This window comes from Hyperolius riggenbachi, chromosome 10 (assembly GCF_040937935.1).
Source record: "Hyperolius riggenbachi isolate aHypRig1 chromosome 10, aHypRig1.pri, whole genome shotgun sequence".
Taxonomy (NCBI): Eukaryota; Metazoa; Chordata; class Amphibia; order Anura; family Hyperoliidae; genus Hyperolius; species Hyperolius riggenbachi.
Window position 1 is genome coordinate 123,173,120 of NC_090655.1, and position 576,716 is coordinate 123,749,835.

A 576,716-nucleotide genomic window follows, 5' to 3' on the forward strand; every position below is an offset into this window, starting at 1 on the left:
TACGAAATCGCATGCGAAATCGCAGTAAAATACGCATGCCAAAACCGCATGCGATTTCCCTATTAAATACATTGTATGCGATTCGCATAGCGGTGTGCAGGATGCAAATTCTGACGGCTCTGCCGTGCAGATTTCTCCCGCACAGAAAAACGCTCAGGATTATTGACAAGTGGAAAAAGGGCCATCCACTTGTATTGGCTATGCAAATCCGCATGCGGACAACGCATGCGGATTCGCGATAGTGGAACCGGGCCCTAAATTGGAATTGAACTCTTGGGGATCAGTTGAAAAGGCCGCCTGAGCTGCCTGTATGAAAAGGGCTCCTCTATAGACATCAATGTTATTTCTGCAAATATGGGCTACAAGGTGGCGAAAAGGGCTCCCGTGTTTTGCTATAGGCTACAAGCGGGCGCCTTTTTGTAGCCCATATTTTTTTTCCGGCTACAAGGTTTTCGGCTACAGTAGGGCACCCCTTTGTAGCCCATATTATTTATTCGGCTACAAGGTTTTTGGCTACAAAGGGCACCCCTTTGTAGCCCATATTTTTATGTGGCTACGAGGTTTTTGACTACAGTAGGGCGCCCCTTTGTAGCCCATATTTTTTATTCAGCTACAAGGGTTTTGATTCTGCTACAAAAGGGAACCCTTTTATAGCTGAGATTTTTGATTCGATGGTGCAGGGGAGGTTAGGATTAGGCATCACAAGCAGGGGGGGGGGGGGGGGGGTCTTAGGGTTAGGCACCACCTAGGGGATTAGGGTTAGGCACCATCAGGGGAGGGTTTTGTGTGAGAGTAGGGAGCAGTTAGGTCATAGTAATCACTTTTCTTAGCTATATTTAGAGCCCTTTTATAACCCAACAAATTTTGCCTATAACGGCATCCTTTTAAATAAACTAAAACTAGCTTTTTCGGCTACACCAGGTGCCCTTTGCAGCCGAATTTGGCATATATGTGCTACACCAGGTGCCCTTTGTAGCCGAATTTGGCATATATGTGCTACACCAGGTGCCCTTTGTAGCTGAATTTGGCATATATGGGCTACACCATGTGCCCTTTGTAGCCAAAGTAGCATATGGGCTACACCAGGCGCCCTTTGTAGCCAAAGTTGGCATATATGGGCTACATCATCTGCCCTTTGTAGCCAAAGTTGGCATATATGGGCTACACCAGGCGCCCTTTGTAGCCAAAGTTGGCATATATGGGCTACACCATGTGCCCTTTGTAGCCGAAGTTGGCATACGGGCTACACCAGGCACCCTTTTTGTAGCCGAATTTGGTATATATGGGCTACACCAGGCGGCCTTTTTGTAGCCGAGTTTGGTATATATGGGCTACACCAGGACCCCTTTTTTCCAGGAGCCCTTTTCAAATAGACCCAACTCTTGCACAAGATAGAAGGAAAACAGAGGAAGGCACCCTATATGTATTTTAGAGAGCTTAGCTAGTCTAATCCCTCCTCATCTGTGACTAATCACAACCCTGATTTTATCTCTCAGCTGTGTCAGCTGGCTGCCTCGGCAGAGCAGCTAATTTGTGAACACAGGATGTTAACCCTATGTCTGCTTCCACGAAAGCAGGAAGTAGACACACTTCAGATTTATTGCAGGATTGATAACGTGTAACAAAGAAATGTTTTTTTGTTAAAGGTTATTCTGACATTTCATATCTTTTAGAGAAGAGAGGAAGTTTTGAGATTCTCTTTAAGGAGCAGCATCACTAGAACCCTCACATTTTTCAAACGGGCCAGCAGACATTGTAGTTAGCTTATTATTTATTAGTAAAAACACACAATAAAATGTTAAAGTGTACATGTACTGGGGGTGACATGTAAGTGCCATAAAGTGGGGTTAAAATCAATAATGTAGGTATATTGTGTTAATCAAGATTGCCTTGAGGCTGCTTACACACCAAGACGTTACAGGCGCACGTTAGTGCGCCTGTAACGCTCCCCCAACACACAGCAATGTAACACAAGTGGGCTGTTCACACAGCCCACGTTGCGTTACATGTAGCGCTGCACGTTCTGTGCAAAGTGCAGCATGCTACGGCGTTGGAGCGGCTATAGCCGCGTTAGACTGTTTGCACATGCGCAGTGGGGGGCGGAGAGGAGGCGGGGAGAGCCAGCTACAGTAGCCGCGCACATGGCTACTTAATATACACTGCACTGGCAGGCGCTGATTGGCCGGCGGGACCACGTGATGCGGTGTGTCTCGCTCCGCATCACGTGGTCCGGCTGGCCAATCAGCGCCACTCTGGGAGACATTATAGGAATCGAGCCGCCTAACGCGGCTCACTCTACCGTCGGCTCTTGCAGCACCATACATTGTGTTAGGTGCACGTTATGCGACCTTAACGTGGCACCTAATGCAACGTCTTGGTGTGCAAGAAGCCTTAAGGTAAATGTTAAGTAGAGATGTAGTGAACATAAAATTTTGGGTTCGCGAACAGCGAACGCGTACTTGCACAAATGACTTCAATGGGCAGGCAAATTTTAAAACCTACAAAGTCTGTTTCTGGACACTATGATTGAAAAGTTGTTTCAAGGGTCTAACACCTAAACTGTGGCATGCCGGAAAGAGATCCATGCCAAAACGCCCAACAAAAGCACTGGAGTGGTACTGTGCCTGCAACTTAACCCTCCTGGCGGTCTATTTAAAACCGCCAGGGGGCAGCGCAGCATTTTTTTTTTAATTTCTTTTTTTTTTTAAATCCTGGGCTCGCTACATGATCCCCCCACCTGCTTCGATCCGGGACGGGCGTCACCGACGTCATCACGTCATTGGGAGTCCCGATCCACCCCTCAGCGCTGCCTGGCACTGATTGGCCAGGCAGCGCATGGGGTCTAGGGGGGGGGGCGGTGCGGCGAGGGGCGGCTAATCGGCGCGGAGCGGCGGCGATCGGAGTGCACACGCAGCTAGCAAAGTGCTAGCTGCGTGTTGTAAAAAAAAATAAATTATGCAAATCGGCCCAGCGGGGCCTGAAAAATCCTCCTGCGCGGCTTACCCCGAACTATGTTCGGGGTTACCGCCAGGAAGGTTAATGTGACCACAATAGCAATAGTGTGTACAGCTATGAGTGTCAGTGGGCTATGGAGTGTCACACACAAAATAAAAGACATGAGACTGATGTAATAGCCCTCAAAAGGGCTATTTGGGGTGCTTTCAGCAAGTAGTCAGTGAGAAACAAGAACACAGGCCTAGCTAATGCTTTCCCTACCGATCTGCAGCAGGTCTGACCCTGCTCTCAGTAACAGCAGCCAGCAGAGAATGAATCCAATATGGCCACCACAACTGCTTTTTAATAGGGGGGTGGGGGCCCAGGAGGGGGTGCTAGCTGGCTCCATGATGATGTATAGGGGGCGGGTCGAACACACCAAATGATCTCAGTTCGCCCAGAACATGATCAGCGAAAATTCGCCAGGAACTGTCCACCGGTGAACAGTTCGGGCCATCTCTAATGTTAAGCTGAAAATAATACAAATGCTCACCTATGGAGAGGGAAGGCTCTGGGTCCTATAGAGCCTTCCTGCTCCTCTCACGGTCCCAGCGATGTTACCTAGGTTTGAATCCCCCACCACACGAGGCTTCGGAGGAGAGACTCAAAGATGAGTCGCACTGCAGTTTTTTACTTATCCGGGGCTTCCTCCAGCCCCATAAGCATGGATATGTCCCTCGCCATCCTCCTCAGCACCGTCGTTCTCCCACAGTCAACCCCCGGTAAGCGGCTCAGTCAGGCAGTCTGACTAAGTGACGTCAGCTGGGGCCTTCTGCGCTTGTACAGAAGGTCTGTGCATGCGCAGAAGGTCCACCGCTGATGCCACTGAGCCGCTTACCGGGGCTCACCGTGGCTGAATGGGACATAGTAGGAGGACGGCGAGGGACACAGCCATGTTTATGGGGTTGGAGAAAGCCCCAGGTAAGTAAAAAGAACTGTAGTGAGACTCATCTCTGAGTCTCTTTAAGGAGCCCGAATGCTCCCAAACACGGACGACTCTGTACTGCGCATGTGTGAGCACCGCGAGAGAGCACTGTCACACATGTGCAGTACAGAGCTGCCTGTCTTCTATTCGCAGCCTCCCTCGGTGGCAGAGAGCAGTATTCGACTGATTGGTCAGATACGTCTTACTGGGTGACAACACTGGAGCGCGGGGACGGAGAGAGAAATGGGAAGGCTCTAGAGGACCCAGAACCTTCCCTCTCCATGGGTGAGTATCTGGTTTTATTTTTTTTTTCCAGCTTAATATTCACTTTAAAGTGAATTGGAGCATACTTTTAAGGAGTCATCAAGCAAGTAATGGTACCCAGAGTACTACATACTGGGGGCTTCCTCCAGCCCCTGGAAGCCGCTGTGTCCCTCACCGCAGCTCCGCTCTCCGCTGCTGGCTCCCGGTCCCCGACAGTGCCTCGCCAGGTGTCCTCTACTGTGCCTGGCGAGTGCCGCTGTCAATCACCTCCACGTGGTCCAGAATGTACTGCACAGGCGCATAATTACTGCGCCTGCGCAGTACACTCTGGACCACATGGAGGGGATTGACAGGGGGGCTCGTGCAGGCGTGCCGTCAGGGACTAGGGGCCAGCGGCTGTGAGTGGAGCTGCGTAGTGGGACATAGCGGCTGCCAGGGGCAGAGGAAGCCCCGGGTAGGTAGTACTCTGGGTAGAATTGCTTGATGACTTCTTTAATGAAAGCTAAAAGTTACAAGTAAGTACTGCTGTAAAAAAATAACAAATGCAGAAAATTCACAATACCTACTATGTACTGACAATCAGTATTACAACCATTGTCTGGATCAGAAAGAGACGTGAAGATGGCTGGAGAATGCATATTAAACACCCGCTGTGTGTTTACCTGACCACATTTTATTTACCAGTTTTGTGAGTTCTGGATTATATATACAGTATTCTCCATGGCAGTGAGTCACTCAGGATTGCAGGTCTGTTAACTCTGCTCCACTGCATATAGCAATGAGTATTGCATTGACTCAATACATTTCTCTTGTATATATAAAGTGGATGAATCGAGTATATAAATTACATACAAGGGAAGAAAACAAAATATTATTATAAACATAAAATGTGCTGTGCAAATCATAGGATCATAAAAGCATTACGTTTCATCATAAAGTTTGCTTCTCTTAAATAATGTTGTAATGGAATGTTCTTGATAACACTGCCATCATCCCAGTGCCAAGGTCACACTGTCAGTCGCTCCATCTGTGCCAGGAGGATGGACTTGTAGATAAGACACAGGCAGGCAGCAGTATAGCAGTGAGTATATAACTGGCTAAGAGATCACACTGTGTCTCTTCATCTGAACCTGCAACTCAGATTGAACCATTTCCTGTTGTCTTATCCTGATCTCATTATTTTCCTGTAACGCTGGTACTGGACTGGTAAGTACACAAGGCTTACATTAATATCCAAATCCTTTTTTTTTAGCTTCAAGTACTTTGAATGTTATTTCTTGTATGTAATTATCTGCTTTACAGAAAAAAAAATATGTTTCACATAGACATCTCGCTTCTCTATATTACAACACACCATGGGTGTGACCGCAGAGAAAAGCAAGTTCAAAGAGACGGTCACAAGAACACTTTGGAGGCTGTCAGATTTGATCTTATTTTATAGCATGCTAATGTTCATACACATGTTCAGTTTTGATTGGCCAGTCACAGACCAATTTTACCACCTCTTTGTAGTATGAGGGCCAATAGGTTTTGAATACAATGAACAGATTGTGTAGGTAATCTCTCATACTACATGTAAGTGGTACCAATCAAAATTGGATGTGTGTACCAGGCTAAGGCCTGGAAACCACTACAAATCACTATCGCTAATCACAATCGCTAGCGTTTTGTATGAGCGTTTTGTATCGATTTCATAAGCTTTTTATGGCGATTTTGGTAGTGATTTTAAAAAGTGTAAGCGTTTTGCCAGCGATTGTGTAGTGATTACCGATTTGCGTTTTTTATTCTGATTGGTCCTTTCAATTAATTTTAATTTTTTTACAGTGTGCAGTAATTTAAAAATGCTAGCAAAATCGCTCTATGTAGGTTTTGACGAGCAATTACGCCAGAGTTTATATACTTTACATTGCAGAAACGCTAACGCTAATAATGCTGCATGTCCGGTGTTTGCAATTTTGGTAATTGCTCCAGTGGAATTTGGCCCATCAATATTAGCTGAGCGTTTAGGAAAATTGCTAGCGTTTTGAATCGCTCCCTAAACGCTCACAGAATCGCTCTAGCGGGTTCCAGCCCCTTTTTGTACAATAACCATATTTAAAGTGGGGCTGAACTCTTGCAAAGGACAGGAGGAAAACAGAGAGAAAGGTACCCTGTATGTATTTAAAGAGTTTAGCCTGACTAATGCTCCCTCATGTGCGACTAATCACAACTGTAATTTGATCTCTCAGCTGTGTCAGCTGGCTAAGTTTCCATACACACGTTTTGATTGTGCAATCACAGACCAATTTTACCACCTATATGTAATATGAGGGCCAATAGATTTTGAATACAATGAACATATTCTACAGGTAAACATGTAAGTGGTAAAAATGGCCAATGATTTACCAATCAAAATTGGATGTGTGTATCAGGCTAAAGTCTGGTACACAATTTCAGTTAGGATTGGCCAATCACTGACCACTTTTAAAAACTCCATGTAGCATGAGGGTAAACAGATATTGAATATTATGAGCAGATTGCGTCGGTAAACCTCATACTGTATGGAGGTGATCAAAAATTGGGCAGTGATTGGACAATCATAATTGAAAGTGTGTACCAGGCTTAAAGGCCAGCCATACACAATCCTATTTAAAAATAGTTTAAAATGTGTTATTTTATTTACAATGTATTTTATATAATGTGTTTCTACTTGATTTCTAGCTGATTCCATCAATCTTCTATTTCCCCAAACATATCCCACTGATTCACTCTCAACTTATTTTGGGCAGTTTATTGATCAAAAGTCTAATTGGACATGTTGCAAAATCTCTGTGTGAGGGGGACATGGCAGAAGTAGTGGGAAATCCGTCACCTAAGGTGCTGCACTGCTCCAAGCTGTACAGCGATTGCGATTAAATCGATGCTGGATAGATTTCTGCTGAAACCTATCAATATTGAGTTTACCAGTCCAATAGGAATTGATAGGCATAGCATAACAGGCTAAGAAGCATGATTTATCTGCAATTGTTGCTAATCTTAAAAGAAAGCGTATAAGACCACTTTTTAACCAAGGAAAATCTTGTCAAAAGTCAACGGTCAGCTTATACGCCGGTGTCGTCTTATAGGGCAGGTGCTGAAATGTCTGAGCCAGCGATCGTATGAAAGCAGCAAGGGCGTGCTGTACAGGTAGTCTTGGAGAAGGGATAGCTGACCAATCCAAGCAGGCTTTGTGTACAACAACCAGCCAATCGCCGGTAAGGTACATCGCTTGCAGTCATTGGCTGGTTGTTGTATACTGGGTACCCACATACAGTACAGCACCAGTATATGTAAATGTTTATACAGTATAGCACCAGTATATACAGTACAGTATACAAATGTCCAACAGTCAAGAGGGGTAGTCTTATACGACGAGTATATCACAAAATGTACATTTTAACTGGAAAAGTTGGGGTCGGGGATCGTCTTATACACCCAGTCGTCTTATACGCTGGAATATATGGTAATATAAAATTTAAAATCCATGTGCATAAATATAAGATCTACATTTGTCCCAAGGTAAAGTGCACTTTAAATTAATTTTCTCCTATGTGACTAACAATAATTACAGCTCAGATTTGACAGATGTTAAAATGAACTATGTCCTCATGGGGGATCCTTAGGAATTGCTTTAATGGTAACAGTACTTACTGAACGGCAGTTGCTTAGTCCAACTACCAAAATAGTATGCCAGTGAGTATGGAGGCTGGCCAGCATCTTTGTATAAAGCCATTCCAGAAAGTGTTCTGTATAGAGTAAGGGTACTTTCACACTGCATTTGTTGTGTTGTAACAGCCAATGTAATTGTATTGCAACACAATGCCATTATAATGTAATGGTATGCTGAAACTTGTGGATTAATGGTACGGCAGAATGACATGCAGCATACTGTACATTTACCAGATGACCTACATATTTAGAGTTGCAGTGAAGCATACTTCTATGTACTTTATGATTCACCAAATGCACCACATTGCACTCGTAATGCATGATGCAACTTTTCCCTTCAGTTGCTTTGTAATCCTGCAAAGTGCATAGTGTGGAAGTACCCTAAAGCAAATACTAAGAATCCCCCATAAGGAGATGGACTAGTCCAAAACATAGGTTAGACATAATTTATTGAGCATCTTACTCTGGAAGGAATGTACATCTTATTTGCAGGGAGGAGCAGTAACAGTTTCCAAAAATGCAAAGCATAAGGGGGCGACGGTCCATGGCAGAACTGGTCAACTAACCCATGTTGCCCCTGCTGCTCTGCACACCACTCTACATCTCCATAAAGCTGAACTTCTGGCTGTGAAAGCGGAAGTGTCAGGAAGATGGAGAGTGGCGTGCTGCACATCAGAGAGAGGCTGCAACATAAGTAAGTTAACCTCTTATGCTGCAGACCACACCCCCATACACGGCAGAACTGTTTCAAATCTCATAAAACCATTCCCATTCATCCCTACTTACATGAATGTGCACAGATGAATTTTACATTTTACAATTTTTAATGATAGTGGTTCTTTAAAGAGAATCTGTATTGTTAAAATCACACAAAAGTAAACATACCAGTGCATTAGGGGACATCTCCTATTCCCCTCTGTCACAATTTCGCCGCTGCCCGCCGCATTAAAAGTGGTTAAAAACAGTTTTAAAAAGTTTGTTTATAAACAAACAAAATGGCCACCAAAACAGGAAGTAGGTTGATGTACAGTATGTCCACACATAGAAAATGCATCCATACACAAGCAGGCTGTATACAGCCTTCCTTTTGAATCTCAAGAGATCATTTGTGTGTTTCTTTCCCCCTGCATCTCTCATGCACTGAAGTTTCAGGCTGCTCTTTTCTTCCTGCAAACAGCTTTGCCCTTGTCTGTAATTCCTCACTATGTGAAAGCCCAGCCAGCTCAGAGGAGGATTTATCCAGCTTGTAAAAGATAAGAGAGAAGAGAGAAGCTGCTATAATCTAAATAACACACAGGCAGTGTGCATAGAGGGGCCTGGAAGGGGGAGTTCATAGCAGAACCACAACACTGAAGAACTTGGCAGCCTTCCAGACACAGGCTGACAAGTCTGACAAGAGAGAGATAAGTTGGTTTATTACAGAGACTGTGATAGTACAAAGTGCTGCAGTAAGCCAGAACACATTAGAATAGCTTTTGGAACTTGTAGGATGATAAAAAACAGGATGCAATTTTTGTTACGGAGTCTCTTTAAGGGCTAATACATGCATTGCCATTCAAATATATTTTCAACTGTCCATACATAGAAATAATTGGCAGCCCAAAATGATTTGAACTATGCTACCGCCTATAGTCTTCACACCTCGAACAAACAAAGTGTGGCAATGGCAGTGTCAGTTTTATTCAGGGCCACACTCTGTTTTAGAGATTTTGGCTGACTCTTTGGAATCAAAATACTACCAGTATTTGTCTGTTTTGTTATATTGGTTACATAATGGATGAATGTTGTGTTCTAAGGATTGCTAAGGATTAAATACTTAAATATTGACCAACCACTTGACTGGATCATGGGGCTATAAGACGCTACTTAAAAGGGCACCACTGTTTATATTACAGAATGTTCACTTCTAAAGCACATTTTGAAACTATAAGAATAAAGCAGGGTTCCAAAAATAACAAACCTAAGGCAATCAAAACCACAAAACCAATAAATATATAAAAGAGTTGTTAAAAGTATTATTTTATTCAAAGTGCAGAAATGGTTGGATTTGCAAACCAACCGATTCTTAAAGGATACATGTTTTACTCAATGGGGCCCCTATAAGAAGTCTATTAGGTCCCATACCGAAATTCCACCATGCTTGAGGCCACCATTGTCCCCTCTGTAAGATCGTGATCTTTGGCTGGGTAGTGGTCTACGGCGCATGCACGAGCCGAGTAGTGGTGGCCAGGAGCGTGCTCACATTGTGTAAGGGAAGGCCAGAGAAGCTTACCTACATTATTGGACACATCCAGTAACAGTGGAGGACAATACAGTTAAGCCTGCAAGAAAAAAGATCTTTGGTAGATAAGTCTGCAATGTTTTGTGCAATCAGGGTTCTTTCTACAAATTGTAAACGATGTACATATAACTGTGCATCAATCAAAACATTGTGTGGCAACCAAATAGTTGGAATGCTGATGGCACTAAACCAGCTAGAAAAAGTACACTTACAGGGCCACCTTCCCACCACACTCAGTCCTGTGGTCCCTATCCTAATGTATCTGCAGAGCCAGGACAAGGTCCTCAAGCACCAAAGGCTGCGAGATCAAGTGCCTCCATTCCTCCCACCTCAGCCATCACATACAGATTGCTATTAGACTAAGAGGTGCTTCAGGGCCCCCACCCCCCAACACCTTAATCTCTAGTTATCTGCCTTGCAGTCATTGCCATGTATCCCATTTTCTTATTTCTCTCTGCTTCAAACACAACAGGGGAAAGATAGCTGAGTGAGTTGTGCGCCCCCTCCTACACTGCGCCCTGAGGCTGGAGCCTCTCTCGCCTCTGCCTCGGCCTGGCCCCGTGTATCTGAGACAGTACGTGATTGGCTGTTGGCAGTTTTTTTTATATTTTAAATCTATTTGTAGCTGGAAAGTGTACTGGTGTACTGGTTAAGGGCTCTGCCTCTAACACAGGAGACCAGGGTTAAAACCTCAGCTCTTTCTGTTCAGTAAGCCAGCACCTATTTAGTAGGAGACCTTGGGCAAGACTCCCAAACACTGCTACTGCCTATAGAGCACGTCCCAGTGGCTGTAGCTCTGGCACTTTGAGTCATCCAGGAGAAAAGCGTCATATAAATGTTCTGTGTCTATTTATATGTATAGCACCATGCAAACTATTGCTGCTCTATAAATCAATAATAATAATAATAATAAGACAAGCATGGATGTAATTTCTATTGGTTATGTGTCTCCTGACATCTATGAGAACATTAAGGCACGTTTTCATCATCTTAATTTATCTTGACACACAGTGTAATCAAGCGTCCAAGCATTCATTTATATTTCCTGATGAAGGATTTAAAGAGCAGAAGTAACATAATCAACATGTCAGCCTTCTGAGTGCATCATTCATCAGTGACAGGATATAAGCAAGGGATAGTATAAGCCAATAAAGTAAAAATTGTATGAAAACTCCTAGGCCATGATATTTGAGACAGGCAAAAAAGGCACAGGGAATTTAGGCGCAGAAAGCACCGCCATAGGCTATAATGTGAATTATGTTTATAGCGGGGCTCAGTCATTTGAGCTCTGTCTTTTGACAGCAACTAAATTACTGTAAAAACAGCGTAATTCGGCTGGCAGCTGAATTACATCTTAACCGAGTCCACGGCGGCCTGGAGGGGGAATAGTAAGTAACGCTGCCAGGACTTTTGCAAGAGCAGGATGAGACTTTTTCGGCTTTGTCCTGCGTTCCAATTTCCCAGAGCCTTAATTACATGCATGCCTACCATTACCTGCAGTGTTCCCCAACCCTGTCCTCAGGGCCAGGGGTGCCTCTAGTCATTTTGTCACTCCAGGCGAGAAAACCTGTGGCGCCCCCCCCCCCTCCCCCCCAAACCCCTCTCCCCCAGGAAAATAATCATAATACAGCATCGTTTCACCAGAAAATAATCATAATGCGGCAGTGTTTCATCAGAAAATAGTAGTAATTATCGTAATTCACCAGAAAATAATCGTAATGTGGCAGTGTTTCACCAGAAAATACACTTATTGCAGCAGCAGTTCACTGGAAAATATTCGTAAGGTGGCAGCGTTTCACCAGAAAATACACTTATTGCAGCAGCATTTCACCAGAAATTAATCATAGGGCAGCAGCGTTTCACCAGAAAATAATCGTAATGGGGCAGCGTTGTCAGAAAATAATCGTAATGTAGAAGCGTTTCACCAGAAAATACATGTAATCCGAGCAGAGGGAAAGAGTAGAGAGGGAGAGGCAGCATAAGATGTAAGAGGGGGGTAGAGGAACAGAGAGGGGGAGGGATAGACAGCATAAGATGAAAGAGGGTGCAGAGAAACAGAGGGGAGAGGGAGAGACAGCATAAGATGGAAGAGGGGGCAGAGGAACAGAGAGGGGAGAGGGAGAGACAACACAGCACTAAAGCACAGGTTTACAGCTTTACCAGCCTACAGCCTAACCAGCTTTCAAAGAAAACTCTAGTATCAAAAGAGCAGGGCACATTCCAGCAGTTATAACAGTACTGGGAGTCTGCACACAGGACAGGAAGTGTTCTTAGCAGCCTGCCTGCATACCTTCTCTTCTGCCTGTGCATGCAGCTTATCATCTCTGGAGTAGTGATGGGTCGTTCGCGAACGAGCCGGCTCTAAGAGCCGGCTCTTTGCTGCGAACGACAAGAGCCGGTTCTCAGTTTTGAAAGAGCCGATGCCTCAGCCGCCCCACAGAGCTCTGCCTTGCTCTGCAATAAAGGGCGCTGAGGCATGTTGGGAGATGTAGTCCTCCTCTTGCAGCTTGTAGGAGTGTATGGGGCGGAGCAGAGCAGTAGCAGGAGGGATTGACCCAGTCAGAGAAGCAGTCTGGAATTGTCATGGAGATGGGGGCGGGGCTTTTACTCCGATTCTGAGTGGTGTTTAGTCATATTTAATGAAGAGCCGATTCAGAGCCATAAGAGCCGGCTCTTTAATGGGAGCCGATTCAGAAGAGCAGATTCTCTGAAAAGAGCCGGAATTCCCATCACTACTCTGGAGCAGAAACTTCCCTTCTCCCGGGCTGTGTTGCTGTCTTGTGCGGGGGCGGGGCTCCAACACGGACACATTCTTCTCTCTGTGACTGCATCTGTCCCCTGGCTGTCTCGCTCCAGTGTCTGTGTGCAGCCAGTGACACAGGTGGGGGGTCAGACTGTCGGGGGCATAAGCTGGCTGGCCGCTGGCTCCTGGTTTGACTGGCGTGGGGCAGAGTTAAAGGCTGGGCCACACGAGGCAAACACTTTACCTGTGTGGCTACTTAGAGGAAGGGGCACTGCTTTAAAGAAGGAGCCTGGCAGAGAAGAGCAGTATTGATTGCTCTATTGGCTGGGGAGAAGTGGAGGTGGAGGCGGAGGCACTGCTGAGCACATGGTAGCGTGCCGAGCACCGGGGACTGAGTCGGGAGATAATATAATATAAAAAAAAAAAAAACATGGTCACGGTAGCAGCGGCGGGGGAATGCACCTCCCCACCTCATGGCGCCTCACCACCTCATGGCGCCCCAGGTAACCGCCTATACTTGCCTGGTGGGTGAGACGCCCCTGCTCAGGGCCCACCAACAGTGCATGTTTTGTAGAAATCCACAGAGGTAGTTAGTTAGCTCTGATGCAACTCTATATTACCCCACCTGTGCATATTTGTGGTTTCCTACAAAACATGTACTGTTGGTGGGCCTTGAGGACAGGGTTGGGAAACTCTGACCTATAGGACTCTTTTCCACCCCACTGAGGTCACTGCAGGTTAATTGGCTCCACCCTAAATTGTCCTTAGACGGTGGTAGGAAATTTGCAACCCCTCTAAGGGAGCACTTTGCCACCCAGTCACTTTGGCGCAGGGTCACCCCCCTCCAAGTCATGGAAACTTGGAGGGAGAAGTAATCTGGGGTGCAGCAATCACCGGATCCCTGAATTACCCATGCGCGGGCCGCAGACTATAGCATTGCTGCTATAGCCGGGCCAAACTCAGGCACTATGTGGTTTGGTGTGTGCCAAGAAGCACTGCCTCACCTCTAACGGCCTTTTCCACTTTCCGCATTTGGATCTGATTTCCGAATCCTACGCAATTTACAGATCAAAAAGGTACAATCATTAACATAGTAACTGCTGTACCACTTGTGCAACTCCATTTTTACATAAACGCCTACGCTGTGTATACTCAATTTTTTCTGCGTTGACATTTAGGGATGATCAATGAGATGCAAGTATTTCCAAGTTCCTGAAGCATTATCTAAATGTGTATGCAAATGTGAGCAGCTTAAAAATGGACAAATCAAGTCCCACCAAGGTTTAAAGGACGACTGTAACGAGAGGGATATGGAGGCTGCCATATTTATTTCCTTTTAAGCAATACCAGTTACATAGTTATTTGGGTTGAAAAAAGACATACGTCCATCGAGTTCAACCAGAGACCAGTTGCCTGTCTATCCTGCTGATCCTCTGCCTCTGACTGTTAGACAAGCATGCAGCATATCAGGTGTTTAATGTTTTATCTGACAAGATTAGCTGCATGCTTGTTTCTGCTGTGATTCAGACACTATGGCAGCCAAATAGATCAGTAAAGCTGTCAGGCAACTGGCATTGTTTAACCTCCGGCTGTCCCCAGGAGTCCTCCAGTATAATTTTAAGTGATCGCATAGCTGTAATAGCTTCAGCTAGCATTAGGCTAGCTAGCAGTGGTGGCCGACATCCCCCGATTACTTTTGATCCCCCCTGATCGCCCGCTAAATACATTACCCCCCCTGGATCCAGCGATCGGCGCAGCCTCCCTGTACATCTCCGGTCCTCTCGATGGGGAGGATCTGGTCTGCGCATGACGTCATGATCGATCCTCCCCATAGAGAAGAGCGGAGCTGTCCGGAGAGGCTGCGCCGATCGCTGGATCCAGGCTGGGTAATGTATTTAGCGGCGATCGGGGGGATCAAAAGTAATCAGGGGATGCCGGACCACCACTACTAGGTAGCCTAGTGCTAGCTGAAGCTATTACAGCTGTGCGATCACTTAAAATTATACTGGGGGACTGTCAGCTGCAAACCCTCCAGCGTGTGTAACGCTCAGGAGGTTAGGAAATAAATATGGCAGCCTCTGTAATGTTCTCACTACAGTTGTCCTTTAAAGGGGCACTATGGCAAAAAATTGTAAAATTTAAAATATATGCAAATAATAAGTACATTTTTTCCAGAGTATAATGAGCCATAAATTAGGTTTCTCCTATGTTGCTGTCACTTACAGTAGGTAGAAGAAATCTGACAGAAGCGACAGGTTTTGGACTAGTTAATCTCTTCATAGGGGATTCTAAGGGATTTATTTATTTTCGAAAGCACTTAGTGAATGGCAGTTGCTCAGTCCAACTACCAAAAAACTGTGTAGCGAGCAGTGAAGCTGGCCAGCATCATTGTTTAAATCCTTTTTAGGGAACATCTTTATAAAGAATAAAAGCCTTGCAGAGAATCCCCTATGAAGAGATGGACTAGTCCAAAACCTGTCACTTCTGTCAGATTTCGGTACTTATCCGTTAGCCGGGCGCATCCGGCAGGTGGCGCTAATTACTATTCCCCCTCCAGGCCGACATGGATAGTAGGGAATGATGTAACTCTGGTGGAGTTTTGTCGTCACCTAGAGGATGCGCCCGGCTAACGGATAAGTACCCAGATTTCTTCTACCTACTGCAAGTGACAGCAACATAGGAGAAAAGTAATTTATGGCTCATTTTACTCTGGAAAAAACGTACTTCTCATTTGTTTGTTTGCACATATTTTAAATTTTAAAATTTTTCACCATAGTGCCCCTTTAAATTTCATGCTGCAGCCAATTGTATTAAAATGTACATAATCCTGCATGAACTCTGAAATATTTGCATCACATTGATCATCCCTTTTTGACATTTAGATCAGATCAATGGGAGCGCAAGAAAATCGCATGGCAATTGCGGTGTTAGACTTTGGTGTTGCCGACCCTTCAAGTTTTTTGCAGAGTGCAGAGTGTTGGCAGCGGATCATCCTTACCTGTCCGCACTGCCAGCACACTCCTCACATTACATGGCAACATACATGCCGCTAGGTCACGGCAAGGCAGACAGGTGAGTGTGCACTCCGCTATCAACACTTTGCACGGGAAACACTATTTATAGACGTCAAGAGAGTTAATGGGGGTACGCAAATCTACCCCAGCACACCCGAACGTTTCTTTTCCAGCGAGATGTTTCCAACCGCCATGATTGATAAAGTTTCAATTTCAGCCCAAAATTGAACAAAACTATCGCTGGCTGGCCATGTTGTGGTATCAATCTCTGACAGGATCTGCTGGGGAAAATCATCACGTTTATGGGCACCCCTAAATCGGGGAAAAAATACTGAAGAAAGCCAATATTGGGCTAGATTACCTCCTCTTGAGTGTTCTGATGCTGATGAATAAGACGCAAGCAGCGCAGCTGAAGATCGGAAGGGAGCAACTGCCAGGACAGGTGAGTTATTACCAGGGCCGGAGCTACAATAGGAAAAAATGGGCAATTGCCCCAGGGTCCCAGAGCCTGTAGGGGCCCCCATGGTGTCCCTCCCTCATCTTAACTGTTGCTCCCCAGGGACTCTGCAGAGTCTGTTAAGTTGGGCGGTGATTGGGGGAGGGTCAGCAGCCAGCTCAGGGGCCTAGGCGGGAAATTTAGCTGCAACAAAGGGCCTCTAATGACGCTTTTTGGACGGGATGTCTGTTGAGGGGCCCCCAGGCTAATATTGCACTAGAGCCCAATTGTTACTTGAACCGGCCCTGGTTATTACAAGGCAGCTCAGCTACCGAACATGTGGGGGCCAGGGGGAGCAGTCAGCAGGAGACCACCGGGGGGGGGGGGGGGGGTCCAGGGGAGCGGGGCCCCAGGGGCTGACTTTGCTTGGGTCAATAGGGGGCCTCTGAGTTACTTGTGGCTTTCATCTGCCCTGACTCTGAGTACTTTAGGCTAATAAGTTCCCCATAGATAGGAACCAACTGTAAACATTACTAAACAGAAGATGGAGGCTTTTTAGCTGAGAAGATTGTCCAAATGATGGAGCTACCATGAAAGAAAAATTAACTACACTTGTACCTGGTTGACTAGCTGCTCCTATGTGGACTGACAGGTTACAGACTAGTCATTCCAGCCTCCAGCCTGCGTCTAGATTCTAGAAGCTGAGAAGTAAAGGTAAGAGGGGAGGAGGAGGAAGAGAAACACGGTGTGTGTGTGTGTCCGTGTGTGTGTCATTTCCTATCTCTATAGTTAAGCATTGCTGCAGCAAGCTTGTTCTCACAGACGCTATGAGTGGACTAATCTATAAATTCACTGACGATTGGCAACGCTGTTCAGCCCTCATTCACAGCTGCGTGTAAGAGTGCAGTAGATTACAGTCAGCAGACTGCAGAGGGCCAATGGATGTCTGTGCTGTATGTGGCACCAAATTTCTCTGAGCCAATAAACAGCGGCGCTGTTACTGGAATACATTTGCAGGCAGTATTATCATCTCCATCCTCCAGTCTGCAGGAGGGGAGCACTCTGCCTGCTGGGGATCAGTCGCAGGAAGCAGCAGCGTTCAGTGCCTAGGCAGGAGCTGCTGTTTGGAAGCCTGGGCATTGGAACTCAGAAAGGCTGTGTGCTGCAGCCATCCATCCATCCCTATTAGAAGTCCAAAGCTAGTGCTGAAAGGAGACCTGCATTGCTACCAGCGCAGACCAGGTACTGATTCATCACTGCTTTTTTTCCTGGTTCTCTCTGCATCGACGTTTTTGCTACACTGTATTTCACGGTTTATGGAGTATTCTCTTTTCTTGATTCATTTTTATTTCCTTAAGTCATTCCCCATCCACCCACTTCTAGTGGAATAGGATAAAATGGTTGCTCTTAATCTGGGACAGGATGTTTATTTCCCCAGGGTCTTCATGGTTTTATTGATAATCCCTGTCTCTTATGGATTGAGATACTGTATTTCCTGTGTCATTTTCATGGACACATTTAATGGGGGGGGGGGGGGGGGGGGGGGTAGAGAGAGAGATTGCTGCTATATAGGGCACACTGCACTGTAGATGAGAGCTTTCTGTGCTGTATGTGATGTAGCTGATTCATTCTAGGTTAATGAGGATGCGTAGACGACTTACATTAACCATTTGAAGGTGCTTATTAACCATTCAATCTTTTCTTTAGATACATACGATCTTTCAAATCGATTTTTACGATCGAAAGTAATGGGATGGTGATTATCGACTGTTCCTATAAATTGGTCGATTAGGGCATTTTCTCTCTTCCGATTCGATCGTGAAATCCGACCATTCAGATCGATTACATATTTTTTTTTTTGACCATAGAATCATTTCACATCGATTTTTGCCTCACAGTGCACAGTTTTCTGTACTATACGATATAAAAATTGTGTCAAAAGATCGCATTGGTGAAAAAATTGTATCATCAACTGGCCCCTTTAGACGTAGTGCGCATTGCCACATCACAGTTTCTTAGATTTTTTTATTCAAAACAATTTTATTTGCTACAATGGCAGAAAATCGTGATATAAATCACTAATGCAAAGACATAATGCTTGGTTCACAGACCACCTTTTTTTATCCTTAACCTAATAGCACTCTATGTATACAGTAAACACCTCCTGGTGTAGAAAATATCAAGTAAACTGTACTAATGCCCTTTGCATTGTATATTGTTGTAGTGCCTTTGAGGTTAAACAGTTAAATGCGTTCTGCCCTCTTTTCCTCATTCTGCATGACAACAAGCAAGCTCACCTTCCTGATGACTGAATGGCGAGCTGGCTGGATGTTTGGATGAATGAAACTGATATCAGAGACGATTACATTTTTTTTTCCCCCGGAAAGTTCGGTGTGCATTGTCCTTCTATAGCTTTTTTTTCCACTTGATGTGTTGTCAAGCTGCATAGGTCTGTCTACAGACCATGTTTGTGTAAGAAGACTAAGTGCGTCAGGCAGGCTTTTGTCTGTGCTTCCAGTGGACATTACCGTGCTGCAGCCATTTTTTTTTATATTTATGATAATTGTTCTGATGCGACATCATGTGTCAGGCTTACTGCAGGCAGAATCCAATATCCCTGAGTGGGCCTGTATAGTGCGCTGGCTGGGCTGTTCTTCTGTGGTAATGCAGCAAGGATGCTTTATGACGATTCACGGATTTACGAAAACAGAACGCAGTACCCAGGAATAAATGCCTGTGTGAGATCATGACCCCACAAATTGCCATGCTGAAATCCCAATAGCCAGCCTATTTTATAGTGTACAAGTATATCCCCTAGCAGGCAAACTGTAATTTTTAAAATAAAATGGTGTTATTCTGTAGTCATCAGAATTGCACACGCCTCATCCCTACGTCATGGCAGTAATACCTGTTTACAAGGACAAAAAGCCCCCTCATGGCCCTTTTCTCCCCTCTCTAGTTATGTCTGCATAACTGCTAAAGACATTTTCTGGTTCATTCTATTACAGTTCTCAAAGTGTGCTAAAGAGGCAGTGCCAGGTTAACCCTAGCTGAGCTGGAGCGGAAAGTGTTTTTTGTTTTTTTTTCAAATCCAAACACTATTTTCACAGGTCCAATATTTCTCTAGAAACTACAGGGTTATAAGTGAATTCTGCCATGTTACTGTAAGGTGCAGTAATTGCCACGTTAGTGGCAAAAGAGTGACCACTCTCATGTTACAGGAGGAAGCAGTGATTTGTGAGAGGAACCACTGAAATGTACAGGAAGACATGGCATGGTAGCTGGCCATGTTACAGGAAGACATAGTGATCAGCCACATTTAACAGGAAGTGGCAGTGTCTACTGACATTACAGGTAGACTCATTGGAGCTAATTTATAAAGATGAGACCAAAGAAATTTAAATTGGACCCAAATTAAAAATACAAGATTTCAGAAATAAAATCTATTTTCTAAATCATAATAATAAATAGCAGCTTTTTTCAGTTGCATGATGACAAATATAAAATATTTTACATTTATTGGAGGAACCCCTCCCTTCCTTTCAAATTGCCGGGACAAAGTCCGGCAAACTGGTGGAGTAGGTGGTGTCCGGCAATGGAGGAATTGCTAATGGCTGCCCCCAGTATAATCCTAGTTATTAAAAGAGAAGGGTGAAAAGCATGCACTGAAATGCTCATAGGCTTGAAGGAGTGTTTATTTATCTTTGTATGTGTTAGACTAAATATTTTTAATTAAAAAAATGTTTGGTTTGGGTCCGCTTTAAGGAATCATGGAGACATTTTCAAGAGTAACCAATCACACAACAAAGATTCTGACTGGGAGCAGCTGCTTTATGCTCTCTCCAATTTCCTTTGTGCCAATCTTAATAAATTAGTGCCAGTGACTACTCATGTCTTAAGGAAGGGGTCCCCAAACGTTTTGAGTCGAGGGCTGGATCAACGTAATTCAGACTGCTGGGGGCCGGAGTATACATAAAATTATGTAGAAGTCTTTGCGGGCCAGACAGTGAAGCATACCTAGGTGACAACCTGCAGTGGACAGCAGTGTCACCTGATGTGGAATTTGATTGGAAACCAGCGAATTACTGCTTTCTGGCTTCCATGTGGATGGGTGGTGCTATGCTATTCTATATGCGGACCACCAATATTTAAAGATGTAGCTGACTGCATCTATAAGTAATACAATTTGTGTGTGAGGGGGGGGGGGGGGAGCGCGGTAGAAAAACCTCAGGGGGCCTTAGTTTGAGGACCACTGTCTTAAGGGAAGAGGTAGTGTCCATTAACCTTTTCAGCCGCGCGGACGTGAGCTTCACGTCCGCAGCGGCAAGTGCTAGAGCCGCAGGGACGCGCTAGTCACGTCCCTGCAGTTTGGGTGGTCTGCAGGCGATCGTGCGGGCAGATGCCCGCGATCGCGCTGCTGCTGCTAGCAGAGGGGATTGGCTGCAGGGGACAAAAGTCCCCTGTGCCAATCCGAGCATGTCCGCCGAGAATAAACACTGTTTTTGTTCAAAAACAGTGTTTATTCTGTAAATGGAGCCGCCGCGCTATCTCCCGCCGCGATTTCCGCCGGTTTCCGCCGCCCGATCGTTAAAGGGATACTGTAGGGGGGTCGGGGGAAAATGAGCTGAACTTACCCGGGGCTTCTAATGGTCCCCCGCAGACATCCTGTGTTGGCGCAGCCACTCCCCAATGCTCCGGCCCCGCCTCCAGTTCACTTCTGGAATTTCTGACTTTAAAGTCAGAAAACCACTGCGCCTGCGTTGCCGTGTCCTCGATTCCACTGATGTCATCAAGAGCGCACAGTGTAGGCCCAGTATGCTCTGTGTCTGCGCAGTACACTCCTGGTGACATCAGCGGGAGCGAGGACACGGCAACGCAGGCGCAGTGGTTTTCTGACTTTAAAGTCAGAAATTCCAGAAGTGAACCGGAGGCGGGGCCGGAGCATCGGTGAGTGGCTGCGCCAACACAGGATGTCTGCGGGGGACCATTAGAAGCCCCGGGTAAGTTCAGCTCATTTTCCCCCGACCCCCCTACAGTATCCCTTTAAATTTATGAATGGAAACAATGTTTCCATTCATAACTTCCCCGCCGCTGCTGTGATCGGAGGCTTCCGATGGAAGCCTACGTCACTTCCCTGGTTACAATGTAGTGATACATTGTATCCCCATTAGCGTACATTGTACGCTAATGGGATTTTTGCTCAGTAGGGACATCTTGTGGCCAAATAGTATAACACACCTACTAACTTTGGGGAATAAAAATAAATGGTTATTTATGTCAAGAGGACATAAATTGAATAAATATTGGGCTAAAAATTAGTGATGGATGTAAAACTGAAAAAGTGCACCTTTATTTTCAAATAAAATATTGTCACCATACATTAAACTAGGGGTATAATTTTAACATTTAAATAACGAAGACAAATGGCCAAATAAAATGTGTGGATTTTAGTTATGGTAGCATTAATTATTTTAAAACTGTAATGACTGAAAACTGAAATTATTATTTTATTATTTTATTATTATTCCCATTATAATACAGTTAGATTAAAATAATTCTTAGCATAATTTACCACCCAAAGAAAGCCTAATTGCTGGCGGAAAAAACAAGGTATAGATCATTTTGCTGTGATAAGTACTGATAAAGCTATTGGGGAATGAAAGGGAGTAGCGCTGACAGGTGAAAATTCCTCTCGTCCATAAGGTGAAAAATCCCCGCGGGCTGAAATGGTTAAAATGTAACAGGAAGACACAGTGACCATTGATATGTTACAGGATGGTGGAATGATCACTGATGTCTTACAGCAACCCTGACTTTATGCCAAGATATTCCAGGAATGTGCAGTGGCAATTGAAATATTACTGGAAGATGGCGTGACCACAGATATGGCCTAGGCATATGCAGTGGTCATTCGTGTTAAAGGAGAACTGTAGTGAGAGGTATAGAGAGGCTGCCATATTGATTTCTTTTTAAGCAATACCAGTTACCTGGCTGTCCTGCTGATCCTCTGCCTCTAATCCTTTTAGCCATAGCCCCTGAACAAGCATGCAGCATATCAGGTGTTTCTGACATTTTTGTCAGATCTGACAAGATTAGCTGCATGCTTGTTTCTGGTGTGATTCTGCAGGCAGATAGCTGAGCAGGGCTGCCAGGTAACTGGTATTGCCTAAAAGGAAATCAATATGGCAGCCTCTATATACCTCTCTCTACAGTTCTCCTTTAAAGGAAGAGGCAGAAAGTGAGCACTAATGTGGTCATGAAGACACAGTGACCTTCAAGGTTTTACAGAAAGATTCAATGATCACTAATGTAACAGCAGAGTGACTATTGGAATGCTGTTGATGTGTTACAAGCTGACTGCTGGCATGGGATAACAATTTGCAGTGACCCTTGACACTTGTGTTAAAGTACTATACATGAACCACTTACGTATTACAGGAAGACATATTACACAAATGTTGTCATGATACCTGATGGAGCAATGAATACTGGATTTGTGAACACTGACATGTTTCAAGAGGTGGAGAAATTGCTGACATGCTGCAGACAGTGAAACAACCCCTGACATGTTACAGAGGACAAAACAACCACTGGCATTCACTAGGGGATAGAGCGACTGACATGTTAGGGTGCTGGCTAGAGTAAAATTTGACAAGGTGTTTTTTTTTTCTTTTTGCTCTGTAGTGAGTGGGTAAACTAGACACTAATCAGATTCTCTAGGTTAACAACTGATACCTGACAGCTTGATTTATTAATCAGCTCTCAGGTAACCACCCATCAGCCTTCCAAAGTTCTAATGTAGCCTAGGTGAATTCTACTTCCTGTGAAGGAAAACAATTTTCTGATGTCAGATTTCATACTCATCTCTACCACAGACCAACTCCAACTCAACACCCATCTCCCTGTGTACTCCAAGTTTATTTAGAGTAGAAATTTGATGATGGACTCCAAGCACATTCAAATAAAAGCCGCTATGTTATCTAGGATTGCATTTAGAAATCAGAAGTAAAACCTGTGTTGTTGTTAAGCCAGTAACAGTATCAGATTTTTTTTAAAGGACTGCTGAAGTGAGAAAAAGTAAGTTAGATACTTACCTCAGAAATGGAAAGCCTCTGGATGGTCCAGAGGCTTTTCAGATCCTCCAACAGCCCATTGTTCCAGTGTAGGGTCCCTCTATACCTATTTGGTGCAGTGTGAATCAAATAGGTTTCTGTTGACTGCTCCGGGCGTTGACAAGCACATGTAGACTGGCCATGTGCCAGTAAGGTTCGTACATGCTCAGTAGAGAGAATCTCCCGACCACAGAGGAAATAAAATGCACTTCTTTTCTGGGCATGCACAAGTAAATCTGGGCATATGCAGATTTTACTTGCTCACTCCCAGTCTGGATGCGTTCCCCCACAATCTGGAGTGCAGTCAGAAGATTAAGATGGACCCTGCACTGAAATGGTGGGCTTTTGGAGGATCTGGGAAGCTTCTGAACTATCCAGAGGCTGAGGTAACTAAATCCACACCTTATTCAATTGTATTTCTTTACAACAGCATTTAGGCTAGCAGAGGGAGGGTGGGTCTTTGAGCCCATTGAGCTGTACTGCTTGATTACATGAGAGTAGAGTACATTACAATGTATATTCATCATTTAGCTGCTGACTGGTACTGTCCAGTCGGCAGGTGGAAAAGGGGCTTCACTCATCCTGTGACAAAGGGGGAGGACACACAGCTACTTATGCTAGTAGTAGTTCTTTAGTGACATCTTAATTATAGGTTTGGGTGGACAGAATTACAAATCTATTATCAGGTAATATATTTAACTTTTCTTTAACTGCTCTATTTGGATGTGTGCCTGGATTTCGGCATTAATTAAATATTAGTGCTGGATAATGTTTTCCTAATGATAATGATAATACTTTTTTAGACTAATTAGAAATGCATTTAAAATATTGACACCTAAAAAAATCATCGTAAAAAAGCTGCTTTAGTTGCTCACTAATTTATATTGGCAACTTGCTCATGTAATCGGTTGTGGCGTGTCCTTTATAGATTTAGGGAGTCCATGATTTTGGTGATCCTGGCCCCACCTCCTGCCCACCTCACCATGTCCCAAAGTATGCATTGGTGCAGAGGCCAGTGCATGACATCAGAGGGGGCAGGCCTCACTCCAATTGCATTGAATTATGGGCACCAGTGTGACCTGCCAGGGCTCACAAACCGATCATTTCATCAAGCAGAGAGGTAAGGCTGCAGATTCTATTTCTGTATAATAGAGTCTAGGTCCTATTTACTTACTCTGAGCCATTTTAACTAGTAGTGTAATCTACTATATACATATACAGTAATGCAAGAATAAGGAAGAATAGTAATCTGCTTATAAAGTTTAGGAAGACGAGACAAAAAATAACAATAACATTTATATTGCGCTTTTCTCCTGGCGAACACTAAGCGCTTCAGCTGCATCTACTGGGGGGACTCAGCAGGCAGCAGCAGGTTTAGGGAGTCTAGCCCAAGGACTCCTTACTGAATAGGTGCTGGCTTACTGAACAGGAAGAGCTGTGATTCATACCCAGGTCTCCTGTGTCAGAGGCAGAGCCCGTAACCATTACACTGAGCTGTGTGCCAGCGTTTTCTCTGTGATACTAATATTTGCATGTGTCTGTACGTTTCTCTCACAAATGTTTTGCCAACATATGTGGAAAGGTTTATGCTGGATTCAGACACATTTTTATTAACAGTATAGTTTTCTAAACCTTTTGGCATATTCCTGTTTTACTAAACATTTTTTTAATTATTATTTGATATAGCTTACACAGCGCTTTACAGGGTCTGATGAATGGCATGCATTTTAGCTGGCCACACACTTACAGATTTCTGGTAAATAAGATAAATGATCAATGTCTACCTAATGCTGATCGGTTTCCTGATTTACCACCTTAAACTTGAAGATATTAGACCAGATTTCAGTAGAATATCAGTCGCACATTAATCCCGCCCCAGAATCAAACACATAAAAATGGGCATTCTGGATCAATTTTTGATTGATATATCCGTTAAATAGTGATTGGGATTGCCCAAGTTCTTAATACATTTTAAATAGATTTGATGTTTTTCCTAATCTTTTTGTTTATAGTGAGTATTACTTTATGTCTGCCTTAGCTGTGTTTCAACATCACTCACAATTCAATGTCCCCCTCACAAACAAGGGCCAATTTTGGGTAAACAAAAATGGTGATCCACTTGCTCATGTGATACCTAACACGTGAGGAGCTTGAGAGGCTGGACAGAAGCACACGGAACAAAATTTGAAAGGACCACAACTCAAAACCCACACAAAGCCAGGCAGTGGCGTAACTAAGAAGCCTGGGGCCCCGGTATGAGTATTACATGGGGCCCAAGGCACTCTATTAATATGGAGCCCCAAAACAAAACAGTAAGAAGTTTAGAATCAGGATGATACCATTTATTGGCTGCAGGGTGGGATTCTGTATCCTTAGTGCTTGAGATATAAGTTTTTCCTTTTTGCATGTAGTCAAGAAAAAGATGTCACTGTCCAGTTGTGCAAGTTTCTTCAGGTCTTTCTTTAGGTCCAGGAAAGTGCGGTACATTGCAGTATCTTCAAGCATAGTATTAGCAGTAGAGTATTGTACCGTGTTAGCCATCAGTAAAAGCAAGAAGTTTAGAATCAGGATGATACCATTTATTGGCCAGTAGGGTGTTGTACCGTGTTAGCCATCAGTAAAAGAAAGAAGTTTAGAATCAGGATGATACCATTTTTTGGCCAGTAGCCATTAGCCATCAGTAAAAGCAAGAAGTATAGAATCAGGATGATACCATTTATTGGCCAGTAGGCCAATAAATGGTATCATCCTGATTATAAACTTCTTTCTTTTACTGATGGCTAACACGGTACAATACCCTACTGGCCAATAAATGGTATCATCCTGATTTTAAACTTTTTGCTTTTAATGATGGCTAACACGGTACAATACCCTACTGCTAAAACACAACGGTGTCAGAGATGTGTAATCAAAGTCAGGAAACAGTTTGTTAGAAAATACCGCTATGCAATGCACATATAGATTTGTTTATTACCAGCATAGCACCAATGAAAAGCTAATCAAATGGATGGAGGGCCCCTAGTGGGCCCCTTTGATCCCCGGTGCAGTTGCAACCTCTGTATCCCCATTGCTATGCCACTGAAGCCAGGGGATGAAAACAACACCTAAAACCCCCTGAGATTCTTGGTTTCACATATCTATAGACATGTGGGCAAGCCCAACAGCTAGTATCAAGGCCAAGCTCACAACTTTACATTTTGGTCCATTTAACTTGCCAGTATATTTGTGGGCTGTGGATCCCATTCAAACATGAGGGCAAATACAAACTCCTGTATAGATAGTCTGTTAAGTGCTTCAAGGTAAGAGAATGGGCTGTTCCTCTTCTATTCATGTATTCATTGGTAATCCATAGAAAGCTGCATCCCTGAGGTGGGGACAGAGGCCCGAGTGGACATGCAGATGAGGGATTTCCTTTGCTGTTACTTCTGGGCAGTGTGAGATTCTCTTTTGTAAGTCAGGTCTACTGAGAATTATTCTCATTCACTAAAAAAAAATATTAGCCGGCGTGTGCTCCTTGGAGATCTGCCACTGCTGTGTGTACGTCAGAGCACATTGTCTTCTCTGCGTTTTCCTCTCACAGCAGTGTAAATATTGAAAGAATCCTTAAATAAACTATGCTATAACTGAGCTGTAATGGGGACGTCAGCCCAAAGCACTTTTTAGATATAGATAGACAGAGTGGAGGATGGACAGAGAACCTGCCAGGTGATTGGTATGCTGGGTCCTGTTGGGGAGATCTCCCATCACTTCTTGTTCTTACAAGGAGTTTTGAATCAGGATGATACCATTTATTGGCTAACTTAGAGATGGATAAACAGTGAGCTTTCGACTTATAAAAAGCCTTCGTCGGACTGGTTCCTGACAAACACTGGAAAACACAGCTTATATACACTGACAGACAGAGGAGAAACATTCTTTAGCAAACATAAATGTAATTAGATGCCTCAACTGTTACTGAGGAGGCATTCTCAGGCATCCTGGCTAAATTCTTCATGTTCTTAGTGTTCTTCCTGTTCTCAGTTTTACTATGCACTACCCAGCACCCATTCTAACTTGAAACCTCAGCTATAAGTGCCTAACCCTAACCCCCCACCTAAAGTCTAACCCTAACCCACCTGTAGGTGCCCACCTATTTCCTAACCATAACTTCCCCCCATAAGTGCCTAAAAAAAGAATGCCTACCTAATGCCTAACCCTACCCCTCATAAGTGCTTAACCTTAACCCCCCACACCTAATGCTTAACAATACCCCCCCCCCAGCACCCAAACAACTGATAGTGGTATACAACCATTAAGTACAACGTAGTAGTCAAGAGGCTACTAGCTGCATATAGCACCCAAATCACCACCTGCACACCCGATTACCAAACATTAACCCAGGTGTCCATTTGCCATTCGGGGCACCCAATTGACCTGATCAGACTCAGTACATGCAAGGGCAAATCCTGACCTGTCACAAGACCATAACGTCACTCTACACATAACACTCTACAAAAAAAATTAACTGGAGGCTCTGCTAAGGAGCAAAAAAACCCAAAAAACATCTGGATGAGACTCTTCCTCTAGCCACCTGACTAGCCTCTTCCTCTAGCCACCTGACCCGATTAATAGTGCAGAGGCCAAAGAATAATATGGCTGGCATGGAGCAGGATGGGGCACTGTAGTTTCAAGAGGGGACAATGCTGGTCTTCTAGACAAGGAAGTCCAAACAAACACCAGAACACCTGGCAGTTGTCTGAGCTGTTAATGTGGCAATTCTATACAGTATATACAGCCTTTTCACCGCTTTGCTGTCATGCAGTCCTTTACAGGATTAGTTACATTGCACATTTTTGCAGGCTTCAGCACATATTTGAGGAATAACACAACTTTCAGTACCCTTTTGGATGCCCAAAAGTGGCATTTTGTGACATTAATTAAACTCACCAAATCTTCGCTGCTCCCCAGTGCTCCAGAATACTTCCTTCTTCCACATGGATTGTTGTGTTTTTGTCACTTAGCCCTATTCATATGCTAATAATGTAAACAAACTCAGAGGACATAAGGCATTCACAGAAAATAAAAACAGGTCAACTTACTGGGCATTCCTCTGACTTGTCTTTCATATAGGAAAAACGATCAGGCACGATGGAGCAAGATGTTTATTGTGATTTCTGATTTATAATTGTAGAATCTAATTAAATGAATTCCTCATAATAATAATAGGCAGTCTAGTCTAGCCACACAGTATACAGTATTATCCAATTTCTGTGACTAGAGTTACACTTCCATGAAAGAGAAGCATTACCTTACCATACAGAGCAGCATGAAAATGGAGCTGTGACTGCTGAATATCCCTTCCATGTCATAAAGATCTACATGAGGAATGCATTTTATAGCACCTTTTCCTCTGGTTACAGTGTTATTGCTTTACACATTCAGTAAACCGGTATAAAGCAACCAGCATAGCTGGTGGAAGAGGGAGGAACAGTCATTCGCTACGTTATAATTAAAATGAGACTGCTCTTTATGTGTGATTATGATTCTACAAAATATCAAATAGGCTAATAGTACATAAGGCTACAGTTTAACAATATATTTTTATGTCTAGGACAGGGGTCCCCAAACAGTTTTGGGTCGAGGGCCGGGTCAACATACTTCAGACGGCTGGGGGCCGGAGTATACATAAAATGATGTAGAAGTCTTTGGGGGCCAGACAGTGAAGCATGCCCAGGTGACAACCTGCAGTCCAATTGGACAGCAGTGTCAGCTGATGTGGAAATTTGATTGGAAACCAGCGAATTACTGCTTTCTGGCTTCCATGTGGATGGGTGGTGCCAGCACTGCTATTCTATATGCGGACCACCAATATTTAAAGATGTAGCTGACCACATCTATAAGTAATACATTTTGTGTGTGGAGGGCCGGTGAAAAAGCCTCAGGGGGCCACATTCGGCCCGCGGGCCTTAGTTTGAGGACCACTAGTCTAGGACCACTGTTTGGGCAAACTGGGTGCAAAACAAGATATGTGGCTTATTCTCACCTAGACTTTATCCTTTGGGCCCCATCGCCACTCCGGAAAATGTTTCAATGCAAATTTTGACATTGAAAAATCACTTCATATCGCGTTCCTGAAAAAGTGTCCAAAATCACGGGATGTGGTTAAAGCCCCTTAAAGTAGTCAAACACAGTTTATAGCTTTGGAAATAAATGTATCATTATTCTGCACTTTATCTTCTCACTTTCCGTGGCCAATACAAGCAGCCCATTGGCTGCTTGTATTGTACATTCTTGTTGCCGGATCAGTAGTGGGCATTGCCATTTCATTTTGGGGAGGAGTGGAAACTCCAACACGCTCCCCATCTTCCTCCCATGATTAATATCCCAGTGTGGGACACACCCTCTCCAGTGCAGCACTCACACTGTGGAGCAGAAGGAAGGTGATCAAGGTGAACCATAACTAGGAGTGTGTCAGGGGCTAAAAAAAAACAAAAAGAAGGCAAATTTTATTGTTTTATTATTGTGTAAAGAAGGCAAATTTCTCTTTCGAAAGATTATTTTAGACATAGGGTATTTGCAGGCTGTATTTTTTTACAAATAACATCCAGTCCCTAAGTGTATAGAGGTATGACTGAAGGTGGTTGGATTTAGTCGCTGTCTGCATTTTCTTTTCTGAGGTAAACCTGATAAATCTTTTGTCCAACACTATTTACAAAACTGACACTTCATGAGACTGGTTGGAAAGGTATCTTCAGGACCAAAGTACCATGCCCCTTGGCTTTTTTTCACAGAGGAACACAAACATAACAGCAAGATCTATCAGCATAAGATTAATCTTGCCTGAAATCTGGCTAATTGGATTCTAAATACATTTGTATTGAGTCAACCTAACCCCAAATAACCCTCCCAGCCCCGGTAATTTAGTAGACGGGGTTCTTACATATCAGTGCAATAGAAGGTCCTTCTCAGCCATCTAAATAAAATTCATGTTTGAATGTTTTCATATGCACCATAAGCGTCATTTTACACTACATCAGTTACTCTCAGTTATAACTGAAAGAAAACTGATTTTCAAAGTAATGTCCATGTTTCCCTATGGCTCAGTTTCCACTATGCGCATTTTAACTGAAAGCTTTTTCACAATACACTGCTATGGAAAGTTAAAACGCATCAGTTTTTCAGCGTATAGTGTAAAAGAGGCCTAATACCCTTTTTCATTTTTTAGGTGCTTAGTAGTTATTTAAAGGGAAATTCCACTTTCATGAAAATAAAAACTAAAACATTGCCATAAATATAGATTGACGGAGCTATTTCATACTTTTCATTTCAGTTTATCGGCAATTTACACAATTTTGAAAATTGACAGTAACCGCTAACTGGTATTCTGTGCAGCCTATAAAACAGCACCCTCGCTTAGGCGCACAGTTGCTATGAGACTGGCCAGAAATTCCCACCTGGCTACAGGAGGTTACAGGAGAGTCCTTATTACACATTTTTAACACCTGGGCCAATTTGCTGATGAACAGGACATTTTGATACTCCTATCCATCAGCTTGTATTAGAAGCACCCTGGAATGCTTATGTCTTATAGTCACAGCACCGTAAAATATGCTTTCCATGAATCCATGCAATATACAGAGCCATTCTGAAAATTACCCCTTTCCTAAGCAGAGTATCACAAGTTACTAGTTGTGTCTTATCGGTAGATGAGATATAGACACCAGTTCAACTCGAAACATTTTTATCCAAAAAGCAATCTAACAACGCGTTTCATGGGTCATGGCCCACTTCCTCAGGTCAATACAAAATGACTTGATAGCATAAGTGATAGAGTATAGGCGCCTCTAATAGCCTGTAGTCCATACACTTTGTGAGCATACAGTATATCTATATACACTTATCCTCCCTATACCTGATGATACTGCACCATTGGGCTACTGGCCTCTCTCTACTTCTCGCCTAAGTATTCTTGGTTCCTACAAGAATCAGTGAAAAAAAAAAACCTATCCCATTTAATCATCTTCTCCAAATAATAGTTTCTTATTTTTCTAAATTATATAAAGTATTTTCATGATTTTCTTGAGCGGTAGGTGAGTGCAATAATGTAGTCATTGCAATAACCCACTTGACAGAGTGAGGCAATGTAGGAGGCCAGTTTCTTTGTTGATTATTCCGAATAACAGCTTTCAATTTTAATTTTTGAAGCATTACAATCAACTGAAAGGCTTGTAAGATATTTACTGGACTGGTTGAACTACCTTCAGCATGAAGTTCACAAAGGTTTGTAGGGTTGAGATTTCGACATCCAATTTTTATTTTCATATTTTTTTATAAAGTCATACAAAATATGGTCCTGTGCTATAGTGTTCAAGATTACTGTAGAAATCCCTGTGGGACCAGCAATATCTCACCAACTTTCATGCTTAGAGTCCTGAAGTAGTTTTATTTTTCCAACAAATTACTTGAAATAGAACATGTAAAGCAACAACGCACGGAAATCACTTTTGTGTAGAATTTTTGTAAGGTTTCCCATCATACTACAACCACGTCATAGCGCACAAAATACAAAATATGAATTCCTGTTTTGAATTCCGTGATGCCAGAGCAGATAAATCCACAAGGTGCCTTTTTAGTCCTTAAACTATTCAGGTTGAGTAGACTAATGTTACATACAGATGAGATAAAAGTCTGTGGAAAAGGCAAGATCACAGACCAATTTTACCCTCTTCCCATGTAGTATGAGAGTCATACTCTACACAGTCTATTCTATTGAGCTGAACTCCCCATCAGATAAAAATCTTTGCAAGATGCTGCGCACAAAGACGCTGTACACATTCAAAAGATCAATATCTGCAAAAGATCAGTTCCTGCAAAAGATCAGTTTCTGCAAAATGCATTAATGGTCTATGATATCCGCAGATCTCATATACACCTTGTTTAACCACTTTCCCCACTGCTACAGTATATCTACGTCAGCTGTGGCACCCTCCAAGCCACAGCGACGTAGATATACTGACCTCCTTGCAGCCCTGATGTCCACGTTCGGGTGCGCTGCAGAGTGCACCCTCCGGCACTGTCAGCTGCATTACTAATTGGTGGAAGGGAACATGTTCCCTTTTGGCCAATTAGTCCACCCCCCTCCCATTAACGATCGCTGCAGTAGTGAACTGCAGCGATCCTTCATCTGTCCCTCTCGGCGCACAAATAGTTAATAAAAATGCACAAGCAAGCAGCCACACTCACCTACCTCGGTCCTGCGACGATCCTGAAGCCTGATCCTCCGATCACCGCTCTGAAGTCAGCCGCATATTGCCGGAAACCCGAGTCCCGGCTTGATGACGTCATCAAGCCGGGACCCGGGTTACCGGCAATATGCGGCTGGCTGCAGAGCGGTGATCGGAGGATCAGGCTTCAGAATCGTCGCAGGACCGAGGTAGGTGAGTGTGGCTGCTTGCTTGTGCATTTTTTTAACTATTTCTGCACGGAGGGGGCTGCCTGGTGGTGGGGGGGGGGGGGAGATCTGGCTATGGATTCTTGGGGGAGGGGGGGATATGCAAAGGGGGGTATACAAAGTTACTGGGGGACATCTTATTAACAAAGGGGAGGGGGGTTACAAATTTTGCACATCTGGGCACCTGGGGGGGCCCATAACGTAATACTGGGGGCACATTTGGCTATAATGGCGGGCAGCACTAATCCTGGGGGTACATCTGGCTATAATAGGGTAATCCTGATCCCGGGGACACATCTGGCTATAAAGAAGGGCACTATACCTGGGGGTGCATCTGTCAATCTATTCTAGGGGTGGCAAACACAGGGGACTCATCTGGCTATGCTGGGGGGGCTGATATTAGGGACACATCTGGCTGTACAGGGGGGGGGGGTTGATACTGGGGACACATCTGGATATCTATACTGGGGCGACTTTAACTGGTGGCACCATTTTTATGTCAATCGCAATTTTTATTTTTAAACAGAAATTGATCAAAATTGAGAAATAATGATTTTTTTTATTTCCCCCCCCCCCCCCTTTTTCCCATTAAAATGCATAGAGGGGAACATTTTATTTGGGACCAAATACCCCCAATGAAAGCTTAGTTTGTCTTGAAAAAAACGATATATAGATCATTTAAGTGGCACGAGTACAGGTGAAGTTATTGGTGATTAAACAGGGACACCGCTAAAGCGTAACAACTGCTCTGGTCAATAAGGGGAAAACAAGGTCTGGATGCGAAGTGGTTAATGGATATTTATCTGCAGATCAATCTTCGGGAAAATTATACATACATTTCCACCCTGATTGAGTTTTATCAGAAAAAAAAATAGGAAATCCAATCAGATTTCTCGCTTGAATAGAAAAAAGCTTTCAATTAATCTGTACAAACAATCATTTTTTTTCAAATTGCCATAAATTTGGATATTTTTAGGTAGTCCCCGGTTAATGAACAAGATAGGGACTGTAGGTTTGTTCTTAACCTGAATCTGTTCTTAAGTCGGAACATTGTGTCATCTCTGTTCCCAGTGCCTAATCTGTGCCCCCCCCTGTGCCTCGAGTGTCCCCCTCTGTGTCACCTCTGCCCGCTTTACCTGCTTATACAAAAAAAAAAAGTTTGACTTGTTCCCATGGAAACACAGAATCCATGCCGTTCGTATCGGCAGGTTGTTCATAAGTCAGGCGTTCGTAAGTCGGGGACTTTCTGTATTTTGTGTGGCCACCCCAAGAGTGCCCATTAATGACACAATTTTGATTGTACAAACTTACCACTTCTATGTAATATCAGGGACTACTAAAAGCAGTCATCCAAAGTTCTTTCACTCAGTATACCCATCTACTACATATATTAGGTAAGATTGTACAATCAGGATTATATCATTGATGGAGAACTTAACTGTACTTGTATCCATTCTAGTAAAATTTGGGCTTTCCAATATTTAATATTTAGTCACTTTACTGGAGTCAGAGCCGCAATATATTTCATTTTAAAAATTAATTTAACAGAACATTATTTTATATTAATTATCCAACAAAATGCTTCTGAAAAAGAAGTATAAAATAGATAGTCCACCAGTTCAGAGATTCTCATGGACTGACAGCTGACTGCTCACACTCAGTCAGGCTGAAACACTCCCTCTTTAGTCATGTGGGCATGTAAGTGGAGAGAAATTGGTCTGTCAGCTGAAGCCACAGCTCCCTGATGATTCATAGCCTATCACAAGGCATGGTTTCAGGCTGACAGGAAGGGGAAGTGAGCTTGCAGCTACTTTATTTATTTTGCAGAGTTTTTACTAAACTTTTGGGTCACTATTCATTTAAAATACTGCACAATTACAGTAACTATCATGTTAAAAACCACGTGCCTGAATTTGGGCTTTATACTGGTGGAATGAAACCAAACGTGGTATTTTATAATGGCACAATGTTGAGTTTGCTGTGCCAGCTGTTCACCTGACTCACCATCTGTCCAGAATCACACTTACCGGTAGAACACATTTTGTTTTTGATTTGTATAATAAATTAATTTATTTTGTTCTTTTACTTAAGCCTCGTTTCCACTTGTGTGTTGCTGATCACATTTTTACCAACTTACAGTGCTATCATCCGCAGGGACATTACAAATGCATAGACTGCCCTGTCTGATGTCATTCATGCTTTGTGATCTACCGTGGAATCTCTGCATACATTTCTGAGCAAAGTGGATAAAGTGTAGGCTTACCTAAGCCACAGTTTAGTATCATTTTAAGAGATTTTTTTAAATAGGCTAATTAGTGCATGAGAGCCTTCTTATTCGGGCAATCAGGCTCAAATTAGCCCTTTTGGTATCTATTAAAAGTGGGAGGAAGGTCCACAAACCTGTTGTCTTAGTGCTAAAAATGTGGCTTAATAGTTTGGGGTTTTTGTGGCTGTTTCTAGGGGCTAAACCGATACTCTTCTTTTTAAAGTTTTTCATCTTTTTTTTATAATTGTATAATTTATCTGACTCTGTTCTTTGTGTTTTTGGAGAATGACTGTTAGAGGTATGAGAGAAACATGTGCCAGGAAGTGGCTGCATGGGCGAGAAGCTTGTTTTTGACTAACAGCCCCCACCCAATCTTTTTTTATATGCTTGTTACTGAAATACCTCACCAGTCTGTTTGTCATGTCCTTTGCTTTGGAGGTTCATCAGAACTCTTATAGCAGCTGTCATTGAATCAGTAAGCTGTATCAAGGGCCCTATACCATTTCTGGGCAACAAATAAACACCCAACAGGGCAACATGATGTAATTTTAACTGGACTGTTGTATATTAAGTTGCTATTGCATCCATGCTAAAATGGCTAAAATGATTGTCCAGTTTACTAGCAGGCACTGCTATGCTCTCATGCTTGTTTTGCCTCACCAGTATGTTTTTCTTTTATCAAACAGATTAGATCCACTACCACTAAAATGATGTATCGGGGGAGTCAGACGCTCGTGGAGAATCCCAGCGTAAATGCTGAGGATATTGGAGCAAGCCGTGGAATGACTGATGATATCTTTGACACTACATATGAAGATAAGAAAGGACCTGCTCCTATGAAAATAGTATGGAGAAATGTCATCCTGATGTCTCTCCTCCATGTAGGAGCACTGTATGGGTTTTTACTTGTACCATCAGCAAAGGCGGCCACCTTGGTCTGGGGTAAGTCACACTTATATTAACATATAATAACATTGTTCTTCTAAAGACCTATATGGTTACTTATGATCCATTGCCCATTTCATGTGACACATCTTTTGAACTGTCAATTTCTATAATGACAATATAAGTAATAGTCCATTTGAAGCTCCAAACCACAGCAGTGTCACTGGCTGCCTGCTGATGAGCGCCGCGGAGGTGAGGATCACCACTTAAACGTATGCATTGATGTCTTTTGTATGGTTTTCCATTCCTATGAATTACATTGCATCTTTAAAGGCATGGATTATTATTATTATGTATTTATATAGCGCCGACATCTTCCACAGCGCTGTACAGAGTATATTTTGTCTTGTCACTAACAGTCCCACAGAGGGGCTCAAAATGTAATCCCTATAATAGTCATATTGTCTATATCATGTAATGTATGTATCGTACTCTAGGGCCAATTTAGGGGGAAGCCAATTAACTTACCTGTATGTTTTAGAGATGTGGGAGGAAAACCGAGTGCCCAGAGGAAACCCATGCAGACATGGGGAATACATATAAACTCTCTCCAGCTAGTGCCCTGGTTAAGATTCAAACCGGGCACCCTGCTGCACTGCAAGGCGAGAATGCTCACCAATACGCCACCGTGCTGCAGCTTCATGGCGGGGCTTGTCCTACACTTGTGCTGGCCGATAAACAAGAGCAGCAGACAGGTGCTGCATTCAGCTGCTCAGGGAAAAAAAGAGCATCAAAAATAATGACCCAACACCATCCTGGACAATGCTTGGTGATTATTTTTGTTGTTACAGTTATTGCACCTCATTGGACAAAGAGGTCTGGACCTTTAGCACGTCCAGTTATTGAATGGGCGCTGCCTAACTGTTGTTGCTACATGCCCCGGAAAAAGCTCTTAAACACAGAATATTGTTTTTTCCTTTCCTGCTGCAGATTTATTGTATTATCAGACATGGTTAACTGCAAGACAACATAGTGTGAATCTTACCTAATCACAGCTATGAATCTTTGTAGACTATGTCCACAGACGCTGGAGGCCTAATTTCATAAAGTTCTGAAGAACTTTGGAGAATAAATCATCTCTGACCTAGATTTATATTTAATGGACCTGATAGATGCAAAGCATAGCTAAGACATATTTTCCAACTTGTTGGCAAAACATCTTTTTAGATAAGTTTAGGGCCATTTCAAACAGATGGCATTGTGGCAGTATTTTCTGTACTTCTTTACTGCCCATTAGCCATTGCCCAAATTTGGGCACCAACTGATTCCAACTATTAAGGGGTGGATGAGCCAAACAACCACGCATCAGACATTAAGTGTAACCATTTTCATTTGTAGGTAAATGTGCATTTGTCAAATGCAGGGGGGTTCAAACCCATCTCATCCATCCGTGTGTTTACAGTCACTAATTTACAAGTGCAGGATGGGAATTGGCAGTTATTTGGCAAAAGTTTAATGACTCAGGGGAATTGGCTCTAATGCTTTAGGCAATGCGTTTTTAAAATACTGTAGCATAATATTGATGCTGATCGTTTGTCATAGGCTACTTTTTACCATCATTTCTTAATTTGAACAGATGATGCTCTAAAAATACAAACCAGTTATGTTATGTGACCAGTTTAGCTAAAAATTATACAGAAAGGCTTTAATACTGGTAGTAGGCAGCAGATTTTTCCTATGTTGAGAAGATACTGCAGTGCAATAATTTCAAAATTCTTTATTTAAACCGAAGATCAAATCCCACTTCGGTATTTTTGAACAGCACATCTTTCAAAGCTTCACCAACAGCGTAAACCGTTCAATTGTTTATATGCAGTGAGACTGTGTGACAAGAGGCTGTTAGGCAGAATTGATTCAGACAGTTTAGATTGCACAGCTGGAAAGTATTGAGTAAGTGCACCGCATGAAATAGATGATAATAAATTGCACATAATGCATTTAATAGAAAGACTTGGCTGGGGTTCTCAAAAGGACTGGCATCGTTGTGCCAATGGGCAGACACAGTTTCCAAGCCAAGTACTATTTTTACTGTTAGAATATTTATCTGTTGGAGCTGGTTGGCTCAGGAGTAGAAATGAATGGAGGAACATGATATGATAGTGGGTTGTAGCATCCTCTGTCTCTACTGCCTGTCTAGCTACTAAAATGGCATAACTCAGTCTCTTCTCACCTGCTCTGTCCCTCATTGGTGGCATGATTCCAAAGAGTTCCAGCCACCACTGGCAATATTTTATTTTCTCAGTTCACTTCTTCTCAGTGACTACTGACCAAAGGAGATCTCAGGTATAGACAAAAAAGGGGGAACTAGTGTGCCCAGTGCAGAGTCAGCTAAACTGTAGTAAACCATAAATGAACACCAGTGCCCTCCTGCTATGTAAAAAAAACCCGAAAAACTTCTAGACTGTGGGATTCAATGGAAAGAGCAGGCCGAGACCTCTACATTACCACTGTGCAGTTACTGAATGCAGGCATAGAATGCTCTGTCTCACCACCAGTACAAAGTACTTTTGTTACCTTCTTGGTGTCACAGACGATAAAATGAATTGTAGGCAAAGTTCTAACCTGCCAGGTTTTTCCACGCAACATTGGGAATTAACGAACATCGCTAGATTGCACTGCCCACAATCTGCATGTAGAAATGTTGGTATCCTCCATAATCCAAAACTAGGTCATAAAGTGAATTGCAGAAAAATGAAATAGAGCTAAAAGTTCTGGCTTTTTCAGATGGCCTTCTAATGTTTATCTCTTCACCTGAAAGATATCTGTCTCATATTGTTAAATCAGTATAAACATTTTAATAAAAAGCCATCTTCTTTGTAAATGTGCACAAATTGGGGACACTGAACATTAATCTTAACAAATCAGACTTCCAAATCTTTAACACCCAGCTTTCCATTAAAATCCGAACCCACTACAGGAAACATTTGGGGGCCGAGGTCCCCAAAGACCTTAAAACGTCCTTAGATGACTACTTTAAACCAATCATAACAGATATGCAATAATCAATAAATGGAAGCACGCAACTTACTTCCTTGACACAGTAGGAGTTATCTAGATGAAACTGCAACCTATATTCCTCTTTTCAATACAAAGAAAGCCCTGGGAAGAGATGCAAAGATGATTTTGCCAGGTTTTACAATCACTTAAAGAACAACTTTAACCAAGGATTAAAATTCATCACAATCGGTAGCTGATACCCCATTTTACATGAGAAATGTCTACCTTTTCTCAAATAGATCCTCAGGGAAGGGGTGTGTGACTGATATGATGAAACCACTCCCAGAGTGTGTTATGATTATGGTCATGACGGTTTCCTTTCTGTGAACTTTGTTGCATTGTGGGAAATAATGTCTGTTTCCAACTGCCAACAGGGTGTGGTTATAGATAGTGGCAATTGATGCTGCCTAGTTTTTTTTTCTTGTCTGCCAATAGTAAAGGGGATGAGGTGCAAGCTCTTTGTGGATTAAATCTCACTTTGTAATGTATTGATTTATTTTTTCTCCTACTATTTTTTTTTCCGGTAAAGTTCCTCTTTAAAGCCTAGGCCTCATGGCCGCGTCCTATTGAATTTTGCGGCCAGCAGCTCTAGAACGCGGCCTATCAGATTCTGCTGCTGGCTGCTGATCTCGCCGGGAGAGAGGCGTGGCTGAGAGGCCAGGGGCGGCTCTGCCATTACGCATTGTCATGGCTGGGGGCGTGGCGCTGGAAGAAAAACTTCCTCCTCAACGCACGCAGCCCGCCGGAGCCTCCCTCAGCCGGCGAAATGGCTTATCTGCCCTCCAGGCAGCTGCGGCTGAGGGGGTGAAGACCAAGAGGCCACCGCTGGAGGGAGGTAAGTTGCGTGTACCCGGGCTTCTATACCCAGTTATCCTATACTAAGGGTACATATACCTGGCTAACCTATTCTAAGGGCACATATACCTGGCTAACCTATTCTAAGGGCACATATACCTGGCTAACCTATTCTAAGGGCACATATACCTGGCTAACCTATACTAAGGGCACATATACCTGGCTAACCTATACTAAGGGCACACACATGCCCAGCTATCCTATACTAAGGGCACATATACCTGGCTAACCTATACTAAGGGCACATATACCTAGCTAATCTATACTAAGCAGTGTTCTCCCCAGAATTTGTTTCCAGCCGGGTGGCATGAAATAGTAGCCGGGTGGCATGAAAAATTAGCCGGGTGGGGCGAGAGGAAAATGCAGGGAACTCTGCTTACAGCATAGGAGGAGGTGAGGAGCTAAACCGATGACAGCCAGGTGGTCACCAAATCTAGCCGGGTGCAGCACCCAGCTAAAAGGGCCTGGGGAGAACACTGCTAAGGGCACATATACCTGGCTGACCCAAACTAAGGGCACACATACCCAGCTAACCTATACTAAGGGCACATATGAATCAGTCTGCACCTCATTCTACCTTGACTTCTCAAGTTGGGAAGTGGCCACTTGCAGGGTCGGACTGGGACACTGGGGGCCCACCAAAGAAATTTCAACCTGGGGCCCACACATCCCATGATTGCGGTGAAAAAAGGGCGTGACCATGCACCGGAAGGTGGGCGTGGTCATGTCGTATTATGGACAGGGCCAAATGTACATTATCTTAGCAGCATTGTAATTCAGAGACACTGCTGCCCAGCAAAACTGCATAGAGTCCCCTCCTTCAATATAAAGTAATGTCCTACTTTGCAGAGGTTGCGACTGCAGAGGTTGCGACCGCATCGGGGCCCTTGAGCCAAAGGGGCCCCGAAAGGCCCTTCCTCAACTACAGTATTACCTCTCTATTGGTCCTGTGCTCATAATAATCACTTCTATAGATACTTTGAACAGTGGTAATCATTAGCAAGCTATTTCCCATCCCCTTCTTGTACCTCTGACACTGTAGTTGCCATTGGCAGGTTTTGGTGCGTCATATCAATTGTTATGTATAGAGTGCTTGGAGGACCCCATTGTAAAATTTGCATCAAGGCCTACAGCTCCTTAGCTACGCCACTGCTCTCAGCATGAGGGATTACAGCACTGAGAAGAGAATTTTTGTGCTGCAGGCAGCAATTGGAGCTCTGTCAGACAAGGAGGGGGGGCCCACCAAAGACCTGGAGGCAGGGCTCACCGAGGGAAAAAACTCTACTACTGTGGCCCAGTCCGACCCTGGCCACTTGTGTGCATAAGCAATATTGTAATGTAGGTGGGTAGGACAGCACTTCTGCACAGAATGGCATATTTCAATTTGCTTTTTTTTTTCCCCCATCACATATTACAGCTAAATTTAACATTTAATCAGCAAGAAAAAATGAATCTGTAGTGGAAGACTGCACAGGAACAATTCAGATAAAGTCATACTGTGTTTAACAAACACCCAGAAGGTCATAAAGTCACTGTTTATAAAGAATGAACACAGTGCATTTTTGTGGGACTTCAATTGTTCAGAGCATTATCCTGCTAATTCAATTATTCAGCCTGTCCTGAACAAATGAGAAAGCAGTTTGCATGGCAGCAAAAATGTATGAGCCTCTAGTCACCAGGCAGAACATCTATTTCAGTAATGGGTTTGGGTTTTGTTTTTCCTCTCTCTCTTTTTTTTTTTTTTTTTTTTTTTGTAATTTATTCACTTTAATAATAAGTGTATCATATGTATCATTTTTTAAATATATATATATATATATATATATATATATATATATATAGACAGTGCATTTTGTATTAGTATCTCATAGGAATACTGCATGTGCAGGTAGCCATTTATTATCATAAGAACTTAGTAGATCTTATTATGAAAAGTGTATAATTTAAGGCAAAGCGGATAATTGCGCTGAGGTCAGAGTAGTTCCCCTGGGAAGCTATTCTTCGTATTGTAACTTGAGCGTAATTGGTGCTGCAGTCTAAAAGCAATCACTGACGACTACCAAATTTAGAATATCTGCCTTATTGTTCCTGGGAACGGCTATGTAACTGATCTGTGCAAATCCACACTCGCTGTTTACGACAAAGGTGATGAGACGTTTTAGACAAGTTGAGGCCTCAGGTACCAATGTGTAAGCTTATTGAGAATTTGATTGCAATGGTGGGCATATTCCCTGGTCCATTTTCAGTGGGAATTCTATCAGGCTTAATGTTTTCCAGGCCGATGTATTTGGAATCTCCATCCTGCTGGCGACTGTGTGGCTCTCGGAGAGGCTGTAGAGTCCAACGAATCACTGCCGCATACTCACATCGCCCTCGACACTGTTCCCTCGCTGGACTCACTTGGTCTGCTGTCTTAGTGAAAGCAGAGCTTCTGCATCTCAGTCAGAAGCCAATTTGATTGGCTCCTGGCCCTGTGATTACTGTGAGCCGATCATAGGGAAGAATAGGAAAAGGACGGATCTGCTCCTTAACCTCCCTGGTGGTATGGATGGTTATACACGTCAATAAAAACCATGATGTGAACAGTATTGACGTGCATACCTGTCAGTACTCTCCTGCACTGTATACTAGACCCTTGCTTTTGGCAAGTTACAGGAAAAATAAGGTTATGAAAGTTAATTGGATGCTAGAGCCATCCAGTATGAAAGGGTTAAAGGACAACTGAAATGAGAGGAGTATTGAGGCTGCCATGTCCATTTCCTTTTAAACTATGCAAACTGCCTGGGTGTCCTGATGATCCTCTGCCTCTAATTCTTTTAGTCATAGACTCTAAACAAGCATGCAGATCAGATGTTTTACTGACATTTGACTGGATCTGCCTTTTGCTTGTTTCAGGGGAGAGATTCAGACACTACTGTGATCGTTTTGGGTGAAAATGTAGCCTAACTACAGATGTCCTGTAATGGCAGTGGCCTCCTCTTCTGTGATTTGCCAAGCCTGAAAATCCTTGGCTGATGCTGTTGTTGTCCCTGTAACAGGGTAGCTCCCACTAATACATCTCCTTCCCTCTCAGGACAGGTTGCTGTGCAGATAGCTAATTATTCCTAGACTATCACCAAAAATGATCAGGAATGATCATTATGGTCGAAAATGACTCAAGCTATGTACAAACCTGAAGACATAACTTACAGAAGCGAGGAAAATTGTATTTACAGTTACTGTTAAATTGAATGACTTTTATTATTGTCTAAGAAAAACTTCACCATGCAATGCCCTGTTAATGTGAACCATGGCTGATGGGTGACACTCACAGCACACATGGACACTGCATTGCTTGCTGATGTCTTCTTTGAACAATAATAAAGGTAAATACTTTGGATGGTAACTGTGCCTAGCGTTTCTTTATCTTTTGTGATGTATGTCATTTAGCAGATCTTGTAAGCTAATGCACACATAGTCCCTGACCAGCAAGTGCATGTAATTGGCCCAGTACAAATTGACAGCCAGTCCAAACTGACAGACAGTGCATTTGATTGGCCCAAATCTAAGCCGCTTGCAATTTGTTTTGAACTTGCATGCTAGCTAAAAAAAATAGCATCCTATTGACCATCCCTGATCTAAAGTTCACCATACACTTTCCCACTCACCCTTTCACTGCCATTTATGAAACTTGTGGAAATGTTGGCATTAATGGCATTCAATCCAATAACAACTATGTTCTTCTAGTCTCATCTCATGATAAATGAGCTAAAGCAGATTTTTGAGGCCAACCCCTACATCATTATTTATTTCTAGTGCCTTAGATTTGGTGTGGGAGAGAATACAAAGTCTTGATCCTTGTGATCCATTTTGAGATGTGCAGCCTGTCTACTTGCAGCATGATCTGCAAGTAGACAGGGCACTTAAAAGTGGAAATGACCTGCTCATTAGTTAATGGGCCTTATAGAACTTCTCTGTCCCTACCCACCTCCTCTCCCTTATAATTACCACCCCCTGTCATTGTGTATGTGCATGATAAAACTTGGACTGCCTGGCTGTTCCAGTATTTCCCACAGGCCTTCTGCCCTGCTAAGGAACAGTTTTGTAGGGGGAGTGAGAAGGCCCAGTACAAGTCACCCTGCGAGGGAACAGTTGTGTAGTGAAAAGGAGTAGGTCTAGCCAGAGCAGGATCAACTAAAGGCAACCCAGGCAGGTATCTGGTGCCTAGAGGGTGTCATGGGACCGACCTGACATTTCCTCTGGTCTCTCTCCACCTACGACATTGCCTAGGTCCCCACTTCATCTTAATCCATCACTGGGCCCAGCACGTCGCTATGTGAGGGAACAGTTGTGTGATGGAAGGGAGAAGGTCCAGCACATGTCACCCTGCGAGGGAACAGTCATGTGGCGGGAGGAAGTAGGCCCAGCACATGTCGCTCTGTGAGGGAACAGTTGTATGGCGGGAGGGAGTAGGCCTAACACATGTCACCTTGTGAGGGAACAGTCATGTGGTGGAAGGGATTAGGCCCAACACATGTCAGCCTGTGAGGGAACAGTCATGTGGCGGGAGGGAGAAGGCCCAGCACATGTCACCCTGTGAGGGAACAGTTGTGTGGCGGGAGGGAGTAGGCCCAGCACATGTCAGCCTGTGAGGGAACAGTTGTGTAGCGGGAGGAAGTAGGCCCAGCACATGTCATTGGAGAGAAAACAACAGGGGACAGATCTGCAGGGAGTGGCAAACATTTTTATGGTAAGTATGCATGTCATAATGAAACCATTGATAGCCCCCAGCATCAGCTCCTAATTTTTGCATTGGACATTCATGTTGAGAGTCTGTTGCTTAAATTCTGGTCATCTAAATTACTTGCTTCTTTGTTTTTTGTTTATCTAATATAACTTTCATTTCATTGTTCACACAGCTTGCGTTTGCTTCACGCTGAGTGCCCTTGGGGTAACTGCTGGTGCCCATCGCCTCTGGAGCCACCGATCTTATAAAGCCACACTCCCTCTAAGGATCTTTCTGGCAACTTCAAATACCATGGCATTCCAGGTAACACATATTATGCATTCTCTGTACAATCAAAAGTAATATAGTAAGTAGTCTCAAGAGCAATTGCCTTCAGTTACATTTATTTAACTCTGAACATGTGGTAGATGTATATAAAAATGCCAACTAATCTAGATGTGATAAAAATGTATATATACAGGTCCTTCTCCAAAAATTAGCATATTGTGATAAAGTTCATTATTTTCTGTAATGTACTGATAAACATTAGACTTTCATATATTTTAGATTCATTACACACAACTGAAGTAGTTCAAGCCTTTTATTGTTTTAATATTGATTATTTTGGCATACAGCTCATAAAAAAACCCAAAATTCCTATCTCAAAAAATTATCATATTTCATCCGACCAATAAAAGAAAAGTGTTTTTAAAACAAAAAAAGTCAACCTTCAAATAATTATGTTCAGTTATGCACTCAATACTTGGTCGGGAATCCTTTTGCAGAAATGACTGCTTCAATGCGGCGTGGCATGGAGGCAATCAGCCTGTGGCACTGCTCAGGTGTTATGGAGGCCCAGGACGCTTCGATAGCGGCCTTAAGCTCATCCAGAGTGTTGGGTCTTGCGTCTCTCAACTTTCTCTTGACAATATCCCACTGATTCTCTATGGGGTTCAGGTCAGGAGAGTTGGCAGGCCAATTGAGCACAGTAATACCATGGTCAGTAAACCATTTACCAGTGGTTTTGGCACTATGAGCAGGTGCCAGGTTGTGCTGAAAAATTAAATCTTCATCTCCATAAAGCTTTTCAGCAGATGGAAGCATGAAGTGCTCCAAAATCATCTCCTGATAGCTAGCTGCATTGACAAAACACAGTGGACCAACACCATCACTGACTGTGGGTACTTGACACTGGACTTCAGGCATTTTGGCATTTCCCTCTCCCCAGTCTTCCTCCAGACTCTGGCACCTTGATTTCCGAATGACATGCAAAAGTTGCTTTCATCCGGAAAAAGTACTTTGGACCACTGAGCAACAGTCCAGTGCTGCTTCTCTGTAGCCCAGGTCAGGCGCTTCTGCCGCTGTTTCTGGTTCAAAAGTGTCTTGACCTGGGGAATGCAGCACCTGTAGCCCATTTCCTGCACACGCCTGTATACGGTGGCTCTGGATTTTTCTACTCCAGACTCAGTCCACTGCTTCCGCAGGTCCCCCAAGGCCTGGAATCGGTCCTTCTCCACAATCTTCCTCAGGGTCCGGTCACCTCTTCTCGTTGTGCAGCGTTTTCTGCCACACTTTCCTTCCCACAGACTTCCCACTGAGGTGCCTTGATACAGCACTCTGGGAACAGCCTATTCGTTCAGAAATTTCTTTCTGTGTCTTACCCTCTTGCTTGAGGGTGTCAATGATGGCCTTCTGTCAGCAGTCAGGTCGGCAGTCTTACCCATGATTGCGGTTTTGAGTAATGAACCAGGCTGGGAGTTTTTAAAAGCCTTAGGAATCTTTTTAATCTGCTGAGCGGTCTGGACGAGCTCAGCTCGTCCAGTACCGCCGGAGCCTGCCGCTCAGGCCCTGCTGGGCCGATTTGGCTCAAATAAAAAGCAGCACACGCAGCCGGCACTTTGCCAGCCGCGTGTGCTACCTGATCGCTGCTGTAGCGCGGCGATCCGCCGCATGCAGCGGCGAAAGAGGGTCCCCCCAGCCACCTGAGCCCAGCGTAGCCGGAACAAAAAGTTCCGGCCAGCGCTAAGGGCTGGATCGGAGGCGGCTGACGTCAGGACGTCAGCTGACGTCCATGACATCACTCTGCTCGTCGCCATGGCGACGAGGTAAGCGAAACACGGAAGGCCGCTCATTGCGGCCTTCCGTGTTACTTCTGGCCACCGGAGGCGATCAGAAGAACGCATCCGGAGCGCCCTCTAGTGGGCTTTCATGCAGCCAACTTTCAGTTGGCTGCATGAAATAGTTTTTTTTTACTAAAAAAAAACCCTCCCGCAGCCTCCCTGGCGATCTTAATAGAACGCCAGGGAGGTTAAGGTGTTTAGAGTTAATTAGTTGATTCAGATGATTAGGTTAATAGCTTGTTTAGAGAACCTTTTCATGATATGCTAATTTTTTGAGATAGGAATTTTGGGTTTTCATGAGCTGCATGCCAAAATCTTCAATATTAAAACAATAAAAGGCTTGAACTACTTCAGTTGTGTGTAATGAATCTAAAATATATGAGAGTCTAATGTTTATCAGTACATTACAGAAAATAATGAACTTCATCACAATATGCTAATTTTTTTTAGAAAGACCTGTATATATACACACACGCACATTTTAACCTTGATGACAAAAACAAAAGGATAGAGCAGAAGGATGACTTGTTCTACTAATTAAACTGTACTGACTTGTGACATGTCTGAAGTACATCTGTATTTTACTGCATTGCAGGGGGTTAAAAACAACCTAGTGCTATTATCTATTTAAATGAGGCAGTCAAGTAGATTTCAGCCCTGTGTCCTAAAAAAATAAATGGGCAACAAAATACTTCTATTTGGCTAAAAAAAGTACAGCTGATAACATCTTAGACTTGAAAAGGGTCATTACCGGTACTTCTTTTCAGCTAAATGAAGCAGATTTTACATCCGACTGTCATGGCTGTTATTTAGTTCTTAAACTGAAAATAAAAAATTTGAGACTTCTATGTTACCTTAGTAAAACACACAGAACTAAGAATCTCATAAGTTTATATTTGGTTTTCTCTAAATAATATTTCAGCACTAAAATGTAAACTGCAGTGTTTTCTTAGCCAGATCGTTTATTTCGTTTTAAGGACAGGGGCTGTATTCCACTTGCCATTTGACTACTTAATTTGCATATATAAAACCACTAATTTTTTTATACTTTCAATGCAGAAAATTAGAAAGGGATGATCTCTTAGTATGACTAGTACACATGTATATCTAGCTACGTCACATGTCAGTTTGGGTACCCTTTAAGACCTCACTTACATCAAGTGATGGAATAAAGTTGATATTAGAGCAGCACTACGTGAGCACTGCATTTTATGGTACTATATTTTCATATGGTTATAATTAATTGCCAACCACCTCCAAATAAGATTAGTGTAAACAGAATCAGATAAAAAAAACAAATCCATATTACAGGTGTTCATAAAAATAAAATGAGCTTTGTTAAATTATGGTATGGCCAATCTCCAGCTGTCTAGAAATCTGGCAACCCATGTTGGAGGACGTCTTGTTTAACTAGTTTGTATTTTACAATCTGATTGCTGTTTTATGCCCAGAATAGCTGGAACTCGTGATGTCACCAGCTGCTGTACTCTCTCTCTCCTACACTGGCGTAATTTTGTGCACTTTTACTATGGAGCAATCCTTTATTATTGAAATCTTACGCACACATAGGTTACTGAAACACATGGCTTTTATCACGGCAATGATAAAAGGTGCAATTAGCAATAGATGGAATTTTTGACGTCTGGATATTGCAGCTAGTGCCCGCTACTTCTAGCCACAATTTCTGGGCGCTATGTCAGGGGGGTGGTTAAGGTTTAGGTGCAGGGGGGGAAGGGTAAGAGTTATGCACCACTGGGGGAGGTTAAGGGTAAGGCAATCATAAAAGCTGAGATTAAAATAACGTGAAATATGACGATAGATAGAACTTTGGGCACCTGGGCAGGGGGGAGGTTAAGTGTTAGGCGCCACGGCAGGGGGGTGGTTAAGGGTTTGGCACCACCAAGCCATGGGGCGTTAAGGACTAGGCATCGGTAGAGGGAGGGTTCTGTGTGAGTGTATGGTTAGGTCGTAGTAAAATATCAGTGGAGATTACCGATTTTATTACCATCGGAAGTAAGTAGTAGAATATTGGGAAATTTAGTGATATTCTTCTAGCGGCAATCCCCTGCGCCCTCTTTTCCAGGCTCCTTCATTACATGTATGCACTATTGTCCTGTCCTTTTTTTTTTTTTAACTATGAACATTTTTGGCAAATAAATCAGTTTGTGGTACACATACACAGCAAGTTTCATATTTATCACTGATTTATGTTTCTGCCTTGTTTTAGAATGACATTTATGAGTGGGCACGAGACCACAGGGCACATCACAAATACTCTGAAACAAATGCTGACCCTCATAACGCAATGAGAGGCTTCTTCTTCTCACACATTGGCTGGCTCCTTGTGCGAAAACACCCAGATGTCATCGAAAAGGGCAAAAAACTTGACTTAAGTGACCTTCATGCAGACAAGGTGATAATGTTCCAGAGGAGGTGAGTTTCCTTCCCTTGATGTGTCTTGCCAGTAATTAACAGCAAAGTATCATGCGTTTGTTACCTTTGATGATGAGGGAAAGAAAGATGCCTAGAAGTCATGTACATATTCACAGCTTCTAGGGCCATACAATACATATTATCACTCGGGCAGGGGCGTAACTATGGGGGGAGCAGCCCCTGCAACTGCAGGGGGGTCCAGAGGTGTGGGGGTCCAGAGGTGTGGAGGGCCCCAACTACTAACCTACCTTTCTCTGATACTCCAGATCAGGTATTTTTGTGGCTGAACATGGCTGAACATGCTATGGGTGTGAAGATCCTGATGGCCACACTTGTTTTATACCCCCCCCCCCCCTACTCAGTGAAGGTCAAAAAGAAGAGGCAGAGGAAGGGTTGTGGACATTAAGGGGGGCCCATTAAAGTGTTGTAGTTATGCCCTTGCACTCTGGTATTATTATACTGTCGTATCTGTCGTAGTGTATCCCCAAAAAGTAGATGTAATCTGACAGCATTTCACCAAAAATACACATAATCTGGCAGAGCTTCCTTCAAAATACAGATAATATGGCAGTGGTTGCCCCAAAATAGACAATCTGGCAGCAGCAGTTCCCCCAACATACACATAATCTGGAAGCAGTTCCCCAAAATACGCGAAACCTTGCAGTGGATCACCCAAAATACACGTAACACCCAAAATACATGCATGTAATCTGGCAGCAGTGGTCCCCCAACATACACAATCTGGCAGCGGTTTCCCAAAATACACGTAATCTGGCATCAGCGGTTCCTCAAAAATACAGATCTGACAGCAGTTCCCCCAAAATAGGTACCCCCAGTATAGCTAGCCAGGTCTATAGGTTTCCCCAGTATAAGTAGCCATGTGTATAGTTGTCCCCAGAATAGGTGGCCAGATGTAGAGATGTCACCAGGATAGGTAGCCAGGTGTATAGATGTCCTCAGAATAGGTGGCCAGGTGTATAGATATTCCCAGAATAGGTGGCCAGGTGTATAGATGTCCCCAGAATAGGTAGCCAGGTCTATAGGTGTCCCCAGTATATGTAACCAGGTGTTCAGGTGTCCCCAGTATAGCCAGGTATAGGTGTCAGCAGTATATGTAGCGAGGTGTATAGGTGTCCCCAGTATATGTAGCCAGGTGTATAGGTGCCCCCAGTATAGCCAGGTGTATAGGTGTCCCCAGTATATATAGCCAGGTGTATAGGTGTCCCCAGTATATGTAGCCAGGTGTATAGGTGCCCCCAGTATAGCCAGGTGTATAGGTGTCCCCAGTATATATAGCCAGGTGTATAGGTGTCCCCAGTATATGTAGCCAGGTGTATAGGTGCCCCCAGTATAGCCAGGTGTATATGTGCCCAGTATATGTAGCCAGGTGTATAGGTGTCCCCAGTATATGTAGCCAGGTGTATAGTGGCCCCAGTATAACCAGGTGTATAGGTGTCCCCAGTATATGTAGCCAGGTGTATAGTGGCCCCAGTATATGTAGCCAGGTGTATAGGTGTCCGCAGAATAGGTAGCCAGGTGTCCCAGCTGGAGGGGAGCAGCGCAGTGGAGAGAAGCATTGGGCAGAGCAGCGGGGAAGGGCGGACGTCTCCCGCCCCCCCCTTCTCTCACCTTGGGGCTCCTCTTCTTGGCTCTCCCCTCCAGAACGATTGCGGCGGTGGCTGGCAGCGGGCATCAGTGGGCGGGACTTACCTCCTCCTGTTCCGGCGAGTTGACGCTGTGCGTGCTGCTGCTCTGGTCTTCACTAAACCAGACTAGCTGCACGCACAGCGTCAACTCGCCGGAACAGGAGGAGGTAAGTCCCGCCCACTGATGCCCGCTGCCGTGCCAGCCACCGCCGCAATCGTTCTGGAGGGGAGAGCCAGGAAGAGGAGCCCCAAGGTGAGGGAAGGGGAGGGAGACGTCCGCCCTTCCCTGCTGCTCTGCCCAATGCTCCTCTCCACAGCGCTGCTCCCCTCCAGAGTGCTAGGGTGGACGACGTCCACTCTCCAATAAAAGTAAGTGGACGTCGTCCACCTGTGTTCACGCAGGACTCGACCCCTGGGCCCCACAAAGTTTTGTAGTTACGCCCCTGCACTCTGGTATTATTGCAGAACTTTATTTATGGGACTGCCATTATGTGATGTATGGTGTTTTTGTTTTCTTGGAACCAAATGTCCTCTAGGCATATGCAAAGCTGAAAAATCTATTTTGTGAGGGGGCCCAACATGCCAACAATTGCAGCCCAGTTTGTGAGATTCTAAGCTGAGAGGATCATATATGTGAAAATGAAAAAGATGTATTAACTATAGATGGCCTATGAGATGGCTTTAATCTCAACTTTCATGCCATTTCATGCAAATAGTATGCAGCTTGGAATTGCCGAACCAGACTGGCAGGAAGTGTATTTGATTGGCTGATTTCCAACCAATTTGCATTCAGTTTGTATTCAAGTCAGCATTATTAGGGCCCCATTGAGCATCTTTAGCAGTGACTATATCCATAGCTAGACACGGTAATATTAAGGTGTTGTGTCCTTTCCAGGATAACCTAAATTGTGTCAGACTAGCTCTAAATATCGTAATTTGTACCTTAGAAAACCAATATATGCGAGACAGGTAATTTCCACGCAGAGCTGCGCAATGATTTTGGCGCCGCCATAGGCCAATCATGGCTGGAGCTAAACTTAGGAAAAATAAGGTATTTGGCCCCCGGCAATAACTGGTGCTCGAATTATGTGTGCCCCCCCGAGTTGCAACAGCCTGGAGGGAGGAATAGCATTAGCCATTATCGCCACCCTGGACTTTCAGCAGGTGCAGGGCGAGCCATCTGTCAGCTTCACTCTACTCCAAAATTTGGCGGCGGCCATTTTACATGTATGCTGGCATATGGTCCTTTTACCATAGAAGAGTAAAGCTCCACAACATTGTCCGCTTACAAATGTTGCTGTATACTTTGCAGCTAGGTTGTACAAAGTGTAATTACTGCAGCTGTAAAGATGACTTCCATTTCTGAAAAGTACAGAGATAAACATGTCCATATCTTATCAAAGGGAAGCCCAGACATTATTTCTCTGTTATCTCAGCTAAGGAATATCTCCGCCTCTAGGTATTATTGCTTCATGGTACCTAGAAGCATAAATAACAGGCATAATTTTGTTTAGATTAAGTAACAATGTATGTCTGTAAACTTTGATCAGACTTTATATCTATACCATAAAGAACTAACACAGTTATGAAGGCACTAGAGGGCCCAAACCAGTACTAGCAAGGGGTACCTAATAACCGGTTAACCGGAACTCAACTAACCAACAGTCTCAACCAATCGGTATAAATCGCAGTACTCACAGTGGTAAAGACCAACTTGTTAGTGGCTGTTTGTGGGCTCTGCTTAGCTCAGAGACTGAGTTCAATGGCTCTCCCAGGGCTATGTCACCTCACCTCTCTACACTAAGGCACTCCATTGAGCTTTTTGTGGAAATTTGCCCGTTGAGCACACTACTGTGCCAAGCTAGCACCATCAGCAGCTGTAAAAATTAATCGAGGCCCTGGATTCAGAATCGTGGCTAGGCCGCATCTTGCAGAAATACTGCAGGGATCTTCACAATGCACTCCACACTGCTTCCACTCTCCTGGGGTCCTGTTAGGGGACTTTATTAAGCATGTATAGGCCAGCAGGAGAGGACAGAGGCCACCAGGATAAGACACAGGCCTCTAGGACAGGACAACAGCCATCAGTCCACACTGCTCCTACTTTCTTATTAAGTTTGTCTTTGTTTGTGTTAATATTACTGTATTTTAACATTAATACATAGTTTATGTTTTATATAGAATGTGAGGTATGGTACTAGTTCTATTTTTAACATTGAGTCTCAAGCAACCAGAAAGCATTTATCAGCCAATCCCAAATGATGCACAATGCTCTGGACGTAACACGAATATGTCATAGGCAGCTATGACATCTGTGTTACAACTAGGGCTGCACGATATATCGATTTAAAATCGAAATTGCGATGTGGGCACAACTACTACGTAATCGCGAAGGCGACGATTTCTTTTAACGCGTACATTTTTTTGCAACCCTTCGCGTTCCACGCGTATAACTGTAGGGCAACTCACCTTCCGGGATCCCCTGCAGCTTCTTTCTACTTCCTCTGTCAGTTGCATTGGTAACAAGCCACCTGTGATGATGTAACTGCATGTCATCACAGGGGGCGCTGGTACTAATGTGATAGATGGCTGGGAGAGGTAGAAGGAAGAAGCTAGAACCTGCTGGTGTCGTCCCAGAAGGTAAGTTTTTACTATGTCTGCTCTCCCCCCACCACTACACTGCTGCCTTGCTACCTATACTACCTAGCTAACCTATGGGGAAACTATACTGGTGGTACCTACCTAGCTAACATTTACTAGTGGCAACTATACTGGCTACTTATACTGGAGACACCTACCTAGCTAACCTATACTGGGGGCAACTATACTGGCTACCTACCTAGCCAACCTATGGGGCAACTATACTGGTGGCACCTACCTAGCTAACCTTTACTAGGGGCAACTATAATGGCTACCTATACTGGAGACACCTACCTTGCTAACCTATACTGAGGCAACTATACTGGAGGCACATACTTGGCTAAAATACATTGGGGGCATTGTGAATGTAGTGCTAAAGCTTGATTTGAAGAAAATCGTGAAAAAATCTAAATCACAATTTCTGAGAGAAAAATCGCAATTTCAATTTTTTCCTAAAATCGTGCAGCCCTAGTTACAACAGACACCAGCAGAGGTGGACAGACACAGGCAGATCAGACATCAGATCTGCACGATAGTCCATAATGGGACCCATCATGGCAATCACTGCATATCGCTAAACATCATTTAACTACGTTTAGTTAGCCTCCCTGGCGGGCTGTGCCGCGCAATATGATTTCTCAGGCCCCGCTGGGCCGATTTGCATAATTTTTTTTTCTGTACACGCAGCTAGTACTTCCTGATCGCCGCCGCTCCGTGCTGATTCGCCACTACCCACCGCGCCACCCCTCGACCCCTTGCGCAGCCTGGCCTATCAGCGCCAGGCAGTGCTGAGGGGTGGATCGGGACTCTCGATGACGTCATGATGTACATGACGATCGTCGCCATGGCAACGGGGGAAGCCAAACAGGAAATCCCGTTCTGAACTAATAGACCGCCAGAGAGGTTAAACAATGTTAGACAATCTCACTAAAATGATCGTTTGTCGTGCGTCATGCAAAAACCCATGGACGGAAAAATAGCCGCAAAAATTGCATCAACAGTACAAGCTTTAAAGTGTACCCGAGGCGACATGTGACATGATGAGATAAACGTGTATGTACAGTGCAAAATATACAAATAACCTGGCTGTTTTATGTGTTGTATTTTGCTGCCTGGAACAGTTAATTTTTAGTCATGGAAGTGACAGCTTCTGTCTTGTCGGTACCTTGTTGTGAATATAGTAAACATCACTAATAAGCAAATTACAGCCATAACAGTTTTCCTGGCAGAATACAACTTCTGAGAGCGGAAGGAGATAAAAAGGTCATGAATTTGAACTCTGGTACACTTAATATGCTGCCACTGAGCAGAGGCAACAAAACATTCAATCTACTTTGTAAATGTTTAAATATAAAATAAAACCATAAGATATCTAAATAAAAACTCATTTTTAGGAGTAGGAGAGGAAATACAATTGTTTATCTCATCAGTTTATTTTTACCTCGGGTTCACTTTAAGACTCAGGAAAAGCATATTTAAGGGATCTTTCTATAGGTGAAGTAAAAACATGTACTTGAAAATGAATTGCATTGAATGATATAACTTGGGAAATACTTTGAGTTAATTCTTTGTGGAATTCCTCAATATCCTGCCTTAATTACCTACTGTCTTCTCTGTCTTAGGCACTACAAGAAGCTCATCCTGTTGATGTGCTTTGTTCTTCCCACTGCGGTTCCATGTTATTTTTGGGGTGAAACCCTGTTTATTGCTTTCTACGTTCCCTGCCTCCTCCGCTACGCACTTGTACTCAATGCAACATGGCTTGTCAACAGTGCAGCTCATATGTACGGAAACCGACCATACGACAAGAACATCAACCCAAGAGAGAATAAACTTGTGGCCTTAGGAGCAATCGGTATGTGTTATGTGTATCTAATGAACTGCCTAGCATTGCTACATCTGTTAAAAACTCATTAACTGAAATGGTTCAGGTTTTCAGTGATTTGTATCAATCCAAATCATAGCAGAATTCAAAGAGGTATTATCTAGTAAAAAATATACATTCATAAGTATCTTGGGTGCAAAGATGGACATAGCATCTACAAATCCGATCCTGCGGGTGGCATTGTGGGGAATGAGCAGTGTACAGATGTGTTGCTCTGCTATAGCAGAGTATTGTGTACTGTTGCTATAAGAAGCGGAGGAGGGAAAATGACGTAGCACATGATAAAGTGGCTTCCGGCAGGTGGGGTTGGTCAGGAAGCAGACAGTGTGCTCGGGGGCTTGAGGAGAGGGAAAAAAAGACGAAGACACCGGGAGACAGATCTGGTATAATATGTAGATGTAAGTAGATGTAAATAAATAGTTGGTTAGATACTTGGGGGTTTATTAGTGAAGAACTTCCTTTGCTTTGTTGTCTGTAGAATAGTGTTGAGATGAAGAGTTTTGACTGTACTCCTGGAGATTTCAGCTAAGATAAGATTCCTCCTCCTGCATTCTGCCAAAAGTGCAGTTGTTTGGTTGGGGAATGGGAAGTTGAGAATACAGCAGATATGCAGAAGTGCATTATTTAAAGAGTAACTCCAGTGACAATAATGTAATAAAAAAGTGCTTCATTTTTACATTAATTATGTATGAATGATTTAGTCAGTGTTTGCCCATTGACAATTCTTTCCTCTCCCTGGTATACATTCTGACATTTATCACATGGTGACATTTTTACTGCTGGCAGGTGATGCCAGTGGAAGGAGAAGCTGCTTGCTTTTTTGGCAGTTGAAAACAGCTGTAAACCGCTGTTATTTCCCACAGTGCAACGAGGTTCACAGACAGGAAACTGTCAGGACCATGGTCCTGACATCACACTGTGGGAGGGGTTTCACCACAACATCAGCCATGCAGAGCCCCCTGATGATCTGTTTGAGAAAAGGAATAGATTTCTCGTGGAAAAGGGGGTATCAGCTACTGTCTGGGATGAAGTTGAATTCTTGGTTACGGTTTCTTTTTAAGGCAGAGGCTAGTTTGCATCTATACTGGGACAGCTGTGCCAGGAGAGGACAGGTTAGATATAGTAAATATTACAGGCACACTGGTACAATCTGCGTGGAGCTACCTCTTCTGTCTTGATTGAGCTCTTCACTCCTGTTTGTAAGGCTGTGGCCCATTAATACACTCTGAGGGCAGTCAGGCCATTAATATCTTGTACACATGTTAAGGTGTGTACACACGCCCTACAAAAGGCAACGACGGGTCCGCCGGACCTGCCCGTTGGGCGGTCTTTTAGCCGACAGTAGTGCTGTGTACGCGCTGTCAGCAGACTGATAAGGCTGTTTCAGCCTTATCAGTCCGCCGACAGCGCGTACACACGCGCTACTGTTGGCTAAAAGACCGCCCAGCGGGCAAGTGCGGCGGACCCGTCGTTGCCTTTTGTAGTGCGTGTGTTCGCACCTTTAGACAATCCTTGGCTAGGGCAATTGTTATGGACCATCTTGGTTGAGAATCTGGCATGTATACAGCTGCCCTGCAACAGCAGTCCAAATAGTGTTTTCTTTCTCCCCCAAGTCACCACTCACGCATTCACTGTCCCATGACACTCCTTCCCTCTACATGAACAGCATATGCTGCTAAGCTAAAACCAAACAGCCAATCTGTACAGTGCTCATTGCCAGAACTGTCACTCTGACAGGTGATTAATGATCATTAGGGGTGACAGTGTTTGAATTGAACATGTTCTCATAACTGCGGTCTATGAGCTTTTGCAGTAAATGCAAGACAGTAGTAGAGCTTGGCACTTGGAAACGAATACTGATAGCATTGCTATCAGGTGACATCCTGCTTTTCCGTGTTGACATACTTCTCCGGAGAAGAGACCAGACATGTGATTACATTTCAATTCATGACCCGTGCTGTGAGGCCATGTTTGCTCAGTTATCAGTCCCTCTATCACTCGTTCCCATCCGGTAATCTCTGGAAGCTACAGCAGTCGTACACATCTTTGGCTGCTGTTGATTTTATTGATCTCTGCAAACAATTCTTATTTGTGTGCGGATGGTGGGGAAGATTTGGCTGCAAGGTATAAAGGAGGCTCACATAGCTAACAAATTCATTTTCTTACTATGATGTGAGAATTTGTTGTCACAGAGTACCGTATTTTATTAGCAAGAACGGTCTTTTTTTTATTATACCAACAGCTTGAGAAATGAGTTCATGTGTATGTTGTGAGATCCCGTTTGGCCTGTTTCAGGTGGGAGGCTGAACTGTGCGCTTGTCGACCAGTTCAGCGCCCCATCTCCCCCCCCCACCCCCACGAACGCCATTCATGTACAATTTAAATGCAGCCGAATGGCAAAAGTTGTAACACCATGCGTGTCAACGCATGACACGTGGTGGCATTACCCCACAGCAGATGCCTGTGACATGTCACATCTGAGCATGGCTGCATCAGAGCATGGCTGGTGGGGACATGTCCAGGGCTGATACTGAGTTCTAGCAAGCGCCTAGCTGGTGCCGGAGAGCAGCTGAAAGGTGCTGGATCCTTTAGAGGCTTCCCATGTCTTCCTCTAGACCACCAGTGCTGCCTAGGACCCTCTGCTTGCATCCGCGCACTTGTCCTTGAACTAGTGCAGTAGCACTGACAGCTCCCACACATGAAGAAAAAAGCTACCCACAAGTGGCTCCGTGCTACTGCACAGGTGCTGGCTGTTTGGTGTTTGTTCACAGCTGGGAGCACGACCATGTGAACCTATTCAAAATGCCCTAGTCGAATAGATTCAAAGGTTGCCAACGCTAGACTCGCGAGTTTAAGGGGGGCAGGGACCACTACTAAGGTGAATATCTAACTTTTCCTCTTTGTAAACTCTTAAAGTACCCGGGGCGTGAGCTAGGTCCTTCTTGTGAACCATTGTGAAAGCCATCTTGCACGGTTGTCAGCTCTTACTGAAACGGGAGGGATTACACACATTGGCAGCATCCACACAGATGTGAGCATCCCTCCTCCATAGTGATGAAATGTATTATATATAGTCTGTACTGCAGTGGAGTAATTCTTTCATGTGGCAGTCGGGTAGGGGGTGCATCTCTTGACTATTCAACGGCTATTTGATGTGATGTCTAATGTACTGGAATAGTAAAAAGCCAAGAAAATATCTCAGAAAGGAACAATGGAGTCTATTGATTTGGGTTACTGAAAAGACATTAGTGCTCCAGCTGAACTGATTGAATTAAAAGTAAAAAGTCACTGCAGGTTGTGGCAATTTTTTGCAGTCCTTCCTAGATCATATCAGAACAATGTGTGGATTATGGAAAGGTAATTGAAGATGTAGCTGTGCACTGTAGGGAAATGGTGAGGCTTGGATTAAATACTTTATAACACTAAACAGGGACAGGGTGCTTGGCCTCTGCCCAGCTGTAGCTACAGTACTGGCCACAAAGAGCTAAGCTATCCCGTGTCGGTATTGATGATGTAGGGGGGAGGAGTTTAGACAGAAAAGAAACCTTGCGCATTGCTAATGAGTTCAGATTTGCTGTTGTACACAGTTAAAAGCAGGAGGCTGAACAATACCTTTAAAGCACACCTGAAGTGAGAAGGTTATGGAGGCTGCCATGTTTTTAAACAAATTGCCTGGTTGTCCTTGTGATTTTCTTCCTGTAATACTTTTAGCCATAGACTCTGAACAAGCATGCAGAACTGATCTTTCTGACTTATGTCTGACTGGATTAGCTGCATGCTTGTAGATGTTTGATCCAGACACTTCCGACGCCTGGAAGATAAGCAGGCGAACACTAGGAATCCAGTGCAGGAGGTTTGGGCCTAGCCGGCACCACCATAGATCGTAATAGGTATTACGGCTATAGCGGCGCACACTGAATAACTTCAGCACCGTCAGAAGATGGCACTGAAGTTACTTTTAAAACACTGTAATTCAGACGCTGGATGCCGAATTACATCATTCCCCACCATCCAGGTCGACCTGGAGGGGGAATAGTAATTAATGCCGGAGTTGTGCAGGAGCAGGGTTAGCCATATACCGGCTATATCCTGCACCCAAGTCTTCCGGTGGCGATTTCATAGGTACGCTCAGCAGGTTGCTAGGCAAATATGGCAGCCTCCATATCCCTCTCTCTCCAGGTGTCCTTTAAATTTAGTTATATAATGTAGACTAAAACCTAAACTGCATTTATTCTGCATACTGATCCATATCATTTTGTCCTCCTCTAGGTGAAGGTTTTCATAATTACCATCACACATTCCCTTATGACTATACAAGTAGTGAGTTTGGAATGCGTTACAATTTCACTACAATGTTCATAAATGCAATGTGCTACTTGGGCCTTGCCAGTGACTGCAAGAGAGTCTCCAAAGAGACCATCAAAGCTCGACAGCAGCGCACAGGAGACGGAAGTCACAGAAGTGGCTGAACACCAGGACAACCACGGCCGTTCTCTGCATACTCAACAAAGAAAATTGAGCAAGGATGATTATGATTATTTTAACATGATCCAGCACAGTGTTCTTTTAATTATGTACTTAAAGTAAATATAACTCCACCTTGAGGTTTTACCATTCAGACCATCTCTTCTACCATTTGTTCAGTGTACAGTTTAATTATTAGATTTTCGTATGTTAATTTTTATTTCAAATGTGCTCTTTATCGGTTGACCTTTTTCCGATACTTTTCTCTTTATTTTCACTTGCAGTTAATGTAAATTCTCTATTTGCTGTAAATTTTGTCTTAAACTAATGACCACAACTCCAGCTCTCTAAGTTATCTCATTGACCGCTCTCAGGCTTTCTGCAACAAGAATGAAATTGAATAAGTGGACAATTTACAAGTGCCATTTTTACCAATTTGTACATAAGGGGGGGAAACAAACAAACAAAAAAATAACAGCTTAGATGAGTTTTATATCTTATTGCATTTACTCTTTCTTGTATAAACAGCGTGGTTCCTATAATGTTCCTTTGCTGTCTTGCAGCTAATTGCAAAATAAATGCAGTGCTATGCTCCAGTCCAGACTTTGTGACTTAACGCTTCAAGTGACTGTAGTATGCATTGTAAGGTTTGCTTAAAGGATAGTATACGCTTAAAGGTTGCCACTTGATTAACTTAACTCTATATGTATAGTACAGAAGTCATGAATAGAGGTAATTAAGCTGGCTTCCTGACGTTACTGTGCTGCTTCATCCTGTAGTCACTAATATATTTGTGTTAGTTCATGAATCTCTTTTTTTGTTTTCAAAAATCCCCAAAGAACCTGGCTTGTGGCCTCTCAGTAACGGCTTACAATATTCGCATCTTGTTGGGCATAATAGACGTCTAAGCTCAAGGTCTAGATCTTAACATAGAAGGACATTTTTAGATGTGTAGAATTGAAAAAGGCATTATGTCGAAATAATGGTATGCCGCATGTACTGTAGTATCCATTACAATATTTTGGTCATAAGGACGAATAGACAAGTCATTGTGTCTATACATTGTCGTTGACGGTTATCTATTCCAAATAGACATGGGTTAGCTTATTTTCTAGACTTTAATGGCTATAATTTTTAGATACTCATCCTTTTGTATTTCATGCTGGTTACCGTCTCATTTTAATTAGTGGTGTAATATGTTTTGCCTGTACATGTAGCATATTTATAGTTAAGATTGCTGTAGGAAAGCTAGCTGACACTAGGAAAGCTAGTTAACAGTCATCTAATGGCCTAGTAAAGAGGCGCAAAAGAGACTGTAGTATTTATCTAGATAGCTTTCTTGCTAGACATAGACCTTTACAAAAAGAAAAACTTAAATTAGCCAAAAGGGTTGTGGTTTTAGGCATTTTCATTATGTTATGGCTTTATTTGAATATTTCTACTGTACATGAATAAATTATGAGCCAAAAAAGGTGTAGCAGGGTCTTTTTGAAATACTAAATGGCCTGACTAAATTTACTTTAGGATTTAAACAAGCAAATATCCATCCCTGACTTACCGCCACAGATAGTTTTAACACTAAAAACTTAAGATCCATCTCTGAAGCCAACAAAAGCCAGTATTTGGCCTTTTACTTACCTGTTTTTGTTTTGTCAATGGGAACTGTAGTGGAATACCAGTGCAAGCAGAGGGTGCTTAGTTTTTTAGAGTTGTACCTCGCAAAATAGCACGAGGGTTTAGGTGCCTGAATGCTGCAGACAAATCCATTTGGATCTTATTACTTTGCAGCAGAATACATCTGATTCATAGAGGTGTATGGAGTCTCAACAGAAGGGTGACTTATGACATCTGCATGATGCACATGTGAAGATGCAAGCTAACCCAACATATTAATCCTCACATAAGACATCCATGGGTCAGTCACTACGATATTATTATTATTATTATTAGTTTTATTATAATTTAGAGAAAAGAAGGGCAATAAGGAAAATAACCATATTCCTTGTTTACAATCAACAGAAATAAATCCTCAAGTAATCCACAAAATGAACTATAATTGCTAGGCCGGTACAGTTGGCTTACCAAAGTGCATCAAAATAATACATTGGGCGTGCTACCTAGGATGTCCTAATAGAGTTTTGGCAGCTGCGCTTTCTAACTCCATTGCTCTAACTATTGGAAACAAAAAGTGATATAATCTCCTGTAAAGTAAACAGGAAGTGAGGAAGTGAGTTTCTGATGGCCTTAACTGGACATCCATGTCAAAGCCACACCCACAGTGGCATGACTGCACCAGGCCCCTGGACTGGACAGCCAGCAGAAGCCTGCTTCTTGAATGCTCTTCTTCCTGGATGTTGTGGAAGACAGGATATGGAATCACTTATTGTTTGCAACTGAAAAGGCCTAGTGTATGTGTAGAAGGGTGGATGGGGGGCAATGTGAGGTGGAAGTTAAATCTTTCTATAAAGAAATCCTAGGCAAAAGGTCTGATTTTCTTGTCTCATACAGTTTGCAGGAAAAGAACAGATAACTATAACCTTTAAATTAGGTTTCAGGAAGCCTTAAGAAAGAGTTATGGTCTGGGCCTTATTTTGCTTTATACATGGCTGAGGTAGCAAGATTAATGTATAACCTAGCTGTACACATGCATGTATAAGTTGGACAAGTCAGTGTGTACTGGTTAGCTCCATTAAATACTGATGTGACTTTTCGCATGGGTCAGTCATTGACATGCATGGTTACCATCCAACATTATTATATATCTGTAGCTAGTGGACATACATTTATTAAACAATAAGGGATGTTCGTGATTACATGTAACAAAACCACAAAAAACATTAAAAATAACATGTCCCAACGAATGGTTTTAGCACAAGTAGTATAAGGTAAATAATTTTTGTAACATTAGGAGATGGATTTGAATACCCTACAAAGAAAAATAGACATCCCATAAGCCCTAACCCATCAACAATGATATGTGAGTGTGTATGTGAGTGTATACACCCACTCACACACACGCAGATGTATATAAGCATATATCTGCATCTTCGTAACCTGATGAGATATATAAGATAATTAATGCCATGTAGGCAGTTATGTGTCATGCATGCCTCCTCTAAACGGTATTGATTTTCACAATATGAATACACTACATTAACGTAATATTACTGCAATATGGATTACTTGAAATTTAGCCAAATGTACACTAGGGAGCTTAATCCTATAAACCTTCTCTATAGAAACCTTTTTTTTTTCCATTTTGAAGGAGTGCCAATTTGAAACTTGAGGTATCTCTAGCTTACAGAACGATGTGAATGTCATTCAGCAAGGTCCTTGGCGTTTCTTCATTGCCTAGCTGTAGCAAGCAAATCACAATGAATTATTTTGTGACTTCATTGGCTTCTAGCACGTTGAAATCCCCTTTTTTTGTAAGGGAATTATAATTGTGTAAATTGGTACACGCTTATTAACCAACCTTTAGCAATCGCCCGTTGACTTAAACTCGTCTTTTTGGGAGGCTATTGCTGTATTTGAATATTCCAGTCTCTTCTTGCACTTTTGGAAATGAAAATTTCTGTTTAGAATTCAATTTTAGGAGCACTGAATCTAGAGACTGGGGCTCAATGTCTTTTAAAGAAATGAGTTAAAACATGTTTTGGCACACTTATGAATTTCTAATGCTTCCCGCTGATGGCATTTTGTGTAAATACACGCCATATTGTCTTACTGCCTTTATTATATCAAATTATGCACAGAATAGTTGTGGTGTGGAAGTCACAAGACTAGATTGGCCTTACTCGTTTAAGTGTAGGTGGAAGCATTGGAGTTTTTACCAAAGTATATTTCCTATCGGTTTTTTTATAGACATATCGTACTTGTATGAACAGAAGCACTTAGGCATAAAGCACTTATTATCGATTTTAATTTCTCTAGAACGAATCTTGCTCTTAGAAACTCACTACCCCCACCCTTATGGGCTTAAGTATTTCCTGGTTTACATACTAGTTTGTCCGGAGCCGTGCTTCCTATCCAGACATGCCGTCACTCCTTCTTCTAAAGCTGTAGGATGGTATGGTAAAGAATGATGTGCATGAGCTGTGCAGAAAAAGAAACACTACAAGCTAAGGACAACACACCTATATAAGCTAGCAGCAAAAAAGAGCAGGATTCCTTCCAAATACCCTAGAGGAAAGGCTTTATGTCTTCCCTGTTTTTGGGGTGGGGGTAGACATACATACACAAAGGTGTTTTTCAACCACATTAAGGGCCTCGACACACTAAAGATTTTTTTTGCAAGTCATTTTTACGTTTAAAAAAGCCAAAACACTTCATTAACTTGCATTAAAATCGCGGCAACATTTCTGCACGATTTTTTGAAAAATTGTGATTGTGGCTATTTTGTCACCATTAATGTAGGTCAATGGAAGCATTTAAAAAAAATGAGAACGACCCGCACAACGCTCTCTGGTGTGTCAGGGCCCTTAGTGATGATTTAGCCTTTCTATGTATGCAACCATAAACTCGGTACAAAGATAAGATGATAGCAGTTGTGCAAAGCACAAACTGTTTAGTAAACGTCTTTCGCTTGAAAGATGAGTATATGCATGTGTATGCTTGGCCAAGGTAGGCATTCACATTCATCCCTACGGGGGAATAGGGGGAGGAAATAATAGCAGTCAGTCACAAAAAAAATGGCTGATTGGTGTACCTACAAGAAGAGTTGGCCCATACCTGTGACACTTTGTCAGTCTGACTTTAAATGGTTGGATGAGGCAACATTGTTTTTTTGTATGTAGCTTTAGTCTCAGACAACTGATAGGTCTGAGGCACGATAACTGTAAAGGGGTTTACTGAACCCATACTGTAGATCTAGTCTCTAGTAAATAGGTGAAGGATAGTTCATTGTTAATTGAAATGAGTTTTCTGTATGACTTGTATACTTGCAGCACAGGCTACCCAGGCTGGCCAATCAAACAGTGTTGCTCCAAATATAATGTTAGAAATGGTACTAACAGATAATATAACTAATACATAAATAGGGTTAACTCCATATTTACAAGAGTGTAGCTGAATTTTGTTTCCAAGAACTCTTGCTTTTTACCTGGTGAATGTACAGCGCCCTTAAAGATGTGATTTGTTTTCCTTATTTTTGGGTGTCCTTTAATTATAGTGATCAGCCTTCCTGAGAAACCGCACTAATTAATTAGTGATATTTGCATCGAATCTTCATTTAGGTGAAAATATTTACCCTAGTGACAAGCCTAAATACAATGAGAGGTGCAGCTGCAAAAGCCACCACATGGACACCACATCAGTGCAGTGTCTCCCCTTAGTTAATGCTGCTTAATCCATTGAATTCAATGGCTTTAGCAGAGGTTTCGTTTTTCTGTCCATGAATTGGTTACAATGAGGGGGGTGGGCACTGTAGCCACTCCTATCACTGTGTTTAGCCTGGTAAATAAAATAAGTACTTTAAACAAAGTCACAGGTATACTTCAGACAATGAATATTTATGAATCCTGCAGTGGGTTCATGCTAAGCATAAAGAAAACATTGAACTAAACAGTGCAGTTTCCTATAGCAACTAGAGACACCTATCGATTTTCTGGAGCCAAATCAGAGAAAGATAATCTGCAGCTACTTGTTGTGGGTTAATGTGCTCTATGTTGTCAGCTACTGTAGGACAAACTCCAGTGATAAGTGTAGAGGAGAGTAAGGAGGCCTAGAAATCCTTCTGTAGGTCTTCTTACAGCCAGGTATGCAGAGATTCTTCTGAAATGTATACAGGGTAGATACTGAAGGCTGTGGGTCTTCTATAGAAGACAGATTGAAGAATACAGTATCTATACATCTACTTTCTATAGTCCAGTACATTTGATCAATTTTTTTAGGTCCCCCTTGTAAAGCTAATTCTAACCTTAATCACTTATTTATGTTTGAGGTGCCTTGTCTATATTGCCACATTATAGGAGTTATTTATATTAAAAACATACGAAAGTAAAGTGAGGGTTCTTCTGAGCGAGAGAACATAAACGTTTTAGAAACACTGCATTGGTCAACCTTGAAGATTGCCTGTCAACATTTGTGACCTTAACCTGGATCATAGGTCAGCAAAAGTTTGTAAAATAGGAGTTTGATTGCAGTCTTATGCAGGCTGTATTAAAAAAAAATTATTGCTATTAGATCAGTGCAAATACCGATGTGCTACCTTTTTCTGGTACTGGCCACAGCTACAAACTGATGTTACCTCATCAAAGGCCATTCTTAAAAATTCCAGTCCATGTTTGCTTATGCTCTCCATAGTTCTACAACTCAGGGGATCTTTAGAAAAGGAACCCCTATGTCCCTTTTTAGGGTTAATCCCTGTAAACGTGCACGTCAGGGTGTGGACTTGTGATAAGGATTGTGTGCATCATTGTAACACTAGAGAACTTTTACTTAAAGTTGGTAAAGAGAAAACATTTTAAAATGATGCTCTGATCAATAATGCAATATACTTACATCATTAATTTTAAAGTGAATGTGTACCACTTTAAAAATAAAAAAGTCAGATACTCACCTAAGGAGAGGGAAGGCTCGGTCCTAATGAGCCTTCCCTCTCCTCTCCCGGTGCCCGGTCCCGCACAGGATCCCACGTAGCAGTATTCGACCAGTTCGGTCAAATACTGCCACTTCCGCCGCCGAAGGGATGTTTCGGAAGCCTTCAGGAGCACTCGGGCTCCCGAAGACGGGCCGCTCCATACTACCCATGCACGAGCGCCCTCTATGACGCAATTGCGCGTGTGTAGTATGGAGCGGCCCATCTTCGGAAGCCCGAGTGCTTCCGAAGACCTCCGAAGTCCCTGTGGCGGCGGACGCGAATGGGGGAGCCAGCGCAGCACCGAGGGCACTGGGAGAGGAGAGGGAAGGCTCATTAGGTGAGTATCTGACTTTTTTATTTTTACAGCGGTACCCATTGGCTTTAACTCTTAACTCATTAAGGACTAACAGGCTCTGACCCCTTAAGGGCCAGAAACCTTTCTTTCATTTTACACTTCCCGATTGGCTCACATTGATCAGGAGCCAATTAAATTGTCTTTTGGCCGAGGTACAGGGCTTAGTTTTGTACTGGCGGGGATGCACTATAACGTCCTGTGCATGGGAGTAGGCCGCGTTAAAATTATGCTGCTTCAGGCTTAAGCAGCCACAAGTGCGGCATAGATAAAGATACTGGCATGCCACTGCCATTTTATATTGGGCATTTATTTATCAGGTGCGTACCGTGTACTCGATGTGTGCTGAAGTGTTGGTAACGGCTGCATAAGAATGATAGACAAAACCAGGGGAAAACAAAGACTAAAGAAGCAGCGAAGCAGACATGTTTCTAGCTTATTTGAAAAAGGAACACGCACACAATGCAGCTAATTTACTATCAGTAACAGCACAGAGTACCAGCGTTTACTGTAATTTCTGATGGTGACATGTCAGTATTGTAAAATGCATTATTGAATGGGATTCCATTTTAAATCATTTAGAATACACTTACGTATGAGTACATTAACGCTAACAGTTGAGTTTCTGAACACATAGGCCATTATGGGAGATTTTTCAAGAAAATAGGCGTGTCATGAAACTTGAATCTAAACTCGTAATGTATGGCTTGGGCTGTGGCGTTTGACCTTTGTAGTGATGCTAACTTGAAAGTAGAATTAACGGAATACTCACACTTACTATATAACACGCTTTGACGTCCAGCATGCTGCTCGCATCACTTCCTCCCGCTGCTCGAATTCCAGCTTCATCCCAAAACCTGCTGAATTTTCCAGAAAAATCAGAAAAAAAATAAACAAGCATGAATTATAAAACTGCCTTTTCTTCAAACTCCTTGTCAGGCTAAGAGTTTATATTAATCTGAGATGGGTTGATTTAAATGGTATATGCTGTACACACAATAATATATCATACCTTTAGTGTACTGTTTCCATGCTTGAGCAGATTTTTTCCATCTCTAAGCTGTGAAGAAAGGGAGTAGGATAACTATATTGTATATAAATCAAAGTCGGGGACTTATTGTCGAGACAGCAATGGACAACTTTACTTTGAAAATAGGGATTATTTTAAGGCGATTGCTTTTCATATTTGTGTAGAAGAAACAGACATTTGTGATGTTTTTGTTTTCTCATTAGTGACCATTTCATTATAGTATATTGTCTTGTGATTATGTTGGAGAACTTGTAGTGAGAGTGTTTGGTCTTCACTTTTCAGTTTTGGACTAAACAGCAAGCTAGTGGGTGCTGATATATTCTGACCGCATTCAGAACTTCCTAAGAGAGAAAGAATCAGAATGGTGCCCAAGGAATAGTAGCATTGAAATGTGAAGTTGATTGTATGTATAGTGTTCCACCAACATTGTTTAAGTGTGTGATAAAAAGTAACGTTTTCTATTAATAAAAACTGTGAAGATAAGTCTGTGCCTGTCTACTGGGTTTTTTTTATAATATGTTCATTTAATTTGGTGTCACTTTGACACTCACTACTTTCATAGGCGCTAGTTTACTTCAGGAGACCCAGCAGGAAACGTCATCGGGACATTCCGTTAACGTCATTGGGTGGACAGCATTCTCTTGAACTTTAAGGTTTTGCATGGGTTTTAGTAAAACTACACCCACACTATTTGCCCAAATACAAGGCTGCGCATTGCAGAGGGTGCTGTGATTGGAGAACTGTTCTCTCTGAGGTTTCCTTCTGGGTCCCGTCAAGTATACTAGTTTCCCATGTATTTCAAAACAAAAGGGAGGTTCACAAACTGATAGCAGTGGTAAAGCTACATGCAGGGCAGACAAACAATACTGTTAGTGCTCTCAAAGTGCACACTATTGAGAGTCTACTGGTTTCCGTCAGTATAGAATATACCTGGGATCCAACTGTAGATCTTCCCACCGATCCCTTTTGTGTGCTCTTTAGCCTCTGCATTGTTGGTGCTGTTTGACCTCTGCATCAATGGAGAGGGCATTTGTGAGAAGCCAGGAGATAATTTGGCTGAGGCAGGGAGGTAGCATGGTCATTGGTCACCAAGTTAGTGAGGAGTAATAGGGCAAAAAAAGGGCATGGCTGACTCCTACTGAGTAGTCTAACTGGTAATGGAACCTCTGTGTGGCCCTGATTTACGGTATTTGGTGTGCAACCTTACTACCAGTACCTGTTGGTTAGCCTGGCTACCTTAACTCAACTCTCAGTGTATATTTGGTGAGCTCTAAAATGGTTTACTGACTTATTCCTAAAATGAATGCCTGGTTTCCATGTTTTACATCCATTAGGCCACAATATGCGTAGAAAAGATAATAATACAGAGGCATGAGGAATGAAGACACAGTGGTACAACAAATTACCAAAATCTATTTTCTCTAAATTAAAACCTATCCTGTAAATGGTTCCATAAGTCCCATCCAAAGGCCATATGTGGCCCCAAAATGCATCGCTTGGGATCATGTTGAGTATGCTGTATTTATTTGCTCATGCTAAGACTGGAGTTAGTTCTCCTCACCCCCAACCACCATCATAGCTTTAATACACAAATGAATCTGTATGGTAGCTAAGAAAAATAAGCTCCAGTGCTTAGCTACTTTTCCTTAACTTCCAATCCAATTCATGTTTTCTAAGTTTTGAATCTGAATGCTGGAGTTGGCAAAATAATTGCGGTTTGTAGAAAATGAACACTAATACTTCAGGCATTTAGAGGTATAAAAATAGTGTATGCAAAGTGTGCTCCACTAAACATTTAAGGTGCCCATACATTAGACGATGTATGGGCAGATCAACCAAGAGACAGAGCTCTCTCTGATCCAATATGATCTGAGAGAGATCTGTTAGGCGCCATAAACCGCAGGCCAGTTTCTGATCAAATTCAGCATTACATTTTTTGGGAATCAGCCTCTTGATGTCGCCTTGCTGCCCGTCCCTGGTCGCTGTCCCCCCAATGTACTTGTAACTCACACCCAACACCCAATGCAATTATACTTAACTTTCTGCTGTCCACTTGTCTCTGCACTCGATCCTTATTCGCGCCCCATGTGATTTTCATAACAGCATGTGGGGCGCATGTGTGATGCCAAACATGCACCTCATGTTCTATAACATAATGCGCTGGCAACCATGTGGGGTGCGAATCTGGAAGGAGTGTGGAGGGGGCGACAGTCAGTGGCAGGTAAAGTACTGCACGAGGTACCGGGGGGGGGGGCTCACATTTTATACTGGGGAGCTCCCAGGGATTTACGTTGCATTCATCCTTTGCGATTATCGTACGCCATTACCACCACACACCCGATTAAGCATGTCGGGGCAACATCTTGCAGCAATTTAAGCCAAAAATTAGTCCCATCGTTGATCGGGCATGCTTTAGGCTGCACCGATTTTCATCCGATTTGATAATAATGATCAGATCGGATTGTCATATGGCTGAAAAATCGGTAGGTGTATGGACCCCGTTACTCGAACAACAGATAACATCTGTGTAAAATGCTCCAAGTTAACTCAATTATTACAGCAAGGTTCATATGCCGAGTTCCCCAGAAACTGATCCTCGAGACCTCAGACCTTGGGTGTTATTCCAGTGTGTCTTGATAAACAATATTCTATACTTAATAGTTAACATGTACCAGTAGTTGTCTGTTTTCTACAGAATATTGCATTTGATTTCTGTGTTGATCTTTATTTAAAACACATAAGAAAGGATATGGACAGCTAATATATCCATATTTCCAAAAGCTAATTAAAGTAGGAAACTTTGTTTTCCCATGACAGCTTTCTTCTCTCTGTAACACTTCTAGTTTTTATCTGCCAACAAACGCCCATATTTTCAAAGTCTCTGATCTTAGAGTTCTATTTCGGGAATCAGTAAACATCTAACAAAATGACTACTGATATATACTGTAGGTCTTGTCACTTTAGTGATATCACAGCAAAGTCACAGAAGTTCTAATGGAAGCTTATTAAGGTTGCCTGATTAAAAAAACAGTACATTGTGTCAAAGTGTTATATGAAAGCTCAACTCCCTGGAAAAAAATATACTTTAGTTTTGGATAATGGGGAAAAATGGTGTAGTGGTGTACTTTCATCAAAAAAATAAAGTGGCCTAGATCAGCTCTCACAATAGCCCTTAGGCCCCGTTCACACCTAAAAGGGAGTGATTTTTCCGCGATTAATGCAAATCACTGGACACTGCAGGGTTTTGGGAGCGATCGCGATTAGCGGTGCTATGCATGCTACTCGCGATCGCGAATTGCCGGCAAACTGCTGCATGTAACAAGTTTGCGGTTAACGTGGCAGTGAGAACACTGCTATAGTGTTACATTTGCTAGCGATAGTGGTTTGCATTGAGCAGGAATCGCGCAATTCCCGCTCAAGTGAGAACGAGCCTTTAAAGAGGACTGGAACTCTTGCATAAGACAAACCCCCCCACCCCCCCCCCCCCCCCCCCCTCCGTTTCCTCCCTCTCTGCCACAGATTTAGCCACCCACTTCACCAACAAAATTGTCTCTATCCGCCAGGAAATATCCAATCTCAAATCTTCACCTCCCACCCCCTCACAACCAGCTCCTCCTCCACCCTATCCTCCCCTCACATGCTTCACTCCTACTACCACCGAGGAAGTCATCCACCTACTGCAGACTTCCCATACCACTACTTCCCCCCTTGACCCCATCCCTTCTGATTTACTCCAGCCTCACTTCACGGAATTAGCCCAGTCCTCACTACCCTGTTCAACCTCTCCCTATCCACAGGCACCTTCCCCTCAGACTTCAAGCAGGCCACTGTACTACCCCTGCTCAGGAAACCCTCCCTCGACCCCTCGCTACCCTCCAACTACCGTCCTATCTCCCTCCTCCCCTTTGCCTCAAAACTCCTTGAGCATCTGGTTCACAAATGCCTGACCCAGTTCCTCAATGCCAACTCACTGCTAGACCCACTGCAATCTGGATTTCGGCCTGCCCACTCAACCGAAACTGCTCTCACCAAAGTGGTCAATGACCTTGCCTTAGCTAAAGCTGAAGGTAAATACTCCATTCTCCTCCTTCTTGACCTTTCAGCAGCTTTTGACACAGTAGATCATCCCCTACTCCTCCAGTCCCTCCAGTCCATGGGCATTCACGATCTTGCCCTGTCCTGGCTTTCATCCTACCTCTCCAACCGCTCCTTCACGACCGCCTTCAATGAGTCCTCATCCACCCCCAACCACCTCTCGGTGGGAGTCCCACAAGGTTCGGTCCTTGGCCCCCTACTGTTCACCCTATACACATCCTCCATTGGCAAGGTTATCTCCTCCATGGGTTTTAACTATCATCTGTATGCAGATGACACCCAGATCTACCTCCACACCCCTGACATATCCACCACTACCATGGACAAGGTCTCCTCCTGTCTATCAGCCATCTCCTGGATGTCCGCTAGGTTCCTGAAACTAAACCTAGACAAAACGGAATTTATGATCTTCCCACCCTGGACATCCATAAACCTCCCAGATGTGCATGTCACTGTTAACCACACTACCATTCACCCTACCTCTCAAGCCCGCTGTCTAGGTGTCACCCTGGACTCTGCACTCTCCTTCACTCCCCACATCCAAAACCTCACAAAGTCCTGCAACTTCCACCTTCGTAACATCTGTAAGATTCGCCCTTTCCTGACCTCTGCCACCACCAAACTCCTCATCCATGCCCTCATAATTTCCCGCCTTGACTACTGCAATGCCCTGCTGTCTGGTCTCCCTATGACCCGAACAGCCCCACTGCAGTCCATCATGAATGCGGCAGCCAGAATTATCCACTGCTCCCATCACTCCACCATGGCGGATCCCCTCCTTGAATCCCTCCACTGGCTGCCTATCCAGTCCAGAATCAGATTCAAGATACTGTGTCTGACCTACAAATCTGTCCACAAAACCTGTCCAACCTACATTTCCGATCTTACTCAGAGGTACACACCTAGCTGCTCACTCCGCTCTTCCAATGAAGTTCGCCTAACCGCCCCCCGCATCACCCAGTCCCATGCACGCCTCCAGGACTTCTCAAGAGCTTCTCCAACACTATGGAACTCCCTACCTCCACCCATTAGGGCAGCCCCCTCCTTCAACATCTTCAAGAAAGCCCTCAAAACTCACCTTTTCACTCTGGCTTACTACCCCTCACAAGTGCTCTAAACCCACAGCTGAACTCTGGTCTCCTACCTCTCGTGTCCCTACCTCTCCCTTTAGCTTGTAAGCCTTTGGGCAGGGTCCTCCTCCTTTTGTGTCCTACCTGATCATGCACCTTCATTACTGTGAACCCATGCTAGGCATCTGAGTGAACCTAACTTGCCTAATCTCCATGCTCCATCCAGTGACTAAGCATTACCTTGTACTCATATACTGTGCTGCATGATCTGATCTTTCTTGTATTCAGGTATTGTCATTTTGCTGTATGTCACCCCTAAATATTGTCTGTATCCCTATTTATTGTCCAGCGCTGCGTAATATGTTGGCGCTTTATAAATACAACAAATAAATAAATAAAGACAGAAGGAAAACAAATAAATGCACCCTGTATATATCTAGAGAGTTTAGCCTAATTCCCCCTCATCTGTGACTAATCACAACTTAATTTGATCAGCTGGCCACCTCTGCAGGGCAGCAAATTTGTAGACACAGGATGTTAACCCTATGTCTGCTTCCATGGAGCAGGAAGTAGACACACTGCGGATTTATGGCAGGATTTGTATCAGTTGTAACAAAGAAATGTTTTTTCTTTAAATATAATTATGCTGTTGCTTATCTTTTAGAGCAGAGAGAAAGTTCAGTTCCGCTTTAAGCCTAAGTTCAGGGCATAAAGAAATAATTTGCATACTCAGTAGTGATGCATTGTGGGAAACTACAGTTGATCATTTAAAGCTGAATTTTTTATTTCAAATACCTTACATTGATTGGTTGCATGAATCGGTGCTGCAAGGTGTAAAGCTGATTTGCTTGACCGTGTGGTAACGAGGGATATCGGGATGAGCAACAAATGCAACAAAACCCCCGCCACTGTTGCCCTAATGTATAAATGTGTGTGCATTTCTACATTACCTGTCCTGTTTTGCGGTGCCCGTCCTTCTTCCGAATCCACCACTCTTCCGTCAGCCCCATACATACCACCGGCGCATAGCATGCCGGCGTGTGACGTCACACACCATGCTGGCGGGAGTGTATGTGGCTATGGAAGAGCGGCAGATTCAGAAGATGGACAGGCACCACGACAAAGGACAGGTAATGTATAAACACACATTTATACATTAGGGGAACAGCAGCAGATGGCGGACTTGACTGATTCCCAAGAGATTTCATGCTGAAATAGATCGGGAAACAGCCTGCGGTGTTTGGGCAGCCGACAGATCTCTCTTCGATGAGAAAGAGATTTGTCTCTTGGTTGAATCTGCCTATCATCACTAGATGTATGCACACCTTTAGTCTGTCCCCATAAAAGACTCTGGAAGTCTAATGTGATCAGCTAAAATAAACAACACGAAATGTTAAAAAACAAATTGTTGCAGTGGTAGTGCATTAACGAGTTACGCATTTTCCTTGGTTTGTTTGGTTCATTAGTTAAGTTTATCAGTTTTATTAGGTCCCTTCAGTACGGTACTTTGATGACTAGCCATATAAGCGCATCTCACATTCTATTCGTTAAGCACCAATATTACTTATCTGTAAGAGATACTCGGCAAACCTGGATAAATAATGCAGAGGTCTTGCATGGAATGACTAACATGCACAGAATGGTGTGTGCGCCCGAGCAAAGGGAATGAGGCTTCATATTACTGTGAGCCAAAGAAATGGTTAATTTCTGAACAGACCTTCCTGTATGCAGCTAGCTTCAGTTGCTTCTGTATGCTGTGCTGGCCTCTCCACACACTAGGAAAAGCATATCTGATCCTTTACATTTGACATGAAAAATGAACACTGCTCTTATTCTCTGAACTCATTGACTGTTTGAAAAAACAAGTTTTTCAGCTTTGCAACATGTATAACTAAACCCATAAAATTACATTCTGCAGCCAGTACTAAGTGAAATGTCCTTAAAAGGACATGGGAAAACCAAAGAAAAAGAACATATAAGACACTTATTGGTGTTCTAAATGTTTCATTTTTGCTACAAGTGAACTTATTTAGCTGAAACTAAGTATATAGCTAGGACATGTTATTCCAAACAACAAACATAAAGCCTAAACTGACACTTGTTATTCAGACATTAGTTCTTCATGCTACCACTAACAGGCTTAAAGGGATACTGTAGGGGGGTCGGGGGAAAATGAGCTGAACTTACCCGGGGCTTCTTATGGTCCCCTGCAGACATCCTGTGTTGGCGCAGCCACTCACCGATGCTCCGGCCCCACCTCCGGTTCACTTCTGGAATCTCTGACTTTAAAGTCTGAAAACCACTGCGCCTGCACGCCCGTGTCCTTGCTCCCGCTGATGTCACCAGGAGTGTACTGCGCAGACACAGACCATACTGGGCCTGCGCTGTGCGCTCTTGATGACATCAGCGGGATCGATGACACGGCAACGCAGGCGCAGTGGTTTTCAGACTTTAAAGTCAGAAATTCCAGAAGTGAACTGGAGGCGGGGCCGGAGCATCGGTGAGTGGCTGCGCCAACACAGGATGTCTGCGGGGGACCGTTAGAAGCCCCGGGTAAGTTCAACTCATTTTCCCCTGACCCCCCTACAGTATCCCTTTAAGTTACAGAATCTCACAAAAGTAAGTACACCTCTCACATTTTTGTAAATATTTTATTATCAATTTGTGGGACAACACTGAAGAGATGAAACTTTGATACCATGTAAAGTAGTTAGTATACAGCTTGTATAACAGTGTAAATTTGCTGTGCTGTCAAAATTACTCAACACACAGCCATAACTGTCTAAACCACAGGCAACAAAAACCGAGTACACCTCTAAGGGCTCTTTCACATTAGGGCAGATTTTCTGCGTTTCAACGCAAAGGGTAAAGTTTGCGTTACCCAAGGTGAAATGAAAGTCCATAGACTTTCATTTTAGCTTTCACATATAACGCAGCCTTTTTGTGCGTTGCGTTACACTGCACCCAGGCGCAGTTTTTCAGCCAACGCTAGCTTTATGCGTTACAATGTTAGTCAATGTAAAACGCACACTATGCGCGTTTTCAATCCGTTAACGCAGGCAATCAGTCCCAGAATGCAACAGAGGAACAATGTAGAAAGTTGAAAACTAAAAGAAAAAAAAATTACCTGCGTTTTTCTATGTGCAGTAACGGATTGAAAACGGATTAAAAACGCACACTCACTGCAGTGCAACGCATATCAAAACGCAAAGGCATACAACAAAACGCATGCTTTGAGCGTTCTCCAACGCAAGCTCTGATGTGAAAGAGCCCTAAGTGAAGAATTTCAAAATTCTGCCCAATTAGACATTTCCCTCCCCGAGTTCATCTTACAGGTTAGTGTTACAACGTCTCATGTATGAAGGGGGAGCAGGTGTGTTAAGTTTGGTGTTATCGCTCTCACACTCTCATACTGTCACTGGAAGTTCAACATGGCACCTCATGGCAGAGAATTCTCTGGGGATCTTAAAAAAAGACCATACAGCAATTTAAAGGGAAGGTCCAGGCAAAAAAACAAAATCAACTTACTTCGGGCTTCCTCCAGCCCCTGGCAGCCGTCCTGTGCACTCACCGCAGCTTCGTGGCTCCCAGTCTCCTCCGTCGCAGATGCCAACCTTGCCAGGTCGGCATCTGCCTGTGCTCTAATGTGCAGCTCATGGAGTCGCACTGACATCATCCAGATTGTACTGCGCAGTACAGTCCGGATGACCTCAGCGCGACTACGTGAGACGCACGTGGAGCGCAACTAGGACTCTGACACCGGAGAGGAGCCCTGGCCACCAGCAGGGAGCGGAGCAGGACAGCTGCAAAAGGCTGGAGGAAGCCCGAGGTAAGTTGATTTTTGTTTATTTTTGGTACCTGGATGTATCCTTTAAAGTGTACCTGAGACAAAATCAATGGCAATATTGATACTTACTTGGGGTTTCCTCCAGCCCCCTGCGGACTGTGGGCTTCCTCACTATCCTTACGGGCAGCTTTGATTCTCCACTGGCCAGCGCAATCTCTTGCTTCAGTCAGCCCAGTCACATTGCACTGCGTATGTGTAGCCCGGCAATATGCACACCACAGTGTGCTAGATTTACAGTGGTGCAATGCAGCGCAATGGCCGTTTTGTAACGTGACATTCTGCACTGCAATGCACCATCTATGTGACAGTCACTGTGCGGGAGGTGCGTTGCAATATAATGGCGTAGTGCATCGTAACACATTGCATGCAGTGAATTACACTAAAATGCATGTCTTAACGGTACAAGTGAAGCTTACTGTATGAAAAGTATGCAATGCAACACGCGGATAATGTGCCATGCCGATATCCCATTTTCTGTTGTGTTCCTGCTGTTACAAGTAACACGATGTAACATCCACTGTGAGCCTAGCCTCCTTGGGAAAGACAGTTAAAGTGAACTGACCATTTTTATTTTTTTATTCAGTGAGCTTGCAGATTATATTTCTCATTGTAAGTTTATGAGTGAAAAAAGCATATCAATAAAAGGCATGAAAGGCATGAGGCCTGTTTCTGAACAAGTGGTGCTGATTTACCAACAGACTTGCTTGCAGATCTTTATTTTCCTATTAGAATACTTAAGGCAGGACCTGTTTTCATACGCTGGCAATTGGACTTTGATCGCCAACCATAAATACCTTATGGCAGCAATCTGCAGTTAAATTCACTTGCCAGAAAGAAATCCTCCATTGATGTCCATTGCAGTCACAAATTTCCCCTATTTACATTTGCAATCTCAGCCAAAAGTGGCGAACAAGGTGTTAAAAAAATGTGCCCTTTCCTCGATTTTGCTTCTCTGAAGCCAGTGGCGTTCTCTACTTTCAAAAACTCTATTTAGCAGTCTATAATGTTCTGATCAGGGCTACTTTATAATAAATGACAAAGGCCACAAAATAGGTGAGTTTCACATACCAAAGTGGTTCTCCTGTAAAATATTGGTCACATAATCCGCGCATCCCTTTTATAAAGATGTCGATTTGCAGATCTAAAAAAAAAATTTACCAATATTCCTGCAGAAATAACAGTGCTTTTCTGACGATTGTCATATTTTATAAAAGCGCAGTATTCTTTTAAAAAAGTAATTAAATGATTTACATTTCACACACAACGCTTTGAACCCTCTAATTAGTAAATCGCACATTTACCTGTGATAAAAAAATTCATATAGTTACCACAGTAAGGGCCAGGGGAAGCCTTTCGCATACTCCAGAGGCTTCCACGGTGTCCACAGCCTTTCCGCTGTTAGCTGGGACCCCTCTTCCTCTTTGCATTAGCACACCCCTCCATGTACAAGCATGGTACCAGTGCTACACAGGAGGGGTATAAGAAGATCAAGAAGGTAAGTATCTTTATGGGGGGAAGGGGACTTAAGGTATCCTTTAATTGCTGGGGTCTCTCAGTAAGGTTCTGGAATATACCATTCCTACTTCAGACCCTATATTTAATCAAGCTAAGTGATCTGTAGGTGAAGAGTATAGGCCTGATACACAGCCTATCGATCATCTGCGCCAAAGCCCAAAATTGATCTCTTTCTTCACTTGAGGCATATCAGATAGGATGGGATTTATTGATAGAAATACCGGTCATCACGCCATGTGTATGTCCCATTGAGGTCCAACTGCCAAGCGTTTTCTGGTAGCACTTTTTCCTCTCAATTCATTTTTGAACGCTATCCAATCAGAAAGATGATTGAAATCTGAAAAAAAATAAATTGACATACATGTGTACACTAGCTTTCGTCTATATCCAATCAATGTCATATTTAAATATCTGTATGAGGAGATTAATTAAACGTAATTAAACAATTAGGTTGATTAAACGTAATTAAACAATACAGCTTAACCCAACCCTTTCTTCACACTGAACACTCCCCTGGTGGTGTCTAAAACTAACCACTCCCCTGGTGGCGCCTAACCTTAACCAACCACCTGGTGTTGCCTAAAATTAACTGCTGCACGGATGGTGCCTAACCCTAACCACTCCCCCTGGTGGTGCCTAACCCTAACCACTCCCTCTGCAAAAACAGCCTTTTACACATAGAAACGATAATATCTTTGATAACATAAAATCTGTACATATAAACAAAATAATATGACAAAAACTATAACGTTGCAAGCTTCTAAAACGATAACTACTTCAAAAACTATAATGTTCTAATGTTGTTAACAATATTTTTTGCATCACCCTTTTTTCGCCGTATTAACGATAATTGCATTAAAGTCTATGGCGGCACCCTTTTCGTCCACCCTCATCCTGCGCCCTTTTTTCCTGCTACCAGAAAGAGAGACGGGAATTTCGCTTCAGAATATGGAAAATGCTGAATGCAAGATTATTATTTAAAAAAAAAAAAAAAAAGCCACTCTCCTCACTGACAACAAAGGTATAATAAACCTCTACACAAAACATTTCTCATGCAGCATTGTTTCAGTATCTCAGGAAACAAGCTTAACCTTTGTGTGAAGTGGCTATACAGCCTTCAGCTAGAGACAGCTTTTCACTTCAGAGCATATGGCAGGACAAAATTGCTGTATTTACTGAAGGCTGCTAGGAAACATTTTTACACCTTGCATCAGCTTTATTCGGTGGCGTGATACAGGGGCGTCTGCGCCAGTTTACACATGCTTGGAGCATTACAGACAACTGTTATTTAAGTGCAGGGGCGGATAACACATCCCACACCTTTCATGTGCATTATAGTCTGAAAAGTGGTCCATTTTACTGGCTGCAGGGGGATATGCTGAACTCCTGCAGCCAATAGCACTGAGCTATCCTGTGAACTGTGTAAGAGGTAACTGTAGGTCATAGACTGCACAAGGTTCGCGTCTCTGAACAGCCTACAGCTCCTGACTGGCCCAGGCCAATCAGAGAGCAAGACACTCTTGTCTGATTCCTGTCAGCCAATCAGAGATGGCATGGGGCTTTCCCTCCTCTCAGTGTCTGAATCATTATGCTTTCAGCTGCTGGGCTTTTTAACCCCTGAGTTGGAGAAAAGGCCCTTCCTAGTAACATGCCACCTACCAGTAACTGTGCTTTGTGTGTGATGACAATTTATCAGCTTGTGAAATGAGAAGGAAATGCTATACGCCAACTATCTACATAGCAACGTGCACGGAAGCACGGCTTCACAGGCTGATGCTCCTGCCTGAGTCATAGTTAAATAAGAAAGTAGGTTAATGTCGTTCATACATACCAAAACAGGAATGTACTGTGTAGATGCTTTATTTGGAGCATTGGTGTGGATATGACTATTTTGCACACATTTTAGTTAGTGTAGGAATTTTAGGTTGGCTGAAACTATGGTACCTTTTATGTCACAAACAACTCATGTTTAATCTAGAACAAAAATGTAAGTCATACAAACAAATGATCAGGGTCAGTTTTAGTTACAAAGGGACCCCTGGCGAAAAAAAGCTGGGCCAATCCCCCCATCCACCCTGAAAGCCCCCCTCTTCCCACAGCGGCATTAGTAACGGCCCTTTGTAACTGGCAAATTCTCCTACCAACCCCCAGGTCCCCTAAACCAGCTGACAGTCTCCCCCAACTTTATTGTGGTCCTCTGCAGAATTTTTGACGGTATTGCAACTCACCTGTAATGACTGGCGCACTCCTCCATTAGTCTGTGGCTCTGTGCCTTCCTATCAATGCTGGTGGACAGCAGAAGTGCATACAAAAGTTCACAAGTGCTGTTACCAGCAACAGTTTGTGACAGTGTGTCAAAATGTACCACATATGAGGAAATGTAACTGTCCATAAAATGCAGTTAACAAAATCATAAACTGAAAAATAAAAGTCAAAATAAACATACTACACAAATCATACTTACCTCTTGTGTAGTCTACTAATCAGGGCAGTTTCGAGGCTAAATTTCACCCAGGGCGAGGTTGTAAAAATTGCCCCCCCTCGTGGACCCAGGTATAGGCACCCGCTGTACAGGTTAGACAGGTCTAGTTGCACCCAGTATAGGTAGCCAGCTATAGGTCCCTCAGTATAGGTAGCCAGCTACAGGTCCCCCAGTATAGGTAGCCAGGCATAGGTGCTCCAGTAAAGGTAGCCAGTATAATTGCCCCCCAGTATAGGTTAGCCAAGTAGGCACCTCCAGTATAGGTAGCCAGTATAATTGCACGCAGTATAGGTTAGATAGGCAGGTGCATCCGGTATAGGTTAGGTAGGTGCCCACAGTATAGGTTAGCTAGGTGGGAGCCTCCAATATAGGTAGCCAGTATAGTTGCCCCCAGTATAGGTTAGTTAGGTGCCCCCAATATAGGTTAGCTAGGTTAGAGAGGTAGGCACCCCCAGTATAGATTAGCTAGGTAGGTGCCCGCATTATAGGTTAGATAGGTAGGAGCCCATGTTATATGTTAGATAGGTAGGTGCCCACAGTATAAGTTAAATAGGTAGGTGCCCCCAGTATAGGCTAGATAGGTAGGAGCCTTCAGTATATTTTAGATAGGTAGGCACCCCCAGTATAGGTTAGATGGGTAGGTGGCAAGAGAAAAAGAGACACCTTTGAACATCACCAGTATGAGGTAGTTGTTGGCTGTGGTATCCAGATGGATGTCTGTCACTTTTTGCAATAAACAACACTGGACGGAAGGTGCCCGGAGTTCATCTTTCTTTTCCTGCAGACAGAAAATAGATAGGTAGGTGCCCCCAGTATATTTTAGATAGGTAGGCACCCCCAGTATAGGTTAGATAGGTAGGTGCCCCCAGTATAGGTTAGATAGGTGCCCACAGTATAGGTTAGATGGATAGGAGCCTCAGTATTGGTTAGAAAGGTTGGTGCAGTGCTGCTCATCAGGACTCAGGATATCTGGGTAACCTGGATATCCGAACTTTTTTCAGCTATCCGACCAGATTCCAGATACCTGGGCCAAAATCCGGATAGCAACCCGCGGATATTTGGTCGCATACCCGGATATCCGTGGATACTGGTCGGATATCCGAATCCGGGTACTGTTACCATGGAGATGATGTCCATGACGTCATTGAGCCAATCAGAGGGCTCCAAGCCTAAGCCCAAGCAACCAATCACAGAGGGGAACTTGGCCAGTCCCTCCTGTATATAAGGAGGGGGACCATGATGAGAATCTCGTCCCTGCTTTGTGACTGCCACTGAGAGACAACTCCAGTGTGTTTGGCTAAAGCAAGTGCATTATCAGACTGTTAAACCCAGCGTTTTTACACATAAACACCTTCACTACACTACTGTTATATTGTGTTGTAGTTAGCTAGTCTGTGTAATTTGTTAGTGTCAGTTAGCTGCAGCAGCTGCCTGCTAGTTAGGCCCTGTGTCTGTGTCTGTGTGTGCTATGCACAATCCAGGCCTTCTGTTGCTGGATGGCTGGCCTGCTATTAGCCTTAGCTAGCTAGTAGTTACAGTATAGGTAGGTAGGATTACTGTGTTATTGTGTAGTTACTGGCTGCAGTGCTATAGTTGTTAGAGAGTCAGAGTAGTACTGTGTTAGCTACTACAGATTATTGCAGTGCTGCTGTGCTGGAACCTCTCCTTTTTAATGTTTTACCTGTGCCGATGTACCAACACTAGGTGCCATAGCAATTCTCTGAACACAATTGCTGTGTAATTTTTTTGGCAGTATGACCGCTTCCTGGAACCTAGTCCTGACTGGGTAGGTGCTCGCAGTATAGGTTAGAAAGGTAGGTAGGAGACCCCAGTATAGGTTAGATAGGTAGGTGCCCACAGTATAGGTTAGGTAGACAGGAGCCCCCAGTATATGTTAGATAGGTAGGTGCCCCCCCCCCCCCGTAGGTGATGGAGGGAGAGCCGCGGCCTCACTGGGACTCAGCCGCGGGGAAGGGAGGCCTGAGTTTTCCATCCCTTCTTCTCCCCGGGGCTGCCCTCAGTGCTTCCCCTTCCGCTGCAGAGTAAGCGCAGGGAAGCCTGGTAAGAGGAACTCACCTCCCTGCTCGTTCCAATCGCCGCTCTCTTGCCCCTGGTCTCCTCTGCATAGTCACTTATACACGCACTACTTCCTGATTAGCCTTCCTGATTAGCAGGAAGTAGAGCGTGTATAAGCAGTTCAACGATTCTTCACTACAAATTGGACCATTAGTGGCCACCTTTAGGCTTTCACTTCTGACAAGGTCTTGTCAAGAACTGGAAGGAATCATTATTAAAAGAAAATGGTGAGCTGCTGGCGAGGTAAATATTAAAGGGAATACGAAGTGAAAATAAACTTATGATATAATGAATGGTATGTGTAGTACAGCTAAGAAATAGAACATTAGTAGCAAAGATATGAGTCTAAAAATTTTTACAGTACAGGATGGAAGAGTTAAGAAACTTCACTTGTTATCTATGCAAAAACGCTTTTCTGAGCTCTCTGACCAAACTTGGTTGGCTACAGTGCTATTTTCTGAAGCATTTATACATCAAAGAAACAGTGAAAGACAACTTTAAATAAGATTTTACTGCAGGGAAGTTCAAAAGGATCATTAACTCTTCTCTGATTCATAGTTTAAAATACAGAGTGTAGCTTGTAAACTGCAAATATTAGAGACTGGTGCAATGTTATAAAAAAAAGTTATATAACTGAAAACAAACATGAGACTCTTTTCTTTGCTACTAATGCTCTATTTCTTAGCTGTACTACACATACAATTCATTATATCACAAGTTTTTTTTTCCACTTTTCTGTCACTTTAAATATTCATTTGCAGGTACTGTATTTATTTAAAATAATTTTACTCAGTTCACGTTCCCTTTAAAGTGTTTTGTTAGAATACTTTGCCACATCCATTATGTACAAGATAAAGTGTAACTCTACTTATACTTATGCCCATTTGTAGAGGCAGGTGGGGCGGGACATCGCCTGGGCGCAACAGCAGAGAGGAAGGCACAACGTCGGGGAGGCCCATGCAGCGTGCACAGTGGAGTGGTTAAGATACCTCACCAGGATCCACACTCGTCACATCTCCATCCTGATCCTAGGCATCCCGTCTCACTGTGATGTCATCATAGGGGGCACTGTTACTAATGAGACGGGATGCCTAGGAGCAGAAAGGAGATGTGTCACATGTGTATACCGGTGAGGTGAGTTAACTTGCTTCCACTGTGCACTCTGCATGCCCCCCCGCCACTCTCTGGCTCCCTACAGGGGGATCTCTGGTGCCCTACAGGAGTGCTTTCTGGCAGTGGCTACCAACAGGGGGCTATCTGGCTACCTATACTATACTGCTATACTGCCCAGCTGATTCTACCGTAGGCTACATCTTCCAAAAAGATTTTACTACCTATTTATTGGTTCTGAAATAAGGATGTTCATGGGTAACCTATACAGACTGACAATTAATTGTCTGAAAGTGTGAAAATGTGATTAGGAAGGCACTAATACTGTAACTGCTACTGCTCATTTGAGAGGCACAAATTATTGACCTGATGAAGCGGTCTTAATACCGTGGAACATGTTGTCCTTTCTGTCATACCTGAAATAACATTTTAGACTTCGATTAGCATCTTCTCGAAGGACAGACCAATACTTACTAAACTGTTTTTAATTATTTTATTATTCCATTGGGTGCCTCCTACCATTCTTTATCAGAAAATTTATAAGGGCATTTTGTAAGCATCTTGGTGCCAAAGCATGACATCTCACAGAGAACCTTGAAGCGTGACTGATATTATATTATTCTGGCACTGCACCGTTTGTTTTCATCCTGGAACCACAAGTTATCAGTACTTTCTGTTAGAGCAACACAATTACCGGAGGTGAGGTTATCTTCAGTCATACAGGTTGATTCATTAATAGTAAGGCGCCCGTCAGTGTGGTCCTCTCTGTGTCACGCGCTCTTAACTGACGCACACTAAACCTAATTGCCGCGTAATAGTATGTAGCGTGATCGCAATAGTTCACTAACGCGGCCACCACTATGTTGATTAACGCAGACTTTCGCAGTGGTGCTACATGCTATAGCGTGGCAATTAGGTTTAGCTTGCGTAAGTTAAGAGCCACACTACGCAGAGAGGACCGTGCGTAGCGTGCACTCATTACAATTACCACACGCTCCTTCAAGTAACTCACGCTGATGGGTGCATTACTATTAATGAAACAACCTAATAGTCTGGAGTCCAGGAGAGATGAAAGATGTATTTTCCATGGTAAAATGTTGAGGCCTGTTACCTTGATTTATAAGTATTCTATCCTATTTTAAGTATCTTCTTGTTTGCTGGTGATTTAAAAGGCATTTTAGTGACAAGTTTGAAAATATACCTTAGGACATTAACTCCCAACCCGTGTGCCGCGACAAATGAGTGTGTCACGGCTGCATCGGGTATGTGTCGCTGCTTGCTGCCCTGTGGCTGGATAGTGTACTGGTTAAGGGCACCACCTTTGACATGGGAGACCAGGGTTCAAATCCTGGATAGGGTCAGTTCCTATTCAGTAAGGAGTTCAAGGCAAGATTCCCTAACACTGCAGGGTGGCCTCTTGAGCGCGTCCCAGTGGCTGCAGCTCTTGAGCTCTTTGAGTCTGACAGAAAAGCGCTATACAAATGTCCTGATTATTATTATTATTACTCTGTGTCCTTCCCCGTTTCTTCCCACCTCTGCTTCCCACAAGTGCGGACATTGTTGGCCATTATTTTGTAGCCCTGCTCTAACTATGAGCAGTGAGGTGGGAGGCAGAGTGCTGCGCTGAAGAGTGACAGTGCTTGAACAAATGGAGCTGGTAAGTGAGCAGCCACAAGCACTGGGGGCACCTATGCCTGGCTACCTATGCTGGGGCACCTATTCTTGGTTACCTATACTAAGGGTACCTACACCTGACTTCCTATACTAGAGTCACCTATGCCTTACTACCTGTACTGAGGGCACCTACACATGCTTGGCTACCTATACTGGGGACAGCTATAGCTGGCTACCTATACTGAGGGCACCTACACCTGACTTGGGGCACCTATAGCTGGCTACCTATACTGGGGGCACCTATGCCTGGCTATCTATACTGGGGGCACCTATGCCTGGCTACCTATGCTGGGGCACCTATGCTTGGTTACCTATACTAAGGGTACCTACATCTGACTTCCTGTACTAGAGTCACCTATGCCTTACTACCTGTACTCAGGGCACCTACACATGCTTGGCTACCTATACTGGGTACAGCTATAGTTGGCTACCTATACTGAGGGCACCTACACCTGACTTGGGGCACCTATAGCTGGCTACCTATACTGGGGGCACCTATGCCTGGCTATCTATACTGAGGGCACCTATGCCTGGCTACCTATGCTGGGGCACCTATGCTTGGTTACCTATACTAAGGGTACCTACATCTGACTTCCTGTACTAGGGTCACCTATGCCTTACTACCTGTACTCAGGGCACCTACACATGCCTGGCTACCTATACTGGGTGCAGCTATAGCTGGCTACCTATACTGAGGGCACCTACACCTGACTTGGGGCACCTATAGCTGGCTACCTATACTGGGGGCACCTATGCCTGGCTATCTATACTGAGGGCACCTATGCCTGGCTACCTATGCTGGGGCACCTATGCTTCGTTACCTATACTAAGGGTACCTACATCTGACTTCCTGTACTAGGGTCACCTATGCCTTACTACCTGTACTCAGGGCACCTACACATGCCTGGCTACCTATACTGGGTGCAGCTATAGCTGGCTACCTATACTGAGGGCACCTACACCTGACTTGGGGCACCTACACCTGGCTACCTATACTGGGCGCACCTATGCCTGGCTATCTTATACTGGGGGCACCTATGCCTGGCTACCTATACTGAGGGCATCTACACCTGACTTCCTATACTGAGGGCACCTATGCCTGGCTACCTATACTGAGGGCACCTACACATGACTTCCTATCCTTGGGGCACCTATAGCTGACTACTTGACTTCCTATACCTGGCTACCTACCTACACTGAGTTTGAGGGTGTTGTTTTGGGGGGAGGTGCACCACGGCTATAATGCACAGTGCAAATTGTTGGTGCTGTACGATCATTCCAAATTGGGGGGGGGGGGGGTAACTGTCCCACTGATTGTTTTTTATTAATATTCCTGAAAGGTTCTAAGCTTCATTTTTAAGTGTATTCAGGATAATGCACTCTTTCCATCCATTTCGTGGTTATTATGTTCTCGACTTCAAAAATATTGGGAGCCACTGACTTTGGAGAAAACTCAGGAGAAAAAGTTAATTGCATATGGGCCAATGTAGTAATGATAAAAATAACTTGCAGGAAATTTGCATAAAATTTGCATTTAGTTGCACTGATGGAGGATGTTACACCCAAGAGGGGGTCAGGAACAGCGCAGACAGCTCCAGCCCACCTGGGGGGTCCATCCACTACTGCTCCCACCACTTGGGACATTTTCCAAAAAAACCTCCCCCCATAAGCATACAAAACACACAATAGCTAAGAGCTCACTTCCAAGCAGCTTCTGCCTTTTAAATAGGCTGCAGAAGCTGAGCAACAAATTAAAGGCATAGTATGTGCATTCAAAATGCAGTGCCAAATTATGCAAGGGCTGAACTAACCACACTATCTCCTCTAAACTAGAGGGAGACCCTCAACTTCACATAATGGGCCATATGCAATTCACTTTTTCTCCTGAGTTTTCTCCTAGGTGATCTTTTCAAAATTCTTTATAAAATGCATTCTAAACCACCAGGATGCAAGAAAATGCTCAAAATAATTCTGATAGTATTTTTTCTCCTACTTTTCGGTACTTTTTCAATTGCAAAATGCTGAAAAGTTACTTTAAAATGAAGATGAAAAATGATCTCCTAGAAGAAAACTCAGGAGAAAAAGTTAATTGCATATGGGCCAATGTGTGGAACTTTAGTAATGATTAAAACAACTTGCATGAAATTTGCTTTCAGTTGCACTAATTTGCATTCAGTTGCACTAATGGAGGATGTTTGTTTCCAAATGGTTTGCATGGCATTCCGTACTAGACCCTTTCACCATCGATGAGGTTCCTCCGAGTTGAAAGGTGTCGTACCACTAATATGTGACTTGGAAGCCAACTTACCTGTGGGGTTTTAAAAATGAGAGAAGGTTAAAAAAAAAACACAGAGGTGTGCAAAACAGGCGGGGTTCCAGTCATAGCCTGGGGCCAAGCTCTGCAAGCAAGTGGTTGGTCCCCACCAGGTGGTGAGAGCAATTTTTGTGGGGGGGGGGGGGGGAGGGGGTATGCCCCGCTCCTGCAGCCAGCCCCCCTTTGGGGCAGGCTTGCCGAGCTTGGTCCCGGGTGGTTACTCAGCACTTAACAAAATACACATTATTCACTGTTCCTCAAAGAGGATCACAATGTAATGCCACTACCACGCTCCTGGGGAGTTTGAAAGGAAACTTACCAGTATATTTTTAGGATGTATATGTTGTTGGAGGTAGCTGGAGCACACTGAGTATACCAACGCAAACACAGAAAAAGCATGCTGACTTCATGCAGACACCATCGTGGCTGAGCTTCAAATTCAGCACCCTAATGCTGCAAGGCAAGAGTGATAACCATATCGGCAGTGTAATTTTAAAAGCAATCCTGAATCTTTCTTTAAACTGTAGTGAAAATAAAACGAACATTCAATATACAGCAATATACAGCAAGACAGCTAATTTGGGCACAGCACGACGGACAGGATTTAGACGGCACCATAGGCCATAATGTGAATTACAGCTGTAGCGGTGCTCACTGACTAATTTGGGTGCTGGCAAGGCAATAGCCGGAGAACAAATTATGAAAATAACAAGGTAATTCAGCCTAAACTCTACAGCGCTTCCGATTAGTGTTTTTTTTTCTTTAACTCGCATTTTGGACATTGCTAATACGTCTAAAAGGATGCTATTGCGATGCTGTGCACTCCTGCATGCTCCCGTGCCGCCGCCCGTTAGCCCGGAGATCAATTAATGGGAGCATAGTTCCCAGTTAGAAAGACCAAATTCAGGATCCGCAATCTTTGTAAGGAAAAAAAAATGTTCCTGTCCTCCCGTCACATTCTGTAAGCGAGAGCGCTCGCTTACAGGACTAAAAAAAAATAATTGACTTGTGGCCAAATAGTAAAACTACATCTACATACATTTTTTAAAATAAATACGATTTATTACATTTAAAATTAGCTGTTTACCCGCACACTCCAAAAAATACCCAAATACATTTTTTAATAAATAAAAATTTTCCTGTCCTCCCGTCACATTCTGTAAGCGAGAGCGCTCGCTTACAGGACTAAAAAAAAAAATTGACTTGTGGCCAAATAGTAAAACTACATCTACATACATTTTTTAAAATAAATACGATTTATTACATTTAAAATTAGCTGTTTACCCGCACACTCCAAAAAATACCCAAATACATTTTTTAATAAATAAAAATTTTCCTGTCCTCCCGTCACATTCTGTAAGCGAGAGCGCTCGCTTACAGGACTAAAAAAAAAAATTGACTTGTGGCCAAATAGTAAAACTACATCTACATACATTTTTTAAAATAAATACGATTTATTACATTTAAAATTAGCTGTTTACCCGCACACTCCAAAAAATACCCAAATACATTTTTTAATAAATAAAAATTACAATTTAAAAAAACAAAACATAAATAATTACCTAAGGGTCTGAACTTTTTTAATATGCATGCGAAGAGGGAATATTACTATTATTTTTTTTAAATTATAAGATTGTAAATAGTGACGGACGCAAAACTGTAAAAATACACCTTTATTTCCAAATAAAATATTGGCGCTATACATTGTGATCGGGACATAATTTAAATTGTGTAATAACCAGGACAAATGGGCAAATAAAATAAGTGGGTTTTAATTACGGTAGCATGTATTATTTTAAAGCTATAATGGCTAAAACTGAGAAATAATTACTTTTTTTCCATTTTCTTCTTAATATTTCCATTAAAATGCATTTAGAAAAAAATAATGCTACCACCCAAAGAAAGCCTAATTAGTGGCGGAAAAAAACAAGATATAGATCAATTAATTGTGATAAGTAGTGATAAAGTTATTGGCGAATGAATGGGAGGTGAAAATTGCTCGAATGCACAAGGTGAAAAACAACTGAAGACTGAAGTGGTTAAATAAACTTTATTATACTTACCAAGTGTGCCAATGTCCAGCTTCTATATGTAGCCCTGCCCCTTATACTTACTAAACTGTTTTTAATTATTTTATTATTCCATTGGGTGCCTCCTACCATTCTTCATTGGAACATTGATAAGGGCTGTTTGTAAGCATCTTAGTGCCAAAGCGTGACATATCACAGAGAACATTGAAGCGTGACTGATATTGCATTATTCTGGCAACGCACAGTTCGTTTTCATACTAGAACCACAAGTTATCAGTTAGAGCAATACAATTACCGGAGGTGAGGCTATCTTCAGTCATAGTCTGGAGTCCAAGAGAGATGAAACATGTCTTTTCCATGGTAAAATGTTGATGCCCGTTACTTTGATTTATAAGCATAATGGAACAATAGACTCTCTTTGTCCATTTTCAGTTGCCCATGTTCCATTTTCGCTACAGACTTGTGAATGATGATTGAATGATCATATATCCTTTCCTGGGGCTCCTTGTCACTAGTGTAGACCACCCTTCAGAAGTGTCCTCTTTTCCTCTGCCACAGACATGCCATTGAGCCTTTGCAGCTGCCTTTAGCGATGACTTAACCTCCTGAGCGATAATCCCGAGCTGAGCTCGGGGTATATCGCGCAGGAGGATTTCTCAGGCCCTAGTGGGCCGATTTGCATAATTTTTTTTTTGTTACACGCAGCTAGCACTTTGCTAGCTGCGTGTAACTTCCGTTCGCCGCCGCTCGCCGCCGATCCGCCACTACCCGCCGTGCCGCGCAGCCACCCCCCTCCCCGACCCCTTGCGCAGCCTGGCCAATCAGTGCCAGGCAGCGCTGAGGGGTGGATCGCGACTCCCTCTGACGTCACGACGTCGGTGACGTCATCCCGCCCCGTCTCCATGTCGACCGGGGAAGCCCAGCAGGAAATCCCGTTCTGAACGGGATTTCCTGCTTACTCTGATCGCCGAAGGCGATCGGAGTGGGTGGGGGGATGCCGCTGCGCTGTGGCTATCATGTAGCGAGCCCAGGGCTCGCTACATGATTTAAAAAATAAAAAAATTTAAAAAATAGTGCTGCGCCACCTCCTGGGCGATATAATTGTATCGCCCAGAGGGTTAAAGAGAACCTAAACTGAGACGGGTATGGATTTTTCCTTTTAAAATAATACCAGTTGCCTGATTCTACTGCTGATTCTGTGTCTCTAATGCTATCAGCCACAACCCCTGAACAAGCATGGAGATCATGTGCTCTGACTGAATTCAGACTGGATAAGCTGCATGCTTGTTTCAGGTCTGTAATTCAGCCACTACTGCAGCCACAGAGATCAGCAGGACTGCCAGGCAACTGGTATTGTTTAAAAGGAAACATCCATATCCCTCTCAGTTTAGGTTCCCTTTAAAGGGAAGGTTCAGGGAGGGTGGGTAAAAAATAAAAATCAATTTCCATTTACCTGGGGCTTCCTCCAGCCCGTGGCAGGCAGGAGGTGCCCTCGCCGCCGCTCCGCAGGCTCCCGGTGGTCTCCGGTGGCCGACCCGACCTGGCCAGGCCGGCTGCCAGGTCGGGCTCTTCTGCGCGCCAAGGCCCGGAACTTCTGCGTCCCACGCCGGCGCTCTGACGTCATCGGACGTCCTCCGGGCTCTACTGCGCATGCGCAGTAGTTCTGCGCCTGCGCAATAGAGCCCGGAGGACGTCCGATGACCACCGGGAGCCTGCGGAGCGGCGGCGAGGGCACCTCCTGCCTGCCACGGGCTGGAGGAAGCCCCAGGTAAGTGGAAATTGATTTTTATTTTTTACCCACCCTCCCTGAACCTTTTCTTTAAGGCTCGTACACACGTGCAACTTCTCCGCACGACCCACCCAACGACATGACTAACTGCACAACCAAGTGATTGCTTGACTTGTATTTTTGTACATTCCAACTAACTGAATGGGCAACTTATTTGCATACTGCGCATGCAAGCGGATCGATGGACTGCATGATATTCATAACAAGTACCAGTCATTCAAACGACTTGTACACAAGCAGCCAACTGCAAGATATCAGCACAACAGTCATGTGATATGCCTATCCGCCTGTTGGATTGGGCAAACTGCCTGTTATCAGTAGCTCACCTAGTTGTTTCTCACGCATACACACACCCAACTATTGTCCAACAGACCAAGTTTGGACGATAGTTGGGCGGAAAAGTTGCATGTGTGTACAAGCCTTTACACACACACAGAGGTGTGTAAAATAGGCAGGGTTTCAGGTACCCTCACTGCCTGGGGCCAAGCTCTGCAAGTTACACCCCAAAGGGGGGAGGGAGCAGTGCAGACAGCCCCCCAAACTACTCTCAACACGGGACGGGGACTATCCACTACTGTTACCACCACCACTGAGGTTTTCCACAAAACTTCCCCCATAAGCATACAAAATACAAAATAAGTAAGAGCTCACTTCCAAGCAGCACCTGCCTTTTAAATATACTGGTAAAGAAGGAACACCACGCACTACACCACCAAACGGGCCAGGAACAGGACCATAGGCAGCCAAACCGCACACTATCAGGAAGGAAGGTCCGCTCTACCAGCTGGTTTAAAATCCAATTTTTATTGAAAAATCAGCATACTGGAGAAGGCAATTAGCTCATACGTATCGGAGCACACATACACTCTTTAGTCATAGCTAAAAAATGCTCTCACAGGAGCCCAATTTCTAAAGCATGGTCACACCCGCTAGGGCGGTCCATGCACTTAATCAAAATGACCTGAATCTAGGTTTTACCGTGAATAGTAGCATAAGGGAGGTTGATTATTTGGATGTAACGCATAAAGGGTCGGTTGACATTGGCTTGATGGAAACACTTACTTTTAGGAAACAATGTTCGGGCAATTCAGTACTCACTGCATCAAGCTGTCATCATGAACATACAATCAAGGCCATTCCGGTGGGTGAGATGATTAGGGCAAAACGCAATTGCTCAGATCCAGCCCATCTTAGTACTGAATTACAAGTTGTGGCGGACAGACTAATTGAAAGGGGTTACAAAAAGTGGCACGTGAAAAGAGCACATAATATTGTGAAACATAGGGACAGATTAGCTCTTTTCCAAGATTTTTTTTTTTTAAAATCACAAAATTCGAATCAGTTATCGTTTGTGACTACCTACAGTTTAGAGTACAGCAAAGTGACTACTACAGCTATAAAGAAATGCTTACCAATTTTGTTTATGGACCCGAAGTTGAATCAGATTCTCAGCAATGGGTGCTCCTTTTCCTCACGGAGGAGTAACACCCTTGGATCTATTTTGTCGGCCAAGTTTATTTGACTTGTCACCGGTTTCACGTAATAGAACTAAGTTGTCCACAACTGGTACTTATAGATGTGGTTATGCAACTTGTCATTATTGTACATATCTTCAATTGGGTCGGGAAGCGTACTCGTATGCAAAGAGACAATCTTTTACAATTTCGGGTTTCATTAATTGTGCTACTACCAGTTATCTATGTGATTTCTTGTCACGCATGCTTAGTACAATATATGGGTTGCACCATTCATCCCCTCAGGGAAAGGGTGTCTGAGCATTATAGTGGTGCTTCTAAGGAGAATTTGGGGGGCTCTTATTTATCACGGCATTTTGCAATTTGTCGTGGAGGTGATCTCTCAACATTTAAATTTCAAGATTTGGAGCGACCAATTGGGGAGGAGGCAACCAGAGAAACATTTTAAAGTATGAAACAGATTGGATCTGGCAACTTGGGACTCGTGTCCCGTATGGCCTGAATTCAAGATGGGATGTCAGTCTATTTTATGATATGTAGCTTTTTATCTTTTGTTTCTCTGAATTTTACTCCCCAGTAAGTGCTGCATCGGATAGCCTCTTCTCTGTATAGGGTATCGGCAATGCTTGTCTTGTTCTTAATTGAGCACCATTTGTATGTATATATATGTGCACTTTTGTTAAATATATAGCACTGTGACTTTAAGAATCTTTCACTTATATATTTAACCACTTGAGGACCACAGTCTTTTCGCCCCTTAAGGACCAGAGCCTTTTTCTCCATACAGACCACTGCAGCTTTCACGGTTCATTGCTCGATCATGCAACCTTCTATCTAAATGAATTTTACCTCCTTTTCTTGTCACTAATACAGCTTTCTTTTGGTGCTATTTGATTGCTGCTGCGAGTTTTAGTTTTTATTATATCCATCAAAAAAGACATGAATTTTGTAAAAAAAAAAATGATTTTTTTTACTTTCTGTGCTGATATTTTTCAAATAAAGTAAAATTTCTATATACATTTTTGTCCAAATTTATTGTGCTACATGTCTTTGATTTAAAAAAAAACCATTCAGTGTATATTTATTGGTTTGGGTAAAAGTTATAGCGTTTACAAACTCTGGTGCCAAAAGTGAATTAACCCATTTTGAAGCATCTCTGACTTTTCTGAGCACCTGCCATGTTTCATGAGGTGCTAAAATTCCAGGATAGTATAAATACCCCCCAAATGACCCCATTTTAGAAAGAAGACATCCCAAAGTATTCACTAAGGTGCATGGTGAGTTCATAGAAGATTTTATTTTTTGTCACAAGTTAGCAGAAAATGACAGTTTGTGACAAAAAAAAAAAGTTTCCATTTCTGCTAACTTGCGACGAAAAAAAAGTGAAATCTGCCACGGTATATGTAAAAATACACCGCAAAACACATTATACTACTTCTCCTCAGTACGGCGTCACCACATGTGTGGCACTTTTTTGCACCCTAACTGCGCTAAGGGGCCCAAAGTCCAATGAGTACCTTTAGGATTTCACAGGTCTTTTGAGACATTTGGTTTCAAGACTACTCCTCACGGTTTAGGGCCCCTAAAATACCAGGGCAGTATAGGAACCCCACAAATGACCCTATTTTAGAAAGAAGACACCTCAAGGTATTCCGTTAGGAGTATGGTGAGTTCATAGAAGTTTTTATTTTTTGTCACAAGTTAGCGGAAAATGATTGTTATTGTTTTTTTTCACAGCTTGTGACAAAAAATAAAATCTTCTAAGAACGTTAAATGACCTTTGAAATCCTAAGGGTACTCATTGGACTTTGGGCCCCTTAGCGCACTCAGGGTGCAAAAAAGTGCCACACATGTGGTACTCAGGAGAAGTAGTATAATGTGTTTTGGGGTGTATTTTTACATATACCCATGCTGGGTGGGAGAAATATCTCTGTAAATGACAATTTTTTTATTTTTTTTTTACACACAATTGTCCATTTACAGAGAGATTTCTCCCACCCAGCATGGGTATGTGTACAAATACATCCCAAAACACATTATACTTCTTTTCCTGAGTACGGCGATATCACATGTGTGACACTTTTTTGCAGCCTAGGTGCGCTAAGGGGCCTAACGTCCTATTCACAGGTCATTTTGAGGCATTTGGTTTCTAGACTACTCCTCACGGTTTAGGGCCCCTAAAATGCCAGGGCAGTATAGGAACCCCACAAGTGACCCCATTTTCAAAAAGAAGACACCCCAAGGTATTCTGTTAGGAGTATGGTGAGTTCATAGAATATTTTTTTTTTGTCACAAGTTAGCGGAAATTGACACTTTGTGAAAAAAACAACAATAAAAATCAATTTCCGCTAACTCTTGACAAAAAATAAAATCTTCTATGAACTCGTCATACACCTGTTATGATCATGTCTGCAGCATGTATTGTTGGCTGCAGTTTGACTGAAGACAAGCAGTTTTTGATGTCATTACATGCATTTGCTTGCATAGTTTGGTTTGCACTCAAACTAGTTGCTGACTCTATCTGCAGTCGCTCTGAAGTTAATGACAGTTTAATATGCTTTTGTGTAAACAAACATTGTCTGCTGCAATGGGGTGGCAATCCCTTTCCTGCAGGCTGCATATCATTGTCTGCCTTTTCCTGCTGTCAGCCTGTGATTAATTACCATTCACTTGTGTGGGAATCTGCAGGTCTGCTCCCATTGGATGACCTCAGTATAAAGAACTGCTTTCTGCAATGCTTCATGGGCTACCATAGTCTCAGATTCTGTCTGTTACTCTGCTCGTGCCCCACCTCGTTCCTAGGCCGTGTGGACTCCTAGTTCTGCTCTTGTTCTAGAAGTTGTTACTCTGCTTGTCTTGTGTCATATATTGGTTCATCGCCAATATATACGCATACTTGCACATTTTGTTATTTTTCTTGTATTCGTGTTACGTTGATACATCAGTGTCGCTGATATATACGTACACAAACTGTTTATATCCTGTGTTCAGTTAGTCAGCCTTCCAGCACGTTTTGGTAGTTTGCGCGTATCGTGATCACCCGTGCTGAGTTAGTATCCTGCTCCTGGTTCTGTTTGTGGATTGCGTTCATCTCTGCGAAGAGATAGCGAATCCTTCTGAGTCCTGTTCCCTGTATTGCTCCAGTCCTAGTCAGTGTTCCTGCTTATGTCATATATCGGTTCATTGCCGATATATACATATGTTAGTCAGACGTTACAAATAGTTTCATTGATAGCTGTAATTGTAATACGCTAGGAAAACATACTTATTGTATATTTGTCTGTGTTACGTTCATCTATCTTGATCCTCCTATTTCCTGACTATCCTGTCCTGTCTTTGTGAGGCACGCCATCGCTGCAAGCATTGGCTGCCTCATTCCAGTCTGTCTTGTTGTGGACGCTTGCTGTCACTAAGTAGTGGCTAGTTTAGCAAGCGTTTATTCTGTCTACCTGTCCTGATCTCCTCAGTCCTGGTTTATGCGCTCAGCGCTACTTTGCGCTGAGACGTTATCACGAAAGTATTGTTTGTGGCTGTTCGGATCTGCACCGGCTCTGTGCACCACAATCTCCTATTGGAGTCAGTCCTCTCCTCCACTAAACTGGGGATATCCTGATTCCTTGTGCTGGTGTGTGTACCTCCTTCACGTCAGCTTATGTGTTGCATGCTGACTGTGGAGAATACACCTCCAAGCCTAACATTATGGTAGCCCCCTTACCAATCCCCATTGTGGGGGGGGGGGGGGGTTCCCAGCAAAAATGACACTGTTTGTTATGGTTCCTGTTCCTTTAAGAAATTTGAGAAACTTAATTCTGAAACAGAAAATGAGTTTTTTTCTGAATGTACCAGGTTCCTGGCCAATCCCGAGCTCCAGGCTACTCCTGTTTCAACGTGGGCCCCCCAGCTAGTTTATGTTTTGTTTAAGGGAAGATTGTTTCAGTGGGCCTACGATGTCTTGGATCATACCAATTTGAAAGAGAGACCGCTGGAATTTCTAGCGTTTGTGATCCATAACTGGCTGTGCAAAACCGATTTGCCTAGCCCTTTTGATAAGCTCCTGGCAGCTTGTCAATCAGCTGCTCCTTCTACTGCTTACAAAAATAATCAGCAAGCAGATAATTGTTCTGATAACTTTTCTTCTGCTTTGAATAAATCACCTAAGGAAGCAGGGTCTAAAGCCAAACGTAAGCGCTCCAAAAGAAAAGCGTTACAATCAGCGGAGTCGTTGCCCTTAGCGACTGCGCATCAGATCTGTAATGAGACTCCGCCATTAGCAGATAATGAAATTCAGTCACCATTCAGGGGAGTCAAATGGACCTGTGAAACTACTAATGAACTTTCATTGCTAGCCAGGGAAAATAAGAGTTCTTGTTTAAATGAATTATCTGAATATGATTATGAAGATATATTACAGAGTATTGAACAGATCAATTTATTCATGCAGCAAGGGAAATTTGCATACACTACAGTTCAACACTTGCTACAGGTATTGGAGATCCTTAGGAATAAGAAATCGGCCAATCGCCTGCTAAATAGCCCAATGTATGTTTCTGCCACAAACACATTTGCAAACTGTGATCAGTCTGAATGCTCAGCTGTTAAATATGCATGGGATCCTCCATTTGAGAAAGGAGAGATGGAAGCCCTGGTCTATGAATGGAAGAAAGATGCAAGTTAATTTTGTCAGTTTTACAGTGCAAAAAGTGAATTAGTATTGAATGCATGCATTAAGTCGGCTTATAACCTAATAAAGACTGGTGTGTGTGGGTATGACTTTGTGGCTCCATTGATCGATGTGTGGAGAATGATTTTGGATGATTTTTATGCGATTCAATCAGTTGATACCAGGGAAGACACACTGTCAATTGGAGATTGTTCCACTTCCTGAGTTCCTGAGGACCCGCCTGCTTCAGCACCTTTGGCTGATTCAGCGAGTGATTCATAGCTCCTTTTGTGTGAAATTGAAGTTCCTGTAATTCCACCCTGTACCATGGATAACTCAGTGTTACTTCCCAGTAAGACAGAAATTACTAATACTTCCTTAACCTTGCCCTGCACAAATTTCTCAGCAGAGGACCCAGAGGTCCTGCTGACTTCTGAGTCCAGCCTAGCCAGTACTCATGAGTTTTTGTTCAGTGAAACAGACATTAGAAAATCTTTGCCTGCCTCTGCAAACACTCCTGCAGAAATTACCTGTGTTAATAAAGTTCAACTCCTGTCTGATCCAGCAGATGTCAATAGATGCATTACATTATCTTCTGAGTCCCAGCAATCCTGCCTAGAAACCTCAGAACCCCAGCATCTGAATTTCCCAATTTTACAAATGAATGGTGATTCAGATGCGCAAACATTGTGTCTTGATCTTCCTGTTTCTACACCTCGCTCTAGTTTCGTGAATAGCTCAGAGCATCTGCTATGTGAACCTGAAATCGCAGAATTATTACCTTGTTCAGAAAATGTTCCAGTAAATTTGCCCTGTATCGTGAATAGCTCAGAGCATCTGCTATGTGAACCTGAAATCGCAGAATTATTACCTTGTTCAGAAAATGTTCCAGTAAATTTGCCCTGTATCGTGAATAGCTCAGAGCATCTGCTATGTGAACCTGAAATCGCAGAATTAGTACCTTGTTCAGAAAATGTTCCAGTAAATTTGCCCTGTACCATGAATTGTGCAGTAGATCTCTCCTATGAAGCTCAGGTCACAGAATCCTTATGCTGTCCAGCAGGTGCTTCCATGGTTTTGCCCTGCAATATGGACTGTTCAGTGATCCTGTCCAGTGAAGCTGGAGTCGCAGAGTCCTATGCTTCACCCAGTACTTTGGATACTTCAAACCCTCTAGCAGAAGACTCTGAGGCACTGCTTACCTCAGTGGGTGTTGCAGCAATATTCACTTGTTTAGCAGCTGTCTTAGAATTAAAGTCCACTCTAAATAAACTTGATGAATCTTTGTCTGATGAAGCAGAAGTCATTGAAATATTGTCCTCGTCAGCAAGTGTCTTAGATACCTTGCCCTGTACACAGTCTGATTTAACCAATAACAAAGGGAAGATGTCCGCACACTCGCTGGTATATTCCAAGGGTTTTTATTTTAATCCAAATCGCACATACAGAAATTGGCTGACATGTTTCGGAAAGAATCCTTACTCATAGCCTCCATAGCCTGGAGGCTATGAGTAAGGATTCTTTCCGAAACATGTCAGCCAATTTCTGTATGTGCGATTTGGATTAAAATAAAAACCCTTGGAATATACCAGCGAGTGTGCGGACATCTTCCCTGTGTTCCTGTTCTGCTGTCTGGTTACCAGCACCTTGCACAAGGTATCAGAGGTTGAGCGGTCTTTTTCTACTATATTTCCTGATTTAACCAATGTTGTTGAGTCCCTCTCCAGTGTTGTAACAGCCGAGGAACTCCAGCCCTGTCATCTGAATGTTTCAGAAGTCTTGCCCTGTAACATGGATAATTCTGATTCTCTGGTCAAAATAACAGAAGTCTCAGAATTTCAGTCTGATTTAGTAAGTGTTCCTGAAAACCCGCCTGGTATCTTGGAAAATTCTGATTCTCTGGCCGGTGTGGCAGAGATTCCGGAGTTCCCTTCCTGTCCAGGGAATTCCTCAGATTTGCCTAGTCCAGTGGGGGTTTCTGCAATACTGACTTGTTCTGCAGCCCCTCATGAGCTCCACTCCAGTGTATTAGATGGGTCTCTGTCCAGTCCAGAGGAAGTTGTGGAGTCCCTATCTAGCTCAGTTCATACATCAGAAGACTTGTCCTGTCTTGTTTATGCCCCTGAACCTGATTTGTTAATAACCTTGCTAGAATCAGAGACATCCAAGTCTGTTCCTGCATTCTTTAGTGAGAGTCCAGTGCTTGTGAAGTCTAGTCATGATTTTTTTTTGCCCAGTCCTGGTTTCGGTCCTATCTTGACTGACTTTGAGGTTCGCAGTTCCTTGACATGCCCAGAAGTCTCTCTTGTGCCGGTGTGCCCAGATGTGCTTCGTATGCCAGAGTGCCCAAGTGTGTCTGTGTTAGCGTGCTCACATGCTTCCCTAGTGGAGACATGTTCTGATGTTGCCGGTTGGCCTGCATGCCCGGAGATGGTTCTGGTCCCTAAAAGCCCTGATCTTGATGTTTGTCCTTGTGACCCTGACTCTAGAGTTGCCCTGGGTTCCATAGGGGTTCTTGATAGTTCTCCATGTGAGCCTAAGGGGCGTTCTAACATGTGGGGATCTCTTTGGAGCTTCCAAGTGTTCTGGGAGATCTCTGAGGAAACTTGTCCTGGTACCTTGGACTGGTTCAACAGTGGGTTTTGTGTTGGTAAGGACAGTTCCGGTTGGCATTGCAAAGGCTTTGGCGTTTTTGGACAGTCCCTGGAAGGCGGTGGGTATCGCTCAGAGAGTTTCTGGGGGCTTTTTTCTGGAAGTCGTGGTTCTGATGGGCATCACACTGAGGCTTGTAGTGCTGACGGGCATGGTTCTGTAGGTTCTGGTTCTGATGGGTCCAGTCTTGTGGGGCCTGATTCTGGAATTTGGTCTTGCCGGGCTGTCCCGGTCATCATGAATTATCAGTCAGATTGTTTTGTTGGGAATTTCAGTTTTGAAAAGCGTCTGGTATCCGCTTTTAAGGGGGGGGGGGGGGGTAATGTTATGATCATGTCTGCAGCATGTATTGTTGGCTGCAGTTTGACTGAAGACAAGCAGTTTTTGATGTCATTGCATGCATTTGCTTGCATAGTTTGGTTTGCACTCAAACTAGTTGCTGACTCTATCTGCAGTCGCTCTGAAGTTAATGACAGTTTAATATGCTTTTGTGTAAACAAACATTGTCTGCTGCAATGGGGTGGCAATCCCTTTCCTGCAGGCTGCATATCATTGTCTGCCTTTTCCTGCTGTCAGCCTGTGATTAATTACCATTCACTTGTGTGGGAATCTGCAGGTCTGCTCCCATTGGACGACCTCAGTATAAAGAACTGCTTCCTGCAATGCTTCATGGGCTACCATAGTCTCAGATTCTGTCTGTTACTCTGCTCGTGCCCCACCTCGTTCCTAGGCCGTGTGGACTGCGCTGACTCCTGCGAAGGGGTCAGCGAGTCCTCCTAGTTCTGCTCTTGTTCTAGAAGTTGTTACTCTGCTTGTCTTGTGTCATATATTGGTTCATCGCCAATATATACGCATACTTGCACATTTTGTTATTTTTCTTGTATTCGTGTTACGTTGATACATCAGTGTCGCTGATATATACGTACACGAACTGTTTATATCCTGTGTTCAGTTAGTCAGCCTTCCAGCACGTTTTGGTAGTTTGCGCGTATCGTGATCACCCGTGCTGAGTTAGTATCCTGCTCCTGGTTCTGTTTGTGGATTGCGTTCATCTCTGCGAAGAGATAGCTAATCCTTCTGAGTCCTGTTCCCTGTATTGCTCCAGTCCTAGTCAGTGTTCCTGCTTATGTCATATATCGGTTCATTGCCGATATATACATATGTTAGTCAGACGCAGGCCCGGCCCTAGACTTTTTGCCGCCTGAGGCAAAATTCAAAAAAATCGCCGCCCCTCCCCCCCCCAAGCCGTGTGTGTGTGGGGAGCCGCCCGAGCTGGAGGGGATAGCGGGCAGGAAGGGGGTATTGGGCCTAGCGGCGGGGAGGGGGGTCGGACCCCCCCCTCCCTCGCCTGGGTCCCCCGTCCTCCGCTCCCCTCCAGCTTTAAAAGTGAGGTCGCTGGCTGCAGCTATATTGTAAGAGGCAACGGGCGGGGATCACTCACCTCTTCCTCGTTCCAGCCCGAGTCTGCGCTCCACTGACGTCACTTCCTGCGGCATAGCAGGAAGTGACGTCAGTGGAGCGCAGGCTCGGGCTGGAACGAGGAAGAGGTGAGTCCTCCCCGCCCGTTGCCTCTTACAATATAGCTGCAGCCAGCGACCTCACTTTTAAAGCTGGAGGGGAGCGGAGGACGGGGGACCCAGGCGAGAGAGGGGGGGGGGGTCCGGCCCCCCTCCCCGCCGCTAGGCCCAATACCCCCTTCCTGCCCGCTATCCCCTCCAGCTCGGGCGGCCCCCCACACACACAGACGGGCGGGTGCCGCCCCTCCAGAAGTGCCGCCTGAGGCAAAAGTTTCACCCCGCCTCATGGGCGGGCCGGCCCTGGTCAGACGTTACAAATAGTTTCATTGATAGCTGTAACTGTAATACGCTAGGAAAACATACTTATTGTATATTTGTCTGTGTTACGTTCATCTATCTTGATCCTCCTATTTCCTGACTATCCTGTCCTGTCTTTGTGAGGCATGCCATCGCTGCAAGCATTGGCTGCCTCATTCCAGTCTGTCTTGTTGTGGACGCTTGCTGTCACTAAGTAGTGGCTAGTTTAGCAAGCGTTCATTCTGTCTACCTGTCCTGATCTCCTCAGTCCTGGTTTATGCGCTCAGCGCTACTTTGCGCTGAGACGTTATCACGAAAGTATTGTTTGTGGCTGTTCGGATCTGCACCGGCTCTGTGCACCACAATCTCCTATTGGAGTCAGTCCTCTCCTCCACTAAACTGGGGATATCCTGATTCCTTGTGCTGGTGTGTGTACCTCCTTCACGTCAGCTTATGTGTTGCATGCTGACTGTGGAGAATACACCTCCAAGCCTAACAACACCTAACAGAATACCTTGGGGTGTCTTTTTTCTAAAATGGGGTCACTTGTGGGGTTCCAAAACCGCCCTGACATTTTACGGACACAAAAACGTGAGTAGTCTGGAAACCAAATGTCTCAAAATGACTGTTCAGGGGTATAAGCATCTGCAAATTTTGATGACAGGTGGTCTATGAGGGGGCGAATTTTGTGGAACCGGTCATAAGCAGGGTGGCCTCTTAGATGACAGGTTGTATTGGGCCTGATCTGATGGATAGGAGTGCTAAGGGGGGTGACAGGAGGTGATTGATGGGTGTCTCAGGGGGTGGTTAGAGGGAAAAATAGATGCAATCAATGCACTGGGGGGAGGTGATCGGAAGGGGGTCTGAGGGGGATCTGAGGGTTTGGCCGAGTGATCAGGAGTCCACACGGGGCAAATTAGGGCCTGATCTGATGGGTAGGTGTGCTAGGGGGTGACAGGTGGTGACAGGAGGTGTTTGATGGGTGTCTCAAGGTGTGATTAGAGAGGGGGAATAGATGCAAGCAATGCACTGGCGAGGTGATCAGGGCTGGGGTCTGAGGGCATTCTGAGGGTGTGGGCGGGTGATTGGGTGCCCTAGGGGCAGATAGGGGTCTAATCTGATGGGTAGCAGTGACAGGGGGTGATTGATGGGTGATCAGTGGGTGATTAGATGGCAGAAGAGATGAAAACAATGCACTTTGGAGGTGATCTGAGGGTAGGTCTGCAGGCAATCTGATGGTATGGGAGGGTGATCAGATACCTGTGAGAGGCAGGTTAGGGTCTGATCTGATGGGAGGCAGTGACAGGGGGTGACGGGGTGATTGACGGGTGATTGACAGGTGATTGACAGGTGATTGACAGGTGATTACAGGGGAGAATAGATGTATACAGTACACAGGGGGGGGGGTCTGAGGTCGTTCTGAGGGTGTGGGCGGGTGATTGGGTGCCCTAGGGGCAGATAGGGGTCTGATCTGATTGGTAGCAGTGACAGGGGGTGATTTATGGGTGATCAGTGGGTGATTAGATGGCAGAACAGATGAAAACAATGCACTTTGGAGGTGATCTGAGGGTAGGTCTGCGGGCAATCTGATGGTATGGGAGGGTGATCAGATGCCCGTAAGAGGCAGGTTAGGGTCTGATCTGATGGGAGGCAGTGACAGGGGGTGACGGGGTGATTGACGGGTGATTGACAGGTGATTGACAGGTGATTACAGGGGAGAATAGATGTATACAGTACACGGGGGGGGGTCTGAGGTCGTTCTGAGGGTGTGGGCGGGTGATTGGGTGCCCCAGGGGCAGATAGGGGTCTGATCTGATTGGTAGCAGTGACAGGGGGTGATTGATGGGTGATCAGTGGGTGATTAGATGGCAGAACAGATGTAAACAATGCACTTTGGAGGTGATCTGAGGGTAGGTCTGCGGGCAATCTGATGGTATGGGAGGGTGATCAGATGCCCGTAAGAGGCAGGTTAGGGTCTGATATGATGGGAGGCAGTGACAGGGGGAGACGGGTGATTGGCAGGTGATTACAGGGGAGAATAGATGTATACAGTACACGGGGGGGGGTCTTGGGGGGTCTGAGGTCGTTCTGAGGGTGTGGGCGGGTGATTGGGTGCCCTAGCCTAGAGGCAGATAGGGGTCTGATCTGATTGGTAGCAGTGACAGGGGGTGATGGATGGGTGATCAGTGGGTGATTAGATGGCAGAACAGATGTAAACAATGCACTTTGAAAGTGATCTGAGGGTAGGTCTGCGGGTGATCTGATGGTGTGGGAGGGTGATCAGATGCCCGTAAGAGGCAGGTTAGGGTCTGATCTGATAGGTGGCAGTGACAAGTGGTGATTGACGGGTGAATGACGGGTGATTGACGGGTGATTGACAGGTGATTACAGGGGAGAATAGATGTATACAGTACACGGGGGGGGGGGGGGGTCCGAGGTCATTCTGAGGGTGTGGGCGGGTGATTGGGTGCCCTAGGGGCAGATAGGGGATCTGATCTGATTGTTAGCAGTGACAGGGGGTGATTGATGGGTGATCAGTGGGTGATTAGATGGCAGAACAGATGTAAACAATGCACTTTGGAGGTGATCTGAGGGTAGGTCTGCGGGCGATCTGATGGTGTGGGAGGGTAATCGGATGCCCGTAAGAGGCATGTTAGGGTCTGATCTGATAGGTAGCAGTGACAGGTGGTGATTGACGGGTGATTAACGGGTGAATGACGGGTGATTGACAGGTGATTACAGGGGAGGATAGATGTATACAGTACAGGGGGGGGGCTGGGGAGGATCTGAGAGTGTGTGTGTGTGTGGGGGGGGTGATCAGGAGCCCCCAAGGGGTAGTTTAGGGACTAGTTAAAAAAATAGTGTTGACAGATAGCAGATAGTGACAGGGAGTGATTAAAGGGTGATAAGGGGGGTGATTGGGTGCAAACAGGGGTCTGAGGGGGGGTCTGAGGGGTGCTGTGGGCGATCAGAGGGAAGGGGGGGGGGAAATCAGTGTGCTTGGGTGCTTACCCTCGTGGCTGCAGCCTGCCCTGGTGGTCCCTCGATTACTGGGACCACCAGGGCAGGAGGAAGCCTGTATAATGCGCTTTGTATACATTACAAAGCGTATTATACGCTTGTATGGCGGCGATCTGGATGCTAGTAACCCGCCGGCACTTCCAAACGGCCGGCGGGTTACTGCGCAAGGGAGGCGGAGCCTGTCGCCAGCGCATAACCACGCCCGCCGCCGCCACCGCCGATGGGCGTATTGCGGTCGTTTGGGCCCAGCCCTTGCCGCCGCCCATCGGCTTAAGGCAGTCGGCAAGTTGTTAAGTGCATGGACCACCCTGGCAGATGCGAGAGCATTTTTTATCTTTGACTAAGGGGTGTTTGTGTGCTCTGATACGCGTGAGCTAATAGACTTGCCCAGTAGGCTTATTTTTCAATAAAAATTGGACTTTTAAACCAGCTGGTAGTAGAGCGGACCTTCCCCCTTCTAATTGTCACCTGAGGGATCGTTTCCCAATCCCCAATGGGCGACATTAATCACATGTGTGTATGTAGCTGGAGGCTATGAAGGGAGATTAATATTGAGTGAACTATGAAGGTGCCCAGTCATCATTCATGCTTGACACGTTCTGAAGCCAGTCAGTTTTGCTTCTACCTAGTGGTGTATCTAAGGAGTTTTGGGCCCCAGTGCAAGTTTTACTTTGGGACCCTCCAAGCACTCCAACAATTGCTATTGGGCATCAACACCTGTCAAGGACAGACACAGTATTAAGGTAGCCAAACATCAGGTGACTTGGCGGCCAATCGACCATACAATTTGAATATTGTAATAAAATTGGATGAAAATCGGTTCCGCCAAGTGCGTGTCCGACCAACAATGCAACCAATTTCAGTCCTGGAAATTGGTCATATAGTTGGTCGTGCACGCTGCCTGAAAAATGTTGGGCCGACTTGTTCAATCGGGTACGTGGCTGTAACAGCGTGCAATTTCGGGACTATCAGCAAACCCCCACCGCTGTCCCGCCTAATGTTAAGTGCTCCCCCCCAGTGCCGAGTTCATGTTATACATTAGCTTTCCGCCTTCTCCGCTTGTACCCGTAGGCTCCAGGCACACTCCACTCTACATACATGCCCACCCCACGTAGTTGCCTAGTAAGGGGCATGTATATGACGCCAGACGTCATACACGCGGCCACGTTATTGTGCATTCACGTGGCTTGTGTGTACGCAAAACAAAATGCGTCTGGAGCCTGTGTTACAAGCAGAGGGCACGGACATGTAATGTATAACATGCACTGGGCACCGGGGGGAGGGGGGGAGACGACACACGTAACATTAGGGGGAAAGTGTCAGGGCGGCAAGGCGGTCGGATGGAGTGTTACAAGGCCGATTCTGGATTAATTTCAGCATGAAATTTATCAGGAGCCGGCCTGCTGTGTATGGTGTTAGAGAGGTAATACTGCCATTAAGAGAGGGCCCCTTTTACACTTAATCAGTTGGTATGCGTTAGTATGCGTTAGTACGTTTTGGTGCGCGTTGGTACGCGTTTTTTCCATAGCAGTGAGTTGTGAAGAAGATTTCAGTTAAAACGCGTTAAGTTTGAAAGGTGCCATAGGAAAACATGGGACTTACTTTGATAATCAATTTTCTTTTCGTTTTAACTGAGAGCAACTGATTAAGTGTAAAAGTACCCTAAGGGTCCCGGTGTTTGTAACCTTTGCATCCCCTTTTGCTATACCAGTGTTTCTACCTTATTTCCACATAATTTACTATATCATTTCATTCATTTCTTAAATCATTTTTGACATTTTTCCATAATCTCTTAGGGCTTGTTTCCACTAGTGCGGTGCGGAATCGCCTGCATTCCACCGCGGACGAAATCGCATGCGGGTGCGATTCCGCATGCGTTTTTGCCGCGATTTCGCATGCGATTCCGCATAGGTAAGGTGTATGCGAATTTATCCATGCCACTGCCTGTGTAAATTAACATTAATACCTATGCGAAATCGCATGCGATTTCGCGGCAAAAAACGCATGGTCACCCCGCATGCGATTTCCCTATTAGATACATTAGCGGCGATTCGCGCACATTCCTTCTGCACGCGAAATCTGACGGCTCTGCCATGCAGATTTCTGCCGCACCAAAAAACGCTCCCGCAGCCGCACAAGTGGAAACGGCCCCATCCACTTACATTGCCTATGCGAATCCGCGTGCAGTGCCCGCATGTGGATTTGCTATAGTGGAAACAAGCCCTTATACATGGTTTTGTTATACAATAAATGATTAAAAATTGTTTCCATCTATTGCTTGTTCTGACTATTCTCTGCAAAGGATCCTGGCATCCTGCCTTTCCAAGAGAATGTTACATAATTGTTTTATTATTATATTGTTATGTATAGGTAGGTTGTTGAAATAACCCTTTTTTCTACAGGATTACCTAGATTTCGAATCCTGTCTTTGGATGACCGTGAGAAGTGGTGGCATCTTACCCGATCTCTGAACAAGATTGCAGATTGTACTGATTGTACATACAATCAAAATTGTATCGTGAGTGTGAACTCATCAACTGGTCCAAAAGGTTACTTTATTCTATTGTGCTGAATGCCTTCAGATAACCCTCAGTGACTGCAATGGCAAGCTATGCCAAAAGAAACAGGAATTGGAGGGTGATGTCACACTACTATAAGCTGTAATCTTAGTGACATGGAGTTACTGCTTACTGTGGCAAAACTGCCTCAGCCAACGCTGGAACTTATTAACTTTACTTTTTACTATCAGGTAATAAACAAAGTGAAATAACTAGAAGAAATTTAACATCACTCACATTACCTTGCAATGTGATTGCTCACCAATCGCAATGCAACAGAGTCAAAAAGTTGCATTGCACACAACGATGCAATGCGACCATACAGTGAGGCATACAGTACCATGAAGGTATGCCTCACTGACACTGTAAACATGCACAGTCCCCTGGAAAACATGGACGCAACAGAGGGGAAAAGCCATATTGCACTTAATGCTTGTGGTCAGTGGCGTAGCTAAGGAGCTATGGGCCCCGGTGCGAAATTTACATTGGGCCCCCCCAACACTCTACACATAACAATTGATATGGCGCACAAAAACCTGCCAAGGTGTCAGTGTCAGTGCAAAAAGGGGATGGGGAACAGCTTGTTAATGATTACTACTATTCTAAACATCTATAAACGTGATTATTACCAGCACAGAACCAATAAAGAGCTAATACTGTGGTAACCCAAGGGCCCCAGTGCAGTCGAGACCTCTGCAGCCCCTATTGCTACGCCACTGCCTGTGGTGAAATTCATACAGCGAAGCATACAGTACATATGGTAGTAAGTATTCTTCACTGCAATTGTTAACACTGCACACATCGGGTTTCAGTCACACAGCACTGCTAACCCGCTGATGTTTCGCCTTAGCATTCATCATTGGGATGCAGTTGGATGATCGCACCACACTGCACCGATAAAAGCAAGCTTCGTAGATACCTGCGGTAACATGCGTTAATGTTATTCATGGCGGCCAAACATTCCATAAATTAGGCTCTCTAGCACTCATTTTCCGTGGTGAAAACACGCATTGCAAGGAAGTGTATAGCAAAATTTGCTTCCGTGCATGCGCAGTTGCACAACACTACGCTAATGCGAAACAGTTTAAAATATCTGTGGCACCACTGACTTACATGATTTCCGGTCAACATGCATTACCGCAGATGTTGTGCCGTAATGCGCTGATGACCTGGCGTCAAATCGGATGCTTCCAGTGCATCGCATCGCATCAGGTATGAAATGTCCCATAGACTTTCATTGCATTTTGCAAATTTTGCAATGCGATTTTCAGAACAATTTTTGAATGAATGTGTGTTTTTGCACATTTACAACAAATGCTACATACAGCACGTCTAGCGATTTGCCAATCGCTGGCAATCAGCAAGTGCATCGCAGTTGCCCCCAGAGTGAACCAGCCCTTACTGAAAGTTTGGACTGAACGTAATCCAATTAGCTGCATAACTCTTTGAGTACGAAGGGAGGAAACTACCTCCTTGGACTATGTACCTTACCGATAGCTCCAAAGGAAATAACACACTGTAGTTTCTCATACCATTACCTGAATGCCTTGAGCAATCCAGGCAAATCAGTGCTGATAATCGCACTGCCAATAAAGCTGTAGTTATCTTAAAAGTGAATTGTATTTGGAAACAGGTCACTAGAAAAATTACACTACAGATTACAGAGGACACCTGCAGGGTCACTATGAAGTGCTGCTTATCTATGAGTCAAATAGTTTGTAAACAAAATATGTTACTGCAGGTGTATATTTCACAAAGATAAGACAGGAATTCCTGTGGACTTTAGTGCAAAGTGAGCTCTGAGTGCATGGATCATCTTATCCAAGTAGTTTGAAGTCCATTTCCAAAAGCAGTTGGATGAAGTACAGCAGTTTACTGGCGTAAAATTGGATATCAGGACATGCAGGAGTAGGGTTACAATTTCATAAACTAGAATGCTACTGTCAAATAAGGGGGTCCTGTCTGTGCTATGGAGAGAGGAGGAAGAGTGACAACGACACAGGAAGTGCTAGAGGAAACAGTAGCAACTGGGCAATGCATTGCAACTTGCCAAGACACTTTTCTCCTGCATCTACAGCTAGAGATGGCTTGAACCTCCGATTTTCTTTTCGCGAACCTCAAACGCGAACTTTCACAAAAGTTTGGGTTCGAGCGAACTTTGCGAACCGCAATAGACTTCAATGGGGAGGTGAACTTTGAAAACTACAAACATTTATGCTGGCCACAAAAGTGATGGAAAAGATATATCAAGGGGTCTAACACCTGGAGGGGGGCATGTCAGAGTGGGATACACGGCAAAAGTCCCAGGGAAAAGTTAGGATTTGACGCACAGCAGCGTTTTAAGGGCAGAAATTACATTGCATGCTAAATTGGAGGACTAAAGTGCTTTAAAACATCTTGCATGTGTATACATCAATCAGATAGTGTAATTAGTGTACTGCTTCACACTGACAGACCAAACTCACTGTGTAACGCACCGTAAACAGCTTTTTGTGTAGTGATGGCAGTGCTGGACTGGTGCGCATGATGGTGAGAGTGCAGGCGATAGTGGTTTTCAAGCCCATATGGTTGCCAGGCTGAGGTAGCTCAATGATAGAACAACAGTTTCTGTCCAGCTGATCGAATTTGGTCTGTCCACAATGAAGCAATGATCTTATTATCTTGGGTGTGCCCCCCCCCCCAACACACTCATATAGCCGGCGGTCATTGCTTCATTGTGATACGCAAGCCCCTTCACTGCGGCAAGGTAATGATCACGAAGGGGAATTGAGACATGTACATGCCTTTTGTTTTGTTGTTGCAGTTGCAGTGCAGCCAGAAAAATTAGGCAGGCATGTACACACACCAGAAAAAAATTGTTATTGGTTTTGTTAGCGACCTGCTAGCAGCGGCCTTAAAAATTCAGGAATCTGCCTGGAGTCCTGGACCCTGTTGGTGGTGGCGGAGAAGACAGTCAAGCCGCCTGCAGGCAGAGATGCTGTGTGGGGACTGGGGACCAACTTAGTTTTTGAGCAGGCAGTCACACGGCATGCAGGCAGTGATGTTGTGTGCAGGGACTGACTTAGTCTTCGGGTGGGCAGTAGCCCTCCGGGATCCATGCCTCATTCATTTTGATAAAGGTGAGGTACTGAACACTTTTTTGACCTAGGCGACTTCTCTTCTCAGTGACAATGCCTCCAGCTGCGCCGAAGGTCCTTTCTGACAGGATGCTTGAGGCAGGGAAAGACAGAAGTTGGATGGCAAATTGTGACAGCTCTGGCCACAGGTCAAGCCTGCGCACACAGTAGTCCAGGGGTTCATTGCTGCTCATAGTGTCTACATCCACACTTAAGGCCAGGTAGTCGGCTACCTGCCGGTCGAGACGTTGGTGGAGGGTGGAGCTAAAGAATGTCCGCATGTTTGACATCACCATGAGATCGCTGGAGCGTCCCGTCCTTGCCTGCGTGGACATGGGAGAAGGATTACTGGCAGTGGTACCTTTATTTCGTTGTGCTGTGACATCACCCTTAAATGCACTGTAAAGCATAGTTGCCAGCTTGTTCTGCAAGTGCTGCATCCTTTCTGCCTTCAGGTGAGTTGGTAACATCTCCACCTCTCTGTGCTTATACCGAGGGTCTAGTAGCGTGGCCACCCAGTATAGGTCATTCCCCTTGAGTTGTTTTTTTTACGGGGGTCCCTCAACTGGCTGGACGGTATGAAAGCCGCCATCTGCACAAATTTGGATGCAGACGTACTATCCATCTCATCTTGCTCTTCCTCAGTGATGTCAGGTAAGTTTTCCTCCTCCCCCCAGCCACGAACAATACCAGAGGAAAGGTGAGCAGCACAAGCCCCCTGCGATGCCTGCTGCGGTTGTTCTGCTGCCTCCTCCTCCTCAAAAAAAAAACACCTTCCTCATCATCTGACTCCTCTTCCCCACACGACTCTTCCTCCTCGTCCTCCCCCCTCCTGTGCTGCCGCAGGTGTTGAGGAAACATCTGGTTCTGCTGAGAATTGATCCCACAACTCTTCCTCCTGTTCCTGTTCACGCTCCTCCACAGCTTGATCCACCACTCTACGCATGGCACACTCCAGGAACAAAGCATATGGGATCATGTCGCTGAAGGCCCCTTCACTGCGACTCACCACTTTTGTCACCTCCTGAAATGGCCACATGAGCCTGCAGGCATTTCGCATGAGTGTCCAGTACTTCGGCCAGAACAACCTCCTCTCCCCAGAGCATGTCCTTTTACTGTAGTTGTAGAGATTCTGGTTGACGGATTTCTCCTGTTGTAGCAGGCGGTTAAACATCAGGAGCGTTGAATTTCAGCGAGTTGAGCTATCACAAATCAAGCTCCTCACCTGCAAGTTGTTTCTTCGCTGAATATCGGCCAAGCGTGCCATGGCCATGTAAGACCGCCTGAAATGCCCACACACTTTCCTGGACTGCTTCAGGACGTCCTGTAAGTCTGGGTACTTACATACAAATCTCTGAATTATTACAGTCAGCATATGTGCCATGCAGGGTATATGTGTCAACTTTCCCAAATTCAAAGCCGAAATGAGATTGCTGCCATTGTCACTAGGGCTGATAAAATCTGGATTCAGGTGATACCCGGATAGTTGCTATCCGGATATCTCCCAGTAAACCTGTGCGGGGTGGGCGGGGGGTCAATCTTACCTGTCTGACGTCTTCTTCGTCCGTCCCTGGTGCCTCCCACGATGAGTTCCACGCAGTGGTCACGTGACTACAAACACTTCCTCCTTCCGGGTTGAAGGAGGAAGTGTTTGTAGTCACGTGATTCGCATGGACCTCATCGTGGGAGGCGCCAGGGACAGACGAAGAAGACGCCAGACATGTAAGATTGACCCCCACCCACCCCGCACTGGTTTACTGGGAGATATCTGGATAGCAACTATCCGGATATCTCCCAGATCCGGATTTGAGCAGCCATAGTTGTCACACACCACGTTGCCGATGTCCAGTTGGTGCGGGGTCAGCCACTGATCCACCTGTTTGTTAATAGGGGAGCTGCTCCAGTGTGACTCTCCGCTTTGAGGCAAGACATGTCTAAGGTGGCGTGACACTGTCGTACCTGGCATGCAGGATATGCCCTGGGGAGCTGGGGCTGTGTAGCTGGAGAGGAGATCGCAGCACCAGTAGAGTAGCACTGCCACTCAGCCGAGGAGGAGGAGGACGACAGCGAAGAGGATGTAGCAGGAAGAGTAGGAGGAGAAGGAGAGGAGGTGGCAGCAGGCCTGCCTGCAAGCCGTGGTGTCACAACTAGGTCCGCTGCACAGCCACGTACTCCCTGCTTGCCAGCAGTCACTAGGTTGACCCAATGGGATGTGTAAGTAATGTACCTGCCCTGACCGTGCTTTGCAGACCAGGCATTCATGATCAGATGGACCCTTGACCCAACGCTGTGTGCCAGAGTTGACTCCACTTGCCTCTCAACTTCATGGTACAGTTTGGGTATCGCCTTTTTTGAGAAATTATTGCGGCCTGGTATCTTCCACTGCGGTGTGCCCAATGGCCACAAATTTTCGGAAGGCCTCAGAGTCCACCAACTGTTATGGGTACAACTGGCGAGCTAACAGTTCCGCCAAGCCAGCTGTCAGACACCGGGCAAGGGGGTGACTGGCAAACATTGGCTTCTTCTGCTCAAAGATTTCCCTCATGGACACCTGGCTGCTGCTGTGGGCAGAGGAGCAGGAATCGCTCAGGGTGAGAGTCGGAGTGGAGGAGCGTGGCTGTGAAGGTGCAAAGGAGAAAGCGGCTGAAGATAATGCACCTAAAGGAGGAAGAGGAGAAGGAGGGTGGCATTGCTTTTGTGTGCTGCTTTTCCTTTGGTGGTCTTCCCATTGCAGTTTGTGCTTTTCATTATGTGCCTTCATAAGGCAGTTGTCCCTACGCGAGTGTTGGCCTTTCCACGGCTCAATTTTTGGTGACGGAGAGTACAGATGGCATTGCTCTCATCTGAGGCAGACACACAAAAAAATGTCCACACCGCTGAGCCTTGGGGTGATGGCAATATAGTGGCGTCAGCAGCTGACGTTGAAAGGCATGTTGGCTGGCTGTCCATAAGTGGCAATATATGCCACCGGACACTGCCACAAGCTGTTTCTGACAACGAGCTCCCCCTGCTTCTTTCAGCAACTCGTCTCCTCCTTCTCCTCTCTGACTCCCCCTCTGAACTGCCCCCCTTGGTCATCATGTCTTTTAGGATCTCACATGACATCCATGCCAGTATCATCATCATCGTCATCATCATAATCATCCTCCACAGCTTCGCTTATATCAGACATCTCATAAACTGCACCAACAGCAGGTACTTCATCATCCTCCTCCTCACACCTTACGTCAATAGTACCGCCTAACTCAGACATATGAGGTTGTATAACTTGCGTAGCGCCTTCATCTTGTTGTAACAATAATGGCTGTGAATCAGTTAATTCCCTACCAAATAACTCCTGCGAAGTGTCAAATGTAGCGGATGTGGTGCTTGTAGTAGCACTGGTGGCTGCGGAAGATGAGGTGTTCTGTGTTAAATAGTCAACTACGTCCTGAAAATCTTGGGAGTTGATGGCACGTGCCTTCTTCTGAGCACTGTACTTTGGTCCAGGGCCGCACGAAATCACGTCAGCACGACCTCGAACAGACCTGCCGGGTGACCTTCCTCTGGGTCTGCCTCTGCCTGTTTTGTCCATATCGGGGGGATGAAGTGAAAGGTATGCACTGACTTGATTAATACAATGTGCAGTCACACAGGTGCAGTGAAAGGTATGCAGTGACTGGTATTACAATACAATGTGCAGTTGTCACACAGGTGCAGTTAACAGGTATGCATGGACTGGTATATAAAACAGCGTGCTGTCACACAGGTGCAGTGAACAGGTATGCTCGGACTGGTATATAAAACAGCATGCGGTGACACAGGTGCAGTGAACAGCTATGCACATACTGGTATATAAAACAGCGTGCGGTCACACAGGTGCAGTGAACAGGTATGCACGGACTGGTATTACAAAAGTGTAGCTGTCACACACACAGGTTCAATGAACAGGTATGCAGTGACTGGTATTACAAATGTGCAGCTGTTACACATAGGTGCAGTGAACAGTTATGCAGTGACTGGCATATAACACTGCGTACTGTCACGCAGGTGCACTGAACAGGTATGCAGTGACTGGTATTACAAATGTGCAGCTGTCACACACACAGGTGCAGTGAAAAGTTATGCAGTGACTGGTATTACAAATGTGCAGCTGTCACACACGCAGGTACCGTGAACAGGTATGCAGTGACTGGTATATAATATAACACTGCGTGCTGTCACGCAGGTGCACTGAACAGGTATGCAGTGACTGGTATCAATACAATGTGCAGCTGTCATACACACACAGGTACCTTGAACAGGTTTGCAGTGACTGGTATATATTATAACAATGAGTGTGGTCACACAGGTGCAGTGAACAGGTATGCAGTGACTGGTATATAATATAACACTGCGTGCTGTCACGCAGGTGCACTGAACAGGTATGCAGTGACTGGTATCAATACAATGTGCAGCTGTCACACACACACAGGTACCGGGAACAGGTCTGGTATTACAAATGTGCAGCTGTCACACACACAGGTACCGTGCACAGGTATGCAGTGACTGGTATATAATATAACACTGAGTGTGGTCACACAGGTTTAGTGAACAGGTATGCAGTGACTGGTATTACAAATGTGCAGCTGTCTCACACACTCAGGTACCGTGAACAGGTATGCAGTGACTGGTATATAATATAGCACTGCGTGCTGTCATGTAGGTGCACTGAACAGGTATGCAGCGACTGGTATCAATAAAATGTGCAGCTGTCACACACACAGGTACAGTGAACAGGTATGCAGTGACCGGTATATAATATAACACTGTGTGCTGTCACGCAGGTGCACTGAACAGGTATGCAGTGACTGGTATCAATACAATGTGCAACTATCACACACACAGGTACCGTGAACAGGTATGCAGTGACTGGTATTACAAATGTGCAGCTGTCACACACGTGCAGTGAAAAAGTAGGCACTGAATGTGCTGGGCTTGGCAGTGGCACAGTAGGAATTAGCAAGGGCCAGCTGCGACTGACAGGGCTGTATATGCAAGTGTCAGTGGGCCACAAAAAAAAAAGAAAAAACAGATCACAAGAACAACATTAGCTCTCAAAAGAGCTGTTGTGGGGTGCTTTTTAGCAATAAGTATCAGCAAGGAGCAAGCTAACAAGCCTAACAAGAGCCTAACTAAGATTTCCCTAATCTGTGCAGCAACCACTCTCCCTTCTCTCACTACCTACGCAGCACACAGAGTGAGGAAATGGCCGACGCTGCTGCTTTTATACAGGGGGGGGGGGGCTCCAGGAGGGAGTGCAGCCTCATTGGCTACCTTGTGTCTCCTGACTGTGATGTAGAAAGTCAAAGTTTAGCCTAATGATGTAGTATTGGGGGTGGGTCAAACTCGCATATAGTTCGCGGTTTACTGCGAATGCGAACCACCGATGTTTGCACGAATCGGTTCGCCGGCCATCTCCATCAACCTGCCCAGACACTTTTCTCCCACATCAAACTGCCAGAGATGTCAGTCTTCCTATATAACCAGAAACATGAGCCCAACCCAGTGAGAATGAAAACAGAGGAAGTGTCTGTCAAGTCATGTTTGTGTGAGGATAGTGTCTGAGAAGATAGCATGGTGGCGTAGTGGTTAGCACTTATGGCATCATCTGCACGTAGTTTGTATGCTCTCCCCATGTCTGCGTTGGTTTCCTCTGGGCACTCCAGGTTCCTCCCACGTCCCCAAAACTGTGTAGGTATACTATCTGTAAAGGTTGATTGGCTTTCCCCAAAAATTGGCCTTACACTTCATGATACATACATAGACATGTGACTATGGTAGGGAATAGATTGTGAGCCCCTCTGAGGAACAGTTAAGAGACAAGACAATATATACTCTTGTACAGCACTGCGTAAGATGTCGGTGCTATATAAATGCTAAATAATAATAATAATCATGTTGTTACTCAGCTATGATGTTCTCAGTATGCCATTACCTCAACACCAACTCCTTATTCCACCCACTACAATGTGAATTTTACTTTGTCACTCAACCAAAATAATACTCACAAAAGCCATCAACAGCCTCACCCTTGCCAAGGCTGAAGGGAAATACTTCATCCTGCTCGATCGCTCTACATTTGACACAGTGGACCACCCCTATTCCTCCAATCCCTGCAGTCCATTGGCCTGCTTCTCTTCCTACCTTCTAATCGCTCCTTCAAGACCTCCTTCACAAACTTCTCCTCCACCCCCTGCCCCCTTTTGGTTGAGATCCCCCAAGGATCTTTCCTTAGCCACTTACTGTCACCTGTCACTTACTGCCTTTACTATACACCTCCTCCATTGGCAAGGTCATCTCCTCTCTGGGCTTTAAATACCATCTGTAGTCCAACAACACCCAGATCTACCTCCACACCCCAGATCTCTCCACCACCATGGACAAGATCTCCTCCTGCCTCTCAGTTATCTCCTCCTGGATGTCTGCCAGGTTCTTGAAGCTAAACCTGGACAAAACAGAATTTTCCTGCCCCACACAACAACACCCCTCCCATATATACACTGCTCAAAAAAAAAGGGAACATAAAATAAGACATTCTAGATCTGAATGAATTAAATATTCTTATTAAATACTTCATTCTTTACAAGTTGAATGTGCTGACAACAAAATCATACAAAAACTATCAATGGAAATCAAAATTATCAATGCATGGAGGTCAGGATTTGGAGTCACACTCAAAATTAAAGTGGAAAAAAAGCACTACAGGTAGATTCATATTCGATGTAATGTCCTTAAAACAAGACAAAATGAGGCTTAGTAGTGTGTGTGGTCTCCACTTGCCTGTATGACCTCCCTACAATGCCTGGGCATGCTCCTGATGAAGTTGCGAATGGTCTCTGGAGGGATCTCCTCCCAGACCTGGACTAAAGCATCCACCAACTTCTGTACAGTCTGTGGTGCGTTGGTGGATGGAGCAAGACATGATGTCCCAGATGTGCTCAGTTGGATTCAGGTCTGGGGAACGGGTGGGTCAGTCCATAGCATGCTTCTTAACTCATAAAGATTGGGACCAGCACCATGCATAAATTAGTAAATGAGTGTTCTGAATATGCTGAAAAGGAGACCAACATATAAATAATATGCAAAATAATATGTAAAAAAGTCACATTGGTCACATTTTGTGACTTTTTTAATTGTTTTTATGGAATTTTGGATGGTTTTTGAAAATAATAAAGAATTACAATATTTTGAATATCATTAGTCTGGTGCTGCTTGTATATGAGGGGACCCCCTTTTCTCTCCTTTTTTGCATAGCATCCTTCTGTCAAGGACCACAAGGGCCGATCCTTGATTTGGTCAATCGCTCAGAGTCAGAAACTCGGTCTTGCTGTCACTTTACGCATAGATGCCCATATGTGGTCTCAATCTATGAACCGACTAGCTGAGAGGAGCGTTCTGACTCCAAAGGATTCACCACACACATACAATTCAAATGCTATATTAACACATGCAGATCACTTAATTAACCCTTAGTAGTATGCAGGGATTGGCGCCAGATCTGTCTATCTGTGCCCGATTCAAACATACGGGTTGTAGATGCAAAATACTATAGAACACAAGGTAATGCTTTCGGAGGAGCAAGTACGATTGTGTATGTTCAGGAACAGGTCATAACCGTTAAAATGATTTTTTAAACGTATTAATAACAAGAATGCATTACACACATGTATATACATTAATTAACATATAAACACAACGCTTTAAATAAAAGTTAATAACTGTTAAATGTTTACTTAGCTGAATGCAGTCTGTGTGGGATATTTAATCCAATAAAGTCCAGTTCAAATGCAGGCATCACTGGCGTAACAATAGGGCCTGCAGCCCCTGCCCCCGCGGGGGGGCCTGGCCCCCCCTGGGGCCCGCTCGGGCCATTTTGTGGGGGCTGGAGGGGTGGCAGCATGAGGGTAAAGTCTCGGCTACAGTCGGCGGGGAGAGGGGAAGTTCCCCCCCCCTCTCTCTCACCTTGGGGCTCTCCCCTCTGCGCTCCCCTCCATCTTAAGTTACAGTGTGGGCAGCGGCGGGCAGATACATACCTTCCGTGCGTTCCACCGCATACTCCTCACTCTAGCGTCTGTTGTCACTTCCGGAAGTGACGTCACTTCCGGAAGTGACGTCAGATGCTAGAGCGGGGAGTTTGCGGTGGAATGCACGGAAGGTATGTATCTGCCCGCCGCCCACACTGTAACTTAAGCTGGAGGGGAGCACAGAGGGGAGAGCCCCGAGGTGAGGGAGAGGGGAGGAACTTCCCCTCTCCCTGCCGTCTGTGGCCAAGGCTTTCCCCTCATGCTGCCACCCCTCCAGCCCCCATAAAACGGCCCCAAGCAGGCCCCAGGGAGGGGGGGGCCGCTCTGAAATTCTGCAGGGGGGCCCAGTGGGGCCTAGTTACACCCCTGCCAGGCATTGATATCAAAGTCCTTCAAACAAAGCATGTTATGAAAGTCCATGTGCTCTGATCTCCCGGAGAGCACGTGTGTGAAGATCTTAGTTGATGGAATTGTGGAGACAATATGGTCGCTGAAGGACCAGACTTTTATAAAATCTAGACAAGACTTTTATAAAATCTGACTTGGTGGCCTGTCTTTTAGTAAAAGATGGGCGTGTGTATCCCCTGTTGAAGAGGTAGTTTGCAGTAGGTAGTGTTCCATATACACTGGGCAGTGTATATATAGAAGACTCCTTTATATACAGGGGAGCGTCCTGTAGTGATGTTATACAGTGTGTAGGCTGAGGATCAAAATGGTGGTGGTGCCGCTGTCTGGAAGCCACTGGATAGTGGTGCAATTATCTGTATACACAAGGGGTGATGGGTATGGGAGGAGAAAGAGGAGAGCGCACTCAGAAGGGTATCAGTTGTCCCTGGCAAGCCTGTCGGGGAATGATCTCACCTTTAGGACTGACTGACTAGCCCATATGGGTCTGTCAGCAGTCTAGTGTTGTCCCTCTCTATGGTGGGGACGCAGGCAGCAGTGGTGCTTTCAAACAGGGTCGGTCACATCAGCTGACCTCCATAGATGGCCACTCACTGGGTCTTGCTGAATGTAGTGCCTGGAGGCAGTGTATGCAAGTTTGTTAGCCGCACTCTGAACTTCCACTATGTGTGTGGATAATAAAGGGGTCGAGTGGGGCGTGGACGCGGGTGGACGAAGTCCACATGCTTTTTTCAGAGGGTGGACGTCGTCCACCCTGGCATGTGTGGAGGGGAGCAGCGCTGAGAAGGAGAGCTGTGGGGACAGCGGGGAAGGGGGGACATCTCCCCCTCCTTCCCTCACCTTGGGGCTCCCCCTCCCTAGCTCTCCACTCCAGAACTAAGTCTTGTGCAGCGTTTGGCAGCGGGTGGAACTTACCTCCGCCTTGCTCAGAGGGCCAGAATCCATTAGACCATCCCGCGCCTGCAACGAGATGGAGGTAAGTTCCGCCCGCTGCCAGCTGCCACACAACACTTAGTTCTGGAGGGGAGAGCGAGGCATCCCCCCTTCCCCACTGCTGATCCCACAGCTCTCCTTCTCTGTGCTGCTCCCCTCCTGCTGGGAGGACACCTGGCTACCTATTCCGGGGAGATATACCCCTGCCTACATATACTGGGGACATATACCCCTTCCTACATATACTGGGGACATATACCCCTGACTAAAATTACTGGGGACATATACCCCTGCCTACATATACTAGGGACATATACCCCTCACTATATATACTGGGGACATATACCCCTGCCTACATATACTAGGGACATATACCCCTGGCTATATATACTGGGGACATATACCCCTGCCTACATATACTGGGGACATATACCCCTGCCTACACATACTGGGTACAGCTATACATCTGGCTACATATACTGGGGACTACTATACACCTGGCTACTTATGGAACATATACACCTGGACACCTATTCTGTGGACATCTATACACCTGGCTACCTATGGGACATATATACACCTGGCCACCTTTTCTGGGGACATCTATACACCTGGCTACCTATTCTGGGGACATTATACACCTGGCTACCTACTCTGGGGACAACTATACTCATGGCTTCTTATACTGGGAACACCTATAGACCTGGCTAATTATGCTGGGGGTACACATTTTGGGGGAACTGCTGTCAGATTATCTGCTTTTTTGGGGAACCGCTGTTAACAGATTAAGTGTATTTTGGGGAACCGCTGCCAGATTATGTGTATGTTAGGGGAACGGCTGCTGTCAGATTACGCGTATTTTGGGGAACTGCTGCCAGATTGTGTATTTACATGTATTTTGGGTGTTACGTGTATTTTGGGTGATCCGCTGCCAGGTTTCGCGTATTTTGGGGAACTGCTTCCAGATTATGTGTATGTTGGGGAACTGCTGCTGCCACATTGTCTATTTTGAGGGAACCACTGCCATATTATCTGAATTTTGGAGGAACTTCTACCAGATTACGTGTCTTTTTGGTGAAATGCTGTCAGATTACATTTATTTTTGTGGGATACACTAAGGCAGAGCTCAAACTTCTCCGGCAGACCTTTTACATCACTGCTAAGGTCATGTATATTTGGCTCCACCCATGACCACGCCCAAGTTATACTTGAACACGCCCATTCTTTGGCGCACCGCACTACACGCGGCACAGGGGTTTTCGGGGTGAGTCCACTCACCTCTTTTCCTAGGACTAGACCCCTGGGATAATATAATTGTCTTCTGTCTGTGATAACCCCATTTTGAATTATTAATAAATGGGATTTTGGCATTGTTCTGATTGAGAGTTTTGGAGGGAAGGTTATTAACCTTCCTGGCGGTAAGCCCGAGCTGAGCTCGGGCTATGCCGCCGGAAGGCACCGCTCAGGCCCCGCTGGGCCGATTTGCATAATTTTTTTTTTGCTGCACGCAGCTAGCACTTTGCTAGCTGCGTGCAGTGCCCGATCGCCGCCGATCCGCCGCTATCCGTCGCGCCGCAGCCGCCCCCCCCCCCAGACCCCGTGCGCTGCCTGGCCAATCAGTGCCAGGCAGCTCTATGGGGTGGATCAGGAGATCCCGTTCTTTAAACGGGATCTCCTGATCGCCGATCGCCGGCGGCGATCGGAGGGGCTGGGGGGATGCCGCTGAGCAGCGGCTATCAATGAAAAAAAAAAATAAAAAAAAAAAGATTTGCTGCCCCCTGGCGATTTTTTAGCAAACCGCCAGGAGGGTTAAGGGGGAATGTTATCTGATGCTGTTGCCTTCCCAGAGCAACATTTCTTCATCACTTAGGTGTGAAGGAGCTACATGTGAAATGGGTGGGGAATTCTGCTCACATTCGGAGTGGGTGATGGGGAAGGAAGCAAAAGAAAAAGAGAAAAACACCTTCTAAGTTCATTTAAAAGTGAAACTGACATTAGTTTCGATGGATCATACGGAAATCGTTGGAGAGTACGCACAACTTTCCGTATCGTTCATGGCACCTTCATCTTGCAGGAACTGCTGACACACTTCAGCCAATTGAGGTCTAACATGGTCTTGCATTATGAGGAACCCAGAGCCAACTGCACCAGCCTATGTTCTCACAAGCAGTCTGAGGATCTCATCTCGGTACCTAATGGCAGACAGGCTACCTCTGACGAGCACATGGAGGGCTGTGTGGCACCTCAAAGAAATGCCAAACCATTACTGACCCACTGCCAAACCAGTCATGCTGGAGGATGTTGCAGACAGCAGAGCATTCTCCATGGCATCTCCAGACTTTGTCATGTGTGTTACTTGTGCTCAGTGTGAACTTGCTTTCATCTGTGAAGAGCACAGGGCACCAGTGGCAAATTTACCAATCTTGGTGTTCTATGGCAAATGCCAAACATCCTACAAGCACAATCCCTACCTGTGGACACCGGGGCCTCATACCACCCTCATGGAGTCTGTGTCTGACTGAGCAGACACATGCACATTTGTGGCCTGCTGGAGGTCAGGCTCTGGCAGTGCTCCTCTTGATCCTCCTTGCACAAAGGCAGAGGTAGCGGTCCTGCTGCTGGGTTGTTGCCCTCCTATGGCCTTCTCCACATCTCCTGGCTCCTGGTACTGGCCTGTCTCCTGGTAGCACCTCCATGCCTTGACAATTACACTGACAGACACCAAACTTCTTGCCACAGCTTGCATTGATGTGCTATCCTAGATGAGCTGCACTACCTGAGCCACTTGTGTGGTTTGTAGACTCAGTCTCATGCTACCATTAGAGTGAAAACACCACCAGCATTCATAAGTGCCCAAAACATCAGCCAGAAAGCATAGGAACTGAGAAGTGGTCGTGGTCACCACCTGCAGAACCACTCCTTTATTGGGAATGACTTGTTCATTGCCTATATTTTCCACCTGTTGTCTATTCCATTTGCACAACAGCATGTGAAATTGATTGTCAATCAGTGTTGCTATCTAAGTGGACAGTTTGATTTCACGGAAGTATGAGTGACTTGGAGTTACATTGTGTTGTTTAAGTGTTTTTTTGACGAGTGTATTTGTCATGGTCAACTACACAACCATTCATCCTACCTCTCAAACCCACTGTCTTGGTGTTACTCTAGACTCTCTCCTGCACCTCCCTCACATCCAAAATGTTACCAGGTCATGCAACTTTTGCCTACGTAACATCTTCAAGATCTGCCCCTCTTTTTAACCCTGGAAACCACCAAACTTCTAATTCATTCCCTCATTATCTCCTGCCTCTAATACTGCAATGCCGTGTTAGTCCTCCCTTTGACCCATATCACCCCCCTACAATCCGCCATGAGTGTGGCAGCCAGACTCATTCATTCATCCCCCCACTCCGCCAGAGCAGGATCATCCACCAGGCAACATAGTAAGGTGATTGGGGCCTAATGGTTCAACTCTAGACTCACAAGAAAGAGGTGGGGTTATAGCATGGAGGAGACTTATTTAAAGGGACACTATCGATTATTTCAATTGAGATAGAAAATGTTTGGGAAGTGCCGCTAAGTACTGGTGTATACATTTCACTGCTTATCTATTTGATTACTGTTTTCTAATTCCTTTCACATTTTTCTGATGGCAATTCTGACGGCAGACTAGGCCATGAGGTAAGGGGGGAAATTCCCTCAGAGAGTGTATCAGTTAACTCTGTGTGCAAAGAGCTCGGTCAGAGACAGGCAGAGCTTTCTCTCACAGAGAGCAGAGGAAATGTATCTTATGTGCAACATAAACATTTGTAATACTGTAGTGTGTGAAGCCTGATACCTGTTTTCAAATAATCTGCTTCAATATTACACTGTTCTTAGCATGTCAGACTGCAGAGATTCATACCTCTGCAAATAAGACATTCCAAACGTTACAAAAATCTACACACAATGAATTAAAGCTTTTGCCGCTGATATTTAACATGAAAAGTAGGAAAATGTTTACACAGCTGCTTAGACATTATTTGTACATTGTCATTTTACAACACTTGGGTATTGATAGTGTTCCTTTAAAAAAGGGGGTTCCAATCCGGGGGAATGAGAACAGGGGTACATTAGCATCTCTTACCTGTTCCAATAAAGTGTTAAATGGACCAACAACAAAACCCCCACTGCAATAATATCCTTTTAGGCCGGTTTTACACTTGCCCAATTGCCTTGCGGTATTCAAACCGCTTTTAAAAGTAGATGTGTGGTACCTTGTCACCTTTTAATAGTAACGCAGGCAAAACGTGTGCATTGTTGGTAGTGCGCACCTTGGCTCGCATTGTTACTACACAACCTGACACATTGCAGATTCAACCAGCTGGTGTGAATGGACCAATTGTTAGACCATTGCAGCATTTTGCAGCATGTTACTGAGCAACTGTAACTTACATGAAAACGCAATGCACTAAGTGTGAACACCCCTAGGGCTACGCTCACATTGGGGAGTTGTGTAATGTTCCCCTAAAAACAGGAATGCAATGGAGGGGAAAAGTCACATCACATGTTATGCCTGCGGTGTGACGCTCACAGTGAAGCATACAGTACATACAAAGTATGCTTCACCACCACTGTTAACATTTGCCCAACGCAAGCACTGTGTTCTCCCCAATGGAACAATCACTGCTAACCAACCAATGAGAATGTTCTGTTCAAAGCAAACATAAAAGTGATCATTACCAGCATAGCCCCATTGAAGAGCTAATACCATGGTTGGGGGGGGCTATTGGACCCCAATGCAGTTGCAACCTCTGCAACCCTTATTGTTACACCACTGGCTGTATGACTCTGATTGAACCACCTCCTTGGACACTGTATGGGAACCTTACCGATAGCTCCAGAGGGAATAACATACTACAGATTGTCATACCTTATACAACAAGCAATCCAGCCAAATCATTGCTGATAATCTCTCTGCCAATAAAGCTGTAGTTATCTTAAAAGTGAATTGCATTTGGGTACAGGTCACTAGAGAAATTACACTACAGATTACAGAGGACACCTACAGGGTTACTATGAAGCGCTGCTTATCGATGAGTCAGATAGTTTGTAAACAAACAACATTTTTTAGCGGCCGTTTCCACTGTGCATGACAATGCGCAATGCCAGAACAGCTGTAGTGCAAGACACAATGGATACGCACATCCGTATCATACGGATGTGCGACGAGTTTAAGGGCTCCTTCATACTATACGCATTGTTGTGCCTATTTGGTGTGCGACACGCAAGATAGGCTAAAAAGGTTGAAACAGCTGTTATTTCCCACAATTCAACAAAGTTCTCTTACAGAAAACTCTCAGGGCCATGGTCTTGACAACGCACTGTAGGAGGGGTTTCATCCATACAGTTCTCCCTGATGCACTATTTGAGAATAGGTCATACCTCTCAACTTTTTGAGATAAGAAAGAGGGACACTTTAAGACATGCCCCTACCACAACTCATACCACGCCCCCACCACACCACTCGCCACGCATACAGCTAAAAATTCATAAGCAAAAGATGTTGTTTTAGAATTCAAACCACACTGCTCCTTTCTATCTTCACTAGATTTTCTTCATATTAATGTATGGAATCAAGATATCAATTTAAAGGATAGGAATGAAGTTTGGAGCCAATTAAATACATTTTTCAGTAGAAAAATACACACATTTACACAAATCTGTACATCAGTCCTGAAAGAGGGACAAATGAGGGAGAAAGGAGGACAGGAGGGAAAGAGAGACAGTTGGGAGCTATGAATAGGTAAAGATTTCTTGTGGTAAAAGTATTGGTTACTGATTAGGATGAATTTCAATCCTGGGTTAAAGTTCCTCTTTAGAAAGATAAGGCCATCTGTACAGTAAAAAGCACTGTTTATTTTACATCCCTTTTTACCCACAAGACCTCCTGATATGTTTTGGGTAATTCAGTATGGCTATCATCCATGGTGCTGGGACATTTTCTTGGTCTGGTGTACCCTCTCCAGTGTCTCTTTGGTTCTCCGGGGATTCATTGGAACAATGCAAGTAAGTGGTTGGCACAATCATGCAGTACAATTACGTAGGTAAGGAAGGATCCGCAAGCCAGACAATGGTTGAAGTGAAAGCTTGGTATACTTTATTTGAAACTCCACCGGACACGTGCAATAAAACCACAGGATCTACTATAGTTGATCGTGTGGTTTTATTGCACTTGTCCTGTGGAGTTTCAAATAATTGCGGATCCTTCCTTACCTACGTATGCGATTGGCTTGACTTTCCAGATCCTGCACCGACTGGTATGATGCTAAGGGGGTAGAGCGTACATGAACTTTCCTTTACACATGCAGTACAATTAAGTCTCTATTGTAATTATAGCTTTCAAATCATTGCATAAAAAGAACTGTGCTGCATCTGCCTTTCTAGCTCTTGTTGGGGGTATTCAGTAGCAGCTGACATAGAACATCCAACCTGTCTGATCTCTTGTTCTATGAGAAAACATTGGAAAACAACATGGGGTAGTCTTTATAGCCTTCATATAGTTGTCCATCCTCATCACGAACAGTCTGATTGGAGGACTGCCATAAACTGTCTGTGCCAGGCTTAACAAGCCCTCCTGGAAAACCCAACACACTTTGTATTCTGAATAAAATGACTACACACCGTCTGCTATTTATTTGGAAGGTAAAATGCTAACAAAAATAAGTAAATCAGAATTCTAATTCGTTTGTAAATGTGTTGGAGCTTTCTCTAAAATAATTGACTGATCACTCATCACTTTTCATTGAGTCAACCAGCTTATGGCAGACAGTGCCCCTAGAGGGTGCGGCGTGAGACAGGCCCATGGAAAGAATACAATCTGGGCAAGTGTCAGTGTTCAGAGAGATCTTGTGATCTGAGTGAGAGGGCAGAGAGAATAACTGGTACAAAGCTATGACTATGCTGCTGTTCCCGAGTCACAGCGCTGCCTATTGTACTCAGCAGTCTCGTGCTGCTCGGCCACATTATTTCAGTGGTGTGACTCTGCCAGCATATCTCTGCTAACATAACCTGATGCTGATGCTTCACCTTCCCTTAAAGAAGACCTGTTGCAAAGCAATATAACTGTGTAAGAAGCTTTAAATAAAAGTAGGAATTGTGACATACGGGCTGGTGGTGTGTGGCAGGGACTACATTGGCACTGAAAGCAAATTGGTTCAGCTTAAAGGGCAACTGAAGCAAGAGGGTTATGGAGGCTGCCATATTTATTTCCTTTTAAGCAATACCAGTTGCCTGGCTATCCTGCTAATCCTCTACCTCTAATACTTTTAGCCATAACCCCTGAACAAGCATGCAGCAGATCAAGTGTTTCTGACATTTTTGTCAGATCTGAAAGATTAGCTTCATGCTTGTTTCTGGCATTATTCAGACACGGCTGCATCCTAATAGACCAGCAGGACGGTAAAAGTAAAAAAGGGCGCAGGAGGCTAGTGGACAAATCGGGCGCCGCCATTCACTCCTATAATAATTATCGTTTAATGGGCGCCGAACAGGAAAAAAGGGCGCCCGAGAATAATAACGTTTTCCAACGGCGCCCGAAGATTTTTCATGTTTTATAACTGCTTGTGATGATTTACGTTTCTTATTTCAATAAAACATTATTTTAAATGTTATCCCTTACTGTTTGTAAAACATTATTATTCACAAAACAAAGCGATCAGTACGTAATGTAAATTGTAATATATTTTATCCCTTACTTTTTTTAAAACATTATTCTACACACAATACAGTGAGCACTAAGGAGGGTCTTAGGTTTAGGCACCAACAGGGGGGTCTTAGGTTTAGGCACCAACAGGGGGTCTTAGGTTTAGGCACCAACAGGGGGATCTTAGGTTTAGGCACCAACAGGGGGTCTTAGGTTTAGGCACCAACAGGGGGTCTTAGGTTTAGGCACTAACAGGGGGTCTTAGGTTTAGGCACCAACAGGGGGGTCTTAGGTTTAGGCACTAACAGGGGGGTCTTAGGTTTAGGCACCAACAGGGGGGTCTTAGGTTTAGGCACTAACAGGGGGGTCTAGGGGTTAGGGGTAGGTACAGGGAGGGTTACTTAGGCACCAACAGGGGGGGTCTTAGGTTTAGGCATCAACAGGGGGGTCTAGGGGTTAGGGGTAGGTACAGGGAGGGTTATTTAGTAATTATTTTTTTTTAACGTTATTATACGTTTCACTATTTAAACGGAAGATTAACGTTTTTACAATTGCCGATTTAATGCACATTATTTAATGATTTATAACTTTATAAAACATTAATTTTAAACGAAATACAGTACAATACATTTTTAAACGTTATCCATGCTTATCGTTTAAAACCCTGCGCCCTTTTTTCCCAGCGCCCCTTTTTAACGTACGCCAGCAGGACTGCCAGGCAACAGGTATTGTATAAAAGGAAATAAATATGGCAGCCTCCATATATTTCTCACTTCAGTAGTCCTTTAATGGTGATGGATCCAGTATACTGTGTGGTACAAAAAGTATATCTGCTTCTATCAAAGGCACACAGGGTTTGTAATGTGAATTCTTTAGGGTTGTTGCATGAACCGGCGCACTGCTGTGACCCTTGTTTTTACACATAGAAGATTAAAGTACTTACCTGAAAAAGGGCTCAGCCTAAAACGTGTTGTGTGTAACCACCCAGCTCCAATACAGCTTGTAGCTGCTACAGCTTTTGGTGTGCCATGCCCTTCTTTCATATTTTGCGCTAACTTACAGGCCTGGTTCCCACTGCAAAGACAAATTATTATTTTGCATTGTGGTTGAGTCACTATTTAATCAAATCAAAAAAATGCTTCCTATGCAAGTGAAAATAACTCCAATTACTATTTGATCGGTACACATTTTAACATTAAACAGCACCTGAAGTTAGAGGGATATGGGGGTGCCATATTTCTTTTCTTTTGAACAATTTGCCTGGCTGTTCTGTGAATCTTACAGGCATTAGTAGTTAGTAGTAGTGAATCCCACACCTGGAACAGACATGTAGCTAATCCAGTCAGACTTCAGTCAGAAACATCTGATCAGCATGCTTGTTCAGGGTCTATGGCTATTTCCACTAGGGCTTTTTTTTTGTGAAAATGGCCACTGCAGCTTTAAGACCAAGCTGCAGGGCCGCACAACACAGCACACAAGTGATTCCCCCCTTCCCCCCCCCCCATCAAAGCTTTCTGTTGGTGGGGTCTGATCGCCCCCCAGATGTTTTTTTAACAAATATTTATTTGTTTATTTGTTTATTATTTTTTAAAAAAATTTTCAAATAATTTTACATTCCCCCCTCCCTCCCTACCCCAGTCAGCCAATCATAGCGATCGGCTGTGATAGGCTTCAGCCTATTACTGCCGATCGCTCCTGTGTGTCCCAGGGGGACAGCCGTGTGACACGGCTGTCCCCAGTACAGCACTGCTGCTAATCGCAGCGCTGTACATGCTAATTAGATGGCGAAACCGCCGTCTAACAGTCTCCCAAGCAGCGATCGCCACTCGGAGACTGAAGGCGGGGCGGAGCTCCACCCCCACAAGCAGGAGATGCGCGCACAGCCTGTGCGCGATCTCCTGCAGTAGCCGTCTCCAGGACCTGACGCCAATTGGCGTTAGCCGGTCCTGGGGCTGCCGCCGCGTTCATGCCCATTGGCGTGACGTGGTCGTTAGGTAGTTAATTAACCATTTTAGCCGCGCGGATGTGAGCTTCAGCTAGAGCCGCATGGACGCGCTAGTCATGTCCCTGCAGTTTGGGGGGTCTGCAGGCGATCCTGCGAGCAGATGCCCACGATTGTGCTGCTGCTGCTAGCAGGAGGGATTGGTTGCAGGGGAAGTCCCCTGTGCCAATCCGAGCATGTCCACCGAGAATAAACACTGTTTTTGTTCAAAAACAGTGTTTATTCTGTAAATGGAGCTGCCACGCTATCTCCCGATGTCATTTCCGCCGGTTTCCACCGCCCAATTGTTAAATTTATGAATAATCTCCCTGCCGCCGCTGTGATTGGAGGCTACGTCACTTCCCCTTGTTACAAAGTAACAATACATTGTATCCTATGTAGCGTAATTGTACGCTACATAGAATTTTGCTCAGCGGGGACATCTTGTGGCCAAATAGTAAAATACACCTACTGACTATAGGGGGGAAAAATTAATATCTATGTCAAGAGGGCATCTTATTATTACATAATGGGCACAAAATTAGTGATGGATGTAAAACTGAAAAAATGCACCTTTATTTCTAAATAAAATATTGTCACCATACATTATACTAGGGATATAATTTTAACATTGCAATAACTGGGACAAATGGGCAAATAAAATGTGTGGATTTTAATTACGGTAGCATGTATTATTTTAAAACTATAATGGCCGAAAACTGAGAAATAATGTTTTTTTTTTCTTTTTTTCTTTTTTTTTTGTATTATTCCTGTCAAAATGGATTTAGAATTAAATAATTTTTAACATAATTTACCACCCAAAGAAAGCCTAATTGGTGGCGGAAAAAACAAGGTATAGATCATTTATTTGTGATAAGTAGTGATAAAGTTATTGGGTAATGAAAGGGAGGAGCGCTGAAAGGGGAAAATTCCTCTCGTTCATAAGATGAAAAATACCCGTGGGCTAAAATGGTTAAAAGTGTTGGAGTTTTAATGACGAGTGCTCCCAGATCTTCTATTCTCTATGCACTATTACACAGTACAAACAGAAAAAACAAGGTATAGATCATTTATTTGTGATAAGTAGTGATAAAGTTATTGGGGAATGAAAGGGAGGAGCGCTGAAAGGGGAAAATTCCTCTCGTTCATAAGATGAAAAATACCCATGGGCTGAAATGGTTAAAAGTGTTGGAGTTTTAATGACGAGTGCTCCCAGATCTTCTATTCTCTATGCACTATTACACAGTACAAACAGAAAAAACAAGGTATAGATCATTTATTTGTGATAAGTAGTGATAAAGTTATTGGGGAATGAAAGGGAGGAGCGCTGAAAGGGGAAAATTCCTCTCGTTCATAAGATGAAAAATACCCGTGGGCTGAAATGGTTAAAAGTGTTGGAGTTTTAATGACGAGTGCTCCCAGATTTTCTATTCTCTATGCACTATTACACAGTACAAACATGCTGCCCCTGCAATCTCTGTCCCTGTCTACTCATGTCCAACTTTGACATGGCAGTCTAAAACAAAGGATTGCTGCTTGCCTTCTTTAGCTACCTACACACGCTGGTTTCAACTTGGCCGTGGTGAACAATAAAGACCACCTCACCCGAGAATCAGGAGTCAAACCAGCATGTACAGTGTCTGCCCAATGTCTGCTAAAGATCCAGCATGCTGTTTTTTTAGCAACTCCAACACTTGAGCACGGGCGATTGCATTGTTTCCCCCCCACTTCCTCGGAATCTCCTCCATCGTGCACCGCTCATTCTCCCTCCACCTCCACATAGCAAGAGGCGCATCTCTAGCCTGGAGGCTGGTGATGCATGTGTACAGCAGTTGCCCAAGGAGATCTTCCAACGCCTATAGAGTTATGGGTTAGGAACGCAGGCCCTGTACATCCTTGTACTGAAGTGCAGCTCAGGTTCTACATATGCCTCACAAGGATACAGTTCTTGGAATATTTATTTATTTTCAGTATTTATATAGTGCTGACATCTTGCACAGTGCTGTACAGAGTATATTGTCTTGTCACTAACTTTTCACTAGTTTAAAATCGAATCCCTGCCATAGTCATATGTCTTTGTATCTATCGTGTAGCGTATGTATCGAAGTCTAGGGCCAATTTAGGGGGAAGCCAATTAAATTATCTATATGTTTTTGGGATGTGAGAGGAAACTGGAGTGCTTGGAGGAAACCCACACAGACACGAGGAGAACATACAAACACCATGCAGGTAGTGCCCTGGCTGGGATTCAAACCGGGGACTCAGCTCTGCAAGGCGAGAGCGCTAACCACTACGCCACCGTGCTGCATAAGAACAGCTATTACATGTTTCAGTCTATGAGTTCAAAACATTGTATGCCTCTATGCACAGAAACATGCAGAACCTTCTGCCTCATCGTAAAACCATCTTTATCCTACAAGTAAATCTATGGAGCAGGATAAAAAGGAAGATGTAGATCAGACAACTTAAATTTCCGATAAGCAGGATTTAAAGGATTGTATAGAATTCACTCAAATAATTATTGTCAAACTTAGTCTCAGGCCTGTTTCTGGAAACATGATTCTCTCATATACTTTTCTGAGCTAGACACCTTCCGCCTTTGAACACTACACAAAATCAATCGTTCCGAGATGTTTTAATGGATCTTGGCTGAGCTAATGGGTTCCTGTAAAATATCCACATATCTTTCTAACAAGGTCATTTTGATAAGAAAAACCGACCTTGTAGAAGTCTTTAATAAATTAAAAATAGCCATGGCCATGGCTATAGCTACATATACTATTTCTATGGAACACACACTATATATAAACTGCATGATGAATTGATGATGGATCAGGTGATCGTATATATCAAGTAATCAATTATCTTCTTTACTCACTGCTATGGTAGGGACGTTATGCCTGGTACACACCATGCAACTTTCCGTAGCGTCAAATCGATTATTTCCAACAGGTCCGATCTGATTTCCAATCATTTTTTTCTGATCGACTATATAGAAGTACTTGGAAAATTGATCAGAAAAACGATCGGAAATCAGATCGGACCTGTCGGAAATAATCCAATTGACCTATGTGATGGGAAATGGCATGTTGTGTACCAGGCATTAGACTCTGACTGTGGGGGTTGGAATTGTATAATAGCTGAAGTACTTGGTTAAGTCCTGCAGAAAAATGTAAGGGCTATATAAAGTCATACTAATAATAGTGCATATAAGGAGGAAAAGTGGATTGTTTCCTGTTTTAGCGCACACATGGCGTCTGCCACTCAGGCTGCAGTGACTGCCACCCACACACCCTCTCCAGCAGAAGGAATCATAGACTTACCTATTCACCCATGCACAGTCATCTAGCACTTAACAGCTTTCTGCATGCTTTCACCTTGCACTTCACCTATATTCACACAGCTAAAATAGAAGTCCACTATAAACAAAAAAGCTTAAGGAACGTAAAGATTTATTCTTACCGCCTCCTCTTCAGCATTAGTTTAGGCATGCCCTTCAATGTTCCAGCACCACTTACTCACTGTCAGCTCAACTGCAAACCACTGCTCCTCTTCACTAACTGCAACCATGAGCTTTACATTTGACATAGAAAGAAGTGTATAGAGAGTGTATGTTAACTCTGATAAGGCACGTTGGGGTTGATTCACTATAACAAATAGTATGCCTTACCAGAGTTAACCTGCCTTATCACAGATAACGTGCCTTATCAGAGTTAACATGCCCTATAAGAGTAGCATAGCGAGCACTACAAACTTATACCTGCTAATTGGCAATGACGAGAGCTCCACTCGTCCTGCCCTGAGCCCCTGCGGGTCCAATCACTTTAAAGGACATTATTCCAGCACTTTGATTGGCCAAATAGGCTGCCTGTCACTTGACAGGCAGCCTATTGGGCAAATCAAAGTGTGGGGATAATGTCCTTTAAAGTGATTGGACCCGCAGGTGCTCAGGGCAGGACGAGTGGAGCTCTCGTCATTGCCAATTAGCAGGCATAAGTTTGTAGGGCTCGCTATGCTACTCTGATAGGGCATGTTAAATCTGATAAGGCATGTTATCTGTGATAAGGCATGTTAACTCTGGTAAGGTATGTTAACTCAGGTTAGGCATGTTATTTGTTATAGTGAATCAACCCCATAATTTGCAGTGTGTTTCTAAAAGCATATACGTTGACATACACAATATTTGCCAAAGCAGGTGCACCAGTGTGTACGTTTATTATACCTGCAGCTTATTTTGGGGGTGAGATCTACTTGCTCCTTTCTCACACTAACCTCTACCTCCCCCGCCCAAAAATACCATCCCTTCCCTCTCCTAACGCTAACCTCCCTCTCCATGCCTACACTATAGCCGAACTCATAACTGGTCTGAGTGCCGTGCGTACATGCAAAAAGGGTGTCGGGAAAAAAGGGTGCGGGGTGTAAGTGGCAATAACGTTTATAAATAATAATGTGTTGTATTTCATTTACAATAATGTTTTACAAATTAAAAAACATGAAATAATGTGTATGAGTTCGCAAATTGTAAACGATAATCTTCCCTATTTTGAAAGTGAAACTTATAATAACGTTTTTTTAAAAAGGATAATATATGTATAATAATTATAATTGTATAATATTGTGTATAACCTTCATTTATCGTTTCTTCATGTAATAAAATCTGAAAATATTGTTTGTAACAATGAAAAATAACTGTAGTAAATCATTACTAAATATTACTAACATTTTACTACAACTAAACCTAACCCTACTCTCACACAGAACCCTCCCTATACCTATCCCTAACCCCTAGACCCCCCTGGTGGTGCCTAACACTAACCACCCCCCTGGTGGTGCCTAACTCTAACCACCCCCCTGGTGGTGCCTAACCCTAAGCCCCCCCCTGGTGGTGCCTAACCCTAACCACCCCCCTGGTGGTGCCTAACCATAAATCTCCCCTGGTGGTGCATACCCTAAGACCCCCCTTAGTGATTGCTTTATTGTATGGATAATAATGTTTTACAAACAGTAAGTCATAACATTTGAAATAACGTTTTAGTTACATATGATAGATATGTTTAATATATTTGTAAACGTGATTTGTCACAGGCGCAGTTATAAAACGTTAATAATTTCCAGGCGCAGTTATAAAACGTTAATAATCTCCGGCGCCCTTTTTTCCTGTTCGGCGCCCATTAAACGTTATTTATTATGGGAGTGAATGGCGGCGCCCTTTTTGTCTACTAGCTGCCGGTGCCCTTTTTTCCTGCTTCCAGGTGCCGTCCTTACACGGTAGCCATACTCATAACAATTGTATGCAATTGCCTATGTGATAGCCAAACACCCATGCCCCAACTAACCTTCTAAGCACCCCATTGCCACAAATAGGCATTGTGGTCTATGGGACTGCAGAGTTCGACTGTTGCTCTAGTGCCCAAACCATCTGCTTTGTTGGCCAGTTGTCTCTTTACATGTGTTACATCACATGCCACTGTAAATACTATTTATGTTTGTGGTACATGTACTATATGCTACAATAGTAAGTGTGAAGATAGTCAGTCAAATAGTGAACTAGTCATTTCTATAGTGAACTAGTCATTGTGAATCTAGCCCAAACCTCAGTTTGAAGTACATAAGCCCATACATTACATTACTCAGGTTTTTTTTTTTGGGGGGGGGGGGCATCAATATCCAGCAGATTTGGTCATAATGATCGAATCAGCCAGAGATTGATGCCACAACTTGGCTGCCCCATCATTACTACGCTCAAAACTATCGATCCTGCATGCTGGAAAGATCTCACTCTAAAGGGCTTGGTTGGGTGTGCAATGGTAGCAGCATCCGATTTCCTGATGACCGACGGAACCCTTGCAGGTCTCCACCCTTGTAAGGTATGTACCCCTGGACTGTGCAGATTGTTAAAGGCTCACCTGTTCATGACTTGCCTCCTCCTGTGTACTGCATCTTTCTCCATTACCGCCTAGGGCCTGTACCCCATGACATCAGTACATGTGGTTATATCACGGGGTGCAGGCACCCCTGACGGTGATGGAGAAAGATGCTGAATACAGGAGGAGGTGCACTGGTGGACTAGTGAGCCTGCAACACTGCACAGTCTATACACATAGATGGGTGAGACCTAAGGGGTCCGCAAGTGGGGGCTGCTCCACAGATTTCCAATAAATTTCATGCCAAAATCTATTGGAAATACTGTATGTGTGCAGTGTGTAGCAGGTAACAGATCCCTCTCTGATCAGATTAGATCATTGAGGGATCTATTAAATGGTCAAATCTAGTGGCCATTTGGTCTGCCAATGTTTGGCCACCTGTACAATATAGTTGTTAATTAAAAAAGAGAGTGTGTGTGTGTGTGTGCGTGCGTGCGTGCATGCGTGCGTGTGTGTATTGGGAAGGCAACGTTTCACTACATTTTTATTTATTTTTATAACTTGCTTAAAGGAATACTTAAGTCAAACTTAAAAAATGACTTTTACTCACCTGGGGCATCCCTCAGCCCCCCGAAGCTGGATGGTGCCCTCGCAGCCCCGCTCCGACTGTCCTGTCCCCGCCGGCGGCTACTTCCGGGTTCGGCGACAGCCGCCGACAGGCTGGGAACGCGTTCCCTGCCGCTATTATCACCCTCTATGCTGCTATAGCGTGTATATATATATATATATATATATATACGCTATAGCAGCATAGAGGGTGATAATAGCAGCAGGGAACGCGGAAAATTAGCCATGTTCCCAGCCTGTCGGCGGCTGTCGCCGAACCCGGAAGTAGCCGCCGGCGGGGACAGGACGGTCGGAGCGGGGCTGCGAGGGCACCATCCAGCTTCGGGGGGCTGAGGGATGCCCCAGGTGAGTAAAAGTCATTTTTTAAGTTTGACTTAAGTATTCCTTTAACATCTCTGTATTATGTTTGTCTGTAATTTTGTGTACCTATTTTTATTTACCAATGTTTGTTACTAACTGTAAATCTGATGATGCTATGTTAATCAATAATATATAGTATATATAATTATCTGAAATGTTACAAAAGTCCATGAAAAGATTTCTTGTACATTTGTTATGCACATTAACTTTTTAACTAATAATAAAAAATAAATAGAAGAGGAAAGAAGACAATACTGACTTATTTTTGTGCAGTTTCAGTGTTCGCTCACTATGTCACTGCAACTGACTGAACTGGGAATCTAGCGTAGTTGCAGTTTTGCTTGTATATATGGACGTGGATTATGTCTCCAGCTTGTGGACAGTCATGTGTATTACATCTTTTTTACTCTTTATTTACTAATAAAAGCAAATGTAGAAAGGTATTTACATTATATTGTATTTAAATAATAAGTATTATGGTTTCTTTTAAAGAAAAGCTGGTTGTTTGATATTATATGTTACCTTGCTTGAAACTGCACAAATTCAACTTACAGCTATTGTTTCACAGATTTTAAGGTTTCGATTTGTATATTGATCAGTTCATTGTGAATAAATAAGCCCCAAAGTGCTCTTCTCCAGATTCTGATAATAAGAAGTACTTGTGACATATAGAGATGGCTCGAACCTCCGATTTTCGGTTCGCGAACCTCAAACGCGAACTTCCACAAAAAGTTCGGTTTGCGCGAACTTTTCAAACCGCAATAGACTTCAATGGGGAGGCGAACTTTGAAAACTACAAACATTTATGCTGGCCACAAAAGTGATGGAAAAGATGTTTCAAGGGTTCTAACACCTGAGTTTATGCATGGCGGAGTGGAATACACGCCAAAAGTCCCTGGGAAAAATCCGGATTTGACGCACAGCAGTGTTTTAAGGGTAAAAATCACATTGCATGCTAAATTGGAGGCCTAAAGTGCTTTAAAACATCTTGCATGTGTATACATCAATCAGGTAGTGTAATTAGTGTACTGCTTCACACTGACAGACCAAACTTACTGTGTAACGCACCGCAAACAGTTGGTTGTGCAGTGACGGCCATGCTGGACGGGTGGGCACCATGGCCAGAGTGCAGGCAATAGCGGTTTTCAAGCCCATATGGTCGCCGGGCTGAGGTAGCTCAATGATAGAACAACAGTGACTGCCCAGCTGATTGAATTTGGTCTGTCCACAATGAAGCAACAACCTTATTATCTCGGGTGTGCCCCCATAGACCCCCCCCCCCCCGAGACACTCATATAGCCGGCGGTCATTGCTTCATTGTGATACTCAAGCCCCTTCACCGAGGCAAGGTAATGATCATGAAGGGGAATTGACACTTGTACATGCCTTTTGTTTTGTTGTTGCAGATGCAGTGCAGCCAGGTAGGTGTGCAGTGCACTGAACAGGTAGGTATGCAGTGATTGGTATTACAAATGCGCAGCTGTCACACACACAGGTACCGTGAACAGGTGCAGCGACTGGTGGTATATAACACTGCGTGCGCTCACGCAGGTAGGTGCACTGAACAGGTAGGTATGCAGTGATTGGTATTACAAATGTGCAGCTGTCACACACACAGGTAGTCACTGAATGTTCTGGGCCTGGCAGTGGCACAGTTGGAATTACCAAGGGGCCAAGGGCCAGCTGCGACTGATTGACAGGGCTGTATATGCAACACACATACACACACAAAAAATGAGCTCTCAAAAGAGCTGTTGAGGGGTGCTTTTTAGCAATAAGTATCAGCAAGGAGCAAGCTAACAAGCCTAATACAAGAGCCTAACTAAGCTTTCCCTATGTCTACAGCAGGTTCTCTCCCTTCTCTAATTACTGCAGCCACACGAGTGAGTGAAAAGGCTGACGCTGCCTGCCTTTAATAAGGGGGGAGGGGGCTCCAGGAGGTAGTGTAGCCTGATTTTCTCCACTCTACTTAGTGAAGCCTAACCTAAATCCAACCCCTTACACCCTGAGAACCCCCCCCCCCCCCCCCCCTATGTTTCCTTTTGTGGAAATCCTAACTTAACTACTCCATTTAAGAATGAAAACACTTTTCATTGGTGGACAACTCAGCCTCTTATTATCGTGAACCTAAACTGAAATTAAAAAAAAAGAGTTTCACTTACCTGGCGCTTCTACCTGCCCCCTGCATCCGCCCTGTGCCCGCCCAGGTCCTGAACGATCAGGCGCACTGTCCATCGACTGGCCAGTCACTCTAAAACGAAACTTAGCTGCGGCGAAGGACCAGAGGATCATTCAGGACCGGCGGGGGTACAGGGTGGCTGCAGGGGGCTGGTAGAAGCCCCTTTGTTTTTTATTTTGGTTTAGGTTTCCTTTAAAGGGAATCTAAACTGAAAGGGATATGGATGTTTCCTTTTAAACTATAGGTACAGACTAACCAGCAAGCTCATGGTGACCCAGAACTCATTGGAGTGTGTAAAGGACTACAATGGTCCTAAAAGCCCCCTTACTAAGATGTTAAGAAAAACAAAAATTTGCTTTCCTAAAACAGAAAGAATTTGCGATAATTCAGGTTGGAGTGAGCTCGAGATGTTTCCCAGGCACCACTGCTGAATATATGCAAATTAACCATTGTACCCTTAGAAGCTAAACACACCTCCAGAACCGCTGGAATGCAATGATGTGTCAGCTTGTGAAATTGTACAGAGCCATAATAATCCAACATGCATACAGACTGTTTCGGATTGTTTGATCCTCATCAGTGCATGGCATGGATTAATTTGGCTCTATGGAGTAGGGCTTGTAAACCGAGAGGTACAGACTAACCAGCAAGCTCATGGTGACCCAGAACTCATTGGAGTGTGTAAGGGACTACAATGGTCCTAAAAGCCCCCTTACTAAGATGTTAAGAAAAACAAAAATTTGCTTTCCTAAAACAGAAAGAATTTGCAATAATTCAGGTTGGAGTGAGCTCGAGATGTCTCCCAGGCACCACTGCTGAATATATGCAAATTAACCATTGTACCCTTAGAAGCTAAACACACCTCCAGAACCGCTGGAATGCAATGATGTGTCAGCTTGTTAAATTGTACAGAGCCATAATAATCCAACATGCATACAGACTGTTTCGGATTGTTTGATCCTCATCAGTGCATGGCATGGATTAATTTGGCTCTATGAAGTAGGGCTTGTAAACCGAGAGGTACAGACTAACCAGCAAGCTCATGGTGACCCAGAACTCATTGGAGTGTGTAAGGGACTACAATGGTCCTAAAAGCCCCCTTACTAAGATGTTAAGAAAAATAAAAATGTGCTTTCCTAAAACAGAAAGAATTTGCGATAATTCAGGTTGGAGTGAGCTCGAGATGTCTCCCAGGCACCACTGCTGAATATATGCAAATTAACCATTGTACTCTTTTAAACTATACCAGTTGCCTGGCTGCCTTGCTGATCTCTTTGAAGCAGAAGTGGCTGAATCACACATCTGAAAACAAGCATGCAGCTAATCCAGTCTGACTTCAGTCAGAGCACTTGATCTGCAAGCTTGTTCAGCTGCTGTGGCTGAAAGAGACACAAGATCAGCAGGAGAGTCATTTAACTTAACTTATTTTAAAAGAAAAAAAATCCATATCCTTAGTTTAGGCTGCTTACACACAGGGACGTTACAGGCGCACGTTAGTGCAGGCTGTAACGCTCCCCCAACGCACAGCAATGTAACACAAGTGGGCTGTTCACACTGCCCACGTTGCGTTACATGTAACGCTGCACGTTTTCCCGAAGTGCATCATGCTACGGCGTTACAGTGGCTTAAGCCGCGTTAGACTGTTTGCACATGCTCAGTCAGGTTGGGGAGGAGCGGAGAGCGAGCAGGCACATGGCTAATTAATATTCAGTGCACGTTGTGACGTGCAGTGTTTACTTCCTGGTGCGGCCGCTCTGTGCGGCGATTGGCCGGCGGGACCACGTGATGCTGCATGCGTCCAAGAGTACGCATCACAGCATCACGGACGCCAGAGTGAGCTGCACAACGCGGCTCACTCCGACGTCCACATGGAAGAGCACCAGGCCTTGCGTTGGGTGCACGTTATGCGACCTTAACGTAGCACCTAACGCAACATCTTGGTGTGCAAGTAGCCTTAAAGTCAGTTTTGGCAAGAGACTGAATTTTATTTCATACGGCCTGTTCAAATTTACCATTCTATGAGCTCATTAATATGGAATTTTGCTAGGACCAAACACTTTTATATGGCCGCATGAGCACTTCACTTACCCTGAACCGAAAACAGTTACTTTTGAAAAAAAACAAACACCCCATAAATTGTATAACAATTTCCCAGAAATATCCCCCTCTTGTTTTTGTGGTGTAACACTTTAGGGATACCAAAACACCTTTTCTGGGGCTGCCAGGAGGTTTAGAAATCTTATGTGAATTTAATAACCTGTTTTAAAAAGACACAGGGCTTCTACAGGAAGTTGGTGATCTGTTACCACTCTGTGGACTCCCTAACAATGGAAGAAAAGTGTACTTGGTTTTTATGGCTAAAGTACATTGGTTAAAAATCTCTAACTGAAGTACTGCCACACTCCCCAAATATCAATTTAGCAAAGGGTTGACAGTATGATTATGGAGTGGGCAATACAAATACATTTCATTGAAGGCACTTTATTGAAAAATCACTGCTGACCTCAAACTAACAAAACCAACAATACACCATAAAACCAAACGACAGCTTATTTGGTTAACACCTTTAATGACTAACTTGGCAGTTTTCTTGCAAGTTACCCAAATCAACATTTGTTGGCTTGATGTCTGCAGATCTGATCCATAGCTGAAGCCCCGTACACACGCTAGATGAAACTCTGCCAAAGTGGTAGCTAATGACTGCCTCTGCCATAAATCCAGCAGGTGTACAGTGGTCCCCGACACCTCAGCCAGTGGTCTGCACAGTGTATTAAGATGGCTGATTGCTGCCCGAAAGCATTGTTTCTCTACTTACCCTATTGCTGTTCGCAGTCACTCTTGCACCGATTCGTCGGCCATCCACCTTCCCTCCCCCACACACTGTAACAGAATGCATCACTAGCCTGCAGGCTAGTGTCATGTCTGTCCAGTATAATGAACCCCCACGGGCGACTCATGCGTGTGTACGGGGTTTCACACTGTACCATTCCTAAGTCATTTTCCATGAAAAATCACATAGCTTAATATATTGTAAATACATTAGGGGTAGACTGGTTGATATTACAAATATGTTATTGTTCCCTGATCATTAAATGTTAACTTTATGTTAAATTTATAATTTTATGTACTGTATGAGTCTAGATACAATGAGAAAAAATGTATCAAATAGTTCTTCATTAGAGATGGCCCGAACAGTTCCTGGTGAACTGCGAACATACAATGGGTTGCAAAAGTATTCGGCCCCCTTGAAGTTTTCCACATTTTGTCATATTACTGCCACAAACATGAATCAATTTTATTGGAATTCCACATGAAAGACCAACACAAAGTGGTGTACATATGAGAAGTGGAACGAAAATCATACATGATTCCAAACATTTTTTACAAATAAATAACTGCAAAGTTGTGTGTGCATAATTATTCGGCCCCCTTTGATCTGAGTGCAGTCAGTTGCCTATAGACATTGCCTGATGAGTGCTAATGACAGTGCACCTGTGTGTAATCTAATGTCAGTACAAATACAGTTGCTCTGTGAGGGCCTCAGAATATTGGGAGCAACAACACCGTAAAGTCCAAAGAACACACAAGACAGGTCAGGGATCAAGTTATTGAGAAATTTAAAGCAGGCTTAGGCTACAAAAAGATTTCCAAAGCCTTGCACATCCCACAGAGCACTGTTCAAGCGATCATTCAGAAATGGAAGGAGTGTGGCACAACTGTAAACCTACCAAGACAAGGCCATCCACCTAAACTCACAGGCCGAACAAGGAGAGTGCTGATCAGAAATGCAGTCAAGAGGCCCATGGTGACTCTGGACGAGCTGCAGAGATCTACAGCTCAGGTGGGAGACTCTGTCCATAGGACAACTATTAGTCATTTTGGAAGAGTGGCAAGAAGAAAGGCATTGTTAACAGAAAGCATAAGAAGTCCCGTTTGCAGTTTGCCACAAGCCATGTGGGGGACACAGCAACCATGTGGAAGAAGGTGCTCTGGTCAGATGAGACCAAAATGGAACTTTTTGGCCAAAATGCAAAACGCTAGGGGCCTGATTCAGAAAGCGGTGCAAACTTTTTCGCTGACTTTTGCGCGCGCAATTTGCCGCGATTCGCGCGTTCGTGGACTTTTGAGCGCGCAATTTGTGGCAAATTGTGCGCGCAAAAGTCCGCGATCGCGCGAATCGTGGCAAATTGCGCGCGCAAAAGTCCGTGAAAAAGTTTGCACCGCTTTGTGAATCAGGCCCTAGGTGTGGCAGAAAACTAACACTGCACATCACTCTGAACACACCATCCCCACTGTCAAATATGGTGGTGGCAGCATCATGCTCGGGGGGTGCATCTCTTCAGCAGGGACAGGGAAGCTGGTCAGAGTTGATGGGAAGATGGATGGAGCCAAATACAGGGCAAACTTGGAAGAAAACCTCTTGGAGACTGCAAAAAAGTTGAGACTGGGGTGGAGGTTCACCTTCCAGCAGGACAACGACCCTAAACATAAAGCCAGGGCAACAATGGAATGGTCTAAAACAAAACATATCCATGTGTTAGAATGGCCCAGTCAAAGTCCAGATCTAAATCCAATTGAGAATCTGTGGCAAGATCTGAAAACTGCTGCTCACAAACGCTGTCAATCTAATCTGACTGAGCTGGAGCTGTTTTGCAAAGAAGAATGGGCAAGGATTTCAGTCTCTAGATGTGCAAATCTGGTAGAGACATACCCTAAGGCTTCTTGCACACCAAGACGTTGCATTAGGTGGCACGTTAAGGTCGCATAACGTGCACCTAACACAACGTATGGTGCTGCAAGAGCCGACGGTAGAGTGAGCCGCGTTAGGCGGCTCGAGTCCTATAATGTCTCCCAGAGTGGCGCTGATTGGCCAGCGGGACCACGTGATGCGGAGCGAGACACTCCGCATCACGTGGTCCCGCCGGCCAATCAGCGCCCGCCAGTGCAGTGAATATTAAGTAGCCATGTGCGCGGCTACTGTAGCTGGCTCTCCCCGCCTCCTCTCCGCCCCCCACTGCGCATGTGCAAACAGTCTAACGCGGCTATAGCCGCTCCAGCGCCGTAGCATGCTGCACTTTGCACAGAACGTGCAGCGTTACATGTAACGCAACGTGGGCTGTGTGAACAGCCCACTTGTGTTACATTGCTGTGCGTTGGGGGAGCGTTACAGGCGCACTAACGTGCGCCTGTAATGTCTTGGTGTGTAAGCAGCCTAAAAGACTGGCAGCTGTAATTGCAGCAAAAGGTGGTTCTACAAAGTATTGACTCAGGGGGCCGAATAATTACGCACACCCCATAACTGCAGTTATTTATTTGTAAAAAATGTTTGGAATGATGTATGATTTTCGATACACTTCTCACATGTACACCACTTTGTATTGGTCTTTCACGTGGAATTCCAATAAAATTGATGCATGTTTGTGGCAGTAATGGTACAAAATGTGGAAAACTTCAAGGCGGCCGAATACTTTTGCAACCCACTGTATGTACTGGAGTCAGGCTTAGTTCATAACAGAGGGTGATACAATTTATGTAAAACAAATGAAAATACTATAAAAAAAAATAAAACTCAAATTGTGGGTCCACACATACTTGACCCCTTGCATAAAATCGCATCAACAATATTGCACTAATTTGAATAAAGTGCTGAATGCTTTGAATATCACCAGTTGATGTACAGAGTGAGTGCCTTTCTCCTTTCCGACAAGGTTTAGGCATTACACCGTCATCAAGGAATAATAAAAATAATAGATTAGACATTACATACTATAAAAAAATGATTCTAACCAAAATCAGTTAAAAAGGGGGCCCAGTATAGTCGCTAAACATTGATGAGGAAAGGTCGTTTTATGGGAGATTGAGCTGGCTGGAACATGGGGAAAGGAATGGGGATGTTGGCAATGGGAGTGCAGCTGCATAGTTTCTACTGCAGCAAACTATGGAGCTTGCCGTTCCGGCGAGGAGAAGGATGTTAAAATTACTTTCCAGTGGGGCAAGTGGATATTGTTCTTATACTACATCTAACAACTCTGTGCCCAACATCAGCCACATGAGTGAGAATAACCTCTTCAGATCAAGCGATGTAACTACTTGGAAATGTGCTTTATTTACAGTACATGGTGTTGTGTAATAGCTTTCAATTTCATGATACTCTGATATGACACAGATGACAGTTTGGAAATTTTGCAAGTTAGGAACCCCATGATCACTTCTGTCTAGGTTATTTAGATCAGATATGTTACAAGTCTTCTCCACTGTTCTTCCACTTTAGTAAATCAACCCCTATGCCTGCTAAGAGTAGCTGTCAATATTATCATTAATATTTGCCCTTAGTGGCCATAGATGTAACTGTGTTTGCAGACTGATCTTATTGCTGAGCCTGTTTATTTGACCTCATCTGAGTTCTGCCTGACCTGACCCCAAGCTGTGACCTTCACTCTCACATCTGCTCTTTGAGTCTGATGCTTGGTTCTGGATTTACTGGATATGACCTTTGATACAGCTCACAGCTATGTTTCTCATTCCTTGGTACCATCTTCACTGAGCTAGTTTCGACCTCTGCTTGTATATGTGTACTTTGTGTTTTGTTTTGGGTTTTTTTTGGTCTGGACAACGCAGCTGAGGTAGCTGTAACCTGATGTAGTCTTGCAACCAACCAACTCTGACTCCAAGGTTTTGATTTAAGTGAAAATTAGACAACCCTTAGGGATTGATTGAGCACCGGAGAATACAAATGGTTCAGCAAATCTGGACTGGATTTTTTAAGAATTATCTTTTACTTGGAGGAAAATGTTTGGTAACTCTTACTTGTGTCATGGCAGGCCATATTGGGGATTACCTAAAAAGTAGTGAATTAGATGTTTGTGCCTTTTCGGTTACTTGTGGACACCCACAATAGGAACTTATATGAAATAAATTCATGGAAGTTTACTTTTACTTATAAATATTATATGACAGTAATCACACTTGTAATTCCTGGCCTGTTTAAAGGATGGATGTGAAAAGCAAGTGAAAACAGTGCCGGAGATTTTGGCGCAGCCGGTGCCGTCATAGGCCACAGTAATTTGGTTGGAGCCAAGAGACAGAGCCCAAATTACTATAAAAACAGTGTAATTTGGCCGCCAGCAATAGCTGGAAGCCAAATTATGTCTTTCCCCCACTATCCACTGCGAACTGGAGGGGGAATAGTAATTAAAGCCGCCAGGACTTTTGCAGGAGCAGGGGAGCCATTTTTTGGATTTACCTTGTGCCCACATTTCCTGGCAGCTTAATTGTAGGTACACTGGATGAGGAAGGTCACTACCTCAGGTGAAGTGTGTGTGAGGGATGAACCCAGGCAGAATAAGCACATGGTGGAAGGTGTTCTGCAGTGTGCTCCAGGGAAAGGGAAGTGGGGGTTACACTAGCCTCCCTAATTCTGATATCTGAGGGGAATGGGGGTTACACCAGCCTACTTAGGAGGAAAAGTAGGCAGGAGGGTTGCACTATGTCACCTAATTCTTTTGCAAGCAGGATGTAAAATCACCTATTCTATTTTATATAAATGTATTTTTTTTTTTAATTAAAGTCTCTTTAAACAACTTTAAACAACTTGAAACCTCTAACATTACTATAATACAGCACACTTACTGCACATACCCTTATGTGTAAAAAATGAGGCTCTGAAGCATCCAAAATATCCAATTGCTTTCCAGTCTGTATAATAATGGCAGCTTCTCAACTGAAATCATTTATAAAGAATGGTCGTAATAGAAAAGTTGTGCAATGTCATCATTATTTTCCATTACTTTGGAGCTCAGATTGGTTACGCTAGACCACACATTCCCAACCCGTGTGCCGTGACACATTAATTTGTCGCGGCAGCATCGTGTATGTGTCGCCGCTCGCTGCCCCGCTCTGTCTCTCCCCGCTCCTTCTCGTCTCCTCTCTGAGTGTAGTTAGAGCAGGACCACATGAAAATGGTTGCTGATGTCCACAAATGCGGACATCAGCAGCCATTTTTTTGTAGCCCTGCTCTAACTACAGTCAGAGCGGAGGCGGGGAGAGAAGAGTGACATCAGCGATGGAATGAGTGGAGCTGGTGTGAGGGCTGGCCACTGAGGGCTCCTACACCTGACTACCTATACTGGGAGCAATTATGGTTGGCTACCTATGCTAAGGTCACTTACACCTGACTTCCTATACTGAGGGAACCTATGCCTGGCTACTTATACTGATGCACCTACACCTGACTTCCTATACTGGGTGCACCTATGCTTGGCTACCTATACTGATGCACCTACACCTGACTTCCTATACTGGGGGTACCTATGCTTGGCTACCTATACTGAGGGCACCTACACCTGAGTTCCTATACTGGGGGCACCTATAGATGGCTACCTACGCTGGGGGGAACCTACACCTGGCTACCTACACTGAGGGCACCTACACCGGGCTACCTATACTGAGTCTGAGGGAATTTTTTGGGGGGATACACTGCGACTATAATGAGCAGTGCAAATTGTTGGTGCTGTGCAATCATTCAAAATTGGGGGGGGGGGGGGGGGAGGGTTACTGTCCCACTGATTGTTCTTATTAATATTTCTGAAATGTTCTAGCCTTCATTTTTGAGTGTATTTAGGATAATGCACTCTTTTATCCATTTGTGATTTTTATTAGCATTTTTCTATTGCACGCATGTGAGGTGTCACAGAGATTTGAGCATTTGGTGTGATGTGTCACGACTTCAAACAGGGTGGGAACCACTGCGCTAGACACATAATTACATAGCTAGTTTGGATGAAAAAAGACATACTGTATTTTTTGGACCATAAGTCCAAAAAATAGTCCGTCTTATAGTCCAAATGCAGGGAGGTCCTTATTTGTGAACGCCTGCCAATACGAACCTCCAGCCCACCACAATGTCGGGGACTCCCTGTACTGTGCCCATGCAGAGGAGGACACAGAGGGACAAATGGAGGACACAAAGGGGCATAGAGGAGGACACAAGGGGGACACAAAGGGGCATAGAGGAGGACACAAGGGGGACACAAAGGGTCATAGAGGAGGACACAAGGGGGACACAAAGGGGCATAGAGGAGGACACAAGGGGGACACAAAGGGGCATAGAGGAGGACACAAGGAGGACAGAGGCCGACACATGAGGGACACAGCAGGACCCAAGGGGGACACAGGAGGACACAGGGAGACACAAGAGGTACAAGGAGGCAGGAGATACAAAGGGGGCATAATTCACAAGATGCCCCTTCACCATAGATTCACCAGGTTTAGTATATATATATTTTTCCTGGTTTTTGACCTCTAAATCTATTGTCAGGAGCGTCTTATAATCCAAAAATACGGTACACTTGTGTCTCCGAGCATGTCTAAAGATGGACAGCCTCATACTGGGCATGTGTAAGCGCACAAGTGCGTGCATGCGCATGTGCCGTACAGAGCCTCCAGTCTTCGTGAGCATTCAGGGACAAAAGAGGAGTATTTTTATACATATTTTCCCTATACTGACTGGCTGCACTTGCAGGCAGGGGGTGTTTGGTTGTTGAGGGGCCTATGGACCCAGGGGGTCCCATGCTAAAAAAAATTTCTGCCTGCACTACTTTTTCAAACACATCCTGTGGTTCTCATTGCTAACAATCAGCTGCAGTCAGCTGACTGTTGGCTGACGTGTGCGGAAAATGCACATTAAAAACAGGAAAACATCCCCACAAAACCATGGGCGTTTTCAGCAGACGCAAGTGTGATCCCTCACTCATTCTTATTACTGGTACTTGGCTGTCTAAACAGGCAGCCTATAAATTTTGTGAGCAAACATTTCTAGCTGAAAATCTTCCAAGATTAAAAACTTTAAGGCTAGGTTCACATTTGGACATTGAATTATGTTCCCTGTTCAACAGGAACACAACGCAACGCAACAAAAAAGTTGCACCGCACATTACCGCTGCGTTAACGTTACATACAGTAGGTACAGTGAAGCATACAGACAATGAAAAGTATGCTTCCCTGTATCTGTTACCGTGTGCATATAGAGGTAACGCCTGCATGTAGTGCATTACAATAATGCAACACATTACACCGTGACGCTAACACCGCACTGTGAACGTCGCATAGACTAATCATTGCAGTGCTGTAAGCAGCATTATAAGACTTTATAACGTGCGACCATAACGTTCCACTGTGAATTGTGAACCTAGCCTAAAGCGGTATTAATTATAAATGTTATTCGTATTCAGCTCTCAGTACACTTCACTGAGAGGTTTTCATTAAAAATAAGTAAATTACAAGTTTTAAAAGACAATTGCAAAAAATAAGAAAAACAATAACAGGAGCTTATTCCAGTGGTTACCAACCCGTGTGCCGCAACACGTCTATGTGTCGTGACAGCCCCGGGTATGTGTCGCTGCGTCCCCCGCTCTGTTTCCTTCCCTACTTCTCTTGTCCTCTGTTCCGTCTATTACAGCAGGGCTACAAGGGCTACATGTCTGCAAATGGCCGCCAGCATCCGCATTTGCAGACATTGGTGGCCATTTTGTTGTAGCCCTGCTGTAATAGACAGAGCAGAGGATAAGATCTGACAAGTGGGGAGGGAAACAGAGCAGGGGACACTATATGCAGAGGGTGGAGGCAGAGCAGCAAGGAGGGGCCAGAGCAGGAATACCTTGGAGTCGGAGTGTTGGACCATGGTGGAGTGGAGGAGGAGAGGGGGCGGAGGGGTGAGTTAAGGAAGTTCACACCCTTTTACATATAAAGAGCGCTACTTCCTCTGGCAGACATTTTCATAGTGTGTGAAAACAAAGAAAAGGATGTCTGCGACTACAGCAATAACTTTGCAGCATATTGTTCCTGCAACAACAGTTGCCCAAAGGATCCAGTTTAAACTTCTCACACTTGCATACAAAGCTCTACACAAGCTGTCTCCTCCATACATTTACTCTTTAATCTCCAGATACCTCCCCGCTCGGACCCTCCGTTCCTCACAGGAGACCCTTTTGTCCTCCAGCCTAGTCACCTCCTCTCACTCTCGCATCCAAGACTTCTCACGGGCGGTCCCTCTCCTTTGGAACTCTCTCCCTCAGCCGGTTCGTCATGCCACGAGTCTGGAAACCTTCAAACGTACTCTGAAAACACACCTGTTCAGAAAAGCCTATAATTTGCTATAGGCAGCACTGAAGGCACACTGGCTCACCCACTAATCCTGGTGTTTCCTTCCCCTTTGTTTCCCCCCCACTACCCTCTAGATTGTAAGCTCGCAAGGGCAGGGACCTCCTCCTAGTGTTTCTCATACTGCTGTAATTTTAACATATGTATATGTACCAACTACATATCAACTATGTATGTATCTGTATTTATTCTATTCAATGTCATGACTGTACAGTGTCTTGTATTTCTTATGTATATTTGTTCCCCATTATTTGTTTGTACTATGTACAGCGCTACGGAAGATGTTGGCGCTATATAAATAAAAAATAATAAAATAATAATAACCTCATTAAGCCAGCAGCAGAATATTATTACTGGAGCCCATCACTCAGTGTGTCGGCAGCATTGTCTCCCACCACCCATTGTACTAGCTAGCAGCAGCATATTGTCTCTGAGCACCCCCATTTTGCCAGCAGCATATGCATATTATCGCTGCAGCCCCCCCATTGTGCCAACAGCATCAGCATATTGTTGCTGCAGCCCCCCATTTTGCCAGCAGCATCAGCATATTGTCCCTACAGCCCCATTGTGCCAGCAGCTGAGCAGCATCAGCATATTGTCCCTGCAGTCACCAGACGAAGACGTGGATACACACGAAACGTGTTGTGACGTCATTGGCACACAAACGGAGGCACCTCTTGTCTATCTACCATCCAGGATACCCACCCCTGCTGGCCACAGAGGAGGAACAGGTTGCCACTTGAGGTCATTTATTTGGGTTTTACCCATGATAAGCCTTCTTTACACTACTGTATAGTTAGTGTTTTATACTGCTTGCATGTTCTACCATTAAAAGTTTTAATACACTACGGAGCACTCCTCCATTTTTCTTTTGTATCTGCAGCCCCCATTGCGCTAGCAGCAGTCGCCTTGTTACTGCAGCCCTCTTTATTGTGCCAGGTAAAGCTTAACAGAGGTAACATTCTTTATCAGAGTTAACACGCCTTGTCAGACTTAACATGCCTTATCAGAGTTAACGTGCCTTATCAGAGTAGCATAGTGAGCGCTATGAACTTATATGCCCACGAAACGTGTTGCAAGTTCTTTTGGAGTATGTAAATACATTATTTATGTTGAAAAACAGACATTATCTTGTGTCTGCATTGGGGAGGTATGTCCACCACGAGCTCCCCTGTTTTTAAACGTTTCATCAAATTTTACACTACTGGCGCCTCTGTAACAGTGTATACAAGTTAAGTCCACCCCTGGTGGAGGGGATTTGGACCCTTTTTCTTCTGATCTACAGAGAGCAACTTCTTAATCCTGAGTGGGGACAGGTCTAAATCTCCCCACCTGCCTACTTAGTGGTTACCTGGATGGTAACCCAGATTTGTGAGTATAATTCTTACAACTACACTTCTACCTCACTTTTTCCAGTACATACTACACCATATCAGGCTCTCAGTGTCTCCCTCCACTATGAACTTATGCCTGCTAATTGGCAATGACGACATCTCCACTTGTTCTGCTCTGAGCCCCTGTGGGTGCAATCACTTGACAGGCAGCCTATTGGGCCAATCAAAATGCGGGGATAATATCCTTTAAAATGATTGGACCTGCAGGGGCTCAGGGCAGGATGAGTGGAGCTCTCATCATTACCAATTAGCAGGCATAAGTTTGTAGCGCTCGCTATGCTACTCTGATAAGGAGCGTTAACTCTGATAGAACATGCTAACTCTGATAAGGCATGTTAACTCTGATAAGGTGCGTTAATTCTGATAAGGCACGCTATTTGTTATAGTGAATCAACCCCCTAGTGTCCTATTACCTGGAGGTAAGTCCACCTTTACCTCCCTTTTAAACTGTTTTTAACAAATTTTACTCTACATTGGTGCCTCTGTTTTCTACCTACATACATCGTAATAGAGACATAGTAATATCCACCCTGGGTGGAGGGTTGCATCCCCCTTTTTCTTCCTGCTACAGAGAGCGACTTCTAAACGTTAGTGGGGACAGGTTCTTCTCCCCTCCCCTTCTGCCTTTACAGAGGTTGCCTTTGTAGTAACCCATGTTTGTCACTATGTCTCTTTAAAACACTAATAGCAGTCTATCATAGCGACATACTACACTATATTAGGCTCTCGGTTTTCCTTAGAATTTTGTTTTACATAGATGTAACTGTGTTTGCAGACTGATCTTATTGCTGACCCTGTTTATTTGACATCACCTGAGCTCTTCCTGACATGACCCCATGCTGTGACCTTCTCTCTCACCTCTGCTCTTTGAGTCTGATGCTTGGTTCTGGATTTACTGGATATGACCTTTGATACAGATCACAGCTATGTTTTTCATCCTTTGGTACCATCTTCATTGAGCTAGTTTTGACCTCTGCTTGTATATGTATTCTTTGTGTTTTGTTTTTCGGTCTGGACAAGTTGAAGTAGCTGTAACCTGGTGTAGTCCTGTAACCAACTCTGACCCCAAGGTTTTGGTTTAAGTGAAAATTAGACAACACTTAGGGATTGATTGAGCACTGGAGAATACAAAAAGTTCAGCAAATCTGAGCTGGATTTTTTTTAACCACTTGAGGACCCACCCTTTACCCCCCCTTAAGGACCAGCGCTGTTTTAGCTGATCTGTGCTGGGTGGGCTGTGCAGCCCCCAGCACAGATCAAAAACCAGGCAGAGCGACCAGATCGCCCCCCTTTTTTCCCCACTAGGGGGATGATGTGCTGGGGGGGTCCGATCGCTCCTGCCTGCCTGGGTGTTGCGGGGGGGGGGGGCACCTCAAAGCCCCCCTCCGCGGCGAAATTCCCCCCCTCCCTCTCCTCCCTACCTTCCCCGGAGATCCGAGGCTGCACAGGAACGGATCTGTCCTGTGCAGCCTCTAACAGGCTCCTGCCTGTCATGTGACAGCGATCCCCGGCCGCTGATTGGCCAGGGATCGCTGATCTGGTACAACGCTGCTACTGTTAGCAGCGTTGTACGAATGTAAACAAAGCGGATTATTTCCGCTTGTGTTTACATTTAGCCTGCGAGCCGCGATCGGCGGCCCGCAGGCTATTCACAGAGCCCCCCGCCGTGAATTGACAGGAAGCAGCCGCTCGCGCGAGCGTCTGCTTCCTGATTAATTAGCCTGCAGCCGGCGACGCAGAACTGTGTCGCTGGTCCTGCAGCTGCCACTTTGCCGACACGCGGTATGAGTGCGCGGTCGGCAAGTGGTTAATAATCTTTTATTTAGAGGAAAATGTTTGCAACCCATACTTGTGTCATGGCAGGCCATATTTGGGATTACCTAAAAAGGAGCGAATTAGATCTTTGTTCCTTTTCGGTTGCTTGAGGACACCCACAATAGGAAATTGCATTAAATAAATTCAGGGCAGCTTTCATTTATGTATAAATATTATATGACAGTAATCACACTTCTAATTTCTGGCCTGTTTGAAGGATGGATTACACCTCTAGGGTGTAGGCATGGCAGTGGCGTACCTACCATAAGGCTGCAGGTGCTCACAGCACCGGGTGTAGCCATGGCTAGGGGTGCCGCTGTGGTGCTCAGTCTCTGTGTTCTTTCTCTTGGGTCCTTTTTTCATGGTATGGGCAACATTTGGGAAAATAGCAGCAGGCAGTGCAGGGGACTGTACTACTTCCTGCACTAGATGTAGCACCCCCCAGGGGCGTCGCTAGCCCTATTTTGGGGGGGGCACGTGCCCCCAATTTGTCCTGGGGTGTCACGAACCTTCGCCTGGCCGCCCCCTCTGTCAGCGGCTCCCTCCAGCCGCCACCGCCGCCCCATCACTCGGACCTCGATCAGGCGGCGACCAATCGTGCGGGCGCTAGGACCCAGCGCCCGCACTGATATGCGGAAAATACATCACTTCCGCATATAGAGCGGGTGCGTCCGGCGCCCGCTCGTACTACTGGTCGGGTCGCCGCTGATCCTGAGGTCTGCTGACTGCGAGGTAAGGGGGGGAGTGGCGGCGGCGGCTCCCTGTCACTCACTCACTACCTAATGGGCTCCCTGTCACTCACTCACTACCTAAAGGGGCTCCCTGGCACTTACTCACTACCTAAAGGGGCTCCCTGTCACTCACTCACTGCCTAAAGGGCCTCCCTGTCACTCACTCACTACCTAAAGGGGCTCCCTGTCACTCACTCACTACCTAAAGGGGCTCCCTGTCACTCACTCACTGCCTAAAGGGCCTCCCTGTCACTCACTCACTACCTAAAGGGGCTCCCTGGCACTCACTCACTACCTAAAGGAGCTCCCTGTCACTCACTCACTGCCTAAAGGGGCTCCCTGTCACTCACTCACTGCCTAAAGGGGCTCCCTGGCACTCACTCACTACCTAAAGGAGCTCCCTGTCACTCACTCACTGCCTAAAGGGGCTCCCTGTCACTCACTCACTGCCTAAAGGGGCTCCCTGTCACTCACTCACTGCTTAAAGGGGCTCCCTGTCACTCACTCACTACCTAAAGGAGCTCCCTGTCACTCACTCACTGCCTAAAGGGGCTCCCTGTCACTCACTCACTGCTTAAAGGGGCTCCCTGTCACTCACTCACTGCCTAAAGGTGTTCCCTGTCACTCACTCACTGCCTAAAGGGGCTCCCTGTCACTCACTCACTGCCTAAAGGGGCTCCCTGGCACTCACTCACTGCCTAAAGGGGCTCACCCGTCACTCACTCACTTCCTAAAGGGGCTCCCTGGCACTCACTCACTACCTAAAGGGGCTCCCTGTCACTCACTCACTGCCTAAAGGGGCTCCCTGTCACTCACTCACTTCCTAAAGGGGCTCCCTGGCACTCACTCACTACCTAAAGGGGCTCCCTGTCACTCACTCACTGCCTAAAGGGGCTCCCTGTCACTCACTTACTGCCTAAAGGGGCTCCCTGTCACTCACTCACTGCCTAAAGGGGCTCCCTGTCACTCACTACCTAAAGGGGCTCCCTGTCACTCACTCACTGCCTAAAGGGGCTCCCTGTCACTCACTCACTGCCTAAAGGGGCTCCCTGTCACTCACTCACTACCTAATGGGCTCCCTGTCACTCACTCACTACCTAAAGGGGCTCCCTGTCACTCACTCACTGCCTAAAGGGGCTCCCTGTCACTCACTCACTACCTAATGGGCTCCCTGTCACTCACTCACTACCTAAAGGGGCTCCCTGGCACTCACTCACTACCTAAAGGGGCTCCCTGTCACTCACGCACTACCTAAAGGGGCTCCCTGTCACTCACTCACTACCTAAAGGGGCTCCCTGTCACTCACTCACTGCCTAAAGGGGCTCCCTGTCACTCACTCACTGCCTAAAGGGGCTCCCTGTCACTCACTCACTACCTAAAGGGGCTCCCTGTCACTCACTCACTTCCTAAAGGGGTTGCCTGGCACTCACTCACTACCTAAAGGGGCTCCCTGTCACTCACTCACTGCCTAAAGGGGCTCCCTGTCACTCACTCACTACCTAATGGGCTCCCTGTCACTCACTCACTACCTAAAGGGGCTCCCTGTCACTCACTCACTGCCTAAAGGGGCTCCCTGTCACTCACTCACTACCTAATGGGCTCCCTGTCACTCACTCACTACCTAAAGGGGCTCCCTGTCACTCACTCACTACCTAAAGGGGCTCCCTGTCACTCACGCACTACCTAAAGGGGCTCCCTGTCACTCACTCACTACCTAAAGGGGCTCCCCGTCACTCACTCACTGCCTAAAGGGGCTACCTGGCACTCACTCACTACCTAAAGGGGCTCCCTGGCACTCACTCACTACCTAAAGGAGCTCCCTGTCACTCACTCACTGCCTAATGGGGCTCCCTGTCACTCACTCACTGCTTAAAGGGGCTCCCTGTCACTCACTCACTGCCTAAAGGGGTTCCCTGTCACTCACTCACTGCCTAAAGGGGCTCCCTGTCACTCACTCACTGCCTAAAGGGGCTCCCTGGCACTCACTCACTGCCTAAAGGGGCTCCCTGTCACTCACTCACTTCCTAAAGGGGCTCCCTGGCACTCACTCACTACCTAAAGGGGATCCCTGTCACTCACTCACTGCCTAAAGGGGCTCCCTGTCACTCACTCACTGCCTAAAGGGGCTCCCTGTCACTCACTCACTACCTAAAGGGGCTCCCTGTCACTCACTCACTGCCTAAAGGGGCTCCCTGTCACTCACTCACTTCCTAAAGGGGCTCCCTGGCACTCACTCACTACCTAAAGGGGCTCCCTGTCACTCACTCACTGCCTAAAGGGGCTCCCTGTCACTCACTCACTGCCTAAAGGGGCTCCCTGTCACTCACTCACTGCCTAAAGGGGCTCCCTGTCACTCACTCACTTCCTAAAGGGGCTCCCTGGCACTCACTCACTACCTAAAGGGGCTCCCTGTCACTCACTCACTGCCTAAAGGGGCTCCCTGTCACTCACTCACTGCCTAAAGGGGCTCCCTGTCACTCACTCACTGCCTAAAGGGGCTCCCTGGCACTCACTCACTTCCTAAAGGGGCTCCCTGGCACTCACTCACTGCCTAAAGGGGCTCCCTGGCACTCACTCACTCCCTAATGGGGCTCCCTGTCACTCACTCACTTCCTAAAGGGGCTCCCTGGCACTCACTCACTACCTAAAGGGGCTCCCTGTCACTCACTCACTGCCTAAAGGGGCTCCCTGTCACTCACTCACTACCTAATGGGCTCCCTGTCACTCACTCACTACCTAAAGGGGCTCCCTGGCACTCACTCACTACCTAAAGGGGCTCCCTGTCACTCACGCACTACCTAAAGGGGCTCCCTGTCACTCACTCACTACCTAAAGGGGCTCCCTGTCACTCACTCACTGCCTAAAGGGGCTCCCTGTCACTCACTCACTACCTAAAGGGGCTCCCTGTCACTCACTCACTTCCTAAAGGGGTTGCCTGGCACTCACTCACTACCTAAAGGGGCTCCCTGTCACTCACTCACTGCCTAAAGGGGCTCCCTGTCACTCACTCACTACCTAATGGGCTCCCTGTCACTCACTCACTACCTAAAGGGGCTCCCTGTCACTCACTCACTGCCTAAAGGGGCTCCCTGTCACTCACTCACTACCTAATGGGCTCCCTGTCACTCACTCACTACCTAAAGGGGCTCCCTGTCACTCACTCACTACCTAAAGGGGCTCCCCGTCACTCACTCACTGCCTAAAGGGGCTACCTGGCACTCACTCACTACCTAAAGGGGCTCCCTGGCACTCACTCACTACCTAAAGGAGCTCCCTGTCACTCACTCACTGCCTAAAGGGGCTCCCTGTCACTCACTCACTGCTTAAAGGGGCTCCCTGTCACTCACTCACTGCCTAAAGACGTTCCCTGTCACTCACTCACTGCCTAAAGGGGCTCCCTGTCACTCACTCACTGCCTAAAGGGGCTCCCTGGCACTCACTCACTGCCTAAAGGGGCTCCCTGTCACTCACTCACTTCCTAAAGGGGCTCCCTGGCACTCACTCACTACCTAAAGGGGATCCCTGTCACTCACTCACTGCCTAAAGGGGCTCCCTGTCACTCACTCACTGCCTAAAGGGGCTCCCTGTCACTCACTCACTACCTAAAGGGGCTCCCTGTCACTCACTCACTGCCTAAAGGGGCTCCCTGTCACTCACTCACTTCCTAAAGGGGCTCCCTGGCACTCACTCACTACCTAAAGGGGCTCCCTGTCACTCACTCACTGCCTAAAGGGGCTCCCTGTCACTCACTCACTGCCTAAAGGGGCTCCCTGTCACTCACTCACTGCCTAAAGGGGCTCCCTGTCACTCACTCACTTCCTAAAGGGGCTCCCTGGCACTCACTCACTACCTAAAGGGGCTCCCTGTCACTCACTCACTGCCTAAAGGGGCTCCCTGTCACTCACTCACTGCCTAAAGGGGCTCCCTGTCACTCACTCACTGCCTAAAGGGGCTCCCTGGCACTCACTCACTTCCTAAAGGGGCTCCCTGGCACTCACTCACTGCCTAAAGGGGCTCCCTGGCACTCACTCACTCCCTAATGGGGCTCCCTGTCACTCACTCACTTCCTAAAGGGGCTCCCTGGCACTCACTCACTACCTAAAGGGGCTCCCTGTCACTCACTCACTGCCTAAAGGGGCTCCCTTTCACTCACTCACTGCCTAAAGGGGCTCCCTGGCACTCACTCACTACCTAAAGGGGCTCCCTGGCACTCACTCACTGCCTAAAGGGGCTCCCTGGCACTCACTCACTGCCTAAAGGGGCTCCCTGGCATCACTCACTACCTAAAGGGGCTCCCTGGCACTCACTCACTGCCTAAAGGGGCTCCCTGGCACTCACTCACTGCCTAAAGGGGCTCCCTGGCACTCACTCACTACCTAAAGGGGCTCCCTGGCATTCACTCACTGCCTAAAGGGCCTCCCTGTCACTCACTCACTACCTAAAGAGGCTCCCTGGCACTCACTCACTACCTAAAGGGGCTCCCTGTCACTCACTCACTGCCTAAAGGGGCTCCCTGTCACTCACTCACTGCCTAAAGGGGCTCCCTGGCACTCACTCACTGCCTAAAGGGGCTCCCTGTCACTCACTCACTTCCTAAAGGGGCTCCCTGGCACTCACTCACTGCCTAAAGGGGCTCCCTGGCACTCACTTACTGCCTAAAGGGGCTCCCTGTCACTCACTCACTACCTAATGGGCTCCCTGTCACTCACTCACTACCTAAAAGGGCTCCCTGGCACTTACTCACTACCTAAAGCGGCTCCCTGTCACTCACTCACTACCTAAAGGGGCTCCCTGTCACTCACGCACTACCTAAAGGGGCTCCCTGTCACTCACTCACTACCTAAAGGGGCTCCCTGTCACTCACTCACTGCCTAAAGGGCCTCCCTGTCACTCACTCACTACCTAAAGGGGCTCCCTGTCACTCACTCACTACCTAAAGGGGCTCCCTGTCACTCACTCACTGCCTAAAGGGCCTCCCTGTCACTCACTCACTACCTAAAGGGGCTCCCTGGCACTCACTCACTACCTAAAGGAGCTCCCTGTCACTCACTCACTGCCTAAAGGGGCTCCCTGTCACTCACTCACTGCCTAAAGGGGCTCCCTGTCACTCACTCACTACCTAAAGGAGCTCCCTGTCACTTACTCACTGCCTAAAGGGGCTCCCTGTCACTCACTCACTGCCTAAAGGGGCTCCCTGGCACTCACTCACTGCCTAAAGGGGCTCCCTGTCACTCACTCACTTCCTAAAGGGGCTCCCTGGCACTCACTCACTACCTAAAGGGGCTCCCTGTCACTCACTCACTGCCTAAAGGGGCTCCCTGTCACTCACTGCCTAAAGGGGCTCCCTGTCACTCACTCACTACCTAAAGGGGCTCCCTGTCACTCACTCACTGCCTAAAGGGGCTCCCTGTCACTCACTCACTTCCTAAAGGGGCTCCCTGGCACTCACTCACTACCTAAAGGGGCTCCCTGTCACTCACTCACTGCCTAAAGGGGCTCCCTGGCATTCACTCACTGCCTAAAGGGCCTCCCTGTCACTCACTCACTACCTAAAGAGGCTCCCTGGCACTCACTCACTACCTAAAGGGGCTCCCTGTCACTCACTGCCTAAAGGGGCTCCCTGTCACTCACTCACTGCCTAAAGGGGCTCCCTGGCACTCACTCACTGCCTAAAGGGGCTCCCTGTCACTCACTCACTTCCTAAAGGGGCTCCCTGGCACTCACTCACTGCCTAAAGGGGCTCCCTGGCACTCACTCACTGCCTAAAGGGGCTCCCTGTCACTCACTCACTACCTAATGGGCTCCCTGTCACTCACTCACTACCTAAAAGGGCTCCCTGGCACTTACTCACTACCTAAAGGGGCTCCCTGTCACTCACTCACTACCTAAAGGGGCTCCCTGTCACTCACGCACTACCTAAAGGGGCTCCCTGTCACTCACTCACTACCTAAAGGGGCTCCCTGTCACTCACTCACTGCCTAAAGGGCCTCCCTGTCACTCACTCACTACCTAAAGGGGCTCCCTGTCACTCACTCACTACCTAAAGGGGCTCCCTGTCACTCACTCACTGCCTAAAGGGCCTCCCTGTCACTCACTCACTACCTAAAGGGGCTCCCTGGCACTCACTCACTACCTAAAGGAGCTCCCTGTCACTCACTCACTGCCTAAAGGGGCTCCCTGTCACTCACTCACTGCCTAAAGGGGCTCCCTGTCACTCACTCACTACCTAAAGGAGCTCCCTGTCACTCACTCACTGCCTAAAGGGGCTCCCTGTCACTCACTCACTGCCTAAAGGGGCTCCCTGGCACTCACTCACTGCCTAAAGGGGCTCCCTGTCACTCACTCACTTCCTAAAGGGGCTCCCTGGCACTCACTCACTACCTAAAGGGGCTCCCTGTCACTCACTCACTGCCTAAAGTGGCTCCCTGTCACTCACTCACTGCCTAAAGGGGCTCCCTGTCACTCACTCACTACCTAAAGGGGCTCCCTGTCACTCACTCACTACCTAAAGGGGCTCCCTGGCACTCACTCACTACCTAAAGGAGCTCCCTGTCACTCACTCACTGCCTAAAGGGGCTCCCTGTCACTCACTCACTGCCTAAAGGGGCTCCCTGTCACTCACTCACTACCTAAAGGAGCTCCCTGTCACTCACTCACTGCCTAAAGGGGCTCCCTGTCACTCACTCACTGCCTAAAGGGGCTCCCTGGCACTCACTCACTGCCTAAAGGGGCTCCCTGTCACTCACTCACTTCCTAAAGGGGCTCCCTGGCACTCACTCACTACCTAAAGGGGCTCCCTGTCACTCACTCACTGCCTAAAGTGGCTCCCTGTCACTCACTCACTGCCTAAAGGGGCTCCCTGTCACTCACTCACTACCTAAAGGGGCTCCCTGTCACTCACTCACTGCCTAAAGGGGCTCCCTGTCACTCACTCACTTCCTAAAGGGGCTCCCTGGCACTCACTCACTACCTAAAGGGGCTCCCTGTCACTCACTCACTGCCTAAAGGGGCTCCCTGTCACTCACTCACTGCCTAAAGGGGCTCCCTGTCACTCACTCACTGCCTAAAGGGGCTCCCTGGCACTCACTCACTTCCTAAAGGGGCTCCCTGGCACTCACTCACTGCCTAAAGGGGCTCCCTGGCACTCACTCACTCCCTAATGGGGCTCCCTGTCACTCACTCACTTCCTAAAGGGGCTCCCTGGCACTCACTCACTACCTAAAGGGGCTCCCTGTCACTCACTCACTGCCTAAAGGGGCTCCCTTTCACTCACTCACTGCCTAAAGGGGCTCCCTGGCACTCACTCACTACCTAAAGGGGCTCCCTGGCACTCACTCACTGCCTAAAGGGGCTCCCTGGCATCACTCACTACCTAAAGGGGCTCCCTGGCACTCACTCACTGCCTAAAGGGGCTCCCTGGCACTCACTCACTGCCTAAAGGGGCTCCCTGGCACTCACTTACTGCCTAAAGGGGCTCACTGGCACTCACTCACTGCCTAAAGGGCCTCCCTGTCACTCACTCACTACCTAAAGAGGCTCCCTGGCACTCACTCACTGCCTAAAGGGGCTCCCTGGCACTCACTCACTACCTAAAGGGGCTCCCTGTCACTCACTCACTGCCTAAAGGGGCTCCCTGGCACTCACTCACTGCCTGAAGGGGCTCCTTGGCACTCACTCACTGCCTGAAGGGGCTCCCTAGCACTCACTCACTGCCTGAAGGGGCTCCCTGGCACTCACTGCCTAAAGGGGCTCCCTAGCACTCACTCACTACCTAAAGGCGCTTCCTGGCACTCACTCACTACCTAAAGGGGCTCCCTGGCACTCACTCACTACCTAAAGGGGCTCCCTGGCACTCACTATCGGGGTCCCTGTCATTTACTACCTAACTGGAGGCGCCTGTCACTCACTAGCTAACCTGGGGGTCCCTGTCACTCTCTACCTAACTTGGGGGGCTACCATATTAAGGGGGCATTCTGCCTATTTATGTGAAATGCTGTCTATTTATGTGCCTCATGACTGCTGAATTTGTCTTGTTGGGAGCCTTATGATTTGTTGGGGGCCTCAAGATTGCTGAATTTGTCTTGTTGGGGGCCTCATGATTTGTTGGAAGCTTCATGATTGCTGAATTTGTTTTGTTGGGGGCCTCATGATTTGTTGGAGGCTTCATGATTGCTGAATTTGTCTTGTTGGGGGCCTCATGATTTGTTGGGGGCCTCATGATTGCTGAATTTGTCTTGTTGGGGGTCACATGATTGCTAACTGCGAGACTATTGGAAAAGCTGAATCCTTATCATATGAGACAATAGCATTAAACCTACTTTTTTCGCTTTTTAAAACAGAAAATAAAACTGGGAGGTTCTAAAAAATTGAATACATTTTTCAGGAGTAGGATGGATGAAATTGTTTATCTTCACAGTTTATTTTCAACTTGGATTTTCCATAATGTTCATGTATGAGTTAAAACGTTTGTACAGTATTTAGTTTAAATTGCTGTTGCCACTTTGCGATAGATAAGTGACTTTTGGGTTGTAGTTTGGGCACTCGGCCTCCAAAAGGTTCACCACCACTGTCATAATCTAATGTCCCACCATTGCTAGGTTCATGTAAATTTGTCTCCACCCGTTACCACACCTATATTCTGGTCCATGGCCCACCCATTTTTCGGTGCGGCGCGATAAGCACGCCGCACAACGTGATCCTCATATTTTTGGCATGCTAGCTGCAGTGTGCTGAATTCTGCTGCCTACAGTATGTACAGTATACGCTGTTCTCTAGTGCCTGCACTGTGTGCTGTTTTACCTCCAGTGTGTACAGTGTAAGGTGTTACTCTGTGCCTTTACTGATTGTAAACCAGCTATATTGTATGCTGATCCCTGCTACTTTCAGTATGTACAGTATTAGTGGGCAGCATGGTGGCCCCTGGTTCAAATCCCAGCCAGGGCACTATCTGCAAAGAGTTTGTATGTTCTCTCCGTGTCTGCGTGGGTTTCCTCCGGGCACTCCGGTTTCCTCCCACATTTCAAAAACATACAGATAAGTTAATTGGCTCCCTCTAAAAATTGGCCCTAGACTACAGTACTTACACTACATAATATATACATATGGCAATGGTAGGGATTAGATTGTGAGCTCCTTTGAGGGACAGTTAGTGACAAGATATATATATATACACTGTACAGCGCTGCGTAATATGTCGGTGCTATATAAATACTAAATAATAATAATAAAAAATAATATTAGCTGTAAAGCCTGGTACACACATACAATTTTGATTAGCCAATTTTAGCTCTGTTCATAAAATTCATTGTCTGTTGGCCCACTTACTGCACGGGTGTGGTAAAATTGGGGGTCAGTGATTGACCAATCAAAATTGTATGTGCGTATACATCTTTGATCTATGCCTATACTGATTGTAAATTATCTAAATAAAGGACAGAGGGCTCCATCCAATATCTCGATGGGCAGGCCCGTTATCTGTAGCTTACACCGCTGCTAAGTTCATGTACATTTGGCCACGCCCACTCACCTCATGGCCACGCCCATTTTTTGCCGCAGCGCGCGTATACCTCCCAACCTGGTGCTCCCGATCTCCAAGGACCCTAGAAACGCCCCTGGCACCCCCCTCCAGTCTCCTCACTCTACACACAGCCTGCAGTGAGTGAATGTGCAGAGCAGCAGGGTGAGTAGAGAGCATGATTGCTGTGCTGCAGCTGGGACATTAGCAGGGAGAGGTGGCAGGATGTGTTTAATGCTTCAGAAGTTGCCTGTCATTAGTAACCATGTGCACTGGCTGCTGTAATACCAGAGTACCCTGCAGGGCAGTCTGCTGTTGCAGAAGCCAGTGGCACTGACATCTTCTGTATAGAGTACAGAGTTTCATAACAGTTAGCTCTGTCCACATGCTGATGACTCCTTTTTCCCAAAAATCCCCCCAAATTTGCAGCTACACACTCGGCACCTCGTCAATCCTCCCATCAAAAAAAATTGGTTGTTTTTGGGGGGTGTCTGTAAATAATCAGCACTGGGTGTCAAATTCCCTAGGTACACCACTGGGCAAGCGGCATATGGCGTCACATAGGTAGCCACGGCATTCGGGGCTCCGGCCTCTTTACTCTTTTTACCTGTTCTATCCCCTTCACCTTCCTTAATAGTCCCCCCACGGAACCACACCACGCTTCCCCTGTCTGCAGAGCGCTGTGTTAACACCGAACTCCCCGGCATCCACCTTCTGCAGCCCATGGAAGTTAAAGCATGTGGGACACGCAGGGCTTTTCACTGCCGTGATCCGAGGGGATGCGGACTGCAGACTTGCAGGATCCCCACCGCTTCAACACCGCTGCCTGGGGCAACCAGATGCTGCTATGGACTTGTAAGCTGCTCTACCGCTATCATCGAAGGATCCGGAGGCCACCTTAGGTCCCACCCACATTGCTCTTCTGGCTCCTCAGCACGTTGGGCAACCACGCCGCTGCCCGGGGTTACCAGATGCTGCCGAAGTCACAATGCGGGCCGCTCCATTGCTGCGGCTGGGATTCTCCACGCTCTCCGAATCTGCTGGGGTACCACAGGCTGGCCTTCCCACTGCCCTCCCGCTCCTGCACATTGTTTAAACAGCTACTGGGACTGGGTCTGCCCCCCAGTCCCCAGTTCTGCTCTCTGTCCTGCTAATGTCCAACATGGAAGTTCTGCTTTACCATGTGTGCTGCAGCTGACTCACTGCTCATGGGACTCAGGCCGCCGCCGCTGCCCACAGGTGACAAACCTGCTTTGGAACAACATTACTCTAATACCACTACTGTGGATGGGAGTGAAGCCTGTTTAATTTGCTATCTCTGCCAATCTAGTTGAACACAAGGCCACTAAGTTCCATACTCTACTGTATATGCCACTGTATATGCCACTCTATGTATACTACTGCATGTTGAATCACTGTACCATCACCGATCCTGTATGTGCCAAAAACAATTCTGGGTACAGACTCCGTTTGTGCTTGTTGAAATGAATGATTCTGATTTTGCATAATCTTGCACCAACTCAGAATAATGTGCATCTCATTGACCGTCCTTAGCCAAGCAGTAAATTAAAATGGACTTTCAAATTTCAAGCTGTTATCATACACCAGTGATCTGCAAACTTGGCTGTCCAGCTGTTAAGGAACTACAAGTCCCACAATGCATTGCAGGAGTCTGACAGCCACAGTCATGATTCATAAAGGCAAATGCATTGTGGGACTTGTAGTTCCTCAACAGCTGGAGAGCCAAGTTTGCAGATACACCATACACCCTTCTATACTAACAATTGTAAGCAATTTCTTCTTGTAATTGTATAGCATTCAAAAATGATTTATCTGTTTGGTTTTGTATTCTGACTCTTTTATTTAGTCAACCAGCTGGCTAGATATGTAGAGAAAGAAATAAAAGGAAAAGTGAGAGCCCCAATCGTGTATTATCGGTGGTACAATGGATAAAGCCAAAGAAACCGTGTTATACTCACAAGTGTGGGTTGCCACCACAGGCAACCACTATATGTGCCAGTGGGGAGAATAAACCTGTCCTCACTCAGGTTAAGATGTTGCTCTCCGTAGACAGAAAAAAAGAGTGTTGGTCACACCCATCCACCAAGGGGATATGTAATAGTATGTACACTACAGAGGCGCCAAAACAGGATAAAATTATAATAAACAGTTTAAAAAGGGGAGTACTGAAGGACTTACCTCCCCCATACAAAACACCACAGCCGTGTATCATAAAATGTCACATTTATTTATACTCCAACAAATAAATATAATAAATAAATATATATAAAAATATAATTCTGATTCAGCCTTAAACTCTTAAGCTAATTACCCACAGCCAGATGGATCGCTCCCGGATCCATCTGGCCGAATCTTTTAGCGCCGGTAGCGCCATTGTAAGCGAACGATTGTGCAAATGATCGTTTACACAATTGTGGCAAAACCCATGAAAGTCAATGAGGATCATAATGATCCTCTGTGATTCAATCCAGCATGGCAGTCATTCAAAAATGAACGATGCCGCAAGAGGCTGCATTGTGATGCATAATTTAATTAAGTTTCATTAAACGATGCTGCGCGATATCGCAACAGAAATCGTTCATTGCAAAAAAATCGTTTGAGAAATTGTGACTAGAGATGGCTCGAACCTCCGATTTTTGGTACGTGTACCTCGAACATGAACTTCTGCAAAAGTTCGGTTCGCGCGAACATTCATGAACCGCAATAGACTTCAATGGGGATGCGAACTTTGAAAACTAAAAACATTTATGTTGGCCAGAAAAGTGATGGTGGATGTTTCAAGGGGTCTAACATCTGAGTTTTTGCATGGGGGAGTGGGATACATGCCAAAAGTCCCGGGAAAAAATCTGGATTTGACGCAAAAGCAGCGTTTTAAGGGCAGAAATCACATTGAATGCTAAATTGCAGGACTAAAGTGCTTTCAAACATCTTGCATGTGTATACATCAATCAGGGAGTGTAATTAGAGTACTGCTTCACACTGACACACCAAACTCACTGTGTAACGCACCGCAAACAGCTGTTTGCATAGTGACGGCCATGCTGGACTGGTGGGCACCATGGCCAAAGTGCAGGCCATGGCGGTGTTCAAGCCCTTATGGTCGCCGGGCTGTGGTAGCTCAATGATTGAACAACAGTGACTGTCCAGCTGATCAAATTTGGTCTGTCCACAATGAAGCAACGACCTTATTATCGTCTTGTATGTAGGTAGTCATAGGTAGGTGCCCCAGTATAGGTAGGTAGGCATAGGTAGGTGTCCCAGTATAGGTAGATAGGCATAGGTAGGTGCCCCAGTAGTTAGCTAGGCATAGGTAGGAGTCCCAGTATAGGTAGGTAGGCATAGGTAGGTGCCCCAGTAGTTAGCTAGGCATAGGTAGGAGTCCCAGTATAGGTAGGTAGGCATAGGTAGGTGTCTCAGTATAGGTAGATAGGCATAGGTAGGTGCCCCAGTAGTTAGCTAGGCATGGGTAGGAGTCCCAGTATAGGTAAGTAGGGATAGGTAGGTGCTCCAGTAGTTAGCTAGGCATAGGTAGGAGTCCCAGTATAGGTAGGTAGGCATAGGTAGGTGTCCCAGTATAGGTAGATAAGCATAGGTAGGTGCCCCAGTAGTTAGTTAGGCATAGGTAGGAGTCCCAGTATAGGTAGGTAGGCATAGGTAGGTGCCCCAGTAGTTATCTAGGCATAGGTAGGAGTCCCAGTATAGGTAGGTAGGCATAGGTAGGTGCCCCAGTAGTTAGCTAGGCATAGGTAGGAGTCTCAGTATAGGTAGGTAGGCATAGGTAGGTGCCCCAGTAGTTAGCTAGGCATAGGTAGGAGTCCCAGTATAAGTAGGTAGGCATAGGTAGGTGCGCCAGTAGTTAGCTAGGCATAGGTAGGAGTCCCAGTATAGGTAGGTAGGCATAGGTAGGAGTCCCAGTATAGGTAGGTAGGCATAGATAGGTGCCCCAGTAGTTAGCTAGGCATAGGTAGGAGTCCCAGTATAGGTAGGTAGGCATAGGTAGGTGCCCTAGTATAGGTAGGTAGGCATAGGTAGGTGTCCCTGTATAGGTAAGTAGGTGCCCCAGTAGTTAGGTAGGCATAGGTAGGTATCCCAGTATAGATAGTTAGGCAGGGCCTGGCTGGCACAGTAATAACAATTACCAAGGTCCAGCTGCAACAGATAGGGATGTATGAGGCAGTGTCAGTGGGCAACACAAAAAAAAAACACATCAGGAGAACATTAGCTGTCAAAAGAGCTGTTGAGGGGTGCTATTTTAGCAATAACAATCAGCCAGGAGCAAGCTAACAAGGCTACAAGAGCCTAACTTCCCTATGAGAGTCTGCCAGCAGCTGTCCCTTCCCTAATTACTGCAGGCACACGAGTGAGTGTAAAAGCCAGCGCTGCCTGCTTTTTATAAGGGGGAGAGTGGCTCCAGGAGAGAGTGTAGCCTAATTGGCTACAATGTGCCTGGTGACTGTGATGTAGAGGGTCAAAGTTGACCCTAATGACGCACTATAGGGGCGAACCGAACTTCCGCAAAAGTTCTCCTTCGCTGGCGAACGCGAACCACCGAAAGTTCGCCTGGAACCGTTCGCAGGCGAACCGTTCGGGCCATCTCTATATCTCTCCCATTTTAATACAGAACATAAAGTGGTATATCTTATTTTAAAGAACACATTATAATGTTTAATTTAACCACTTGCCGACCGCACACTCATACCGTGCGGCGGCAAAGTGGTAGCTGGAGGACCAGCGACGCAGATCTGCGTCGCCAGGTGCCTCCCTAATTAATCAGGAAAGGCCGCTGGCGCGAGCAGCCGTTTCCTGTTAGATCACGGAGCGGGTCTCCGTGAATAGTCTGCTGATCGCGGCTCGCAGACTAAATGTAAACACAGGAGACATTTGTCTCCTTTGTTTACATTGATCGGCGATCCCCGGCCAATCAGTGGCCGGGGATCGCCGCCATGTGACAGGGGACATCCTGTCACAGGCTGCACAGGACGGATAGCGTCCTGTGCAGCCCCGATCACCAGGGGGGACAGGTAGGAGAGGGAGGGGGGAATTTCGCCGCGGAGGGGGGCTTTGAGGTGCCCCCCCCCCCGCAACATGCCAGCCAGCAGGAGCGATCAGACCCCCCCTGCACATCATCCCCATAGGGGGGAAAAAGGGGGGGGGGGTGATCTGATCGCTCTGCATGAACCCTGATCTGTGCTGGGGGCTGCAGAGCCCACCCAGCACATATCACAAAAAACAGTGCTAGTCCTTAAGGGGGGGGGGGGGGGGGGTAAAGGCTGGGTCATCAAGTGGTTAATACCTTATTTGGACAGTTTGGCATCTTCTATTGGCTGGAAGCAGAGAAGAAAGCCAAGGTATGGTAAATTTTACAGCAATTTCCTGGGTGTAATCCTGGCTTGCCTGAGCAAGTTTCTCAATAATAGGTGGTTTTATGCCTGCCACCTGGTGTCTTCATGTCACTACACACAATGCAATCTTTGGTATTTCGATTGGGAATTAGAGCAATGAAATGCTGGCTACTATTTAGACACTCCTCCACGTCCATACCTCCCAACTTTTTGAGATGAGAAACCGGGACACTTAAGCCACTCCCCCTGACACACACCCCAACCACACCCCCTGACACACCCCTAGTCAAAAAAAAATATATATATACACACATATATATATATATATATATATATATATATATACATATATATATATATATATATGACTGGTGGGGAGAAGGGTGGGGGTGCCCATGGCCCTGGGTGAGGAGGTGAAAAAAGGATCGAGGCGCCAGCCGGTGGCTTTGGTGTGTGGGATGCGGTCTGGGATAATAGTGTCCCCCCCTCCCTCCGAATGTGCCCCCCAGTGTCCCCCTGTATGGCGAGATACGAGTGCAGCAGAGCGGGCAGTCTTACCATTCCTCATCGCGTACGGGCATCTCGTCTTCTCCGCTTCCTGTGACGTCACAGGAAGTAGATGGAAGCAAGAGATGCCAGGTACGCGAGGAAGATGGTAAGACTGCCGCTCTGCTGCGCTCGTATCTCGCCATACAGGGGGACACTGGGGGGCACATTCGGAGGGAGGGGGGGACACTATTATCCCAGACCGCATCCCACACACCAAAGCCGCCGGCTGGCGCCTCGATCCTTTTTTCACCTCCGCTGCCTGGGACACAAGGGGGGGGGGGGGTATCCCGGGACAGCGGGACCCCTCCCCCAACCCGTGACAGTCCCGGCGAAAACGGGATGGTTGGGGCACCTGCACGTCTATTGCATAGGATGCCATTGATCCTCTATGCAACTTTGCAAGAAATCTGCAATGGAATCTGCAAGGAATCTGCATGTAATCTGCAGAAAGGAATCTGCAAAAATGAAACAGCAAAGAATCAGTAAGGAATAAGCAAGGAATCAGCAAGAAAAATGCAAAGAAAATTCAATGCATTGGTCACTTCCTGGTAGCGCTGATTGCGCACTTCCGGTTTGGGGCAGGGGGGTACCACCTGTGTAGGAATGCACTCTTACATGCCCACTCAAGGGGATAATAATAAATAAAAAAAATTCCACACCGCTGAGCCCTGGGATGATGGCACTTTGGTGATGGCTGCCGACGGAGTGTTAAGTGGGGTGCCAGAATCAGAGCAGGAGGAGGAAGATATGTCACGCTTCTGTGCGGAAGCTGAGGAAGATGAGGTGTTCTGTGTTAAAGAGGAACTGTAACGGCAAAACGTCCCCTGGGGGGTACTCACCTCGGGAGGGGGAAGCCTCAGGATCCTAATGAGGCTTCCCACGCCGTCCTCCGTCCCTCGGGGGTCTCGCGGCAGCCCTCCGTACAGCCGTGACGTAAAATTTACCTTCCTGGCTCCTGCGCAGGCGCTCTGACGGCTGTCGGCTCCGAAGTAGGCGGAAATACCCGATCGCCGTCGGGTCCGCTGTACTGCGCAGGCGCAAGTCTCCGGCGCCCTCGCAGTAGAGCGGACCCGACGGAGATCGGGTATTTCCGTCTATTTCCGAGCCGAAAGCAGCCACAGCGCCCCCGCTGGAGCCAGCAAAGGTAAATATTGAAATTACAGTCGGGCCTGTCGCCGGCTGTTCAGAGGGCTGCAGCGAGACCCCCGTGGGACGGAGGACGGCCTGGGAAGCCTCATTAGGATCCAGAGGCTTCCCCCACCCGAGGTGAGTACCCCCCAGGGGATCTTTTTGAAGTTACAGAGTCTCTTTAAATAGTCAACTACGTCTTGACAATATTGGGGGTTGATGGCACGAGCCTTCTTCTGAACACTGTACTTTGGTCGAGGGCCGCACGAAATCACGACAGCGCGACCTCAAACAGACCTGTCAGGTGGCCTGCCTCTGGCTCTGCCTGTTGTTTTGTCCATATTGGGGGGGATGAAGTGAAAGGTATGCACTGACTTGGCTAATACAATGTACGGTTACACAGGTGCAGTGAACAGGTTGCAGTGACTGCTGGTACAACAATGCGCGGTTACACAGGTGCAGTGAACAGGTATGCAGTGACTGCTATTACAAATGTGCAGCTGTCACACACACACAGGTACCGTGAACAGGTGCAGTGACTGGTGGTATATAACACTGCGTGCGCTCACGTAGGTAGGTAGGTAGGTGCACTGAACAACAACAGGTGGGTATGCAGTGATTGGTATTACAAATGTGCAGCTGTCTCACACACACACACAGGTACCATGAACAGGTGCAGTGACACTGCGCGCGGTCACGTAGGTAGGTGGGTGTACTGAACAACAGGTATGTATATGCAGTGATGGGTATTACAAATGTGCAGCTGTCTCACACACACACAGGTACCGTGAACAGGTACAGTCACTGGTGGTATTAAATATCACACTGCGTGCACTCACGTAGGTAGGTGGGTGCACTGAACAACAGGTAGGTATGCAGTGATGGGTATTACAAATGTGCACCTGTCAAACACACACAGGTACTGTGAACATGTGCAGTGACACTGCGTGCGGTCACGTAGGTAGGTGGGTGTGTGCACTGAACAACAGGTAGGTATATGCAGGGATGGGTATTACAAATGTGCAGCTGTCACACACACAGGTCAGTTAGTCACTGAATGTGCTGGGCCTAGCAGTGGCACAGTAGGAATTACCAAGGGGCCAAGGTCCAGCAGCTAAGACTGACTGGCAGGGCTGTATATGCAACACAAGTGTCTGTGGGACACACACACACACAAAAAATAGATCACAAGAACAACATTAGCTCTCAAAAGAGCTGTTGAGGATGAGGAGTGCTTTTTAGCAAGAAGTGTCAGCAAGAGAGACTAACCTAACAAGCCTAACTTTAGCCTAACTAAGCTTTCCCTAATGTCTCTGCAGCACCTCTCCCTTCTCTAATTACTGCAGCCACACAAGTGAGTGAAATGGCTGACGCTGCCTGCTTTTATAAGGGGGGGGGGGGCTCCAGGAGGGAGTGTAGCCTGATTGGCTACCCTGTGCCTGCTGACTGTGATGTATAGGGTCAAAGTTGACCCTATTGATGTAGTATAGGGGGCGGTCGAACCGCCATAAAGTTCACGTTCGTTCACACAAGTGAGTGAAATGGCTGACGCTGCCTGCTTTTATAAGGGGGGGGGGCTCCAGGAGGGAGTGTAGCCTGATTGGCTACCCATTGCCTGCTGACTGTGATGTATAGGGTCAAAGTTGAACCTAATGATGTAGTATAGGGGGCGGTCGAACCGCCATAAAGTTCGCGTTCGTTTGGGCCATCTCTAATTGTGGCGTGGGTATGGGCCTTAAGCTGCTAAAGTGACTTCCCATGTAATACTTGCTAACTATTCAAACTGCAGTAAACAGAGAGCTGCTCAAAAAATTAGGCAGGAATAAAACAAAAAAATTAAATTGAATGATATAAAACATTTTACTTAATGCTTATACATCAGTGGCTGGATGGTGTAATGGTTAAGGGCTCTGCCTCTGACGTGGGAGACCAGGGTTCGAATCTTGGCTCTGCCTGTTCAGTAAGCCAGCACCTATTCAGTAGGAGACCTTTGGCAAGTCTCCCTAACACTGCTACTGCCTATAGAGCGCGTCCTAGTGGCTGCAGCTCTAGCGCTTTGAGTCCGCCAGGAGAAAAGCGCGATATAAATGTTCTGTGTTTGTTTGTTTGTTATACATTATTTCAATATAATGACCATGGACAGTGCCATTCTTTTAAATACTAGTTAACATCCTTTTCAGGTCAATACAGTGACCTTCAGGCACTGTAATAAGTGCAGACTGTGAAACTCCCAAACTGTGCTACAAGTTTATTTTCATATACATTTACTCTAAAGAATGGCAATATCAAAAGACACAAGATTGTATTATGCACAGTATATATATATATATATATATATATATATATATATATATATATATATATATATATATATATATATATTTATAGACTATATATAAGATATATATATCCTATATATATATAGGATCACTTTTTGTTGAACCTCTCCCTCCTCCCACTTAGCTTCTGTCTTCTCTCCCCTGTCTTGGTGTTTGTTTTATTGGAGCATGGGGTGTTCTTTTGATCAAGTCAATCTCACTCTGACACTTGAGTCCTGATTGGCTAAAGAGTTTAGAGAGAAAATCTTTAATTAAGTAGATAATCTCTTCTTAGTAGGTTTGCAGCTCCATTTCTCTTTCCCTTGGCTTTCACTTGGGATCTCCTACTGGTCCTGATTTTACTCACAGAAGAACAGTCTTTGCTTGTAGTGTCTCAGGGTTTCCAGTGTTGGATTATGTTGTATATTGGATCCCACTTGATCATCTTCCTTCTACTTCCAGTCCACTTTGGCCATTGCTGGTAGGTAGCTGTGAACATTACCTGATATCTCATGTGGCTTTGTGTGAATTAATAGCATATGTCTGCTAAATATTTTTTGCACAATTAAAAATGTAAAAAAAATTGACAAAGTACAAATTTAAAAAAGAAAAGAATAAAAGAATACTTTCTATAATTAAACAGAATTTACAAAATATAACATAAAGAAAAGCTGCCCAAATATTCCTTCATGTGGCTAAACATGGGGATATAGTTATTGTAGTTTATTACATATACAGTATGTTCATTTTTAAACTTTAGAATGATTGGCAAATAAAGAAATTTTGTTTATAAAATAAATTAAAGCTATAAAGAAATTTAAAGTAGACGTACTTCCCTTTCTGTTGTAATCTAGGAACATTTCTTTAACAGTGTTTCCTGTGGAATTAATTCCCTTTATCTCTCTGACATCTCAACACACACACACTGCAGAAATTACAGGCATTAGAATCTTGTTGGCTTATCTGCTACATATGTACATGGATATCAGTTATTCAGTGTTCCTAGTTTAATAAATACTAAAAGTATCTTTATATAAAAAGGAAAAGTGTTTTAATAATCTTGTTTTCATTTATTGCACATATAAAACCTAAAAAAAATGGATTCTGTCTCCTTATTCATTCCTGGGGGGATTTAATAACTGTAAGACTGTTTATAGCATTTTAGAATGTTTAACTGAGAACTATAAACTATGATATTATATATATATATATATATATATATATATATATATATATATATATATATATATATATATATATATATATATATATATATATATATATTATTACTGTAGGGAAAAATGTAAAGAAAAAGTATACAGGCAGACCAGACAGTATTTGTATTCAACAGAATAATTTAATAATAATAATAATTTAATTTAATAATTTAACATAATACAGACTGGCCTGAAATAAAAATTATATTTTCTAAGAAAAATCTTTTAAGGTAAAATAGCATTTGCATTTTGTGCAGTATCCAGGGGTTATTTACACCCATAATTAAGGTTAAATTCACATTTAAGATAGGTTTGAACTTATATACAAAGTATATTTAGATTATTTTGTAACTATTCTAATTCATTCATTTAATATTTTACTTGTACAGTAGCAATGAAACATTATTTTTTTTATTCTCTATTCATAATACCATGGCAGTTAGTGATAATGTTTAGAATAATTATAATTAAACATGATGTTTTATATTTTAAATCATATATTCCTTTAGTTATATAGGCTGCTTTGGCATGTTTGTTTGTTTGTTTGTTTTTTTGGGGGGTTTTTTAGTAGTATTTTTTATGACTGTTTTAAAGCAAGCAATAATGTTATAAAGTGTATTCACCATGAATGAGTACAGGGAGTCCACTCACACTAACCATTAGTATGGCTTTAATGATCTGTTAGCTGTGTTAATCCTTGTAGCTTCAGTGTAATTTAAAATAGATGTTTGGGTAAGGTAATTGGCAGATGTAAATAGGAATAATAGCATACAAAGTTTACTGTAAAAAGCACAGTAACACTTCAGTAGAACCACAAATGGGATCTTTGGGGGAGACAATACAGAGACACAATAGTAACCCCTGCAAAGGCATCAGGTTTCACTGTAAAAGTCTACACAAGATTATAGACGATTGTTGATAGAAATGGCCTGTTTGGGGTCTATTTGAAGGACATCTGTATAGTGGAAACTTTTGCATACTGGGTCCTTATGCAATTAACCTTTTCTCATGAGTTTTCTCACTAGAGATACATTTTTATCTTCTCTTTAAAATTACCTTTTCAGCACTATGCATTTGAAAAAGTACCAACAAATAGATGAAAAGGTACTAGCAAAACTATTTTAAGTATTTCCTTGCTTGCTGTGGCTTAAAAGGCATTTTATTGACAAGACATGAAAATATCACCTCAGGAGAAAAAGTTAATTGCATGTGGGCCAAGTATGACACTACGGTCTAAACATGTCAAAGCTATTTTTCTACTTTGTAATTTATCTTAAAGTGAACCAGTCATGTGGCCCAAGTTCACAGTGCTGTTGATGGAGCATAATAAAGCTCTGTAAAAATGCTTTTTTTAACAGTGAATCTGCTGCACATTAAAAAAAATATAATAGTTTTGAAAAACAGACAGAAAGGAATGTAGACTAAAGTATTGTAAGTAAATGCTGACATAAGCAAGCATCACAAGTTGTTTTTTTTTTTTTTTAAAGATCCATCTAGTCCCATGTGTTGCCAAGGTTGTACATACAGCATATATGTCTCAGAGGTGGCATTAACGAAATCTTTTGAAACCAGTGGTTTATGATCTTGTGTCCCTCCCAGCGCGTTCATCGCGATGTGCTGCTTGATCTCAATTAGTTGGCCTCATGTCTGTAAGAGTTTCACTGGCTATCCTGACGCATTATCGTAACCCAGGAAGCTCGAAGTGTAATGATAGCAAAGCAAAAGTTCTGAAGATCTCTTCTGAATGCCACAAACAGGGTCATTATTATTTGCATGCACGCCTTAAAGGGTACCTAATCCGAACCTTAAAAAAAAAAGAATTTTACTTCCCTGGGGCTTCTACCACCCCCCTGCAGCCACCCTGTGCCCGCACCATCATGGAACAATACTCCGGTCCCCCGCAGCCGCTCAGTTTCTATTTAGGTGACTGGGGCAGTCGATGGCCACTGCGCCTGCGCAGCCCTGGCCGCGTGCGTCTTCAGATGTGTGCAGCCAGGGCCGCGCATGCACCATGGCCATGGACTGGCCCAGTCGCCCAAATTCAAAACTGAGCAGCTGTGTTGGGGACCGGAGGATCGTTCCATGATGGCACGGGGTAGCTGCAGGGGGCTGGTAGAAGCCCCAGGGAAGTAAAAGGTTTGGATTAGGTTCCCTTTAAAGGGGAACTGAAGAGAGAGGTATATGGAGGCTGTCATGTTTATTTCCTTTTAATCAATACCAGTTGCCTGGCAGCCCTGCTGGTCTATTTCTCTGCAGTAGTATCTGATTAAAACCAGAAACAAGCATGCAGCTAGTCTTGTCAGATCAGACTTATAAGTCTGAACCACTGAAACACCTGATCTGCTGCATGCTTGTTCAGGGGCTATGGCTAATAGCATTAGAGGCAGAGGATCAGCAGGGCCGCCAGGCAACTGGTATTGTCTAAAAGGAAATAAACATGACAGCCTCCATATACCTCTCTCTTCAGTTCCCCTTTAAGCCTCTGCCTCGTCACCATCTTCACCATCTGGATTCAATGGCATTCTCACTTAAAGTGTAACTGTCGGGCATAAAATCAAAAATCAATTCTTTATTTTTATCTGGTAAACAAGTAATAAGGATGCTAACCAGGCAATCAAAAAGTTAAAATCTCTATTACTTTTCTTGTTTATAAATGATCATTCCCCAGTTTACCTGACTCTTATTTGGTACGTTGCCGCACAAAGGAAGTAGCAGGGCATGCTGGGTTGTCTTTTTTTTGCTTCTTTATTTCCCTTCAGACTAACTAATGTACAGAAGCAAAAAAGGACAACCCAGCATGCCCTGCAACTTCCTTTTTGTGTACCAAATTTTCTGTGTACCAAATAAGAGTCAGGTAAACTGGAGAATGATCAACAAGAAAAGTAACAGAGATTTTCACTTTTGAATTGCCCTGTTAGCATCCTTATTACTTGTTTACCAGATAAAAATAAAAAAATTGATTTTTGATTGTATGCCCGACAGTTACACTTTAACCACCCTGGCGTTCTGATTAAATCGCCAGGGTGGCTGCGGGAGGGTTTTTTTTAAATAAAAAAAAAACTATTTCATGCAGCCAACTGAAAGTTGGCTGCATGAAAGCCCACTAGAGGGCGCTCCGGAGGCGATCTTCCGATCGCCTCCGGCGCCCAGAATAAACAAGGAAGGCCGCAATGAGCGGCCTTCCTTGTTTTGCTTATATCGTCGCCATAGCGACGAGCGGAGTGACGTCATCGACGTCAGCCGACGTCCTGACGTCAGCCGCCTCCGATCCAGCCCTTAGCGCTGGCCGGAACTTTTTGTTCCGGCTACGCTGGGCTCAGGCGGCTGGGGGGACCCTCTTTCGCCGCTGCTCGCGGCGAATCGCCGCAGAGCGGCGGCGATCAGGCAGCACACGCGGCTGGCAAAGTGCCGGCTGCGTGTGCTGCTTTTTATTTCATTCAAATCGGCCCAGCAGGGCCTGAGCGGCAGCCGCTGGCGGTGTTGGACGAGCTGAGCTCGTCCAGACCGCTCAGCTGGTTAAGTCTTTCATTCCACAGAAACAAATTTTTCTATTATGCTAAAAAATGAGTCCAGATAGAAACATCAGATTATCACTCAAAGAATTTCTGTATGGACATTGATTTTTTTTTTTGATTTTTTTTTGGGGGGGGGGGGGGGTGGTTGGAAACATTATTATTAGCATTTTGGATTAATATAGCAATATAGTACCAGCATACTCCATGGTGGTGGATATGTTTTCTTTAAATGCAGGGTTGAGTGATTATCAGATTTGCTGTTGTGTATTTTTATGTGACTTCTCTAAAACCTGTTTAACATAGATATCATTATTATTATTGTGTGTATTTATATAGTGCTGTCATCTTCTACAGTGCTTTAAGTGTATATAGTCATGTCACTAACTGTCTACTCAAATCATTACTCGTGTCATACATGACAATTTTTCTCTTGTTTATATCATATGCTCAGTAATTTAATGTGAATAAACATGATTAGATTACTTATTTGATGTTACTTGTTTCCACCTTTGCAAGCCTTGTCCTCTAATGGTAACTATGGCATTGCTGTTTGGGTGATAAGGTTTTGCATTCTGTGCTGAACTGATAGAAATAGTAGATGCATTTAATGTAAATCCGTCAGTTGTTGTGGAAGCTTCCATCTAAGACAGTATGGAAACTATTTTTCATTTTGAAGTTGATATAAACAGAAGTGGGATATGAGCATTGTAAGGCTTAAAGTACGTTTGAGAAGGTGTGGTGTAGGTGGCTTGAGGTTCAAGACATATGACTTAAGCAAGTGTAACAATTGCCCCAAGGCCGCTAGGCCCCCCAACACTGCCAGACCCCACCAATTGCTTTTTGGAGCCCCTGCACAATTTGTGTAAGGATTACAACTCACGGGTCCAAAAGCGCTGCTCCATCTGTGCTTTGTGTCTTATTTATTTATTTATTGTATTTATAAAGCTCCAACATATTATGCGGCGCTGGGTCTTCAACTATGCTGGCTGTATTATTTTCAGACTTCTTCAGTTATTGTGTAAAATATGCGCCGGGATATTGAGATGATGCAGCTAGTGTGGATGAAGACAGGAAGCATGGATGGAGCAGCACTTCGGGACACATAAATTGTAATCTTTGCTCAAATCTTGCAGGGGCCCAGGGGAGCGTACGTATGTACATGTTGGCGGTGAGTTGGGCACAGGGTGATCCAAATGACGGCACTCCCTGCTGCCGCTATTCTCCCCGACGGCGTTAAATACTATCCCCCCTCCGAGTTGTTGCAACTTGGAGGGAGATGTAATTTGGGGTCCGGAGCCCTGAATTTCCCTTACGCACCCCGCATAGCATTACATTGCTGCTATGGGACGCCGGCAGAATGGGGGGCCCAGAAGCTCTCAGGGGCCAAATTTGCTGTGTGAGGGTCTGTCAGTGTGGGGGACCGGCAATATTTGGGGGCTGAGTTTGCTAAGGGGAAGTGGCCCATTGGGGCTTGAACCGGCCCTGGACTCAAGGCTGAGATGTTGTGCATGTGGGATCTGGTTATACTTATCAGTGGGTATAGCAAAGAAATGAACAGCGCTACTTAAAAACAGATGAGTGCTTACCTGCAAAAAAGTGCACACCCCACTCATGGGATTCAAATACACAATGAGCATACACATGACCTGTCCACCACTTGGAGGATGTTAGTTTCCGCTAACAATTTGCAATTTGTTAGGTACTTGTCCCTCCCACTGTCGAAGAAGTCTTTCCTCCATGGGAGGGGACCTAACACTAACTAAATTCTACCTATGCATATGCGTAGCCTGGGCGCGCTACCAGTAAAATTGAGAATTGCGCAAAAAAAGTGGGATCAGCGCATCACCAGGCCGCCTCTGAATGGCCTCAGCTCAGAGATGCGCTGAGCCCCCCCAGAAACTGCAAACGCACCTTGAACCCAAACAGAGGCTCTGCATATACACCAAAGGAAAACTATTAAGTGGGAGCAGCTGACCTGTCTTCAGGATATAGTGGCTGGGGGTCTAGCTCTACTCTGCTTCAGAGTGTTATACATGTAATGGTTCTGTTCTGGTATCGCACCATACGGCTGGGTGTGCGCTGTTGTAACATAATATGAAAATTAATGCATTTTGTCTTAAAAAAATAAAAAAAAAACAGAAGATGTCAGCAGTTTGGGTGATCTTTTATGTAAATGGTATTCTGCTGGTAATTGCACTTCTATGGGCAGAGAAACAGTGATCCATATAATGCATACTGTATACTGTGCAATGAATACACTATAATGCAGCTGATATTCTGAGATCATTCTTTTTCAGTTGCATAACATTTACTTACTGGTAGGTCACATTATACCTGGAGAGCGCCTAATGCTGTTTCCTGGTACCCTAGATGTCATCAGTGATCTCTGCATCTTAATTGGATTCTATAGGAAGGAGCAGGCTAAACATGACACAGCACCACCCAAATGCAGATTGTGCACTGAGATTTTCAGTCTAGCACACTCTCTTGCATTCAGCATATGGACAGGTACTTGGTGACTTTCACAAATACATTTAGGAGAACCTCAGGGAGGGGAAGAGAAAACAAACAAAGGGGAAGCAGCAGTGCCATTTCTTAGGGCTTGCGAAGCGTGCAATCGCCTGGGGCACCGAATTGAGCTGGCAGGAGGGGAGGGTGGGAGGGTGCAGTGTCGGGGGGAGCGGGCATAGCTTAGTTACAACTCAACAACTCACCTACCATTATCCCTACACGCTCGCAGCCTCTATCTTCTTCCCAGGCATCCTTCGCATTGGTAACAGCGCCCCTGTGGGGACGTGACCGCATGTCATCACAGGGGGCACTTACCAATGCGACAGATGCTGGGACAGGAAGAAGATAAAGGCTACGGGGAACATGTGAGTGAGCCGAGGTGAGTTGTAACTAAACTATGCTCGTTCCCCCCACCGCTATGCCTGCTCCCGTCTGCCACTGGAGGCACCTAGCTATCTAACCTATACTCAAGGCACCTACCTGTCTTACCTACACTCGGGGCACCTACATATCTAACCAAAACTGGGGGCACCTACCTATCTTACCTATACTGGGGGCAACTATACTGGCTATTTATATTGGAGGCACCTACCCAGCTAACCTATACTCGGGGCACCTACCTATCTAACCTGTACTCGGGACACCTATATAGATGCGGCGAACTGTTCGCCCGGCGAACATCTCTGGAGCTCTTACTACTTCCGGGTCGCACTGACCCGGAGTAGTACGCCTGCGCTGCCCGGCGGAGCGCGTCCTCGATCGCGCTCCTGTAGCCGGGCACTCTCTGCACATGAGCGTGACGTCGATCATGACGTCACGCACGCGCGCAGAAAGTGCCCGGCAACAGGAGCGCGATCTGGGACTCGCTCTGCCGGGCAGCGCAGGCGGTACTACTCCGGGTCAGTGCGACCCGGAAGTAGTAAGAGCCCCAGGGATTTGGAGATGTTCGCCGGCGAACGGTTTGGGAACCGTTCGCCACATCTCTAGACACCTACCTATCTAACCTCTACTCAGGGCACCTACCTTTCTAACCTATACTGGGGGCCAGGCACGTGCACAGGGGGGTTCTCTGGGTGCCCAGGCACCCCCTTTTTAAAATATTCAAAAAAAGGCCCCTCTCGCCGCGCAAAATAAGCCCCGCCCCCGACCGCGATAAACTCCGCCCACCCGCAGTAAGCTCCGCCCCCACCTGGGACACTTTTAAGTGAAGAGGCCCAGACAGGAATCCTAGTGTGGCATACTGACCTCTCCCTCCACCTAGGACCCATACTGACCTCTACCTCCCCCAGCACCCATAGTGACCTCTCCCTCCACCTAGTACCCAGTGACCACTCCCTCCCCTAGCACTAACAGCGACCTCTCCCTCCACCTAGGACCCATACTGACCGCTCCCTACCCAGTACCCACAGTGACCTCTCCCTTTACCTAGCACCCACAGTGACCTCTCCCTCCACCTAGCACCCACAGTGACCCCTCCCTCCCCCAGCACCCACAGTGACTTCTCCCTCCATCTAGCATCCACAGTGACCTCTCCCTCCCCAGCTCTAGCAGTGATCCTGCCTACCCCAGCACCCACACTGACCTCTCACTCCCCCAGCACCCACGGTGATTTTTCCCTCCCCCAGTGGCTACCCTCCTGTCCCCTGCAGCACCCCCAGGGACCTCCCATCCCAAAAGCAGCACCTACAGTGACCTCTCCCATTGCCAGCGCCCACAGTGGCCTCTCCCAACATCCAGCATCCACTCCCTCCTCCAGTAACCACACTGACTTTTCCCAGCACCCACAGTGACCTTCCCTTCCTCCAGCACCCACACTGACCTCTACCTCCCTTAGCAGCAACTATGCCATTCATAGCAGCACCCATAGTGACCTCCCACCCCCCTGCACCCACAATGACAACTACCTTCCGAGACCCACAGTGATCTCCCCCAAAGGACCCACAGCGACCTCCCTTTCCTCCAGCACCCATACTGACCTCTACCTTCCACAGTGCCCACAGTTACTTCTCCCCCCAGCACCCACAGTGACCTACCCTTCCCCCATCAACCACACTGACCTCTACCTCCCCTAGCAGCAACTATGCCATTCATAGCAGTACCCACAGTGATCTCCCACCCCCTGCACCCACAGCAATCCCACCAATATTCAGCACCCACATTACACTCAACCAGTAACCCCCACTATAGCAAGCACCCAGTACTTGCACCAAGCACCCTGCACCCAATACTCACATCCGGCCTCAATATGGCACTTAGTACTTGCATCAAACAGCTGTGTGACACCCAATACCTGCACCCCTTCACCCTATAGCTGGTACCCAGTACTCACACCTACATGGCACAGTACTTGCACCCAGCCCCAACATGGCACTCACTACTCACACCTGCACACCGCCTTCACATGGCACCCACTATCTTCACTCACATAATTAGTACTAGCACCCAAAGTACCTGCACTCAGAACTCACATGACACACAATGCCCACCCATAGCTAGCACCCATTGCAGGCATGGCACCAAGTATTTGCACCTATGTGATACCCAGTACCTGCACCCAACACCCACATGTTTCATCTGCAGTAGTTCCATTTGCACTAAGCCTCCACTTGGTGCCCAGCACCCACACCAAGCACTCACATATGACATCCAGTACTTGCACCCAGAACTCACAAGGGACTGAGTACCTGCAATCAACACCTACATGATGGTTGATACACACCCATACAGCCAGAATCCACATGACACCCTGTGCCAGCACCCAGAACCCACATTGCACCCAGCATCTGCCTTTAGCACCCACATGACAACAAATACCCCACTAGCCAGCACCCAATACCCATATGTCACCATGTACTCACTCCCAGTACCCACTTGGCACTCAGTATTTGCACCTAAGACCCACATACCCCCATAGTCAACACCTAAATGGCACAGTACTCACACATCACCAAGTTCCAAAGCCATTATATGCACCTAGTACCCGTCCATGGCCAGCACCCAAATAGCACCCAGTACCTATCCTTGGTCTGAATCCATATGATACTCCATACTCTCCCATGGCACACATCCAGACCACACATGGCACTCCCTACTCACTCATGTCCAACACTCACATGGCTCCCTGTACTAATTAGCACCCACTATTGTTAATCACCATCTGCTACTCATTCAGCACCCAATACTGCATAGCACCCACTGCAAATAAACATCCAATAGAAACTGGACCTTGGTACCCAAAGCAGCTTGACACAGACTTTACTTTGGCATATTGGCACCCACTGCAACTTAGCACAGAGTGAACCTTTGCATCTTCTTTATTCTCCGTTTCTTATGTTAAAATCCACACCTAAAGTAAAAGTAAAATATCAATAGGATAAACAAACAACCCTATATAAAACCCTGATCCTCCAAGTCCATTCATTCATATACACTCAAAACACATATATAGAAGGGCCCTTCTATCACAACCTTACTCGTCAATTCGTGTAGGGAAAAGACGTATTAGAGATATTCCAAAGTGTAATGATAAAAGGGGATCTGGAAAGAGAGTCTAAAAAAATATTGGTAGATCTCCAAATGTCCTCATAGGGAGCCCGTTCTGTTCCCAGCCAACGTCTGTTTCCAAGACTTATAAAGTTATGCTGTTCCTCCAATTAGAAAAAAGAAAGATTCCCACTTACAGTTCTGCAGTAGGTCTATCAATTCGAAGGGTGGGTCTACTAAATTTCAAGATGTACTCCTTCTTGTAGGTCTCACCACCACCAACTAAAGGTCCGTCTTGATGGTGAGCCGTCTCCTCGCTGCTCTCCACGCCGTGTAGTTGAGGTGCGCATACGTCACTTCCGTGTGTTAAGACTCACGGGTCCGCTCGTCGCACTTCCTTCTGGCTGGCTGCAGTCTCTCTGGCTAATGTGGGTGACGTCACCGCTAAAAGATCCGTTGAACCTCTGCTTACAGGCGGCCGCTGCGCGCTATCACGGCTTGTCTGTAGTCCACGATCTTTGCCAAAAGATAATGAAACCTCTACGCGTTTCTGCCAATTAGCGTTGGCTTTCTTCAGGAGGGTTTACTCTGAGTCATCTGAGGCTAGCATTGTCCATCCTTCTTTTATAGTATTCATTTATCATTCCTTCCTTCCCCTTAATCGGATTATAGGTCATAGTTCAAAGGGTACCCTATTACAGATGTATCATTTCCTTGTATTATTCATCAAGCCGGTAGCAGCATCCCATTTTGCTTGATTCAGTACCCAATCAATCAATTAATAATCGATACAAATAAAAGAAATAAAGATATAAATAAAAATAATAAAAACAGTTAAGTATGAACATTCGCTCTCACCACTCATGAATATCTCTCAACACCCCTTCCTCCCACATAGAGGATCAGTTTTCGATCTCAGCGTTTGATATATCCACACTATATAGGATAAAGTATACTTAAGTACGTAGAGAGTATAAGGTAGGCGTGACCCAATAGTAATCCCCCCCTCCCCACATATGACTCCGGTTGACTCCGGTTGATATCAAAATCACCTTTGAGATTGGGGTGGTTGAGCATATGTGGGGAGGGGGGGATTACTATTGGGTCACGCCTACCTTATACTCTCTACGTACTTAAGTATACTTTATCCTATATAGTGTGGATATATCAAACGCTGAGATCGAAAACTGATCCTCTATGTGGGAGGAAGGGGTGTTGAGAGATATTCATGAGTGGTGAGAGCGAATGTTCATACTTAACTGTTTTTATTATTTTTATTTATATCTTTATTTCTTTTATTTGTATCGATTATTAATTGATTGATTGGGTACTGAATCAAGCAAAATGGGATGCTGCTACCGGCTTGATGAATAATACAAGGAAATGATACATCTGTAATAGGGTACCCTTTGAACTATGACCTATAATCCGATTAAGGGGAAGGAAGGAATGATAAATGAATACTATAAAAGAAGGATGGACAATGCTAGCCTCAGATGACTCAGAGTAAACCCTCCTGAAGAAAGCCAACGCTAATTGGCAGAAACGCGTAGAGGTTTCATTATCTTTTGGCAAAGATCGTGGACTACAGACAAGCCGTGATAGCGCGCAGCGGCCGCCTGTAAGCAGAGGTTCAACGGATCTTTTAGCGGTGACGTCACCCACATTAGCCAGAGAGACTGCAGCCAGCCAGAAGGAAGTGCGACGAGCGGACCCGTGAGTCTTAACACACGGAAGTGACGTATGCGCACCTCAACTACACGGCGTGGAGAGCAGCGAGGAGACGGCTCACCATCAAGACGGACCTTTAGTTGGTGGTGGTGAGACCTACAAGAAGGAGTACATCTTGAAATTTAGTAGACCCACCCTTCGAATTGATAGACCTACTGCAGAACTGTAAGTGGGAATCTTTCTTTTTTCTAATTGGAGGAACAGCATAACTTTATAAGTCTTGGAAACAGACGTTGGCTGGGAACAGAACGGGCTCCCTATGAGGACATTTGGAGATCTACCAATATTTTTTAGACTCTCTTTCCAGATCCCCTTTTATCATTACACTTTGGAATATCTCTAATACGTCTTTTCCCTACACGAATTGACGAGTAAGGTTGTGATAGAAGGGCCCTTCTATATATGTGTTTTGAGTGTATATGAATGAATGGACTTGGAGGATCAGGGTTTTATATAGGGTTGTTTGTTTATCCTATTGATATTTTACTTTTACTTTATGTGTGGATTTTAACATAAGAAACGGAGAATAAAGAGGAATCTAGCCTTATACCTGAAGCGCGTGTTAGATTTAATATATTACCTTGGCTCATTACTGTGAGGGTGTTAGGGATCCCTCAACTAACAACGCAGCTCACTCTTATATATATATACATATATATATATAAGAAACTCTAGCGCCGGGTAACATATACAAATTAACCTTTGCATCTTACCATCTACTGCGTCTGGGCACCCACTGCACCTTGGCACTTACTGCAGTTTTGCATCTACTAATGCTTAGCAACCACTGCATATTGGTAACCACTTCTTTGCCTGAAAAGAGGCTTGAGTGCTGATCAAGAGGGACAGAGGTAATGAATGGTGAGTCTGTGCCTTCACTGCGGGCTCCACTGTGCCCACTCTAACCCACTAACAGTGGGCACCTATCACTGCTGATGTGAGGGTGGTAGCACTAAAAGAGTTGGTTGGAAGGAGACACAAAGTCTGCCTGATACTGCTATAAAGGTGTGTGTGTGTGTGTGTGTGTGTGTGTGTGCGTGCGTGTGTGCGTGTGGTTAAGACTGCCTTATGCTTTCTGGAGAGGGGGTATTACATACACAATTTAGCACGATTTATCGATTTCAAATTTGAGCACCACACCCTTGAGGATCCTCTGCACGGCCCTGCTGGGGGCACCTACCTATCTAACCTATACTGGGGAACCTACCTATCTAACTTATACTGAGGGCAACTATACTGGCTATCTATATTGGAGGCACCTACCTATCTAACCTATACTTGGGGCACCTACCTATCTAACCTATACTGGTGGCAACTACATAACTAACCTATACTGGGGGCAACTATGCCTGGCTACCTATACTGGGGGAAACCTAGACCTGGCTAACCTATACTACGGGCACCCATGCCTGGCTCCACAGGAGGGATGGGGGGGGGCGATTTTTACACCCTCGTCCTGGGTGCAATTTAGCCTAGAAACTGCCCTAGAAGCAGGAGGCTTGTGAATGGCCCTTGGGCCAATCAAAGCGCCAGGATCACTTCCTATAAAGCCACTGGACCCGAAGGAACTCAGGGCAGGATAAGTGATGCGGCCATTAGTTACAAGGAGTATGCGTAAGTTACCAGCGCGTGCTACGCTGCGGCTGCACTACTGCAGCATAGCGTGTGCTGAGCTTGCGCTCCTCTCATTAAGCTGCGCTGCTTTAACAGTGCACCTTGATGAATAAAGGCAAAATGATATTAGTAATTTATCTTAAAGTGCACTGAGCATTGTTTTTCTACGTTTTAAAGAACGAACGAACCTCCCCATAAGGGAGGATCATATTGCTTTGTGCCAATGAGGGTGCGGGGGGTCGGGGGAAGCCTTATTAGCTACCCGGTGCTGATTCTCTGGCCCCCAGCCCGTTCTGTATCCTCCATCTTCTCGAGCCGACCACAACTTGTGTGGGAATTTGTACTTTCCGGCGGGGTCACATGCATGCTGCAGTGCATGCTGGGAGATGTAGTCTAAAATTGTAGTTCAGTGCACTTTAAGTTAACCAACATTTTTAAATAGCTATGAGTAAAGATAGTCGATATGAAACATGTAACAGTGAACTGTCACCATTCAAAAATCAATCTAAAACACACAACTACTACTTGTTGAGATGCTGTATATCAGTGCAGAAAACTCATAACTGAATCCCATATAACGCAGAGTACAATCACTCTAAGTGCAATGCAAATTGAGGTGAACGTGTCCTAATAATACTGATCAGGTAGTTAGTAAAAGTAAGTAAAAAGAGCAACTTGAAAAGATCTTCAGGATAATGTGTATATTTAACATGGGCACTGCGAGAATTTGGACACTGGGAATAGCCGATGCCTAACCCCTGCTGATGTCTAACTCTAAATGCCCCCTTCTGATGTGGAACCCTAACCACCCCACCTCTGATGCCCAAACCTAACCACCTCCTCCTCTGATGCCTAACCCAAACCACCCCCCATCGCTGATGCCTAATCCTAAACACAGGTCCATCTGAAAATGGCGCCTGCGAATAATGGTGCACGGTGTTGTCGCTAATCCGTTTGATGCTTATCGCTATTTAACATTAAAGCCTTATTGTTATTTAGCGTTAACACACAGAACCCTCTCTGTACCTATCCCTAGCCCTAAGACCCCCCCTGGTGGTGCCTAACCCTAACCACCCCCCTGGTGGTGCCTAACCCTAACCACCCCTCTGGTGGTGCCTAACCCTAACCACCCTCCTGGTGGTGCCTAACCCTAACCACCCCCTTGGTGGTGCCTAACCCTAACCACCCCCCTGGTGGTGCCTAACCCTAACCACCCCCCTGGTGGTGCCTAACCCTAACCACCCCCCTGGTGGTGCCTAACCCTAATCACCCCCCTGGTGGTGCCTAACCCTAAGACCTTCCTGGTTGTGCCTAATCCTAAATCTCCCCTGGTGGTGCCTAACCCTAACCTTGACAGTGTTACATTCAATCCATTCACTGTTTTGCAGTTAAATAACTTCTGCAGTTTGGCTTATGTAGGGCGCTATTGATAAATAACGTTACCGTGCACAATAACGTATGCTGTTTGGCATATGAACTGTGCGTTACTGTGTGCCGTTTTTCTTCTTTTTTCCCTGTGCGCTATAATTATGCAGTGCTAACGATAAATAGCAATAAGCGTATCCTTTTAATGCGGCGCTATTTGTATGCATAGGCGCTGTGCGCCATTATTCACTGATCCGCCTAAACCCCCCCCCCCCCACACACACACACACACACACTTAAAGCGGACCTGAACTCAAAAACTTCCTCTCTGCTCTAAAAGATACTCAACAGCATAATAAACTTGAAACAAAAAACCTTTCTTGGTTACAGCTGATACAAATTCTAAAATAAATCTGCACTGTTTCTACTTCCTGATTCATGGAAGCAGACATATCGTTAACATCCTGTACTTTCAAATGAGCTTATCTGCCATCTCTGCCGTGGCAGTCATATGACATGGGTGAGAGATCAAATTACAACTAGTGATTAGACACCAATGAGGGGGAATTAAACAGGCTAAACTCTTTAAATACATACAGGGTGCATTTCTCTATGTTTTCCTTCTACCCTGTGCAAGAGTTCAGGTCCACTTTAAATGCCTAACTCAAAAACCCTCTGCAAATGCACCCGCTATTTGTAGCTGTAGTTTGGGCCCGCTCACTATTTTATTGGGTTTAATAACGGGCTAGGGCAGTCACGCCGCCAGCTATCAGCACACACACGCGCGTGCCGCACGTGCGCGCTCATCCGCCGCAGTGCACGCCCGGCCTCCCGCCCGGCCCCCTGCCTGCCCTGCTTTTGTCTAACGGCTGTCCCTGCAGCACATGCGCAGTAGCATGCAGGGACACACACACGGACATGGGACGGGTTTTATTAGGTAGGATTGTATAATAGTTCATTATAGTAGCTGCACAACTAGCATTCTCTATTATTCATTAAAGGATGCATGAAGTAGCTAAAAAAATAAAGTTTGATTCATCTGGGGCTTCTTCGAACCCCTCATAGTCTCTGTGTTCCTCGGCGCAGCTGTGCAGTTGGCCAGTAGTCAGCTCTGTAATGGTCTACGACCCAGCCGGGTCAGCTACTTCTGCGCATTTGCTGCTTGTGGTCGCACTTCCGTAGCTGGAAGCATTCTGCACAGACGCAGCGGATGTGGACCATCACGGAGTGAACAGCTGACTATTGGCCGACTGCGTAGCGGTGCTGAGGGACACGTAGACCAGGAGGAGTAGGCCGGTGCTACCATAGAAGCAAAGGGGGCAATTTCCCCAGGGCTCCAGAGCCTGTAGGGGCCCTCGAGGTGTCTCCCCGCACTTAACTGTTGCTCCCTGGGGCCCCTGCAGAGTCTTCGGTGGAGCAGCGTCTCACCTGCCCTGGTGGGCGCACTCCTCTTTCAGTTTGTGGCTCCGTTCACTCCCATCTTCATCCACCGATGGCTGCATCTTCTCTATGACCTGCGGCATGTTATTGCATAATAACATGCGGCGGGCAGTGGTGTAGCAATAGGGGTTGCAGAGGTTGTGACCGCATTGGGGCCCTTGGGCCAGAGGGGCCCTGTAGGGCCCTCCCTCACCCACATTATTAGCTCTCTATTGGTCCTGTGCTAGTAATAATCACTTCTATAGATGCTTTGAATAGTAGTAATCACTGACACACTGTTCCCCATCCCCTTCTTGCACCTTATCAATTGTCATCTATAGAGTGCTTGGGGGGCCCCAATGTAAAACTTGCATTAGGGCCCATAGCTCCTTAGCTACGACACTGGCGGTGGGTCACAGAGCAGAGGCACACTTGCGAGGATGAAGTCGGGGAGTGCATGGAGCCACAGACTAACAGAGGAACGCACTCGCCAACACAGGTAAGACACTACTCTGCCAAAGACTCTGCATGGATCCCAGAAAGCACAGTTAAGTAAGGGGGTGATCTGGTGGGGAGGGGGTCAGCCCCTGGCTTAGGGGCCCTAAGGGGGGAATTTGGCTGCAACAAAGGATCCCTACTGCTGCTAGTTGCCCAGGGGCCCCGCTGTTACTAGAAGTGGCCCTGAGGAGGGGCTGTAAGAAGCCCCAGGTGAGTCAAAACATTTTTTTACCCACTACACGTATTCTTTAGCCAATTTTTGAATTATGTCAGTTCATTGTCATTATTTTATATGAGCATGCTGTATTTACAGCAACCTTTGAGGTTTCTTACAAGTGGACATTATATGCTTACATTTATAACATTAGGCCCTTACTTTCTTCTTTTCCTGCTGTATCTTTGATCTCAGGAGACAGTGGATGCTGGTAAATAATTTCATTATCTGTGTGAGGGAATCAGTGGGTTTCTCTTGTGAAGGATTTCCAATGATGTGACCCGGTAATAACACTGACCACCACATACCAGAGCCGGCAGCTGATTGGGAATGTCTCTAAACCTTCCCTGCAATGTCAGCTTGAAGTATTGACAACATATAATAGAATTGAAGGTTCCAACTCTGACTCACCATCAAAATGAATTTATATTTCAGATTTATCACTAGAAGACCAATGTGCCAATGAGTTGACTTTCTGCTTCTGATTGATGAGTTTTAAAAAAAACTAAACAGATTGAGCCTGGCTTGCAGGCATGTTTACTTTCTCTATGGGATGTTTATAGAGGTATAATTTATACCTTTTAAACTGATAAGAGATACTGATTTCCCCCATTTTATGGCTGCCGTAAAATCCAGACCCTCTCTTTGAAAAACAGGAACAAGATGAGCTGCAGCTTTCACTCATACCTGAAGATAAAAATCAGATGCTGTTGGGGAATGGAAGAGGGTAATTATGAAGACTTTCCATGACCTCTTGCACTTCCTTTCACTCTCTTCCTAAGGTCAGCCTGTATGCATAGTACAGAGTACCCAGATAGCTCATGGTGAAACAGAACCACTAGGATATTACATCCTATGCTGTACTGTATGTATATGGACTAGGAATGTAGGGCTGGAGATCACCACAAGCAGAATTACTGTTACATGTAGTATTATTATTATGGCTAATATTTAGTGCTTAACCACTTGAGGACCACAGTGCTAAATCCCCTTAAAGACCAGGCTGTTTTTTCTGTAATTGGCCACTGCAGCTTTAAGGCCAAGCTGCAGGGCCGCACAACACAGCAGAGTGATCCCCCCCCCTTTTCCCCCCACCAACAGAGCTCTCTGTTGGTGGGGTCTGATCGCCCCCCAGTGTTTATTATTTTTTTATCAATATTTATGTTATTTTTTTTTCTTATATACTTTATTATTTTATTTTTTTTAAACCCTCCCACCCCCCAGCCGGCCAATCCTGGCGAATGGCTGTCATAGGCTTCTGCCTATGAGAGCCGATCGCTCTCTTGTCCCCCAGGGGGGCAGCCGTGTCACACGGCTGTCCCCAGTACAGCGCTGCTGCCGATCGCAGAGCTGTACATGTAAATAGACGGTGATTACGCCGTCTAACAGTCTTCCAAGCGGTGATCAGAGACCGAAGAGAGGGCGGAGCGCCACTCCCCGAGCAGGAGATTCGCGCGCATCCTGCGCGCGATCTCCTGCAAACTGCAGCCCCAGGACTTGACGCCAATCAGCGTTAGGCGGTCTTCGGGCTGCCACGCCCGTGGGCGTGGAGCGGTCTCAAGGTAGTTAAAGGGAACCTAAACTGAGAGGGATATGGATATTTCCTTCTAAACAATACCAGTTGCCTGGCCGTCCTGCTGATCTCTTCACTGCAGTAGTCTGAATCACATACCTGAAACAAGCATGCAGCTAATCCAGTCTGACTTCAGTCAGATCACCTGATCTGTATGCTTGTTGAGGAGCTGTGGCTGAAAGTATTAGAGACACTGGATCAGCAGGAGAGTCAGGAAACTGGTATTATTTCAAAAGGAAAAATCCATATGCTTCTCAGTTAAGGTTCCCTTTAAGTTCTTTGCAGCACTTTACAAAGTCCATAGACATGTCACAAGGCTAGTTTCCCACTGGGTCTGGGGCATTGTGCAGCCTACCCTGTAAAAACAGGATCACAACTGAGGAGAAAATTCGCATTGTGCATTACACATGCAATGCGACGCATAGAGTGAAGCATACAGGTAATAAAAAGTATGCTTCACTGCAACAGTTTACGCACACTTTGTCCATTCCGCACACAATAACTTACGTTTTGCACTGAATCTGTCACACCGTACTCCTTAAAGGGAACCTAAAGCGAAAGGGATATAGAGGCTGACATATTTATTTCCTTTTAAAAAATACCTATTGCCTGGCTGTCCTGTTGAGCCACTGTCTAATACTTTTAGCATAGACCCTGAGCAAGCCTGCAGATCAGGTGCTCTGACTGACGTCTGACTGGATTAGCTGCATGCTTGGGTCAGGTGTGAGATTCAGACACTATTCCAGCCAAAGAGTTTATCAGGATAGCCAGGGTAGCAGGAAATAAGGACGGCTAGTGGAGGATTTGGGCTTCGTCATAGGCAGTAATGCAAATATCGTTAATACAGCGTTCAAAGCAGAAAAATGGACGCCCGATAAATATCATTTTAAACATTAGAACATCACAAGTTTTGAAATATATTATGGTTTTGAAACTTGCAACGTTATAGTTTTTGTCATATTATTTTGTATGTACAGTATGTACAAATTTTACTTTATTAAATATGTTATCGTTTCTACATTTGATAGGGCATCAGGAAAGGGGGATGTAGGATTAGGAATCACCTAAGGTAGCCATACAACAGGAGATTATGGGCAAATTGGACAAAGAGACAAATTTATCCCTAGTCGAATCTGATTAGAGATATAAATTAGAGATAAATTCATCTTTTTGTCAAAGCTGCCCATATACCGCAGGCTGATTCCCGTCCGATTTCAGCGTCCACCACGCTGCTGTCCCCCTAATGTAAATCAGTACATTTATACATTACAGTACCTGTGTCAGCCTCTGCATGGAGTCCGTCCGTCTCCGGGTGGCTCTTCCACATACACGCTGGTGGCGGCACATGATGTCACACGCTATGCGCCCCTGCCAGTGTGTATGTAGCTGATAGAGGAACCACCCAAGACGGTCGGACACCACGCGGAGGCTGACGCAGGGCAGGTAATGTATAAATGCACTCATGGGGGGGCAGCGGGGGTTTCGTCGCTCATTCCGAAATCAGCTGCCATATTGCCGCACACCCGATCAACCAACTTCAGCCACGACATCTTGCATCAGGCACGATCGACTAACGCAACCAATTTCTACCCCAAAGCGGTCATATCGCCAGACAGGCCTGCACTTGGCGGCACAGATTTTCAACTAATTCAATAATAATAATCAAATTGGTTGATTGCTTGGCCGCCAAAGTCCTCTGATGTATGGGCACCTTTAGGATTACAAACACTGGTTCGCATGACAGCCGGGGGCCCCAGGTCTCTCTCACTAGCTGGGGCCCCCAAACCACCATGCGATACCTAGAGGCAAATGCAGGCGAGCCCTGGAACTCTCACTACCAGGGACTTCACCCCCACTGCCTCTAAACTGAATGCTAACTGCAACACACACATTTGCTCACTACCAGTTCAAGCAATTTCCTACCTCTATCTGGTCAGCAGGCGCCAATCAGCCAATCAGGTGTATGGTCATACACCCTTTGCCTGCCATACCAAATCTAGCAGGAATTGCATAAATTAGCATTCAGGTGGGAGGCTCAGTTGGACGTAATCGTTATTACATCTTTTACAGGGACCACCACATGTAGGCATCTCCCACACAGTCCCCTCCCTAACCACTCACCTGTAAACCGCATCCTGGAAGCTGCAAAAAAAAAATTTAAAATCACAAACACTGGTTTGCATGACAGCCGGGGGGCCCCAGGTCTCTCTCACCCTTTGCCTGCCATACCAAATCTAGCAGGAATTGCATAAATTAGCATTCAGGTGGGAGGCTCGGACCAGATAGAGGTAGGAAATTGCTTGAACTGGTAGTGAGCAAATGTGTGTGTTGCAGTTAGCATTCAGTTTAGAAAAGAAATTTATTTTTTGCAGCTTCCAGGATGCGGTTGACAGGTGAGTGGTTAGGGAGGGGACTGTGTGGGAGATGCCTACACGCGGCGGTCCCTGTAAGGCCTCTTTTCCACAAACTGTTGAGCTGTGTGCTCAGCAAGCAGTTATCAGGCAGCAGTAAGCAGTTATCATGCAGCAACAAGCAGTTACAAGGCAGAAGTGAGCAGTTGAGAGAGTTTGAGAGGCATTTCACTCAACAGTTTGTGGAAAGGAGGCCTAAAATATGTAATAATGATTACGTCCAACCGAGTCTCCCACCTGAATGCTAATTTATGCAATTCCTGCTAGATTTGGTATGGCAGGCAAAGGGTGTATGACCGTACACCTGATTGGCTGATTGGCACCTGCTGACCAGATAGAGGTATGAAATTGCTTGAACTGGTAGTGAGCAAATGTGTGTTGCACCTTTAGGATTAGACACATCCAGAGGGGGTATAAGGTGTAAGGGTTAGGCACCACCAGGGTACTGATGAGTCAGAGTACTGACAAAATGCATAGGGCGGAGCTATGGCACACGTGACTGGTGGAGGAAGTTGAGCTATCGGAGAGGACGAGTGAGTGAGGATCTGAGACTGGAGCAGCTGAGCGGTTTCCCGGGGACCCATGCTGTTATGCTATACGCTTGTTGTCTACTGAGGCTTGTGAGTGCAATAATCTTTTAAAGTTTTAATAAATCTTACGGAGGTATATTAGTGTTTTTAGTTGAAGCATGTTTTGGGCTACAATGTTGCAGTGACAAGCTGTGAGTGATCGTTTCCCCCCATATACTATCAATCATACCTCCGGAGAATGGTGGCCTCCTCCATCATGTTGTCCCTGGCTGGTAATCCCTTCTTTGCTGCATGTCCAGCGCGGCATGCAGCAGAGACTTCAGCGTGGTGACCCACCCGACCACAGACAGTCAGACAGGAGAGCAGTTCCCCTGGTGACGGCATGTATACAGTAAGTAAGTACTTCCTGTATATGTGCCTCTACTAGGAGGAGCCGCTCTCCTGTCTGACTGTCTGCAGCCGGGTAAGTAACCCACGCTCAGTCCTTGTTGCATGCCGCACCAGGCATGCAGCAAAGAAGGGATCACCAGCGAAGGTAAGTGGCCACCGACTCAAGGAGGTAAAAGAGCAGCAGCCAGGGAGGAAGGGAGGTAGGATGCCACCCTTTGGTAGATGCTTCCTGATGCACCTTGTTTAGGTGGCGTCATGGCAGGAGCACCCCTGGCTACAAGTGCACTAACACAGCTACAAGCATCTTATTTATTACATATAGTCAAAACAAATGAATTAACGGAGATCCATATATATGAAACTGTGCTAGTTAGTAAAGATCAGGTGACACTAATGTACAGCTACCATAGATTAAACAATATCCATTTTAAAATATGCATTGTCCTAGTTTTGCACTGAGCACCTATGCCGTGACTTGCAAATAAAGACTTGTAATTATTGCTAGAGTATAAACAAATACAAAATGGAAAAATACACCTTTATTTCCAAATGACATATCGTCTCCATACATTGTACCAGGACTTCATTTAAATGTTATATTAACCAGGACAAATGGGAAAATAAAATGTGTGGATTTTATCTACAGTAGCACTTTATACCACTATAATGGTTGAAGAAATTATGACTTATTTCAATGTTTTCTTCTTATTCCCTTTAAAATGCATACAGAAAAAAAATCTTAACAAAAAAAACAATATATAGATCATTTAGGTGTGATAAGTAGTGGCTGTAAGTGGTGTAATAAGTGACTGTGGACAGCACCTATATAAATACATACTGTAGAAATAAAAGAATGGACAGATCTGTGGGAGGCAGAAAATATACAAGATCTTTTGTAGGTTGTGTTTTTTTTTCACCATTATTTCCTCCGTGCTTATCACTTTTAAGGTGGCCACCCACAAAAAAAAATGTATTTTGTTTTTCAATTCAAGAACTAAGATCAGTGTTTCTGATTGATTGTAATTTTTGAAAAATGTAACCAACATACCACACAAGTGTGCGATTTGTGCCCAACTATGATATAAAAAAATGATTGGAAACTATGACATTTTTTGGGGGGTGGTCTATAAATCGAAAGTATTTAATGTATTAAATTACTCTTTACAATTTTATGTAACTAAAGAGAAATTTTAAATCTATCCTATTCAATTTTCAAAACAAAAATCTGAATTTCCCTTCACAGCTGGTCAAAACATATTGTAAAGACCGGAAATTCAATCATGTTTCATAACAATTTTTAATGGGAAATCCAAACATTCTGATTGTATCATGTGTGGCCGCCTTTAGAGTGTTTTTAGTGTCTTATTCTTACATTGAATGCAGACATGGCGTGATCTTTTCTTGACCCAATCATTTATAGTTATTCTTTTAAAGAAATCCTAATAATGCATGCCCCACCCCCAAAAATAATGTTGTAAGGCAATTCTGTTGAAGTACACAATCAATCTGCTGAGCTAGACTTTTCCAGTCAATTGTTGTTGTTTTTCTGTGTGTTTTTTTTTTTTTTTGGGGGGGGGGGGAGGGGATATTTTTTTTATTATTAGTTTTTATACTGTACTTATACTTAAAATATACTTTTACTTACATATAACATAACAAACAACAACAACAACAACAGTAAAACCCTGACAATCTCCTTCCTTACCAATAGAGCAGCATGCTCATTTTTGAACCTTTATTTTCATATATGTTTTTGTATACAGTTTAGTCTGTGTGGACAGAAGTAAGAAATTCTGCAGTGGTTTGTGCATTCATATTTTTGCATCTTAAAGGGACACTTAAGTAAAAAAAAAATGAGTTTTACTCACCAGGGGCTTCCAATAGCCCCCTGCAGCTGTCCGGTGCCCTCGCCATCTCCCTCCGATCCTCCTGGCCCCGCCGGCAGCCACTTCCTGTTTCAGTGACAGGAGCTGACAGGCTGGGGGCGCGAGTGATTCTTCGCGTTCCTGGCCACAATAGCGCCATCTATGCTGCTATAGCATATATCATATACCATATAGCAGCATAGAGGGTGCTAATGTGTCTGGGAACGCGAAGAATCACTCGCGTCCCCAGCCTGTCAGCTCCTGTCACCAAAACAGGAAGTGGCTGCCGGCGGGGCCAGGAGGATCGGAGGGAGACGGCGAGGGTACCGGACAGCTGCAGGGGGCTATTGGAAGCCCTAGGTGAGTAAAACTCATTTTTTTTTGTTTGACTTAAGTGTCCCTTTAAGGCTATTTGTCTCCTACCTTAGAATAAATGCAGTCCAGTTACAAATTACTTTCGTGCTGATATGGTTATGTCTGCAATGATATTGATGTATCCATGAGTTTTGCAAGCATATCGTGTATATCCCCCCAATAAGTATAAATTTCAGGGCAGGACCAAAACATGTGAAAAAACTCACCTTAAATTTGCCACAATCTGTTTTTTTTTTTCTGCACAAATAAGGAAGTACCTAAAGCTATGTACAGACAGTATTGTTTGTTTGAAAAAATGCTGTACATATATGTTGTCTGGCTATAGTTGAGCAGCAAGTTCTGTTGTGTAGAGAAGGGAGAGGAGAAGGAGAGAGTGGCGGTAAGAACAATTCACTTGTTTCTAAACTATGTCATGCGAGAGTTGTACAGACGCTAGATTTTTGCACGAGATCATCATTAACAGCCATCACCAAGAACACTTCATTCTAAAAAATACAGTGTCTCTGAACGGCTTTCTGTCCTCCTACAGTATAGGTGTCCATATGATGATCTTTCGCCACCAGTCACACAATGCCTGCAAACCCCAGTCCTGTCTTTCAGGCTTCACTTTATCCAAGCTTACAGAGTCATGCTAACTGTTACTGTCTGGCACACTGTTATGGCAAAGAGCCAGTGTCAACTGAACACATTTTACTTTGGGATATTGTGGCTGATGCTGAGAAAAGCATCTGTGATCACTAACTGTGCTAATGTGTTTGCCCAGGCCTGGAAAGCCTTGTAGGAAATGTGTTAATTGGAAATGAGATTGAACAAAAAGGAAAGCAGAGATAGTGGGGTTTTTTTTAAAGAAAAGGAAAAAGGATAGCCTGGAGAAATGAGTGCTTTAAGAATAAAGAACAGGATCAATGTAAGATTACAATGGCATTACCTAAAGGATATGTTCATTGTAATGAGCTCTATGGTGATTCGCAGAAGTTAGACTCAAAGTTAAGACTCAAAGGGCCTATTTAGCAAACCTAATTCCTGTTATAGCTGTAATCACTTCCTAAATAAACTTTGTAGCTAAATGTTGCCAGTGCCTATCTTATCCGAAGGCTAGCCATATAGTCTTTTGCAGGCTACCATTGAAATGTATGTGCTATACTTGGGCAATGCTGATTGTTCACTGGATGTTTTCTGCTTGACATATACAGTCACATAAGGTACAGCATATGCAGTAACTGTATAAGCAGACAGAGGCGCCAAAAGGATAAAATATTCTAAAATGTTTAAAATGAGAGGAGGCAGAGGTGGACTTACCTCCCCCAAACAGACACACACGAGTGTTGTGTATATTCAAAACAACAAAAATGTATTTATATACTCCAGAAAGTGCAAGTGCAATGCGTTTCGCGGGCATCTCCCGCTTCATCAGGCAATATAAACGGAGCATAAAACTCAAATAAGTCTGGTGCAAAGCTCAGCGCCTCTGTCGTTCCCTTGCAAGCACTGGAGTAACAATAGGGGATGCAACCCCTGCCCCCACAGGGGGGCCCGGGCCCGCCCCAGGGCCCGATCGGGGTGGTTTTGGGAGGCTGGAGGGGTCGCAGCATGAGGGGACAGCCATGCCCACAGTCGGCGGGGAGGGGGGACGGTCCCCCCCCCCCTCCATCACCTTGGGGCTCTCCCCTCTGCGCTCCCCTCCAGCTTAATGAGTGTCCGGGCAGCAGCGGGCAGCGGCAGGCAACTGCTGATACATATACTCAGGTGGCAGGTGCGCTCCTCGTACAACAACTCCTATATATAAAAAATATAAGGAAGAGTATAGATTCGCATAGATTGCACACCCCACTCAGAGTGAGCAATGACCTCAGGACTGGATCGCTATATGAAAGGCTGATAACCCAGTAACATATAATTTGATACACAAGCGATCAACAGTTATTGCACATAATAATAAATCCTAATACCACATCCTTTTCACTTCATGTAATCTAACCTAACATGAGAGTAGATGCACCATGAGAAAGGCATAGACCAAAATACTATAACATGTGATAAGGTCCTGCTGTGTGCTCCTTCAACACTATAAAGTTCTATGCAAGTTCCTTGTAGATGTTATCACTGCACATCAAGTCAAGTCCTCCACCGACTGAGTGTAAACAAATGCGCTCACCAGAGTTATTTGCCGACCAATTACAGACAGCAATACACGCTCACTTCCATCCACGATCATGGAACCTCCTCTTCAACTGTCTCGTGTCTCCCAGCGTCCCATGCCGATATGTGTGAGGGTAAAAGATATAAAACAGCATATAGTGTGATACCTTCAGGGTTCAACACATGGATCACCACTGTGCCACACAACAATACTATAAACCACCACTGCCGTGCAGGTCCCCTCTAATCCCGGCAAAGACACACAGTTGCGCTCACCAGATAGGCTTGCTGACCCCTCACAGACCAGCCAATGTAGCTTGTGTATCACGTAGGGCTTGGGCTGCCTTGAACAGATGCACCTTAAACAAACTCAGAACAGGGCCCACATAGCGTTAAAACCGTTTAATAGCTTCAGTAGGTAAAAAGTATTGCACTTACAATTATCTTTAAAACATGCGCATGTATCATAAAACTCGAGATTCAAAGCTCCTGGCGTCTCATCCCTCTCTGGCCGTAGCTTCGCGGCGCAGTGGGCCACAAAAAAAAAATACATCACAAGAACATTAGCTCTCAAAAGAGTTGTTTTGGTGGTGCTTCTCAGCAACAAATATCAGCAAGGAGCAAGGTAACAGACCTCCTAACTATATCTTATCTGCGATGTCCGTGCAAATAAGTTTGCGTGCGAACGGTTCGGGACAACTCTACTCTGCATAGGCAGTCATGTGACACAGGGGAGAGATCAGAATGCAACTTGTGATTATAGACAAATGAGGGGGAATTAGACAGGCTAAACTCTCTAAATACATACAGGGTGCATTTCTTTCTGTTTTCCTTCTGCCCTGTGCAAGGGTTCAGGTCCACTTTAACTGAATTGGGTCTCATGTGAGATGAATATCAGAATCATATCTTACAACATGGGGAGCAGAGCAGGTTTATCCACCAGGCAACCTAGGCAGGTGCCTGGGGCCTAGTGGGGTGTTAAGGGTCCCCACCTGCCACCTTCTTTGACCTCTCTCCACTTCAGCTTACCAAAAGCAGTGGACTATAAGAGGGCTCCAAATCTACTACCTGGCCTAGGACCCCATTACATCTTATCCCGTCTCTGATGGGAAGTGCCTAAAACTAAACTCTAAAGATTACCTTTTTCTAGGAATGTAAATCAAACAAAGGGGAGGCTTACTCGCTTTCATATACTCACACACTGCATATGCTTGCAAGCTGGGGCGTAACTAGGCCCCACCGGGCCCCCCTGCAGAAATTCTGAGCGTGACAGCATGCAGTTTTATATACCAGTCACTGCACCTCTGTGTGACCGCACGATGCTTAACTACTTGCTGATCACGTCACGCCATCTGGCGTGGTTGCGGCGGCAGCCCAAGGACCGACTAACACTGATCGGCGTAAAGTCCTGGGGCTCTGTTTTGCAGGAGATCAAGCGCCGGCTGCGCGCGCACCTCCTGCTCGGTGGGCAGAGCTGAGCTCTGCATTCAGTCTCCGAGCGGCGATCGCCATCTAACATGTACAGCACTGCGATCTACAGCAGCGCTGTACAGGGGACAGCCGTGTGACACGGCTGTCCCCCTGGGGGACTCAGAAGCGATCCACTGTGGTAGGCTGAAGCCTATCACAGCCGATCGCTGTGATAGGCAGACGGGGGAGGGAGGGTAATTTGAATAATACAAAAAAATATTTATTAAAAAAACAAACAAACCTGGGGGTGATCAGACCCCACCAACAGAGAGCTCTGTTGGTGGGGGAAAAAGGGGGGGGGGGGAATCACTTGTGTGCTGTGTCATGCTGCCCTGCAGCATGGCCTTAAAGCTGCAGTGGCCTATTTCACACAAAATGGCCTGGTCTTTACGGGGGGTAAAGTCGGTGGTCTGGTCCTGAAGAGGTTAATATACCAGTCCGTGCATACCTGTTAACTGCACCTGTGTAACAGCTGCACATTGTATTGTAATATCAGTCACTGTATACCTTTCACTGCACCTGTGTGTGACAGCACGCAGTTTTATATACCAGGCACTGCATACCTGTTCACTGCACCTGTGTGACCGCACTCTGTTTTATATACTAGTCTGTGCATACCTGTTAACTGCACCTGTGTGACAGCTGCACATTGTATTGTAATTCCAGTCACTGCATACCTTTCACTGCATCTGTGACTGCACATTGTATTATACCAGCAGTCAGTGTATACCTTTCACTGCACCTGTGTGACTGCACATTGTTATACCAGCAGTCACTGCATACCTGTGTGACTGCACATTGTATTAGTCCAATCAGTGCATACCTTCCACTTCATCCCCCCCAATATGGACAAAACAACAGGCAGAGGCAGGCCACCAGGCAGATCTGTTCGAGGTCGTGCTGACGTGATTTTGTGCGGCCCTGGACCAAAGTACAGTGTTCAGAAGGCATGTGCCATCAACTCCCAATATTGTCAGGACGTAGTTGACTATTTAACACAGAACACCTCATCTTCTGCAGCCACCAGCGCTACTACTAACACAACATCCGCTCCAATTGACACTTCACAGGAGTAATTTGGTGAGGAATTAACTGATTCACAGCCATTAATGTTACAACAAGATGAAGGCAAGTTATACCACCTCATATGTCTGAGTTAGGCATCACTATGGACGTAAGGTGTGAGGATGATGAAGTACCTGCTGTTGGTGCAGTTTATGAGGTGTCTTATACAAGCGAATCTGTGGAGGATGATTATGATGTTGACGATGATGATGATACTGCCATGGATGCCAGATGGGATCCTAATAGACATGATGACCAGGGGGACAGTTTAGAGGGGGAGTCAGAGAGGAGTAGGAGGAGACGAGTTGCGGAAAGAAGCAAGGGGAGCACGTCGTCAGAAACAGCTCGTGGCAGTGTCCGGCATCATGTATCACCACCTATGGACAGCCAGCCAATGCCCTTCAACGTCAGCTGCTGATGCCACCACCAAAGTTCCATCCTCCCAGGGCTCAGCGTGTGGAGTTTTTTTGTGTGTCTGCCTCAGATAAGAGCAATGCCATCTGTACTCTCTGCCACCAAAAATTGAGCCGTGGAAAGACCAAGACTCGCGTAGGGACAACTGCCTTACGAAGGCACATGACGAAAAAGCACAAACTGCAATGGAAAGACCAACTGAGAGAAAGCAGCACACAAAAGCAAAGCCACCCTTCTTCTCCTCTACCTCCTTCAGGTGCAGCATCTTTATCCCTTGCACCTTCACAGCCACCCTCCTCCACTCCACCTCTCACCTTGAGCAGCTCCTGCTCCTCTGCCCACAGCAGCCAGGTGTCCGTGAAGGAAATCTTTGAGCGGAAGAAGCCAATGTCTGCCAGTCACCCCCTTGCCCAGCGTCTGACAGCTGGCTTGGCGGAACTGTTAGCTCGCCAGCTGTTACCATACCAGCTGGTGGACTCTGAGGTCTTCTGAAAATTTGTGGCGATTGGGACACTGGAAGACACCAGACCGCAATTATTTCTCAAAAATAGGCGATACCCAAACTGTACCATGAAGTTGAAAGGCAAGTGGTGTCTCTGGCACACAGCGTTGGGTCAAGGGTCCGTCTGACCATGGATGCCTGGTCTGCAAAGCACGGTCAGGGCAGGTACATTATTTATATGGCACATTGGGTCAACTTGGTGGCCGCTGGCGGCAGCAAGCAGAGAGTACATGGCTGTGCAGTGGACCTAGTTGTGACACCTCCATGGCTTGCAGACAGGCCTGCTGCCAACTCCTCCTGCTACATCCTCTCCAACTACACACACCCAGCTCCCCAGGGCCTATGCTGCATGCCAGGTACGAGTCAGGGGAGGACTGGGACCTTTTGGCCTGGGGGGAAAACAAACTAGAGGCCCATGTTCATGGCAGCCTCAGCCCAAATGGTCCCCCCACACACACTTACTGTATATCCAAAGAGGGACTGTCCCTTCAAAAGACGGAAAGTTGGGAGCTATGATGGTAAGAGAGTAGACAGTTTTTTTTCCCACAGACCCTCCAGGCAAGCCTCTGCTCTGCATCATGCTGTGTATATTTACTTTCCTGCCCTCTAATTGCTAATTGGGCTTTTATTTCCCTCAGCCAACCTAGTGGTTCACATTGCCTTATACAATAACCTGAATGCAACAGGCCATGCACCAGCCCTAAATCATTAAATGAGAGGCAGCCTGGGGGGAAATCTCCCCCCTTCCCCCCTGGCCAGTCCTCCCCTGGGTACGACGGTGTCACGCCATCTTTGACATGTCTTGCCTCAAAGCCGAGCAGCGCTCCTGGCTCCTCTGAACAAAACAGGTGGATCAGTGGCTTTAAGTTTGGGAAAGTTGACACATGTACCCTGCTTGGCACATGTGCTGAATCTAATAATTCAAAGATTTGTGTCTAAGTACCCAGGCTTACAGGAGGTCCTGAAGCAGTCCAGGAAGGTGTGTGGGCATTTCAGGCAGTCCTACACGGCCATGGCACGCTTGCCCGATATTCAGCAGAGAAACAACTTGCGGGTAAGGCGCTTGATTTGCGATAGCCCGACTCGCTGGAAATCAACGCTCCTCATGTTTGACCGCCTGCTACAACAGGAGAAGCCGTCAAACAGTATCTGTACAACTACAGTAAAAAGGTCATGCTCTGGCTAGCTGGGGATGTTATGGCCGAGGTACTGGACACTCATGCGTAATGCCTGCAGGCTCATGCGTCCATTTGAGGAGGTGACAAACCTGGTGAGTCGCAGTGAAGGTGCCATCAGCGACTTGATCCCATATGCTTTCTTCCTGGAGCGTGCCGTGCATGGTGGATCAAGCTGTAGAGGAGCATGAACAGGAAGAGGAGGAAGATTTGTTGGAAACATCACCTGCGGCATCATCAACACCTGCGGCATCACAGAGGAGGTGGGAGGAGGAGGAGGATTTGTCTGGGGAAGAGGAGTCAGAGGAGGAAGGTGGCTTTGAGGAGGAGGCGTAAGAACAACCGCAACAGGTGTCACAGGGGGCTTGTGCTGCTCACCTTTCCCGTGGTATTGTTCATGGCTGGGGGGAAGAGGAGAACTTATCTGACATCACTGAGGAAGAGCAATAGGAGATGGATAGTACGTCAGCATCCAACTTTGTGGAGATGGCGTCTTTCGTGCTGTCCAGCCTGTGGAGGGACCCCCGTATAAAAAAACTCAAGGGGAATGACCTGTACTTGTTGGCAATGCTACTAGACCATCGGTATAAGCACAAAGTGGCAGAGATGTTTCCAAATCACCAGAAGGCAGAAAGGATGCAGCACTTGCAAAACAAGCTGGAAAGTATGCTTTACAGTGCGTTTAAGGGTGATGTGACAGCACAACAGAATAAAGGTAATCTTCCTCCTCCTCCTCCCATGTCCACACAGGCAAGGACGGGACACCCTAGTGATCTCATGGTGATGTCGGACATGCAGACATTCTTAGTCCAACGCCTCGCCTTAGCCCTTCCAGATCCACCCTCGACCGGCAGGTAGCCGACTACCTGGTCTTACGCGTGGATGTAGACACTCTGAGCAGCGATGAACCCCTGGACTACTGGGTGCGCAGGCTTGAACTGTGGCCAGGGCTGTCACAATTTGCCATGCAACTTCTGGCTTGCCCTGCCTCAAGCGTCCTGTCAGAAAGGGCCTTCAGTGCAGCTGGAGGCATTGTCAGTGAGAAGAGAAGTCGCCTAGGTCACAAAAGTGTTCAGTACCTCACCTTTATCAAAATGAATGAGGCATGGATCCCGAAGGGCTACTGCCTGCCCGAAGACTAAGTCAGCCCCCACACACAGCATCTCTGCCTGCACGCCGTGTGACTGCCTGCCCCAAGACTAAGTCTGTCCCCACACAGCATCTCTGCCTGCAGGCCGCTTGACTGCCTTCTCCGCCACCACCAACAGGGTCCAGGACTTCAGGTGGATTCCTGAATTTTTAAGGCCACTGCTAGCAGTGGCCGCTATAATAATTTTTCTGGTGTGCGTACATGCCTGTCTAATGTTTCTGGCTGCACTGCGACTGCAACAACAAAACAAAAGGCATGTACATGTGTCAATTCGCCTTCCTTGCCGCGGTGAAGGGGCTTGCGTATCACAATGAAGCAATGACCGGCTATATGAGTGTGTTGGGGGGCACACCTAAACCAAGGTAAAACCAAGGTAATAAGGTTGTTGCTTCATTGTGGACAGACCAAATTTGATCAGCTGGACAGTCACTGTTGTTCTGTCATTGAGCTACCCCAGCCCGGTGACTATATGTGCTTAAAAACCGCCATTGCCTGCACTCTCGCCATGGTGCGCACCAATACAGCACGGCCATCACTACACAAACAGCTGTTTGCAGTGCATTACACAGTGAGTTTGGTCTGTCAGTGTGAAGCAGTACACTAATTACACTACCTGATTGATGTATACACACGCAAGATGTTTTAAAGCACTTGGGGCTTGATTCACAAAGCGGTGCTAACTGTCAGCACGCCTGTGAAAACCCCCTCAGCACGTCTAAACAAGCTTTTCGTGCATAAAAATTTTTTACGTGCGTACTGCACAGAGCGCAGGGCGCTCAGCGCGAAGTGCCCATTAAAGCCTATGGGACTTAGCGCGCGTAAAACTTTGCGCGCGTAACACTTTGCGTACGCAAAGTTAGCGCGCGATCTGATTGAGAAATCCGGTGCTAACCTACTTAGCACCCTGGTTAGCGCGTCTAAAGACTTTAGACGTGCTAAGTAGGTTAGCACCGCTTTGTGAATCAAGCCCTTTATGTCTCCAATTTAGCAATGCAATGTGATTTCTGCCCTTAAACCCTGCTGTGTGTCAAATCCGTATTTTTCCCAGGGACTTTTGGCATGTATCCCACTCCTAGGGAAAAACTACAGAGCGCGCAACGGCTGTTGTGCACATCCATCACCCCCTGGTCACCACACCTCCCTACAGGCCTCACTGGATGTATCTATGATATTTTGATGCAAGACTGCTGACAGGTTTGATGCTTATATTCAATACCATATGTCATTTGGCTGCGGACAGTGAATAAATGCAGTAACAGGATGGTGCCCGGTCTCTGTATCTTTATGGTTTCATGTATCCCATTCCGCCATGCCCCCCTCCAGGTGTTAGACCCATTGAAACATCTTTTCCATCACTTTTGTGGCCAGAATTAATGATTGAAGTTTTGAAAGTTCGCCTGCCCATTGAAGTCTATTGCAGAACCTAAAATCGGAGGTTGGAGCCTTCTCTACTGACTGACGATTCTCCTGTGTGCTGATTTTGCTTATGTGTTCCTGTACATATATTGTTCCTTCATACTTGGCAGTTTGTATATATTGTGTGATTCGTGTTTCTGTTAATTGCCATCCATTAGATATATTGTGGGATCTTCCGCAGTGCTCTAGAGAGTATATGGTTTTGTTTTGTCACTGAAGTGTCAGAGCTCACAATCTAATCCTTACCATAGTCCTATGTTTATGTATGTATCCTGTGTTATACTGCATATATCATAGTCTAGGGCCACCAGAACATCGTGGCTACCGCTTCACCTCAGTTCCTGGGCAGGTCCAAGTGGTGTTACCATGGGGCCATTCCATGTCAGTTCACAGAGGGTGTCTCCGTGAACGGTTTGCGAGCAGGAAGAAATCATACAGCAGCGCCGTAAAGGAGATCGGCGATCCCCGGCCTCTGATTGTCCGGGGATCGCCGACATATGATAGGCTGAAGTCTATCCTACAGGGCGCAGGACGGATATCCGTCCTGCGCAGCCCACAGAGAAAGGTAGAGGGAGGGAAGGGGACGGAGGGCGGATATCGCTGCAGAGGGGGGCTTTTAGGAGCCCCCCCGCAAACCAAAGATAACCGGCGGCGATCAGACCCCCCAGCAGGACATCCCCCTAGTGGGGAAAAAGGGGGAAGTCTAATCGCCCTGCCTATTACCTGATCGGTGCTGCGGGCTGGAGAGCCCACGCAGCACCGATCATTGGAAAATCCCCTGGTCCCAAGGGCGTAGCAATCGCTATAGCAACCATAGCGTTGCTATGGGGCCCCTACGTCGCAGGGGGCCCGCAGCAGGATGCCCCGCTAGGTGCTGGAGGGGTCGCAGCATGAGGGGAGAGCTTGGTGGCAGGTCGGTGGGGAGGAGGTACGGCCCTCCCTCCCTCACCTCGGGCTCTCCCCTCTGCGCTCCCCTCCAGCATTGAACAAAGATTGTATGCAGGCGGAGGCAGCGGCGGCAGATACATACCTTCCGTGCGCTCCACCAATGCGTCTCTCTCTAGCCTCTGACGCGACTTCCTGTTTATACCGGAAGTCGCGTCAGAGCCTAGAGAGAGACGCATCGGTGGAGCACACGGAAGGTATGTATCTGCCGCCGCTGCCTCGCCGCCTGCATACAATCTTTGTTCAATGCTGGAGGGGAGAGCCCGAGGTGAGGGAGGGGAGAGCACGAGGTGAGGGCCCTTCCCCCCTCCCCACCGTCGTGCCACCAAGCTCTCCCCTCATGTTGCGACCCCTCCAGCCCTCAAAACGGTCCTGAGCGGACCCAGGGGGAGGGGCAGCCTAACCTGGGGGGTGCCGCCTGTCACTCACTACCTAACCTGGGAGTCCCTGTCACTCACAACCTAACCTGGGGGGCGCGTGTCACTCGCTACTTAACTCGGGGGCGCCTGTCACTCACAACCTAACCTGGGGGTCCCTGTCACTCACAACCTAACCTGGGGGTCCCTGTCACTCACAACCTAACCTGGGGGGTGCCTGTCACTCACTACTTAACTGGGGGGCGCCTGTCACTCACAACCTAACCTGGGGGTCCCTGTCACTTACACCCTAACCTGGGGGGATCCTGTCACTCACAGCCTAACCTGGAGGTCCCTGTCAGTCACTACCTAACTGGGGGTCCCTGTCGCTCACAACCTAACCTTGGGGGTCCCTGTCGCTCACAACCTAACCTGGAGGTCCCTGTCACTCACAACCTAACCTGGGGGTCCCTGTCACTCACTTCCTAACTGGGGGTCCCTGTCACTCATTACCTAACTAGGGGTCCCTGTCACTCACTACCTAACTGGGGGTCCCTGTCGCTCACAACCTAACCTGGGGGTCCCTGTCACTCACTATCTAACTGGGGGTCCCTGTCACTCACTACCTAACCTGGGGGGCTCCTGTGACTTCCTAACCTGGGGGTCCCTGTCACTTACTACCTAACCTGGGGGTCCATCACTACCTAACTGGGGGTCCCTGTCACTCACTACCTAAACTGGGGGCTCCTGTCACTACATACACTTGGGGTCCCTGTCACTACCTGAACTAGGGGGTCCCTGTCACTACCTGAACTGGGGGTCACCTGTCACTACTTACACTGGGGGGCTCCTGTCACTGCCTGAACTGGGGGGCTCCTGTCACTGCCTGAACTGGGGGGCTCCTGTCACTGCCTGAACTGGGGGGGCTCCTGTCAGTACCTAAACTTGGGGACTCATGGCGGTAACCTTAACTAGGGGGCACCTGTCACTACCTAAACTATCCAGGCCAGCCAGCCCAGCATCACCACCAGCCAACCAGCCCAGAATCACTGTCAAAAAGGCCACAGCATCACCACCAGTCAGGCCAGCATTTACTTCAACCAGCCAAGCACAGCCCAGCATCACCGCCAGCCAACCCAGCCACAGCATCACCGCCAACCCAGCCACAGCATCGGCCACAGCATCACCGCCAGCCAACCCGGCCACAGCATCACCGCCAGCCAGGCCACAGCATCACTGCCAGGCGTTTCAGCCCACACATCATCCCCAATCCAGCCAAAAACAGTATTGCCAGGCACAGCAGCCAGTACAGGAGAATTCAGAAGCCAGGTGAGAGGTGTCTACCATATTAAGGGGGCATTCTGCCTATTTATGTGAAATGCTGTCTATTTATGTGCCTCATGACTGCTGAATTTGTCTTGTTGGGCCTCATGATTGCTGAATTTGTCTTGTAGGGGGCCTCATGATTTGTTGGGGGCCTCATGATTGCTGAATTTGTCTTGTTGGGGGCCTCACGATTGCTGAATTTGTCATGTTGGGGGCCTCATTTTTGCTGAATTTGTCTTGTTGGGGGTCACATGACTGCTAACTGCGAGACTATGGGAAAAGCTGAATCATCATCATATGAGACAATAGCATTAAACCTACTTTTTTAGCTTTTTAAAACAGAAAATAAAACTAGGAGGTTGTAAAAAAAATGAATTTATTTTTCAAGAGTAGGATGGATGAAATTGTTTATCTTCACTGTTTATTTTCAACTTGGATTTTCCATAATGTTCATGTATGAGTTAAAACGTTTGTACAGTATTTAGTTTAAATTGCTGCTGCCACAAGGGGGCCCAGTGATTTCTAGTTACGCCCCTGACTACTACCTAAACTGGGGACACCTATAGACCTGGCTACTTAAAGTTCATATGTATGCGGTGGGGGGTGAAGGAACTTGCAAGGCTACCTATATTGGCAATCTACCTACAGATCGCCAATACTGACAATCTGCAGGCTAGCAAATTAATTGTAATCTTTTTCCCCACCAATGCCTCCTATTTTTCCCCTCCCATATGCCCTCTTTTCTTTAAGTGTACCTGTAAGAAAAAAGTGCCCCGGGGGTTACTTACCTCAGGGAAGGGGAGGCCTTTGTATCCTAAAGAGGTTTCCCCCTTCCTCCTCAGCAGATGGAATCCAGCTCTGGGAACCCCAAAGTTCTCCTCGTTGGTGTGTGCGCATGCGCAGTAGCTGCTCTCCGTTCAGGCTCCAGCAGAAACAGCCAAGCCCGATCGCATCCAATCTACTGTGCAGGCACACATGGTGGGCGGGGCATCAACCCGCACGTCTGTCCTGGAGCTATCCGGAGTGTATCTGAGCCGGGATTCACCATTGGCATTGCTGGCTTGCCTCTGGATCCATGTAGCCGGGAACCTCTCCACCTGGATTGAGGTCCGGCGGAAAAGTGAAAGTTTCCCCTGTGCGCACAGCAGCTACTTAAGGACGACACCTGGATGAAGAGTGGTGAGTCCCGCGAAGCGGGTGAAGATTTCCTACTTACCCGTTGTCGTTACCTTGGAAGCCATATTGACTTTCTCCCGACCAGTAGTTTGACACTTTGGAGACGGCTTGCATCCCCACTCTGCTCCTTCCCTTCAGGGTAGATATCCCGTTGGTGGTACCGGTACCCCTGTGTGGGTGGTGATATGAGAGTGTGTTTGCGTCATGTCTGTATTCGGAGCGCTCCAGTGCTTTTAATTGGTTTTATGGCTTTTTTCCCATGTGTGTCTTTTTTCTACCAATAAAGGTTTTCTATACAATTAGCCTGTAGAGTGATGGCACTTGTTCTTTTGTTATTGTGATTGAGGTCAGTTGTGCCGTCATTCCTGTTTAGCAGTTCACAGGTTACACTACGTGGTTGAGTACGTGCAGTTTTCTATTTTTGCTGCCCTTCCTCCTCAGCAGATGGAATTCAGCTCTGGGAACCCCAAAGTTCTCCTCGTTAGTGTGTGCGCATGCGCAGTAGCTGCTCTCCATTCAGGCTCCAGCAGAAACAGCCAAGCCCGATCACATCCAATCTACTGTGCAGGCACACTGGTGGTACTTTTTTAGGTGATAAAAGTGGTAGAATTAGTGAAAAGGTCTAAAAGTACTGCTCTAGTCACACACACACACCAAACACACACACTCACACACACCAAACACACACCACACCACACACACACCACACACACACACCAAACACACCACACACACACACACACACACACACACACCAAACACACACCAAACACACACACCACACACACCATACACACACCAAACACACACACACCACACACCACACACACACCACACACCAAACACACACCACACCACACACACACACACACACACACACCACACACACACACCAAACACACACACACACACACACACACCACACACACCAAACACACACCACACCACACACACACACACACACACCACACACACACACCAAACACACACACACACACACACACACCACACACACCACACACACCAAACACACACCACACCACACACACACACACACACACACCAAACACACACACCACACACACCATACACACACCAAACACACACACACCACACACACAAACACACCACACACACACCAAACACACACACCACACACCACACACACACCACACACACCACACACACACACACCCACACACCACACACACACACACACACACACACACCACACACACACCACACACACACACACACACCACACACCAAACACACACACACACACACACACCACACACACATACCACACACACACCAAACACACCACACACACCACACACACACACACCAAACACACACACACCAAACACACACACCACACACACCAAACACACACACCACACACACACACCAAACACACACACCACACACACCATACACACACCAAACACACACACACCACACACACAAACACACCACACACACACCAAACACACACACCACACACCACACACACCACACACACACACGGAGCATCTGAAGAGGAGGCCGTGGGACGTTACCGCTGCAGGGGGCCGATAGAAGCCACAGGTAAGTGTCAGCTTGTTTGATTTTTAGGATGCAAAAGAACTCCTTTAACCACATAAGGACCGCATCAATTTGCATTGATCTGTGCTGGGTGGGCTCTTCAGCCCGCAGCACAGATCAGGTTTGAGGCAGGGCGATCAGACCTCCCCCCTTTTTTTCCCCACTAGGGGGATGTCCTGCTTGGGGGGTCTGATCACCGCCGGCTATCTGTGTTTAGTGGGGGGGCGGGAGGGGGGCTCCTCAAAGCCCCCCTCTGCAGCGCTATTCCCCCCTCCCTCTCCTCTCCTATATGGGTGGTACAGGACGGCGATCCGTCCTGTACCGCCTCTGATAGGCTTCAGCCTATTAGATGCCGGCGATCCCCGGCCAATCAGAGGCCGATCTCCTTTACGGCGCTGCTGCAACAGCAGCGCCGTGCGACGTAAACACCGGGGATTTCTTCCCTGGGTGTTTACATTTAGCCTGCGAGCTGCGATCAGAGGCTCGCAGGCTGTTCACGGAGCCCCACGCCGTGAACTGACATGGAACGTTTCCATGGAAATACCACTGCGACCAGCCACCGTTGGCTGGTCTTTAAGTGGTTAAAGGGCAACTGAACTGATAAGAATATGGTGGCTGCTATTAATTTCCTTTTAAACTATATGAGTTGACTGGCAGCCCTGCTGATCTATGTCTCTGCAGAAGTGTCTGAATCACACCAGAAACAAGCATGCAGCTAATCTTGTCAGATCTGACAATAATTTCAGAAACACCTGATCTGCATGTGCTTGTTCAGGAGTTGTGGCTAAAAGTATTAGAGGTAGAGGATCAGCATGAAAGCCATGTAACTGGCATTGCTTAAAAGGAAATACACTCACCTAAAGGATTATTAGGAACACCTGTTCCGTTTCTCATTAATGCAGTTATCTAATCAACCAATCACATGGCAGTTGCTTCAATGTATTTTGGAGTGTGGTCCTGGTCAAGACAATCTCCTGAACTCCAAACTGAATGTCAGAATGGGAAAGAAAGGTGATTTAAGCTATTTTAGTGTTGCATGGTTGTTGGTGCCAGAAGGGCCGGTCTGAGTATTTCACAATCTGTTCAGTTACTGGGATTTTCATGCACAACCATTTCTAGGGTTTACAAAGAATGGTGTGAAAAGGGAAAAACATCCAGTGGGCAAAAATGCCTTGTTGATACTAGAGGTCAGAGGAGAATGGGCTGACTGATTCAAGCTGATAGAAGAGCAACGTTGACTGAAATAACAACTCATTACAACTGAGGTATGCAGCAAAGCATTTGTGAAGCCACAACACGCACTACCTTGAGGTGGATGGGCTACAACAGCAGACGACCCCACCGGGTACCACTCATCTCCACTACAAATAGGAAAAAGAGGCTACAATTTGCACAAGCTCACCAAAATTGGACAGTTGAAGACTGGAAAAATGTTGCCTGGTCTGATAAGTCTCGATAATCAGAATTTGGCATAAAACAGAATGAGAACATGGATCCATCAATGCCTTGTTACCACTGTGCAGGCTGCTGGTGATGTTGTAATGGTGTGGGGGATGTTTTCTTGGCACACTTTAGGCCCCTTAGTGCCAATTGGGCATCGTTTAAAGGGAACCTTTGAAGGGAGTAAAATTATTTAAAATAAACACATGCTGTAGCTGCAAATGAATATTGCGTACTAACCTCACTGTCAATTCCTCTCAGAAGGTCTCCATTTTCTTCTTGCAGTGATCCCTTCCAGTTCTGACAATATTTTGTCAGAACTAAAATATACTAGTTGTTGCTGTCAGTTATATATCAAAAGCTGTCAGTTACGACTGAATTTTCAAGGTAATGTCCATGTTTCCCTATGGCTCAAGTGGGTGATATTACAGTTTAACAGTGTGCTGACCAGGAAGCTGTTATGGGGTAATGGCCATTTTTAAAACAGAGGACAGAGAATTAATTGATCCTAGTGGACAAATGGGACGCAGGAGAGGAGAAAGAGATTGAGGAGTAGACTATCCAGGAGGTAAGTATGACCTGTGTATGGTTATTTTGACTTTTCATTTTCAGTTCAGGTTCTCTTTAAATGCCACAGGCTACCTGAGCATTGTTTCTGACCATGTCCATCCCTTCATGACCACCATGTACCCATCCTCTGATAGCTACTTCCAGCAGGATAATGCACCAAGTCACAAAGCTCTAATCATTTCAAATTGGTTTCTTGAACATGACAATGAGTTCACTGTACTCAAATGCCCCCCACAGTCACCAGATCTCAACCCAATAGAGCATCTTTGGGTTGTGATGGAGTGGGTGCTTCATGGCCTGGATGTGCATCCCACAAATCTCCATCAACTGCAAGATGCTATTCTATCAATATGGGCCAACATTTCTAAAGAATGCTTTCAGCACCTTGTTGAATCAATGCCACATAGAATTAACCACCCTGGCGTTCTATTGAGATCGCCAGGGCGGCTGCGGGAGGGTTTTTTTTAAATTAAAAAAAAACTATTTCATGCAGCCAACTGAAAGTTGGCTGCATGAAAGCCCACTAGAGGGCGCTCCGGAGGCGTTCTTCCGACAATGAGCAGCCTTCCTTGTTTGGCTTTCCTCGTCGCCATGGCGACGAGCGGAGTGACGTCATGGACGTCAGCCGACGTCCTGACGTCAGCCGCCTCCGATCCAGCCCTTTGCGCTGACCGGAACTATTTGTTCCGGCTGCGCAGGGCTCGGGCGGCTGGGGGTACCCTCTTTCGCCGCTGCTCGCGGCGGATCGCCGCAGAGCGGCAGCGATCAGGCGGCACACGCGGCTGGCAAAGTGCCGGCTGCGTGTGCTGCTTTTTATTTCATCAAAATCGGCCCAGCAGGGCCTGAGCGGCACCCTCTGGCGGTAATGGACGAGCTGAGCTCGTCCATACCGCTAAGGTGGTTAAGGCAGTTTTGAAGGCAAAAGGGGGGTCAAACACTGTATTAGTATGGTGTTCCTAATAATCCTTTAGGTGAGTGTAAATATGGCAGCCTCAATATCCCTCTTACTTCAATTCTCCTTCAACTGCTCACTTTTTTCACTGTAGTGAATCTTTAAACAGTTGAAATTTGACAGTTTGAAAACGACAGTTTAGAAAATGGCAGTTGAAATTTGGCAGTTGAAAAATGACAGTTTACATTTGGCAGTTGAAAAATGACAATTGAACTGTAATTTTTTTAACTGTAATTTTCCAACTGCCATTTTCCAACTGTCATTTTTCAACTGTCATTTTCCAGCAGCTGTTTTCCAACTGCCATTTTCCAACTGTCAAATTTCAACTGCTGTTTTTTAACTGTCATTTTCCAACTGCCATTTTCCAATTGCCATTTTTTAACTGTCATTTTCCAACTGTCATTTTCCAACTGTCATTTTTCAACTGCCATTTTTCAACTGCCATTTTTTTAACTGTAATTTTCCAACTGTCATTTCCCAACTCCCATTTTCTAACTGTCATTTTCCAACTGCCATTTTCCAACTGTAATTTTCTGACTGCCACTTTCCAACTGCCACTTTCCAACTGCCATTTTCCAACTGTCATTTTTCAACTGCCATTTTTCAACTACCATTTTCCAACTGTCATTTTTCAACTGCCATTTTTCAACTGTCATTTTCCAACTGCCATTTTCCAACTGTCATTTTCCAACTGTCATTTTCCAACTGCCATTTTCCAACTGTCAATTTTCAACTGCCACTTTCCAACTGTCATTTTTCAACTGCCATTTTCAACTGTCATTTTACAACTGCTATTTTTCAACTGTCATTTTCCAACTGCCAATTTCCAACTGTCATTTTTCAATTGACATTTTTCAACTGACATTTTCAAAATGCTATTTTACAACTGTCATTTTCCAACTGTTATTTTCCAACTGTCCATCCAACTCCATCGTGAGGAGATGGACTAGTCCAAACCCTGTTGGTTCTGTCAGCTTTTGAAGCTGACCTAAACTCAGAGCTTCCTCTCTGCTCTAAGGAGATAAGCAACAGCATAATAACTTTAAAGAAAATTTTTTTCTTTGTTACAGCTTACAGAAATCTTACAAAAACCCTGCAGTGTTTACTTTCTGGTGTCCTAGGAGCACAAAAGGGTTAACCGCCTGTGTTTACACATTAGCCCAAACTATGGCACAGAGGGGTACACCTGACAGCCCTACTTTACACTTGCTGTTTACTTGCTGATAAGGCCTAATTAGACTGGCTAATCTCTCTAGATCAGAGCTTTGCACCTGTGGTACGCGTACCACCGGTGGTACTTTGCTGTTGGCCAGGTGCAGGGCCGGGCCGAGGAGGGCCGGGCCGAGCATAAGCTGGAGAGGCTCCAGCCTCAGGGCGCAGTGTAGGAGGGGGCACATAATTCATTCAGCTGTCATTCCTAATTGTGTTTGAAGCAGAAAGAAATAAGAAAAGGGGATACATGGCAGTGACTGCAAGCCAGATAACTAGATATTAAGGTGTTGGGGAGGTTGTGGGCCCTGTGGCGCCTCTTAGTCTAATAGCAATCAGTGTGTGATGGCTGGGGTAGCAGGGATGGAGGGGCGCACTTTGGTGTCTCAGCCTTGGGTGCTGGAGGACCTTGTCCCGGCTCTGGCCAGGTGGTACACACCAGATTTGCCTGCCACTTTTTTGTCCACCTGCCACTTGTCCTGGTCCTGTCCTGCCTTCACAAAGTTTAGCTCCCCCTCTCTCGCTCCTTGCTGTGCTTCTCTGTAACATATTTCAGACCTCAGATTAGTGTGGAGGCGACTGGCTGTCTCCTCCACACTAACGGTGTGCCAACGGTGCACAGTGATGGCGCAGATACAGAAAGTGACATCACTGCTCACTTCCTGTATTTGAAGTATACGCACCGTCACCATGCACCGCTTGCCTGGCTGCCTCTTCACTGCGGCTGGCTTACCGATGATCTGAGCTGTGAACTATATCGTAGGGTAGCACAGCAAGGAGTGAGCAAGGGGGGAGCCGAACTTTGTGGTGAGTCACTGCCCAGCTCTCAGCTCTCTGATGGTGGGACTAGGCTACCTATAATTAAGTGGGTGGGGAGTAAGGAACTTGTAAGGCTATCTATATTGGCAATCTACCTCTAGATTGCCAATACTGACTATATGTAGGCCAGCAATCTAATTGTAGTCTTTCCCCCCACCAATGCCTCCGGCTTTTCCCCTGCCAAATGCCTCTTTTTCTTAAAGTGTACCTGTAAGAAAAAAGTGCCCCGGGAGGTACTTACCTCAGAGAGGGGGGGGGGGGGGCTTTGTATCCTAAAGAGGTTCCCCCCTTCCTCCTCAGCAGATGGGATCCAGTGCTGGGAGCCCCGAAGTTCTCCTCGTTAGTGTGTGCGCATGCGCAGTAGCTGCTCTCCATTCAGGCTCCAGCAGAAACAACCAAGCCCAATTGCATCCAATCTACTGTGCAGGCACATTGGTGGTACTTGAAAAGTTTCAGGCAATAAAAGTGGTACAATTAGTGAAAAGGTTGTAAAGCCCTGCTCTAGAGGACATGGGGCCCCTGTGCGGCTGCCCAGCCTGCACGGGCCTATGTCCGCCTCTGGACCTATCCAAAAAATCCACTTCAATCACACAGCTGACATGTTTTGGACGTACTAGTCCTTAATCATAGCTGGTTCACAATGACATTTATAACCACATACATAGATCTGAGGTACGGGTTGCCGCCCACCAACCTGCCCACAAAGGGGCGGAAACAGAACATGCTGGTCAAATCTAGGTAGGGCTATGACAAATATACAGAAAAACCCACACTCCAGACAATATTAGCATAGTACAATCTCAGATGAAAACAAAAACAAAATAAAACTATACAACATGGTTAAAAGCCGCCCGTAAAGAAAACGGGCAGATGCAATCAGAGAGTACAAAAAGTCATACAATAAAATTTGACACAAGGAATAGATAAGAGATCACTGAATGCATATCCCAAAATCTAAGCAGAGGAAAGAGGGGAGAAAAATATCCTTACAACCAATGGGCTACACTCTTAAAGGGACACTTAAAGTGAACCTTAAGTGTACAAAAAAAATTGAGTTTTACTCACCTGGGGCTTACCTCAGCCCCCTGCAGCTGATCGGTGCCCACGACGAGTCGCTCTGATGCTCCGGGTCCCGCTGGCGGCCACTTCCGGTTTCGCCGTCAGGACCCGTCAGGCTGGGGAACGCGGCTGATACTACGCGTTCCCAGCCAAAATAGCACCCCTATGCGGCCATATGTCCGCATAGGCACCCGTATGCGGACATATGACCGCATAGGGGTGCTATTTTGGCTGGGAATGTGTAGTATCAGCCGCGTTCCCCAGCCTGACGGGTCCTGACGGCGAAACCGGAAGTGGCCGCCAGCGGGACCCGGAGCATCAGAGCGACTTGTCGTGGGCACCGATCAGCTGCAGGGGGCTGAGGTAAGCCCCAGGTGAGTAAAACTCAATTTTTTTTGTACACTTAAGGTTCACTTTAAGCCAGGAATAAAAAAAAAAATCAGTTTTACTTTCCTGGGACTTCCACCAGCCCCCTCCAGCCGCTCCGAGCCCTCGCAGTCACTCACGGAGCCTCCAGTCCCCCGCCACCAACTAGGTCTGTTTTTCGCTGACAGGCCCGACAGGCCTGGCCACACGTATTTTTCTTTGCGTTACCATCCGCAATAGCGTCCTGTGTCTATGCAGGACGCTATTCAGGATGGGAACATGAAGGATACACATGGCCAGGCCTGCGCAGGCGTAGAAAGCCCGCCAACTCCCTGTCAGCGAAAGAAAACTAGCTGGCGGCAGGGGACCGGAGGCTCCGTGAGTGACTGCATGAGCAAGGAAGAAAGGGTTGTTTGACCTCTGTACTCGACAGAGGGAGCGATCTTGGCAATACCGATGTAAAGTATAGACAAAGTATGTTAGTTGGTGCTGCTCCTTTAAAAGCCACTCTGGGTGGTGAAGATATCTGTAGAGGACAAGGGGGGGAAAAGGAGGAGGAGAGCGCACCTTTAAGGCTAGTCTAGGGCCAATTTAGGGTGAAGCCAATTAACTTATCTGTATGTTTTTTTGGATGTGGGAGGAAACCCGAGTGCCCAGAGGAAACCCATGCAGACACGGAAAGAATATACAAAATCTGTGCAGATACAGTAGTGCCCTGGCTGTGACACAAACTAGGGACCCAGTGCTGCAAGGTGAGAGTGCTAACCACTATGCCACTGTGCTGCCCACCATGCCACCACCCCAACTTTGGCCTTATAGCAGAAGATGAATGGGATTACTGCTTTCAGAAATCCTCAGGTTATTAAAGAGAAGACCAGAGACATTGAATGTATGTCATAGAGGAGTTTGTCAGTAAAGAACCTTGTCAGCATCTGAAGTGCAGGTTTTGAGGTTTTGAGTTTTTTTTTGCTGCTGTTGTTTTTCTTTTTTTTTTTTGCAGAATCTTATCAGGCTCTTGAAAGTCAAAGATCAGCCTACCAATCCAGTTTAGATCTTGTCTTTTATGCATGCAATATTGCTCATATATTGCCTAGATATCGTTCTAATAGAATTGAATCGTATATAGGTGCCTGCATGTGTGCTGTTGAATTTCCAAATGTCTATTAACTCAGCGAAAATCAAGCAAATTTTAATTTAATTGCAGAACACATCATAGATTATTATGGTTATTTACAGTTTTTTTTGAATGCTTACACACTAAAATTACAACTTTCCCACAATTTACAGAACCTAACACTCAAAGAGCAAAATACATTCTCAAATAGGCACAACTATAAGCACATTGTCAGCTTCACACTTTTTGCAAAATTTTACACACAGTGATTTTCAAAACACTAAACACAATTTGTGTACATTTGACTCAAAAATCATTCATATAGACACTTCCTTGCAATATCAAAGCAAAGGCTCTCAAACGAACACTCAAATGAGCCAATTGGTTAAACACAGTCACCAGGTGTGCACACACACAAGTGCATAATTATGCACACACCAATCAGGTTTTCAAACACTATAAAAAAGCAACAAGATGCCTATCTTCAACAAAAATGGATGGTGTCAGAGCAAGAGGGAGAGTGTGGATGGGAGGAAGCATCCAGACAGAACAAGGTGGAGGTAGATGGAGAGGAAGAGGGAGAGGAAGACCTGGAGGAGGCATAAGATGTGGACAAAGAAGGCAACAAAATCTTTCGAATGAAATTCGTACTACGCTTGTGGACCATGTAATAAACCATGGACTTACAATGAGGGAGGCTGGGTTAAGGCCCTGTTTAGACTATGCGCGTTTGCAGAACGCATAGAAATGCAAAGAAAACGCAAGTTGAAAAACGCATGCGTTTGCATTTGTTTTTCTTGCGTTAAAATGCATTTTGTATTGTGTTTTTCACACAGGAAACAGGAAAGAATTATGGGAAACGCAGAGAGAAACGTATGCAAAAAACGCAATAGTATGCGTTTTTGATACGCGTCCATAGACTTTCATTGCGTCCGTTTCTGTGCGTGACGCACAGAACTGCGTGCAGCAATGCGGATGAGAAACGTATGCGTCGCATACACATACATGTGAGCGAGGCCATTACAAAACATTGGTAGCCGTTTCTATGCGCAAAGTCTGCCCGTACGCGTTCTGTAAATACGGCTAGGAACGTGCATAGTCTGAACGGGGCCTAAGAGTTCAGCCTAACCTAAGCAGGTACACGATGGCATCAGTAGTTTGCGCATTTCGTCAAGAGAACAGGTGAGGAACCTATCTTCTGTCAGCAGTGTAGTAGTGTGTGTAGGAACCTTTTGTGAATACTTCACATAAATCGATACTACTCACACTGGGTGGTTGTCCAATTGCAACTGGATTTTTAGATTTTGAAGAAACCCATCACCACCCAGGTCTTTACTGTAAAGGTGGGTACACACATCAGATAAAAGTCTGTGGGAAATGAAAGATCACAGACCAATTTTACCCCCTACCATGTAGTATGAGAGCCAAACCTACACAGTCTATTCTATTGAGCTGAACTCCCCATCAGATAAAAATCTGTGCAACATACTGTACACAAAGATGCTGTACACATGCAAAAGATCAGTTCCTGCAAAAGATCAGTTCCTGCAAATTGTATTCATAGTCTAATATATCTGCAGATCCCATACACACAGACATTCATCTGCAGATCAATCATCTGCAGATCTGAAAATCCATTCTGGTGGATCTGATCTGCAGATGAATGTCCGTTACAGTAAACAAGGTGTGTATGAGATCTGCAGATATCATAGATGATGAATGCAATTTGCAGGAACTGATCTTTTGTAGATACTGATCTGTTGCATGTGTACAGCATCTTTGTGTACAGCATGTTGCTAAGATTTTTATCTGATGGAGAGTTCAGCTCAATAGAATAGACTGTGTAGATATGCTCTCATACTACATGAAGGGTGGTAAGATTGGTCTGTGATCTTTCATTTTCCAAAGACTTTTATCTGATGTGTGTATCTAGCGTTAGTCCTCTGGCTTCTCTGTACTGTAATATACATGTTTGGGTCAGCAGTAGAAGGAGAAAGGGGGGGGGGGGGGCAATCTGCAAAGAAACTTGGATCTACAGTGTAAAATGATGAAAAAAGGAAATAAAATAAATTTTAAAAATTACAGTAAGGGCCTGTCTATGCTCATGCATTTTTACAATAAAGGTATATCAAACTGCTGTAAAATGTGCACATAAAAATGCATACACTTTTGCTTGCATTTTTTCTGCTTCACAAGAAAAAGGCATATTTATAACTACAGTATTCTGGGAGTGAAAAGGGTGGTTACATTTATACATTGGGGGCAGCAGTAATGCGGACGCGGAATCGGCCTGTAGTGTATGGGCAGCGTCGATGAATAGACAAATTTATCTCTAATCAGATTAAATTAGAGATAAATTTGAGCCTATGTGGAATCTGTCGATAATTGTCAGGTCTATGGCCACCTTTAGTATTACATATATTTATATATACACATATACACATATACAGTGATGTGAAAAACTATTTGCCCCCCTTCCTGATTTCTTATTCTTTTGCATGTTTGTCACACTTAAATGTTTCTGCTCATCAAAAACCATTAACTATTAGTCAAAGATAACATAATTGAACACAAAATGCAGTTTTAAATGATTGAATGATGACATTTTAAACTCAAAACCTACATGGCCCTGTGTGAAAAAGACATTGCCCCCTGAACCTAATAACTGGTTGGGCCACCCTTAGCAGCAATAACTGCAATCAAGAGTTTGCGATAACTTGCAACAAGTCTTTTACAGCGCTCTGGAGGAATTTTGGGCACTCATCTTTGCAGAATTGTTGTAATTCAGCTTTATTTGAGGGCTCTCTAGCAGGAACCACCTTTTTAAGGTCATGCCACAACATCTCAATAGGATTCAGGTCAGGACTTTGACTAGGCCACTCCAAAGTCTTCATTTTGTTTTTCTTCAGCCATTCAGAGGTGGATTTGCTGGTGTGTTTCGGGTCATTGTCCTGCTGCAGCACCCAAGATCGCTTCAGCTTGAGTTGACGAACAGATGGCCGGACATTCTCCTTCAGGATTTTTTGGTAGACGGTAGAATTCATGGTTCCATCTATCACAGCAAGCAGCAAAAAAACCCCGGACCATCACACTACCACCACCATATTTTACTGTTGGTATGATGTTCTTTTGCTGAAATGCTGTGTTACTTCTACGCCAGATGTAACGGGACACGCACCTTCCAAAAAGTTCAACTTTTGTCTCGTCGGTCCACAAGGTATTTTCCCAAAAGTCTTGTTGGCAACCATTGAGATGTTTTTTTTAGCAAATTTGAGACGAGCCTTAATGTTCTTTTTGCTTAAAAGTGGTTTGTGTCTTGGATATCTGCCATGCAGGCTGTTTTTTCCCAGTCTCTTTCTTATGGTGGAGTCGTGAACACTGACCTTAATTGAGGCAAGTGAGGGCTGCAGTTCTTTAGATGTTGTCCTGGGGTCTTTTGTGGCCTCTCGGATGAGTTTTCTCTGCGCTCTTGGGGTAATTTTGGTCAGCCGGCCACTCCTGGGAAGGTTCATCTCTAGCTTTTGAGGTGCTTTTGGTCTACTTCTCTGTGTCAGATAGCGCCTATTTAAGTGATTTCTTGATTGAAACAGGTGTGGCAGTAATCAGGCCTGGGGGTGACTACAGAAATTGAACTCAGGTGTGATAAACCACAGTTAAGTTATATTTTAACAAGGGGGGCAATCACTTTTTCACACAGGGCCATGTAGATTTGGAGTTTTTTTTTCTCACTAAATAATAAAAACCATCATTTAAAACTGCATTTTGTGTTCAAGTATGTTATCTTTGACTAATAGTTAACGGTTTTTGATGAGCAGAAACATTTAAGTGTTTGATGAGCAGAAACATTTAAGTGTGACAAACATGCAAAAGAATAAGAAATCAGGAAGGGGGCAAATAGTTTTTCATATCACTGTACATTCATATTCTAACTTTATCCAGAATAATTTGCCTGAGTTTATATTTTTTTCAGCCCTGAACTGAAGTATTTATGTTTTTACAGTTAACCTAGGAGTACAAGGGTATATTCAGCAAGTACAGTATGATGACTGTAAAAAGTTTTTTGTTTACTGTAAATAAATAGTTTTTTAAAATTGTCACAAACGGACTTAAATAGATGAAAAGCAATAACAATTTTCATTGGTCTGAATAACTTGTACCATGCAGTGTTGAAGAATGTATTTTTACACTTTATCTATGGAAATGCTAACAGTGTTTTAAGTTAAACACTGGAGTGTTTAAATGATGTAAACAGAATCTGCTCATATGATGACATGTTTATCTGTTTGACAAGAAAATAGGGTTTTGGTAAGAAAGTGTACAGTTTTGACTAATGTGGTCCATTTTGCACATAATCTGAGGTGTTGTGCTACTTGTGTGTGGTGTTGTGAAAATTGTGTGAAGTGTTTTGAAAAATTTTACATTTTTTTGAAAATTGTGCTTAAGCAATTGTAAAAAACTGTAACCGCTTCCCAATGGTGCAAATTGAAATGTACCCCCTGCTTGGGTCGTAAATATACAATGCTGCCTATAATTATTCATACCTCTGGCAAATTTTGACTTAAAGTTACTTTTATTCAACCAGCAAGTAATTTTTTGATGAGAAATGACATAGGTGTCTCCCAAAAGATAATAAAAGGCATTACTGTGGGGAAAAAAAACATTTTTCAGCTTTTATTTACATTTGAGCAAAAAGTGTACAGTCCAAAATTATTCATACCCTTCACAAACTGTCCCAATCTGTGGAACAATCCAAAGTTCTATTCCATTTCAAATACTCCAAGCTGTTCTAAAGCATCCTAATTGTGCTGATTAATTGGGAACAGCTGTTTTAATCAACTCAACAGGTGAAAAACAGCAGCTCTCTGCAGTTGGCTTGTGGACAGTCATGGCTAAGACAAAGGAGCTCAGTGAGGACCTGTGGCTGTGCATTTTGGCTGCTCACAAGTCAGGAAAGGGCTACAAGGCCATTTCTAAATGTTTTCAAGTTCCAGTGGCTACAGTGCAAAGTATTATTAAAAAATACAAGATGTTCCGCACTGTGGAAAATCTCAGAGGACGTGGCCAGAAGCCAAAAGTGACACCTGTGCTCGCGAGGAGGATAGTGATAGAGGTGAAAAAGAATCCAAGGATCATGACCAAGGGCATTCTGGTGAATCTGGACTTTGCTGGTGGCAATGTCTCATGGCAGACAATCCAACGGACACTGCACACTGCATGGATGCAGACCAAGGTGGACGCCACTTCTCCAAATAAGGCACACAAAAGCTCGCTTGGCCTTTGCAAATGCTCATCTGGACAAAAAAGAAGACTTCTGGTCTTCTGTGCTATGGTCAGATGAAACAAAAATTGGATTGTTTGGCCACATTGATGTCTCCCTCATTTGGCGTAAAAAAAGAGAAGCCTTCAACCCAAAGAACACCATCCCCACTGTCAAACATGGTGGTGGGAACCTAATGCTTTGGGGTGTTTTTCAGCCAATGGACCAGGGAACCTAATCACAGTAATCGGCACCATGAAAAAAGATCAATGCATGAGGATTCTCAACAACAACATCAGGCAGTCTGCAGAGAAACTAAGTCTTGGGCACCAGTGGACATTTCAGCATGACAATGACCCAAAACACACAGTAAAAGTGGTGCAGAAATGGTCATCACTCCAACATTAACGTCTTGGAGTGGCCCAGCCAGATTCCTGACTTGAATCCAATTTAGAATCTGTGGAGGGAGCTAAAAGTCAGGGATTGCAAGAAAACCCTCCAACCTGAAAGATTTGGCGCTCATTGCTAAAGATGAATGGGCAAAAAATACCTGTGGAGACATGCAAAAAGCTGGCCTGCAATTATAGGAAGCATTTGATAGCTGTAGTAGCCAATAAAGGCTTTTCTATTGATTATTGGGAAGGGTATGAATAATTTTGGACTGGACACTTTTTGCTCAAATGTAAATAAAATCTGAGAAATGTTTTTTGTTTTTTTTTCACAATAATGTTTCTTGTACACCGTCTTATTATCTTTTGGGAAACACCTACAGTATGTAATTTCCCATCCAAAAATTACTTGCAGGTTGAATAAAAGTAACTTAAAGTCAAAATTTGCCAGGGGTAATGAATAATTATGGGCAGCACTGTATGTATGCTGCCCGTGTACTGGGCGCAGGGTAAGCCAAATGACTGCTCACCCTGCTGCTGCTCAAATCCCCGGTGGCGCAAAATGGCATGGCTCATGCCATGGGCACCACAGCACCATGGGCGCCACAGCACCATGGGCACCATGGCTGCCCCCTCGTGCTCCACCACCATACTGAGGGATGCCTCTTTGGTGTTTTATCTGCTCTTACACTGGAGGACATCTCTCAATACCTGTTCTGGGGGAGGGGATACTAATACTGGGGGACACTTCTGCCTACCTATACTGTGGGAATACTTGGGGGGATACTTATACTGGGGCACACCTGCCACTACCTATGCTGGGGGGTAATTATACTGAGGGACAACTGTCATTACCTATTCTGGGGGGGGGGGGTACTTATACTGGGGGGACACCTCTCACCACTTATGCTAAAGATAGCTACTTATACTAGGAAGGCACCACTAACTACATATACTGGGAGGGCAACCTAAACTGGGGGCATACTATACTGGGTAAACTCTTGCTGCATATACTGGGGTGCTGCCGTTGGTTACTCAGGGCCGGTTTAAGCAACAATGGGGCCCCAGGGCAAAATAAACCTGGGGGGCCCCCCCAACATATACCCCGGAAAAAAAATCGGCATTAGGGGACCTTTTTTGCAGCTGGTATAACAGGGTGTGAAGTTCCAATCGGTCAGAGCTCCACATTCTGGCTATCCCAGCCTGCATGGGGGCAAGGGGTTAAAAAGTTTCAGGAGGGGGGACCCCACATAATTTAAAAAAAAAAAAATTCCCACACTCTAAACATAAAAAAAAAATTGGGAAGATAGGAAAAAATGCCAGGGATCTTCATACAGCCATATTGCTGCTGTATAGCGATCCCTGGCCAAAGCGCTGCGGCTGCGTATAGACCCCCTGGAAACCCCGTCAGGAAATTCATTGCGCTTTCGTTTGATGCATGTAAAATTACACTACCGTTAGGTTTGCTACTAAAAGTGACATTTACCGCATTTAAAAGTATACTTTTTTCCTTCGAAACTTTTAAATCGATTTTCTCAAAAACTATAAGGTCTTTTTGAAAAATTGTTTTTTCCTCTTATTCCTAATGATCTCTTTAACATATCCTGCAAATTTAGGGTTTCTAGCATTTAAGGTGGATTTGCTATTAACCACTAAAGTCGGCAGATTTTTAAATGTGTATTTTTTTTTTCCTTTGAAACTTTAAAATCGATTTTCTCAAAAACTATAAGGCCGATTTGAAAATTTTTTTTTCCTCTTGTAGCCACTGGGGGCCCCTACAAGCTCTGGGGCCCTGGGGCAGCTGCCTCCTTTGCCCTAATGGTAGCGCCGGCCCTGTGGTTACTTATACTTGGAGGGCTCACTCTAGTAGCCTATACTGGGGGCGACTCAAATCATTACCTTTGCTGGGCTGGAAGGGCAACCTAAACTGTTTGATTACCTATACTGGGAGGGCTACTTCTGGCTACCTATACTAGGGGGAGACCTCTGGCTACTTATACAGGGTAGTTAATTTTAGTGATCTATAGCTCTGATTAACAATTCTGGGGGGGAAGGGGGGCTAATTCTCACTACCTATATTGCAGAGCACCTCTGCCTATCTATACTGGGGTGGACACATCTGGATATCTATACTGGAGGGACACCTATGGCTATCTAATACTGGGGGCACGCTCCCACCACTGCAGCTCAGTTGCCCTGCTGTCGGTATGACAGCAGAGCTCCATGAGCCAGTCAGGATCCGATTTCATTGAATCCTGTCCCGGTGATCACTGGGAGCCAATCTCATTGGCTCACACTGATCACAGGGTCAGGAGCCAATGAAATCGGCTACTGGCCGGCTCACAAAGCTTTGCTGTCATAACGAAGAACAAGTGAGCTGCAGTGATGGGAGAGAGGCACGTTTGGCGGTAGTGGGGGGTCTGTGCAGCGTGACATGGGTAGGCCCTGTTTTTTGTACATTGATCACAGGGTCAGGAGCCAGTGAAATTGGCTACTGCCCAGATCACAGAGCTTTGCTGTCATAGCAATGGCAGAGCAAGTGAGCTTCAGTGATGGGAAAGCGTCACGATTGGCAGTAGTGGCAAGTATGTGCGTCGTGACCTGGGTAGGCCCTGTTTTTTGTACCAGCGGTCTCTGGTCCTTAAAGTGATTGTCCAAGCTAGATAAAAAAAAGACCCACTTACCTGGGGCTTCCTTCAGCCCGTGGCAGCCGTCCTGTGCCCTCGCCGCAGCGCCAATGGCTCCTGGTCTTCTCCTCTAGTTCAGCCGACCTCGCCAGGTTGGGTTCCGGGTCGGCTTCTTCTGCGCCTCACGGTGCGGGTCACGTGGTCCCTCTGACGTCATCAGAATGGTACTGCGCAGGCGCAGAACTACTATGCCTGTGTATTACCATCCTGATGACGTCGGGGAGACCACGTGACCCGCACGGTGGAGCGCAGAAGAAGCCGACCCGGAACCCAACCTGGCGAGGTCAGCTACACCAGCAGAGAAGACCGGGAGCCACCGGAGCTGCGGCGAGGGCACAGGAAAGCTGCCACGGGCTGGAGGAAGCCTCAGGTAAGTGGATATTTTCTTTAATCTAGCTTGGACAATTCCTTTTAGGGGCCAGAGACCGCTGGTACTGAAGCGGTTAAGATGTGATAGAAAAGTTTTTTTTTTCAATTCTTCTCTAAACAGAATGAGGCATTTGTGACTACATGGATGCAAGGTGTTAAATCTCTGTTTCTTAATGGACTTTGCAGGCATGAATCAGCGTCTGACTCAATTAATGCTTATAAAGAAATCCTGCTCTCAGGTTGTCATCCTTATCCCGCTGTTAACTCTCCGAATGCCTCTCATTTAGTTCACAACACCCACTCCACAGCAGTAAGACAACCTGAATATAAATTGCCAATCAAGAAACAATTCCAATTTATTTTAACTCTGATCAGATTGACCAATTGTTTGATTTTTTTTTTGAAGAGGGATAGGGAAGGATTTGATGAATTTTATGCCTAGAAAGATGTATATGGTTCTGGTCATCGGACCCTGTTCCCAGTACCCTGTACCTTGCTTCTGTATCTGATTCCTCGGTAACTGACTTCCTACCTGCCTATCCTTATTGCCTACTGTCTGTATCACTTGATATTCTGATTCTTGGACTGTTTGATGATTCTCCTGTGTCCTGATTTTGCTTATATGTCTTATATGTGCCTGTACATATAGTGTATTGTATGATCATTGCTGCTACATATTTCCCAGTGTATATATATTGTGTGATTTTTGTGTATTGTCATTGTATATATTGTGTGATTTGTTCACTTGCACATATAATTATTGTATATATTAGATTAGTTAGTTAGTCAGGGTGGTTAAGTTTGTGCACCGTGTGTTTCTGATTGTACGATTGTATATATATATTATATTGCAATCAGATACTGCGCTCACCACCCTAAACAATCACCCGGCTTGCAGCTCACTGTCAAGAAGAGAAACCAAAGTCCCTCTCACAGCGATAAAATCCAATCACAGCAGCGCGTCCGGAATTATCTCCAATGTATTGCCTGTTTCGCCAGCCTAGGTTAAAAAGGAGATAGAAGCATAGCGTGTAATCCTTTAACACTAGTACACCCTGTGTCAACACACACACTGTGCAAAGGATGTTCTATCACCACATGCAGGTTTGGGGGTCACACCCCCCCCCCACGTTTCCCTGCTCACCAAAAGTATGCTTTAAAACAGGCGCATCAGCAGAGCCGGGACAGGGTCCTCCAGCACCCAAGGCTGAGACAGCAAAGTGCGCCCCTCCATCCCTGCCTCCCCAGCCGTCACACACTGATTGCTATTAGACTAAGAGGTGCCACAAGGCCCACAACCTCCCCAACACCTTAATCTCTAGTTATCTGGCTTGCAGTCACTGCCATGTATCCCCTTTTATTATTTCTTTCTGCTTCAAACACAATTAGTAATGACAGCTGAATGAATTCTGCGCCCCCTCCTACACTGCGCCCTGAGGCTGGAGCCTCTCCAGCCTATGCCTCGGCCCGGCCCTGCGCATCAGTAATCACCAGCAGCTAGATCTATAAAACATAATAACATCCGCCTCTCATGGCATAAAATCTTCTTTAATAAGGATAAAAATTCGCTAATATACATGCGTACCGGATGGAAATGTAAAGAAAGCGCATCTCACAAGGACATAGGCCGCCCTCCAGGCTTCCCCGCCGCAGCGCTAACTGTATTCGTCCGTGGTGTAGTTGAAGGAGCGTGCGTATCCAGATGCTCCGCCCTTACAGCGAAAATCAGTTTCCGCCGCAACTGTCGCTAGTCCGCGTGGGTATGCAGACTAGCGACAGCAACCAGCAGGCAATACCTTGAGCTTCCGGTGGGGGGAGGTACATCAGCGACAGCTTCCTTCGCGTCAGTTGCCAGGTCCCTACGCCGTGTGTATGCGGAGGGACCTGGCAACGAGCTGTCGCCGGCCTGTGTCGCACACGCTCCTGTGTGCTAGCGACAGGCCACAAATGTAGCCCGTGAGTATGGGCCATAACACTGCTACTGCCTATAGAGCGCGCCCTAGTGGCTGCTGCTCTGGCACTTTGAGTCCGCCAGGAGAAAAGCACGATATAAATGTTATTTGTCTTGTCTTATCTTGTCACCTAAGCCTGTCAGGGCGTAGTTTTCAACTTCAGTATTCGTTACAGGACCCGCCGCCACCTCTGATCACACCACTCTTCTGCCACTGCAGCTCACTACTGTCGCTATGACACCAGAGCTCCATGAGCCAGTCAAGAGCCAATTTCATTGCCTCCTGACCCCGTGATCAACGAGCCAATGAAAGTGACTTCTGACCAGCTCATGGAGCTCTGCTGTCATAGCAACAGCAGGGAGAGTGAGTTTCAGCGATGGCGCTAGCATCGGATCCGTCTGATGTGTCATCGGTAAGCCCAATTTTTTCACCAGCAGTCTCTGGTCCTTAAGGGGCCAGAGACTGCTAGTACTGAAGTGGTTAACTTGTGTAGCCAGCACAATAACACTATAACCATCATTTCAATTGATGCTAACCCTAATCTCTTTTACGATGTCTTAAACTAAACTTACACTAACCAGCATGTTCACTAAACTCACTAACCTGCTAAGATATATGAAACTCGCATTATGCTTAACACTGACTAAAACATACACTAAAACATACACTTCAGCCCTCCCCTAGCCCTAACTTTATCTGACATTCTTGACTCTTCAAAAAAAGTCATGAGACCTGCCAGCATCAGTAATGAGGATACAGTCAATGGCATAATTATAGGGGATGCAAAGGCTGCAACTACACTGGAGCTTCTGTACCTGAGGGGCCTCCTTCAACTTCTGTATTAACTCTTTATTGGTGCTAATCACCTTTTCATGTGTTTTATTGGTGCTAATCACCTCTTCATGTGTTTTTCACAAGTGGTAATCATTAACAAATGCTTTCCCTTCTCCACTTACAGCTCTCTCACACATTGTTTTTTCCTTGGCAGGTTCGGTGCTCCATATCAATTCTTATGTATATAGCTAGGGATGGTCGGAATTGCTGAAAATCCGCTTTCCGCAATTGCCGATTACCGCTACTGATTCCCTTTTCCGCTACCGATTTCCACATTCCAATGCGGATTTTCTCTGTAATCTCCGCCGACTTTAACATCGATTTTCTCTAAAACTTCAAGGTCTGTTTGAAAAATTGTTTCCCTCTTCCCACTCTTCTGCTTCCACATTTTACATTACAGACAATGGGCGCCGACTGTAGAGGTTAATAGCAAAGCCCCCAAAGGTGCTAGAAACACCAAATGTTCAGGGTATGTTAAGCAGAAGAGTGGGAACAAGTGGAAAAAAGCATTTCAAAAGGAACTTGTAGTTTTTGAGAAAATCAATGTTAAAGCCAATGGGTACCGCTAATAAAAAAAAAAAGTCAGATACTCACCTAAGGAGAGGGAAGGCTCGGGCCTAATGAGCCTTCCCTCTCCTCTCCCGGTGCCCACGGTGCTGCGCTGGCTCCCCCGTTCGCGTCCGCCGCCGCAGGGACTTCGGAGGTCTTAGGGCGCTCGCGCATGCATAGTATGGAGCGGCCGCGTCCTCGGGAGCCCGAGTGCTCCCGAAAGCTTCCGAAAGCTCCCTTCGGTATGCGGAAGTGGCAGTATTTGACCGAACTGGTCGAATACTGCCACGGGGGATCCTGTGCGGGACCGGGCACCAGGAGAGGAGAGGGAAGGCTCATTAGGACCGAGCCTTCCCTCTCCTTAGGTGAGTATCTGAATTTTTATTTTTTAAACCGGTAAACATTCACTTTAAAGTCAGCGGAAATTTCCACGGAAATTTCCGCGATTTCAGTGAAAATCCGCCTACCGCACTTGTATTACCGATTTCAGAATTCCGATGCGGAAATGCAATTTCCAATCAGAAATGTGGAAATTGCATTTCCACAGAATTGGAACGAGCATCCCTATATATAGCACTTGAGTGGAACGATGCAAAACTCACACCGGGACCCAGGACCACAGTTATGTAAAGCTTTCTAGAGTTCACTGCTGAGCTAAAAGCCACAACTTTGCCATCAGTCTCTTGTTTTTATCATCCTAAAGTGGTCTCAGGCAACTGATTGCAGTCAAATGTGCGGATATGAGTGATTTCTTACATCCTTTCTTGACAGAGACATGTCTGTGTCTGTACCTGAAGTCAGTTGGCCTAGGGTGTTCAGTAGGTACCCATAGAATGAAAATTATATTTTGGGGCATAAAGGAAAAGTATCTTCCCTCTATGCATTCCATTCATGCATAAAGGGAACCTAAAGCGAGACTTCCATATTTATTTCCTTTTAAACAATACCAGTTGCCTGGCTGTCCTGTTGATTTCTTTGGCTGCAATAGTGTCCGAGTCACACACCTAAAACAAGCATGCAGCTAATCTAGTCAGACTTCAGTCAGAGCAGCTGATCTGCATGCTTGTTCAGGGGCCGTGGCTGAAAGTATTAAAGGCAGAGGATCAGCAAGACAGCCAGACAATATGCATTGTTTAAAAGAAAATAAATATGGCAGCCTCTATATCCCTCTCACTTTAGGTTCCCTTTAAAGAGTCTGTGCAGCTTTTTGAACCAGTCATAATATAGCAGGAAATGGACAAGTTTTTTTCCTAGGTAACATTTATCACCTTATCAATAAAATGTCTTTCAAACAACCAGCAAGCAAGAAAATACTCTACTACAGAGTGCTGAAAAGTTATTTTAAATAGAGATGGCCCAAACGGTTTACATGCGAACTTGTTCGCACGAACAACGCGGGTTCGCGTTCGTGTCGAGATGCAAACATATAGCGAGTTTGACCCGCCCCCTATACTACATCATTGGGCTAAATTTTGACCCTCTACATCACAGTCAGCAGACACATGGCAGCCAAGCAGGCTGCACTCCCTCCTGGAGCCCCCCCCCCCCCCCCCCCCCCCCCCATTAAAGGCAGCAGCATTGGCCATTTTCTCACTCTGTCTGCTGCTGCTATTGTGAGAGAAGGGAGAGACATTGGAGAAATAGGGAAAGCGATAGTTAGGAGGTCTGTTAGCTTGCTCCTTGCTGATATTTGTTGCTGAAAAGCACCACAAATACAGCTCCATTGAGAGCTAATGTTCTTGTGATGTGTTTTGTTTTTTTTGCGTGGCCCACTGACACTGCATATACAGCCCTGTCTGTCACAGCTGGCCCTTGCTAATTGCTATAATGTGCCAGGCCCAGCACATTCAGTGCATACTGCACCTGTGTGACTGCACATTGCAGTATACCACCAGCAGTCAATGCATACCTTTCACTGCATCTGTGTGACAGCACGCTGTTTTATATACCAGTCAGTGCATAACTTTGAACTGCACCTGTGTGACTGCACATTGTATAATACCACCAACAGTCAGAGTTTGGTCTGTCAGTGTGAAGCAGTACACTACTTACACAACCTGCTGATCCATGGCTACACACGCAAGATGTTTTCAAGCACTTTATGCCTCCAGTTTAGAAATGCAATGTGATTTCTGCCCTTTAGGGATTATAACTCTGCTGTGCGTCAAATCCGTAATTTTCCCCGGGACGTTTGGCGTGTATCCCACTCCGCCATGCCCCCCTCCAGGTCTAACACCCTTGAAACATCTTTTCCATCACTTTTGTGGCCAGAAACAGTGTTTGCAGTTTTTAAAGTTTGCCTGTCCATTGAAGTCTATTGAGGTTCGAGCCATCTCTAATTTTAAACAGAAGGTGAACAATGTTCCTAGGAGAAAACTTAGTAGAAAAAAATGAATTGAATAATGGTCTAAGTATTTTGTTGTTTTATTTGTTATGAGAAATCTTACAAGATTATGCCAGTCAAAGGCTGCCATCAAGGAGTTGTACAGTGTTGTTGAATTCATGCATTGGTAATACGACTTTCATGTTTATAGTTCTACAGCAGTGCAGTTTTTATAACTCCTGGTAGGAAGACCCTGACCTAGCATGCATAACCTTTGTGTAGGTTCTGTAGTCAATAGGGAAGGTAAAAAGCAATCAGTAAATAGCGTTTTTTTGTTTTGTTTTTGTTTTTTTGCCATCAAAGCCAACTAATATTTGTATATCTGAACCTGGAACAAGGGCAAACTATGTATTCATTTTGAAAAAACTAAATTGCAGATTAGAAGAAACTGGTTTTAGCATTACAACCTTCTTACCCCTCCTGAGATTCACTCCACTCCAGGTGTGACTGGCTGTAGAGTTAATAGGATTATGATAATGTTGACTAGTCACCAATCTCAATGTTTTTCCACATGGCCTTTATCCCTTTTTGTCCTCTGGTATCAGAGGTAGCCTCTTCAAATTAATCCTTGAGTATCCTGTTTGGTTCTAAATACTTAACAGGAATAGAGCCTTTAGCTTTTCCCATCATCAATGCATTTAGCTTGAAGAGGTCACATGAAGTCCTCAGAATAGATTTTCAATGACATTTCACATGGAAGAGTAGAATTATGCAAGTCTGTGTTGCTTGCTCCCCCTTCTTTCAACATCCTGTTTGAGAATAGCCCCATAGAAATGGTTACCAGGTAACCTGAAAAACACGTGGTATGCGTGTCTTCGTTTCAAGCCTTTTCGTAATTAAATGATGTTTGGAACCCAGTTTGAGACAAGGGTTTTATAGAAATGGAAGTGTTGAGGCTCAAATGGAAAGATGTAATCTGTTCTTCATCCAGATTAAGCAAGGACAACGCCGAGCCATGTGGTCCAGCAACAAGCTACAGTGCACAGAAAAGCCTGACCAGTGGCTACTGTGCAAGTACTTTGTATCACATTAATGATGCATTTTTTTCAGTAAAATCCATTTCATCTGAGCATATTGTAAATTATAGTATATTAGCTCTGACTTGGGCTACATGCTGACAGTTTGTTTTATTTTTGTTAATGGGGAGATTGTTATTATTGTTTGTACACTTATGCACTGTAAATATTTTTACCCCTGACGAAGGCCGTAAGGCTGAAACATGTAGGGTGTTTTTGTTGATCACGTTCTCACCATGCTAACATCAGCCTAATGAGGTCATAGGTGATTTTTGTCTGTTTGTGAGGGTTGCAGGTTCATTATGTAATTTCACGGCTTGTGGTCTCTCATTTGGCATATTGGCCAGCCACAGTCTGTCTTCTCATTCTCAGATTGCTAGTCTCAGGTGGACACAGGCACACATTATCACTTGTATGATACAGACCTCAGATGTCTTAGGTACACAGTTGTGACCATACGCCGTTGTTTCTGGCACCTACATGCTTCACCACTATGTGTACAGTATCTGTCTTCTTTTGTTGCCCCGGTCCATTTTAGATTTATATGATGACATTAAAAGTTATGTTTTAATAGTGCGTTAGGGGCCTATCCTTTTGGAACAAGTATTTACTAAATATTTCCTCCGAGTACTTTTTGAGTAGTTGATCATATTGTAAATTATCTGAATTGCAACCCATCGTACACTGTTACTGAGAATTTACCTTCTATATTAATTGATTAACACGAAGGATATGTCTACAATGAAACTTTCTATGTACACAAATATGCAAGTAATGAATTGGAAACATAGTGACATGCCACCAGTCTTAAGATGTGCATTTGCTACTGGGTAGGGTACACATGAGATAATGGCACTGGTTGGGGGGAGACAGTGCTAGGGGTGGCCTTAAGCTGCAGACCAGTGACCTGACCTGGGCTTTTGACCCCACTTAGTCTTCTTTGCTGAACTGCATCCTGAGAAAGATTAACACACCTGCCATGTCTTGTTAAATGAACAAATAAAGCACCTCCTTTGGAGTGTTCAACTCTGCTATTTTTAAATTTGTGAAACTCATGCTAATGGAACCTAACCATGGGAATTTCTCATGGACATCCCTTCATGTGACCGGAGGCCATTGCATGAAATTGTTTGCATCGTATTTGAAATGTATCACTGAATACCATTCAAGTGTGCTGTAATTATTTGCCCCTTTGAAATTAGTCTGCAGTTGGCTGTTTGAAAGGCTGTACATTTCTGGAGCTTAGATGTACAGTGGCTAAGAATACAATTCACATTTGTTTTGCCAATATTTTTGTTTTGAGTGGATTGGAAAGCAATGTGGACATTTTGAGCTTTTAATTCTGTCTGTGTTATCTTCTTTCCTTGGAAGGCGTTTTGGACCTCTGTAGCTTTATCTTGGCTCTAGGTGGTTTTGGAGGAATACATTTGAAAATGCAGTGCGCTGATTCAAGCACAGTGTTAAATGGGGAAACCCCCACCCCCGGTAAATAAGCATTTTATTGTGGTAGTAGAATGTCGGTACATTTACAGATATTCTACAACTTAATTAATATAGTGAAATATTTGCCTATTGTTCGCTATGACCTAACCTCTCTCTATCCTGACACAGAACCCTCCACCCAGGTAATTAGTAATCCTCCCCCCAGGCAACTAATAATCCCCCCCCCCCCCAGGCAACTAATAACCCTCCCTCCGGCAACTAATAATCCTCCCCCGGGTAACTAATAACCCTCCCTCCGGCAACTAATAATCCTCCCCTGGGTAACTAATAACAGCCCACCCCTGCAACTTATGACCCACCCTATCCCCAACACAACAACTAATAACCCCTGCAGCCAAAAATGGATGCCCGCTATGGGAACTTCGTCTACCAATAGCACACTACTATTAACTGCTCCATCTTGGAGACATGTAGGCCCATATTCAATTCTTTTCCGATTTCATTCAATATCGTCACTAGCAATTTTAGTGAAGGGTGAAGTCAAAATACGTCTAGTCATATCTCTTTGTAGACTATTATTATTATAATTATTGATTTATATAGCGTCAACATCTTCCATGGCACTATCTTCTTCTCTATGATAGTTTTTATCCATACAGTACTTTTATCCATACAGTATGGCTACAGACTTCTACATATATATTATATGAATTGTGTGAGTCACTCCACACTAGACAAGTGAGTGAAGAATTCCTGGCATGTCTTGGATGGGGAAGCCAAAATTAGTTTCTTTCAATTAATGGTTTGCTCTGTCTCTTGCAGGTCAGTGAACAATTTTCTGATGACTGGTCCCAAGGTAAGAGACATTCCTTTGAAGTACATTTAGACTATGCAGAATGATTTCTGTCTTGTGTGAAATCTAAGTTGCATTTTGTAGCAGGGTTGGGGCTCATCCTATGTTAAAGTGACTCTTTGACATGCAATGTTCTATGTATTATAGCAAATATTTAAGACTATGGACATTGTTTACGTGTTTGGGGCTTTCTGTTTTAGAAACATAACATTTTTTTTGTAAGTAAACTTGGACACTGGGCCTCTCTGATAACATAGAACTACAGTATATTATTTAGCTAAATAGGGGTATAGGATTCACAGAGATGAGTAAGCAGATACAGTGAGGATCAGAGAATTGCTATAACTACTGTATATAGCATGGGGATGCCCACACACTACTCAATTGCTCCAGTAGAGGCATAACACTATCTCCCAGAACCCCAGCAGTCCTGAGGGGCCCAGGGGGCCCAGTCCTGAGATGCAAAGTAGCGAAGCAGCTACATTGAAAATTAAGTAAAGAGGACCTGTTCTGCTACCGGAACAAGGTCCAGTATGAAGCTCCGCTGCCGCACTACTCTGGATGGGGGGTGGTTTTGTGGGCTGCAAGCACATTGAGGGGGGGGGGGCACACACATAGCAGCACTATGTGGGGGGCATGGATACGCATGGGCACCGGGTGCAACTGTCCAGTCCCTGCAATCTGTGGGTATCCAAGATCTTGCCCTAGCATGGTTCTTCTCCTACCTCTCAAATCGCTTCTTCAAGACCTCTTTCAATGGTTCCTCCTCAACCTCCATCCCACTCTCAGTTGGGGTCCCCCAAGGCTCTGTTCTTGGTCCCCTGCTGTTCTCCATTTACACAGCCTCCATCGGGAAAACTCCTCTCCTCTCTGGGTTTCAACTATCACCTATATGCAGATGACACCCAGATTTATCTCCATACCACTGACCTCTCCACCACCACCATGGAGAAGGTATCCTCTGGCCTCTCGGCTATTTCATCCTGGATGTCTGCCAGGTTCCTAAAATTAAACCTGGATAAGACTGAACTGCTAATCTTCCTGCCCCGTGCTGCTTTACCCCCACTGACCTCTATATCACTGTCAATAGCACAATCATTCGTCCAACCACACAAGCCTGCTGCCTGGGTGTCACCCTGGACTCGGCCCTCTCCTTCACCTCCCACATCCAAACCGTAGCTAGGGCATGCTATTTCCACTTACGAAACATCTCCAAGATCCGGCCTTTCCTGACCCCAGACACTGTCAAACTCCTTGTCCATGCCCTCATCATCTCCCACTTGGACTACTGCAACTCCGTCCTGTCAGGCCTTCCTCAAAACCACATTGCCCCCCTACAATCCACCATGAACGCAGCAGCCAGACTCATCTACTCCTCCCACTGCTCTGTATCCATGACTCCCCTACGCAAATCCATTCATTGGCTTCCAATTCACTTCAGAATCAGCTTCAAGATCCTATGTTTGGGCATACAAATCCATACACAAGTCCTGCCCGATCTCTGACCTGGTCAGCAGATATACACCTGGCCGTCCACTTCGCTCCTCCAACAACCTCCTCTTAACCACCCCACGCATCTCGCACTCCCATACACGACTACAGGACTTCACTAGAGCTGCCCCCATCCTGTGGAACTCTCTCCCACTGCCCATCAGGCTCGCTCCCACCTTCAACACCTTCAAAAAAGCACTGAAAACTCACTTCTTCAAGGAGGCCTACATCAACTCAACACTGCCCTAATCCTTTCTGCCAATAACTTCTTGCTGCACCCCCTCCTTTTGTGTCACCAACCCCTCCCTCTAGATTGTAAGCCTTTGGCAGGGCCCTCTCCCCTTGTGTATCACACTTGACTGTGTGCACTTTACCCAGAATTTGGAACTTGTAATTTTTACCACTACCACTCCAGTTTATGATCTGGCATTGTACTACTATCTGCATTGTGTTGTGTATCTTATTGCTATTACCTGTATTGTTGTATCTATTGTCTATTACCTGTATTGTTCTGTCACCCCTGTTATCATTGTCTGTAATCCTATTTATTGTACAGTGCTGCGTAATATGTTGGCGCTATATAAATCTAATAAATAATAATAATAACTGCTTGTTAAAAATATTGGTAACTTAGATTACCAATATTTTACTATGCACTACCCAGCACCCATTCTTATTTAAACCCTCCACCTTGTGCCTATAAACCAATACCCTTATCCTAACCTTATCCCCGCCAATAAGTGCCTAAAATCATCCTTGTAACCCCAGCGCCCAATTTATCGCTAGTTGTAACCAATCATCTACAACCATTGATTCCTATGTAGCAGCCAATCTGCTACTAGCCACAATCCATCTAATTTGCGTACTAAACTCACAGCTTGGGCACCTGATTTATGATAAATAACACAGGTGTCTATTACATGTCTGTCAATCCCTGCACCCAAATAACCTGATCCGTAAAGTTTAGGCACATACATATGCACAACCATTGTTGCTTGTTACAATTGTAGCTCAACTGTCAGGGCCCTTTCACACAGGCGCGGTGCGGCTAATTGCCGCACTGCTACCGCAGCCTAATGAATCCCTATGTGCAAGTTCACACAGTACTTCCCACATTGCAGTATGCTGCGCCAGATGCGCCAAATCTAATGCTGGTGCAGAAGTACGTTACCGTACGGGACCTACGGTGACCTGCTGTGATCTGCATCGGCCCAGAAGTCATGTAACTCTATGGTGGCGCAGGATTTTTTAAAACGACAGCGTTGCGACATCACAACGCGCATGTGCGGAAGCATATTTTTACAATACACTTCCACATACCTGAAGCAGGAAGTGACCGCAAGGGCGTGTCACCATAGCCGGCCTTTGATATGAGCGACCGGAGCGGTCGCTCAGGGCGCCAGTTTCCAAGGGGGCGCCTATAGCTGGTTGCCTATACTGAGGGCACCTACAACTGATTTCCTATACTGAGGGCACCTATAGCTGGCTACCTTTACTAAGGGCTCCAACACCTGGCTACCTATACTGGAGGCACCTAGGCCTGGCTACCTATGGGGGGATGGAGACCTTTAACTGACTTCCTATACTGGGGGCACCTATGCTTGGCAACCTATATTGAGGGCACCTACACATGAGATCCTATACTGGGGGCACCTATACCTGGCTACCTACCTATACTGAGTCTGAGGGTGTTTTAGGGGGGGAGGGGCACACTGCGGCTGTAACGCGTGGTGCAAATTGTCAGTGCTGTGCTATCATTCTATAGGGGGGGGGGGCGGCTAACTGTCCCACTGATTGTTTTTGTTAATATTCCTGAAAGGTTCTAGCCTTCATTTTTAAGTGTATTCAGGATAATGCACTCTTTCCATCCATTCGTGGTTATTAATAGTACTTTTTCTATTATACATACGTGACGTGTCACAGAGATCTGAGCATTTGACATGATGTGTCACAACGTGAAAAAGGTTGGGAACCACTGTTCTAGGAGATATCTCAGGAGAAAAGGGGAATTGCATATGGGCCTGTGTGTGTGTATACGTGCGTGCGTGCGTGTGTGTATATGCACGTGGGAAGAGGATGAAGGGGGGGGGGGGCACAAAACAGGTTTCGCTCAGGGTGCTGTGAAACCTAAGGCCGGCCCTGAATGTCACTTTCTGCTTGGCTAGTGGCCAGAGAGAGAACACCGTGTACTAATGCGGTGTTTCCTGAAGGCCTGTTTTTGCCGGTGCGGCGGGTGTAACGCATCGCACTGCTGACGCTGGTTTGCAGCGTGAAACCAGCCTCAAGGCAACACTTAAGCCTCATCTACACGCGTAGATGAGGCTGCGATCCGACGGCTCGATTAGCCGTCGGATCGCCTCTTCCGCATCCCCGTGCGTGCCCGCCGCGTTCCCGCTCGCCGCGCGTGCGCCGCATTCGATCCCCCGCTCGTCCCCGCCGGCGCCGCTTATCTTCTGCTCGATTCCCTGCCATTGTCCCCTCGCGGGGAGCGAGCAGGGAATCAGCGGAAGCAAGATCTGTCCTGTCGGATCTTATCAATCGAGCCGCATCAGCGGCTCGATTGATAAGGAACATCGCGGCCGCATCTACGCGTGTAGATGCGGCTTTAGAGGAACAAGCACTATACAGACACACCCAGCTACAACAGTGGTTACTGTTAAATGGAGAAGGGAAGGGAGACATGGAGTGGTGACAGTAGATATGCAATCTGCTTGTCTGTCACATGTTGGTTTGGCTTAGAGATCTGGCATGCTGTATCTCTACGCAACATAATGTGACTCCTGTACACACTCTAGATTTTCAGTCAAGATGGCACTGACCAGCAGAGCCGGAACAAGGTCCTCCAGCACCCAAGGCTAAGACAGCAAAGTGCACCCCTCCATCCCTGCCTCCCCAGCCGTCACACACTGATTGCTATTAGACTAAGAAGCGCCACAGGGCCCACAACCTCCCCAACACCTAAATATCTAGTTATCTGGCTTACAGTCACTGCCATGTATCCCCTTTTATTATTTATTTCTGCTTCAAACACAATTAGGAATGACAGCTGAATGAATTCTACGCCCCCTCCTACACTGCGCTTTGAGGCCGGAGCCTCTCGAGCCTATGCATCGGCCCGGCCCTGCTGACCGGTCACCTTGGTTGGGTTCCTTTAGCGCGCATAAATGCCTTTAGTGCTTACATGTTACATGTGCTCACAAAATCCATGTAAAAAAATGCAAATTAGATATGAAAGCCGTAAAACACACTGAATATGTGCAATAAATTGCAACTTATTATTGCTTATTTTTCAGATCACCATTTCCTACTTTTAGATTACATGCTGTGAATTCACTAACATAATGTTTCAGATCCTTTTGTGTGCTGTTTGCTGGCTCTAATGGTTGACTCTTTGTATTCTTCTCTTTCGAGCCACCATTGTCTTCATTGAGTATGTTATTTTTAATTTTTTTTTGCTTGTTGTTGTTGTAGGCCTACCTTATCTATTCAAGCAGTGTGGCAGCTGGTGCACAGAGCGGTATAGAAGAGTGTAAATACCAGTTTGCCTGGGATCGGTGGAACTGCCCAGAGAGGACACTGCAACTTTCCAGCCATAGTGGCCTGCGTAGTGGTAAAGGTTTTTTCTGTAATTATTTTTCACTATCTTGGATGTCAAGTTTTATGTGTTATATGTTGTTAAACAAGTCAAACAACACCCATTAAATAACTGATTTAGGAAAATGTGAGGTATTGAATTCCTTCTAACATTGTACTGGCTTGGGCGAAAGCATTTTTTGTGTGGCTTTGAAAATAGACTTTCCTTGGATGAAGTCTGTTTTGGTTAGCTCAGACTTTGGCGGTTCTTTCTTGTGTTGGTTTGTAATGTCTACTCAGAAGTGTTTGGTCCAAACACCTGACCACCTTCTCTTGAGGGATGCCTTATGGTTACATAGGGTCCACGTTTGTTTCCAAGTGTCAATCAATTCAAGATATATAAATATATTCAACAAAATTGGTTGGGGTTTAAATCCCTCAATTTCCCAAGTATCCTCTTTTCCAGACTGGAACCCCCCTTCTACGGGATCTTCTACTCCAGGCAGCAGCCTCTATGACACCGGGTCTTCCTCTCCAGTCTGGGGCATTCATTACAACAGGATCCTCTTCTCTAGACTTGAATCTCAATACAACAGGACGTACTTATCCCGCCTCCAGATCCCATTCCCGCCGAATTACCCACCACCTGGAGTTTCTCTTTCTGCAGGATTCATTTCTCCAGGTTAGAGCTTTCATATTTTTCATGGATCCAATCCTTCAATTTAAGCTTTTTTCCAGATTCCAAACTTTCACACAGCGATTTGTCCATTTCTGAATTCACTTTTTGGTTTTAACTACTGTAAAACTGATACCTCCATAGCTTAGGTTTTAGTATCAAAATAAGGCAGTGGCCAAGAGAACATGCTGTGTTTACAGTATCCATTCTGCCTTTTTTGTTTTGATTGACACTTGAATAAAGTAGCATAGCTCAGTAGGCCTTAGTGTTTTTGTTAGAGATGATTTGGCAAGAGACAACCTTCTTCAAGTTGCATTAAATTCATCCTTTTCTGTCTCTCTTTTATTTTACTACATTCATACGGGCATTACAATCTGTGATTCTGGTGAATCTTCTAAAGATGCTCAGCTACAGCCAAGTGATGTGTACTGTTCTATGCAGGGAGGAGGAGGGATGATAGCATGGCACATAATGAAGTGACTTATGCGGGTGGGGTAAACACCCAGCATGCCAGTTATCCAAATGAGATCAGGGTAGCAGTTGTACACATGCTAGATTCTCAATAAGATCCAAATGGCCTCCTCAGCCAAATTCCCTCCAATATTTGTATGAGGCTCAAGTCTTGCCCAGCACTCCCTGTTAAAGTAAACTGAGCACCTGGAAGCTCCTAAGTTCAAACAAAGCACTCACTAAGGAAGGTTTATAAATAATGTGGACTTTTGGGAGGTAAGCAATAATTCACTTACCTGAAGGAGATTGCTCTGTAGCCCCACTCCTATATGCAAGCCTCCATCTCCTCTGTCCCTGTATCAAAGCTCTAAGTACCCGCAGTGATGTTATGTGGCCAATGCATGCCGGGAGATGTAGTTCTTACATGTGATTACATCTCCCAGCCAGGAGGTGTATTCATACACATTAATGAACTACATCTCCTGGTATGCATTGCGAAAATCACCATGGGTTCTATGGTACTGTGGCACAGGGGCAGAACTGATGGAGGCCCCGATATAGAAGGCGAAGCCTTAGGTAAGCAAATAAATGCGCGCATGCACACACACACACCCCAAACCCACACCATTTAAAAACCTCCTTTACAAGGAGGTATGTTTGATAAGTTTAAAAAATCTGGTGCAAAGTTCCATTTAAGGTACTTCACACTCTTAAGGGCTGAGAAAATTGAGCGTCTCTAGAGGGATCCATCTGAAAATGGCGCCTGCGAATAATGGTGCATGGTGTTGCCGCTAATCCGTTTGTTCCTTATCGCTATTTAACGTTAAAGCCTTATTGTTATTTAGCTCTGTTTATTTTATTGAAAATTAGCGTTAACACACAGAACCCTCTCTGTACCTATCCCTAGCCCCCCCCTGGTGGTGCCTAACCCTAACCACTTCCCTGGTGGTGCCTAACCCTAAGACCCCCCTGGTGGTGCCTAACCATACGCACCCCCCTGGTGGTGCCTAACCCTAACACCTCCCTGGTGGTCCCTAACTGTAAATCTCCCCTGGTGGTGCCTAACCCTAAGACCTCCCTGGTGGTACCTATCCCTAAATCTCCCCTGGAGGTGCCTAACCCTAACCTTGACAGTGCTACATTAAATCCATTCACGGTTTTGCAGTTAAATAACGTCTGCAGTTTGGCTTATGTAGGTTAGCCATTGAAAAATAACGTTACTGTGCGCAATAACGTCTGCTGTTTGGCATATGAACGGCGCATATGAACGTTACTGTGTGCCTTTGTTTTCTTATTTTTTCCCTGTGCGCCATTATTATGCAGTACTAACGATAACTAGCGATAAGCGTATCTTTTTAATGCAGCGCCATTTTTATGCATAGGTGCTGTGCGCCCTTATTCACTTATCCGTATCTAGAGGCAGCCCTGGAAGGCCAGCCCTTTAAATGTCAGCAGACTACAATTACTACAATATAAAGTATTAAATAAATGGAACATTATACCTGTCCAATAAATGTCTACAAATATAATATGTTGGAGATGGAATGCTGGGGTGGGCTCTTACGTGCAAATCTGGTGCTCATGCCCTAGAATTGCTAGCTTTTGCCAGAGGCTCGAGACCATATTATAAGTAAAACTTGAACCTAGCACCTGCATCCTTGGGTGAGTGTGAGAGTTTGTTGTTCCCTGGCTAAACTGGTGGATGCATGAATGTACATTCCTTGAGTTAAGGGTTTAGAAGTTCAAAAATGCACCAAATTCAACTGTGATGCCAAAATGTGTGCTTGGGTGCTGAGCGGCAAAGGTTAGAGTAGGGGTACGTGCTATGCAAAATGTGTGCATGGGTGCTAAGAAGCACAGGTTAGAGTCAGGGTACGTGCTATGCAAAATGTGTGCTTGGGTGTTGAGAAGCACAGGTTAGAGTAGGGGTACGAGCTATGCAAAATGTGTGCTTGGGTGCTGAGAGGCACAGGTTAGAGTCGGGGTACGTGCTAAAGGAAACATCTTGATGCGGGTGAATTGGCACAATGCAATATACATTTACAATTTGATAACTAATGTCCTCAAATTTTAACAACATTAGTGTTCTTTTTTTTTTAAACACAATTTAAAGAAAAACTGAAGTGAAAACAATGTAATGAATAAAATTACTAATTTTTTTACAATATTAGTTTAAAAATTATTTAGTCAATGTTTGCCCATGTAAAATCTTTACTCTCTGATTTGCATTCTGAAATGTATCACTGGTGGAGACGTCTTAAAGCGGATCCGAGATGAAAAACTAACTATAACAAGTAACTTGTCTATATCTCTTATGTACAGTTTAGATGGTTTACACAGCAAATCTGTCTGCATACTGCTTTAATAGAATATGATTATTTCTTCCTGTGATACAATGACAGCAGCCATGTTGTTTGTAAACATTACACACAGGCAGGCTTATCTGCACCATCAGCACACAGACTGAAAAAAACCCCAATCCCCCCTCCTCCTCCCTCCTCCCCTCTGCCTCTGACATCTCTGGCTAGTAATACCTCCCCCTCCTCCTGCCCAGACTGAGCTCCCATGAGCCCTTGCTACTGTCAAGGCTCTCTGAAAACTGTGGTGGGGCTTATTTAGTTTATAGGGAATTCGAGTATTAAAACAAAAACAAAAAAATATTTGGCTTGAGGAATGCCCTATAAACTATAGGAAAGGACCACAATTATGCAATGAGTAAAAGTTCATCTCGGATCCACTTTAAGTCCTTCCAGGTACAACTCTGTGAATAATTTCTTTACTTAGAGTGCTGAAGCCAGTGCAAAATATACCTATTCTCCCCTATAAAGAGAATTCCACATGGCTAAACAGCCTAGGCTAAGCATCACTGAGAGGACAGGGTTACATACCAATATACAGCAATATATAGATAAAGGAAGGGCTTCAGGAAAATAAACATAAAAGTGAGCATCCTGAATATTCTGCATTGTACTATATGCCACTACAGTGCCTTTTTAAGAAAAACATTTTGTTTTATTAGTAACAGATGAATAAATATGGAAATATGCTAATAAGTATTTTGAGTTCCACCCATGGTTAGGTTTTGTGAACAGATCACACTTTCTCTTTGATAGCCACACTTGTAATATGAGCCCTGACAGATGGGGCCCTGGCTGTGGGGTCACTAAGGGGAGATGAGGAAAGAGATATGATGAATACTAGGGAATAGGAAAATGGCAGGTAAAGGAGTAGGAAAATAAGAATTTATAAGGAATAACACACACCCGAGCAGCTGAAGAGCGTTAGTAAAATAATGCAAAAAACAAACACAAATCACAATTGACCTGCTTGTGAAAATAGAAGATGCAATGTAGCACTGATCCTCTGAATGTAATATGTTATTTGGATCAAGTATGCCGATCGGTAAAGACAAAACTCATCATCTACACATTTGCTCCCTAGTAGGTAGCCAGGCATAGGTGCTCCCAATATAGATATCCAGGTATAGGTGCCCCATTATAGGTTAGCCAGGTATAGGTGCCCCAGTATAGGTTAGCTAAGTATAGGTGCCCCCAGTATAGGTTAGCCAGGTGCACGTGTCCCCAGTATAGGAAGCCAGGTGCATGTGTCCCCAGTATAGGTAGCCAGGTGCACGTATCCCCAGTATAGGAAGCCAGGTATAGGTGCCCCCAGTATAAGTTATCCAGGTACAGGTGCCCCCAGTATAGGTTAGCCAGGTAAAGGTGACCTAGTACAGGTTAGCCAGGTATAGGTGCCACAGTATTGGTTAGCAAGGTATAGGGGCCTCAGTATAAGTTAGCCCTTAGTTGCCCCTAGTATAGGTAAGCTAGGTATAGGTGCCTCCATATAGGTTAGCCAGGTTTAGGTGTCCCCAGTATAGATAGCCCGATATAGCTGCCCCAGTATAGGTAGCCAGGTACAAGTGCTCTCCAGAACAGATTAGCACAGGCATGGGCAAACTCGGCCTTCCAGCTGTTACAGAACTACAAGTCCCACAATGCATTTGCCTTTATGAGTCATGACTGTGGCCGTCAGACTCCTGCAATGCATTGTGCACCTCCATTGCAGAAATGTATGGGCAGCGGAAGCGGTCTTTTACTCCCCTTTCCGGGCTCAATGTGAAGATCACATGCCGCCAGGCTTGTCTGTCTTCAGCGCCGCTCACTACTTCCACTAATCAGGAAATAGTGAGCGGCGCTGGAAACAGAGCAGCCTGAAGACACGTGATCTTCGCATGGAGCCCGGAAGGTAAGTAAAAGACCACTTCTGTTGCCCATATGTTTCTGAAATAGAGGGGGGGGGAGTACAGGGGGCCTTAGGAGAGGGAGGAAGAAGTCGGCCCCCTCCCCATGGCTGAGTCCCTGTGTGCCCGCTGCTCCCCTCTATCACTGCGCCTCCTCTCTCATTGTGCCCCCGGCGGTTACCCGCTTTGCCTGCCCCTATAAATGGGGCCGATTCTAAACATAAATTAGTACTGTAACAGAAAAGCAGCATATTTTAGAAGGCCATCAATGGCAGTGCCCACATTTCCCTCACAAACTAAAAAAAGCTTGGAATGGGGCTATTCCCACGGTAATAGGTAATTACCTGTTTGTTTTGCAGTCTTCTGTAGGGTATAAAATTACATACTTGTGACAAGCAGTACCCCCTGTCAAAGTGTTCTACTTATGTTTCCCCTAAAAGGGATCTCAGTTTAACCACTTTACCTCCCCCGGCCAAGTATCTACATCCCTGCAAAACACCACTTTACCGCGCAGGTACATAGATACTTGTTCCTTTCCTCCACATACTCCCGCACTCGCTGCCGATCGTTAGAGGGGAGATGAATGAATGGGAATGCAGTTCCCATTTATTAATTAAGTCTCTGTGTCAATGATCGCCGGCATCAATGAGACGTACTTATAGTAGGTGAATAGAAAATAATGCGTGAGGACAGTGGCGTAGGGACCAGGGTCACAGCGGTCACCTTGGCGACCGGGCCCGGCTCCTAAAGAGGCGGGGGAGGGGCCTGGGGGGCCCATGTTCGTGTGGAGGGCCGTGCGGCCCGTGCGCGCTATTGGGAGGGGGCGCTGTAATGGAGGGGGGAGCCGCAGCCGCGGGGAGGGCAGCCCGACCTCTCCCTCCCTTCCTCTCTCCGGGCCCCCCCCCCTCTCAGATGCAGAGTGACGCGCACGGAAGCGCTGAAGGCAGAACTCATCTCTCTGCGTTCCACTCGCTGATCTCCTCTCTGCATAGATGCTGTTACACACGCTGCTTCCGGCTAAACAGGAAGCTGCGTGTGTAACAGCATCTATGCAGAGCGGGAGGAGACCAGAGGCGTTTGGAACCAGGGACGGAGGTGAGTTCTGCCTACAGTGCATCTGAGGGGGGGGGGGGGGGGGGGGGCGGGGGAGAGGAAGGGAGGGAGAGGTTGGGCTGCCCTCCCCGTGGCTCCAGCTCCCCCCTCCATTATGTGGGGGCAAAGCGGGGGCAGCTACCTACCTAATCTATCCTGGGGGGGGGCAGCTACCTACCTAATCTTTCCTGGGGGGGGGGGGGGGCAGCTACCTACCTAATCTATCCTGGGGGGGGGGGGCTACCTACCTAACCTATCCTGGGGGGCAGCTACCTACCTAATCTATCCTGGGGGGGGGGGGCAGCTACCTACCTAATCTATCCTGGGGGGGCAGCTACCTACCTAATCTATCCTAGGGGGGCAGCTACCTAATCTATCCTGGGGGGGGGGGCAGCTACCTAATCTATCCTGGGGGGGGAGCTACCTAATCTATCCTGGGGGGGGGCAGCTACCTAATCTATCCTGGGGGGGGCTACCTAATCTATCCTGGGGGTGGCAGCTACCTAATCTATCCTGGGGGGCAGCTACCTAATCTATCCTGGGGGGCAGCTACCTAATCTAACCTATACTGGGGGCAGCTACCTAATATAACCTATACTGGGGGGCAGCTACCTAATCTAACCTATAGTGGGGGGCACCTACCTCATCTAACCTTATACTGGGGGGCACCTACCTCATCTAACCTTATACTGGGGGGCACCTAACTCATCTAACCTATACTGGGGGGCAGCTACCTAATATAACCTTATACTAGGGGGCACCTACCTCATCTAACCTATACTGGGGGGCAGCTACCTAATATAACCTATACTGGGGGGCAGCTACCTATCTAACTTATACCGGGGGCACTTACTTATCTAACCTGTATTGGGGGCACCTAGCTAGCCTATACAGGTGGCAACTATACTGGCTACCTATATTGGAGGCACCTACCTAACTAACCTATACTGGGGGCGCCTACCTATCTAACCTATGCTGACGGCGCCTGCCTATCTAACCTATACTGGGGGCAACTATACTGGTTACCTATGCTGGAGGCACCTACCTGGCTAACCTATACTGGGGGCAACTATACTGGCTTACCTATGCCTGGCTACCTATACTGGGGGGACCTATAGCTGGCTATAGGGATTCGGATATGTGTGTGCGTCGGGTGTTGCCGGGGGAGGGGGGGCTGTTGTCACCGGGGGGGGGGGGGGGCTGTTGTTGCCGGGGGGGCCCACATCCAAATTCCGCATCGGGGCCCAAAGGTTTCTAGCTACGCCACTGCGTGAGGACATCTTGTCCTGCTGAGTGATCATCTGCCTCTAATACTTTTAGCCATAGACCCCAATCACACATAGGCAGATCAGGTGATTCTGACATTATTGTCAAATCTGACAAGATTAGCTGCATGCTTGTTTCTGGTGTGATTCAGTCACTACTGCAGCCAAATAGATCAACAAGGTGGCCAGGAACCTGGTATTGTTTAAAAGGAAAAAAATATGGCAGCCTCCATATACTCCTCACTTCAGGTTCCCTTTAAAAACAGAGGATCAGCACAAAAGCCTGACAAACTTCAGTTTCAAAAGAGCCATTAATGGCTCCTCAACATTTCAGAGTCAACTTAAGTTATTCTTAAAAAATTACACACGAGAATAAATGGATCTATGGACCTATGGAAAATCTCAAATAAAGTACAAAGTAAAGTAAAGTAAAAGAAAAGTAAAAAAAAAAAAAAAAAAAAAAACACGAGTTATAACCATTTCATTTTTCAGTGCACACCAAAATGAAATAGAGCATAACACAGTCATGTGTAAAGTAAACAATTTCCTAAACTTCAACTTATATTTTTGTATTTTTCAGCTAATCGAGAGACAGCCTTTGTGCATGCCATCAGCTCGGCTGGAGTCATGTATACACTCACACGGAACTGTAGCCTCGGAGACTTTGATAACTGTGGCTGTGATGACTCCAGAAATGGGCAGCCTGGTAAGAAGTGTGAATTGGATTCTATCATTGCATTCTTTTTTCAGTTTTCTAATCTACATTGAGCATTATCATAAGGTTCTGCATGTTGCAGCCAGCACAGTGGCTGCCTGCCTTCGTACTCTTGCCTCACTGTCTCTATGTGTTGAGTTCCTACATTGGAAACTTACTATGTGCAGTTTAAATGTCCTCAGTGTTTGCAGGGGATTCCTCTATGTTTGATTTGGTTTGCCAGAATCATACTCATAGGTTAAAGGGAACCTAAACTAAGAAGGATATGGAATTTTCCTTTTAAAATAATACCAGTTGCCTGACTCTCCTGCTGATCCTGTGTCTCTAATACATTTTTTTTTCTAATACTCTGGGTGCATCATCTCCTCCATTTGTGTCCATAGAGTGCGCTGGCGCATGGCGTTGCCTGGTTACTTTGTTTATACTGAGGAGTCACGTGACAGCAAGGGCTGTATGCCCTGAGTGGCTGGGTGACGCGCTCGGTTGCTATGGATGGCGCTCTGCGCTACAGCGCTGAAAGCTATTGGCTTGTTAGTCCATGTGATGTGTCCCACGTGACTGATGAGGTGGTGCATGACGCGGAGGGGGTGGGTGTGTATCCGGAGGGCCGCGTAGTGTACCCGCACAGCGGTGTTTGGCTCCATCTGATCAGGTGGGTTGGTCTTTACTCTGGGGGAGGGGTTGTTGCTCCTTGCTTTACATATTAAGGAACTTGTTTCCCATCAGGTCCGCCGGTCTCCGTTCTGTTCTGATTGGCTGCTTTGGGTGTAAGCTGATTGGTCGCTCTGACTATTTAAACTGTGAAGTTGTGATTGCATTATGACTGCTGCCTGGCTTGATAAAGGGCTGTTTGCCCGAAACAGCGGAGCTGTCGCTGGATATGCTTGCCATTATGCTTTTAATCTAATAAAAGAGCTTAATTATACAGAAGACGGTGCTGACTCATCTTGGACGTCTAATACTTTTAGCCACAGCCCCTGAACAAGCATGCAGATCAGGTGCTCTGACTGAAGTCAGACTGGATTAGCTGCATGCTTGTTTCAGGTCTGATTCAACCACTACTGCAGTGAAATAGATCAGCAGGACTGCCAGGCAACTGGTATGGTTTAAAAGGAAACATCCATATCCCTCAGTTTAGGCTCCCTTTAAGTGGTTTCAGTCTGTAAGATGTAATAGATGCACTGAATTGTCAGCTAAGAAGGGCCAGAGGTATTGCCATGCCTGTGAAGCATGAGGTCATGAGTTTGAGCCAATATATTAACATGATGAAAATACGGTACTTTTCCCTGTCAAATTTCACTATGCGGAGCGAGGCTGGGCCAATGCTGTAATGTTAAATCAACATGTTAACTGATGCACGAGTTGCTGCATAGTAAATTTTTTCAGCGATGACTCAGAAAAAGGTAGTCCGGGAAGCTACCATCCCCCAAGCGGAATATGTGTTATTACATCAGGTAGAGGTACACTTATAGCCCTGATTGCTGCCTCGGTTACTCAGTCTAGCCAAGAGGCCGTGGACCTAGAAGAGGTTGTCTGACCTTTCCTGCACCCTGCCACTGCCAGTACTATAGATAGTGCTATAGACTATGCTTTCAGGAATTAAACCTTCACTTTTGAGTGTGTTATGATGGTGCCAGAACCCCACCAGGTACACCTGTCATGGTAAGCCGAACTACAGTCGAGAAAGTAAGGAGACGGCACACAACAGGCTTCTGCTAGACAGCAATAAAATTAGAGCAAGCACTCTACATCTTTTGGGTACACCTCTGAAGCATGTTGTGTGATTGATCCAGTTACATATAAACCACAAAATGTAAGCCAAATTAAACTGATAAATATTGTCATGGAGATATTAAGCAAGATCAGTGTATAAGAAAAAGAGTCCATATAGCACTGAATTATTACTTGAAACAGTCATCCAGTCTTTATTAACCAAGAACAAACCAATAACACAATTAAAACCAAGGCTCTATTCTGAAATACTTGTATTTTGTCCAGCGGGAGACTGATTGCACTCTTTTTATTGCAAATCTTGCTCCCAAAAATATGAAGGCATTTGTTGGCTTTAAGCGACATTTGCAAAGGTTCCCTAACCACCCAATCCCTTGTGTATTCAAGGGTATTTTTCTTTGCTGAAGGATATTCTTCTAAGTTGAGCCTAGTAGGACAATGTTGTCCAAGTAGTGGTACAGCCTTGGACCTTCATTTCCAAAGAGTGTGACAAGAACTTAAAGGGACACTGTAGGGGGGTCAGGGGAAAATGAGTTGAAGTTACCCGGGGCTTCTAATGGTCCCCCGCAGACGTCCTGTGCCCGCGCAGCCACTCCCCAATGCTTCGCCCCTGCCTCCCGTTCACTTCTGGAATACTTTAAAGTCTGAAAACCACTGTGCCTGCGTTGCCGTGTCCTCGCTCCCGCTGATGGCACCAGGAGCATACTGCGCAGGCCCAGTATGGTCTGTGTCTGCGCCGTGCGCTCCTGGTGACATCAGGGGAAGCGAGGACATGGCAACACAGGCGCAGTGGTTTTCAGACTTTAAAGCCTGAAATTCCGGAAGTGAACCGGAGGTGGGGCCGGAGCATCGGTGAGTGGCTGCGCGGGCACAGGATGTCTGAGGGGGAACATTAGAAGCCCCGGGTAAGTTCAACTCATTTTCTCCCGACCCCCCTACAGTATCCCTTTAAAGCGGAATATAACCCTGCATTTCAACTTTGCTCTAAAACATTATTTACAGTATATTATATGCAACCAGCATTTTTTTTTTTACTAGACCAGCATTGGAAGGGTTACACAGAGCTTTAAAGTTCCTGGAGAGAACTGCAGACTCATCCGAAGCTGACATAGATACATTGTGTTTACATAAATGTATCTAAGTGTTGAATGTGACTCACTCTCTCTGACTGAGAAGGCGCTGGAGGACAGGCAAAGAGTGTGTAACATTTCTCAGTAGATACATTTAACTAAATAGAATGTAACAATCTGAACTTCTGCATATCTCTCCACGGAACTTTAAACCTCTGTGTTTAACCCTTCTAATGCTGGTCTAGTAAAAAAAATGCTTTTTGCATATAATATGCTGTAAATAATGTTTTAGAGCAAAGTTGAAATGCAGGGTTATATTCCGCTTTAAGGGCTGGTTCAGACGGACGTCTGCGTGGCGTCGCGTCTGGGGGCGTTGCGGCGGATGCGCGGTCAGGCTTTCAGTAGCCTTCGGTCGCGTCGTGATGCGGTCGCGTTTTTTTCTTCCCCTAGGGGAACATTAGCCGCCGCGGTTGGCCGCTCCCTGGAAGCAACATGTCGCTTCCAGGGGCAGCCCGAACGCTCGCGAAAATCGGGACCCGAACGCCGCGTTCGGGTAAAAGCGCGCAAAAGCTCGTTGTAAACGGTCCCATTCACTTGAATGGTAGCGTTTACCGCGACGTTCCGAACGCTTGCGGTAAACGCTCCGCAAGCGTCCGTCTGAACCAGCCCTAAGGAAGGTAGCTGTGGAGAGACCAGAAGGGGAACATAAAGACTACACATCTCTGACATACTATATATCCTGTCTAATGCTGGATACACACCATGAGTTTCCGCGTCGCACGCGGCAGTCGATACGCGTCGATTCGATTATTTCCGAACAAATTTCGATGATTTTTAGGTCGAATGCCATGTAAAGTATGGCAAATCGACCTAACGATCCATCGAAGCTTCAATCGGACAGGTCGGAAATAATCGAATCGACGCATATCGACGGCCGCATCGAACGCGAAAACGCATGGTGTGTATCCAGCATGAGAGCTGCACTGCTAGGATGAACAATTAGATCTCTGGAGACTCTATCTTGAATTTTTTGAAGATGAATCTAATGCTGGATACACATGTTGCGTTTCCGCGTTCGATGCGGCGTTCGATTCGCGTCGATTCGATTATTTCCGAGCATTTCCGACCGCATTTCGATTATTTTTAGGTCGAATGCCATGTAAAGTATGGCAAATCGACCTGACGATCCATCGAACCGCGAATCGGACATGTTGGAAATAATCGAATCGACGCGAATCGAACGCTGCATCGACGCGGAAACACAACGTGTGTATCCAGCATAAGTGTTTAACCTTTTTAGGTCTAGTAATGGCTGGAACTCTCCAGATCTCTTCTTAGGTCTAGTAATGGCTGGAACTCTCCAGATCTCTTCTTAACAACCAGCGCCTCTTTTGTGGAGATAGAACCAAAGCTTTTTTTTCTATCACCAGATCTTGCAGATAAGTTGGTAAGTTTGGTGAATTAATTGCTTGCACTGATACAGTGGAATCTTGGCAAGGACAAAATGGTTTTCATTTTGAGTTGTCTTGAATTTTCAAGGCTGACTGTGGGACATTTTTTACACTGTCCATGGATCTTGGGTATACTGATACTGTTTGCCCAGACACGGCAGAAGGTCTGAAGTTCTGACCTTACTGAATGTGTCTGTGTAGGTCTGCCCTAAAAAAAAGTCTGGGCCTGGTTGGTGAGAATATTATAATCTACAGTTAGTTTTATAAGAGTAGATTTAATTATTTGATTAAACCGTGTTTGCCTGCTCTTTATATTTTGGAATCCCTTAATCTAGGTTAGAAAGTTATCAGTAGAAAAATGTTATCTATGGAGGAGTCTGTCCTGTGGGGTGAGAGTAAATATACCTCCTGCTATACTGGGGATGTTTGTGTCCATCTTCCTTCCAGATAAAGACTTCTGATTGTACAGGATCTTACACCAGTTGTGATAAAATTTAGAGTATAATGACCATGTTTTAGCCATGGGCTCTCTTGGAAGTTACTGCGTACAACATAGCTCTGAGCACTGAATGAGGTCAATGGCTGCTTTCCATATGAAATCTGCCAAAAGCTACAACGTATCTAGTACAAGGAGTGAAGCATCACTGTCCTTATTAGTGGCAATTGTATGCTCCAATCAGTGCTCTCCCAATGCTTCCCATTTACTCTTGTGTCACTCCTACATCACCAGAAATTCACTTTTTTTGTTTATAAAGTTTTTATTGAATTGTAACACCAATTTACAGATTTATAGTAAAGACATTGTTGTATGATAAGTTGTATATAAGGTATAAAATGGCATTAATCATAATTGAAACAATTAACATGTCGATAACATATGTTCAGTTAAGGTACATCTAACATGTCTTTAAAGTAACGTAGCCCTTGAAATATCTTCCTATCTTTAATCCTCAGTAAAGATAGAACTCTTAGCTATCCCCTACCCAAGCCTTCCCCAACCCTCTATCAAATAGAGGTGGAAGGTTGAAGGGGGCAGACATTCACTTTTTAAGGACTTACAGGTTATTGTAATTAAAATGAAACAAATCCACTTAATATTTGTTGGTTCTTTTCTTTCAGGAGGACACGGGTGGCTTTGGGGTGGCTGCAGTGACAATGTAGGTTTTGGAGAAGCCATTTCTAAGCAGTTTGTGGATGCCTTGGAAACTGGACAAGATGCCAGAGCAGCCATGAATCTCCATAATAATGAGGCTGGAAGGAAGGTATCGTTAATTTCTATATTTATAACAAAGCATACTATTTACACGAGAAAGCGAGAATACAGCAATTTGTTTCATTTAATGCTTTTATTCCAATCAGGCTGTGAAAACCACAATGAAACGAACATGTAAGTGTCATGGGGTGTCCGGAAGCTGCACTACCCAAACATGCTGGCTACAGCTGCCAGAATTCAGAGAGGTGGGTTATTACTTGAAGGAAAAATACCACAAAGCTCTCAAAGTGGATCTGCTGCAAGGAGCAGGCAACAGTGCGGCCAGCAGAGGCGCTATTGCTGAAACATTCAGTTCCATCTCCAAAAAAGAGCTTGTCCACCTTGAAGACTCACCAGACTACTGTTTAGAGAACAAAACTCTGGGCCTACTGGGGACGGAAGGCAGAGAGTGCCTCAAGAGAGGCAAGATGCTCAGCAAGTGGGAGAAGAGGAGCTGCAGGCGTCTGTGTGGAGATTGTGGATTAGTGGTGGAGGAAAGAAGAGCAGATATGGTCTCCAGCTGTAACTGCAAGTTCCATTGGTGTTGTGCTGTGAAATGTGAGCAGTGCAAGAAAACGGTCACCAAATACTTCTGCGTCAAAAAGGAGAAGCGTGAGAGAAGTGGAGGTGGCATCTCCCACAAGAAAGAAACCAAACTAAAAAAGAAGTTTTAAACTATGAGACAAGTAGCTGGACACCCAAAATGTATTTCTCCAACTGTTGTGAATAGACTATCTACAGTAGTTCATGGCAGTGTTTCCCAAAATAGTCATCAAGAACCTTTAATGTCACAGTGCATGAAATGTGCACACCCCACAAGATGCATCAGCTGTTGTCATTCATTTTAAATTACTTTTTTTCTCATTGTTTGCAAGCAGGTTTGAAACATTACTAAAAATGACCTTTTTGGCCTTTTAATGACTGTGTATTGTTTCAGGAATTTGAACAGGTTAGACACAGCCCTAACCTATCTCCCCAGCAGTTGTAATGATAAGCAATCTCTCCTAGTCAGAACTCACTTATTCAGTTGTCTCTGGTTAATTCATATTATTTTCAAAGAGAGGGGACTAAGCAGACAGCTAAGAGAATGGCATCTATAATAATAAATGTTATTCTTACACAAAATCACATTCAGTGACATATCTTGAAGCAATTGGTAAACAGTGCTGCTGGTGTTTTGGCCAAGTGATGTAGTATATATTAGTAGTATATACTGTATTAATGTGCTGCTGCATGAGTTGGGTGCAGGGTTGTGCTGCTAATAGTAAAATGTTGGCAATTTAGATAAACAAATGTTTTACTATGCAGTACCCAGCACCCATTCCCACTTGAACCCTCTGCTGTAGATGCCTAACCCTAACCTCCCGGTAAGTGCCTAAAATAAACTCTAATACCTACCTTAACCCCCCACCCACAAGAGCGCAACTTTATCCCACCCCACCAAATGCCTATCCCCAGTCGTCCCCCCCCCCCCCCCCCCACAGTAAGTGCCTACAACTAACCTTATAATCCTGGCACCTAAACAACTGATCATTATAGCCCATTGTCTTTTTACATTTCATAAAGGCTGCAAGGATAGGTGGGAATCCACTCTCTTCACCTTAAAGTAAAATGTAAGTAAAAAAAAAAAAAAAAAGGTCAGATACTTACCTATGGCGAGGGATGGCTCTTGATCCTGAAGAGCATTCCCTCTACACCATCGGTGTCTCCAAGCACTTCCAAAGAAGGGGACTCCATACTTCATAAGCACAGGGGTACTCGAGTGATACTCGTCTTCCAGGGATGCCAAGTGCTTCTGATGACTGGTAAATTTGAATGGGGATGACATCGCTGGAACTAGGATGCAGAGGGAGAAACAGAAAGGCTCTTTAGGATTCAGAACCTTCCCTCTCCATAAGTGGCTACTGTATGTGACTTTTTTCTTGGCTACAGATTTGCATTAAGAAATTTTGACATTTGCATGGAAAACTCTTTATCATGCCATGCAACTGAACACTATTATATCAGACAAAAGGGGCTTGATTCACTAAGACAAATAGCATGCCTTATCTGAGTTAACACACCTTATGCGAGTTAACACGCCTTATCAGAGATAGCACGCCTTATCAGAATTAACAAGCCTTATAAGAGTAGCATAGCGAGCGCACAAACTTATGCCTGCTAAATGGCAATGACGACAGCTCCACTCGTCCTGCCCTGAGCCCCTGCGGGTCCAATCACGTTAAAGTACATTGTCCCCGCACTTTGATTGGCCCAATAGGCTGCCTGTCACTTGACAGGAAACTTCACAGGCAGGCTATTGGGCCAATCAAAGTGCGGGGATAATGTCCTTTAAAGTGATTGGACCCACAGGGGCTCAGGGCAGGACGAGTGAAGCTCTCGTCATTGCCAATTAGCAGGCATTACTTTGTAGCGCTTGCAATGCTACTCTGATATGGCGTATCAACTTTGATAAGGTGTGTTAACTTGGATAAGGCATGTGATTTGTCTTAGTGAATCAAGCCCAAGGTCTGTAAAAGTCACATTTTGTATGTTACTACTCTTAAACCCTAAAAAAAACAGCTCTGGATAACTATTCTGAACGTTGCCCAAATCGTGCTTTATAAATACACAACTTGGAGGATATTTTGTTTGGTGCAAAAACTGACTCAACAACTGATCAAGTGTTATTTCTAAATTGCCTCAGTGAGAATAATGTCATCCCATAAGTCTTAAAGTGGCCAAACACCATACATTTTTCCCCCTAGATGTTTTAAAATCAATTAATTTTCTTGATTGATCGTACTGTATGAAAAACAAGCAAATTCACCATACACATTTTTTTTTAAAAAATTGATCAGAATTTTCCACTATGGCTGATAAATCAAAAAATGGAAGATTTTATTGAAATTTTATAGATTTTTCCAACTAAAAAAAAAAAGACATTTGATTTTTCTGTACAATTGATCGCTTCTATGACAGAAAAATGGAAAAACTCACATTTTGGTTAAATTGTTTATGGCCACCTTTAGAAACAAGAAGTAAATTAAACTTTAACAGCGGGAGAAAGAGACTTATTTTAATAGAAGAAGTACAGAGCTGGCAATTCCACAGCTCTCTGGGCCATTTTCCCTTTGCAACATTTCGCAATCTGTTTCTGATTGCTTTTGGGTCGCAAAAAACTCAAGGTCTGGCTTAAACTAATGAGAAACCCATTTGCAATGTGATTTTACCCAATTGCCAACTCCTGCTGCAATTTTTGTGTGTTTGCACTCCTGTATAAAGTATAGGAGGAAAGGAAAACTGAGAAACAATTGTGGCGCTATGTAATATATTTTTTTTTTTTGTGATCCAGCAATTCAAAAAATATTCGCCCATATTTTTCCCCATTTCCGATCACAAGCATGTCATACAATTCTTTGTTCACAAAAAATTATGGTGGAAATGCATAAATTGGGCACACTTGAAATCGTGATTGCAGTGGTAAACGGCCGTGAACGTTCAAAAGCAAAAGATCAGTTTTGGGCATGCTGACTATTGCTGAACTCAACACTTTGTAAGTATGTATTGAAAAATTTTCTTTATCCATTTTCATACATTCATGTATATATATGTACATGATGTTTGTATATAGTATTTAGATTAATTGTGATGATTTGAGAGAGAGAGAATTCTCTCACACAAATTTTGAGCCTTTTCCATAAAATATACATAATTTTTTGTTAGTATTTTTGTCACTAAGGGAATTTTAGTGTTGTTACTAACCAACAGTACTTGTCCTAGGAAAGGCTGAAGATTATATGACGACATTGTACATAGAAAGTTAAGCACTTTTTCTATAATTTATTGCACAGGTATGGAATTTTATGCAAAACACAGTGGAACAAATTCAGTAACAACATATTAAGAATTTTAAGTTGGTCATGTCAAGCTCTAAGTGGCACATTCAATTTATTTTGCTTCCTTTAAACGCAATTGGTTGAAAAAGCTTTGACAACAAAAGTCGACAGTTGTATGTAAATGTGTGTGCATGCCTGACAAAATTATGTACTGGTGGTTAATTTGGAAGTAAAAAGTAGCAAATAACTCCTGCAGGAAGTCGTGTTTAAACAGCAAATATTAATTCACAGTTACTTTCAACTTCATGAATTTTAAAGGAAGCCTGAGGTGGGGAAAAAAAGTTGGCTTTTACTTTCCTGAGGCTTCTTCCATCTCCCTGCAGTCTTTAAGGTCCCTCGATGTCCTTCGGTTTTCATCCATTGTGCCGTTGTCCCCCTTCGGAAAGATTTACTACTAGCAGGCTACTACTGCACATGCTTAGTCCTGGCCATGTGCGTTTTCTCCACGTCTTTACAAACTGCACATGGACAGAACTCTCCTGGCCCCTGGCCTCAAGGAGGTGCATGCCCGGAACCCTGCATATGCAGTAGCCCGCCACTAGAAGAGCTGGCTAGCTTTACAAGGGGGACAGAGACACAACAGAGAGGACCAAGGGATGAAACAGACTATCAAGGGCTGCAAAAAGCTCCAGGTAATTAAGAGTAAGGTCCCTTTTACACTTAAAGGGAACCAGAGACGAACGATCTCTGAAAAATGAAAAAGATGTTATACATACCTGGGGCTTCCTCCAGCCCCATAAGCCTGGATTACTCCCACGCCGCCATCCTCCGCTGCCTCTATCGCTGGTACCGGGTCCCGCCACTTCCACCGGACGCGACCAGTTGTACGCATGCACAGAGGCTTCCTTTCGACTTGACTGGCAGAAAAGACGGGACCCGGTACCGGCGGACAGAGGCAGCGAAGGACGGCGGCGTGGGAGCGATCCAGGCTTATGGAGCTGGAGGAAGCCCAAGGTATGTATAAAACAGGTAAATAGTTAGTCTCTGGGTCTCTTTAATCAGTTGGTGTGTGTTAATGTGCGTTAGTACGCGTTTTTTCCATAGCAGTGCATTGTGACAAAGATTTCAGTTAAAACGTGTTAAGTGTGAAAGGTGCCATAGGAAAACATGGGCATTACTTCAGTTTGCTTTCCATTTTACCTGAGAGCAACTGATTACGTGTAAAAGGGCCCCAAACATTTTACCAGTTTTTACCCTCGGTATCCTCGGGTATTCTTTAAAACATAAGAACAAATCAATGGTCCACGAAATGGTAGTCGTTGACAAAGCAAATTTTCGACCTCTCAGTAAGTCAATAGTCAGTCAATATTCAGTAGTGATGAGCGAATATGGCCATTTTGTTTCACCATGCACTTCAGAGACAAAAAACAAAAGACCGAGAGCCCAAATGGTGTGGTATTTCAGAGCAATAGAGACACAATTAATCGAAAAAGATTTATACTCACAAACATGGGTTGCCCCTAGGCAACCACTCCATATGCAGGTGGGGAGAATTAGAACCTGACCCCACTCAGGTATAAGATGTCGCTCTCTGTAGAAGAAATTAGGAAAAATCCTTGCCACCACAGATGGACTGTATTATGATTAGGATAAGGACCAGAGGCGCCAAAAAGAGTAAAACAATACTAAGTTTAAAAACTTGGGGGGAGACGTACTGGTGGTGAGTACGTCTCCCCCCAAGTTTTTAAACTTAGTATTGTTTTACTCTTTTTGGCGCCTCTGGTCCTTATCCTAATCATTTTGTTTCACCATGTTTTGGAAAAGGTAATATTTTCGCTCTAATAAAAATTTTCATTAAAATATATGGGCATGAGAAAATACATTTTCAAGAAAGTTCTAACTTTCACAATAATGTGTATCTTTCAAAGATTACATTATATCATAGTAAAATTCCGAGTCTGGTGAAAATGCTAATTTTGATAAGAAAGTGTCTTTAACCACTTCGCATCCAGACCTTGTTTTCCCCTACTGGACCAGAGCAGTGTTGACGCTTTAGGTGTGTCCCTTTTTAATCAGCAATAAGTTCATCTGTACTCATGCCACTTAAATTATCTATATATTGTTTCTTTTTCAAGACAAACTAAGCTTTCATTGAAGGGTATTTGGTCCCAAGTAAAATGTTCCTCTCTATGCATTTTAATGGGAAAAAGTGGAAAAAATGCATTATTTCTCAATTTTGACCAATTTCTGTTTAAAAATAAAAAGTGCTATTGACATAAAAACTGTGCCACCAGTTTATGTCACCCCAGTATAGATATCTAGATGTGTCCCCAGTATCACCCCCCCCCCCCCCAAGTATAGCCAGATGTGTCCCCAATATCAGCCTCCCCCAGCATAGCCAGATGTGTCCCCTGTTTGCCACCCCCAGAAATAGTGCCCCTCCTTTATAGCCAGATGTGTCCCCGGGTTCAGAATTACCCCATTATAGCCAGATGTACCCCCAGGATTAGCACTGCCCCCCATTATAGCCAAACATGCCCCCAGTTATGCCCCCCTAGGTGCCCAGATGTGCCATATTATTAAATCCCCCATGTTCCCCTTCACCAATTAGTAATGCAGCTGACAGTGCCGGGGGTAAGCTCTGAAGCGCACCCAATCGTGCACAGCAGGGCTGCAAGCTTAATCAGTATATCGTCATGGTGGCTTGGAGGGTGCCACAGATGATGTAGATATACTGTAGCAGTGGAAAAAGTGGTTAAAACCATTTTGTGTTAAGTTAAAATTCTTCTTGCCAGGTTATTTACCCACTTAGCCATACCAAGGCTAACAACTTCAGTTTCCAAAATATTCTTGAGTTCCTGTTCATATTTAGTCACAAGTAAGGTTTCTTCCATGTAGTTCACGTTTGTGCCGGTAACTGTACAATAGAACAATGCACCATCATTCCTATGTCAGACAAACCTTGTTGCCTAAAGGGTTCGCATTTGTCTCTCAAACCAGTATACCCACAGTCCTCTTTGAAAGAATTCCTGGATTTGCCAAACTTGCCATAACTTCTTAAGTCCCCCATAAATTAAACATAACTAGCAGGGGAATCTGGAAGGATTTTGCAAACTTTCTATAGTCTCCTCCTGCTTTTTAGGTAGTAGCTTAATCTTCAGATCCTCACTCAATTGCTTAAGCTATGTACTTCACTTTATACGTTCTTTCAATCGATTTTTTCTGCAACCGGCAATTTTTTTTTGCAAGATGAGCGGCCATTTCACGATGTGGATACATGTGTGCACGTAAACAACTGATGTTTTACGATGAATGGCGATTACTTTCATAACAGCGGATCAGATCTTTAAGGTCCCTGATGACTCCCGTTAAAAAAAGTGCTGCGATCATTTGAACTCTCGTTCACGCCCGTCGTGTGCCATCATGTAATCCTGTAGGTAGGAAGATAGATCAGGTAATGCTTGTTCGTTGGGTCGCGTCGCTGTGGGTTTATCTTTCGGTGAATACAGGCCTTTAGGGGAGTTCATGGTCACTCATAACAGCACACAGTTCCACTATAATTATTATTATAAACAGGTGAAAACTAATGGCCTAAAAAAGTTTAACAAGATAAGTAGAAGCAGAGACCTTGCACAAGTAACAGGGTCTGCAATCCATTACAAATTTCACAGCTGTCATTTGAATTGCCCTTATCATTTTAAAATTAATTTAATCTTTATTCTTTCCTGCAGTAGTTGATTAATACTTTTTATTTACAAAATTAACTGAATATATTATTTTTGAAGTTATGCCCAAATATTTGTAATGGAGAACTATTGCCCCTATTCAATTAACATTTTCTCATGAGTTTTCTCCAAGTTCCTACAAGATGATATTTTCACACCTTATAAATAAAATGCCCTTTAAGCTACGAGCAAGAAAGAAAATACTCAAAATAATTTAGATAGTACTTCTTCACCTACTTGTTGGTTCTTTTTCAACTGCAAAGTCTTGAAAAGATAATTTAAAGAGAAGATGAAAAATTATCTTCTAGGAGAAAGCTCAGGAGAAAAAGTTAAACAAACAAGGGCCAACGTGCTTCAAAGAAATCTGTCCAGAGCTTCGAGGGAACAGAGGAAGGTGCATTTGGCATCTTCTAAATGATTTCCCGATTTTGTTTTGAGAATACTGATTACTTGGGTGGAATAACTCAAGAGCTATTATGTATATTGTGAAAGTCATTGGTATAAATACTGAAATTAATGTTTTTTAAGCTGATGTAACAAAAACTGTCATGCTGTTATTGGCTAGTAGTTAATATGTATATTGGAGCATGCCGGAGAATGTTTATTGGAAGTGAATTTTAAATGCACAATTATGGAATGGATATTGTGAAAAATGTATTCCAGGTTTTATACAGTATTCACATCTTGTGGATGTGAAAGTGCTTTCGTCACACCAGGAAAGATGTGAAAGTGCTTTCGTCACACTGGGAAAGATGTCTGCTTGTTTATAGTCAGTTCTAAATATATTGTTATAACTCTAGAACCAAATGCAGTATTTACTGAATTTTGCACAATGTGGATTGCTGTTATTGTGTACAGAGATGTAGATATGTTGAATGTGTTAATATCATTTAACTGAAAAATAACATAGTAAAACACTGTAAAGGTACATCTGTCCAGCTCTTGTAGAATGATGACCAATTACACTATCTACGGTAGCTGTCTAAGGTAAACAAAAGTTCGCTTTCTTAAAACTGAAAGTATTTGCAACTATTCAGGTTGGAGTGAGCATATGATGTCTCCCACAATGCTTCACTGCTGAATATGCAAATCATCCTTTGATGTCCCTGAAAGCTAAACCAACCTCCAGATCCGCTGGAATGCAATGATGAGTCAGCTTGTTAATTCAACATAGCCACAATAATCCATCATGCATACAGACTGTTTCGGATGAGGTTGATCCTCATCAGTGCATGGCATGGATTAATGTGACTTTATGGGGTAGGACTTGAAACACACAGAGTTACACATTGCCCAGCAAGCTCATGGTGAACCAGAACTCCTAGGAGTGTGTAAGGGGCTACAATGGACCTAAATGCCCTCTTACTAAGGTATCCAAGGTAACATACACAAACTAGATTAAACATGGCTGAGGTAGCTGTTAAAGAGAACCCGAGGTGGGATTTAATTATGTTAGTGGGGCACAGAGGCTGGTTGTGCACACTAACACCAGCCTCTGTTGCCCCATGGTGTGCCTCCAGGACCCCCCTGCGCGCCGCTATACTCCCCGCAGTGCTAGCGACACGCAGCGTGTCGCCAGCACAATGTTTACAATCAGCAATCAGCAGGAGGGAAGGGATGCGGGCGGGTAGTGCCGATACGGAGGAGGCGGGGAGCGGCGCTAACAGACAGACATAGGTAAACATTGTGCTGGCGACACGCTGCGTGTCGCTAGCACTGCGGGGGGTATAGCGGCGCGCAGGGGGATCCTGGAGGCACACCATGGGGCAACAGAGGCTGGTGTTAGTGTGCACAACCAGCCTCTGTGCCCCACTAACATAATTAAATCCCACCTCGGGTTCTCTTTAATGACTGCAACTGCTGACAATCTAGTAGTAGGGATGGTCAATGAAATGCAAATAATTTCGAGTTGACGCAGCATTATGCACATTTTATATGCAAATTTATGCAGCTTGAAAGTGAACCAACCAAATCTTGCGGAGGTAAAATTTGATTGGTTCATTTTCAAGCTCCATAAATTTTCACACACAATTTGCATAATCCTGCACCAACTCAAAATTATTGTCATCTCATTGACCATCTATCTATTCTAGTAGGTGTATAATGGCCCCTGATCTTATATATGAGTGGGTACAACATTAGATCTGGTGACAGTTGCCACATTTGCAAAGCCTGTGTGTAGACTGCTGAGAGCACTTACCTATTCATTTTTCATACAGTAATTACCTTCTGGATGGATCGGAGCCTAGTAGACTACTCCCCATCTCCCAGGACACCAGGCACTGTATTGCATTAATTGCAGGTGGCGACACAATAACACTGTAGACAGATTTCAAGTTGTGCTGCTTGGCTTTTCAACTGACTTGTCAATGTGTGCTGAAGTAGGAGCTGGACAGGATACCTATACCTGGTCTGTAGATATGTACTTGTTTATACTTGTAATTTTTTTAGGACTTTTATAACTAAAATATGGTCATACTTTTATATGATTTTTTTTTATTTTTTAGAAAAATGCAATAAATTGAGGCCAAGTGCTTCTTCCTACTTGCCTAAGCATATTTTTGAACAAAGCTATACCATTAATGTTATCAAAGGTTTAACGCTTACATTGTTCAATAGACAAGGTTTCCCCATTTATGGGCACCATCATTTTGATTAGCCATTTATCAGAGGTGTAACTATAGGTGCAGCCATAGGGGGACCCAGGGTCATAAGAGGCCCCCACATTTTACTCCCTCTCATATGTGCCCCCAACTCCAGAGTAGATGTAACTACAATTGTTTTGGATGGGAGACTCATGATGCTTTCACTGGTATGAAGGTAAGCTATGGTGGCCACAGAGATAAAAACGGTTATAAGGAGATGCCAACAAAGGATAAAAAAGTTTAGAGGACAACTCTAACAAGAGGTATGTGGAGGCTGCTAAACAATACCAGTTTCATGGCAAACCTGCTGATCTATTTGGCTGCAGTAATGTCTGAATTACACCAGAAACAAGCTTGTCACTAATCTTGTCAGTTCTGACAATAATATCAGAAACACCTGATCTGCTGCATGCTTGTTCAGGGTCTATGGCTAAACAAATTAGAGGCAGAGGATCAGCAGGGCTGCCAGGCAACTGGCATTGCCTAGAAGGAAATAATTATGGCCGTCTCCATATCACTCTCCACTCGGGTTCACTTTAAAAGGGAGGGTTGGTAACTTACCTCCTCCAAAGACATCAAGCTGGGTATTTGAAACGTTATTTAATAGACACAAAACACTACGTGGCAACATCAAATCAAAATAGCAAATAATAGCAGCAAAGCACCTCCAAATTAAATAACACTCGTGACAAGACCCTTGGCCATCTGGTCGCGATGGGTGAAAGGGGTGTGAACATATGGTGGGTCTCATGGTTTGTAATTACACTCCTCTTCTTGACACATATATATTTGTTAGGAGTACTCCATGATGGAGAAAGAATGCTTTCCACATACAAGTCAAAGAAACTCATCCAGGTTGTTTATGTACAATTTATACATATTTTACCCTCAAACCATGCTGCAATGAATTGACTGCAACAAGTTTAATGACCTCTGAACATACCACAAGTACCTCAGCATATTTAGGATCTAGGTAGGATGAAAACAAGTGAGGGTCTGTTCTCACAGGAATCAGTGCTGAGCAAATACAACCCACTCAGCAACACTGTGCCACATCGTTCAGCAATGCATGCCAGTGCTGTGTGGGGCCATGTCATGCAGTATCCAGTGCTCAATATACTGCAGGTAAGATTTTTCTTTTACTGGGATGGGTGGCTTCTTTGGCCAACAAGTCTTAACTAGTTTAACATCCATCCAGGAGATACGCTTAGTACATTGTGGCCAAAATTAGCCAGGTGGTATTAATGTTTTGACTGCTCAATGTAAACCAGCCCTAATGTTCCTGGAGAGGGAATTTCCTGACAATGGTGAAATGTTCTTCAATGAAAGTCCCGGTTTTCATGTGACATCAACCTTAAGCAGCATTTCCTTATCTTTACAAGGAAAACTAATGGGCGCTGTCTAAATAATTATCCAGGGCATTGGAAAGAGGCTACAAAGCAAATGAAAAGGTTCAATGCCTAGCCATAATTAAGCTCTCATAACACAGACTCTGCCTAAGCAAAGAAAACACAATCTTTTCCCATTTCCCAAGGCATGTGTCAGTTTTCATGCCTTTCAGAAACTTCCTCATTAACAGGGACATTCATCTTTTTTTTCCACCTTATGGAAGGAGAGGAAGAATTTGGATAGCGCACAACACAAAGCCCAGGGTGGGGGAAACAAAACAGATATCAATGCTCATAAATTCTCTTTTCATGCTTGTGCTCATTCACGCTCAGTGTTTGCCCGTCTTGGCCAGCAGGCAGCTCTCAGTGCCTTTCGCACAATGGCTGGTAGCACATCTCTTTGTGTCAGGTTTTCATGTGACATGAACCCACTACGGAGGTTCCTATTCAGCATAGTGGCACCTGCTGCCAAGAGCAAAACTCTATGAGCCCCCCTGTGGTCTTACCAAGCCACAGCTACGTCGGAAATTTTGTCAAGCATTTGTGCTACTATTTGTTTCCCATGGACAAGGTGGCAGGCGGAGGGGGAAGATTAGGGAGCACATGTCAAAGCAGCCAAACTCACAAGTAGTATCTACGTGGAGGGTGATGAAAATATACTTAAAGGGTTAAAAATGATTTTAAAAATTTCTATGGCAAAGAAATAAATGCCTCTTTCACTAGTAGTTCTTAGGGAATTTGCACTCTTTGATATAGGCTGAACTGCTCCTAATTAAGGAAGAGCTTCGCGTTACATGATCTGAAAATGTTACATTACTTTATTGTTATGGCCCATACTCACGGGCAACATTTGTGGCCTGTCGCCAGCACACGTGAGCGTGTGCGCGACAGGCCTGCGACAGCTCGTCGCCAGGTCGCTCTGCGTACACACGTGGAAGAGGGATCAGCTGTGCGACAGAAGCTGTCGCCGACGTTCCTCCCCCTCGCCGGAAGCACCATGCATATCCTATTATGTTGCTGTCGCTAGTCCGCATACTCACACGGACTAGCGACAGTTGCGGCAAAGTTGACTGCGCCAAACGCCTGGCGACAGCAGCGACGAGCGACGGTTCGGGGTGCGTGCCCGTGTTGCGCCTCATACTCACGGGCGACAATTGTAGCCCGTGAGTATGGGCCATTAGATGAATACAGAGGCTTAAGACCATCAATATCCAGCAAATCTGAACTGTCTGCTAGAAATCGATGCTGCAAATGATGTCCAATCAATTTTAATCGAAAATATATTGATCATACCAAACAACAGATATTGCTTGATGGCCAGCAGGTCAGGCGCACAGCAGTAGCAGTGTTCAAACTCAGGACAACCAATGTACGTCCGCCGGTTCACTGCGTCTTCTCTCCATAGACGCCGGGCGCTCCTCTGTCTCTTCTCTCCCAGGTCACCCTGTGTCCAATGACAAACGCTAGAGGCTGAACACTGGAGGTCTAGTGTGTACGTGGTTACATAAGGTAAATGCTATCAGGGGCCTCTAGTGTTTGGCCTCTAGCATTTGTCATGGAACACAGGTGCTCGAGGAGAGAAGAGACAGAAATAAGCACTGGTAATGGAAAGAAGACATATGCCGGTGGACAGGTGAGTGAAAGCTCTGCCACCTACACTCTGGATGTCCCTAACAGAAGCTGCAGCAAGTATCAAACATACTGACTGGTATATGACAAGGGTCAGTGCACACCAAAAAGCGCTAGTGTAATCACAAACACTCAGCGCTTTTTGAAGGGATTTTTCTAGGCGATTCTAGTCATGTGCCTAGCAATTTTCTAAGCATGCCTAGAAATTTTTGGAGCGTTTCGGTGTAGCGTTTTTCTTTTTTTGTTACAGTAGAGCTGTAACTGAACAGCTTCTGTAACAAAAACGCTTGGAAATTCTCTCTGATCTAGTGCTTTTTAGAGCGATTTTCCACTTTCCTATACTTAACATTGAGGCTGAATTGCCTCAAAATTCAGCAGAAATGCTGCAGTACCCGCGTCTGCATTTGGAAAAAAAAAGGATAGCACTCTGGTGTGCTCCACCCCATTCAAATACATGAACTAAGCGCTTTTTGAAGCGCAAGCGTTTTTAACCACTTGATGACTGTAGTGTTAAACCCCCTAAAGACAAGGCACTTTTTTTCACTACTGGGCTATGCGGGCTCTTCAGCCTCCTGCACAGCCCAGCTAAGGAATATGGCGATCGGACTCACCTCCTATTTTTGTCCCTAAGGGGACATGCTGCCGGAGGGGTCCGATCGCCGAGGACACTTTTTTTTTTCCTTCAGCCTCTTAGAGGCTCTTATTGCCGCTGCCCCTCTTCTTTCTTCCTCCCCTCTGCCTAAAGAATTGAGCAGGACGGCGATCCGTCCTGCTCTCCGCCTACCTCTCATAGGCATCAGCCTATGAGAGGGCGGCGATCCCCGGCCAGAGGCTGACTGCAGCGCTGTACGCATGTAAACAAAGGGGATTTCTTTCCCCTTATGTTTACAAGCAGCCTGCTAGCCACGTACAGCGGCTAGCAGGCTAATCATGGAGCTCCAATCTGTGAAGTGGCAGGGAACGATCACGCATGCGCGCGGCCGTTCCCTGGGAAACTGCAGCCCCAGGACTTGACGCCAATTGGTCTTAGGCGGTGCTGGGGCTGCCGCCGCGGCCACGCCCATTGGCGTGAGGCGGTCGGAAAGTAGTTAGAAGCGCTCTTGGTGTGCAGCAGCCCTAAGACTACACTCCTAGTGGTGTGTTGTGGTGCTGCATAATGCCGGCCAGTTTGTAACGGGAATCGCCGCACAGCAATGTACCACTTATACCGCAATACACCCTCCACATTGTGAAAGTCACTATAACAGCGTGTGGCATCACAATGCACTGAGTGCAGTACATTACGGTGTGGATGGATAGTGTACTGGTTAATGGCACCGCCTTTGATATGGGAGACCAGGGTTTGAACCCTGGCTAGGGTCAGTACCTATTCAGTAAGAAGGTCTTGGGCAAGACTTCCTAACACTGCAGGGTGGCACCTTGAGCACTTCCTTAGTGGTTCTTGAGCGCATCGAGTCCAACAGGAGAATGTAGGATTATTATTATTACTGCACAACCTGCATTAACAGTAAATATGAAGAATACTTTTCATGGCCTGTATGCAACCCAATGCATGGATAAAGTGCGGCACCACGTTCCTGACATTAAAGGGAATGCAGTGCAATGGCCTCTGTGAACATAGCCTAATTCATCCCTAGAATGTGATGGGGACATTAGATCCTTTTGAACGCTGCATACCAATATTAATATTGTTCTGTAAAGTACTGCAGCCAATAAATTTAGCAATACATATTTGTATAGAAAAGTAGGGGGAAAAAAGTGAAATATGGAGAGAAAATAGTTGCAGCAGTCATATTTCTTTGTTGCAGCTTATTTGTCTATTTATATGATTTTTTTGGGGGGGGATTTTTTTTTAACTGTTTCACTTGCTTCCAAATGGTTAAAAGGAAAAAACTTTATTAGAGAAGAACATGCAGAACCCTGTAGATTGTGTTTCTTCTCGAGTAGTTCGTGGCCTCTGTGTGTGTCTAAGTCCAGCAGAGAAGGATATCTTTCTTTCTTTTTTTTCTTTAACCAGTATTTAAACAAAGACTTCGGAGTTCATCAACCTCCCACTGAAATTCACAGCTGCTGAACACACTAATCCGCTCTCCCTTCCTTTATGTCTTTCAATGAGTTCCTTGCTTCAAAGACACTTTGGGAAAGGACTTTCCTGAGTTTGGTAGAACTCTCTCAAAAGAAGTTAGTGCAAGTATTATTCACAGTGCAAGTGGCTTTACAAACAAATACTGCCTAACAATCCCCTCTTCCCTTCCAAACACACACATGGGCACAAAAACATTCTAGCCCCCCAGACATGATGTTATCTAAAACGGGATTAGAGGCCTGATCTTTCAATGCGGGTGATCTGCCAGCAAGCACCCAATCACCTCTCTGTACCTTTTGTCATAACAAATCCCATTCCTCTATGCGTGAGGTGCTGGTTCAGCACTGTTCATGTTTAGGGACTGAAAACTGCTACAATGTCATTAGCCAAAATACATTCAGAACTTTCTCCGAAAGAGACCAGAAAAGATAATGTATAACTTAAGGTTTGTACACACGGTAAATTACAGTCGAATAACGAGTGCCACTGCTGATAATTTGGCGGGTTTACAGCAGCTCCCGATCCCTGAGTGCCACCCAGCCAACAATCTGCCAGGTGGATCAAAACCATTGCTCTTGGCGCTTGCCCCACCCCACATCACATTTGCGACACTCCTGTCCCCCCCCTCCCCCCATTCATTGTATCATAACATGTCAGCCTATAGGCTAAGCATCTGTACAACCTCAGCCCAGCAAAGTCACCCAAGGGGTGTGGTCCTGATTCATGGCAGGCGACATCAATCTAGCATGTGTACGGCCCTATAGGGCCCTTTTCCACTAGCAATCACTAGCGTTAGCACTAAACGCTAGCGATTGCGATTCAGCAAAACTCCTTTTTTTCCCCCAGTTTGCGATCATGATTTTGCTATGCACTGCATAGCAAAATCGCGGCAATAATAGCTCCGCGATCGCGTTTTAGTAAAAAAACGAATCGCGGTAGTGGAAATTACCTACCGCAATTCCTATGTTAAAAAGCAAACCGTAGCGATTTTAAAATCACTAGCGGTTTGCAGTTTTGCGATTCAGCAAACGCTCTGGTGGAAAAGGGCCCTAAAACTGCAATACTACAAATGATCTAGCACTAGTTCTTATGGTAATTATCATAAAAAACACTACTGTAAAGCAATTGTACAGTTGTTATTCCATGGATCAGATAGTTGTGCAATGGCTCTAAAAGGTCTGTTACCCTTTGTCACACACGCTTCCATAGACAGAAGCATTTTAAGTCAAAAAGGTAAATTCAAACTCAGGGCCAACCGGATTTTGAATTTTCCTAGTTGACTTGCAATATGTTCCGGATGTGTAAATGTGTGCAAATAAAGAGATTTCTATAGCGCTTTTCTACCATAGGACTCAATGCTTAGGCTCTCTCAGGTTCAATAATTGGTAATCTCTCCTTCCATTCTAATTTCATGTAAACTGAGTGCAGCTTGAACTGGAGCACACAAAAGTGACTGGAAGCAATTAGGATTGGTCCAGTTTCAAGCTGCATACAATTCACATGAAATTTGAATGCAAACTGAAATAATTTGCATCTTATGGACCATCTCTGGTGTCATGGGTTTGCCAAACGAAATTCAAAGGATGGACTCCAGGAACCGGCTTCTTCATGTCAAAATAATACAGCGTCTGTAACTTGAGCACTTAGGACCACTATCGCAAAAACAATAGTTAAAACCTGACAGAACCGACAGGTTTTGGGCCAGTCCATCTCCTCGTAGGGGATTCTTAGGGTTTTATTTTCAACAGGATTTCCTGAACAGCAGTTGCAAAGTCTAAGGCCCAGTGCACACCGAGTGGATTTGGATGCGATACGCCTGTAAATCCGCTTGGTTAATGTATTTCAATGGGCTGGTGCACACCAGCGGTTTGAGGTTTTTAGCAAACCGGAAACGTGCCTCCTGCTGCAAACCTCAAGTGCCGATGTGCACTGGGCCAAATCTCTGCAACCCGCAACAAAAAACGCTAGCATTTTGTGGACCTGCTAGTGGTTTTGGTGTGCACTGGGCCTAACTGACATAATAGTGTGCAAGTTATTAGGGAGGCTGGCTGGTATCTTACTATTTTGGCCGTTAAACTGCTGTTCAGGAAATGCTGTTGAAAAAGAAAACCCTGAGAATCCCTCACTGAGTTCTGTCAGATTTTAACTGCCTACTTTTTTTGCGATAGTGGTCCTTTAAGGCGGCCACACACCATATAATTTTGGTGTATATCTGTTCAATTCAATATTATCAATCAATTTTTCTGACTGATTGTAACATTTCAAAAATCTGACCAATGTACCACACAACTACAGTATGTTAATTTTTTTCTCAATAATGATAAAAATGATTGTAAACTGAGAAAATTACTTGGGTGTATGTATTAATAAACGTACAATGTACCACTCAGTCTTCATAAATTGATCAGAAAAATCCACCATTCCCAATCAACTTTTATCGAATAAAAATGGGAAATTCGATCTAAATGCTTACTCGAATGAAAGTAAAAAAAAAAAAAAAAAAAAAAAAAAAAAAAAAAAAAAGATAGATTTAGATTTTTGGGGGATTTTTTTTTGTATTGAATTTGTTAAATCAGATAATTTTATTGTATGTTTGTGGCCACTTTTAAGCCCAATCTACATAATACAATTCTTTGTGCGATTCGATTACGATTCTATTTACGATCCGATTAAATCCAAAATGTCCGATTGGGATTCGATTCAATTTGATGTGCCATTGCAAAACAATGGCAAATCGAATTGAATCCCATTCGAACATGTCGTATTTAAATCGGATCGTAAATAGAATCGTAATAGAATCGCACAAAGAATCGTATCGTGTAGATTGGCCTTAAGACTTGGAGCGCCTTATGAGAGAGCTAATTGATTGTAACTAAACTAATTAGCTCCATTACAATCAGGGAACTCCAACAAGTCACTCCAACTTTGAAGTGCTCAAGTTACAGGTACTGTATTTTTTTGTAACATGAAGAAGTGTTTATGGCCCACGAAATGCAGTCTGTTACATTTAAAATAAACAGAATATTTCTTACTATCCTTTCTCTACCGAGGTAAGGTTGTTTATTTCACACTGCTTCCCAGATCTTCACAATTGTTTAAGACGCCTCCTTCCATCTTTTAATCTCTGGTGATGACCTGTGATTTTGAAACTACAGAAGCCAAAAGAAGTCGAACAAGCATGAGCCAATGGAGGGCCAGGACACACCAAAAATCACTAACCTAATTGTAAATGCTTAGCGTTTTTAGAAGCAATTTTGCTAAGCAATTTCAGGCATGTGCCTAGCGATTTTCTAGTTATGCCTAGTGATTTTGGAGCATTTTGGTGTAGAGTTATTTTTTTACAGTTTGACCTGAAAGTGACCGCTTGAAAAATCACTCTGTTCTAGCGTTTTTTTAGAACGATTTTCCACTTTTCCTGTACTTGGCATTGAAGCTGATTCACCTCTAAAATGCGGCAGGACCCGCATTTGGGAGAAAAAAAACAAAAACAAAAAAAACCCCCCAAAAAAAACACAAAAACACACAAAAAAAAAAACCCACATCGCTCTGGTGTGATCCATACCATACAAAACACATTAGCCAAGTGCTTTTCCAAGCGCTAGCATTTTTAAAAGCGCTCAGAGGCGCTCTTGGTGTGCACCAGCCCTGACTCAGTTCGCTAGATACATTTTTACACTGAGTGAGGCAGACCTGCAGCTGCAAAATTTTGAGATGTAGTCCTCCCAACATGCATAGTGGTGATCGTGGACATGTGACACCACCGGGAGCTTGAACCTGTGGTACCTGGAGCAGGGGCGTAACTAGAAATCACTGGGACCCCCTACAAAATTTTGGATGGGGCCCCCCAGATGTCGTTGCTGGAAGAGGGGACTGCTAATAGTAGCCTGAGAGGGAGGGAGGGGGGGTAGTCGGGCCCCCCTCCCCGCAGTTTGTGCCTGCTGCTCCTCCTTCCTGCGCTGCAACCCCCTAAAAGTGGCCCTAGAAGGCCCCAGAGACGGGGCCCCCTCAGTCTTCTCCCTCTAAGGGCCCCCCTGCAGCGGCATCCCTTGCAGGGGCTGTTACACCCCTGACCTGGAGATGGTGGTGACTGAGAAGATGCAGCCAGCTCTTTGAAAGGTATCCAAATTGATTTGCAGCTGTAATGGCTAAATAAAGAAAGGTGGCCCCACAGAGTACTGTCCTTAGGGGGCTGAACCGTTATGCACGCTGACATTTTCAGTTGTTTTGTCCTATTTGTCGTTTGCTTCACAATAAACCAAATGATACATTTTTAATGTTGTAGGCATGTTCAGTCAATGAAATGGCGCAAACTCTCAAGGCAACAAAACAGGAAAAATGCCAAGGGGGTGAATACTTTTGCAAGGCACTGTACATTGCAACTCATACAACAGAGGAAAACAAACTTCAATAGGCCAATAGAGATGGAAAACCAGTATTGTCCCATCTAAAAAAATTATTCCAATGCAGTCATAGTGTCAACCGTCTAATTAATTTGTGTGCATTTCAGACGACTGGTGGCTGTATTGACTGGCAGCTGGACAGATGACTGGCGGCTGGATTGACTGGCAGCTGGACTAATGACTGGATTGACTGGCAGCTAGACTGATTGACAGGACAGACTGTATTGAGGCTGTAATAGCGACAAAACAGCATTTCTAATCTTCACCCCGCTAACTTGCTGGGATATCCAACCGGGGATGGATTAGTCTGCATGAGTTCAAACAGTCTCTCATTGTAAATAATTAAACACACAAATGTTTACGCAAAAAAACAACCCTTTATTTAACAAATTAAATTATTCCATGTTTATAATGAAGAAACAGACTCTTGCTCAAAATAGCCTGATGCATTAGGAGAGGTTCACAAATGAGGCACTTAATTTGATGAAAATTAATTAAATAAAATATTCTCGAATTTCCTGGCACAGCACCAAATTTCACAGGTACATAATTTGCATTTTGCAGATAAATGTATAAAGCTCAACAAGATATAGATGGAAGAGAAGGTTGAGGTCTACAATAGGCAAACAAAAGAATAACCACCCAAAAGGCAATGAATCAGTCTTGACAGTTGGGACTACTAGAAGTTCTGGTTCACCATGACCTTTCTGGGCAAACCTATTTTGAGAGGAAAGGAAGAAGGAAAAAAAAAGTCTCTTGTCTAAAAGGTTTGTGACAAGTGTAGTTATTGAAGGTCTACTGGTCTAGAATCCTTACGTTCCCAGCCTTGGAACATGCTAAAATTAGGTCGTCAACATGTTTTAAGTAACTGGTATAGGAATCTAAAGACAGTAGGGCATTCATCTGCTTAAGTCAGGGGGTCATTAGAAAGGTATTTGTTTGAGCTCTAAACGCTTGTACACACATACACCAAAGTGGACAACTAACTCTACGACATGACCGACCCTATGACAAACCATTTACATGACTTGTATTTTCCGTGCACAAACTAAGCGTCCAACTCATTTGCATACTGTGTGGAATGATGAACTGCATGATATGGCTGCATTCAAAACAAGCGCACGTCGCTCAAACAATTTGTACACACGTGGCCAGCTGTAGGATATCAGCCCAATAGTCATAAGAGTTAATCCACCAGATGGATCAGGAAACCACCTGTTATCAGTCGCTCGTCTGGTCATTTGCCATGCGTACACACACCTGATTTGTCTGTTGTATGACAATCAGACGACTACCGGGTGGATTTGTTGGACACGTATGAGCCTTAATAGACCCTTTACAAATGTGAGGCGGAGATGCCAAGCCAGGAAGGATTGTGGATGCTTCATGTGACATTAGTTCCCTTCATGTTGCTACTATTTACTAGTGATGTCATGGGTGTCTCCGGCTCAGATAGGCCAATATGAGTGGGGCAATTCCTATCACATCACCGATATAAAAATGCCAGCATCATCAAAAGTGGATTTTGCTCAATGACACAATCATTGAAGTGTGAAACCTAAAATTATGAACTATTGACCCTTTTTGTCTCTCCTACTCTCAGAAGCAATTTCCTGCTAGGAAAGTGTTCTATAGTTTTAATTTCTTATCAGAGAGGGTCACACTGTAGTCTGACCCAGTCCTGACTCAGACAGGAACTTCCACTTACATACCTGATGTTTAACTCTTTCAGGCAGAGAAAGAAAAAAAAGGAACACAGCCTAGTTATTATTGTGCTAGGCACTGTACATACACATGTCTAATGTCACCTCGGGTATCCTTTAATAGACTACTGAAGTGAGACGTATATAGAGGCTGCCTTATTTATTTCCCTTTAAGTAATACCAGTTGCCTGGCTGCCCTTCTGATCCTCTGTCTCTAAAACTTTTAGCCATTGACCCTGAACAAGCATATGCAAATCAGGCAAATCATCTGACAAGATTAGCTGCACAAGCATATCTGGTGCTATTCAGACACTTCTGCAGCCAACTAGATCAGCAGGGCTGCCAGGCAACTGGTATTGTTTAAAAGGAAATAAATATGGCAGCCTCCATATACTTGTTACTTCAGTTGACGTTTAAAGCATAAGTTGGGAGTCTGCCCAGAGATCGGGCTCCTGAGCCCAGCAGAAGGGGGCTGGTAGACCTGTACCGTGAGGGTAAAGACTTCAAGATGTACACATTGTGTTAGACCATAAAAATGTGAAAACCTTTTGTGAAAATTAGGATCTCTGTACTGGTCATGCTAATCTTATACAGACAACATTTCCTTAAAACAGAGTCTGCATTAAACTGGTGTTTCTACACACTCTAAATATTTAGTTGTATTGTTATGTCCTCCCAAAAAAAGTGACCAAAAAATGTTGAGCCTTCCCTTCCAATAGCTGTGCACGAGCTTTCTAGGCTCTTTAAAGCATACAGATATCATTAAAACAATAATAAATGGCATAGTTAGTACATACTGTACACATGTTCCTTGTATGAACAATATATATATTTTTTTTTTACTTGGAAAGATTCAGATTCAAAGTTAAAGTAAACCTGTGAGCTTTTAAACAAAAATTGGATACTTTTATAGAGAGGCTTCCTCAATCCTCCTCCTCTAGGCAGCTCCAGTGATGAAACCCCTGAAGCCCGCAGGCACACGGCCGCACTAGCCTTGCACAGTGGCACAGACCTGATCGGGCTTGGATGGAAAAAGCCGAGCCTGATTGGGTCTCTTCTACAACACAAACAGCCCGTTCTTCCGCAGGCTAAGCTTTTTCCACCAAAGTTGGAGCGGGTCCCTGCTGATGGGCATACCGAGCTGTGCAGAGGAGAATGGGGGAAGCTTCTTGAGGATCCAGAGACTCCCCACTATTAAGGTGAGCCTTTTCCCCTCACATGTACACTGTAAAACTTAAAGTCTCAAAGCAATCATGTTGATTAGCGTAAACTGTATCTTGTTCAATTTTGGGTTTTGTTTTGCCAAGTCCTCCTCCCCAACCCCCATTCTGTCCCACTTTGTTGGGAACATGGTAAATAATGCTCAACCTGCATCACACATGGAGACAGTGAATGCAACAGAAGCTACCAGACAATCAATTGATGGAATACCGTTAACCATTCTATCCATCATTCAGTTGATCTGAACTTCAGATTAATTCTATTAGTCTGATCTGATTACTTTTAATTTACCCCTCCTTTGGTGGGCCCGATGATTGCTTCAGATCGATCCAAATGTTTAGGAGATTGTACTGTTAATGGGCACTTTTAGGTCTGTGTCACACAAGCAACTTAGTAGCATCACAACTATTCCTTCCATCTTTAGGATAAAGGAATTGCATTTGGTGTTCCTAGTAATGGTGACCATTGCCCAGGGTGATGCTTGTCAAAAGTGTTTCTTCCAATCAATAGTCATGCCAGGTCTGTCCACAATAACAATATTGTTAAAAAAAAAAAAAAGAAAAAGCCATGACAGGAAAAATGCATGCATGGTTTTCATTGCATGGATCTGGTCCACAGATGTAAGTAACTACAGCAACAACCTGGTCTAGATTTCTAAATTACAGATAGATAAAATAAGCAATTATTTCACATATGTTTAGAGCATACATGTCAAACTCTGGCCCATGAGCCAAATATGGCCCGCAAGTGGTTTCCCGCTTTGCATCATGTTTAGCCCACTCTAGACCACCTCGCGAGGAAAGCCATATAAGGAGGGGGAACGCACTAGACAACAGAGAACTATATAGGGGAGGGAGGGGGCAACTTAACACAAGAAACTGTATAGGGGAGGGGAGGGAAGCCGGTAGACATCAGGGAACTTTATAAGGAAGAAGGTGGCCACTAGAAATTGAGTTTGACCCGCGACCTGGTCAAAGTGTTCAACTTTGGCCCACTTTGTATCAGAGTTTGCCACCCTTGGTCAGAGTTTGCCACCCTTGGTCTAGACAAGAGTATGGCTTTTGAAGCAAGAGACCACCAAGTTACTGGTAACGCTTTAGTGGCCATAATTCTAATGAGTGTCCTACCCTAATACATTTTAAAGAAATTGATTTTCAAAAGAATCCCAGAAGAATTTAAACCAGTTGTTCAATTGCTCTAAAAACAATCAAAGTCTCCAATTTCGGGCCACATTTGATTTGGAAAAAAACATTGTATATATTGTATTTAATCTAGAGATGGTCAAAGAGATGCTAATAACTTAATCCTAGAAATTTGAGTTATTTTTATGCAAATTGATGCAGCTTGAAATTTGATAAATCAAACATAGAAGTTGAAGATTTTGACTAGTCCCACTTGCAATCCACTACAAACTTGCATTAACTAGATCATGGACCATCTCTAAGGCAGGGAGCATGCTTTCATGCATGTTTTCTGCACAGAAAAATGCATTTGAACAAGAACCCAGGTTAATCAATGGGCTGTTTAACACATTTTTTGCATGCAAAAAAAACAAAAACAAAAAAAACCCAAACAAACAAAACAAAAAAAACAACACAGCTGTGCAGCACTGTGTGCATTTTCCCTATCAATGTCAATTGACAGACAAGTAAGTGTGCTCCATGCCTGTCATGGGACATGCATCAGTCCCACACAACTATTTTGTGACTTAAAGCGGAATATAACCCTGCATTTCAACTTTGCTCTAAAACATTATTTACAGCATATTATATGCAAAAAGCATTTTTTTTTTTACTAGACCAGCATTGGAAGGGTTAAACAGAGGTTTTAAGTTCCGTGCAGACATTCAGATGGTTACATTCTATTTAGTTAGTGTGTAACTGTTTATCAATAGATACATCTCTTTGGCTGTCCTCCAAGCTCCTTCTCAGTGAGAGAGATGAGTCATAATAAACACATATTTGTAAACAAAAAGTATCTAACTCAAGTTCGGATTCGGTTGCAGAAATCTCTAGGGACTTTAAAGAGAGTCTGAAGCGAGAATAAATCTCGCTTCAGACCTCATAAATAGCAGGGGCATGTGTGCCCCTGCTAAAACGCCGCTATAGCGCGGCTTAACGGGGGTCCCTTCACCCCCAAATCCCCCTCGATACACCGGGGGAGCGCTTCCTGGTTGGGGCAGGGCTAACCGCCGCAGCCCTGCCCCACGCGCGTCTGTCAGCGCGTATCTCCGCCTCTCCCCCGCCCCTCTCAGTCTTCCTTCACTGAGAGGGGCGGGGGAGAGGCGGCGATGTGCCGCTGACAGACGCGACTGGAGGCAGGGCTGCAGCCGTTAGCCCTGCCTCCAGGAAGAGACAGCCAGCGACTTTTTCTACGACACACTTTTGCGGGGGGTGGGTTGGGGGTGAAGGGACCCCCGTTTAGCCGCAGGATAGAGGCGTTTTAGCAGGGGCACACGTGCCCCTGCTATTTATGAGCTCTGAAGCGAGATTTATTCTCGCTTCAGAGTCTCTTTAAAGCCCTGTGTAACCCTTCCAATGCTGGTGTAGTAAAAAAAAAAATGCTGGTTGCATATAATATACTGTAAATAATGTTTTAGAGCAAAGTTGAAATGCAGGGTTATATTCCGCTTTAATGTTAATAAAAATGATCTATTCATTTCAGCCTGCAGCAAGGTAAGATTTTCCTGACATGGTACTGAATGCAAAGCATGCTCCCTTGCAACCAAAGCAACAGTACACTGATGTACAAAGATTACAAAACTTTATTCCTGAATTATTTTAAAATACTTTATTCTGCTTGTTGAACAGCAGTAATCCGAACTTTCTTTCTGTAAGCATTAGTATGTACATGGTTAGGTACTTGCTCATCAACACAGGCTCTTTAGAAGCCAGTGGTGCTCTTTGTAGACGCTGCTATTTACATCTACTCAAAAAATGAGGACTAGCCTGATATTCCTGGGATGAATTTGCTTTTTTTTTCCTCACAGAAGTTTAGGTATGTTTTCTATATTAAAAGTAAAGTTTTGCATAGATATTTTATTAAATTATCGCGCATTTACAACTTCTGTATGAGGTTCAGTCTACACTGTTTGATTTCCTGGTAAAAATCAAACAGAAATTTGCAGTTTGCTACATTTTTTTTCCATTTACCCTTTGCTCCAGTTGTTCCTAATATTAACTGACATCATGCTAATGTTGCTTGAGCTTGAGGTGGCAATAGAAGTGGTAGACTTTGTAGGATTACTTGGGTTAAAGCAAACCTTAAAGGGAACCTGAAGTGAGTACATTTTTTAAAATAAAAACATGACATAGCTGCAAATGAATATTACATACTTGCCTCACCATCAGTTCCTCTCAGAAGCTCACCATTTTCTTCTTACAGTGATCCCTTCCAGTTCGGACAATATTTTGTTAGAACTGAAATATACCAGTTGCTGTCAGTTATATATCAGCAGCTGTCAGTTACAACTGAATGTGCAAGGTGATGTCCTTGTTTCCCTATGGCTCAAATGGATTATATTACAGTTTAACAGTGTGCTGACCAGGAAGCTGTTAGGGGGTAATGGCCTTAAAATGGAGGATGGAGAATTCCATTGATAACAGTGGACTAATGGGACGCAGGAGAGGACAAAGATTAAGGAGTAGACTACACAGGAGGTAAGTATGACCTGTGTATGCTTATTTTTTATTTTCAGTTCAGGTTCTCTTTAAGTGAAAATAAATGTGTGAGATAATGAATTGTATGTGTAGTACAGCTAAGAAATAGAACATTAGTAGCAAAGAAGAGTCTCATTTTGTTTTCCAGCACAGGAAAAGTTAAACTTCTTTTTTCTATGCAAAAGAACTTCTCTGAGCTATTCAACTCACTGGGTTCAATACATTCCTGTTTTCTGAAGCAGTTAAAAAGCAAAGAAACAGTGAGAGACAGCTTAAGATAAGGTTTTGCTGCAGGAAAGTTCAAAAGGTCATTGTTTTATAGCTTAAAAAGACAGTGGTTTCAAAACTGCAACTGTGATAGTATGAAGCAATGTTATAAAAAAAAGCTATATACCTTAAAATAAAAATGATACTTTTCTTTGCTACTAATTATCCGTGCTACACATATAATTCATTATATCCTATGGTTTTTTCAATTCAGGTTTGCTTTATCTTGGCATTTCAGACAGACAACGTAGTTAATAGAAAGTTTGTCCGAAAATCTGCAGAACAGGTTTCTAAACTCTACTGGTCTGTTTCAAGGATATGTCCAAGCAAAATAAAAATAAAATAAATCCACATACCTAGGGCTTCCTCCAGACCCTGACAGCCGTCCTGTGCCCTTGCCTCGCCGCAGCTCCCGGTCTTCCCCGCTGTAGAAGCCGATCTCAGCAGGTCAGCTTCTCATGCATTGCACCGCTGACGTCATCAGGACTGTACTGCGCAGGTGCAGTTCTGTGCCTGCACAGTGCAGTCCTGATGACGTCAGTGGTGGAGCGCCTGGGAAGCCGACCCAGAAGCTGACCTGGTGAGGTCGGCTTCTGCAGCAAAGAAGACCAAGAGTCACCTGGCTGCAGCAAGACCTCAGGATGGCTGCCAGGGGCTGGAGGAAGCCCCAGGTATGTAGATTTTTGTTTTTATTTTGCCTGGACGTATCCTTTAAAGTCTATAATCTGTTGCGGTGACACACATTTTCACACATGCAAGACGGGAGGCAGGATGTGCATTGTGCAGGTATTCTAGTGCATCAGAAAAATATGAATCAGGAAGGACATACAAAATGACAAAAAAGCAATATGGTAATGAGCATCTGGTTACATTAACTTAAACTGTAAGAAATATACCAGACTACAGCAGGCAGCATAAGGTGCCATTACATACCTTTATTTTCACATTGTATATGACCCTTTGTGCAGTGGATGAGGATATGGGCACAATACAGGCATTATGAAAGTTTGCATATTCATGGACACTAAAGGTGACCTCTAACTCTACAACATTTTCCTAAGATGCAGATTATGACCAAATTGTACAGAAAACCATGCAGTACGTGGAGAAAATGGACCAGAAACAATTCTATGGTCGATTGGCATAAAGGATTGAAGAGAGAAAGTGCCCTAATTGGCCCATTTATGGTTTTAATCAATAATTACCCTCTGTTTATGATCCAGCAAACCTGATGGAATGATTGCATCTGAGGAAAATATTGTACTATAAATTGGCACCTTCCGTGAGATTTCACACTTACAACGTGCAGGAAATAAATGTTCCTGCACACCACAGGTGCTCGTCTCTGTTACAACGCACGCCATTAAACATAATAGACAAAGACAAGGTGAAAAGCGAGTGTTGTGAGAAAATGGTGTGTGAAGGAAGTATTTTCACTGCATTTAAATGTGAACAAGCCCAAAAATGAACATGCAGGAAAATCAAGTGTGATCCCCTCAAGTGTGACTCTTCCTTAAAGGGAAGATCTGAAGCCCCTGGCAGCCGATATGTCCCTCGCTGCAGCTCCGCTTCCAGCCGGTGGCCCGAGGTCCCCTCCGTTGGAGATGCCAACCTCGCCAGGTCGAACAACGGACCTTGCCAGGTCAAACAAAAAGGACAAACAAGGCAAAAGGGATATAGAGGCTGCCATATTTATTTCCTTTTAAAAGGAGTTATCAGGCATAAAATAAAAAGCTTTACTCACCTGGGGCTTTCTCCAGCCCCTTGCAGCAGACTGTACCACGCCGACCAATCTGCTCTCCGCCTCCATCCCGGTCTCTGCGCATGGTGCAGAGGCCGACCCCGTCCATGCTGTGCCTGCGTGAACCGCCGCTGTCAATCAAGCCCACGTTGTACGTGGCTTACTGTGCAGCCGCAGTAGTTCTGCCTCATGCGCAGTAAGCCGCGTACAACGTGGGCTTGATTGACAGCAGCGGTTTGCGCAGGCACAGTAAGGACGTCCTCAGAGTCTGCTTCTGCACCGTGCCCAGAGCCCGGGACGGCGGCGGAGCGGTCGGCGTAGGACTATCGGCTGCAAGGGGCTGGAGAAAGCCTTAGGTGAGTAAAGCTTTTTTTTTTTTAAATGCCTGATGATTCCTTTAAGAAATACCAGTTGCCTGGCAGCCTTGCAGGGGCCTCTAATATTTTTAGCCATAGACCCCAAATAAGCATGCAGATCAGAGGTTTCTGACATTTTTCAGATCTGACAAGATTAGCTGCATGCTTGTTTTTGGTGTGAATCAGACACGACTGCAGCAAAATAAATCATCGGGACAACAAGGCCAGGCCACTGGTATTATTAGAAAATAAATAAATATGGCAGCCTCCATAGCCCTCTCGTTACAGGTGGTATACTCAAACTGACTGCAGATGGGCATTAGGGCCCTTTTACACTTAATCAGTTGCTCTCAGTTAAAACGAAAACAAACTGATTTTCAAAGTAATGCCCATGTTTTCCTATGGCACCTTTCACACTAAACACGTTTTAACTGAAATCTTCTTCCCAATGCACTGCTATGGAAAAAACGCGCACTAACGCATACCAACTGATTAAGGGTAAAAGGACCCTTAAGGTTTGGGGATATATGTGGAATTGTTTGGCCCTCTATCAAGTCCTTGCTGGGAATAATTTCACACCCTTTGATTGGCAGCACCTGGGGTCTCCATGGCATCTGCATGTTCCAGTGCGAATGTATACAGATGAACAGCCACTGGATACTCGTCAATTGTAAAAAGGATCATCAATAAAAGCATGCAAAAAGAAAAAAACTAGTCATATGCCTCATGTTGATTACACAGCACTGATTTCTGTCAATGACTCAAACCTATCTGAAAACAGAAGCAAAGTTGCATTCGTTCCTCAGAATTTCACTAGTACGGGACTGACCACAATGATGAATGCAAATACAAACTGCAAGATTTGGTGCCTAAAACACTGCAAAACATGATGCCACTGCACACCCTATTCACTTCAACTTCAGTAGCGTTGTCCATTTTACCACTTATTGTGCTTTCATTAATATATATATTAAATAATACAAAAACAATTAAATAAAGGACACCATAGCAGCTACCTGAGCATTTTCTTTATATTACAACCACACTATGTGTTTAAATAAGACTGAAAGCTTAAAAAAGGCTCTTCACACCGCTGGTCATAAATTTTAAAGCAGCAAATGATATATTCAAAGAGATAAAACTTAAGCTGTAACTGCTTTGACAAAAGTGCAGTTACCATTCGGCCCAGTAGAATCAGAAGTGCGGCTTTTCAGTGTAATGTTATAAGTATGTCTGCTTCCTTTGCCTTCTGCAGACATCTTTCCTTGGGCATGTCTCCGGTTTATTTTGCCCTAGTCTTATCCAACTCTAAAAGCATACATGGATTTCCTTGTGCTGGGCTTATCTTCTCCCTTTGCATCAATTAAAGCAATCAATTTCGCTGTGATCTTTTTGTGCCCTTCTCAGACGCTGCCTGATGAAAAGCAAACAAAGTGTAGCCAATTCGGCACTTCAGATCCATTTTGCGCTGACTGTTTAGTGACTGTAATGGGATTATTGGAGCAAAGATAATGCCAAACACAGTGAAATATGATTGGGCGTTTGAACGTCAAATCGGGCGTGCGTACAATCGGTCGTTCAGCCGATAAGACTGGTTTTGACGGATCCGGCAAGCCAAGCGGATCCATCAAAACCAGTCTTATCAGCTGAACGACCGATCGTACACACGCCCGATTTGAAGTCCAAAGGACCGGTCATTTGGAAAAAACTGACGTGTGTACGAGCCTTAAAGGGCGAAGGAATCAGAAATGGTGATAACATTACTTTGAAAAACTGTACTTCTGATAATGGACTGTCTACTAACTATGTATATCATTTCAGTTACACTCTAAAAAGACCCTGCATCTGCTAAATCATCATATTTCCCCACCACTATATAACCGTAAGCAGATATTGAAATCCTTTTCAATAAATTCTCTTATAATTTAGTTTGGGGTAGAGCGCATTGGGGCACTCCCTGCAATGATAGATTGACCTCTGCAGCTCACTGTATTTCCCCTGGCAACATCCTTCAGCGTATGTTCCTATTTGTACAAAGTCTTCACCAGTGAGGTTAATATGGCAGAGATACAGCGCATATCGGTACTGATACCATGAGGAAAACCATGAGGAAAACAAGGGTGAAGTTTGCTGGAGAAACATCACAGGACTGAAGCTATGCAGCCTTGCTACAAAGGAAACTATACTTTACAAGACACAGGCAATCCCTGTTATCTTCCCTAGCCTTAAGGTGCGTACACACATGCGACTATAGTCGTTTGTAACGATCGTTCCCCGATCTTTACCAACGACGATCGTTACAAAAAACGAACCACCGACTATTAAGGCAAACGACGAACGAGCCAAATCGCTACAAAAGAAAGTTCTGTCTCGGCGGATTTTAACCAACGACGATCGTTTGCAAAAGTAGTACATCGTTGGAAACGATCGTTCGTACTAGGCTTGACATGCGCATTTCACTATTTCTTCGTGAAACTTCTCTTTTTTATGCGCAGGCGCAATAGTTGCTTTTTTTTGATGTAACGTTCGTTCTAACGATCAGATCGTTACACACCTTTTAAAACTAACTTTACTTAGGTCGTTCTTTCAACAATTAAAAGTTCGTTCGTCGTTCTTAACGAACGATCGTTGTCGCATGTGTGTACGTAGCATTAGCCAGTTTACATAGAGTTCTCCCAAAAAAACACATCATGGTTGGTTGGTTTGAGACACTAAAGGCCCATACACACGTCGGATTTTTGCGAACGACCCGTCGTTTGAACGTTCCGCCGTTCAGTCGTTCGCACGTCAAATCCGACGTGTGTACAGACTATCGTTCGGGTGATAAGACTGGTTTTCAGCGATCTGCCGGGCGGATCGTTCAGGACCAGTCTTATCACCCGAACGATAGTCTGTACACACGTCGGATTTGACGTGCGAACGACTGAACGACGGAACGTTCAAACGACGGGTCGTTCGCAAAAATCCGATGTGTGTATGGGCCTTAAGACTAAACCCTGAATACAGTTAGGAAAAAACAGATGATGAGCAAATATTCAGGTCTTTAAATATCTTCTTAAGCATTGATTCGTTGAAGCCATGAGTATACAGTCTTGTACTGCAAGCAGATGACAAAGGTAATCGAGATTGTCTTAGGATATCACAGTAGTCTTTAATTCATGTTCCCTTTTATGTGGTTGTATTGACATAACGCCTCTTCTGGTTAATTGGCACACACAAAACAGCTATTATGGCTGATGTGCAAGGGGCACCTTGGATTTCCAACACCTCCAAATTAGCTCCCCATTCAACTTTTTTACAAAAATGTTTAGAATCTGCATAAGTATGTATTGCACAGCACATGTGTGTGTATGAGAAAGCACAAAGGTATACGATGAAAAGCTGTGCCTGTGCATGCCAAAAACTGATTACCCAATCCACAGGAGTCTTTCCATGCACTCATGATATCCAGAAGGTTTCCTGGCACTACACACCCAGCTTGCTTGCAATAGTCATTAGAACTTTTAGGATGGGCATGAAACCGGAGACTTCACTGAAGTTGCTGCTGCTGACCACATGAGTGTGCACAATAAGACCTTGCTGGTAATTACGACTCTCCACACAATGGGCAATGTCATGTAGTCCAGCCAAGATATGAGGAGACAGCTGAGGAAACACAAAAACAATATGAAATTGAAGACTGAGGCCATGTTCACACTATAAATCACAAGCGCTGAGCATTTTTGTGCACAATTTTTAAAAAAAGATTCCTGGCGTTTTCTGAGCATTGGGCGATTTTGTGTAAGCAATTTTCTAATCGCTTTTGATGAGTGATTGAGATTTTCATTTCCTAACATCAGTCAGCAAGTGAACTCTGACACGGAAAAGATTACCGATATATACAATGTATTTATTCTTAAGAGCGCTCAGGAAATCATTAAACAAAGCGGTTTTTCAAGTGCTTAGCGATTTCCCTATACCTTCCATTGAGCCAAAGCGGTCAGAAAATGGTACAGGCAGTGCTTTTGAAAGCGGATCGTAATCGAACCGCTCATATGTGAATAATCTCATAGGGAATCATTGCACAAGCGCTTTGAGGGCGATTTCTAAAATCGTCAGTGCTTAAAAAAAAAAAAAATGCAAATTCTTATAGTGTGAACAAGTACTTAGTACATCCATAATCTTATTTCTGTCCTGTCTATCTGCAACTTATAAGCAATAAAAGTTTCACTCACCGGGGGCTTCTTCCAGCCCCTAAAAGTCTATTAGGTCCCACAGCCCAGTTCTGCTCTGAGCCAGGCCTCGGCTCTCCCCAACGGAAGATCGCTCCCAGTCTTACTTGATGAGGTTAAGATTTTTATTGTTAAACCACAATAAAAATACAAAGCGTATCACGGGACCTGCCCGCTTCCTCAGGTCAATACGAGAGCACCAAATGAGTTTTTTTTCTTCATTTTGGCTCTCTGAAACACAGATGCATAGCTCAGACACTGTCTCGTATTGACCTGAGGAATCAGGAAGGTCCTGTGAAACATGTCTTTTTTATTGGTGTCTAACAATAAATATCTTAACCTCATCATGAGGCAAGACCATTCCTACTACTTACCTCCACTCACTACAAATTACATCACAATTGGAGCGACATCTCCCATCTTGTATTGTCTCCTCTGTGACTACATTTAGTGGTCCTTTGTCTTTTCTGAAGTGCGACCCACCTTGACACAAGAGACTCATCATAACCACATGCCCAAAATTGTTGTTGCCTGTAGCAGCCCAAGTTTGCGAGTGGTTATTTCTTTACATTTCAACAAAATACTACAATACTGGCGTTTTGTTTTGTAGTCTTTTCTTATCTGTACCTAGGTTTCCAAACCAGAAACTCATCTACTGGACCTCCCAGAGACAGAGAGAGGTTGGGAACTAGTGAACACATGGTAGATTCTTGACAGAGGCAGCCCCGACCGAGAATCGTCTTTGGAGTGTACAAGGATTTATTGTGCATGTGAACACATCTTACCACGTCAAGAGCTGAACAAGGAGTTTACATGCAGATAAAATTAAACTCTTAATGTTTGACTACACAAAACAATGAAGTCATCTATACCTATAGCTGGGTTTGAAAGAACCTCTCATCACTCCCACCTTACCGTGTTCTCCCGGAGCTTGTCGTATAAACACTCCAATCTTTGTGAGGCATCTTCAAGCTTTCTTTTTGTTTTCTGCCGAAGAGGAGGAGGGGAAAAAAAAAAAGGTTTACATCTTGGTCTACAAAATCAATAAATAGTCAATGTATGCATCTGCAGGTCAAAATGCTTTTAAATTAAAGCGGATCCGAGATGAAAAACTAACTATAACAAGTAACTTGTCTATATATCCTATCTAAAGTTTAGATAGTATACACAGCAAATCTAGCTGCAAACAGCTTAAATAGAATAAGATTATTTCTTTCTGTGATACAATGACAGCAGCCATGTTTGTAAACATTACACAGAGGCAGGCTTATCTGTATCTTGAGCAACAAAAACCTAATCCCCCCTCCTCCTCCCTCCTCCCCTCTGCCTCTGAAATCTCTGGCTAGTAATATCTCCCCCGACTCCTGCCCAGACTGAGCTCCCATGAGCCCTTGCTACTGTCTGAAAGTGCTTTGGCTATCTGAAAACCTGTGGGTGTGGCTTGTTTAGTTTATAGGGAATTAGAGTATTAAAACCAAAACAAAAGTATTTGGCTTGAGGAATGCCCTATAAACAATAGGAAAGGAACACAATTATGCAATGTGTAAAAGTTCATCTCGGATACACTTTAAATTAGAAGTTCTCACTGGTGACTGCAAACTGCACATCTACTATTTCACTCAAGTTACATTTCCAAAATGTTATTTCCCTCACACAATTTCCTTTACCCACTGTTCAGAGAACTAAAGGTTTTTAACCTGCCTGGCGTTCTATTAAGATCGCCAGGCTGGCGACTGGACTTTTTTTTTTATTAAAAAAAAAAAAAAAAAACGATTTCATGCAGCCAACTGAAAGTTGGCTGCATGAAAGCCCACTAGAGGGCGCTCCTAATCCCCACTTCTGATGGCCTCCGGTGATCAGAAGTAACAAGAAGGGCCGCGATGAGGGCCGCGATTTTGCTTAGCGGATTGACGTCATGGACGTCAGCCGCCTCCGATCCAGCCCTTAGCGCTGGCCGGAACGGTTTGGTCCGGCTGCGCTGGGCTCGGGCGGCTGGGGGGACCCTCTTTCGCCGCTGTACGCGGCGCATCGCCGCGCTGCGGCGGCGATCAGGTAGCACACTCGGCTGGCAAAGTGCCGGCTGCGTGTGCTCCTTTTTATTTTATTGAAATCGGCCCAGCAGGGCCTGAGCGGCACCCTCCGGCGTCTCTGGACGAGCTCAGCTCGTCCAGAACGCTCAGGAGGTTAAAAAGGAGACATAAGGTGAAAAGAAAGTGAAGTAAACAGTTGTCGTCCTTCTAAAAATGACTTTTCTAAATACCCTACAGCAGGGGTAGGGAACCTATGGCTCGGGAGCCAGATGTTGCTCTTTTGATGGCTGCATCTGGCTCACATACAAATAAGTAGGGGTTGATTCACTAAGCTATACTGCTCAAGCAGCGCAAATAAAATTTTCAAAGTAGGCACGCTACTGCTGTAGCATGCACTACTAACTTACTCACGCTACCCCAAAATGAATAGCTGATCAAATTGTCCAAATCTGGACCCTGTCAGGTCTAGTGACTTTGTAGGATGGGATCCCCGCACTTTGATTGGCCCAATAGGCTGCCTGTCACTTTACAGGCAGCCTATTGGGCCAAAGTGCAGGGATCTCGTCCTGCAAAGTGAATCAACCCCAAGTCAGCTAACTAATTCTGCAAGCTGTTAGTCGGCATTTCTCCTGTCTGGCTCTCGGGGAAACTGCTGATGTTGCTGAAACCCAAGAGAAGCTGAAGACGTGTCTGACACTTCCGCTGCCCGGTGGATAAACTGTATACACATCATCATGGCAACAGGGACATGAGCCCTCTGCTGCGCATGCGCACACTGTCCCAGTTTGAAACATTGTATGGCTCTCACAGAATTACATTTTAAAATATATGTGGTATTTATGGCTCTCTCAGCCAAAAAAAGTTCCTGACCCCTGCCCTACAGTTTTATATTATATTTAAATCTACTTTTTAAAGTTTGTACTTTTTCTTTGTCTTTACTCAAGGACACATTCACTGAAGTATGCCAGAGCTAAAATCTATGAACTTTTTATCTCTTTCATGCTTTCAGAAGCCATTTTCTGCTATGAAAGTCCCGACCCAATAAGAAACTATCACTTGCATACCTGATGTTTAACGGTTTCAGGCAGATAAAGAAAAAAAAAATATATAAGTTATTTGTGTGTTTGGCACAGTTAATACACGTCTATCTCATCACATCAGTCACATGTCACCTCGTGTGTCCTTTAAAGAAAACCTGAATTGAAAATTAAAAGTCAAAATAAGCATACACAAGTCATACTTACCTTCCATGTAGTCTACTCCTCAGTGTCTTTCTCCTCTCCCGCGTCCTGTTTGTTCACTGTGATCAAGGAAATTTTCCGTCCTCCATTTTGAAAATGGCCATTACCCATAACGGCTTTCTGGTCAGCACACAGTTAAACTGTAACATCGCCCACTTGAGCCATAGGGAAACATGGACATTACCTGGTACATCAGTTTTCCTCTCAGCTACAGTATAACTGACAGCAACTGATATTTTACTGACAGCAACTGATATATTTCAGATCTGACAAAATATTGTCAGAACTGGAAGGGATTATTGTCAGAAGAAAATGGTGAGCTTCTGAGAGGAACTGATGGCAAGGTAACTATGTAATGTTCATTTGAAGTTACCTCATGTGTTTATTTTAAATATTTTTACTCAGTACAGGTTCTCTTTAAAGTGAACCTTTAAGAGTCACGGAAGGGGAAAAAAAAATGATACAATTGGTTGTATAGTACAGATAATAACTAGAACATTAGTAGCAAAGAAAATATTCTAATATTTTTTATTTTTGGTTACTGATTTTTATAACATTGCATCATTCTGTAATATTTGTAGTTTACACACTACTCAGCATTCAAATGTTTTTATAGAGCAGGCCAGTGAACTATTGACCTGCCCTCCGGAGAGACAAAGAAAATACAGTGACTGACAATTGAGATAAACTTCAGAAGACAGAGCTCTCTGCGACTTTGAAAGTCGTGGAGCTCAATAGCTCTTTTGCATAGAGAACAACTGGCGTTTAACGCTTCCTGTACTGGAAACAATATTAGACTTATGTTTCTGCTCTTAATGTTTTATTTCTTAGCTGCACTACACATACAAATCATAATTTTTTTTCACTCCAGTGTCACTTTAACTGCAGTGGCCTGTCAACTTACCAGTTGAACGTCTGGAAGAGGATCACTGCGGGGGACTTAAGGGAGACTTAGTGACAGTGCAGGCACAGGGCGGCTGCAGGGGGCTGGTAGAAGCCCCATGTAAGTTAAACCCTTTTTTTAACTATTTAAGGCTTGGCTCCATTTAAGGCTTGGTTCAGATGGACAGCTGCATGCATCATTCCCCATTGTTGATAAATGCGATCCACAGTGCCCTGCACTGCGATGATGAACAGGAGCATAGATCTCAATGCATTTACTATTCGCTGCACAGGCGCCGTAGTGGATTGAACTTTCCAAGATGCTGCATGTTGCCTCTAGAGTCGGCAGTATACGCTAGAGGCTACATGCAGTAGAGGCTACATTATTATTATTATTATTATTATTATTATTGTGTTTATAAAGCATATTACGCAGCGCTGCACAACAGATAAATGGGTTAACATACAAGGTAGGACATACAGGAAACTCACAACAAAACAAGATCATGCAAATGATTTGATAACAGTACGGTGTCATATGTCAAAATAGAGACTGTTCTAGTCCACAAGAGGGGTGAGTGTCAGTAAGATTGCATAATCAAGCTGGAAACACTAGGGAAGAGGGCCCTGCCAGAGGCTTACAATCTAAAGGGTGAGGGTGGAGACAATAGGTGCATCTGTTGAGAAGGTGTCTAACAGAACGTATTATGGTGCTGGTGTAGGGGGGTATGGGAGCATGAATAGATGAGTCTTGAGAGCTTGTTTGAAGGTATTAAAGGTGGGGGCGAGTCTGATGGCTGGTGGGAGAGAGTTCCAGAGAGTAGGGGCAGCCCTGGTGAAGTCCTGCAATCGTGCATGCGACTGAGATATGCGCAGTGCGACTAGGCGCAGGTCATTGGAGGATCGAGGGGGCGGGCTGGTATGTGCCTTTGGACCAGATTAGAGATGTAGGTTGGGCAGGTCTTGTGTACTGATTTGTAGGCCAAGCACAGGAGTAGTGGTCCTAGGACGGAACCTTGAGGAACACCAACTGAGAGGGGCGTAGGAGTGGACGAGGAGCCATTGAAAAATGTTGTGAAGGAGCGATTGGAGAGGTAGGAGGAGATCCAGGCTAAGGCTAGGTCCTGAATGCCCATTAACTGCAGGGAGTGGTCGACAGTGTCAAATGCCGAGGAGAGGTCCAGGAGGAGCAGGATGGAGTATTTACCTTTGGCTTCGGCAAGGTCAGTGACCACTTTGGTGAGGGCTGTTTCTGTAGAATGGGCTGTACGAAAACCAGATTGCAGAGGAAGGGAGTTGGAATTGAAGAAGTTGGTTAGGCGTTGGTGGGCCAGGCGTTAAAGAATTTTCAAGGCAAAAGAGAAGAGAGAGATTGGGCGGTAGTTGGATGGCAGTGCAGGGTCAAGTGAAGGTTTCTTTAGCAGGGGAAGCACAGTGGCCTGTTGAATACGGAGGGGAAGATGCCGGTGGAGAAGGAGAGGTTGAACAGGTGGGTGAGGACAGGGGCCAGATCAGAAAAATGTGTACGCAGAGAATTAGATGGGACCGGATCTAGGGGGCAGGAAGTAGCAGGTGAAGTTGCCAGCAGCTGGTTGACTTCCTCCACCATGACAGGATTGAAGGAGGTAAGGGAGGAGAAAGAGGCAGGAGTAGGATGGGGTGAGGAGGCGGTGGCGATGGAGTGGAGGAGAGAAATATCCCTCCGGATGGTTGTAATTTTGTTGATAAAGTAGTTTGATAGGTCAGTGGCTGAGAGGGTGGAGGTTGGGGGGGAGGTGTGGGGTTGAGTAGGGCAATGAATGTGGCAAAAAGACAACGTGGGTTGGAGGTTTGGGTAGCGATCAAGAGAGTGAAGTATATCTGTTCGCTATCAGCGAGGGCAGTATGGTACGTCTGCAACTTGGTCTTGTATCCCAGGAGATCATGTTTGTGGCGGGATTTCCTCCATTTGCGTTCTGCAGCCCGTGTCTCATTTTGTAGTTTTTTTTGTGAGGGCAGTGTGCAATGGTTGGGGCGACAGTTGGTACGAAAGGTCAGGGGAGCAGCATGATCTAAGGCTGCTGAAAGGTTACTATTGTATTGTGCTTCCGCTTGGTTGGGGCAGGTTAGGCTGGGGAGGGAGGAGATAAGGGAGTGGAGGGGTGTGGCTAGTACATTGGGGTCAAGGTTGCGCAGATCTCTCTGCCAGCGTCCAGTTTGGGGAGGGGGGCAGGGGGTGCTGGACGGAGTGAGGGTGAAGGTGATGAGGTGGTGGTCGGAAATGGGGAATGGTGCAATGTCCAGGTTTGTAAGTGTGATGGCTTTGGAGAAAATTAGGTCCAGAGTATTACCAGCGCTGTGGGTGGGGGCTTTAGTATGCTGAGTGAGGCCAAGGGAGTTGGTGAGGGAGAGAAGCTGAGTGGCAGCAGAGGTGGTAGGCTCATCAATTGGAATGTTAAAGTCTCTGAGGATGATGGTTGGGAGGTCGGAGGACAGGATGTGTGGAAGCCAGGAGGCAAAGTTGTCTAGGAAGTGCGAAATTGTACTGAGGGGGGACGGTACAGGACTGCGATAATGGCTTGGAGGGGATGGTAGAGGCGGATAACATTGCCCTCAAAAGGAGGTAAAGTAAAGAGAAGGGGGAGAGGTAAGGACACGGAAAGTGCAGGACAGGGAGAGGAGTAGGCCCACCCCTCCCCCAGTCCTGTTATCTGGTCTTGGGGTATGGCTGAGGTGTAGACACCCGTAGGATAGGGCTGCAGCTGCAGGCAGGTCAGAGGGGGTGAGCCAGGTCTCAGTGAGGGCATCTCAAGCGTTTTTGAGATGAAGAGGTCATGGATAGTTGTAAGCTTGTTGCGGATAGATCTGGCATTCCAGAGACCGCCGGAAAGAGGAAAAGATTGTCCGAGTATGGGGCGGATGGGAATGAGATTGGGGTGAGAACGTTCGTGGGTATGGGAAGGGTGGGAGGTGCGGCGGGAGAGGGGCTTGGTGGTTGAATTTGGTTGTGGTAGGCGAGGGAAGGGGGGGGGGGGCGTAGGAGGAGGGGAATAAGGGGGCTGGGAGACAGGAGTGGGCCTGGGGTTAAGATGTGTGGCAGGAAGTGGACAAGGGGGAGGAGCAGATGGAGCCAGAACATGAGGCACCAATAGGGCAGGTAATCAGGGGAAAGAGGAACAGGTATGAGGGGGGTACATGCGGTTCTGTATCTACCTCGGAGCTCAAAACGTGACGCATCAAAGATTCAACGTGAAGTAATGACAAAAACGTTTCTTTTCAATAACAAAAAAGCGTTTAACATCAGCAAAACGAGCTGCTGTTAGCCGGCCGTGTGAACCGACCCCTAAGGGGTTTCTTAAAAAAAAATAATTCAGATGACATTTCTAACTAGCATTTTGTTGAGAAACCAGGCTTTAGGAGGCAAGTCCCTTTCTATCAGGCCACCAGCAAGTGGGGTCGGATGCTGAGCTTTTCTGAAACGCTGATGGGAAATCAAAGACATATAAAACATTGAGACAGAATACCTTTTGCTTTAAAGGATTATTATGCCCACTTCCCCAACTTCAGTCATGAAACAGATGTGTCCAGTGAATGGGAGATATTGTACACATAAAATGAGGCATGTCCACTCCTCAGCGATTATATTCTGTGTAGTGTGGGGGCCCATGAACACATATATTCACTCCCAGCCTTTGTGTGTTCATCTATTGCAAACAGTTCTCCTTGCTGGGAACACATTATTCAGCATGCTTCCTGCTGATTTACCTAAGCAGCCTTCCTTCAGGCAGCTCTATGGATAAGCCAGACTAATGATACTCTTCTTATACTTCATTCCATTTATCATTTCAAAGCAGACACAACTAGGGCTGCAGTTATTTGAAGAACTAACTACTTAAAGTGAACCTGAAGCGAGTAAAAGTAAAAAAACACATGATGTACCTGCAAATGAATATTACATACTAATCTCACTGTCAGTTCCTCTCAGAAGCTCTCCATATTCAACTTACGATGGATTCCTTCCATTTATGATAAGATTTTGTCAGAATTTATATCAGTTGCTGTCAGTTACAGTGGGATGTGAAAGTTTGGGCAACGTTGTTAATGGTCATGATTTTCCTGTATAAATAGTTAGTTGTTACGATAAAAAAGTCAGCTAAATAGATCATGTAGGAGAGACACACAGTGATATTTGAGAAGTGAAATGAAGTTTATTGGATTTACAAAAAGTGCGCAATAATTGTTTAAATAAAATTAGGCAGGTACATAAATGTGGGCACTGTTGTCATTTTATTGATTCCAAAACCTTTAGAACTAATTATTGGAACTGAAATTGGCAGTGACCTCTGACCTACATACACAGGTGAATCCAGTTATGAGAGAGTACTTAGGGTGCCAATTGTAAGTTTCTCTCCTCTGTTCATTTTCTCTAAAAAGTAGCAATGTGGTGGTCGCAAAACATCTCTCAAATGACCTGAAGACAAAGATTGTTCACCATCATGGTTTAGGGGAAGGATACAGAAAGCCGTCTCAGAGATTTCAGCTGTGTTTCCACAGTTAGGAACATATTGAGGAAATGGAAGACCACAGGCTCAGTTCAAGTTAAGGCTCAAAGTGGCAGACCAAGAAGAATCTCGGATAAACAGAAGCGACGAATGGTGAGAACAGTCAGAGTCAACCCACAGATTAGCACCAAAGGCCTACAACACCATCTTGCTGCAGATGTAGTCACTGTGCATCGTTCAACCATTCGGCACACTTTACACAAGGAGATGCTGTATGCAAGAGTGATGCAGAGAAAGCCTTTTCTCCGCCCACAGCACAAACCGAGCCGCTTGAGGTATGCTAAAGCACATTTGGACAAGCCAGCTTCATTTTGGAATAAGATGCTGTAGACTGATGAAACTAAAATGGAGTTATTTGGGCATAACAAGGAGCATTATGCATGGAGGAAAAACAGTCAAAAAAAATAAAAGAACACCACCTGCTACCTACAGTAAAATATGGTGGTGGTTCCATCATGCTGTGGGGCTGTGTGGCCAGTGCAGGGACTGGGAATCTTGTCAAAGTTGAGGGACGCATGGATCCCACTTAGTATCAGCAGATTCTGGAGACCAATGTCCAGGAATCAGTGACAAAGCTGAATCTGCTCAAAATCCACTAAGGCATTCATGCAGAGTAACAAGTACAACATTCTGGAATGGCCATCTCCGTCCCCATACCCGAGTATAATTGAAAATCTGTAGTGTGAATCAAAGAGAGCTGTCCATGCTTGGAAGCCATCAAACCTGAATGAACTAGAGATGTTTTGTAAAGAGGAATGGTCCAAAATACCTTCAGCCAGAATCCAGACTTTCATTGGAATCTACAGGATTGCGTCTAGAGGCTGTAATTTCTGCAAAAGGAGAATCTACTAAATATTGATTTCATTTCTTTTTGTGGTGCCCAAATGTTTGCACCTGCCTAATTTTGTTTAACCACTTGAGGACCGCAGTGTTAAACCTCCCTACCGACCAGGCTCTTTGTTGGTGCACTGGGCTGTGCAGGCTTTTCAGCCTCCTGCACAGCCCAGCTATGGCGCCCAGCGATCGGACTCACCTCCTTTTTTTGTCCCTTAGGGGACATGCCACCGGAGGTGTCCGATCACTGTGCCCGTTGTCATTTTTTTTTTCTCAGCCTGTATAGGCTGTTTATCTCTCTCTCCCTCTAGCCCCTTCCCTCCTCCCCTCCGTGCTGAGACTTGAATAGGACGGTAATCCGTCTTGTTCCGCCTCTCATTAGCATCAGCCTATGAGAGGACGGCAATCCCCGGCCAGAGGCCGGGGATTGCCGATCTCGTACAGCGCTTCCGGAGACCGCAGCGCTGTACTGATATAAACAAAGGAGATTTCTTTCCCCTTTCGTTTACAAACAGCCTGCTAGCCACGATCGGCGGCTAGCAGGATAATCACGGAACTCCGCTCTGTGAACGGGCAGGGAACGATCGCGCATGCGCGGCCGTTCCCTGGGAAACTGCAGCTCCAGGACTTGACGCCAATTGGCGTTAGGCGGTCCTGGGGCTGCCGCCGTGTTCACGCCCATTGGCGTGACACGGTCATTAGATAGTTAAACAATTATTGCACACTTTCTATAAATCCAATAAACTTAATTTCCCTTCTCAAATATCACGATATGTCTCCTATATGATATATTTAACTGACATTTTTTATCGTAACAACCAACGATTTATACAGGAAATTCATGACGATTAACAAGGTTGCCCAAACTTTCGCATCCACTGTATATATCAGTTGCTGTCCGTTATAACTGAAAGGACAGCGGATGAGCAAATGCGGCCCGCCAAACCATTTCTGTTGGCCCCCAAAGCAACAGTTCATTACATGCGTTCTGCAGGCAATAACTGTGGTGCCACATGCATGCACACACTATACAAGTTATACTGTACCTAATAGCAATCAGCAAAAATGGTGTTTAACTTTGCTAGTTCGGCCCCTTAGCACGCTCAAGAACAGCGATCTGGCCCTTGACTTAAAAAGTTTGAACACCTCTGGTATATCTTATATATTTGTGCACATTCAAAATTTGACAACTTTTCGTGAAGGGGGTCCTATCAAAAATTTGTTGGCTGCATACTGTGATCAACAGATGCCATTTTTTTTTAACCATAAAACGCATCTTATATAGTCCGAATGCTACTTGCTGATTGGCGCTGTGCCCATCCGCCGCCCCCTGTCCCCTCTGGTGTGCTGTCTTCATCCTCCGCCCCCTCCAGTGTACTGTACCCATCCTCTGCCACCTGTTCCAATGTCCTCCCCATCTGTCCCCTCCGGCTAGCTGTCCCCCATATCCCTGTCCCTTCCAGTGTGCCAATTCCGTCCTATGCCCACTTGTCCCCTGTAACGTTCTGTCTCAATCCTCCCCCCACCTGATGTTCCCATCCCCCGCCGCCTGTTCCACTGTCCTTCCACCTGTTTAGTATAATTTTTTTTCCCATTCATTTTTATAGTCCATCTTATAGTCCAGAGTGTCTTATAGTCAGAAAAATACAGTAATTATTTTAAAAGAACATTTAATTTAAAATAAAAATCATTTGTGCAGCACTTCTGTATATCATTTTTTTTTAAACTAAAGTGTAAATGCGCTTTAAATGAAATGCAGAGACTTCAACAGAAGAATGCTTAGTTAAGAAGCTGAAATATTTCTGTAAAATAAATAATATTTATAAATAAAAATATATGATAATTACCGGGTCAGAGGCGACAGAGGAGCAGCGTTGCACAAGCCCGTTGAATGTCCTCTGGAGGGGAAGGTGCTCCGCAGGCAACTCTTTCTTCTCTATTTTTTCAACAGGTAGCCGATGCAAAGCCTCAAAATGCAAAAACAGCCAAAAATAAATATACAATATTACAAACCTTGTAAGCTTTTAGGGCTGCCTATTCCTAGAAAAACAGAAAAAGGCACACATCTGTCTGCTGCTATATCTTAGAGTAGTTACCAAGATGTTAGTTTTCAAGAGTATAATCCCCACTTTAAGATTCATAAAAGAACATTGAAAACATTCTGAAGCATTCCCTGTATGTAAAAACACATATTTTCACTACAGAGAGCAGTATAGGTTTACTTATCTCTGGCTAATCGGCAAATGTGATCATTGCCGGCCAGGAGACGCTCTCTGCCTGTGTCTTGATTCTGCTCCCTCTGCAAAATAGACACATCACCCTGGCAACAGCTAAGTCACTTCATCAGAAAAGAACTGGGGATGGTGTGTGTGTGTGTGTGTGTGTGTGTGTGTGTGTGTGTGTGTGTGTGTGTGTGTGTGTGTGTGTGTGTGTGTGTGTGTGTGTGTGTGTGTGTGTGTGTGTGTGTGTGTGTGTGTGTGTGTGTGTGTGTGTGTGTGTGTGTGTGTGTGTGTGTGTGTGTGTGTGTGTGTGTGTGTGTGTGTGTGTGTGTGTATAGAGTGAACACACAGGCAGAATGATTCTTGAAGGCAATGACTACATTTTCCGAATGCTTGGAAATATGTTCAGATGTACTTTTATGTACATAAGGCTAATTACTGAAATCTTAGTTTTAGGAGTATAATCCCAATTTAATGAGTCAGCAAAATGTTTAATGTGTGACTGGCAGTCCTCCAATCCCAGATGCAAAGGAAACACAGCAATGTGTAGCTGTAATATTAGAGCAGATTATATTAAAATAATTAGTCTTTGACTAAAATAGAATACATTCTGAAGGGCCACATTCCTGATGACAAGGAACCCTAGGCTGTGGGAAGGCTTTCGGCTTACTGGTTTGTACCTGCATGCTTGCTTCTTTAGGCGCACCAGGCGGCGTCTGACCAGAGTCCAGACTAAGGTGAGGCTGGAGGGGGTCCGGCTCAGAGGGAAGGCTCATCACTGGAGCAGTGATAGGAGCAGGAGGGACAAATGCACTTGGCTACAAGAAAAGTTAAAGAAATCCTGTGAGAAAAACAAACAAAACATGGACTCCTCTAGAAAATGAGCTAGACGTTTTGAATCAGGATACTATTTATTGAGGTTACCGATTGCTAACTACTGCTAGTACTATGCTATAGAAAATGAGAGCAGCATGTGAAGAGTAATACAGGATGACAGAAATTCGCTAGGACTGTGCACACATCCTGACGAGGCTTGCGTGAGGCAAGGGCAACGCGTAGGTGGGTGGGTCTACTCTCCACAACTCTGCAGAGCGCTCTGTACTCAGCAAGCCTACGGTGGATCCCAACTTGGTGTGCACACTGACAACTCTGAGAGGTCCTAGCCAGGCGAGCGGGAAACCCGACAAGCGTACGCACAGCACAGGCACTTTGCAGCATGTAAGGCAACGGCTGGTTCTGCTTGCCTCTGTGAGAGGCGAAGATTCGCTGGTTTACAGGCTTGACATCCAGTGTTTATTACAAGATGGGCATCACTGGTACATGGCTTAAAGGGGCACTACAGCAAAATAGAAACTTGCTATTCGGGAAATCACAAAAGATTATATTAAGAAAGAGGAACACATATTAGACTGTGCTTTGGTTTACAAAGGTCATCTGGATAATTTAGAGCTCACATACAGACCCTGTCATAGCCAAGGCGAGGAAAGCTAAGCTGCGTGATTAGAGCCAATATCTTTCTCCTCTCCATCAGCTCACAGCCCTGTCCTCCTAGTGCAAGTTCATTCAGTAGAAAGAACTGTGCTTTGGAATGACTTAAGCCCAATGTACACGATACGATTCTTTGATTCTATTTACGATCCTATTAAAATCGACATGTCCGATCGGGATTCGATTCAATTCGATTTGCCATTGCAAAACAATGGCAAATCGAATTGAATCGAATCCCAATCGGACATGTCGGATTTAATCGGTTCGTAAATATAATCGTAATCGAAGTGTATAAAGAATCGTATCGTGTAGATTGGGCTTTAGGTCAATAAACAGGCTGCCTGTTTATTTACCTAACACCTTTCACAGCATTAAAGCAGTATTGTCACCATAAAAATCAAATTTCAACAGCAACTGGTCTGAGTTTATTAAGTGATAAAGATGCTAATCCTGCATTCAAAACTTGCAAAACTTTTTCTACTGTTAGGGCTGGAACCCACAGGAGCGCTTTTGGCAGCGTTTTGGCAGCACTGCGATACGCTAGCAGTTTGCCAAAAAGCTGGGCTAATGTTAATGGATGGGGCAACTTCCACAGGGGCGTTTGCGTTTCTCAGAAACGCAAACGCAGGACGTGCAGCATTTTGGGAGCGTTAGCGCTTCAATGTAAAGTATTGAACCGCTAGCGGAAACGCTCAGCAAAACCTAAACTGAGCGGTTTTGCTAGCGTTTTGCGGTTCAGCACACTAACAAAATGAAAAATAATTCACAGGACCAATCAGGATCAAAACGCAAAACGCTATGCACCCGCTGGGCAAAAAAATACAATGTTGCAAAACATGACCAAAAACGCACATGAATCCGCTTGCAAACCGCTCAGACAAAACGCTAGCGGTTGCGTTTTGCGTTTGCTGATTTCAGTGGGTTCCAGGCCTTATGGTTTGGAGTTATCACATACTTTAGGAGCACTGGCCCTAGTGCCAAACAGTGCCAAAAAGTTGAATGCTGGGAGTTTTTTATCTAGAATATATTCCTCCTCTTCCATTTATTTCCCTGCCTAGCTGATCACTTGTGTTTACAAGCAAGGCTGAGGTGACTCAGTGATTGGACATGTAAATAAAAACAAAGACTCTGGGAGGAGGGCAGCTAATGAATACACAATGAGCAAGAGAAAGGAGGGGGGAAACAAGAGTCAGGGAGGATTGGATGTCAGCATTAGCTTGGCAAGATGGCCACTGCCTAGAAAAGGATTTTCTGCTTTTACTTTGTAAAATTCACAGGAATCATTACATGGTTAGAAAAATACATCTGCTATGTAAGTAGAAGTAGTATTTATCTACACACACACACACACATATATATATGTGTATATACATATACACATATATACGTGTGTGTGTGTGTGTGTGTGTGTGTGTGTGTGTGTGTGTGTGTGTGTGTGTGTGTGTGTGTGTGTGTGTGTGTGTGTGTGTTTTATTTCTAGGTTAGCATGGGTGTCGCTTGTTCTTTAAGACAATGGGCTTGCATTGCTTTGAGCTAACAAGAGAGATAGCTGTATGCACACACAGCGTAACTGAATACAGAGTCTGTCATTTCCTTGCCTTGCGAGGGATGCCAGAATCTGAATGCGAGCTATAAATCTTATACAGATGACCTTTGTAAACAAAAGCATGGTCTAATATGTGTTGCTCTTTCTAATAGACTCTTGCTATTAGGGGAATCCAAAGAGCTTATATTCCGCTGTAGTGTCACTTTAAGAAGGTCTATCAGACTGCCTCCTATCTCCCCCACTCTGAAGATACCGCTTGATGCTTATGGTAACCCGTACCTGTATGGTGTGGTATGGGAGTGGTGTGTGAGTGACAGTTTGTAGTCTCAGAGCACTGTTTGGAGGATTTTAATTGGTTTTATGCTTTAGGCATGTACACACCTTATTTAAATTAAACAGGGCCTTTTTGTAACACGCAAATTACTTTTGTGTGATGGCATGTCTTTTTACTAACTGAGTTTGCCAATTAAGGCTTCGTTTCTATCTGCAAATTTTAAAACAAGACCATGTTTCTGTGCGGTTTTTAAAAACGCGTTCTTTTGCGATTGTGCGTTTTTTTTATACGTTTTTAAACGCATTGTTAGGGCAGGTTTCTGTTGTTCAGTATGCTAATTTAAAATACTGCCTGAAAATGCACAGGAACGCAAAACTATATTTCTATGGGCATTACACATTGAACATCTATTGGTGTGTGCAACACACACAAATGCAGACAACTGTGCGTTCCATTACAGGACTGACGCAACGCCCACATGGAAACTAGCCCAATGTTTGCTTATGGAAAATAAACTCACACTAAATGCAGCCCAAAGGTAGTTTAAAATCAGCACTCAGATGCGTAACAGGAAACAAGGCCTAACTTGCTATAAATGGCCATATAATACTGGTGCTGTGGAAGTTGCAAGTGGAGGTAGGGGAAATCTTATGGTATGTGCGAGCCTGGGATAGGAATTGCTTTATTCTGCCTTGGCTAAGCCACATAGTCCGGATAGATTCTCTCCAATGAGACCACATCAAAAGGAGATGGTTTTAACGAGGAGCTAATCCTGTTGTAGTGAGCTCAGCCTGCAGCTGATTAACAGCCAGGCCTTCTAAGAAAGCCAAAAGCTTTATGTGTGAGAGCATCAGGAACATGAAGGCCACAGTGAAAGGATGTCCTGAGCATCTTCTACAGTCTACTGGAGTTTTCTGCCACAGGAAGCACAAACACCCGTGATCTCTGCAAGGCCAAAATGAACTCATTACTCATTGTATACAATATGATGCAAGGTCCCGGATGCACAGGCCTCTGCAGCTATATCTAGCACTCTGCTCTTTGTCCTGACTTGTATGCCCTTTTGTCATGCTTCGTGTGCATGCTTAAAGAAAATGCTGAATAATTCAAATACACACAGGAGAAAACTTAGGTGAAAAAGTGGATTGGATTGGGCCCTAAGTGGTATTTTCACATCATCTCAATAAAATGCCTTTCAAGCCACCAGAAAGCAAGAAAATACTCAAAACATTTTTTGACAGTTACTCTCTCACCTACTTTCTGGTACTTTTTACATTTTCGAGTGCAACAATTATTTTAAACAAAAGATGTAAAATTATATCCTAGGAGAAAAAAAAACTTAGGGCGCGTTCACACTAGGACGCAAACACAGCGTATGCATAAACATTGTTGCAAGCCCATCCATTAAGGAGTTGCTGTGTTTGCCATTGGTTGCTGTGTTTGCGTCACCACTTCTCCCAACGTCCCTGCTCAACCACTGCTCACCAGGAGACCAGGAAGCATGGGGATTCCTGTTGGTTTGTTAACCACTTCAGCCTTCACTCGTTTTCACTTTATGCATCCGAGCAATTTTCACCTTCATTAGCCTATAACTTTATCACTACTTCTCACAATGAACTGATCTATATCTTGTTTTTTCCGCCACCAATTAGGCTTTCTTTGGGGGGTACATTTTGCTAAGAGCCACTTTATTGTAAATGCATTTTACCAGGAAGAATAAGAAAAACCGGAATTCATTATTTCTGAGTTTTCAGCCATTATAGTTTCAAAATAATACATGCCTCCATAATTAAAACTCATGTATTGTATTTGCTTATATGTCCCAGTTATTACACAGTTAAAATTATGTCCCTATCACAATGTATGGCGACAATATTTTATTTCGAAATAAAGGTAAATTTTTTCCGTTTTGCATCTATCACTATTTACAAGTTTAAAATAAAGAAGAAAAAAAAAAATTAGAAATATTTCATCTTTACATTGATATTTAAAAAGTTTAGACCCTTAGGTAAATATTTACATGTTTTTTTTTATTGTAATGTTTTTTTGTATTAAACATTTTATTTGGGTATTTTTGGGAGGGTGGGATGTAAGCCATAGTTTTATAATGTAAATGTGTCTTGAGTTTTATTTTTTTCACTTTTAGTTGTAGTTTTACTTTTTGGCCACAAGATGGCGGTCATGAGTTTGTTTACATGACGTCACTCTAAGCGTAACATACGTTTAGAGCGACGCATGGGGGACGTTACAGCCAGAAAAAGCACAGCTTCCGAGAGAAGCTGTCGCTTTTTCAGCGGGGGAGAGGAATCAGTGATCGGGCACCATAACCCGATTCACTGATTGCCAGGCTAACAAACCGCGGCCGGGAGCGCGCGTGCACGCGCGATCGGCCGCGGGCGCGCACATGGCCTCCTGGGCGTAGCTAGTACGTCCAGGAGGCCAAAGTAGTTAAAAAAAAAAAAAAAGTCGTGCCCCGTGCTTCTGCTGGGCTTGGATCCACTTCGGTGGACAAAAGGGGATCGTGGAACCGAAAATCCACAAGACAGGCAAGTGTTCTGCTTGCAGCAACCAGTCTAGTGGCAACGAACACCATCCATTCCCATAGGCTTCCATTGTGTCCGATATTCGACCTTTGCAGCCCAGTCTGAACTCTGCATTAGCATTCCGATTGGTAGTGTGAACATATCCAATAAATAACATAGTATGCTTTCACCGTACAATTTTGTGGTTTTCTGCGTTTCGGAAAACGCATTTTTATGTGGCTCTGCAGCAAGCTATTAAAGCTGCAGAGCACTAAATTGTAAAAAAAATAGCCTGGTCACTAGGGGGGTGCAAGTCTGTGGTCTTGAATTGGGTAAAGCATGGGTGATTGCTAAGTTACCTTCTTCCGCTGCATTCCGGCTTTCATTGAGAAGGAATCTGTCCAACCTTCATGCTCGACTGCTGATAAAAAAAAAAAGTTTTGAAAATGTTAAGCCATTAAGAGAGAGCCTTGTTCACTCTACAGTATGAGAGAGACACCCAGTCAACCCCAAATCGGATTTCAGGAACAGGTAACAGTGGTTGAAGACTATCTGAATGCAACGTTTGTAGTTCCTTGTCAGAAATGTAGCAACTTATGGTGGCCACTAATGATCCTATCTTTTTCATCCAATTTTACCAAATCTATGTATCTGTGTAAACTGAATGAATATATTGAGTTAATAATGTAGGCAGCCCCTTACATTACACAGAAATGGTCAGATTGAATAAAAAAAGGATTGGATCATTAGTGGCCACCTTAAATTGCACTTACACCTTTTCTTCCAAAGAGAGTTTTGAATCAGAATGATTACATTTATTGGCTAGCTTAGAAGAAAAGCAGTAAGCTTTATGAAACCTTCATAACCGAAAGCTTATTGCCTTTATTCTATAAATGGCATCATCCTGATTCAAAACTCCTGGCTTTTACTGATGGCTAAAGGTCCGTACACACGCCGGACTTTAGGCAACGACGGGTCCGTCGTTGCCTCCCGCTGGGTGGGCGTGCCAGCGACAGTCCGGCGTGTGTACGCTCTGTCGTCAGACTGATACGGCTGTTTCTGAGCGATCCGCCGGGCGGATTGCTCAGAAACAGCCGTATCAGTCTGACGACAGAGCGTACACACGCCGGACTGTCGCTGGCACGCCCACCCAGCGGGAGGCAACGACGGACCCGTCGTTGCCTAAAGTCCGGCGTGTGTACGGACCTTAACAGTACAATGCTCTACTAGTGATTCCAAAGAGAGCAGATGGAATAGTCTTAGTACTGCAGCTAATTGCATCTATAGACAGACCTTTAATACATAAACATGAAGCAGAGTATAATTTAACAAAGCACTCAAACCATACATGAATATAAAGATCATAAAAAATGACTTTTCTTATGTCTTGTAAAGCTGACATCACATTGTGCACAACCACAGTGGAAGCACAAGCGTTAACTGGTGTATTTGGCAGGATTTGACAGGTGCTTACTAGAGACATCACAGTCGTGCATTTTTTAAACTGATTTATGGAGATCCTATTACTATAGAAGCATCACCAGAAAGTCAGGCAGCACCAAGCAGAACTGGATTGAGGTGAAATAGGGCCCTACGCAAGGTAGCAGCACTGGTTTCCCTGCTTGACATTTGGCCTTTTTGGTACATTAAGGTGGCAGGATGGGCTCAGTGTCCAGGTGCCTTTCTGCCTTCTCTAGCTAGGCACCTGCCTTGGTTGCCATGTGGGTGAACCGGCTCTAGTGTCAAAATTACAGTGAGGACTGGCCTCATTGAGAACAGTGGAAACTAGTTTGTCCAAAGTGCCACTAAATGCCAGGAATCTCTTGCAGAGTGAATTGGCCTTGTCAACTCTCTGCAGGCAGCATGTTACACCAGCAGTCTGGTACTTAGATCATGCTGATATTGCTGCAGCTCCATACAAATATTCCATTTCACTAAGGAAAATGAAAAAAGTCTTTATGCAAATGACTTACGTTGCTTTGGGAGCATGAACTACTGATTATAAAGTGGCAAAACAAAAATACTATACACTACAGCAATGACCTAACATCCGTGTTGCCAACTCATCCCTTTAATTACTGACACATGAATTATACAGGTTTCGTGGCTAGGTAGATGCAGTTAAGGCACTGATTATGTGTAAGAAGCCCCAGAACCTGTATAACTTAAATGTGTCAGTAATTAAAGGGATGAGTTGGCAACACTGCCTAACATTCATAGGCAGTCTAAATTAGATACGAGACAAAATGCTTTCCAAAAAGCCAGCCACGTGACACAAGCAACACAATGTGACTGCTAACATGCAGCAAAACTGAGGAGCACTAACAGGCTTTACCTGCTGCATCTTGCCTATCCTGCAGCCAGGGAAGAGAACCTAAAGTTAAAAGATCATTTAAGACATTTAGAGCCACTTGTGGGTCACTTCAAAAGCAAGACCATTTACAGTTATATCTAAAACATGAAAACGGCGCATCTTAAAGGGATCCAAGCAGCTTTTTTTTTTTCCTCTACAGTTCGTCCTGGTTTCTAATAGCTGCATGATCTGCCATCCCCCCCCCCCCTTCTTTATCCAGGGGAAGGTGTGAATGTAATTAACTGTAATTACTCGAAACTGTTTGAAGTACAGTGTCCTATTCCATTTCCCCCACCCCCTGCTGATGAAAGCTTTTGTTTGGTGATTGTTACTGCCAATTACAGCAGTCCCTATCTGTCTGCTCTTTCTGGGGATGGCAGGCCGCGGAAGAAGGGCAATAAAAGCCTCTAATAAACATTTAAATGTAAAAAGAAGAGGTAGAATGGATTTTTTTTGGTAATGAGCCACATTGTTAGTGTGCATTTTTAATGTGTTATCGATTTGAACTGGGGGCTAAAAAATGCTGCTCGATTCACTTTAAGTACGGGAGATTATCCTGTTTAACTAAAAAAATCTCACATTTTAGGAGGCCTGCATCTACTGAAAGTATGCTTAAAAAGGGGCCCTGATCAATAATGCAATATACAGTACTTACATTATGTACCCCCTTTTTAAAGATACCAATGCTAATATGCAGAATGTAAGATATTGCTTTATACTTGGTTTTACCATTAGTACAAGTACATTAGTCAGCCTATTAGAAAGCAGGGACAATATTTTAGAAGCACTTCTTGTAAAGCACCCTTTTAGGCACACAGACTTGTGATGAGTCACCTTCGTGATGTAAAGAGGAGTGATGATGTGCTAGTATTTTAAAATACAGATTAAATCCCTAATACACGCATTTTGCATTATTGATCAGAGACGCAGTTAAGGTTCTTATAATCTCAATTTTGGTTTCTTATTCAGTGCAGCCCATATTTTAAAACAGATCAACTCCAAACAATAATAAAAGCAACGTACCGGTTGGAGGTGGAGGTAGATTAGCGGGTGCTCCTGGTCCTCCATGATGAAATCCCATTCCACCAGGATAGTTAAACTGAGTATAGGAGGCAGTCATGGAGGGAGGAGTTGGCGGCTGACCCATCAGTGCAGACTGTCTTGGGGTTGGGTGAGTGATGGCTAGATGTGAAGGAGGAACTGAGGACTGAGGGTAGAAGATAGATCCAGAAGAAGAAACACCAGGTAGAGTCATGGCAATGGGAGGAGGTAGATGTCCTGTCACCGTAGATGGAGTTAAAATAGTAGATGAGGGGATTTGGGGTGTTGGTTTGAATGGCTGAGGCTGTACAAACCCTGCAAGCAAATGAGTTAATCAGCAAAGAGCCATTTTGGTTTACAAAACAGCTTGGCAATCAGTGTGTAAGTTCATTTTGAAATGTAGCTTAATAAGCTACCACTTAGGCCATGTTCACAGTGTGGTGTTGTGGTGGGGCATCCTAACACACTGCATGCAGTGCGTTACAGAAAAACAGAGTGCAATGACAGTGAAGCATACTTTTCACTGACTGTATGCGATGCATCAGCCAGATAAAGCGTGGAACGGCTTTCCCGTTTCGTTGAGTTCCAACGCGCCACTGTGAACCTAGCCTTACATTAACTACTTCAAGCCCACCCCCTTCTAAGTTAAAATGAACCTGAAGTGAAAACAAACAATACGTATTAGGGCTGGTTCACACGGGCGTCTGCTGAGCTTTTGCTTGGCATTGCGTTCAAATGCCATCGTTTAAACGCCAGCGTTTAAAAGCTAGCTTTTGAAAGCTTTTGAAAAGCGTTCAAGGCTAGCAGTTCTGGTCTCTGCTATTGTTTCCTCGCGTTTACTGCCTCTGAAAGCAGCATGTTGCTTTTGAGACTAGACGCAACGCTGGGATCTACTGCCAGGCTTTCATGAAAGCCTGCAAAAGCCAGCTCTAAACGCTCCCATTCACTTGCATGGGATGGCAGTAGATCCCAAAAAACGCTGCGTCTGAAACGCTGCGTTAAATGCCACAAAAACGCCCGTCTGAACCAGCCCTAAGGCTGTCTACCAAAAACCGCTCTGTATTTCCCTGCAGAAAAGTCTACTGTCAGATAGGATGGCCGCTGATTCATTCACAAAATGAACAGCTGATATAGTCCACAGATGGCAGCTCAATGGCCACCAGCATACCTCCAAACTTGAGAATGAGGGACAAGTCCCACCACTAATCACACTCCCACCCCACCCATAGTCACTGATACCAGAAAGAATTCAGAAGCAAAATATGAAGTTTTAAAATTCAAATCACACTGGTCCTCTCTAGCAACATTCGTTCTCTGTCATTTTAACATTTAAAAATAGGAAATATATCAATTTAAATTATATAACAGAGTCAATCAAACACATTAAAAACAAATATTTACATAGATCTGTACAGGAGTCCTGAAAGAGGGACAAATGAGGAAGAAAGAGGGATTTAGTTCCCAAAGAGGGACCGTCTCTTCAAAAAAGGGACAGTTGGGAGCTATGCCCCTCAGGAAACATCACCAGAAAATTGCAGGCCAAGACCCTCACCCACAGCGCTTCAGGCACGGCACTTGCTTCACCTATCACCTCTGTTCACGCAACTTTACTTATCGTATTCGGTTGGTGGCATGGATAGGGTTTCCCATTGGGTCTCCGCACTAATTTTGTGACCATTCAGCTGCCATCCTCCCTGACACTAGACTTTCCTGCAGGGGAAATACAGAGTCGGTGCTAGTCGACGACCCAAGACCTCTAACCAAAAATATTTCTACTCTAAAAACTTTTCTAGAGTAGCAAGAAATAACTGGGACCCGAATTTCCCGCTGCTTCCTTGGCATGCAAGGGTTAATAGCTGGAAATCAGAACAAGCCCACCTCATCATTCAGAAAGTCAAGCAGACAAGTTCTCTCATTAATACACTTGTCTACAGCCCTGGAAGTCACAGGCCAGGAGAAAACCTATTTCCCCACCGCTATTATACCTCCAGCTCCTTGTAAAAAGTGGGCACAAAGAGCTAACACAGGAGGATTGTGTTCAAACAAAACCACAACAAGGACCTGCAGAAATCTCCCACAGCCACTGGAGTGTTTGGCAACAGTTGGCGGATTAAGCACTTGAGATGTGACCAGTTCCCCACCCACCTGCCACCAGGCTTTCAGCGATCTAAATGGATAACAGACAAAGAGTGACAGACCTCATGCAGAAAGGATGTTACGCAGGGCCTACACTGTGCGAGCGAAAGCAATTATGGCAGAATTCAATCAGAGAAAGGGCACAGCTTGCTGAAGTCCAAGGAACGGCAGGGATTTCAAAATCTGCATTCTCCTAAAATCGGACAGTAATACAACTTTTAAAATATTCTTTCAAAGTTACATTGCGCATAATGGAACCGGCCTCTTAAATGCATGTCCCCCGCTAATCTCTATTAACGGAAAGCTAAACCACATGATTCTGGATGCGCTGCCAGCAAGACGGATTAAATAAGATGGGAGCCCATACATACCTACCAGCCACCTAGTAAATCACCCCTCCCCCCCCCTCATCAGACCTATAGCTGGGCAAGGATTACAGAAACGAGAGCAGCTCTCCTCTTTCCTCTGACCTATTTAGTACAAGAAGGATTGCTGAATATGCTTGTGCCATGTGTATGGGTAACATTCAGTTTTACTGCACCTCCACCAACAGGAAATATACCATCAAGCTTTTTTTTACATATTCATGAATGAGAATTAAAATATTAGTCAGGAACACACGTTGATCTTTTACTAACAATTTTATTTGTAATTCTACTGTATATTCCCACAGAAGGCGATGTCAGCTTGATACATATGCAGGTGTCCGTACTTCAGGGGCATAACAATAGACCCTGCAAGGGATGCAGCTGCAGGGGGGCCCAGAAGCCATCGGGGGCCCCGTTTTGTGAGACTGACAACTAAGGATAAGGAGAGGAAGATTGCACAATTGTTCTAATGACTGCATCTGCTCATCCACTGATAAGGAATCATGCAAAGTTTTGCAGACAAATATTTTTAGATAGTCCGTATTCAGTGTTCAGCGGGCTCTTGTGTACAGCCTGTTCAAGGCCCCAGCCCTTCTACCCCTCTAAGTGCTGTGTCCTGTAGGGATGCTTGAAAAGCCTGTGCACAGAGAGAAGGTGGGAAGGGGCCCCATCCAAAATTTTGCAGGGGGGCCCTGTGATTTCTAGTTACGCCCCTGCCGTACTTATTTTATAAAAGTGTCACTATATGTATTTTTCAGTCATAGGCTGAAATGCATTAGCTTATTGTGCTCTGCAGAATATTCTGGAGCTGAGTTATGGTTTTCCAAGCAATCCTGCTAGACCCGAAGCTCCAGCACTACTATTAGGCATGTACTGTTATGTAGTGTTCACATTTTCCGCAGCACCTTACAGTCTATAATTGTGTTATTAGTCCCTCAGACAAGATCTAATCACTATGATAGTCAGAAGGTGGCCATACATGGTCAGATGGCAATCAAATCTACCATCAGATAGACTCCTCGCTGATCAAATCTGATCATAGAGAGATCTATTGCCTGCCCACACACTGCAGACAGATTTCAGCATGAAATCTATTGGAAATTGTCCTAGCGCTGCCACCCGCCCCCTTATGTAATGTGCCCCCCTTGGTGAGTGCTTCATAATCACTTGTCACACTAGTGTGACTCCTTGCCACCTGTGTCTGGCGGTTTTTTGAATTGCCACCTCGAGCGCCTGTACCCTGCATGTAATGACGTCAGTACATACGATGGTGTCACATGGTACAGGTGCTCATGTCAACAATTCAAAAAGATCTAGGAGTAGGCCAGGAGTCAGGCCAGTGTGATGGCTGAGCACTCACCGCAAGTCGGAGGAAAGGTTGGGGTGAAGTCAGTTGGGAGGTGCATTGAATGGCCATGTCACGGATTCAATATCTGACAAATTTGCTCATTTTAATCGAAATCGCCAGATATCAAAGCCAAAAATAAAGCATGCTCCCCTTCCCCCCCATATTAGAAGCATTGTATGGGAGGTTGGCTTTGGAATTCTGACAGCTCAAGCAATGGAGCAGCAGTAATGTGAGTTGTTTGGGGATATTCCAATGCCAGTTCTTACCTGGTTGTGTGTGCTATTACATAGTTTTTTTTTCTTGTCATTTATGTTTGTATTTCAGTTGCTCCTGCCTGTATAAATTTTTGCCTGAGGAAGCGGGCTTGGGACCCGTGAAACGCGTTGCAAACTGTTTTTTATGAGGAGTAATTAAAATTGTATGTTTTATACTACACTGAATCAGTGCTTGTGTTTTTTGTTGGGTGAGCAAGTCCATATTGCCACCCACAATTTTATTATTGTTTTTGAATTGACACCTTTTTACTCTATTGGCGCCTCCGTATACTAATAGTGCTTACTGATCCACCTGGTGGATGGGTGTTGACACCCTCTTTTTTTCCTCCTACGGAGAGCGACTTCTTAACCTGAACGAGGACAGGTCTAATCTCCTCGTCTGCGATTGAAGTGGTTGCCCTAATTCGGCAACCCAGACTTGTGAGTATAACTTGAATTGTCCTTCAACCTATGCTTATCATTCAAACGATAATACACTATTGGGGGCTCTCGATTGTCTCTCTCTTCTTGTTACTTACCTGGTTGTGGCTGTTGTGCTGGGAAAGGCTGCCAAGCTCCAGTCCTTTGGAAGGCATTGGCAGGAGGGCCAGTGGCAGGCTGGAATGGGATGGATGGAGGAGGCCCCATTGACGTATGCATTGGCTGAGGTGTGAATAGTGAAGGCACTGGCAGCTGAGGTGGAATTCCAGTGCTAACTGGAGGTTGGGATAAACCCTAAACAAAAAAGCAGAAAAACTGGTTAAATAGCAGCGACTTACTAGTTTGTCTGGTCTTCCTTCATCAAAGAAATAATATCTTACACAGTATGCATCTGTATTGTAATCTAATATGCTTTTCTAAAGTGGTATTTTTATAAAACAGAAAATCAGTCATTTCAAATCAGTGATTACAGTATTTACTTGGGCATTAACTGTCACTCTTCTCAAACTTCGATAAAATGGCTTTATTGTGTTGCCCAATTAGAAATTTAAGAGATTTTCCCTTTTTATTTATATATTGCCATGGTACAGTAGCTCTTCTGTGGGATCTGATCAGACAGGTTAACCCTTTCCACCCGGAGCCTTTTCCTAAAGGCAGTAGTTTTGTTTTTTTACAGAAATGCACCCTTCCAGTGAGTGTAAATGAACTCTTCCAACATGGAATGCAACATAGTAACATGGTATGTCTTATTTTAAAGAACACATAACGTTTGGCATCTTCTAGTGGCTGGTAGCAGAAACGTTGGCCAGGGTATGGTACATTTTAAAGCAATTTCCTGGGTGTAATTCTGGCTTGCGTGAGCAAGTTTCGCAATAATAGGTGGTTTTACGCCTGCCACCTGGTGTCTTCCTGTCACTGCACACTGTGCAATCTTTGGTATTTTGATTGGGCATTAAAGCAATGAAATGCTGTCTACCATTTAGACAATCCTCCACGTCCAATGAAGAAGGGCGGCCATATCGCTGCGGAGGCCTAGAGGCTCGTTGTTGTTCGCGAACCAGCTCAAGAATAAAGTTCCTGCGGTAGCTGATATGATCCTTTGGTTCATGTGGATGCAACTGGTTAAAAATTATGAACCTATTCACTACTGCCAGCTCCAACAACCAAAAAAGGTCTTCCTCCACCACTTCAGTGACTTACTGTTGAAAGAGTAACTACTGGCATAAATGATCAAATCGGTCAACCGCTCCCATGTGTTTAGCATGTTCTACGACTGCTGTGGACTTCTCAACATTTTCAGTTACTCCACCTTTCCTTCTTCTCTACTGTGTTGTAGTAGCAGGGTAGAAAGTGCTAAGCATGTATATAATACGCTTATCCTTCCATGCCAATACCATCTCTTCACTGTCAAGTTTCCAGGCACGAACTTCACAACTCTTCAATCTTTTTATTTCACTTGGTAGACCTTTACAATTGTGCATGACCGTTCCAGTTATGTGATTTTTTTTCTTTTATTAACTCTTGTGCCAATATGTGACTAGTATAAAATCGATCTGTAAATAAATGGTATCCATGTCCAGGAGTGGCTTGTTATTGCATTTATAAACCCAGGTCATCACTCACGGCCCTGTCCTCCTTGCTCAAAATCGATCAAAATTCAGATCGGACATTTTGGAAATAATCAATCTGGCATGTAAATCTGCCAGAAAATTGTATGGTCTGTACCTAGCATTACAGGTGATTGGTAGCAGATAATCAATGTTATTCACTTTCCCTGCTACAGATTTTAATGTTGAGGCAGAATGGTGTGCACCTAGTAGGGACAATGATATGATCAGGGGACCAGCCATAGATTTATAGCTTTTTTTCATCCTAAAAGCATTTACGCAGTCATGCCTATAATTGTGACTGCCAAAGCAGAGATGATTAATGTGCCATGCTTCGCTGACAAGTCTTATCACCCACCTGCAGCCTTTCCCTGCCAGACAGACACAGTCAATGCAGAGCCTGTTTCACATGCCTCAACGACAGTCTTATGCTGCTTACACACTGGTGACTACGGTCGTTTGAAACAGCTAATTCACGATCATTCCACCGACACTCGGGGAAAGAACTTTACCAAACGATCATTAACACGGACAAAAGAACGACATCGGGAAGATGGAAATATCCAACCTGACGAATCGTATCTACCGACAATCGGTACAAAACTATAGTGTGTACAGACATCGGCCGAGAACGATCGTTACAAGGGCCAATGCGCCTGCGTTGAATTCTGCCCAGCTTCAGTACTTCCTTTGTAGCGCTGCCCGTAAAGATTGTTACATTGCTCATTTCAATTAAACTTTGTTTTCAAGTTAACAATCATATATTTGTATCTATTGTAACTTCATGTCAGGTTTTTTTTTTTTTATTTTATCTAAATATGTACGCAACATATCCTTCTGTTCGTTCTTTTCTGCGAGAACGATCGTTAAAATGTGTATGATGATCGCTGCATCTCATCGTTGCATTCCAATCTTTCCAATATCATTCGTCAGGTAACTATCGTTCCTTGCAAACGATAGTTATCGCAAGTGTGTACGTAGCATTAATCCAGCAACCTTGCTGAGTTCAGTCAAAGCACATTTTGCTGTGGTTATAAATTTAAAGAGGAACTAAACTCAAAATGTCCCCTCTGCTCTAAAAGATTAGCTACAGATTGATAACAATTTTGAACAAAATATACTTCTTTACAATTTATGGAAAGCCTAAAAACCATCATGACATTTAGAATTTGGTTTCACTTTGCAGGGAGCACTTAAGGGTTAACCTTCAGTGTTTACTGTATCAGGAGACCTGGGCAGAGCTCCTGCAGTCTATTCACAGCTGCTGATGAGAACTAATTAGACACTTTGATATGGTTAAACAACCACAGAACAAAAAAGCAGTGGATTTCTTCAGCAACTATACTTGGAATAAAGACTTTTCATTCTATGCAAGAGTTTAGCTCTGCTTTTAGATTTTTTAGATTGTAAGCACACATGGGAGGTTTCTCTCGTAGTGTGTGTGCGTCAATAGACAGCAAAATGTGCACAATTTCACAACTACGTTCCCTGCTGTATTCTTCCACTTTTTTCATATTTGCGATTCTGCATTTTGCAATTTTTGGCATCCAAATCCTTTTTTCTTCAGAAAATTCTGGTGCGAATATTTGAATAACATTGTGAAATGCAATGCTTTTAACTTGCATTAGATACGCAGCGAACACAAATTTGCAAAATTGTAATGCATATGCAAATTATGTCATGTGTGAAAGGTGCCTTATTGTATTATTCAGGGACTGGTGTTGAGACTTCAGGAAAATTACTACAAGGACAAGGTGACCCAGTTTCTTTGTTGCAGGTGTCATTTTACTTCATGAAAATTTGGTATTGTTTTTCTATCAACCTTTCAGTACCTTTCCAGTGCTGAATACTGAGAATGTGCTTTGTAGACAACGGTTACAAGAAAACTCAGGAGAAAAAGTTTACTGAACAAGGTCCAAAGGGCTTTGCTAAATGAAAAACTTCTGAGGTGCTAAATATAAAACAAAGTTCTAACTTATTTTTTTTTCTTATTTTCTCACTCAAAACTGCTCCATAACTACTTGTGTTTAACTACTGAGTTCAAGTCAGATGGAAGAGATGAATAAAAGTATGGCAGCATATTTCAAGTTCATAAATATCTAAAAATGTCAATGCTTCCATTTACTACATAAATAAACCAGATGGGTGTCCGTGCTGCCACCTTGAGGTGAAAGCATAATAACACATTACACAAATTCATCAGAGGCTTGGCTATCAGACTAGATGTAAACATACTGTGTATATAATGTGTCCTGACACACCTGTATACTTGGGTCTCTGTATGTGGGGATATCTGGTGCTTTGCTTGGTTTGGCTGAAGGAGAAGGATATGTGCTGGGCAACTTGGAGGCAGATGACTGCCCATTCACAGCCTGGCCCTGGGCACTCAGAAGTCGATCTCGCAGCTCGTGGACTGAACTCTAATGACAAACGATAGAACGAGTTAGAAATTACTCTAACGTAACACAAAGAACACAAAACGTGAAAACAGATTTGTCACTAAAATTTTTAATCCATTATGTATATACATTAGGTGGTGCAGATTAAACTTAAGTCCAGTAATGCACATTAAAGCTCCTGCCCAGGGCTGAGAACTATATATTAATGTGATACCACCCCCCTTTTTCCTCTACAGCCCTAATATAAGATTCTTGGTTTAAGTGTTTACAAATGTTTGCTAGTAATTTTGAGGAAATAAAATGGTGGTCATGTGGCCTGTACTGCTTTCCCAATGGGTCTACTTCCGCAGTACTTCACAATTTATCCTGTAGCTATTTAGTCTTATTTATAACTTTTTTTTGGTGTAATACAATACGTTACAAAAATGCCCAATGAGGAAATACAATCATTGGATCACAACAGATAAAAGCACATGCTGACGGATCTGATGTTAAAGGGAACCTAAACTGATAAGGATATGGATTCTTCCTTTTAAAATAATACCAGTTGCCTGACTCTCCTGCTGATCCTGTGTCTCTAATACTTTTAGCCACAGCCCCTGAACAAGCATCCAGATCAGGTGCTCTGACTGAAGTCAGACTGGATTAGCTGCATGCTTGTTTCAGGTGTGTGATTCAGCCACTACTGCAGCTAAAGAGATCAGCAGGACTGCCAAGCAACTGGTATTGTTTAAAAGGAAACATCCATATCCCTCTCGGTTAAGGTTCCCTTTAAGGTTCTTGCAATGGACAATATAATTGCATCCCAATGCATTGCAATTATATGTCTATGGTGCCTTTACATTGGTTGTAGTGCGATAGTTTCCACCAGAATAACGGGCAGCATGCTGTGCATTTACCAAACTATGTGCACGTACACAGTGGCAGTGAAGCATACTTCCAATATACTGTATGGTTCACTGTAGGTTTTCCATCGTACTCTTAACTCACAAAGTGACTTTTCGGCACCGTTATGATTATATTGCAGACAGCTTTGGACAGGTCTATTGCAGTGACGGAACGCAAAGTCCTGTCCTGCACAACTATTCTTATATAGACAGAAATGCCATCTATGACATGTCCACTACAACGGAAATAGAGTGGCGAGAACCACTGGGTCGTGCTGTGGCCAATGACATCGGATCCTCTGACTGTCCATGGCACAATCCCATTGTAATACAAACCTAGCTTAAAAGGCATATGTATTTGTACCTCCTCAGAATCCTCGGGTAAGTAGCCCATAGCTGCAGTTAGGTTCCCCTGAGATGCCAGCAGGCTAGCATATTGTGCCAACTTCTCTACAAGCACAGGACCTTGTGTAGATAGCGTTGTCCCTCTAAGTAACTCAATGGACTTCCTTAGTATCATGGTTTTTTCCACTAGGTCCTATAATAAACATTAGAAACAAAGACATGTTAATTAATACTTTTACTATAAACAATCAAAAACATGTACAGGCCCTCAAATGTTAGTTTTTCTGCTACTTGTTCTTTTAATGCTAGCGTCAACTGGAAAAACAAACAAAAAACCAGATAATTACCTATGGAGAGGGAAGGGTTTGGGTCCTATATGGCCTTCCCGTTCCTCTCCTGGTCTGCTCGCTTCAGTGCTGTCACCTCATTCCAAAGACTTCCGAACTTTCAAGTGGTGGCACAGAGCAGTATTTGAATGATCAGTCAATTACTGCTAAAGGGGATGACAGCGCTAGAACGAGGGGACCGTGAGAGGAGTGGGAAGGCTCTAGGACCAAGAGCCTTCCCTCTCCATAGGTTGAAATTAAATCAGTTAAACCTTAACAAGCAACTACTTTACTTTACTACTGGTTGATCTCGATGGACGTATGTCTTTTTTCAACCAAAATAACTATGTAACTAGGGGCCATCAATAAACATTTAATGAAATGCTATATTAGTGAAGTGTTTTAACATATTAATACATGTGTATTTTTCTTCAGGATTTTCCTTTCATACAAAATATTTACCTTCAGTAATGGCATCAAAGTCACTATCACATCAGAGGTGATGGGAAAGCCCAAGACCTGCTCTTTTCCATTTTTTGGTACCTGATAAAAGCTCCACTGTGTGACAGCAGCTTTGTGCCCCACATACACCCTGAACAACCACAGAATTGCACTCTAACCACATCTCTTGACACTTCTCACAGTATAAGCTGTTATGCTGCTTTTATTAGCCCCATACTCCGTATAGAGATGATTCAGTCTTGTCCCAGCTTAGAGACCGCTCAGTACTGAAGTTAGAGGGGAGTGAATAATTGCTGCACACAGCATATGGACAATATAAGACGCAGAACCACTAGTAATCAAATCTCACAGTTTGCTCTCAGCCTATTGTGATGTACAGAGCTTCATTTTTCAACTGCACATCCATTCTAGTATGTGGATGCTGTACGTGAGGACAGCCATCATTCTTATACTGTACATGTCAATATTGTTAGAACTGACAAGTGAAATGAGTGGAGTGCATCTTTTTGGAATTTCAGGGTAGATCAGCAAATTCATGAACCTTGGTTATTTGATACAAGTAGGGTTCCACTAAGGCAGGGATGTCAAACTCAAATACAAATTGGGCCGAAATTGTACACTGGGACCTAGTCGTGGGCCAACCTCAATGTCTACTGGCCACCATACTCGCTTATAAAAGGTTCCAGGGGTCTAATGCCCCCCCCCCCCCATACAGTTCCTTGGTATCTAGTGGACCGCCTTCCCCTTTACAGTTCCCTGGTATCCAGAGGCCTCCACCCTCCCCTATACAGTTCCCTAGTGTTTAGTGCTTCCACCTACCTCCCACATATGACTTTCCTGGCGTTCTAGGGCTTCACCTCCAATATGGCTTCCTTGGTGGTCTAGAGAGGGCCAAACATAATGCAAAGTTGGGAAACCACTTGAGGGCAAACTTTAATGGCTCTGAGGTCCAAATTTGGCCCGCAGGCCAGAGTTTGACATGTATGCACTAAGGGATGAATGAACCAACCAATTAGCCAAAGAAACCTTGGCCTATATATTATGGTTTATTCCAAAAACTAGAATGCTGTAGTGAATGACAGGCAGCTTCCGATTATAAATCTAGCAATTCATCCTAGTATCTTATGTGGACATGACTAAACAACTCATACAAGCTCTGCACAAATCTGCCTCACCTGCAGTGCAAGTGGTGTAGAAGTTTCATGGGTTCTGACCCAGCATTCTGCCAATCTGTCCACATTACCAGAGGATATGTAACACAAGCATGCCTGAGCAGACAGTCTTCTATCTCCTTCTGCTTCCAAGCGGTTTCCAAGAGTATCTAGAGGAAGAACACGGTGTTTTATAGTTCAGCACATTCATATAGCAATTTCTCATGAATCCTAGTATCTACAGCCAAAAGCTAACAAACTCCAGAGACAAGATTTGGATGGGGTGGGGATTAGATATCACTTTCTATTAGTTAAGGCCCATACACACGTCGGATTTTTGCGAACGACCCGTCGTTTGAACGTTCCGTCGTTCGCACGTCAAATCCGGCGTGTGTACAGGCTATCGTTCGGGCGATAAGACTGGTCCTGAACGATCCGCCGGGCGGATCGCTGAAAACCAGTCTTATCACCCGAACGATAGACTGTACACACGCCGGATTTGACGTGCGAACGACGAAACGTTCAAACGACGGGTCGTTCGCAAAAATCCGACGTGTGTATGGGCCTTTAGTGTCCCTACTTAAATGCTTTGCTATCACTTTTTGTCTGACTGAAATTGGGGGCTCTGCTGTAGGCTGAACGTTGTACCTCTCACCGTTAGCATGCCTTTTTCCTCTGAGGAGGTGGCTAGGGACACCTGGAGGCAACGTTCGGATTTGGTGTGACAAGATAGGGTGCTGATAACAGGCTACACAATTAGTAGTTTTAGATAGTTTTGTAAATCTGCTATGCAATTTTTGTCATGTAATAAGTGGTTTTCACCAACTTCTAGTTTAACCCTATCCAATCACTTCAATGATCTTCCTCTTCCTAATCTGAAACTCCTAAGTGTGTCTAAAACCCTGTTCTTGATGCCTAACCTTAACCCTTTCTGGACTACTAACTCCGCTTTCACACTGAAAATTAATGCCTTGCTGGCGCTTAACCTTTAAAAGTGAACCCAAGGTAAAAGACAGTTATTTCCTTTTAAATAATGCATATTGCCTGGTTGGCCTGCTGATCCACTTCCACAATTGTCGTAGTACCGATGTGCACAGACAGCTTAAAGCAATATTACTGTTACCACCGTTACACTATCACCTTGACTTGGGGGTACTTGAGTAGCATGAGCGTTGCTATGGTAATGTTACCTTAACAACGCTTGTGGCAGTCGAGTGTCAATAGCGCAACTCACTCACTGTAACCTTGCCTTAGGTTGGACTTTCAGGTGTAAGCAGCACTGGATCCCCGGTTCGAATCCCAGCCAGGTCAGCATCCGCAAGGAGTTTGTATGTTTTCCCTGTGTCTCCGGGCACTCCAGGTCCCTCCCACCACATCCCCAAAACATACAGATAAGTTAATTGGCTTCCCCCTAAATTGGCCCTAGACTACGATACATACGCCGTATAATACATAAAAAGACATGACTATGGTAGGGACTAGATTGTGAGCCCCTCTGAGGGACAGTTAGCGACAGGACAATATACTCTGTACAGCGCTGTGTAATATGTCGGTGCCATATAAATACTTAGAGACACTGAAGCAACAAAAAAAAAAAATTATGATATTATGATTTGTATGTGTAGTACAGCTAAGAAATAAAACATTAAGATCAGATACATCAGTCTAATTGTTTCCAGTACAGGAAGAGTTAAGAAACTCCAGTTATCTCTATGCAAAAAAGCAATTAAGCTCTGCGACTTTCAAAGTCGTGGAGAGGGCTGTTATCTGGCTTTTATTATCTCAACTGTTCCTGGACTATTTACTTTTCCTCTGCCAGAGGAGAGGTCATTAGTTCATAGACTGCTCTGAAAGAATCATTTTGAATGCTGAGTGTTGTGTAATCTGCACATATTATAGAATGATGCAATGCTAGAAAAAACACTATATGCCTGAAAATAAAAATATGAGAATATTTTCTTTGCTGCTAAACTTCTAGTAATTATTCATAGTACACAACCAATTCATCATATTTTTTTTTCGCTTCAGTGTCTCTTTAAAGAAAAACCAGAAGAAGAGAACAAAAACCAGTATATGCTGCTCAAAAACTGCACTTTATTATAGATAAATTTTAATAAAAAGGCACACACATGTATAATCAAATTATGTCAGGAGTTGGCCTGTCATAAATTATGTATTGTTGGGAGACAATACTATGTGCTGCAACTGTCAGGGACAGTAGGAGAAGGTCCCTACTAGAATAGCATATTAGCAAAAGTAGATCGGGTCACATTAACCATCAAAAGCTAGTCACACTTGACTGATCACAGGTTGGATACCAAGAAATGTAAAGCCCAATAGGGTAAATCAGTAAACCATTCGGTTAGACATGTTTATAAATCCTAAGAAAACCTATATTTTGAGCCTTGGCAACGCCAATATCCGGCACCCGTGAGGAGACCCAGTTGTGTATGATAGTATGGTCATAACCACTCACAGAGGGCAAAATATGGCGCAACCAATATGGTCAAAAAATGGGGCTAGTAATATCACAACCATAGAGGGTATAGAACCCATTGTATAGTAAACTTATTGGGAACACCCTTGACCAGTCACTGTGAGGAAACCAGCATGTATTAAGGAGATATGGTTATAACCACTCACAGAGTATAGAAGAGTGTGACCAATATGATCAAATATGCTATTCATAGAATATAGGGAGACCGGGGACTAATAGCCGCAGCCCTAAACCACTTATTGTGTATAGGGCCTATACCGCATGGATAATTACATGAAAATATAATGAATGGAACCATAGGCAGCAAGAAGCATTTTCAGAAATAGCTGCATTGAACACATGTCCATAGAGCCAAACCCTGTCACGTAGTAGTTAACAGGAAAAAAAGATTGCTTTAGTTGTGGCACCAGCAAGCCATAATGTCATTGCATGTAGATCATCTCCATGGACAGTATACAGATGTTAAGAATATATATGAGATAAAGCCATCCAAGACAGAGCATTTGGAAATCCCATTCAATCCTGTATGTAAGGAATCTTGAACTGAACATCCATCACATCCCACATGGGTACACACGTATATAAACCTGCCAGTCAGATGCACATAGGTCTGCAGCCATATATGTGGCCTGTAGGTAGCTGTGTAGTATTTCCAAAAGACTGCTATAGAGATCACAGTCCCATCAGACCGCCTGAAGTGTGGCGCAGTGTAGGCAAAAATCACATATAGGCAACTAGAGGCACTCATATGGCAGTCATTGTCCCATATATACTGGCAGAATTACTTATCTGATCCGATGATGATGCTGGATATAGCAGACTGTATGGTGAAAGGGCAGCTCCTGATAGCTCCAGGCCAACGCCTGGGTAGAACTCTCACATCCAGAGATGGCTGCGGCCTGTATCAGTCAAGCGACTCGTATTGGCTCCAAAATGGCGCCCAAGCAGGGCGCTCACCTACGAAAATGGCTGCAGCCTGTATCAAGCGGCTCGTAATGGCTCCGAGCTAGCGCCCAAACAGGGCTCTCACATGCGGAAATGGCTGCGGCCTGTATCGAGCGGCTAGTAATGGCTCCAAGCTGACGCCCAGACAGGGCTTTCACATGCGGAAATGGCTGCGGCTTGAATCAGTCATCCACGGCTCCCATTGTCGTATAGCGTAGCATGACGTCTACGCGTTTCGCCCCGCCCACCGGAGCTTCATCAGGACGAGCTACGTAATCACGTAAGCTGTCCCGACCTCCTTGTATTTATATGTGTCGTTGGCCTGGAGCTATCAGGAGCTGCCCTTTCACCATACAGTCTGCTATATCCAGCATCATCATCGGATCAGATAAGTAATTCTGCCAGTATATATGGGACAATGACTGCCATATGAGTGCCTCTAGTTGCCTATATGTGATTTTTGCCTACACTGCGCCACACTTCAGGCGGTCTGATGGGACTGTGATCTCTATAGCAGTCTTTTGGAAATACTACACAGCTACCTACAGGCCACATATATGGCTGCAGACCTATGTGCATCTGACTGGCAGGTTTATATACGTGTGTACCCATGTGGGATGTGATGGATGTTCAGTTCAAGATTCCTTACATACAGGATTGAATGGGATTTCCAAATGCTCTGTCTTGGATGGCTTTATCTCATATATATTCTTAACATCTGTATACTGTCCATGGAGATGATCTACATGCAATGACATTATGGCTTGCTGGTGCCACAACTAAAGCAATCTTTTTTTCCTGTTAACTACTACGTGACAGGGTTTGGCTCTATGGACATGTGTTCAATGCAGCTATTTCTGAAAATGCTTCTTGCTGCCTATGGTTCCATTCATTATATTTTCATGTAATTATCCATGCGGTATAGGCCCTATACACAATAAGTGGTTTAGGGCTGCGGCTATTAGTCCCCGGTCTCCCTATATTCTATGAATAGCATATTTGATCATATTGGTCACACTCTTCTATACTCTGTGAGTGGTTATAACCATATCTCCTTAATACATGCTGGTTTCCTCACAGTGACTGGTCAAGGGTGTTCCCAATAAGTTTACTATACAATGGGTTCTATACCCTCTATGGTTGTGATATTACTAGCCCCATTTTTTGACCATATTGGTTGCGCCATATTTTGCCCTCTGTGAGTGGTTATGACCATACTATCATACACAACTGGGTCTCCTCACGGGTGCCGGATATTGGCGTTGCCAAGGCTCAAAATATAGGTTTTCTTAGGATTTATAAACATGTCTAACCGAATGGTTTACTGATTTACCCTATTGGGCTTTACATTTCTTGGTATCCAACCTGTGATCAGTCAAGTGTGACTAGCTTTTGATGGTTAATGTGACCCGATCTACTTTTGCTAATATGCTATTCTAGTAGGGACCTTCTCCTACTGTCCCTGACAGTTGCAGCACATAGTATTGTCTCCCAACAATACATAATTTATGACAGGCCAACTCCTGACATAATTTGATTATACATGTGTGTGCCTTTTTATTAAAATTTATCTATAATAAAGTGCAGTTTTTGAGCAGCATATACTGGTTTTTGTTCTCTTCTTCTGGTTTTTCATAATTGTTACCAGTGCTGGTACCTGCATATAAGGCTACACCTCTTATCATTCATATTAGTTTTGTTTTTGCTCTCTTTAAAGAAAACCTGTAACATCAAAAAGTTCCCCTGGGGGGTACTCACCTCGGGAGGGGGAAGCCTCGGGGTCCCAATGAGGCTTCCCCCGCCATCCTCCGTCCCTCGGGGGTCTCGCTGCAGCCCTCTGAACAGCGGCGATGTAAATATTTACCTATCCGGCTCCTGCGCAGGCGCTGTGGCGGCTCTCAAATAGGCAGAAATACCCGATCGCCGTCGGGTCTGCTCTACTGCGCAGGCGCAAGTCTCTGGCGCCTGTGCAGTAGAGCAGACCCGACTGAGATCGGGTATTTCCGTCTACTTCGGAGCCGCAACAGCTCACCCCGCTGGAGCCTGGAAAGGTAAATATTGAACAAGCTGACGGATTTGTCGGGCCGCTGTTCGGAGGGCTGCAGCGAGACCCCCGTGGGACAGAGGACGGCGTGGGAAGCCTCATTGGAACCCTGAGGCTTCCCCCTCCCGAGGTGAGTACCCCTCAGGGGAACTTTGTGATGTTACAGTGTCTCTAAAATAAATAAGTAAATAAATACACTGCACTCTCCCTGCGGACAGTAATATTACCGCACTTTACTGCATCAACACCCAAAAGTTTAACGAATTAAAGTTATGCAAACCTATTTCAAATGAATTGCAATGGGGAACATAACTTGGTAAACGCTTTCATTTATATATTTAGAACAAGCAAAGTATATGGTGATGGGATTTAGTGTAAGGTCTAGTCCCCGCTCAGCATATCCTGAGTAACACTTACCACACAGCTCTGCATATTCCTCTGGTTTGGAGTACGTCAGCAGCAGAGCAAGGGCTTCTTTCCAGTTCTGCAGATGACATCTGAGAACCACATCCTTCCATTTGTGCTGGACTACAGAAGACAGAAGCTGGATGAAGAAAAAGGACGATCACTGGATATATCCGGATACAAATGATGATTAACTAAGGAAATATGTTAACAAGCAGCTTTTTATAGGTATTATGGTACATTCCAGACATAGATCCTCATGCGCTCCATTTGCTGTAGCTAGCATATTTGAATTTATGCAGTTCTTGATGTAATGTTATGTATATAACTGTATGAAGAGCTCTGTATCCTAGGAAAAGTGCTTTCAATTCAATGCCACATTTCTTACTCCAAAAAGCCCAACCTAAGGCAAGGTTAACACCAGTACCTTTATGGCACATCTGCTACTCTAGCTAAATTGTCTTTATGGTGCACATGACCTCCATTGATTCTATTTTAGGTTTACACCAGTGTCACAAAAACAAAAATGAAATGTCTATCAACTTCGCATTTCATGGCCAAGTCCAATAATGTTCACTTTTGAGTCACAAGGGCAAATTGCCATATTGCCCAAGAAATGACGAGAAGAGGTAATTGCTAGAATTAGTCTTCTGAATTTTTAATGCCTGTATACTATTATATTAGTATTGTTCTCTCTCTCTGAGATTCTAGTTAAGAGTTTTTCTATATCCTTAACTTTGACTTAAAGTTTAATATTAGATTATAGTAGAAGTATAATTTGTTTCAACTACATTCTACAATAAATATGTTTCAAAGCACAACAAGCACAGCTTAAAATTGTGGATGCCATAATTACTTTGCATCACCATTGTTACTCATGATTGTTTATTTTTGTTGTTTGTGATAAAAAATATTCAATAAAAATGTATTGAAATAAAAAAAAAATGGCCAAAAGTTTCTTGCAAAGTCTGCCGGACTCTATGCTGACTGAACATCAAATAAGAAAACGCTAACGTTTCACAGCAATGTGAATCTACCCTTATGATGTTCACATGCTGTACAATGTTTTTAATGGATTAGAAATTACATTTGGTACATTCATTTAGTATAGCAAATCGATTAAAAAAAGTGTATTGATTGACTGAATATGGAGCAAGAAAGGCCACTCCTTAATCTAATTGGGCAGGCTTGGATGGTACAGAATTGTTGAGTTCCTAGTTTAGTACGGTACAGAGCAGTAAAAAGCAGCAATGGTAACAACAATAACAATAATATTTATATAGCGCTTTTCTCCCTGGGGACTCAAAGCGCTGTGACCCTGCATTATGCAGTCTCAAAGGCTAGGGAAAAGAGGTGAGTTTTTAGCCTTTTTTTAAAGCTGTCCAGAGAGGGAGCCTCTCGTACTGATTGTGAAAGTGAGTTCCATAGAGTAGGGGCTGCGTAGGAAAAGGCCCGAGCACCAAATGTTAAGTGTATCCTGGGAATAATCAGCTTCATCTTGTTGGCAGAGCGGAGGGTGCGTGGAGGGGCATAAAGTTCCAATAGATCCGCTATGTATTTGGGTCCCATGTGGTGTAAAGCCTTGAATGTCAGCAGGCAGATCTTAAAATTGATTCTCCATTTTACTGGCAACCAGTGAAGAGTTTGCAGTACTGGGGTGATGTGTGAGCTGCGAGGGGCATTGGCTAGGAGTCTGGCTGCAGCATTCTGTACTAGCTGTAAGGGGCGCAGAACCTTTTCTGTAGATCCGATGAACAGGGCGTTGCAGTAGTCTAGGCGGGAGGATACAAATGCATGAACCAGGGCAGGTAGGTCTTCAGCTGGGATAAGGTGTTTGATTTTCGCTATATTTCTTAGATGGAAGAAGGAAGACTTGACGACAGCTGATATCTGCTGTTTGAGTTTTAGATTTCCATCCAGGATCACCCCAAGGTTTCGCACAGAGTCTTTATGCTGTACAGTATCTCCCCCAATTGCTAGTTTGAGGTGGTGAGCGTTTTGAACTTTATCCATCATGTGTGGACCACCTACCACCAACACCTCTGTTTTGTCAGAGTTCAGCCTCAGCCAGCTGGTGTTCATCCAATTTTGTAAATCCACTAGACACGCATTTATGGATGCTGATGGGTGTTGGGTGCCAGGCTTGAAGGACAGATACAGTTGTGTGTCATCTGCATAACAATGGTATCCTAGGCCATAGTTCTGGATTATTTTGCCCAGTGGGAGCATGTAGACTGCAAAGAGTAATGGTGATAGTACAGAACCCTGTGGAACTCCATAGGGAAGTGGCACTGGATTAGAGTAGTGTGTGCCCAGACATACTTGCTGTGTCCTGCCAGATAGGAAGGTCTGAAACCAGCTAAGAACAGTACCCCTTAGGCCACAGTAATTCTTCAGTCGCTGGATTAGTATTTCATGATCCACAGTATCAAATGCTGCAGACAAGTCAAGAAGAATCAAAATTGAGCAATCACCCTTGTCCCTTGCAGTAAGTAGATCATTCATTACTCGGACTAATGCTGTTTCAGTGCTGTGCCTTTTCCTGAATCCTGACTGAAAAGTATCAAAGATGTTGTTATCTGTAAGCCTGGCTTCCAGCTGGTTGGCGACTACTTTCTCGATAACTTTTGATAGGAATGGTAAGTTCGCAACAGGTCTGTAGTTGGTTACAGAATCAGGATCTAGTGATGGTTTCTTCAAGAGGGGGTTTTATGATTGCTTTCTTTAGTTCTTCTGGGAAAAGTCCACTTTGCAAGGAGCACTGAGTGATTTTGTGAAGTGCTGGCCTGATCAGCTCTGGGCACTGCATTAAGGATCCAGTTGGGCCAGGATCCAGGTCGCAGGTAGTGGGGCGGAGACTTTGAATGAGAATTCCAAAATCTTCTTCACTCAGAGTGTCAAAGACTTGCCATGGTGGTACGGTAGTAGGCAGATGCAAAGTCCAGTGGTCAATTGATGTTGGTGTAATGCTAGCACGGATGGTAGACACCTTGTTTGTGAAGAAGACAGAATTCTTCACACCTTTCCCTGGAGAATGTGGTTGGGGCTTTTAGGCAGGAAGGATTGCAGAGTGATTCCACTGTGTGGAAGAGTTGACCAGCTCTGTTGTTGGCTGTAGATATTTTGTGCGAGATAAAGTCTGATTTTTTTCTTGGTTATTGCTTGTTGGTATTGTCTGAGGTGTTGAATTAGGCTAGATTTGTGCTCCTCAGACCCTGATTTACGCCACTGTCTTTCAAGTCCGCGCCCTTTCTTTTTTAGATCCATGATGGTTTTGTCAAACCAATTAGCTTTCTGCTTTTTAGTTGCTGATTTGGTGCGCCATGGGGCAATACTGTCAAGTGGTAGTGGTACTAACAGCAGTAGATATTCAATATGGAGTGGTTCAAGGTGGCAAGTAGGCAAAGGATGGAGATCAGATTCTTCTGTGTCTCCCTTATCCATGACAGACATTAAGAAAATGGAAGGTGCCACTCACCATTTGCCTTCAGAAATGTAAACTTACAGGCTACGGCAATGATTTTCTAATACTTTCTAAAAAAAAAAAAAAAAAAAAAAAACTGCACCAGATTAAAGAGACTCCGTAACAAAAATTGCATCCTGTTTTTTATCATCCTACAAGTTCCAAAAGCTATTCTAATGTGTTCTGGCTAACTGCAGCACTTTATACTATCACTGTCTCTGTAATAAATCAATGTATCTTTCCCCTGTCAGACTTGTCGGTCTGTGTCTGGAAGGCTGCCAAGTTCTTCAGTGTTGTGGTTCTGCTATGAACTCACCCTTCCAGGCCCCTCTCTGCACACTGCCTGTGTGTTATTTAGATTAGAGCAGCTTCTCTCTTCTCTCTTATCTTTTACAAGCTGGATAAATCGTCCTCTGAGCTGGCTGGGCTTTCACATACTGAGGAATTACAAACAAGGGCAAAGCTGTTTGCAGGAAGAAAAGAGCAGCCTGAAACTTCAGTGCATGGGGGAAAGAAACACACAAATGATCTCTTGAGATTCAAAAGGAATGCTGTATACAGCCTGCTTGTGTATGGATGTATTTTTCTATGTGTGGACATACTGTACATCAACCTACTTCCTGTTTTGGTGGCCATTTTGTTTGTTTACAAACAAACTTTTTAAAAAGGTTTTTAACCACTTTTAATGCGGCGAGGAGCGGCGAAATTGTGACAGAGGGTAATAGGAGATGTCCGCTAACGCACTGGTATGTTTACTTTTGAGCGATTTTAACAATACAGATTCTCTTTAAACATGCAGATAAGATATACTTGCTGCAAACTAAATTTTTGGTATACTTGACAATTTGCATGCAAGCTATTATGGAAACTAACATCCTCTAGTGGTAGTCAGGTGCATCTCATTTGAATGCAGGGTGTGTACCTTTTCTACTAGTAGTCCTTGCACACTTCCTGCTGGTAGTCATGGTAGTCATATGGATGCAGTCTGCCCTAAGTAGCGCTGTTCATTGTTCGCTGTATACATTAATTTTTGGTATGCACAGTGCCAGTTAAAGTAGGCAGTGAAAAATGTATACAAAACTCATTCCCAAATCCAATCATCAGCCACATGAGGTAGCAAGGAAGGGGTCACGAGCCAATCTGCACAGATCCCCTGACCCAGCCCACATTCTCCCTCTGGTGTTCATATATTCATTCTTTGTGCACTGCAAGTAAAGCAGTCTCATGATGAGAATCTGCCATAGTTGGAGTGCTGGGCACAGGGTAAGTTCCTAGGAAGCAAGGAAAGGACGTGGGTGGGTTGGCTTTGTGCTCAGCAATGAAAGCTGTTCCCTTACTGGGAAAGATGCATTCTTTTTGAGTGGCTCATGGGTCTCATGACTTACTTTTCCAAAGGGAACTCCACTGGAATGGCTACACAAAATAGGAAAATGTGCATAGCCCCATTTCTTTTATTATGAAACATCTAGGAGGGTGAAAGGCGGCTTTAAAAAAGTAGTACCAAACATTACAGCCATGTTGCTTCATATACAGTGAAGCATACAATGAAAAAGTATGCTTCACAGTACCATACCGCCACCCTTGATACCACAATGCACTCGACCGCACTGAGCGTCACACAAGTAATGCAACACACCACGGAACGGGCTAAAGGGTGTATTTTGTTTAAGATTATAAATGGGTTGTGTGACAAATTTACATAAAACCTAAATGAGCCTGGCATTTAAGCTCTTGTTTCTTAGTTATAAGGGGTCTATAACCAGACATCATTAGACTGTAAAAATAGGTCATATCTAATGAGAAAATCTCTTCCTTTTCCAAGAGGTCTTTCATCTAAACGGTAAATGCTTGTGAACATGACAATTAACCAAGATTTAAATTTGGCCAACAAATACAATGGTACTTATTCCAAACATCTTCAGAAAACGCACTTACCCATCATGACTTGAGAATGTGTAGCACTCACTGAAACAGCAGCTACTGGCATCATAACATGTTTTTCAGATTTTACACAATGTAATTCATACATCTGGCTTATGGAAAAGAATAGAGATTTGTGCCACGTACCGAGGTTATCTTACTTTTTTGGCGGGTGAAATACCATTGCTGTGTCTCCCGTAGCAAAGTCTCCCCGCCAGCGTTGGCAAGTATGATGGCATCAGCATACCGACCATCCTTCAGGCACAGTTCCACAGCTGCCTCAAAGTTTCCCATTAAGAGAGCCTGACTGATCAGACCATCAGTGTCTAAAACAAGAAGAATAGATTAGTAGCACCTTGTGCCTTTTTAATACTGCATGCACTGATAATGAGCACCTTTTTATGATCGTCATACCAGATGATACCGGGATCTCAAACTTGGCTGCGTCCTGATTGAAAAACTCCATTGATGAGGAGGATGAGGTTTGCGCAGTGAAGCTACTGGAAGCCTAGACCAATAAGACATCCCATTACCACGGAGAGCGGATCACACCACACAACACTGACAGATCAGATTCATCAAAAGAGCGATACGCTGGAGTGATACGTAGCACACTTCCTCTTGCCCAGACTGGCTGTGACTGGAGGAAGTTACATAACCCGGTACCGGAGCTGCAGGCAGCAGGGGACGGTGGGGTGGGAACGATCCGTGCGCATTGGGCTGGAGAAAGCCCAAGGTATGTATAAAAACGGTAAGTATGCGTCGTCTCTGGTTTCCTTTGAACGAGGGGACCGGGAGAGGAAAGGGAAGGCTCTATAGGACCAAGAACTGTCCCTCTACTTAAGGGCTCTTTCCCATTAGATAATGCGTGCATGAACACGATTTCGTGCACGTATTTTGACCTACAGCGTGACATCAGAAACTTTTGGTATGACACATAACGGAGGCCAATTCATGCTACAGGAAAATGCTGCAGCTGAACGATTCAAAGCTCCCAGATGCGTTGCAACATAACGCTCTGGAACGATTTGTCTAATGTGAAAGGTAACATGAAAGTCAATAGACTTTCATGTTACCCTGCTTACCGCATCCTAGGAGCGATCCATCAAAACTCATGGATCAGCTTCTAGTGTGAAAGAGCCCTAAGCATTTTTATTTATATTTTAATTCCCATTGACTTTAAGAGTCTTCAACAATATGTGCTTCCAAAAATATTCAGATTACCTGGCTGGACACAGACTGGATGCTCTGAACCAGATCCTCCCCATCTGAAGGACTGTTTTTGTTTTGCCAACCATCTCCCAAAGCAACAGAGATCTGAAATAAGGACAGTTAAGTTTAGAGGATAATAGATATAAAAAGGTGTAGTGAAATAATGTCAATTTTGGCACTCAATGAACTATACAAATCAGACAGTGAGAACTATGTAATGTACTACCATATTTTCCATTAGGATCTTTAACCACTTCGTCCACAGGTCAGTAGATATACGTCCTCTGGGACTTCATCTAAGCCACAGGTCAGTAGATATACGTCTTGTAGCAGAAGCAGTGCTGTGCAGGATTGGGCTTGCTCCTGTGCACATTTCTGGCACTATCTGATGCAGCACTAATTGGTGAATGGGAATATAAGTTTCCTGAGCTAATGAGATTGATTTTTACTATGAAAAATACTTGTATTTTCTCATTTCATAGTGAAAAACACACTCTGTAGCATTATTTCAGAATCAAATATCTTCACCATAAATTGTGACAGGAACATAATCTAAGTTTTGTGATAAGCAGTAAGAATTGCCAAACAAAATGTGTGTTTTTAATCTACAGTAGCACTTTTTATTTTTAAACTGGAATTGATAAAACTGAAAAATACATGTTTTTTCTATTTTTTTCTTTGTTTTCCCATTAAAATTCATAGAAAACAAAAATAGTTTGAGGGAAAAAATGGCATACAATGAAAGCCTAGTTTGTCTTGAAAAAAACAATATATATTTCATTTCTGTGTCATAAGTAGGGATAAAGTTATTTCTGATTAAATAGGGACATAGCTAAACTGTCAAAACTGCTCTGGTCAATAAGTACAAAACAAGGTCTGGATGCGAAGTGTTTAAAGAGACTCCGTAACAAAAATTGCATCCTGTTTTTTATCATCCTACAAGTTCCAAAAGCTATTCTAATGTGTTCTGGCTTACTGCAGCACTTTGTACTATCACAGTCTCTGTAATAAATCAATGTATCTTTCCCTTGTCAGACTTGTCAGCCTGTGTCTGGAAGGCTGCCAAGTTCTTCAGTGTTGTGGTTCTGCTATGCACTCCCCGCTCAGGGGGGAAAGAAACACACAAATGATCTCTTGAGATTCAAAAGGAAGGCTGTATACAGCCAGCTTGTGTATGGATGTATTTTCTATGTGTGGACATACTGTACATCAACCTACTTCCTGTTTTGGTGGCCATTTTGTTTGTTTATAAACAAACTTTTTAAAACTGTTTTTAACCACTTTTAATGCGGCGGGGAGCGGCGAAATTGTGACAGAGGGGAATAGGAGATGTCCCCTAACGCACTGGTATGTTTACTTTTGTGCGATTTTAACAATACAGATTCTCTTTAAAGCAGTACTGTACTTTTACACATACACTGCATTCCAAATTATGCAAATTGTATTTAAGTGTATTTAAGGTTTTACTTCAGCTTACATCTGGAAATATGCCTGACGATGGGGACTAGATCCCAGAAAGCGTGCATTTTTTAACTTTATCAGTTAGCCATTAAAGGGAATGTCCAAGCAAAATAAAAAAATGAGTTTCACTTACCTGGGGCTTCTATCAGCCCCATGCAGCCATCCTGTGCCCTCGTAGTCACTCACTGCTGCTCCAGTCCCCCGCTGGCAGCTTGCCGACCTCGGAGGTCGGTGGGACGCATTGCGTACATTTTTACGCATTCCCGCTAGTGCAGGAACATTAACACATACATTTTACGCGTTACTGGTTCAATGCGTAAATTTTTACGCATTGAACCAGTAACGCGTAAAAATGTATGTGTTAATGTTCCTGCACTAGCGGGAATGCGTAAAAATGTACGCAATGCGGCCGCCGACCTGCGAGGTCGGCAAGCTGCCAGCGGGGGACTGGAGCAAGAGTGAGCGGCCACGAGGGCACAGGATGGCTGCATGGGGCTGATAGAAGCCCCAGGTAAGTGAAACTCATTTTTTTATTTTGCTTGGACATTCCCTTTAAAAGGTATTACTTTTACAAGACTGTTTTTTTTCTACCTACATATTTAAGTGTCAAAAAGATTAAATATTTTGTTTTTCAATTCAAATCATGGATGGTATTGTGTCTCAGGGCTCTGTTGATCACTGAAATCAAAACTCGGACGCCTCTGATAACTAGTTTGCCAGGTGAGCCCGATTAAAAGGAAAAACAGCTAAAGAAGGGTGTTCCACATACGAAGAAGCAGTGGCTGTGTGTCAAAGCATAGAAGATGGAGGCTTCTATAAGGGCACGAAGGGTTACGGAGCAGCACCTTAAAGTGGATCCGAGAAAATTTTACTCATTGCATAATTGTGTTCCTTTCATATAGTTTATAGGGCATTCCTCAAGCCAAATACTTTTTTGTTGTTGTTTTACTCTAATTCCCTATAAACTAAAAAAGCCTCGCCCACAGCTTCTCCAGAGAGCCTTGGCACTCTGAGAGTGAGTAGCAAGGGCTTATGGGAGCTCAGTCTGGGCAGGAGGTGGCTACTAGCCAGAGATTTCAGAGATGGCGGGAGTAAGGAGGATAGGGAGTGAAGTTTTCACAGGCTGAGGGCTGGAGATGCACAGCAGCTTGCCTGTGTGTAATATGACAAACAGAACATGGCCACTCTCATTGTATCACAGGAATAAATAATCATAAACTGTTGATGCTGTTTGCAGCTAGATTTGCTGTGTAAACAGTCTAAACTTTACATAAGATATATAGACAAGTTACTTGTTATATATACTGATACACTTTAAGTAAGTCAGTCCTTGTTTTACCTCCCACAGCATGCACAGTTTATACCTTCCTTAAAAAGGGGAACCTCAGCCTAAACAAACAGTCATTAAGTTACATTAGTTATGTTAATAAAAATAGGTAATATAATTTCTTACCCACCCTGCGTTAAAAGAACAGGCTATAGTTTGCAATTTCATGGGGGCAGCCATTTTTTTCGTTGAAAGGAGGTGATAGGGAGCATGAGACACAGTTCCAATTGTCTTGTGTCCTGATCACCCCTCCCAGCTACGTGCGCTATGCTGCAAATCTCAAATTTAAAAAAACGAATTTGCGCCAAAACAGCAGAAGATGATCAGAAATCCCATCATGCTTTGCACAGCATCAGGGGAAAAATGCCTGGGCACTTTTCTTCTGTGCAGCTAAAAATGAGGCTTGGGTAAGAAAAACAAAGTTCTGATGCTGTGAAACTGTTAAAGAAACACCAAGCCTTTTCAGTGCTGCTGAGCAGTTTTTTTTGTCTGGAGGTTCACTTTAAGGCTGGTTTCACAGTGGGACGTTAAAGTCCCACGTTACAGCAGCCAGTAACGCAGCCCAACTCACAGCACTGTAAAATCAGTTGTGCTGTTCACAGTGCCCACGTTGCGTTACATAGTAACGCAGCACGTTTAAACAAAGTGCTGCATGCTGTACGTTATACTGGGCTAAGCAGCGTTAGACTGCTTGCACATGCTCAGTAATGTTGGAGGAGGAGGTCTCCCCTCCTCCTCCGCAGCCAGCCACATGGCTAATTAATATTCACTGCACTGCAGAGACTCGTTGTAGGACTGTAGTGTTGTCCGGATCATGAACCGGATCTTTTTTGTGAGTCAGATCACCACAATGAAAAAGATTCGGTTTACAGTGGATGTCTGTCTGGAAGAAACAGGAACATCCAGAATGTACAGTGCAGGGAAAGTCCTGTGCTGCTAGTCATTTCACCCAGTCTGCTTCCCTAGTAAAATGATTCAAATTATTCGGTTCAAAGATCCGGATCTTTTCAATGATCCGATTTAAATGATCCGAATCCTTAAAAAGATCCGGACTTCCCATCACTAACCTGGAGTGGCTGCTTTGAGAGCTGCATAACGTAGCTCAATCTGACGTCCAACTTCAACACCACCATACGTTGCGTTATGGGCACGTTATGCGACCATAACGTCCCCTAAAACGCAACGCCTTGGTGGGAAAGTAGCCTAAAGGGAACCTAAACTGAGAAGGATATGGAATTTTCCTTTTAAAATACCAGTAGCTTGACTCTCCTGCTGATCCTGTGTCCTTAATACTTTTAGCCACAACCCCTCAACAAGCATGCAGATCAGGTGCTCTGACTGAAGTCAGACTGGATTAGCTGCATGCTCATTTCAGGCGTGTGATTCATCCACTACTAGAGCCAAAGAGATCAGCAGGTCTGACGAGCAACTAGTTTTGTTTAAAAGGAAATGTCCATATCCCACTCAGTTAAGGTTCCCTTTAAGGTGCCCATTAATTTGGCGGTATGGACGAGCTCAGCTCGTCCATAACCGCCGGAGGGCGCTGCTCAGGCCCTGCTGTGCCGATTTTAATAAATTTTTTTTTAAACACGCAGCTAGCACTTTGCTAGCTGCGTGTGACTTACGATCGCCGCCGCTCCCCGACGCGTAACATGGCGCCCTCCCGGGACCCCTGGACAGCCTGGCCAATCAGTGCCAGGCAGCGCTGAGGGGTGGATCGGGAGTCCCAGTGAAGTCACGACGTAGATGACGCCACTCCGTTCGTCGCAATGGCAACAGGGGAAGCCCTAAAGGAAATCCCATTCAGAACAGGATTTCCGGTAGGGTCTTCGCGCCGGCGGCGATCGGAGGGGTGGGAGGGAATCTGCAGGGAGAGGGAAATCATGTGGCTAGCGCAAGGCTAGCTACATGATTTAAAAAAATAAATTCAAAAAATAGTGCACAGCAGCCACCCTGGCGAAATCAATAGAACGCCAGGGTGGTTAATGGTACAATTTTTCACCAAATGTGATCTTTCGATTCAATTTTAATGATCAAATTGTATAGAAAATTTGCAGTTTATGAAGGCAAATCGATATGAAACGATTCTTTGGTCGATTGCTAATTAGGATAAATCGATCTAAAAATTGGATTTTATGATCGAATTTGAAGAAAAAGTTGTTCAGCAAATGTGAACAATCGATAATTACCTTCAGATTATTTTCGATCGTAAAAATCGCATTGAAAGATCGCGTTTAGTGAAAAAATGGTACTGTTAATGGGCACCTTTAGGGTGAGATCCATTTGGCATTTTTTTCTATAAAACTGCTACTTTGAAGTTACTTTAAAGTATTATTCTGATTGAATATAATGGGCTGCTGTTACTATGAATTGCTCCTATAAAGGAAAACAAAAATATAAAAAAAACAAACAAACACTTCAGTGTAAACCTCACCTTTTTATCTAGTTCATCCTTGTTATACCCTAGCAATTTCAAAAATTTCTCTCGGGCATCCTGTTCAAAGTTCACCTGTGATGATATTAAACAAGACTGATTACATTAAGCGAAACATTACAGCAAGCAAACAAAGGATCAGCATAGCTTAACAGAATATTACAGCTGTACCAAAATATATTTATACTCCAAACCTCTGCTTAGAAAAAAACCCACAATCCTGGTCATAAAGGCACAACATATGTGGGTTAAGCCAATGCCCTCTATAGTGACGAATTATGTCAGTTCCATTGTGGGCAAGAGGAAAAGAACACAGTTACCTTCTGTTTCAATGCAAACATGAGATTAAACATGATATTAGAACTGTATACTATTGTATCTCGTCATTTTTTTATTTTCTTATCATCCGAAGCATCCACAAAGTGCTGCTGTGTGAAAAGATGTGCCGTTTCTGGCTGTGCGCGCAAATAAGCTGACTATTCATCAGTAGTTTACAATATTGTGTGCACACGCGCCATCGCTAAAGGCGACCCGGGCTTCCATTGTTTGTATGAACGATTCCCATCTGACATTTGTATGCACCTTTAGAAGTGTTTATGTGCCATGGAAAAGTTTTATAGCTTGTAATTAGTTATCAGTGAGGGTTAGGTTACTGTCCATTAGACTTAGACCACTGGATTGTTAACCCTTACAAAGAAAAAATAAATAAACAGCATGCTTCTATGTATTCTGCTGCTCAGGACCCTTCAGCTTCTCTTGAGTTTCAGCAGCATCAGCAATTTGCCAGAGAGTCAGACAGGAGAAATACAGAATAACAGCTTGTACAATTAGCTAGCTGACTTAGGGGTTGATTCACTTTGTAGGACGAGATCCCACACTTTGGCCCAAAAGGCTGCCTGTCAAGTGACAGGCAGCCTCTTGGGCCAATCAAAGTACAGGGATCTTGTTCTACAAAGTTACTGGACCTGACAGGAGCAGCAGTTCATTTTGGGGTAGCGCGAGTAAGTTAGTAGTGCATGCTATATCAGAGTGTACTACTTTGAAAAATGTACTTGCGCTGCCACACTAAGCTGTGCTGCTTGAGCAGTGTAGCTTAGTGAATCAACCCCTACTGATTTGTCTGCGAGCCAGATGTAGCCATCAAAAGAGCCATATCTGGCTACCGAGCCATAGGTTCCCTACCCCTGCTCTGGAGGATCCAAAGGCTTACCTCTTCATCGTTAAACATCTCTTTTTTTTTCCATTAGGTTCGCCTTGGGTACACTCTAAGAAGGCAATGTACTTTGCAGTTTTTCTTGTACAGGCATTTTAGGTTCCTTTAAAAAACTACTACCTCAGGGCACCCTGAACTAATCCCTGATTAAATACTGGAGTTATTGGACATAAAATTATATGCATAATTATAGCTCTGCAGGATGGATCTGAAGGAGGTTAGAGAACGCTTAAAGAGTTACTGTAGTGAAAACAATGTAATGAATAAAATAAATTTTTTTTTAATACACAATTGTAATTTATAAATTAATTAATATCTCTCCCTCTCCCTGATTTACATTCTGACAATTACTGGTGTATGTACACAGGGAAATAAATATGGCTTGCTTGGCAGTTGGAAACAGACGTTCCTTCCCGCATTGCAATGAGGTTCACAGACAGAAAACTGTCAAGACCATGGTCATCATAACATCACACTGTGGGAGGGGTTCAACCACAATATCAGCCCCCCCTGGTGTTCTATTTGAGAAAAGTAAAAAATTTCTCACGGGAAAGGGGGTATTAGATATTGATTGGAATGAAGTTCAATCCTTGGCTAAAGTTTAAAGAGAGAGAATTAAAATGGCTTTTTTCCTTATATATAGCAGGGGCATGTGTGCCCCTGCTAAAACGCCGCCATCCCGCGGCTAAACGAGGGTCCTTTCCCCTCCAAATCCCCCCTGTGCTGCCCGGGGAGCGCTTCCGTGTGAGGCAGGGCTATGAGCTGCAGCCCTGCCTCACACGCGGCTATCAGCGGGGGATCTCAGCCTCTCCCCCGCCCCTCTCAGTCTTCCTTCATTGAGAGGGGCGGGGGAGAGGCGGAGATCAGCCGCTGATAGACGCGTGTGAGGCAGGGCTGCAGCTCATAGCCTTGCCTCACACGGAAGCGCACAGGGGTAGCAAAATCTACGACCAAGTTGGTTGTGATTTTGCAGGGGAGGATTTGGAGGGGAAAGGACCCTCGTTTAGCCGCGGGATAGCGGCGTTTATAAGGAAAAAAGCCATTTTTATTATGGCTTCAGACTCTCTTTAAAGGGCCCAGGTTGACAATCTTTACTAGATTTATGCTGGTGAAGAGGACAGATCACATCCCATCACGTTACAATGGTCTTTCTAATGTCTGATCACCATGTAGTTCTGATGGATAGGTTTAGGGTCACTGATCAAAATTAATTCAGTTTATATACCATGCCACCTGCACTATTCGGAAATATACTTTAATATGAACTTAATAAATGTACCTTGAGGAAGTTCCAGATATTCTTCTCAAATGCATGTGAAGAGTTCTGCACTTTGCTTTGGCAGTAGCTCTGGAGATTGCCAGACAGCAGAGCCACTTGAAGTTCACTTGAGCGCGTCAGGAACTCTCTTTCCGTAGTCACTTGACTGATGTAAACCTGGTGGGGAATGTCTTGGGCTGGTTGGACGTTTGCTTTTGGACAGTCAAATGAAACCAGCTTTCCACCAAACTGGACAAGAGTATAAAATGAGTCACCAGATTAGCAAAACATCTTCCCTTATAAGTTAACAAGACTGAATTTGAAGCTGTAACCTGACATACTAGCAATAAAAATACTGGGAACAGTGGTGATGTGAGGTTTATTAAAGAGTAACTGTTAGGTCGGGCAGACATAGGCATGCTCTGCATGCTCATCAGTATCAGATATGCGGCTTTGCGTCATTAGCTTGGGCAAAAGGCTACATAGTAACAAAATTATATTGATTTTTAAGTTCTGCATTGGCTTTTTGGATCACTTTAATACTAAATAAAACATTGCTGTAGAGATTTAAATTTCACTTTGGGGGCTAACAGTTAGGGCTCGTTTCCACTAGGGCGAATCCGCATGCGGGCACTGCATGCGGATTCGCATAGCTAATGTTAGTGGATGGGGCTGTTTCCACCTGTGCGGCGTGCGGGAGCGATTTGGCAGCGGGCCAAATCTGCACGGCGGGACCCACAGTTTTCGCCTGCGTCGGGAATCCGTGCGAATCGCCGCTAATGTATTTAATAGTAAAAACGCATGCGTTTGGTACATGCGTTTTTACCCGCGATTTCGCGTGCGATTTCGCACCCTTCCCAATGTTATTTTGTCCTGGCAGTGTCATGGTTAATTTCGCATGGCACCCTGCCATGCGAAATCGCACGCGAAATCGCGGGTAAAACGCATGCGGAAACGCACCCGCATGCGTTTTTACAAGCGTCGGAATGCCGGCGAAATCGCGTCGCACTAGTGGAAACGGGCCCTTACTCTTTAAAGAGAATAGAAATTAAACTTAGGATATAAGGAGGTACTAGCAAGAGTGTAGAAGGTCTGTGCCACTTGGAAATTGGTGGAATTTCAGTTTTAGGTTTCCTTTAAACTAATTTCCACTGGATGCTAGCAATACAGGAAGAAAAATGCCCCCCCCCCCAAAAAAAACCAACGCAGCATGCAGGACTTTTTGTTTTAATCATATCAATAAATCAGAACCTTGTGTGGTGTATAAGAGCCTTCAATCCCGTTGCCCCTGCAATTTCATAAATGCAGGGAAATCGCAACCTGCCTAATGGAGAAGGGCTCTCAGGGAGGCAAGTTCTCCCTTTAAAAAGTTAAGTTATTTTAATGGTTCTATGATCTAGTATCGTGATACAGATGCTGAAGAGATTTAACTGATGCGTTCTGGCTAGAATATTGTCACAGCTGCACACCATGGACAGCATGGTGGCGTAGCGATTAGAACTTTCGCCTTTGTATGTTCTCCCCGTGTCTGCATAAGTTTCCTCCGGGCACTCGTTTCCTCCCACATCCCAAGAAACAGAGAAGTTAATTTGCTTCCCCCTAAATTGGCCCTAGACTACGATACAAACACTACACAATACATACAGAGTCATAAGACTAGGGTAGGGATTAGAGTGTGAGCCCTTCTGAGGGGCAGTTAAGTAACAAGACCATATACTCTGTGCAGCGCTGCGGATGTCGTCTGCGCTCTATAAATACTTAATAAAATATTAGCTTACCGCAAAGGACACTCCCACAGGTCTTCTAATCCAGCGGGGAGGCTTCTTTAGCGGTGGTATAACAGTGGTCTGTGTAGTCTGCTGTGGCACTTCTAAAGGAGGTAGAGATTGTCCTATCCCAAAAGGATCTAAATTGTTAAAGGAGGACGAAATCTGAAATACAAGTCACACACAAGTTTCACATCATAAACACAATAACTACAGAATACTTAAAACCTAAAAAAATAGTACTCACAGCATATTTAAGATTGCAGTTTACCATCATATTTACTTACATAGTTTATATTTATCTTTACAATACTGAAACAATAACAGCCTTTCTAAATGCTTTCAATATAAGCTACAGTATTAAAAAATTATCAAATAAACAGAATTAAATGCAAACAGTTTGCAACAAGGATACAGGTATTTAGAAATAGATATGCCTATAGAATAAGTGATGGAAACCAGCCAGTAATAATAAAGCGGAGGAAACACCTTGGGACCTGTATTACTGGCAGCATGTCTCATGGGCTATGCACATCCCCTGGGCTTTCTTGCAGTAACTTTACCCGCTTGTCTGCAAATCAGCTTTAAAGTGGACCTGTATAACTAGAAATCTGTGTACCAATTGCTGAATTTCTCTTCTACGTGTGAAATCTTTGGGGCGGGTTTCCTGATTAAGGCTTTGCCACCTAACAAATCACTGAAATAGAACAGGCATGCAGTTGATAAAAACACTGGACGCAGTCCAAGTTTGTATGCTTTATAACTAAAATGGGAGCTCAAAAATCCAATCTGAACAGGTAGCTAAACTAACTTCATTTGTAGAGTTGTTTTCCCTTCCTTTTTTTGGTTTGCCTCTAACATTTTTGCTATAGTTTCTTGGTCTTTTGATTCTGTTCAATGTGTAATTACTTTTTCCTTATTATAATCTGATTAGGTATAGGTCCATAAGAGCTGAGGGGGTTAGTACCTGATTTGTTGATATGCAGATATAGATCCGGATACTATTGTAGGCATGGCTGAAGTGTGCAAATGAGGGTTTGAAGTCATTGTTTTGCGGTATTTGGCATCTCCCCTCCTCAAGCCCCCCCCCCCCCCAACTATTCTGCATTGCTCTACATTTGAGATTGTGTAATGCTATACAATACTGAGAACTATGCATTAGAGATGAGGTGTGGGAGCTGCACAGGGGACTTACCCAATCGGTGTGCTGAGAGGTGAAGCCATGAGAGCCCTTATAGGGATTGGCCCACCTGAGTAAACCACACCCTGAGAAAGCCCAGAAATACTCGGCTAAACTAGTCAACATTGCTGCTGCATGTTGTCTTCCTGAACCCACTGGCGTGGTTTGCCATCACCATAGTTATCTATGGAGCCAATCTATGGAGTCTGGGTGCCATTAGCCAAAGTCTAGCTGCCGCCCATCGCCTGCTTGATCTTCGGCGGTAGTCCGTTAACTCTGTGGACATCAGCCTTGATACAGAGGTTAAGTGTCAGTAAGTGAGGGAGTTGGCTGCACGCTGTGCATACCTGCGGCTTTACCTGGACCTAGACTTCTGTGTGCCCTAGCGGAAATGAGTGCTAGACAGACAAACGCACTGCTGTTATATGATCCATAATGGACTGTGTATGCATCACCACTGCCTAAGTAGTAATGAATCTGTCAGTATGTTAACAACTCGTGCAATTGGCTTAAACTGGCATTTAGCTGCCACTTAAAGAGGAGCTGTCAGCCAGTATCTCAGAAAAATACCCACATATATAAGTAGATAAATACTTGCTCTACTTACATAACATATGTAATGCACTGTCCACATTTTCATTTTAGTGATTTTGCTATAGTAAATAAAGAGAAAATCCTTCTTAGGATTTTCCATTTCGACTCTCTCTCTTGAAGCCATTCCGGACACAATTTCCTCCCTTACTCTGCGCATGCCTTGCTCACCCTCCTCCCAGTCTTCAGACACTCCCACCCATCTCTGCAATAGAAAGTGCATTGTCACTGTGCGACTCTGGCCAATATTTCTCATGCTCAAAAGCTGCAATCAGAGCGGAACAGAGGTGTGGGAAGGGAAAATGGGAGGGAAAGAGGCTTCAGTCAATCAGGCTGCATTAGTCAAGTCTGAGGGGAAAGTAAAGAAAACCCAGCACGTCCTGCTACTTACTTTGTGCGGCAGATGCACCAAATAAAAGCCAGAGAAACTGGGGAATTATCTTTTATGAACAAGCAAAATAAGAGCTATTTTTGACTTTTGGATTGTCTGGTTAGCATCCTTATTACTTGTTTACCAGGTAAAAATAAAGAATCGATTATGTTATGCCCGACAGTTACGCTTCAAGACCTTTGTAATTGCTGGCTTATCTAAGCGAGTGACTTTGTTCGATATTAGTCTTGCATGCACTAGGCAAGACCATCTCTTGCTTATCTTGCTGCTATTAGGTAATGAGGAGAGCCTTTCCATAGGCTCTAGTATAGATTTGCAATGGGCCCTTGATTGTGATTATGCTTGTGGTGTGGTATGGCATTATGTGCAACGGCAGTATTGTTAACAACAGCTCCCTTTCAGACTTTAAATGCATTGCTGCTTAGAATAAAGTGCATTTGCTACAAAATGGAAGGTGAATGTAGGTGTGTGTGTGTGTGTGTGTGTGTGTGTGTGTGTGTGTGTGTGTGTGTGTGTGTGTGTGTGTGTGTTTCCATCGCTGTTCAGCTGTATCCAGCCCCGTTCACGGGCGCATTATGTCCGCGGGAGTATGCATGTACTCCGGTGGAAAACCATGCCCGGCGCATGCGGCCACCAGGTACACAAGCGAACAAACTGTGTGTGTGCACACAGTATGTCTGGGTCAGGTGACCAAGCGTGCTGGCTACGTCTTCCTGTGGAAGTGTGCGTGTACTTCCACAGGCATAATGCGCCTACACGGACCCAGGCCTGTGAACGGGGCCAGTTACAGCTGAACGGAGATGGACGCAGGGCCACAGGAGATGCAATAAGCCTATGCCCACCTCTACACACACACACACATACACAATCCATTTCCGAATTGGCTCAGGACGAAGGTATCCTTTAAATACATTTGTGTGCTGGCCAGGTCTTAAATTACCTTCTAGTGTAAATATTGAAGTCTAAAATAGAGTTCTCTCCAATTTCACCTATACCCTTCCCCAGTTTAAAAGTAACTTCACTTACCCTACTCAAATAGGTGATAAGTCCTTGATTCCTGCGTATCACGTTGTGCTCCATGTGACTAGATACTTCTTCCTCCTGGCTTGGAAGTATCAGAGACACGAGAAGCGCAATGTGACCCATAAGGCAGTGAGCTCCTCCTGACCCTCTCTGCTCATTGGGTGCTGAACAGCAGCGGTCAGGAGTATTCAGTATGCACATAAGCTGGCTGGCGGTATCTCTACAGGCTTGCTCATTGTGAAAATTACAAAGCATCAGATCCCCTAGCTTATTGAATAAATGGCACATTCCTGCATCTTGTTAGTAATGGCAGAACATACCTTGTCTGCTTGGCTCTTCTGCTGAGCTTCCAGGCTTCCACCCATGACAGAGTACACACTGAGCCACCCATCAAAAGAAGCTGCTGAAAACACTGATGGATTGCGTGGGCACCACTGGACATCAAAACACCACTGGTTTCTTACCGGCAGCTCATATACCACCTACAATTTAAAGTGTAATAAGGGACTTAAAAACAATTAACTTGCAACATAGAACATTAAAGTCAGACACTCCATAAACTGAACAATAATTCTAGGTAATAACAAGGTTATACCCAAATTTCAGGATTTTTAATTTATTTTTATTTCTGGGGTTAAAAACTTTTGGGAGGATTGCATATGGTCTACTGTACATCATCACTGGAGATTTCCCTCACTTCCTGTTTCTTGGACCCCCATGGAATTTTGTGGCTTCTATATAAAAAGTGGAAGCCTAGGGAACAGGAAATAAGGAACAGCCATAAAAACTAGCAGGAGATCCAATTTCTCATGCAAAGGGGCAAACTACTACACCAAAAACTTTCAAAATAGTTTGACCCAAAAAACATTATCCAAAACTAAATTTTTTTTCATGAAATTGGACAGTAAAAATGATATAATATACAACCCAAGGCCATTAGAATAAAATGATTTGTTAATGTATACAAGTACTGGCTTTACCTCACTTGTGCTTGGATTCCAACAAAGTATACGATTATCTTTAGAACTACTGAGGAGTAATTCTGGGTCATCTTTGCTCCACGAGACTGATAGAATGCCCCTAAATGAAGGAAGAACATCAAATTTCATAAAAAATGCTTTATTACATAATTCTGGCTTAAAGCAGGATTACACTTTCCACATTAAAATATCAGTATCTATTCATAGGTACATAAAAGTAAACGTTTAAGGACCACTATCGCAAAAAAAGTAGGCAGTTAAAATTGTGACAGAACCGACAGGTTTTGGCCAGTCCAAAGTACAGGTTGCAAGAGGAAAGTAGTTGTACTGCTCTCAGTATACACTTGAAAGATTTTAAAAATGTAGAAAGGAGGATAATGGATTGCCACATGCACATGTGTGCTCTAATAGGAATAACTCTTTGTAACAGATTCTATGGGAACACCAGCAATTATCACTGCTGGCTTTATGACAAAGTCCAGCAGCCCTCCCTCTCCCAGTCTCCTCTCTTAAACAAAGACATGCACCATTCCTCACAAAAGCAAGTGAAATAAGCAGGGCTGAATTGAGAATTTGGCTAATCTGCAAATCTCCAGTCATCTAGGAAGAATAACTTGCAGCTAGTGCCTCTGATATGCTAGCCACTGCTTCCTCTTCCTAGGTGGTTGGATTTTTCCATATTGTGTGAATGCTTTAATTTGCATTAAGCTCTACCTTGTGTGGTTTTCCAGCATCTTCAATGGGGAGCTTGCAAAGCGCAGATCCCAGACTTGGATGACTGGGAGGCGGTCGTCTTCAGAGGAGAGAATAAGCTGCGTAGCTATCTCTGGGTGCCACAACATTCCTGAACAGTGCATCTGAAAAGAAAACATGGGGGGTAAAGTGAACCTGCAGCACAAGTTCTCCCCTTCCTCTCTAAAACTGGAAGGGATCATTGTAAAAAGAAAATGGTGAGCTTCTGAGAGGAACCGATGGTAAGGTAAGTATGTACACACCCACCGCTCAGCAGCCGTCCGTCTGAACTGGCCCTAATGTATAAATAGTTAGCCGGCTCCCTGTTACAGGGTATAACCATGTTCAACAGATTTCCTTTTTTTTTTCTTCTTTTATAACCACTCATTTATCCTACAACTCTGATTAATGTTCCAATCAATAGAAACAGTAGAAAGGCGCCTTTAAGTTTCTATTCAATTTTATTCCGATATAAAACAGCCTGCATGCAGGCACTGCATGCAAATTCGCATAGGCAATACAAGTGGATGGGATCGTTTCCACTTGTGAGTCGTGCGGGTGCGTTTTGGTGTGCGGGGAAAATCTGCACGGCAGAGCCGGCAGATTTCGCGTGTGGCAGGAATGCGGGCGAATCGCCCGCAATGCTTTTAATAGAGAAATCGCATGCGGCTTTGTCATGCAGTTTTCCACGCGATTTCGCGTACGATTTCGCATGTAAGGCTATAGAACTTTACACAGGCAGTGACATGGTTAAATTCCCGCTTCCTAGCCATGCAAAATCGCATGCGAAATCGCAGGGAAAGAGCATGCGGAAACGCATCCGCATGCGATTTCGTCCACGGTGGAATCCAGGCGAATCCGCAATGCAACATTGGAAACGAGCCCAAAGAGAACCTGAACTGAAAATAAGAAGTCAAAATAACCATACACAGGTCATAATTGCCTCCTGTGTAGTCCACTATTCAATCTCTTTCTCCTCTTTCTCTTCTCCTGCGTCCCATTTGTCCACTGTGATCAATGGATTTCTCTGTCCTCCATTTTAAAAATGGCCATTACCCCCTAACAGCTTCCTGGTCAGCACACTGGTAAACTGTAATATCACCCACTTGAGCCATAGGGAAACATGGACATTACCTTGCACATTCCGTTGTAACTGACAGCTGCTGATATATAACTGACAGCATCTGGTAGATTTCAGTTCAGAATAAATATTGTCAGAACTGTAAGGGATCACTGTAAGAAGAAAATGGTGGGCCTCAGAGGAACATACGGTTAGGTAAGTATATAATATTAATTTGCAGCAACGTCATGTGTTTATTTTAAATTTTCCTCGCTTCAGGTTCCCTTTAAATTGACATGGATCTGAGGTAGGTCAACAGTGCTATTAAAGAGAAACCATAAACAAGGATTGAACTTCATCCCAATCAGTAGCCGATACCCCCTTTCCCATGAGAAATATTTTCCTTTTCTCAAACGGATCATCAGGGGACCCTGTATGGCTAATATTGTGGTGAAACCCCTCCCACAGTGTGATGTCAGGACCATGGTTTTGACAGTTTCCTGTCTGTGAACCTCATTGCATTGTGGGAAATAACAGCTGTTTACAGCTGATTCCAACTGCCAAGAAAGCAAGTTGCTTCTCCTTCCACTAACATCACCTGCCAGCAGTAAAAATGTCACTATGTGGTAAATTTTAGTAAGTATCAGCGAGAGCAAACACTAACTAAATCATTTATACATAATTGTAATAAAAAAAGTGCTTCATTTTTACAATATTATTTTCACTGGAGTTCCTCTTTAAATACCAACTTGAAGGTGCCCTCTTCTGTTTCTATTGACGATTAGATTGTTAGATGTTTGATTAGAGGTGGCACTTCTTGGATCCTTTGCTGGGGGTTGTGGTATGCCTGATCTCTGGACTGGAGATTCTCATTAATAGGTTATCCAAAAATAACAGATCATGCCAACGGCAACAATAACCATAAAACGTTATAACACCACATTTCCCAGCCAGCACAGAGTTTCTGTGACTAAGGTTTACTCAATAACCCTTAAATCACTAATCTGCAGTAGAAATGAAGGTACAGAGTAACACTTCCATATTCACTTAAGATGGTACCCAATATGCACCTGTTGAAAAACCATTTCCACTGTTTACTCTCCAGCAACTAGATACAATGATGGGGGGAGGAATACATCAGCATATTAATCATGCTTCTTCTGGCGAATGCCCCAGAGATCAATATAAACACAGCTGAAAAACTGCTCACTCCAGGTTTTACCAGCAATAGCACACACTGGTAAGAGATCCAATGAACACATCCAATGTGGATTGGCCAAACACTGACCAATTTTACCACTTCCATGTAGTATGAGAGCTTGGCTACACAATCTGTTCATAATATTCACAATCTGATGGAACTCATGTTACATGGAGGGAAACCTGCCCAGGGACTTGGATGCGTATACAATTAGGGCAGGGAGCACTCTTGTCTGTCAGTTTTTTGTCAGACATTGTTTGCAATGATGAAATGCACACCTTAAGCGGAATAGTAGTGCAGGTTGTATCTTTTTTTCAAGGCTATGGAAAATCGCAACTAACTCCTGAACCCACAGCAGCCCCCAGTGGCGTAGCTAAGGAGCCGTGGGCCCCGATGCAAGTTTTACAATTGGGCCCCCCAAGCACTCTATACATAATTGATATGGCACACCAAAACCTGCCAATGGCAACTACAGTGTCAGAGGTGCAAGAAGGGGATGGGGAGCGGTTTGTTAATGATCCCCACTATTCAAAGTATCTCTAAAAGTGATTATTATGAGCACAGGACCAATAGAGAGCTGATACTGTAATTGAGGGAGGGCCCTCTACATCCCCTATTGCTACGCCCCCAGCAGCCCTATAGAAAATCCTTACATGCGTTTTTGCATGCAATTTCGCATTGCAGCAAAATGCTGCCAAACTGCACAATTGCGATCCCTCCCTTAGGCCTGGTTCACACATATATCTGCACATTTTCAGTCCAGTTCAGTCCACTCCAGTCCAGTACTGTCCCGTTAGTTTTGCATCAGTTTTCTATCAGTTTTACTTGACTGAACCAGAAAAGTACACCTTTTATGTGTAAACACACCCATAGAAACACATATAATACTTATGCTAACTGTCAAAAACACCTTTTTATATGTGAACCAAGCTTTAAAGGACCACTATGGCAAAACACTTCGTTTTTAAGTACCCCCATAGTAGTTACTGCATACATACAGAAGAATCACTGTGTATTTCTTTTTAATTAATTGTTAGTGGTTTTATTTTTACCTTCCATGTGAGCCCTGTATGCTGGGATACAAGGCTCAGTGCAGAGATGATGACACTGAGCTGACGGACTCTGGGAGCTATCTAAATAAACAGTCCCCCCCCCCTTCCTCTGCACTGAGCCAGCATACAGGGCGCACATGGATGTAAAAAAACCCCACTAACAATTAAAAGGAAATACACAGCGATTCTTCTGTATGTATGCAGTAACTACTATGGGGATACTTTAAAACAAAGTGTTTCGCGATAGTGGTCCTTTAATGTAATGAATAGTGAAAATGCACTCAGTGCTGCACTGCTGTGTTTTTTTCTGCATGTGAAAAACGCATTAAACTTTGAACAAGCCCATTGATTAATATGGGTTTTTAGGTTAAATTCATTTTCCTGTGCAGAAAACATGCATGAAAACAGAGGCGTGCCTTATAGAAAAGGAAATGAAACATGGGAGGTGAAAGCCAGAAAGGCAGCTACAAATTTACAAATCAATACTGCAAGGGTGAAATTTCAGCAGCTTGACAGCATGGTCAATAGAATGCTTGTAGCTATGCATCTAAGTGCCATTTAGCTCTTTAAAACTGCAGTTCTGTGGAAGGTGGTGCAATCAGTGAAATGATAGCATTCACGAATAATAAAAAGGACCTGCAGCACGTTAGTCATGTACTGGTACTCACGCGGTTACTGTGGTCACTGACTTTAATTACAGGCTCATTCTTGCGGAGATCCCACACCACAGCTTTACCACTGGGATGTGCTGAGGATAAGATGTGCTGCACTTGCTGATTCCAAGAAATAGCGCTGACATCTTCTACAGGCTGCAAGATAATGGAAGAATTTCACAAGTAATGTATTAACAAAGTGTTGAGATGATCATCATAGCTTTATATAGCACCAGCATATTCAGTGGTGCTTTTCAAATATACTGGCAAAGATGAAAGAGATAAAAACAAACAAGGGTAACGCAGATAATACAGTCATAGGGCATACCCTGCTGCAGTAGGTGAATATCAGAAGGTTAAGACAAACAGCAATACCGTGGCAACGGATCGGTTTTTGCCTTAGTACAAAACACCCCAGAATGCTCTCTTAATTTGTGGCCATGATGTGCTTAAAGCACAACTGAAGTGAAAAGAATATGGAGGCTGCCATATTCATTTCCTTTTAACTACCTAACGACTGCGTCACAATGGGCGTGACCGCGGTGGCAGCCCCAGGACTACCTAACGCCAATTGGCATAAAGTCCTGGAGCTTAACCAGCCGGGCGGTATGGACGAGCTGAGCTCGTCCATCACCGCCGGAGGCTGCCGCTCAGGCCCTGCTGGGCCGATTGTAGTGAAATAAAAAGCAGCACACGCAGCCGGCACTTTGCCAGCCGCGTGTGCTGCCTGATCGCCGCCGCTCTGCGGCGATCCGCCGCGAGCAGCGGCGAAAGAGGGTCCCCCCAGCCGCCTGAGCCCAGCGTAGCCGGAACAAAAAGTTCCGGCCAGCGCTAAGGGCTGGATCGGAGGCGGCTGACGTCAGGACGTCGGCTGACGTCACTCCGCTCGTCGCTATGGCGACGATGTAAGCAAAACAAGGAAGGCCGCTCATTGCGGCCTTCCTTGTTTATTCTGGGCGCCGGAGGCGATCGGAAGAACGCCTCCGGAGCGCCCTCTAGTGGGCTTTCATGCAGCCAACTTTCAGTTGGCTGCATGAAATAGTTTTTTTTTTATTTAAAAAAAACCCTCCCGCAGCCGCCCTGGCGATCTTAATAGAACGCCAGGGTGGTTAATGCGCGATCGTTCCCTGACAGTTCATGGCGATCGTGGCTAGCAGGCCGTTTTCTGCCGAAAGGAGAATCAATTCCCCTTTGTTTACCTTTGTACAGCGCTGCGATCTCCTGCAGCAATGTACGGCTGACACTCCGTTGTCCCCCGGATTGGCTGGCGGATGGAGCCCTCTCATAGGCTGATGCCTATGAGAGACGGGGATAAGTGCCGATCGCCTCCCTATGGCGATAAGGACGGCACAGGGTGGAGGGAGAATAAGGAAGGAAAAATAGCCTGGTCTTTAGGGGGGTGTAAGCCTATGGCCGTCAAGCGGCTAAACAATAGCAGTTGCCTGGTAGCCTTGCTGAGCTATTGGGCTGCAGTAGTGTCTAAACACCAGATACAAGTATGCAGATAACCTAGTTAGATCTGACAACACCTGATCTGCTGCATGCTTGTTCAGGGTCTATGGCTAAAAGGGTAAAAAAAAAAGAAAAAAAAAAAAAAGGGGGGGGGGGGGAATCAGCAGGACAGCCAGGCAACTGTTATTGCTTAAAGCGGATCAGAGATGAAAAACTATCTATAACAAACAACTTGTCTATAGTTTATCTAAAGTTTAGATAGGTTACACAGCAAATCTAGCTGCAAACAGTTACAATAGAATATGATTATTTCTTCCTGTGATACAATAACAGCAGCCATGTTGTTTGTAAACATTGCACACAGGCAAGCTTATCTGCATCTTCAGCACTCAGCCTGAAAAAAAAAATAATCCTCCCTCCTCCTCTGAAATCTCTGGCTAGTAATCCCTCTCCCTGCCCAGACTGAGCTCTCATGAGCCCTTGCTACTGTCAGAAAATGCCAAGGCTATCTGAAAAGCTGTGGGCGAGGCTTGTTTAGTTTATAGGGAATTAAGAGTATTAAAACAAAAAAGTATTTGGCTTGAGGAATGCCCTATAAACCAGGGCTGTAGAGTCGGAGTCATGGAGTCAGAGTCGGGGCAATTTTGGGTGCCTGGAGTCGGAAAAAAAAAATGCACCGACTCCAACTCCTAATGAATTTAAACTGTAATTAAAATAGAAAATATGATAAAATGTTCTATTTCTCAGATAATAGTCATCATAAATAATTTATACATACAGTAATAGCTGTGCTTAGTCCACAAAAATGAAATAACCCAATCAAAATTAGTTACTTGTGCTGCTTCAATAAAAGCAGTCCCGTATTTTTAAAGTCAAATTTACACATCTGATTGTGACTGTATATTTATATTTACACTAAATAACATCTATGCTGCAAGTATAAAGCCTGATGTGTAGCCATGTCACTAATAGAGATGGTCAATGAGATGGAAATAATTCTGCGTTGATTCTGATTTATGCAAATGTACGAACTCTCTTTGCTCATGAAATAAAATAATTTGCTATGTTAAAATTTGGTTTGGGGACTACGAATTAAATGGTACCTGAGAAGGATGAAAAGAAAAAAGTTTTATACATACCTGGGGCTTCTTCCAGCCCCCTTCAGGCTAATCAGTCCCTCGCTGTCCACCTCCACCACCTGGATCTTCTGCTATGAGTCCTGGTAATTCAGGCAGTCAGCGCAGTCCGGCCGCATGCCGCTTCCACAGCCAGGAGTGTTCTGCACCTGCGCAATAGTGTTGCGCAGGTGTAGTACGCTCCCAGCGGCGGTGTGTGCATGCGCACTATGCCAGACTGGCTCAAGTACCTGGTCTCATAGCAGAAGATCCAGGTGGCGGAGGACAGCGAGGGACTGATTAGCCTGAAGGGGGCTGGAGGAAGCCCCAGGTATGTATAAAACTTTAATTTCATCTGTCTCTTGTTTACTTTGTTACACAGTAGTACTATACTCTACATATGCACTCTCCACAGAGCTGCAAGGAATCAACTGAGAATGTTGTGCACATTGAACATAGAGGTGTTTTCTATCACCCATAAACCTGGTTCAGATTGTACATGAAGAAATGTGTAATAGAGGAAGAATCTCCTTATTCCCCTGCAGAGTACCTGCACATCACTCTTACATATACCCAGTCACATTGCCTAGGGCCTGATAGATGCTCTTTGTTCCAGTCTGTACCTTTTACAAATACTCTTACCAAGGACTAGTTTTAGTCTACGACTAAAGGGAATAAATATGGCAGTCTCCATATAAAATTCTCAAGCGTTGGCAGTTAAGAGATGAATTTCATGTTACATACTTTCAATCAACAAGATTGTAATATGCAAATTAGAGGAGTCGAGGACGGTGGAATCCTAAACTGAGGAGTCGGAGGATTTTTGTACAGACTCCACAGCCCTGCGATAAACAATAGGAAAGGAACACAATTATGCAAGGAGTAAAAGCTCATCTCAGATCCACTTTAAAGGGGGGGGGGGGGGAAATGGCATTCTCCATATCCATCTCACTACAGCTGTCCTTTAAGGGTGCGGGAGAAGTCGCTTTGGGTGCGGGGAAATGGGTATCACATGGAGTGGTAATGATACTGTAGCCGAACTCGTACAGAGGCGTGTATGGCCCAATAAACAGCAATACGTTCTGCTACACTTTTGCTGAACTAACACAATTATTATTTTGTATTTATATAGCATTGACATCTTCTGCAGCACTTTACAGAGTCACTCAGAGGAGCTCCCAATCAAATCCCTGCCATAGTCTTATGCCCACTGTAGTCTAGGGCCAATTTAGGGGGAAGCCAATTATCTGTAGGTTTTTGGGATGTGGTAGGAAACGGTAGTTCCCCATGGAAACCCATGCAGACACAGGGATAACATACAAACTCTGAGTACATTTTATTCTGGCTGGGATTTGAACCAGGGTCGCAGTGCTGCAAGGCGAGAATGCTATCCACTACACCACCATGCTACCCACAGTGCCAGTGACTCAGACACTACTGATGCATTAATCATAACAGGGAGAAAGCTCTGTCGGTGGCATGAAAAGGAGGCAAGATTAATTTGTGTGCTAAGGTTGTATGGTCGTGCAGCAAACTGTTAAAGGTGCAGTGTGCTGAATTGGAAACAATGGCCTAGTCACTAGGGGGTGTAAGCCTGTGGTCCTAAAGCCATTAAAGGGGCCCTATGTGACTCTGAAACGTTGGCCCCATGCTTTTATATGGAACCAATAAAGATATATATCTTTGGATGTGCCAGGTCATTACCACTTTTGAACATAACACAAAGGGTGTCATTCTACCTTTCTAGCTTGAGCACTGCCCCTACAGGTTTGAATCTTTAGTGTGTACGAGACAACAATACAATTCTGTTTACTCGATTTTACTAGCGGATCTGGAGTTTCTCAATAAAACCTCTTCTGGATCACAAATTCCTTTCTGGTCTTTGCCTACCTGAGATTTACCTCCCGGTGTCATTGGCACACTAAAGTTATTCAGGTCCCATATGAAAACTTCAGAATCATTGGCTCCAGAAGCCAGGAGATTATTCTGCAACATGAATTAGAAGAAAAGTTAAGCAATGAACAGAGGAACTGCATGTAAGCAAATGGATAAGATCATTTTTACTGTCAACTGTAAAGGAGTTTGTTACAAAGTTAAAGCTTGTTCACCCTTTTCTCTCTCCTGTGGTAAAGCACAACCACAAGCGTAGCTCTGGTGGTCTCGTTCAGAGTAATGCAACAATCACTCAAAAAAGAAGCACGCACAGCTTTTCCTGTGTGCTTCTGGTGAGCATTGAGTGCAGTAAAAATATTATTGGCCACTTTAAAAGTAGTCAAGTAGTATGAACTACAAAGCACCCTTTGTAAACAAGATGGAGGTGCTCACATGCTGGTAGCTACTGCTGATCGCAGCACCTCTAACTAGAGAAAAAGAGAGCTAAAAACATGACCTGCGTCATACTGGTGCTTTAATAAAGCTAAAAAAACAACATTTTTTTTTCTTACTAGGTTCTTACTGGGAGGCAAGTGGCTACTACTGCATCCTGATCGCCTTTACATTGGATGCCACTTTTAAATACCTTCTCCCACCATTCACTGAGTACTCCCTGTTAGAACAGTTTTCTTCTGGCCTGGGGCTGCAGTACAGGAAAAAAAAAAAAAAAAAAAGTTTGGAGAGCGATCGGGTGCAAGGAAAAAGGCCCATTACAGACCAGATTAGGGATGGTCTAAATCTTCATAGGGCTGCATAAGTGTCGCTAACAAGAGTGACAAATTCCTGTGAGCAGCAACCAATTGCTGATATTTAAGTAAAACAATACACTTAGTGGCTCCCATGTTTTGGTCCTTAGTGGCTCCCATGTTTTGGTCCTTAGTGGCTCCCATGTTTTAGTACTCTCTTTTTCTCACAAAGCCAGAGAAGATGCCTACTCTGGCTGTATAGTGTACTGGTTAAGGGCTCTGACATAGGAGACCTGGGTTCTCGCCTCTTCCTGTTCAGAAAGCCAGCGCCTATTCAGTATGGAGTCCTTGAGCAAGACTTCCTAACACTGCTACTGCATAGAGCACGATCTAGAGATTGCAGCTCTGGCACTTTGAGTCCACCAGGAGAAAAGCGCAATATAAATGTTATTTGTCTAGTCTTGTCTACATTCAGTAGATGTTCTCCCCACTTTCTGTTCTGTCATCAGTAAAAGTAGTAAGAGGAATTCCTCCAGTGGAATCCAGAAACCAATAAAAAGACATGGCAAAGATCTATACCCTTTCTTATACTGCTCAAAACGCAAATTTGGGGGCTTTAGGATGTTAAAAAATTGGTAATAGAATAAAAAAAAAAAAATTATAGTTTGTTTCCCCCGCTGTCTGCATAACCGCTAATCTAACTATACATGTATTCTTCCCCATATGATAGCGCACAGACGATCCCTCACTAATGACACATGGAATGCACCATGGAATGTACTGTTCATTGTGAACGGTACATGTAGTGATAGTGCCCACAATCTTAGGCGCCCACATTCGTGACAGAATTATCACAGGCACTTGTAATTGACCTGAGGAAGCGGACAGAGACCCATGAAACGCGTTGAGTTATGTGCATCAATAAAATGTACCTTTTCCATTACTCATGGTTTATTCTTCTGAGAAGGTAAGACGTTACACTAATGTTATTGCAGTCAGCTTATACCATCAAAGGTGCCTCCACCAATGTTTGTTATATCTAGTGATGGGAGCTTTACTATGGCTAAAATGCTGCTGAACAACAGCCGATGACAACAGAGCAACACCCTGCTTTGTTGGTAGTAACACTATTCACAGTAATGCTGAATGCACTGGTGCGATTCACTGCTACCAGTAGTGCCATGATCGTTAGAATGGCAAAACATGGCCTGATACCAGGACTGCACAAACTAGAATTGCTTTTACAAGTATTGACTGGCAGAGATCTCAATGTATTAAAGAGACTCTGTAACAAATTTTTCAGCCTTAGTTCTTCTATCCTATAAGTTCCTATGCCTGTTCTAATCTGCTCTGGCTTACTGCAGTCTTTCCTAACTGCACTGTCTCTGTAATAAATCAATGTATCTTTCCTCTGTCCTGTTTGTCGGGCTAAGGATTGATTGTGTGGAATGTGCAGGGCTGCTTGTGATTGGTAGAAGCGATACACACCCTCTGCAGGCCCCCTGCACACTGTGAATGACTCACACACTATGCTTAGCTGAGCCTATTAGAAGCTGGTTAGTTTGTTTGTAAACACTGCCTAAAACTGTTAATTACAAGCCAGGATTGCAGCAGAGAGTGGCAGAAACAGCACAGAGGGGCACAGGAGAAAATAATGAATAGAATGGTATGCTTTTTATTGTAAGAATATTAGAGTACAGATTCTCTTTAAGCCATGCACCGTGTTAACTAAGTTGTGTGGAGTATAGTGGTGGTTTCACTGTAGCTGAGGATGAGCAGATGGATCACTGCCCATTGTTCTCAGAAAACAGCACTTCTCTTAGCTATTGGAAAAAACAAAAACAAAACCCAAGATTGTTAAGGTACGTACACGCACTACTAAAGAGGACGGGTCCGTCAGACCATCCCGCTGTGCGGGCGTTCCAGCGACAGTAGAGCGTGTGTACAGTCTGTCAGGCAGACTGATAAGGCTGTTTCTGAACGATCCGCTAAGCGGATCGTTCAGAAACAGCCTCATCAGTCTGCAGATAGACTGTACACACGCATTGCTGTCGCTGGAACGCCCGCCCAGCGGGAGGGTCTGACGGACCCGTCCTCTTTAGTAGTGCGTGTGTACGCACCATTAAAGGTGCTAGCACTACTTTATCTCACCATCCACATCAACTCTGTATTAAAGGGGCACTATGACGACAAATTGTAAAATTAAAAACATCTTCATGGGGGATTCTCAGGAATTTAATTAAATATTTTCAAAAGCACTTGGTGAATGGCAGTTGCTCCGTCCAACTGCCAAAAAACTGTAGCGAGCAGGGAAGCTGGCCAGCATCATTGTTTAAATCCTTTTTAGGGAATATCTTTATAAAGAACTAGGAGACCTAAGTGTTTAAAAACGGGCTCTAAGTCTGTCACCGCCGCATGTCAGTGCACATGCGCCCGCCATACTCACACGTCCGCCTTGCACGCATACCCGGCGCCCGCAACTGCGCGCACACACACAAGCCCAACCCTCCTGGCCCTGTCCTCCCCTGTAAGCCGCGCGTCAGTGTCTCTGCGTCCCTGCACATGCGCAGAGCCAAAAAAAAAAAAAAAAAAAAAAACACAAACAGGGACATGGGACGCAGAGACACTTATGTTTTATTAGGTAGGATAAAAGCCTTGCTGAGAATTCCCTATGTAGAGATGGACTAGTCCAAAACCTGTCACTTCTATCAGATTTCTACTACCTACTGTAAGTGACAGCAACATAGAAGTAAAGTAATTTATGGCTCATTTTACTCTGGAAAAAAAAAACATACGTCTTATTTGTCTATGTTTGCACATATTTTAAATTTTACACTTTTTAGTGCCCCTGTAAATATGAACAGTTTAAACAGGATTTTTCTTAATGGTCAGTTACCAGGCATAACCTCACTCCTTGCCAATAAATATTTAACAGGCAGGAGCATTGACACTTGAGGATGTGACCAGAAGCCTACTGCTATGCAAATAATGTGAGTTTCAGTATTTGCATTCCATCATAGCAGAGGCTAGGCACTGGAATGGCTACAGACTGCAGAGCAAAAAAAGTAAAGGTTTGTTTGGGCACTTCTTTCACTTCAGTCAATTATCACTACTCTACAAATCGTGCATTGGGATTCTCAAGAAGTACTTCCTCTGAGAAACATAGAGCTTCATTATTTAGCTTCTGTAGGAAGGTATGTACAAAAAAAACCAAAAAAAATAATATAGGAAAAAAAACAAAAAACAGCAAGCAAGAAAAACAAAAGCAGAGCAGGAGAAGCGATTTAAAAGGTGGATGATAAAGCAAGTCCAATATTACCTGAAATGGGTTTAGGTCTAGTGCACGAACTGGGCCTGTGTGCTTGCCATTCTTTCCAATGACCGGTTCTTTTCCAGATGCCAGAATCTGTGAAGCGCTGTACAACGTTATCTCTCCATTGTCTCCTCCACCTACAATCACCCCATTAGATCCAGATGAGCCCCCATCAAAACTGCCCCAGATTATTTTATGAAATCTGAAATAAATAAAGTATGAAATCAAAGCAAAAAAACAAAACAAAAAAACTATGCCACAATTTAAAATCGACTCACATCAGATGGAGACTATCGTAGCTAAACCATTTACAGAACCTTTAACCTCCTTGGCGGTACGTTTCTTTACGGATTTTATGGTCTATAAGCAGTACAATGTTTTATCTGAAAATAATCAGATCTGCACGTATAGGCAGCCAGAGAGCCTACCCAGTTTAGGTAGCCAGATAGTAACCCCCAAGTATAGGTAGCCAGAGTCCCCATTACAGGTAGCCAAGGTCCCCCCCCCCCCCCGTTATGGGTAGCCAGAGAGTACCCCCTTCCTAGGATAGCCAGAGTATAGCTAGGCAGAGTGCCCCTTCACCCCCCCCCCCCCCCAATTATAGTTAGACAGATAGTGCCCCTCCCCCCAGGTAGGTAGCCAGAAAGTTCTCATCCTGTTATAGGTAACCAGAGGTCCCTACCAGTACAGGTAGGCAGAGAGTGCTCCTTCACTCCCTAAAGAATAGTTAGCCAGAGGGTGCTCCCCTCTCCATTCAGTATAGATGGCCTGAGTGAACCCCCATACCCAATGCAGAGAGTACAGCAGAGCCTAGATCACCAACCTCCCCGGCATCCTGTATACGTGGTCAGGTGTTTCCACTCTGCACTGTTCCCTGCCCAATCTAACAGTACTGCTCTTGTATCAGATGTCTAATTGGTCATATAGGACCATAAACATCTAATGGGGGCCTATGCGGGCCCATATAGGCCCTGTCAACAAATTATAAAGCGGTGGCTGGATAGTGTAATGGTTAAGGGCTCTGCCTCTGACGCAGGAGACCTGGGTTCGAATCTCGGCTCTGCCTGTTCAGTAAGCCAGCACCTATTCAGTAAGGAGTTCTTTGGGCGAGACTCCCTAACACTGCTACTGCCTACTGAGTGCGCTCTAGTGGCTGCCTCGCAAGCGCTTTGAGTCAGACAGGAGAAAAGCGCTATACAAAAAAAGGAATTATTATTATTATAATAAATATCCTCTAATATGGCCATGTGAAAGCAGCTTTCTTCAGGCTTCAGGTGAAATCCAATCACAATCTAGTAAAACCCAGTAGAAAATCAGACCGGCCTGGATTTTCCATTGTGCTTGGTTGCACGTTTGATCAAGACCATTTGATATAAATTGAAAGCTTTCTACTTAAATCCCATAATTTTATCGGACCTTGACATCTTGTGGCATAATTAGCATTCTAAAAATACATTAACAAATCTAATGCACCTTCTATCTTTTACGCTACCCATTAGAAAGAGTACGGAGACAGGAGAGCCTTGATAAGACTTGCACTTTATACCTGCTGGATGCTGGGTAAACACCTCTTCTTTTCAGCTCAGAAAGAGGATCTCCAAAGTCCACTTCAAAGATCTCCAGGGATGCACTGGTACTGAATGAGGCATCTAGCTGCTGGGCAGATGTACCTAGGAACAGGCAGTGTTTTAACACAGCATTGCTACTTAAAGAGACTCTGTAACAACATTTTCAGTCTTATTTCTTCTTTTCTATAAGTTCCTATACCTGTTCTAATGTGGTCTGTCTTACTGCAGCCTTTCCTAGTTGCACAGTGGCTGTATTATCTCTGTTATATAATCTAATCTTCTCTCATTTTTGTTGGCTTTGTTGGCTCAGGCTATAATGTGCTGCTCTGCTGTGATAGGATAGAAGTTATGCACACCCTCTCCATGCCCCCCTGCAGGCTCTGTATGAATCACAGACTGAGCTTCTCTGAGCTAGTCACATGCTGGTTAGCAGCCATGTCTTGTTTGTAAACGCTGCCTAAAACTGTCAATTACAAGCTAGGATTGCAGCAGGGAGTGGCAGAAACAGCAAAGAGGGGCCCAGGAGAACATAATTAATAGAATGGTATGCTTTTTATTGTAAGAATTTTAGAGTACAGATTCTCTTTAACAACAAGGCAATATTCCCCATGTAGGTTACATTTCTGAATAGTGTCTCCCACACACATCTAACAACCCAATCTGAAATATGCAGTCTTTTTTTTTTCCTTTTTTGTAGCAATCACAGCTCGTCGCAACATCGTGCCATGTAAAAGGAGTATGGCCACCCTTTTACACGGCACCATGTGGTCAGAGGGTCTGTGCAAGGCAATGGGGTGTTGGGGAAGAGATAGGAAGTTTCCATACCACCTATATAACCAGCATTTGCAAGAGTAAGGCTAAAACTGTGCAGTAAGCCCAAACCACTTGTAGAGGAGTGGCTCTATGCTACTGCGCAGGTGGGGCTTTATTTGAACTGCACACCCAGAGGAAACGCTCTTCAGTGAGTATCTACATTTTTTTTTGATAGCCAACTCAAGTTTGCTTTATGGACAAACTGGGCCCCAGTTGTCCCTGGTTATTGCTACACCCCCAAATGTATCAGCACTATTAATAACTACATTTTATATGTGATTATTTTCAATACGCTTATCTTATGTGGAATTACACAGAGTTTTCTGCAAAAGCAAAAATCTAGTGGGGGACACTCAAATGCCTATTAAAAGGGAGAAATCAGATTAAAAAAAAAAAAAGTGTACCTGTTGCTAAATACACTGGGTGTTGGTTGGCCGGACTCCAGGCTTGGACTGCTGACCGCTCAATTTCTTTCAGCTTCATTTTCTGCAATACAAAAAACCCCAAAATATTATAATTAATGCAGTAATTACACTAATGATGTCACCATAAAAGGTACTGCTTAAAAGAACTGAAGAGATACAGAAATATTTCTACCATACTAGGAGGAAAAAACTAATACTTCAATATAAAATTTTAAGGGACCTGAGCAGTGGTGCATTTATTTGGTACACACCCCAAACTTGTAATTGGCTCTGAGGGGTTCACGGTATTCAAATGCAAAAATTATTGCAAAAATCAAAATGTAAAATCAATATTGGTTTTCATTACAACTCCATAATTATAATTTCTGTAAGAACATTTTTTCCATATACAACCATATTCCTTATCAGTCATAAAAATACTGGGCATTTTTCATCTGGCAATTACAACGGCTACTCCAGAGCCAGGACAAGGTCCAGCAGCCAAGGCTGAGACACCCAGTGCACCCCTCCCACCTCAGCCATCACACTCTGATTGCCATTAGACTAAGAGGTGCCCAATGGCCCCCAACACCCCCATCTCTAGTTATCTGGCTTGTAGTCACTGCCATGTATCCCCTTTTCTTATTTCTCTCCGCTTCAAACACAATAGGGAAATGATAGCTGAGTGAGTTGTGCGCCCCTCCTACACTGCGCCCTGAGGCTGGAGCCTCTCTATTGCCTCTGCCTCAGCCCTGCCCTGGGCTATTCAATAGTACAACACATCACTTTTAACTGCCTGATGCACATTTTGTGGCTTTTCTGCTGCCTTCTCAGAGGCACAACAAGAAAATTACGACTTTGTTTGTAGCCAATTACAATATAGGCTTCATTATTCCAATGTAGAAATGATCAGTTCTGGGAAGGTAGCTTATGTCGATGGTTCCTGTGATTATAACAACCTCAGGTTCATCTAAAATAGAAATGGAGACCAGGAGCCCAATGGTACAGAATCGTGTAAGATTCAGGAAAGCAAATTGCTAAGGACTCACAATGGTGGGTTGCAAATCCTTGCAACCACCGTTAAGAGCAGGCGGGAAATTAACCGTTGGTTTACCAGGACTGTTGACATGAACTGGGTGGTCACACTCCGAAAGTTCTTTAGGACAACTAAAAAACTATCACCTCTAAAAGAGGTATGAAATAAACTTAATACAGGGGTGGAGGCGCCAAAGCATAAAAGATAGGCGAATAAGCTATTAATCTTATAAACAAAGAGGGAATCTTACCTCTCTTGAAGAATTTGGACCAGTTTATTGAAAAAAGATCTTTTATTCAAGCACATAAAATTGACAATGCGTACTTGCCCGCTTCCTCAGGTCAGTGAAAAAAAAAAAACAGGTGCCTTAACTGCTATGGCTGTGTAGCAAGCATGAGCACCTCTCTGCCCAATTTTATTTAAACAATTATTGCGCACTTTCTGTAAAGCCAATAAACGTAATTTCACTTCTCAAATATCACTGTGTGTGTCTCCTATATGATATATTTAACTGACTTTTTTTATCGTAGCAACCAACGATTTATACAGGAAAATCATGACGATTAACAAGGTTGTCTAAACTTTCGCATCCCACTGTATACCTGGTTAACCTATACTGGGGGCACCTATACTAGGAGCACCTATACCGCATACATATGAAAAAACAAAACAAAAAAGGCGACGGTAGACTTGGGCGCAGGAAACAACCGGTATATGGCTGATCCTGCTTCTACACAAGTCTGGGCCATGTTAATTACTATTCCCCCTCCAGGCCGCCATGGATAGTGAGGGAATGAAAAAATTCGGCTTCCAGCAATTGCTGGAGGCCGAATTGTTGCGTTTAAGCAACTTTGTTAGACATTACTCACTGAGCGCGCTATAGAAGTCATCTCCTTCATAGTCTATGGTGGCGCCGGCTGCGTCCAAATCTTCCTGCGCTGTAAAGGACTGCTCCGCCTATACCTGGCTAACCTATACTGGGGTCAACTATACAATGGTTTGCAAAAGTATTCGGGCCCCCTTGAAGTTTTCCACATTTTGTCATATAACTGCCACAAGCATGAATCAATATTATTGGAATTCCACGTGAAAGACCAAAACAAAGTGGTGTATACGTGAGAAGTGGAACGAAAATCATACATGATTCCAAACATTTAAGAAAAAAAAAAACAAAAAAAAAACTGCAAAGTGTGGTCATGTATGATTTTTGTTTCACTTCTCACGTGTACACCACTTCGTATTGGTCTTTCACATGGAATTCCAATAAAATTGATTGTTTGTGGCAGTAATATGACAAAATGTGGAAAACTTCAAAGGGGCCGAATACTTCTGAATGTGACGCAGTTTTTTAAAACTAAGGAGCCATGGGCATGTCGGCCCCCTGCAATTAATTAACTTGCACCTGGGTTTCCTTGCTGGCTCTCTTCTGATTAATTTCAGGTGCAGTGTCGGAAGGGGTTGCGGAATCTACCCTTCGGGCGGCCTGGAGGCTGCCCCTCGGATTGGCCCGTTCAGGATTTGCGGGCTTGCAAGCCGCCTATCAGGAGGAAGCAGGCGGAATAAAGTAGACAGCGCAGCGCAGCTGCTCACCTTTACTTCAGCAGAAGCAGCTCTTGCGCCGTGCTGTTCCAGATGGAAACCTTCGTGCAGGCCGTTGTGAGGAGAGCGCGGGAGGAGGACGGGGAAGTATGGCTAAGAGAACTGTTGGCTCCGGTATGGCGAGCGGAGGAAGAGCCAGCGGTTGCGCAAATGCCAGCAATGGAGTCGCCGCCTCCGGTCCCGCCCGCAGCTGAGGAGGAGCTTTTGCTGGATGTGGGTCCCGTGCTTGGCCACTAGGGGCTGGACGGGGAGCCTGGAGGAGGTGACGAAGCGATGTCCCTCAGGAGTGGGCGGTCCGGAAAGAGGAAGTCCGCCGCTGCCAGCTTAGAGGACGGAGAGCTGGTGGACGCCATTGAAGAGGATTGGGGCAGCCGCCCTTCCACGAGTGCAGGGGGAGGTGGTTCCGGGAAGCGGCCGCGGAAGGCCATTAAGCGTTGCTCCCCTGCAACAAAGACTTCTAAGTCTCGCAGTGGTCGCGCTGCGGAGAGACCATCTGTGCAGCAGATCCGGCGGGGGCAGTCCCCCCTCTGTCGGGATGGATTATCTCAAGCCGGACCTAGTGGGGAGCCAGCTGGGAGCCACTCCGGACCCACTCAGGGTGAGAACCTTAATACAAATGTTTTATCTAGCATTGAAAAACTGACAGTAATTGTGCAGTCGTTAGCTACAGTAGTTAGCAAGTTGCCAGTGGGTGGTAGGGAGAGAGAGGGTGCTTCTGAGGAGGTATCTGTCATCTCACCGGTACCTGTCTGGGAGAAATCTACTCCTGCTGTGCCTATTCCCACTCAGCCTACCCACTCTCTTAACCCTTCACCAGTTTCTCTCTTAAGCAATCTTGTTGCAAATGCTGCTGCTCCTGTTATGAGACCTGGAGTGGCTGAGACAAGTTATAAAGAGGTGATGCCTTGCGCCTTGTCTCCATTGGCTTTTCATTTGCCGCTAGCGGTGAAGGAGAAGATATGGAGACAAGATTATGTGGATATATTATCCTTGTTACCACATTCTAAAGAGTTTGTTCCTAAAGAGAAGAAGGATAGTGAGGAGGAGAGACGGCGGCCAGTGCTGAGATCATTCAGCAATTGGCAGCAATCTTTCTGCATATACGCAAGCGTCCTTGGTGAGAAGAGGCCCGAATTATGCACTGGCCTTTTTCATCACCTGGACATAATAAGTGAGGCTTACAGACAATTTGGCGGTCTGGCCTGGTTTCATTATGACGAGGCCTTTCGTCAGAAACTGGCTGTCCACCCTTCTTTATCTTGGGGTAACAAGGAGGTAGGGTTGTGGTTGGGTTTAATGCTGCCTCAGAGGTCCCAGCCGCAGAAGCCGGGCCCGTCCCAAGCGCCTTCATCAACGATTAAAAAAGGTTTATGCTTTGCTTACAATGAAGGCCAGTGTAAATTTCTGCAAAGTTGCAAATATAAGCACGAATTTTTGTGGCGGGATTCATCCAGTGACACGTTGTTTTAAGAGGGTGGGCATGCAGTCGCAGAATAGCACCAAGGAGTTATTTCTTAAAAGCACCGACGCCGGTGAATCTTCTAAGCATGCTTCCATGGTTAAACAAGTTTCCAAACAAAGCGATCAGGGAACTAGTCACTGATGGTTTTGCCAACGGCTTCCCTTTACCAAGCTTTGATGGTTCAGGTTGTACAGTGTCACCTAATCTAAAGTCTGTTAATCAATATCCCCAAATGACCTGGAACAAGATTTTGAAAGAACTGCAGGCGGGAAGGGTATCTGGACCTTTTGAGCACCCGCCATTTAAGAATTTTCGGGTATCCCCTCTAGGGGTAGTCCCCAAGAAAACGGTGAATGAGTTCAGACTTATTCATCACCTGTCAATTCCGAAAGGTACTTCGCTCAATGATACCATTGATAGTTCTTTAGTTTCCGTATCCTATATTACGTTTGAACAGACTTTATCGGTCATTCGTTCCTATGGAAGGGATGCATTGTTGGCAAAATCTGATGTGAAGTCAGCTTTCCGGCTCCTGCCAATTAGGCCTGATGCCTTTAACTCTTTGGGTTTCTTTTTCGAAGGTTATTTTTATTTTGACCGTTGCCTGCCAATGGGATGCTCGTTATCTTGTTTATTTTTTGAATCATTTGCTACTTTCTTAGAGTGGGCAGTGTTGCAGAAAACTCAGACAGGCTCAATTGTACACTACCTTGATGATTTCTTGCTAGTATCATCTGACCGGTCGAACTGCCAAAAATTGCTGGATGTGTTCTGTGAGACTATGTCTGAATTTGGAGTACCTTTAGCGGAAGAGAAGACGGTGCTTCCTAGCACGTCTTTGGAGTTTCTCGGAACAACAATAGACACGCATAACATCGAGTTTAGGTTACCACTGGATAAGATTGCTGCTTTGAAGGATAGTATTGATAGTCTTCTAGGTAAGCGGAAAGCCACAGTGAAAGAGATCCAGTCCTTTTTAGGCCACCTGGCCTTTGCAGCACGAGTAATGCCCATGGGGAGAGTATTTTCACGCAGATTAGCAAGGATTATTTCAGGCCTTAAGTCGCCTCATTGGCATGTTACCCTGAATAGGGAAATAAAGGAGGATCTACTAATTTGGCATCAGTTCTTGGTTAATTTTAATGGTAGATCCTTATGGCAGGAAGAGTTTAGGTTAGACGAATGGGTTTTGTTACGGATGCAGCTTGTGCTACTGGATTTGGGGCTTTCTGGCAGGGTAAATGGTGCTCAGAAAAGTGGCCTTCAAATTGGATTGATAACGGAGTGACAAGTAATGTGGTTTTGCTAGAACGGTTTCCGGTTCTGGTTTCCCTGGTCCTGTGGGGCAGAGAGTTTGCTAATAAGCGCATCCTGCTACAGACGGATAACAAGAGAGTGTTGTTTTCAATAAATTGCTTGTCTGCCAAGTCTGAGCTAGTGGTGAGAGTTTTGTGACATTGTTTTGCATTGTCTGCATCATAATATATGGCTTAAGGCACAATATCTACCAGGCCGTTTTAATTCATTAGCCGATTCTTTGTCTCGACAGCATTGGCAGCGCTTCCGGGAGTTGGCACCAGGAGCAATGGAAGCGGGCGAGAGATGTCCGGGTCATTTATGGAACGTCATATGGTCATGATTAATGAGATGGTGAGAAAGTCAGTGGCGCCGGCTACATGGGCGGCTTATACCCCTTATTGGAATGATTGGTTGCTATTTTCTGATACTTATGGGTTAACCCCTTTAGCCGACTCGGCTGACATGATATTAGCATTTGCATGTGTTTTGATTGACAGAGGCCATTCTCCGGCGTTGGTAAACAGGTTTTTTGTAGGCATTTCCTTTTTCAGAAAATTGTGCAACTCCCCTGCATGCTCTTCGTATCCTATTGTCAGACAATTTTTGAAAGGTCTTCGTAAAGATGTCCCAAGGAAGGATGAAAGGAGACCGGTCACTTTTTCTTTATTAGCCGATTTGTTGAATCTTTTGAGCAGGATTTGTGGGTCCCCCTTACGAGTGATCGTTGTTTAGGGTAGCTTTTGTTTTGGCCTTTTTCTGTGCGTTTCGCATCTCGGAGATGGTTGCGCCCAACAAGCAGTCTTGGGCTAGTCTAAAAGAGGATGATGTTCTTGTGAACCAGAGTGAAGTCAGGATTTGTATTCGAAGGTCAAAAACAGATCAAGAGGGTAGGGGCTCTTGGTTAGTATTGTACCCCCTCCCAGGTTCAAAATTGTTGTCCGTTAGCAGTGATTTCTGAGTTTATCCTTAGAAGGCCGAGAGCAGTATCCTTCTTGGTTCACGAGGATGGTTCGTCCTTATCCTTATTTCAATTCAAGGCGGTGTTTAAGAAATGTCTAACAATGTTGGGGTTGGGGAATCTGAAATTCTCCACTCATTCATTTCGAATCGGGGCAGCCACAGAAGCCGCTCGGTTTGGTATGTCTGATGAAGCAATTAAAAGGCTGGGTCGATGGGAATCTACACGGTTTCAGATTTACATTAGACCGCAGTTAACGTCTTAATTATTTTACAGGTCGTAAGGTTATTGTTTGGATACTTGGGCACTCTTACGTTTTTTGGGCCCGTAAAAGAGCAGCTGGCAGACCCTACTCGGAGAATTTGTTCCTCGACCGTGATGATTGTCACATCCTGTGGCAAGGTATTAGAGGAATGAGTTGGGAGGGCCTGTGTTCCTTGGTATATAATAAATTGCATATTTGGCCAGTCCCGGATGTGTTAGTCATACATCTGGGTGGCAATGATGTTGGGAAGTGCCGCACTCTGGACCTCTTGCATAGAATGAAGTCGGAGTTGTTAGAGCTGCATACCCAGTTGCCTCATACCAAATTAATATTCTCAGAGATTATACCTAGGTTGGCATGGCTCTCTCATCCAGATATTCGTTTTCTGAACGTCATTAGAAAACGTCTGAATGGAGCACTGTCTAAGTTTCTTCCCTCCCTAGGTGGTTTTTTCGTTGCGTCACATTGAGCTTGAGGGGGGGAATTTGGTTTATTCCGAAGAGACCTGGTTCATTTGTCAGGAATCGGGTTAGACATATTTAACGCTAACTTACACTCAGCTATCGAAAAGGCCGGGCTGGTTGGGGGGCCAGGTGTGTAAAGCATGCCTGGCTGGTGGGTAATGTCGCCCGGTAGCGGACAATATGTTTTTGTTCTTCTTCTTTATGTGTTATTTGTGTTTTGGGAATATCACCCAGATGTACCAGTGTGTACAAACATTTGCTTTTGGTGTTCATTAAAGAGTTTAAATAAAGATTTAAGAGTAAATAAAATAAAAAAACGAACTTCATTTACCAAGCCCCAATAAAGCTGGCCTCGGCCATTTCAATCCATAAAAAACTCTGGTCTGGTTATTGTATTAGTTTGGTAAGATTCCTTTAAGAACAATGGGCCGTACATTCCCATGAATGTGACGCAGTTTTTTAAAACTAAGGAGCCATGGGCATGTCGGCCCCCTGCAATTAATTAACTTGCACCTGGGTTTCCTTGCTGGCTCTCTTCTGATTAATTTCAGGTGCAGTGTCGGAAGGGGTTGCGGAATCTACCCTTCGGGCGGCCTGGAGGCTGCCCCTCGGATTGGCCCGTTCAGGATTTGCGGGCTTGCAAGCCGCCTATCAGGAGGAAGCAGGCGGTATAAAGTAGACAGCGCGGCGCAGCTGCTCACCTTTACTTCAGCAGAAGCAGCTCTTGCGCCCCGCCCTCCCGCCCTGGAACTTGTCGAGGCTCAGTAAGACTTTGTTGGGGGCTTATCACCTCTGGAAAAGGAGGCGGATCTATTGGGTAATGTCGCCCGGTAGCGGACAATAGGTTTTTGTTCTTCTTTATGTGTTATTTGTGTTTTGGGAATATCACCCAGATGTACCAGTGTGTACAAACATTTGCTTTTGGTGTTCATTAAAGAGTTTAAATAAAGATTTAAGAGTAAATAAAATAAAAAAATAAATAAAAGAACTTCATTTACCAAGCCCCAACAAAGCTGGCCTCGGCCATTTCAACTCATAAAAAACTCTGGTCTGGTTATTGTATTAGTTTGGTAAGTTTCCTTTAAGAACAATGGGCCGTACATTCCCATGCAAACCACTGAACCTGGCTAACCTATATTTCAGGCACCTATACTGGGGTCAACTATACCTGGCTAACCTATACTGGGGCACCTATAACTAGATACCAATATTGGTGGCCCCTATACCTGGCTACCTATACTTGGGTTGGGGGGGGGGCTAAACTGTCTTGCATCTGCTAAAGTGTAAATTTTGTCTTTGGGTCTACTTTAATGTAGGCTACAATTGACTGCCTTTATTTTCTTCAACTGGAAATAAAAGAAAAAGAAAAAAAAAAAAAAAAAAAAAAAAAAGCACGAAAGGTTAAACAGGGTAAGCAAATTAAGAGAATCATCCGTCTAAAGAAAAAATTACAGCGAAGTGTAAAAAAAAAAAAAAAAAAAAATGAAGGTGGCATTAATATTTAGCGATACATAACACTTGTACATGATACCCTGGCGTTACAATATACCGATGGGGGGAAAAAAAGAAAAGAAAAAAAAAGGAGCAAAAAAGGAGACCAAAACAAAAAACTGCATGTAAAGGAATAATACTTTATAACAACATGCAGCACATTTTAGCATGGCTACAATGACAGACCCTGAAGACATAGTTAAGCTTTAGGGACACAGACGCTTGTCTAGCCTAGCAATTAATAAGCTTGTAACCCAGATATGTGCAGATGCCCTGTGGCTACGCATTTGAAAGCAACTTTGCCAAGTTATCCATACCCAACAGATGCTGGCACCATAAGATTTTACAAGCAGTCTTCTAAGATTTTATTTCAGAGAAATTCTCAGACTACACTGTATATCTTACTGGAGACCTCGCTGGGATGCATTAAAAGACCATCTACAATATAATGGAGAACTAGGCTGCTAAGGCTAAACTATCATATTTCAGAAATGCAGCAGTACTTTTAGTAAATACCTAAACACATTCATCCTGTGTGTAACCTTCCTATTGTAGTCTAGCATTGTTCTATACCTCAGATCAGCGTTGCTCAAACCTGTCCTTGTGGCCAACGTGGCATGTTTTGCAGGCAACCTCACCTGTGCACAGGTGGGGTAATTAGTGTCTCAGCTAGGTGGATTTCATGTAGCTGAGACACTAACTACCTCACCTGTGCACAGGTGAGGTTCTGGATCCCAGAAAGCTTGCATACTATAACTTTATCAGTAAGCCATTAAAAGGTAACACTTACTACACATTTGTTTTTTTGTACCTACAGTAGGTAGTAGAAATCTGACATTACCAACAAGTTTTGGTTAGTCCATCTCTTCATGGGGGATTCTCAGTATGACATTTATTCTTTATAAAGACATTCCCTGAAAAAGAATTATACAAAGATGCTGGCCAGCCTCCCTGCTTGCTGTACTTTGGCAGTAAAAACTTCAATTCACTAAGTGCTTTTAAAAATAAAGAAAACCCTGAGAATCCCCCATGAGAAGATAGGCTAGTCCAAAACCTGTCAATGTTAGATTTCTAGTACTTACGGCAAGTGACAGCAACATTGGAGAAATGTAATTTATGGCTCATTTTACTCTGGAAAAAAAACCGTACTTCTTATTTGCATTTTAAATTTTAAGATTTTCGTGACAGAGGTCCTTTAACCACTTGAAGACCACAGGCTTACACCCCCTAGTGACCAGGCTATTTTTTACAATTTAGGCCACTGCAGCTTTACGGGCTCACTGCAGGGCCGTACATGACCTCCCCCCCCCCCCCCCCTTCCTCTTGCCCATCAACAGAGCTTTAGGTTGGTGGGCTCTGATCGCTGCTGCCATGTTTGTTTTTTATTATTATTATTATTAATAATAATAATAATAATAATAATAATAATAATAATAATAATAATAATAATAATAATAATATTTCCTGCCGCTCCCTCCCCCACCAGCAATCGGCTCTCTAAAGGCTCGTACACACGTCTGATCAAAGGCAATGATGGGTCCGTCGTCCCCTCCCGCTGGGCAGGTTTTCAGCAGACAGTAGAGCGTGTGTACAGTGTCGGTGGACTGATAACGATGTTTCTGAACGATCCTCCCCCACCGACAGACTGTACATACGCTGTACTGTCTGCTGAAAACCCGCCCAGCGGGAGGCGACGACGGACCCATCGTTGCCTTTGATCAGACGTGTGTACGAGCCTATAGGCATCAGCCTATTAGAGCCAATAGCTCTTGTGCCTCCCCAGGGGACACTGCCGAGTGACACGGCTGTCCCCAGTACAGTGCTGCCGTAGATTGCAGCGTTGTACAGTGTAAATAGACAGCGTTTCGGCGTCTAAGTCATCTAGCGGTGATCCGTCATTCATATGGGGATGCGCGCGATCCCCTGCAACCCACGCCCCTAGGACTTCACACTAATTGGCGTTACGTGGTCCTGGGAAACCACCGCGTCTATTCCCATTGGCATAGAAAAAAGCTTTACTCACCTCATCTTGATTGCGCTCCTATTGCCGGGAGGGGTCTGCACTAGTGACGTTCAAGTCCTTGTGAACTGCACAAAGTGCTCCCGGCCACGGGTGCCTGATCACAAGAGGCGCGCATGCGCAGAGGGATAGGACAGCAGTGGCCTGGAGGACAGTAAAACTTCAGCGCTGGACAGATAGACTGCTAGGAGCTGGAAGAAGCCCCAGGTGAGTAAAGCTTTTTTGTCCTTTAGCTCATGTATCATTTAAGATTCCTCATAATTTTCAGCAGTCACTATTAAATATAGCAATAACTTTTGTATTACTTATGCAGTGTTCTCCCCAGAATTTTTTTCCAGCCGTGCTGCATAAAAAAGTAGCCAGGTGGGGTAGCAGGGCCGGTGCTTCTGTGTGCAACTTTGCTTTCAGAATAGTAGGAGGTAAGCCAATGACAGCCAGGTGCTCACAAAAACTAGCCAGGTGGAGCATCCGGCTAAAAGAGCCCGGGGAGAACACTGCTTATGCCATGAAAGTGATCCACATTTGAGCACCAAGGGTAATTTCATATTGGACAGCCACATTAATTGACCAGTATGACAGGGCAGAAATACCTGAATAAATTAGATTGGGGAAATAAAAAAAAAAAAAAAAGGGAAGGAGGATGCTGAATTTATACTTGGAACCTGAAATACCACTGCCTCACGTATTCAACAATCTATGACAGTCAATTAACATTCAGACAGGAACTGCACATATAAATCAAAAGGAAAGACAAATCAAAGCTCGTTAAGATGACTCACTGCAGGCGGAGTACAACTGTGTATTATATTACACAACAAAACCCTGCTAGGTGCTCTTCTGTGGATGAGACAAAAAGCAACATGCAATCAACAGTTTCTATAGTAGTTCTTATGGACAGACTAACAAACTCTGCAGCAATATGTTACTGAAGGCTTCTCAATGCTTGAAGCACAGCTGGTGCTTCTTTTTTTACCAAGGCACATCAAACTCACATTACTCAATTACAGTAATGGGTCTCATGAAACTAGACTGTAGGCAGCCAGTGCCGGGAGCAGCAGATCAGTAAGTGATGGGGCAGTGAGACATTAGGCTCCCTGCACACGATTCCGATTTTTAATCTGTTTTTACATCCGATTTCTATTTTTAATTGTTATTGCATGCTGCGTTTTTTCCTCAGTTTTTCTGTTGATTATATGCAGGGAATATCGGAATTGCAAATCAGAATCGCAAAATGGATTTGAAGTGTGCATGGAGCCTTATAGAGAAACTCCAACCAAGAATTGAACTTTATCCCAATCAGTAGCTGCTACCCCCTTTTACTTGAGAAATATTTTCCTTTTCACAAATGGATCATCAGAGGGCACTGTATGGCTGCTATTGTGGTGAAACCCCTCCCACAAGAAGCTCTGAGTACCGTGGTACTCCTGGCAGTTTCCTGTCTGTGAACCTTGTTGCATTGTGGGAAATAGCTATTTACAGCTGTTTCCAACTGCCAAAAAGCATGCAGCAGCTACATCACCTGCCAACAGTAAAAATGTCACCATGTAATAAATGTCAGACTGTAAATCAGGGATTTAAAAGAATTTTACAATGGGCAAACACTGACTAAATCATTTGTACATAATTATTGTAAAAATGAAGCTTTTTTATTACATTATTTGCACTGGAGTTCCTCTTTAAGCTGCAACATAGATAGTAATGCTGGGAATACACAGTTAGTTTTTAGTAGATAGATGGTTAGATAGATAAGTTCCGACATGTTTGATTTCCCGTTCAATCGTTTTGCCTCTCAATTCCTGATAGAAGTGAATGGAAAAAGATAAGAAAAAACGAGCGGAAGATAAGAGAATGGACTGCAGAATTGGCGGCGAAAATGATCGAGTGCAGAAATGACCCGTGTATGCCCAGCATAAGGGTGTTTATTGGCCATGAGATGATAACATGGACACCGGCATTTGTCTATTTTACTGCGTTCCAGATTTTTATGCAAATTGTATTTAAGTGTTAAAGACTACATTTTTTGTTTTTCAATGAAACTCCTGGAGTATTGTGCCTCAGGGCTCTTTTAAACACTGAAATCAATCTCTGACATCTCTGATGAGCCCGATTAAAAAGGAAAAACGAATGAAAAAAAGGGCAGTACGGTGGCGTAGTGGTTAGGCCCCATTCACACTTAAGCGTTTTGCCGGCGATTTCGGCAAAATGCTCAAACGCTAGCGCTTTTAAAAGCTCTAGTGTAATAAAACCATATGGGCCCATTCTTACTTGGACAATTTGCGCTAATCGCGGAGAAATCGCTGCACTGTCCAGTGATTTTTCCGCATGAAAACGCGTAAAAAAAATCCACTCCTGCAAAACAACGCCAAAAATCGCCGGCGCTTTGCGCTTCTTAGTGTGAATGGGGCCTCAGTGCTCTGCCCTTGCAGTGCTGGGTTCCTGGTTCAAATCCCAGCCAGGTCATCATCTGCAAGAAGTTTGTATGTTCTCCCCATGTCTGCATGGGTTTCCTCTGGGCACTCCGGTTTCCTCCCAAATCCCCAAAACATACAGATAAGTTAATTGGCTTTCCCCTAAAAACTGGCCCTAGACTATGATACATGCACTACACAGTATATACATATAGACATATGACTATGATAAAGACTAGATTGTGAGCTCCTCTGAGGGACAGTTAGTGACAAGACAATATATCCTCTGTACAGCGCTGTGTAATACTTCGGTGCTATATAAATAAAGGGTGGACCACATTACTAAGTAGACTACCATTTTTCAAGAAAAATTCTCTCTGCTGCCGAAAAGTGTGAAATAGCTGAATGCCTTGGACAAGGTATAAAAACCTCAGATAATTAATAAAAACTTAAGCGTGATCATCATTGTGGCTGACTCGAAGCACACAAGTGTGTGCAGATAAAAGGAAAGATGAGGAAGGTTTCTGCTAGAGAAATACATCCGATTAAGAGAGCAGCTGCTAAAATGCCATTACAAAGTAGCAAACAGGTATTTGAGGCGGTTGGTGCCTCTGGAGTCCCACAAGCATCAGGGTGCAAGATCCTCCAGAGAACTGCAGTTATGCATAAACCTATTTAGCCTCCACAAACCAATGCGCACAAGCAGAAACGACTGCAGTGGGCCCAGAACTATAACAAAAACATTTTCAAACAGTCATATTTACTGTTGAGTGCCATGCAACCCTGGATGGTGCAAAAGGATGGAGTGGTGGGTGGTCACCATGTCCCAACAAGGCTGCGACATCAGCAAGGAGGTCACGGAGTCATGTTTTGGGCCAGAATCATGGGGAGAGAGCTGGTCAGCCCCTTTAGGGTTCCTGAAGGTGTGAAAATGATCTCAGAAAAGTATGTGGAGTTTCCGACTGACTACTTTTTTTCCCATGGTACAAAACGAAGAGCCACATGTTTTGTGATAAAATAATCTCCATGCATGACAATGTGCCATCTTATGCTGCAAGGATTACCTTTGCGTCATTGGCATAAAAAAAAGAGAAACTCATGGTGGGCCCCCTCCCCCCCCCTGACCTCACTCCGATTAAGAACCTGTGGAGCAAACTCAAGCAAAAGATTTATGAGAGCGGGAGCGTTCTGGCAATGCGCAGTAGAGATGTTTTCGTGCTGCGCAGAGTGCTCCTGTGCATGGGAGGGCGATCAGGAGTTGCACCAATGAGGCCACGCATCAAATCCAAAATTGGGAGCTGCGGGGAACCGGAGGATCATTCGGTGATGGTGCGGGCACAGGGCGGCTGCAGGGGGCTGGTAGAAGGACCAAGTAAGTGAAAAAAAATTTTGGTTTCAGTTTAGGTTCACTTTAAGCATTAGGAATTCGGTATAAAGTTAAGAAGGCAGATCAGGGTTAGGCATGGAGAGGGAATATTGCATTACAAGGCTTATTTACAAATGATAGGGGATAAATGACAAAAATGCAGCTGAAAGTAGCATAGTATAGTGTGAAGTGCAACACCCACCCAGAGGCTTTCCCTGCAGCTATAGGTTAGTCAGGTGTTGCTTGGTATGGGCACCTACCATTTTTTACTGTGCTTTAATTGTCACACACCAGCAGAGTGATGCTGCGTATAAGAACTTGTATAGGGGCTCTTCCCTTAAAAGCGGATATCCAGGCTACAATCGAAATTTACAGGATCCTTTTCTCATGTAAAGTTATAATTACCTGCCCATTCTTATTTGTAAATCAGTGCTGTAGGGCCAGAGCTGGCGATCTCCAGTGCATGGCGTCTCTCTCTTCCAAGCCCGCCCCCCCCCCCCCAATTACAAATGCAGTTTTCTGTACTCAATATAGAGAAAAACAAAAAGGTGCTTCTTGGCAAAGGGGTGGAGCTATGCGCCGGAAGTCACTGGACCTCTGGGACTGAGTTACAAGAGAAAAAGGTACATCGGTATTATAGGCTGAATATCCACTTTATAGAGGGATGCAATTGCAAATTAAAACCTTACTGTACTGATCGTAAAAAGTTACCGATATTTTTCTATCAAATTACCCACTAACTACAGTGGAATATTTGTAACGTTACCAATATTCCACTAGCTCTATTTGTAATGGCAACCCAAAGCAATATAGATATGGAGTCTGCAATATTTATTTCCTTTTAAAACAATGTACATAGCCTGGCTGCCCTGCCGATCCTCTGCCTCTAATTATTTTTAGCCACAGACCCTGAACAAGCATGCAGATCTGATGTTTCTGTCTGAAGTCTGACTGGATTACCCACAAGCTTGTTTCAGGTGATCCAGATACTACAGCAGGACTGCCAGGCAATTGGTATTGTTTAAAAGGAAACCAACATGGCAGCCTTTGTATCCTGTATAGGTAGTCCCCGGTTAACGAACGAGATAGGGACTGTAGGCTCGTTCTTAACCTGAATCTGTTCTTAAGTCGGAACATTGTGCCATCTCTGTCCCCTGTACCTCCTCTGTGCCTCCAGTGTCCCCCTCTGTCACCTCTGCCCTATATACAAGTTTAAAAGCCATTTTTTCTTTGAATTAAAAAAAAAAAAAAAATTATTATAGATAGATAGATAGATAGATAGATATATATATATATATATATATATATATATATATATATATATATATATATATATATATATATATATATATATATATATATATATATATATATATATATGAGTTTCTCAAAAACTACAGGTACAATTTGAAATTTTTGTTTTGACTTGTTCCCATGGAAACACAGAATCCATGCCGTTCATAACGGCCGGTTGTTTGTAAGTCGGGGACTACCTGTACTTGATCTACCCAGGGCTGTGGAGTCTGAGTTGGAGTCACAGCAATTATGGGTACCTGGAGTCAAACTGATGAGTCGGAGCTGGGTGATTTTTGTACCAACTCCACAGCCCTGGTATTAGACTAAGTAGTTGAAGTAATTTTGGGTACCTGGAGTTGGAGGTTTCATAGGCTGAGGAGTCGGATGATTTTTGTACCCACTCCACAGCAGAGTGGACTGATGTAACCCCTCTTTAAAAATATTTTTCTAAACTTTTCCAGGCCAGTGAGCATCCATAACTGTATTGCAGAGGTCCTGATAAACTCCTGTGTTTGAGCCATGACACTTCCTCATACCTGTGTTGTGAAAATCAGATTGGGAGAATGAACCCCTAGATTCCGGTCCTATAAATTACTGCAGAACTGACACCTCATTCTTATTCCATTGTATCTAACACTCATTTCCATTTCAAATAACTGCTTACCTACTTCTGCTGCACACAAATAAAGCAACTTTCAATAATTGTCATCAATTATAAACAAGAAAGGAGAAGGTTTTAAGTCTCATGTTTAACTGGGAGCTCATTATAGAATTTGAACTTGCATGAAAAACAGATCATGTTGTAGGTCATATTTATGTGGAAATGCTGAGGAAATTCAGAAGAGTTCACAGGCTTTCAAGCACCACTCTGCACACAGTATCATGCCTTTTATTTGCTTCTAATCTTAAGTGGTACAGTTATTTTCCCAGGAAAAAAAATAAAAAAATAAAAGCAGACGCTCATGCTGGGTTGCTGAAAACCTGTGATCTATAGAACAAAGCTGCACAATACTTTCATCATAGGAACTGCCAAGTGCTAGCCAAGGGGGTTAACAAGGCATCCTAAAAAGCACGCTCATATAAAATCAGCAAAAAACTACAAAGATTGTTTCCAGAAAGGATACACCACTGTTACAGCACATAGGGCTTGATTCACAATTGATGGCACGGCCGTTTTCGTGCGAATTTTCGCAGTGCACGTGATCGCAAATTTTCGCACAAAACAATAACATTTTCGTGCGCAAATGCGAATTTTCATGTGGAAACGATATCGATTCCGCGCTAAACTTCGCGTTTGCACATGAAAACGTTATCGTTTTGCGTGAAAATTCGCGATCGCATGCGACAATTCGAGCGAAAACGGCCGTGCTATCAGTTAGCAATCTTTTGTGAATCAAGCCCATAATGTGCAAATCATCTACATTAGATCAAAGGATCACTATCAGACACATACAATTACTGTCGCCCACAGAGATCGGGACTTGAGTACTGTACATTTCTATTCTTTTGGGGGGGTGGGCGGGGTGGACATGCTGGGGGAGTGGCAACAGCAATATACTCGAGGCATGGAGGGGGATCGGGGGGCTCCCGTACATGCTTATGCTGGATACACGCGGTGCGTTAGCGCACTCATTGCGCCGCTCGATTCCCATCGACTCGCAACCGCTCGATTATTTCCGACATGTACGATTCGCGTTTCAATGGATTGTTAGGTCGATTTGGCATACTTTACATGAGAATCGACCTAACAATCATCGAAATGCGCTTGGAAATAATTAAGCGGCCAGGAATCGAGCGGCGCATAGAGTGCGGGAACGCACCATGTGTATCCAGCATTAGATTCTCAGCAAGGATGACCGTAACTGGCTTCAGCTGAGAACTATTTATTTTAGTATTTATATTGTGCCAACATATTACGCAGCGCTGTACAGAGTATATTGTCTTGTCACTAATTGTCCCTCAGATGGACTAACAATCGAGTCCTTAGCATAGTCATATGTCTATCTATGTATCATGTAGTGTATGTATTGTAGTATAAGGCCACTTTAGGAGGAAGCCAATTAACTTATCTGTATGTTTTTTGGGATGTGGGAAGAAATCGGAGTGCCCGGAGGAAACCCACTCAGACTGGAGGAGAACGTACAAACTCCTGGCTGGGATTCGAACCAGGGACCCAACGCTGCAAGACGAGAGCGCTAACCACTATGCTGCCCGGTATTGTAACTATATTAAGGCTTTGTTCACATTATTAACTGCATTGCCATGCAAGTGACAGTGTACATTTTAGAATCATCAACCATTATGTGAATGAGGCCATTGATCAACATTGGCTATTAGTTCAAATGCTATTCCGTACTGTGGAAAAATGTGAAAACACAGGCAATTAGTTCTATTCACAAAACTTCTCATAAATGACTTATCACCCAAGTGATAAAAATAACCTTTCAGCACATTTACAAGCAAAATCACTCAAAGTTAAGTTGTTCCTGATTAACTTTATTTCAATATTACTTTTCTTACCTAGATTATATTTTTGCTCTTTGGGGGCTTAAAAATTTAACATGGATATGGTGAAAACAGGTGAAAAGCTTTGTGAATGATGCCCAATGCGAATGAAGTCTGTCAGTGGTATTGTGATGGGATTTTGTGAGCTCTTGTGCAAGTAAGTGTTTGTTATTTAGATCAGGTTTGTTTCATTAGGATCATCATATAGGAGAATAAATGACATCCTGTAACAACTGCAGAGGTTCGAATTAAAGGTAAGCGTCACTATTACCTCTACTCACAGCTACCTACAAATGTGGCATTGTGAAGCTTTGGTTTTCCAAAAGCGATTTAGTTAAACGGGTCACACAAATTTGTCCTGAACAGTCGTTTTGGCTGATGAAAGTATTCTGTTAGTACCAAACTTTAGCAACTCCTACACCTGCAATCTACCACAGTTTCCAAACCTCTGATTTGTGACCCACAAACATAAGAGCTGGTAATGGTCACTACCCATTTTAGCACAGAGCCAAGTTTGGCTACAGTGAAAATGCGCAGCAGGCTCAACCCCACTGGCCAATCACCAGGTGTAAGCTTGGTCAGGTAGAGAGTACATATGTGTTAATTATCTTTCAGGAGTTTTAAGTATTATCTGAGAGCTGGGACCTAAAGTATCAGTGCAGGTCATTATTAAATTAGACAAGCAACTGTCACGCCAGCTAAGTTTCAATGCAGCCACCTCATTTACTACAGTTCAGGATCATTCTAAAGAATGACAGTGCTTGTATATCTGTCTTTAGAGAAAGCTTCAAAAGTTTCCCTTGATCAATAATGCAAATATATTGCATGGATTTTACTCCAGTAGAGGGAGATCTGGGAAGACAAATGAGTTGTAGTATTTTCCTTACATACAATTGCAACAAAGAAGTCTGTCTGCATTCTTGCTACTTTCTCATTCTGTCCAAACACCAGGACCTCAGAATAGGCTGCTGCTTGGCACAATAAATAACTTAGGGTAGATTCAGGATTGTGCAGTAAGTAAATATGTACCACATTAAAATACAACTGAAGTGGGGAGTGGTGGGATGAAGTTAGATACTTCAGTGGTTGGAAGACTGTACGGTCCAGAGGTTTCCTGGTTGATCATAGAACTCACTGGTTAGACACAGGGTGCCGTTCCTCTTTTTGGCCGCATGCACCTGCACTGGCTAGTAAGGTACATGCACACCCAGTAGAATGAAGCCACTTGTGCACATCTTTTTTCCCTCTATGCACAGGCTCTTCATTCTACTGGGCGTGCAAAGACCATACTTTACATGACGAAACGTGTTGGGCGAAGTCTGGCAGCAGACAAGGAAGCAATCACTGCAAGTGTTGGCTTACGCTAGTGAGGATTAGCATGGATGCCAGTAGCCTGCCCAGAACGCTATGGGGGAGAGCTTTTAACTCAAAGCTTAACGTTACCTGCGCAGTTGCAATTGAAATTCTTAATAAAGCTAAGGATTTTAGATGGTTTTACGCTATGGCAAGTCTATTTCTTGTGACGTGCACACATTGAACTACTAACTTGGGAACGGATTAAAGAGCAAGGGGATGATACCAGCTGGAGGGCGGGGGCTAACACTGGTGAGGTCACCTAAGGGCACGCACGCAGATGCTTTAAGACCAAGGGGGTTCTTCTATTTCCTCATATCACGGTCTAGAAGGAAAGCCAGTAGTAAAATGTTTTCAGTACAGTTCAGGGGTCTCTAGTAAACTATGTTCTGAAGTAAAACCATCTCAGAGTTGACAAAGTTTACAAGTTCCAGAGCTACAAACCTGGCCAGGGCCCTTTTTGTTGCACTCCCATTCTTGCATGAGCGCAGCCCTACTGCATAAGCGAGAGTAGGACCGTGCCTGCAATGTTGCACAAAGCCGCTCAAGAACATATCAAACAAGCTCTTGTAGGATATTCTCAGAGGGTCCCTGCATAGCAACATTGGTGTCAGTGAGGAGATGGGAAGAATCTGGACTATACAGAGTCCTTCCTCTACGTTGGTATCTAACTCCCTCCCGAGCTCAATGGGGTTTTTACTTTAAAAATAAGATCTCTACTGAAATGCTGAATTGCTAGCTCGTCAGTGCTGTGTGGCCATCAATCTTTCGCCATCCGATTAAAAATAACACTCTGCCCATCCAGCTGTTCAACTGATATTGCCTGAGGTCAACTTGGAAGTTTATCGATTGGCTTGCAATGATCAATAGATTGTAGAAGCAATAACTTCCCATTGAGCCTTCTGTTTTCATGTTAAGCTGGGAAGCTTCAGGTTGGCAAGGAGCACAAAATTCTCCTAAAGCCTGCCACACACTGGCAAACTTTCAAATAAAATTACGATTGGGTGGCATGTGTGGGCAACAATATTCAGCAGATTCGTTCACAGTGAGTTTTGCAAGTCAAATCTGATCATTTATGGATTGCTAAACACTAGGTACTTAAAGACATGGAAACTGAGGCAGACTTTTCCATTAGCACGATGCATTTGCTATCCACCCCACCCAGATTACAAACCTTGTGCCTGCTACATTTTTCATGCAATTGAGCTCTTAAGGTGGCCATACAACAGACGGCTTGCCGGACGATCGACCATCCAATTCGATCATTATATTTGAATTGGATAAAAATCGGTGCCGCCAAGTGCATGCCCGACCGCTGAAAAAAAACGAATTTCGGGACGATTGGTCAAATTGTTGACCGCGCATGGCGCAAGATGTTGGGCCGAAGTTGGTTGGTCGGGTGTGCAGCGGTACGGCAGCAGTTTTCGGAATGAGCTATGAAACGGCAAAATCCTCGTCACTTCAATGTATAAATGCGCCTGGTGTGTGCATTTATACATTACCTGTCCAGTGTCAGCATCCAAGCAGTGACCGTCCATCTTGCTGGGTTCCGCATACACGCTATCGACGCATAGCGTCTGACATCAGAAGCTATGTACCGCTAGCGTGTACGTGTGTGTGTGTGTGTGTGTGTGTGTGTGCGGCTGCCCAGCAAGATGGACAGTCACCGCACGGAGGCTGCTACCGGACAAGTAATGTAACAATAACATTTATATAGCGCTTTTCTCCCTGCACACTGGAAGGTGAAAAGTTAAACATTGGGGGACCAGCGGCGGTGCAGCCGCAGCGGGCTCAGCCGATTCCCTGAAGATTTCATGCTGAAATCGAATCTGACCATAATCGTCAGGTCTATGGCCGCCTTTACACAAAATATAAGAGCGTAGAAAAAGTGCATAGAAATCGTGTCCCTATGCAATTTTTGCACGATCCGGTGTAATGACAGCCCCGCATGCGCAGTAGGAGCCTGTTTCCCATTTAATTGTGCTGCCAAGTAAATCACCCCAAAATATCTCCGCCTCCGCACCACGTACTCTCCTGAAATTTTCAGGGTAGAGAGGAGTGCTCTTAAAATTGCAGCCCCTGAGCCCAGCTAGTTCACGGGGCTCCGATTTGGCACAGAGGTAGATCGGGGTGTCCCCTCTCCACCCTGAAAATTTCGGGAGTGTACGTGGTGCGGAAGCGGAGTTATTTCAGGGAAATGTTTAACTTCCCACTGAACATGCGTGATACTCAGTAAGGAAGGCTGCTTCCGGGCGACACGGTCATCACATCGTATACCCACTGCAATCACGCCTTACAACCATTGCATTTCTCAGCGAAAAGAAGCCTTAGCTGGCCAATGGTAAATTAAACAAGCAGCTGGCGCATTTGACTGGCTAAAAAAATGTTTTCCCTGTTTTAAGACTATTGCGATCACTACATCAAGTCATGTACAATTTAAAAAAAATATATATATATTTTAAGCTGCAGAACTCCAGTTTAAACATAAAGGAAGTATCATTGGGCAAACAGCTTACTAAGTGGTCAGATACGGCCATTTATATATCTTACAGAATAAGACTTATGCTAGGAACACACAATGTTTTTTAGGTCAATTTTCGATCCATTTTTCCGCTCAATTCTCTTATCTTTTCTTATCAATTTCCATTCACTTCTATGAGAAATCGACCAGACAAAACGATCGAAAATAATATCGGACTTGAAGGAAATTATCTATCGAACCATCTATCTAACACAAAATTGTATGGTGTGTTCCTAGCATTAAGTTCCTTTTGTCCAAGTTTATTTTTATATTTAAAATGCTAGGGTTGATCAAGATGGATCAGAAATAGAATTTTATCAATTTATTTAAAACGAGAGAGCGTGTTAAATAAAAACCATATCTATGCCTCCACTTTTGTCCCTCTGTTTCCTTCAGTGCTACATAGGTAATAGACTCTCATAAAAATGCTAAGCTGTGGTCGTTCAGCTGGAAATTACATTGTGCTACTTTACTGCTGTTCACTTGTTTTACATTTCTAAAAACATTTTTTCCCTGTTGCCATTGCTGCAATGTATCAGAAGGTAAGTGGAAACATGTCACTTTCTATACATCTGTCACAGTCCCCATTCAACTGGCAGTGAGAGAAAGATTGAACTTGGCATTTGTTTTCTGCGTCTGCTGCAAATCTACATCTCAGGCGACAGATACCATTCATACCTGGGACAGGGAGACTGTTCTCACAGGGAATCAATAAGCCACAGGCACCAACGATGGGAATTGTTCAAATAAATCACATTTGTCATGCACTGACCCAAAGGCATAACAATCTCACTCTAGGAAATGTACTTTTTTGGCTTGTATAAATAAATTAGAGTCTAACCCCCTTAAGATTTGTTATCTAACTAAATGACAGACTTGAGAAAGCGACGCAATCCGAAAGGCTTTTCTATTGGTAACTGTGTCCAAAACCTGACAGGCATTTTGTAAGTTTTCACCTTATTTTTATTTAACAGAAAATCTTATGTAAAATGCTGTAAGTTGTAGGAAATGATAGAAGTGAACAAAGTGAAACTTTGTTTAGTTTCAGCTACTTCAGTGATCTTTTGTCCGATGCTTGTCATTGTATCTGATCTGGTTCCTGCTCATACATAATGACCCTGAAGCCAATGATGATCGATACTCCTCAATCAGTATTTTCCAATTCATGTACCCCTTTGCATTACAAGCCGCCAACAGAAATCTTATTGGGATCTACCAATACTGTTATCGTGCAGTAGTTGTGTGCAATCAGATGCAAAACAAAACCACCATCTGTTCTACCCACTGGCAATCAAACTTCATTTTTTGTGACTCCTAATTGGGGTCTATTAAAGAGAATCTGTACTCTAAAATTCTTACAATAAAAAGCATACTATTCTATTCATTATGTTCTCCTTGGCTCCTCTTTGCTGTTTCTGCCACTCCCTGCTGCAATCCTGGCTTGTAATTGCCAATTTTAGGCAGTGTTTACAAACAAAAAACATGGCTGCTAACCAGCATGTGATAGGCTGAGAGAAGCTCAGTCTGTGACTCACACAGAGCCTGCAGGGGGTGTGGAGAGGGTGTGTATAACTGCTACCTATCACAGCAGAGCAGCACATTCCTGCCTGAGCCGACAGCTGACAAAGGAAAGAAGATTAGATTATATAGTACTTACACTACATAATATAGACATATGGCAATGGTAGGGATTAGCTTGTGAGCTCCTTTGAGGGACAGTTAGTGACAAGAAATAGATAGATAGATAGATAGATAGATAGAGATAGATAGATAGATATACATATACACTGTACAGCGCTGCATAATATGTCGGCACTATATAAATACTAAATAATAATAATACAGAGATAATACAGCCACTGTGCAACTAGGAAAGGCTGCAGTAAGACAGACCACCTTAGAACAGGTACAAGAACTTATAGGATAGAAGAAACAAGGCTGAGAATGTTCTTACAGAGTCTCTCTAAGCTTCACAAACTTGCTAGGCTGTCTCGGCCGAGTCCATTGTTCCCTTACTCCCCCTGCTAGATTTGACGACATTGCGTGTCACAACACCCTCCTCCATAGCAACAGAACGCATCCCCCAAGGGATCAATTACCAATCCCTGCAGGTGACAGCAAGTATAGGTTCACACTACACATAAAAACTAACATTCTGTTTTCCACACTGTAGGAAACAAAAAAAAAAAAAACAAAAAAAAAAAAAAAGGAAGGACCGAGACAACTGTTATTGGATCCTATGTTATCTAGAGGAACCTTTCAGAATTGTCCATTATAAACGTGTCTGCTTCAAGGGAACCCGAGGTGAGAGTGATATGGAGGCTGCCATATTAATTTCTTTTTAAGCAATACCTGTTGCCTGGCAGCCCTCCTGATCTTGTCACTCTAATACTTTTAGCCACAGACCCTGGACAAGCATACAGCAGATTACGTACTCCGATTCGGCTGACTCAGGTTTTACTGGATTAGCCATATGCTTGTTCCAGGGTTTTGACTGACACTACAGGGTTTTCCCCAGACTCTTTAAGCCAGGTGCTCTACCCAGCTAGTTTTGATAAGCACCCTGCTGCCATCAGCTTACCTTTTCCTCTGCTATAAGCAGAGTTGTGCAGAAAAACACAAGCCCTGCATTCTCTCATCTCGCTCCACCCGACTACTTTTACATGCCACCTGGCTGGAAAAAGTTTCTGGGGAGAACACTGCACTACTTATACCAGAAGATCAACAGGGCTGCCAGGCAACTGGCATAGTTTACAAGGAGGTAAATATGACAGCCTCCATATCCCTTTCACCTCAGGTATCCTTTAAACTGCAGCAGAATCGGAACACAAGCTTAGGTGCTACACAACTTTTCCGAACACTGCACAAGCCTACAGAAACGACAAAAGCCTATGGGGAATGGACCGTGTCCGTTCTCACTACGCCTTTTCCAGCATACATTTGTTCACTTGGCTTCTCATCTTCTGTCTTGTCACCGTCTACTTTTATTATCTGTCCTGTCTTGCCATCGTCGTCGTCATTTGGAACCGCTGCCGTCACCCAGGTCTTCCTCTACCAGGCATGAGTGGGGGACCAATGAGAATACTCCCCAAGTTCCTAAGGTAACTAATGAAGGGGTTAAGAACTATAGTAATTTTTTAATGGATTTTGAATTTTAATTTTTGGCCACAAGATGATGCTAGGAAGAGTTTGATTTTTTACTTTCATTTTTATGAATGAACATGGCTCCTGATTAAAGTCATGTTCATCCATTCAATATCTATTTCGTAGTTGCTCTCCCCATTTCCACCCTCACCCACTAACCATAGGTCTGCTGCAACTCTTTTCTACGCTACATGCACGTCCAGGTCAAACTCAAAGTTCTTTATTGAGTGCGCTACATTTCATCCATTCCCAGGCACTTTAATTGGCTTGGGGGGGGGGGGGGGGGGAATCACCAATCCTTGACTTGTAAGTCCTACCATGAATGAGCGGCAGGAGAGCACACCCACAGCTAATTGTCAGGACATACCGCTATGCCCTGTTTGAGTTACTGAGGCTCAATCTGGACATACCAGTACATCCAGATTGACAGAGAGGCGCTCATGCTTGCTACACAGCCATAGCAGTTAGGGCACCTGTTTTTTCATTGACCTGAGGAAGCAGGCAAGTACCCGCGAAACGCGTTATCTATTTTATGTGCTTGAATAAAAGACCTTTATTCAATAAACTGGTCCAAATTCTTTAAGAGGTAAGATTCCCTCTCTGTTTATACGATTAACAGCTTATTAGCCTATCTTTTATGCATTGGGTGTCTCCACCCCTGTTTAATTGTCTTGTATACCTCTTTTATAGGTGATAGTTTTCTAGTTGTCCTAAAGAACTTATAGAGAGCGACCACCCAGTTCCTGTCACAGACTTGGAAAACCGAGCGGGGATGGTTCATTTCCCACCTGCTCTGACGGTGATTGCAAGGATTTGCAACCCAACATTGTGAGTATATACACATCCTTAGCAATTTGCTTTCCTGAATCTTACACGATTTTGCACAATTGGGCTCCTGGTCTCCTTTTGTCTTTTAGATGAACCTGTGGTTGTTACAATCACAGGAACCATCGACATAAGCCAACATCCAGATTGAGTTAAAGGACAACTGAAGTGAGAAGAATACAGAGGCTGCCGTATTTATTTTCTTCTAAACAATACCAGTTGGCTGGAGTAGTGTCTGAAACCAGAATTTGAGCATGCAGACAATTTTGTCAGATCTGCCAATCTCAGAAACATCTGATCCGCTGCATGCTTGTTCAGGATCTATGGCTAAAAGTGTTGGAGGCAGAGGATCATCAGGATAGCCAGGCAACTGGCATTGCTTAAAAGGAGATAGATATGGCAGCCTCTATATTACTCTAACCTTGGGTTCACTTTAAGTGGTTAAACTAATCGGGACTTTTATTTGTATCCAATTAAAGAGAACCTGTAACAACCCCCCCCCCCCAAAAAAAAAATAAAGTTCCCCTGGGGGTACTCATCTCGGTAGGGGGAAGCCTCAGGGTCCCAATGAAGCTTTCCTCTCCCCTGTAGCTGCAGGCAATCCAGCGCTGGCTCCCCAGAAGTCTCCGGCAATCCAGGCTCGAAAAGCCTGACAAGCTACATTTATTTAACTTCCCTGGCTCCAGCGGGGGCGCTGTTGCGGCTCTCAGTACGGAGATAGGCGGAAATAGCCGATCTCCGTTGGGTTCGCTCTACTATGCAGGCGCAGGAGACTTGCGCCTGCGCAATACAGTGGCCTGACAGTGATCGGCTAGTTTCGCCCATCTCCGAGCGGAGAGCCGATACTGATCCTGCGCTGGAGCCGGGAAGGTAAATATTTACATCCCCGCCGTTTGGAAGGCCAGAGCGAGACCGCCGTGGGACACAGGAGGACGGGGGAAGCCTCGATAGGATCCAGAGGTTTTCTTTAAAGCAAACCCGAGAGGAACCAAGGACTCGATCCAATTCACCTTTTCTCCTAAGATTCTAGGTATAAAGCTCATGTTAACCTGAGGAAGGGTTGCCGATTCCACAGGAAAAAAGTGTTTGCAATAAAATATTGTACAGTACAGGTATTCCCAAGTTAACGAACGAGATAGGGACTGTAGGTTCGTTCTTAACCTGACTCTGTTCTTAAATCGGAACACTGTGCCATCTCTGTCCCCTGTACCTCCTCTGTGCCCCCCTGTGCCTGCAGTGTCCTCCTCTGTGTCGCCTCTGCCCTCTGTACCTGCTTATACAAGTTTAAAAGCCATTTCTTCTTTAAATTTTTCAAAAATCGATTCTCTCAAAAACTACAAGTCAATCTGAAATTTTTTTGGGGGCTTGTTCCCATGGAAACAGAGAATCAATGCAGTTCGTATCGGCGGGTCGTTCGTAAGTCGGGGACTACCTCTATATCTAGTCATTTATACTTTCTCTGACCAACATGCTACTTTTGTCAGAACAGAATGGTACGCATGCGATTACTGGCTGCCGCCTCACCCATTCAGCCCAAGTTAACTAGGTGAAAGCTGTCCTGTCAGCAAGCGGCCAAACAAATTCAAACTGAGCACTTTTCCTTTGTCTTTTTTTCTCTTACCTAAGCAGTAGTAAGCCCGAAAGATGTCCAAAAGCTTCCCAGATCCTCCTCAAACCTACTGCTGCTGTCTACGACCCTCCTTTTCGTGGCTCCCCTACCGAGTGTCTCCGTACTGACCATTTGTAAGTTCCACGTATACCCAGTAAAATGAAGCCACTCATTCATGGTTTTCACCTCCGCGCACGAGTGGCTTCATTCTACTGGGCATGCACAGACCTTACTCGCACATACCCAGTACCGATGTCCAAGTACAGCCACAAGAGCATATTCAAACAACTTTTGTTAAATATATATTTAGAGGGACCCAGCACTGGAAAAGTGGGCACAAGGAGGATCAGGATAAACAAAAACAAAAAAGCCATACTTTTAGAAGAAGAGGGAAGCCTCCGGATGCTGTAGAGGTCTCCTGGTCCTCACCACTGCTGCCGCTCCAGACTGTGCTATTCCTCTGGTGTGAGCATATCCGTGCAGCACCAGCATGAGCATGGGTGCAGTACGGCCAAGCTTGTGCATGAAAAGGAGCATAGCCTCAATCTTCATACCAACAAGCCCTTAAAGGATATCTTTCGGGAGTCTGCACTCACCCCCTGGGACCAGAGAAAGGCCTCTATAGGATCCAGGAGTTTCCCTTTTCTTAGGCAAGTACGTATTTCTTTAACATGAGGTTCGCCTCAGGTACACTTTAACAGCAGTTAGAAAGGTCCATGGGCCCCAGGTCCAACACCTTTTCTCCTGACACTGGAAAGGAAGCACCCAAGGCCGTGAACAAATGCAGATAAAATAGCCAAGCACGAGTTTACAAATGGTGCATGCCCAGTTTGTTCCTGTGCACTAGGCATGAGCAGTTCATTAACCCTCGCATGCCCAGTACACAAGCACACAGTCACAGCAAAGGCACTTCTTGGAGACTTGCTGCAAGATGAACGATTAAAAGCAGCCCGAACAGGGTAGCCTTGGAGCCCATAGACACCTCTAACTGCTATTATTAATTAAAAATATAAGACCCAAAGCTTAAAGTGGAATTAAACCCATCATTTCTTCATTGCTCTAAAAAGGTTATTTACAGAATATAATATACTAACAATTGTTTTTTAGTAAAACAGCATTCAAAGGGTTAAATCCAGGGCTGTGGAGTCGGTACAAAAATCCACCGACTCCAACTCCTCAGTTTAGGATTCCACCGACTCCTCGACTAATTTGCATATTACAATCTTGTTGATTGAAAGTATGCAACATGAAATTCGTCTCTTAACTCCCAACGCAGGAAGGAATTTTAAAAGACAACTGAAGTGAGAAGGATATGGAGACTGCCATATTTATTCCCTGTAGTCAGACAAAAACTAGTCCTTGCTAAGAGTACTTGTAAAAGGTTACAGGCAGGAACAAAGAACATATCAGGCCCTAGGCAATGTGACTGTGGGTACAAGTAAGAGTGATGTGCAGGTACTCTGCAGGGGAATAAGGAGATTCTTCCTCTATTACACATTCTTCATGCACAATCTGAACCAGGTTTATGGGTGATGGACAACACCTTTGTGTTCAATGTGCACAACATTCTCAGTGGATTCCCTGCAGCTCTGTGGAGAGTGCATATGTAGAGTATAGTAGTACTGTGCAGTGTGTAGCAAAGTAAACCTGAGACAGATGAAATTAAAGTTTTATACACACCTGGGGCTTCCTCCAGACTCCTTCAGGCTAATCAGTCCCTCGCTGTCCTCCTCCGCCACCTGGATCTTCTGCTATGAGTCCAGGTACTTGAGCCAGTCTGGCGTAGTGCGTATGCATACACTCCGCCGGGAGCATACTACACCTGCACAGCACAGTTGCGCAGGTGCAGAACGCTCCTGGCTGTGGAAGTGGCATGCGGCCAGACTGCACTGACTGTCTGAATTACCAGGACTCGTAGCAGAAGATCCAGGTTGTGGAGGTGGACAGCGAGGGACTGATTAGCCTGAAGGGGGCTGGAAGAAGCCCCAGGCATGTATAAAACTTTTCTTTTCATCCTTCTCAGGTACCATTTAATTCATAGTCACCAAACCAAAGGCTTTATACTTACAGCATAGATGTTATTTAGTATATATAAGAGATTCCTGTGTACACCTCATATATACAGTCACAATCAGATGTGTATATCTGACTTTAAAAATACGGGGACTGCTTTATTGAAGCAGCACAAGCAGCTAATTTTGATTGGTTTATTTCATTTTTGTGGACTAAGCACAGCCATTACTGTATGTATAAATGATTTATGATGACTATTATCTGAGAAATAGAACATTTTATCATATTTTCTATTTTAATTACAGTTTAAAGAGAACCCGAGGTGGGTTTGAAGATTATTATCTGCATACAGAGGCTGGATCTGCCTATACAGCCCAGCCTCTGTTGCTATCCCAAACCCCCCTAAGGTCCCCCTGCACTCTGCAATCCCTCATAAATCACAGCCAAGCTGCTGACAAACAGCTTGTCAGAGCTGGCTGTGTTTATCTCTATAGTGTCAGTCTGCTGCTCTCCCCGCCTCCTGCAGAACTCCAGTCCCCGCCTGCATCCCTTCCCTCCCTGCTGATTGGAGGGAAGAGACGGGGGCAGGGACCGGAGCTATGCAGGAGGCGGGGGAGCAGCCGAGACTGACACTACAGATGTAAACACAGCCTCACAGCATGGCTGTGATTTATGAGGGATTGCAGAGTGCAGGGGGACCTTAGTGGGGTTTGGGATAGCAACAGAGGCTGGGCTGTATAGGCAGATCCAGCCTCTGTATGCAGATAACATTCTTTAAACACACCTCGGGTTCTCTTTAAATTCATTAGGAGTCGGTGCATTTTTTCCCGACTCCGACTCCAGGTACCCAAAATTGCCCCGACTCCGACTCCACAGCCCTGGTTAAATCACAGGACTGACTTTTTCTCCTGCAGGGGCAGCCACATCCAAACTGGTGAGAACCTTAGCTTGTGTTTACATTCTTCACTTGATACAATTAAGTAAACATTCTCTGACTGTGCAGAAACTTCTGCTAGTGATTCCTGAACTGAAACACTGCTCAGAAATCATTACTGGGTGAATTTACAATAGAAATACAACAGTTATGAATAAAATGCACTAGCAGCTTTCAAAGTAAATAAATTGAACTTTGGGAACTTATAATTTCTAAATGAATAATAATACTTATGCACAAAAGCAAATATGATGATTGTATGGGTTATAAAAAAGTAGGAACACACATTTTCATTGAATATTTTGTCAGAGTTTAAAACTGCTTTAAAATTACATTTTTGTGTGGATCAGAGACCCTTTAAAAACTTAAACGATTTACCATAGTTCCAGCAGATAACAGGTAGGAAGTCATTTAGACAAGCATTAACACTCGGTAGTGAACAAAGATGAAGTTAAAATTCAACTAGGTGAATTTTTCTTCTCTCAATAAACCAGAGCTTTACACAGGCATAATCGGGTTTTATAAGTGAGTGATTACCCAACAGCTCTATACTATGAACTTATATGGCAAGGTTTAACACAATATTGGCCAACCCTATAGTATGTAGCAAATACAGTGGAGAAAACAAAAATCTGTAGGGTTTATGGGCCAGAGTATGAATCTAATGAGTAGAGTGTTACATTTTATAATCTACTTTTTAGATTTATACACTGGCCCATTAACCCTACCGATTTTTGCTTTCTCTACTGTATTTGATACTATGAAGTTATATTGCTTTCTAATCTGCATTAGCACAGTGGAAGGTTATAGTACAACTCTCACTAATTCCATTTCCCAAAGATCAAAAACCAACTGTAGTCATATGCTTTTGCACATGCCTCTCTTGATCTTACTCCCATGGCCAGGACTGTTCTGCACTTGTGCCGTTTACAACGACAAACTGCACAAGCACAAACTGCTCCTAGCCACTGGAGAGAGGCGCGCAAACTTGTACATGTGCAGAAGCCCACAACTGTGGTCAGGAATCTTTTGAAGGGGCTAGCGGTGCACTGGAGGGCAGCAGAGCTGCAGCGATTGCCCAAATAGTCTGCTAGGGGCTGAAAGAAGCCCCAAGTAAAGCTTAAAGGTAAGGTCCGAGCACTATAAAAATAAAAAAAATCCACTTACCTGGGGCTTCCTCCAGCCTCCTGCATCTGTCCTGTGCCCTCACCGCAGCTCAGGTGGCTCCTGGTCCCCTCCGGTGCAGATGCAGACCTCGCCAGGTCAGCTTCTTCTGCACTCCAGCATGCAGCTCACTGGCAAGGTCAGCATCTGCACCGGAGGGGACTGGGAGCCACCAGAGCTGCGGCGAGGACACGGGACGGCTGCCAGAGGCTGGAGGAAGCCAGAGGTAAGTAAAAATTTTTTATTTTTTTTTAATTCTTCCTGGACCTGCCTTTTAAGTAGACACTAATTTACTTTAGGGGACCCAACAGGAAACCTCATAGGGAACAAGTTCACCAATCACAGCACAAAGCGTAGTCAGTGGTCACGTTAATGGAATTTCCCTATGGGGATTCCAGATGGGTCCCCAAGGCCTCTTTTCTATGAGAATCTAACAGGCGGTGAATTCATCGCTTGTCAGCTGCCCCCCCCTCCTCCCGCAGTTGAATCTGAGAACAGCGGTTCCCATGCTGAGATGCAACATGAGATGGTATTATGCCACATGGTAACAGCACCGCATGTCAGCATTTCACACACATGGGGTTACAACCACCGCCAATAGGCTGCATTTAAATTGCACCTGAATGGCAGTCGTAGGCAGCAGATAGGACGCTGAACTGCTCACCAAAAGAGCAGTTCAGACGTCTGTGGAAGAGAGGCCTAAACTGGCGCTGTTAAGTGTACGGTTGTCAGTCATTCGTGTGAAACAGTGTCTGCCCTAAAAAGACATTACAGGTTTATCTTTGGGATGTGGGAAATTTTCTGCATAAAAAAAAAACAAAAAACTGCATTAAATAAATTTGCTGTGTTCCACTCCCCCTAAATAGGTCCCTCATTGGTGAAGCTTAATAAATAAATAAATAAATAAATAATCACTATGACCTGAAAGTTTCAAAAAGAACAAAGACAGGCTTTGCTGTCAAGCAGAAGAACCACATATAGTATCTAGAGAATCAACATTTCAAGCCATTATAAAAGAAAAACAGATGAATAATATTCTACTGCAGCCACTTGGAAAGTAATAGCTGTCCTTTTTTGGACTATTCAGTGACACACTCTAGTGATCTCATCATCTGCACTAACAGCTACACTTCATATATTTCCTCTGCAGTATTTATTTCACTAGATTTCATCTCCTGAAGCATTCTACGTTTTAAAGGAAATCAGACCATGCAAGTAGTGCACTTTAAATAATGTGATGGATGTTGTATGAGTAAATGACATCAACAGGTGACATTCTCTGCTTCCAAATAGAGTATCATTGTGACCTTTCACCTTGGTGTATGTAGAGCACATATAGCACCTCCACCACACTAGCAGTGATCCCAGAGAGTTGCTCTGCCTATACAGGGCCAGGAGGAGCAGAATGTGTACAAGCTCTGAAGGCTACAACAACACCCACCCTGCAGCAGCAGGCTACTCAATTCTAACACCCAGCACTGGTCACACACACACACACATGCCCAACACAGGTCACACACACTTGCTATCACACACCCTGCAGCTCCCCATGCCCAACACCCAACACTGGTCACACACCCTGCAGCTCCCCATACCCAGCACTGATCACACACACTTGCTACCACACATCGCTCTGTGCGGTGACAGGCCGCCAACTACGTCACAGGCCGGGTAACACAACTCCTGAGCAGCCAGGTGATGCCCTCCCGTCACTCCCACTACATCCCGAGCGCCCCTCTCCCGCCTCCACCCCGCAGCTGCCATTTACCGGCCTCGGTGATCGCCTTCTCCAGGTTGAGGTTCTCGTCTTTACGGCGGCCGGAGCGGGACGCACCGAATCAAACGCGTTCCAGCTTACTCCTAGCCGCTGCCCACCAGCCTGCGCTGTCTGCTGGGGCTGACGGCTCCAGGCCAAGAGAGGAGGGGCGGCGGCTGCTGCCATCTGCTGGCTCACAGGTGACTGACGCCTCTATTTCCCACTATCATGTCTCTGGAGGAGACGTGCATGACTCATTTATTATAGGTTATCATTAGCAGACCTACGAGTTATAGCAAGGGTTATTTAAAGGGGCATTCCACAATCTCATAGTACAGTAGAATCCCTTTATAGTAAACTCCAAGGGACAGGCGTTGCAACATGTGTATGCTATTTTGATGGATATGCTAAATTGTTGGAACACCTGGCCAAGTGGTTTACTATACCAGAAATGGTCATACTGAAGCCCATAAAGTATACATAGTACTGTATCTTAATTCAGTCAATAATTGACAGTCTTCTGTTTTCAATGCTTTAGCTAGGAAGCACAGACATTTTGTTTTTAGGCAAAAAAAACATATGCAGGCACATCGCCTCTAGTTAGGACATTAAATATATTATTAAGGAAAGGGAGGTGCTGAAGGGGGTATGGCCAGAAAATTAGCAAAAAAATCAGTGACCCTTCGCACACTCGCATGCAAATGTTCAAACAAATGCATTCACAAATTCACTCATCCAGGCACCACTGTTATCCCTAAGCTAAAGCCCAATCTACACGTTACGAATCTTTATACGATTCTATTTACGATCCGATTAAATCCAACATGTCCGGTTGGGATTCGATTCGATTTAATTCGATTTGCCATTGCAAAACAATGGCAAATCGAATTGAATCGAATCCCGATCGGACATGTTGGATTTAATCGGATCGTAAATAGAATCGTAATCGAATCGTATAAAGAATCGTATCGTGTAGATGGGGCTTAAAAGCCAGGGTCTTAGTTCACAGAAAAATGCATTCTTATGCTTAGTCACCTACACTACGCAGAAGTACCCAGGTAAATGTAGGTGTCCTAACTCTGTCCCTGTAACATGCATAGTGCAAACATGCAAACATTCATTGCATCAAACCTATCTAGGGATTAGGAGCACACATCCCCAAGTCCTCTCCTGGGACAGATAGCGCATCATACCAATCGCACAAGGGAGCTAACGTAATGTATCCATGCGAACCATGCACATACACCAGCATAAGCTGTGTGCATGCTGACACAAAACACAAACAGGGGAAGGAGGGAGTGCACTGAATTAAGTTTTTGGGCTAAGGCTAGGTTTACAGTGGGACGTTATGGTGCTGCGTTATAAAGTCTTATAATGCAGTTTATCGCAATGCAATGATAAGCCTGTGGGACGTTGTTACGGAACAGCCGTGAGAAACGCAGGTGAATCTAGAGAATTCACAGTTGATTTCCTGATCGCTCCCTGTCGGATCTGTGCAGTCGTGCAAGCGATCAGAAAATGACACTTTTGTGTTTTTTTTTTATCCAGAAATCTGTTCCCCTGTGAGCAAAGCATTCCCCTCACCCCTCAGGAATGTCGCACGTGGCCAGATTCCCTGCAGGGACCAGCTCCTTTCCCCCCACAGCCAGATGGCCCCATGAAAAGAACCAGGAAACTGGCTCTCCAGGGGGCCATGACAAAGCAGCCAGAGCGGCACCGACAAGGCAGATATGAAAACCTGTGGGGTAGGGTTTCTTACCTAATAAATGGAGACCGTATATCGCACAGCTATAAAATTCATATAGTCTTATTTGTTAAAGTCTGCCCAACGTGCTGGTATGAAATTCATCGCCATAGCCCGTCCGGTTATTGCGGTATGAATCTTCTCAGGAACCTGACCCGCGGCCCTAGCCATGTCTGATGTCATATTAATCGGTATTTTCTGACAAGTATGAATCTGCTATCCCCCTAAATATGACATGTATCGTTCATGAGTTACGGCATTTTATAAGTTTAGCCCTAGGGAATGAACTGTCATTGGTTGGTAACTCAGAGGGGGCCGGCATTGCCACACCCCCAAACCAGCTTCATCAAAAGCACATGGCCGGCAGGCGGGCCCTCCGTCCTCCACATTCCACCTGTATGAGAGCTGTCTGGTGCTAGCCAGAGGACACATGGCTAGCGGCCATCTTGATCGGCCATCTTGTCTGAACTGAAACAAAGGACATTTTCCATTTTGCTTGGATTTTTAATTGAGCTGAAACAAAGGACTTTACCAAGGAACTTTGATTCTTCCCACGAAAGGACATCTTTCCAGGAACTAAGTATTTTTTCTCCCTTTCTTTTATTTTTCATACTGGCTATTAATGTTTCAATAATTGTTGATTTTAATAATTGTCTGTATATATTAATTATTTATATTGCCGTGAATAAAGACTTTACCAAAGTCATTCACTGTTCCGCTACCCTATTATTCAGCATACACAGGAACTGAACTCAGACTTCTGAAGAGACGCTACAATTGTTGTTATTAGCCGGACAGAATAGAATGTGTTAACCGTTTTTATTTGCAGGTCGAGAAATAACCAGTTAGTGAGTTCCTCTGTCTCAGAAAACAGAGGTGGTGGTAGTTATACCCTGAAATAGTGTGTATTTTGTATTTCCGTAACCCCACAGGCTCCCTTCTGGTCGGGCTGCTGCCCAAATTTCCGTCGGTTTCTGCGCAAAGATCACGCCCACAGCTTGCATGGTCTGTGTGCTGAAACCGATGGGAAGGCAATTTGCGGTCTGACCACTAGGGCTCCTGTGACAGACGTTCACACTGCAACATTAGCGTTGCATTGTAATTGTAACTCACTGCTGCGTTGCCACTAAACACGCACTTTACCAAGTACAGGGAAGCATACTTTGCATTGCCTGTATGCTTCACTATGCCTACTGTATGCGACGGTAACGCAGCATTATCACCTTTTTGCTGTGTTGTAATGCTGCGTTGTGACTTTAATGTTGCATCACAACGTAAGGTCCTACTGTGAACCTATCAATATGCTGGGATTTGCATGCAATAATCATACAATCGCTTGCACAGGATGCATAGGTCTCACCAGTTATTGCAGGTAAAGTACTGATAGTGTGCAGTTAATGCAGGTACAGTACTGATAGTGTGCTACTCTGTCCACACTTCTTTACAACCTAGATACTGTAGAGTTGCAGCTTTGGGTAAGCAAGTCACAGATGACAGGCAACTCCCTCAGTAATCAGACAGCAACTTATATAGGAAGCATAAATCTCACCAATAGATGTTTCTTGCGGTCTTTAGCCCATGCAGCCCGTGCTCAGGGTAACGTGCAGATAGTGAGCAGGCTACAAGTGGCTGCCGGTCTGTGCACCAACCATGGCCCATGGGTCTTGGTATGACGCATGCGCCCGCCCACTTTCCACAATAGCCAGATACAGACTACCGCAGGTTTACTATAACAGAGGTTGTGTTATATCCAGATTTACCATACCAGACGTTAACTCCCGAATACTTATAATGGCATTTGGCCAAGGCCTTGACATTTAGTATAAAGATATTATACTGTGCTACGAAAAGGAGTTCAGTCAGCCTGCTAAATAGGCACGTTATTCACCTGAGGAAGTGGGATTGTAGCCAATGTAACGCGTTGTCTTTTCTTGTGCAATAAACAATATTTGAGCATACAAGCTTAGACACTCTTCTTTAGATAAGCAGTCTCTTACTTTATTTTGTTGACTTTAATAATTTTATGCCATTGGGTGCCTCTGATCTCCCGGAGTACTCTTTTTGAAGAGGTGCATGCGGCCGCGCTCTTGTCTATGAACACGCACAGGATGCCTAGTGCATGTGCAGTACCACCAAGCCACTCAAGCTCAGCGGAAAAATTACTAGCCCAAACGGCTCTGTACTACTGCTCAGGCATGAGATATCCTGCACAATAAATAAATATGGCCACAATACCTGTTCTGGAACAACAGTAACTACTGTAGTTTTTATGAATTTACTTACACCGCCCACTACCCAGCCAGTGCCACTGACTCCCAGGAGCAAAGGAGTCCTCTAGAAGTCGGAGCGGGTTCTGCATATGGATGCCCGAGTTATTGGGCAACCGAAGGGGACATCAACAATCACGTCTGGGCGGGTCGTGGAAATTGAGTGGAGGAGTCTGTGTTGCGCTCCAAATAGGACCAACACACCCCCATACAGGGGGATTGGGCACCACCACCTGAAGTAATTCCAGACACAGGAAGTCTCTATACCCAACAATCAGTTGCTTCGCTACTCGTCCCCTTTCTTATATTCTGAGCTAGCGTGCGTGCCAGTGACGCACCTGAGGAAGGGGTGGAAGCGCCAAAATATGTAGTGATGTAACTGGCACTCTAGCAGTTGTCAGCCTGCTTCCCTCCTCCACCAGGGACTAGGATCGCTGTCGGCCACAGCCATTCCTTCAGGCATCATCTTTGATCTTATATTATGGGTAGAGTCCCAGACATGCTTTTAAAGTTTGTAACCAAGTAAGTGCAATGGATCTGTGCATTGCAGAATAAAGTACATGTATTTTACAATTGGAGCGCTCTCTGTTTCTCTCTTCTGCCAACTCAAAGTAGCCCACCAGCCGGGATGAGAGAGCTGCAAAAGATCGAGATCTGGGTCAGATGTGTTCTGTTTAGCGCATGATTGCATTCCACGTTTTACTTGTCTTTTCCATTAGGCTTAAAGAGACTCCGTAACAAAAATTGCATCCTGTTTTTTATCATCCTACAAGTTCCAAAAGCTATTCTAATGTGTTCTGGCTTACTGCAGCACGTTCTACTATCACCATCTCTGTAATAAATCAACGTATCTCTCTCTTGTCAGACTTGTCAGCCTGTGTCTGGAAGGCTGCCAAGTTCTTCAGTGTTGTGGTTCTGTGATGCATCTCCCCCCTCTAGGCCCCTCTGCACACTGTCTGTGTGTTATTTAGATTAGGGAAGCTTCTCTCTTATCTTTTACAAGCTGGATAAATCCTCCTCTGACCTGGCTGGGCTTTCGCATACTGAGAAATTACATACAGGCAGAGCTGTCTGCACTCTGCAGGAAGAAACAGCCTGACACTTCAGTGCATGAGAGCTGCAGGGGGAAAGAAACACACAAATGATCTCTTGAGATTCAAAAGGAAGGCTGTATACAGCCTGCTTGTGTATGGATGTATTTTCTATGTGTGGACATACTGTACATCAACCTACTCCCTGTTTTGGTGGCCATTTTGTTTGTTTATAAACAAACTTTTAAAAACTGTTTTTAACCACTTTTAATGCGGCGAGGAGCGGCGAAATTGTGACAGAGGGTAATAGGAGATGTCCCCTAACGCACTAGTATGTTTACTTTTGTGCGATTTTAACAATACAGATTCTCTTTAAAGCCTGAAACACACTCACAATTACGATTTACAAACCAATTTTACCACCTCCATGTAGTACGAAGGTCAACAGATATTGAATACTATAAGCAGATTGTGTAGGTAAACCCTCATACTACATGGAGGTGGGAGAATTGGTCAGTGATTGGCCATTCATAGTTGAAAGGGTGTACCAGGCTTTAGCCTTCTTTGAATCAATCCCTTAAAGAAAACCTGAAATGAAAATTAAAAGTCATAATAAGCATACACAAGTCATACTTCCCTTCCATGTAGTCTATTCCTCAGTGTCTTTCTCCTCTCCCGCGTCCTGTTTGCTAACTGTGATCAAGGGAATTTTCCGTCCTCCATTTTGAAAATGGCCATTACCCATAACAGCTTTCTGGTCAGCACACAGTTAAACTGTAACATCGCCCACTTCAGCCATAGGAAACATGGACGTTACCTGGTACGTCAGTTTTCCTCTCAGCTATAACTGACAGCAACTGAGATTTTACTGACAGCAACTGATATACAGTGGTGTGAAAAACTATTTGCCCCCTTCCTGATTTCTTATTATTTTGCATGTTTGTCACACTTAAATGTTTCTGCTCATCAAAAACCGTTAACTATTAGTAAAAGAGAACATAATTGAACACAAAATGCAGTTTTAAATGATGGTTTTTATTATTTAGTGAGAAAAAAAACTCCAAATCTACATGGCCCTGTGTGAAAAAGTGATTGCCCCCCTTGTTAAAAAATAGCTTAACTGTGGTATATCACACCTTCAATTTCTGTAGTCACCCCCAGGCCTGATTACTGCCACACCTGTTTCAATCAAGAAATCACTTAACCTTCCTGGCGGTAAGCCCGAGCTGTGCTCAGGCTATGCCGCGCAGAAAGATATCTCAGCCCCTGGTGGGGCGATTTGGGCCATTTAAAGTGCTGTACGCGCAGCTAGCACTTTGCTAGCCGCGCGTACAGCTTGATTGCCGCCGCTCTGCGGCGATCGCCCGCACGCAGCGGCAGAAGAGGCCCCCCCCCGCCAGAGCCCTGCGCTGCCCGGACCAATGAGTTCTGGGCAGCGCTATGGGCTGGATCGGAGGCGTCTAACGTCAGCTGACGTCCATGACATCATTCCGATCATCGCCATGGCGACAGGAGAAGCCAAACAGGCTTATATATAGGCGTTATATACGCGTTCCCGTTTGCTATTGATGCCGGCGACTATCGCACTAGAGGGACACATGCACCCTCTAGTGGTGTTTCGTGTAGCTACCACTCTGGTAGCTTTACATGAAACAAAAAAAAAAAACAAAAAAAAAAAAGGATTTTTGCCTATTTGGCAAAAAAAATTAACCGCCAGGGAGGTTAAATAGGAGCTATCTGACAAAGAGAAGTAGACCAAAAGCACCTCAAAAGCTAGACATCATGCCAAGATCCAAAGAAATTCAGGAACAAATGAGAACAAAAGTACTGTAATTGAGATCTATCAGTCTGGTAAAGGTTATAAAGCCATTTCTAAAGCTTTGGGACTCCAGCAAACCACAGTGAGAGCCATTATCCACAAATGGCAAAAACATGGAACAGTGATGAACTTTCCCAGGAGTGGCCGGCCGACCAATATTACCCCAAGAGCGCAGAGAAAACTTATCTGAGAGGCCACAAAAGACCCCAGGACAACATCTAAAGAACTGCAGTCCTCACTTGCCTCAATTAAGGTCAGTGTTCACAACTCCATCATAAGAAAGAGACTGGGCAAAAGCGGCCTGCATGGCAGATATCCAAGGCGCAAACCACTTAAGCAAAAAGAACATTAAAGCTCGTCTCAATTTTGCTAAAAAACATCTCAATGATTGCCAAGACTTTTGGGAAAATACCTTATGGACCGACGAAACAAAAGTTGAACTTTTTGGAAGGTGCGTGTCCCGTTACATCTGGAGTAGAAGTAAGACAGCATTTCAGCAAAAGAACATCATACCAACAGTAAAATATGGTGGTGGTAGTGTGATGGTCTGGGGTTGTTTTGCTGCTTCAGGACCTGGAATGCTTGCTGTGATAGATGGAACCATGAATTCTACGATCTACCAAAAAATCCTGAAGGAGAATGTCCGGCCATCTGTTTGTCAACTCAAGCTGAAGCGATATTGGGTGCTGCAGCAGGATAATGACCCAAAACACACCAGCAAATCCACCTCTGAATGGCTGAAGAAAAACCAAATGAAGACTTTGGAGTGGCCTAGTCAAAGTCCTGACCTGAATCCTATTGAGATGTTGTGGCATGACCTTAAAAAGGCAGTTCATGCTAGAAAACCCTCAAATAAAGCTGAATTACAACATTTCTGCAAAGATGAGTGGGCCAAAATTCCTCAGAGCGCTGTAAAAGACTTGTTGCAAACGCTTGATTGCAGTTATTGCTGCTAAGGGTGGCCCAACCAGTTATTAGGTTCAGGGGGCAATTTCTTTTTCACACAGCTCCATGTAGGTTTTGAGTTTTTTTTTTTTTCTCACCAAATAATAAAAACCATCATTTAAAACTGCATTTTGTGTTCAACTATGTTATCTTTGACTAATAGTTAACGTTTTTTAATGAGCAGAAACATTTAAGTGTGTCAAACATGCAAAAGAATAAGGGCCTATTTCCACTATCGCGAATTCGCATGCGTTTTTCGCATGCAGATTCGCATAGCAATACAAGTGAATGGGACTGTTTCCACTTGTCAGGATTCCTTGGCGTTTTGCTGTGCAGAAAAAATTTGCATTGCAGAGCCATCAGAATTCGCATACCGCTATGCGAATCGCATACAATGTATTTAGTAGGAAATTCGCATGAGGTTTGGGTATGCGAATTCGCATGAAAAATTGCATAGAAACAATGGAAAAGCACACCAGCACTGCCATGGTTAAATTCGCATACATCGTCAGCCATGTGAATTTTCATGAAAATTCGCATAGACCCGCATGCGAAATTCGCATCCGCATGCGAATTTTTACCGCGGCGATTCGCAAAATATTGTCAGAACTGGAAGGGATTATTGTCAGAAGAAAATGGTGAGCTTCTGAGACGAACTGATGGCGAGGTAACTATGCAATGTTAATTTGAAGTTACCTCATGTGTTTATTTTAAATATTTTTACTCAGTACAGGTTCTCTTTAAACTGGGCAACTGACAGAAAGGACCTAATTATCCAGTGCAGGGCATCTGACAGGGTCTAATCTGCCAGCACTGGGTAACTGACAGGAAGGGCCTTATCTGCCAGCACTGGGCAACCGACAGGTAGGGCCTAATTTGCCAGCACTGGGTAACTGACAGGAAGGGCCTTATCTGACAGCACTGGGCAACCGACAGGTAGGGTCTAATCTGCCAGCACTGGGCAATTGACAGAAAGGGCCTTATCTCCCATCACTGGGTAACTGACAGGAAGGGTCTAATCTGCCAGCACTGGGTAACTGACAGGAAGGGTCTTATCTGCCAGCACTGGGCAACTGACAGGAAGGGTCTAATCTGCCAGCACTGGGTAACTGACAGGAAGGGTCTAATCTGCCAGCACTGGGTAACTGACAGGTAGGGCCTAATCTGCCAGCACTGGGCAACTGACAGGAAGGGTCTAATCTGCCAGCACTGGGTAACTGACAGGAAAGGTCTAATCTGCAAGCACTGGGCAACTGACAGAAAGGACCTAATTATCCAGTGCAGGGCATCTGACAGGGTCTAATCTGCCAGCACTGGGTAACTGACAGGAAGGGCCTTATCTGCCAGCACTGGGCAACCGACAGGTAGGGCCTAATCTGCCAGCACTGGGTAACTGACAGATAGGGCCTAATCTGCCAGCACTGGGTAACTGACAGGTAGGGCCTAATCTGCCAGCACTGGGTAACTGACAGGTAGGGCCTAATCTGCCAGCACTGGGTAACTGACAGGAAAGGTCTAATCTGCAAGCACTGGGCAACTGACAGAAAGGACCTAATTATCCAGTGCAGGGCATCTGACAGGGTCTAATCTGCCAGCACTGGATAACTGACAGGAAGGGCCTTATCTGCCAGCACTGGGCAACCGACAGGTAGGGCCTAATCTGCCAGCACTGGGTAACTGACAGGAAGGGCCTTATCTGACAGCACTGGGCAACCGACAGGTAGGGTCTAATCTGCCAGCACTGGGCAATTGACAGAAAGGGCCTTATCTCCCATCACTGGGTAACTGACAGGAAGGGTCTAATCTGCCAGCACTGGGTAACTAACAGGAAGGGTCTTATCTGCCAGCACTGGGCAACTAACAGGAAGGGTCTAATCTGCCAGCACTGGGTAACTGACAGGAAGGGTCTAATCTGCCAGCACTGGGTAACTGACAGGTAGGGCCTAATCTGCCAGCACTGGGCAACTGACAGGAAGGGTCTAATCTGCAAGCACTGGGCAACTGACAGAAAGGACCTAATTATCCAGTGCAAGGCATCTGACAGGGTCTAATCTGCCAGCACTGGGTAACTGGCAGGAAGGGCCTTATCTGACAGCACTAGGCAACAGACAGGTAGGGTCTAATCTGCCAGCACTGGGCAATTGACAGAAAGGGCCTTATCTCCCATCACTGGGTAACTGACAGGAAGGGTCTAATCTGCCAGCACTGGGTAACTGACAGGAAGGGTCTTATCTGCCAGCACTGGGCAACTGACAGGAAGGGTCTAATCTGCCAGCACTGGGTAACTGACAGGAAGGGTCTAATCTGCCAGCACTGGGTAACTGACAGGAAGGGTCTAATCTGCAAGCACTGGGCAACTGACAGAAAGAGCCTTATCTCCCATCACTGGGTAACTGACAGGAAGGGCCTTATCTGCCAGCACTGGGTAACTGAAAGGAAGGGTCTAATCTGCCAGCACTGGGTAACTGACAGGAAGGGCCTTATCTGCCAGCAATGGGGAACTGACAGGAAGGGTCTAATCTGCCAGCACTGGGTAACTGACAGGAAGGGTCTAATCTGCCAGCACTGGGTAACTGACAGGTAGGGCCTAATCTGCCAGCACTGGGCAACTGACAGGAAGGGTCTAATCTGACAGCACTGGGCAACTGACAGAAAGGGTCTAATCTGCAAGCACTGGGCAACTGACAGAAAGAGCCTCATCTCCCATCACTGGGTAACTGACAGGAAGGGCCTTATCTGCCAGCACTGGGTAACTGACAGGAAGGGTGTTCTCTGCCAGCACTGGGCAACTGACAAGAAGGGTCTAATCTGCCAGCACTGGGTAACTGACAAGAAGGGTCTAATCTGCCAGCACTGGGTAACTGACAGGAAGGGCCTTATCTGACAGCACTGGGCAACTGACAGGAAGGGTCTAATCTGCCAGCACTGGGTAACTGACAGGAAGGGTCTAATCTGCAAGCACTGGGCAACTGACAGAAAGGACCTAATTATCCAGTGCAAGGCATCTGACAGGGTCTAATCTGCCAGCACTGGGTAACTGGCAGGAAGGGCCTTATCTGACAGCACTAGGCAACAGACAGGTAGGGTCTAATCTGCCAGCACTGGGCAATTGACAGAAAGGGCCTTATCTCCCATCACTGGGTAACTGACAGGAAGGGTCTAATCTGCCAGCACTGGGTAACTGACAGGAAGGGTCTTATCTGCCAGCACTGGGTAACTGACAGGAAGGGTCTAATCTGCCAGCACTGGGTAACTGACAGGAAGGGTCTAATCTGCAAGCACTGGGCAACTGACAGAAAGAGCCTTATCTCCCATCACTGGGTAACTGACAGGAAGGGCCTTATCTGCCAGCACTGGGTAACTGACAGGAAGGGTCTAATCTGCCAGCACTGGGCAACTGACAGGAAGGGCCTTATCTGCCAGCACTGGGCAACTGACAGGAAGGGTCTAATCTGCCAGCACTGGGTAACTGACAGGAAGGGTCTAATCTGCCAGCACTGGGTAACTGACAGGTAGGGCCTAATCTGCCAGCACTGGGCAACTGACAGGAAGGGTCTAATCTGACAGCACTGGGCAACTGACAGAAAGGGTCTAATCTGCAAGCACTGGGCAACTGACAGAAAGAGCCTCATCTCCCATCACTGGGTAACTGACAGGAAGGGCCTTATCTGCCAGCACTGGGTAACTGACAGGAAGGGCGTTCTCTGCCAGCACTGGGCAACTGACAAGAAGGGTCTAATCTGCCAGCACTGGGTAACTGACAGGTAGGGCCTAATCTGCCAGCACTGGGCAACTGACAGAAAGGGCCTAATTTTCCAGTACAGGGCATCTAACGGTCTAATCTGCCAACACTGGGTAACTGACAGGAAAGTCCATCTCCTCCTGGGGGATTCTCAGTATTAGTAACAAGATATTCTGGAATGCGCTATTCAAAATATGAATTCTTTATTCAGTACAGCAAATATTAAAGATATGAGAAGCGGTACAATATGCAAACCCTGTTTATGATAACATTGCACATTCCAGAACATCACGTTGCTGCATTTTGTAATTATGTAGTGAGGGGATTCACTAGTCTCTAGTTTGCAGCAGAAATCATTTACTCTATACAAATTCCTGGCAAAACACTGTCATTTTAAGCTTGATTCTCAGTATTTCCTTAATTCTTTACAAACGCACTCCCTGGAAACAACCTATACAAATATGATACCAGCCTCCCTACTTGTTTGCACACTATTCTTTCAGTTAGGCTGAGCAAGTGCCATTCAGTTATTGCTTTTGAAAGCAAACAGAAGCCCGACAATCCCCGATGAGATGGACTAGTGATTAGTCCAAAACCAGATCGGATAGAATTTTTACAAAATATTGTGACGGAGACATAGGGAAAAAAAAAAAAAAAAATTATACTGTAGTGCACAATAGATTACAATTTATGCAAAAATACATTTTACATGGTTTCAAAATAGTGGTCCTTTTAAGGGACCCTGAGCAGTAATAATAATAAAAAAAAGGAAGTCTGGACTTACCTGGGGCTTCCTCCAGCCCCCCCCCCCCCCCCCCCCAAGGTCCCCCAACATACTCTTGGTCCCTTCCATGGTCCTGCTGGGTGTCATCATACCAGTTGCTGTAAGAGTCCTGCGCATGTGTGGTTCTCTAAAAACTGAATCGCGGATGCGCAGGACTCTTACAGCGACCAGCGTGATGACGAGGGTCGCTGGATTTCCTTTTTTCTTCTGACTGCTCAGGGTCCCTTTAAAGTGTACCAGATACAAGACTATTAAAAGATTTCTTACCCAGGGCTTCCTTCACCCCATAAGCACATCTGAGTCGAGGTCCGCGCATGCGCAGAAGTCCCCGACTGAGCCACTGAACAGCAGACCACAGGACGGCAAGGGACTCAGACTTGCTTATGGGGCTGGAGGAAGCCCCAGGTTAGTATCAAATCTTTTAAATTATCCCGTCTCTGATTTACTTTAAGTATAACATTTTTTTTATCTGTCTAGAGCAGGCATGTCCAAAGTCTGGCCCAGGGGCCAAATAGGGCCCACTGAGTCTTTTCTGGTGGCCCCCATAGCTCTCTGACAGTTAATTCCATGCGGTAGCAGGCCGTAGCTTCTCTGCCTCCCCCTTTGCTTGCCTTTAGGTTATCAGCCACCATTGTAGCAGTAGCAGGCACCGATTAGCAGCTGCCACTGTATATAGGTTATTTCCTGTGGAAATATTTTATATATAGTGTACCTAACAACAATCAGCCAAAGTTGTGTTTAATTTTCGGTAGTTTGGCCCCCTAGCACTCAAGAACGGCAATATGGCCTTTGGCCTAAAAAATGAAGACTACCACAGATTGATTTATAAAGACCCTTTAAGTCAAGATAGTTGTGTTCTTTTGCTTCACTGCAAAATCATTAGAACAAACAATAATGATAATCTTATATCACCACAGAATAATTGTTGGATGAGATGTGACGGCATTGCATTACACATTAGAGGACTCTGGATGAGTATTATGGACACATCCTTAAAGTGTATTTACAGTCATAGAAACTGGGCAGTTCAACTTTCAGTGTGGCCAATCTGAAATTGAATACACCATTAGAGCTGGTTTTCAATAAATCCTGCAATTTCAGCTGAAAAGCACAGCATGCATGTAGAGGGTCCTGACCCAGATTCCTGTATGAATGCTCATAGAATAAATTATTTTTATTGCACTTATTTCATATCTTAGCCGGTTAAATGCAGTATACCATAAAACAGACACAAACAACTATAGGTAATAAATATATAAGGAGGGTGCCTCTTTATTGCATTAACAAGACCAGATGCACAACGGCCTTTAATCACTGGTGATTGGTTTGATCTCGTAGTTTTTGACTTCAGGGGGGGCCTTCTTAGGATCTCCACCACGTTCCAGGTACAGGTTGTTGTAAGGATACTGTTTGGGGGCCTGAAAGGCAAAGACATTTACATTATCACTATTAAGTAACAAGGTGATTAAAAATGTTACCCAAAACTTCTAAAAAAAATAATATTTTTCCAGGCCGCTGAAATGCCAATTGCCTGTATGAAAGGTTCACATTTTAACAAAAATGGCCTTTTCAGTATCAACCTCTCAAGTTATTGTAATAAATGGCACTTAGCTAAGTCTTCCGGAAAAATATTCTTTAGGCTGGACCATCAGTGGACGAAGTCATAAAATCTCTACAACACACTTAGGCCTGGTGCACACCAAAAACCGCTAGCAGATCCGCAAAATGCTAGCAGATTTTGAAACGCTTTTTCTTCTTTTTCTGTAGCGTTTCAGCTAGCGTTTTGCGGTTTTGTGAAGCGTTTTTGGTGTAGTAGATTTCATGTATTGTTACAGTAAAGCTGTTACTGAACAGCTACTGTAACAAAAACCGCCTGGCAAACCGCTCTGAAGTGCCCTTTTTACAGAGCGGTTTGCGTTTTTCCTATACTTTACATTGAGGCAGAAACGCCTCCGCAATCCAAAATCTGCAGCAGCCCGGGAGTATGCATTTCTGCAAAACGCCTCCCGCTCTGGTGTGCACCAGCCCATTGAAATACATTACCCAAGCGTATCCGCAGCCACAAGCGGATCGCAAAAGGCAGCCGAACCGCTCTGGTGTGCACTAGGCCAAAGGTTAGGTTCACAGTGGTCAGTGGCATAGCGCATGCATTATAATGTGTCATAATGAGTGTAATCTGCAATGGAGACATACAAAACCTGCATGCACAGCCAGTTAAGAGTAACATGATCAGTTACAACACAGTACTGTGAACAGGCCCATAGAATTGTATGGGCAGTGAGCTGACATGCAGAATTATTCTGCAATGCAACTGAGCAGTGTGAACTAGGCCTCAAATAAGCAGTATTGAGGGTAGGAACACACTAGGCAGAATCGCATATGCGTTCTCCATAGCACATAGTGCGTAGTGAGGGTCACACTAGTCTGACCCAGTCCTGACTCAGACAGAAACTGCCACTTGCATACCTGATGTTTAACTCTTTCAGAGAGTTAAACATCAGAGTTTTTCTCTTAAAGGAATACTATCGATACCCAAGTGTTCTAAAATAACAGTGTACAAATAATGTCTAAGTAGCTGTGTAAACATTTTCCTACTTTTCATGTTAAATATCAGAGGCAAAAACTGTAATTTATTGAGGATATGATTTAGCTATATTGGGACAAATTAATTGCAGAAGGGGTGTCTGCTTCAATGCACAGCCAGAGTTGCATATCAGACTACAGAAAGCAAATATCAAACATATCAAACTCTGAAAGCATAAACAATATGAAAAAGCTGTGACAATTAGTTACATTTCCTCTGCTCTCTTCAGACACTTAGTCAGAAACAGAACTCCCAACAGCTGCAGCTCCTGTGTCCTGTCTCACTCTGTCACACACAGAGCTACACATAGAGTTAACTGATCAAGTGTGAGGGGAATTTCCCCTCTCCTCATGGCTCAGTTAGCTGTCAGTTTTGGCGTCAGTAAACTTTGAATGTATTTTGCTAACAGTAAACAAAGAAGTTGCTACTAAAATGTATATACCAGTACTTAGCAGCACTTCCTAAACAATTCCTGTGTCAATTGAAAAAAAATATGTGAATCAATAGTATTCCTTTAGAGAGACTGTAACAAAATTTTCAGCCTTAGTTCTTCTATCCTATAAGTTCCTTTGCCTGTTCTAATGTGCTCTGGCTTACTGCAGCCTTTCCTAATTGCACAGTAGCTGTGTTATCTCTGTTATATGATCTAATCTTCTCTCTTCTGTTGGCTGTCGGCAGAGGCTGGAATGTGTGGAATGTGCTGCACTGCTTGTCATTGGCAGAAGCTATACACACCCCCTCCAGGCCCCCTGCAGGCTCTGTATGACTCACACACTCTGCTTATGTGAGCCTATCACAAGCTGGTTAGTTTGTTTGTAAACACTGCCTTAGGCCTCTTGCACACTGCAAGCAATTCAGATTCAGATTCCGCTTTTTAATCAGTTTTTACCTCCGTTTCAGATTCAGATTTGCAGTGTGCAAGGAGCAAACTGCAAATCTGAATCTGAATCGGAAGTAAAAACAGATTAAAAAGCGGAATCTGAATCTGAATCGCGTGCAGTGTGCAAGAGGCCTAAAACTGGCAATTACAAGCCAGGTTTGCAGCAGAGAGTGGCAGAAACAGCACAGAGGGGCCCAGGAGAACATAATGAATAGAATGGTATGCTTTTTGCTGTAAAAATTTTAGAGTACAGATTCTCTTTAACTCTTTCAGGCAGAGGAAAAGAAAAAAAAAAAAAAAAAAAAAGCATAGTTATTTGTGTGCGTGGCACTGTACATGCACGTCTATCTCATGTCACATGTCCCTGGTATCCTTTAACCACTTCACATCCAGACCTTGTTTTCCACTTATTGACCAGAGCAGTTTTGACAGTTTAGCTATGTCCTTATTTAATCAGAAATAACTTTATCCCTTACTTATGACACAGAAATTAAATATATATTTTTTTCAAGACAAACTAGGCTTTCATTGTATGCCAATTTTTCCCTCGAACAATTTTGTTTTCTATGAATTTTAATGGGAAAATGAGGAAAAAAAATTGACCACACACATTATTTCTCAGTTTTACCAATTCCAGTTTAAAGGACTTACGAGGCGAATGTCAAAAAAAAAAAAAAAAAGTTAATTATCTTATTGCAAAAACAGACCTCAGGGCAGACGATCAGCACCTCCCTTGTCAGTTTCAGGCCCTTTGTTATCTAAATCCAGGATTCATTAGGGCTGGTTCAGACGGACGTTTGCGGAGCGTTTACCGCAAGCGTTCGGACCGTCGCGGTAAACGCTCCCATTCAAGTGAATGGGAGCGTTTACACCGAGCTTTTGCGCGCTTTTACCCGAACGCGGCGTTCGGGACCCGATTTTCGCGAGCGTTCGGGCTGCCCCTGGAAGCAACATGTAGCTTCCAGGGAGCGGCCAACCGCGACGGCTAATGTTCCCCTACGGGGAAAAAAAACCGCGACCGCATCACGACGCGACCGAAGGCTACTGAAAGCCTGACCGCGCAGCCGCCGCAACGCCCCCAGACGCGACGCTACGCAGACGTCCGTCTGAACCAGCTCTTAAAAGCCCCGACCCTCCCCAGGGTCGCCTGAGCTGATGGGATTAGAATCGCCGCTTTAAACAGCAAACGCCTGTGCAGTTCGCTTAGCAGCTGGTGCGACTGCGCGGGTTTCCAGCCCTGTCTGCGGGCCGTCCTAATACTTTAAGCCATAGACCCTGAACAAGTATGCAAATCAGATGTCTATGACAAATCTTACAACATTAGCTGCATGCTTGTTTCAGGTGTGCGATTTAGACCCTACTGACAAGAAAGATCAGCAGGACTGCCAGGAAACTGGTATTGTTTAAAAGGAAATAAATATGGCAGCTATTATAGGTCTCTCACCTCATTTTAAAGTCTTAAAGAGACTCTGAAGCGAGAATAAATCTCGCTTCAGAGCTCATAGTTAGCAGGGGCATGTGTGCCCCTGCTAAAACGCCGCTATCGCGCGGCTAAACGGGGGGTCCTTTACCCCCCAAAATCCCCTCCGTGCAGCCGGGGATCTCTTCGGGATTGAGGCAGGGCTAACCGCCGCAGCCCAGCCCCACGCACGTATCTCCGCCTCTCCCCCGGCCATCTCAGTCTTCCTTCACTGAGAGGGGCGGGGGAGAGGCGGTGATGCGCCGCTGATAGACGCGACTGGAGGCAGGGCTGCAGCCGTTAACCCTGCCTCTAGGAGCGGTTTGGGGGTGAAGGGACCCCCGTTTAGCCGCAGGATAGCGGCGCTTTAGCAGGGGCACACGTGCCCCTGCTCACTATGAGCTCTGAAGCGAGAATTATTCTCGCTTCAGTGTCTCTTTAAAACCTTTTAAGATGCAATAAGTAGCATTTAATTAACAAGCACACAAAATGTACGCACTGACACCACATTGAATACAGTTTGTAGCAGATATTACACAAAATGTACGCACTGACACCACATTGAATACAGTTTGTAGCAGATATTATTGCTCACATTTTTGTTAGATCAAAGGAAAGCAATGAAACTAAGTGTGTGAGAATGATCATTAAAATTTATTTTATGTGGTGTCTATAGCTTAAAGAGAATCTGTATTGTTAAAATCGCACAAAAGTAAACATACCAGTGCGTTAGGGGACATCTATTACCCTCTGACACAATTTCGCCGCTCCCCGCCGCATTAAAAGTGGTTAAAAACAGTTTTTAAAAGTTTGTTTACAAACAAACAAAATGGCCACCAAAACAGGAAGTAGGTTGATGTACAGTATGTCCACACATAGAAAATACATCCATACACAAGCAGGCTGTATACAGCCTTCCTTTTGAATCTCAAGAGATCATTTGTGTGTTTCTTTCCCCCTGTTCTCATGCACTGAAGTTTCAGGCAGCTCGTTTCTTCCGGCAAACAGCTTTGCCCTTGTCTGTAATTCTTCAGTATGTGAAAGCCCAGCCAGCTCAGAACACGATTTATCCAGCTTGTAAAAGATAAGAGAGAAGAGAGAAGCTGCTCTAATCCTAAATAACACACAGGCAGTGTGCATAGAGGGGCCTGGAAGGGGGAGTTCATAGCAGAACCACAACACTGAAGAACTTGGCAGCCTTCCAGACACAGGCCGACAAGTCTGACAGGGGAAAGATACATTGATTTATTACAGAGACTGTGATAGCAGAAAGTGCTGCAGTAAGCCAGAACACATTAGAATAGCTTTTTGAACTTGTATGATAAAAAACAGGATGCAATTTTTGTTACGGAGTCTCTTTAAAGGGAACCTGAGACGAGAAGCGTTCCATACTTACCTGAGGCTTTCTTAAACCCTCTTAAGGCCGCTCATCCTTCGCTGTCTCCCTGGGTGGTTTCAGTCCCTCGCAATTCAGTCTGAAAGCCTGGCCAAGTCGCCCTTCATCGCGCATGCACAGCCAGCTGTACTCCCCTGTCATGCTCCCGTGCTTAAGAGTATTCTGAGCCTGAGCAGTGTTACTATGCAAGCGTTAAACTCTCTCCAGCCACGGGAGCATGCCTAGCCGGGCCACGAATGTGCACTGAAGCGTGACTTGGCCAGGTTTTTGGACTCAATTGCGAGGGACCGGAACCACACGGGGAGACAGCGAGGGACAATCGGAGGACATCAGACACGGATTTAAAGGGGCTGACACCGTGCCAGATTAAATCCAGCAATAGCGCCCCTAGCGGCAGTCATGTTTTCCTGTGTCCAACATTGGGCCTAGAATGGAAAATGCCACTGTCCGACAGATTGGAAAGGGTTAAACAATAGCTACTTACCCAGCCAACTATAGTGATTTCAACTATCAACTCATAATAGCCATGCTACTGAACAGATATTACAAAAGAGGACATTACATACATTTTAATGCGTAAAAATACATACAATAGGTTGATATGATGGATATGCATATCCAAGATAGAACAGGACACCCATAGTGACAAAGAATCCAATATACACTTTAAGCATCCAGTCGAAAGGTGCAGGGGTTGGTGTTGTGTCCATTCGAGTGCGGATGAACTTATCAAAATCCCAGTGAATCTAAACAAAGAAACAAAAAAACAGTATAGTTACACTGAAACAGGTTGCTGGAATAGCATGCATTGCAAGCAATTTCAGTTCACAGAAACAAATGAAAAGGATCCAGAGAAAGGCTAAAGTACACCAGGAAAACTATGACAGAAATACCTTCTTATCCCAGAAAGAGTCAAGACTGCACCTAGTATATTGCTTCAATATTGCCTGGCAATTGACTGGATACCATTACTTGTAACAGTATCCAGTTATGTTTTCAGCTTTGAAACCATTACAACTCTTGGTCCTTATTCAATTTACTTTTTCTCCCAAGTTTTCCCCTAGATCATACATGTCAAACTCCGGCCCGTGGGCCATATCTGGCCCTCAGAGCCATTAAATTTGGCCCCCAAGTGGTGTGCATTATGTTTGGCCCACTCTAGACCACCAGGGAAGCTGTATTGGAGGTGAAGCCCTAGAACACCAGGGAAACCATATGGGGGAGTTAAGGGAAAGCACTAAACACTAGAGAATGGAATAGAGGAGGGTGGGGGCCACTAGACACCAAGGAATGGTATAGGGTTTGGAGGGGGGGGGGGCTATAAAACACCAGGGAACTTCATAAGGGGTGAAGGCGGCCATTAGACATTGTGGTTGGCCTGAAACTTCGCCCCAGTCTTTAATTTTGGACCACTTTGTGCTTGAGTTTGACAAGCCTGTCCTAGATGATATTTTCACACCTCAGGCCGGTTTCACACTGTAAACTGGCGGCTTCCGCCGCACCACCAGAAACAGTCCTTTGGGGAATACCGCGTTACTACACGGTATTCCCCATCTGGCATTGGGCTGAGCAGGCAGTGACGCACACTTGCAGTCACTTCCTGCTTTGGGTATACAGAAGTGCACGGAAGCGTATTGTAAAAATACACTTCCGCGCGGCGACGTCATATTGGTAACTTTTTTTTTTTTAAATCCCCACGTTGTCATAGACTAACATGACTTCCAGGCCGACGCAGATCGTCACAGAGGACGTGCAGTAACGTAGTTCTGGAATAGCGTTGAGGATGCGGCGAAAACGTCACTTCCATCACATTGCTCCGTGGCAGTATGAAAGTCTCCATAGACTTTTATTGCTCGGCGGTGGAGTGCAGTAGAAATTCCACACTGCCCCTCTGTGAAAAGGCCCTCAGTGCTTTCCCGAAGCCTTATCAGCCGGATGCTCCGCTCAAATAATTTTGCTGAGCGCCCCGTCTTCCTTGCTTTTCTTCTCTCTCCCCTCCTGGCCCTACAACGCTGCAGACCTGAATTTTGTAATTCAGGCAGCATTCTCTAGGTGGCAGCAGCGTTGTACACAGGTACAGCAGACGATCTTCCTCATACTCAATGCTGACATGCTGAGAGAGCTGCTAACCTGTGCCTCTCACCATCATTAATATTCACTGCAGTCCGAGCTGGCCCCGCCTCTTCCATGTGCTTGTGAAATGCGAGTGTAAGCTTTTGCTATGCCTTTTGAAAAGCCTACTGTAGTGTGTGGTGTGTGTGAATGTATAGTGTGGTGAGTGTATGTATAGTGCAGTATTCTCTGCACTATACCAGCAAAGCGCTGGAAAACCCCCTGAAAAGCATTCCAGTGTGTATGGGGCCTTGGTGCCATATCCCTATCATCACATGCATGACTGACAATGACCAGATAACATTCACTGTGCATGCTAAGTACATGACTTCTGCTGCTGGACATGCACTAGGAGCCAGAGAAGAGTGCTGATTAACTAATCACACAGGCAGCACCAGGGGTGGTGAGAACCCCAGTAGGGGGTAAAAACTATGCTAATTTTAAGCACAGTGATTTGTGAGCATATAAGTTAGATTGTCTTTATACTGCTTAGTACACACAATGCAATTTTCTGTCAGAATGACAGTCGAATCGATTATTTCTGACAGGTCTGATCTGATTCTCGATCATTTTTCTGATTCATTTTGTATAGACATGATTAGAAAAGCGATTGGGAATCAGATCAGATGTGTTGGAAATAATAGATTGGACCTTCAATCAGAGAAAATTGCATTGTTGTGAACTAAGCATAACAGCTGAGACCAGGCAGGCTAAACTGAACATTTAGCCATTCATGTGCAGATTCTGAAAGCTGGAGAATCAGGGGTTAATTTAAACTAGGGAAAGACATTTGGTGTTAGATTACAAAGGTTTGTGTAGTGAGATAGGAGGCTGAGTGAATGTCATGGACCAGGCTTCTCTTGCAGCTGGCTGTAAAACTGCTCCTTATATACCTCTCATGACACATCATTGCATTCCAGCGGTTCTGGAGGTGTGTTTAGCTTCTAAGGGTACAATGGTTAATTTGCATATATTCAGCAGTGGTGCCTGGGAGACATCTCGAGCTCACTCTAACCTGAATTATCGCAAATCTTTCTGTTTTAGGAAAGCAAACTTTTGTTTTTCATGACACAGAAGATGAGAGAAAAACATATATCCTACTAGGAGAAGAGGAATCCACAGTGACAATCGCTGCACACTATGTCACAGCATGCCACAAACTGAGAGGAGCATAACGGAACTGTAAACCTAAAAAAAAATGTCCACAGACTGCTTAGCCATTGTCCCCCTACCCCACCCCCTCCCATGCCCCCTATTTCCCCTTGCTTTGGCAATACCTGTAATGAATCTTGGTCATGCCAATGAAGCTATCTTTGCAGTGGCGTAGCTAAGGAGCTGTGGGCCCCGATGCAAGTTTTACAGTGGGGCCCCCAAGCACTCTATACAGAACAATTAATACGGCGCACCAAAACCTGCCAATGGCAACTACAGTGTCAGAGGTGCTAGAATGGGATGGGGAACAGTTTGTTAATGATTATCACTATTCAAAGTATCTTTAGAGGTGATTTTTATGAGCACAGGACCAAAATAGAGCTAATACTGTAGTAGAGAGAGGGCCCTTCAGGGCCCCTCTGGCCCAAGGGCCCCGATGCGGTCGCTACCTCTGCACCCCCTATTGCTACGCCCCTGTATCTTTGATTTGATTGAAAACATCCCTGGCAGTGTTTAAATAGGGTATATTTGAAGTGTTGTAAATTCTCAATGCTTGAACAATTTGGAGTAAATAAACATTTTGATTTGTTAATGAGCAGCCCACAGACACATTAAGCTTATCTGATGAATGGAAGGGAGGGGGAGAGGAAGGGGCTTTGTGCTTCTGCACTGACAGGGAGAGGAGGAGGAGGAGAGCGTCTGCCATTCCAGTGGCCAGGGAAATAACTTACTCACCATAAGGAATAGAGCCATGCAAGTCAGTCTCTGCTCCCTCTGTGTACGCCCCGCCCTCCAGCTCCTTCAAAGCTCCCGTGGTCACACTCCTCTGCTCTGTGCTGTTACGAGCTTTCCCCGCCCCTCTTCCACGCTGCTGATAGGAAGAAGCTGAGGAGGAGGGAGAGATCATGTCTGACTGACAGCTGTGGGCTGTCTGCGTTGCAGGGCCGGATTACCGACCAGGCAACAGAAGCAGTCGCTTGGGGCCCTATTCAGAGTCAAAGGGGCCCCATCAGCACATAATACGGCCCTCGCCATCCTGTCAAAGGACACCGCCCGCTGCTGATTGTCTTCAGAGCCTGGCTCTCCTCCTGGGTCCCCCTCCTGCTACTGTGCGCTTTGCCACTGCCCGCTCCTCCCTCCCTTCCCACAGAGAACCACAGCTCCAGCGGGCAAGAATAATAGCAGCAGGTGACAAATGCCCACTCACCTATCTGTGATCCAAGCGATAGCGGTCCTGTCACCCGAAACTCATCTGTCTCCTCTACAGTGCTGCTGTTCGCTCTGAACTTCCTGATTCTCAGATCAGACAGGAAGTAGGAAGTAGTAATAGTAGCAGTAACAGAGCAGTGGCACTCTAGAGGAGACAGACTGTCATCGGATGATGGCACCTCTATTGCCTGGATCGCAATAGGTGAATTTGAGTCATCTGGTGTTGTCATTCTCCCCCGTTGCGGCTGCCCTTCTCTGCAGGACTAGCCTATTCATGGGGTGGAGGCTGCATGATGGATGTGGCTGTCTAGTTTGGGAGGAAATTGGTTGTTCGGTGGTGGGGGTAGTGGTTATGTAATTCTGTCTTGGGAGCAGCTTCCAGGTTTGTGGTGTGTGTCCAGAGCTTTCGGTTATTGCCAGGCTAGAGATGCAGGGGGAAAGTTCTGCCGCTGTGATATGGGGCGCCCTCTTCACAGCGGTGCCCCGAGTGACAGCATCCCGCCCATATATCTTTCACTCTGTATGTTGCCGCTGCTATTCCGTGCATTGTGCACTCGCAGAGGAAAGCGGGCTGTTGCCCATAGCAACCAGTAGCGCGGCTGCCCCGGTGTGTGCGGCATGTTGCTGTGCACACAGCAGCTGCATCTTTTCATTCTATTATGGGGGGGCCCAAATCAGTTACTTTGCTTAAGGCCCCATTTAGCCTTAATCCGGCTCTGCTGCGTTGACACAGCCACTGCCACTGAACTAAATAGAGAAGTGAAGAAGATCAAAGACCTTCAGCCAGCCGTGGAAGGAGGCTATAAATAACGTCCGGGCGGTAAAAGCATTTACCCGGGCGGCCCGCCCACTTAAATGGCTCTAGGGAGAACACTGTAGTGTGGTGTGTGTGTGTGTGTCAGAGGCCCTTGGCAATTGCCCAGGATGCCCTTTTGGAAGCACCAGCACTACATTTCCCTTTTCATCACGTACAGATTAGTACGCCATCTAGTCAGTTGGGGGGCAGGGTGAGCCAAATGACGGCTCACACTGCTGCCGCTGAATCACCAGATGGCATTAACCACTTCCCGACCGCCGTATGTACAATTGGCGGCCGGGAAGTGGACCCCGCAAGGACCGCCGCATGTACAAATGGCGGCGGTCCTTGTACGGGCATGGGCGGAGCGATCGTGTCATTCGTGACGCGATCCTCCGCCGGGGAATGGCTCCGTCCCCCTCGCGCTGTAACCCGCCGGCCGTTCGGAAGCGCCAGCGGGTTACTAGCACCCGGATCGCCGCATTCTAAGTGTATAATACACTTTGTAATGTTTACAAAGTGTATTATACAGGCTGCCTCCTGCCCTGGTGGTCCCAGTGTCCGAGGGACCACCAGGGCAGGCTGCAGCCACCCTAGTCTGCACCCAAGCACACTGATTCCCCCCCCCTTCCCCCCTGATCGCCCACAGCACCCCTCAGACCCCCCCCCTGACCACCCCCCAGACCACTGTTTGCACCCAATCACCCCCTAATCACCCATCAATCACTCCCTGTCACTATCTGTAAACGCTATTTTTTTTTTGTATTCCCTAAACTGCCCCCTGCTCCCCCACCCCTCAGATTCTCCCCCCCCCCCCCCCGTGTACTGTATGCATCTATCCCCCTGATCACCTGTCAATCACCTGTCAATCACCCCGTCACTGCCACCCATCAATCAGCCCCTAATCTGCCCCTTGCGGGCAATCTGATCACCCACCCACACCAATAGATCGCCCGCAGATCAGACGTCAGATCACCTCCCAAGTGCAGTGTTTACATCTATTCTCTACCCTAAACACCCACTAATTACCCATCAATCACCCCCTATCACCACCTGTCACGGTTACCCATCAGATCAGACTCTAATCTGCCCCTTGCGGGCACCCAATCACCCGCCTACACGCTCAGATTGCCCTCAGACCCCCCCTTATCAATTCGCCAATGCATTATTTACATCTGTTCTTCCCTATAAATAATCCACTGATCACCGGTCAATCACCTGTCAATCACCTATCAATCACCCCCTGTCACTGCCACCCATCAATCACCCCCTGTCACTGCCACCCATCAATCACCCCCTGTCACTGCCACCCATCAATCACCCCCTGTCACTGCCACCCATCAATCACCCCCTGTCACTGCCACCCATCAATCACCCCGTCACTGCCACCCATCAATCACCCCCTGTCACTGCCACCCATCAATCACCCCGTCACTGCCACCCATCAATCACCCCCTGTCACTGCCACCCATCAATCACCCCCTGTCACTGCCACCCATCAATCACCCCCTGTCACTGCCACCCATCAATCACCCCCTGTCATTGCCACCCATCAATCACCCCCTGTCACTGCCACCCATCAATCACCCCCTGTCACTGCTACCCATCAATCACCCCCTGTCACTGCTACCCATCAGATTAGACCCATATCTGCCCCTAGGGCACTCAATCACCCGCCCACACCCTCAGAACGCCCTCAGACCCCAGCCCTGATAACCTCCCCAGTGCATTGATTACATCTATTTTCCCCTCTAACCACCCCCTGAGACACCCATCAATCACCTCCTGTCACCCCCCTAGCACTCCTATCCATCAGATCAGGCCCAATACAACCTGTCATCTAAAAGGCCACCCTGCCTATGACCGGTTCCACAAAATTCGCCCCCTCATAGACCACCTGTCATCAAAATTTGCAGATGCTTATACCCCTGAACAGTCATTTTGAGACATTTGGTTTTCAGACTACTCACGGTTTTGGGCCCGTAAAATGCCAGGGTGGTATAGGAACCCCACAAGTGACCCCATTTTAGAAAAAAAGACACCCCAAGGTATTCTGTTAGGTGTATGACGAGTTCATAGATTTTATTTTTTGTCAAAAGTTAGCGGAAATTGATTTTTATTGTTTTTTTTTTCACAAAGTGTCATTTTTCACTAACTTGTGACAAAAAAATAAAATCTTCTATGAACTCGCCATACACCTAACGGAATACCTTGGGGTGTCTTCTTTCTAAAATGGGGTCACTTGTGGGGTTCCTATACTGCCCTGGCATTTTAGGGGCCCTAAAACCGTGAGGAGTAGTCTAGAAAACAAATGCCTCGAAATGACCTGTGAATAGGACGTTGGGCCCCTTAGCGCACCTAGGCTGCAAAAAAGTGTCACATGTGGTATCGCCGTACTCAGGAGAAGTAGTATAATGTGTTTTGGGGTGTATTTTTACACATACCCATGCTGGGTGGGAGAAATATCTCTGTAAATGACAATTGTTTGATTTTTTTTTTTTTTTTTTTTTTACACACAATTGTCCATTTACAGAGATATTTCTCCCACTCAGCATGGGTATGTGTAAAAATACACCCCAAAACACATTATACTACTTCTCCTGAGTACGGCGATACCACGTGTGGCACTTTTTCGCACCCTAACTGCGCTAAGGGGCCCAAAGTCCAATGAGTACCTTTAGGATTTCACAGGTCATTTTGCGACATTTGGTTTCAAGACTACTCCTCACGGTTTAGGGCCCCTAAAATGCCAGGGCAGTATAGGAACCCCACAAATGACCCCATTCTAGAAAGAAGACACCCAAACGTATTCCGTTAGGTGTATGGCGAGTTCATAGAAGATTTTATTTTTTGTCACAAGTTAGTGAAAAATGACACTTTGTGAAAAAAAAAAAAACAATTAAAATCATTTTCTGCTAACTTGTGACAAAAAATAAAATCTATGAACTCACCATACTCCTAACGGAATACCTTGGGGTGTCTTCTTTCTAAAATAGGGTCATTAGTGGGGTTCCTATACTGCCCTGGCATTTTAGGGGCCCTAAACCGTGAGGAGTAGTCTTGAAACAAAAATGACCTGTGAAATCCTAAAGGTACTCATTGGACTTTGGGCCCCTTAGTGCAGTTAGGGTGCAAAAAAGTGCCACACATGTGGTATCGCCGTACTCAGGAGAAGTACTATAATGTGTTTTGGGGTGTATTTTTTACACATACTCATGGTGAGTTGGAGAAATATCTCTGTAAATGGATAATTGTGTGTAAAAAAAAAAAAAATCAAACAATTGTCATTTACAGAGATATTTCTCCCACCCAGCATGAGTATGTGTAAAAATACACCTCAAAACACATTATACTACTTCTCCTGAGTACGGCAAACATGTGTGGCACTTTTTTGCGGCCTAACTGCGCTAAGGGGCCCAAAGTCCAATGAGCACCTTTAGGCTTTACAGGGGTGCTTACAAATTAGCACCCCCAAAATGCGAGGACAGTAAACACACCCCACAAATGACCCCATTTTGGAAAGTAGACACTTCAAGGTATTCAGAGAGGGGCATGGTGAGTCCGTGGCAGATTTCATTTTTTTTTTTTGGTCACAAGTTAGCAGAAATGGAAACTTTTATATATATCTTCTATGAACTCACTATGCCTCTGAGTGAATAATTTGGGATGTCTTCTTTCCAAAATGGGGTCATTTGGGGGGTATTTATACTATCCTGGAATTCTAGCCCCTCATGAAACATAACAGGGGGTCAGAAAAGTCAGAGATGCTGGAAAATGGGAAAATTCACTTTTTGCACTATAGTTTGTAAACACTATAACATTTACCCAAACCAATAAATATAGGCTGAATGGTTTTTTTTTTGTTTTTTTTTTAATCAAAAACAGGTTTGTCCACATTTTTCGTGCTGCATGTATACAGAAATTTTACTTTATTTGAAAAATGTCAGCACAGAAAGTTAAAAAAAATCATTTTTTTGCCAAAATTCATATCTTTTTTGATGAATATAATAAAAAGTAAAAATCGCAGCAACAATCAAATAGCACCAAAAGAAAGCTTTATTAGTGACAAGAAAAGGAGCCAAAATTCATTTAGGTGGTAGGTTGTATGAGCGAGCAATAAACCGTGAAAGCTGAAGTGGTCTGAATGGAAAAAAAGGGTCTGGTCCTTAAGGGGGGGTAAAGCCCACGGTCCTCAAGTGGTTAATACTTTCACCATCCGAGTCGGAGCAACTCGGAGAGAGAAGACATTCGGGGTCCGGTGATCGCCGGAACCCTGGATTACCTTAACGCAGGGCACGGACTTTAGCATTGCAGCTATATAGCTGTGCCGTCATCTGGCACTACGCACCTCTGTACATGCACCCAGATGAACCTGCTTTGCTGTCCCGTTACACCCGGCTACATTTTTCTGCCACTGGACTGAAAAAAAAAATTCTGATGAGAACACTGACACCTTATCAATAAAATGCCTTTTAAGCCACCAGCATGGACTAAAATGCTCTGAATAATTTAACTTTTTTCAGTAAAAGTACTTTTTCAGCCACTGTTTTAAACCTTTTCAATTGCAGATTGCTGAAAAGTTATTTTAAACAGGAGATGAAAAAAATGATGATCTAGGAGAAAACTTGGGAGATAAAGTGAATAGTCTTACGGCCATTTTACACTTAATGCATTAATATGCATTTTTTCCATAACAGTGCATTGTGAAAAAGCTTTCAGTTAAACCGCTGAGCGAATTTCTGGTATTTTTTCTTAGTAATTTCCCAGCGATTTTTCACTGTATAGAAAGCATTTTTTCAGCGATTAGCGTTTTGAGATTTCTAGTTTAATTAAGCCTGCAGAATCGCTCAAAAAACGCTGCAGGCAATGAGTTTGCGTTTCAGCAAATTGCTCAGATAAGACTTACACTTCCACATACTTTCATTGTACACACGTCTTTCAAACCGTTAGCAATTTTCAGTGACGCTGAAATTTCTCTGAAAACGCACAAGCGTGAATGGGCCCTTACTCTGAGCTTGTACTCATGCTAGATTCTTGGCAGACATGCCCCCCCCCCCCCCCCCCAGCAGAAAACACTCTAGCCTCTGTATGAGGCTCAAATCCAGTTCATTACCGTTTCTCCCCAATTTCTTCTAAAGTCAGAATGGTCCCAACTGTACCATGGATCTCTTTCTTCTTGTGATTTGTCAGGAAGCATTGGATAATCTCCATACCTGGCAAACAATACAACAGAATATCCAACGTTCTGAATAAAAAAAAAACTTGCAAGAATGCCCATTATCACATTCAATTCATATAGTGGAAGACTGGGTGATTTTCTAACTGTCTAGGAAGCCTATGATGCTATTTCACATATTTACAAAACATTTTATGCATAATTACCATATTTTCCACATTATAAGACGCTCTGAAATATAAGACGCACAGGTTAAAGGGCGAAAAAAAAAACAGGGATAAAAATATATACTAAACCTGGTGCGTCCGTGTTCCAGGAGGGTCTTGTAGATGTTCTCCCCCAATTGGTGTCCTCCTGTGTCCCATGCTGTCCCCAGTGTGTCTCCACTCCAGTATGTCCCTAGTGTGTGTCCTGCTATCCCCAGTATGTCCTTAGGATGTCCCATGTTGTCCCCAGTATGTCCCAGTGTGTGTCCTGCTGTCCCCAAGTGTCCCCCTGTATGTCCCATTTGTCTCCAGTACTTCCCCTGCTGTCCCCAGTATGTCCTGCTATCCCCATTCTGCCCCCAATGTGCCTCCCATTGTGTGTCTGCTCCCCCGGCCTGGTTAAACAAAAGTAACAAAAAGTCAAAATTTGCCAGGGATATGAATAATTATGGGCAGCACAGTATATATTGCATGCATGGTATACATTGCAAACCGCATGAGTGTTTATTAACGGTGAATAAAGCGTAGCTGGATGTCTGTCTTAGCATATCTTCCATCCCTTAGGACTCTGTTCCCCAACCCTGTCCTCAAGGCCCACCAACAGTGCGTGTTTTGTGTAAATCCACAGAGGTAGCTAATCAGCTCCGCTGCAACACCAATTACCTCACCTGTGTAAGTTTGTGGTTTTCTGCAAAACATACCGTTGGTAGGCCTTGAGCACAGGGTTGGGGAACTCTGCCTTAGCATATGCATTTCCAGTAAAAGGAAGCCCTCCGCATGAAATAATAAGTGCAGGAGTGCTTACGCAGTTCAGAACTCCCGCATGCCCAGTTCAGAATCATTTATCAGTGCTTGGTAAATACCCAGGAGGCTCTGGTGGGAGAAAAGGTCCTGGAACAGGAGGAAAATAACAAGCAAGAGGATGGTCTGTAGTGGCTACTCTAGTGCCTAGGTTCTCAACGTGTGGTAATATGCCCCAGAGGGCTACTTCTGATGGGTCCAGAGAGTACTCAGGCTATAATTAGGCTAGTTAATTAGGTTTAACAAATTCAGAGTGTGGTGATATATTGAGGTGCTGATGATGTTAGGAATACATAAACATATTCTATCATTTTTATGTCTGCTGTATATCTTTCAGAGGTGGATGTCAGCCAGTATGGCTTGAAGGTATTGGCAGCTAGCTTCATGGACTGTTAATGTGATTGTGTGTGGGTGTCAATAGACAGACAAAAGGGAACCTCATTACCAGTCACCTTCAATAGGCAAGGAAGCAGCTCATTAGGCCACTAGCAGTCACTTTGATCAGCTGCCCCAGGTGCGATTGTCTGCGTCTGCCTACAGGCAATTACAGGCAAACTGCTACCTGTAACCAGAATGCAATCTTTTCATGTGTGTGCTAAAATACACTTTAACCAAGGAAATAATGTGGAGGAAGCCTTTTGATGTCTGGTAGGATACAATCTTACCTATTGAATTCTGCAACCTTCAAGAAGCTAAAACAGGAACCCTTTGAAGCTTGCATATCACAGGAAAGATTATGACAAGCGGTCGGTGATGTCACCAACGGGGAAACTGCATTAGTTCCTGGGGGCTGGACATTAAATGCCCCAGGGGACATTTCAGAGTATAAAAAGCAGAGGCAGATACCTAGTAAGTATCTTCTCTTGGAGATAGCGCATAGCTAGAGATGATATCAACTTCTGGTCGAACAAGCGGCGTGCTCCTGCCGACAACGTTTAGACCTTCAAGTTGGTAACGTTTTTAATCCCCATTTTATTTTTACGCAAATATCCGTGTGTGTATTTTTGTAACTTTTATCTTGTAACTTTTTTACTTTGTTTTTTGTACATCTTCTGTATATATTATTTTCTGCATTATTCTATCTTTTTATGGAATATTAAATCGTTATTTAATAAGCTTGACTTCTGCGGTACTAAACTAACACTCATAGCCTAGAGGAGACTGCAGTGTAGCTGTGTATAAGACCGTGCCTAATTGTATGTTTGAGCAACACTACCATATGAGATTGTAATTGCATTGTGTGTATGGGGCACTTCTGCGCTCGACAGCCGAGTGGGAAGTCTAACAGTATCGTTCGGAATGACTGTTAGTGGTTTTGCTGCATGACAGTGTAACTTGCATTACAAATCATTGTCTGATTGTGCTGTGTTACTGTACAACTGTACTGTGTGTGTGGGTGTGTGGCTTTCTCGTATTCGGCCTAAGCGCAAAGCTGACCCAAATACGAAAACGCAGATTGCGTGTTTAGCCATTGACGTGTCTAGCAACGCTAGTGGTGGCAGTGGGAAGTGTTTGAGGGGTTCCAGCCTTGTTTGTAGCTTAAATAAGGCTGTTCCCCGCTTAATCTGGTCAAGCTCGCAGTCGGGAACCGTATACACAGGCGTGCCGCGGGCCGGTTCCTGACACAGAGTTTTAGAAAAATTATGAATCCTATAGCTAATTAAAAGTTAGGAAATTGTGTATAAACAATTACCTACACAACCCTTGAATATATCTGTATCAAGGGGTAGGTCATAGCAGGGAGGACTTGGTTAGCACAGGCGTTCAAAACGGTTACATACCAATAAAATGTTGAGAAACACTGCTCTAGCCTAACATGTTTTTTTACATTTCAAGTTTCATACACATTCCAGGTAAGCCTTAATAAAGTTAATTTAATCGATACACACACAGGGCAATTTGAAATCTTACCCCATTCCGTCATCTGGGTATGGTTTATAGTCCTCTAATGGTAAGTTGTATTTCTTAGCTGCAGCTATTCGCTCTGCCTCAGTTTTTGGATAAGGCCCAGGCAAAAGGTGCCGTGGAACGTGAGAAGCTAGGTGTAAAAACATTGAAAGCCATTAAAACAAAAAAAAAAACAAACAAACAAAAAATTATATATGTGTGTGAGAAACAATATATGAATTTAGGTTTTATTTCTCCGATTTCAGGTTAAAGTAAACGGTTTAGTTTTATACATACCTGGGGGCTTCCTCCAGCCCCATGTGCATGGATCGCCCCCCACGTCGCCGTCCTCAGTCTTCTCCCTCTTCCGTACCGGGTCCTGTCACTTCAGCCAGTCTGACGCAAGTGAAGTGCGCTATTTACGTATCTCTACAGCAGCCTCCTGAGAGATACGTAGAGGGCGCACTTCTCTTGCGCAGACTGGCTGAAGTGACAAGACCCGGTACCAAAGAGGGAGAAGACTGAGGACGGCGGTGTGGGAGCGATCCGTGCACATGGGGCTGGAGGAAGCCTCAGGTATATATAAAACATTTACTTTATGTCAGCTCTGGTTAACTTTAAGCGTGCTCAGCTGACTCTCTCATCACCTGCCTTATGATGAGTCATGCTGTCTGCTTAGTTGCATGGAGTCCTCTTCTCAGGCTGCCTACAGACAGCTCTGAACACACAGAGCAGCTGTCTTGCCTGCACACATCACAGCAGACAGCATGAATCTGAAAGGAGGGGATGAGGAAGGAGTAAGCGGAGAGACTGAGTTGACTACAGATGTTGATATTATTGTTTATTTATAAAGGACTAAAATATTATGTAGCTTTGTACGATGTAAAATCCACATGACATGATTTGTACGGCAATGGGGATTAGGATGCAATCTGCAGAAAAATGCTGCAGATGCAATCTTTTTCCCCTGCGTCAACAGTCATTTATTGTGTGTACAAAGGCTCTGAGGTAAACCTTGGGTCAAAACCGGAAAATTGTATACTTACCTTCGGTAATTGTCCTTTCCTGGATTAGAAGATGGCGGCATACAGATGGGTTAGACCACGCCCCCTGACCCCAATAGGACAGCACACATAATAAATTCAAAGAACCCGCCCCCTCCAGCCATTCTCTTGAAAATCAGTCCTCGAATGGACCAGAGGGTGGGATTCGTATGCCGCCATCTTCTAATCCAGGAAAGGAAAATTACCGAAAGTATACAATTTTCTGGTTTCCTGGATAGAGATGGCGGCATACAGATGGGATATACAAAATCAAACAAAAGAGGGAGGGAAATGCATAAACACAATTTATTTATCCACTGCAGATAATACAGCTTCACCAAAATTCAGAGAAGTAAGACATGCAGGGTTAAACATGGTAATGTTTTAGAAAAGTATGTGAGGAGGACCAACTGGCTGCTCTACATATCGTTTCAACCGAGACCTTTGCGAAAGATGCCCAAGAGGCTGCCATCCCGCTTGTGGAATGTGCATGTATCTCTCTAGGTACTTGTAATCCTTTAGTCTTGTAACTCATTTGGATTATCTTAACCAGCCAACTCGCTATTGTTCTAGCTGTTACAGCTTCACCTTTTCTAGCCCCCTGAATATTTACAAATAGATGATCAGAATTTCTGAAAGACTGGGTAATGTCCAAATAGGCCTTGATGCTTCTCCCTACATCTAATGGATGATCTTCTTGGCCTAAATGAAATGTTGGCAAGGTAAGCTCTTGATTAATATGAAAAGATGAAGACACTTTTGGTATCTGCTGAACCACTGGTCTAATGACTAACCTGTCTGGGAAGAATTGAAGTAGATTTTCCATACACCCAAGGGCTTGCAAGTCAGATACTCTTTTTGCTGATGAAATTGCAACCAAGAACACTGCTTTCAGAGTAGTATTCCATAATGATGCCGATTCCACTGGATGAAAGGGTGGATTTGATAGAACTTCCAATACAACACAAAGATCCCACTGGGGAAAGAAAGGCTTCCTTGGAGGTCTTAGTTTGTGAACAGCTTGTACAAATTGAATGACTATAGGATTCAGGGCCCATCTTATACTAGTCAATGCAGAGAGAGCCGAAATTTGCACTTTGATTGCTGACAAGCTCAGGTTTTTATCCACACCAGATTGAAGGAAACTTAGGATATCTTGCACTCTCGGTGTTAAGATGTCAAAGCTATTAGCTGCTGCAAAGTTAGCAAATCTATCCCATATCCTATGGTATGTGGCATTTGTTGATTTTTTCCTGGCCAACAGTAAAGTAGCCGTCACTTCTTCTGAACAACCTAAAGTTAGATATTTCCGACTCTCAACCTCCAGGCCGTCAAATTGAGGCTGCTGACATTGGGGTACAATTGCTCCCCCTGCCTCAGAAGATCTGGAATCTGAGGAAGCTTGATTGGCTGTTCCACAATCATCTCCATTAGCATTGGAAACCATGGTCTCCTGGGCCAGTTTGGAACAATAAGGATGATCATGCTCGATTCTAAGGTCAGCCTTTGAAGAAACCTCATTATTAAAGGGAATGGAGGAAATGCGTACCCCAGGCTGAATTCCCAGGGTAATGTCAGACAGTCTACTCCTGCTGATGTTGGATTGTGGTAACGGGAGAAGTAGAGTGGTAACTTCCTGTTCTCTGGGGAGGCAAACATGTCTACCTGAGGAAGGCCCCACTTCTGCACAATCGACCGGAATACTTGACTGTTCAATGTCCATTCGTGAGGATTCACGAACTGCCTGCTGAGATGATCCGCCAGACAAATCTGGGGTCCCGGCAGATATACCGCCGTCAGAGTTGACAAATTTTTCTGCGCCCAAGTCATTATATGGCTTACTTCTTGAAACAAAGTCTGACTTCTTGTTCCACCCTGCCTCCTGATGTAGGCTACTGCCGTCGTGTTGTCTATTTGAAGGAGCACATGTTTTCCTATGATCAGATGCTGGAATGCCTTTAAAGAGTAACTGTCAGGCTGCAGAAGCTAATTTAAACCTCTATTCTCCTGTGTTAAACAGTTTAGACAGAAGCCAAAAAGACATTACTAAAGATAAAGATCTCTCTTACATTTAATGTGTGCTTATCAGCACATCTAAGCTCCTAAGGAGGACGCAAGCCGCATTCCATACTGCAAAGCATTCTGGGGCCCTCCCCTCGGCTGCTAAGGAGAAGACGGGATCAAGTTTCAGCAGCTTCTAACGCAGTCCAGCCACAGCACAGATAAATCTCCGGGAAGATTACTCTGCAGGAGTCCGCTATTGTTCCTAGCCACATGGCTCATTAATATTCACTGCACACTGTGTTATTCTGTACTAGCTCCTCTGTGATCAGAAGCAGGCAGGACATGACGACACATTTGGCTTCACAAACATGGAACCTGCCATGGGCTGTCAGGAGCATCATTCTCTGCATATACTATATAAAAATTCTGTGAAATCCAAACGTGGACAGTGAAATGCATATGTAATGTAAGTACAGCCAATCTTTAGCTACTGATATATGTGTTTATTTTCTCTGAGACCTTATACCTAACAGCTCCTCTTTAAAGCTAAGTATGCCGCCCTCAGTTCTATTATGTTCGAGGGGACTCCAGACTGCAACGTTTTCCATCTGTTCTGTACTTGCAGACCTTTGCAATGGGCTCCCCATCCGACTAGACTGGCGTCTGTAGTCACTATAACTGGACTGTCCTGTAAGAGTTGGTAGCCATTCCTCAAGTGTGTTTCCTGAGTCCACCAGATCAATGAGTTTCTGACCCTTAATGATAACACCATCTTCTGTGACATGAATTTCTTGTTCCATTTCTTTAGAAAGAAGATTTGAAATTCTCTTAGGTTCCAGTGTGCCCATTTTACCATGGGAATTGTGGATGAGAGAGTTCCCAGAAGACTGAGGCATCTCCTTGCTGACAGGTATCTCTGAGATAGTACTGACCTGATCTTCTCTTGGATTGATACAACCTTCTGAGATGGAAGGCAGACCTTGTTCTGACTGGTTATGAACCTTGCTCCCAGAAATATTAGATCTTGAGAGGGTGACAACTGACTTTTCTGTAGATTTACTATCCAACCTAACGACTGAAGTTGAGACAGTAGCATCTGCTGGTGTTGGAGAAGAAGAGAACGATCTTGATTGACTAGAAGAATATCGTCCAGATAATGGAATATTCTGATACCCTTCTGCCTCAAAAATGCTATTACTGGAACCAGTATTTTTGTGAAAGTTCTTGGGGCGGTCGACAAGCCGAAAGGTAAACTTTGAAACTGCCAGTGCTGATTGTTTACTGAGAACCTCAGGTATTTTTGAAAACTTTGACGGATTGGAATGTGAAGGTAAGCATCTGCGAGATCGATTGTCGACATCCAATCGTCCTTCCTCACGACTTTTATAATAGTTTATAGGGATTCCATTTTGAAGTGACGAATTTTTATATATTTGTTGAGAAACTTCAGGTCTAGTATTGGACACCATCCTCCCGAATTTTTGGGAACCAAGAAGAGTGGAGAATAAATTCCTTTGAATTCTTCTTGTCGTGGAACCTTGACTATTGCATTGGCTTTGACTAAGAAGTCCACATAGTCTAACAACGTCTGACGCTTCTGAAGGTTGCGCACTAATTTTGTTTCTACAAATCTCTTTCTGGGTGGAGTATGCTTGAATTTCCAAGAGTGTCCTTTCGTTAATGATTTCACTACCCAGTCGTCCTTTATTGTTTCCAAACAGACATTCAAGAAAGAACGCAGTCTTGCTTCTACCTGATTTGTCTGGGTGGTCGCACCTTCAGAATGTCTTTGGGCCTTGGCTAGATCCAGGGTTAGTCTTGTTTTTCCCTGACTTAAGAAAGGACGACTGAGTGCCTCTCCATTTTCTGTTAAATGGTTTTCCAGGCTTGTAGGATCGCGCCTGCTGGTATCTCCCTGAAGACTGCTTCCTATTTGGCTGCTGACGAAAAGTCTTTGACTTCCTGTCTTGTGGCAATAATCCGGACTTCCCACCGGTTACTTTGGCTATTGCCCCAGACATTTCTGTACCGAATAAGTGCTCACTGTCAAACGGTATTTTGCAGCAATTGTTTCTTGAGGATTGGTCCGCAGACCAAGGTTTTAACCATAGAGCCCTCTTAGCTGTTACATTATGCAACATTGCTCTAGCTGAAGATCTTATTGTATCAATAGCTGCTTTCCCTACGAAGTCACCAGCCAGTTTCAATTCATCTAAGGCTTTTATAATCTCTTGCCTGTCAGTGCCAGAATTGAGGGCTATCTCGATATTTTCAACCCAGACCTTAAATGCCTTTGCCAAAGAGGTTAGGGCTACTGCTGGCTTACATGCCGTTACAGCTGCAAGAAAAGCCTTTTTAAGGTCAGTATCTACCTTCCTATCTAATGGATTGCTAAAAGACACAGCATTGTCCATAGGTAGAGTAACATGACGCGCCAGCCTCATGATGGATGCGTCCACCACCGATGCACAGTCCATTATTTTTGCATCTTCATTACTGAACGGATAAAGTTTCATAAACCTGTTAGATAAGGATGGTTTTCGCTCCACTTTGTTCCACTCTTTAATAAATATGTCTTTAACCTATTTTGGTTCCTGGACGTAGAAACTACGCCCAGGAACCATGCGCGCTACCGCGCGCTCCCGATCGCGCGCGTGCACGCGCACTCCCGGCCGCGGATTCGGTAGCCAGGGAATCAATGTATCGGGCTATGGTGCCCGATCACTGATTCCTCTCCCCCGCTGAAAAAGCGACAGCTTCTCTCGGAAGCTGCGCCTTTTCTGGCCGTTCCCTGCCCGATGCGTCACTCTAAGCGTGTGTTACGCTTAGAGTGACGTCATGTAAACAAACTCATGGCCGCCATCTTGTGGCCAAAAAGTAATACTACAACTGAAAATAAAAATAAATTAAAATGCACACATTTACATTATAAATCTATTGTTTACCTCCCACCCTCCCAAAACTACCCTAACTACCCTAACAAAAAAAAAAAAAAACCAATAAAAAAAAAAAGATCAGTTCATTGTGATAAGTAGTGATAAAGTTATAGGCTAATGAATGGGAGGTGAACATTTCTCACATGAAAACCACGGAACCTGAATGGGTTAATAACTTTCATCATTGGGAAATTATTCGGCTGTCTGTTTAAATGCGGATAATATATATCAGGTTCTTGCTCCACTTCCTTATCTTCCCAGCCAATTGCTGACTTAATAGCTGAAACAAAGGCTGGAATTAAAGCAAAGTCAAATCCTACTGGAGGCAGACCTGAAGTAGAAGCGGCCTCATCTGTCTGAGCTTGAGGAACAGACGTACCCTGTTGAGATACAGCCATTTTGTCAAAAGTTTCCTGAACTGCCTGCTGGATTAGAGACATTACTTGCTGGTTATCAGCATCTTTGTCCCTTCCTAACTCAGCAAAACATGCCTCACACACCATCTTGTCAGGGAGAGCTGGCTGGGCACAGGACCAACATAGGGATTTTGCGGGCTGGGAGTATCTTTGATCCTCCATAGGTATTTGAATTGGAGATCTTTGCCTTCTATGAGGGCTACAGGATCTCCTATGCGAGTAATGTCTATAGTAGCCAAAATCTGGAGAGTATCTCCTATTAGGGGACCTTCTCCTGGAATCATGTCTATGTCTAGGCGATCTGCTTCTCCTACTGTAGTATCTTCCTGGAGACTGTCTCCTAGAGGGAGAACGTCTCCTAGATGGAGAGCGCCTCCTGGATGCACGCCTTTCTTGTGATTGTTTATCATCCTTCCTGGACTTCTCTCTCCTTTCAGGGGACTTTCTTCTAGATGATCTTGCATCATAAGAAGATTGATTTCTCCCAGGTCTTGAGGATGACCGAGATTGCGCCCCTCTTAAAGAGACACTGAAGCGAGACTAAATCTCGCTTCAGGTCTTATATATAGCAGGGGCACGTGTGCCCCTGCTAAAACGCCGCTATCCCGCAGCTTAACGGGGGTCCCTTCACCCCCAACCCACCCCCCGCAAACCTGGGTCAGAAAAAGGTCGCTGGAGCTGATCTTCCTGGAGGCAGGGCTAACGGCTGCAGCCCTGCCTCCAGTCGCGTCTATCAGACGCGCATCGCCGCCTCTCCCCCGCCCCTCTCAGTGAAGGAAGACTGAGAGGGGCGGGGGAGAGGCGGAGGTACGCGTCTGGACAGACGCGCATGGGGCAGGGCTGCGGCGGTTAGCCCTGCCCCAACCAGGAAGCGCTCCCCCGCTGCTCGGAGGGGGTTTGGGGGGACAGGGACCCCCGTTAAGCCGCGCTATAGCGGCGTTTTAGCAGGGGCACGCATGCCCCTGCTAGCTATGAGGTCTGAAGCGAGATCTATTCTCGCTTCAGACTCTCTTTAAGGACTGGTGACGTTTAGACACCTCTTGTCCACTCTCTCCCTCATGCGGACTGTGGAGACATAGAAAAAAGATATGTTCCACTAAAAAATCCAACAAATATAAAGGGGAGATAGCACTTATTTTTTTTTTTTTTTTTTTTTTTTTAAACCCATTAAACCCTGTGGCATTAAAATATATCAAATGACACCCACGTGAGATAAGAATAGTGACATTTAGTCACTCAGTACCTCTCCCGAGGGTTTGAAGGAGCTTCTCCATGTACATCCATCCTATAATCATATTGACATATCATCAGATAAGAATAAAATCATATTACCTGGTCAGCTGCGACTGTAGGATAGCTGCCTGCATACCTGGAGGTCAATGCTGAAGACTTGATCTGAATGCTGAAGACCGATCTGAATATTATGCCTCAGAGGCGAGGAAGATACTGTAGCCAGAGCGGTACCGCAGCGTGCAGGATCAGCTGCCACCCGCTCTGGCGTTCTGCACGCTTTGGTCTGGTTTAAATCCTCTTCCGGGAACCCCAGTCAGGTGACCCTTTCAACCAATGAGCGATGATCTCGGCAAATCCCGCGAGATCACGCCACACTACGAGCCGGCTGGCTGTAACCAACAGCGTCGGCTGCCAACAGGGCAAATCTAAATGCGGCCAAGAGGACTTTCACCTCCGCATATATAAGCCCCATTTAGAGGCCGCAATGCACCGCATGGACGGGAGAGGCTGAACCCGTCCATATCACGCCATCAAAAACGGAGGAAAAAAGGTAAAAAACGGCGTTTAAACATACAATAACTAAGAGAAATAGTGTGCCGTCCATTCGAGGACAGTTAAAAAAAGAAAGGCTGGAGGGGGCGGGTTCTTTGAATTTATTATGTGTGCTGTCCTATTGGGGTCAGGGGGCGTGGCCTAACCCATCTGTATGCCGCCATCTCTCTCCAGGAAAAACACATACTTACATAAGAAGAGGTAAGCCTCTTGATCCTGGAGCAGATGCGGCCATATTCACGTGTGCGCGGTACAGCCGGGCTCATGCAGAAAAAGGAGCAGGGCCTAGATCTACAACCTGACAAGCTCTTATCCATTTCTTTGGGGGGTCCTGAGCAGTAATGGAAGTCTGGAGGACAGCATGGGAAGCTCTTACAGGATCCAGAGGCTTCCTTCTTCTTAGGCAAGTATCCACTTTATGTCCCAAGGTTCACCTCAGGTACACTTTAAGATGCTCATTAGTGGTACAATTTTTAGCGAACAATTATATTTGAGCAGATTATTCTGATCATATTGTATTAAAGCGAGTCTGAAGTGGAATATTTTTCCTTTTTTTTTATTGTGCAGCCATCTTCAGCATTAATTTTCAAGCTGATTCACCGCAGGAATGCAGCAGAAAGAGTTATTTATGCCCCTGAAATAGCCCAGCAAAGTTCCACGACTTTCCAGGTCGCAGATTTTGCTGCCATGAAAAGGCAGAGCTGTGCGCAGTAGCTTTGCCTCTTTTCCAGTCAATCTCCGCCTCTCCTCGCCCCTCTCAGAGAATGAAGACTGACAGGGGCGGGGAGAGCGGCGGAGATTGACTGGAGAAGAGGCAGAGCTACTGAGCACAGCTCTGCCTCTTCCAGGAAGCTAAATACTGCGAGCCTGGAAAGTAATCAGGGCATTTCTGAGGGAAATAATACTTGTTCTAGGCGAAATAACTTGGATTTTATTGCTGAAGATGAATGCACATTTAAAAAAGAAAAAAAAAAAAATCTGCTTCAGACTAAAACACAGAAGATGGTGGGCTCAATTGATAATCATATATAATCTTTTTTTTTAATGAAATGTTCAGTGTGGCGGATATTTCATAGATATAATCGCATGTCATAAGAATCGATTAAATATGATCTTTACTTTCATTCTGAACAACCTCATCGAAAATATGATTATTTGCTAAAAATCACTTAGTTAATGGGCACCTTTAGCAGGGCAGAGACAGATTTTTGCACTTAGCCAATCCAATGCAAAAGCAGGAGCTAGTCTGAGTTGAGGGGACCCAGCGGGAAACCTCATAGACCAACTGCTTCTCCCTGAAGTTTGGTTGCAACCACTAATGTGTAAAAAAATTGGGGTCGCCGTGGGAAATACAAACTCTACAATTGCACACCAGGACCTTCACCCTGGCACTCAATTAGACTATCATTTCTGCTCGGTATACTATCGTAAACCTATGTGGTTGCTGCCGTAGTGTTTCCCACTAGGTCCAAGTTATCTTACAAAATAGTTGTTGCGACCAAATTGCCACGAGCAGGAAGCGACCGTGTGTGTCCCTTAACTAGACTTGACGCAAATATCTGTAAGTTAATTGGGCACTAGTCTATTTTAAGGGACCCATCAGGAATCCTCATTGGGAGCAGTTGTCCAATCACAGCACCCTCTCACAGCAAACAGCATCATGATTGGCCAAAAAGTGTTAATTATTAGCTTTCCAAAACCAATTAGCCCTGGGACAATATCAGGTTCAACCCCAGTCAATTCCAATGTTTGTAGAGCAGGACAAAAACGACTTTTAGATCACATCTCTAAGTTGCTCCGTATTTAACTATCAGTGTGAAGTTATGCTGTGAAGTAAATACAGCACCCGCCTTCCATGGTGTGAAGGTGACTGTGTCACTGCTGAAGGTCTGCAGACAGCACAGCGCCCCCTCCCCACTTCGCCCCGCACACAGGCGACACTCACCTGTCCTCACGCTGGTGTATGGCAACACCGCACCAACTCCAACTCCAACCCGCGTAATCGAGGCCACGGGAGCCGAGCGGGCCACCCTTGCCAGTAACCTGGCTCTAAGCGACGCCATGATTGCTCCTCCGACGTTCACCCAGCACGCATGTGCAAAGAGCTGTCAGAGGCTGATGTGTATGGGAGCCGCACTAGCCCAAACTTATCACCAAAACACGTTTCATATGAAGTTATGTGTCATAGCCACAGTGGTCATGTACACACTGTACATGCGAACTAAGTGAAATAGCAAATAATTTCAATCTGTCTGCAAAGACCAGAGATGTTCAGACCACATTTTTTTTTCTTTTTTTTTTATTACTTTTTATGCTCTCACTGAACTTATGCTTTTGTGTTGTATTTTTCTTGCCTGAATTGAAAACTCAAAGTAGGTACAGAAGAGTTTACAAGTACCTTCACCCTATATATTCTGTAGGGCTCCTTAACAGTACATGCGCTAACAGGATTTCATGCATGCGCATGTTGCGGTGTGTAATAGAGCAGATGTTGGCTGTTTGCAACAACATAGAGCTTGGTGAAATTGCGTATGTTGTGCGATAAGCTGGTGCATAGCTGTACTGTGAACGGTAACATGAAAGTCTACAGGCATACATGTTGCCATGTGTATCCTATGCTATGTGCCGGGCGTCATAGCTGACAGCACCCCACATAGTGTGAATAAGCCCCAAAAAGAAAGCAGACGAACTGTTGAATTTAATGTTCTCGTTTTTGCACATCCAAACATATTTGTTCAAATATTGTAAATGAGAGAAACAGGCAACGAAGGGGTAAAAATATGTGGGGTAAAAATATCACACATGTTGGTCTCCACCATGTCTGGTACATTTCTGAGAGACAAACCCAATCTCTACATTTTTTTTTCAGATAGTGGGTGCATTGCTGTTTATCTTATTGAAAAGAACTCATCCGCACCCAAGTGCAACGTGCTCTGCCACTGTCCTCCAGAGTGGTACAGCACCTGTATACAAATATGGTTTCCATACTGAATAGTCTAAATCTAAACTGAGTCTACAAAAAAATCAAATTTCAGCAGTTATCTATGCAAATACCAACAAGATTGCTGCCATTACTAGCTTCTGTACTGTTCAGAGGCAAACCCAGGATTTTCAAGGGGGGATTCCAGAAAGGTCTCCCTCTGCCACGCACAATACAGTATAATCATATGGTAGGACATCATGCTGGGTACACACAATGCAATTTTCCGTCCGACTGACAGGATCTAACAATTATTTCCTAAATGTCCGATCTGCTCCCAATCAACAATGGGATTGACCAGGAGCAGTTTGGATACAGAAAATAATGAGGACAGCCGACATTGCTAATGAAGGGGAAAGTGTAGCATTCACACAGCAGGGCACAGGGCTGTGCTCATACCTGGCTCTGTTAAGTTTCCCAGAGCTGCTCTATGCTCTGTACACATGCTGCTGCTACATCCCAAATCAACTGGTGTCTCAACTTGTGCCTGTCCACAGTCACTGCACCACCCCTGGTCTGAGGGGGGATTCTGGGCAGCTGTAATCCCCCCCTGCATTTGCCTATGCTGTTCAGTGCACTTCAATGCTCTGCAGTTGTTAGCTGCCTGTTAGGCCTCGTTCACACTAGCTAATGCAAAAGGCGTTGTGATCGGAACGCAAGGCATGCAATCATACGTCATCTGCACTGCTGTGCATTGTGCTACTGATCCCATTTATTGCAGTGAATGGGTCAGCGTTGAATTTTGGCAAAAAGGCATGCAGCAGTGCAATATACCATAACAGGTGAGGTGAGAATGTCAGACAGTGCAGTCTATGCACTTCTGATGTTCTGATGTTCTTGTGTGTTTGACACCATACGCGTTGCTGAAATTTACACGGCAACGCCTATAGTGTGAACGGTGAATGAGACCTTACAATACAATAATACAATACAATAACATTTGTAAAGTGCTTTTCTCCCATAGAACTCAAAGCGCATACCTTACTGATGTTCTACTACCTGCAGTCCTCCCCAACTGAAATCTAATATTCCAATCCAAAATCAATAGAGAGCGCACTAGTCTGTAATACATTTTTGTTTGATTCACTGCGTTTATTAACAGGGCCCTTACATCTGATCTGTGCTCCTAACAAAATACACCATACACCATACACATTACTGACTCTTTTTAGATTAGGGTAACTTTAAAAATAAGTAAGAAAACCTTAGTTGCAGCAAGAAACACTGAAAGGATAGAATTGCTGAAAATTAGATATTGCGTTGCATGCCCTCATATCTGGCACTGGCATTATAATAGCCCCGCGACCCCCATGATGGGAAAAGGGGGGGGGGGCTCTTGTTCAGAGTAGTGTAAGTGCAGGGAGCACTGTTTTTATCTACCTAGTACATGCTGCATCAAGTCTCCTCGTTCTCTGGGCATCTGCGTGGTGCGTGCTGTATGCAGAGATCCTCCAAATCAGGACAGATGTCATGTCATCAGGATCCTCAGGGGGCAGCATACAGCCTGCACCTCTGGGGAGGAAAAGGAGACTCGAGGCAGCATGGACAAGGTAAACATAACAGTGTTCCCTGCGCTTTTACTATTCACAAGAAGGGGTGGGGAGGAGCAGAACAGCTGACCACTACGGTGGCCATGCAACAGGGAATGGGAAGGTTCAACCATGATGCGGGTGGGAGGGGGGGCTGCCATGATACTTCTGCTAGGGGACCAAGGCTGCTGAAGTTAAGCCCCTGATCTCTGGTAAGTACAAATCTTTAAAATTACCCTGTAGCAGGTCATTATGTGCTAAATTGGTGGCACAGTCGCAAACACAACAAACTTAGCACCTTAACCACTTGAGGACCTAGGGCTTTCTACCGGCCACTTTTTTTCCATTCAGACAACTGCAGCTTTCACGGTTTATTGCTCGCTCATACAACCTACCACCTAAATGAATTTTGGCTCCTTTTCTTGTCACTAATAAAGCTTTCTTTTGGTGCTATTTGATTGCTCCTGCGATTTTTACTTTTTATTATATTCATCAAAAAAGACATGAATTTTGGCAAAAAAATGATTTTTTTTAACTTTCTGTGCTGACATTTTTCAAATAAAGTAAAATTTCTGTATACATGCAGCGCGAAAAATGTGGACAAACATGTTTTTGATTTAAAAAAAAACATTCAGTGTACATTTATTGGTTTGGGTAAAAGTTATAGCGTTTACAAACTATGGTGCAAAAAGTGAATTTTCTCATTTTCAAGCATCTATGACTTTTCTGACCCCCTGTCATGTTTCATGAGGGGCTAGAATTCCAGGATAGTATAAATACCCCCCAAATGACCCCATTTTGGAAAGAAGACATCCCAAAGTATTCACTGAGAGGCATAGTGAGTTCATAGAAGATATTATTTTTTGTCACAAGTAAGCGGAAAATGACACTTTGTGAGAAAAAAAAAAAAAAGTTTCCATTTCTTCTAACTTGCGACAAAAAAAAATGAAATCTGCCACGGACTCACCATGCCCCCCTCTGAATACCTTGAAGGGTCTACTTTCCAAAATGGGGTCATTTGTGGGGTGTGTTTACTGTCCTGACATTTTGGGGGGTGCTAAATTGTAAGCACCCCTGTAAAGCCTAAAGGTGCTCATTGGACTTTGGACCCCTTAGCGCAGTTAGGCTGCAAAAAAGTGCCACACATGTGGTATTGCCGTACTCAGGAGAAGTAGTATAATGTGTTTTGGGGTGTATTTTTACACATACCCATGCTGGGTGGGAGAAATATCTCTGTAAATGACAATTTGTTAATTTTTTTTACACACAATTGTCCATTTACAGAGATCTTTCTCCCACTCAGCATGGGTATGTGTAAAAATACACCCCAAAACACATTATACTACTTCTCCTGAGTACGGCGATACCACATGTGTGGCACTTTTTTGCACCCTAACTGCGCTAAAGGGCCCAAAGTCCAATGAGTACCTTTAGGATTTCACAGGTCATTTTGAGAAATTTCGTTTCAAGACTACTCCTCACGGTTTAGGGCCCCTAAAATGCCAGGGCAGTATAGGAACCCCACAAATGACCCCATTTTAGAAAGAAGACACCCCAAAGTATTCTGTTAGGAGTATGGTGAGTTCATAGAAGATTTTATTTTTTGTCAAAAGTTAGCGGAAAATGACACTTTGTGAAAAAACACAATTAAAATCAATTTCCGCTAACTTGTGACAAAAAATAAAATCTTCTATGAACTCGCCATACTCCTAACGGAATACCTTGGGGTGTCTTCTTTCTAAAATGGGGTCATTTTTGGGGTTCCTATACTGCTCTGGCATTTTAGGGGCCCTAAACCGTGAGGAGTAGTCTTGAAACGAAATTTCTCAAAATGACCTGTGAAATCCTAAAGGTACTCATTGGACTTTGGGCCCTTTAGCGCAGTTAGGGTGCAAAAAGTGCCACACATGTGGTATCGCCATACTCGGGAGAAGTAGTACAACCTGTTTTGGGGTGTATTTTTACACATACCCATGCTGGGTGGGAGAAATACCTCTGTAAATGACAATCTTTTGATTTTTTTACACACAATTGTCCATTTACAGCGGTATTTCTCCCACCCAGCATGGGTATGTGTAAAAATACACCCCAAAACACATTGTACTACTTCTCCCGAGTACGGCGATACTACATGTGTGGCACTTTTTTGCACCCTAACTGCGCTAAGGGGCCCAAAGTCCAATGAGTACCTTTAGGATTTCACAGGTCATTTTGCAACATTTGGTTTCAAGACTACTCCTCACGGTTTAGGGCCCCTAAAATGCCAGGGCAGTATAGGAACCCCACTAATGACCCCATTTTAGACAGAAGACACCCCAAGGTATTCCGTTAGGAGTATGGTGAGTTCATAGAAGATTTTATTTTTTTGTCACAAGTTAGCGGAAATTGATTTTAATTGTGTTTTTTCACAAAGTGTCATTTTCCGCTAACTTTTGACAAAAAATAAAATCTTCTATGAACTCACCATACTCCTAACGGAATACCTTTGGGTGTCTTCTTTCTAGAATGGGGTCATTTGTGGGGTTCCTATACTGCCCTGGCATTTTAGGGGCCCTAAACCGTGAGGAGTAGTCTTGAAACCAAATGTTGCAAAATGACCTGTGAAATCCTAAAGGTACTCATTGGACTTTGGGCCCCTTAGCGTACTTAGGGTGTAAAAAAGTGCCACACATGTGGTACCGCCGTACTCAGGAGAAGTAGTATAATGTGTTTTGGGGTGTATTTTTACACATACCCATGCTAAGTGGGAGAAATATCTCTGTAAATGACAATTGTTTGATGTTTTTTACACACAATTGTCCATTTACATAGAAATTTCTCCCACCCAGCATGGGTATGTGTAAAAATACACCCCAAAACACATTATACTACTTTTCCTGAGTACGGCGGTACCACATGTGTGACACTTTTTTGCAGCCTAGGTGCGCTAAGGGGCCCAACGTCCTATTCACAGGTCATTTTGAGGCATTTGTTTTCTAGACTACTTCTCGCGGTTTAGGGCCCCTAAAATGCCAGGGCAGTATAGGAACCCCACAAGTGACCCCATTTTAGAAAGAAGACACCCCAAGGTATTCCGTTAGGTGTATGGCGAGTTCATAGAAGATTTTATTTTTTGTCACAAGTTAGTGAAAAATTACACTTTGTGAAAAAAACCCAATAAAAATCAATTTCCGCTAACTTTTGACAAAAAATAAGATCTTCTATGAACTCGTCATACACCTAACAGAATACCTTGGGGTGTCTTTTTTTCTAAAATGGGGTCACTTGTGGGGTTCCTATACCGCCCTGGCATTTTACGGGCCCAAAACCGTGAGTAGTCTGGAAACCAAATGTCTCAAAATGACTGTTCAGGGGTATAAGCATCTGCAAATTTTGATGACAGGTGGTCTATGAGGGGGCGAATTTTGTGGAACCGGTCATAAGCAGGGTGGCCTTTTAGATGACAGGTTGTATTGGGCCTGATCTGATGGATAGGAGTGCTAGGGGGGTGACAGGAGGTGATTGATGGGTGTCTCAGGGGGTGGTTAGAGGGGAAAATAGATGCAATCAATGCACTGGGGAGGTGATCGGAAGGGGGTCTGAGGGGGATCTGAGGGTTTGGCCGAGTGATCAGGAGCCCACACGAGGCAAATTAGGGCCTGATCTGATGGGTAGGTGTGCTAGGGGGTGACAGGAGGTGATTGATGGGTGTCTCAAGGTGTGATTAGAGGGGGGAATAGATGCAAGCAATGCACTGGCGAGGTGATCAGGGCTGGGGTCTGAGAGCATTCTGAGGGTGTGGGCGGGTGATTGAGTGCCCTAGGGGCAGATAGGGGTCTAATCTGATAGGTAGCAGTGACAGGGTGTCATTGATGGGTAATTAGTGGGTGTTTAGGGTAGAGAACAGATGTAAACACTGCACTTGGGAGGTGATCGGACGTTGGATCTGCGGGCGATCTATTGGTGTGGGTGGGTGATCAGATTGCCCGCAAGGGGCAGGTTAGGGGCTGATTGATGGGTGGCAGTGACAGGGGATGATTGATGGGTGGCAGTGACAGGGGGTGATTGATGGGTGATTGACAGGTGATCAGTGGGTTATTACAGGGAAGGACAGATGTAAATAATGCCCTGGCTAATTGATAAGGGGGGGTCTGAGGGCAATCTGAGCGTGTAGGCGGGTGATTGGGTGCCCGCAAGGGGCAGATTAGGGTCTGATCTGATGGGTAACAGTGACAGGTGGTGATAGGGGGTGATTGATGGGTGATTGATGGGTAATTAGTGGGTGTTTAGAGGAGAGAATAGATGTAAACGCTGCGCTTGGGTGGTGATCTGATGTCGGATCTGCGGGCGATCTATTGGTGTGGGTGGGTGATCAGATTGCCCGCAAGGGGCAGGTTAGGGACTGATTGATGGGTGGCAGTGACAGGGGGTGATTGATGGGTGATTGACAGGTGATTGACAGGTGATTGACAGGTGATCAGATGCATACAGTACATGGGGTGGGGGGGTCTGGGGGGGGTCTGGGGAGAATCTGAGGGGTGGGGGGTGATCAGGAGGGAGCAGGGGGCAGGGGGGGATAAAAAAAAATAGCGTTGACAGATAGTGACAGGGAGTGATTGATGGGTGATTAGGGGGGTGATTGGGTGCAAACAGGGGTCTGGGGGGTGGGCAGGGGGGGGTCTGATGGGTGCTGTGGGCGATCTGGGGCAGGGGGGGGGGGAATCAGTGTGCTTGGTGCAGACTAGGGTGGCTGCAGCCTGCCCTGGTGGTCCCTCGGACACTGGGACCACCAGGGCAGGAGGCAGCCTGTATAATACACTTTGTAAACATTACAAAGTGTATTATACACTTTGTATGCGGCGATCGTCGGGTTAACATCCCGGGTGAGCGGCGCCAGGCGGAGGCGGAGGATCGCGTCACTGATGACGCGATCGCTCCGCCCATGCCCCTACAAGGACCGCCGCCATTTGTCAATGCGGCGGTCCTTGCGGGGTCCACTTCCCGGCCGCCAATTGTATATACGGCGGTCGGGAAGTGGTTAAGCTGCTGTCGCTAACTGGGCTTTAAAATTGAATGTTATGTGAGCCAGACAAGATAGCTGAGACGGTAGCTAGGAGGACAAGGAGGTGGTGAGGAGATAAAGCTGACAGCAGAATGGATAACATTTAATATACTGTATTATTTTTTAAATTCATGTATTATCATGCCCAATTGAGATAACTCAGTAGAGGCTCCAGAGGCTTCCCCCATCCCCCTCCACTTCACAGTTCCGGCATTTGGACCTCCCAAACCTCATCGACAAGGGCATGTCAGTGAATCTCTGTCACACTGCGCATGCGTAGATGGCTTAGGCCTGTGAAGTAGCACTGAGCCAAACGGGATCAGCTTTTTCCACCGAGTCCAAGTGTAGGCTCCTTGCTACTGTTCAGGTGCAAGCCATCCTGCACTTGCGTCGTGGGAGTGTGGCCACAAACCTCTAAAGGGATCAGTACTGGACCGGCGGTCGAGAGGAGGATGTGGGAAGCCTCTTGAAGAGGACCCAGAGATTTCCCTCTACCAAGGTAAGTATGAAACTTTTTTCCTATGGATCTCACAGATTTTCTTTAAGGTCCCCTTTACACTTGCTTTGCAAGTGTGTGTTATGTTACGTTACCCTGTTTTGACGCAGGGTAATGCAAAGGCAATGGGGCCTAGCACACTTATCCCCTTTCATTGTGCTGGAAGGTCCGATCAGCTGCCGTCCTGCTGCAAAGTGAAGAGCACGTTAACATGGCAATGCAGCAGCTGTGGAATGCATGTGTAATGATCGCTGCTGCAGCAGGTGTTGCTGGAAGTAGTAGTGCTGCAGCTCAGGCAGTTCTGATCTCTTTCCATGCAAGCTGCATAGCTTTGTCTGCCTTTCCCTGCTGTCAGCTTGTGACTGATTATCATTCACCTGTGTGGGAATCTGCATGTCTGCTCCCATTGGATGACCTCAGTATAAAGATCTGCTTCCTGCAGGACTCCTCGGGTTTTCATAGCTTCAGTTTAAGCCTGTCTTGCTGTCGCTTCAGCCCCCGATCGTGTTTCTTGTTCTAAAAGATACTTTGCTGGTTTTGCATCATATATTGGTTCATTGCCCATATATATGCATACCAGCACGTTTATTATTTTCCTTGTATTCGTGTTACGTTGATACATCAGTGTCGCTGATGTATACGTACACGAACTGTTTATATCCTGTGTGCAGTTAGTCAGCTTTCCAGCACGTTTTGGTAGTTTGCGCGTATCGTGAGCACCCGTGCTGAGCTAGTATCCTGCTCCTGGCCCTGTTCGTGGATTGCGTTCATCTCTGCGAGGAGATAACAAATCCTTCTGAATCCTGTCCTGTTACCGTTTGTGGATTGCGTTCATCTCTGCGAAGAGATAACGAATCCTTCTGAATCCTGTTCTGTTACTGTTTGTGGATTGCGTTCATCTCTGCGAAGAGATAACGAATCCTTCTGAATCCTGTTCTGTTACCGTTTGTGGATTGCGTTCATCTCTGCGAAGAGATAGCGAATCCTTCTGAGTCCTGTTCCCTGTATTACTCCAGTCCTAGTCAGCGTTCCTGCTTATGTCATATATCGGTTCATTGCCGATATATACATATGTTAGTCAGACGTTACAAATAGTTTCATTGATAGCTGTAATTGTAATACGCTAGGAAAACATACTTATTGTATATTTGTCTGTGTTACGTTCATCTATCTTGATCCTGCTATTTCCTGACTTTCCTGTCCTGTCTTTGTGAGGCACGCCATCGCTGCAAACGCATTGGCTGCCTCATTCCAGTCTGTCTTGTTTTGGACGCTTGCTGTCACTAAGTAGCGGCTAGCTAGCAAGCGTTCATTCTGTCTACCTGTCCTGATCTCCTCAGTTCTGGTTTATGCGCTCAGCGCTAATTTGCGCTGAGACGTTATAGCAAAAGTATTGTTTGTGGCTGTCGGATCTGCACCGGCTCTGTGCGCCACAATCTCCTATTGGAGTCAGTCCTCCCCTCCACTATACTAGGGAAAGCCTGTTTCCTTGTGCTAGTGTATGTACCTCCTCCACGCCAGCTCATGCGTTGCATGCTGACTGTGGAGAATACACCACCAAGCCTTACATTATGAAAACCCCATTACCAATCCCCATTGTGGGGGGGATTCCCAGAAAGTATGACACTGTTAATTATGGTTCCTGTTCCTTTAAGAAATGTGAAGAACTTAACTCTGAAACAGAAAATGAGTTTTTCTCTGAATGTGCCAGGTTCCTGGCCAATCCCGATCTCCAAGCGACTCCTGTTTCAACCTGGGCACTCCAACTAAGTTATATTTTGTTTAAAGGGGAATTATTCCAGTGGGCATTTGATGTTCTCAATCATTCCGATTTTTGAAAGCGAGACCGCTGGAATTTCTAGCGTTTGTGATCCATAACTGGTTGCGCATAGATCCATTGCCTTTTCCTCTTAATGAACTCCTGGCAGCAGGCCAATCAGCTTCTCCTTCAATTGCTTCCAAAAATGTTCAGCAAGCAGAAAGTGTTACTGATAATTTTCCTGCAGCCTTGAATAAATCACCAAAAACAGCAGGGTCTAAGGCAAAACGCAAACGTTCTAAGAAACGTGTCCGATCTGCAGAGTCGTTATCCTTAGCGACTGAGACCTATAATGAGATTCTGCCATTAACAGATAATGAAATGCAATTGTCTTTCAGTGGAGTTAAATGGACTTATGAAACTACTAATGAACTTTCCTCCCTGGCTAGGGAAAATAAAGATTTTTGTTTAAAAGAATTATCTGAGTATGATTATGAGGAGATATTACAGAGTATTGAACAAATCAACTTATTTGTGAAGCAAGGAAAGTTTGCATACACTACAGTTCAGCACTTGCTACAGGTATTGGAGATTCTTAGGAATAAGGAATCTGCCAATCACCTGCTAATTAACCCAATATATGTCCCTGCTACAATCATATCTGCAAACCATGATCTGCCTGTTAAGTATGCTTGGAATCCTCCATTTGAGAAAGGAGAGATGGAAGCTCTGGTCAATGAATGGAAGAATGATTCAAGTTCATTTTGTCAATTTTACAGTGCAAAAAGTGAATTAGTATCGAATGCATGCATTAAGTCTGCCTATAACCTAATAAAAACTGGTGTGTGTGGGTATGACTTTGTGGCTCCATTGATTGATGTGTGGGAACTGATTTTGGATGATTTTTATGTGACTCCGAATTCGCAAATTTGGCGTTCTGACCCGCCTGCTTCAGCACCTTTGGCTGATTCAGCAGGTGATTCGGAGCTCTTTTTGTGTGAAATTGAAGTTCCTGCAATTCCACCCTGTACCATGGATAACTCAGTGTTACTTACCAGTAAAACAGAAGCCACTGATACATTCTTAACCTTGCCCTGCGCAAATTTCTCAGCAGAGAATCCAGAGGTCCTGCTGACTTCCGAGTCCAGCCTAGCCAGTACTCATGACTCTTTGTTCAGTGAAACAGACACCAGAAAAATCTTGCCTGCCTCTGCAAACACTTCTGCAGAAATTACCTGTGTTAATAAAGTTCAACTCCTGTCTGATCCAGCAGATGCCAATAGATGCACTACATCAGTTTCCGAGTCCCAGCAATCCTGTCTAGAAACCTCAGAACCCCAGCATCTGAATTTTCCAATTTTACAAATGAATGGTGATTCAGATGCGCAAACATTGTGTCTTGATCTTCCTGTTTCTACACCTCGCTCTAGTTTCGTGAATAGCTCAGAGCATCTGCTATGTGAACCTGAAATCGCAGAATTATTACCTTGTTCAGAAAATATTCCAGTAAATTTGCCCTGTATCGTGAATAGCTCAGAGCATCTGCTATGTGAACCTGAAATCGCAGAATTATTACCTTGTTCAGAAAATGTTCCAGTAAATTTGCCCTGTACCATGAATTGTGCAGTAGATCTCTCCAATGAAACTCAGGTCACAGAATCATTATGCTGTCCAGCAGGTGCTTCCATGGTTTTGTCCTGCAATATGGACTGTTCAGTGATCCTGTCCAGTGAAGCTGTGGTCGCAGAGTCTTATGCTTCACCCAGTACTTTGGATACTTCAAACCCTCTAGCAGAGGAGTCTGAGGCACTGCTTACCTCAGTTGGTGTTGCAGTAATATTCACTTGTCTAGCAGCTGTTTTGGAATTACAGTCTGCTCTAATAAAACTTGATGAATTTCTGCCCAGCAAAGCAGAAGCCATTGAAATATTGTCCTCGTCAGCAAGTGTGTTAGATACCTTGCCCTGTACACAGTCTGATTTAACCAATGTTGTTGAGTCCCTCTCCAGTGTTGTAACAGCCGAGGAACTCCAGCCCTGTCCTCTGAATGTTTCAGAAGTCTTGCCCTGTAACATGGATAATTCTGATTCTCTGGTCAAAATAATAGAAATCTCAGAATTTCAGTCCGGTCTGATGAGTGTTCCTGAAACCCAGCCCTGTATCCTGAAAGATTCTGGTTCTCTGGCCACTGTGGCAGAGGTTCCAGAGTCCCCTTCCTGTCCAGGGAATTCCTCAGTTTTGCCTAGTCCAGTGGGGGCTGCTGCAATACTGACTTGTTCTGCAGCGCCTCATGAGCTCCAATCCAGTGTATTAGATGAGTCTCTGTCCAGTCCAGAGGTAGTTGTGGAGTCCCTATCTGGTTCAGTGCATACATCAGAAGATTTGTCCTGTCTTGTTAGTGCCCCTGAATCTGATTTGTTACTGACTTTGCTGGAATCAGCAACATCTAAGTCTGATCCTGCATTCTCGTGTAAAAGTCCAGTAGTTGCGAAGTCTAGTCATGATGATTTTTTTTTGGCCAGTCCTGGTTTTGGTCCTGTCTTGGCTGACCCTGAGGCTCACAGTTCCTTAACATGCCCAGAGGTTTCTCTTGTGCCAGTGTGCCCAGATGTTCTTTGTGTGCCAGAATGCCCAAGTGTGTCTAAGGTGTTAGCGTGCTCTGATGCTTCCTTAGTGGGAACATGTTCTGATGTTGCCAGTCTGCCTGCATGCCCAGAGATGGTTCTAGTCCCTGAAAGCCCTGATCTTGATGTTTGTCTTTGTGGCCCTGACTCGGGAATTGCCCTAGGTTCCATAGGGGTTCTTGATAGTTCTCCATGTGAGCCCAAGGGGCGTTCTGACCTATGGGGATCTCTTTGGAGCTTCAAGGTGTTCTGGGAGGTCTCTGAGAAAACTTGTCCTGGTGCCTTGGACTGGTTCAACAGTGGGTTTTGTGTTGGTAAAGACAGTCCCGGTGGGCATTGCAAAGGCTTTGGCGTTTTTGAACGGTTCCTGGAAGGCGGTGGGTATCGCTCAGGGAGTTTCGGAGGGCTTTCTTCTGGAAATCATGGTTCTGATGGGTGTCATACTGGGGCTTGTAGTACTGATGGGCATGGTTCTGTAGGTTCTGGTTCTGATGGGTCCAGTATTGTGGGGACTGATTCTGGAATTCGGTCTTGCCGGGCTGTCCCGGTCATCATGAATTATCAGTCAGACTGTTTTGTTGGGAATTTCAGTTTTGAAAAGCGTCTGGAATCCGCTTTTAAGGGCGGGGGTACTGTAATGATCGCTGCTGCAGCAGGTGTTGCTGGAAGTAGTAGTGCTGCAGCTCAGGCAGTTCTGATCTCTTTCCATGCAAGCTGCATAGCTTTGTCTGCCTTTCCCTGCTGTCAGCTTGTGACTGATTATCATTCACCTGTGTGGGAATCTGCATGTCTGCTCCCATTGGATGACCTCAGTATAAAGATCTGCTTCCTGCAGGACTCCTCGGGTTTTCATAGCTTCAGTTTAAGCCTGTCTTGCTGTCGCTTCAGCCCCCGATCGTGTTTCTTGTTCTAAAAGATACTTTGCTGGTTTTGCATCATATATTGGTTCATTGCCCATATATATGCATACCAGCACGTTTATTATTTTCCTTGTATTCGTGTTACGTTGATACATCAGTGTCGCTGATGTATACGTACACGAACTGTTTATATCCTGTGTACAGTTAGTCAGCTTTCCAGCACGTTTTGGTAGTTTGCGCGTATCGTGAGCACCCGTGCTGAGCTAGTATCCTGCTCCTGGCCCTGTTCGTGGGTTGCGTTCATCTCTGCGAGGAAATAACAAATCCTTCTGAATCCTGTCCTGTTACCGTTTGTGGATTGCGTTCATCTCTGCGAAGAGATAACGAATCCTTCTGAATCCGGTTCTGTTACTGTTTGTGGATTGCGTTCATCTCTGCGAAGAGATAACGAATCCTTCTGAATCCTGTTCTGTTACCGTTTGTGGATTGCGTTCATCTCTGCGAAGAGATAGCGAATCCTTCTGAGTCCTGTTCCCTGTATTACTCCAGTCCTAGTCAGCGTTCCTGCTTATGTCATATATCGGTTCATTGCCGATATATACATATGTTAGTCAGACGTTACAAATAGTTTCATTGATAGCTGTAATTGTAATACGCTAGGAAAACATACTTATTGTATATTTGTCTGTGTTACGTTCATCTATCTTGATCCTGCTATTTCCTGACTATCCTGTCCTGTCTTTGTGAGGCACGCCATCGCTGCAAATGCATTGGCTGCCTCATTCCAGTCTGTCTTGTTTTGGACGCTTGCTGTCACTAAGTAGCGGCTAGCTAGCAAGCGTTCATTCTGTCTACCTGTCCTGATCTCCTCAGTTCTGGTTTATGCGCTCAGCGCTAATTTGCGCTGAGACGTTATAGCAAAAGTATTGTTTGTGGCTGTCGGATCTGCACCGGCTCTGTGCGCCACAATCTCCTATTGGAGTCAGTCCTCCCCTCCACTATACTAGGGAAAGCCTGTTTCCTTGTGCTAGTGTGTGTACCTCCTCCACGCCAGCTCATGCGTTGCATGCTGACTGTGGAGAATACACCACCAAGCCTTACAGCATGTAAGTCAATAGGTGATGCAGAAAATGTAGATATGTAGACGGTAGTGTGGCGCACGGGCGTAGAACAATGCAAATACGACAAGGATGTACTTCCTGTCTAGCAGGAAGTATGTCACGGGCGTGCGGGGGGCGTGCAGGAGGGTAGTGCTATGCATATGACCCTGTTGGCACAGGCTGCCACAGGGTTATATGAATATAGTTTAGTGAGATGCGATAGGGGTGGAGCATTGTAATGCAATGGCCAGGAGTAAAACCAACCTAAATGTCTTTTAATTTTTATTTTCAAAGTTTTTTTTTCCACTTGTAGTCACTCTAGGTAAATAGCACAAAATTCTTTAATGGGGCACTTTGATGTGCGCCATTAACGAATTTTGTGCTATTTACCTAGAGTGACTACTGTTTAAGGTAGGATCATTCCATATTATCCTACAGTGAATTGGCATAGATTGTTCGTTTTCCACTGTTTAAGTATACATACAGATTTTTATATTGGCATATAAGTACCCCTTAGGGCGCCTCCTACTATCTTACTTTGTGTTTCAATAATCATTATTATGGTGTAATTCCTGCTTCCTCTACTAAAAACCTGTTCTAGACCTCCGACCTACTCCAACTAGAGCTATCCACTATTTTAGCTTCTTACAAATAAATATTTTTCATACTATGGTTTAATGCATGTATAGGAAAGTAGGCGCTAGAAAAATTAAGCATTAGATTTAATCTATACACAATTTAGGAACATATCATAGTTGGTATCATTATCGAGGTATGTGTTTATCCACCTTGACTTCCTAATGACTTTGCACATGGCACTGTACTCACTCACCTGGCATTGAATATTACAACAAAGAGATCTGGATGACAATCTCTCATTCATTTCTACGGCAATCACACACTGAAGACTTTCTGCAGCACTGACGGCAGCGGGCCATTTGCCTTTCTTTTTTTTTCATCTAGACAAATTGGTCCCAATAGATTTTCATCTCTTCAGCACATTTATTATTGATTTTCAAACTGCAAATACATCTGCTTTAATTTTACAGCAGTTTTTCCCATTTCTGTTCATTCAATATTCCCAGTTCATACATATATATGTTGCTTAATCTTCCATACCTTACAAGTTGTTTTTTGGAAGGACATCTCTGTATTTTAAGAGGATCGATACTTTAGAGTTTTACTTCCAGCAGTTACGATGATATTCCAATAATGACCATTTACAATCTGTTTTGCTGCAATTTCTAGAACACGTGGCTGTTATAGTTACTGTAGATAGCACTGTACAAAAGAGTTATCGCGAACATAGAATTTTTCAGGTGGATCTGGCGAACCACCATAGACTTCAATGGGCAGGCACATTTTTAAACCAACAAAGACTGTTTCTGGCCAAAAAATGGATGAAAAAGTTGTTTTAAGCGGTCTAACACCTGGACAGGTGCATGCCAGAGGGGGATCCATGCCAAAAGTCTCACCAAAATTACAGAATTGACGCAAAGCCGGGTTTTAATTCCTAAAGAAGGGCAGGAATCACGTTATGCACAGCTCTGGGTGTAGGTGGGCTGTGGAGTGTCACAAACAGAGAAATGCAATAGTACTATCAGAATACAGTAAAATAATAATGCCCTGGAGTGGTTCTGTGCCTGTAACTTAATGAGGCAACAGCAGTAGTGTGCACACAGCTCTGGGTGTCACTGGGCTGTGGAGTGTCACACACAAAAAAACACAGGAGACCGATGTGCTAGCCCTCAATAGGGCTGTTTAAAGTGCTTTCACAGCAAGTGAGGAACAAAAACACAGGCCTAGCTAGTGCTTTCCCTACCTATCTGCAGCAAGTCTGACCCTGCTCTCACTAACACTCAGCAGCCAGCAGAAAATTGATCCAATATGGCCACCAAAACTGCTTTTTGATAAGGGGGTCCAGGCAGGGTTGCCAACCCAATTTCTTATTTTTCCTGGACAAAATGGTCAAAAAATCTGGACACCCCAAGGTTTGGACGGACAGGGGGTGGAGTCAGGGGGCGGAGTCAATAGCGGCTTTTTAAGAAACTTCTTGTGAATTTCAGGAGGAGAGAAACAGCTGAAGCAGGTGATTACCACATAAGGCTCATCCTTCAGCATCTTCAGGAAGGCCCTTTAAAACTCATCTTTTCACTCTGGCCCCCTACCTTTTGTGTCCCTACCTCTCCCTCTAGACAGTAAGCCTTCGGGCAGGGTCCTCCTTGTGTCCCATACCTGACCATGCACCTCCATTACCGTACACCCATCCTATGGATGTGAGTGAACTCGACTTGCCTAATCTCCATGCTCCCATCCAGTGACTGACTAAGCATTACCTGGTACTCATACTGTGCTGTGTGATCTGGTTTTCTTGTATTCCTGTATTGTCATATTGCTGTATGTCACCCCTAAATATTGTCTGTAACCTAAATTAATGTCCAGCGCTGCGTAATATGTTGGCGCTTTATAAATACACTATATAAATAAAAAGTGAAACCGTCCTTCTAAATTTACACATGATGCTGCCCTGCAGAAGCCTGCCAGTGCCACACACAGTGCTGCCCTGCAGATGTCTGCTACACACAGTGCTGCCCCGCAGAGGTCTGCCACACACAATGCTGCCCCGCAGAGGTCTGCCGCACACAATGCTGCCCCTCAGAGGTCTGGCGCACACAATGCTGCCCTGCAGAGGTCTGTCGCACACAATGCTGTCCTGCAGAGGTCTGCCACACACAATGCTGCCCCGCAGAGGTCTGCCACACACAATGCTGCCCCGCAGAGGTCTGCCACACACAGTGCTGCCCCGCAGATGTCTGCCACACACAGTGCTGCCCCGCAGAGGTCTGCCACACACAATGCTGCCCCGCAGAGGTCTGCCGCACACAATGCTGCCCCGCAGAGGTCTGCCGCACACAATGCTGCCCCGCAGAGGTCTGCCGCACACAATGCTGCCCCGCAGAGGTCTGCCGCACACAATGCTGCCCCGCAGAGGTCTGCCGCACACAATGCTGCCCCGCAGAGGTCTGCCGCACACAATGCTGCCCCGCAGAGGTCTGCCGCACACAATGCTGCCCCGCAGAGGTCTGCCGCACACAATGCTGCCCCGCAGAGGTCTGTCGCACACAATGCTGCCCCGCAGAGGTCTGCCGCACACAGTGCTGCCCCGCAGAGGTCTGCCACACACAATGCTGCCCCGCAGAGGTCTGCCGCACACAGTGCTGCCCCGCAGAGGTCTGCCGCACACAATGCTGCCCCGCAGAGGTCTGCCGCACACAATGCTGCCCCGCAGAGGTCTGCCGCACACAATGCTGCCCCGCAGAGGTCTGCCGCACACAATGCTGCCCCGCAGAGGTCTGCCGCACACAATGCTGCCCCGCAGAGGTCTGCCACACACAATGCTGCCCCGCAGAGGTCTGTCACACACAGTGCTGCCCCGCAGAGGTCTGCCACACACAATGCTGCCCCGCAGAGGTCTGCCACACACAATGCTGCCCCGCAGAGGTCCGCCGCACACAATGCTGCCCCGCAGAGGTCCGCCGCACACAATGCTGCCCCGCAGAGGTCCGCCGCACACAATGCTGCCCCGCAGAGGTCCGCCGCACACAGTGCTGCCCCGCAGAGGTCTGCCACACACAATGCTGCCCCGCAGAGGTCTGTCACACACAATGCTGCCCCGCAGAGGTCTGTCACACACAATGCTGCCCCGCAGAGGTCTGCCAGACACAATGCTGCCCCGCAGAGGTCTGCCACACACAATGCTGCCCCGCAGAGGTCTGCCGCACACAATGCTGCCCCGCAGAGGTTTGCCACACACAATGCTGCCCCGCAGAGGTCTGCCGCACACAATGCTGCCCCGCAGAGGTCTGCCGCACACAATGCTGCCCCGCAGAGGTCTGTCACACACAATGCTGCCCCGCAGAGGTCTGCCACACACAATGCTGCCCCGCAGAGGTCTGCCACACACAGTGCTGCCCCGCAGAGGTCTGCCACACACAGTGCTGCCCCGCAGAGGTCTGCCACACACAATGCTGCCCCGCAGAGGTCTGCCACACACAATGCTGCCCCGCAGAGGTCTGCCGCACACAATGCTGCCCCGCAGACACACACAATGCTGCCCCGCAGAGGTCTGCCACACACAGTGCTGCCCCGCAGAGGTCTGCCACACACAATGCTGCCCCGCAGAGGTCTGCCACACACAATGCTGCCCCGCAGAGGTCTGCCACACACAATGCTGCCCCGCAGAGGTCTGCCGCACACAATGCTGCCCCGCAGAGGTCTGCCACACACAATGCTGCCCCGCAGAGGTCTGCCGCACACAATGCTGCCCCGCAGAGGTCTGCCGCACACAATGCTGCCCCGCAGAGGTCTGCCGCACACAATGCTGCCCCGCAGAGGTCCGCCACACACAATGCTGCCCCGCAGAGGTCCGCCACACGCAATGCTGCCCCACAGAGGTCTGCCACACACAGTGCTGCCCCGCAGAGGTCTGCCGCACACAATGCTGCCCCGCACAGGTCTGCCACACACAATGCTGCCCCGCAGAGGTCTGCCACGCACAATGCTGCCCCGCAGAGGTCCGCCACACGCAATGCTGCCCCGCAGAGGTCTGCCACACATAATGCTGCCCCGCAGAGGTCCGCCACACACAGTGCTGCCCCGCAGAGGTCTGCCACACACAATGCTGCCCCGCAGAGGTCTGCCACACATAATGCTGCCCTGAAGAGGTCTGCCACACATAATGCTGCCCCGCAGAGGTCCGCCACACGCAATGCTGCCCCGCAGAGGTCTGCCACACACAATGCTGCCCTGCAGAGGTCTGCCACACATAATGCTGCCTTGCAGTGGTCTGCCACACACAATGCTGCCCCACAGAGGTCTGCCGCACATAATGCTGCCCTGAAGAGGTCTGCCACACATAATGCTGCCCCGCAGATGTCTACCACACATAATGCTGTCCTGCAGCGGTTTGCCACACACAACAGTGCTCTACAGAGGTCTGCCAGATACAATGCTGCCCTGTAGAGGTCTAAAGTGACAGCTAGAAGATAGAGGGAGAGAGGAGAGGTGGATGATAGCACACAGGACAGAAAGGCGAGGCCACTACTGGAGGAAAAGTGAGACAGACATGGGCATGGTAAAGTGTTAGGTGAAGGGCATATAGTACATTGAGTAGCAGAAGGATTTTACATTGGAATGGGGCACAAACAGTGAGACAACTATCTCTGCAGAAACTAAGACAGGTATTCATATCCCATTATTTTCAACAGTGTGATTGTAGAAAGGGGCAATGGGGGGCATTACACTGTGATCAGATGATCATATGCAGGCAGCTCAGTCAGATCCAGGCCTTTGCAATGCAGTAAATGGAGGGTAAAACTAGCTGCCTGCTTGCCACTTTTAGCTGGGGGAAGACAGACACAGCAGGACTCCCACCCTTTACATTCCATCCCTGACTGACCCTGTTCCTGACCCTTCAAGCAGTTTATCACTGGCTTCAATAACATTCAGTCCGTTAGAGTGCAGCCAGCAGATGATCATCTAAGTAAGCGAGCCTGCCTGAGGCTTAGCCACACACACACTTGTTACCTGGGTCAGCTGGCTGTGGCTGCTGCAGTGCTCCGTGTGTCATGCTGGAGGAGAGAGGCTTGGGGGAGGATAGGATCACCCAGCAGCGGCACCCAGCAGCTCCAGGAGTCTCTGCTCATCACCACGTGCTTCCCTCTCCTGGATTGTAAACAGGAGATGACAGGCGTGGTGGGGGTGGGATTGGCTTGGCTGCCCCTCTCTTCTTATTGGCAGGAGAAAGGTGCCATTCACAGAAGGCTGTCAGTGATTGGAGGGGAGGGACAGAGGATTCCTAGCTGAGCTGCCCGGGAGATTTGCAGTTTTCTACAGCCGCATGCGCATTGCAGCAAAAAGTAAACATTTTGGACAGACGCCTGTTAGCAAGTACGGGCAGAGACGGACACAGGATTTTGGGGGTCATTTGGACGGACAGTCCGTACTTTCACGGACGGTTGGCAACCCTGGGTCCAGGAAGGGGTGCTGGCTGATTGTCTGCTGACTGTGAGGTAAGGGGTCAAAGTTTAGCTCAATGATCATGTATAGGGGGTGAATCGAACACACCAAATGTTCGCTGTTCACTGTGAATGCGAATAGCTGATGTTCACAGAATACTGCTCGCCAGCGAACTGTTCCGGCCATCTCTACTGTACAATGTTTATTTACTATATTGTTTTGATGGTCTGGTATTCTTGCTGCTTTCAAAATGTGTATATATTGTGAATGCCTGGGGAAGATTGCCCCCTTAGGTCTCAGCCACACTATAAGCACTTTTCTGAGCGCTTTGTGATTGATTAGTGCTTTATGAGCACTTTTTAAAAATCGTTCCCATTCACTTTTATTAAACTTGCGGTAAAAATCGCCGAAAACACATATGTGAAAAATCGCAACAATTTTAAGTCTCTATGTGCTGCAGATATTCCCATTCCATTGCCCCATATGCAGCAGCCCAGATATTACACATGCAGCTCCACATTTACAGCAGCCCATATTTTCTTCATTTAAGTCTGGTACACATATCCAATTTTACCACCTCCATGCAGTATAACAGCCAACAGATTTTGAATACATGAACAGATTGTGCGGATAAGCTCTCATACTACATGGAGGTGGTAAAATCAGCCAATCAAAATTGGATTTGGCTAAAATGATAAAATGGCCTTTATTTCCATGCACAGAACATGTATCACAGGTGGCAATATATTTAGTCCACTTAGGTTATCTCCATGCAATGCTTGGCTACTGAGATTGCAAAAGCCAGTAGAAAATATATCTGTCCTCCCAGAAAGATCAGGTGGGGGAGAGAGAGAGAGAGAGAGAGAGAGAGAGAGAGAGAGAGAGAGAGAGAGAAAGAGAGAGAGTGTGCGTACGTGTGTGTGAATTCCACATATCTAATCAGCCTAGTCCTAGGCTAAGAATCATTAGGAGGGTGTAGTTGCATACCAATAAACAGATATAGGAAGTATCTGTGATACTTCAAACAAGACAGACTAGAGCATTAGTAGCAAAGAAAATATTCTCATTTTTATTTTCAGTAATGTCGTTTGTTTTTTTTATAACATTGCTTCATTCTCTAATATGTGCAATTTACACACTACTCAGCATTCTAAATGATTTTACAGATGAGGCCAGTGAACTATTGACCTGTCCTGTGGAGAGAAAAAGAAAATACAGTGACTGACAGTTGAGATAACAAGCTTCAGAAGACAGAGCTCTCTGCGACTTTGAAAGTCGTGGAGCTCAATAGCTCTTTTGCATAGATAACAACTGGAGTTTCTTAACTCTTTCTGTAGTGGAAATAATGTTAGACTTATGTCTCTGCTCCTAATGTTTTATTTCTTAGAGAAATGGTCTAGAGAAAGCCCTAATCGAGGGGCGAAACGGCTGTCGACTTCCCTTCGCACCTCATACAACGCATGTTCCTGATAAGTATCAGAAACTTTATTACTACAATTGTATGTCAGCTTTTTTTTTTTTTACAATGGATTTCATTAAAAGTTAATGTTTTAAGGACATCAGAGCTGACCAACTTAAAAGACAATCCCAACAGTCTGCTATGGACACTTCCCAACCACTTTCAGAGGCAAACAAGTCATCAGAAGCTTCCAAAGGTGATGTTGACTAAGCAATGGTGCTTAGCCATAAACTTTCCCCCCAACAAGACTTTTCCCTCGCAGAGGTTATTCCTTGCTTAGGAGGTGAATAGTCTTCAGACCACTGGATGGAACTGAAGACACTCTATTCCACCTTATCTTTCATAATTTCCCTTTTCTTTTTTGTTTGGTTTTTATTTTTTATTTTTTTGAGATGTACTGATCACATGTCTGTACAACACTCAGACCTTTTTTTTATTTTTTTTGTTTTTTCATTTAAATTGAACTCATTTAGGTTCTTAAGGAACTTTAAAGTTTATTTTATCCATTTTGAAATGTGCTTAATGTATATTTTGCATGCAATTCTCAAAATTTCATTTTTTAGGAAAAAAGGCAAAACTTGGTCCATTAGAGCATCTTACAACAGAGTCGCAAAGAAGGAGTCCGGGTCGGGTGATTATGCTCATAGTAGATGGTTGATGATGATTTTATGTATTTTGATATGGTTTAGCAGATTTAAAGATAAATATGTCACAAGAATTTAATTTACTGTCCATAAATGTGAGAGGTTTGAATTCCCATAGAAAAAGGTTTTTGCTTAATAAATTAATCAAGGAAGAAAATGCAGATGTACTTTGTATCCAGGAATCTCACCTGAATGCAAAGGGAACATCTAAATTCAAATTACATCAATTCACTCAGGTATATCACTCTGTATTGCAAGATAAGAAGAAATGTGGAGTTTTTATAGCTTTTAGGGACTCATTGGCGTTTGAATTGTCGGAGGTATATGGTAGTCCTGATGGTAGACTGGTGATAGCCAGGGGATTAATCAATTCAGAGGAATTCACCTTTGCCAATATTTACTCACCAAATTTAAATCAAGCTAATTTTTTAAATAAAAAAATCAAAAAGGTAACAAAGATCTCTAGAGGCTCCCTTATAATATCCGGAGACCTTAATGCAGTAACTGATCCCAAAATTGATTGTTCTGCGGAAAAGAGAAGAAGCCCAGCTGTCATCCAGTCTACCTTAACTTCCAATGAGCTGTATGATACTTGGAGATGCCTGCACCCTGGGGACAGACAGTATTCCTATTACTCCCCCATTCACCAATCATATACAAGAATAGACCATATCCTAACGGATACCTTCTCACTCCCATTATTCTCACAAATAACCATTGGCACTAGAGTTTGGTCTGATCATGCCCCGATTATAGCAAAAGTTAAATTAAGAAATACCCCCGATAATATCAATGCCAACTGGAAAATGAATAAAGTAGTTCTCAACTCAGAAACCACAGCCCCAATTATCCAAAGCAGTCTAGAAGAATATTTTGCCCTTAATGATACAGTAGGAATGTCTAAGACGACACTATGGAATGCTCATAAAGCATATATGAGAGGAGTCTTTATGAAGCAAGGTGCAATTTTGAAAAGGAAATACCGTATATACTCGCAAGCAAGCCGACCCGCATGTAAGCCGACCCCCCCACTTTTACCCCAAAAAACAGGAAAAAATGATTGACCCTCATGTAAGCCGGGGGTAGGAAACGCTGGCCGCGTGATCCCCCCAGTATGTCCCAGTATAGCTAGTATAGTGCTCAGTATAGCTAGTATAGTGCTCATTATAGCTAGTGAAGTGCCCCAGTTTAGCTAGTATAGTGCTCAGTATAGGTAGGTAGTACTCAGTATAGCTAGTAAAATGCCCCAGTATAGCTAGTATAGTGCTCAGTATAGCTAGTATAGTGCTCAGTATAGCTAGTATAGTGCTCATTATAGCTAGTGAAGTGCCCCAGTTTAGCTAGTATAGTGCTCAGTATAGGTAGGTAGTACTCAGTATAGCTAGTAAAATGCCCCAGTATAGCTAGTATAGTGCTCAGTATAGCTAGTATAGTGCTCAGTATAGCTAGTATAGTGCTCAGTATAGCTAGTGAAGTGCCCCAGTTTAGCTAGTATAGTGCTCAGTATAGTTAGTATAGTGCCCCCAGTATAGCTAGTATAGTGCCCCCAGTATAGCTAGTATAGTGCCCCCAGTATAGCTAGTATAGTGCCCCCAGTATAGCTAGTATAGTGCCCCCAGTATAGCTAGTATAGTGCCCCCAGTATAGCTAGTATAGTGCCCCCAGTATAGCTAGTATAGTGCCCCCAGTATAGCTAGTATAGTGCCCCCAGTATAGCTAGTATAGTGCCCCATTATAGCTAGTATAGTGCCCCATTATAGCTAGTATAGTGCCCCATATAGCTAGCATAATGCCCCAGTATGGGTGGGTAGGTGCTGTCCCTCCCCGCTCCCCCTGCGGCCGCCGCTGCTGCTATTACCTCAGGCGGCGCCGCTTCCTCTATCCCCGTCCTCCTCCGGTAGTAACTCATTCACAGCAGCGCGCCTCTCGCTGCTGTGATGACGAGGAAACCATAGAGAGCGGCTTCCTGTAGCGTGATGCCGTTACTATGGGAACCGCTCTCTATGGTTTCCTGCGTCATCACAGCAGCGGGGGGCGCGCTGCTGTGAATGAGTTACCGGAGGAGGACGGGGATAGAGGCAGCGGCGCCGCCTAAGGTAATAGCAGCGGTGGCCGCGGGGGGAGCGGGGAGGGACAGCACCTATCCACCCACCCACCCACACATGACTCGCAAGCAAGCCGACCCCCCAACTTTTGGCCCACTTTTGGGGGGTCAAAAATTCGGCTTGCTTGCGAGTATATACGGTATAGAGAAACAACAGATAAATTACTTAAAGAAATTCAAAATTTGGAAAAATTAATATTTATCTTCAAGAAAACCAACTTAATCCCGAAATTAGAATCAATTAGGCAGGAACTAGCAGAACATTTATACACACAATATGACAAATGGCAAAGCATATTGAAAGAAAATTGGTATTCAGATAAAAATAAAGCAGGGAAGGCCATGGCACAAAAAATTAAAGGAAGAAGAACTAGGCAAAGAATTATTAAAATTATACACCCCTTAACAAAACTTAGTGTCCATCACCCTAAAGACATAGTCAATACTCTAGCAACATATTATGAAAAATTATACAATTTAAATAAAGATACCCAAACCTATTCCCCATCCCAATTAGAAATAGATCAGTACTTGAATAAAATTAACTTACCTAGTCTCACAGAATTTGAACAGAAACAATTAAATATCCCCTTTCATCATCAAGAAATTGAATTAGCCATAAAAATGTTGAAACAGGATAAGGCACCAGGAGTGGATGGTTTCATAAATGCTTACTATAAAAAGTATTCAAATATTTTGTCTAGACATTTGGTCAATATGTTTAACGAAATATCAACTCTTGGTGTCTTTCCTAAGGAAAATTTGACGGCATTAATAACCACAATTCCAAAAGAGGGGAAGGATCCAACTGACCCAGGGAGCTACAGGCCTATCTCTTTGCTGAATACTGATCTCAAGTTATACTCAAGGGTTTTGGCAAATAGGCTAACTCCTTTGATCCCACAACTGATTAAACCTGACCAGGTAGGCTTTGTACAGGGCAGAGGAACTAATGATGGTACAAGGAAGGTTATGGCACTTCTACATAAGGTTGGTCTCTGTCGGACGCCTACTCTCTTCATCTCCTTGGATGCGGAGAAGGCGTTCGACAGAGCCAACTGGGCTCATATGTCTTCTGTTCTCCAGAAGTTTGGATGTGTAGGCCAAATCCATAGATCTATAATGGCTTTGTATACGCAGCCTTCTGCAAGAGTTGTGTCATTAAATTCCACTTCATCATCATTTGATATTCATAACGGAACACGACAGGGGTGTCCTCTATCCCCATTAATTTATGTATTATCTCTGGAACCATTAGCACAAAGTATCACAGACAATAACAAAATACATGGGATCCAATTACCTTCATCTGAGGCTAAATTAGGACTTTTTGCTGATGATGTTTTGTTGTACCTCCAGAGGCCTATAGAGTCACTACCTAATCTTAAAATTGAATTAGAAAATTTCTCAAAAGTTTCTCATTATAAATTGAACGAAAACAAAACAACCATAATGCCATGCAATTTATCAACAAGAATGATAGACCAATTTAAAATTATTTGCCCATATTCTTGGGACCTTAAATCTATCAAATATCTTGGGATCCATATGACCCCTACTATAAATAGACTATACAGAGAAAACTTTGATCCATGGATAAACAAATTAAAAACTCATTTAGAAAATTTGGCTAAGTTTGAATTTTCATGGTTAGGAAGGGTAGCAGCGTTTAAAATGTTGATTTTGCCCCAATTGCTATACCTTTTTAGAAATATTCCTATAAAAATCCCCCAAAAATTCTTTACAACAGCCCAAAAAATGATCAATAAATTTGTCCTTATGAACAAATCCTCTAGATTTTCAAATAAAATCCTAACCACCCAAACAACTAATCTAGGATTAGGTGTACCGGATTTAGAAAAATACTATAAATCAGCTGTTTTAGAGCAATCAAGGGCCATTTGGTGTAATGAAGATAGCAAGCAATGGGTAAAAATAGAACTAGACCAAATTCCAGACTCCAATCCTCTCCCATATTTGGAATCAAGACTAAATTGGAAGATTCCTTACAAAATTTCAAATCCCATAACAGCCAATATGATAAGAATATGGAAGGAAATGATCAACCTAAGTAACGTACACCCCCTGGCCATACATATAGAAGTACCCTTACTTAATTTAGCCAAAGCCTTAAAAAATTTGGACCTCGATAATTGGATACAAAAAGGAATAACTAAAGTAGCAGATATAATGACAGAAGATCAATTAAAACCCTTCGAAGAATTAGTATCAATATTTGATATCCCGAAGTCAGACAAACCAAAATATTTTAGAATTAGGAAATTCATTAATAAACATTCACCTATCAACATAACCTATCTACCTCAAATAAAGAGATTATTAGACCCACAAAACCATAAACAAAAAGGTATAGCAATATTCTATAAAACATTTTTACAACTCAAAGATGATGCTCCAAAATGGCAGTTGGAGAGATGGCAGGAATTATTCCATTTAGACATTGAACAAGAACAATGGGGGCGGGCCTATGGGTCTCTGAGAGGGTCAACAAAATGCGTACTCCATTATGAAAACTTTCTAAAAATTTTATGGCATTGGTATCTGACTCCTGAGAAGATCTCTAAGTTTGATGACAATACCTCTCCCTTGTGTTGGAGAAACTGTAATGGCACTGGGTCACTGTTACATATGTTTTGGTCCTGCCCTAAAATCACTAGACTCTGGAAGGAAATTGAGGTATTTCTAAAACAACTTCCTGTTTTCTTGACTTCCATACCACCGGAAATGGCATTACTGCATATCAATACTATGGACCTTCCATTAGGCGAGAGATTTATTTTTAATCATCACTGTGTAGTAACTAAAATAGCCATAGCCGAGAATTGGAAATCCCAATATATACCCACCTTAGAGGACATCTTGAGGAAAACTGATCTTAATATGAAAGCTGAAAGAACATGGGCAATTAAAAATTGTACTGTCAAGGCCTTTTGGAAAAAGGCATATTTGTGGCCTACTATATACAAAGAATTGAAACTACAAGAATTTTTAGTATAACTGAATAATAAGTGTAACAATATAACCCTCACATGGACTAATATTATGCAGCATAATCTCGTTATGTTTTATTAGTGATCAACCATAGATAGAACTGTAAGTTATGTTATCAAACCCGACCTAGACTCCGGATGGCGACTCTACTTATCGCTATATGGACCACTGCTTTACCCAAGCAATTCATGTAAGTACTGAGCACACAGATAGGAACCTATAATAAGCAATTAGTGTATTAGTTGAGTAGTGTAGAATAGTTAGGTAGTTTAGGATAGACAATATAATTTTAGTTCAATAAGATAGTTAAACAACAATTAACAAGATTTGGAACAGGCGCTAAGAGAGACATATATTAGCATAATAGAGATGTAAATTAGTCCACCTTTGACTTACAATCTTTGATCCATAGAAGTTTTGATTCAAAGCCTCCCTAGTTGATATGTATCTTATCAATGCAACAGGTGACTTAATGGGGAAGCGTCCTTTGGGGTCTCAGTAGGGAGGATAGTATCCCCCATTCTCCAGAGGATGCTCCTTTGAACTTTTGACTTTGTGGTGATGTATATATATATATATAATAATACACTAGGGATGGATCTAAAATAGGATCTGTATAACCATTACAGAGTCATTTAGAGGTGGTATATAGATATCCTTAAAATTTTTATAAAAAATTTCCCTTTCTCTCCCTTTTATATGTAAATTTTATAAGTTAAATTAATTTTGAGTGTTATATAATCATCCAGATAATTTGAGCATATTTCCTGTAATCTATGTAAAATTGTTTTTTTTCAGCAATTTTGGTGTTTTTATAGCATTTTTAGCACTTTAGCGGTTTTTACCGCGTTTTTACCGCGTTTCTGCGTGCTTTTGACGCGTTTGCGCGTTTGTGACGCGTTTGCTCGTCTTTGACGCATTTAATTAGCTTATACGCGATAAATAGGTGTTTAGACGCATGTAACTTACACGTAGGGATCCATATGCGTAAAATTATGCGTATTTCATGCGTATTTTAAGCATAATATTAATATAAATTAGTATATGCCAATAAGCACTTGCTTGAGAGCAAATAAAGTTGTTGAATACTATAATTAATGGTCAAGCCATTTAGGTAAATATCTGAGATTCTAAACTGGCTTTTTTAAATGATCTTCTAGCTCTGAAAGTTTAAGTCCACAGTGTTAAATATGCTCCTTCTACATTTAGTGTGGATTATTTATATGCTTTGTAATAATTTTATCTTTTTTTTGTACATCTCTTCTGATTGTTAAGAGTATTTTCCTTTCAATATTGTATTATGTTAACACTATAACAATGTTACTGTATAAATATGTCTGAAACATATGGTTTGTAAAAAATTTAAAAATTCCAATAAAAAACGATTGAAATCAAAAGTTAATGTTTTATGGCTATGGTGAGTTGCTCCCACATGCAAATCATTATATCATTTTTTTTTTTCGCTTCAGTGTCTCTTTAAAGAGGAATTTAAACCCAGGATTGAACTTCATCCCAATTGTCAGCCAACAGCCTCTTTTGCCACAAGAAATCTTTACCTTTTCTTGAATAAATCATCAAGGACATTTCTATAACTGATATTGTGGTGAAACCCCTCCCACAGTGTGATCTCATGACCATGGCCCTGACAGTTTTCTGTCTGTGAACCTTGTTGCATTGTGGAAAATAATGGATGTTTCCAACTGTCAAATAAGTTCTCTCCTGTGTACACAGAGCTCTCAGTAAACAAACATTCCGCAGAGATCACCCGACAGTACTTAAAGGATACCCGAAGTGACATGTGACATGATGAGATAGACATGTGTATGTACAGTGCCTAGCACACCTATAACTATGCCGTGTTCCTTTTTTTCTTTCTCTGCCTGAAAGAGTTAAATATCAGGTATGTAAGTGGCTGACTCAGTCTTGACTCAGACAGGAAGCGACTACAGTGTGACCCTAACTGATAAGATTTACCTCTTTCTTGCTCTCAGAAGCCATTTTCTGCTAGGAAAATGTTTTATAGTTGGAATTTCTTATCAGTGAGGGTCACACTGTAGTCACTTCCTTTCTGAGTGAGGACTGAGTCAGCCACTTACATACCTGATATTTAACTCTTTCAGGCGGAGAAAGAAGAAAAGGAACACAGCATAGTTATTTGTGTGCTAGGCACTGTACATACACATGTGTATCTCATCATGTCACATGTCACTTCAGGTATCCTTTAAGATGTTGCCACCTGTAGTAAATTTCAGAATGTGAATGGGGGCGAGGGAAGGTTTTACAATGGGAAAACACTGACTAAATAATTTTTAAAGTAATATTGTAAAAAAAATGTTTTCACAAAATGTGTACAGAAAGAATGAGTAAAGGATCCCATCAGTAGAGATGACCAGGTTATTCAGCATAAATTCTGCATGAGAAGAACTGACCATGTTATTTTGTCCCTCTTCCATTCTCTGTTTTAGCCTAAATTGGCAGAAGTTAGGCACAATACTACAATCCTGACCAGCCAATCAGACACTTAAAAAAATATTTTGATCAAATTGATCATGTTCCTCTATGAATTCTCTTCCAGGAGTATTGATATAGGATAAATGATCAGAAACACCTCATTAACCCGAAGACTGGTGAAATAGATATACAGTATTCTAAGTAATATTTACAAGAGAGAGAAAGCAGGAACTCTGAAAGAAGCAGACAAACATGCTACAAATTGATCAGTTCATTTAATGATGTTTTTGCAGCCTATACTAATTCGTTTTGTATGTGCAAATAAAAAATTGAAAAGTTATCTACAGAAATGGTGTGTCACAGACCTGAATGGAGAAACATGGTTTGACCACAGTTTGCAACAATACTGACAATGGACCAAGAAATATGGTGCAAATAAGGTTTATTATGACCAGATATTGCACACGTTGACAAATATACATTACATGACCTTAGCAGTGATGTAAAAGGTCTGCCGAGGAAGTTTGAGCTCTGCCGTAGTGTATCCCCCAAAAATAGATGTAATCTGACAGCATTTCACCAAAAAGACACATAATCTGGTAGAAATTCCTCCAAAATACAGATAATATGGCAGTGGTTCCCCCAAAATAGACAATGTGGCAGAGGTATAGTTGCCTAGTATATGTAGCCAGGGGTATATGTGCCCAGTATATGTAGCCAGGGGTATATGTGCCCAGTATATATAGCCAGGGGTATATGTGCCCAGTATATATAGCCAGGGGTATATGTGCCCAGTATATGTAGCTAGAGGTATATGTGCCCAGTATATGGAGCCAGGGGTATATGTGCCCAGTATATATAGCCAGGGGTATATGTGCCCAGTATATATAGGCAGGGGTATATGTGCCCAGCATATATAGCCAGTTGGATATGCGCCCAGTATATATAGCCAGTGGGATATGTGCCCAGTATATATAGGTAGAGGTATATGTGCCCAGTATATGTAGCCAGTGGGATATGTGCCCAGTATATGTAGGCAGGGGTATATGTGCCCAGTATATGTAGTCAGGGGTATATGTGCCCAGTATATGTAGGCAGGGGGTATATGTGCCCAGTATATGTAGCCAGGGGTATATGTGCCCAGTATATGTAGGCAGGGGTATATGTGCCCAGTATATGTAGGCAGAGGTATATGTGCCAAGTAGATGTAGGCAGGGGTATATGTACCCAGTATATGTAGGCAGGGGTATATGTGCCCGGTATATGTAGCCAGGGGTATATGTGCCCGGTATATGTAGCCAGGGGTATATGTGCCCGGTATATGTAGCCAGGGGTATATGTGCCCGGTATATGTAGCCAGGGGTATATGTGCCCGGTATATGTAGCCAGGGGTATATGTGCCCAGTATATGTAGCCAGGGGTATATGTGCCCAGTATATGTAGTCAGGGGTATATGTGCCCAGTATATGTAGTCAGGGGTATAGTAGTCCCCAGTATATGTAGCCAGGGGTATATGTGCCCAGTATATGTAGCCAGGGGTATATATGCCCAGTATATGTAGCCAGGGGTATATGTGCCCAGTATATATAGTCAGGGGTATATGTGCCCAGTATATGTAGGCAGGGGTGTATGTGCCCAGTATATGTAGGCAGGGGTATATGTGCCCAGGTAGCCAGGTGTGCCCCCAGCAGGAGGGGAGCAGTGCAGAGAAGGAGAGCTATAGGGACAGCGGGGATGGGCGGACATCTCCCCCCCCCCCCATCCCTCACCTTCATGCTCCCCTTCCTGCCTCTCCCCTCCAGTGTTTTGAAATGTCGGGCCCGGCGGCGAAAGTGGGCGGAGACTTACTGCGTTTCAGCCGCAAGGGACGCTCTGCTCTGCGTGCGGCTAGTCTGGTCTTCTAGCCGCACACAGAGTGGAGCGTCCCTTGCGGCCAGAAGAAGGCGGAAAGTCTCCGCCCACTTTCGCCACCGGGCCTGACATTTCAAAACACCGGAGGGGAGAGGCAGGAAAGGGAGCACGAATGTGAGGGATGGGGGGGAGATATCCGCCCATCCCCGCTGTCCCCATAGCTCTCCTTCTCTGCGCTGCTCCCCTCCACACAAGCCAGGGTGAACGGCGTCCACGCTGACAAAAAAGTGGGTGGACGTCGTTCACCCGCGTCCACGCAGGACTCGACCCCTGAGACAACCCAGGAAAACAGTGATATATATATATATATATATATATATATATATATATATATATATATATATATATACAGTACAATGCAAATATGATGCAACCGCATGCAGACACACCATAACAGGGCAATCACCACACAGAGATAATCAATGTGCAATACACCAAGAACCCTATCTAGCTAACTAACTAAATATACTGTATAGTCTGGTGTATAAGACTACTTTTTAACCTTCTGAAAAGTCATGGGTCATCTATATGCCGCCTCTCAGATCTCGCTGCTGAGGACTTTAGTGAAGCGGCGCAGGCGCACATGTGCGAGATCTGAGACGCAGAGAAGGAGGTAAATAGGATACAAGGGTGGGCCAGAAAGGTGAAAGAGGCGTGTTTTATGGGCACAGCGCATTCTATTCTTCCATACTGCTCTGATAAACAGGCAGACAAGGAGAGCTGACCAATCTGCTTAGGGAGAGGGAGAGTTGACCAATCAAATCAGTCAATCACCTATACAGGAAATATACACAGGACCAATATATATATATATATATATATATATATATATATATATATATACAACCAATCACAGTACAAAAGGGAACAGACAGAAATCACGCTCAGAACATAACACAGATTCAGGCAAAAAAAAGCAATCGAAGTGCAAAGGAGCAGGCAGCAATCAGGATCAGACAGAATATACAGGGTTCGGCAACAGGAATGCAAATACAGATTTCAGGGCAAGGAACAGGAATCAGGAACAGCATCTAGGATGTAAAGCTCAGGCCTGGAAGCAGGAGCAAGAGGCAGTTCTTATATAGTCTAGGTAATAAACAAGATGCATGTAAAGAATTGCAGAAAACCAGGGCTGCTCACAGTCCACAGAGCCCTCTGCTGGTGGCACAATGAAAGTCCCGGCAGTCCATGCAAATGCTGCCACCAGCAGGCAGTAGAAGGTTGTGCATGGTTCCTGACATGGTACAATTAAAGCAAAAGGTTTAAACCGGCACCAGCATCTGACTGACAGTGGTGGAGAAGTGGGTGCTGGTAGCTGTGTCTCCAGATTAGCGAGATTCAATACTAGTCCACAAAGAGCAAGGGCTTCCGGGGCATCAACTTACAAAACACAAGTCACCTTTATTTAACTCCTTTGACCACCTACATACAGTGCAATTGAGAAGAGCCTTACAGCTGTTTCACAGAATGGGCTTGATTCACAAAGCGGTGCAAAGTGTTTGCACGCCTGTGAAAAGCCCTTTATCACGTCTAAACTCAGTTTAGGAGTGATAAGAAGAAACTCGCGCGATCTCCCGCGCGCAAAGTTTTGCGCGCGTAGCGCACCGCGCTGCGCGCGCAGTGTGCCGTGCTTCGCGCGCAGCGTCCATTGAGCCCTATGGGACTTTGCGCGCGCAGCGCGGTGCGCTACGCGCGCAAAACTTTGCGCGCGGGAGCTTCGCGCGAAGAGCAGCACAAATCGGTGAAAACTCAGCTTTGCACCGCTTATCACGCCTAAAGTCTTTTAGGCGTGATAACTGAGTTATCACCGCTTTGTGAATCAAGCCCCATAAATCTTGCTTCCTCAGAAGCAATAGTTTACATCAAACCTAGTAAAATAAATAAAAATGGGCTTGATTCACAAAAGGGTGCTAACATAGTTAGCACGCCTAAAAGCTTTGCATGTGCTAACTAGGGTGCTAAGTAGTTAGCACATGCAAACTACTTAGCACCGTAGTTAGCACATGCAAACTTAGAACAGTAGTTAGCACATGCAAACTACTTAGCGCTGTAGTTAGTACATGCAAACTACTTAGCACCGTAGTTAGCACATGCAAACTACTTAGCACCGTAGTTAGTACATGCAAACTCCTTAGCACCATAGTTAGTACATGCAAACTACTTAGCACTGTGCTAACTAGGGTGTTAAGTAGTTTGCATGTGCTAACTACGGTACTAAGTAGTTTTCATGTGCTAACTAAGGTGCTAAGTAGTTTGCATGTGCTAACTTCTTAGCACCCTAGTTAGCATGTGCAAAAAATGTTAGCACTTGCAAAGCGCCTTTTCACTGGCGTGCTAACACTTAGCACCCTTTAGTGAATCGAGGCCAATAAGTGTATAAAGAATACACAAATTATTTCCACACCTCACCAGCCCAAATTTACTGAACCTACATAATAAACTCTTCCTGTAATTGTTATGAGGGGTGTGTAACCACTTTGTGAAAGCATTACACTGTTTGTGTACAATTTGGATGTTTCCAGGTCAGAAAATTGTCCCGGAAGTCCAGAAGATTTGCAACAATCGGTACAGACCAAATCTAAAACAATAACAACTTTGTTGTGCTGTTCAGGCCTCCTCTATTATACTAATCAGCAGTGCCAATATATTATTACTATTATTATTGATTTACAAAGCACCAACATATTCCGCAGCACTGTATAGAGTAAGAAGCAAACATGCAGTATATTAATACCTTTAATACAGACGATGGTATACACAAAATGATGCATAATACAGAATTGGTAGGCATAGTAATTACAGTGACAAATGTAACATAATAAACAAAATGTATAGCAAATTCCAAGACACAAAACGTCCAGAGGGTCATTAGAACTACCAAACCTCCCTTTCTTAATGGAGCTGGTAGTTGTGAATAAGAATTCCATGGGCTCGATTCAGTAAACGGTGCTAACCCAATTAGCACGCCTAAAGGCTTTGGGCGTGATAACTAGGGTGCTAAGTAGTTAGCGCATACAAACTACTTAGCACCGTAGTTAGCACCTGCAAACTTAGCACCATAGTTAGCACATGCAAACTACTATTAGCACCGTGCTAACTAGGGTGCTAAGCTCCATGGTTAGATACCCCTGGTCTTGCTAATTATGATCTTGTAAAAGATAGAATATTTGGAAATTTAAATTCAATCTGAGCTCTATATTTTCATGTGACGATCATTATATTATTGTTAACAATACTTCTCATCTTCCACAGTGATAATTGATGCTGAAGCTACTGTTGGAAAAGTTAGGAGGCGCACTGCTACACTGCATATTCTGTCATATGTTCCTTTTCTTTGTTGAATAAACACAGATTTTTTAAAAAAAAACTAGGGTGCTAAGTAGTTTACATGTGCTAACTACGGTGCTAAGTAGTTTACATGTGCTAACTACGGTGCTAAGTAGTTTGCATGTGCTAACTACTTAGCACGTGCAAAGCATGTTAGCACATGCAAAGTGTCTTTTCACTGGCGTGCTAACACTTAGCACCCTTTTCTGAATCAAGCCTCATATATCACAACATGCTAAGAATAACTTGTGATGCCCCACCTTGCAGTTGTCCCCCTAGGCACCTGCCTGGTTTGTCTATGTCTAGAAACAGCCCTGAACCACCCAGCTGAAAGACCATGGCCATGTATATTATTACATACAATAGTCAGTGGCAGTACTTGCACAGGTACATAGCAACCCTCTCCTGACATGGTAATTATTGCCATTTCACCCTGTATTAGCTGGTAATCCTGTGGATATTATTGTATGGTGATACAATATTACTGACAAACAGAAGTTGTACAAATAACAACATAGGGGTATCTGGGAAAATGAGGGATAAAAAAAAGAAACAAAACAAAAAACCAAAAAACCCAACATGAATAAGAACGACAAAGAGAACACCCATAGATTGATATTATTCATGTATATATATATAATACAGTATATACAAAGACATAAAACATCTATTAAAACAGCTATAAGCACCGACTGGAATCTAATGATACATAATCTTTAATAGCTGTACATTTGCTAAAGTTATGAAGATCATTAGGAATACATTACGTGTAAGTGCTCTTGTGAATAAGTGATATAAAGTTACCTTAAGTACAACAGATACATTTCATATAATGAGGTTTGCTACAAAAGCTGTTAATGCTAATAATATTGATCTTGTTTAGGAAAATATATTGAGCATATTTGAATAATAACAATAATAGGGAATTGCCAATTTTCCTCCCATTTCTATTTTATAATCACTGCCAAACTGCCAAGATATACAAAGTGTGAATTGAGTCTAAGTATTAGCCTTAATATTGATGGTAATGTAACCAATGCAATTTACATGACTGAGTAAGCTATTAGATGATCCTTATGTAGTATTGATCCCTCTTCCCATTACACATTTCCATTTGTTTGAAAAATGGTAATTTCCATCAATTATCTTCACACCTGTTCAAATTCTAGCAGCTGCACTAATGGATAATGCTGAAATAATTTTAATATAACCCTGGAGAAATCCATAGACAGAAAAACTCTAGTAATAGAATTCTTTTTTTCAAAAAATCTGCGTTGTTCTAAGTAAGCATACATAAAAGTAAACACATTTCAAAGAATACACTGAGGTACAAAGGTTTAACTCTCCTCATCATTAGAATGATGATAAAATATATATATATATACACACCACTATGAAGTCTATTCAAAAAGCAGAGAAACCGACCTCTGCATGATAACTGACTAGCACTGTTGTGCATTGAAACAGTGAGTAATATGTTCAATATAAACTTTCACTTATTTATAAAATATTGCAGTATAAAGACTGCTGGGGTGTGCAACTGTATTTTTCCACTTATTAAATATTAAACAGTGATTGTTACCTATAAGGTGACAGTGCCATTTTGTGATATTAAGAAACATGAATGGCACATCTTTCAGGGCTTTTTTAGACAAACGGCAAAGTGGCGTATTAAATACGCCATTTAGTTGCTCATTTGCCCTGGTTAAAGGGATACTGTAGGGGGGTCGGGGAAAATGAGCTGAACTTACCCGGGGCTTCTAATGGTCCCCCGCAGACATCCTGTGTTGGCGCAGCCACTCACCGATGCTCCGGCCCCGCCTCCAGTTCACTTCTGGAATTTCTGACTTTAAAGTCAGAAAACCACTGCACCTGCGTTGCCGTGTCCTTGCTCCCGCCGATGTCACCAGGAGTGTATAGCAGAAGCCCAGTATGGTCTGTGCCTGCGCAGTACGCTCCTGGTGACATCAGAGGGATCGAGGACACGGCAACGCAAGCGCAGTGGTTTTCTGACTTTAAAGTCAGAAATTCCAGAAGTGAACTGGAGGCGGGGCCGGAGCATCGGTGAGTGGCTGCGCGGGCACAGGATGTCTGTGGGGGACCATTAGAAGCTCCAGGCTTGCAGGGTATCTTTGCGAGGACTCGAGCTGCAGCAGTCGCCGGATCTGCAGTGCAAAGTCGATGATCGGAGAGAGGAATACAGCCAAGGCACGAGGGTGAATCAAGCAGCAGCAGGCATCACAAGCGCTACAGCTGGTCTTTAAAGGGTCAGCATAGGAATCTGGTGAGCGCATTTATAGTCTCTCATGGTGCCACGGGCTGCATGCAGACACACTGAGTCCTCAAAGGGTGCCATGTGAACGTTAACAGCACTGGTTTCATAGCACTGGTGGAGGGATTGTTGATATTTTGGTATCCAAACTGGTTTACGCTATGTACACCCCCTGTTCCCCTCCCCCTCCATTTCTCTGAGCTATCTGCAGGAAGAAGGTCACTGGAACTGCGGGGTATTTCAAACAAGCTTGATTGCTGGCAGCACTGGTACCAGCCTCTAAACATCGGTGAGAGTATTACTGCATACTAATCAGTACGGCAGCGTCGGGAAGCATATACTGTGTTGACTGTGTTGGGAGTGCACTACATCGATCCTAGGGTGTGGACACTGATGGTTGATTGCCTATTGAACTGTTTCTCAAGTCTTAGAGACTCTTTGTCATATATATATATATATTTTTTTCATGTTCTATATTACTGGTTTTTGACTGTTTTCTAGCATTAGATGCAAACACTGTGATATAGCTCCTGAATTGAAGTGCACAGAGTGAGCGCTGTACACACTTCCAACTAAAAATGCTTCATGTCGCATCCAGGGCTGGCTGCCGAGATGCCAAGCAGGGATCGCCACAAATGCTGGACATTTGCCGCCGCCTGCACATAAACATGAGCGACTGACAAGCAGTTAAATGTACTGCTCTCAGCCAATCATCTTTTTTTGAAAATTCTTTTTATTGAAATTTTCAGATTAAACAAAATGAATAAACATTAACAAAACCGCCTGACCTCCCGCACACCAAGGTGAGGAGACAGGAGAACCATAAGAAGGAATGCAAAGTAGCTTCACATGTCACATATATTGTATTAAGAACAATCATGGCAGTCAAAAATAGTACAGTACACATTCAGTAGCTAGGTCTACATATTTATGCAAATAAAATCAGAGCCAGGAATATCATTCCCCAATATCTGATGAGGTTCAAGCCGGGAGAACATGCTATAGCATTATCGGAGGAAGATCTCTTTTTTAAACCAGGGACCATTATCAGATTAGGACGTGGAACTACACTCAGATATTTAGCAACAATACACTTATGTAGTGTAGTGTCTTTATTAGAGGTCTAGGAACCTCACACCTTTTTGAACTTAGTTGGACATCCTCTGGCAATATAAGCAGCCTTGTATAAATGAAGGGAAGTAATAATCAATTTTTTGCAATAATGGCAGGATGGGGGGGCCGGTTGCTTCCATTGTAATACAATTGCTTTCCTGTAGTAAAAAAGCAGTAAGCCGATCAAATACCGCTGGGGTCTAGAGGAGGCCAGTGTATGTACATTACCAAGGAAACAGGTCATGGGTTCTAGTGCAATATGTATTTTTGTGATAGAGCTCACAACTGTACAAATTTCTCCCCAAGCGTCAGCAATCAAGGGACATTCCCAAAAAAACATGAGAAAAGTCAGCTCCAGCTGCTCCACATCGCCAGCATGAGCTCGAGCCCTCCCCCCCCAAACCTGCTTATTTTATGCAGGGTCAAATAGGCCTGAGGGATGATTTTGAATTGAATTAATTTATCTCTGGTTGAGATCAGGTACTCATAAGGCTTAATCAGAGTATCTTCCCAATCTTCATCATCTAAATTGGGTATTAATGTGAGCCAGGGTTGCTTATATACAGAAACGTGGGGTTCAGTGATTAATATTATGCTTTGGTAAATTGGCGAAAGGGCTTTTGTAAGATTCTCATTTGCAATTGTATCTTCAATGGCAGAGGAATTAATTTTAACCAGCTCACGCCCAAATTGTGCCCCAATTGCGTGTCTCAGCTGCAAATACCTAAAGAAGTAAGAATTTGGCAGGGAGAAAGTGACTTTAAAAGTGTCGAAGTCTATTAACTGTCTGTTTGAGATAACGTGTTCCAAGCAGGTTATCCCCTTTCTAATACATATAACTGGGTCGGGGATCTTGAAGAAGTGTGTCAAGGTAGGATTGTTCCAGAGTGGGACCCTTGGAGGGAAAGAATTGTGTGATGGGGAGAACCAGGATTGGACCACATTCCATGCTCGTATAACCACTTTCATATTAATGGTCAGTGCGTATGGCGCTCACACTCCTCTATATAATATTTGAGCAAGTGCCTCATAAGAACCCAGGAGGGCCGCATCTAGTACCAATTAAGCATTTGATTTGTCCTGTTTCAGCCATCAATGGGCCGTAACTAATTGGCTAGCGATAAAATATTTATAGAGGTCCGGAAAGGCAAGCCCCCCCCCCCCCCCCCTCTCCCCATGGTCTCCAGAGTTTTTTAAGGCTAAGTTTTGGAGTTGTGTTGTACCAGATGAAGCTAGATAGGAGCAAATTTAGTTGCTTGAAGAAGCTTTTATGTATCCAGATTGGACAATTCCTTAGTAGATATAAGTATTTAGGGAGGAGCTTCATTTTCATAAGATGTATTCTTCCAATTAAGGAGAGAGGAAGTGCCCGCCACCCCAGAAGCCGCCTTTTAGTATATTGCATTAGCGGAAGTATGTTATCCGAAAAATAATCTGCAGAGTTGTTGGAGACAGTTATCCTCAGCTAATCATCTTAAAGGGCCCTTATAAATACCATGTCTGACGTTTTTTGAGTTGTCAAATATTTCTTTTTCTGTGTGAAATGAGCTTTCGGCAGTTAAAAATCTCATGTTAAAAGTTAAACATGTCCATATGCTGCTGTGAGAGATTGTAGGCTGTGTGGGTGTGGCTTCTGGTGCTTGGATTGCATCATCTTCACTGTTCTGCCTGGAAGGGGGCAGGCTCAGTTTGAGAAGACTGCCGTTAAGTAGAGACAGTGGGGCAGAAATCGCCCAGTGTCAGAGCCAGAGTTCCTCCTTACCAGGTATTTTACAAGAGACTCTATAGACAGATGACTGCCTACACAGATTTAGAAAACACATTTATACCTGCACTGGAAGTTTAACGTGGTCCCAAATCAAAAATTGACCATGCAATTAATTAATTTTACATTTTAATGTGATATCCTGATGTATAATCATTCATTTAACTAATTGCAGGCATCCTGCCATGTTGCATGCTCGAGCAACTACTACACAGGCTCCAAAAATTGCAGAAACAAATTGCATGCATTTGTGTATTTCAAGGTTTTGCGGTTGTTATGCATCTTTTACCCGTTTGCGTTTTTTTTGCGTTTGTGTTTTTACCCATTTCCGGACCAGCAGTCTCTACCCCCTTAAGGACCAGAGACTGCTGGTACAGCGAAGCGGCGGAAAACGGCCCTTACCGACGAATCTTCGCGCAGTCCCGCCGCTCTCGCCGGTCACCCGCTCGCTCATTGCCACTTTTATTGGCTCCTGACCCTGTCAATCAATGTAAGCCTTACAGTAATGACAGGGCCAGGAGCCAATAAAAACGGCTCCTGACCAGCACACAGAGCTCTGCCGTCATATAGATGGAAGAGTGAGTGATCTGCATCGGGGAGGCAGCTGCGCGATCGTCGGGAGCTGCAAAATTGCGCGCCAAAGCGTTTTGAAATCTATGTCCTGTCAGATCCACACTACCACATGCAGGACGTACATTTCAACTGCATCGGTCCTGGAATGGTTTAAGATTGTGGAAGCCTGAATTAGTTGCAGAAACTCACTTATCAATAACATGTTAACAGTAGGTGAGGTTTTGCTAGGTAGTACTGTTGTAACTTCTATTGCTAATGCGGTGGGTGCAATATGGACAAAGCTTTTTCAGTTTTATACATTATGTTGCTTTGAAGAGCTGTAGTAAAATGTTAGATTCACTTCAAAGACCTCCTTAAAAGGCCATGTTTCCCAATTATTTTCACAATTGTAAAACAAATGCGATTTCCTCCTTGTGCTTATCGTCAGTAGTGCTTAAAGGGAACCTAAAGTCTTATATAAAAAAAAAAAGTCCAGTTTTACTTACCTGGGGCTTCTACCGCCCTGTGCCCGCACTGGTACGCAACGATCCTCCAGGCCCCCGCCGTGGCTCAGTTTTGATCTTCACGACTGAGCCAGTCCATGGCCACTGCTCTTGCATGGCCCTGGCCGCGTGTCATCGTTAGAGGTTCCGTCGGCAGGAGCATCCTGCACAGGTGTAGTATGAGAAAATAGCAGGACGCTCCTAGCGACGGGAGCGTGAAGGAGGATGTCCGCGGCCTGGGCCACACAGGTGCAGTGGTCATCAACTGGCTAAGACGTCAAAATCAAAACTGAGCCGGGGCGGGGGACCGGAGGATCGTTGAGTACCAGCACAGGCACAAGGCGACTGCAGGGGGCTGGTAGAAGCCCCAGGTAAGTAAAACTGGCTTTTTTTTTTTTATAAGACTTTAGGTTCCCTTTAAGCACTTCTGACGATAAGCACAAGGAGGAAGTCGCATTTGTTATACAATTGTGAAAATAATTGGGAAACATGGAGTTTTAAGGAGGTCTTTGAAATGAATCTAACATTTTGGTATAGCTCTTCAAAGCAACATAATGTGTGTTCCCCCTCCAGCTTAAGCTCAGCAGGACACCCCCCTCCCTCACCTGGGTCCCCCATGTGCGCTCCCTCTCCAGCTTAAGCTCATCAGCAGCCGCCGCCGCTATTAGTAAGAGGCAGTGGGCGGGGATGATTCACCTCTTCCGTGTTCCAGTGTACGTTCCACTGTCGTTACTTCCTGCAATGCCGACCACTGTATTGTAAGTGGACGGCATTGCAGTAAGTGACGACAGTGCAACGCACGCTGGAACGTGGAAGAGGTGAGTCATCCCCGCCCACTGCCTCTTACTAATAGCGGCGTCTGCTGCTGAACTTAAGCTAGAGGGGGAGCGCAGATGGGGGACCCAAGTGAGGGAGGAGGGGTCCGACCCCCCCTCCCTGCCACTGTGCCCAATACCCCCTTCCTGCCCGCTACCCCCTCCAGCTCGGCGGCAAGTCTAGGACCGCCCCAGGGGGCAGGGTGCTACTTCTTCTTCTTGCTTGGACCGGCCCCTTCTTCTTGCTTGGACTGTCCCTGGGAGCAGGGCGCTACTTCTTCTTCTTGCTTGAAGGTTGAGGCACTTACTGTATTTTATATATATAGATAGATCCTTTGTGTAACTGGTAGCCAGTGAAGGGACTGGCAGAGGGGTCTAGGGCTGGAGAAGCGGGAGGAGAGGTGGATTGATAGGGCTTGGACCAGTACTAGAGAATACACAGATAGCTCTTGGTGACCCAGAACCACTAGGAAGGTTTAAGGGGCTAGAAAGTCTCTAACCAACCAAAGATTGCTAGTGGTTCTAGGTCACCATGCGCTATCTGGGTATTCTGTAGTTTCTTTGTTCCTGAGATCCTGCATGCAAAGAGGTGTGGCTAGGCAGCAGTCAGTCACTGACGGTCTATGGACCAGTGTAACAGGCAGTTTCCTTTTATATTTTGCAAAAGCGACATTTTTAATATAAATCATTGATCTATTAAATGCATATAAAACTTCCTGAACTGGGACTTTAGCTGATTTCCAAGATGTCAGTAGATGTAGGTAATTTATTCTCTGGTCCTGATCTATGCAAAACATCAGACATTGAAGACACTTCAGGTTTGTGTAAGTGGGGCTTATAATGCAAACCTTAATTAGAGCTGCATCTTATAATCAATAATCAATAATGTGATCAATATCCTAATTACATCTGCATCATCACACCTGCCCATTTCACAAGACAAGTGTGAAATTAGTAGTCCACTCTTCAGCCTAACACATCCCTGGCCTCTCCTGTTTTTCACACCCTTTCCATGATGATCAAACAACAAAGAGCAGAGTTTCTGCATAAGAGAAGATTATAGGTTTGCCATACACTCTATTTCAGTCCCAACCTTTGGTGCAGAACTCTTTGCCTTCTTCTGAAGCTGATGGGAAGGGTTAAGGAAAATTGAATACTTACCTGACGGTAATTTTCCTTTCCAGATGTATCCATGGCAGCACGATCGGGTTAATCCCGCCCCTCTTTAACCCCCATAGGACCTGTATCTATAAATTTCTCCCGGTAACTCCTCCCCCTAGTCTAATCTCCTCGTAATCAGCGAATCTAGGGAGGGAGCCTCGTGCTGCCATGGATACATCTGGAAAGGAAAATTACCGTCAGGTAAGTATTCAATTTTCCTTATTCCATATGTATCCATGTCAGCACGATCGGGAGTTAACTAGTAATAACCACTCAGGGAGGGATGAGGTGCAATGCTGGCAAAAAATTTATTTACACTTACAACGTACTTAACTTCAATACATTTGTACCAAATTGTAAAGTAGAATTTGCTGCGGGGTCAACCCTATAATGTTTCATGAAAGTGTTCATGGACGACCAATTGGCCGCCTGACAGATCTTTTCCGGGGATACTTTAGTAAATGCGGCCCATGACGCCGCCATGCCTCTTGTTGAGTGAGCCGTCACCTGTTCTGGTGGTGGCAAGTTGTTGATTTTATATGCTTCCTGAATTGTTTTAACCAGCCAGTTAGCCACCGTTCTTGATGAAGCCGCCTGTCCTTTCCTATACCCGGAGGGTATAACAAAGAGTCTTTCCGTTTTCCTGAATTCTCTGGTTTGCGCCACGTATAGCTTTAGTGCTTCCCCCACATCCAGTGGATGAGGATCCAAGGCGTCATCCTCCCTTAACGTTGGCAATGTCCACTCCTGGTTGAAGTGATATTCCGTGGCCACTTTAGGCACAAAGTGCTGAATGGGGCGTAACACTACACGATCCGAGTAAAACGTTAGTGAAGGCTCCTCCCATCCTAGAGCCTGTATCTCCGATACTCTCCGAGCTGAAGAGATGGCTACTAAAAATACAGTCTTTTGTGTCAGTTGTAATAGTGAACAGCTGGAAGAAGGTGAGTATGGAGCCTTTGATAGTGTATCCAGTATCAGTGGGAGATTCCATTTTGGAAAAAAATTCTTTGTAGGAGGTCTTTGTTTAATGACTCCTCTCAGAAATTGAACGACTAGTGGGTGAAAAGCCCATTTATCGTCTGTTAGAGCTGACAGGGCCGTTACCTGTACCTTCAGGGTACGGTATGCAAGGCCCTTCTCCAGACCTGTCTGAAGAAAGTGTAATACTTCAGATACGTGAGGATGAAGAGGATCGATTCTCTCTTTCCTGGCAAATTCTCTGAATCTGTCCCAGATTCTGTGGTATGTGATATTCGTAGAGGCGTTTCTTGCTTTAAGCATTGTTTGTATTACGTTCTCAGCACATCCTAAAGATTCGAGCTTCCCCCTCTCAATTTCCATATTGCCAGGTTGAGCCTCGTTGGGTCTGGATGGGATATTGGCCCTTGTGTTAAGAGATTGGGTATTATCGGAATCATTATCGGATCTTGCAACTTCAGTCTCCATAACAAAGGGAACCAGGGTCTCTTCGGCCAATAAGGTATTACTGCCAGTAATATTACATTCTCCCTGATCAGTCTCATTAGTAGGCGATGAATTAGTGCGATTGGAGGAAATACATATGCTACTCTGAATGTCCATTTGGTCGACAAAGCATCCACTGACTCCGCCTGTGGAGTCCAGCGTCTCGATATATACCTTTTGCATTTCGTATTCCTGTGTGTCGCCATCAAATCCACTTGTGGAACCTCGAAGTCCTTGCATATATTCTGGAAGACTTCCTGATGCAGTGACCACTCGTTGTGATCTAAAGTCGATCTGCTGAGGTAATCTGCCTTGCTGTTTTCCTTCCCTGGGATGTAAACCGCTGTCAAGCCATGAAAGAGGTTCTCTGCCAGATTGAATATTGGTGTTACTTCCTCCATCAACCTTCTTGACTTGGTTCCCCCTTGTTTGTTGATATATGCCACAGCGGTTCGATTGTCCATTTGAAGTTGGACGTCCTTGAATATTAAATCTGTTTTGAACGTCTTGAGAGCCATAAACGCCGCTCTGATCTCCAGAACATTGGCCGGAACTTGTGTCTGAGATGATTTCCAGAGCCCTTGAATGGATTTGGACTGTAACTGGGCTCCCCACCCTTTGCTGCTGGCATCCGTGGTAACAGTGGTCTGTGACAGCGTCTGAATTGATAAGCTTTTCTTTAGATTTCCAAGATCCAACCACCACTGTAGGCTGTCTCTCATGCCTCTTGTAATTAATATCGTCTGATTCATGCTCCCCGACTTCCACTGTGTTAGGAATCCGGTTTGCCACTGTCTGCAGTGCCATTGCGACCACCTTACCATCGGTATGTTTGATGTCATTGAGCCTAACAGACTGAGACATTGTCTCGCTGTTAATGTTGTACACGTAATTGTGTTCTGAATCTTTTCTATTAATCTGTGTGCTTTCTCCAGGGGTAGTCCAATCGAGTTCTGGTCTGTTTGGAGATGTGCTCCTAGAAATAAAATATTTTTCGTCGGGTTCAATTGGCTCTTTGCCTTGTTTATTTTCCAACTGAACTTCTCTAGGTGTTGGAGAAGTATCTGTCTGTGTTGAAGTATGGAGTCTCTGTTCTGGTCCAGCAGCAATAGATCGTCCAGATAATGGTGGAGCCTGAGTCCCTCTACTCTCAACAGCTCTACTAGGGACACTAATATCTTGGTGAATGTTCTTGGAGCTGTGCAAATCCCGAAAGGGAGGCATCGGAATTGCAGATGTATCTCTCCAACCTTGAATCGCAGATACTTTTGAAACTGTGGGTGAATCATGATGTGTAAATAGGCATCTTGTAGATCCACCGATAGCGCCCAATCGTCTACTAATATCACTCTGGAAATGGTTTGAAGGGTCTCCATCTTGAAACTCTCCTTTTTGATGAAAGAATTCAATGTTCTCAAATCCATAACGGGTCGTAGGTCTCCGGTTTTTTTCTTTACAAAGAACAAGGGGGAATACACCCCTTGCCCTCTCTGATGGCTTGGTACTTCTACTATCGCCCTCTTCAGTAATAGCTCCTGAACGTATTCTAATAATAACTTCCTTTTGTCCTGATCCCTTGGAATTCTTGTAATCTGTAGGATATCTGGTGGCTCCCTTAGGAACTTCCAACGGTGGCCTTCCGATATCGTTTGTGTCACCCAAACATTGTTTATATTTTCCATCCAGACCTGCTTGAATGCCCATAATCTTCCTCCCACAGGCAACGTCTGGATGGGCTGACCATCAAAAGGACTTAGTCTGAGTTGACGGCTGATTTGTTTTCTTCTGCTTATTTAATTTCATTAAGGTAGATTGTGAACTTTGCCAATTTCTTCTATACTCCCTTCCTGGCCTATAGGATGTATTTGTTCTATATCTGGACTGCTGGAAAGAGTTCCTTTGTACAAAACCCTGTCTTCTTGGCTTCCGATCTTGGGGGATCCTGCCTGCTTTTCCAGTAACTTTTTTGATTGCGGCATCTAATTCTTCACCGAATAAGTTCTTCCCATCGTATGGAATTTTGCACCAGTCTTGTCTGGATGTTTGGTCGGCCGACCAACTTTTAAGCCACAGCGCTCTTTTCGATACGACAGAATGTAGCATAGCTCTAGTTGCACATCTTAATATGTCTATGGCCGCTTCACCCATGAAGTCCGCCGTTATTTTAACATCATCTAAAGCCGATATGATGGTTTCTTTATCTGCGTCAGCTCTCACGGCTTCCTCTATGTTTTGGACCCAGGATCTTAGTGCTTCAGCTACCGATGTCAATGCTACCGCTGGTTTGCAGGCTCCTCCGGCCGCAATTTAGGATTTCCTTAGTTCTGAATCCATCTTCTTATAAATAGTGTCTTTAAAGAGACTCTGTAACAATTTTTTCAGCCTTAGTTCTTCTATCCTATGAGTTCCTATGCCTGATGTAATGTGCTGGGGCTTACTGCAGCTCTTCCTAATTACACTGTCTCTGTAATAAATCAATGTATCTTTCCTCTGTCCTGTTTGTCGGGCTAAGGCTTTGATTGTGTGGAATGTGCAGGGCTGCTTGTGATTGGTAGAAGCGATACACACCCTCTGCAGGCCCCCTGCACACTCACACACTATGCTTAGCTGAGCCTATTAGAAGCTGGTTAGTTTGTTTGTAAACATTGCCTAAAACTGTTAATTACAAGCCAGGATTGCAGCAGAGAGTGGCAGAAACAGCACAGAGGGGCACAGGAGAAAATAAGGAATAGAATGGTATGCTTTTTAGTGTAAGAATATTAGAGTACAGATTCTCTTTAAAGGAAACTGCATCGTCCCTAGGTAGCGTAACATGTTTAGCTAAACCAGTAACTGCCGCGTCAACTTTCGGAGGATCTTCAATGTTTACCATATTTTCGTCTTCCATGGGGTATAATTTATTAAGTCTGTTGAGTAAACTAGGTTTTTTGTCAACCTTCTTCCATTCCTCTTCCATAATGCTCTTTATTGTATCAAATAATGGAAAGCCTTTAATCGATTTCTTGAGGTGAGAATAGTATTCCCTTTGGCTCGTTCCGGGCTGATCATCCTCTTTATCTTGATGCCATTCAATGGCTTCTCTAACTGCTTTGACAAATGGTTGTATTAGATCAAAACTGAACCCAGCCATTGATTGATCCTCTTCATAGTCCAGATTCTGGGCACACCCCGTCTGCATTGCAGACTGGTCAATTTGCGCACCTTGTGGGGGCTGTAAAGATGCTATATAGCTAGTCATTGACTCTTGAACTGCTTCTTTTATCATTAAAGCAATATCCCTTGGTTGCTCTGGTTCTTTTGCCATGCTGTAGAAGCATATGTGACATACCAACTTCCCCGGCATGACATCTTCTCCGCATGCCCAACATCTTTTCCTTGATGCATGTCTATTTTCCGCCCGTTGCCTATTAGGCGACCTACTGTGGTCACGTCTCCTGGACCTAGATCGTCTCCTAGAGTGTGACCTCCTCCTAGATTTTGAACGTCTTTTATATGAGGAATAATTCCTATATGATCTTCTTGAACGTGATCTTGATCTCGATCTTGACCTTGACTTCGTTTGCGGTCTTTGCTTGCTTCCGCCGTTGCTGAAATAGCAATGAACAGCCAATCAGTAAGCACTCTTTTCTTTTCTAAAGAGAACAAACGCAGAGTTAATACTTACTGGCCTCTTACCTCTTACTCTGCGACTGGTCATTGTCTGGTAACTTTTCCTTGGGCAATATAGGCTCTTGGTCCGAGCTTACAGCGTCCGCTGTAAAAGATAAAACATATCCCTGACTAGTACTTATATATTAATAACTCTTATAATAGAACTTTCCCCTACTACATACATATATACCTGCTTCTGCCATGTTGTTCTATATATCTAAATATATATCCGTTGTCTCCGCGTGCCAGTAGGAAACGTCCTGTCTCCAAGGTATGCACGCGGAGACTGAATAAACACCGACTTAAATGTCCGCTCTGCCCTCCCTCAGCCAATGGTAAGGCAGCGGGGAGGACGGACAGGGGGGTGTTAACTCCTATCCCCTGGACGAATCCCAGGTCAGGGGCGGAGTCAGAATATCGGCGCTGTCCAATCACGGCCCACAGAAGGCGGGGCAGAGCTCAGCGCCGACACGCATGGTGGAGCGCACGCCAAGACCACGCTGCCCGCACTTCCGCGTAGCAAGCCCAGGCACCAGAAGCGGCGGCCATTCGCCGCACACACACTTGCGGAGGACAATACAGGAGGACTAGGAGGGAGTCACTCCGCACCCTGAGGCCAGAATCAGGGGATCCCAGCGCCATGCCATTTAGTTATGGCGGTAGGGACACACAGGAGAGGCCAACCCATGTTAGAGGTAAGAGGGAAATACTTATTTTTTGCTAGACGTGTCCACAGCAGGTGCACCGGTCCAAGGAGGTAGATGAGGTGATGCGAGGACAAAAGACTAGGGGGAGGAGTTACCGGGAGAAATTTATAGATACAGGTCCTATGGGGGTTAAAGAGGGGCGGGATTAACCCGATCGTGCTGACATGGATACATATGGAAACCAGGTTTGTGTTGGACTCAGGACTAGTTTGCAGCTCTCTCACAGGCTTAGTTTAATACGAAAAAATTCTCTAACATTGAAGAACAGATGACAGCATATCTAGAATATACCATGCTCCAAAAATGAGTCAGATTTATATTCCTGTCTTCTTTCTGCCCATATTTTTTAATCAGTTTAAAACCCTTAGCTCAACCTGCCATTATTTAAACTTGCACTAATAACAGAGCACTATGTTTTGCGCATTGCATTCCCCGCACATTTGTACTGTTTGAAAAAAATAAATTAAAAATACCTGGCTGTCAGAGTCCTGTAGCCTCATTTCCTGTTGAAATAACAGGTCTATTTAACTGGACAGAAAGTAGTCCAAAGTACTCATCCTTAAAGGGACTCCGAGCAGTAAATAAGTACAAAATCTGAACTTACCTGGGGCTTTCTCCAGCCCACCGTAGGTCGGGAGGTCCCTCAGCGTCCCTCTGGCTCCTCTCCCAGGCCCTGCTCAGAAATGGCCCGGCGACACTGGGACCGAGTGTCGGGCTCCCTCTTCCGGAAAGATGACGTTAGTCGTCACCATGTCGGCCGCCTCGCGTCATCACGGCGGCCAGAGTGACAGTACTGCGCTTGCGCGGTTTAATCCCGCATGCGCTGTACTGTCACGCCGGCCGCCGTGATGACGTGAGGTAGCCGGCGCGGTGACGACTGCCGTCATCTTTCCGGAAGAGGGAGCCCGACACTTGGTCCCAGTGTCACCGGGAGCTGCCGGGAGCCATTGGAGTGGCATGGAGAAAGCCCCAGGTAAGTTCAGATTTTGTTTTTATTTACAGGTCAGAGTCCCTTTAATCACTTCAGCCTTCAGTCATTTTCAGTTTATGCATCCAAGCAATGTTCACCTCCCATTCTTTAGCCTATAACTTTATCACTAATAAACTGATCTATATCTTGTTTTTTCCGCCACCAATTAGGCTTTCTTTGGGTGGTACATTTTGCTAAGAGCTACTTTACTGTAAATGAATTTTAACAGGAAGAATAAGAAAAAAACTGAAACAATTCATTATTTCTCAGTTCTCGGCCATTATCGTTTTAAAATAATACATGCCTCCATAATTAAAGTATTGTATTTGCCTAATAGTCCCGGGTATTACACCATTTAAATTATGTCCCTATCACAATGTATGGCGACAATATTTTATTTGGAAATAAAAGTGAATTTTTTCCGTTTTGCATCCATCACTATTTACAAGCTTATAATAAAAAAAAAAGTAGAAATATTTCATCTTTACATGCATATTTAAAAAGTTTAGACCCTTAGGTAAATATATTTTTTTTTTTATTGTAATTTTTTTTTTAATTAAACATTTTATATGGGTATTTTTGGGAGGGTGGGATGTAAATTGTAATTTTTTTATGTAAATATCTGTTTATTTTTTTACACGTAGTTGTAGTTTTACTATTTGGCCACAGGATGGCAGAAATGAGTTTGTTTACAATGACGTCACTCTAAGCGTAACATGTACGCTTAGAGGGGTGTAGGGGGACGTAAGAGGCAGAAAAAGCGAGGCTTCCGAGAGAAGCCGTCACTTTTTCTGCAGGGGAAAGGGATCACTGATCGGGCACCATGGCCCAATTCATTGATCCCTCGGCTAACGGACCGCGGGCCAGGAGCACGCATCCATGCGCGCGATTGGCTGCGGGAGCACACATGGCCTTCTGGATTGCCTCTACGTCCAGAAGGCTTAAATGGTTAAAATCTTTTGCATTGCTTTTGCTTAACAGGCTATAAATATGGCAGGCTCTAGCCTGCCATATTTATAGCCTGTTAAGCAAAAGCAATGCAATAGATCAGCAGGACTGCCAGACAACTTGTATTGTTTAAAAGGAAAGAAATATGGCAGCCTCCATATTCCTCTCACTTCAAGTGTCTTTTAAAGCACTCCTGAACTAGTCATACCATATTTTTCGGCATATAAGAAGCAATTTTTCCCCCAAAAAAGTGGGGAGAAAAAGTCACTGCATCTTATATGCCAAATACAGAGAGCCCCTAACTTACGAAGGCCTGCCGATACAAACCGACTACCTACCGCAATGCCAGGGATTCCGTGTGTTGACCCCGTGTCCTCCTCCGCTCCCCGTGTATAGTTACAAGCAGCGGCAGGATGGCTCACCTGATCCATCAGCTCCAGTGGTGATCAGAGACCTTCTCCTCTCCCTCACGGCTCCCCTAGTGTCGACTTCTGCTGATCGCGTGATAAGCAGAAGCCTGCACTAGGGGAACAGTGCAGGGGAGGAGATGTCTCTGATTGCCACTGGAGCCAATGAATTAGGTAAGACATGCTGCCACTGCTTGTAACTATACACGAGAAGCAGAGGACACACATGGGGGATCAGAGAATGGAGGATGCACATGGGGGAGTGAAAGACACACATGGGGAGCAGAGGACACACATAGGGAGCAGTGGAGACACATTGGGGAGTGGAAAACACATGAATGAGCATAAGACACAAATGGGGGAGCGGAGGGCAGAGGACACACATAGGGTAGCGAAGGACACACATGGGGAAGCGGAGGACACACATTAGGGTGCGGAGGACACACATGGGGACAGAAGGGTACACATGGGAACAGAAGGACACATATGGTGGGCACAGTCTCATAGGGGATGCAGGAGGACACAAGGGGGACAAAGGACACATGGGGACACAAAAATTGGGGGAGATCATCTGCAAAACACTCCTTGACCTTGAACGCACCAGGTTTAGTCCCCCCCCCCACCTGTTTTTTTTTTCACTTTAAACTTAGGTGCGTCTTATAGTCCAGCGCATCCTATATGCCAAAAAATACTATAAATATAAGAGCTGGCCAAACCTGAGTTTTTTTTTAGTGCCCCCATTACCTCGGTGGCTCTTTAGCTTAGTGGGCTTCCCCTCTTCTTTATGCTTTGCAACCCACCCCCATGCTCATGCAAATGTATCCAAACTGTGCATTCCCAGAACTTACCTGGCCTGTGCAGAGCTGATTGGGAGCATGATTGAAGGGGTCGTGCAGAGAGGACAGAGCATGTGCCTTTGCTCCTTCTGGGTTCAGCCAGAGCTTTGAACGGGGAGATTGGGGGTTAGGAGAACAATAATGTAGGTGGGGCTGAGAAAGCTGATGAACCACTAAGATTATAGGGGCACAGAAGAACCTCCAGGTACGGACAGCTCTTGGGCCGGAGTCACACTGTACATAAAAAATTAAATGTAGCGGAACTAAATGGAACAGATTGGCATGGATGCAAATGGATCCTATGTTATTCACCTAAGTCACGTAAGTGTTACAAATTACTTACCTTCCACCATAAAGTCCTCCGCGACTGCTGGCAACCCTGATTGGACTCCTTTGCACGAAACAACGGCCGGTATACAGATCAAAACCCAACAGAAGCAGAAGGCATTGGTTTACAACAGACCGGTGGGAATCTTCCCTTCCCAGGGCAGGGTAGGTGAACAACGCACATGGACATGTGACAGAACCTGCCCAGATCTGCTGTTACCGCTCTATTGTGCATCCAGACAGTCTGCTCCCGGCCTTACGTTTATTTTTAGTTTAGGTGTGCTTTAAATGGAACCCGAGGTGAGAAGGATATGGAGGCTGCCATATTTATTACCTTGTAAACAATGCCAGTTGTCTGGCAGCCCTGTTGATCTTCTGGCATAAGTAGTGTCTGAGTCAAAACCCTGGAACAAGCATAAGAGTAATCCAGTAAAACCTGAGTCAGTACCCAATCTACTGCATGCTTGTTCAGGGTCTATGGCTAAAAGTATTAGAGACACAGGGTCAGGAGGACTGCCAGGCAACTGGTATTGTTTTAAAAGGAAATAAGTATGGCAGCCTTCATATCCCTCTCATCTCAGGATCCCTTTAAACCATTTTCATTCACACATGAAGCACAGAGGAGCTGGAAAGGGGCACCAGCCAATCTCTTCTTGCAAGTACAGATCACCTGACCTCTCCATCTGCCTCCCTTAACAGATCAGTTTTTATTTGGCATCATTTTTTTATCCATTCCATTAGCGAGCAGTCACTCTGGAATTATCGCAGCCTCCTCAAACTTGCGGTCCATTCGTCGGAACATGATAAACGGATCCATTCTAATGGAGCAATGTGAACAGATCCATAGGTTAACATTCGATCCGTTCACATTCATGAGGATCCGTTTTGGTACGGTCTGCTAAATGGACCATTTTAGTTGCCAATGTACACCAGGCCTAAATGTTGTCACCTGTAGATAATCAAATATAATAACTTACATCTATAACTGGACCAGATAGGAAGCAGCATGATTGTATGAAGAACAGGCTAATCAGATAATTAACCCTCCAGCTTAAGCTCAGCAGCAGCCGCCACCGCTATTAGTAAGAGGCAGTGGGCGGGGATGACTCACCTCTTCCGCGTTCCAGCGTGTGTTCCACTGTCGTCACTTCCTGCAATGCCGTCCACTGTATTGTAAGCTGGAACGCGGAAGAGGTGATTCATCCCCGCCCACTGCCTCTTACTAATAGTGGCGGCTGCTGCTGAACTTAAGCTAGAGGGGGAGGGCAGATGGGGGACCCAGGTGAGGGGGGGTCCGACCCCTATTCCCGCCGCTGTGTCCAATACCCCCTTCCTGCCCGCTACCCCCTCCAGCTCGGCACAAGTTTAGGACCGCCCCTGGGGGCAGGGTGCAACTTCTTCTTCTTGTTTGAAGGTTGAGGCACTTACTCTATTAGATAGATAGATAGATAGATAGATAGATAGATAGATAGATAGATAGATAGATAGATAGATGTCTAAGCAGAGATGACATTCTACAACTGACTTAAAGAGGAACTCCAGTGAAAATAATGTAATTAAAAAAGTGCTTAATTTTTACAATAATTATGTATAAATTATTTAGTCAGTGTTTGCTCATTGTAAAAAATTTTCCTCTCCCCGATTTACATCCAGACATTCATCACATGGTGACATTTATACTGCTGTCATGAGATGTCACTGGAAGGAGATACTGCTTGCTTTTTTGGCAGTTAGAAACAGCTGTTATTTCCTACAATGCAACAAGGCTCCCACAGTGTGATGTCAGGACCTCAGAGCTGTGAGGCGCTGACATCACACTGTGGGAGGGGTTTCACCACAAAATCAGCCATACAAAGCCCCCTGATGATCCGTTTGAGAAAAGGAATAGATTTCTCATGGAAAAGGGAGTATCAGCTACTGATTGGGATGAAGTTCAATTCTTGGTTAAGGTTTCTCTTTAAAGGGGAACTGAAGAGAGAGGTATATGGAGGCTGTCATGTTTATTTCCTTTTAAACAATACCAGTTGCCTGGCAGCCCTGCTGATCCTCTGCCTCTAATACTATTAGCCATAGCCCCTGAACAAGCATGCAGCAGATCAGGTGTTTCAGTGGTTCAGACTTATAAGTCTGATCTGACAAGACTAGCTGCATGCTTGTTTCTGGTTTTAATCAGATACTATTGCAGAGAAATAGACCAGCAGGGCTGCCAGGCAACTGGTATTGATTAAAAGGAAATAAACATGACAGCCTCCATATACCTCTCTCTTCAGTTCCCCTTTAACATTGAAGGAAAGTCAGCAGCTGCTGAGAATCCAGGAACTGAACCATCCACTCACCATTTGCAGGGCTGGATTTATGAAATGGCCACAAAGGCCCGGGCCTTGGGCGGCTGCAGCCCAAGGGGGCACAGGGACATGAAAAAGGGGCTGCTACATCTGAAAGAGGAGGCTGAAAATTGGGAGCAACACACAAAAAAGGGAAACTGGTGCTCAGGGTAGCTGTTCATGAAATAGAGGGCCTGTATACATAACATGGATAATACACATGGAAGAGGGGGCTAGACATGGAATGGAAGGGGAACCACAACATACTTGGCCTAGGGGCAAAAAAAAAATAAAAAAAAGTATCAATTCTGATTTGATAATTTGTAAAGCAAAATAGTATTTTGATGGACCCCTTTTGATGAGCAACCAGCACAGAACAGTGCCGTACAACAATGTTCTGCAAACAACAAATTACTGTAGACAGCGTATTCTGAACAGTCTAATATTTGGGTTTTACAAACCAAACTGGTGTGACTGTTTTTTGTGCTACCAGTGGTAGTCTTCATCAATCGAACAAAGCATAGTTCAAACCTCGGACATACTGTATGTTTATGTTACTTACTAGTAATATGTTGGCATATTATAAAAATAAGTCATTAACCATTTCAGCCCGTGGGGATTTTTCACCTTATGCATCAGAGCAATTTTCACTTCCCATTCATTCGCTAATAACTTTATCACTACTTATCACAATTTATTGATCTATATCTTGTTGTTTTCGCCACTAATTAGGCTTTGTTTGGGTGGTACATTTTGCTAAGAATTATTTTTTTATAAATGCATTTTAACAGTATTAATAAGAAAAAAATGGAAAAAATTCCTTTTTTAGATTTTGGCCATTATAGCTTTAAAATAATCCACGCTACCATAATTAAAACCTATGTATTTTATTTGCCCGTATGTCTCGGTTATTATACCATTTAAATTTTGCCCCTATCACAATGTATGGCACCAATACTTTATTTGGAAATAAAGGTACATTGTTTCTGTTTTGCGACCATCACTATTTACGAGCTTATAATTGAAAAAATGTTTGTAGTATACCCCCTTCAAATGCATATTTAAAAAGTTCAGACCCTTAGGTAACTATTTATGTCTTTTTTTTTTTTAATTGTAATTTTTTTTTTACCATTAAAATTTTTATTTTGGGTAATATTTTGGTGTGGGACATAAACAATTAATTTTTAATGTTGTAAAATGTGTAAATTGTAATATAAAAAATATGTAGCTGTAGTTTTACTATTTGGCCACAAGATGGCCACCTTTGTTTTTATTTTCCCTCCTTGTACTTCTCGCTAAGCGGAAGTACTGGGGGCAGGGGCGTAGCAATAGTGGGTGCAGAGGTAGCCACCGTATCGGGGGCCCTCCCTCAAGCACAATATTAGCTCTCTATTGGTCCTGTGCTCATAATAATCACTTCTATAGATGCTTTAAATAGTAGTAATCATTAATAAACTGTTTCCCATCCCCTCCTTGCTTCTCTGGCACTGTGGTTGTCTTTGGCAGGTTTTGGTGCGCCGTATCAATTGATATGTATAGAGTGCTTGGGGGGCCCCATATAAAACTTGCACCGGGGCCAATAGCTTCTTAGCTACGCCACTGACAAGGGAGATGCAGAAATTTTCCCGGGCAGAAGTACTGAAGCCTCACGCGCGAGCGCTTCGGTTTTTTTGCGGGGGACAGGGATCGGTGATCGGGAACCATGTTCCCTTTCACTAAACCCGGGGCTACCGGGGAACACCACAGGGACACAGGAACGCGGCGAAGCACGGGAGCGCACGTGAGCAGCCGCCCGGACATGAGCTTCACGTCTGGGCGGCTGAAATGGTTAAAATCAATAACAATGTTATGAAAATTTTGCTATGTGGCCCCATAGTCTCCAACATCCCACTGAGCACTGTTCAAACGATCATTCAGAAATGGAAGGAGTATGGCACAACTGGAAACCTACCAAGACAAGGCCGTCCACCTAATCTCACAGGCCAAACAAGGAGAGCGCTGATCAGAAATGCAGTCAAGAGGCCCATGGTGACTCTGGACGAGCTGCAGAGATCTACAACTCAGGTGGGGGAATCTGTCCATAGGACAACTATTAGTCGTGCACTGCACAACGTTGGCCTTTATGGAAGAGTGGCAAGAAGAAAGCTATTGTTAACAGAAAAGCATAAGAAGTCCTGTTTGCAGTTTGCCACAAGCCATGTGGGGGACACAGCAAACATGTGGGAAAAGGTGCTCTGGTCAAATGAGACCAAAATGGAACTTTTTAGCCAAAACGCAAAACGCGATGTGTGGCAGAAAACTAACACTGCACATCACTCTGAACACACCATCCCCACTGTCAAATATGGTGGTGGCAGCATCATGCTCCGGGGGTGCTTCTCTTCAGCAGGGATAGGGAAGCTGGTCAGAGTTGATGGGAAGATGGATGGAGCCAAATACAGGGCCAAAAACCTCTTGGAGACTGCAAAAGACTTGAGACTGGGGCGGAGGTTCACCTTCCAGCAGGACAACGACTCTAAACATAAAGCCAAGGCAACAATGGAATGGTTTAAAACAAAACATATCTGCTAGTATTTGGCTCCACGCACATCATGTTTTGGCCACGCCCACATGCCGCTTTCTGGAATCCTCCCCTTGAAAATCCTGGATTTGCCCCTGCCATAGGCTTCCCTTTCTGTACGATTTTCTGGCCTGGCTGTGCTTTTTCCTGCTCCTGGCTGGAGTGATGAGCAGTGTTCCTTCCTCTATTTGAGTATAATTTTGTTCACCCTGATAATTAACCCCTCCAAAGCAAGTCCCCGCAGCTGGGAACTGTCATTGAATTGAAATAATAAAATATGACATTATTAAAGGGACTCAGAGCTCTTAATTTAAAAAGATTTTATACATACCTGGGGCTTCCTCCAGCCCCATCCGCTCCGATCGCTCCCACGTTGCTGTCCTCCGCTGCCCGCAGCTTCAGGAACCGGATCCCATCACTGACGTCAGTCGACTCCAGTCTATGCAGGAGAAGTGCGCTCTTTGCGTATCTCTCCAGCAGCTGCTGGAAAGATACGTAGAGGGTACACTTCTTTTACGCCAGACTGACAGAAGTGCGGGGACCCGGATCCCAAAGCTGCGGGTAGCGGAGGACGGCAACGTGGGAGCGATCGGAGTGGATGGGGCTGGAGGAAGCCCCAGATATGTATAAAATCTTTTTATTGGGAGTGTATGTGCTCTTGGGCATCAGACATTGCTAAAGAACCGCCATGCTGGAGTCACTTCAGGGGACTCCCATAAACACGTGAGATTCTTGACCAAAGCTATCTTTATCAGCCACCCCGGCCAAATTTCATCTAGCGTGTGAAAGTAGCTTGATTATTAATTGCCATTAGAAATACTTTGCAATGAATATGAATTATATGAAAATAGTTAAATAGATAGAAATAAATATTACATTAAATGAAGACCTTTGACAATAAAAAGTTAGATACTTTCCTCAGCAGAGAGAAGCCTCTGATCCTCCTCCACCCAATCGCTGCTCGCTGGGCCCCTCTACGAGCGCAGGCGCAAGTATGGCCTGGAGGTAAAAGCTGTGCAAGAGCTGCTCCATGTTACTGTGCAGGCATGGGTCGTACTTGTGCTTGAAAAGTGCGGCCGCCGGCCATGCTCATGCATGGATGGGAGCGTGGTCGAGAGAACAAATTTGACAAGGCTTGTCGCATATGTTCAGAAAGTCTCAGCAAGATCAATGAGGATAGGAAACTGTCTAGAGGCTTCCCACTACTGAGGTAAGTATTTCATTGTATTTCCTATTTTTGCTTCAGGTACCATATTCATAGGCAAACGCAGGGTGTCTGCAGAGAATTTTCCAGGGTGGGGAGCAAAAAAGGGGGGTATGGACCAGGATGTGGGTGTGGCCATGGGAGGAGCCACATTTACATGAACCAAGCAATGGTGGGAAATTAGACTAGGACTATAGTAAGAATTAGATTGCGAGCACCTCCAACACAGGTGCCCCCCAGTTTAGGTAGTGACAGGTGCTCCCCAGTTTAGGTAGTGACAGGTGCCCCTCTGTTCAGGTAGTTACTGGAACTCCCAGTTCAGGTAGTGACAGGGACCCCCAGTTCAGGTAGTGACAGGGACCTCCAGTTCAGGTAGTGAAAGGGACCCCCAGTTCAGTTCAGGTACCGACAGGGACCTCCAGTTTAGGTAGTGACAGGGACCCCCAGTTCAGGTAGTGACAGGGACCCCCAGTTCAGGTAGTGACAGGGACCCCCAGTTCAGGTAGTGACAGGGACCCCCAGTTCAGGTAGTGACAGGGACCCCCAGTTCAGGTAGTGACAGGGACCCCCAGTTTAGGTAGTGACAGGGACCCCCAGTTCAGGCAGAGACAGGGACCCCCAGTTCAGACAGTGACAGGTGCCCCTCAGTTCAGGTAGTGACAGGTGCCCCTCAGTTCAGGTAGTGACAGGCACCCCCAGTTCAGGTAGTGACAGGGACCCCCAGTTTAGGTAGTGACAGGGACCCCCAGTTTAGGTAGTGACAGGGACCCCCAGTTTAGGTAGTGGCAGGAACCCCCAGTTTAGGTAGTGGCAGGAACCCCCAGTTTAGGTAGTGGCAGGAACCCCCAGTTTAGGTAGTGACAGGGACCCCCAGTTCAGGTAGTGACAGGGACCTCCAGTTCAGGTAGTGACAGGGACCTCCAGTTCAGTTCATGTAGTGACAGGGACCCCCAGTTCAGGTCAGGTAGTGACAAGGACCCCCCAGTTTAGGTAGTGACAGGGACCCCCAGTTCAGGTAGTGACAGGTGCCCCTCGGTTCAGGTAGTGACAGGGACCCTCCAGTGTATGTAGTGAAAGGAGCCCCCAGTTTAGGTAGTGACAGGAACTCTCAAGTTTAGGTAGTGACAGGAGCACCCCAGAGTATGTAGTGACAGGAGCCCCCAGTTTAGGTACTGACAGGAGTCCCCAGTTTAGGTAGTGACAGGAATACCCTGGGGGTCAGGTGCCCCAATTTGCCCGACGTGCGGACGCACATGTGCAGGGGGATTACAGCTGCCCAGAATCCCCCCTCAGGGCTGGAACCCACAGGAGCGCTTTTGGCAGCGTTTTGGCAGCACTGCGATACGCTAGCAGTTTGCCAAAACGCTGGGCTAATGTTAATGGATGGGGCAACTTCCACAGGAGCGTTTGCGTTTCTCAGAAACGCAAACGCAGGACATGCAGCATTTTGGGAGCGCTAGCGCTTCAATGTAAAGTATTGAACCGCTAGCGGAAACGCTCAGCAAAACCTAAACTGAGCGGTTTTGCTAGCGTTTTGCGGTTCAGCACACTGTAACAAAATGAAAAATAATTCACAGGACCAATCAGGATAAAAACGCAAAACGCAAAACGCTAGGCACCCGCTGGGGAAAAAAATACAATGTTGCAAAACACGACCAAAAACGCGCATGAATCCGCTTGCAAACCGCTCAGACAAAACGCTAGCGGTTGCGTTTTGCGTTTGCGGTTTTCAGTGGGTTCCAGGCCTTAGAGCAGGGCTGATGCACTGTCTGGGGACAGGCACAAGTTAAGACACCAGAATATCTGCAGGCATCCTGCAGCTCACAGCACCACCCCCATTCTTTCCCTGCTACAGTTGGCTTTGGATGGAGCAGCAGCATGTGCACTGAGCATGGAGCAGCTCTGGGGAACTTAGAGTCAGGTATGAGCACAGTCCTGCGCCACTGCTGTGTGAATGCTTCACTTTCCCCTTCATTAGCAATGTTGGCTGTCCTCATTATTATCTGTATCCAAACTCCTCCTGATTGATCCTGTTGTTGATCGGGAGCAGATCGGACGTTTAGGAAATAATTGTCAGATCCTGTCAGTCTGATGGGAAATTGCATTATGTGTACCCAGCATGATCTCCTACCATATTATTATACTGTATTATGCTTGGCTGAGGGAGACCTTTCAGGAATCCCCCCTTGAAAATCCTGGGTTTAACCCTCTGGGGGATAATCCCGAGCTGAGCTCGGGGTAAGCCGCCACATAGGATTTCTCATATTTGCATAATTTTTTTTTTGTTGCACGCAGCTAGCACTTTGCTAGCTGCGTGTATATACCGATTGACGCCGCTCCGCGCTGATTCGCCGCTACCCGCCGTGCCGCTCCCCCCCCCCCCCAAGACCCCGTGCGCAGCCTGGCCAATAAGTGCCAGGCAGCGCTGAGGGGTGGATCGGGACTCCCTCTGACGTCACGACGTCGATGACGTCATCCCGATCGTCGCCATGGCGACGGGGGAAGCCAAACAGGAAATCCCGTTCTGAACGGGATTTCCTGTTTGCTTTGATTGCCGGAGGCGATTGGAGGGGGTGGGGGGATGCCGCTGCACAGCGGCTATCATGTAGCTAGCGCTAGGCTAGCTACATGATTAAAAAAAAATAATAATTTAAAAAAAATGTGCTGCGCCGCCCCCTGGCGATATTATTGTATCGCCCAGGAGGTTAATATTTTAAATGTAATTCAGCTGCAGCTCAAATTTGCATTTTCACAATTTTAGCCTGTCGCAGTTCCCCCACTCGCCATTAGGTGTCAGTAGACGTTTTGCTGGCACGCCGCCGCTCTTGCCAGGAGACGTAGATCTCGCTGTTCCCGCTTCGGGCCGGGCTGTTGTCTGCCGGGTCGGTGATTGTGCTGGTGGAGGAAGTGTGTGAGCGCCGCCTGGGATGGCGGAGGCCGGGGTGTCAGCGGCTGAGGTGCTGGCTGAAACCAGGAGAGCGGGCGGAGGGGAGGCCGAACTCCGGAGTCCCGGCTGGAGTGAGTCTCAGTTCCGCTCCTATCAGTTCCAGACTCGGCAGATCCCGCGGCTCCAGCATTCCGATCCCAGAGCGGAGGAGCTCATCGATAACGAGGTGAGGCTGCTGCTGTGTGCGGTGTCAGGCTACTGTCTGCTGCTCCATTGCTGGACACACCTGTCTCGTGTGTCCCCGTACCGAGGTCACCCAGTGATCGCAGTGTTCAGTGAGTGACCCATGTGGGCTACATTTATGGAAAGTGGAGGGATGGAGGAGCAGTTGCTAGAGCAACTAGTTAGCATCTCATATCCTTTTAGTGATTGGTTGTTTTGGGCAGGTGCTCCACTTTTGCTTCTGGTTTATTTGCTACTAGCTTCATCAGTTTCAGAGTATAATCAGGAGACCTGTCATTTCAGGTGACAGGGTGCCCAGGAGTGGCCGGTCAGGTGACACTGTGATCTCCCCCCCACGATGACACTGTGAGGTGGGGAGTGGAAAGTACAATGCTGCCCATAATTATTCATACCCCCTGGCAAATTTTGCCTAAAAGTTACTTTTATTCAACCAGTAAGTAATTTTTTGACAGGAAATGACATAGGTGTTTCCCAAAAGATAAGACCAGGGCAGTTTCTATGCTAAAATGCATCCAGGGCGAGAGTGTAAAAAATGTGCCAGATATAGGACCCCCGAGTATAGGTTAGCTAGGTCTAGTTGCACTCTTTTAGTAGAATCAGTGTCCCCTTGCTTGCTCGGTCCTTGCTTCTCTCAGACAACTTTTTATTCTAACTCTATGTCCACTTGGATAGTGGACATTGCACACCAGGACCCAGACTTCTAAGGCGGGTTGCAAGGTTAGTGCTGCTGATGGGTATTATGGGGTTAATTTATGACCTGCATGACTTTGCACATGCTCAGTAGCATTTGCAAAGTCATGCAAATGCTACTGATGATGGGTAAGCTGAAATGTTGGACCACCTCCAATATAGGTAGCCAGTATAGTTGCCCCCAGTATATGCTAGCTAGGTAGGTGCCCACAGTATCGGTTAGCAAGGTAGATGCCCGCAATATAGGCTAGATAGGTAGGCGCCCCCCAGTATAGGTTAGATAGGTAGCTGCCCCCAGTATTATTTATTTATTGTACTTATAAAGCGCCAACATATTATGCAGCGCCGATAAAGCAGTACAGGTTAGATAGGTAGCTGCCCCAGTATTGGTTATATACGTAGGTGCCCAATAATGGGAGGGGGCAGTCACCCACTAAACAGGAAGTAGTGCGTGTATACACGGCTATGCAGAGGAGGAGACCAGCGGCAAGTGATTGGCGATTGGAACACAGGGAGGTGAGTTGCTGTATATAGCGCTTCCTGCTGCACTCTTTCTGCAGCGGAGGGGGGAGCATGGAGGGCGGCCCGGGGAGTGGAAGGGAGGGAGAGGTCGGGCCACCCTCCCCACAGCTTGGCTCCCCCCTCCATCACGGCACCCTGACCTCCCTCAGCGCTCCTTCACGGTGGCCGCACTCCCCTAGAAATGGGGCTGAATAAGACGATGTACAAGAGGCATTATTGTGGAGAAAAAACATTTCTCTGCTTTTATTTACATTTGAGCAAAAAGTGCCCAGTACAAAATTATTCATACCCTTCACAAACTGTCACAGTCTGTGGGAAAATCCGAAGTTCTATACCAGTGATGGCTAACCTTGGCACTCCAGCTGTGCCAAAACTACAAATCCCATCATGCCTCTGACTCCCTGAGTTATGCTTAGAGCTGTCAGAGTATTGCAATGCCTCATGGGACTTGTAGTTCCACCACAGCTGGAGTGCCAAGGTTGGCCATCACTGTTCTATACCATTCCAAATGGTCCAAGCTGTTCTAAAGCATCCTAATTACCCTGATTAATTGGGAACAGCTGTTTTCATCAACTTAACAGGTGAAAAACTGCAGCTCTCTGCAGTTGTTTTGTAGACAGTCATGGCTAAGACAAAGGAGCTCAGTGAGGACCTGCGGCTGCGCATTGTGGCTGCTAACAAGTCAGGAAAGGGCTACAAGGCCATTTCTAAATGTTTTCAAGTTCCAGTGGCTACAGTGCAAAGTATTATTAAAAAATACAAGATGTTCCGTACTGTGGAAAATCTAAGAGGACGTGGTCGGAAGCCAAAAATGACAACTGTGCTGGCCAGGAGGATAGTTTTGCAATGGCTTAACCAGAGTCCTGACTTAAATCCAATTGAGAATCTGTGGAGGGAGTTAAAGGGGAACTGAAGAGAGAGGTATATGGAGGCTGCCATGTTTATTTCCTTTTAAGCAATACCAGTTGCCTGGCAGCCCTGCTGATCCTCTGCCTCTAATACTATTAGCCATCGCCCCTGAACAAGTATGCAGCAGATCAGTTGTTTCAGACTGTAAAGTCAGATCTGACAAGACTAGCTGCATGCTTGTTTCTGGTGTTATTCAGATACTACTGCAGAGAAATAGACCAGCAGGGCTGCCAGGCAACTGGTATTGATAAAAAGGAAATAAATATGGCAGCCTCCGTATACCTCTTACTTCAGTTCCCCTTTAAAACTCAGGGTAATGGCAGGACGACCTTCCAAACTGAAAGATTTGGAGCTCATTGCTAAACATGAATAGGCAAAAAATACCTGTGGAGGCATGCAAAAAGCTGGTCTGCAATTATAGGAAGGGTTAGTCAATAAAGGCTTTTCTATTGATTATTGAGAAGGGTATGAATCATTTAGGACTGGACACTTTTTGCTCAAATGTAAATAAAAGCGGAGAAATTTTTTTTTCCACAATAATGCCTCTTGTACATCATCTTATCTTTTTTGAGACACCTATGTCATCAAAAAAATTACTTGCTGGTTGAATAAAAGTAACGTTAAATCAAAATTTGCCTGGAGTGTAATAATAGCCAGCACTGTATATAATGGTGATCATACCTGCTTGTTTGTGAGTAGTGAGGTCACCCAGAGACTATGTAAAAACACCGGTTGATAACCAGGGAGAGCACACACCTTTTCAAGTTTTTAATATGTTTAATCTTAAAATCTCTTAAAGCTATCTGAGCACAATTATTTTTTTTCTCTTTTAGTGTTGCGTCGCTCCGCGGTACTCTCCTCCACCACAGCTCATCACAAGGGAAATTAAAGTCTATGGGGACTTGCACGGTTCGCGTGATGCGGCGCTACTGAAGTATCCAAATCACTGCAATCCCGATGCAAAGTCTGCAGTGCGTTACTGCATGAACCACACTTACCACCCGGATCATGCAGTAAAGCAAGTCAATGGGCAACACAGGCTGTGTGCACAACGGGAGTGCGGTGCGACACCACACGGACCGACGAATCTCAGTGACTTACTTCCTGCCCAAAAGGAAGGACGTCACTAGCCGGGGCAGGCCTATGAATATGACCCTGTTGCTGCACCGGGGTGCAGGGTCATATTAAGCCTCATTTCTGTGGTGCGCGCACCGCATCGCACACGTCCAGTGTAAAAGCGTCTTTAAAAATGACAAACCTCCCCATAAGGGAGGTTTTATAATGGTGTGTTCCATAGTGTACATTAGCTGCTGCAGTTTGTGCCTTTTATTTTCCTGCAGTTATTTCTGTTTTCGTGTGTGTAAGAGCTGGTTCACACTGCAGGTACCTTTCTAAGCACCAGTGATTTGAAAACCACTAGCCAATGTAATGCTATGTGTGTTTAAAAAAAAAAAATGAAATCCACATAGTTTAACCATTTTCGCCTTTTGGACGTGACTTTGACGTCCAAAAGGCTGCTGCTCTGATGCTGCGCGCGATCGCGTGTGCGCTCCAGTGCCGCCCCTCCCCCCCCCACCTCCCCAGTAGCCCGGAGATCAATAAATGGGAACATTGTTCCTATTCATTGATCTAACTCCCCGGTAGAAAAGACTTCTTTTCGGAGGCTGCGTCTTTCTGAAAAAAAATAAAATAATCACGTCACAGTATAGAAAAACAAAAAAAAACCCACTGTGGCCATCTTGTGGCCAAATAGTAAAACTACATACACATACATTTTTATTGCAAAAAGACAAAATAAATTACGTTTAAAGTTAACTGTTTACCGCCCACACACAAAAAAACACAAAAAACAAAACAAAGAAATTACATTAAAAAAAAAACATAATTAGTCACCTAAGGGTCAGAACTTTTTTTTTTAATATGCATGGGAATAAGGTATACAACTAATATATTTCAAATTATAAGCTTGTAAATAGTGATAGACGGCAAACTAAAAAAATGCACCTTTATTTCCAAATAAAATATTGGCGCTATACATTGTGATTGGGATATAATTTAAATGGTGTAATAACCGGGACAAATGGGCAAAAAAATACGTGGGTTTTAATTAGGGTAGCATGTATTATTTTAAAGCTGTATTGGCTGAAAACTGAGAAATTACTTTTTTCCCTTTTTTTTCTTAATATTGCTGTTAAAATACATTTAGAAAAAAATAATTCTTAGCAAAATGTACCACCCAAAGAAAGCCTAATTGGTGGCGGAAAAAAAGATATAGATCATTTCATTGTGATAAGTAGTGATAAAGTTATTGGCAAATGAATGGGATGTGAAAATTGCTCGGATGCATAAGGTGAAAAATGACTGAAGGCTGAGGTGGTTAAATGAAAACATACAGTAAAGTAGTAGTATCTGGCCACACTCCCCTAGTCGTATGTAGGGTGCAACAATCCAGCCACCAGAGCACCAGGTGGCAATCAACAATTTGCATAGCAGAAGGATCAGCACACTCAGTAATATGTTGCAAAACTTTAGGCTCTTTTAATACAAAAAAGTTTCCATAAATGCACTTAGTGTACAACAAGGACCAGCAACTTGCAGTAGATAGGCGCCAAAGACACCCAAAGTCCATCAGATGCCTGCTGACCAACTTGCATAAAGAGTCCGTGAGGGAGTAGAGTCCAAGATCCACACTTCCCAGAAAAAATGTGTCTCAAAGCATGGCGACAGACACTGGCCTAATGCTGGTTCGGGTAGCATAAATGTGCAAGCCGAAGGAGTGCACATTTATCGGCTTGAAGACGGGTGCTGCCCGAAACAGCATTAGGCCAGTGTCTGTCGCCATGCTTTGAGACACATTTCTGGGAACTTTTTTTTTTGTATTAAAAGAGCTTAAAGTTTTGCAACATATTACTGAGTGTGCTGATCCTTCTGCTATACAAATTGTTAAATGAGAACATACACATAGCATTACATTTGCAAAAAGCTTTTCAAATCAAAATCTCTTAGAAAAGTGGTTGTAGTGTGAACCAGCCCTGAAGATCACTTCTTCTTTCAGCTGTTGCTAGAGTTGGGGGAACAGTTCGGCTGTGTTAGCCGAACTGCAGCCGAACTGTTCGGCTGCCCAACCTGTCATTTTGCTGTGGCTCTTACTACTTCCGGGTCGCAATGACCCGGAGTAGTACGTCTGCGCTTGCCCGGCGGAGCGCGTCCTAGATCGCGCTCCCGTTGCCGGGCACTCTCTGCGCATGTGTGTGACGTCACTCATGACGTCACACACATGCGCAGAGCGTGCCCGGCAACGGGAGCGCGATCTAGGACGCGCTCCGCCGGGCCAGCGCAGACGTACTACTCCGGGTCATTGCGACCCGGAAGTAGTAAGAGCCACAGCAAAATGACAGGTTGGGCAGCCGAACAGTTCGGCTGCAGTTCGGCTAACACAGCCGAACTGTTCGCCCAACTCTAGCTGTTTCATAGGCACATTCATAGCTTCACATATACAGTGTTTGAAAAAATATTCGGCACCCTTGAAGTTTTCCGCATTTTGTCATATTACTGCCACAATCCTGAATCAATTTTATTGGAATTCCACGTGAAAGACAAATACAAAGTGGTGTACACAGGAGAAGTGGAATGAAAATCACACAGGATTCCAAACATTAAAAAAAACAAAACAAAACTGCAAAGTGGGGTGTGTGTAATTATTCAGCCCCCTGAGTCAATACTTTTGTAGAACCACCTTTTGCTGCAATTACAGCTGCCAGTATTCCCCAACCCTGTCCTCAAGGCCCACCAACAGTACATGTTTTGCAGAAAAACACACACAATTACAGGTGAGGTAATTAGTGTTGCATCAGAGCTAATCAACCATCTGTGTGGATTTCCAAAAGACATGCACTGTTGGTGGGCCTTGAGGACAGGGTTGGGGAACACTGTTTTAGGGTGTGTCTCTACCAGCTTTGCACAACTAGAGACTGAAATCCTTGCCCATTCTTCTTTGCAAAACAGCTCCAGCTCAGTCAGATTAGATGGACAGCGTTTGTGAGCAGCAGTTTTCAGATCTTGCCACAGATTCTCAATTGTATTTAGATCTGGACTTTGACTGGACCATTCTAACACATGGATATTGTTGCCCTTGCTTTGTTTAGGGTTGTTGTCCTGCTGGAAGGTGAACCTCTGCCCCAGTCTCAAGTCTTTTGCAGACTCCAAGAAGTTTTCTTTCAAGATTGCCCTGTATTTGGCTATATCCATCTTCCCATCAACTCTGACCAGCCTCCCTGTTCCTGCTGAAGAGAAGCACAACCCCCCCCCCCTCCCCCAGTGGGGATGGTGTGTTCAGTGTGGTGTGCAGTGTCGGTTTTCCGCCAAACATAGCGTTTTGCATTTTGGCCAAAAAGTTCAATTTTGGTCTCATCTGACCAGAGCACCTCCTTCCACATGTTTGCTGTGTCCCCCACATGGCTTGTGGCAAACTGCAAACGGGACTTCTTATGCTTTCTGTTAACAATGGCTTTTTTCTTGCCACTCTTCCATAAAGGCCAGCTTTGTGCAATGCACTACTAATAGTTGTCCTATCAACAGATTTCCCCATCTGAGCTGTAGATCTCTTCAGCTCGTCCAGTCACCATGGGCCTCTTGACTGCATTTCTGATCAGCGCTCTCCTTGTGGGATGTTAAGGTTTTGGAAATCTTTTTGAAGCCTAAGCCTGCTTTAAATTTCTCAATAACTTTATCCCTGAGCTGTCTGGTGTGTTCTTTGGACTTCATGGTGTTGTTGCTCCCAATAATCTCTTAGACAACCGCTGAGGCCGTCACAGAGCAGCTGTATTTGTACTGACCTTAGATTACACACAGGCGCACTCTATTTAGTCATTAGCACTCATCAGGCAAAGTCTGTGGGCAACTGCACTCAGACCAAAGGGGGCTGAATAATTACAGACACCTCACTTTGCAGTTTATTTGTAAAAAGAATCCTGTATGATTTTCATTCCACTTCTCACGTGTAAACCACTTTGTATTGGTCTTTCACGTGGAATTCCAATAAGTAATATGACAAAATGTAAAACTTCAAGGGGGCCGAATACTTTTGCAAATCACTGTATGGTCTTATAAATCTTAACCTTTGTCCTTGTCTTTCAATTTTTCAAGCATCAAGGATTTCTCCATAGAATCCAGTCTCAATATGTGACAAAAGTATTTGAGTTTTAATACAACAAAACATTTGAAAAGCGCTTTTCTCCCATAGGACCCAAAGTGCATAAGCTTGTCTCAGATCAGTACATAGTGATATGTACAGGGGGAAAAGTTATGTAAGTATTGGCCGGTTAGATCTTCTGACCTACTATAGAACTCTTATGCTAAGAATACACGGGTCGATCCGGTGGCCGATTAGCCACCGGATCGACCCCAGTCGCGTCCCCGCTCGTCCGCGTGTGCGCGCGGATCGATCCCCGCTGGCGCTTCCTAATCAGCTGCTCGATTCCCTGCCATTGTCCGCCGGCGGGGATCGAGCGGGCGGGAGTCGAGCGGCTTGATCGGGCCAGCTGAATATTATCAGCTGGTCGATACACGGTACAGAAACGTACCGTGTATCCCCAGCATTAGTAGCTGTCTCCACACCCACAGTTCACTTCAAAAATACCAATTTGTCTATGCATGATCTTATTTATAGTCACATTTTTACAGCCATATGTTACAACTGGGACCATAGCTTTACCTATCCTGATGTTTATTGGTAAATTGTCATCTCTATCCTTTAGTATCTTGTTCAAACTTGTCATAGCTTTTCTTCCAAGCAACAAGTGCCTCTTCTAGACATGTTACAGTGATGTCAAATTTCATGTTTTTAGCGGTCACCTAGCAAATTAAATACAGTACTGATTACAATATGTCCATGGTTTTGTAGGAAAGTACCTAGCATGTACAATGTTGTCTGGAAATCACAAGCTGATTTGTGGTAGAAGTTGGATCCTTTTTAATGGGACAAACTTTCTCTGTGGAAGTGCAGTAAATATTTTGGCTAAAAGTATTTTTCTCAATGACTGAAAGCTTTAGTCGTGCCCTATCAACCTGGGACATTTCTGAGTGTGCCTTTCAAATGTTTTGCCCTCCATGACCCTTTTTTGAACAGATTTGTGCATTTAATTTTTTTTCTAGGGGAGGGCATGGTAATAATCAGGGCGGGGGGGGGGGGGGTTCTGGTGTCAGGGATCCTTATGGCCCATACTCACGGGCAACTTTTTGGCATGTCGCTAGCACACGGGAGCGTGTGTGCGAAATGCCGGCGACAGCTCGTCGCCAGGTCCCTCCGTATACACACGGCGGAGGCACCTGGCAACTGATGCGGCGGAAGCTGTCGCTGTTGTCCCTCCCCCCGCCGTAAGCGGCGTCTTTGCAATTATGTTGCTGTCGCTAGTACGCGTACTCAGGCGGACTAGCGACAGTTGCGGCGGCGACTGTCGCCAGGCGATTGACCGCGCCAATCGCCTGGTGACATCAGCGACGGGCGGCAGTTCGGGGTGCACGCCCGTGCAACGCCGCATACTCACGGGCGACCTGTCGCCGCAACACGCGCGCCCCGCATGTTGCGGCGACAATTGTAGCCCGTGAGTATGGGCCATTAGGCTCTGTACCTCCTTGTTGTAGAGGGAGGAGGTGATGAGGGGGGGGGGGGAGCGGCCAGCTCATGCTGCAGCTCTTGCTACCCTTCCACGAGTGCCAGTGTTGTGCTGCGCTCTGTGCTGCTGGAGGAGATAAATTCCAACACAATGTTCCACATGTGGGGATGCCGTGCAGGATCAGATCAGCAGCGGTGCCCATACGATTGATCCAAATGCACCCATGTAATATTTATATTACCTGCAGCAAAGGCAGAGGGTGGGGCCAGTGGCGATCAGAGTGTCGGACTAAGTCCGACACTTTTATCTGAATAGGATGATGCTGTGCTGGATTTTATTGGCGACTATGTTTGTTGGACTATGTTTAATATTGAACCAGGGTTCGAATCTCAGTTCAGTGAAGAGTCATTGGGCAAGACTCTCTAACGCTGCTGGGTTGCTGACCGCACCCTTAGTTGTTGCAGTTCTCAAGTGCTTTGAGTCCGACAGGAGAAAAGTGCTATTATTTTTTATTTATATAGCGCCAACATATTCCGCAGCACTATACAAGTGTTAGGATTATTACAGTTTGGAAAGGGCCAAAGGAGACCGGACAAATCACTGAAGCATGGCAGCCAAGTTTCCTAGAAAAATTGCAGTTGATACCTAACTTTTGAGGTTTAGTGGGGAAGTGAGGAGTCCCAAGACTTCCTACGGATACAGGAAAAATACAGTGAGACCAGGAGCCCCTTATGGTGTAATATATAAACATCATCAGGTTCTGGGTAAATGCAAAGTGATGAGGTACTCACAAAGGTGGGTTGCGAAACTAGCAACCACAGTATAAAAACCAGTGAGGAAATCCTGTCCCCACTCGGGTTCTTTGTCTTCAAATGCATGGGTCACACTCCAGAAAAAACTATTGTTTGGGAACACAAACCAAACAATTGACAGCAACCTCTAATAGCTATGGGGCTGTAAATAACAGGTTATTTTTAGGCGCACCTTCTCCCTCCTAGTGATTTAGAAGTTTAGGGCTCTTTAACACGGACGGCAAACTTTCAGCCTACGAAATGCTCAATGATCGCCTTCTAGCTGCAATTACATGTAGTTAAATGGCAGCATTTGTAACAGAAACATTAGCGTTAAACTCGTGCTGTGGCTGCATCATGTACATTTTAGTGTTGATGTGGCCATGCTTAGACGGGACTCCAGAAGACAAACACCACTGAACTACCCATACAGAGAGCTGCCCAGCGGATGCACAGGAGTAGCTGACAGGCACTGAATTTGCCGCCTTCAGCCTCCCATGTAAGGCTCCTTTTCCATGGGAGGTTGAAGGAGGCCGATGGTGAATTCAGTCTGTTAGCTGCTCTTCTGCCCCGGCTTGGCAACGCTCAGCATTACCATTCGGAAGGAAGCTTTCTGATCAAGGTACTGATGGTGAAGATCATGTGTGGCAGCTTCCCTTCCAGCACAGAGAGTTTCTCCCAGTCAGACATATCAGTGATAGCTTTGGCATCCTGAGTGGAGTGGAACCAGTGTGCAATTTGGTAAAACCTCCAAATAATCCAAGGGGAAGGAGCCATACTGGACTGTGTTTTAAGTGATTTTGAAACTTCTGTCTGCGGTTTAGTGGTTATACTCAGGAATTTACTGCACCTGATTTTATTTCCTGAATTGCCACTGCTGTACTGTATGTTGATGGTTTTCACTAGTTAGTAGTCACTAGCCACAAATAAAAATGACTAAATATATATCTCCCCCCCCCCCCCCCTCCTCTCTCTGCTTGGCTTTTATAAGTGACAATGCACAGAGAACTAGAATTCTTTCCGTCTTGCAGACTGAAATATCTTTTCCCCCCAGATCTAGACCTGATCTATACAAATAATGCAAGGAATGCATTAAAGGGGAACTGAAGAGAGAGGTATATGGAGGCTGTCATGTTTATTTCCTTTTAATCAATACCAGTTGCCTGGCAGCCCTGCTGATCTATTTCACTGCAGTAGTATCTGAATAACACCAGAAACAAGCATGCAGCTAGTCTTGTCAGATCAGACTTATAAGTCTGAACCACTGAAACACCTGATCTGCTGCATGCTTGTTCAGGGGCTATGGCTAATAGTATTAGAGGCAGAGGATCAGCAGGGCTGCCAGGCAACTGGTATTGCTTAAAAGGAAATAAACATGACAGCCTCCATATACCTCTCTCTTCAGTTCCCCTTTAACAAGCTAGCAACCATTGCTGTGTTTTGTGTACAAGGGTTGCACACTGTATGTAACCAGCTACACCGCTGGTGAATCACGCAGTCATTTTAAAGGTTCTCTGTAGAAGCAAAAGTCATTTTAAACAAATGTGTATATTTGTTTAACCACTTTACCCCCGCGCGTACGTATTTCTCCGCCCCTTTTTCCATCCTTTAAAAACCAGGGACGGAGAAACACGTACTTTCCGCGTTCCCGACGCTGCCCGCGCTCCCGCTCGTAAACACGCCGCCCGCCGCTAGTAAACACGCCGCCGCCCCGCTCGCCCAGAGATCCACTCCCGTTCGTTGATCTAAGCCCCGCAATGATCAGCTGCTCTCCTATGGGCAGCGCGATCATTGTGAGAAAAAACTCACGTGTCCAGCCTCCTTATTCTTCCTCCAAGCTTCCGGAAGGAAGCTTGGAGGTCGCACTAAAACAAAAAGTTACTGTGGCCATCTTGTGGCCAAATAGTAAACTACACCCTACACATTTTTCACATACAAATAAATGACTTCTCCATTTTTTTTTTTTTGTAATAAAAAAAAAATTAAAAAATTTACAATTAAAAAAAATACATAAATAGTTACCTTAGGGACTGAACTTTTTAAATATTTATGTCAAGAGGGTATAACACTGTTACTTTATAAACTATGGGCTTGTAATTAGGGATGGACGCAAAACTGAAAAAAATGCACCTTTATTTCCAAATAAAATATTGGCGCCAAACATTGTGATAGGGACATACTTTAAATGGTTTTATAACCGGGACAAAAGGGCAAATACGTTTCATGGGTTTTAATTACAGTAGCATGCATTATTTAAAAACTATGACCGAAAACTGAAAAATAATTATTTTTTTCCCCACATTTTTCCTATTTTCCCATTAAAACACATTTAGAAAAAAATAATTCTTGGCATAATGTCCCACCTAAAGAAAGCCTAATTGGTGGCGAAAAAAACAAGATATAGTTCATTTCATTGCGATAAGTAATAATAAAGTTATAGACGAATGAATGGAAGGAGCGCTGAAAGGTGAAAATTGCTCTGGTGCTCAGGGGGTAAAACCCCTCAGTGGTGAAGTGGTTAATGTATTAGGAATGAGATATCAAGACAGTTGGACAGTGGAGCAGACAATCTGGGTTCAGCATACAATTTTGTCTGTTCCGTTTTGTGTGTACCTGCATAGGTATATCATTTATATAAAATGTTATACATACACATGAAAGCCCTAGTTTATCCCCCAGTATGTAATGCATATAAGAGAGAATTTTAATTAGCCATGCGCTGAAAAAGGGTAGAAGAGGGCCAGGAAAGGTGGTATGCTTTGGGTGGGTAGCGAAAGAATGGGGGTTAGAATAGATCGGTGGGTGGGGTCAGGAGTTGTGGAATGGTGAGTTGATGTGAGGACAGTTGGCATGCAGGGTTGGTTGGTGATGTTCGCATTTACAGTGGCTGTTGTGTTACGTTCCTGTGATAGCAAGAATGCAATGGATTGTGACAGTGGCTCCACACATGCTCTTGTTGCATTGGTTACAGTGAAGCATCCAGTCAATGAAAAGTATGCTTTACTCTTACTGTTAAATCACTGTTTAGCAGTAACACTGTTACCATGCCGCAACCAGTTATAGCGCAACACATCCGCCGCACTGTGAACGTCGTATAGGTGGTGCATTGCAGTGTGGTAAGCTGTGTTACAAAGCGTCCGTTGCACTTGCAAGCAAGTCACAGATGACGGGCAATTCCATCAGTAAGGGCCTGTTTCCAATAAATGCGATTTTTCTGATGCAGATTTCCATAGACATTCATTGGAGTCAGTTTTCTGCATCCAGAATCTGCGTGTAGTGGAAATAGGCCCTAATCAGGCAGCAGCTTGCACAGCAAGCATAGGTCTCACCGGCTGGTGCTTTTGCTGTAATCCAAACAGGCCCAGAGTAGTGTACAGATAGCATCAAGCAAGCTACAAATGGCTGCCAGCCCAACCACGGCTCATGGTTCCCCAACCGACATGGCGCATGCACTCACCCACTTTCCGGCGGATACAGTAGGGCTGAAACACAGGTTTACTAAAACAGAAGTTGTATTATATAGGAGTTTATAAGTATTACTCCCTTATACTTAGATTGTTCCCTGGACATTAAGTTAACATATCAGTTTACTTTTATTAGGGTCGCCTCAGACTGGGAAAATTAGGATCAGAACGCAATGTTCATGTAAAAGCTCAGTACAGACACTCCCATTCACTTCAATGGGAGTGTTTAACGACGAGTCCTGGACACCGGCGATAAACGCCCGCCAAGCGTCCGTGTGAACCAGCCCTTAGGCTAATTTCGCATGTGGTGAGGTGCGATTGCCCTGCAGCATGAGCGCCCAGGGCAGGATAGTTGCACCACACCATTTTCTCTTGCGCACCCTGCAGCAGAGTTTGCCCAAGGGAAATACGCATCGCTCCTCCCCCAACACACTTGCGCTTCCTGCTGGACAGGAAGTATGCCACTGTTGTTAGGCTGATTTGCCACCACAGAAATCAAAATAGATTGTTGCAGAACTATTGATTCCAATGCAAATGCCTGTTGGCAATGCACTTCAGAGTCTGCGTTGTCTGTTTTGCCTGAGCTGCTTCCGCCCCATTGCGCCGCACTGCCGGTAGCATGGTTAGTCTCATGGAGACTAATGGTCATTGCGGCAGGGGAGCGTACCACGAAGCACCATTTGTGAAAGGGGCCTGAAGGTTGGTGGTGCGGATGTGATGCTGGGTTCCGGATGATGCATGCACATGTCTCCAGGATACGCTTGTATCGTGGTGGGCCGTGCTTTAGTGCATCGTCCCTTTTTCTTTTTTTTTTCTCCCGGATATGATTTCCCACATTAGGTGTTAGTTACAGAACTTCTTCCTCAGCAAATGTATTTGGGGAAAATATGTCCAGAGTGAAAGTTTTGGATGCTTCGCCATTCCTTACTCCTATCTATATAGCTGTTTTTGAAACACTAAAGTAGGCAGTGTTTCGAAAAACAAAGTCCCATGGTGCTTTGCAAGGAGAAAAACCAGTCCGTCACACGGTTTTATTACTGTTACCCTTGGCAGGCGTAAATGCACATTCTCTGTTTATGCTGTCATTTATTTTGCATGCGATATTGCTACAAGACTATTAAACAAATGATGTTCATACCTGACATTCTTCACCTCTTTGATGGCAGCATACACGGGAAGTTTGTTGCTTCAGTTAAAGTGAACTTCCCTCCAAATCCGGTGAAATAGAAAACGTTATAAGGGTTGCCACATTATGATTGTGCCACGTCTCGCATCGTTTTTCTTTGCTTTGAATTTGTGTTTTCTTCCTCATGTGTAAAGAGTAGGACTTGGGGCCTATTTCCGCTAGCTGTAATTCGTCGCCATTTTCCAAACACAATGTCAAATGCGGACTTTTATGCTGGGAATACACGGTTCGTTTTTGCCTTCGTTTAAACCTTCGATTCGTTCGGTAAACGAATCGAGTGTTGAAAACGTATGTGAAAATAGTCATAATCTCATTATAGTTTCGATTAATAGACCCCAAAAACGAACGACTAGTGATCGAACATGTTTGATATTATCTCTCTTTATCCATCTAATCGAGCCATTGGTAGGCTTGATGGCTGTTCAGATCGATTATATATTCGTTTATGCTAGTCCGTCCCTGTAAAAAGGGATTTTCGTTTCGTTTCTTTGCAGCCTTCGATCATTGGAAAAACGAAACCATCAGAATCGAAAAAAAAAACGAAACCGTGGGTGGTGATATTAACCGTATGACCGATTATTTCGGGATCGAAAAGGACAAAAGGCACAATCGAAACGAAGGTTTAAACGAAGGCAAAAACGAACCGTGTATTCCCAGCATTACAGCCTATTTAAATCAATAGGCTGCATCCAAATTGCGTGCGGGAGAAAAAATGATACATACTGCATGGAGGAAGTGCGTGGTAGTGAGTCTTGCAACGCGCCCCAGACATGTGTAATGCATAGAAGCCGACGGACTTCTGGGCAAGTAACCCCGTCTCCTATGCACACACCTGAGGCAGTTAAGCCTCATTTTAATCACGAATTTCAGTGGCTTCCGACTTTGGGAAGCCCATGCCTAGCTGCAGTCTTATTAACCTCCCTGGCGGTTTATTAAAATCCGCCAGGGGGCAGCAAATACGTTTTTTTTAATTTTTTTTTTTCTTTTTCATGTAGTGAGACAATGTCTCGCTACATGATAGCCGCTGCCGAGCGGCATCCCCCCAGCCCCTCCGATCGCCTTCGGCGATCAGAGATCAAGAGATCCCGTTCGAAGAACGGGATCTCTTGGAGGGCTTCCCCCGTCGCCATGGCGACGGGGCGGGATGACGTCACCGACGTCGTGACGTCAAAGGGGAATCCGATCCACCCCACGGCGCTGCCTGGCACTGATTGGCCAGGCAGCGCACGGGGTCTGGGGGGCGGCTGCGGCGGCGACGCGTATAGCGGCGGATCGGCGGGTAGCGGCGGCGATCGGAGGTTACACGCAGCTAGCAAAGTGCTAGCTGCGTGTAACAAAAAAAAAATATGCAAATCGGCCCAGCGGGGCCTGAGTGGTGCCTCCCGGCGGCATAGCCCGAACTCAGTTCGGGCTTACCGCCAGGGAGGTTAAAGAGACACTGAAGCAGAAAAAAATTGATATAATGAATTGGTTGTGTAGTACAGATAATTACTAGAACATTAGTAGCAAAGAAAATATTTTCATATTTTTATTTTCAGTTATATAGTGTTTTTTTTTATAACATTGCATCTTCTCTAATATTTGCAGTTTACACACTACTCCACATTCTAAATGATTTTACAGAGCAGGCAAGTGAACAATTGACCCGTCCTCTGCTGAAGAAAAAAATCAATACAGTGACTGACAGTTGAGATAAGCTTCAGAAGACAAAAAGTCGTGGAGCTCAATAGCACTTTTCTTAAAGAGAAACTCTGACCAAGAATTTAACTTTATCCCAATCAGTAGCTGATACCCTCTTTTACATGACAAATCTATTGCATTTCACAAACAGACCATCAGGGGGCGCTGTATGACTGATATTGTGGTGAAACCCCTCCCACAAGAAGCTCTGGGTACTGCGGTACTCTGGGCAAACTGCCACAATGTAACAATGTTCACAGACAGGAAATGGCTGTTTACAGCTGTCTGTAACAGCCAGAACAGCTAGAAACCGCTACATAACCTGCCCACAGTAACAATGTCACCATGTAATAAATGTCAGAATGTGAATCTGGGAGAGGAAAGATTTTACAATGAGCAAACACTGACTAAATCATTTATACATAATTATTGTAAAAATGAAGCCCTTTTTTTATCACATTATTTTCACTGGAGTTCCTCTTTAACGCTTCCTGTACTGGAAACCATATTAGACTTCTGTCTCTGCTCCTAGTATTTTATTTCTTAGCTATACTACACATACAAATCAGCGCTGCGTAATATGTTGGCGCTTTATAAATACAATAAATAATAATAATAATAATAATAATTACCGTATATCGTAATTTTTTAAATAGAGAATTGACAGACCACAGATAAGGAAACCTGCAGCAGACAAGTGCTGTATATCTTTATGTGCACTCACTTCCCCCATATATTTACATGTTTGCTTTAGTGAATGGTCCGTTAAACCGCATCTCATGACGGTTTCTAGTGGAAGCTTGTGATCGGCCATGTTTCTCTGTCTTTGTAGTTTAGGGTAGCTTCCAAAATGTTACATTCTATGTTATACATACCGTAGTTACTTTCTTCTGCTAAAGAATGACTTGGCAGCACGCATTTAGGGAAACAATGCTTTAGGCTGCTTACATGAGCGGCTCCATTAAAAGCTTAGCTATGCATTCTAGATAATGTGGTGGAGCAATATTTACATTGCTTGATGGCTTTGAAATAACACACTGCCCTCTTATTTATTATTCCTCTGCACTTGGAGTTCACCAACCAAAACATTACCCTGGAATGCACATCCCGGTATTAATCACCACTTAGATCAGTTTCACAGATGCAGTTGGCTCGCCACTTGTAAATGTGTAACAAGCCCATCCTGTGATGACGCTTCCAGGACTCATGGGAACCTCAGCAAACTGATCATGCATCGGGGCTATAGGAAGATTGTACGGCAGATCTTTCTGATAAGCTGCATTCTTCAAGCCTAGTTAATGAACTACTACTTGTATATTTTCGTTGGAAAGCCTTCCTGGTTACTTTAGGTGCTTATACACCTCCCTCCCACCTCCACCCCAGATCAATAAGCAGTGCTTCCCGCCCACATGTTTCTCCGTTCACGTGTCACTCAGTCACACTTACTTCTTGTCACTTTAGTTAAACTTAAAATTGGCTTACATTTTCAAAGTGTGGACTAGGTTCAGAGTTTAGGTGATTGTCATCTGATCGGTCTGTTAGTGTCTGGGTCACCAAGAATCCTAATGTTTATGTTGCTTTCACCCAGCCCAGTTTTCAGACTTTGCAAGATGTGCTGTGTTAATGGATAACTACATCTTGCGTTCAGTCATCCTACAGACTGCTTTTTATTTCCTATTTGTTATGTTTCCTTACTAATTAGTACTGCTGTACTGTGTATTTATTATTAATATTATTATTATTATTTATTGTATTTATAAAGCGCCAACATATTGCGCTGCACAATAGATAAATGGGTTAACATACAGGTAGAACATACGGAAACTCACAACAAAACAAGATCATGCAAATGATTTGATAACAGTACAGTGTCATAAGTCAAAATAGAGACTGTTCGAGTCTACAAGAGGGGTGGTTGTGAGTAAGATTGCATAATCAAGCTGGATACATTAGGGAGGAGGGCCCTGCCAGAGGCTTACAATCTAAAGGGTGAGGTGGAGACAATAGGTGCGTCTTTTGAGAGGGGGTCTAACGGAACATATTATGGTGCTGGTGTAGGGGGGTATGCGAGCGTGAAGAGGTGAGTCTTGAGAGCTTGTTTGAAGGTATTAAAGGTGAGGGCGAGTCTGACGGCTGGTGGGAACTTGTCACTAGGGGGCAGTGTGAGACAATAACAGAGGACTTCTGCTTTCAGTGTCTATGTCCTCTGCTAGCAGAGAGACATTTTTTTATTTATTTATTGTATTTATAAAGCGCCAACATATTACGCAGCGCTGTAAAGCATTCCAAGAATTTACAGCACAAGTTCTGCCAGCTGAGGTCAAAAGCAGTGCCCTTAAAGAGAATCTGTACTCTAAAATTCTCACAATAAAAAGCATACCATTCTATTCATTATGTTCTCCTGGGCCCCTCTGTGCTATTTCTGCCACTCCCTGCTGCAATCCTGACTTGTAATAGCCAGTTTTAGGCAGTGTTTACAAACAAAAGACATGGCTTCTAAAAGCTTGTGAAAGGCTCTGAGAAGCTTTGTCTGTGACTCACACAGAGCCTGCAGGGGGCGTGGAGAGGGCGTGTATAGCTTCTATCACAAGGAGAGCAGCACATTCCTGCCTGAGTGCCTGAGCCCGACAAAGCCGTCGGAGGAAAGAATATTAGATTATATAACAGATAATACAGCCACTGTGCAACTAGGAAAGTCTGCAGTAAGACAGACCACATTAAAACAGGTATAGGAACATTTTGTTAGTCTCTTTAAAGTGGATCCAAATTAAAAAATACAAGATTTCAGAAATAAAATCTCTTTTCTAAATTATTATAATAAATAGCAGCCTTTTTTCAGCTGTATGATGACAAATATAAAATAGTTTACATTTATTGAGGGAACCCCTCCCTTTCTTCCTTTCATATTGCCTGGACAGAATCCGGCACACTGGTGGAGTAGGTGGTGTCCGGAAAAGGAGGAATTGCTAATGGCTGCCACCTGTATAACCCTAGTTATGAAAAGAGAAGGGTGAAAAGCATGCACTGAAATGCACATAGGCTTGAAGGAGTGTTTATTTATCTTTGTATATGTCAGAGTGGTGCAACTAAATATTTTGAATTAAAAAAATGTTTGGTTTGAGTCCGCTTTAACTCAAATGAGATAATTCCTTTGAGGCTGCTAATGGGTTAAATACTGTACTTGTTCCCACAACAAAGTGGTCCGTAGTACAATGTAGTCCATGGTTAATGAACGAAATGGGGACTGTAGGTTCATTCTTAACCTGAATCTGTTAAGTCGGAACACTGTGCCACCTCTACAACCCCCCCGGTTTCTTAGTGTTCGCCTCTGTGTTCCTCTGCCCCCATGTCCCCCTTTGTGCCTCTTCATGTCCTAGTGATGATCGTATGCTGATTTTGCAGAACTTGGGACTTGCTATATAATGTAGTGTCCCGCAGCAAAATGCCATTTTACCAAGTTTAAAAACTATTTTTTTTTCTTAATTTTTTTAAATCCTTTTTTTGTCAAACTACAAGGCCTTTTTGAAAAAAAAAAAAGTTTCATTTCTTCTGAGCAATTTGGGCTGTTCGTAATGGCGGGTCATTTGTAAGTCGGGCACTACCTGTACTAGCATAACAGATTCTACCTATCCATTCCTGGACTCCTAAGCCATTTGATAGGAGAGCTGTGCATTCAGTGTTGTGCTTTTGTTACTGATTTTATTCCTGTTGACACAGGTAGCCTCAGGCAAGTGTTAAACTTTTTTCTCCTTTAATGTACTCCGTGTGTTTCCTCACGTAAACGTTCTGTAACTCTAGCTGGTGTAAAATATCTTTTCCCTGCTCTTTACAAAAGTGGAATATCACACCAGAAGGTGGATAGCAGTAACCTCTCTAGTACAGCTACTGCTAGTGTTATCCTATGGGGCTGCTGTTACTTATGTCAAATCAGCCGCAACTTGTAACTCTGTAGACTTGTATTGTAGCGCCAACTATCTGCAACTTTTTGGCAGCAGATCTGAACCTATTTTGCTGTACTTATTCTATTCAACTTTAAATTGTACCTGATCTCTGGCTGTCTTCTTTAAATAAAAGGTATTTTATATTCTGCTTTTGGCTAGGAGTATATACATACACTTCTATCTTTGTGATTTACCACTCTAGAGATATACAGTACTTCCTGCATTGTCAATTCTCCCAGCAGTAGACCGTAAAGCTGGCCATACACTAGGCCGATTACCCGCCGATCGACAGCAGATTCGATCACTGGGATCGAATCTGCTGTCGCAGCGTTCACGCTAAACGCTAAATTTCGATCTATTTTGTCCCGAAATAGATCGGTCCCGTCGATCGCTCCATGCGGGAAATTTCCGGCGATCGCCCGCGGGTAGGGAGCGCGTCGCTAGCGGCGTACAATCGACGCAGGTATACATTACCTGAAGCTGGCTCCTGGCATCTTCTCCGCATCACCTCCCGGCTGGCATTTTCTCCGCATCCGGCATCCGTGTATAACTTCCTGTGTCACTGCAGTGACAGCGGAAGTACAAATAGAGGGCGCTCTATTTGAACTTCCGCTGTCACTGGAGTGACAAAGTTATACGCTGATGCGGAGAAGATGCCCGGGACCAGGCTTCAGGTAATGTATGCGGGGGGGGGGGGGGGGGGGGACAGGCAACAGCGGCAGCTCAGCAGATGGCGAATCGGTTTCAGGCTGAAATCGATCACAATCTGATTGCAGTAAAGGCAGCCATACGATCCCTCTCTGATCAGATTCGATCAGAGAGGGATATATCTGTTGGTCGAATCTGATGGCAAATCGACCAGTGTATGGCTACCTTAAAGGGATACTGTAGGGGGGTCGGGGGAAAATGAGCTGAACTTACCCGGGGCTTCTAATGGTCCCCCGCAGACATCCTGTGCCCGCGCAGCCGCTCACCGATGCTCCGGCCCTGCCTCCGGTTCACTTCTGGAATTTCTGACTTTAACCACTTCACCACAGAGGGGTTTTACCCCCTGACCACCAGAGCAAAGTTCACCTTTCAGTGCTCCTTCCATTCATTCGTCTATAACTTTATTATTACTTATCCCAATGAAATGAACTATATCTTGTTTTTTTCGCCACCAATTAGGCTTTCTTTAGGTAGGACATTATGCCAAGAATTATTTTATTCTAAATGTGTTTTAATGGGGAAATAGGAAAAAATGTGGGAAAAAATTATTATTTTTCAGTTTTCGGCCATTATAGTTTTTAAATAAAGCATGCTACTGTAATTAAAACCCATGAAATGTATTAACCCATTTGTCCCGGTTATAAAACCATTTAAATTATGTCCCTATCGCAATGTTTGGCGACAATATTTTATTTGGAAATAAAGGTGCATTTTTTTCAGTTTTGCATCCATCCCTAATTACAAGCCCGCAGTTTATAAAGTAACAGTGTTATACCCTCTTGACATAAATATTTAAAAAGTTCAGTCCCTAAGCTAACTATTTGTTTTTTTTTTTTTTGTGTTTTTTTTTTTTTAATTACAAAAAAAAAATAAAAATTGGGGAGTGTGGGAGGTAATAAGTTAATTTATTGTGTAAATGTAATGTTTGAATATGTAAAATGCTTTTAGCGTGTAGTTTACTATTTGGCCACAAGATGGCCACAGAGTGTTTGTTTACATGCGACCTGTAAGCGTCCAGAAGGACGCTTACAGGAAGCAGTAGGAGGCTGGGAGACTCACAATGATCTCGCTGTTTCTGAAAGAAGCAGCAGATCATTGCGGGGGCTAGATCAACGAACGGGAATGGACTTTCCCGTTCATTGATCTCCGGGCGAGCGGGCGGCGGCGTGCACGAGCGGCGGGTGCGCGCGCACGAGCGGCGGGAGCGCGGACAGCGGCGGTAGCGCGGAAGGTACGGATTTCTCCGTCCCTGGTTTTTTTAGGGGGGAAAAAAGGGGCGGAGAAATTCGTACCGCTGGGGGTAAAGTGGTTAAAGTCAGAAAACCACTGCGCCAGCGTTGCCGTGTCCTCGATCCCGCTGATGTCATCAAGAGCGCACAGCGCAGGCCCAGTATGGTCTGTGTCTGCGCAGTACACTCCTGGTGACATCAGCGGGAGCGAGGACACGGCAACGCAGGCGCAGTTTTATCTGACTTCAGAAATCTAAATATCTAAAGTCAGAAATTCCAGAAGTGAACCAGAGGCGGGTCCGGAGCATTGGGGAGTAGCTGCGCCAACACAGGATGTCTGCGGGGGACCATTAAAAGCCCCGGGTAAGTTCAGCTCATTCCCCCCCCTCCCCCCTACAAAATCCCTTTAACTGCCCACCTTTCCTCCTTTGTAAACAGTATTATCTCAGACAGGCAAATTTATAAGGTGCATACACATGTACAGTGGTTGGCACCTGATCAGTGCTCGTCCCCTTAGGTGACATTTTAGGAGAGTCTAGCACTGTAAAGATTGCTTGCTATATTTGAGCGGTTTGTCTCTTGCTATGTGGAAGGATGTACATACAAAATATAATAAAAGTATATTGGTAATATCACTAATTGTATTGGAAGGAGTAGAAGGGTGGCTGGCACTCGATGCTGGCTACCAACAATCTGTCTCCTGGGATCGTAGTGTGCTCCAGCTACGGCAATTCTGATTGGCAGTAGTAGATACAAAAAAGCGCTGGGCACCAAGACGTCTGCTACCAGTGAATGTATTGGACAGATAACAGGTACAGATACAAAAGTTATGCATAACTTTGTATCTATACCTGTATCTGTGCAATAAATTCACTGGTAGCAGACGTCTTGGCGCCCAGTGCTTTTGTGTATCTACTACTGCCAATCGTAATATCACTAATATTCTACTTTCACCTTCCCCAACCTACCAACCTACCATGGCCACAAATAACACTGGGAGGAGGGACGGCCGCTCAGTACACAAAAGTGTGTCTTCTGGCGGGAGAAGTAAGGAGGGAAGTCTTGCACTTGGGCTCACTGGGCCAGATTTATCAAGCGTGTCTGAGACAAAATATTAGTAGGTTTTTAGAAATCCGTGCAGAACTGTCTCAGGCATCTTAAGCACGTTCTTATTATCATGCAGAATTGTTCTCCCTGCTGGTTAGAACAGATTCAGAAGAAAACTGTCGGTAATGCGTTGATAAATCTCCCCCACTGTTGTTTGTTCAAAGTTCCAATGCTTCAGATCTTTTAGCAAGCTCGGGGGACACCTTGTACTCAACCAATATGGCAGCCTTCATGACATGGATAATATAATGTACAGCTACGGTAAAGCTGCACAATCATTATGTCATGAGGGCTGCCATATTGTTTTCTTTTCTGCGGTTGGCAGTCCATTTGGTTGAGTACAAGGTGTCCCCCGAGCTTGCTTGCTTAGATGCCAATGGGAATTTATTAAACCATATTATTTAGATATGTGGAACTTGGCAGATATGAGATTACCCCCCCCCCCCCCCCCCCTTCACATTTGCTGTATGTTGCTGCTGGTGCGACACAGAATGGCCTTATCCGCATCAGTGCTAGAACTTTGCAGGAGATGTCACTCCTTTGTGGGACATTTTCTCTCAATCCACTTACAGAAAGTAGATTTTTGGCGCTCAAAATAATTGTTCGTGACCATTTGGATGACGGTCTGTTTTGTGCCACTGATGTCTTCAGGCTGTTGAATGGACCTTATTCGACTGATTAATATTGAAATTCCAGCATCCATCAGTGGGGCTCCACCTGCTAGTCTTCTTCCTGTTCCATCCATAATATAGAACATTACACTCTGTAGGGTATCAAGCATGTCTGTACAGTGACTTCTGGAAAAAGTTTAACGCAACCACTCACGAGACTATTTTTCTTGACAGAAAGCAATGTCTTAACTTAAAGGATACGCAAGGTGACATGAGATAGACCTGTGTATGTACAGTGCCAAATAACTAGGCTGTGCTCCTTTTTCTTTTTTTTCCCTATGCCTGAAAGAGTAAAAATCAGGTATGCAGGTGAACGCATCTGACCGGGTCAGAATATAGCGTAACCATCACCGATAAGGAATTACAACCATAAAACACTTTCCTGGCAGAAAATTGTTTCTGAGAGCAGGAAAGAGATATAAATAGTCAATAGTTCATAGATTTTAGCTCTAGCATAAATCAATGAATGTGTCATTGAGCACAGACAATGAAACTGTTAAAACTTAAAAAGTAGATTTAAAAATTAAAACTGTGGGTTATCTTAAAAAAAGGCCATGTTTTGGAGGAATAGGATAGATTCAACTGTTTATCTCATCAGTTTATTTTAACCTCGTGTTTTCCTATAAGAACTGTTATTATTAAGTTGGAGCTATGCAGTGTTTCATTCTTGTTTTCTTGTTTCTGAAACAGGAACCTGTAGTTCTAACCGATACGAATCTAGTGCACCCAGCCCTCAAGTGGGATTTAGACTATCTAAAGGAAAATATTGGCACTGGGGACTTTTCTGTATACAGTGCCAACGGACACAAATTTCTCTATTATGATGAGAAGAAAATGGTTAATTTTAAGAATTTCAAGCCCAAGTCTGTTAGGCAAGAGATGAAGTTTCCGGAGTTTGTGGAGAAGCTCAGAGACATAGAACAACGAGGTGGAGATGAAAGGTAACCTCATTTATTTTACCATCAGATCGAACCATTAACCATGCAAACTTATTGCTTCTAAAGAAAACATGTTTAAAGATTACTTTTAGTGAAAAATAGAGAGCCTGCAATGCAAGGCTGCCTATTACTGCTGTCAGGATCAGTGATTTGTAGGGTTAATTACACACCTGCTTGCCTATAATTCCTTAACAGTAACTCCACGCCTCTCCTCTGTAAAGTCACTGTGGCATTTTGTTTCTAAACTCTTCTGAAGCTGTGGCCACCCACACCTGTTTCACCTCGGCCTGCCCCAGCTCGGCAGTCACCAGTTAGGCCAAGCTGGTGCAAGCCTTGGCAACGCATTGGGGGGGGTGGCCACCGAGCTTCTGTAAAGTTTGGATTCTCCCCTTACTGCTCATTCGCAGAACACTCATGCGGGGGGCTGCAATGAGGTGTTTGGCCAGCCAGCTTTGAAGGGGTCGCCGCTGCTGACAGGGGGGTCCCGAAAGGACAGCGTGGGCACAGGGTGACTGCTTTCCCCCCCCCCCCCCCCCCAGGCTTAAGATGTCTTCAACCTCTTTAGCAGTAGCCCCGAGTCAGGCTTGGGCAGAAATTCACAGCTCAGAGCGGTAACCCCAAGCCTGACTTGAGGCAGCTGCTGGGAGGTATATGTAGAGCTTATGTGCGCAGTGGGCGTTTGTAATGCCCTTGCCCTGGGATCCAGACGCTGGCAGCAATCTCACTATAGGGGTAGAGCGTCACCCGGTGGTCAGAGGGAGAATTGCTGCTCTGAATCCAGGGGAAAATACTGAATAAGATAGATTACCAAACAATAAATGTTTACGTATCCCCCCCCCCCGAATGTATCTTAGTGAATTGTAGCTAATGTAGAAAAATTTAATTATGTAATTTTTTTTTTTACCTCTACTGAATAGTTGGCATATTACATACTAAAGAAAATTGTATTTTTTGTGAGCAGGTTATATCTGCAACAAACCCTCAATGATACTGTAGGACGAAAAATTGTGGTGGATTTTTTGGGCTTTAACTGGAATTGGATCAATAGACAACAAGCAAAACATGGCTGGGGCCAGCTGACTTCAAACCTGCTGCTTATCGGCATGGAAGGTAAAGACAGATATGTGCTGAAGCTAACTTGCAAATAAACCTGTACAATGTCCTGCCTTGTGAGGAATGTCGCCTATGGGTGTGTCCTGCTTCAGTTGTGTAGCGTCCAGAGTAATGGCCGAAACATATGCCATAAAGCCGTTAATGTACACAGATGTACAAGGAAGTTGATATTCCATACTGGTTTGTTTTACATAACTACAGAATTTGTAGCTGAGCTTTTAATGCTAGTCTGAGAGCTGATGCCGCAGCCAATAGCCATGCTAAATAAAGCTATGTTGTTTGTGTACACTAATGCGTGTTTTTTTTCTTTCCAGAATCATTATTATAATGTTAAGTAAAAATGGTGATAATGTGTTGGTCCCCTGTGTACGTGCCTAAGCTCATGTTGCTGTTTGTGTCCAGGGAACGTGACTCCAGCTCACTACGACGAGCAGCAGAACTTCTTCGCCCAGATTAAAGGATACAAACGCTGTATCCTGTTTCCACCCGAACAGTTTGAGTGCCTCTATCCTTTTCCGGTTCACCATCCCTGTGACAGACAGAGCCAGGTGAGAGCCACATTCTGGCAGGCAGGCTAACATACCACTTCAGCTCGTTGCATGTCCATGGCTGCTAACAGTGTGTGTGTCAGTGAATGTGAGCCGCCCTTTCGTTTCTCATAGCTGTTTCTAACATAACGTCTAAAGGTTTGCATCAACTGTATACTGATACACAATTACTGTACACAATTACTGGCTTAGGGTTTTTTTTCTGGGTATTTAAAGTTTTCTTACCACTAAAAAATGGTATTTTACATATATATATATATATATATGTAAAATACACCAGGATAACGAATATTTACATTGCAATTGTTACCTAAAACTGCTGAATTAAAAAAAAAAAATCTTCCCACGTTTGCTCTCAATACGTAGAGCAATTTTAGAAAAAGGCCTGCTTTAAAGTGGACCTGATCTATTGCACAGGACACAAGGAAAACATAACAGAAATGCACCCTGTATGTATTTAGAGTTTAGTCTAATTCCCCCTCATTTGAGTATAATCACAAGTTGCAATCTGATCTGCCTGTGTCACATGACTGCTTATGGCAGATAAGCAGATAAACTCAGTGGAAAGCACAGGCTGTAAACAATATGTCTGCTTCCATGAATCAGGAAGTAGAAATAGTGCAGATTTATTTTAAGAGTTGTATCAGCTGTAGCAAAGAAATGTTTTTTGTTTTAAAGGTTATAATGCTGTTGTGTATCTTTTTGAGCAGAGAGGACTTATGAGTTCAGGTCCACTTTAAAGCGAACCTAAACTGAGGATATGGTTTTTTCCTTTTAAAGTAATACCAGTTGCCTGACTCTCCTGCTGATCCTGTGTCTCTCTTACTTTTAGCCACGCCCCCTCAACAAGCATGCAGATCAGGTGCTCTGACTGAAGTCACCTGGATTAGCTGCATGCTTGTTTCAGGTGTGTGATTCAGCCACTACTGTAGCCAAGGAGTGCCAAGCAACTGGTATTGTTTAAAAGGCAACCTCCATATCTTTCTCACTTAAGGTTCTCTGTAAAGCAGCCAGGAATCACAGTCCCCCTGCCCAGTAAGAAAACCCACTCTTGCAACCCTCAAAAATCTTTACATTTAAAGATCAACTGAAGTAAGAGGGATATGGAGGCTGCCATATTTATTTCCTTTTAAACAATGCAAATGGGCTGGCTCTCCTGTTGATTCTTTGCCTTTAATATTTTAAGCCTGCCATAAACTGTACCGCCAAGAGTATGCCTGATCAGCGATGTCAGGCCGCTGTGGTCGATCGGTTGCACGGTCTAATGGCGAGTGATAGCGGGACGAGTGATGAAACCCCCTGGCACTGTTCCCCCAGTGTATAAAGCCACACATGGGGGGCACATTTATACATTACTTGTCCTATGCCGCCCACCGCTCGGTGCCTATTTGTCTTCGGAATCCCGCTTCTCCATTTGCACTATACACGCCGCCAGCGAATAGCACGTGGTTAGTGTGTGACGTCACACACACTAAAAACCACTATTCTCTTAACTAAGGCAAGAATGGTTAGCTGACATTCTCTGTAGCATTAAAGGGACACTGAAGTCTCGTTTTTGTACCTTATTTTCTTATTCAGCCTTCTTCAGCATTACATTCTAAACGCCGCATTCCCGCTGCAGAATGAGTTATTTATAGCCCTGAAATGGCCGAGCAAAGTTCCACGACTTTGCAAGTCGTAGATTTTGCTGCCTGGTATCCAGTCAATCTCTGCCAATCTTCGCTTCTCCCCGCCCCTCTCAGTGAGAGAAGACTGAGAGGGGCGGGGAGAGGTGGAGATTGACTGGATAAGAGGCAGAGCTACTTTGCAAAGCTCTGCTTTTACCAGGAAGCAGAATGATGCGTCCTGTGGAACTTTGCTAAACAATTTCAGGGCTATAAATAACTAGTTCTGCCGCTGGGATGCGGCAATTCTGCCTACAATTTAATGCTGAAGAAGGCTGAATAAGAAAATAAGGTAAAAAAAAATGAGGTTAAATAAGGTTAAAGACATGAGACCCTGTGCTCTGATTGTGGATGTAGTGTACAGACCTGCAGTATATTTACTGGATTACAGTTATGTTTAACACTTTCCCCCACCTTCTAGGTTGACTTTGAGAATCCTGATCTAGACCGGTTTCCTAACTTCAGGAACGTGGTTGGTTATGAGACGGTTGTAGGACCTGGTGATGTTCTTTACATACCAATGTACTGGTAAGGTATTTCCTGTACCTCCTTTTCTGTGCTCCCTTGTGTTGATTGTGATAGAATTACTATAGCTACCTTTTGTATTTAACTGATTCTTGTTGTTAGCAGCAGTTTTAACACTAATGTATTTATTAAAACTATAGCTCTTTGCTCCAGCTGTTACTTGTTGTACAACTGCCCTGTCTGTGAGGGTTAGTATAACTCCTGCCTGTTGGGAGTTTACTTCATTTATTTATAGCAAGGGTGCCCATTAACCGTACAATTTTCAGTGAATAATACATATTTTCAAATAGAATTATCCATGAATCCGGGGGAAAAAAAATGAACGTAAGCCCATGTTGGGCTAGATTACTGCTTCCTGAGTCTCCAGATGCTGCTCGCTGTCCTCTGAGTCCCTCCTGTTCCACATCTCCAGTCCTCTAAGTATTCAACTGGATCCCTCTGTTGAATTCTTTTCTGGAAGTTCCCCTAAGCGGCACTGCACAATTAAGAACTACGCAGGTATGGGTTTCGAACCACGCATGCACAGCAAAAGTCAGCATTTATATACATTCAGTCTTTAATTCTTCATAAATATTATATCGTTTGATTGTAGTCACATAGACAGGATTTCCTTACACAGCAGTACCTGGTGTGGATCTGGTTACAGCATCCCAGATTGAGATCCATTCGTTTGTTCCTTACGCATTGTCCAACTCACTGTGATTGAACGCACTTGTTTGCCTCTGAGGAAGCGGCCTTGGGCCGTGAAATACGTGTCAGGCATTGTTGGTGTTAGGATTGGATATCCTGTCTATGTGACTACAATCAAATGATATAATATTTATGAAGAATTAAAGACTGATGCTGTTCCTTTAAAACCCCTTGTGAACCGTTTTTTGTATATATTTATGCTAAGTGGGGTGGAACAGATTGGACAATATTTTATTCGTCTTTGTTAATTATACGCAATCGCTTTCTTTCACTGTGCATGCCCAGCTCAAAATTTCTCTGCGCTGCTCAATATCTTGGAGGCTGGGGGGATAATGGGACCAGTTACGGGAGGGACACCGAGGACAATGAGCAGCATCTGGATACTTGGGCCTCTTTCAGACAGGCAGTGAATTCTTCTGCACCGGCCGGGTGCTTGTTAGCGCTCTGTATCGGTGCTAGACAGGTGAGCCCCCCCTCTGCTTTCATTGAGTCAAATCTTGCTGCAGCCGTGCTCAGACGTGACAGGTCGTGGTCATCTGCCGCTGGGTAACATTACCGCGTGTCAGCGCTTGACATACAAGGGCCTCAATTCATAAAGCATTACTGCATGTGGTAATGCAGAAAACAGCTGACTTTACCAAGCACTTAGCAAAATGTCAATTCATAAACCCTGTTCCTGCATGACAAGCTACAATTACCGAGCAGTGAGGTAAATTACCACCTTGTGCGGTGTAACACAATGTAACAAATCAGCCAGCTACAGTCCTCATGTTACCGACAGCTGGGCTTCGGGAAAATACCGCATTTATATCACAGCTGTGAAAAGGTTTATGAATTAGCACATAGAAGTCCAAAATACCGAATGCAGTATTTTCCGTCCCAGATTTTTTTTTTTACCGCAAAGCCTATTATGAATCGAGGCCATGGTGTTACAACCAGCATTTAAATTGCACCTGAGTTGCATTGGCAGGCGACCCCCTATCTGAAAGAGGCCTTTGGAGGATGTGATTTAACCTACCACCATAAGCTTTATTCAGTCATTTTTTTTTTTTCTCCGATTCAGAGGTACTTCAAAGAATTGGTCAAACAGCATGGTGGATAGATGCCAATGCCATTACACCAGGTTTTCGATATCAGAAATATTTTTTCTTTAATGCTGTGGACCCAGGTTATCTTAGAGCCCGTTCACACTGCACGCGTTTCCAGCCGCGTTTTGGAAACGCGTGCAGGAGGCCGACACGCATGACATCAGACAGTGCATAGAGTGCACTGTCTGATGTTCACACTGCATGCGGTCCGGGAACGCATGCTGCACGCAGATTTTGACAAAACGCGTGGCTGTCCCATTCACTTTTCAGTGATGGGATCAGCCACGCAACGCACACAAACGCGGATGGCCATGCGTTCGTACGCATGGCCATCCGCATTTGTGATCTGAACGGGCCCTTATTGAAAAATACAATTGTTTGCTAAAATAGCATGGTTAATGAGCACCTTAACAACTCTTCTGATGTCCCTCCCCCCCCCCCCCCCCTTTCCATTATCCTTGCATTTTTTAAAGGCACACCCCTTCTGGTTGTGAGTATATCAAAAGGGTCACATGGATATTTTTCAGCCAGTTGTTTTGTGCCTGTGTGCTGCAGGGAGTCTTTCTATCCGGAGAGCTGTTATGAGTAATCGTTTGACTATCAGCCACCATTCGCACAATGTAATTGTGTGTGTTGTTCATGGTGATCGTATAAGACTGTTATATAGTCCAGTAGTTTTGAAATAAAGTTTTATTCTGTTTATATTAACGCTTAATATATTACAGGTGGCACCATATTGAATCATTATTGGATGGAGGAACAACAATTACAGTTAACTTCTGGTACAAGGTATCTTTCAGTTCCCAGGTTCATTACTGTTAGGTAAAGATGGTCAGTGACATGCTAATATTTGTATGCACCTTGGCGTTGGGCCAATCAAATGCATGCAGTTTGCCTTAAATTTGCTGGCAAGCACAAATTATTTGCATCTCATTGATTATCACTCCTATTAAGAGTTCATTCTTCAAGAACTTTGTGGTAATGGCAATCCATTCTCATTGAGAATACGTATCGCTTCTTGCAGAGATTCAAAGTCCAGACATAATTCCTATCTGCGTGGAATTTTCTTTGTGTTTCAAGGTTAATTGGGCACTCCCACTCTGCCCCATAATAAACACCAGGTTGTAGACTATTCTAAACATATTCAGTCATTAGCCCTGAGGGATTATCAGTTGGGAAGGTGAGTTGCTCTTAGTAAAGTTCTGCAGTATATGTGCCAGGCAATAAAATGTTGTTCCTCTATCAGTTCTAGCAGAAGGATGGTGTTCCACAAGGTGTGGAATGTTTGTGGGATTCACTTTTCAGCCAAACAAGTTAGGCAGGGTTCACACTTATCCCTGCGTTTTTTGTTTTTCCAGGCACTATTCAAATTTGTATACTTTTTTTCCGTGTGTTTAACACGGCTTACAAAAGTCAATGAGAATTTGCATTTAATGTGCAAATTTATGCTGCAAGGTGTAATTTGTCTTGTGCAATTGAAAACGTGAACATGATTTCAGGTGAAGTGTTTTTTTTGTTTGGTTTTTTTTACTTTTATTAGATGTGCAGCAATCGATTTTTTTTTACATATTCACAATTCACCTGTAATGTTCAATAAGTGTGAACCCTGCCTTGGTGAGGTTGCACACTGATGTAGGTTAGTTTGCAGCCCAGTTCGTTCTTTAGCAGTTGAGGACCAAGATCTTTCTGACAAGTCAAACTTAAATTTGCCTCCGAAAAAACAGTTGTCAAATGTTGCTTCATGCATGGGTTTATGAACCTGCTTAAACATGCCTCCTATTCTGGAAAACAGAACCCTAATCCAGACTATGCAACTTGTCTTCACACTATTATTCGTTATCCACCTTACAGTTGGCATTCGTTCAGTGCAGTCACCCATCAGACAGTCAAATAGTAAATGATTTACCACCCAGAGAATACATTTCCATTTCTCCAATTTCCTACTCGACACTGGTATTGTTGTCTTGGGGTGCATACACATGCCAATTTTACCACTTCCCCATATTTTTAGTACTAGGTAAGCTCTCATACTACATGGAGGTGGTGAAATTGGCCAATCAAAATTGGATATCTGTACGCACCCCTTTGGCTTATGAGATGCTCACCAGTAAATTCAGATTTACTTTTTTTTACTGTGGAAAGGTTAGAAGTTTGGGGGAAAATTGGCTACTGTTTGCATTGGAGTGATCTTCTCACTTCCTGACCCTAGGATCTCTATGGAGACATCAAAGTGCATATTGTGGTCATTGGGAGCAATGGTCAATGAGATGCAAATAAGTCAGAATTGATGCAAGATTATGCAAATATTTAAGTTTTTGCAACTTGTAAATAAACCAGTCAAATTCATCCTTGGAGTGGGAATTAATTGGTCAATTTTCAAGGTACACACTCCTGCATCATGTCAAAATGTTTGCATTTCAAAACTTCTAACATCACCATCTTGGCCTATAATATTTGTACCCTGGAGTTGATTTTCGACTGTTAATGAAAAATTAAATGTCCCCTATCCACCAATCTGAAGGGGAGACCAGATGCCTCTGTCTGTCTTGTGCATGTCTGGTTTATTTACATAACATTAATTATACTTAAAATATTTTATTAGGGTGCTCCAACCCCGAAAAGAATAGAATACCCTCTAAAGGCTCACCAGAAAGTGGCGATTATGCGGAATATCGAAAAGATGCTCGGAGAAGCTCTCGGGAACCCACAAGAGGTATGAGAGGATTCCTTTAAATTGATGTGTATTGCTTTCATTAGTTTCTTTGATCTAATCAAGTGTTTTTTCAAAGGTGTATCATTGATGTAATTGGTCCAGAATTTCTACATGTGTGGACATCCACAAAGCGCATACTTTTGGTGGAACTTGAGAACAAATTTGGAAAATGCTGACCTAACTGAATTTGTTCTATGAATGTAACTTTTGTAAACTGTAGATCATAGGCAATATACCGTATATACTCAACTATAAGTCGAGAAATTCAGGTCTGATCTACTTTTGTAAAGTACGGGGGTCGACTTATACTCGCGGCAGACCTAAATTTCTGACTTGTAGCCGAGTATCAAGCCACCCCTCTACTCTGCATCTGCTGCATTCTGCCACTGTAGTGCTGCCAGCCAGCCGGATTGTGTCCCCCCTGCTATGTTAGGATACCTGGTCGCCATTATGTCACAGTCCAGGAGACTGGACTGACCCCCGCTCATTACTGATGCTCTCCGGCGGCTGCTGAGAATGCCTGACCCCCGCTCAGCACGTAATGCTCCGGCGGCTGCAGGGGAAGGAGCCGCTCACTGTGGCCATTGTACCTGCTGGCTAAGATGTCTAAAGCAGCTCTGTCCCCAGCACTCACTGTATAAACAGCGCTGACACTTCAGCGGGGGAGCGGCAATCAGACAGGCTGGGCATGGGACAGTGATGCGGCTGGTGGGGGCGGAGCTTAAATCGCTGATGTCCTGTCAAGAAAAGCTGCTTGCATCAGGGACAGGCTGGTGAGGACAGTGATTTGTGGCCGCTCTAAATCCCTCCGTTCCAGCCACCGATCACTGTCCTCGCCAGCTGTCCCTGATGCAAGCAGCTTTTCTTGACAGTACACTGGCAAATGTAAGCTCGCCCACTGTCCCATGCCCAGCCTGTCTAATTGCCGCTCTCCCTGAAGTGTCAGCGCTGCTGATACAGTGATTATAGCGTCACTGTGCAGCGCCAGGGAGAGAGCAGCGTTCTTGATCCCAGCCAGATCTGAGGCAAGATACCTGGAACAATTAACCCTTATCTACAAGCATATTTCCAACACTGTGCTGCTGTTAATGTTATGAATTAACACATTAAAGGTAGCCATACACTGGTCGATTTGCCATTAGATCGACCAGCTGACAGATCCCTATCTGATCGAATCTGAACAGAGAGGGAACGTATGGCTGCCTTTACTGCAAACAGATTGTGAATCGATTTTCAGCCTGAAACCGATCACAATCTGTGGAGCCGCCGCTGCCGCCTGTCCCCCCCCCCCCCCCCCCCCCCGCATATATTACCTGACGCTGGCTCCCGGGCATCTTCTCCGCATCTTCTCCATGCTGCACCCGCTCCATCCCGGTGCTTCCTGTGTCACTCCGTGACCAGGAAGTTCAAATAGAGCGCCCTCTATTTGAACTTCCTGGTCACTGCAGTGACACAGGAAGCGCCGGGATGGAGCGGGTGCAGCGCGGAGAAGATGCCCGGGAGCCAGCGTCGGGTAATGTATACCGGATCGGCCGCCGCTAGCGACGCGCTCCCTACTAGCGGGCGATCGAGGGTAATTTCCCGCATGGCGCGATAGACGGACCGATCCGATTTCGGGAGGAAATCGGATCGGCGGGTGCGTTTAGCGCGAAGGATTGGCAGCAGATTCGATCCCAGGATCGAATCTGCTGTCGAAAATGCCGCGAATCGGGCCAGTGTATGGCCCCCTTAACAGCAGCACAGTGTGAGGAAGATGCATGGAGATAATGCAGGGTGATTTGTTCCAGGTATCTTGCCGCATACATGTAAAAACAACATATAAATAATGTACAGTAATCTCCTTAAAGGATACATTACCACTAAATATATTTAAGAAAAGGACGACTACTATCTGTGTGGAGAGTTGTACAATGGGTCGAGTTTTACTTGAGAAATCAACAAATTCCAGCTTGAGAGGGTCAAATATTGGGGTCGACTTATACACGAGGTCGACTTTTATATTTTGAGTATATATGGTAAGTAGAAGATGATTGAAGTCTGATAGGAATTTTTTAACCTTGCGGCAAGATTTTTTTTTTTTTTTGCAAGATTATAATTCCCTTACTTGTTATGCAGACTGGAATAACCGACCCTCCAACAAACTGAGAATTGAAACATTCTCCCTCACAAAGTATTTATTTTTAGTAATGTTTGTGAGCTGGTCATTTGTCACCATGGTATATGCCAATAGTTTGATAAAGACAATGCTGTTTGTCGGTAAGCGGGTTTTAAGGTTAGTTCTTTTAATACAAGATCCTAACTTTTTATTTTCTTTGCAGGTTGGTCCGCTGTTAAACACGATGATAAAGGGGCGTTATGAGTAATCTGACCTGTACAAAGCAATGGACTGGTGTGTGTGAGACTGCAGCTGCTTTCTTGACTCACTTGTGAGATGATGAGCAAGACTGACAATTGGAAGCACTTAGCTGGCCAACTCTTGTCCCATACATTTGGTTTACACCACTCACTACTGTATAATTGTACATATTCTGTCTTTATATTTCTTGGTTGTTGAAAACGAGGAGGATAATGATCAACAAAACAATGCAACACCAAATGTTCTTTGCACTCTATTCAGACAGTGGACTTGATGGCTTTTTTGGGTCATTACCCACTGCATGTTTACCACATCCCTTCACTGCTTCAAATACCATATCCAAAGACCTGGTCAACCATCATACGTTGTTTTTGCTTTCAAGGCAAATTTCTGTTGGGCTTTTCTGTCCAATTTTTGTTCTGCCATTGCACTTGATTCTGTATTTAAAATAAAGCTTGAGCCGTGCAAACATCTTTAAAATGGAACAACTGTAAACAGGTGAATGCAGCGGACTCGGGCTACTAGTTTGGCTACACAAGTGTCATTGCCATAGAAATCGTAGAAGATCTCCTGCCAACTCGCTGATGTACCAGATCTGGGGAAATGTTTCTACAGTACAACGCCGTTTAGAAGAAACTTGTATTCAGCAGCCGTTATCAAAACTTTAATCTAAACTACAGGGTGAAGCTGGAATATCAAGGCTACGATTAGAAGATTGTGTAATTGTATTTACCTCTACAAACTGTTTTTAGTGTTTGTTTGCTTTTTTCATCTGAAGAGGAAACCAAATTTTAGAACTTACTGATGCCTGGATTGTCTATATTCATCAAGTTGGTCTCACAGCACACCGTTTCCCTCAATTGTCAGGACACAGGGCTGTCCATTTGATTGTTTGCAGATTCACAATGATGAGGAACTTAGCACTGTATGTATAAAGCTGCAGTATGGTTACAAAAGGCTTGGTTTGAAAATACCTATCAGCTAGTGTTGGTGGGGCTACCATTTTGGCATGGGAACCAATTTCAAAGACACTTTTTACTGTATCGGACTATGGGTGTGATTCATGAAAATCCTGTAGGACTGACCTGCGTAGGGAGTGCACGGCAATTTTCAGGTTCCGCTATTACTACATCTCACATTACTAAGGTAACATGCACATTGGTATCGTAACATGCATTATTCTGCGCGTTACTATAGCAACATTTGCATTACCCAGGTAGTGCAGGTTTCGGTATAGTGTAACACTCGCTATTTCCCTGTCGTTGGTACCAGTGAAATTGCTGTATGTTCCTTGCACATTGCAGTTTTACCGGACTTGCGTGGATCAGGGCCTATGTGGCAGATTCTGTTTCCAGGAATACCTCTGTTTGATTTTGTCATTATTTAGCAGCATATAATATCCCTTTTCAAAAAGATGCTTTCTATAATTCTGCATTTGGAAATTCTTTGAGCGCTGTAGTTATCTTGTAAAAAGTAGGTGTTCAGTTACGTATACACGCTAGGTAGAACTTGGCCGAGGGAGCCTTTCAGGGTTGTCTTGACCGAGAATCCAGCAGGGACTATAAGTGCTCCTGAGCTAGTTTAAAGGAGCTTTATAGAGAAATAAGCAAAAGTAATATGAAAAAAAAAATACTGTACAGCAATAGTAGTAAGAGTAGTAATGGTTCGCTAGAAAGTTAAACAATGATTCGGTTAAAATGGTAAAATTGAAAATGACATCTTGATTGCGAATCCACTTACCGAGGGACTGCAGATGAGTTCATTCTGGCCACGGGAGGAAATGTAGGCTTTTCTAGGAAGACATCCTCCCTCCCTTTGGTCAGCAGATTTGTTGTTGGATTATTCCAAAGGCATGTTCAGCTTCCACGGGAACAATAGTGTAACTGCCACCTCTTGTTGGAAGCTACGCTGCCCCTATGGCAGCATAGTACCTATAGGACCCCAGGCTGATACTGACAGCCACAGCTGCAGACAGACAGCACATCCCAAAACCTGGCTAAGTGTACTGACTATGTGCCTTCTGTTACAAGCACAGTTCACTTTGCCGGCTTCTGTGATGCAATGTCTATCTGCGGCTGTGCCTGTACCATCAGACTGGGGTCCTATAGGTACTACGCTGCTATATAGGGGCAGTGCAGCTTTCAACAAATGGGTGGCAGTTACCCTATTGCTCCCGTGGGACCTGAAGATGTCTTTGGGATGATCCGACAATACCTATTGAACCAATACTATTCTTACTATGTAATTACTGTACAGTATGGTTATTTTATAATTTATTTTTTGCTAATTTCCCTATAGTGCTTACTTGAAGATCCTACACAAGTTCACTGTTCCCATCCTTACCACACCTGTTAGAAGCCTTTCCATCATGCCACACAATTGTTCTTCCCCATTACCTTCAATAGCACCAGTATGCATTGCTCTGTATTTCTAGTGACCGGTCTGTACAGCACTTATTCACCACAGTGTCATCCGCAGGATCGAGCTTGATCCTGACAGGCGACACAAATGGTGGGCGTGGTATGTAGCTTCACAGCAAACTGTTTGTTTTATTGTACAGATATTGTGCAGGATCAGATTTCGCCTGTAGGTGTGCAGTCTAATTATGCCAGGATCTATGCAGACGTCCTTGGAGTGATACAACTTGTAGGAATGTCCATCCTAAGGTAATTCAGTACTGGTGTAGGTAAGGCTTCTCTCCCAGTTCTGACTATATGATTTACCTCCATTAATTGCTGTTGCTGCTTAGCCCATAAATATAAAATATGTAAATAAAAAATGTAATCAGCTGCAGTAATATGCCTTTTGTGAGGTGATAGTAAATGACCATAACTGATATTTAGGAACAGATTTCTCAGGTTTATTAGAGTACAAACTGTGAGGTCCCAGCTTTTTCCCACCTGCCACAGCCATAACAGGGACATTTTGCTCTACTTGATGGATTTTTATTTATTTAGATATTTGACTGGTAGAGTCCCGGGGAGAAAGTAGAAGCCAGAGGTTGTTTTTTTTTTTGTTTGTTTTTTGTTATTGTTCTGATTTTATTTTATTTTTAAAAACATTTTTTTTAAAGCCTTCTAGGATTTACCAGAGCACAGGAAATCTACTCTTGAGCTAAAGCAATTACGCCATCACAAACTGTAATATTCCTTGTTATTTTGTTTGCTAATAATTTCCTGCTGCATAGTATGCATATTTTTCCTACAAAATTCTTTGTATAACTTTATTAAAACATCTGGTGAAACTTTATTACGTCACAGGAGGACTAGCTATGATAGGTTGTCTGCGGTTACTGTATTCAGCCCATGGTAGCTGGTTTTGGTCATTTGCCATGTGGCAGTGCTCAAGTATGGTCAGACGTCTGTGGACATTGTGGTAAAAAGGCAGATGGGACTCTTGGCCAGCCTTTTTTTTTTCTTTGTTTTGAGCATTCATTAATGGTTTCCTTATGTGCCCAAGATATACGCAATGTCTGTCTATGCATTGTGACTTGCTGTTATTTTTTTATTTTTTTTTAACATAACCTCATTTTCAATGAATACAAAAGATTCTGAGTGATCATCTTTTATTTACTGTGAAATTAGAGGGAGTTTATTTTGGTGTCCATCTCTTGGAGTTCATGAATGTTGGCTAATCTAAAAAAAAAACCACATTTTTTGTGTGTGTAAATGTGTGGTTCTGCATTGTCTAGCAGACAGTCAAGTTCTGATGAGTACATAAAGGTTGGTATTGCAGTTTTGTATGAATTGCTATTTAGCTTTTTCTTATAGCTATCATCTGGGTGGTTTCCAAGGCGGTATTTAAAAAAATATATATATATATATTTACCTAAGTAGAGGGAAACCTCTGTATCCTCATACACATGGGGGGAAGTGTGGTCTCAGGAACACATGCGACAAGCTGTTGTCGGATATGTTCAGAGTGTCCGTGGGTGGCAGCGGTGGGGTTGAGGAGAAGATGGGAGGCTTCTGAACTATAGAGATGATTCCCTTTACCTAGGTATGTTTTTGTTTTTGCCGCCTTGGGTTCACTTTAAAATATAAAGCCCAATCTACAAGAAACTATTCTTTGTGCGATTCGATTACGATCCGATTAAATCCGACATGTCCGATCGGTATTCGATTCAGCTAGATTTGCCATTGCAAAACCATGGCAAATCGAATTGAATCGAATCCCGATTGGACATGTTGGATTTAATAGGATCGTAAATAGAATCGTAATCTAATCGCACAAACAATCGCATTGTGTAGATTGGGCTTTAGAATAGTTAGAGACTACTGTGGTGTACCTCAGAGGTTCTTGTTCCTGCAGTCCCATGTATGCAACACTGGGGCCTCCTCCTCCCCATTCATCTTTGCTTGGCGGATGAAATGCAACTTATTCAGTACAATGATTCTGATTCAAGATCAGGTCATGATTTCAGATCATGGCTGACTGAGCTAGAATCATGATTGGCTCCACTGTTCAGATAATGCAAGAACAGACACAACTTTTTTTTTTTAAGATGAGAATTGCTTGATTTGCCTTTTTATGTGTGGTTTTAATTCAAGATTCACCGAAAAATGTATGGTTTTTCCAGTTTTTAGGTGGATTTATATAAACATGAGTGGGCAGTGTCTTGTGGTTTTTAAGAATCCGGACTAGTTCTGACTAGGTTGTGTCTCATTATCACTGGAGCCTTGTAGATGACATTCTGATGCTACTTGTGAAGTCAGCATACAGGACAGTCATGCTAGACTTTATAAAAGCAGCGGCTGTGTGAGAGGATTGAAAACACAAGGATGCAGTTCACCACTAGAGACCTTTAGAGATGTACAAAACCATTAGCTGATGCCATTTACCTCAGAAGCGAAGGTTGCGCAAGCTTTAGGCATTAGTGTTGTGTAGTGGCTCATAAAGGATGATACAACTGATGACCAATATAGTGAGAATATGGGGCCTTACTATTACATGCTGTTGAGTAATGGAAGACATCGTACAAGAGAAATACATTTATCAACCTTGTATTTACTATTGGTGATAAATGCACTTGCTTTATTTCTGATGGGAACCTCAGTCAGGTACTATGTGTTCTTCTTTGTTTGTTAATATTGGATTTTAGTCTTGTATGCTTTATTTATCAATTAAAGGTTTTGGTACAAGTAAACCCCCCTTTCTAAGAATGAAAGTGATCCCGATATAGAATATTGTACAATTGCTCTAGCTTATTGGCCCTAATTACTGCAGCTTTTGTGTGATTGCTTCCTCACTGACTTTGGGCCCTCAATGACATTGGTTTAATGTGCGCATTTATTTAATGTACATTTTGTAGTTAGCTTTTCAGGCCTCAGTATTAGCAGCTTTTTAATGTATTTTTGATTATTAAATAAAAACAATTACCCGACTGTAACTGGAGGGAAACCTTTTATGTTGCCTTTTATATCCATATGTGTTTGGAACGCAATTCTACCTCCTCTAATAAAATGTTTGCAATCAACCTTTCTTATTCACTCAGTGTTTCTGCTGTCGTTCTTTCCTCATATTTTGGAGAATACATGCATTTTGGCCTGAGCGCACATTCAAATAAAACCGCTTCTAACTTGAGTTGGTGGAACCTGAGTCCTACAATTTGTTTTAAAAGGAACATGAGAAAAGACAGGACAAAGATCATTTATATTACACTTTTCTCCTTGCAGACTCAAGGCGTCAGAGTTGCAGCCACTATGGCGCGCTCTATAGGTAGTAGCAGTGTTAGGGGAGTCTTGCCCAAGGTCTCCCTACTGAGTAAAGAAGAAATGGTGGCTTAACACCTTAAAAAGGAAGCACAGAGACAACGGGAGCTTTAATTTGGCAATATGTCACTAATATAAAATGGTATTCACAAAGATGGGTTGCAAAGGGGGCACAACCAACCACTAGATGCAGGTGGAGATGCACAAACCCAACTCCACTTGGGTGTTCAGAAAGAGCTGGATGCTGTCGCTCTCTTAGGAAAAAAACTGGTGGTACTAGGTGTGGCAAAGCCACATGGTACCAATATCACCCCTCCAAAGCAGGGTGAGAAAACACAAAGGGGGTAAGAGGCGCCCAGAGGTGTATAAAACTAACTTAAAAAGAGGAATTCTGGGCTCGGCTAGACTGAGTGTATTGGCACTACAATTAGCCTGAGGATTTGGGCTTAGACCCACAAAATGCGGTTCCAGTGCAATTATACATTATGTTGTATGTTGTATGAAGTTGTCAGTATTTAAAAGGAAATAAACATGGCATCCTCCATAATAATTTAATTTAAAGCTAAAAAAAATGCCTCCAGTGGGCTCTAAGAATCTCTTGGCTTTTCAGGAGACTGCTCTAGTTTTGAGCTCCTCAAAGAAATGGCTTAATCCAACTGCAGGCATTGGATCCATCTGCGAAGCCTTGTAAACCTGCTAACCCCACAGCACTGGAAGAATTTGCCCACTCTAGTGTGATGTTTCAGTTAATCTGACAAGTGGGGTTTCTCATTGGCTTCTATCTTTTCATGAAGCGAAGCATTGATGATCTCAAAATCCAAGTAATATGGTAACTGGCCCCACTCAAGAGACAGAAGTTGGAATTGGTCAACTACTTCCAGTAACCACTGGTTCGGTTCACCATTAATAGTATGTGCTTGCTAAATTAGTTAGTGACCATAACTGCACAAAAGGAAAGAAGGATTTTGAGTAGGTAAAGTGACGACCAAGACCAGACTTCAAATTTAATGAATGGAGTGAAATGCAATACAAAGCTATCTTGAAGATGTAAGCACGTGTCTCAATCTAGAGTGGCTTTTGGCAAAAGTACACTTTGCATTAATGAGTTATAAAGGTTGCCTTCTTGACAACATATTTAAAAATAAAAATGTCAAGTGATATCTGTAACAAATTGGTGAATCTTGGTCTTCAGTTAACTTAGTCCAGTACCTGTACCCCAGGACCTTGCATGTGAGAAATATTCGTGCTTTTGTGAGTGAAGTCCATGTCTTGAGCACCAAGGAAGCTAAATACAAACAATGAATATTCTGATTCAAATCATGGATTGTAACCGCTACAGGCCACAAAAATGGGAAACTGCCAAAATAGCTTGCACCCACACACCATTCAGCAATTATGTACCTGAAAGGAAGTGCTAGGAGGTAGTGTGACAATATAGTGGAACAAATCTATCAAATGAACTGTACACTTCACTATGTTTTTGCTAACAGCTGTCTACATCTGGAGTGTGTCAAGAAGTTGGGGTGGGGCTGCACACTGCAACCTGTTGATGTGCCCCCCAACTGGAATTAATTGCCCCCTTTAGCAGTGTACAGATACAGTGGTTTGTAAAAGTATTCGGCCTTCTTGAAGTTTTCTACATTTTGTCATATTACTGCCACAAACCTGAATCAATTTTATTGGAATTCCACGTGAAAGACCAATACAAAGTGGTGTACAAGTGAGAAGTGGGATGAACATCCTACAAGATTCCCAAAATGTTTTACAAATAACTGCAAAGTGGGGTGTGCGTAATTATTCAGCCCCCTTTGGTCTGAGTGCAGTCAGTTGCCCAAAGACATTGCCTGATGAGTGCTTTTAACTAGAGTGCACCTGTGTGTAATCTGTCAGTACAATTACAGCTGCTCTGTGACGGCCTCAGAGGTTGTCTAAGAGCATAATGGGAGCAACACCACCATGAAGTCCAAAGAACACACCAGACAGGCCAGGGGTAAAGTTATTGAGAAATTTAAAGCAGGCTTGGGCTACAAAAAGAGCCCTGTTCAAGCGATCATTCAGAAATGGGAGTATGGCACAACTGTAAACCTACCAAGACAAAGCCGTCCAGGCCGTCCACCTAAACTCACAAGGGGAACAAGGAGCGCGCTGATCAGAAATGCAGTCAAGAGGCCCATACACAGGATAAAATTGGTTAAAACCAGTTTAAAAGAAAGGAAATTGGTGGATTCCCCCCCCCTCAGGTATATAAATGACCAGGCAAATTAAGCCATTGAAAATACAACTATACCATTTATTTAAAACAATTCTCCAGATATGATGCAACGCGTTGCACGGGCCAACATCCCGTTTCTGTAGAGGCGCTTTGGCAAATCCATTAGTTGTGTTCTCCATAATCCAATTGCCTGATGAAGCAGGATGTTGGCCCGTGAAACATGTTGCATCATATCTGGGGAATTGTTTTAAATAAATGGTATAGTTGTATTTTCAATGGCTTAATTTGCATGGTCATCCACCCATTTCCTTCCTTTTAACCACTTGAGGACCTAGGGCTTTACCCCCCTTAAGGACCGGCCACTTTTTTTCCATTCAGGGCTCGTTTCCACTATTGCGTTGCGAAATCGCTGCGGCAAAATTCGCATGCAGATGCGAATTTTGCATGCGTGTGCATGCGAATTTTCGTGATGATGCATGCGAATTTAACCATGGCAATGCCGGTGTGCTTTTCCATTGATTTCATGCGAATTCGCATGAAAATTCGCATACCAAAACCGCATGCGAATTTCCTATTAAATACATTAGCGGCGATTCGCATGCGTTCCACTCTCAGGCGAATTCGTTGGCTCTTTTGTGCATTTTTTCACCGCTGAAAAAAACGCACCTCAACAACGCTACAGTGGAAACAGGCCCATCCACTTGCATTACATGTGCGAATCTGCATGCGTTGGACGCATGCAGATTCGCGATAGTGGAAACGAGCCCTCAGACCACTGCAGCTTTCACGGTTTATTGCTCGCTCATACAACCTACCACCTAAATGAATTTTGGCTCCTTGTCACTAATAAAGCTTTCTTTTGATGCTATTTGATTGCTGTTGCGATTTTTACTTTTTATTATATTCATCAAAAAAGACATGAATTTTGGCAAAAAAATGATTTTTTTTAACTTTCTGTGCTGACATTTTTCAAATAAAGTAAAATTTCTGTATACATGCAGCGCGAAAAATGTGGACAAACATGTTTTTGATTAAAAAAAAAAAAACCCATTCAGCCTATATTTATTGGTTTGGGTAAAAGTTATAGCGTTTACAAACTATGGTGCAAAAAGTGAATTTTCCCATTTTCCAGCATCTCTGCCTTTTCTGACCACCTGTCATGTTTCATGAGGGGCTAGAATTCCAGTATAGTATAAATACCCCCCAAATGACCCAATTTTGGAAAGAAGACATCCCAAAGTATTCACTGAGGCATAGTGAGTTCATAGAAGATATTATTTTTTGTCACAAGTAAGCGGAAAATGACACTTTGTGACAAAAAAAAAAAGAAAAAAAAGTTTCCATTTCTTCTAACTTGCGACAAAAAAAAATGAAACCTGCCACGGACTCACTATGCTCCTCTCTGAATACCTTGAAGTGTCTACTTTCCAAAATGGGGTCATTTGTGGGGTGTTTACTGTCCTGACATTTTGGGGGGTGCTAAATTGTAAGCACCCCTGTAAAGCCTAAAGGTGCTCATTGGACTTTGGGCCCCTTAGCAGTTAGGCTGCAAAAAAAGTGCCACACATGTGGTATTGCCGTACTCAGGAGAAGTAGTATAATGTGTTTTGGGGTATATTTTTACACATACCCATGCTGGGTGGGAGAAATATCTCTGTAAATGACAATTGTTTGATTTTTTTTTACACACAATTGTCCATTTACAGAGATATTTCTCCCACCCAGCATGGGTATGTGTAAAAATACACCCCAAAACACATTATACTACTTCTGAGTACGGCGATACCACATGTGTGGCACTTTTTTGCACCCTAACTGCGCTAAGGGGCCCAAAGTCCAATGAGTACCTTTAGGATTTCACAGGTCATTTTGAGAAATTTCGTTTCAAGACTACTCCTCACGGTTTAGGGCCCCTAAATTGCCAGGACAGTATAGGAACCCCACAAATGACCCCATTTTAGAAAGAAGACACCCCAAGGTATTCCGTTAGTAGTACGGTGAGTTCATAGAAGATTTTATTTTTTGTCACAAGTTAGCGGAAAATGACACTTTGTGAAAAAAAACAATAAAAATCAATTTCCGCTAACTTGTGACAAAAAATAAAATCTTCTATGAACTCGCCATACTACTAACAGAATACCTTGGGGTGTCTTCTTTCTAAAATGGAGTCATTTGTGGGGTTCCTATACTGTCCTGGCATTTTAGGGGCCCTAAACCGTGAGGAGTAGTCTTGAAACAAAATTTCTCAAAATGACCTGTGAAATCCTAAAGGTACTCATTGGACTTTGGGCCCCTTAGCGCAGTTAGGGTGCAAAAAAGTGCCACACATGTGGTATCGCCGTACTCGGGAGAAGTAGTACAATGTGTTTTGGGGTGTATTTTTACACATACCCATGCTGGGTGGGAGAAATAACTCTGTAAATGGACAATTGTGTGTAAAAAAAATCAAAAGATTGTCATTTACAGAGGTATTTCTCCCACCCAGCATGGGTATGTGTAAAAGTACACCCCAAAACACATACTACTTCTCCCGAGTACAGCGATACCACATGATTGGCACTTTTTTGCAGCCTAACTGCGCTAAGGGGCCCAAAGTCCAATGAGTACCTTTAGGATTTCACAGGTCATTTTTGTTTCAAGACTACTCCTCACAGTTTAGGGCCCCTAAAATGCCAGGGCAGTATAGGAACCCCACTAATGACCCCATTTTAGAAAGAAGACACCCCAAGGTATTCCGTTAGGAGTATGGTGAGTTCATAGAAGTTTTTATTTTTTTGTCACAAGTTAGCGGAAATTGATTTTAATTGTTTTTTTTTCACAAAGTGTCATTTTCCGCTAACTTGTGACAAAAAATAAAATCTTCTATGAACTCACCATACTCCTAACGGAATACGTTTGGGTGTCTTCTTTCTAGAATGGGGTCATTTGTGGGGTTCCTATACTGCCCTGGCATTTTAGGGGCCCTAAACCGTGAGGAGTAGTCTTGAAACCAAATGTCGCAAAATGACCTGTGAAATCCTAAAGGTACTCATTGGACTTTGGGCCCCTTAGCGCAGTTAGGGTGCGAAAAAGTGCCACACGTGGTATCGCCGTACTCAGGAGAAGTAGTATAATGTGTTTTGGGGTGTAATTTTACACATACCCATGCTGGGTGGGAGAAATATCTCTGTAAATGATAATTGTTTGATTTTTTTTACACACAATTGTCCATTTACAGAGAGATATCTCCCACCCAGCATGGGTATGTGTAAAAATACACATTATACTACTTCTCCTGAGTATGGCGATACCACGTGTGTGACACTTTTTTGCAGCCTAGGTGCGCTAAGGGGCCCAACGTCCTAATCACAGGTCATTTTGAGGCATTTGTTTTCTAGACTACTCCTCACGGTTTAGGGCCCCTAAAATGCCAGGGCAGTATAGGAACCCCACAAGTGACCCCATTTTAGAAAGAAGACACCCCAAGGTATTTCGTTAGGTGTATGGCGAGTTCATAGAAGATTTTATTTTTTGTCACAAGTTAGTGAAAAATGACACTTTGTGAAAAAAAAAAAAATCAATTTCCGCTAACTTTTGACAAAAAAATAAAATCTATGAACTCGTCATACACCTAACAGAATACATTGGGGTGTCTTTTTTCTAAAATGGGGTCAGTTTGTGGGGTTCCTATACCGCCCTGGCATTTTACGGGCCCAAAACCGTGAGTAGTCTGGAAACCAAATGTCTAAAAATGACTGTTCAGGGGTATAAGCATCTGCAAATTTTGATGACAGGTGGTCTATGAGGGGGCGAATTTTGTGGAACCGGTCATATGCAGGGTGGCCTTTTAGATGACAGGTTGTATTGGGCCTGATCTGATGGATAGGAGTGCTAGGGGGTGTGACAGGAGGTGATTGATGGGTGTCTCAGGGGGTGGTTAGAGGGGAAAATAGATGCAATCAATGCACTGGGGAGGTGATTGGAAGGGGGTCTGAGGGGGATCTGAGGGTTTGGCCGAGTGATCAGGAGCCCACACGGGGCAAATTAGGGCCTGATCTGATGGGTAGGTGTGCTAGGGGCTGACAGGAGGTGATTGATGGGTGTCTCAAGGTGTGATTAGAGGGGGGAATAGATGCAAGCAATGCACTGGCGAGGTGATCAGGGCTGGGGCCTGAGGGCATTCTGAGGGTGTGGGTGGGTGATTGAGTGCCCTAGGGGCAGATAGGGGTCTAATCTGATAGATAGCAGTGACAGGGGGTGATTGATGGGTAATTAGTGGGTGTTTAGGGTAGAGAACAGATATAAACACTGCCCTTGGGAGGTGATCTGACGTCGAATCTGTGGGCGAACTATTGGTGTGGGTGGGTGATCAGATTGCCCGCAAGGGGCAGGTTAGGGGCTGATTGATGGGTGGCAGTGACAGGGGGTGATTGACGGGTGATTGACAGGTGATCAGGGGGATAGATGCATACAATACACGGGGGGGGGGGGTCTGGGGAGAATCTGAGGGGTGGGGGGGGGATAAAAAAAAAATAGCGTTTACAGATAGTGACAGGGAGTGATTGATGGGTGATTAGGGGGGTGATTGGGTGCAAACAGGGGTCTGGGGGGTGGGCAGGGGGGGGTCTGAGGGGTGCTGTGGGCGATCAGTGGGCGGGGGGGGGCAGATCAGTGTGTTTGGGTGCAGACTAGGGTGGCTGCAGCCTGCCCTGGTGGTCCCTCGGACACTGGGACCACCAGGGCAGGAGGCAGCCTGTATAATACACTTTGTAAACATTAAAAAGTGTATTATACACTTTGTATGCGGCGATCGCGGGGTTAACACCCCGCCGGCGCTTCCGTATGGCCGGCGGGATGTTGCGGCGGGTGAGCGGTGACAGGCGCCGGCGGAGGATCGCGTCATGGATGACGCAATCGCTCTGCCCATGCCCCTACAAGGACCGCCGCCTTTGGGCATGAGCTGGTCCTTGCGGGGTCCACTTCCCGGCCGCCTCTGTGCGTTAGGCGGTCGGGAAGTGGTTAAACTGGTTTTAACCAATTTTATCCTGTGTTGGTGCTTCGGTTATTCTTGTTTACCACTGATCTAGTCCACCCTTGGTGGAGGGGTGTATCCCCATTTCTTCCTTTCTACAGAGAGTGACTTTTTAGACCTGAGTGGGGTCAGGTGATAATTCTCCCCACCTGCCTTTCCAGTGGTCGCCTGTGTGGTGACCCACACTTGTGAGTATAATCTCATTTATTTGAATACATTCAGAACCACTAAACATTACTACACCAACCGTATATTCCGGCGTATAAAACGACCCCCCAACTTTTTCAGTTAAAATATAGAGTTTGGGATATACTCGCCGTATAAGACTCTTCCAACACACACACACCAAATAAAAATAAACAAAAAACAAATGGGTGCCATGTATGAACAGATACTGGTGCTGTATTGTATGTGGTACCCAGTATATAACACTATATAGGCGATTGACTGGTTGGATTGGTCAACTCTCCCTCTCCCTAAGCGGATTGGTCAGATCTCCTAGTCTACCTGCGGTATGGAAGAATAGATTGCGCTGTGCTCATAAAACATGCCTCTTTCACCCTTCTGGCCCACTCTTGTATCCTATTTACCTCCTTCTCTGCCTCTCAGATGTCGCACATGTGTGCCTGCGCTGCTTCACTACAGTCCTCAGCAGAGAGATCTGACAGTCGGTAACAGGATAGGGCGTATCACCCGGCATCAATGACACCTGGCGTTAAGACGACCCCTGACTTTTCAGAAGATTTTCAAGAGCTAAAAAGTAGTCTTATACGCCAGAATATACAGTAGATTGGGCTCTCGGTTTAAAATTCTTGTTTTCTAAGAGGCCCATAGTGACTCTGGACGAGCTGCAAAGATCTACAGCTCAGGTGTGGGAATCTGTCCATAGGACAACTATTAGTCGTGCACTGCACAAAGTTGGCCTTTATGGAAGAGTGACAAGAAGAAAGCCATTGTTAACAGAAAGTCTCGTTTGCAGTTTGCCACAAGCCATGTGGGGGACATAGCAAACATGTGGAAGAAGGTGCTCTTGTCAGATGAGACCAAAATTGAACTTTTTGGACAAAATGCAAAACGCTATGTGTGGCAGAAAACTAACACTGCACATCACTCTGAACACACCATCCCCACTGTCCAATATGGTGGTGACAGCATCATGCTCTGGGGGTGCTTCTCTTCAGCAGGGACAGGGAAGCTGGTCAGAGTTGATGGGAAGATGGATGGAGCCAAATACAGGGCAATCCTGGAAGAAAACCTCTTGGAGTCTGCAAAAGACTTGAGACTGGGGCGGAGTTCACCTTCCAGCAGGACAATGACCCTAAACTTAAAGCCAGGGCAGCAATGGAATGGTTTAACCACTTGAGGACCTAGGGCTTTACCCCCCTTAAGGACCGGCCACTTTTTTTCCATTCAGACCACTGCAGCTTTCACGGTTTATTGCTCGCTCATACAACCTACCACCTAAATGAATTTTGGCTCCTTTTCTTGTCACTAATAAAGCTTTCTTTTGATGCTATTTGATTGCTCCTGCGATTTTTACTTTTTATTATATTCATCAAAAAAGACATGAATTTTGGCAAAAAAATGATTTTTTTAACTTTCTGTGCTGACAGTTTTCAAATAAAGTAAAATTTCTGTATACATGCAGCGCGAAAAATGTGGACAAACATGTTTTTGATAAAAAAAAAACCATTCAGTGTATATTTATTGGTTTGGGTAAAAGTTATAGCGTTTACAAACTATGGTGCCAAAAGTGAATTTTCCCATTTTCAAGCATCTCTGACTTTTCTGACCCCCTGTCATGTTTCATGAGGGGCTAGAATTCCAGGATAGTATAAATACCCCCCAAATGACCCCATTTTGGAAAGAAGACATCCCAAAGTATTCACTGAGAGGCATAGTGAGTTCATAGAAGATATTATTTTTTGTCACAAGTAAGCGGAAAATGACACTTTGTGAGGAAAAAAAAAAAAAAAAAAAGTTTCCATTTCTTCTAACTTGCGACAAAAAAAAATGAAATCTGCCACGGACTCACCATGCCCCTCTCTGAATACCTTGAAGGGTCTACTTTCCAAAATGGGATCATTTGTGGGGTGTGTTTACTGTCCTGACATTTTGGGGGGTGCTAAATTGTAAGCACCCCTGTAAAGCCTAAAGGTGCTCATTGGACTTTGGACCCCTTAGCGCAGTTAGGCTGCAAAAAAGTGCCACACATGTGGTATTGCCGTACTCAGGAGAAGTAGTATAATGTGTTTTGGGGTGTATTTTTACACATACCCATGCTGGGTGGGAGAAATATCTCTGTAAATGACAATTTGTTAATTTTTTTTACACACAATTGTCCATTTACAGAGATATTTCTCCCACTCAGCATGGGTATGTGTAAAAATACACCACAAAACACATTATACTACTTCTCCTGAGTACGGCGATACCACATGTGTGGCACTTTTTTGCACCCTAACTGCGCTAAAGGGCCCAAAGTCCAATGAGTACCTTTAGGATTTCACAGGTCATTTTGAGAAATTTCGTTTCAAGACTACTCCTCACGGTTTAGGGCCCCTAAAATGCCAGGGCAGTATAGGAACCCCACAAATGACCCCATTTTAGAAAGAAGACACCCCAAGGTATTCCGTTAGTAGTATGGCGAGTTCATAGAAGATTTTATTTTTTGTCACAAGTTAGCGGAAAATGACACTTTGTGAAAAAACACAATTAAAATCAATTTCCGCTAACTTTTGACAAAAAATAAAATCTTCTATGAACTCACCATACTCCTAACGGAATACCTTGGGGTGTCTTCTTTCTAAAATGGGGTCATTTGTGGGGTTCCTATACTGCCCTGGCATTTTAGGGGCCCTAAACCGTGAGGAGTAGTCTTGAAACCAAATGTCGCAAAATGACCTGTGAAATCCTAAAGGTACTCATTGGACTTTGGGCCCTTTAGCGCAGTTAGGGTGCAAAAAAGTGCCACACATGTGGTATCGCCATACTCGGGAGAAGTAGTACAATGTGTTTTGGGGTGTATTTTTACACATACCCATGCTGGGTGGGAGAAATACCTCTGTAAATGGACAATTGTGTGTAAAAAAAATCAAAAGATTGTCATTTACAGAGGTATTTCTCCCACCCAGCATGGGTATGTGTAAAAATACACCCCAAAACACATTGTACTACTTCTCCCGAGTACGGCGATACCACATGTGTGGCACTTTTTTGCACCCTAACTGCACTAAGGGGCCCAAAGTCCAATGAGTACCTTTAGGATTTCACAGGTCATTTTTGTTTCAAGACTACTCCTCACGGTTTAGGGCCCCTAAAATGCCAGGGCAGTATAGGAACCCCACTAATGACCCCATTTTAGAAAGAAGACACCCCAAGGTATTCCGTTAGGAGTATGGTGAGTTCATAGAAGTTTTTATTTTTTTGTCACAAGTTAGCGGAAATTGATTTTAATAGTTTTTTTTCACAAAGTGTCATTTTCCGCTAACTTGTGACAAAAAATAAAATCTTCTATGAACTCACCATACTCCGTACGGAATACCTTTGGGTGTCTTCTTTCTAGAATGGGGTCATTTGTGGGGTTCCTATACTGCCCTGGCATTTTAGGGGCCCTAAACCGTGAGGAGTAGTCTTGAAACCAAATGTCGCAAAATGACCTGTGAAATCCTAAAGGTACTCATTGGACTTTGGGCCCCTTAGCGTACTTAGGGTGTAAAAAAGTGCCACACATGTGGTACCGCTGTACTCAGGAGAAGTAGTATAATGCGTTTTGGGGTGTATTTTTACACATACCCATGCTAAGTGGGAGAAATATCTCTGTAAATGACAATTGTTTGATTTTTTTACACACAATTGTCCATTTACATAGAAATTTCTCCCACCCAGCATGGGTATGTGTAAAAATACACCCCAAAACACATTATACTACTTTTCCTGAGTACGGCGGTACCACATGTGTGACACTTTTTTGCAGCCTAGGTGCGCTAAGGGGCCCAACGTCCTATTCACAGGTCATTTTGAAGCATTTGTTTTCTAGACTACTCCTCGCGGTTTAGGGCCCCTAAAATGCCAGGGCAGTATAGGAACCCCACAAGTGACCCCATTTTAGAAAGAAGACACCCCAAGGTATTCCGTTAGGTGTATGGCGAGTTCATAGAAGATTTTATTTTTTGTCACAAGTTAGTGAAAAATGACACTTTGTGAAAAAAAACCAATAAAAATTAATTTCCGCTAACTTTTGACAAAAAATTAAATCTTCTATGAACTCGTCATACACCTAACATAATACCTTGGGGTGTCTTTTTTTTCTAAAATGGGGTCACTTGTGGGGTTCCTATACCGCCCTGGCATTTTACAGGCCCAAAACCGTGAGTAGTCTGGAAACCAAATGTCTCAAAATGACTGTTCAGGGGTATAAGCATCTGCAAATTTTGATGACAGGTGGTCTATGAGGGGGCGAATTTTGTGGAACCGGTCATAAGCAGGGTGGCCTTTTAGATGACAGGTTGTATTAGGCCTGATCTGATGGATAGGAGTGCTAGGGGGGTGACAGGAGGTGATTGATGGGTGTCTCAGGGGGTGGTTAGAGGGGAAAATAGATGCAATCCATGCACTGGGGAGGTGATCGGAAGGGGGTCTGAGGGTTTGGCCGAGTGATCAGGAGCCCACACGGGGCAAATTGGGGCCTGATCTGATGGGTAGGTGTGCTAGGGGGTGACAGGAGGTGATTGATGGGTGTCTCAAGGTGTGATTAGAGGGGGGAATGGATGCAAGCAATGCACTGGCGAGGTGATCAGGGCTGGGGTCTGAGGGCATTCTGAGGGTGTGGGCGGGTGATTGAGTGCCCTAGGGGCAGATAGGGGTCTAATCTGATAGGTAGCAGTGACAGGGGGTGATTGATGGGTAATTAGTGGGTGTTTAGGGTAGAGAATAGATGGAAACACTGCGCTTGGGTGGTGATCTGATGTCGGATCTGCGGGCGATCTATTGGTGTGGGTGGGTGATCAGTTTGCCCGCAAGGGGCAGGTTAGGGGCTGATTGATGGGTGGCAGTGACAGGGGGTGATTGATGGGTGGCAGTGACAGGGGGTGATTGATGGGTGGCAGTGACAGGGGGTGATTGATGGGTGATTGATAGGTGATTGACAGGTAATCAGTGGGTTATTACAGGGGAGAACAGATGTAAATATTGCACTGGCGAATTGATAAGGGGGGGTCTGAGGGCAATCTGAGCGTGTAGGCGGGCGATTGGGTGCCCGCAAGGGGCAGATTAGGGTCTGATCTGATAGGTAACAGTGACAGGTGGTGATAGGGAGTGATTGATGGGTAATTAGTGGGTGTTTAGAGGAGAGAATAGATGGAAACACTGCGCTTGGGTGGTGATCTGATGTCGGATCTGCGGGCGATCTATTGGTGTGGGTGGGTGATCAGATTGCCCGCAAGGGGCAGGTTAGGGGCTGATTGTTGGGTGGCAGTGACAGGGGGTGATTGATGGGTGATAGGTGATTGGCAGGTGATTGACAGGTGATCAGTGGGTTATTACAGGGAAGGACAGATGTAATTAATGCACTGGCGAATTGATAAGGGGGGGGGGGGTCTGAGGGCAATCTGAGCGTGTGGGCGGGTGATTGGGTGCCCGCAAGGGGCAGATTAGGGTCTGATCTGATAGGTAACAGTGACAGGTGGTGATAGGGGGTGATTGATGGGTAATTAGTGGGTGTTTAGAGAAGATAACAGATGTAAACGATACATTTGGGAGGTAATCTGACGGCGGGTTTGCGGGCGATCTAATGGTGTGGGTGGGTGATCAGATTGCCCGCAAGGGGCAGGTTAGGGGCTGATTGATGGGTGGCAGTGACAGGGGGTGACAGGGGGTGATTGATGGGTGATAGGTGATTGGCAGGTGATTGACAGGTGATCAGTGGGTTATTACAGGGAAGAACAGATGTAATTAATGCACTGGTGAATTGATAAGGGGGGGTCAGAGGGCAATCTGAGCGTGTGGGCGGGTGATTGGGTGCCCGCAAGGGGCAGATTAGGGTCTGATCTGATAGGTAAAAGTGACAAGTGGTGATAGGGGGTGATTGATGGGTGATTGATGGGTAATTAGTGGGTGTTTAGAGGAGAGAATAGATGTAAACAATGGATTTGGGAGGTGATCTGATGTCGGATCTGTGGGCGATCTATTGGTGTGGGGGGGTGATCAGATTGCCCGCAAGGGGCAGGTTAGGGGCTGATTGATGGGTGGCAGTGACAGGGGGTGATTGACGGGTGATTGATGGGTGATTGACGGGTGATTGACAGGTGATTGACAGGTGATTGACAGGTGATCAGGGGGATAGATGCATACAGTAAACAGGGGGGGGTGGTCTGGGGGGGGGGGTCTGGGGAGAATCTGAGGGGTGGGGGGTGATCAGGAGGGGGCAGGGAGCAGGGGGGGGGGATAAAAAAAAAATAGCGTTGACAGATAGTGACAGGGAGTGATTGATGGGTGATTAGGGGGGTGATTGGGTGCAAACAGGGGTCTGGGGGGTGGGCAGGGGGGGGGGTCTGATGGGTGCTGTGGGCGATCTGGGGCAGGGGGGGGAGAAATCAGTGTGCTTGGGTGCAGACTAGGGTGGCTGCAGCCTGCCCTGGTGGTCCCTCGGACACTGGGACCACCAGGGCAGGAGGCAGCATGTATAATACACTTTGTAAACATTACAAAGTGTATTATACACTTTGTATGCGGCGATCGCGGGGTTAACATCCCGCCGGCGCTTCCGTATAGCCGGCGGGATGTTGCGGCGAGCGAACGGTGACAGGCGCCGGCGGAGGATCGCGTCACGGATGACGCGATCGCTCCGCCCATGCCCTTAAATGGACCGCCGCCTCTGTGGGTGAGGCCGTCCTGCAGGGCTCCACTTCCCCGCCGCCCCTGTGTAGTGGGCGGTCGGGAAGTGGTTAAAACAAAACATATTCATGTGTTAGATTGGCCCAGTCAAAGTCCAGATCTAAATCCAATTGAGAATCTGTGGCAAGATCTGAAAACTGCTGTTCATAAACGCTGTCCATCTACAGGGAGTACAGAATTATTAGGCAAGTTGTATTTTTGAGGAATCATATTATTATTGAACAACAACCATGTTCTCAATGAACCCAAAAAACTCATTAATATCAAAGCTGAATATTTTTGAAAGTAGTTTTTAGTTTGTTTTTAGTTTTAGCTATTTTAGGGGGATAACCTGTGTGTGCAGGTGACTATTACTGTGCATAATTATTATGCAACTTAACAAAAAACAAATATATACACATTTCAATTATTTATTTTTACCAGTGAAACCAATATAACATCTCAACATTCACAAATATACATTTCTGACATTCAAAAACAAAACAAAAACAAATCAGTGACCAATATAGCCACCTTTCTTTGTAAGGACACTCAAAAGCCTGCCATCCATGGATTATGTCAGTTTTGATCTGTTCACCATCAACATTGCGTGCAGCAGCAACCACAGCCTCCCAGACACTGTTCAGAGAGGTGTACTGTTTTCCCTCCTTGTAAATCTCACATTTTATGATGGACCACAGGTTCTCAATGGGGGTTCAGATCAGGTGAACAAGGAGGCCATGTCATTAGTTTTTCTTCTTTTATACCCTTTCTTGCCAGCCACGCTGTGGAGTACTTGGACGCATGTGATGGAGCATTGTCCTGCATGAAAATCATGTTTTTCTTGAAGGATGCAGACTTCTTCCTGTACCATTGCTTGAAGAAGGTGTCTTCCAGAAACTGGCAGTAGGACTGGGAGTTGAGCTTAACTCCATCCTCAACCCGAAAAGGCCCCACAAGCTCATCTTTGATGATACCAGCCCAAACCAGTACTCCACCTTGCTGGCGTCGGAGTGGAGCTCTCTGCCCTTTACCAATCCAGCCACGGGCCCATCCATCTGGCCAATCAAGACTCACTCATTTCATCAGTCCATAAAACCTTAGTAAAATCAGTCTTGAGATATTTCTTGGCCCAGTCTTGACGTTGACTGAGCTTGAGCTGTTTTGCAAAGAAGAATGGGTAAGGATTTCAGACTCTAAATGTGCAAAGCTGGTAGAGACATTGGCCTCAATTCACGGAGCATTATCAAACGTTTATCAAACACTTTATCAAACGTTTGATAATTTATCTCATGGGTAAAATCTCATTTTTAATTCACTAAGGTGTTATATATTTGTTGAACGTTTTATCGGTAAAACATTCGATAAATATATAACACCTTAGTGAATTTAAAATGAGATTTTACCTATAAGATAAATTATCAAACGTTTGATAAAGTGTTTGATAAACGTTTGATAAAGCTCCGTGAATTGAGGCCATACTCTAAATGACTGGCAGCTGTAATTGCAGCAAAAGGTGGTTCTACAAAGTATTGACTCAGGGGGCTGAATAATTACACACACCCCACTTTGCAGTTATTTATTTGTATAAAAATGTTTGGAATCATGTATGATTTTCGTTGCACTTCTCACGTGTACACCACTTTGTATTGGTCTTTCACGTGGAATTCCAATAAAATTGATTCATGTTTGTGGCAGTAATATGACAAAATGTGTAAAACTTCAAGGGGGCCGAATACTTTGCAAACCACTGTATCTAGGCAGGAGGTGTAAAGTCTTACACGCTTCTGGCTACGGTTGCCTGACAAGGATCGGGATGCAAATTTATTATAAGGACGTTTACGGACCCATGGACTCTTAGGCTGCTTTCACATCAGGATGTTAAAGTTGCAAGTTACAGCAGCCCCTAACGCAGAACAGCTCACAGTAATGAAAAATCAATGGGCTGTTCACAGTGCCCATGTTGCGTTGGAGCATAACGCTGCACGTTAAATGGAAGTGCAGCATGCTGTGCGTTCTACTCGTATTTAGCTATGTTACAATGTTTGCACATGCCCAGTAATGTTTTCGTTTTTTTTTAAAAATGTGACGCGTGCGCCGTTTTCGTTCTATCAGTATGCGTCAAAAACTATGCATCAAAAGACTCATAACACAGTTCAATATAATGTCCAACGAAAACTAACATGCGTTGCGTTAGGGGCACGTTATGCGACCTTAACGTCGCATCAAATGCAACATCTTAGTGTGAAAGAGCCCTTATGGTAAGAAATATAGTAATTGTCTACATTGGTGGGTTTTACTGCAGTAAGCTTAGCTAAAACCCTGTTTTTATAGCGTCTCTCTAGTACAGGGGTGTAAAACTCAAATATGAAGTGGTCCGAAATTGAGCTCTGGGACCAAGTCGCGGGCCAACCTCAATGTCTGGTGTCTAATAGCCCCCCCTCCATCCCCTATACAGTTCCCTGGTGTCTAGTGCCCTCCTTCTTCCCCTATATGGTTCCATGGTGTATAGTGGCCCTCATATAGTTGTGTTTAGTGGTTCTCCCTCCCTACTCAATACAATTCCTGAGCTGAGCTCGGACTATGCTGCCGGAAGGCACCGCTCAGGCCCCGCTGGGCCAATTTGCATAATTTTTTTTTTTGCTACACGCAGCTAGCACTTTGCTAGCTGCGTGTGCAATCCGATCGCCGTCGCTACCCGCCTATCCGTCGCGCCGCAGCCGCTCCCCCCCAGACCCCTTGCGCTGCCTGGCCAATCAGTGCCAGGCAGCGCTGTGGGGTGGATCGGAGTCCCCTTTGACGTCACGACGTCCATGACGTCTGTGACGTCATCCCACCCGTCGCCGTGGTGACGGGGTAAACCCTCCAGGAGATCCCGTTCTTTGAACGGGATCTCCTAATCTCTGATCGCCGGAGGCGATCGGAGGGGCTGGGGGAATGCCGCTGAGCAGCGGCTATCATGTAGCGAGACCTTGTCTCGCTACATGAAAAAAATAAAAAAAAATAAAAATGGCTTTGCTGCCCCCTGGCGGATTTTGATAAACCGCCAGGAGGGTCAATGGTCCTCCCTCCCTTCCTGGTGTCTAGTGCCCCCCCCCCCCATACATTTCTCTTGTATCTAGTGCTTTCCCCTTCCCCATATGATTTCCCTGGCGATCTAGGGCTTACCCTCCAATATAGCTTCTCTGGTGGTCCTAAGTGGGACAAATATAATGCAAAGTGGGGAAACCACCTGATGGCCAAATCTGATGGCTCCGAGGACCAGATATGACCCATAGCCGGAGTTTGACAATGTAAGCGCTGTCTAGTATCAATATTTCCTGTTTTTTAGTTAAAAGAAATGTTTGTGTCAGATTGTGGAGATTTAATCAGATACATCTACATGCATTTAACTTCAAGCCCTATTAAACCCAAACAAATAAAATAAACCAAGGCTTTTTCACAAGTATAATATTTTGATGTATTTCTTACTTGATCTAGTAATTCTTACTTGATGCCTGAAGAAGGGGACTAGATTCCAGAAAGCTTGCATCATTTAACTCTATTAGTTAGCCATTAAAAGGTATTATTTTTTACACAATGTTGTTTTTTTTCTACCTATATAATTTGTTTGGCTTACACGGTACAGAAACTTTTTTGCTACTTATTTGATCTAGTAACTGGTAAAAGATCTTAAAGAAGTCGTGTTTCAGATTATCCCGATCTAATGCAACTTTCTCATCTGATGAACAGATTTGCTCAAATCTATTTGTTAATTTAGGCAAATTAGTTTCTTGAGAGTTTTTACAATGCTTTTTGTGAACTATGCAGTACCTTGATACCACCGCTAGAGGGTAGAAGTAGGATGACTTTAGCTTGAAGCATTTTCTGAGCCAGCAAAGTACTGAGATAAATGTGTACAAAAATATTCACAGCAGCAACCATTGAAAATGCAAGGCTTACAAATATATATTTTTTAATATGTGTCTAATCAGATATTACCTTATGCTCTGCATGCATTATATTTTGAGAAATAATGTTTCTGGTTTCCTGGTTTAGGTTTCAGTAATTGAAGTTTTCAGGTTTGTTTTATTGGCAGCATTGTGTGCTGCAATGAAAGACTAAGATGATGAGGAGCAACATAAGGACATTACTCTGTGCTCAAGCATGGCCCAACTCTTAGGCCTTGTTCACATTGCCTTCCGTCCTCGTGTCCATCCACGTTTGGTGTTTTTCGATGCGTTTTTGTAAAGCGTTTTCCGGCGATTTTCTGCACACTGTTTTTTTTTTTTGAGGAACTGCTTTTCTAAGCAGTTTTGCCGAGTGATTGGAATTTTTCACTTCCTGGCGTCAGTCAGGAAGTGAACTCTTTGATCCGGAAAATAATAAAAACGCAAACGCATTCGCTGCACGAAGTGATTTTGTGGGCGTTTGTGGTTTTCCTATACCTTCCATTGAGGCAAAATCCCCTCAAAAATGGCCCATGCAGCGCTTTTCTAAGCGGAATGTGGACGGAAAGCTCCAATCTAAACTACACCATAGAGAAGCTGCCATAGTGTAGCCGCTTTCAGGGCGTTTTAGAAAAACCGTCCGCGCTTAAATTTTACCAAAAACGCCTCTAGTGTGAATGAGCCCTTAACCCTCCTGGCGGTCTAATAAATTCCGCCAGGAGGCAGCGCAGCAGTTTTTTTTTTTTTTATCATGTAGCGAGCCCAGAGCCTACCGTGTGCGCAGCGGAGGAGCAACAGGGTCTAAAACCTGCCAGCCTGGCCATCAATGCGGGGGAGAGCCCGTGCCAAAATCACTCTATGCTTTTATGACCTATTGGAGATTGTAAGTGCAATTGCTTTTTATACATTAAAACGTTTTTAGCAGTATTACGCTATGTGGAGTATCTTTCATTGAGGTGATACTATTGCTTAAGAAGATATATCTGGATATAGAGACCATTGTGATCGAGTGGTGGGGGATGACCCGGGAACGGTCCCAAGGTGCATATAGACCATTGGTTGGTCTATTACAGCGGTGAGTGGCACACAAAGGGTGTTGGTGGTGGTCCACTCACATGCAACCTTGACAGGATATGCAGCAGATCACAGTCTCATAGTAGATGAAGATAACCTCAAAGTTTTAAATGTTTATGGACATTTTCTAATTTTAGGTGTTTTGCACAAGGACTTTTGAGTGACAACTTTTATGCTTATTATATGCCAGCAGGGACGGATCAAGACCAAGTTGCGCCTGGGGCAAGGTCAGGTTTTGGCGCCTAAAGGTCAGGTTTTGGCGCCTAAACTGCCATTCATTTTGCCCCCTTTTTAAGAATTCAACAAACTGCGCCTGGGGCAAGATACCCGCTTGCCCCCCCCTAGATCCGTCCCTGTATGCCAGACTGCCATCTCTTGTTTTATACTGATTTTAGTGTGAAGAGAGGGCGAACTGGCAGATTGGCTCTATATTGGCTGTGAGCGCTGGCCTCTTGTAATTAAATAATCCTTACCATAGTCATGGCCTAATGCCTCACCATATTATTAATTATATAGCAGAAATAGTCTTTGGCCAGAGTCCATAGCCATGTCACTGTCTTCAGAGTACACAATCTAATCTGTACCATAGTCATAGTGAGAAATAGCCATGTGGGGAAAAATGACACAGGGAGGCAAATAGAGTACATCTACATGAAGAGGAGTGACAAAGGGAAGGAGATACAGACTGAGATGGGGATTCAACACAGACCTAGAGCCCGTTTTTAACCTCCCTGGTGGATTATTAAAATCCGCCAGGGGGCAGCAAATACGCCATGGCGACGGGGCGGGATGACGTCATCGACATCGTGACGTCATAGGGGAATCCGATCCACACCACAGCGCTGCCTGGCACTGATTGGTCAGGAAGCGCACGGGGTCTGGGGGGGGCGGCTGCAGCGCGACGGATAGCGGCGGATCGGCGGGTAGCGGCGGCGATCGGAGGTTACACGCAGCTAGCAAAGTGCTAGCTGCGTGTAACAAAAAAAAAATATGCAAATCGGCCCAGCGGGGCCTGAGCGGTGCCTCCCGGCGGCATAGCCCGACCTCAGCTCGGGCTTACCGCCAGGGAGGTTAAACAGGCTTAGGTCACCTAGTAGTAATTAATGCCACCGGGACTTGTGCAGGAGCAGGGTAAGCCGTATATCGACTTTATCCTGTGCCCAAATCTCCCGGTGGCAGATTCATAGGTATGCATTACAGCTGCATAGGCCCTAGATAACATGGGGCCCCTATGCAGCTGCAAGGCCCCATGTCCATGCCTGGGGGTCATTAAACTACCAGGGATCACTAAACTACCAGGGAAAGCACTGAAAGGTGTTCCTATTTCCTATTTTAAATAGTTTGGAGTTAAGCTGCTATGAGGATATTAAAGCAACCAACAGACCTGAGATAAGAACTTCATTGCTTAGAGCTGAGCATTAAATGATTGGATGTCTGTAGACCCTCATGATCCTTCCCTGAACTTTTCTCTTAAGTTGCCCATTAGCAGTACAATTTTTTGTGAACAATCATATTTTCAATTAGATCATTTAGATAAAAAATAAGATCTTATTTAATTGATCTACTGCTCTAAAGAATTCAAACTATTTTTAATATAAAAACCAGTGGTGATTGTATACAGGAAAAAATCTTCCTCACCGATCGACTTGTTCTTTAAGTTACCAACGATGATGCGATCATTCAGGTTTGATTGCACTTACCAGCATCTGTTTACATAGAAAACGATCTGAATAGTGTGATATGTGGTTGTTTGCTAAAACCTGGATCGTTAATAGGTGCCTTGAAACTTTTGAATCAACTGGATTTTCTTATTATTATATTATCATTTATAATTTTTAAAATATTTTTTATATTTTTTTTTTTATAATTAAATATCGTTTAGTACACATTCCTCTAATACTGTTACTAGAAGGATTGGGAACATAATGTACATTTTTTTTTTTTTAGTTTTTATTTTAACCTGCCTAGATGCTGAAGTATTCTTTTAGTGTGAGCACAAATATCTTTTTCAGTATACTGAAAACTATATGAATAGGAAATAAAGTATGCCTTGTGACCTGTTTACTACCAGCACTTAATTACAGTATAGTGGCAAAACACTGGGAGGGTGACACTGGGTAGGGAGAGGGTGACACTTGGTGGGGAGGGTGACACTAAGTGGTAGGAGGGTAACACTGGGTGGGAGGAGGGTGACACTGGTTGGGGAGCGGGTGACACTGGATGTGGGGGGTGACAGTTGGTGGGGAGGGTGACACTGAGTGGTAAGAGTGTAACACGGGGTGGGGAGGGCGTGGGAGGAGTGTGACACTGGTTGTGAGGAGAGTGACTGTGGGTGAGAGGAGGATGACACTTGGTGGAAAGGGTGACACTGGGCGAAGAGTGGGTGACACTGGGTGGTAGGGTGACACTTGGTGGGGAGGTGACACTGAGTGGTAGGCTGACCCTGGGTGCGGAGGGTGACACTGCAGGGAGGGGGGCCAACATCATTCCTCCCTTCTCCATGGTTCCTCTTCCTGTGTCCCCTTACAGAGTAATAGCACAGTGGAGCATTTTGTAAATGTCTCACCTGCTCCATGCTTCTAGGCTGCCAGCTCCTCTCTGGCCACCCGATCTCTATATGGCACGTGTCATTCCGGGAAACAGGAAGTAGAGAGAAGGCGGCTGCCGGAGCACGGATGCATCATCGCATGGAGCAGGTGAGACATTTACAAAACGCTCCACTGTAACAATACTGTGCAAGGGGACACAGGAGGGGGCCCATGGAGTGGGTGGGAATAATGATGGCCCCTTTCCCCACATCCCCAGATTACATACCATTCGAGCTGCTGCCACTACACTGGAGGTAGGTCACGATGCCTCCAGGAGACCAGCACTTCTGCAGGGTGTAACGTCACCCCTCCGAACTCGACACCCCAGTGCAGTGACAGTCCACCCTCCCTTACAATGCCACTGGTTACTCCTTAGGAGTATCAAAATGCATTGGACCCAGAAGGAAAGGCCTCCTAGATAGGACAATAAGGAGTTAAACCATGCAACCACAACGAAATAAGCATTAATCTATAAGGTTACCATGCTAATAATGGACGTAGACGTAAGAACACCAACATGTCACAGGCATGGTATGGCAGGCAGGAGTGCTCTTATAATGTTCTGATAGGACACATGCAAGTGTTGCAAACATTCACTACCTTAAAGGACATCCGAGGTGAAAATAAACTGATGAGAAAGACAATTATATCCATCCTCCGTCTCCTAAAAATGACTTTTTTTAGATATCCCACAGTTTTATTTTATATTTAAATCTAGTTTTTAAGTTTTTACTGCTTCATTTTCTCTCCTCAATGGCACCTTCATTGAAGTATGTCAGAGCTCGAATCTATTAATTATTGACCCTTTTTTTTAATCTCTTTCCTGCTCTCAGAAGCCATTTACTGACAGGAAAGTATTTTATGGCTGTAATTACTAATAAGTAAGGGTTATGCTATAGTCTGACCCGGTCCCGACCCGGACAGAAAATGTCACTTGCATACATGATTTTTAACTTTTTCAGGCAGATAAAGAAAAAAAGGAACACAGCCTAGTTATTTGTGTGCTTGGCACTGTACCTACACGTGTCCATCTCATCATGTTACATGTCACCTCGGTTGTCCTTTAAAACTATTTTTTAAAACAATTTAGTCCACCTTTTCTCCAGTCTTCCAAAGTCTTACTAAATGAAGCCCTGTATTATCTTTTTATGAATAGGTGTTGGCCTTCAATATTATGGTTATCTAAGTAGAATTCACCACAACATATAAAAACTATAAGGTTCATAACAAAGTAATCAAAAGTAGACATATCTAAATGATGTACATTTATTTGGACACAGTAACCCCACAACCAATGCTTGTTGAACATTACATTTTATCAGGCACTTAAAGCAGACCCAAACCAAAAAAATTTTTTTATTCAGAATATTTAGTTGTACCATTCTGACACATACAAAGATAAATAAACACTCCTTCAAGCCTATGAGCATTTCAATGCATGTTTTCACCCTTCTCTTTGCTTAACTAGGGTTATACAGGTGGCAGCCATTAGCAATTCCTCCTTTGCTGGACACCATCTACTCCAGCATTTTGCCGGATTCTGTCCCGGCAATATGAAAGGAAGGGAGGGGTTCCTCCAATAAATGTACAATATTTTATATTTGTCATCATGCAGCTGAAAAATGGCTGCTATTTATTATTATAATTTAGAAAATAGATTTTATTCCTGAAATCTTGTATTTTTATTTTGGGTCTACCTTAAGATATTTACACATGCACAAAGGCTGTCCTCTGTCAGGGATTGGGACTTGATCCAAAGGCGTAGCTAGACATCGTGGGGCCCCATAGAAAAATGTTGATTGGGCCCCGCAATTTTTTTGTAGGGTATCTATGTGCCACTTAGCCTCCAGTTAAGGGAACTAGATATACCTCCCAGTATTAGCTCGCCACCAGTGTAGGTAGAAACATTATTAATTACATATGACAGGTGTGGGTGCAGGGAAAGGGTGAGGTAATTTAGGGTGCTAGTGCTGGAGGTCAGTGAGGGTGCTAGGGAGGGAGAAGTTAGTGATGGTGTTGGGAAAGGCATAGTACAGCAAGGGTTCTGGGGAAGGGATAGGTCAGTGAGGGTGCTGGTACAGGGATAGGCCAATGTGGTTGCAGGGGGAGGGAGAGATCAGTGAGGCTGCTGGCGGAGGGAGAGGTCAGTAAGGGTGCTAGGAAAGGAGAGATCAGTGAGGGTGCTGGGGAAGGCAGAGGTCAGTAAGGGTACTGTGAGAGGGAGAGGTCGGTGAGGGTCCTAGGGGAGAGGTCATGGGGGTGCTGGTGGAGGGAGACAGTGAGGGTGCTGGGGGATAGAGAGGTCAGTGTTGGTGCATGGGGAGGCAGAGGTCAGTTAGGGTGCTGCGGAAGGGAAGGGTCAGTGATGGTACTGGGGAAGGGAAAGGTCAGTGATGGTACGCGGTAGGAAGTGGTCAGTGTGGGTGCTGGGGGAGGGCAGTGGTGCTCACCGCCAGGTCGTGATCACGCTTACGCGTGGATTCACGACCATTTTGACGCATTCCGCCTCGGACACGCTAAGCCGTGAATAGATTTTCAACCACGAAAATCTACTTCGGCTTCGCGTGAATGCGGACAGAAATCCGCATTCACGCTCGTGAAACCCGGGGCTGAAGTCGTGGTTTGCGGAAATGCGTCAAACTATGCGGAAGTGACACATTGCAGGCCAATCAGAGTGCCCCAGCCAGGCCCTAGCAACCAATCACAGGAGGGGAGCTATGCCCTCCCCTCCTGAATATAAAGTGGCGGCCATGATGGAAAAGCTCTGTCCTTGCTACTAGACTGTGGTGCTGAGAGGATTATCTCCAGGCCATTGTTGTTTGAGCAAGTGCATTTATTGTGTTAAAAACAAAGCGTTTTTTTTGCTAACACTGCTCTTATACTGTACACAGTTAGCTAGTCAGTGAGTGATTGCTGTAGTTAGTTGTAGTCAGTGTAGTGTAGTGGGAGTGTGGGAGTCTAGTGATTATTTAACTGTGTGTAGTGCTGTGCAGGCAGGTTCAGTGCTGCAGTGTAGTGGGAGTGGGGATTATCTGTGTGTAGAGTGCAGGCAGGCAGGTTAGTGCAGCTGCAGTGTTCACTTGTATATTCCAGTGACAGTTATACACTTGTACTATTTGCAGGCAGCCAGTCACACCGCCAGCGCCGCCACTCTCTGCCAGCGCTGTTCATTCATTCTGTCAGTGACCTTGTGCCGTGCCGTGCCCAGTGCCCACTGCTCGCTCGCTCGCTGGCATATGAGCATCTCATTACACAGTGTGACATCCTTGTGTGCCCACTGCATCCTTCAGTGACCTAGTTGTATATCCAGTGCCCACTGCTGTGCCCACTGCATTCTTCAGTGACCTTGTACTGTGGCCACTGCATCCTTCAGTGACCTTGTACTGTGCCCACTGCATCCTTCAGTGACCTTGTACTGTGCCCACTGCATCCTTCAGTGACCTAGTTGTATATCCAGTGCCCACTGCTGTGCCCACTGCATTCTTCAGTGACCTTGTACTGTGGCCACTGCATCCTTCAGTGACCTTGTACTGTGCCCACTGCATCCTTCAGTGACCTTGTACTGTGCCCACTGCATCCTTCAGTGACCTAGTTGTATATCCAGTGCCCACTGCTGTGCCCACTGCATCCTTCAGTGACCTTGTACTGTGCCCACTGCATCCTTCAGTGACCTAGTTGTATATCCAGTGCCCACTGCTGTGCCCACTGCATCCTTCAGTGACCTTGTACTGTGGCCACTGCATCCTTCAGTGACCTTGTGCTGTGCCCACTGCATCCTTCAGTGACCTTGTACTGTGCCCACTGCATCCAGTGATTCATTACTAGCAACATGTCTGGCAGGGTTTCGCGGGGTGAGAGGAAAGGGAGTTCAATTGCCTCAGCCACTTCTGGGACTGCTCCACGTCCAGGGAGAGGACGCCCAGCTGTACGTGGTCGTGATGCAGCAGAAAAGGGGGCAGCAAAGCCTGGGCCGAGTCAGCGGACGCCATTGTCCAAATATTTTAAAGTTTCTGGTCCCCGTGTGGTGGTTGAGCAAATGGAACCTGACGTACTCATGGACATCATGACTTCCTCCCAGACCTCTACTGTGAGCACCACTCCAAGCAGTAGCAGCAGCAGCCAACATCCCACGCTTGTTGTGACATCCACCCCAGCACCCACTGGTCAGCAGCCCTCCCAGGATGACAGCGTTCTGTCCCTCAGTCCGGCATCTGGGAACCTGCTGATGCAAGAAGCACAGGACTTACTGGGGACTGATGTGGCAGAGATTGAGATCGGGCCACAATCACAAGCGTTGTTGATGGTGATGAAGAAGAGGGGTCTGTGTCTGGGGATGTAGGGACAGAAGAGGAGGCGGGGGAGTCAGAGGAAGAGCTGGATTATGATGATGCTGCTGATGATGACGTTGTGGACCCTAACTATGTGCAGCCTGCTGAGTCCGTGGAAGAATGGTCAGAGCAGGATGACGAGTCCCCTCGGCCTAGGCAAGGATATCGCCATATGTCAGGCAGGGGCAGGGGCATCGGCAGCAGTGGGCGTGGAGGAAGTAGACAGGACACTGCTTCAGCCGGCACCACCACCATGCAACCCCCGGCAACTACTACCACACATTGCTCCGCTGCACCCTCTGCTAGTGGGGGCCGCAGTAAATTAAAGTCACCAGTGTGGGATTGCTTTGAGGAATGTACTGATGACAAAAGGTATGCGGTGTGCAGGTTATGCAGCAAAAGATTGAGCCGTGGGAAAAGTCTGAGCAAGATGGATACCTCATCCCTCCAGGGCCACCTGAGAAGCCGCCACTGCCGCGAGTATGCGGACTTTAAGAGGAAGCAGGCACTGCTGGCAGGGGTTCCTGAGAGCAGAAGGCCCACCAGCGCAGCAGCATCCTCCCTCCCTCAGGGTCGTGAATCCCCCACAGCAGCAGCAGCAGTAGTAGCACGCAAGCGCTCTTCCACCTCGGCTGCTCAGGACACAGACATTGAGGCTGGCAGCCAGTGTTCGTCTCTCTCCTCTGTCTCCCCTGCATCCCAGCGTCGTCAGACCCTGCTGAGCGACACCTTTCAGGGTCTGACCAAGCCTCTGCCTCCAAGCCACAGGCGGATCCGCAAACTAAATGGCTTGCTGGCCCGGGCCATGGCATCACAGCTGCTTCCCTACTCCCTGGTGCAGGAGGGGAGCGCCATGCGGACGCTGCTCCAATTTGGCATCCCCGAGTGGCAAGTCCCCAGTCGCCACTATTTCAGCAGGAGCGCGATCCCAGCACTCCACAAGTTTGCGGTGGAAAACGTGGCCCGTTCCCTGGACTACTCTGTGGGCAAGCGGGTCCACGTGACCATGGACTCGTGGAGTAGCAGATTTGGGACAGGTCGCTACCTGTCCTTTACGGCCCACTGGGTGACACTGATGGAAGGGAGGGAGGACAAGAGCGCATCAGCCCAGCTAGTGGTGCCACCACGCGGGATCAGGGGGGATGCAGAAGGGTCCTGTCACGACACTCCCTCAGCACCCGGAAAGCAAGCCCGCCTCGGCAGCAGCAGCGCCAAGCCTCGGCACTGCCAAGCCCTTTTAAAATTGGTGACCCTGGGGAAGGAGAGGCTTACGGCCACCAACGTCCTGGCCGCCCTCAGGAAGCAGGAGCGGAGGTGGCTGACCCCCAGAGGCCTGGAAGTGGGGTATGTGGCAGCCGATAACGGGGCCAACCTGGTGGCAGCAGTGCAGCAGGGAAACCTCCAGCACATCCCCTGCTTGGCCCACGTGCTCAATCTTGTGGTGCAGCGCTTCTTGCGCACCTACCAGGGGATGAGCGAGCTGCTGCAGGATGCCCGGGCGGTGGTACGCTTTTTCCGCCTGTCAGCCACTGCCTCTGCACTCTTGTCCACCTTACAGCAGCAGTATGGAAGGCCACAACACCGGATGATCATCGACATGCCAGTTCGCTGGAATTCGACTCTGGCCATGTTGGAGCGGCTGTGTCAGCACAGGCTGGCTCTTAGGGCCTACATGCTAGACCCAAGTGTCCCCAGCAACCAGCAAGTCCCCATGATTACTGCCACTCAGTGGACACTGATGCAGCAAGTATGCCTGGTGCTGAGTCCCTTCCTGGAGGCAACCAAGATGGTCAGTGAGGAGCGGGCCTCTGTGTGCCAGTGGGTGCCCTTGGTTTGTCTACTGGAGCAGGCAATGGACAATTTAATTGAGCGACGGGATGAAGCCCTGAGGCAGTTGGAAGAACAGGAGCAGATGACAGCACAGTCCAGCTCAGAGGAGGGCTCACAGCAGGTAGTGGAAGAGTTGGAGGTCCCTAACCTGAATGAGGAGGAGGAGCAGAGTGCAGCAGGCGTTGTACGTGGATGGCGGTTTGAGGAGGACAACGACATGGCACAGGAAGAGGACAGGCATGCGTTATGGGACAATGGCGAGGACGAGGGAGATCTTGCTGGCAGGGCCCACTTGTTTCCCATGGCTGTGCACATGTTGCGCTGCCTTCGCAGGGACCCCCGGGTGATCCAGATGCGTTCAAGGGAGGACATCTGGATTACCTTGATGCTTGATCCCCGTCTGAAGGGGAAGCTGGGAGACTTAATGACGCCATCCACCACCGAGCAACGCACAAGGGAGTTGAAGGAGGCCCTTGTGCGCAGACTACTGGAAGCATTCCCCCAGCCTTCCACCCCCACTGTAACTGCTCTGCCAAGCCAGCAAGAGGTGCCTGCCATTGCCACTAGCAGCACAACAACAACCACCAGCAGCAGCAGCAGCAACTGGCGCCCCGGAGACCTGAAGAGCCTAAGCAAGAGCCTGTATGCAGTGCAGCAGCCCAGAACAGAGGTGCCCGCCACAGCATCCACCACCAACCAGCACAAGCAACGACTGACCACCATGGTGTCTGACTATATGGGGTCATCCAGCGGGCTCAATGACACCGACAGCCCCGTAGACCCCTTGGAGTACTGGGTCAAGAGACTGGACATCTGGAGCGAGCTTTCCCAGTACACCCTGGAACTCCTATCCTGCCCTATCCAGTGTCCTCTCAGAGAGATGCTTTAGTGCGGCCGGTGGCGTGGTCACAGAGAAGCGCTCTCGGCTCTCCCACGCCTCTGTGGACAAACTCACCTTCCTGAAAATCAACCAGGCTTGGGTGGAAGGTGAGTTTCTGGCCCCTATTGTCGGACACAGGGGGACATGAAGTGGCTGCTGCATGTGCTGTTGTTAACTATGCCTGCCTTTATAAAGACATTTACTACCTGCCTAGTGCCTACCTTGGTTAATTTTTTGGTGTTATGGTACTACTACCAGTAAGTTGCCATGGTCCTCCTTCTGAGCTGCTGAACTGACCGCCCGCTTTGTCCTCCTGACTCAGTCGCTACTACACTCTGCGTTCACACTGCCCGGGTCACCGGGTGCATTTAATTTTTTGGCCAGCACTATGACGCTGTGCTACTACTACTGTGCTGCTGCTGCTGAACTGACCGCCCGCTTTGTCCTCCTGACTCAGTCGCTACTACACTCTGCGTTCACACTGCCCGGGTCACCGGGTGCATTTAATTTTTTGGCCAGCACTATGACGCTGTGCTACTACTACTGTGCTGCTGCTGCTGAACTGACCGCCCGCTTTGTCCTCCTGACTCAGTCGCTACTACACTCTGCGTTCACACTGCCCGGGTCGCCGGGTGCATTTAATTTTTTGGCCAGCACTATGACGCTGTGCTACTACTACTGTGCTGCTGCTGCTGCTGAACTGACCGCCCGCTTTGTCCTCCTGACTCAGTCGCTACTACACTCTGCGTTCACACTGCCCGGGTCGCCGGGTGCATTTAATTTTTTGGCCAGCACTATGACGCTGTGCTACTACTACTGTGCTGCTGCTGCTGCTGAACTGACCGCCCGCTTTGTCCTCCTGACTCAGTCGCTACTACACTCTGCGTTCACACTGCCCGGGTCACCGGGTGCATTTAATTTTTTGGCCAGCACTATGACGCTGTGCTGCTACTACTACCACCAGTATGTTGCCGTGGTCCTTCTGTGCTGCTGAACTGACCGCCCGCATAGTCCTTCTCCTGACTCAGTCGCTACCACCACTGCACTCTGCGTTCACACTGCCCGTGTCCACTGACAACTCTGCTGCGATGTCATTGCTAATTGCTGCAAAAAAAAAAAAAAAAAAAAATTACAAAAACCTCTCTGGAGCCTTTTTGCCGTCAGCCACTCATCCTCCTCCAGCGGTACCTTCGCCGCCAAGTGCCATTGGAACTCGCCTTCACCTCTTTGACTGCTTAACGGCGCGTATATCCCTTTTTAAAACCACTTATTACCAATTAATAGCCCCATTTAAAGTGTTGATTTCACTTTAAAATCCATTTTCTCTAGAAAAAAATTTTTTGGGGGAATTTTTTATGTTGAAGTTATGTTGCCCCTTATCACCTCGATAATCCATGCTATTTGGGGGACTGTAGCATGTATGGGGGCTTTGTTATTAACGTTAAAAGAAAATCCGCCTCCGGGCGTGAATCCGCGCGTGATTACGCCATTCACGGGAAAAAATCCGCGTGGTTGCGTGGACGCGGACGAAAATCCGCATGCGGCGGGGCCGAATGCGGATTTTTTTTGCAACCACGCGGATTTCCGAATTCGTGGATGAGGCACATCCGAGCATCCCTGGGGGAGGGAGGTCATTGAGAGAGCTGGAGGAGAGACGGGTGATTAAAGGTGTTAGAAGGGAGAGATCATGGAGGCTGCTGGGGAGGGAGAGGTCAGTGAGGGTGCTGGAGGAGAGGAGTCAGTGAGAGCGATGGAGGAGAGAGGGGTCATTGAGGGTGCTGGGAGGGGGAGGTCAGGGAGGGTGTTGGGGAGTGGGAGTGAGAGCTCAGTGAGAGTGTTGGAGGAGAGAGGGGTCATTGAAGGTGCTGGGAAGGAGAGATTAGTGAGGCTGCTGGGGAAGAAAGAGGTCAGTGAGGGTGCTGGAGGAGGGAAGTCAGTGAGGGTGCTGAGGGATGGAGAAGTCAGTAACGGTGGTAGGGGAGACAGAGGGCAGTGAGAGAGCTGGAAGAGAGAGGGGTCATTGAGGGTGCTGGGAGTGGGAGATCAATGAGGCTGATGGAAAAGGAGAGGTCAGTGTGGGTACCGAGGAAGGAAGAGGTCAGTGTTGGTGCTGGTGGAGGGAGTGGTCAGGGAGGGTGCTAGGGGAGGAAGAGTTTGGTGAAGGTGCTGGGGGTGGGGGAGGTCAGTGTAGGTGCTGGGGGAGGGAGAGGTCAGTGTGGGTGCTGGGGAAGGGAAAGGTCAGTGAGGGTACTGGGGAAGGGAAAGCAGTGAGGGTACTGCGGGAGGGAGAGGTCAGTGTGGGTGCTGAGAGAGGGAGAGGTCAGTGAGAGAGCTGGAGGAGAGAGGGGTCATTAAGGGTGCTGGGAGGCAGAGATCAGTGAGGCTGCTGTGGAAGGGAGAGGTCAGTGTGGGTGCAGGGGAAGGAAGAGGTCAGTGTAGGTATAAGGGAAGGGAGAAGTTAATGAGGGTGCTGGGTAAAGGGAGAGGTCAGTGTCGGTGCTGGGGGAGGTAGGTCAGTGTGGGTGCTGGTAGAGGGAGAGGTCAGTGAGAGTGCGGAGGGAGGGAGAGGTCAGTGATTTAGTCAGCGTGTACAAACATAAAACATGTCCGCTAACCAGGAAGTGGTGTTTGTGTGTGTGTGTGTGTGTGTGTGTGTATATAAGTATATATATATATATATATATATATATATATATATATATATATATATATATATATATATATATATATACATATACACAGTGTGGGCCATTTATATGGATAAACCTTAATAAGTTGGTGATATTAACTTCCTGTTTGTGGCACATTAGTATATGTGAGGGGAAACTTTTCAAGATGGGCGGTGACCATGGCGGCCATTTAGAAGTCAGCCATTTTTAATCCAACTTTTGTTTTTTCAATAGGAAGAGGGTCATGTGACACATCAAACTTATTGGGAATTTCACAAGAAAAACAATGGTGTGCTTGGTTTTAACATAACTTTATTCTTTCATGAGTTATTTACAAGTTTCTGACCTCTTATAAAATTATTATTATTATTTATTGTATTTATAAAGCGCCAACATATTACACAGCGCTGGACAATAAATATATACAATGATACAAGGATGACAGACATAACAAGGTTATACAACATAGAACAAAGTTATACAAGGCAATTATACAAAATACATGATCATGCGATATGGGCTGGTTAGGTAGGCCCAGTAATACAAGTACAGGCTGTCATAGGACAGGAGCACATGATCCTGTAGATTACACTAGAGAAGGGATGTGTTCAATGTGCTGTCCATTGTGTTGGATTGTCAATGCAACCCTCTTCTCCCACTCTTCACACACTGATAGCAGCACCACAGGAGAAATGCTAGCACAGGCTTCCAGTATCCATAGTTTCAGGTGCTGTACATCTCGTATCTTCACAGCATAGACAATTGCCTTCAGGTGACCCCAAAGATAAAAGTCTAAGGGGGTCAGATCGGGAGACCTTGGGGGCCATTTAACTGGCCCACGATGACCCATCCACTTTCCAGGAAACTGTTCATCTAGAAATGCTCGGACCTGACACATCATCATGCAGCAATTTTGCATATCCAGTGGCCTTGAGGTTTCCATTGATGAAGAATGTCCCAACTATCTTTGTACCCCATATACCACACCATACCATCAATTTTTTGTTCCAACAGTCTTGGAGGGATCTATCCAATGTGGGTTAGTGTCAGACCAATAGCGGTGGTTTTGTTTGTTAACTTCACCATTCACATAAAAGTTTGCCTCATCACTGAACAAAATCTTCTGCGTAAACTGAGGGTTCTGTTCCAATTTTTGTTTTGCCCATTCTGCGAATTCAGTGCGCCGAACTGGGTCATCCTCGTTGAGATGCTGCAGTAGCTGGAGTTTGTAAGGGTGCCATTTGTGAGTAGCTAATATCCGCCCAAGGGATGTTCAACTAATGCCACTCTCCAGTGACATGCGGCGAGTGCTACACTGTGGGCTCTTGCTGAATGAAGCTAGGACAGCCACTGATGTTTCTTCATTAGTACACAATACAAGATAAAGCACTCGGGAAAACAAATGTATTACGTGTTCCCTATTGGGACAGACCACTAGCGCACTAAAAACATAATCTTTATTAGAAACAATTAAAATATATAGAAACTGTGAGCAACACGTGTAATATTTTACAACAAATAAACAAGGGTTGTCCTATTAATACCAGGCAGCCCAATGTGTGAGTTTAGAATAAATATAGGAGTCATTTGAGGTTCCGGATACTAGAGGGTCCTCACTAGGTTAAATATCCATTGAGGAAAAAAAGGTATAAGCTCTCAATGGCTCCATACACACATCAATCGACAGTACAGGGGACATACATTGCACTAGCTACATATACTCGACATGTTTCAGCTAACGCTTTCCTCAGGAGTGTATTACATACTCAGTGCAGAAAACAAAAAAAAAAACCACCAAACGTATAAGTATACTGTCAAAGTTTACAGCCCCTGTCAGAGCTGAATGCTGCACACAGAGCCAGCCTTATATAACAGGTGGTTCAGCCTGCCATTATTGGACTCCACCTTCTGGGTATACCTCCTCTGGAAAAAATACCACCCCTCTATATGTAAATCACAGGGTCTGCTCAGTATAATGCCTCCTCTGAAAAAACACCACCCCTCCATATGCATATTGAAGGATCTGCCCTGCAAAATGCTCATTGGAAGTCTCTATATGTACATCGCAAAGACTCTATATTCACATTGCAGGGTTTCCATATACACGCTGCAAAAACTATATATGCACATTGCATGATCTACTTTATAGAATACCAGTATTTACCTGTGCCCGGGATCAGGTGTGTACTGGTGTATGCATATTCATTATCTATTCCTGCACAGCAAACACCGGGTGACTACTTTTAGGTGAGGGAGGCCTTGTGGATGCGCATCACGCCAGAGGTTGGT

The 576,716-nt window shown here is 44.6% G+C and overlaps 5 protein-coding genes across 14 annotated transcripts; 3 read left to right on the forward strand and 2 right to left on the reverse strand.

Annotated features, from left to right (window-relative positions):
• Positions 1–5,284: 5,284 nt before the first annotated feature.
• On the forward strand, positions 5,285–68,287 carry SCD (stearoyl-CoA desaturase). Of its 2 annotated transcripts, none has more exons than XM_068257869.1 (6): positions 5,285–5,389; positions 35,839–36,094; positions 44,848–44,978; positions 49,002–49,207; positions 55,116–55,348; positions 59,648–68,287. In XM_068257869.1, the coding sequence occupies exons 2-6, from the start codon at positions 35,860–35,862 to the stop codon at positions 59,845–59,847; spliced, it is 1,005 nt and encodes a 334-aa protein (XP_068113970.1). In that variant the 5' UTR covers positions 5,285–5,389; positions 35,839–35,859; the 3' UTR covers positions 59,848–68,287. The 2 variants fall into 2 exon arrangements, with proteins under 2 accessions (XP_068113970.1, XP_068113969.1); XM_068257868.1 differs by lacking the exon at positions 5,285–5,389 and adding an exon at positions 17,191–17,586.
• Positions 68,288–173,498: 105,211 nt separating this feature from the next.
• WNT8B (Wnt family member 8B) lies at positions 173,499–257,922 on the forward strand. 5 transcript variants are annotated; one of them, XM_068255646.1, is made up of 7 exons: positions 173,499–173,630; positions 237,812–237,845; positions 242,805–242,943; positions 243,373–243,588; positions 251,213–251,338; positions 256,719–256,861; positions 256,959–257,922. In XM_068255646.1, the coding sequence occupies exons 1-7, from the start codon at positions 173,566–173,568 to the stop codon at positions 257,523–257,525; spliced, it is 1,290 nt and encodes a 429-aa protein (XP_068111747.1). In that variant the 5' UTR covers positions 173,499–173,565; the 3' UTR covers positions 257,526–257,922. The 5 variants fall into 5 exon arrangements, with proteins under 5 accessions (XP_068111747.1, XP_068111751.1, XP_068111749.1 ...); XM_068255648.1 differs by lacking the exon at positions 173,499–173,630 and adding an exon at positions 194,893–195,040; XM_068255649.1 differs by lacking the exon at positions 173,499–173,630 and adding an exon at positions 195,246–195,320.
• A 30,693-nt stretch (positions 257,923–288,615) lies between these two features.
• SEC31B (SEC31 homolog B, COPII coat complex component) lies at positions 288,616–398,118 on the reverse strand. 4 transcript variants are annotated; one of them, XM_068257874.1, is made up of 27 exons: positions 397,987–398,118; positions 364,487–364,568; positions 363,248–363,371; positions 361,708–361,903; positions 357,661–357,756; positions 353,219–353,359; positions 349,220–349,362; positions 348,506–348,605; positions 347,846–348,007; positions 344,353–344,505; positions 342,596–342,823; positions 340,104–340,178; positions 334,894–334,986; positions 334,084–334,177; positions 333,817–333,995; positions 328,299–328,425; positions 322,420–322,565; positions 320,476–320,649; positions 319,087–319,245; positions 315,317–315,512; positions 310,654–310,986; positions 309,613–309,651; positions 307,637–307,695; positions 302,128–302,265; positions 301,076–301,195; positions 290,616–290,687; positions 288,616–289,134 (listed from the first exon to the last, which is right to left on the reverse strand). In XM_068257874.1, exons 2-27 carry the CDS (start codon positions 364,563–364,565, stop codon positions 288,955–288,957), a joined length of 3,606 nt encoding a protein of 1,201 aa, XP_068113975.1. In that variant the 5' UTR covers positions 364,566–364,568; positions 397,987–398,118; the 3' UTR covers positions 288,616–288,954. The 4 variants fall into 4 exon arrangements, with proteins under 4 accessions (XP_068113975.1, XP_068113974.1, XP_068113977.1 ...); XM_068257873.1 differs by having other exon boundaries at positions 307,637–307,698; XM_068257876.1 differs by lacking the exon at positions 309,613–309,651.
• A 13,436-nt stretch (positions 398,119–411,554) lies between these two features.
• Positions 411,555–440,254, reverse strand: NDUFB8 (NADH:ubiquinone oxidoreductase subunit B8). Its single transcript, XM_068257877.1, has 5 exons — positions 440,094–440,254; positions 429,989–430,115; positions 427,008–427,107; positions 417,216–417,371; positions 411,555–411,724 (listed from the first exon to the last, which is right to left on the reverse strand). Exons 1-5 carry the CDS (start codon positions 440,209–440,211, stop codon positions 411,614–411,616), a joined length of 612 nt encoding a protein of 203 aa, XP_068113978.1. The 5' UTR covers positions 440,212–440,254; the 3' UTR covers positions 411,555–411,613.
• Positions 440,255–501,882: 61,628 nt separating this feature from the next.
• On the forward strand, positions 501,883–539,190 carry HIF1AN (hypoxia inducible factor 1 subunit alpha inhibitor). 2 transcript variants are annotated; one of them, XM_068257881.1, is made up of 8 exons: positions 501,884–502,158; positions 526,378–526,628; positions 527,587–527,735; positions 528,141–528,286; positions 530,372–530,478; positions 532,979–533,042; positions 534,856–534,966; positions 537,285–539,190. In XM_068257881.1, the coding sequence occupies exons 1-8, from the start codon at positions 501,973–501,975 to the stop codon at positions 537,327–537,329; spliced, it is 1,059 nt and encodes a 352-aa protein (XP_068113982.1). In that variant the 5' UTR covers positions 501,884–501,972; the 3' UTR covers positions 537,330–539,190. The 2 variants fall into 2 exon arrangements, with proteins under 2 accessions (XP_068113983.1, XP_068113982.1); XM_068257882.1 differs by lacking the exons at positions 532,979–533,042; positions 537,285–539,190 and having other exon boundaries at positions 501,883–502,158; positions 534,856–534,962.
• The last annotated feature ends 37,526 nt before the right edge of the window (positions 539,191–576,716 follow it).

Bases quoted from the DNA above. Each gene is read 5' to 3' on its own strand.
- SCD (XM_068257869.1), top strand. From the start codon at position 35,860: ATGATGTATCGGGGGAGTCAGACGCTCGTGGAGAATCCCAGCGTAAAT. The intron at 36,095-44,847 runs GTAAGTCACACT...TTGTTCACACAG, and splicing joins GGCGGCCACCTTGGTCTGGG to CTTGCGTTTGCTTCACGCTG. The intron at 44,979-49,001 runs GTAACACATATT...GCCTTGTTTTAG, and splicing joins CAAATACCATGGCATTCCAG to AATGACATTTATGAGTGGGC.
- WNT8B (XM_068255646.1), top strand. From the start codon at position 173,566: ATGTTGTATATTGGATCCCACTTGATCATCTTCCTTCTACTTCCAGTC. The intron at 173,631-237,811 runs GTAGGTAGCTGT...TGTCTCTTGCAG, and splicing joins GTCCACTTTGGCCATTGCTG to GTCAGTGAACAATTTTCTGA. The intron at 242,944-243,372 runs GTAAAGGTTTTT...CCTCTTTTCCAG, and splicing joins CCATAGTGGCCTGCGTAGTG to ACTGGAACCCCCCTTCTACG.
- SEC31B (XM_068257873.1), bottom strand. From the start codon at position 364,565: ATGAAGCTGAAAGAAATTGAGCGGTCAGCAGTCCAAGCCTGGAGTCCG. The intron at 342,824-344,352 runs GTAAGCTAATAT...ACTCTTGTCCAG, and splicing joins CTGTGGGAGTGTCCTTTGCG to TTTGGTGGAAAGCTGGTTTC. The intron at 334,178-334,893 runs GTAATCTGAATA...TTATTGGTCTAG, and splicing joins TCCAGTCTGTGTCCAGCCAG to GCTTCCAGTAGCTTCACTGC.
- NDUFB8 (XM_068257877.1), bottom strand. From the start codon at position 440,211: ATGGCGTCGCTTAGAGCCAGGTTACTGGCAAGGGTGGCCCGCTCGGCT. The intron at 430,116-440,093 runs GTGAGTGTCGCC...TTTTACACCTAG, and splicing joins ATACACCAGCGTGAGGACAG to CTTCTCACGTTCCACGGCAC. The intron at 417,372-427,007 runs GTAATGAACTGG...TTCTTTGTTTAG, and splicing joins GAAGAAATTGGGGAGAAACG to ATTCACTGGGATTTTGATAA.
- HIF1AN (XM_068257881.1), top strand. From the start codon at position 501,973: ATGGCGGAGGCCGGGGTGTCAGCGGCTGAGGTGCTGGCTGAAACCAGG. The intron at 526,629-527,586 runs GTAACCTCATTT...TTTTGTGAGCAG, and splicing joins CAACGAGGTGGAGATGAAAG to GTTATATCTGCAACAAACCC. The intron at 527,736-528,140 runs GTAAAGACAGAT...GTTTGTGTCCAG, and splicing joins GCTGCTTATCGGCATGGAAG to GGAACGTGACTCCAGCTCAC.